The sequence below is a fragment of the Schistocerca americana genome, chromosome 7, assembly GCF_021461395.2.
Source record: "Schistocerca americana isolate TAMUIC-IGC-003095 chromosome 7, iqSchAmer2.1, whole genome shotgun sequence".
Classification (NCBI taxonomy): domain Eukaryota; kingdom Metazoa; phylum Arthropoda; class Insecta; order Orthoptera; family Acrididae; genus Schistocerca; species Schistocerca americana.
In genome coordinates, this window is record NC_060125.1 from 500,099,598 (window position 1) to 500,676,313 (window position 576,716).

General features: G+C 43.5%; 1 long non-coding RNA gene and 2 pseudogenes across 1 annotated transcript; all 3 read right to left on the reverse strand.

The window, feature by feature from the left end:
• Positions 1-7,951: 7,951 nt before the first annotated feature.
• LOC124623177 lies at positions 7,952-341,933 on the reverse strand. Its single transcript, XR_006980678.1, has 4 exons — positions 341,877-341,933; positions 239,736-239,784; positions 161,868-162,009; positions 7,952-8,002 (listed from the first exon to the last, which is right to left on the reverse strand). It is a non-coding gene; the product is annotated as an uncharacterized LOC124623177 (long non-coding RNA).
• Positions 197,513-197,630, reverse strand: LOC124623419 (annotated as a pseudogene).
• A 139,487-nt stretch (positions 341,934-481,420) lies between the features above and the next one.
• Positions 481,421-481,538, reverse strand: LOC124623407 (annotated as a pseudogene).
• Positions 481,539-576,716: the final 95,178 nt, after the last annotated feature.

The window sequence follows — 576,716 nt, forward strand, 5'->3', positions numbered from 1 at the left end:
TTCCGCCGAGTTGATCATCCAAGTCTGCTGCATCTGACAGAATCACAATGTCATTGGCCAATCTCAATGTCTTCTTCTTACCGAACTTTATTCAATTCATTATGATTCATTAACAAAAACAATGTAGAAAGAGATATTGCCTTTGTTAAATTATCATTTTTCACGATCTTCAGCTGATTGACCAGTGTTTTTCCTGGATAAAATTTCTTCCTTCCTCGCAAATTTGCATGTAATTAAAATATGAAAGCAAGTTAGTATATTCAAATGAATAAAAGTTACGGAACACACGCTGTCGGATTTTAAATGGAACCGTACACGCAATATTTTCATTTCAAAGTTTTTAGCATCCTCAAGAAATAGAACTCGAGTGGATTTCGGAGAAGAAATTATCGTGCACCCGATTGACGTACGTAGTTGAAATGCTTTATCAACCTAGAATCTGTGATTATATGTGAAAGACCCGTGATTCACTGTACCGAACCTCATTACTAGAATTTTTGACTCTACAAAACATTCTAAATCGAGTCTTGTAAGTCGAGAGCTGACGATTTTTGGGAATTGTAGACAGTCAATCACACATGGTGTGCAATTCCGTACTGAAAACTAAATGTCATGCATAAGCAGGAGAAAAGCGCTGGGAAGGCGTGCGGTCTAAGGCTCATTGCCACGGCTCGCACGGTTCCTCCCGTCGGACGTTCGAGTCCTCCCTCGGTCATGGGTGTGTGTGTCGTCCTTAGCGTAAGTTAGTTAAGCTAGATTAACTAGTATAACTAGTGTGTAAGCCTAGGAACCGATGACATCAGCAGTTTGGTCCCGTAGGAACTTAACACAAATTTCCAAATTTTCCAAAGCGCAAAGCGCAATAAGCGATTAAAGGGAAAGAAAGCAAAACATAATACAAGCAATGCATTTACTATAGAAGACGGTATTTAAATTTATATCATTCGTGAAATCTTACCAGTGTCTTTTTGTGTGTGAATATTAATTGCTAGGTTGTGAAACAGGTTCCAACCACTAAAGTGATGATGAACATCTCCTCTGAAACGATGATGTGATTTAAATATTTCATAAATTTACCACCTGGTAACTTTTTCTTGGTATACAATCATGGTCTCTCGACAATTTCAATTCTCTCGTATGTGGGTCGTATCCGTACTCTGATATTTGTGACGTTAGTCAGAGTAGCCCATCAGTGCGACTATTTAAGTCTCAAAACTTAGCGAAAATTTTGTAAGATACTTCCACCGCTATTGCAATATTTTTTCAGAATGTTGTCAAATCATTCTATACGTGCACCAGATGTTTATTGTTCTTACACACACTTTTTTTAAAAGACATAATTTTTTAAAAAGGTACAGCATTTCGAAATTTTTCCAGCAAATAAACATTATGCTTTATATATTGAACTTAACAGGTAAATGATGGAAATTTCCATCAATAAAATAAAAAGAAATGGTCATACATAAGGCGAAATTTTTACCTCAGATTACAGGAAAAGTGGCCATATCCAAAGAATGACGGTTTGTTACGGCCGCCAAATTAGAGAGACAACGGAGAGCAAAGCAAATAGATACAAATGGGACCATGTCGAAAATTTAGATGTACTGTGTTCCGTTACTCTGGACTGAAGAAAACGCCAGCTACGGAATATGGTGAGTGATGGGGAGCAAGTGATCTGGCGTATTCTCGTGCACCTAAAAAGAAGCTTTCGTAGTGTTTTAATGACCCAAGCCACACCCAATGAGATCAAAACACGCGTTTTCCATCGTCCTGTGCATAAGGCCTCTTAAGTTACCAATTATAGAACGATTACATATTGGTAGAAGAGCCAATATCAAACGTTCTTTGTCTTAGAATGTAATCATGCACTCGTAAAAGCTACAAGAAAGGCAAGAGCATTTACTTTCCCCCCAAGCAGATGATGGCCGTAATTTACGACTCCAGGCAGTTATTTCCAGTTATTTCCTTCTAAGATTAGTTAAAGAGAGTTAAAAGCACCTAGGAAGGACATGCTGTACGGGTGTGCGCCCAGTAAAGTGAAGGTCCAAGGTGAAGTTATTATGACACACGAGATTTGTCAAGTGAAGTACGTGCGATCATGAGAATTTTAATTCCAAGTACATCGATGCAAAGAGAAACTAAGATAAAGCTGGATACCGCTTGACTTTTAAGAATCTCAAAACAGCTGTTCGCATTGCAGGATAAATTGTGATTGCTGAAAACCTCCAGGGAACCGGAGTGACGTACAAGAGACTGTCAATGTATGCAGTACGTATAGCAGAAAAAACTGTGAGCTAATAACTGGAATACTGAAAGAAGGTGTTGATCTGGGAATAAATCGAAATTTTTCAAGTTACTGTTATACCCTTAGTAGCCATCGGTCAGCGCACAACAGTGCACGGTACCAATATGTTGTTCTATTCATCACATGCATTGACCATTGATCACTGATTTGGTGCATTGACCATTTGTATACCTATCGGAAGAACGGGCATACTGTAGCTATCCTACAGGAGAGAGTCAAAATTTCAACATTACCCACTTCCTGCCGCCAAGGCGAACTGAGCAAATCGGTTGGTTCTTTTGCATTAGGTGTGGTCTAGGATAGTCCTTAGGTGGCTTATAAAAGCACCATATGTTCATCGGCACAAAAAGTACTAATTGTTGGGATGGCTACTTCTATCTTTTCTACTCGAGGTAGGTCGTCGAATTTTTCATGATATCTTCTTCTTATGATAATGTTCTGCTGGAACTTCGAAAATTTTTTCGATCTCGTTATCGTTACCGAGCTCCACCCGTTCAAAGTTACCGTATTTATGCAGGAAAAAATCAAAAGACGAGCGTTTTCCATGAACTGCGATCGATGAGCAAAGTACCCAGAAATGACTTAAAGAAAGCGATTTTGTATTTATTCTTCATACGTACGTGTCACAGTATATAAGCGTGTCGAAGTATATTAATAAACTATCAAAACTTTACTGACCTGTAAAATTCGTTTCTTATAAGCTGTAGATCCGGCCGTAGCAAGGAAAAGAAGGGAACCAGCGAAAAAATGCTTCTGTCAGGGCACAAAAAAGTGGCGAATGTATTTCTCTCACAGAAAAGTAGGAAACCAATTGTTTCAATCCTTATTCCACCTTCCTCACCAAACGTTTTTGCTCTTTGTGCTCCAACAGGAGCATTTTTCCGCTTTTGAATAATTGAAGAAAGCCAGTAGGTATGTGTAAGGACCGAATGGTGCCAAGTGTTCCATTAAGATTATTACTAAAATTAATTTCATCTCTTAGCAAAGAAAACGTCAAGTAGGATCCCAGGATAGATGTAAGAGAGGACTTAAGGACTGCTCTCACATAAACTAACTAATAAACAACTTTCCCATTGTTCTATGCGAAATACCACATCAACTAATAAAAAACAACTGCATAAATAAAATTAAGTTTACTATATTAATGATACCGAAATCGTGTTCTTCGTAAAGCAATGTTGGGTGTATTCAACGGTTATTCGGAAAGTAAGGAACGATTGGTCGCGAAATGGAAACCACAGTAAAAATCCGATGAAGCTTTGCACAGGTGTGTTGGGCAATGTCTCTAGTATGCCCGTCGATCGCATTACGTCGTTCTTTTTAGTTCTGAGCACACAGGGAGCACATAAAGATACCTAGAACAATAGTGTCTCCCGCCAAGCACGAGGGCCTGGTGAGAAAATTTGCCTGAAGCTATGCAGCCAATACTACATAACCGTCGTGCGTTTTCTTCTTCAAGACAATTCTCAGCAGCATCAGCAGGGGCAATGAAGATGCTCCTGTATCGTTTTCAATTGGAAATGTTTGATTACCCACAATACAGCCCGTAATTGTCTCCCTCTGAGTTTCATTTCGGCTCACATGAGCCGCTGGCTATGAAGACAACATTTTGGCACAGACAACGAGCTGTAGGCCAGTGTAGAGAAGTGGCGGAAAGCGCTGGCGGCTGATTTGTATAACGAGCTATTGGAAAGCAGGTACAACGCTACGACAAACGTCTAAGTCGGATCGGCGACTATGCAGATAAGTGGCTGAAAGTTGTAGCTAACTGTTGCAAATAAAACAGTTTTGATTTTCACTCTGGTTTCCATTTCACGACCTATTGTTCCTTACTTTCCGAATAACCCTCGTATAAACCTCCGTGATTGTTTCACTTTTTCTTTTAGGTAGAACACTTGGGTTCATGGTTATATCTCCAAGCAAATTATTTTTTTCATTTATTTATATTTATTTTTCTACTCCAGTGGGAAGAGTTGGCAATTTGAGATACAGTTCCTTGCAGAGCACGGTTCTTTTCAGAAAACCCCAGCCAACAGGAATGTGGCTAATTACCAATAGAGAATATTTGGGAGGGTATTAACAGGTCCTGCATCTGCTTTACAATGAAGGGAAACCCTCTTGAAAGCCTTGATCCGAAGCAGATGAAGACTATTTCACATTCTTCTGAGAAGTTCGCACTTTGTCACAGGTTCTTGATAATGTATGGTATTTCAGTAGTTCTACTCTTGTCGTTTCTACAACCTTCAAGTATGAACCGTGTATCTTGCCGATGTGGATGGCTTGTGCGACTCAACGATACAGACAAACGGAGGTAGGTGCATCCACAGGCGTGGGTACTCTTTGCAGGGGCCTGACATATGTTCCCTTTAAAGGGTAGTAGTCTGAATGACGCTAACCTTGTAACATTTGCCAACAGGAGCTTGCTATGCTGGTTCTGAGAAATGCTGAAACCAAGGGAAAATAACAGTTATGCCCCCCGACCCCCCCCCCCCCCCCCACCCACGCCTCCAGGCATTAAGCTATTCTGTGTGGCTTAATGAAAACGACATCCCGTTGACTGAACTATTCCAGACGTAAATTAGTCATCCATTCAGACCTCCCAGTCTGAACTACTCAGGAGATTGTTGTAACCAGAAAAAGCAAATCTGGCGTTAAGGATCGGAGCGTGGAATGCTAGATACCTTAACCGCATAGGTAGGTTAGAGAATTTGAAAATGGAAATAGATAGATTGAAGTATGATATGGCGGGCATTAGTGAAGTGCGGTGGCAGGAAGACAAGATTTCTAACCAAGTGAGTGTATGTTTTTAGTACAAAGTCAAACAGCGGTAATGCAGAAGCCCGTCAAACAATGATTAAGAAAATAGGAATGCGGATAAGCTATGTAAACAGCAAAGTGAACGCATTATCGTAGCCAAGATAAACTAGGGAAGCCAATCCCACCAAAATAGTACAAGTATGTACGCTTATAAGACCTGCAGATCATGAACGAATTGCAGCAATGCATGAGGAAGGAAGGAAAAATAATAGTAGAATATGGACGGTGGAGGGGGGTGGGGTGGGGGTGGGGTGGGGGGGTGGGGAATGATAGGAGAAGCCGCTTGATAGCATTTCGCACAGACTATAATCTGATCAAGCATAATTTAATCACTGCCAACGCTAAATTTATAAATAATGAAAGAAAATTGTATACATGGGATACCTGGGGACAGTGGAAGGTTTAAGATGTATTACACACACATCAAAAAAGTTTTGCATCATCCCGGTTCCTAGAACTCCTGAAGATAGACGTTGACTGTGGATATTATTGCATCACAGACTTAGTCCCTTTGACTGTTCAGAGATGTCACTAAGCCGGCCGGTGTGGCCGTGCGGCTCTAGGCGCTTCAGTCTGGAACCGCGTGACCGCTACGGTCGCAGGTTCGAATCCGGCCTCGGGCATGGATGTGTGTGATGTCCTTAGGTTAGTTAGGTTTAATTAGTTCTAAGTTCTAGGCGACTGATGACCTCCGAAGTTAAGTCGCATAGTGCTCAGAGCCATTTGAACCATTTTTTAGATGTCACTAAACACGCCCAAAGATGTAAACAACCATGCATGAGCAACAACTATAAAACGGAGGGGGTCCGACAGCCGATCAGTTACAGTCTTTCCACCAGGAAGGACGTACTCAGCTCGTGTTGTCTGCAGTTCAACCATGCCTAGACGGTCAGTACCGCGGTTCGATCTCATCCGCATTATTACTTTGTACCGGGCAGGGCTCTCAACCAGAGAAGTGTCCAGGCGTCTAGGAGCGAACCAAAGCGAAGCTGTTCGGACGTGGAGGAGATACAGAGAGACAGAAACTGTCGATGACATGCCTTTCTCAGGCTCCCCAAGGGCTACTACTGCAGTGGATGACCGCTACCTACGGATTATGGCTCGGAGGAACCCTGACAGCAACGCCCCCGTGCTGAATAATGCTTTTCTTGCAGCCACAGGACGTCGTGTTACGACTCAAACTGTGCGCAACAGGCTGCATGATGCGTAACTTCACTCCTGACGTCCATGGCTAGATCCATCTTTACAACCACGACACAATACAGTGTGGTAAAGATGGGCCCAACAACATGCCGACTGGAGCGCTCAGGATTGACATTACGTTCTCTTCACCGATGAGTGTCGCATATGCCATTAACCAAACAATCATCGGAGACGTGTTTGGAGGCAACCCCGTCAGGCTGGACGCCTTAGACACACTGTCCAGCAAGTGCAGCAAGGTGGAGGTTCCCTGCTGTTTTGGGCTGATAAACACCTGCTGGAACGTACGATGCTTACGCAGTATGACGCTCCACGCCATATAGCTAGACGCGTCAAAGATCTCTTGCGCGCGTCGTTTGGTGATGATCGTGTGCTCAGCCGCCACTTTCCTCATGCTTGGCCTCCCAGGTCCCCAGACCTCAGTCCGTGCGATTATTGGCTTTGGGGTTACCTGAAGTCGCAAGTGTATCGTCATCGACCGACATCTCTAGGGATGCTGAAAGACAACATCCGACGTCAATGCCTCAGCATAACTGCGGACATGCTTTACAGTGCTGTTCACAACATTATTCCTCGACTACAGCTACTGTTGAGGAATGATGGTGGACATATTGAGCATTTCCTGTGAAGAACATCTTCTTTGCTTTGTCTTACTTTGTTATGCTAATTATTGCTATTCTGATCAGATGAAGCGCAATCTGTCGGACATTTTTTGAACTTTTGTATTTTTTTGGTTCTAATAAAACCCCATGCCATTCCAAGCATGTGTGTCAATTTGTACCTCTCTATCTACATTATTCCGTGATTTATTCAGTTTTGAAATTTATACTGACTTTTTGATCACCCGGTAGATCAGGAACAACAGAGGGCCTATACCACGCCCTTGGGGAATGCCGAATATTACTTCTGTTTTACTCGACGACGTTCCGTTGAAGTGGTTCAAACGGCTCTGAGCACTATGGGACTTAGCCTCAGAGGTCAGCAGTCACCTAGATCTTAGAACTAGTTAAACCTGACTAACCTAAGGACATCACACACATCCATGCCCGAGGCAGGATTCGAACCTGCGACCGTAGCAATCGCGCTGTTCCGGACTGAAGCGACGACTATTACTACGAACTGTGACCTTTGAGGTGAGTTGCAAGTTTAAAAAAATCGCGAATGTGTTCACACGCAACAGTTTTTGGGAAAATATTAAATTTGCTGAGGAAGGTAAAATGAGGCAGATGGTACCCCACTTTTCAGTCAGTCGTTTTTATATGAGCAGGAACCCATTGGCCTTTTATTGTTCTCCGCGAGGAGCATTTTTCTGCTGGAATTACTACACCGCATTTACTCGGCTCTGTAAGACAGCCGAACGAGTCCCGTGTCTGCAGAGTCAGTCCATGGCCACTCACCTGCGGCGCGCGGTGGGCCCCTCGGCCGCCAGCAGTTCGCTGGCGGACCGGCAGCGCAGCTGTTCCTGCTGCAGGTGATCGAGCGGCGCGCCGTCCGCGTGGTGGTGGTGGTGGTGGTGGTGCGCGTGGTGGTGGTCGTGCAGGTGGTGGTGGTGCGCGTCCTCCTCGTCGGAGCGGCAGCCGCCGGCCGCCGATCCCGCGGCGCCGCCGCCGGCAGGGGCCGCCTTGCGCCGGAACATGCGCCGCAGCCCTCGCAGCGGGTGGAACCGCCTCCTCTTGCCCTCTGCCAACACACCGTCACCGGTCGCGTTACGACCAAGGCAATGAGCGTACACTGCGCATGCGCGATCGCGTGTCTATGATACTGCTAGGGAACAACGGGGTTAGCGCAAGAAGCGCTCTATAAAATAAGAAGTGCCCCATGAAATTAACTGTAGACGGCAGTGAATTTTTCCCTTTATTGTTTCATCCCCCTCGCCCCATATGGCAATTGACCAAATGAATGTTAGACACAATAAAAGGAGAGATCGTCAGTTTCATAAGTTGGAATGTAAAAGGTTGATTTGCTGATTAATTAAAATATTGACATAGATGAAATGGTAAATGAATGCTTCACAAAAGTATAAATGATGAATGGACAGTTACATAAGTGCGTAAAATCTATGAACGCTACAAATAATTCAATACCTTCTCTTGTTGAAAGTACGGGTAATGTAACGGATGATGATAAACAGAAGGCCGAAGTTCTAACACTGGCTTTCAAATACTCGTTTACGCTAGAGGACTGCAGCACCATTTCCCCTTTCAATTATCGATTAAACGCAAGGATGGCTGACATAGTGGTTAGTGTATCTGGGATTGTAAAACAGTTAAGATCCTTAGACGCCAGGAAGGCATCTGGCCCGGACAGTATCGCCGTAAGATTATATGTTGACTATGCTTCCATGGAGAAGAAATAAAAACTTTGAGGTTCGCCGACGACATTGTATTTCTGTCAGAGACAGCAAAGGATTGGAAGAACAGTTGAACGGAATGGACAGTGTCTTGAAAGGAGAATATAAGATGAACATCAAAAAAAGCAAAACGACGATAATGGAATGTAGTCGAATTAAGTCGGTTAATGCTGAGGGAATTAGATTAGGAAATGAGACACTTAAAGTAGTAAAGGAGTTTCGCTATTTAGGGAGCAAAATAACTGATGATGGTCGAAGTAGAGAGGATATAAAATGTAGACTGGCAATGGCAAGGAAAGCCTTTCTGAAGAAGAGAAATTCGTTAACATCGAGTATAGATTTAAGGTCAGGAAGCCGTTTCTGAAAGTATTTGTATGAAGTGTAGCCATGTATGGAAGTGAAACATGGACGATAAATAATTTGGACAAGAAGAGAATAGAAGCTTTCGAAATGTGGTTCTACAGAAGAATGCTGAAGATTAGATGGGTAGATCACATAACTAATGAGGAGGCATTAAATAGGATTGGGGAGAAGAGAAGTTTGTGGCACAACTTGACTAGAAGAAGTGATCGGTTGGTAGGACGTGTTCTGAGGCATCAAGGGATCACGAATTTAGTATTGGAGGGCAGCGTGGAGGGTAAAAATGGTAGAGGGAGACCAAGAGATGAATACACTAAGCAGATTCAGAAGGGTGTAGGTTGCAGTAGGTACTGGGAGACGAAGAAGCTTGCACAGGATAGGGTAGCATGGAGAGCTGCATCAAACCAGTCTCAGGACTGAAGACCACAACAAAAACAAACCTAACTAACCTGAGGACATCACACACATCCATGCCAGAGGCAGGATTCGAACCTGCGACCGTAGCGGTTTCGCGGTTCCAGACTGAAGCGCCTAGAACCGCTCGGCCACACCGGCTGGCTCCATGTTACTGCATTCATTTTTTCTGTTCTGATTTTGCTTCAGTCTCATTTTACTTGCAATCCCTCATTCGCTCAAATTATGATTCATGTTGTTTTGACCATAGTACAATAAGAAATTACTTTTAAATGTTTGTGTGATGACTGACATCCAAAAAGATGTACATTTGTAACGAAAAATACAGTCCTAACACTACTGCACAGTCAATATAAATAGATTATTTCAGCTTTTATTTTTTAAGTAGCAGATCGGCATTTTCAAATGTTTAAACATTATAGTAGATAAATGAAAATAATTAAATTCACACGCGCAAAGATTCCAACTAGAGAAAGAATGATAGGAATAAAAAATAAGAGCAATTGGAGAAATTAAACCACTGACTAAAATGATGTGTTAAGGAATAAAAATAAAAGAAATTGTGCGTAAATCAGTTACTCGAATAAAAACAAGTGATCAAAGTCATTTAGATAAGGATTTAAAAATGAAAAAAATTCACTATACGTTAGAAAATTCTAACCGACAATCTTCTGCTTGTGAAGTCATTGCCTTAAGCATTACGCTACACAACCAGCCTATGAATTGTTACAATCTTTAAACATGCAGAGCATCACACACAATTACGAATTTTTTTCGTCGGTTACTTGCAGACGATGGTCCACCAGTGTGAATGGTTGTAGGATGTTATTCCTTGGACTATAACCATCATTGCTGCATAGATTGTTTCAAAAAGTCAATTCCACCGTTGAGGATCTCTCCTTGTAAGTGGAGAAACATATTTTAGAAGCTTTGCCTAACCCCTTGCATGCGGAGCAGGTGACCGGATAATAAGCAACGCATATTGCATACGAACGCGTCAGAGTGCCTAAACCATGGCGCCTCTCAGGATTATAACTAACAATGAAATACGCGTAGCACCGTCGGAAAGCTTCAGTGAACATTTTGCATCTGACAAAAACTGTTCCCCATGACGCGATCTTTCACACACATTTCATGCAAAGACGTTGAAACACTCTATACTTATGCGCATTTTAGGTTTATCTTTACCGTGTCTGTTATGAAAATCACAGAAACTACAAATTACTGTCATCAGGTAAAATTAATTTTTTATCCAATATGAGTTTCCGAGGGTTAAACCTATATAATCTCGTGAATTTATGTCCGTTAATAAGATGGATGTAAAGTTATAGCGAAAATAAAATAATATCATCCATAAATAAAATCAGACCGTTTAATATACAAAAAATTTAACTTGGAAATATTTAATATTTCTTAATTAAATATCAAATGTATTAATATATTTCAGTTTACAACTTTTTTCAGTTAAAGTGAAACTCACTGTAAATAAGAACACACACACACACACACACACACACACACACACACACACAGAGAGAGAGAGAGAGAGAGAGAGAGAGAGAGAGAGAGAGAAAGAGAGAGAGGGAGGAAGAGAGGGAGGGGAGGGATGGAGGTGGCGAGGGGGGGGCAGCATTATTACTAATTACTTATTACTGATTATGGTTCAGCCCTCCGCTGTGTAGATATACAGTAGGTGCACATCTAATATTCAGAAGACGTATGAGATGCTAGTGCATTATCTCCGATTATCGAAGAAGAGATCTTGTAATATAGAATTCTATACCACAAAAAGTATTTTACTGGACATCGCAAACTAACATAGTGTCTCGTCTCTTTCACATTTAATACCAGTCTATAAGTCCCTTGCGCACTGTGTTGTAATCTTTATGAGGCTGTAGAAGCTTTTGCTGGGATGATTGTCAGGGTCTCAGGAAGTCCTTCCAAGTCCTATCCAAGGCTCATCTCTTCTCTGCGTTCTGAGGAATATTTTGTTTGAGAGTCCACCTTTCTCTCTCTCTCTCTCTCTCTCTCTCTCCCTCTCTCCCTGTGTGTGTATGTATCTGCGAAATTCGCCTGTAGCTCGTAGTTTAATCTTCAACATATCGGTATGATTAGCTTGTATCACAGTTCCACAGTCCATAGGTGAAACAGTTTAATTAGCAAAGATGCCCTTGTCCTGGTCTTGAAAGTCTTGCCACCAGCCGAAGTGGCCGAGCGGTTCTAGGCGCTACAGTCTGGAACTTCGCGACCGCTACGGTCGCAGGTTCGAATCCTGCCTCGGGCATGGATGTGTGTGATGTTCTTAGGTTAGTTGGGTTTAAGTTGTTCTAGGGGACTGATGACCTCAGAAGTTGCTCCCATAGTGCTCAGAGCCATTTTGAAAGTCTTGCCTGTTTTTACGCAGCAGACGATACTAGTCCTCGATATCTATTCATCAGTGTCTGGTGTTCACCCGCCTCTCTCCCATGTTCATCGACACGACTTCTTTCTTTCCATCTGACATCACGTGTCGCATTGCTGCTATCTCTTCCTGTGGTTTTCTTTAAGGGCCTTTGGAAGTCGAACAATAGTGGCATGTGTCATCCATAGTTGATGGAGAAACGAAACCATAACATCACACAGTACAGTAAATATTGCTTGTTACAATAAAGGATTAAATTACAAGGGGGTGTACAATTTGTCAAGAACGATCCAGCAGATATACCAATCATGAAGTAAATAATGTTTGCTACAGTAATGTAAAAGATATTGCAAATATGCCGCTTAAGCAATCGATTTAGGTGTCAAATAGAAACACAGATACGATAAACACGACACAAAAATATCTGAAGTTAATGCCAGTAAATAAGGATGAAGGAGAATTCAATTTCCCGTCGTCGATGGCGACTACTAGCTCTGGAGAAGAAGAAAGAAAGACGGCGAAGGAAATGGGCGTGTCCTTATCAGCGGAACCATCTCAGCATTTGCTATGAGCGTTTTAGAGAAATGGAAAGCATAAATCTCTCCGCTGTATAGTTTCTCTGACGGTTGTTAGACCCCGCGCATTATGGTAGATCCTGTCGCGGCGGTTGGACCGTGGTAAGTTGGTGCTGACGCCGATCTGGAATGAGGGCTTGCATGACAGAAATGGTAGTGGACTGCCTGCGAAAAACGGGGAGTGACGTTCGCGATACGGAATACTGCTTAACTTGTCATAAATGTTCATCTGAAAATACCTCTAGCATTCCGTGAAGTAGACTTCACACGCTATATCAATAAATACAATAAACGGTGATGTATGTAACTATGCATCTCAGTCCAAAACAGCAGTCCCGAGAAAAACGACAAAAGCACGTTGGGGAGGTCCTCACAAACTTTGGCTACTGTGTTTCTGAAACAGTCTGGGTAGATAACTGCTTGGACTGTAGATATGGAAACGCATTCGCTCAAGAAAACTGGCAAACTGACTGACAATTTTAAAGAGTGCCACAAAAAGCTATAAGTTCCAAAAAGAAAAAGAAAAAAAAACAACAAAACTAGAAATCCAACAGAAGAAGAAAGAAATTAAAACCTGTGATTCGTTTTTTCAGTTATGCTCAGCAACATCTCTGAGGCGACTGAAACAGAAAACTGATGGTATTTCATTAACTGCGGGGGTTTTGTTTGATTCGAAAAATAGTTTCAACTCATTCTGATTGCATTTTATTTGAGATGACAGGAACGTACGTTGTTCTTATTTTCCGATGGAAAAAAAAGAAAACGGACTATGCTGATTACAAACAAAGGAAGACTAAATTTAGTGCTCTCCTTCTTCTGCTTGCCAAATTGCACAAAAAATGCACGCATATATACGAAGAGGCGTTTTTTTAAGCGGGTGATAAGAAAGAGCAGCGGTTTTTTAATAATCGTGCTGATGCACACGTCTAACGATCGCCGGTAGGAGATTATTCGATGAATAGCGCCTGTCGTCATTATCGATCTTGGCATTCAAGGGTGCGATAACGTTATCGCTTGGACGTGTTATCAGCAGAAAAAAAAAACACGGTTTCCTGGTGCTTCTCAAAGTGTAATAAGTCTTTGGAACAGGGTCAGACAGCGCTGTTGTAAAACAAAACCTATTTACTTTTCTAGTTTACAGTAGCTACTTTTATAACGCTATTCCATCAGTATTTTAAACATAGCTGCGCAACAGCAACGGTTCCACGTAATAAGACTAAAAACAGCCGACCAGTTGCAATGGATAAAGTAATCTTTACCTGGGTTTCGACAGATTTAAACCTGTCTTCGGTTTAGAATCCCTGAAATTAGAGAAAACAGAGCAAGTCAAATGTGCCTACGAATGTAATAACATAATAGAAAAAGAAATTAAATTGTTTCCTAATGGGCAGTCGGGCGAATATAGTATAGTAAAAAGCATTAATCGTAAGCTTAGAGAACACGACGCCTTAATCACTAAGAGTGACAAAGGGAACACCGCTGTCGTGGCTTATAAAAATGAATATATAGAAAAGACTGTAAAGTTTTTTGAGGAAAATGACATCACTGAGGCTACCGTAGATCCAACCGCGGAACTGCAAAATGAAATCCAGCGTACTTTAGCTAGTTCCGTCAGCCTGTTTAATAACTTTCAAAAGAAAGGGCTTATAAATATGAACCCGAAACCACCCGTGATCAGAAGTCAGTTTAAACTGCACAAACAAAATCACCCGATTCGCCCTGTAGTGAATGGTATAGGTAGTCCACATCACACACTTGCTAGGCGCCTCGATTTTAAAATTAAAGATGCTTTCACATTTGAAAATAATTTTTCTGTAAAAAAACAGTAAGGAATTAATTAACAATATTCAATCTGTAAGGCGTACACCTGACACTAGACTGGTGTCCTTTGACATCGTCAGCCTTTATACAAATGTCCCGGTTGATGAAACCATAGACCTTGTAAAAAAGAATCTTCTCAAGCATAAAAAACTAAGTGAAACTCAGATTGCGGAACTGATTGGTTTGCTTAAGGTCGTTTTAAAATACAATTATTTCACATTTAATGGGAAAATGTATGTACAGCCAGATGGTCTAGCAATGGGTAGCCCCCTCGCCGGTATTTTAGCAGAGGTTTTCATCAACGCCCTGGAAATAACGTTCTTCAATTCAAGTTCAGAATTACGCCACAAAATCCGCTATTATGCACGTTATGTTGACGACATTTTCATTGCTTTTGATGGCACCGATCATGAGTTAGAGCATCTCTTCAATACTTTCAATGGTTTACATGAAAAAATTTCCTTCACAAAAGAACTTCAAAATGAAAAACGTGAACTTAACTTCCTCGATTTAACAATTTCTATACAGGATAATTCCTTCAATTTCAATATCTTCCGCAAGGAAACATATTCAGATAATGTCATTCCTGCTGACTCAACTCATCCAAAAGCTCATAAACTGGCGTTTTTTCATTCCGCCATTCACCGAATGGTAACTACTCCTTTATCACCTGCGGATCAACAAAAGGAATTGAATGTCATCAAAGCGATTGCTGCTAATAATGGGTACAATCAGAAAATGATCGATTACTTGCTCAATAAGAAAATTTCCCAAAATTGTTCGACTTTGAGCAATAACCTTCCCACGGATACCAAAGAAACTAAAAAATTTATTTCCATCCCGTTCTTGGGTTATATATCGTATAGGATTAAACGTCTTCTAAATAAAAAATATAACTGTAACGTCTCCTTCTCTATAGACAACAGTTTAAAAAGAAATCTTGTACATTCAGTAGAGATTGCCAGTGATTGGCTTTCCAATTCAGGTGTTTACAAACTAACCTGTAATAACTGCCCCTCATATTATATTGGTCAAACAGGCAGAGCTGTGAAAACACGATATAAAGAACATCTATTAGGTAAAAAAGGAGCGAATATTCACAACTCTACTTTTGCTGAACACCTCTTGATAGCCGGCCATACGCCTAAACAGTTAGAAGATACGGTTATCCTACACAGACAAGTCAAAGGGCGTAGACTAGATCTGTGGGAAGAGTTACAAATTTTTAAACATCTAGAGCTCAAAGACGGTAATATACTGAACGACCAGTTGAACCTTGCTTGTAGACAATTTTTCGAAGGCTTTAAACCTGTACTGTTTATGGTATAACATTAATGCTGGTAACCTCAGTAGTCTATTTTCTCAGGAAGCTATAATGCACTTTCAAGTCTTTAAGCTCACTACCCTTTATATAATGTGGTTTTCTCACGATGTATGGCTGCCACTACATCGGCCCTCATGTGATTTTCTCTGACTCTAAAACCTTGGCTCCCTGGGAATGTGTATTAACTGGATTGTGGACCAGGGTTCGTAATTTTGTCTTAAGAGCCATTACTGATAGTTTTAAAGTTTTGACTTATATACGGTGTGTGTGCTTCACTAATATTGTAATGTAACTTTTATATTCTGGCTATATATGCCACTGTATGTAACTCTCGGCGTAAGCGCCACCTGCCTTTTTGATGTATATATCTATGTTAATGATACCAAGGCTCCCATACTGTTATAACGGAAGTGTTAAACGCTTTCCTTCTCTTTATTGTCACTTTATCTAAGGACGCTATTAATATTGATATTTCACACGTTGCTTTAGTACGCCAATCGGCACATAGTTCGCGACATGAGCGCCACCTGCCCTGGCCGCAGTGTAACTACGCTGGCCGATTATACTCACAAGGGGAGGCCGCCAATTGTGAAATTCAGATTCGATTCATACTGCGCATAATAAAAGCTCATGGCCAGAGGTGTAATGTGGCAAAGCACCAAGATGCACTTCTCAGCCGTTGTCGAGAAAATCGACAGTTAAAAGAAACCGTTGCGGTGAAATACTCTCTACGATTAGTAATTTTCTACAGCGTGGTGGTGCAGCGGTAAGCGCTCGGGTTCGTAATTCGAAGATCGCCGGATCGAATTTCGCTCCATGCAACTTTTTTTTTAGTATTTGTTTTTTGTAATTCATATATATATATATATATATATATATATATATATATATATATATATATATATATATATAATTCCCGGCAGTCAGTTGCAACAATTATGCATATAATAAGTTGTTGAAAGTCGTTTGTCGTGGAAAAACTGGCGACTTCGAACATCATTATGTTTTCCGCAAAGAAAGTTGTATTTCACAAATGTTATTAATTGTCTTCATAATGTTAACCACGTATAGTTAACGGAAGACGTAGAAACGAATACGTATAGCGTAAGTCAAACGTTCGAATTAGAATAGAGACCTCACGAACACAAACTTGCTGTGGCAGGTATGAAATATAAACTCCGTTACTCGCTCGTTACACTTGAAGGACAGATGTTGAATGGGCCGAAACGAGCCGCCCCATAACAGCGTAGTTGCCTGCTAACTTCGAAAGAAGGTAGATGCGCAACTTCTAACATCGTCGAAAATCAGTGCTTTGGTACACCCTGTTAAACAAACGGAAAAATGGAGGCGGTACAATTGGAGAGCGATCCGCCTTCACCAACATGCATAAGCAATTCATTAATAGTTATATATATATATATATTTATTTATATTTATATATATATTTGAATTGCAAAAAGCTAATAATAAAAAAATATTGCATGGCGCGAGATTCGATCCGGCGACCTTCGGATTATGAACCCCAGCGCTTACCGCTGCGCTATGACGCTGTAGAAAAATCATTAATCGTAGAGAGTATTTCACCGCAACGGTTTCTTTTAACTGTCGATTTTCTCGACAACGGCTGAGAAGTGCATCTTGATGCTTTGTCACATTACACCTCTGACCATGAGCTTTTATTATGCGCAGTATGAATCGAATCTGAATTTCACAATTGGCGGCCTCCCCTTGTCAGTCGCTTATGAGCTCTGCTACATCCATGTACTAATTTTTATTTACATGACAAACCCTATTTTCAGGGCTATATTTTATTTTGGACTAATGGATCTATGCAGATATTTGTAAAAACGACAATGATACATCATTCCATATTAATGTAATACTGTAAGTACCAGGCGTCCGTCTCATATTTTGTAATACAAGAGCTCTCTAATATGTGTTAAACTCTATTCTTGACTTAAGTTTCATACCTTTTAATATAAACTACGATGTTCATTGTCCTTAGGCCGCCTTCTGAAGAAGACAGGTTTAAATCTGTCGAAACCTAGGTAAAGATTACTTTATCCATTGCAACTGATCGGCTGTTTTTAGTCTTATTATATTGCTATTCCATCACATTAATTTACAATTGCTTGATTTTCCTAGACCAAATTAATAAAATACTGATAGAGCTCATTCCGCAATGGCTTCAGTCACACTAAGCAAAAAACAATTGTTTTCAGTGGCTCGTAATACAAGGAGAAATATGGCGATCGGTCACTGAAATTAGCCTGAGCCATCAAATACAGGGGGTAGACACAAATATGTAAATACCGAAGACACGACACATTACCATGCCTAATTCGGTGTAGGACGGCGACTGGCATTAAAAACAGCTTCCAGTCGTCTAGGAAGGAATAAATACATGTTCTTTATGGTTTTCAAGGGAATCTTATACCATTCTTTCTGCAAAACAGTGTCAAGTCCAGGTAATGATGATGGAAGTGAGTAATGATCATGCAACCTTCTCTGTGCAGTAGACCACAAAGAGTCAGTGATATGGATATCCAGTGACTGTGGTCGCCAGTGAAGACGTGACAATTCATCATCGTACATACAAAACCAGTCACGGACGATGCGATCAGTGTGAACACGGGTCTTGTCTTGGATCGCAGCGTCAGCACAGGAGAACAAACATTGTACGTTGGGATGGATCACAATGGTCATATGGTCACAAAGGTCACATAATCCTTGGCAGTAATGCGACTTTGCGAGTAACCATGCTACCAATGGAACACCACTATATAGCTGCCCCAATCATCATCGTATGCCCGCCATCCTTCACTCTTGGTGCTTCTTGAGACAAAAAACACTTCGGCTGTCGTGGCTACGGAAGCACCAACAAAGTGCCAACGTTCGAAGCCATTTAGCTGCGACGTAAGGCACTCACAACTACACAGAACTATATTCTGACCATGACGGCAATTGCAATGTATTGATGACTTGCACAGGTGCCGCTCGTAGTTAAAATACAGCAGCGTATCCTCCAGCTTGGCCAGCATCTGCATTAATGTTCGAGAGCGGATTTCTCGGGTTGTCTCCACATTTTAGGACAACCCCTGCAATTTTAGCCACTGATCATGTAAAACTGACTCGTTAAAGTGTCCAGACAGAAGGTTCTACTCGTCAAAGGAAGTGCAATAAAGTTCAGCAGCTTGGTGTAATTAACGTCCCTGTTTATTACTAAATGATATCTTAAGGACGTTATGGAGCTACCAAATGACGGAGAGCATTAGGGAGTGGTGGCACCTCGTCCCGCGCCACTTGCTGGCGATATTGAAAATCTTTGCCGTGTTCTGGCGTCTGAATAGCGCCGGCTGCAGGCCCTGGTAATGACTCTGCATTCACTGCCGATCGATCTGCCACACCAAGACTCAGAATAGAGCATTCGACGAGCAAAAAGAGAAAAAAAAGAATCATTTAAAGAGTATACCACTCCGCCAGTAGCATAGACCTTATCGTGATACTCTAAAATGTTGTCATACGTCATTCACATTCCATTCCGTCAGTTATGTAGAATTTAATAAACTTTTTTTTATTTTCTTTGCCCTGATGGGGCAGTAAATTTTCTTTCCTTTTATTTATTTACGTTACAGCAATTGCAATTTTGTGATGTTGCGTCGATCTTTAATACATTGTAAATGCAAACACAAAAATCCGTTGTATTCGTTCCGCTACGGTCGATGCATCCTTTTACTGCTATTTGACGACTCCCTTAAATAAGAAAAAATATACTTATAAGACAATATTGTTGGAAATTTACTATTTATGATCGTTCTCCATTTAATAACGCCGAGTAATGTATTTACCATCAGTTGTTCCATGGTTGATATTCTTCATGCTGAAAAGTTCCAGTAACACTTCCCTGCACATAAATAAAGAAATAATAATAGTAATAATAACAGTAACAACAATGAAACAGATATAAATCATTGGTAACTAGATGTTCGGAACTGTTTTCTTTCCATCGTATGCGATCAGCTATTTGTTGCTCACATTAAGCACCGACTCGCGATACGGCATTTAACTAGGTATTTCCTCCCTTTCTGCCACATTTTTTCCGTTCTTTCACGCTACAGTTTTCTTTGTCCATCATATAGAATTTAGCTGCACCCAATTTTCTCCTTTCCCTCAATACTTTCAAGATATCTTCGTTTTAAATATTTTCATCGGATATGCCCATCTGTTTTTAGGTCTTTTGAATTTTTGTTGATCTATTTATTTTTAGTTGTCTTTGTTGTTTCTGTCGTAAGACGTTTTTCTGAGTTGTGACTTGGAGTTTTGAGATTTTTCTACAATTCCTTGTTGTTGTTTTTTTTAAATATGTAACTGCGATTTGTATCTGTTCTCACCCACAGAATTGTTGAAAGACTTTTATTTCTTGCTTTTTTCCTCCCCATACGCCTCTACGTATGGAGCAGTGATACTTCTTGCTACGCAAAATACTTACAATTTTGTTATTGCTGTACAGTTTCTTAAATTTGCTTTTATGAATATTAATATTTTATTGCAGGAAAGCATGTATCCTGTCTCATGTTCAGTCATTAGTCAAGCCATTGGTTTGCACATTTTTCCAAGATATGAAATGTTTCCATGTTACCAATGTTCCCAAAGCCTTGCTGTTATCTTTTTTGGGTTGTCTGAAATGTTGGGTATGAACACCCGTTTGGATGTGGAGATCCAGTGTATTGAAATTTTTAAGGAAAATCAGCTGCTTAGTTAACAAAACAGTTCTGGTGAATGGATCCTACTTCTTGGAGCACTTAACTAAACAGCTAAGCTGACAATCGGCCTTCTCTTTATGCTCCTGTTTTAATTTCGAGAGATTTAGAAATAAAATTCACTTTAGATTTCGTATTTATGGGAGGTTTTTTTTTAAACATAGTCAGAGTGTTAGTGGAAATCATATGTGACCAGTCCTTACAATCATATTACCTTCTTAAGTATAGTCTTTAGTGCAAATAAGGGATTTAAAAATATCGTTAATGGTATTGAAGGAATCTCAGAAAGAAAAATGATATTTTAGAAATCAACTGTAAATACATCGTGGAAATCAACCAAGTCTGTTCACCATTACGGTCACATCTCAAGGATAGGTATTAGACAGCTACGAAGTGCTGCAGAACCTGATAAAAGACAGCGGATACCAATATAAGATGATAAAGAGGAATTTTAGAGCAAAAGTACGTCAAAACTAGAGACAGACACTAGAGTAAGAAAAATAAATGTAACGACAAAAGTGAAAGAAGTCACACAGTAGTAGAATTTGTCGACTGGAACAACATACTATTTCAGATAGAATAACAGAAAATGGATTTAAAAAAGAGGAAATGAAATTGATTATATTTATCAGCAAATAAAGTTATATTCGGTGTGGCAATCTTAAACAACTTTAGAATTTGAAGTTAGCATAGAGTAATAAGATGCAGCAGTAAATAGAGACGCAGCTAGAAAGAAAGAAACCTGCAGCCATGGATAAAATTTAGATTCCGAGAATTTATTACAAAAAGGAAGCTACGCCACATACAGTTAGGCAACAAGATCAGCGTCTTAGAGTGTCAATATTATACCAGCACAGAGGAAAGGGGTAGTTGTATCAGGAAGTTACTTAGCGAAACAGCAAAAGATATTTCACGCATAAAGAAGTCAAAAGAAAAGCCAGTCACAAACTGAACAATGCAACTATTGAAGAGAAGACAAATGCATCCAGTACACATTAATAAGCTGAATTAATAAAACTATTCAGAAAATCTCAGAGAAGACATAAGAACATGAAACGAAAGTTTAATAACAATTTATATATATCGTTCAAGACATGACTGAGAAATGCAGTAGTTAATAGCGAAAGCTATGACATTGCAGAAATTTTGCCAGACAAATTTAAAGCCATTGGAGGAGTGAAGAACAGAATGAAACTGGAAGATAACGACGTTCCAGTACATTAAAGATGGAGAAAAATACATGCACTTGTAAAACTATTTACGGAATGCTCAGGAAAGGTGACGAATCCCAGAATCTGGAATTATGCTGTAATTGTTATATTTCCCAAAAAAGGTCACAGAAAATATACAGAGTGTTTCAGATATGGTGGTTTTCCCTGTAACTTACAAAAATCATAGCTGAAAGGGATATTTATTTAGATAGGTAAACAAAAGAAACGTTACAGTTTCGACACAGATATGAACATAGTTCGTTTAGTTACTTTTCAGAGTGTCACAGTACAAGTTATAAACAGAAGATTACTTCGTTTTCTTTCTGATGTATTTAAACCAATTGTGTATGAAGTAGTTTAAATCTATTTTCTGTCAGTTACAGGGAGCTAGAAACTGGAGTTTGTTATTTTATCATACCACGTGCTAGATGTTGCATTGCTCTCCACAGCAATTACTGAAGCAACTCCTTTATTGTATTATATCATTTTGTCAATTTTTCTCAGGTCATCTATGGTGGGTTTTCTAAGTAAACGCTAGATATGAAAAATCGGATTTTTTTTACTATTTCTACAAGTACTGCATCTTCATCGGACAAGTGACTGATCATTAAGGAATCCAATATCTTTGTTGGTTATCAGTAATGCTGCCCTTTCCCTTGTGTCAGCCGACCGATGTGGCCGAGCAGTTCTAGGCGCTTCAATCTGGAACCGCGCGACCGCTACGGTCGCAGGTTCGAATCCTGCCTCGGGCACGGATGTGTGTGATGTCGTTAGGTTAGTTAGGTTTGAGTAGTTCTAAGTTCTAGGGGACTGATGACCTCAGATGTTAAGTCTCATAGTGCTCAGAGCCATTTGAACCATTTTGAACCCTTGTGTCATCTGCGCTTAATATCTCGTAACCTCTGGTGGTTCCACCTAAGGTTAGTTGATAACAGTATGGTTCTTGTATGAAAGCAATGGCAATCTGATATTACACAATAAGCTGCATTAGGTTAGCTGTTGCAGCTCTGGAGCGCTGTAGATTTATTTGTATGCACTTGATTTATTTATGAAGAGACCAAGTTGTTCATCTTGTATTTGGTGTTGCCATTTGTGATAATCAGTGCTCTGTCGGCATTGTGTACTGCTTACTTCGGACATGTCCACGGTACTGCATTGTTCTTGCTCGACTATGGAAGTGACGAACATGTATCTTATTTAGTGGCCGTTTCTTTTTTAATCGCACTTAACAATCGCTGTAGATGACAACGTTCGTCGACTGCTTTGGTTTTTGTAAGTTTTTTATCAATTAATTGTTGCAAACCACAAAATATTTAGTGTACTCTTTTGCAATTAGGAACATTGTTTTGTCGCTTTCAAAAAGCTTTGAATTCTTTTGAAGACATGAGGTAATCTTTATGGATATTTTCCGCCAGTGGCGCACCTCTCATTGAGGAATCTGACGCTGACGAACCACATTCGGATTCCGTATCTATCATATCATCGGTTTGGTGTGCAGCATCAGATGTAGGTAGTGTGTCATTAGTAGTTACTGCGCCTGACGCTCTATGAGCTTTAGCATTACATTCGCCAGTCTCATTAAATTCACATAAGTTGTTAGTTTCCATAAGAAAGACACTAACAGTTTTATTTGACAGATTTTTCATTGGAAGAAATGTTGTTAGTGACAACTGAATTGTTGACAGCATCCTTATTAAAATCGAAATCAGATCGACGTCTTTTAGTGTGTTTAGGTGGTATTTCTAAAACTAGGGGCCAGAGTCAGTTGCATGTTGCTCTTTCCAGACCGTGTACGAGGAATTTTATCAACTAATTACTGTACCGAAGGTGATATTTCTAGTACTGCAGTACAAGAGTCAGATGTTTTTTGCTCTTTTCCAGACGTTGTGGAATGCTGAGGAATTTTTGGAGCTGCTTCTTGTACCAAGGGTACGGATTTTTGTTTTGCAGTATTGTATACGCAAGCAGGAAAGTCGGTATCACCATTTGTAATAGATAGTAATTGCGACCGTCTTTCTTGATTTGGCCACTACCTTTGCAGTGATGCCATACAACGTCATCCATGGTAAAACACACTGAAACAATTTTCTTCATAGGGGATCCGTATCGTCGATGGTACTTTGCTTAAATAATGGAATCTGCATTGAGCAGAGCGATGAAATGAGAGCATGCCTGAACCGTGGAGTCGGTTGGAATACCTCTCGCGTGCCCTAGTATACGTCCCCATTTAGACATTTTGCCAACTATTGCAGCATTACTAATAAATGGAAATACATTAGAAAAAACAACACGGTTACTGGCTTTTTTAAAACGCCTTATTGACGTCATTATCTCTTAAACATGCAAGTTACCCTCTTGCAGTAATCAATCTACATTTTCAACAGTTCTTGTAAAAATACGAATGTTGCCTACAGATATACGAGAGCAATGCGTAATATTGGTGCCAGAAATTGACACTTACCGACTTTACAATCTATTACGGTATTGAGAACATCGCCGATGATAACAGCTTTTTCAGGTGAGATCACGTTATTGGTAGGAAGAGATGACTGCTGTTTTGCTGCAGCAGCCAGTGTTTGTTGAGACGATTCAGTCGTGGAAGTTTCAATAGCGCGCTCATTTCCGCGCACGTTCGTAGCTTCGGTGTTCACAACAGCTGAATGTAGCACCGTGCTGTGACCGCCTAAGGATCACGTCATGCCGACCAAGCTGGCCTATTTAACGCGATTACGGAGGAGCGGTGTCCTCTATACTAAAACGAATTGGACGATAGTGACTCTTGTGAATTAAACTATAACACAGTAAAGTTCACGAACCGTAAAAGTTGCTTTCAGCCACTGTTTGAAAAACTTGCAACAGCACACAGACACACGTGTCGTTGCTAGTCAAAGATCTTCAAATGAGGCACATCGTGCTTTATAATATTAGTGGCATGTTCTTTTGCCCAAGACGTCAGAGATATCGTCATTTGTGTATTTTTTCTTTGATTTTGGTAATGTGTGCGATCTCTACATTTCTTTCGTTTATTGCTAATAAGTATATAAAAATAGACTAGATGTAAATGTGTAAATATTAATCGTATTAAGTCTGTCTCGTTTCGCTTAAAAATTACTTTATCTTTGCACGAGGATATTTTGTAAAATTACCGATAAAATGTTAATTTCTTTTTGGTCAGTTTATTCGTTAAGAATACTACAAGGACCTTTTTTCAAGTGAGTAAAAAGTTATAGTTCTTCTGGAATGTTCAGATATTTGCGTTTATCAGCAGATGAATGACGTCGCATCGATATGGCATACAAAACTCTTTCTGCCTAGAGCGGTGGGAAATTATTGTTCAGAATAAGATGTAGAGTAGCATTTAGGGACAGCAGATATTCTCTCTTTTTAAAAATATTTCTTACCATGTTTATTTAATAAACACACGGTGAAATTTTACGGCTTTTATAATGCAACCGCATTACATTAGTCACGGATCACACTTGTTCTCAGGACCGACTATCCTTCTAGTAAATCTGTTACAATAAGGCGAACTTCCCTTACGTAAGTAAACTAGTTCGCCGGGACACTGAAATGCCAGCTGTCATATACATCACAGCAGTAACAATGGCTGCTTTCTCAGCAAACTTGTTACCCTTGGCGGTGCCTTTTATAAGCAGAGACCCGGAGTGGCCGCAGAGCTGGCCTGATGGTTCGCCTCACGTGACAATGCGACCCAAACGCACAATTCCATGTATTGTTTGTCCACGATAAGAAGAGTTTTTGCGCTGGAGTTGCTAGTAGCGGAGGAAATGTGCCAAGTCAGATGACGCATAGATAAGTATCGATTGTCTAGGGATCACGGCGCCCGATATTCACTTGTTCCTGGTAGCTGACATAATTAGCTCAAATTATCTCTGTGTTCGACAGAGCTGCAGTAGCCAAAGGTATATAATGCGAACTGCACTGTGTGATATTTTCGTGGTTTAATCTCCACCACATTTTAAAATAACTGGAGGGACCGTCCTTAGTTCATGGCGAAGAATTTCTGCTCCGACACAGGAGGCGACCTCTGCCACTTCTGCTTTCGTAGAAACTCGAAACAAGGGCGTTGATGTCTGTATTGGGAGCGTATTCTGTGCTATGTCCCTTCATAGCCCCCCTCCTCAACCTGTGGCGGTCACTGTGCGAAGCAAGGTGCGTATCTATCCGATTCAGGCAGCAGACAGCCGGCTTGTATGAAAAACCTCGCGCTAATCTTTCAGCAACTAAACCTCGAAACATTTGAATCATATATTTTAATAATACATGACTACGCTTAGGAAAACACTAAAGTAGTGGCCAAGATCGCAGGAATTCTTTTTATTCGACGATTACCGGTTTCGGCGAAACTAAAGCCGCCATCAGCGGATCTTAGGACACATACAGGTTACAAGATCAAGGCAAACAATGGTGATATTAATAGTTGCCCATAAAACACAGGCCTTAAAAAATTGTCGTAAGTAGCACATAGGCGCCCAAGAGAGTTGACATCATAAATGTTAAGTGTGTCCATCACATGCAAGCGCAAGCTAGGTACTACCTAGTATTTTAATACTTGCGCTTGGTGTGGCCCATCGGTCCGCTGTTACAACCCGTGGTAGCTGACAGAAACGCATCTCAGTAACACGACGCGTTGGTGTGTAAATCCTCAGGATACGTCCGATGGACATTGTGGTTCGTTACAGGGCAGCGCTGTATTAGCAGAGGCGTGAACAATATGATCGTGTGTACGAGATCAGAGGAACGCATATTACTGATAGACATTTACGAGCCTGGAAGTTAGATGAATGACTATCTGACTGGTGCACTGCATGACGTGTTTACAGCGTATTCCCAAGCATCAGGAACAGGCTCAAATTCCGCGACATTGTCTCTACTCGAGGTATGGTCACGGTCCATCTGCATCGAGTGGAATGTAGTAACACACCAATCTGTGATTGTGGAGGGGAAGGTTCTGGTCATCAAGTGGTCCTCAGGTGCCCCTTTTTCAGATAGCGAGAGACTGCAGACAATTAGAGAGCCATCTGCAAACAATTGCAAGTGACCAAAACTTGCGGTCTAAAGTCAGTATGATAGCACATCTGATGTCTAAAAGGCAACTGTTTAACTTTCAGTGTATAAGACCAAGTGGATTCTCAGAGTATCAAAATAATGTCAGCAGGTCACACGAAGCGTTATCTCAATTATAGATAATGATAGGCACATATAGGTCCGCCCCGGTAACTGAGTGGTCAGCGTGACGGATTGCCGTCCTACGGGCCCGGGTTCGATTCCCGGCTGGACCGGGAATATTCTCCACTCAGGGACAGGGTGTTGTGTTGTCTTCATCATCATTTCATCCCCATCAGGCGCCCAGGTCGCCCAATGTGGCGTCGAATTTAATAAGACCTGCACCAAGGCGGCCGGACCTTTCGGCCAATGACGCCAGACGGTCATTTCCATAGGCACATATACATTTAATTACGAGAAACTTCAAATACATGTACAAATAAAATAAAATAAAAAGTAAAGAAAGAATGGTATGGCCACCCATACGGGTATGCGTAGACTCAAGGATCGCCGAGGCACGCACATACCAGTGCAGTTTGCTGTTCAGTAATGTAACAACAATAAGTTTAGTTGTAATTAGTTGGCAAAACGTCGAGTTCTTCCGCGGCTTCCAGTATCATATCTATTAATGTAAGACAGAAGTCATTCTCTTGGAACGTAAGTCAATTTCCTTTTTTTTTGTTATTTTTTAAACTGATTTTTACTTTGCAAATGTTCTGTTTTATTTCTGCATTAATATTACCAATGGTTGCTGTTAACATGATTTACTACTACACACGTAATATAAAACAGTGGATGTCACCATGATTAAACGAATAGAATATGCACGACCTATGTAGAGTTTCCAGATAACAGGTCTAAAATTCGTAGCGATAAATTGAACTGTTGCCCACGGAAGTGCAGTATGGGAGAGTTCCTATGAAAGTACAGTGTCTGAAGCATACATGTATCGAATTTATTACGAAAGTAGTATATACATGTAAGACATAAATATTCAATAAGGAATTACATAGTTTCTTTCATAACAGGGTTAACAAAATAAGACGTTTGCATTTCCTGAGGAAATCAGTTTAAAGGTACTCACTATGCTGTTGTGTTATTGCACTGTTAGTACTTTGTCCAACCTCTGTTCTTCTTAACTACCTCAAAAATGTTCTTCAGCATTGCTTTTGTTAGGATTGTAGTTCTTCAGCTCACATGCGGCCTCAATTTTCCTTACATTTTGATGAACACACCTTGCAAGTATTCCTCAAAGGTTTTCCACGGGGTTCAAATCCGGGCTACGTCGATGTTTATCTTCGCACCATTATTGGTTGTAGCTGAAACATCTACAGACGCATCATATTGCTGAAACAGTAGGCTTTAATTCCCTAATTCCTCATACATTCTAATCAATTCTGTCTCTAGCATCTCAGAGTATATGTTAGAAATTATTCTAACGTTCAGCCAAGCAATGCAGAAGGTCCCCCCAAATCATAACACTTCCACCAATAAAATTTCTGCTCATTCTTACCTGCTAGTCTGTTCCCAGACCGTGCCAATAACGTTCAAATCGCCCCAGTCCATCTAAAATAAACTTCTCATCACTGAAGATCATGTTATTCCATGCTGAATTCCACGTCATATGTTATTCAGAAACTTCAGTTTAGCCTGTTTATGTTTGGGTATTAGATAAGATTTCCGGAGTGGTCTGTTGAATGCAAGATGTTTGTCATGTGACAAAATTTGTCGTACATGTCTAGGAATTACTGGCAACTGTAAATCAGGAACAAGTCGAGAGGCATAACGGTTTATGTCCTTGATTTGCTCAAAAGTAAGTGTTTCGATGTCACAGATAATTTTATACTTCGCTCATATTTTCCGTTCTGTCCATATCGTGCGCCCAATCTAAAGAAATTATCAGTCACTGTACTTGAACGATTAAACTTCTTGGCGATTAGACAGTCCCATTTCCTTTCATGCACCGATTTTTGTTTCTTCATAACACGAAAACAATTATCCCCGTGGCCTTATCGCAATCGTGGTTTCTGTACACAACACACACTGTCAGTAATTGTATCACTTCCCTATCTGCAGTAGACACACTTACACACACACTACACTGCACAGAGCCGAGTTCCACCCTCTGCCACCTGCGTCGTTGATGTCATGCTGTGGTCTGTACTACTGACATCAAACGCGATACCATTTTACTGCATTTGTCGCCATACTGGATCTCATACTATTGTATATACACTGTGCACAACTATTCCAACTACAATGTTAAACCGAGCGAGATGGCGCAGTGGCTAGCACATTGGACTCGCATTCGGGAGGACGACGGTTCAATCCCGCGTACGGCCATCCTGATTTAGGTTTCCATGATTTCCATAAATCGCTCAAGGCAAATGCCGGGATCGTTCCTTTGAAAGGACACGGCCGACTTCCTTCCCCGTCCTTCCCTAATCCTATGAGACCGGTAACCTTGCTGTTTGGTCTCTCCCCCCAAACAATCCACTCCACAACGTTAATTATCCTAAAAATACGGCTGTGTAAGGATTTCCACTACTGTAGAACAGGGCAGCGCCCTTTTTCGGTGATTCGCATACTCTTACACGAGTGGCACGGTGGCACGTGAAAAGTGTATTACTTACACGACCTTGCTGGCTGAGTATCGATGCGACACGCGGCCATGATATGACCGTGATCAAATGCAGCGATATCGCGCGTCTTGGCCATCCTGTAATCGACTGCCACGCCAACGCCCAGGCCAAGGCGTGAGGACATGACAATTCCGTGACACGGCGAACTGTTCCGTTCTAACTAATTTACATTTTCGTGTGTGTGTGTGTGTGTGTGTGTGTGTGTGTGTGTGTGTGTGTGTGTGTGTGAGAGAGAGAGAGAGAGAGAGAGAGAGAGAGAGAGAGAGAGAGAGAGGAAGAGAGAGAGGGATAATTCTGTTCAACTTGCCGCACCTTTCTTAAATCCTAGATCGATTACGACCGATCGCTACAGTTGAGAACTACTCTGTTCATCATAGCCTAAATTCTACGCAATAAAAGTTGGTTCTCATGTACCAAAACAGGCACTTTCGACCAATACAAAAATCGCTTGAAATCCTTCGTTCCTTTTCATAGTGATCCCTTCAATCATAGTTACTTTTTCAGGTTTTTACGTATGGCAAAAGTTTTGATTTCTCTTTTAGAAATTATGCCCATCTTTACTCAGATGTGCTAGAACTCAGAACCAGTTCTCATTCGCAGTGACACAATAAGTAATCCCGCAAAGCTTGATATGACAGCACTGCTGCCACTTCAGTCGAAGTAGGAGGTCAAAATACCTCGCTTCTCATTTGATTATTAAATTAAACAAAATGTTGAAAAACGTATCAATAACTTTTATAACACTCTGCTTAAACAAAATCCAACAACAGTTCTGTAGACCTTTCATGGTACAGGATAGTTTAATGTACATGATAACATTCCGTCAGTTTATTATTTCGTCATTTTTCTAGCGATTCTTGTTTTTGTTAGCCCTTTCCACACATTTCAACGATGTTTAGTCGAAAAATTATAAACACACAGTGCACGCGACCAGAACCGACAATCTATGAATGATGCCCAGTGGCCGGCCGCGGTGGCCGAGCGGTTCTAGGCGCTTCAGTCTGGAACCGCGCGACTGCTACTGTCACAGGTTCGAATCCTGCCTCGGGCATGGATGTGTGTGACGTCCTTAGGTTAGTTAGGTTTAAGTAGTTCTAAGTTCTAGGGGACTGATGACCACAGATGTTAAGTCCCATAGTGCTCAGATCCATTTGAACCATTTTTGCAATCGAAATCAAAATAGCAACATCACCATCCGATTAGGCAAAGCAGTCAACATATCCGCACTATAAGAATTTACATTCTGATAATAAATAACTAAAGAATAAGATATGAAACCCAAACCACCTCAACCTAATAAACTTCTAATCAAATCTGGACTAATAGTCAGAGAACCTAATGAAAGAAAAAACATCTTCGTTGTTTGTAAGGGTTGTGTCTTAAGTGTATCTGTAGGGTGTAGTGATTGTAATGAATGCAACTATGGAGTGCTGCTTGTGTGCTATGATGAGAGAAGGGAGAGGGTGAAACCCGGTCCTGGCACACGGCTTACTTGTCTCAAATAGCACCGAGGGAGCCACCGAGCTTAACGTTCCCATCCCACGGATGCAGGCTCTCAATCCATGAACCACTTCGAAGAGGTTCGGAATTTAACCAAGGACAGTGGTTCAAGAGAAACTTAATGCCACCACCTCTCCTCCTGCCGGCCAAATAATGGCAGTGAAAAAGTCTTTCGCCACCAGCGTTCCATCTGGATACGTCCGAATAGAGCACTACCGAACAGGTGTGTTTTACCGACCTCGGTTTTGGTGGCAGTGAAGCAATAAACGTGAAACAGAACAAATCACTTGCTGCTCATAGTTCTGACACAATCTGAGAGCTGTTTCGGTCAGCTCCGCATCATAGAATGAGAATTCCTGATGCGTAAGGTGGCACGGACGCCTTTATATTACTGTCGTAAATGTATTTTAAAAAAAAACCTCCCTCCCTTCTACCCTTCTCCCTCTTCTCCATGCCCCTGGCAGATCCTGTGTTGTGCTTATCGTCATCAGTGTGCTACGTCAGGGTTGGTTTGGTGCTGTTCTACTGTGCGTCAAGAGCTGTGATTTTAATTGTGTGCTGGACTTATACACAGTGTTACTGTCAGTGATCGTTATGTGCTACGCCGTCTATCGATGCTTTTATGATGCAGCCATACTTCGCCTTGTGTTATTTTAATTGTCCCAGTGTGAGGTTTTCTGTGCACAATATTTTTTTAGGGTTTTAATCTCCATTTTACAGTCGCCTCCTTTTTGTCTGTTCTCTTCCATTATGTTCCCTCTTTTTTATATTTTTGTCCGCCATATTTTCTCCTTTGTAATTTCAAATGTCTTCTGTTATATCATTATTGTCTTTTAGCTGAAGAGCAGCGCATGTGCTGCTGCTAGCCCTCCCCGGATGGGGAATTGAAGTACAATAAAGGAAAAAAAAAAGTCTTTTAAAATGTCCCGTTTTTAAAGGAAATCGGCTGACATATCCTGGGATTCCGACAGTGACAGTTCCCGTCTTTGTGGTTGATCAATGCTCCTGGTGCATTGAGGGCTTCATCTATGGGAAGAATTAGGTGTACGTTTGAAGTTATTACACTCACAGAAAAAAATCGCAGCACTAGAAAATAATTAATGTACAGTAAAGAAATTTCCAGGTAACATCATTAGGTGATTAACATTGCGAGATAACAGTTTCATGTAAGCGAGCATAAGCCATTGCAGATGTGAAATACTGGTACATTAATAACCGGTGTAACCACCAGAATGATAAATGCAAGTACGCAAAAGTGCATGGATTGTGTTGCACAGGTGCCGAATGTCAGTTTGTGGGATGGAATACTGTGCCTGTTGCTCTTAGTCGGTCAATACAGGGGCGCTTAATGCTATTTGTGAATGACGCTGGACTTATCGTCCGATGATGTCTCAGTGCGCTAGACTGGAGACATATCTGGCGATCGAGCAGGCCAAGGCGACATGTCGACACTATGTAGAGAATGATTGTTTACAACACTGGTGTGGTTGGTCGGTCGCAGGTCTTCAACTGGTCTCGTAACGAACACAACGGACTGAGGCAGAACCACTTTTCAGCACAAAACACAACAAGCATCCACTCCGCCCTTCAGCGAGCTGTGACGACCAGAGGAGATGCGACAATTCATCCTCGTTCTCACAAAACCAATCCCGGACGATGCGAACTGTGTGTACAGCGGCCCTGGAGCTCAGCCGGCGGAAGTGGCCGTGCGGTTAAAGGCGCTGCAGTCTGGAACCGCAAGACCGCTACGGTCGCAGGTTCGAATCCTGCCTCGGGCATGGATGTTTGTGAAGTCCTTAGGTTAGTTAGGTTTAACTAGTTCTAAGTTCTAGGGGACTAATGACCTCAGCAGTTGGGTCCCATAGTGCTCAGAGTCATTTGAACCTGGAGCTCAGCATCACCATTGGGGAACAAATGTTGTAATGTGGAACGCACCAATCAGCCAAAATGGTCGCAAAACCCCTGGCAGTAATGGGACCTTGCAAAGTAACCATGGGGGCGGTGGAATACCACCGTATTGCTGCCCAAATTCTCAAAGAAACGCCGCCATGTTTCCCTTTGGGGCCTGAACTCGTCCACAAGCCGCATATGCCAGTGGCTTGTGGTTCGTGGAATGCACACTACAGCACGTCTGACGCGACACTGTCCTTGTAACCGTTTTTTAAGAATTCCTACTGTCACTGTGGTGGCAGTTGTCGCTCGAATTGCTGCTACAGATGCAATACGGTACACCACACCCATACTCCAACAACGACAGTCTTGCCTCTCGATAGTGCCGCGTGGCCATTCGTAGCCTGGTCTTCTTGTGACGATCCTTCCCGTGACCACCACAGCTAGCAGTCGTGTACTGTGCGGTTCTAAAGCATCGACTGCACACAGACCAATGCAGCGCCGCGAAGCTGCATCAGCATCGAGAATGCGCTGACCCGCGCGCCAATGGAAAGAGCGGGCAGCGCCACACCTCCCGGGAGACAGTTCGGCGCCCCCTGTCAGCGCTCATTTAACCAGCCATCCGCCCCCGATAGCTGAGTGGTCAGCGCGACAGACTGTCAACCCTAAGAGCCCGGGTTCGATTCCAGGCTGGGCCGGAGATTTTCTCCGCTCAGGGACTGGGTGTTGTGTTGTCCTAATCATCATCATTTCATCCCCATCGACGCGCAAGTCGCCGAAGTTGCGTCAAATCGAAAGGCGAGCGGTCTACCCGACGGGCGGCCCTCTTCACACGTTATTATTTAACCAGCTGCCCATCGCTGGTCGGGCCCAGTTTGGACGCAGACTTCAAATGCATCAGTACTGAGTAATAGGAAGACGTTACTTAGCCTGTGTTCTGCGATTACTAATAGAGAGCAAAGTACTTGTATGTAGGAGGCACAGGAAGCACGGGAGAAATAAAGTGTTACATTAATCAGCATGTAATGTGAACATATCATTTTGGATTCCCGCCACCGGCCATCGCAACTTCTGTCCTTCTTTGTTTGTGACGGTGCTGATTCGCACAGTAGCCGACACAACACGTACCGTGGCTACATTCCTACCAAAACTTTCTGCATTATCACGGAAGGAACATCCAGTTTCTCGTAGCGCCTTTACACGACCTTGTTAGAAGTCAATGAGTTGTTCATAATGGCGTCTTCGTCATCTTAAAGGCTTTTTTTTTTTTTTTTTGGATAACATAGAAGACTCACTACGTCCAATCTCGACGGTAATTAGCGCTTACGACCATTACAGAATGCATTTAAAGCAAACCTGATTTCCATCCTCACAGTGTCGCTATTACCGTAACTCAAGCTACTGCCGTGAAATAGTTTCAGATATAGTAACTCGCCTACCAACTTTCGTTTATCACCTTAACTGCTTCTTGGTGTTATCGTTTCTTTCCCCTTCAGTGTAAATAGTTCTGGGAATACTATTTTATACTACTTTGGTCATAAGAATTTTGGAAACGTGGATGTGCGTACGTTTAACACGAGGACATTTCCAACGCTATTATCTGCAAATTACGGGTGTACCTATCGAGAAAAGGACAAACATTCATTTTCATTTTCCACGAATCCGGTTATGGCTGTTGATGTGTTTGCTGGTGATTGACAGTCATGTCTCGTAATCTGGAAGCGATAAAGTGCTTTGACAGGAGCTGGGTGTGTCTAAAAGAGATCTTGGGGAAATGGAATGATAAAATAGGCGTGTAACTTCCAGACTGAAGAGCAACGTATATCGTTTGCGATGATGTTCTAGAGAGAGCTCGCGGAATGCGTAGCTCCTTGAAACAATTTGTTACATACAATGATGAGGGAAAACATTATGATCGCTGCCCGCAGCGAGGTTTAATACCCCCTGCTGACGATGCGGGCATGTGAAGCGGTAAGGAATGTACGGGGGTGGACAAAAATATAGAAGCACTGAAAAAGCAACTCATTGCCGTGCTTGATACGATGTAGGAAACCCTTTGACATTCAGAACAGCTTCCAGTCGTCTTGGAATGGATGAATACAGGTCCTGTATGGTTTGAAGGAATATTATTCTTCCTGCAAAATAGTGGTTAGTTAAGGAAACGATGTTGGAGGTAGGTAGCGATCACGCACCCTTTTCTCCGAAGCAGACCACAGAGGCTCAATAATACTGAGATTGGGTGTTTGTGGTGGCCAGGGGAGGTGCGACAATTCGTCCTCATGTTTACTAAACCAGTCCTGGACGATGCGAACTTTGTGGACAGGGACCTTGGAACATAGCATCACCATTGTGGAACAAACGTTGTAACGTGGGATGGATCTGATCAGCCAAACTGGTCGCAACGTGACATGGGCGCCGCCATCTTGAAATGAGCAGTGCGCATGCGCGAAGCCGCGTTCAGCGGCTAAGTCCGGTCCAATGATACCAATAGAGCTGGCAAAGGATGGGTGACTGTAGCAATTGTACGGTACCCAGGAGACAAAGTGTCTAAAGTTGAAGGACTAGAGGCCTTTTATGATAGAGACATTATTGCCTATCGTACATGGTAACGTGGGATGGACCTGATCAGCCAAAACTGTCGCGTACCTTGGCAGTAATGCGACCTAGCAGAGTAACCAAGGGGCCGGAGGAATACCACCGTATGCCTGCCCAAATTCTCAAAGAAACGCCTCCATGTTTCCCACTTTGACCTGAACTCGGCCACAAGTTGGAAACAGTGTGAAACAAAATTCATCTGGCCATATGACATTCTCCCCTCGCTCCACTGTCCAGGTTGTGTGGCTTTGGCACCTCTTTTATTATTGCGGGCGTTTGCTTCACTGATGAGTAGTTTTCGAATTCCAGCTCGCCCTGCACTTCACTGCTTGAGCAGCTCCCTCAGTGTTGTTTCGGTGCTGACAGTTTGCGAGTACGGCATTCAGTTCTGCAGTGACTTTTACAGCTGTCGTAGTCTTATTTTTCATCTCAATCCTCTTCGATTACCATCTGTCACGACCACTCATACACTTTTAGTCTTTTCCTGTAAGCGCTGTAAATGTGCGCTGTAAATCTTCGATATGGTGCCTCTTGAAACATCAAACGTCGGTCGGAGTGGCCGAGCGGTTCTAGGCGCTGCAGTCTGGATCCGCGCGACCGCTACGGTCGCTGGTTCGAATCCTGCCTCGGGCATGGATGTGTGTGATGTCCTTAGGTTAGTTAGGTTTAACTAATTCTAAGTTCTAGGGGACTGATGACCTCAGAAGTTACGTCCCATAGTGCTCAGTCATTTGAATCATTTGAAACACCAAACACTTGCGCTACTTTCGTTATGGAAGCACGCACCATACCAGCACAAGCAATTTCCCCGCCTTCGAATCTTGTGAGCCCACAACTAAACAGAACACTGCTCTGACGACGATTGACTCTTGAGACTTATTGAGGACATTGCACAGATGCCATTCATGCTCAAATACATAAGCAAAATTTGCAGGCTTGGCTAACTTTTGCATTTATGTTCAAGCGTTCTTTTGTCGTGCTGCTTTCATGTTTTTGTCCAACACGAAAGGGATGGCTGAAGAGCAATTTTTGCCCGCTGCCGGTCCGCCCCTTTTTGGGGAGTTGAAATAACAGTGAAGACAAAAAAAAAACGAGAGATATTCTTGCTACGATACGGGCCGCAAAGAAGGAAATCCACTGCCATAAGCGACTTTGACAAAGGAGAGAGACATCTGACCGAGCGCCAGGTAACGAGCATCTCAGAAATAGCGAAAGTGGTAGATTGTTCGCGCGCTACTGCCGTGAGGACCAATGGAAAGTGGTTGAAGTTAAAGCCACGAGTAAACGACATGTTGGACTTGTCCAAATCATCATAAAACATGGAAATTCGTGGGCTTCTCCAGTCTGTAAAGCACGTTATGCAGGGAGCTGTAGCGCACATTGTTGAACAGAGGGTTTCGCAATAAAACGAACTCTATGTTGACCCAATGACGTAGTCAGTTACGATTGCAGTGTGCACGGCAATTATGTGACCTGTGCGTACGTGTCTGGTGTTTCATACGTCCCCAAACCTACGACAAAAAGATGAATCCACGAGACGCAAAACTGCTGCTGTATTGAGTTCCAAAAGTGAACATCACGCTATTAGGCAAGTGGTCATGATGTTTCGGCTCTTCAGTGTAGCAAGGGACTTAATATGAACGCTACCAAGATGAAACTAACAGCGTTTTCCATAATAATTCTGAAGCAGACTATTAAATACGATAAGACAGTTCTTAATACAGTTTTGAACATGGCTGTCTTTCAGCAACCGTATTTAAGTTTCAGTGGAGAAATAACTCATCCAACCGGTTGCAAATAATTGTTTAATACATTTACCTAAGGCCGCACGGAGTGGCCGTGCGGTTTGAGGCGCCATGTCACGGACTCCGCGGCCTCTCCCGCCGGAGGTTCGAGTCCTTCCTCGGGCTTGAGTGTGTGTGTGTTGTTCTTAGCATAAGTTAGTTTAAGTAGTGTGTAAGTCTAGGGACCGATGACCTCAGCAGTTTCGTCCCTTAGGAACTCACACACACACACACACACACACACACACACACACACACACACACACACACACACACATTTACCTAAGTTTCGACACCTCTAAGGATATCTTCATTAGAATGAAAATTTAGAAGCTGTAAAGTTACATTGCGAGAAGGAAATAGTTAAACTTTAGAGCAGGCATGCCCAGGTCAAAAATTAAAACTTCCTGTCTTTGATACGTACGCCTTGCAAGGAACATGTTGTATAATACAATCGTGCGCTGTCCAATCTGGACAGTAATATACAAGTAATAATATATAAGTAACAACACTGTAATGATTTCGTAGTCTTTCCTGCCTATTTGAACTAATATAAAGTTATCGGGTTTTCACCAGCGTGAGTTTATTGAAATCAGGCGATGTTTCGACAAGTGCCGCTCTCGCCATCTTCTGGCGATGATGTTCATCCGCTTTGAAACCCTAGAAATTTCTATAACTAGTACAACTGTAATATTTATTTTATCGAGTATAGGCTTTATTGCTATGTGTCTACCACACGCTGCGACGATTACACGTGACAGTTTAAAGCTATGTTGTGGACTGGTGCGCCGGCCGGTGTGGCCGTGCGGTTCTAGGCGCTTCAGTCTGGAACCGCGTGCCCGCTACGGTCGCAGGTTCGAATCCTGCCTCGGGCATGGATGTGTGTGATGTCCTTAGGTTAGTTAGGTTTAAGTAGTTCTAAGTTGTAGGGGACTGATGACCTCAGAAGTTAAGTACCATAGTGCTCAGAGCCATTTTTGAAGCTGGACTGGTGCTTGAACTCAGACCCCGGTCTTTCGCTGGCAGTGCTCTACCAATTGCACCATCAAAGTATGGCTCGGGCGCTTTTATTTTTTTTTTTTCATTTTACTTCAAATGGATTCGGGTAATGGCCCATACAACCAAGTATAAAATTCATACGTACGAGGGAAAACGAAATTGTGGTTGCTTTATCCTCATACATAGGATATGATGGTGAAAATTTTTAAAATTAATATTTGTACACGCTGTTTTCATGAATATAAAGTCACTGAACATTTTGTCAATTATAATTAAGCTTTTTCATGAACTAACGAGTAAAGAAACCAATCAGGTTAGAAACACAAACTTAATGCATCACTAAATGTCACTTTTACATAGACTTATAAATTTATAAATACATTTACAGATACAAGTGTTCAAGATAACTCCAACCGAATCGAAAAGCAGTCATCAATTTTGTGTTCCTCGTAGTGTTTTCACCTTTTGTTTTTTAAATTTTACACACTCCAACAACAGATGCATGATGTCATCTTTAATAGTACAGAAAATGCAGTTCAAAGACGGTATTAACTTTAACGGGTGTTTAATTTTGTTGGTAAACATATGGCTTGCTCTTAATCTGTTAATGAAGACAGTATTCTTCCGCTCAAGACCAGGACTGAGAAACCATTGCTTACGAGGTGTGTTTCATTGGATAGCACAGTACCAAATTTCAAAAGTTCTATCTGTCACAGGCTATTCCCCAATCTTTGCAAGCTTCACAGAGGCCCGCAGGTTCCGATAGCGCACTGTCCCCGAAAAACTTGTCACTTAAAGGGGTAGTCCTGTTTGAAAATTTCAACATAACAAAGCGATTTGTTAGCTTAAAATGTTCTCTGAGATGTTTACTTTATTGTAGTGTTCATCCCAAGTTGGTCAGAAACTCCTTTATCAAGTTCTAAAACGATTTGCGAAAAAGTGTCTCCGTAAACCGTTCACAGCGAGGAAAAAAATAGTCGCCATCATGTCCAGTGTGGCAACATGTCATTTCAACGTGCTCGAAACTGAGATGGGACCAGCCTCTAACAACTTCTGCACAAAAGGATACAAAAGGCGTATCGAGCGGGCAGAGCAGCGGATGACAGAAGCTGCCAAAGAGGCCTGTAGGACCACCACGGCCACGATCAAGATGGAGGAGGACATATATTTTTAACTTAACTACAAAAGGTGTAATTCAAAACTTACATGTTCTTCTCAAAGCTGTATTTTTCGCATCGGCAGGACACATAACTTGAGAACGGTACGTACTGTCTTGTTCGCAATTTGATGCCGGCATTCTAAACTGAATTGTCTACCAGTTATACATAGCCGTTTTGCGATATCTTCAAAAGTTTACTTTCAGTGTACGCTTTTGTCTTCAATTTTTGGGAGAAGAAAATGACATTTTGTTAGACGTTAATTTCTTTAATTATACTAAATCTGCTGACAGAAAGATACTGAAAATGACTTATACATATTTATTTTGTTACAGATCCAATAGGAGGGCTTCGGGATTGACGCAGGTAACCAATGTTACGACATTCACCTATGTTTCATGCGTTCATTCGTTCGAAGAGTGTGAACCGCGTTAAAAACAACTGAAATATTTGAATACATTGAATACATTTCATTTCGTCTCTTCCTTCATCTAAATTGCATTTGTTGATAATTATATGAACTGATATGTTGAAGGCAGATTTAAATAATGAGAGACGACAAAGCAATTCGCTAATAGACCACATTTTCTGAAATGGTAAACTGCTCTAAGAGAGACGTGCCAATTTTTCCTCGTGACGGCATTCCGTCTGCTGAATACAAAATCCTGTGTTCACGCTATAATGTAACTGTATACTATTATAACAGAGAGATAAACTCCGTCGTATGAAATTGTATGCTAAGACACTGCCGAGTTTACTCGTGAAAAAGGAAGGGTGTGAACGAAGCTGAAATACTTTCGGATATTAGTGAAAATGAGTATTCAGATGTTCCTAGTGGGATGACTGTGTGAATGAATGTTTTTATGATTCTCAGGGCGATTCCGGTGACAGTGACGTCATTAGACCTGAAAAAAAACAGTAGGGCGGCGGTGTTTTCAAGTGATCTCGCCAACAACGGTGAAGCTGATTCTGTTTTTGCGAATTATTTGTTTTGTCATAATGTTAACGGTAAATTATTTATTGTCGATGGGCATCTACGCAGAAATGAATATTAAAGTAATGTTAGTATACACAAAGGAACACACCTGTTCCAAAGCTTTTAACGTTAACTTTGACGCCAGGGAGTAGGTATCACGACTGTCTTATGTTCCATGATACGAAACAACGGACCATCGGCGCTCTTTGTTCGATTATTTTTGATAGTAGCGTTTTGAACTGTGAAGCGTAGCCCAGGATTGGTGATTTTTGGAGGAATCACATGAATTCATAGTTTAGAGAAAATTCCACTGGGGCGGATGAGCACGTCTTTCCATCGTAGAAATACAGTTCGCTATGCTGCTGGAGGCGCCAAAGTTGTTGAAAGTACGCGCAGAACTCGAGTGAATTGATGTTGATGCTGCCGTATGTTACGACCGAGAAACGTAAGCCATTTATATATTTCTGTTCGTTGTAGAATATAATTGGAGTAATTATGCGAGCGCAAAAATGATAATATTTAAAATTTTTGCAGCCCTCAGTTGTTCATTAACGTCCCCCAAATCTCAATCAACAATCTTTTGTGCAGTATTGTTGGTATTGAAGCTATTAATAAATAAGCTTCCTGGCCATAACAAGTAACTGTAATTGTCTGTTAGTTTGCTTAACGACAAGAAGTAAGATTCTAATAATTGTAATGCTAAAATTTGCCTGTATGCCTTTAAGTAACTTCCACAGCTTTGGGTAGAGGAAAGATTAAATGCATGTCTTGCTCTGCTTTGGTATGCCACTTTCAGTTTACTGGATAAATCATATGTTTCAAATTCATTTCGTCAACAATATTTCTGCTACAGTTTCTGTGACTATCGACACCACAAAGATACGTAAATCAATGTCAATGCGATTAAGTTTACAATAGTTTTCGTGTAAATAAGTAATTTATGGGTTGAAGTTTTCGCTCCATTGGCTGTTTTTGCGTAATATATGACAACAATCAAATCTTGCTTATCTGACGTAATTAGTGTTTCGTTAACAAATTAATGGTTAAGGGACCAGGTGTGTTGTTGTTTTCATGACAGTTACATTTTTCAGTAACGTAGTAGCATATTTGTTTTCAAACACAGTAAATTTGACAAAATAGGAATTTCTGTGATCATTTACATAACATGTTGAAAGGGCAACAGCCTCAACGGGTGCGGGGCAAAGTCAGGACATGCGGGGACCAAGCAGCAATCGGTATTGTAATTGTCAACTGTCGAAGCTGCGTTGGTAAAGTACCGGAACTTCAAGCACTCATAGAAAGCACCGAAGCTGAAATCGTTATAGGTACGGAAAGCTGGCTTAAGCCAGAGATAAATTCTGCCGAAATTTTTACAAAGGTACAGACGGTGTTTAGAAAGGATAGATTGCATGCAACCGGTGGTGGAGTGTTCATCGCTGTTAGTAGTAGTTTATCCTGTAGTGAAGTAGAAGTGGATAGTTCCTGTGAATTATTATGGGTGGAGGTTACACTAAACAACCGAACTAGGTTAATAATTGGCTCCTTTTACCGACCTCCCGACTCAGCAGCATTAGTGGCAGAACAACTGAGAGAAAATTTGGAATACATTTCACATAAATTTTCTCAGCATGTTATAGTCTTAGGTGGAGATTTCAATTTACCAGATATAGACTGGGACACACAGATGTTTAGGACGGGTGGTAGGGACAGAGCATCGAGTGACATTATACTGAGTGCACTATCCGAAAATTACCTCGAGCAATTAAACAGAGAACCGACTCGTGGAGATAACATATTGGACCTACTAATAACAAACAGACCCGAACTTTTCGAATCTGTATGTACAGAACAGGGAATCAGTGATCATAAGGCCGTTGCAGCATCCCTGAATATGGAAGTTAATAGGAATATAAAAAAAGGGAGGAAGGTTTATCTGTTTAGCAAGAGTAATAGAAGGCAGATTTCAGACTACCTAACAGATCAAAACGAAAATTTCTGTTCCGACACTGACAATGTTGAGTGTTTATGGAAAAAGTTCAAGGCAATCGTAAAATGCGTTTTAGACAGGTACGTGCCGAGTAAAACTGTGAGGGACGGGAAAAACCCACCGTGGTACAACAACAAAGTTAGGAAACTACTGCGAAAGCAAAGAGAGCTCCACTCCAAGTTTAAACGCAGCCAAAACCTCTCAGACAAACAGAAGCTAAACGATGGCAAAGTTAGCGTAAGGAGGGCTATGCGTGAAGCGTTCATTGAATTCGAAAGTAAAATTCTATGTACCGACTTGACAGAAAATCCTAGGAAGTTCTGGTCTTACGTTAAATCAGTAAGTGGCTTGAAACAGCATATCCAGACACTACGGGATGATGATGGCATTGAAACAGAGGATGACACGCGTAAAGCTGAAATACTAAACACCTTTTTCCAAAGCTGTTTCACAGAGGAAGACCGCACTGCAGTTCCTTCTCTAAATCCTCGCACAAACGAAAAAATGGCTGACATCGAAATAAGTGTCCAAGGAATAGAAAAGCAACTGGAATCACTCAATAGAGGAAAGTCCACTGGACCTGACGGGATACCAATTCGATTCTACACAGAGTACGCGAAAGAACTTGCCCCCCTTCTAACAGCCGTGTACCGCAAGTCTCTAGAGGAACGGAGGGTTCCAAATGATTGGAAAAGAGCACAGATAGTCCCAGTCTTCAAGAAGGGTCGTCGAGCAGATGCGCAAAACTATAGACCTATATCTCTTACGTCGATCTCTTGTAGAATTTTAGAACACGTTTTTTGCTCGCGTATCATGTCATTTCTGGAAACCCAGAATCTACTACGTAGGAATCAACATGGATTCCGGAAACAGCGATCGTGTGAGACCCAACTCGCCTTATTTGTTCATGAGACCCAGAAAATATTAGATACAGGCTCCCAGGTAGATGCTATTTTTCTTGACTTCCGGAAGGCGTTCGATACAGTTCCGCACTGTCGCCTGATAAACAAAGTAAGAGCCTACGGAATATCAGACCAGCTGTGTGGCTGGATTGAAGAGTTTTTAGCAAACAGAACACAGCATGTTGTTATCAATGGAGAGACGTCTACAGACGTTAAAGTAACCTCTGGCGTGCCACAGGGGAGTGTTATGGGACCATTGCTTTTCACAATATATATAAATGACTTAGTAGATAGTGTCGGAAGTTCCATGCGGCTTTTCGCGGATGATGCTGTAGTATACAGAGAAGTTGCTGCATTAGAAAATTGTAGCGAAATACAGGAAGATCTGCAGCGGATAGGCACTTGGTGCAGGGAGTGGCAACTGACCCTTAACATAGACAAATGTAATGTATTGAGAATACATAGAAAGAAGGATCCCTTATTGTATGATTATATGATAGCGGAACAAACACTGGTAGCAGTTACTTCTGTAAAATATCTGGGAGTATGCGTACGGAACGATTTGAAGTGGAATGATCATATAAAACTAATTGTTGGTAAGGCGGGTACCAGGTTGAGATTCATTGGGAGAGTGCTTAGAAAATGTAGTCCATCAACAAAGGAGGTGGCTTACAAAACACTCGTTCGACCTATACTTGAGTATTGCTCATCAGTGTGGGATCCGTACCAGGTCGGGTTGACGGAGGAGATAGAGAAGATCCAAAGAAGAGCGGCGCGTTTCGTCACTGGGTTATTTGGTAACCGTGATAGCGTTACGGAGATGTTTAATAAACTCAAGTGGCAGACTCTGCAAGAGAGGCGCTCTGCATCGCGGTGTAGCTTGCTCGCCAGGTTTCGAGAGGGTGCGTTTCTGGATGAGGTATCGAATATATTGCTTCCCCCTACTTATACTTCCCGAGGAGATCACGAATGTAAAATTAGAGAGATTAGAGCGCGCACGGAGACTTTCAGACAGTCGTTCTTCCCGCGAACCATACGCGACTGGAACAGGAAAGGGAGGTAATGACAGTGGCACGTAAAGTGCCCTCCGCCACACACCGTTGGGTGGCTTGCGGAGTATCGATGTAGATGTAGATGTAGATGTGAACATTTCACGCAACAGCTAAGGTACAGCACGAAATAACATTTATTTTTTGGTAAATTGTTAAAAAGTTATGTAATCCTTTGCCTGCCGTTATTCCGATCGTTGTCTGGCGTAACATCTATGAGAAAGCAGTTTTAACTGTTTTTCTGACATACTTTTTATTCACAATTCAAAAGCACGTCTTGAGTTCAATTGTTTAATCTTCTGGTTCAAATGATGTCTCTGGCAAACAGCGCTCTAATTTACCTGCATAATAAGCAAATCTTTGGGAACTGCAAGTAACAATATTTCTGTTAAGGTAACACTTCGCTTCTCACATAAACGGAATAAGAATCTAACTTTACGCAAAACGCCACCTACCACTACAAAAAGCACGAAAAGTAATTGCATTTCTTCACACAATCAAAGGTTTCTGTGTTTCACTGTTTCTCCGTCAACAACCTTTGTTCCGTCAGATATAAAACGACAGTGACAGGAGAAGTGCAGTACCGGTGTATAAAAAGCTTGACATTGTTTAGCAGAGTATACATAACACAGCCCCTTTCGACAGTAGCTGCTAAACCAGAACATGTAATTTGGACGCACTGAACATTTTAAATTCTAAGCTTTAACACTTGGCTGCATGTTGCTACATATCTTCCAGTTTCAATTCTTATTCTGCTACCTACGTCTAAAAAATGATACTATTGCTTGGGCCTTATCCGAGCATCCTGTTATTGATGTTTATATCAAGTTACATGCATGAGGCAGAATAATATGCAGAGGAGAATGAACATTATAGACAAATGAAGATGCACGAGTTATTCAAGTGCCGTTTGACAGTTTTAGATTTGTAAGAAGTCATGTTACATTCATCACATATCTCCGAGCGATAGAACGTACTTGTATGTCTAGGTATTCTGCTGTCTTGCATGCTTATCTGTGTTGATTTTTCGATCTAGGACTATAATAGATTTAGTAATATGCCACGAAGTTTTCGTTGCTCTTTCTGGAGGCAAGTCGACACCTTTAGACAATCTGGATGATCCAGTGCTGTATTTTTAGTTGTTGCAGAGTGAATTCAACAACTGTGGTTTTGGGCCATTTATTTCTATTACCGTATACTGATATCACAATGTAGGCGAGAGATGCAGTGACGCTTAGCTGTCAAAGTTTTTACCATTTCTCTTCGAAGTATAAGTAGTTAAGAGTATATCGTGACGATGAGAGTGAGCAGGATAGAAGTCTCTCAAAGACATCTTTTGATTAATATAACGTAGATGGCGTTGCTTTCAAACCAAGATTTCCTGCTTTGAGAGTGAGGGGGTTTATCTTATTTAAGAATTGCATAGTATTTGCTGCAAAATGTATCTCTTTTTCGTTAACAGTTATGCTACATTTCTGCAGAGAAGCACATCAATCTCATCGTTTTACAAAATTCTGTATCATTATTTTTCTTCGTGTCATTTCTGAGAGTACTACACATTGCAGTGTCAAATTAAATTAATGGCTATATTATTTGCGTAATCTTTATGGTACTATGGAAACAGCGTTGTCTTTGTACTGAAGTGTCAATATTAAAAACGTGATTTGGTCAAATGCACTCCTGGAAATGGAAAAAAGAACACATTGACACCGGTGTGTCAGACCCACCATACTTGCTCCGGACACTGCGAGAGGGCTGTACAAGCAATGATCACACGCACGGCACAGCGGACACACCAGGAACCGCGATGTTGGCCGTCGAATGGCGCTAGCTGCGCAGCATTTGTGCACCGCCGCCGTCAGTGTCAGCCAGTTTGCCGTGGCATACGGAGCTCCATCGCAGTCTTTAACACTGGTAGCATGCCGCGACAGCGTGGACGTGAACCGTATGTGCAGTTGACGGACTTTGAGCGAGGGCGTATAGTGGGCATGCGGGAGGCCGGGTGGACGTACCGCCGAATTGCTCAACACGTGGGGCGTGAGGTCTCCACAGTACATCGATGTTGTCGCCAGTGGTCGGCGGAAGGTGCACGTGCCCGTCGACCTGGGGCCGGACCGCAGCGACGCACGGATGCACGCCAAGACCGTAGGATCCTACGCAGTGCCGTAGGGGACCGCACCGCCACTTCCCAGCAAATTAGGGACACTGTTGCTCCTGGGGTATCGGCGAGGACCATTCGCAACCGTCTCCATGAAGCTGGGCTACGGTCCCGCACACCGTTAGGCCGTCTTCCGCTCACGCCCCAACATCGTGCAGCCCGCCTCCAGTGGTGTCGCGACAGGCGTGAATGGAGGGACGAATGGAGACGTGTCGTCTTCAGCGATGAGAGTCGCTTCTGCCTTGGTGCCAATGATGGTCGTATGCGTGTTTGGCGCTGTGCAGGTGAGCGCCACAATCAGGACTGCATACGACCGAGGCACACAGGGCCAACACCCGGCATCATGGTGTGGAGAGCGATCTCCTACACTGGCCGTACACCACTGGTGATCGTCGAGGGGACACTGAATAGTGCACGGTACATCCAAACCGTCATCGAACCCATCGTTCTACCATTCCTAGACCGGCAAGGGAACTTGCTGTTCCAACAGGACAATGCACGTCCGCATGTATCCCGTGCCATCCAACGTGCTCTAGAAGGTGTAAGTCAACTACCCTGGCCAGCAAGATCTCCGGATCTGTCCCCCATTGAGCATGTTTGGGACTGGATGAAGCGTCGTCTCACGCGGTCTGCACGTCCAGCACGAACGCTGGTCCAACTGAGGCGCCAGGTGGAAATGGCATGGCAAGCCGTTCCACAGGACTACATCCAGCATCTCTACGATCGTCTCCATGGGAGAATATCAGCCTGCATTGCTGCGAAAGGTGGATATACACTGTACTAGTGCCGACATTGTGCATGCTCTGTTGCCTGTGTCTATGTGCCTGTGGTTCTGTCAGTGTGATCATGTGATGTATCTGACCCCAGGAATGTGTCAATAAAGTTTCCCCTTCCTGGGACAATAAATTCACGGTGTTCTTATTTCAATTTCCAGGAGTGTATTTATGTTATTCTATTTAACAGACAACAATGTCGCCTGTGCACAAAAGAGAACTGTTAAATCAGTCGTCGAGAATTGGGAAAGTTGGCACATTATGTGCAGTAGCTGATAGCTTATGTCTGATTACTGCCACGAGCACTTATTTCAATTTGTCAACTTACCGATAGTAGCTGTACGTTCGATTTTATCGGCATCGGTGACTGCACAGCAAAGAGCGCGGTATCAGGATAGTCCGATAAAAAGCACAAAACACAATCTTCAAGTCAGAGAAAACATTCTGGAATGAGCCACTTATAAGAAAGATTTTGCCGTCATATCTGCATCAGAAAAGGGAAAACTGCGCTCTAGTTTCGTAGGAACTCTTGTTCTCACTGCGTTGCCTTGTTTTGACAGAGATGGGCGTTAATTTTTTAAAAAAAGGGGGGGGGGGGTCTGAATAGTACAGTTTTAAATTGTCGATTTGAACCTTGTTGAAAGTTTCGGTAAAGAACTTTATTTTACACATTACACTGGGTGTTCAGAAGTAATGTTTTCCTTCCTTCTGTTGCGAATTTAATGAATTAGAATGAGAATTGAGCAGCGAAACATGTTTAACCGAGAGGAAAGAATTTTTGGCGTTTGAAAACATTGGTGCGGGACAGTGAGTTCAAATATTCATCTCCTCTCTTAGGATTGGACTGCACTGTTACACTACGCCAGAGACATTGATTAAATAGTCTTTAGGGTGGTGTACATCACTAATTCTTGATTCGAAGTGTTTAATTCTCCAACTGTGTATTCTGTAAACTGCTCTGAGCAGCTGGCTCCTAAGTGTGTGGTTGAAGAGGTGACTTTTTTTTATTTTCGTTGAATATATTCATTCTGATGTGAACACTTACTTTGTTTGTCTCATTTCACAAAGGCATTCATCACTAACTTCCAACCTAAACCACAAAGACAATCCACACTCTTCGGTTCAATGGAGTTGGACACTAACTCCTGAAATCCTCTTCGCCCTGCTAGTCACACGCTTTTAATAAAAGTTTCTTCCACAGATTTGGTTCGGCTTGCTACCTCCTCACATGAGAGTTATCTTTATGCAGCTCTCATAAAAAGCTTTTATCTTTAATCCGAAGGGCGATAAAATATTAATCATTAAACAAAAACACACAAGGACTGATAATTTTTTGCGTGTATCGTGAGGCAATACTGACTCTACCACTCATCTTAGAAGATAGATTAAGGAAAGGAAAACCTACGCTAGCATTTGTAGACTTAGAGAAAGCTTTTGACAATGTTGACTGGAATTCTGAAGGTGGCAGGGGTAAAATACAGGGAATGAAAGGCTATTTACAATTTGTACAGAAACCAGATGGCAGTTATAAGAGTCGAGGGACATGAAAGAGAAGCAGTGGTTGGGAAGGGAGTGAGACAGTGTTGTAGCCTATCCCCGATGTTATTCAATCTGTATATTGAGCAAGCAGTAAAGGAAACAAAATCCATGGAGAAGAAATAAAAACTTTGAGGTTCGCCGATGACTTTGTAATTCTGTCAGAGACAGCAAAGGACCTGGAAGAGCAGTTGAATGGAATGGACAGTGTCTTGAAAGGAGGATGTAAGATGAACATCAACAAAAGCAAAACGAGGATAATGGAATGTAGTCGAATTAAGTCGGGTGATGCTGAGGGAATTAGATTAGGAAATAAGAGACTTACAGTAGTAAAGGAGTTTTGCTATTTGGGAAGCAAAATAACTAATGATGGTCGAAGTAGAGAGGATATAAAATGTAGACTGGCAATGGCGAGGAAAGCGTTTCTGAAGAAGAGAAATTTGTTAACATCGAGTATAGATTTAAGTGTCAGGAAGTCGTTTCTAAAAGTATTTGTATGGAGTGTAGCCATGTATGGAAGTGAAACATGGACGATAAATAATTTGGACAAGAAGAGAACAGAAGTTTTCGAAATGTGGTTCTACAGAAGAATGCTGAAGATTGGATGGGTAGATCACATAACAAATGAGGAGATATTGAATAGGATTGGGGAGAAGAGGAAGTTGTGGCACAACTTGACTAGAAGAAGGGATCGGTTGGTACGACATGCTCTGAGGCATCAAGGGATCACCAATTTAGTATTAGAGGGCAGCGTGGACGGTAAAAATCGTAGAGAGAGACCAAGAGATGAATACACCAAGAGATTCAGAAGGACGTAGGTTTGCAGTAGGTACTGGGAGATGAAAAAGCTTGCACAGGATAGAGTAGCATGGAGAGCTGCATCAAACCAGTCTCTGGACTGAAGACCACAACAACAAGCAACATCGCAAATTACGACGCTGCTTTTAATTTTCGGTAGCTCTACTTAGCTAGAGGACTAATTACGCAGCTCTTATTTTCAATCCGCTTCTAGTCAGTCCTCTCAGAGCCCAAATGCAGCACCTAATTCACATAACGAAAGCAAAGCAAAATAAATTCATAAAAATTACAGAATACCGGAGCGGAAACGTCATAAAATATCATATTTCTTAAGAATTTGAAGCACAGTTTTTCTTAACATCTGTAGCAAGTGTTTTTCTGCCCATACTTTGCTCCCGAAGTAGATTTATAAAAATATGCCTACACAGGAATTATAGATTTGTCAACTTTATATAGTATTCCACCAGATCTGACATGGAACAGACAATTTTGAGGACACTGTGCCAAAAAAATATTTATTGGTATTTTAGTCTCTCTTGGATACGTTGTGATACAGTTAAGACCAAAGTAGTGACTCATTCACAGTAGTCAGTTTAAGGAAGGCTGGTAAAGCCTCAGCAAAGCGACCGTTTGTTTAAGCTACCGTGTTTCCAGAAGTAGCTACGCATGATGTACAATTTATTTCATTGGTTGCTGCACCGCTTAGTCACAGACGCCAAAACTTGTTCAAATGCTGCTATTTAGACCACACATTTCTGGATTTCATTGCATCACAGGAAACTATAGCTATCTGGAGGTTACTAGCTTTTATTGAGACTGACTACAGGTAAATGAATTACAGCGTTACAGAGACTAATAGCTAGTAATGTATACGTGGCAACACAAAAATCGTACCGTTGCTTCCCAGTAAAATGATCTACGGACGTCGTGCAAGAAGCTAGATACATGTCACACGCATCATAAGTGAACGTAGAGAATGAAATGTTATAAGAGGTGGGCAGATGTGAACAATTTATTCTAGGGCTATGATTAGGTATTCCAGACATATGATGGAAACATCAGAAAAGCATTAGGTGCTTTACAAGATTTTATTATCACCCATGGAATGTGTATAGTGAAAAACCATACAAAATGAAATAAATGTTGTATAAATGGTATTTTTTTCAAAAAACTCGTAGTGCATAAACAAATTACTTGGTGACACTCCTAAATCAATGCGTTAAAATCTGGAAGTGCAACAGCGACGAGTATTTTGCGCTATTTATAACGTAAAAAATAACTTCCCATACATTTTGAGCCGTGCAGCAACAACACTGCGTTTAAAAGAACAGCTCGCAACACTCGTACACCGAAAAATGGTAGAATGTAGAGTATTAAATATGAAAATGGTCTATACGTAAGTTACAGACTAATTAACAACAAATTTAATTGCATGACACACATTCCAAAATGCATATAAACCGTACTTTGGTTACGTAGTACTGTTTCTATGACACTTCGTGTGGGGTAAATATGAGCAGTGCTTTGACACAGGGATTTTGAAAACATTTGTGGTACATCAGAAGTAACTTTAACGGCGTAACTATGACAACTGACGCCCAAGATTAATCTCCACTTCACGCCCCTCCCTCTAAACCCCACCCTTCCTGCCATCAGCCTATTTTTGTTTAATCCTCATAGCTGTTTAGCCCGTTTATTCGTTTACTGAGTTCAACACAACTTTACAAATAATTAAAAGCTTCATGTTTCAGCAACCCTGCTTTGTCTTATTAAATTCAAAACATGGAACAGCAGACATGACCAACATTGGAACTAAAATGCGATTTTTTTATTCTTGTTTAATTTTCGATCAATACAAAACCGTACAATACAAAGCAACACATGAAAAATTTATTTTTTCGTGCTTCCACTCCTTTGGCCCATTTGGAATAACGAGAGCGGATCCATCTAGTAGCCCAAAATAAGGCACGAAAGTCTCTGAGGAAAGAGAAGTTAGATCTTGTGGAATTGTTGCTCAGTACAGCTCAATTCGAATCCCCCCAAGATTCCCTTTCTTAAATATCCGTCCCCTTCCCATTATAGCACCCTCCACACCTTTCCCGTCTTCTTTTTCTTCCCTTCTACTTCCTTATGTTCTTCCCCTCTCCTTTTCCCCTTCATATTTTTTTCACTTTTCGCTAAACTGCGTCCCAACAGAAACGGCGCCCTTGCCATATTCTAGTTACGCCATTGGCTAAGGGCAGTGTTAAGCTCGAAGAGCACAGTCTTACCTCCACGTACGTCGATAAATTCGTAGGATCGCGACCTCGTCGGCGGAAGCGGCATCTGGTGGAGGTTCCGTTAGGAAATACGTCCAGCAGGTGAACAGAACCGGCGGACGGCCATTGGCGACGGACGCAAAAGTTGCGGCACCGGGCCAACTGTCGACTGGCGTGGTCAGTGACGAGTTCGATAAAGCACCGCGGCAGCTGTGGCCTATTGGCTGATAACGACCCATATCTTTGTCTGCGCCGCTCTCGGCATAAAGAAGCCGCACGAGCGCAGGTACTTGAAGCAGATTAAGGAAACAGCGTCGCTAATGAGCAAGGCTGAGCTTGAGGTTCAGTAGTAACTAAAACATACTAGGCATCATTCCCTGGAGACGCGACTACCTACAGTTGAATACTCAGCGCTGCTGACTCTATAGAAGAAACTTCTCGGTAGAAAGGACTTGGAATGGGTGATGAAAAAATGGTGAGTGCCCAAAACATATGTGACGGATCGATATCGCTCCACTCCGTCGCTCGCGGTGAACCCGCCACATGTAAGCGATTTGCCAAGCAATTTTAATCAGTTTTGGGATCGCCACGGACAAGCGAACATTCCCAGGTGTACATAAACTAATTTGATGAAACTTGACGGATTCGCAGAGGGATCAAAATAATGCAATACGTTCCACTTTTAAGAGGTAAAACGTACTCCGAAAGGTAATATCGAATGTTAGTTTTAGAGGGAAATTTTCGAAACCATGATGTATGAAAGATGTGTTTCATATTGAAGTTGAAACGTAATTAACGTTCTTGCAAACTGTTAATAAGTTTTCTAACAATTAGAAATTTTGGTTAATACCCCACAACCATTAATTAATTCTGAAAAATGAAAACTTTTGTTACAACATAAATTAAGCAATCTTCCACACCACATTCATACATGTGTAATAAAGCTGTTGCTCATTATTATCCGAATTATTTTTCCTACTCATTTTTGTTTCATATTTTTACTGTTATTTTACGTTTTAAATTCATATTTTTTTAGTTTGCCGTTTTGTATTTTCTTTACTGAAAATAATATGTATATCATTATTATGATACAAAATCATTACAATAATGATAATCTGTACATACAATGAACCTTACGTGATCCAACACAATATGAAATAAAATTCAGCAGAACTGAAAATAATATGAATTTAAAACGTAAAATAACAATTTAAAATATCAAACAAAAATTATTAAAACATAATTACAATAATATTGAAAATTTAGATACATTAATTATGTTGAAAGCACTCTGACAACACACTGTGGACAGCATATCGTCCAAAAATTGTATTCCAGAAACCAGCTTTTTTTACACATGGATGGCTGTGGCACGAAAGCTTCTTTAGTTTATGTTCCAATAAAAAAAATTAATTTTCAAAATTAATTAATGGTGATGGAATATATTGCAAAATTTCAAATTATTACAAAAGTTGACTATACAGTTTTGAAGAACGTTAATTACGTTTCAACTTCTACAAGACAATCATTTTTTATATATCACGGTTTCGAAGATAATCCATTAAGAGCTTAGTTACCAAATTAGATTTTGGGGTGTGTTTTACCCCTTAAAAGTGAAGCTGGACAAAAAGGGAAGAAACGCGTATTGCATTTTTTGACCCCTTAGTATACCCGCCAAGTTCCACCGTCATCAAGTTCTGAAAAAGCAAGCGTTGTAGTTTATTGAACTGGTTTCCGAGCAGTTTTCTTGAGAACTCTGGGATACTTTCCAGAACATATTACATTTTTCAGTGACGCCAAGTTAGTAGAGTACATTTTCCCAATACGCAAATAAAACCGAGTTTTTTTAAATTAGACCTCAATTTCTTTCTCATTCATCATTCTTGTACTTTAACCGCAAGTATTTACACAATTTATTTTAAAAGCGGCACGAATCTACAGAAATATTATCGATCGTAGCACTGCAATTACTGTTAACTCTTGCTATAAACCGTATAAGGGAGGGTTAGATTATATTAAAAGACAAAGGATTAGAATATAGCTTTATAACAGATTTTCCTTAAATATCAAAACTAAAATACCCACTTAATAGTACAGAAATTTCGTTTAGAAATTATAAACCTTAATAATGCATGTAGGTGTTTCACAAATAACTCCAAATAAACAGATGGAGCTTGGTGTATTGTGACTACGAAATTCTCATCTGTTCTACTTCTACAGCACAATCATCAAAATGCAAATGACTGCAAAATCGGAGATTGTCAACTTTTTTATTACCCTCTCAATTTTAATGTGTGTGAAATCTTATGGAACTTAACAGCTAAGGTCATCAGTCCCTAAGCTTACACACTACTTAGCCTAAATTATCCTAAGGACAAACACACACACCCATGCTCGAGGGAAGACTCGAACCTCCGCCGGGAGCAGCCGCACAGTCCATGACTGCAGCGCCCAAGACCGCTCTTCTAATCCCGCGCGGCTTCTTAGAGTTGTACGGGGTTCCCGATAAAATATAAATTCTAACGGAACGTTCTTAACATGAGAAAAGTAGAAAGAAAACACACACACACACACACACACACACACACACAGACACACACGATTAATATCTAGAGAACGAGACGCAACCAGACAGCAATATTGCCATACATCACATGCGATTCATCTGATTTTCATGCGATCAGCTGTCAGCGACCGATTGCTGCGATTTGTTCACATACATTCAGTCTACGAAGCGACAGTATGCCCGTGCTATGGATCGCTCCGATCCACAACTTGTGCGTGTGTCACTTTATAAAATAAATATCGACAAGAGTAAAGCAAGAGTAATGGAATGTAGTCGACATATATCAGGTGAGGGAATTAGATCAGGAAACGAGAAAGGAGCTAGCTTAGGAAATGTGACATTAAAAGTGGTAGATGAGCTTTGACATTCTGACAGCAAAATTCTGAGAATGGTCGATGTAGAAGGATATAAAGTACAGACTGTCAAAGCCATTCTGAAAAAGAGAAATTTATTAAGATCGAATATGAATTTAAGTTGAATGTAGAAATGTGTGTGAATTTCTAAGGGACCAAACTGCTGAGGTCCCTAGACTTACACACTACTAAAACTAACTTAGGCTAAGAACAACACACACACCCATGCACCAGGGAGGTCTCGAACCTCCGGCGGGAGGGGCTGCGCAATCCCTGACATGGCGCCTGGAACCACCCGGCCACTCCGCGCGGCTAAATATAAGTTTTAGGCAGTTTTTCTGGAGGTATTTTTCTGGAGAGTGGTCGTGAACGGAAGTGAAATGTGTAGATAAACTGCACAGGCCAGAAGAGAATGTAAGCTTTTGAAATGTGTTGCTGTAGAATAATACTAAAGATTCTATGTTTGGATCATACAAGTAATGAGGAGGTACTTAAACGAACTCGGTGAAAAGAAACAAATAACCCAACGTTATCTCTAGATAGGACAAGTCGTGAGACATCCAGAAACCGACAATTTGGTAATGGAGGAAAGTGGAGGTGGGAGGAGGGAAAATTGTAGGAAACTGGAGATCGAATACAATAAACAGGTTCGTTTGAATTTAAATTGCTGTATTTCCGCAGTTATGAAGGGGCTTTCACATGATACACCAGCGTGGAAAGCTGTATCAAGCCATTTGTCGGACTCAAGACCACTACAACAACAAATATCCATGCAGGCGGCAAGGACCACATTGCACAACGATAACTTCTGAAATAACCCAACCAGTAAATAAAACCTCCTAAATCCATTTAGTTCCTAACACCTAGATTGCCAAAAGAGCGCACTGAATCATATAAACTGGCTGGTAGTCAATGGAGTGGGGTACATTATATTCTTAATACAATTCACACCGAAGATGCTGATCCGTAAGTCTTAGTTTCATCGCCTTCAACAAAAACTTAGTTAAACTATCATTAAATATCACTATAAAAGATAATCTACATCAAGGATTAAATCATCTCTGGTTATTTCTACGCTCAAGTACTTAACTCTGTCCATATTTTGTTTGGCCTACCGATCTTTCTTCATGGCATTTGCTACTACTTAAACAGCGTTTTTGGTTTTCTGGTTTCTAGCATCCTTGTTGCAAGCTCTTTCCATCTGTTTTTGTAATTAACTTTTCCTCATTAAAATTATACACGTTTAACTCTTTCCTGATATCTTAATTTCTCCTCCTATCAAGTAATATTTCACCAGCTACCACCCTCAGAAACCTATGCTTTTGATCTGTAGTCTAGTGCGTGTTCAACGCTCATATCGATACTGCAACGTTGCTACTTCACTACTCTATATACTTCAAGTAATGTTACCCTTCTGTTACTTTTAAACTGCCTTCTGGTTATGGCACATAAATACTGGAATTTTAGCCTACATCACCGTCTGATATGTACCTAAAATCACACCCAAGAAAATGATTTGTTAACTTCCTACGTTGTGCCGATATGAATGCCTATTTTGACCCAGACTGGTTGACACCCTCTAAATAATAACATTTTCGTTTCTGATGTGAGGGTATTTAAATTACATTCGTCTGCTACTTTCACGAAAAGGCACAGCCCAGTATAATAGATCATCTCCAGTCCAAACTAAAATCACTTGCTTGGCTGCAAAATAGTTTGTGTCTAGCGTAGCGTTATTTGTTTTAATATGTTTTAGCAGTAATTTTTGCTATATACATGAGACAACATATAAATTAAGGAGAGTCTGTTATAGAGAGCATCAGTGTCTAAATACTTGGTTTCTCTATGCATTTCATTCAATATTTTTGTATATCTCCTTTCATGAATACTTTGTATTAGTCTACTTAAATGCTGTGGAAGTCCCTAAATTTAGTTCATTGCAGTTCGTGCTGAAGCTGTGAATGAGTTATATTCACAAAATATGTCCTTTTTTTTACAATTAATTTTGTGTTTTAGTTTTTAAATGTATGACACATTTAGAGCCTTGGAGGATCATTTGCAAGTGATTAACATTATTATCTTGTACATGTTTGTACTTTCTCACAAACTCAGAGATGTGTACGTATATTCTCGTAATTTTTTGAATTAATTTGACTTCATTTAAATGCATCATAACACTGTGAGTTTGTCAAAAATGTTTATCTATCTCCAGATCAATATATCAGTTATTAGCATCTTTTTTAAATACGTGCACATGAAGTAGGACTGCACAGTATACCGTCTATTTGTACGCTATTTGATCTGGTGTCTGTCTTCCACAGTCATTTCATTGGACATTCATATGGATGTCTGAAGAAAGATATATGTAACTCTGCAATGGATAACACAGCCCTACACATTAAACAGCAAAAATAAAGACAACTAATTGGAATATATGGAACATACATTATTAATTCAGAATTTCTCTGAGGCCAAACAAACTGAACAGTGGAAAGTGAATCTCATCAAATTACAGAAAAAGAAGCCACAGCAGTCAAGAGAGAAATCTGCTGAAACATCTCAGAGAAGTGGTACAATAATGTGTTCTATATCGTTTTGAAAATGAATTGAAAGGGAATAATTAAAGAAAATGAAAATATATACGCGCAGATAATTTCATCGCAAATCAGATTGTACTTTCCCAACTTAACTCGTGAAGGGTGATTTAAAAAAGAAAACTTCTTCAGCACACAATAAACTCATGTGTGTGACTAACATCTCTCTAAGCTTCTAGCCGAAGTCCTGAAACACAGGGTACGCCATAGACATAACTACATGGGGAGTTAAATCCTGTTCTTCTTCTGGACTTCAAGCAACAGCCATTTCCTTGTTTGGGCACTACCTTTTCCTCGGTATTTCTTAACACTTTCTCTGTTTAATGTCATATCTTTGTTGGATTTTGAGAGGTAGTCTTTGCCTATTTATTCTTCTACTGTGATTATTTCACTTTGATCTGTTTTCCCTGATTTTATTTACTAATCTCTAGATGTTAAGTTCGTTCCTTCATGCCTGATCCTATCTCCTCTAGTAAATGATTTCACTGCTCTGATAAATCACATTTCTGCTGGCTGAAACCTACTCTTTGATTTTTTACGCTTGACTCATACGTTAGTTTCATAATATAATAATTAAGGAACAATTCTGTTAATATAATATTTCAATCCTATCTCCTTCCGTGTTTTGTTTGTCAAGCATCTGCCTATTGTTCCAAGTTAGATAGTTAATGGTGCAAAAGTTTCATGCTAATCTGCGTAGTTAAAAACAGTCCTGAAACTTGCCTGGACAAAGACTATAGTATCAGTGCAAGGACACATAAACAATTTAAGAGATGCATGGGTGCAATACTTCAAACGCATTGCAAGTTTGTCCGCAGTGAAAAGTGATCTTCTCTGACAAACACCTAAGGACACTGTGGAAAATACCCTGTCAGCAAGTGTAAGGGGTACAAAAAAAGTTGACAGTGCGGACGTGTGAAAGTACTGTACAGCGTACTTCACGAAAGCTTCTGTTCTGTTCTGTTCTGTTCTGCAGCTCGCCCAGAAGCTGACAAACAGGCAAGCCAAAATGCGTTCTGCACCAAAATGAAAAATTGGTTGTAAGATGGTGGATCCACTGGTACATTGGTGTTCAGTGATGAGGAAACATTCCAGGTAACCAGGGAGATTCATTATAGTCATTTAGGATATGGAACACAGTAAACCACCGTGTTTTTATGGCACAAGAGTATGATTCATCAAAAGTAGTTATGCGAACTGCACAGACAGAGCTTTGACTCACAGACAACGAAACTGTGATACATTAATTCCTACAAAAAAGTAAAAACACTAACTATCAATCGGTTAAAATGCTCTTTATTAAGAAAGAAGTAGCTCCGTCACCGGCTCAGAAACGACAGGATCATCGTGAGACGGCTTTTCACGTTTAAATTTGCATTTAGCTCTTGCTGTAGAAGCGACGTTTGCGGTTTTTCATTGTGGCGAAAGTACTTTAGGGTGATGGTAAAATGAAATGAAATGAGCGTATGGCATCGTTGGCCGGGAGGCCCCATCCGGGGAACTTTCGCCGCCAAGTGCAGGTCTTATTTCGGTCGACGCCACATTTGGCGACTTGCGTGCCGGTGATGAAGATGGAATGATAATGAGGACAACACAACGCCCAGTCCCCAAGCGGAGAAAATCTCCCACCCGACCGGGAATCGAACCTGGGCCTGCTTGCATGGGAGTCGAGCACGTTACCAGCCAGTTAAGCAGGCAGACAGGGTGATGGTAACCTACAGCAAAATTACGATACAAGTGAAACGACTACTTTACTGTAAATAGACTTATAATGAACTAAAACAAGAGAACCAACAGCAGAATTAGTTTTGTGTTACTAAAAATGAAAATCCTGTTGTCATTAAACAGCGCTGTTGATCGCTTTTGAAGAAGTTTGTATTTCATGGAATAGTAATAAACACTAAGCACTTTTCTGAAGTATCAGATCGAAACTTTGTTAACAATGGCTGGATACTGTTTTTACTTTTTGTAAGAATTAACTTGTGTTTGTATACAGTACGGCCTCAGCAAGCCAGTTCTCGACAAAACAGGAGAAATCTATGAAAACGGTGTGTCATTTCATAAAATTATGAATCGGAAATGTTATTTTAGTAAAGACGAAATCAGATTTACACAGCCCTGTCCTTTTCTGATCAGACCTGTACCTTTGCGTAGGTATGAAACATTGTTCAGATGTAGCGCAGATTTCATACTATTCCTAGAATTTATTGACGGCGGGCCAGACCTCCAGCATTTCTACGCGAGACAGAGAAGAAACTACAGTAAACGAAAGTGAACAGTGCGAACAAGGGAGTGACATACTGCAGCCAGCCAGGTACCAAAAGCCGAACTTGACATAAAATGTAACGAACAAAACCATATAGTCCGATCTACACACAATTGCATTCAGATGTGCTCTTGCGAAGTGCAAATATACAGATACAACAGTCTAAAAAGACATAAAACTAATTTTACATCAGGTACCTTCCAGCCAGAGGAAAAATGCCGAACACCGTCCTTGTTCAGTAAAAGGTGATAAGAGCAGACCGCAATGTAGCGAGATAATCGGTAGAATATCGATTCATTCCCACGCGTCGTAAGTGCCATGAGCGGAATATTTTATCTATGCCTTCACAATTTCTTCCATCCATTTTTTATGACAGCGAAAAAACTGTTTAAAAATCGGTAATATTATGAGAGGTATCACGTTCTGTCGCAAAGACCTCTTTGCTAATACGTAGATATTCTGCGACAGCCAGTAGAATGTGTTCGCTCTGGTCATGTGTAATAGGGAATTTTGGTATTCTATGTTTCCAGTTTGTGGAGTTCTGGATCTTTCTGCAACATCACAGCTATAAACAGCTGCAACAGTTGGGTCATACACGCACTTATTTATTTACTGCCGGCGGGCCATATCTCCACGAACGGTTCTACACCAGACAGTTTGCGAAAGTTTACATACACGCTGAGGCAAAGAAAAAAGAACTTCTACCATAAAGGAATTACCAAATGGAACGGAGATCGGTAGATGTGATGTGCATGTACAGACGAAAAAAAAAAAAAAAAAAAAAAGATTACAATTTCAGAAAAATTTGCTGGTTTATTCAAGAGGGAGAGCTTCCCAAATTGAGCAAGTCAATAACGCGTTGGTCCACCTCTGATCCTTATGCAAGTAGCTGTCCGCTTGCCATTGATTGATAGAGTTACTGGATGACCTCCTGAGGAATATCGTACCAAATTCCCAAATTCTGTCCTGCTGGCGCGTTACATCACCGAAATCCCGAGATGGTTGGAGAGCTCTTCCCAAATGCTCCGAAAGTTCTCAGTTGGGGAGAGATCGGGCTATCTTCCTGGCCAAGGCAGGGTTTGCCAAGCACGAACGCAAGCAGCAGGAACTCTCACCGTGCCGGGCTGGAATTTTCTTGCTGACATGTAAGCATACCCGCATACGATGGCTTGCCATGAAGGACAACACGACAGGCCTAGAATATCGTAGACGTACCACTGGGCCGTAAGGGTACCGCTGATGTCAACTAAAGGGGACTGTTATGAAAGGAAATGACACCACAGACCATTACTCCAGGTTGTCGGGTCGTACGTTGGGCGACAGTCTGATTGCTATGCCACTGCTGTCTGGGGCGTCCAGAGACACGTCTTCATCCTGGAATCTCATTGACTGGAGTAGAACTGTTTCCAGTAGCGAGTCTCACTTCGAACTGAACCTCGATTAGCTGCGATGATGTGTCTGGAGACGGCCCGGACAGAAGTGGGATACCAACCAACGCCGCTATACTGCCCGCCAACCAGGAGTGAATGTTTGGGCTGCCATTTCTTTTTCTTTTGGTTGCCATCCGCTGCATCCGTAAAGCACAGCCGCAGGTCCACGATATTATACGCTACGCTTTATTGCCCTTCTTGGCAAGCCATCCTGGGCTTCTATTTCAGTGAGATGATGCCCACCCGCATACCGTGAAAGTTTCTACTGTTTGTCTTCGTGCTTGCCAAACCCTACCTTGGCCAGCAAGGTCGCTGGATCTCTCCCCAATAGGGAACGTCTGGAGCACCGTGGGGCGGGCTCTCCAAATAGCTCACGATTTTGATGACCTATCACACCTGTTGGACAGAATTTGGCACCATATCCCTTAGGAGGACATCCAACAACTCTGTCAATCAATGCCAAGACGAAAAACTGCTTGCATAAGGGCCAGAGGTGGACCAACGAGTTATTGACTTTTTCAGTTTGTGAAGCTCTTAGTCTTGAATGAATCTCCATCGTTTGTCTCTACTTGTACATCACATCTACCGATTTCAAACCCATTCGGATGACTCGTACATGGTGGTCTTTTTTTTTCCTTTTTGTGTTAGAGTGTATATTGAGCTTATATTCCAGATATAATACATATTTAATTCACTATTTCGATTTCTGCGACCTCAGACGAATTTTATTTGACGTCTTGTTAATCTCCCCATTATAAATAAATTTTGTTTCTCGAATCTTGACAAAAGTCTCCCAAACACACAAGGAACTCGATGCAAAATGATTTATCGCGAGAGCAGGTCAAGTTCCCTGACGAGTCAGTTGTTCCCCCCCCCCCCCCCCCCCCCCCAAGAGCTTATCTCTTTGAACTGTCAGGGCAAAAATTGTATCGATTTTTTTTTATAAGCTGGCAGCTGATAAGAATGAGGGAAACTCCTATTTTGTTTTGTTAATTCAGCACGGAGCACTTACGTTTACGTAATCTGAATGTACCATTCATTTATCATGTCTTACTGGTGTTACAGCCTGGCACGTAATACGCTTGCTGTTGTCTACAGTCTCGTCATTATCATAGCAGGCGTGAAAGTTTGAGACTGCTCGCTGATTACAGCGAACAATTTACCGATGGTTGAGTATTGCTAACATGGCAATCGCCCCATCAAGTACGCGAATAATGAGAAAGCATTTTGTCAGAGCTTCCACAATAATGTCCAGACTGAGGACAGATAAACAGACGTTACATTACAAGTCAGTTGTAGCACAGTTGAGACAATGTTCATAATTCAGTCCCACGACAATTATTTTAGCTGCACACTGTGCTAGAAATGGTTTTAATCATCTTAGTTTCTCATAATCGATACCGATAATATTTATCAAGAGACGTGATGTCATACGACGGAATGTGGATGCGGTGTAATTCTGTGGTCATATTTTCGAAAATAGCAGCAAATGATGTCAATATTTCTTAATCATACCTCCGGTTAGAACTTTTTTCTGTTACTTCGCAATGTCGTGTGCGTGTCAAAATGCTACACTTCAGCCATAGATCGTATTCCACGCTAAACTGTACTTACCACTATTAAAAGCAGAGTCTATGAGTTTACAGGTCGGATGATGATGGCTTTATAACTTTATGTAGCAGCGTACCAAGAGCGCTGGCTTAGTGCCAAAGTCTCGATAATATAAGATCGTATAATGGAAATTGAATAAAAAAATTCTTCAACCAAAAAGAGCTAGCGCGATAAATTAGTAAGGCGAGCACATATGGCCCCACGTGGGATCATATCTAGAGATGCGCTTACGGTGGTCAATTCAGCCTTATAGTTCGACATAGCAATATTTCAAGGAGGGCCTAAAAATTTCTGTCCCATTTCATGAGGTAAGAAGAATGACGTGAATACATCTACGTCGTCAATGCTCATAGTGTCGTCATGTAATTTTTCTTTCAGTACAGAAATAATCAGCAATATAGTTGTCCTTAAGTAAGTATGTTGGTTGGTTGGTTGGGGGAAGAGACCAAACTCCGAGGTCATCGGTCTCATCGGATTAGGGAAGGATGGGGAAGGAAGTCAGCCGTGCCCTTTCAAAGGAACCATCCCGGCATTTGCCTGGAGCGATTTAGGGAAATCACGGAAAACCTAAATCAGGATGGCTGACGCGGGATTGAACCGTCGTCCTCCCGAATACGAAAGTAAGTATATTTATATCCACAAATCACTATAAATTGTGTGCTGATGGGTGAATGGTGTATAAGAAATGATTTTCCCCAGCCCTGTTCTATTCGAAATGTATGATGGAAGCAGTCGAATCATTTGTGTCTTAGCACAAAATGATTCGTTGAATTTCTCCAACAGAATTTTACGAACAGGATGTCTCATTTCTCTCAAAGATTTCCACCTGAATTCGTTGAACGTCTTAGTAACACTCTCTTGCAGACAAAGGTCAGATTCATCCGTAGCAGCACGATTACTTCGATTTCACCCTTCAAACTGATTTGATAAGTATCCGCACTACTCACGCAAACTCAATGTGGGTCGCTCTATGTATCTTGTAGAAATCTTCCAATAACTACAAATCTTTCATTCTCCCTCCAGGTAACTGGTTATGTATCTTAGTTCCGTATCATGTTTTCCGACGCTACCGACGAATATTTAAAAGAAAGGAAGATTAAAGTTTAAAATGCAGTCGATGATTGGGATATTTGAAAAGTAGTTTGGAAAGCTTAGAGCAGAAAATGGCCCGTCGGTTTTTCAAAAGAACCATACTTACTGCTGACGATGATACCGAATTGAATATTTCCTTTCAGTTCATTGACAAATATAAAAAATAGGATATGATAAAAGTACCCCAGTTTACCGACAAATAATTTACAAAACATGATTATAAAGACATTTGACGAAAGTTTTAACATATTTATACAAGCCTAACTTCGTTACTTTTTGTACACTATCGTTCGAAGGGAAACGACTGGTATTTTTTATAATTTATTGGCTTTCATGCAGCAATCTCTACAGTGGAATGTTAATTATGAAGATACGAATATAATGACTGGGAATCGAGCCCGGGCCCTTTGGTAAACCATCCACCGCGCTAACCACGCAGCTATCGAAATACTCGACGGGTATATGGCTAGCATTAAGCATGTACGCTATCAGAAGGACCGAAGACATGACATAGACGATTTATGTCGTCTTTAAAAGTCATAGGTACGGTTCTACAGATCTTAAATGAGAGGTTATTTGGCTGGTCATAGCATTTGTAATTACCCAGGCTTTGTGTTACCCAGAAGACTACATTTTTTTCCTCCAATTTATTTTCATTGACTTATACTTACCGGAGTTTAAAGCTGGTAGTTTATATATATCCCGGCCGTTGTGGCCGAGCGGTTCTAGGCGCTTCAGTCGGGAATCGAGCTGTTGCTACAGTCGCAGGTTCGAATCCTGCCTCGGGCATGGATGTGTGTGATGTCCGTAGTTTAATTAGGTTAAAGCAGTTCTAAGTCTGGGGGACTGATGACCTCAGATGTTAAGTCACATAGCGCTCAGAAAAATGTTCAAATGTGTGTGAAATCTTATGGGACTTAACTGATAAGGTCATCAGTCCCTAAGCTTACACACCACTTAACCTAAATTATCCTAAGGACAAACACACACACCCATGCCCGAGGGATGACTCGAACCTCCGCCGGGACCAGCCGCACAGTCCATGACTGTAGAGCCCTAGACCGCTCGGCTAATCCCGCGCGGCTCATAGCGCTCAGTGACATTTGAATCTCTACATAAATCAGGAATACTGTCTGAGTATATCTAAATTCCTTACAGTTACTTTCCGACAGTACCTGCGTGCACGTTAGAGAATCATTAATAAGCAGTGATGTGCTGGCTTTTTCGTCTGATGCAAGACGAATGTTTGTTCTATATTGTTTTCGGTAACATCTTACTTACCGTTTAGTCAGACTAAGGAATACCAATCGGATAACAAAATGGGTTCTGTACCAACCATTCTTCCAGTTAACCATTTTTCCAGTCAACCACTTATTTTGTGCCACGTTCTACATATTTGTTTCTTTTTCCTATTAGGCAATAATGTGGCACACGGCTTTGAAATTTTATAGGAATATAGGAAAACGCAATGACCTGGTACCCTGCGTCAAAGAAAGCACTTTTTTAAGTGCTACGAGGAAAGACTTTCATGCTGGTTGCCCATCCTTATATGGTCTCTGGAAATCCAGCAGATGACTCTGGTTTCCACAAGCTTACAATGCAACAGCAAAGGCAATGATCAAGCAGTCATACTGTCATTCTGTATCGATGGCCTCAGAACAATATGGAAATAATAATAGCAAAAGTAAATCAACGACTGAGGCCAAATATTATACTAGTGGCTACATGCCTTGCATCATCAAATGAACACCTGATTGACGTACAGTTTAAAGGTACTGGTACAAAAGATGGAATGAGTGTGTAAAACGAGCGTTGTTTTCTGTGACAAATAACTGAAATAAATGGCAATACTTCATTTTTCCAGTGGTGATCTGGTAAACAATGAACGTCAGAGGTGAAGGTTATTTTTATTTTTTTATTCGCTCCTAATTTTGAAGTAGTCAGCAACAATGACTCATTCCATGTCAGCATAGCATTCGAGCGTTTCTCTTTTTCTGATTTTTCATGCAACAAACCAAACAATCCCCATATCAAGTCCCGGATACCATACCTCTACATTTGACAGACAATAAAGGCGTAACATATCCTCCTTGAAGTTGCAGCTCTCTGGTTGCGGAATATACAGGGTAGGCAAAATAAGTGACCCAGAAAATATTTGGAATCGACCATTGTTAATAAAGATGAGAACTGTCCATCACAAAAAGATGTTGGATTCCGCGAATTCGGTGCACCAACCGGTTGCTGTCAAATGACTACGCATGCGCTTCTCCTGCATACCGTGTTCCGAATACTTCGCTGTGTCAGTAAGTGTGAAGGAGCGAGGAAAGCAGACGTGTTTAGTGACCAGTTGAATGGAACACAAAATAATGCAGCGACAAAATGAGGCGGAACGGGCTACATAGGGAATAAAAACCGTAACTGTCTGAAAACAGTTTAAACAGCAAGAAACATTGCTCGAGTGAGGAAAGCGTAGATCGAAGTCCGACGAAATCTGAAGGATCTTTATCCGTGCAAGTGGCAATTAAGATATCGTCGGGTCAAAACATTATTAAAAATGACGTACAATTGTATCCTTACATATTTACTGTTAGAGTTCTACTACCGTTGGCTATCATACACTACCATAAGTGAGGGTAGACTCCGGTTGTTTTCCTAGTAGCCTTGGCCAGTTAAGATCATACCCGCGTTTCCTGTATGTTAGGTGACTTGCATACCTATCGAGCTTTAACACGTAGCGATCGCTTTGTTTACGTACCTAATTAGTGTCTTGCTAGATTTCCCTAGAAACAGGAATCGGCGATTTGTCTAGAAACTGAATAAGGATATACAAAGGGCCACATAACCTACAGAACATTTTTGTTCAACATACATATCCTTCTGTCTGTTACTTAAAAATAAATACTATTTATAGCAAAAGTGAAACTGCCAATGTTTAATTCGGGGGTTGGGTTGGGTTGTTTGGGGTAAGAGACCAAACAGCTAGGTCATCGGTCTCATTGGATTAGGGAAAGACTGGAAAGGAAGTCGGCCGTGACCTTTCAAAGGAACCATCCCGGAATTTGCCTGGAGCGATTTAGGGAAATCAAGGAAAACCTAAATCAGGATGGCCGGATGCGAGATTGAACCGTCGTCCTCCCGAATGCGAGTCCAGTGTGCTAGCCACTGCGCTACCTCGCTCAGTGTTTAATTCAGGTTTTATTCGAAAATTGTTGATTCGCAATGTGAAAAGGAGGGATGTTCAACTAAAAAATTAGATAACAATACAGATTTGTCACGCAGCGCTAGAACACGCGATTTCCTCAGGGAAATGATAAATTAAAAGATAAACAAATCAATGGAAAGAAGCACATCAAACATCGCTTCAATACTTTGTCGAGTTTACATAAAACATTTTCCTGTTATTCATAAACAATTTGCGCATTTATCGACAATAACAGGAAAATCATGCCTTTCATCATGATGAATATAGAATACAGAATAACAACAATTATATAGAGCTTTTTATTTTTATGCATTTAGACTATACTTGCACCAAAAATAACTGCTATGATCTCACAAAAGCGCAAAAGTTACGCAATCAGCTAATTTTTATTACTTACAAAATACAATTTATACTCTGTGAGAATATAACATACAAAATTTAGTGACACTGAACGATGTGCGGCCCCAATTATATGCAAAGCAAACAAAAAAGTAAAGAAAAGAGAAAAATCGTCGGCTTCCAGTTCCTCTCCTACACATTCATTTATGATTCTATCCCTACCAATAGGATCGGTAATCCTCCTATTTACTAAACCATTTATGTACTGTAGCAAAACTACCGCTACGCATGAGTTGAAAACTTCCAGACGAACTTTCGCATGTTGAGTTCAGCCGGCGATTTCTGAGCAAAATGGAATCAGGAGCTTTGAATCTTCAGTTTTTCATTTCTGAAGATGAGGCCTGGTTCAGCCTGTCATGATAAGAGAACTCACAGAACACGTGGCATTATGCATAAGGAAATCCCCCTATCAGTACTTTGTAGAGCCGTTGCACAATCTCAAGATCGGCGTTTGATGCGCAGTGCCATGTCCACATCGTAACACGATTCTGTCACAAAACTGTTAATGCTAACGGCATGTGTAGAATCTGTTGAATCCACATGTGGATATTTTCAACAAATACACAACATCTTGACAACGTTTTCACTGGTACATGCGTTTTTCGGCGACGAGAGAACAATCGGCAGAGGCAGAGCAATCTCCTGGCCACTTCGATCGTGTGATCTCTTTTCCTGTGATTTTACCTTTGAAGTAAAACTTAAATAATCCTATCACTCTGGAAGAGCTCCCGCTGAACTCTGAAAATGCTATTGCTACTGTCCGACAAGCAGAGATGCTATGTGTCCCTCACAGTTTGATAAATCGAGCACTGCATTGCATCGACGTGAATAGTAACCATTTCCAACATCTTCTGTGATGTTAATTAACAACAGCCCATCTAGCATCAGTCTTACTGTAATTATCGGGCCGAGCGGTTCTAGGCGCTTCAGTCTGGAACCGCGCGACCACTACGGTCGCAGGTTCGAATCCTGCCTCGGACATGGATGTGTGTGATGTCCTTAGGTTAGTTAGGTTTAAGTAGTTCTAAGTTCTAGGGGACTGATGACCTCAGATGTTAAGTCCCATAGTTCTCAGAGCCATTTGAACCATTTTGTAATTATCTTCCGGGTTAGTTTTATTTCGCCAATCTTGTATTAAGGTTGTAGATGAGATGAGTAAGCACACATTATAATTACTTTTGATTTCTGTTTGGTGAAATTATTGACAAATATGGGAAGAGACTATAAACAGGTACACTTTCCATGATGATAAGACAAGTGTGCCGCAGAAATATGGCGTTAAAACGAGAAATTTTTGGCCTTGATTACCGCAGTAACCTCTTCGAGCCAACGTTAGGCCAATACACCGTAGAGAGCGTAAATATGAATTAAAAATCATTACACATTTATTACGCATTTTCATGAAACAGTCGAAGAAGGACACACACATATACGAGTGGTACCCTCCCCCCCCCCCCCAAAAAAAAGAAAAAACTGCAATAACACTACCGTGGGCGGAGCTTGTGTAGTACACATTTCTGCCGCTAGGCGTGTTTAGCCCAACTCATTTCCAGTTCAGTGCTGTCTGTGTTGTCGACCTGACTTGTTCTGTTCATCTGCAGCGGTTGTTTTTACTAGCGCTGTTTTGTTTTTGTTTCGTTTTTTATTATGGCAAGCTTAAGTGAACGTCGTGCAGCTGTGAAATTTTGTTTTCTACTTTGGAAAAATGCTTCTGAAACTGTTTTACTGTTGAAAACAACTTACCAAGATGGCACTATGGGAAAAATTCAAGTGTACGAGTAGTTTGCTCGATTTAAAAATGGCGACATGTCGATTGATGGCAAACCTCGTTCTGCACATCCATCAACTGCCTGAATTAACGAAAATGTTGAAAAAATTCGAGAGTCGACTTTCGACAGAAAACTGATCGTCTGTTAGAGATTGCGCAACAGTGTTCGTCAAAAAAGACCCGATTTGTGGCAGACAGGAGACCGGTTCTTCCACCACGATAACGCACCTGCCCACACAGTCACCTCTGTTAGACAGTTTCTGGCTAAAAATGGCGTGGTTCCGCTGCTCCACGCGCCTTACTCGCCTGACCTGACTCCGTGCGACTCCGTTTCGCGCATGAAAGGACACCAATCTGACAGCATTGAAGAAGTCAAGGAAAAACCGAGGGAGCAGCTATCAGCTATTTCTAAAGAAGGCTACAAAAATGTTTCGAACTGGTGGGACAAATGCATTAATTGTAATGGAGTGTATTTTGAAGGGGATAAGGTTTTGCAAACAGTTTGAAAATATAAAGCTTTTAAAAAAATAATTCCGGATTTTTTTTGTGGGGAGGGGAGGGGGGTGTGTACTCCCTCCTACGTAGGGTGTCTCTTAGAAGATACGTCAGGCGCATTTCCTCTGGTGTTTCGGCAGATAGCTTTAATGATATGTGTGAAATCTTATGGGACTTAACTGCTAAGGTCATCAGTACAGAAGCAAGCAGATAATGCAACTAAGAAGAGCAAACTTTTTTCCTCTCCTGTCCCAACCTCTTCATCTCACAGTAGCACTTGCAGCCTACACCCTCAATTATTTGTTGGATGTATTCCGCGGCAGCTACGCTCGCAGGTTCGAATCCTGCCTCGGGCATGGATGTGTGTGATGTTAGTTAGGTTTAAGTAGTTCTAAGTTTAGGGGACTGATGACCTCAGCTGTTAAGTCCCATAGTGCTTAGAGCCATGTATTCCAATCTCTCTCTTTCTCAACAGTTTGTCCCTTCTACAGCTCCCTCCAGTATCACGGAAGTTATTCCCTAATATCTTAACACATGCCCTATCGTCCTGTCCCTTCTCCTTATCAGTGTTTTCCACATATTCTACCCCACTCCGATTCCCCACAGAACTTCCTCATTTCATACCTTATCAGTCTACCTAATTTTCAACAAAAAATGTTCAAATGTGTGTGAAATCTTATGGGACTTAACTGCTAAGGTCATCACCCCTGAGCTTACACACTACGTAACCTAAATTATCCTAAGGACAAACAGACACACCCATGCCCGAGGGAGGACTCGAACCTCCGCCGCGACCAGCCGCACAGTCCATGGCTGCAGCGCCTAAGACCGCTCGGCTAATCCCGCGCGGCAGATAGCTTTAATTTCGTGTTTGCTATGTGTTGCTGGCGTAAGCCCAAACACCACTCATCATGCCTTTCATACGACATGCGGTGTTGACACAAAGCATCGATTTGTTGCCAGCTACAAAGAGTGTGTTTTTAAAGGGCAATTTTATCTGCGGTCCCAAAATTAGTCTATTGGAACATTTATTTTACCAGTAAATACTAACAATATCAGTTAAATGCGATGATCAGCCAGCACTCCAGCGCGACTGATAGGCGCTACTGTCAGGACAGGCCAGAGCGGTGCTGTTGCCGCTTGGGTACTGGTTATTCTTTGTGGTTTACTGTCACTGTAAATACATATCGCTAAAAGAAATATCGGACTAGACTAATCTGGGGCCGCTCCAAGGGGAAAGCGAAATTGCAGATACCTGTCGAAACACCAGAGGATAAGCGCCTGACGGCTCTAAGGAGAGACACCCCCTATATAGAGGGTGATTGTTATTAACGTTTAAAAACGCCATAGCGACGAAGATGAAGCTAAAACAAGCAGTTTAATATAACACATCGGACCACAAATGTTAAAAATGGCTCTGAGCACCATGGGACTCAACTGCTGAGGTCATTAGTCCCCTAGAACTTAGAACTAGCTAAACCTAACTAACCTAAGGACATCACACACATCCATGCCCGAGGCAGGATTCGAACCTGCGACCGTAGCGGATTCGCGGTTCCAGACTGCAGCGCCTAGAACCGCACGGCCACTTCGGCTGGCCCGCAAATGTTAGGAAATATCTTAAAAATACGTGACAAGTGTTGAATATATGACGTCACATCCGATGTAGGAGGGTATTTTCGAGCCCAAACGTGAAGGGATAACTGAACAATGCAGTAATTGCATTCAAACTAACTGTGCAAATTTCGAACACCTTTTGTAAATGTAATATGTCGCATATGTAGAACTTACAAAATTATTGTCCTCGCTGTAACCGAGGAAAAGTTGTTCTCATTTTGTGTTTCTTTCGATTTCTCCCTTCTTTTTATATTTACGGACATTATGTAGTAAAGAAAACATGGATCATTTACTTGTAGCGACGCAGCTCGGAGGTTTATACTTATTTACTTGTCACACATTACGGTACGTTTTCGTCGTACTGTACTTGCAATAAACCGACTGAGACTATGAGACCGGTAAATAAATTAATACCTCAGTGCAAACACCTTAACTATCTCACGGAATGAAAAAAATATTGCCTGCTAAACGCATGAGTCGGACCCTGAGCCCACACTCTGAAGGTGCGAACATAGGCGCGAAGCCAAAACGAATACTTGCTTTGGGTTGAAATGATCAGGTGCGACAGATAGATACGCTCAACCGCTGCCCGTGCGGCGAGGTACGTCATCTACTGACAGCACAGTTCAACATTTGTCATCCACTTCTGGGGTTTTTCCCCTACTTTTGCGGTCCCATGTGTCTTATATTGCCGGCCGGTGTGGCCGTGCGGTTCTAGACGCTTCAGTCTGGAACCGCGTGACCGCTACGGTCGCAGGTTCGAATCCCGCCTCGGGCATGGATGTGAGTGATATCCTTAGGCTAGTTATGTTTAAGTAGTTCTAAGTTCTAGGGGACTGATGACCTCAGATGTTAAGTCCCATAGTGCTCAGAGCCATTTTTGACTTATATTAAATTACTTGTCTCAGCGTCATTTAAGATGTTGCGGTTGTTTTTAAATGTTAACAAGAATCACCCTAGATATGAGAGGATTGGAGAGGAGAGAGACAGCAAAAGAGACAGTGAGATGGGGAGAGAGAGAACGAACGACATCACTGATGTGTTGGTGAGACCACATTCTTCGTTTACAGTCTGGCTAGAGCTAATAAACTTGTAGAGGCATGGCGATGGTCAGTCAGCATCAACTGCGAAGCGGCAGTAAACACCCCGGCACACTGAGATCCCTTTGTTGAGAATGCAGTGGCTGCATCCTGACCACGCAGCTGAAGTAGCTTTTTCACTGGAAAGTATTTCAGGAGGTAACGACATGAACAGTAGCGAGATGAACAGTAACGAGTTAAATAGTTCGTATAAGACGATATTATTGCTGTAATCAAGCCCAAAGATTTCTTGTCTTAACGCTATATATCTTAGAAATATCTCAATCTTTCCAACTGACAAGTGACATTTGACTCACTTGTCACATAATGATGAGAAGTGTCAAAGTTTATAGTGTATTCTCATATTTGTCAATAATTTCACGGAACACAAAACAAAAGCTGTTATAATATGTGATTACTTATTTTAAGAAGAAACAAGAGTCGACAGGGAAGAGATAAGAGAGCCAGAATCAGAATTTAAAAGAACTGTGGAAGACTGAAGATCAAACAAGGCAGAAGGGATACACAGCATTCCATCGGAATTTCTAAAATCAGTGGGGGGAAGGGACAACAATACGACTATTCATACTGATGTGTAAAATGTGTTAATCTGGCGATATATCATCAGGCATTCGGGAAAACATCATCCACACAATTCCGAAGTTAGCAAGAGCCGACAAGTGCGAGAGTTAACCCACAATCAACTTAACAGCTCATGCATCCAAGTTGCTGAAAAGAATAATGTAGAGCATAATGGAAAAGAAAATTTACGACTTGTTAGATGACGATTAGTTTAACTTTAGGAAAGTAATGCCAACAGAGAGGCAATTCTGACGTTGTGGTTGATAATGGAAGTAAGGTTGAAGAAAAATCAAGACACGGCCATAGGATTTGTTGACCTGGAAAAAGCAAAATGTTCGAAATTCTGAGAAAACTAGGTGTAAGTTGTATGAAAAGACTGGCAATATATAATATGTACAGGAACGAAAAGGGAACAATAAGAACGAAGTGCTCGGATTAAAAAGGATGTAAGAGAGGGATGTAGTCGTCCACTCCGAACGTTCAATCTTAACATCGAAGAAGCGATGGCGGAAATAAAAGAAAAGTTCAAGAGTGGAATTTAAATTCAAGGTCAAAGGATCTCGATGATACGATTCTCTGGTGACTTTGCTGTCCTCAGTAAAGCGAAGAAGAATTACAGGGTATGTTGAATGGAATGGACAGTCTAATGATTACAGAAGGTGGACTAAGAGTAAATCGAAGAAAGACGAACGTAATAAGAAGTGAAAGAAATGAGAACAGCAAGGAAGGAACATTAGGATTGATGGTCACGAAGTAGATGAAGTTCAGGAATTCTGCTACCTAGACAGGGAAATAACTAATGATTGACAGAGCAAGGAGGACATCAAAAGCAGACTAGCACCGCCAAAAAGGGCTTTCCTGGCCAAGATAAGTCTACTAGTGTGAAACATAGGCCTTAAAACGAGGAAGAAATTTCTGAGAATGTACATTTGGAGCACAACATAGTTTGGTAGAGAAACATGGAGCGTGGGAAAACCGGAACAGTAGAGAAAAAAAACATTTGAGATGTGGTGCTACAGACAAACGTTAAAAATTAGGTGGACTGATAAGGTATGGCATGAGGAGGTTCTGCGCAGAAACGGCAAGGGAAGGAATATATGAAAAACACTGAAAATAAAAAGGGACAGGTTGATGGAACATCTGTTGAGACATTAGGGAATTACTTCCATGGTACTAGAGGGAACTGTGGAGGGTAGCAACTGGGGAGAAAGGCAGAGACTGGAATACATCCAGCAAATAATTGTGTACATAGGTTGCAATTGCTACTCTTGAGATGAAAAGGTTGGCACAGAGGAGGAATTTGTGGATGACCGTATCAAGCCAGTCAAAAAAAAAAAAAAAAAAAAAAGTGGTACTATAACTGCCTGCATTTATCACGTATGTTTCCGATATACGCGACTGAAACGGAAATAGCTGATTATCACTAGCGATATCTGAATGAATGGGGATTCTCTTGTATTCAGTTTGGTAGCGAAAATTTATAGCGTCTAGGCTGTTAGAAATCCACAGGAAGGTGTCAGCCAGTTGTAGGAAAGGCTATTCTTTCTTCGCTCGCTATAGCTCCTTTCCTTGTGGATGTATGTGAGTTATGTCGTATGTAGAGTGAAGGTGAGCTTAATGGATGCGAGTGTAGTGTAGCGTTATGTGTGTTGCATGATGATGATGATGATATGGTGATATTGAGAGAACGGAGAGCGTGCAGATGGAGAGGTTTGGAAGTTAATCCAGGATATTGGCTCAAAGACTGATGATCAGGAACTATACGCCACCATTTCTTCACCCTTGCTGGCCAAATACTGGCAGTGAAAATTTTACCCACCACCTGGATTCGAAGCAGCTTTCATCTGAATTGAGGGCCACCGCTCAGGCGTGCATTAGCTACCTCGGATACAGAGGCAGGTCATTATTTATGTGACATAACAAAATCTGTCAATAATTTTTGTTGTTGCCGTTGATAATTGTGGTTTAGTTTCTCTTTTTTTCCAAGAGATCCACCACTCATTAACACTGTCGTAAGTATTTTGATGTTGTGTGGTTATTTTAGCAGAAACATAACTACCAATTTTCACTGACAGTATTTGGCCAGCAAGGGGAGGAGAAGTGGTGGCATAAGGTTACTGATCACCAAATGTTGCGCCAACGTCCTGTTTTAAATACGAAACCTCTCCATAGTGTCTCTTAAAGTGACGGCTTGATGATGATCCGCCCGCCGTTTAGGGACCTTAAGCATGGCGACCCCCTTGGTGCTATTCGCGAAGAGTAGGCTATATGCCGACACTGGGCTTCACACTCTTCCTTTTCTCCTCCTCCTCCTCCTCCTCCTCCTCCTCCTCCTCATCATCATCATCATCATCATCAAACACAGACAGTATGCCACACACACAAACATACACGCACACAGTACGTATATGTAGTATTACAAATAGAGTGTAATGGAGGAAATTGTAAACGAAACAAAGAACTGCAAATTTATAAAGCATTCAGGTCACCAAAACCAACGTCTGATTTTCATTGTATGTGTTACTCGGGCTTCTTCCACACTCTGAGTACTTGACTCGACTTTACATTCCCATGTCACCTCACCATAACATATGTAGCATCTCTCACATCACTGTCCTACATAAAGAAACATTCCTATTTCACAAACTGACTGAAGTTATATTCATATTTTACACTAAGATCAATGTGTGACATTTATATAGTACCAAATAAAATTATTTTAATTTCATACGTCCCTGACAGATTCGTCATACCTAAAACCACCGCGGCTGTGTAGACGAAACAGTGTGCTGCGTTGTTGCTATGATTCACTATGTACTTAGACATTTTGAACTTTCATTTCCTTCTTCTTTCTACATTTCCATCCTACCACAAACTTGCTGCGACCCACACGATTGTAATTTTTTCTTGTCCTTCACGAGTGTCGCGACATATTCGAACATAAATTCACAAATGGCTCATATGGCTCTGAGCACTATGGGACTTAACTTTTAAGGTCATCAGCCCCTAGAACTTAGAACTACTTAAACCTAACTAACCTAAGGACATCACACACATCCATGCCCGAGACAAGATTCGAACCTGCGACCGTAGCGGTCGCGCGAACATAAATTCCTCGAGAGTTATTTCCTAGCTGGGATCTTGCCCACATCCTAAATATAAATTAATTTCCTGCACTCATGTCATGCCATAACCAATGCATCATTAGGAAGCAGCCGAATACTGTTTCTGTCACACACGGTAAAGTAATTGACCATCGAGTAAAAAATAAATAAAAGAAGACATTGGGGGTTATGTCTTCCACACAGGTGCGAGGATTTTAGTCGTGGAAACGTCTCTACGGGATCAAGGAAATAAAAAGTCATTTTAGTGATTACGGGTTATTTATCTGCCAGTCGTGTCAAGTCCTCATCAAGCGATAACTTATCGCATGCTGAGTACTTCCATGTAAGCAGGCAGTCAAGTAATGAAGCTTTCAAATGCGCTCTTGAGCGATCTGATTTGACCTCCGAGCTTTGCCTCTTGTCGAGAGTGGGCGTATTTACTCATTAATTTAGTAACATGCTGGTTTCTTTTTTTCTGATATAAATGACATTTCTTTAGAAGCTGATGGTACATGCGTAAGTTATTAAAGATCCTTATTTCTCTTATGACAAAATTTCGTCCTGCCCAGTCGTCATCTCTGTTGTACAAGGCGCGTTCAGTAAGTAATGCAACACGTTTTTTTTCCGAAAGCAGGTTTATTTTATTCAGGTTTCCAATATGCCACATTACTTCTCACTCTTTCAGCTACAAAACCCTATTTTTCAACATAATCTCCGTTCAATGTGACGGTCTTACGCCACCTTACTGGGAGGGCCTGTGTGCGCGCGTGGCATCATTCTAGTGGTCGACGTCAGAGCCAACATCTTGCTGCATGAGTAACATCCGTATCTCAATTTACTACTTTCCACGGAATGGTTCCTTCATTGGGCCAAACAGATGGAAGGTCTTTATTGTCTTTTGTTGGGCGGCGAGAAACCCAGCGAGTGCACACCTTTCGGTACCCCAAATGGTGGACGAGTGTGTCAACACTACCAAGAGCGACGTCCAGGTGAGCAGCGAGGTGTTTGATTGTGATCCGTCGATCAACCCCGAATGAGAGTGGGTGCTCGCACATTCGAACACTGCAGGAGTCACAGCTGTGAAGAAATTCTGCAAGCGCCTACGAATATCTGCGATGCTCTGATTTTCGGCCAAAGGGAACTCAGTGACAGCTCTCTACTGGAAATGCGCATTTTGAAGGCTACCTATAGCACCGTCCCCTGTCGGATCCATAGGAGCTGAAGCGAAAATATTCAACGACGTTCCACAACAAATTTCGCATTTTTCAATCAAAATTGACAAGAATAAAAACTGTTGCATAACTTATTGAACGCCCCACGTAGTTAGTTTTTGGTAAGTAGTGTTATTACTGTAATTGTTATCGTCTTTTTTACTGCGACCATTTGTTTTGGCGAGTCAACATGAACTAATAACCCGGTTTTGAAAGGATAAAAAAGGGAAAAAAGAAAGCACGTTACAGCCAAGAGGTTGCAATACGACTTTCTTTATAAACAAGTACCTGAGTCGAAACAAGGCCCCGGGAGTAGACAACATTCCATTTGAACAACTGGAGGCCTTGGGAGAGCCAGTCCTGACAAAACCCAACCATCTGGTGAACAAGATGTATGAGACAGGCGAAATACCCTCAGATTTCAAGAAGAATATAATAATTCCAATCCCAAAGAAAGTAGGTGTTGACAGATGTGAAAACTACCGAACTATCAGTTTAATAAGTCACAGCTGCAAAATACTAACGCGAATTCTTTACAGACGAATGGAAAAACTGGTAGAAGCGGACCTCGGGGAATATCAGTTTGGATTCCGTAGAAATGTGGGAACACGTGAGGCAATACTGACCCTACGACTTATCTTAGAAAATAGATTAAGGACAGGCAAACCTACGTTTCTAGCATTTGTAGACTTAGAGAAAACTTTTGACAATGTTGACTGAAATACTCTCTTTCAAATTCTAAAGGTGGCAGGGGTAAACTACAGGGAGCGAAAGGCTATTTACAATTTGTGCACAAACCAGACGGCAGTAATATGAGTCGAGAGACATGAAAGGGAAGCAGTGGTTGGGAAGGGAGTGAGACAGGGTTGTAGCCTCTCCACTATGTTATTCAATCTGTATATTGAGAAAGCAGTAAAGGAATCAAAAGAAAAATTCGGAGTAGGTATTAAAATCCATGGAGAAGAAATAAAAACTTTGAGGTTCGCCGATGACATTGTAATTCTGTCAGAGACAGCAAAAGGTTTGGAAGAGCAGTTGAACGGAATGGACAGTGTCTTGAAAGGAGGATATAAGATGAACATCAACAAAAGCAAAACGAGGATAATGGAATGTAGTCGAATTAAGTCGGGTGATGCTGAGGGAATTAGATTAGGAAATGAGACACTTAAAGTAGTAAAGGAGTTTTGCTATATGGGGAGCAAAATAACTGATGATGGTCGAAGGAGAGAGGATATAAAATGTAGACTGGCAACGCCAAGGAAAGCGTTTCTGAAGAAGAGAAATTTGTTAACATTGAGTATAGATTTAAGTGTCAGGAAGTCGTTTCTGAAAGTATTTGTATGGAGTGTAGCCATGTATGGAAGTGAAACATGGACGATATCTAGTTTGGACAAAAAGAGAATAGAAGCTTTCGAAATGTGGTGCTACAGAAGAATGCTGAAGATTAGATGGGTAGATCACATAACAAATGAGGAGGTATTGAATAGAATTGGAGAGAAGAGAAATTTGTGGCGCAACATGACTAGGAGGAGGGATCGGTTGGTAGGGCATATTCTGAGGTATCAAGGGATCACCAATTTAGCATTGGAGGGCAACGTGGAGGGTAAAAATCGTGGAGAGAGACCAAGAGAAGAATACACTAAGCAGATTCAAAAGGATGTAGGTCGCAGTAAGTACTGGGAGATGAAGAAGCTTGCACAGGATAGAGTATCATGGAGAGCTGCATCAAACCAGTCTCAGGACTGAAGACCACAACAACAACAACAACAACATCGATAATGTTACCAAATTACGGCCAGTCTGTTAACGTAATGCCTTGTCTCGAAAAATGTGGAAATGTGTAATGGTCGACATCTCAACAAATACACAAGGTTTGATAGAAAAGCTTACGTAATCAACTCATTCTGACTTTCTAAGGCCAGCCATTTTCATCATACACCGAGAGGTGTTAACAGTTATACAAATCATTTGCGAAAGTACCTGTATTCTGGAACCGTAAAGCTTAATGATTTAGGAAATAAAAGATGTATCTACACAAATATGTTGCAAATTTGTATCAGAAGTTTGATGTCCACCACATTTACCTTACAACTGGCGTACTCCGATAATACTATAATGCTGGTGAAAAAATGAATGAGCATATGGCATCGTTGGCCGGGGTGCCCCTATTCGGTTAATTTCGGCCGCCAAGTGCAAGTTTTATTTCAGTCGACGCCACATTGGGCGACTTGCGCGCCGGTGATTAGGATGAAATGATAATGAGGACAATGCAACACCCAGTCCTCTAGCGGGGAAAACCTCCAACCCTGCACGCTGCCGCCCAGCTAAGCAGGCGGAAAACGCTGGTGAACTAAACGACATTAAGTTTCGCAGTGAAGTCCCCTGTGTATGCATATGGATACTGTCACTTGCGTTATATTTGTATTCGCCGCGGCCATGTAGGCAACAGAACCTATTATGAGTTCGACTAGAAGAAGACAGTGTTATTGAGATTAGTCGTGAATAAATAAATGCATATCGTAGCTTCTTGCACCCCTTGTCTTCTCTTTTCAAGACCATGGGAGATGTGGAGCACCCACCGCACAAATATTCTTGTGCGCGAGTTCTTTTGTTACTTCACAAGCATTGAAATCGCCTCCTCTCGCAGAGGATCAGTTACGACATTCCGTTAAGTGTGTAGTGTAATTTTATTTTATCCATCATTTTATCCATTATAAGTGGTTGGTGCAACGCTCTGTCTGTAAAAATGGGTTAGTGTGATATTAAAAACTTTTGTTGTTGCCAGTCAAGGTTTTCGTTGTTTATTCCTTGCAAGATTCATTTAAGGAAATAATTACCATTGCATAGTGGACTTTTCCTCTTGTACTATGGCATTTATGTGTGATGTTTTCGATGTGTGAGCTGCTGCATTATAACACTATCTTCTTCTGTATGTATAAAATAAAAAAAAAAATATGTAAAGAAACCATCATTTACGTAATGACAAGCAATTGTAATGCAAAGATAAGTTTCCACATTCCAAGATGCTGCTTTATCATTTATCTTTTAAAACAAACAAAAAAGAGCTACTGTGCATCTGCCACTATAAGATTGGTGTCACTTGATCTTCTATCTTACTTGGTAATACAGAAGCATTTTATGAATGTAATTAATTGTGCAGATATGTTGTATTTAGTAGATATATTCGAAACACACACTTTTATACACCCTCAATTAATCACAGCTGCCGGCCGAAGTGGCCGTGCGGTTAAAGGCGCTGCAGTCTGGAACCGCAAGACCACTACGGTCGCAGGTTCGAATCCTGCCTCGGGCATGGATGTTTGTGATGTCCTTAGGTTAGTTAGGTTTAACTAGTTCTAAGTTCTAGGGGACTAATGACCTCAGCAGTTGAGTCCCATAGTGCTCAGAGCCATTTGAGCCAATCACAGCTGTAAGTTATTATTTCACAGTATGCCGATTTAAACAGGACTGTAATCACCATTGTTCAGTGACGCAACGATCTGAGCTTCATGTTCGCTCTTTCATTGAAAATTTATCAAAGAAAGAACCTACCTTTGTAGGGACGAAGTCTAACTTCAGTTTCCTTGCTTTTCTTACAATTTCACGGTGTAGAAATTGTATCGAAATTTCACGCACAAAAAGTCGATGAACAATTGATGCGTTGACACACTGACCTGGACATCCAGCGGTGGAAGAAAAATAATGAAGTTATTTAAGACCCTAGTAATTATAATGAGAATCAATCTCATCGCTGTTGGAATATGCTCTCATGACACTGCAAAACGTATGTGAAATTTTCGAATCACTCGCATATTTAAATTCACTTAGGTGGAGAATGTATCATTTGGCGTAATTTACATTAACTTTAAGGCACATTTCAGCTTATTCTGCATTATTTAAAAAAAACCTAAGGTAACGGAATAATGTTACCGCACACATCGAAAACATCATGTAGTACAAGGAAAAATTGCCAAAAAGGTCAAATGTTTTTCGAAATGATTTATCTAAAAGTAAAAAATGAAATACATTTGAGCAACATTTCACATCTTTTTGAATGATGCTCGAAATCATGTACAGCAATATTATGTCAATGGACAAATATCCTCTATTATTCTTCAAAACTCTAAGTTATACGTCAAACATTGAACTTCAAATTCTCAGTCGGCACCTCATTTGCTGTACATGATTTCGAGCATCTTTCAAAGGCGTGTCAAATGATTCTCTAATCTGTTTTATTTTTTACTTTTAGACAAATAATTTCACAAATCATCTGACCGTTTTCTTTAAATTTTTCTTAGCTTCAAGTTTTGTTCTTAAGTACCCCGATTTTCTTAAGCCATTAAAACTTCTTTACGAAACCAGAAATCATAGTGGCCATTTTGAGACCAAATTTCTCCATTTCTCACACTTCGTTTGGCTATGATAATTCAGACAAAAATCCAATGCCTGATTTCTAGAGCTTTTTCCGCTCCGATCAAACATTTTGCCAAATAAAGCATAATGAGAATAGAAATTATATCCCGGAACGTGTCGTGCAAGAAATAAATAAAAGCAAATCATGGCTGGGAGCATCAAAGGTTATTAATAAGAAACAAATTCATCGTATAGCGTAAGCTAAAAAAAAATTAAAATATATGTGAATAGAGGCTTATTGGTAAAATTTTCTCGGGAAATCAGGCGAATAGTATCTTAGTTGCGGAGCGAAGTTTCGACAAGTTTCTCACTTTTTATCTTTGGACGAAGAGCAAAATTATGGAACTTGTAGGAACATCGCTCTGAAACGAAGATGGTAATCTGCTGATTTAGCGAGACGCACTCCTTAACATATTAAAACCCTTACGTATCACAAACGCCAGGAGGAAACGAGTAAAGAAAAGGTAGTTTTCGTTATACATCACTTTTCGGACATGAATGATTCGGAGTGAAAAAATAAAAGAAGACTGAATCAACGTACCGGAAGACGCTGTATCTCTTTTGTCGGAGACGATAGAGCAGACCACTTGGGTGACCCAGCGCACGACGCGGATAGCCAAGACCATTGCGCGGTGGGTCGTGCTGCACTGCGCGAGGCACTCGATAAGGTAGGGCAGGGAAGGGCTACTCACCTGGCAGGGATAGCCCTGAGGGCAGCCAGGCGGGGTGCAGGAACCAGGGCTCCGGCGTGACGGCACGCCGCATCGCCCTCCCTCCTACTGCCGCCGAAGCCGACGCACCGCGCAGCCGCTCTAATGGGATCCCCGCCTTATTGGATTAGCGAGCGAGCGAGTCCGCTGCCCGCTGCTGTTTATGCAACAACTGCCTCAGCTAGGTAGTGGCCAGTGTACTTGCAACGTGATGCCCCCAGCACTGACGAATATTAACATCTGCTTCTGATCAAACGTATTTACACACCCCTAGCACCAGGGAAACGACCTCTACACGTCACGACAATACCGTACAAAAAGATGCAGGATATATAACATTGTCCAGTCACATTAATCTGACCATCTGCCAAAATCCTGAATAACCACCTTTGCAACGCGGACCACTGCGAGACACGTAGGAAGAGAGTCGGTGCAAGGTTCTGGAAGGTGCCAACAAGGACGTAGACTCATGTCGACTCCAGTCCGTGGCGATAGCCTTCTCAGTTGAGGGTCCATGGTACGTACAGCACGATCGAGGTGACCCCCATAGATTCTTGATTGTGTTTAAATCAGGGATGTCTCGTGGCGAGGGGTGTGTGGTAAACTCGTCCAGGTGCTCTCCGAACCACACTCAGACACGGCGAGCTATAAGACACGTTGCCTTGCTCTGTTCCCTGCAGGTGGATGCCATAATGACAAAGAAAAACAAACTGCATGTAGGGCTAGACATGGTCCTTAGGTTTGGGAGCACACTTGTGTTGATCCATTGCCACTTCCAGTGAAAGGGTACAGTACCGCCCGACATTGAAAATAGGTACAACATACTTCATTATTTTTGTCAGAACAACACAATTTTTTTTGGTAAAATAACTCAATTTCAATTAATACAGCGAAGCCGGATACCAGTGTGGGAAAGAATGACAATTTATTGATTTAATTGATCACATGTGCACTCCCACAAAGTAAATCCCTACATCCAGTTTGGTGAGATCTGTGAAATGAATGAATGTATGGTCGTCTGCTAACCGCAGATAGTGAATGTGAATATATGATCATCTTTGAGTCGATCCTTTGGCCACATTTGGTGGGACCAAAGAGATGAAATTTACCAGAGCTTTGAGCGCCTGAAATGTGGCTGACCAATACGATAGGAAGGTGCTTCCCCCACCTCGACACAGGTGCGAGAGGACCTAGAGAACGGCCACGTTTCAGCACTCTGCCGCTGGATCTTGTGCTGTTAAGACCTGTTTTAGTTGTGCTTCGTAATGATGAAAGAGTGGAGACATGGTATGCATGTGGAATATTTAAGAGTAGTTTGAAATAATAATTTCTCTATTTCAGGAACTTTTGTGGGGAGAATTAAATGTCAGGCAGGTAATATTAAAGGGATTGTAGGAATCTTCGGAAGTGACCAACGGTCACAACGAAACCACGTGTAGCATTAAGTTGAAATACTTCCGTGTGCTTAAGTTAAGCTGAATTACTAGCGTGTGTACAATAAGTTGAAATATTTAAGAAATAGTGTGTGTACCATAAGTTGAAATATTTAAGAAATGGCGTGTGCAGGACTTGAAATTAGAGACGAGTACTTCCACGTGGTGAGTACTGTGTGAGTCTCAAACTGTGTATGAGACAAAAGATAAAGAGAAGTACTCGTCCATGGTATCAGTTGAGGACTCGCGTGTGTGATGAATACGTTCTTAATATTACTTTGCGTGATATGATTCCGTGTGACGCTTGATTCAAACTCTGAGAGAGAAGCAAGGTGAGTCGGCCGTCTATCCAGCAACGCCACTTGGCTTGCATTGCACAGGAAGACGTGCAAATATCTCCAGAGTTCATAGTAGGAAAGTAGAATTACAAAGTGGGGCAGTGTCGTGTGAAACTGGGATAAATATTAATTGAAGTGGGAAAGCTGAAAGTGATAGTGTTGTTGTGCCCGCATCTCGTGGTCGTGCGGTAGCGTTCTCGCTTCCCACGCCCGGGTTCCCGGGTTCGATTCCCGGCGGGGTCAGGGATTTTCTCTGCCTCGTGATGGCTGGGTGTTGTGTGATGTCCTTAGCATAGTTAGGTTTAAGTAGTTCTAAGTTCTAGGGGACTGATGACCATAGATGTTAAGTCCCATAGTGCTCAGAGCCATTTGAACCATTTTTTTTGATAGTGTTGTGACTATTTAGTGTTTTATATTTCTTATTGCAGTGTGATGTATGTCATGTAATTTGGGTATGTGCGGTTTGCATGGGAGAGTAGCAAGGTAGTTTCAAAAGATTAGTGGGTTATGCTTGTTCCTTCTGTACCGCTCGGTCTGGAGGAAAGTTTAGTGATGATGATTGCGAGAGTCGAAGTGTGAGGTACAATAAAAGATCAACCATCCTATCCAGAAAGTGCACTGTAGCGTTAAAAATAATTACGAGACCATAATATAGAGATTCACCATTGTAAAGCCAGACCCACTGGGCGGAATTTCTCATGTGTTATTGTTGTAGGTTATAGAATTTGTGCGCTTAGGTTATAGAATTTATCGGAATAAATAAGATAGTGAAAAGAAAAAGATTGGTGGACTTTTCCTTCGAATTGTATGTTTTCATAATGTCCCGAATTTATAATGTGTGCGCCATTCACATTCAGTGCGGTGGCCACGTGTTGACAAAAGCCGTTAAATAAAATAAGAAAGAAAATGTGGTATTGCCAGTGCGTAGTGAACAGTCAGAGTTCTGTAAATCACTGATAGTCAGATATGCGTGTTTCCGTTGCGTATTAATCATATAGGAGGATAACTTGTAACTTAAGTGTGAGTACTAGAGTTCATGTTACTCGATAAGTAAGAATGAATCCACTCGCTTGGCAGACCACTCATCTTGCAGGCCTGACTGCTTGATGCCACAGTATGAGCAAGGCATGTGGGTGCCTCTCACCAGAAAGACGAGATCACCCAGGGAATGCCACAAAACATTCCCCAGACCATAATGCTCCCACTTCCGGCCTAGACCCATCTGACTATTGTAAATTGGTATTTGGTTTCAGATGGTTCACGCCATACACGCCAACGGCCATCTGTCTGATGGAGCATTAAACGTGATTCATCTGAAAATGACACCCGTCGCCGCTCAGTGGGCATCCTGTTACGGTATTAGCGTGCAAATTCCAGTCTTCGTCGCCGATAAAGGGCAGTCAGAATGGATGCATGAACCAGGGACCCATACGCAACAACTTTAGCTAAATGGTCATTGAGGAGACACTGTTGGTAGCCCTTGGTTCATCTGGGCTGTAAATTGCTCAACACCTGCACGTCTGTGAATCTTCAGGTTCTGGCGGCGCAAAGACTGTTCCATTAGGTTTCGGGTGTGCAGCCGCAAGAAATCTCCTTTTTCTTCTAATATTTCGGCTGTATAACGTTCAGCCATGATTTGGTTTGGTTTGGTTGTTTGGGGAAGGAGACCAGACAGCGTGGTCATCGGTCTCATCGGATTAGGGAAGGATGGGGAAGGATGTCGGCCGTGCCCTTTCAGAGGAACCACCCCGGCATTTGCCTCGAGTGATTTAGGGAAATCACGGAAAACCTAAATCAGGATGGCCGGACGCGGGATTGAACCGTCGTCCTCCCGAATGCGAGTCCAGTGTAAACGTTCAGCCATCTTCAGAGTGAGCCGCAAGACTGCCGCTCCAGTGCTCGCTTCGTACCTTTATACTGAAGATGGCTGAACGTTATACAGCCGAAATATTAGAAGAAGAAGGAGATTTCTTGCGGCTGCACACCCGAAACTTAATGGAACAACCTGCACGTCTATTCGCCCGTATACATCTCCGCACACGTCGTTCACCCCTGTCATCTATGGTACGTCATCCACCACAGTTACCTCGGCGCCAGGGTTGGATAGCGCCATTTTACTATGCACAGAGTTCTTTAAGCACAACGACACACGAATTGTTTACAAACTTAGCCGTTTCGGAAATCCTTCCACCCATGCCCAAAAGCCAATGATCATGCCTTTTTGGACGTTAGATAAATCCTTCCGTTTCCGCATTACGACGACGACTACACTGTTTTCCCAGTCCCCCAACATGCTTTATACACTTCCCACTGCTAGCGTTGTCACCGGGTGCCTTAGAGTGGTTGCTGCACGCTGACTTCGAGCTTAGGTAGTGGTCAAATTAATGTGACTAGACCTTGTATGTTGGCAGCAGAGAAAGAGTAATAGGGGAATCGGTCTGTCAGGAGCGCTGAGTGATTTCGGACGTGGACCAATCATTGGACGTCAGCTGAGTAACAGTCCGCCCCCAATAGCTGAGTGACGCGGGCACGGTAGCTCAGCGTGTTCGGTCAGAGAGCCGGTTGGCCTCTGTAATTAAAAACTGAGTGGAAGGTTCAACCACGGAACTTGAACAGGATGTCTTGCGACGTCCGCAACGACCAAACGCAACGATCAATAACGAACAAAATGAAAAAAAAAGAAAAAAAAGTGGTCAGCACGACAGAATGTTACTCCTAAGGGCCCGGCTTCGATTCCTGCCTGGGTCGGAGAACAGATACTGCAGATGACCGTGCAGCTTTTCCCTGGAATAAATGATGACTAACTGAAACCCTCAGCTGCCGACAGGTGTTGTTATATATCTCGATGTGGACAGCTGAATATGTGTACGCCGAACGGGACTCGAACCCGGGATCTCCTGCTTACATGGCAGACGCTCTATCCATCTGAACCACCGAAGACCCAGATGAACAGCGCGACTGCAGGGACTTATCCCTTGCACGCTCCCCGTGAGACTCACATTCCCAACTGTCCACAATTCTACCTATGTAATGTACCTTATAGACATTTGCCTATTCACTCATTACTCGCGCACGTTTTGGCGATTCCCGTAAGAGTTTGGGCAACCTGTGCGCATTCGCACAGACGAAGGTCAATGGCTGGGTAGCCTTTAACTATATATATAAAGACAGTAACTGTTCTCGAAAGAACAGATACTGTAGATGACCGTGCAGTTTTTCCCTAGAATAAATGATGACTAACTGAAACCCTGCCGCCCGCGGTGGTCTCGCGGTTCTAGGCGCTCAGTCCGGAGCCGCGTAACTGCTACGGCCGCAGGTTCGAATCCTGCCTCGGGCATGGATGTGTGTGATGTCCTTAGGTTAGTTAGGTTTAAGTAGTTCTAAGTTCTAGGGGACTGATGACCACAGATGTTAAGTCCCATAGTGCTCAGAGCCATTTGAACCAGTTTTGAACTGAAACCCTCAGCTGCCGACAGGTGTTGTTGATATACCTCGGTCGGGGCACACATTTTCAGCTGTCCACATCGAGGTATATCAACAATACCTGTCGGCAGCTGAGGATTTCAGTTAATCATCAGACCCTTTAGGGACATGACAACTATTCTAAAGTTTCACAAGCTGTGACATTGTCGCGAATAAAACAGTGACCCATATATAGAATAAATTTCCTTTAATTTACGTCTATGGTCACAAACTTTTTGTTCACAGATTAATAGTTTCGGTGTATAATGACCATCTTCAGATCTGCAGCAAAAAATATGGAAAAAATATAAATACACTCGCAGATTGTCTATAGCTTAAAAACAATTTATAGACCATAATGAAAAGTACTACTGACATACATATGCATTTGTGCGCTTTAGGTATGAAGAAAATGTGCTGCAGCCACAGTGGCATCGTCAAATGTTAAATGCAAAATCAGCATCAGCATCGTCAAATATATATAAATAACAGTATATTCACGAGTCATGTTGTCAGTAGCACTACTGTTCAAAACAAGCTGCCGTACAGTAGGCACATGATGTTTGTGTTGGAAGTTCACCAGATGTCGCTACTGTAGGCGTACACTAGTTTTCAGTGATTAATTGGACAGCGTAAAATAAAGGGGGGGGGGGATACAATCGCTGAAGTCTGTAATGAGCTTGTTGTTGTTGTGGTCTTCAGTCCTGAGACTGGTTTGATGCAGCTCTCCATGCTACTCTATCCTGTGCAAGCTTCTTCATCTCCCAGTACCTACTGCAACCTACATCCTTCTGAATCTGCTTAGTGTATTCATCTCTTGGTCTCCCTCTACGATTTTTACCCTCCATGCTGCCCTCCAATACTAAACTTGTGAGACCTTGATGCCTCAAAACATGTCCTACCAACCGATCCCTTCTCCTAGTCAAACTGTGCCACAAACTTCTCTTCTCCCCAATCCTATTCAATACCTCCTCATTAGTTACGTGATCTACCCACCTTATCTTCAGCATTCTTCTGTAGCACGACAATTCGAAAGCTTCTATTCTCTTCTTGTCCAAACTAGTTATCGTCCATGTTTCACTTCCATACATGGCTACACTCCATACAAATACATTCAGAAACGACTTCCTGACACTTAAATCTATATTCGATGTTAACAAATTTCTCTTCTTCAGAAACGATTTCCTTGCCATTGCCAGTCTACATTTTATATCCTTTCTACTTTGACCATCATCAGTTATTTTACTCCCCAAATAGCAAAACTCCTTTACTACTTTAAGTGTCTCATTTCCTAATCTAATTCCCTCAGCATCACCCGATTTAATTTGACTACATTCCATTATCCTCGTTTTGCTTTTGTTGATGTTCATCTTATATCCTCCTTTCAAGACACTGTCCATTCCGTTCAACTGCTCTTCCAAGTCCTTTGCTGTCTCTGACAGAATTACAATGTCATCGGCGAACCTCAAAGTTTTTATTTCTTCTCCATGGATTTTAATACCTACTCCAAATTTTTCTTTTGTTTCCTTTACTGCTTGCTCAATATACAGATTGAATAACATAGTGGAGAGGCTACAACCCTGTCTCACTCCTTTCCCAACCACTGCTTCCCTTTCATGCCCCTCGACTCTTATAGCTGCCATCTGATTTCTGTACAAATTGTAAATAGCCTTTCGCTCCCTGTATTTTATACCTGCCACCTTCAGAATTTGAAAGAGAGTATTCCAGTTAACATTGTCAAAGGCTTTCTCTAAGTCTACAAATGCTAGAAACGTAGGTTTGCCTTTTCTTAATCTTTGTTCTAAGATAAGTCGTAAGGTTAGTATTGCCTCACGTGTTCCAACATTTCTACGGAATCCAAACTGATCTTCCCCGAGGTCCGTTTCTACCAGTTTTTCCATTCGTCTGTAAAGAATTCGCGTTAGTATTTTGCAGCTGTGACTTATTAAACTGATAGTTCGGTAATTTTCACATCTGTCAACACCTGCTTTCTTTGGGATTGGAATTATTATATTCTTCTTGAAGTCTGAGGGTATTTCACCTGTCTCATACATCTTGCTCACCAGATGGTAGAGTTTTGTCATGACTGTCTCTCCAAAGGCCGTCAGTAGTTCTAATGGAATGTTGTCTACACCCGGGGCCTTGTTTCGACTCAGGTCTTTCAGTGCTCTGTCAAACTCTTCACGCAGTATCTTATCTCCCATTTCGTCTTCATCTACATCCTCTTCCATTTCCATAATATTGTCCTCAAGTACATCGCCCTTGTATAAACCCTCTATATACTCCTTCCACCTTTCTGCCTTCCCTTCTTTGAACTGGGTTTCCATCTGAGCTCTTGATATTCATACAAGTGGTTCTCTTCTCTCCAAAGGTCTCTTTAATTTTCCTGTAGGCAGTATCTATCTTACCCCTAGTGAGACAAGCCTCTACATCCTTACATTTGTCCTCTAGCCATCCCTGTTTAGCCATTTTGCACTTCCTGTCGATCTCATTTTTGAGACGTTTGTATTCCTTTTTGCCTGCTTCATTTACTGCATTTTTATATTTTCTCCTTTCATCAATTAAATTCAATATTTCTTCTGTTACCCAAGGATTTCTATTAGCCCTCGCCTTTTTACCTACTTGATCCTCTGCTGCCTTCACTACTTCATGCCTCAAAGCTACCCATTCTTCTTCTACTGTATTTCTTTCCCCCATTCCTGACAATTGTTCCCTTATGATCTCCCTGAAACTCTGTACAATCTCTGGTTCTTTCAGTTTATCCAGGTCCCATCTCCTTAAATTCCCACCTTTTTGCAGTTTCTTCAGTTTTAATCTACAGGCCATAACCAATAGATTGTGGTCAGAGTCCACATCTGCCCCTGGAAATGTCTTACAATTTAAAACCTGGTTCCTAAATCTCTGTCTTACCATTATATAATCTATCTGATACCTACTAGTATCTCCAGGATTCTTCCAGGTATACAACCTTCTTTTATGATTCTTGAACCAAGTGTTAGCTATGATTAAGTTATGCTCTGTGCAAAATTCTACAAGGCGGCTTCCTCTTTCATTTCTTCCCCCCAATCCGTATTCACCTACTATGTTTCCTTCTCTCCCTTTTCCTACTGACGAATTCCAGTCACCCATGACTATTAAATTTTCGTCTCCTTTCACTACCTGAATAATTTCTTTTATCTCGTCATATATTTCATCTATTTCTTCATCATCTGCAGAGCTAGTTGGCATATAAACTTGTACTACTGTAGTAGGCATGGGCTTTGTGTCTATCTTGGCCACAATAATGCGTTCACTATGCTGTTTGTAGTAGCTAACCCGCACTCCTATTTTTTTATTCATTATTAAACCTACTCCTGCATTACCCATATTTGATTTTGTATTTATAACCCTGTAATCACCTGACCAAAAGTCTTGTTCCTCCTGCCACCGAACTTCACTAATTCCCACTATATCTAACTTTAACCTACCCATTTCCCTTTTTAAATTTTCTAACCTACCTGCCCGATTAAGGGATCTGACATTCCACGCTCCGATCCGTAGAACGCCAGTTTTCTTTCTCCTGATAATGACGTCCTCTTGAGTAGTCCCCGCCCGGAGATCCGAATGGGGGACTATTTTACCTCCGGAATGTTTTACCCACGAGGACGCCATCATCATTTAATCATACAGTAAAGCTGCATGTCCTCGGGAAAAATTACGGCTGTAGTTTCCCCTTGCTTTCAGCCGTTCGCAGTACCAGCACAGCAAGGCCGTTTTGGTTAATGTTACAAGGCCAGATCAGTCAATCATCCAGACTGTTGCCCCTGCAACTACTGAAAAGGCTGCTGCGCCTCTTCAGGAACCACATGTTTGTCTGGCCTCTCAACAGATACCCCTCCGTTGTGGTTGCACCTACGGTACGGCCATCTGTATCGTTGAGGCACGCAAGCCTCCCCACCAACGGCAAGGTCCATGGTTCATGGGGGGAGCTTATAAGGTGTGAAAGGCATTACAGTAATAAAAAGCAATGAAACAGAAAACGACAAAAGTCAGATTATTAAAAAGAGGAAGAGTTACGAGACAGTAATTGACATATGCTCAAGTGCCAATATTCTAGATAATGACATACGTAATAAACATCGTTAATAGTGTAGAAAATAATACAAAAACTATAAAACAAATAGCTGAAGAAGCCACAATGAAAGAAAACATAGTCCTGCACATAATCAGCGCGGTCTGTTAGCGCTAACGCCAGAGTTACGCATAGGCGAGAAGTGGTTAGAGGAACGTGACCGCCAGAATGTCCCTCGTACTCTGCGGCACTCCGTTGCAAGAAAAGAATGATAAAATTCCGAAGCAATGCATGATCAACATTGTCTAGTTAATGCAGTATATTACACGAACAGAGAAGGAACAAGAAAAATACAAGAATTATGCGTACAACGTACGAAAACGGACTAAATATGTAAAGCACTCTATACTAGGTGAACGGAGTGCCGCAGAGGGATAAATCGTGACTTTCATAGTGCTACCAGTCAGTTAGTACAATGACCTGGTGAAAAGTGACTGGAAGCAGCAATGCTTGAGAATGGTATCCCTCCTGCTCCTGAAGACTTGCTAAATGGATATGACAACAGGAGTAAAGTGGTAACTGTCGATGGGAGGATGAATGCTAGCCAGTAAGTGGCAAGGATGGCAAAACTTGTTTTAAGAGCCTCCATGACCAAGGTAACACATGGCCTCTTTCAGCAGTTAAATTCAATATCCATCACTTGACGATATCAAAAACGCCTTGATCGTTGGCCGGCATCCCCACTCTTCTGAATTCTTACTGATAGAGCGTGTCTGGGTTGCGCTGAAAAGACGTATACTTTCGTTTCCATCTCCAGCCATCAATCTTCACGAAATGACATAGTCTGTGTTTCTAGCATGGCAAAACATTCCTCGTGATAGCACTCGGAGACTGTCTACTTCCATGCCACAGCGAATGCACGACTACATTCGTGTTCGCGGGGGAGACGCCTCGTGCTGATATTGACGATGCGTATCATTTTCGGGTCGCATCATAATTAACTGTTTTCACAATATCAGCCACGCGGGACTATCGAAGGCCCACAGTCAGTCGCATTGCACTGTGCAGCGACTAATCCTGGTGGATTATTAGCGCGCGATCGGTGGGAGGTAGACGGTTTGAGGCACAACGAAGTGTCACCAACGTTTTTAAAGGTGCAAGCGTGGCAATGAGCGTCATCTCATTAGTAAATAAAGTACCCATTACCAGAAGAATACCTTCCAGCATATAGCGTGGGAGCCGTAGAATACAACTTGTAGAGAAAACCGATGGGCACTTTAGACGCCGAGGTATACTTGTCACCACCCATTCAAGGCACCAGTAAATGTATACAGAACGAAGAAGGCGCTACCATGACCAAAACCTTTTCGAGCGTGTCATTTACAGAAGGTGCGGCGTTAAGCTTTAGGCGTTGTCTGTTTGACTGACTTTTAAGTTCAATTTAATGGAAATGATATCGTTGCAAGATTGTCACTTTGTCATTCAAGTGCTTTCGAGGTCACAGCAAAACATTTCCTTGTACCGCTTCAGTTGCTTTTAATGCCCAAGATTGTGGCTCGGCTGGATAACCAGTTTATTGCCCACTTATCGCTAGCTTTAGTGCAATGATCAAAGTTTCTCGTTTCCACCAAGTCCTTCAGGGCTGTATGCAGCATCATATTACAAGAGGAACCAAAGTTTCGGCCACTATTGGAGCGCCATCATCAGTGCTGACTTCTCTTCCTGTCCCTATCACCCACTGCCAATAAAACTGTCAAACTCGTCGTGTGATCGGACGCCTGGATTGGGGAGGTGCTACGGATCTTTGTTGGTTGCAATTTATGTTTTAATTTTACTGGATTGACGTAATGGGAGGGAGCTACATTCTATACCCCGCCGTTTCCGGTGGCGGTCAAGCCTAGAGAGCCTTGTGTGCCCGTATATTGGCTACAGCCAGCAGCCGAGACAATGAAAACTTGTAGCCAACCATCGTGATTCATTTTAGCGGACCTGTTAACAAAATTTCTTTAAAAATGTTTTCCACCAGTGCATTCCGCGTATTGGCTTTGACCGAGAGAAAGCAGGGAATGAAAGAAAAAGCCTTATGTGACTATAAAAAAAGAATTGGAAGACTTAATAATACTTTCGGTCTGTTGTCTTTTTAAAACTGTATTCCTTTCATCAATGTACATTTCGGAATACAGCTTCATTATCATGGGTTCAGCTGATTATCGAAGGACCTTCACTGCGATAACAACACTCTAGGAACATCTATCCGTGAATTTTGCTGACTTCTGCTGTGTTTGACAAGTTAACGAAGGAAATTCCTCATGATGTATACGTTATTGTGTCAACATACGCACCGAATGACTGTAAGGGTTATACGAAAATATGTCCTCGAACTGAGAGAGCACATTTCTGTCTACAATGCTAGCAGGAAAACTCAGTATGTTAAGAGATCGCAAGTGAAATCAATAACAGCGGAAGCATGGAGAAAATCCGCCATTTCGAAATAATTTCTCCCAAGAAGACATTAGATAGCCTTAAAATTCGGAGCACATTTGTGCCTACAATGAAGTCAGAAAACATTTGCGTCACAAGTGAAATGGGTAATTGCGAAAATACGGATAAAATTCTCCGATTCTAATTTATTTCTCCAAAGGAGGCCTTAGTTCTCCTTCGATCGACTGTCACATGTATGCGGAAACGGAAGGCGTAGAAAAAGCTACATGTACTGTTTCCCGTACCGTGTTTTGTATTGCCAAACAAAACATTCTTTTTCAAATATTTTTTCATAAATCATGGTGGTAGATATTTTCAGTAATATACATCATATTGTAGACCAGAAGATGACAGTTACAGCCGCCCTGAGTGGCCGTCCGGTTCTAGGCGCTACAGTCTGGAACCGCGTGACCGCTACGGTCGCAGGTTGGAAGCCTGCCTCGGGCATGGATGTGTGTGATGTCCTTATGTTAGTTAGGTTTAAGTAGTTGTAAGTTCTAGGGGACTGATGACCACAGCAGTTAAGTCCCATAGTGCTCAGAGCCATTTGAACCATTTTTTTGACAGTTACAACTGTCGTAACCGGTTTTCAGTAGTTAAGACTAATTTATGTAATCTTGGCTATTGGAAGGCTTTTCACATTTTTACTAACGTGGGCAATACTTCTTACTGAAATCAGTGGTGACTCGTAACCACAATTTCGGATTATCTCGCACATCGTTCGCTTGCGGATCCATGTTTACTGGAACGTATTTGTTTTTATTTACCGCACATTTTCACTCGCGTGAGTTTTCTCGATTAATTATGATACTTTCTGTATACGTCCTGTACTTATTTATGGTCCCATTTCGTTGATCACCGGCACCACCATGTATTTTTAACTAACATTTTTCTTCAGAAATATCACTACTCGAGCCTGTATTTTCTTGAGCAATAATTGTGTTCTTTGAAGAATCCTAGAATTAAAGAAAATTTCTTGTTTCTCTCTTTGCCCGTACGTGTGTCGGAAGACGTTCGCGGAGCATACTCTTATGTGTTGCACTAACACCTGCACTGATGAGTCAAAACATTACGACCACTGCCAACTGAGAGGTTGGATGCCGCCTCGTACCGTTGGGCACGTGAGGCACTGTGAAAAGTGTGTAACCGCAGCAGAGACGGATGGGGGTGCTGGCGGAGATGTAGAAAGAAAATGGGGAAACCCACTGAGATAAGCGACTTTGACAAAGGACAGGTTATTATTATGCAAAACTTGTGAAAGAGTATCTCGAAAACAGCGAAACTGATCGAATGTTCACGTACCACTATCGTGAGCATCTACGGAAAGAAGTAGAACTACAATGAAACTACGATTAGGCGCTAAATGGTTGGACCTCCACGACTCTTCACAGAAAGTAGGGGTCGGAGGCTTGTCTGCTCTGTACAGTAGGATATACGGCGATCTGTAGCATCTCTGCCGAAAGAGCATCATGCTGATACATGCACAAATGTTTCGGAACACACCATTCATCATACATTGTTGAACACGAAACTCCGCAGTAGACCACCCTTACGTGTTCACATGTTGACCCAACAGCATTGTCAGTTACGATTGCAGTGGACACGGGATCATCTGGATTTGACCGTCGATCAATGGAAACGTGTCGGCTCTTCGGATGAATCACATTTTTGCTACACTACGTCGCTGGTCGTCTCCACAAACGCCGGGATCGACGTGAAAGTCGACTCGAAAAGTGCAGCGCGCCACAGACGCAGGTTGGTGGGAGCAGTATTATGCTATGGAAGATAATGGGCTTGTATGGTTCAAAATGGTTCAAATGTCTCTGAGCACTATGGGACTTAACAGCTGTGGTCATCAGTCCCCTAGAACTTAGAACTACTTAAACCTAACTAACCTAAGGACATCACACACATCCATGCCCGAGGCAGGATTCGAACCTGCGACCGTAGCAGTCGCGCGGTTCCGGACTGCGCGCCTAGAACCGCGAGACCACCGCGGCCGGCGGCTTGTATGGGACCTGTCGTAGTAATCGAACACAGGTTGACAGCTGTGAACCACCTGCATCCCTTCATGCCTGATGTCTTCTCCGAAGACTATGTCACCTTTCAACAGTATAATTACCCGTGTCTCGGAGCCAGAAGCGTCTGCAGTGGTTTGATGATCATTACAGTTAACGCACGTTGATACGTTGATGCCTCGGCGACTAGATTCCCCCTATGTAAATCCTAAGGAACCCATCTGGGTCGCTATCGGACGCCATTACCGCGTACGAAATCAGCGGCCCGTTATTTACGTGAATTACATAACCTTTGCGTAGACATCTAATGCCACATACTCCCAAAAACCTGCCAACAAACGGTCGGAAGGGTGATACGCAGAATCAGTCATATATTTCGTTCTAAAGGCGGACAAACAAGCTATTAAGAATGTGATCAAAATATTTTGGCTCGTCAGTGTAATTATTCATGAATTTACGAAAGGACTGCACCCAACAGAAACTGTAGCGCAAAATAAGCGTTCTTTTAGTGAACTGGGCTGCTGAGCAGAGAATGAATTATTACGGGGTTATCAAGTGTCGCCGTTCCCGTTTGAAACTATCGCTCTGCGTCATTCATACTTACTTGATATATATACAGTTGCCTCATCCTTCATAATCAATCACACCAAACAGCGGAATGAAATGCCAATGGCACCGATTACGTTTGCTTTAGGATATATTACTGTACTTCAAGAGGTGCGAATGGAGCATATGCTATGCGGTAATCATACGCAATCACTATGTTAAAAGATGAGAGATTTCATGGAGTAACGCTTTTACATTTAGCTGTCTGATTTTTGCAGATGTTGGGGAGGGTGGTTAGGTATCACATGAAGTCAGTCCTGACAGATTTAGATGCAGATCGGTCAGCAGAAATGGGCTACGCTTTTCTTCTGAGATAGTCATGCGTAATAATAACAGTCACGATTCAAATTAAAATTTCCTAATCTTACAAAAAAGTGCGAGATGATAATCCTCAATATATACCCAGGCTCGTGAACAGGGGTCGACAAGAGGTTCGTGAACTTACACCACTTATTACCCGAATCGCCCATTTCTGAGCCAAAAATATCCTTATAGAATCGGAAGATTTACCCCAAAAAATAATACCATACGACAAAAGCGAATGAAAAGAAGTAAAAGTGGTAGTATTAAGTTGTTGAACAAGATCCTGAACGTGGGATTTCAACGACAGCTTACTATATATCTGAACACCTAAAAATTTGAACTGTACAGTTTCACTAATCATATGACCATTCTGTGAAATTAAAACGTCAGATTCTTTTGAATTGTGTGTTAGAAACTGTAAAAACTGAGTCTTACTGTGATTTAGCGTTAGTTTTTTTTTCTAGAAGCCATGAACTTAGGTCATATACTGCACTATTTGAAACAGAGCCAATGCTGCACAAAAAATCCTTTACTACCAGGCTAGTGTCATCAGCAAATAGAAATATTTTAGAGTTACCCGTAATACTAGAGGGCATATCATTTATATAAATAAGAAGCAGGAGTGGCCCCAACACTGATTCCTGGGGCAACCCCCCCCCCCCCCCCCCCCACTTAACAGTAAGCCACTCAGACCCCACATCACAGCCATTATCAATATTGTGAATAATGACCTTTTGCTGCCTGTCGCTAAAGTAAGAGGTGAACCAATTGTGAGCTACTCCCCGTATTCTGTAATGGTTCTACTTCTGGAGCACTATCTTGTGATCAACACAATCAAATGCCTTAGTTAAATCAAAAAAATATGCCAAACGTTCTAAGCCTTTTGTTTAACCTACCCAGTACCTCACAGAGAAAAGAGAATATAGCATTTTCAGTTGTTAAACGACTCCTGAAGCCGAACTGTAGATTTGAGAGCAAATCGTGATATAAAATGATCAATTATCCTTACATACACTGCCTTTTCAATAACTTTTGCAAAAACTGATGGCGTAGAAATAGGCCTAAAATTATCTGCGTCATCCCTTTCTCCCCTTTTATAAAGCGGGTACACTACTGAGTACTTTAATCGCTCAGGAAACCGACCATTCCTAAAGGAAAAATTACAAACATGGCTAAATACAGGGCATAACATGTTTAGCACAGTACTTTAATATTCTACTAGACACTCTATCTTAACAACCCTCATGCTACTGCTTCTCTACTGACAGTGCTCCCTGATTTCTTTCATATTGGCAAGTCCACCTCTCGTGAGATTGGGTGGTCAGTTCCGCATTACATAGCGGTGTCCGGGTACCTTTTGATGAGGTAGTGTGGTTGCAAACATAGTGTTGAATTTTTTATTTTATAGTAAGAAAGGAAATTGAATCAAAATACGAATACAGGTAAGTGTGTGTGTTTGTGTGTGTGTGTGTGAGAGAGAGAAAGAACTGTAATTGTGAAAAACAAAATGTTGTCATTGACGAGTAAGTGGTTTGGGACCAGGCAGTACTTGCTCTCTTTAATAGAAAACTATAGCTTTGATGCTCACAAATGGAGTTAGTGCTAGAGTTTAATAATGGTGACTGCCCTTGTAGTCACCAGCGGAAACATCTGTTTTTGTCCTTCCGTGTCGTTCTGTATGTTTGTTTTGTGTTATATTGCCATTTAGCTCCAATATTTCGTCTTGTTTTGATTTATATTGTTTCTTCTATTAAGTTTAATGGTTGGAAATATGCCGTTACCTGCTGGTGTCAACCGCTCAAAGGCAAGGCTGTACAGAAGATAGGAATTTGGCTTAGTACCGTCCTTTAGTGTTCTAATGTGAATGACTGTACCAGTCCGTAAGCTCTCCCTCCCTCCCCCGAAAGTCACACTGCGTACACAGAAAACCCTCACGTAACTATCCTTTCATCTATAAATAACGTCTTAAGACTTCTTTCCTTTAATATTTTGATAACCTGTTCGTTTAATACCATATCTGTGCACTCAGTTTTTACACTGGTGTAGGCTTCCAGTTTCGTTTATATACAGGGTGAGTAACGAAGATATGCAAAGATTTTAATATGTTATTCTACAAGTAAAACTAAAAAGAGGTTCATACAAACATAGCTCCGCATTAGTTACAGAGTTACAGCTGATAAAAGATTTTACCTGAAATTTAGCAACTTCGATAATATGAAGCTATCGCAAATCTGTGCGAGGTTAAACTAAAGCACGATTTCCATTTATTCTGTTGTTATTGGTCTTGTGAATCTAGTAAAACATTTCCCAGACGTGTATCTGCAGTAGTTTTCCAAAACATCCAGAGAAGCAAAGGTTATTATACAAGTAAACGTCTTTACTTTCCGTTAAGCAAATAGAAACGTCTACGTCATTGTTGGCAACCGTTAGTGAGTTTTTTCACTTGCTTCCTACTAACCTTGAACGAGTTATTGTACGTACACTGCACAACTTGCTTAACACTGAGTTTTGTTTTCCCGGTTTAACATGAATTTACGTGTGCTATGGTACTCGTATTAATGAAATCAGATTATCTGACACATTCATACAGTTCCAGTTAACATTATTACCATCATTTCTCCAAAATTAAATTGTCTACAGCTCGTCTTGAAAACTTTGTACAATTAATTGTCCGGAATTTAAAAAACAAATTGGGCCAACTAGTTAATAAATAAAAAAAAATTACGAAATTACTTCTTTGCTTCTCTAGATGTTCTGGAAAACTACTGCAGATACACGTCTGGGACATGTTTTATTGGGTTCACTAGATCAATAACAACAAAATAAACGGAAATCGTGCTTTGATTTAACCTCGTACAGTTTTGCGATGACTTCACATTAGCGAAGTCGCTAAATTTCAGGCTAAATCTTTTGTTAACCGTAACTCCGTAACTAAACATTTGCGGACCTATGTTTATGTGAGTTTTTTCTTTAGTTTTACTTGTAGAATAACATATTAAAATATTTGCATATCTTCTTTAATCACCCTGTATATAATTCTTCAAGTGTGAGAGCATGTTGTCGTTATGAATGTTAATTTAGACGCCATCGCCGTTAATCGTTATCATAATTAGAATATTTACTTAATTTTTAACATGATTAAAAGCACAACTTTAAATATTCTTCCATTTTCTCCCTTTTGATTTTCGCATAATCCATGCCCCACTTCCATAAACACATACCAGCCAAAGCATTATGACCACTGCCCACCGCGACATCGGATGCCACCTGGTGGGGTTGCGGTCACGTGACGCGGTGACAAAAGTAAGTTAAGCGGAGCAGTCGCGGACGGGGGATCATCCTAGCGAAGGTACGGGCTGCGAATGGGTAAATGCATTGAGATAAACGACTTTGACACAGGAAAGATTATTATTACGCAGAGCATGTGAACGAGTATCTCGAAAACGGCGACACTGGTCGAACGTTCACGTGCTACTATCTTGAGCATCCACGGAAAGAGGTAGGACAGCGAAACTACCAATAGGGACGTTTAGCTCTTCTCAGAACGGGGAGTTCGGAGGCTTAGCTGCTCTGTGAAGTAGGATAGATGGTGCTCCCAACCTAACCTCTCCCTACCTCCCTTCTCCCCCCCCCCCCCCTTGAGTCCTTTTGTCTTCCCGTCCTCTGCCTTCCCCATTCCCTGTCGCGTCTGCCCAGCACCCCCCAACCCTCTTATGGGTCCTCATCCTCCATTGGCTCCTTTCCCCCCTCCGCCCCCCTCGCTTTTCCTCACCATCCCCCCTTTTTTATTTTCCCATCATGTGACCAGTTTCCCCCCACCTGCTCTCGGCTGTGGTATATTTTAGTGCAGTGTCCAGTGTTTGTTTCGCCTTTTCCCGTGTTGCGAACAGACACCATGCTGTCGCTGGGTGTGAATTTTATGTCTTTTGCGAACAGAAACCAGACTGTCGCCGTGTTTTTTAATTGTCTGTCTATTATTTTACCTGTCTGCTTCATATGTACTTTATTAGCATAATCATCCCTTTGTTCTCTGTTTTAAGTTCCACGATTTTTTCGTCATGTTACCCTTTGTCTCCAATTTTGCCGCCTGTTTTTTGTTATATATTATCTTCTCCTTTTTTTAAACAAAGTCTGTAGGCTGAAGGCCGGCATACTAAGCCGCTGCCAGCCCTTGCCCTTCGGGGGGAATCGAAATTCAATAAAGAAAAAAAAAAGATAGATCTGTGCCATCTCTGCCGAAAGAGCACAACGCTGAAGCATGCACTAGTGTTTCGGAACACACTGAACATGGAGCTCTGCAGCAGACGACCCCTACGTGTTCTCATGTTGACAAAACGACATCGTCAATTACGATTGCAGTGGGCACGGGACGATCGGGATTCGACCGTTGATCAATGGCTCTTCGGGTGAATCACATTTTCGCTACACTAGGTCTATGGTCGTCTCCACAAACGCCGTCATCGATGTGCACGGCGGCTCGAAATGCGCAGCGTGCCACGGACGCAGGCTAAAGGGAGCAGTATTACGCTATGGGACACATTGCTGCGAACAATCTGTATCCCTTCATGTTTGATGTCTTTCCCGACGGTGATGCCGACATTCGGCAATATATTGTCCACGTCTGCCGCGAGGGGCTAGACGAGCGGTCTTAGGCGATGCAGTCATGGACTGTGCGGCTGGTCCCGGCGGAGGTTCGAGTCCTGCCTCGGGTATGGGTGTGTGTGTGTGTGTGTTTGTCCTTAGGATAATTTAGGTTAATTAGTGTGTAAGCTTAGGGACTGATGACCTTAATAATTAAGTCCCTTAAGATTTCACACACATTTGAACATTTTGTCCGTGTCTCGGAGCCAGAACCATGCTGCAGTGGTTTGAGGAGCATTGTAGTGAACTCACGTTGATGTCTCGGCGACCAAATTCGCCTGACGTAAATCATATGGAATCCAAGTGCGTCGATATCGGGAGTCATCACCGCGTACGCAAGTCAACCGATCGCAGAATCAGTGATGTATTTCGTTCCAAAGACGGACAAGAAAGCAATTAACCAATTGGTCATAATGTTTTTGCTGATCAGCGTACATGCTGTGTTACAACTGTATTATGCCAGGAACTTTCATGTCAGTACCAACAAAGCATCACTTCCTTGCTTCAACCCTCTTTACAGGTACAAAAATGAATTCAAGAAAGCAGCTATGCCAAAGATCAAGGGCCTTGATATTGCGCGTTTTATGTCTTTCCACATTCCCTCAACACCGAGAGTGATAGGGCGTGGGAGCAACGTTTGGGATGTAGACTGAGTTGTCCGTCCGTTGTTATTACAGGCACAGAGTTTGCACACCTCTATCAGTTGTAAACTACTGCTAAATATTTAAATCAATATGAAGCTACTTTATGTATGTATATGAATTATCGAATCACGATACTCAGCCGTTTATCATTACACACGTTATAGGTATACGTAACCATGGTACTTTCTGCTGGCTACGATAGCAGGATAGGCCATATACTGATGATCGTGAAGAGCACCAACAATTACGTTGACACAGAAAATATTTACAGCTCACGGTAATTGAAGCCACATTCTTGCACGTTTCCGTTACAGGGCTTTATTAAAAGTAATTATGTGAAATTTCAACTGCAAGAGAGTATCCAGCGTTGATTTTTTTTTATTGTTCAATATTGAAATTATTGTACAATGACGCATTTCTGCCCAAACCCAAATGGAGAACTATTCAGGGGCGACTCTTCACTAACGTAAGTGAGCATTCACATGGGCAATGAGTATCGTTCATACGCATGAAAAAGTTTACAAAATATGAAAAAGACATATAAATTTGCTACAGACTCTAGGTACAGACACAATGGATTCGTTTAGGGCGCCACTATAATCAGTACATGGCAAAAAAATTAAATTACACCTCGTTCTTTCACAAAGTCCATTATTTTCTCTTCCTACAAAGCAAAACAGACATACCGTTTCCACTGAAATTGGGCAGGCTTCGCATAAAGATCCTCTTCAAAGTTCAGAAACATTTCTTGGTAATCTTCTCATTGATTTTCTTTTGTAGTCCGTCAACCATTTCGGTGGCTTGGCTGGTAGCCCGGACCGAGCTCTGCAGTTTTCATTTATTAGACGTGTACGTGATGTGAACTATCTTTCTAGGGATTTTGAGGTGTGTTTTCTTTTGATGTATTGTAAAACCTTACATGTCTACATGTTCGGTTCGTTCAACTGTAACGCGCTCTACGTTTTTGCGTACTTCCTACTGTTTTAAAGGACAGGTTGACTTCTGCCAGGGTCAGCGGTAGCTACAGGTATCGTGCAATCAACTGTCAAAATAATGCATGTTTCTGAAGTGGTTTCCAGGTCACTTTAAATTATGTCTTGAGGAAGGCTGGCAGTCGTATTCACGATTCTTGCCTTCTCTACACAAATTTCCAACTTATAGCACGCTGCAATGCAGCGTCTCTCGTCCATTAACCCCCTACTCACAAATTATTGATTATTGCAAGAATTCGGACGATATTAGTACATTCGCACTGAAGGAAAGTTTTTGGAGCCGTCACGCTGTCACAAAATATAGTGTCCGTTCTGTCGGACATGGTCGAAAAAACATTTCACACCTTGTTACCGTAGGATACAACCAATCCTATTGAAAATGCTATATGTATAACGCAAAGAGACCTTATATTCAGTACCATCTGTTTACTTCCATCACTCACCCGATTAAATGTTGGTCGATAGCGCAACGTGCCTCTGATCTGTCTTTCACTATAACCATTGTGACGAAAGTAGCTTCGAGATGGGCTAATTTAGTTGGCAAACTTTCAGGGTCTGTGATGACATGGATCCTGTGAACCAAGCTACGAAGGACATTACTGCGCCGGATGGTGACAACTATCAACCTGAAGGTACAAATCAGTGTGGGTTGGCTTCCTGTAAGTGGTATGTCCCACCGTACCATCAGTCTTCTCTCTGATCAGCACATCCATAATGCAGGGCATCTTCGGACAGATTTAATTCAGATATTCCAAAACAAACTGTTTAAATTCTCTCTTTCAAGAGACCGAACAACAACACAGTATGAAGTTGCGATGGGCGGGCTTTTGTCACCTACACTGAGGTGAAAAATGTCATGGGATACCCCCCAATATCGCGTCGGGCATTCTCTCGCCGAGCGTAGTGCAGAAACTCTACATGGCGTGGACTCAACTCGTTGCAAGTCCCTTACAGAAATACTGAGGCACACTGCTTCTACAGCCGTCCATAATTGCGAAAGTGTTGCGGGATTTTGTGCACGAACTGATCTCTCGATTATGTTCCATAACTGTTCGATGGGATTTAAGTCGAAATATCTGGGTGGCGAAATCACTCGCTTCAATTGTCTTGAATGTTCCTCAAACCATTTGCGAACAATTGTGGCCCAGTGACATGACATTGCGGTATGGGAACATGAAGTTCATGAATGGCTGCAGATGGTGTCCAAGTAGCCGAACGTAACCATTTAAAGTCAATAATTGGTTCAATTGGACCGCAGCGCCCAGTCCTTTGCAAGTAAACAGAGCCTAACCAATATGGAGCCACCACCAGATTGCACAGTGCCTTGTTAGCAACTTGGGTCCACGCCTTCGTGCAGTCTCCGTCACATTCCAACACTACCATCAGCGCTTACCAGTTGAAAGCGGGTCCCATTTGACCGTGCCACGGTTTTCCAGTCGTCTAGGGTCCAACTGATACGGCCACGAGCTCAGGAGAGGCGCTGCTGGCGATGCCGTGCTGTTAGCAAAGGCACTCGTGTCTTTCGTCTGCTGCCATAGACCATTAACGCCAAATTTCGCCGCACTGTTCTAACGGATACGTTCGTTGAGCGTCCCACATTAATGTCTGCGGTACTTTCACGCAGTGTTGCTTGCCTGTTAGCACAGACAACGTTACGCAAACGTCGCTGCTGTCGGTCGTTAAGTAATGGCCGCCGGCCACTGCGTTGTCCGTGGTGAGAGGTAAGGCTTGGAACGTGGTATTGTCGACACAGTTTTGACGCTGTAGATCTCAGAATATTGAATTCCCTAACGATTTCCGAAATGGAATGTCCCATGTATCTAGCTCCACCTACCATTCCGCTTTCAGAGTCTGTTAATCCCCACCGCGCGGCCGCAATCAGCTGAGTACAAATGACAGCTCCACCAACGCACTGCCCTTTCACATCTTGTGTACGCAATACCACCGCCATCTGTATATGTACATATCGCTATGCCATAGTTTTTGTCACCTCAGTATGTTATTGCCAATTTACTTATGGAAGGTTTCGAGGAACGTGTCTTGGAGTAGGCGACAATGAAACAGGCGGATTGATCTTTCGAATTATGACTTGCACTGCCCTCATAAAGAACGCCAAGGCGAGTACAGAAGAGCTACATGTGGTGTTATCAAGAGTATTCGAAAGTGCGCTCAATCCGGTGACAAAATTTATGAAAATCAAGTTCAGTGTTAATCATTAGCCTTTGCTTAACACACTCTGTCAGTGCTTGTGTGGATTACATTCTAATTGCTGTACCTCCGTAACCATTAAAAATTGGACTCACGTTATTTGGAATATTTTGTTCCAACCCGTCTGTACTACCACCTCCTCAAATATTTAGTACTGTCTGACAAATTCGGCATTGTCTGGAAATTTATTCTTCCAGTTTTCTAGCAGAAACGAAAACGAAAAATGAACTGTGTTTGTAGTGTAACATCGAAAAAATTTCAGTTCCATATATTCTTGGAAACACCTCTGAAATTATGCCACAGTCGTACAAGGACATGTGAATAATGTTCAGATGTGGAAGTACAATATCCTAGATAAAACCTCTCTATGGCAATTTCACTACAGTAGCTCTAGAGGCGGCTATTGCTTTCATCTACATCCGTTTGTGTTTCGCAGTTCAAAGCTGTCAAAAGAACTGCCAGGTGTCAGGGATTTCCTTTAGTTGACACGACTTTAGGAGTGTCTTGGTAGTAAAGAATACAAGTATTGTTACTTCAAGAATCTTGTGGCTTTTTTCCTCGCATCTCAGTGTTTTATCTCTTGAACTATGTGTCGTACTATAGTATATTTGTGATGGCATATTCAGCGGTATATTTGTATACTCTTCGCGAAATATGTTGCAAACAGAGCTAGTAGCAAAAAAAGTAATAAATTTAAAAGTCATGCTTGACGCGACCGTTTTTCACGTATTTCAGTGTTTGTGACGTCATATCTCTTGAAGTGTGTATGGTACCAAGATACAATTGTGTACGTGCATTAGCGGCATACGTGGATACCGTCTGCGAAATTTACTGCGAATAGAGTCCATAGCGCAGAAGTAATAAATTTAAATACCAGGGATGATGCGGCAGTTTTTCTCTCATATCATTGTTTATAACGTCATACCTCCTGAACTATGATAGGTGAGTGGTTCTTGCCACCACAGCGATTGTTCTCTGACGCTGAGGGATATGTGTAGCATGTTTGGTCCAAATCGACCCAGTGATTTACAAGGAGACGTAAAACACACACACACATACGTACATACACTATGTGATCAAAAGTATCCGGACACCTGGCTGAAAATGACTTATAAGTTCGTGGCGCCCTCTATCGGTAACGCTGGAATTCAATACGGTGTTGGTCCACTCTTAGCCTTGATGATAGCCTCCACTCTCGCACGCATACGTTCAGTCAGGTGCTGGAAGGTTTCTTGGGGAATGCCAGCTCATTCTTCATGGAGTCCTGCACTGAGGAGAGGTATCGATGTCGGTCGGTGAGGCCTGGCACGAAGTCGGCCTTCCAAAACATCCCAAAGGTGTTATGGAGGATTCAGGTCAGGACCCTATGCAGGCCAGTCCATTGCAAGAATGTTATTGTCGTGTAACCACCCCGCGACAGGCTGTGCATTGTGAAGAGGTGCTAGATCGTGTTGAAAGATGCAATCGCCATCCTCGAATTGCTCTTCAACAGTAGGAAGCAAGAAGGTGCTTAAAACATCAATGTAGGCCTGTACTGTGATAGTGCCACGCAAAACAACAAGGAGTGCAAGCTCCCTCCACGAAAAACACGACCACACCACAACACCACTGCCTCCGAATTTTACTGTTGGCACTACACAAGCTGACAAATGACGATTCACCGGGCATTCGCTATACCTACACCCTGCCATCGGATCGCCACATTGTGTACCGTGATTCGTCACTCCACACAACGTTTTTCCACTTAAATCGTCCAATATTTACGCTCCTTACACCAAGCGAGGCGTCGTTTGGCTTTTACCGGCGTGATGTGTGGCTTATGAACAGCCGCTCGACCATGAAATCCAAGTTTTCTCGCCTCCCGCCTGTCATAGTAATTGTAGTAGATCCTGTTGCAGTTTGGAATTCCTGTGTGATGGTCTGGATAGATGTCTGCCTATTACACGTTATGACCCTCTTCAGCTGTCGGCGGCCTCTGTCAGTCAACAGATGAGGTCGGCCAGTACGCTTTTGTGCTGTACGTGTCCCTTCACGTTTCCACTTCATTAGCACATCGGAAACAGTGGACCTAGGGATGTTTAGGAGTGTGGAAATCTCGCGTACAGACGTATGACACGAACGACACCAATCACGTGACCACGTTCGAAGTCCGTGAGTTCTGAGGACGTCCCATTCTACTCTCTCACGATGTGTAATGACTACTGAGGTCGCTGATACGGAGTACCTGGCCGTGGGTGGTGCACCTAATATGAAAAACGTATGTTTTTGCGGGTATCCGGATACTTTAGATCACATAGTGTATGCACACAAAATGGTTCAAATGGCTCTGAGCACTATGGGATTTAACTTCTGAGGTCATCAGTCCCCTAGAACTTAGAACTACTTAAACCTAACTAACCTAAGGACATCACACACATCCATGCCCGAGGCAGGATTCGAACCTGCGACCGTAGCGGTCGCGCGGTTCAGGACTGTGTATGCACACACATACATACACTGATGAGCCAAAATCTTATGATCACCTGCCTAATAGCTTATCTGTCCATCTTTGGAACGAAGTAAATCACTGATCCCGCTCCTACTCTGGCAGGTGCCAACAGATCCGAGGCCTGCAGAAAACTTGCAACTCGTGGAGGTACACGAGGTGCGGCTAGAAAAAAACCGGACTGATGCTGGAAAAAACATTTATTTACAATTATTTACAATTTCATGTTATCTCCTTCAATGTACTCTCCTCCTCGGTCTCTACACCGCTCCATACGAATATTCCACTGTTCATAGCAATGCTGCAGATCATTTTCGGTAAGTCCATACATTACTTCCGTCGCTTTTTCTTTTACTGCTTCAACAGTCTCAAATCTAGTTCCTTTCAAAGCTGACTTGACTTTAGGGGAAAGAAAAAAGTCACAGGGGGCCAAATCAGGTGAGTAGGGTGGATGATCTAAGATGGGAATGTTGTGTTTTGCCAAAAACGTCTTCACTGACAACGCACTGTGAGCTGAGGCATTGTCTTGGTGAAGGATCCATGACTTTTTTCTCCACAAATCGTTCCGTTTTCTCCGTACTCGCTCACGTAGGGTAGCCAGGACGCTAATGTAGTAATTCTGATTCACTGTTTGTCCCTCTGGTACCCAATCAATGTGCACAATCCCTTTGATGTCAAAAAAAAACAATCATCATTGCCTTGAATTTCGGTTTTGACATTCGTGCTTTTTTTTGTCGTGGAGAACCAGGAGTTTTCCAATGCATCGATTTTGCAAGAAGGTGGGATTACTTTCAATGTTTTCCAGGATGTCAGAACAAATCATTCTTCGGCGTTCCTTCTGTTCAATTGTGAGACACTTTGGAACCATTTTTGACCACACTTTGTTCATGTTGAAACTTTCATGAAGAATCTGCCTAACACTTTCCTTGTCAACTCCTGTTAACTCAGACACTGCTCTGATTGTTAAACGGCGATCTTGTCGAACAAGTTTACCGATTTTTTCAATGTTTGCATCAGTTTTTGCTGACAATGGTCTGCCAGTGCGAGTGTCATCACTGGTGTCTTCGCGGCCATCTTTAAATCGTTTAAACCACTCAAACACTTGTGTTCGCGATAAACAATCATCGCCGTACACTTGTTGTAACATTACAAACGTTTCACTTGCAGATTTTCCTAGTTTGAAACAAAATTTGATGTTAACACGCTGTTCTTTCTGTACACTCAACATTTTCCGACGCACAGACAAAACGTCAACTACTTAAAACAGACGCCACGGGCAGACTGAGTGCAGGAGGCAGATGAAACTCGAGCAGTAGGCGGAGCGAGAGTCACGTGACAGGCCACGCGGCTTTCAGCCTTATTGCATTCGTTTTATTGTTTCACCAGTATTAGTCCGGTTTTTTTCTAGCCACACCTCGTATGGCATTAGATGTCTACGCTCAGGTCATGTGATTCGCGTAAATAACGGGGCGCTGATTTGGGTACGTGGTGGTGGGCCCGCTAGCTACCCAGATTTACATCAGGCGAATTTGGTCGCCGAGACATCAACGTATCAACGTGCTTTCGCTATAATGCTCCTCAGATCACTGTAGCACGCTTCTGGCTCTGAGACAAGGATAATTATACTGCTGAAAGATGACATCATCGTCGGGGAATACATCAAGCGTGAAGGGATGCAGGTGGTTCGCAGCTGTCAGCCTGTCTTCGATTACTACGACAGGTCTCATGCAAGCGCAGCAGAATGTCTCCCATAGCAGAATACTGTTCCTATCAGCCTGCGTCCGTGGCGTGCTGCACGTTTCGAGTCGCCGTTCACTTCGGTGGCGGCGCTTCTGGAGACGGACATCAACCTCGAGTAGCAAAAATGTGATTCACCCGAAGAGCTGACACGTTTCCATCGGTGGACGGTAGAATCCTGATGGTCCCGTGCCCACTGCAATCGTAACTGACGAAGTCGTTGGCTCAACATGTGAACACACAGGAGTGCTGTGCTGCGGGACTCGATGTTCAACAATACACGAAGAACGTGTGCTCCAAAACACTTGAACGTGCACCAGCATCATGCTCTTTCGTCAGAGATGCTATAGATGACTATCTGTCCTTCTTTACAGAGCAAATAAGCCTCATAACCTCACGTACTGTGAAGAACCACGTCGTTCAACCATTTAGCGCTAGTGGTAAGTTTCAGTGTTTTTCCACCTCTTTTCGTAAATGCTCACGACAGTAGAACGTGAACATTCAACCAGCTTCTCCATTTTCGAGATGCTCGTTCACAGGCTCTGCATAATAATAATCTTTCCTTTGACAAAGTCGCGTATCTCAGTGGATTTCCCCATTCGCATCCCAAATTTTCGCAAGGTGGTCCCGCGTCCGTGTCTGCTCCGCTTACATACTTTGGTTACCGCGTGATGTGTCCTCAACGCCACTAGTGGCGTCCAACCTCGCGGTGGGTAGTGGCCATAATGTTTGGGCTTATCAGTGTAAATATGTACATCCATTTTTATAGTATGCATGGATTCCGCCTGAAACGCTACATAACAAAGCCGAAATTTCTGGAGATATTTGAAGGTATTTCGGTGCGACCAATCACGGAATGCTGTCTTGGTTGCAGCCGTTTGAAACTGGCGTCGTTTTAGACTCTCATTCGTGGTTTAAAAACATCAATCTCCCACCTGTTACTTCAATTTAGTCTGCTGTGCAGCATAGCAGTTATAATAGATCTGAAGCATACATAATAGGCAGCAAGGGCGATAAAACAGAACTATGGGGCAGTCTTTATCCGTTCGTACGGGTCCTATATATCCACTCTCTTAGTGTATGATTACACATCCGTTCTCCAGTAAGTAGCGCAGGTTTCGAGTAAATGTCCTCAGAATGACAAGATCGTGTAAATGCGCTAGTTTCAGTATGATAAACATTATCTCAATGACAGGAGGACCTAATCTTTGAAGTAGCAGCTTACTGCGAGGTCTATAAATTGCTGCCGAGAAGCAACCGTATCTCGTAGCATGTAGATACAGCAGCTGTCCGTGACAGCTGTCCGTGACCTAATGCAGTTCTAGCGACTATGCCCCTGAGCTACGCAGGTTTCACAATCGACGGCGTTTTTCGGTTCGACGGCGTTTTCCGGTTTCTGTTTCAGGCAGCCGCGCTCGACGAACGCAAATCTGAAAAACATAGTGAAACCAGAGTGCGGTATCGCGTTGCTCTGCACGGAGCGTGCCAATAATTTCGTTCCGGCGCTCTCTGACCCGCTGACCTTTCCCAGACCTCTGTGCCTCCGACCGCTGCTCCGACTGTGGCAGGTGCCAACGACTCAGAGGCCTACACGGAACTTGCATCCATTATTTATCATCCGAGTGACGGCAGCGTTCTTGTGCCACGCTTTCGGAACGCTCATAATGCCAGTGGGAATACCTCATCAACAGTATGCACGTAGAGTATTGACAAGGATCAGAATTATAGATTCGATTTGCTATTCAGCAAAAAGTTGCGGAATGTTTCTATAGTTCCTTTTAATTTCCCTTTGTTGGCTCGAATGTACCAGGTGTACCGGTATGAAATGAGCGTTAAGATACAAATGTGTCGATACGGAACATTTTTTGTGAACGAGCCTTAATTTTTTTTGTTTGGTTGGTATGACATCTGTCAAAGATATTTAGTATACGTCAAGTCATGGAAAAACAACATCATATGTTTTCATCGTGTCAACAATGTCGAATTTTGTACCAGAAAGTGATGATTTGCGGAAAGCATTAATTTTTTGTTTTCATTTGAAAAAGTGCTGCAGAGTCACATCGAATGCTTGTCGAGGCATATGGTGATCATGCTCTATCAGAAGCAACATCCAAAAGATGGTTTCAACGGTTCAGAAATAATGATTTTGATGTAAGAAATGAAGAACGTGGAAGACCATCAAAAATGTTCGAAGACACCGAATTGCAAGCAATATTGGATGAAGATGATACTTTGAGTCAGAAGCAAACGGCAGCAATGCTAAATGTTGCACAACAAACAAAATCTGACCGTTTGAAAGCTATGGGAAAGATCCAAAAGTGTGGAAAATGGGTGCCACATGAATTGAATGAAAGACAGATGGAAAACCGAAAAACCATATGTCAAATTTTGCTTCAAGGACATGAAAGAAAATCAATTTTGCATCGAATTGTTACTGACGATGAAAAATGGATTTATTTTAAGAATCCTAAACGGGAAAAATCATGGGTTAATCCGGGACAACCATCAACATCGACTGCAAAACCAGGTCGATTCGGCAAGAAGACAATGCTCTGTGTTTGGTGGGAACAGAAAGGTGTGGTGTATCATGAGCTTATAAAACCTGGTGAAACTGTGAATACTAATCGCTACAGACAACAAATGATCAATTTGAACTATGCATTGCTCGAAAAAAGACCAGAATGGACCAGAAGACATGACAAAGCAATTTTTTTACACGACAATGCACCTGCACACAAAGCAAAACTGGTTCAGGATACAATCAAAACACTTGGCTGGGAGCTGCTACCCCACCTGCCGTATTCACCAGACTTGGCCCCTTCCGACTACCATCTGTTTTCATCAATGGGACACGCATTGGCTGAGGAACACTTCGATTCCTACGAAGAAGTCGAAAATTGGGTGTCTGATTGGTTTGCTTCAAATGACGAACATTTCTATTAGCGTGGTGTCCAAAAATTGCCAGAAAGGTGGTCAAAATGTAGAGAAAGCAGTGGTCAGTACTTTGAATAAAATGTTTTTACTTTTCAATTCAAAATTAGTGTTTCATTTTCACAACAAAAACGCTCATTTCATACCGGTATACCTGCTAGTTTGAAATTTTGAATAAAACTCTTCTGGGCCAATAATCGCATCATGACGTAAATAAAACAGACACGAAAATTGTTACATCACGCTCACCTTCTGTTTAACGAAGGCCAACTTCATTAGTAGCTAGAAAGCCGGCGTCGGTTATAGTGTGAGCTGGTCTCAGTTTATGAAGTACTGACCGTCAGTCATAATACAAATTTAATCGTAGTCGGAAGATATGTACACTTACATGTTTACTCGACAAATCACTCTGCAGTCTCCGGTGGTCTGACGCGGTTCCAATGAGGGGAAGGGACGGGTGTGATTAGGGTGACGATATCCCGCCCCCCCCCCCCCCTCCCAGAAAGATTAAAAGCGTTTATATTTCTACGTATATAAATTTCATAATTTCTCATCTAATTTCCGGGGAATAAAGTAGAATGGACACTTCTAGTCTCCAAAATGCTAAGAAATTCTAGAAATTGTTTGCGTGAGGGCCTGCCCACGTGGATGGGCTTGTGGCCTAACCGCCAACAGGTAATACTTCAGACAAGAAGGGTGCTCATTCCAGGCTGAGCATACCTGCTGTTAACAGCACATCCAAAATGACCCATGAGCCCACGGGCAGGTACTGGAAACCACAGCAAGTTGTTGAATAAGGAAAGAGATGAAGGAAACAACCTCTACTTTAAAAAAAAAAAAAAATAAAGAATGGACATGAGCGAGTAGGACTCAGGCTCTGAAGGTACCATACAGACTTAATTATGTATACAGATAGTTCATGTACAGGTTTTGATGCGTGAGTTTGCGAGTATCAAAATATGTGACATAAATGGCCGTATAGTTTGGTAGAATTGTCTTAGAAGCTTACATTTCTTACACTGCTAACGAACCGTAGATTTTAGTACCTGACATCAATTTCAACTTGGTACCTCAATCCGTTCCTGAGAAAAGGGAGCCTTAGGGAAAGATGTTCATGAGAAACACATACTGTTTAAAAGACACACCAAATCCACAATTTTGAAGATAAGGCAATATAATTTTTTACCCTGCTTTTCATGAAATTAATACATTTACTGTTAAGTTTCTTGAATGATATATATTTAACTTTTTTATGGAATTTAAAAATTTTATCATCAAATAATAATTTATGTGCCTTTTTCCAGAAATGTCTTGAGAGAAATTTCACATCTTAAAGCCTATTCTCTTCCACACCATCATCCTCCCTCCGTTCCCATCATAAGTTGCAATTCTGACAACTATAGCAGACGAAAATGTCGCAAAACAAGAATTGCTTCTTCATAAACAAAGCAGCTAGTTTGTTATTGTTTCTAAGATACGGAACGGAGTCACAGATGATCTATGAAACGAAAGAGTATGTATCACAGCCTTCGAGATCCATCCGGTGCAAGTTAGTTTGCAAGTATTCCATGGAATCGTTGTTCAAAGAGCAAGAGCTAGTATTTAAACATGAAAAGATTTAAATACCACTACCAGGTACAAACTTTGGTGAGAACTAAATGATTTACTTAGCAACATGTTTCGAGGTGATACCTCATCACAAGGCTATATCGACATTACAAGTACTGACGTGTTGCATCAAAAAGAGGGCATAGCAGGAAGGTCGCGTCAGATATTTAATTATCATTCAGACACTTCGAATGCGATTTCATCATTGAAACTTTGGAAATTTATTATCCATGATTTCTATTAAAAACAGATAACAATTTGCAAATTGACGTTTTCTGTCAGTTTCATAAACGTCCCACCTTAACAGATGGACAGACAGACAGACGGACGAAAATTGCAAAAGAGTTTTCTTTGTTGTGATGTAATTACGAACTAACAATTTTAGGATTTTTTCTTTACTTGTACTGTGAAATAGTGCATCTTGTCGAATTTCATGATTCTATGTCTAGGGAAAAATCGTACAGGTTCTGATGGGCCAGTTTGCGAGCATCGAAAGACGTGACATAAATTACTGTACTTTTTATGTGTGCCGGACCGAGACTCGAACTCGGGACCTATGCCTTTCGCGATCAAGTGCTCTGCCACTGACCTACCCAAGGACAGCTCACAACCCGTCCTCACAGCCTTAATTCCGTCAGTACCTCGTCTCCTACATTCCAGGCTTCACAGAAGCTTTCCTGCGAACCTTGCGCAACTAGCACTCCTGGAAGAAAGGCTATTGCGGAGACATGGCTTTGCCACGACCTGGGGGATGTTTCCAGAATGAAATTCAGCACACACTCCTCTGCAGAGTGAAAATTTCATTCTACTGACGTGGAAGCTTAACTTTTTTTTACACCGCCAAGGGACAGTAGACTGTAGTATATGACCTAAGTTTCACCTTGATACTTAAACTTGTTCCTGCGAAAAAGGGGTTTTAACATACGGATAACGAAGAGATCCTGTAAGGGTTACATTTTCACCGACTGACGAACACAATCCTAAAATTACAGAACCACTTTCCCAAAAGACGCGGAAACTGCTGAAAGAAACAGCATTGCATTCATTTACGCGCGCGCGCACACAGACACACACACACACACACACACACACACACAAACACACACACACACACACATCGCTACAGTCTGCAAACATGTGTGTGCAATAGTGGCGCTATGTGAAATATTGATTACATTGCAAAAATTGTGATGTTGTTGAATTTTACGTACACGGTTTTGACACATAAATGCGACCAACGTCAGTGTTGAACGTCAAGTGCAATAACCACTCACAGACGGCAATTGGCAGCACTAGCGGTGCAGGGACACGGAAAACAGTGCGGTCGTTGTCGTAATGAGGGATCGGAGCTATTTATATGACGTCCAAAAGGGCACGATCACTAGCTTTCGAGCCAAGGGTGGAAGCATTTTCGAAACAAATATTTCTAAACGGTTCGCGTGCCGCCGTGGTTAAAATTATTCCGTGCAAGGCAATATGGCACTGTCCAAAACCGGCACCGAGGGCACTGTGGTGCACCATGGGCCATAGATGACAGAGGTGAACGGCTGCAGAGAAGTGTATGCGCGAATAGACATGTATCTGTTGAGCAATTGACCGCCCAACGAAGCCAAGAAGCTACCAACAGTGCCTCCTGAGCGACCGTTCAGTGAACACCGCAGCGAATATGCGTCCGCGGCCGGCGCCTGGTTTATGCACGCATGCTCACTGCTGTTCGTCGGCGACGAAGCATGGAATTTGCACGCCAGTACCGAAACTGGACATCTTCTGAGTGGCGACAGGTTGTCTTATCAGATGAATCACGTTTTCTGCTCCTTCGGACATCTGGGCGTTAGCGCGCACAGTGGCGTGAAAAGTCTGAAAGCAAACGCCCTGTAACAATCGCTAGCATAGCTCCACATATCTGTCGGTACCTTTCAGAACCTCACTGACTCTCTTCGTGCATGTCTCGCAGCGGTCCGAGCTGCAGAAAGTGGTTATTCGGGGACTTGGCTGGTGGTCACGTCAGTATTACTGGACAGCGTAGTTTGCTGTTATTAAAAGGTAAGGTCTGTGGCGCAAGTCCATGATCGGACTAAAGGCCTGGCTGCAGATACATTGCAGTGCTTCCATCTATCGCGGCACTGTACCCTCGCCTCGACTGGCTTTTATCCCGTAGAAAGATCCGAGTTACTCATATTGACAGTCGGCAGAGTGGACCTACAGTCGTCTTAGATGGAGAGGAATGAGAAAAAATCCTTGCTCCTATCCAGCATCGAATCCCTAACCTCCATGGCCGAAGTCTAGTGTTTTACCCGCTAGTCCGCCAAACCCAACTTTTGATTCTACACTGAAGCGCCAAAGAAGCTGATATAGGCACGCGTATTCAAATACAGAGTTATGCAAACAGGCAGAATACGGCGCCGATATAAGACAACAAGTCCTTGGTGCAGTTGTTAGATCGGTTACTGCTGCTACAATGGCAGGTCACCAAGATTTAAGTGAGTTTGAACGTGGCGTTAGAGTCGGCGCACGAGCGATGGGACGCAGTATCTCTGAGGTAGCAATGATGTGGGGATTTTCCCGTACGACCATTTCACGAGTGTACCATAATTATCAGGAATCCGGTAGAACATCTAATTTCCGACATCGTTGCGGCCGGAAAAAGATCCTGCAAGAACGGGGCCAACGATGACTGAAGAGAATCGTTCAATGTGACAGAAGTGCAACACTTCCGCAAATTGCTGCAGATGTTAATGCTGGGCCATCAACAAGTGTCAGCGTACGAACAGTTCAATGTAACACCATCGATATGGGCTTTCGGAGTCGAAGGCCCATTCGTGCACCGTTGATGACTGCACGACACAACGCTTTACGCCTCCCTTGTGCCCATCAGCACCGACATTGGACTGTCGATGACTGGTAACACGTTGCCTGGTCGGACGAGACTCGTTTCAAATTGTATCGAGCCAATGGAGACAACCTCATGAGTCCATGGACCCTGCATGTCATCAGGGGACTGTTCAAGCTGATGGAGGCTCCGTAATTGTGTGGGGTGTGTACAATTGGAGAGATACGTCCAGATACGATTCTGACAGATGACACGTACGTAAGCATCCTGACTGATCACCTGCTCTCATTCGTGTCCATTGTGCACTCCGACGGACTTGGGCAACTTCAGCAGGACAACGCGACACCCCACACGTCCAGAATTGCTACAGAATGGCTCCAGGAACACTCTTCTGAATTTAAACACTTCCGCTGGCCACCAGATTCTCCGTGTTGCGGCACGTCTGCGTGCTCGCGGCGCTCCTGCACCATATTAGGCAAGTGTACCAGTTTTTTGGCTCTTCAGTGTATTATAAGTCTTAAATCAACTGTGTGATGTATGCACATCAAAACTGTAATTTCTTGGAAGATATTCTGCACAGATACTCTAACAAGGGAAAGTTACGGTAATTGTCGCGGAGAATAGAACAAAACTATTTTTGTTTTGTTATTAACTAGAAAGAAAATTTCTTTATACAGTTTAAGCTGCTATGCTGCAATAGTATTGACAGGAGAGGGACGAATATTTGAAGGAGTAATAGGTTTCTCCTCCCTACCAGAGCCTTCCATTTAGTATCGCTCTGCAGTCAGTGCAGTGGTCACATGAGTTTGTGTTTGCTATTACAGTCCATCATATTATATTTGTTGTGTAAGAGGATGATTACAGCATTAATAAGTTTTTCACCCTGGACAATGAGGCATGCAGTAATAGAGAAACAGTTGATGGTGTTCTACGGTACTGCAGAACATGTGCCCAGGAGAAGAGCGTCTTATTTATGAACAAATAAAGCAACAGTTGACAGAAGAGGATGTTGTAATAGCACAGGTTAATACATTTTCAATAGACGAAGAGGCATCAGATGAAGAAAATTATACTGCCTTTGCAGTGAGGGCTGAAGCAATGTCACCAGTGGCGAATTTCAAGGGAAGCAGCGGCTCACCTTATCAGCCATCACATCTAAGAAAACGAACTAAGTTCCAAGAAGGATATCTTGCTGGTGCTTACAAGATACAAGATACGAACAAAACAACCAAAAGAAAAAAAAATGGAAAAGTTTATCCTCCTTGTCTGTGTCATCCTGGATTAGCAACCGATATGACATCGTACCTGAAAATTACAACAGGCTTGGCACAGAAAAGGGAAAATAAACAGGAAGACTATGTCACAAAACTTTGAAAACAGCCTAAAATAAGGTCATTCGTCAAACCCAAACATTCTGCTGGATACGATAAACCGTGAATTGTGTTATCATTTTATAGCAAAGAGAAACGAAAACGCAATAATACAAGACCGCACGCTTAAACTTTGTGCACTGAATATAAAGAAGAGAACTGACCCTCACAATTCACTGCAGTTCAGAGCTTCCAGCTCTTGGGTAAAGAAATTTAAATGTAAGAATGAGACTGTCAGTCACAAAATAAGCGTCAAAGCTAGCAAGCGGTTGGTTGAAGGAAACTTTGAAATTCAGTTAAAAGGTTATCCGTTCGCTAGTCGAATCAGGTCTCTCATTGAAAGAAAAGTCTGTCTCCAGATCAAGTAATTAATGCCGACCAATCAAGATTTAATAAAAAGTTATGATCTGGACGGACTCTCGCAGTGAAGGGAAGCACGAATGTCTTTTGTGCGGTTGGGTCCATTGCGTCAACCACTCATTCTTATATGACAATGTCTGGGACTGTGATGAATAGAACGTTGCAATCCCATTTGCATGCCCTTGTATCGGAGCTCACCGGCCATTTTCCTGCAAATATGAATATCAATTTACGAAACATGATGACGTTTGCTAGAAAATCTGGTAATACGCTGACGAGGAATTTAAAGTCTTCGTGCAACAACTAATGTGGCCAAACATACACGAAAAAACTAAAGACCTTCTTTTGGTTCACTCCTGGACAGCCAGTAGAGAGGGCGAACTATACAACCACACTTCTCTTGAAAGCGTTGAATTCACGCAAGAAACTGATTCCAACAAAGTGCACAGGCATTGTGCAAACTGTCAACGTTTCTTTCTTCCGTCCATACAGAAATTTTGTGAAATTTACCGCAGATACAACTATGGTATCTTCTGGCAATGACATTAACATATGGTATAAAGACCATGCCTTCAATCTTTTATGTATTTCCAGTTCTCAGCTACGTGATTCTCCAAATTTATGAAAATTCCATTTTTTCAATGCGGCTGAACGGAAGTCTTTCCTGGCGTACTTCAAACATCTTTGGAGTACTGTTTCGAAGAAGGATTAGCGGAAGATTGTTTCCACGCGAACTTTGACCAAGCCACTTTCATCAAATGCGCACAGTGCGAGAACTGTCTATGCAGTGACCATGTCGATATTACTTACCAAGGGGAGAATGTGTGGCCTGAAGGCTCGATACAAGCATTTCAAAAACTGTCGGGTCTTCGAGGAGAGCTGTAGTCAGCGTCTTCAGCATGCGGCGACACCAACCTGAAACCACGTCCAGACGTCGTGGGTTTTGGAGGCTACCCCTCACCCCTCACTACAGATGTCGGAAGTTGTAGGATGGGCAGACTGGAAAGACAGGACAGTCGGCGAGCTGTGGTGGATCTGACATCAGACTTTAATGCTGGGAAGAGTATAGGTGTGTATAAAAACTCCTAACGATGTCTCTCCGCAACCGATGACCCATGCATGTACCAATGTTAACATAACGACATCGGCAACCATAACTGAAATCGGCACGTGACCATCGGCACTGGACGTTGGCGCAGTGGCAAAGCTTTGCAAAGTGTGATTAATCCCGATACCTTCTTCATAATACCGATGGGAGGGCACGAATCCGCCGTCTTCCAGGGGAACAGCTCCTTGACACCTGTGCTGCGGGACGGAGACAAAGCGGTGGCTCTATTATGCTCCGAGAAACATTCATGTGGGCATCTGTGGTCCAGTGGAGCTCGTGCAAGGCACCACGACGGCCAAGGAGTATCGTGCACTGGTTACAGAGCACTCACACACCTTCATGACGATCACGTTCCCCGATGGCAGTGGCAATTTTTAAACAGTATAATGCACCATGTCACAAGGCCAGGAGTGTGATGGAGTGGATCCAGGTACACAGTGGCGAATTCCAATTGATGTGCTGGCCCGCAACTCGCCAGATTTGAACCCGTTCGAACAAATCTGGGATGTGATTCAACGTGGCATCAGTCCACATCGCTCCTTTTCGTGGAATTTACGGGAATTACATGGCTTGTGTGTGCAGATGGGGCGCCAACTCCCTACCAGGGCCGCACTGCTTCCAGCCCACGACTCGTCGCAGCTGATGTCAGTGACGAAAGTGGACATACCGGCTGTTAGGTAGGTGGTCATAATGTTCTGGGTGGACAGTGTATATTTTGTTGCTATATTAACTGCGTTATTATGAATATAATTTGCTCGACAACATAACGTGACCTTCCCTTGTAAGCACTATGTAAATACGTAAACTAATCATTCTATCTACATTTACATCTACATTTATACTCCGCAAGCCTCGCAAACGTGTGTGGCGGAGGGCACTTTACGTGCCACTGTCATTACCTCCCTTTCCTGTTCCAGTCGCGTATGGTTCGCGGGAAGAACGACTGTCTGAAAGCCTCCGTGCGCGCTCTAATCTCTCTAATTTTACATTCGTGATCTCCTCGGGAGGTATAAGTAGGGGGAAGCAATATATTCGATACCTCATCCAGAAACGCACCCTCTCGAAACCTGGCGAGCAATCTACACCGCGATGCAGAGCGCCTCTCTTGCAGAGTCTGCCACTTGAGTTTATTAAACATCTCCGTAACGCTATCACGGTTACCAAATAACCCTGTGACGAAACGCGCCGCTCTTCTTTGGATCTTCTCTATCTCCTCCGTCAAACCGATCTGGTACGGATCCCACACTGATGAGCAATACTCAAGTATAGGTCGAACGAGAGTTTTGTAAGCCACCTCCTTTGTTGATGGACTACATTTTCTAAGCACTCTCCCAATGAATCTCAACCTGGTACCCGCCTTACCAACAATTAATTTTATATGATCATTCCACTTCAAATCGTTCCGCACGCATACTCCCAGATATTTTACAGAAGTAACTGCTACCAGTGCTTGTTCCGCTATCATATAATCATACGATAAAGGATCCTTCTTTCTATGTATTCGCAATACATTACATTTGTCTATGTTAAGGGACAGTTGCCACTCCCTGCACCAAGTGCCTATCCGCTGCAGATCTTCCTGCATTTCGCTACAATTTTCTAATGCTGCAACTTCTCTGTATACTACAGCATCATCCGCGAAAAGCCGCATGGAACTTCCGACACTATCATTATTATTATGACAGCAGTAAAATATTTTATATTTTATTTTTATTGATATTATTTTTAAAATCTTAGTTACATGGGTGATAGGTTGCAGTTTGTCCCCTGTTTCTCTCCCTTCCCCTTCCCCCACCCGCAAATAGAATTTGCTAACACCCACCCCTCTCGATCGGCGTACTTGATCCATACCAACGGCGTAAGTTACTTCGTAGCAACATTACCGCATTTCTGTTTCTTTCCATTAGCATGATGGATGAGGAGAAGAAAGAAATGCCGCGCGGGGTAGCCGCACGGTCTGAAGCGCCTTGTCACGGTCCGTGTGGTTCCCCCCGTCGGAGGTTCGAGTCCTCCCTCGGGCATGTGTGTGTGTGTGTGTGTGTGTGTGTGTGTGTGTGTGTGTGTGTGTGTGTGTGTGTGTGTGTGTGTGTGTTGTACATAGCGTCAGTTAGTATATGTTAGATTAAGTAGTATGTGGGCTTAGGGACCGATGACCTTAGCAGTTTCGGCCGATGTGGCCGAGCGGTTCTAGGCGCTACAGTCTGGAACCGCGCGACCGCTACGGTCGCAGGTTCGAATCCTGCCTCGGGCGTGGATGTGTGTCATGTCCTTAGGTTAGTTAGGTTTAAGTAGTTCTAAGTTCTAGGGGACTGATGACCTCAGAAGTTAAGTGCCATAGTGCTCAGAGCCATTTGAACTTCAGCAGTTTGGTCCCGTTAGACCTTACCACAAGTTTCCAAAAGAAAGGAATGACAGAAGCAACAGAAACGCAATGAAGAACAACGCGTTTCGTTAAGGGTTCGTTTAGAAAGTGCGAAAGCGTCAGGGTGGTGGTCCTTCAATTCTAATAGCATACTCTACAAAGGAGGTGAAACTGCGAGAGTGCACATTCAAGGAAGAGTCGGCCAAGGTATTGCTTCAACCTACATATATCTTACTAAAAGATCATAAAGTTCAAATTAGAGTGATTGGAGACCAATAGTCGTTCTTCCCGCGCACCGTTCAGGACTGGCTACGAAGGGAGGGGAAGGGGGGGGGGGGGGAAGGGAGGGACTGACAGTGATGCATGGAATTCTGTCTAACACGACGTAGTAAGGAATAAGGCTTGCAGAGACATTTTCTTGGTTTTGAGATTAGGAACAACTTTTGTAGCACAAATTTCGTGAGGTTAAATTATCGTTTGGTGTTACTATTTCCAGTGTTGTTAGGCTTCACCACTGTTGCGAATGGCGTGGACTGAAATATGTTGTTATTTAAGAACTGTGTTCGAGTAGTTTCTTTTCTTACTTGAATCTGCGTGAAACCTGTGTAATAATAGCAAGAATATCGCTTTAATCAGCCTACAGGTGCAACTGAACTGCATCAACGTTTTTGAACTATCTGAGTCAAGAAATTAATATAATGAAGTCAGAGGCTGTGAGAAATCTTTTATTTACTTCACAGTGCACTAGTTTCAAATCGGAAAGGAAAGAAAAGAATCGCTTAATTTCGCTATGTCTAATATCCGCGGAGAAAAATATTGTTTCGTTCTGCAGCGAATTTTGTATCTCATGTCTCGGCTTTTCCCTTAAGTAGGAATTCATGAGAGACATTCGTGCGAAGTTTTGCAACTGGTCCAACTTGCTGGTCTTGACTGCTACCGACGTATAGCGGTGCCTACACCCACTAGCGCCCGCGAGTTGCGTAGGCAAAGTCCAGCTCACCTCTTGGGTGCGACGAACTTTGTAAACATACGCCAACTAGCGCCCGAATGCGTGTCACTGACCCCAAGCCTCTTACTGCAACACAGTGTTGCTCATGAAATGTACTGCGGTACGCAAAACGTTTTCGTTTCTGATACATTGTGACATTTTCCGAAGAAATACCTTTTGCTCGGAATGCCAATGAAAAGCATTACTAAGATAAGGTTTAAGAGCAGCGAAGCAGCCTACAAGAAAGAGTGCCCGTGAGCATCGTAAAGCTTTACCTAGCAGTTCGTCTGGAGGAATAGAATTCTGAAGAGCAGCATTCAGCTCTCTGCGCGGTCAAACATTTAGATTTGCTGCCGTTCCTGTGAATTATTCAAGCTCAGAACAAGTATGGGTCGTTCAAAAAAGATCGCGATCTGTTTTGTACACAGCATTGTCCATTTGGGTACTGCATCGTCTGTAATGATGATAAAATTCCAGCCCCGGATCTACGATATTTCCGAACCGGGGAAAGAACCTGACAGACCCCCCTTTCCCCCCCCCCCCATCTCCTCGATCGTTTGAGATAGGATGTCAAAAATTTGAAAAAAAAATCGATCCTTCAAAAGTATGTTCATTCTGTAGCGCACATCTTTCTGAAGAGTTTGATATATAAAACATATGTTCGAGGAAATTTGGGACATGTTATTGGGTCTTAGTGTGTCAAAATACAGTTTCACGCCTCTTCACCCAGCATTTTTCTATTGCATAACACTGTACTTTGCTCTGTGGAATTCAGACGTGTATGTTTTGTAATGGAGGCCATCAAAGCTATACTTCCTCCCAGTTAGCCGGTTGCCCGTTTGACACCTTACACCCCCCCCCCCCCCCCGCCTCCATAAAAAACTCTCAATTAATACTGGGTGAGATTATTTATAACCGGGAGAATAAGAACGCTTCAGATAATTTGCGGTCTTTACTGAATGTGACCTAGTAACTTTCTCTTTCGTTTGGCATAAAATTGACTATAGGAAACATAAAACAAGTGAAGACAAGAGACAAGAAAGACAGTACACATTTCTGCAATCATTAGGTACCAGCATTTTTTCTCTCTAATCTTGCTACATCTTTACACACCGTGATTTCCTCTCTGCGAAAGAATCTATTACCTCATTATAGTTCGTCAAAGGTTTTGCTACATGAAAAATCAAAATGTCCTTGTCTAGTATTGAAAAAGCTGTTAGTACGTTAGACTGGTGTGGTTTCTCGATTTGATTACGTCTATTTTGTCACTGTCTGCTACATAAAACAAAGTAGGTCTTTCTGATATTGCAGCAGTTTTAACAAACGACAGACGCGAGACTGTTTTTTTGTACCTCATTTACATAAATAACACGACAGAATATCATTCACGAAGTAGCAGTATCAAATGCCTATTAGTCCTACTACAAGCAAAAAATTTTAGGTTAGGAAATAGTTTTACATTTCATTCATAAGATCCAGTTCCTCAAGCATGAGATCGAAAATCAGTAGTACGAAATTTTTACGTAAATTTTGAATCGTCATTTTTCCATATAACTTGTGTGATGTTTCCGTTTCTTCTCCATCCTCGTTCTAGCAAACAATCTTGTCATCACCAATTCTGCAACTATTCCTGACTTTGTCGAAACTCACTCTCCGGTTAATTTCACTAGCGCCGCCAGAATCACCGGTTTAGTTATCCCGCGTCCATTCTCCGGTTAGTCGTTATTACCTGTTCGTACAACGCGTTTTCCGAGCTATTCCGAGAATAGAATATAAGCGGCTCCCATCCGGAGACTGTAAAACTGGTCTTTGGTAGTGTGGCGCTCCGGCAAAAATTTTCCGTCAAAATTTCATTTTATTGGATACACCGAGAAAGCATCTATAATCTTGCTTATCTGTTATTCCCATTCGTCGTTTATTTCCACTCTGATAGCCTGAACGTATGGATTTAACTAATAATCATAACAACGCTGATCATTCGCACATCCAATCAACCACATAAACAAACAGCGTTTGGCATTCGCCCTTTCGGGTTTATTCGGCTCAGTCCGTACAGCTGCGTCCCCTTTTGTCTGCGGGAAAGTTTATTTCTAGATGCGACGGGGGTTCCCACGGCAGAGATATCACGTATACTATGCATGCATTCAAAAATCAACTTATGATTCAACTTAGAATGTGTTCAAAATGTTCAACAACAAACTGGGATGGGTTACAAAATCATATGAATAATGAATAGACCGACGTGCGCTGAATGCTAGGCGCTTTGTGAAATGAGTTTTTTTTTCTTCGATAATATGAATTTGGCGCCCCCTGAAATTGCCACCCGGGGCAAATACACCGGTTTGCCCCTCCACTCCCCTCCCTAGATCCTAGGCCTGTGAAAACCCCTGTTTCTCGTGACTCGGTGCAAGTCTTTAAACTCGACGTCACTTTGCCGTCTTTAGTGTCTCAAGCCTACCTCCGTAATCCAACAGGAGAAAGGAAGCTACAGTTTAACGTGAAATCCGAACCACTTGTCATTCCTAGCGAATCTTGACGAATCAGAGAGGTGAAGGCTAGGTTAAAAGCAAAACGAATATGCCGTGGTCCGGCTGGAATCAATCGCGCGACCTCTCATTTTCCAGTAACGCACTATACCTCCTCGACCACCAGACCCAACAACGCCTCTAATGACGCCTATGGCCTCCGACCTGACGAATTACTGTCCTAGCCAATTAAAATAACACATTTCGCTAAATACAGAACCATGAAGGAATTTGGTAAACTAATCTTCGAGATACGTCCTGTAAATGTTCTGGAAAATTGTTAGAAACACCTATATTGAATGTAAGTGAACTTTGGATAACGGGAAAGAAAGCACGACGACGAAGATCACGACGATAGAAAATAACAGACGCAGAAACGAAATTTATAGTACATGTTACAATATAACAGGCAGGTTAAGATAAAAACCTAGAGACAATATAAACTCCCGTACATCCAAAAAGTTTCGAGAGTGGATTAGTAAAAAAATAGATAACAGTTTAAACGCTGGGTTTAAAGCTTCAGTCTCCCCGCACGTAAGTAGAACATACATAAAGTGAGACTTTCGGTGAAGTCCTTGTTTGAGAAGGTCCTGCGTCACATTGGCTCGAATGTCAGTTATGTCGTCATATGGTTGACATTCATGTCAGTATATGCATATTGTCGTTTTGTGGTAGATTCGTCACCCGTGGTGGTTTTTTTCTAGAAGAGAAGTGTCCGCGTATTTCATTTTAATCAAGTCGCGGTATGCGTTCACGTATCGTTAATTTTGTTCGGGAGTAAAGGTGTGCCAGACAGACTTTACACACACTGGTTTTCAAAACATTTTGGAAAATGTCTTGAACACATGATTCAGAGATGTTGCTCTACTGGGATTTGTGCAACAACAACGTTGGCACACTACGGGCGCACGTCCACTACTCAACATTCCTTGCTCGCAGTTGGTCGAAAGCGCGCACATGTACTGTTAAAATTGTTAGTTCAAGCTAGGAATAAAATCAGCCCGGAAACTTTTTCAGTGGCAGAGCAGCCAATAAAAAAAAAGGGAACACCGTCCAGACGGAACTGTATATCTTCTGTTATCAATGACAGCGAAAACTCACTGATATCAGACGTTCGAGAGGCACGTGATGTGTATGCTAGAGATCAACAACAGGTCCAATATCTATTCTTGAAAGTATTAAGGAAAAGTAGGCGGGAGATAAAGGTTTAACATGTAAATGACAACCACCATCACAGAGGGAACATTAGCTCAGGTACGTCCAGGATGGGCAATTGGAAATTTGTAGTAAGGTCTATGGGACGAAACTGCTGGGGTCATTGGTCCCTAGGCTTACACACTACTTAATCTACCTTAAATTAACTTACGCTAAGGATAACACATACATACCCATGCCCAAGGGAGGACTCGAACCTCCGACGGGGGAAGCCGCACGAACCGTGACAAGGCTCCTAGACCGCACAGTCACCCCGTGAGGCCCAGGATGGAAAAGAACTCACTTCGACCTAAGCTACTCTACTTCCAAACTCCCTAAGCCACCTTAGGTGTGTGGGAGAGGGTACATCGGCTCACGCTATCATTGCCCCACTCCCTTTCCATTCACGAATACATTATGAGAAGAACGACTCTTGGTAATTTGATTTCCCAGTCGTTCCCGCCATCGATATTTAGCGAGATATATGTAGCAGGAAGTAAATCTTTACCTAATAAAGCCGCGTGAGGTCACTTAAATGGCGCGACATGCCGATCACTGTCACTCCCATCATCAATGCCAGAATACATTCATTACAACGTCGCGGCATTTCGACGAAGTAATCTGGGCGGCAACCGTAGAAAATCATTTACGTTCAACTCGCCAAAAATGAGAACAAGACTATAATTTCTTCTTGCAATGTACTCTCTTGGCATTTAAACAGTAAACAAACATGGTTTACAACGCCTCTCTTGTACCACGTGACACTTGAGATAGATGAGTATATTCATAATGCTCTAACGATTACAGACTGAATCTGTGACGTAATACTCTATTGTTCTTTGTATCTGATGAGGATTCCAAATATTCTAGCAGTTCTCAAGAATGAATTGCACTAGTGTTCTACACGCCGTCTCCTTTAGAGATCAGCTATTCAAAATGTTCAAATGCGTGTGAAATCTTATTGGACTTAACTGCTAAGGTCATCAGTCCCTAAGCTTACACACTACTTAACCTAAATTATCCTAAGGACAAACACACACACCCATGCCCGAGGGAGGACTCGAACCTCCGCCGGGACCAGCCGCACAGTCCATGACTGCAGCGCCTTAGAGATCAGCTACACTTTCCCAATTCTACGTGGTACGTGTACCAAACTAGCAAGCAATACTCAAGAACTGGCTGTACGAAGGTTCTGTTAAGCTGCCTATTTCGTGAGTCCGTTACATTTCTACATCTAAATACATACTTTGCCAGACACAGTACGGTATATGGTGGAGGTTACTACATAGCACCACTAGTCATTTTCTTTCCGCCGGCCGAAGTGGCCGTGCGGTTAAAGGCGCTGCAGTCTGGAACCGCAAGACCGCTACGGTCGCAGGTTCGAATCCTGCCTCGGGTATAGATGTTTGTGATGTCCTTAGGTTAGTTAGGTTTAACTAGTTCTAAGTTCTAGGGGACTAATGACCTCAGCAGTTGAGTCCCATAGTGCTCAGAGCCATTTGAACCATTTTTTTTTTTCTTTCCTGTTCCACTCGCAAATAAGCTCAAAACCTCGAATGCCGGTTCTATGCATTTCCGCAACAGTGCCTCGCGAAAACAGCGTCGTCTTCCGTTCAGGGATTACCATTTGAATTCACGAACCATTTCCACGCATACTCGAGTGATGATCGAACCTAACTAGTAACACATCCAACAGCCCGCCTCTGAATTGCTTCGATGTTTTTCTTTAATCCGACCAGGTGAGGATTCAAAACATTCGAGCAGTAGTAAGGAATAGGTTGCTCTACTTTTCTATACGCAGTCTCGTTTATGGATTAGCTACAGTTTCCAAAAATTCTCCCAGTAAAACGAAGTTGAGTATTCGCCTTCCTGCCTACTAACCTGACGTGCTCATTCTATTTCAAATCGCTTTGCAGTGTTACGCCTAGATATTTAATCGGTGTGACTGTGTCAAGCAGCACATTGCTAATGCTGTATTCGAACGTCACAGGATTATTTTTCTTACCTATCCGCATTAACTTACATTTTTCTACATTTAGAATAAGCTACCATTCGTCACATCAACAAGAAGTTCAACCTAAGTAATCTTGTATACCCCTACAGTCACTCAAGGACGACCCCTTCCCGTACATCACAGCGTCATCAGCAAACAACCCTAAATTGCTGCTCACCCTGTCCGCAAGATCACCTACGTATGTAGAGATTAAAAGCGGTCTTATTACACTACCCCTAGGACATTCCTGATGAGATCGTTGTCTCTGATGAGCACTCGACATCGAGGACAACGTACTCGGTTTTGCTACGTGAAAGGCCTTCGAGCCACTGACGTAGCTGGGACCGTGTAAAACCCATTCCGGAAACCTGGGAATAAGGAACCTGCCTGTTGCGCTCCATCCATGGTTTGTGAGATGATATGTGAGAACAGAACAAGCTGAGTTTTGCACGAACGATGTTTTCTAAATCCGTGCTGATTTATGGTCAGAAGTTTTTCTGTCTCAAGGAAATTTATTATATTCGAAATCAGAATGAGTTCAAGAATTCTACACCAAACCTTGTTATGATTGTTCCATTTTATGTAGCTTCCATACAACAAATTACACACACACACACACACACACACACACACACACAGACATTAACGCACGCACGCATCCCGCCCCCCTCTCTCCAACTTATTACTAATTGGAAACACTTCTGCCTCATGACCAGCTTGCCTAATGTTTGGCCGGGAAAATAACAGAGGTTTGCGTCGGACCGTATCTCAAACGGCGCGCTCTACTCCGCGGAGTTGCAAATAAAACGCTAAAAAAGGTCGCTCGTATGAATATAACTAAGAAATTTCGCGGTTAAAACTTTTCCCAGTGATTAATAGCCAATTATGGAATCGGACAGTAATGTATCTTTCTTTCCGTTCGTACATAATACGCCACCTTTGTTCGTACGGAGAGTCGACTGCAAATTTCTTCGTAAAGCGTCGATCCTCTTCAGATTTTCCTGCATTCCACTGCAGTTTACTGGCGTTGTGACTTCCCTATATACAACAGAAGTATCCGCGAACAGTTTCACGGAGCTTCAGGCAATATATACGAACAGTAATGGTCCTATAACGACCCCTTCAGGCATTATTTTCACATCATATAATTTGTTCCCTTCAAGAACGACCTGTTGAGTTCTATTTTCTATTTAGTACTCGATGAATCACCAAGCTTGTCCGACATACCATAAGCTCACTAGGCTACAAGGTGGAAGTGTATTGAACGCCTTCCGAAAGTCAAGAAACATTGCACCATCCTGGGAGCTTCGATTTTGTGCTTCCCTTATCTCATTAACGAATAATGACTTGAATTTTACCAATCTGCTGTTTGTAAAATTCATGTTGATTGCATTCCGCTTTTCGCCTTAATCGATTTAGGGAAACCATGGTGGAATGCTTCGCCGCTCTGGCCACAGACAGGTCAATCGTGCCAACCGACCGCCATGTCATCCATCAGCCAATTCCGTCCCTTCGGTGCGGGGTGGAGGCGTGTGTGGTCAGCACACCACTCTCCCGGCCGTTGTCAGGCTAGCAGACTTGCAGCCGCTGCTCTTCGGCCAAGCAGCTTCTCAGCATAACGAAGCTGAGTGGGCCCTATTCCAGTCCTTCCACCAAGCAAAAATCCTTGGCAATACTGGGGAATCGAACCCGTGTCCTCCGCATCGGAGCCATCGGCACTGACCTCTCGGATACGGAGGTGGACTAGGGAAAGCATGGAAAACCTAAATCAGAATGCTCGTAGAGGGATTTAAACCGTGATCCTTTCGAATGCGGAGCCAGTATCTCAGCCACTGCGACATATCTCTCGAAGGGAAGTAGAGGAGAAAGAAGAATAAGAAGTAACAGAAAAAGCAACCAAAAACGTTGAATAAAATGCAAGTCATGCTACTCGCCAGGAAAAATCCTATTAGTCCTTGGATTTGGCCGGCCGTTGTGGCCGAGCGGTTCTAGGCGCTTCAGTCTGGAACCGCGCGACCGCTACGGTCGCTGGTTCGAATCCTGCCTCGGGCATGGATGTGTGTGATGTCCTTAGGTTGGTTAGGTTTAAGTAGTTCTAAGTTCTAGGGGCTGATGACCTCAGAAGTTAAGTCCTATAGTGCTCAGAGCCATTTGAACCATTTCCTTGGATTTGTGCTGAGCTACGGTGTCATATGCAAACAGGCCGCCCACATTCATTATGATTTGTTGTTTGTCGCGAGAATAAAGACGGTCTGGCCTGATGAAAGAAAAGTTTTAGGGTCATTTTCCATTATTAGTGGACAACGGCAGTGCATGAAATCATAAGAGCCTGATATTTAAGAGAAATTGCAATGAATGACAAAACTGAATCTTCGTTTTTCCTGCCAGTGTGGGGCGATTAATCAGAATATCACCAATAACGTGGAAATTTGACTTAATACACTCATGTCTAAAGACTCCAAATTGACACTGTCATCTCTTGTGGAAGTAAACTACATTTTTCATAGATTTCCAGCTCGATATTGAGACCACTGGTAGAGAGCAGAAGCTAAACTGCGGCTCCTTTCCATGTAATGTACGGCTAATGTTACAAAAGCAGCAGAAGGAAAGAGTTTGGAACAGGAAATGCGAGTTTCCTCTCTTAAAGCCCTCGATGTAAACGTAAATGATGTTTTTTTTTAAAAAAAAAAGTTCGTAGATCGTTCTACTGCACTGAAAAGTTGTCACTCCGTACGTCATCAGATCACTCATGGCTGCGTATACAAGTAGTTCTAGTTAGCTATTCTTAATGTTCTTCTCAATTATATTTGCAATACTAGTATTGAAGTCCACAAAAATTTGGTTGCGTTTGTCATGGGCTGTTTCCTTGGGTAGGCCTACTCGTTTTGTCTGTTCTCAACACTCTTGTGTTCAGGTGCACCGTACTTTCGCAACAATATCTTTGTAGCTGGAGCAGCGTAAAGAAAATACAGAGTTAAACTGTTGTTCCGATATACAGGCAGTAAATAAATCTGTTTCCAACTGGAAGTTCGATGATGATGTTTGGTCTGTGGGGCGCTCAACTGCGCGGTCAAAAAAATGGCTCCGAGCACTATGGGACTTAACATCTAGGGTCATCAGTCCCCTAGAACTTAGAACTACTTAAACCTAACTAACCTAAGGACATCACACAATACCCAGCCATCACGAGGCAGAGAAAATCCCTGACCCCGCCGGGAATCGAACCCGGGAACCCGGGTGTGGGAAGCGAGAACGCTACCGCACGACCACGATTTGCGGGCTGCGCGGTCATTAGCGCCCGAACTCAAAGTTCGATGTGAACATTGCTCTTTCCTGTGATACCCGAAAAGCCATTGCACATCTCCGAACGTTGACCTGACCTACCCAGTCGGTTAGCTTTAATACTGGATTTCGAATCACAGTGCACCTTAGTAGTTCCAACGTACATATCCGTGAGAGAGATGAAAGAAGTGAAGGTGACTAAAAAAAATCCCAAAACCGACTCAGAATTGAACCCCAGACCTTTCTATTTGTTTTCTGACAATAACCCACTGAATTCCCAAGAGTAAGCAAAGTAAAGACTATACCACGGAGGTATAATAAGGGGAATCGTCATGACGCCAGAAACTTGAGGCCGACGTCCGCCATGTTGGATGCCCTAAACATTACCTTCTGCTGGAAGTATTTTGATCAAAACCTGCCAGCTTGCTTCCTTTATGGATGTACCAATCATTTTAATTATCGTCTAAAGTGTACAGGAATAACATTTCATTCGTAACTGAAATCGTTCAAGACATATTTTCTTTTATATTCAAGAAAGTTGAGTGCGCTTATTAATTATACTGTTATTAAATGAAACAACAAGTTTACTGTTAGCAGTCACCGTTTTATTTATTTCCACGACGCGTTTCAAAGGTTTAAACCTCCATTATCGGGCGGATTTACATTAGTTAGAATGACATTTGTGTGTGTGTTGTGTTCGATTTTTGGAGGAACTTATGGCACTGCCTAATGGAGAAACAAGATACTATTTCAGAACATGATGTTGGATTTCTTCTGACAAAAAATTAAACTGATATCTAATGGTAAACATAAGATAAGTAAACTAGAGTACCTCCAGTGGTCACAGTTTCCTTTCGCTGTCGTAACACATCACATGTATACTGTCACATTTGTAAATAAATATGGCGTCTGTAATCTGCTGGGTGCAAGGTTCGTATAGCAGAAGAGAAGACATAATGGCAAAGTGCAAAGAATATACATTGTAACAACATTATTACAGAATAATTGTTTAAAGCATTTGGAGGAGTTTGTTTTGAGGTGTCCAATATGTGTGTGGATAAATCCAATTTTGACAAGTTAAAATAGCTTAACATTCGTACTCGTTTATACAATCAAGTGAAATGTTAAAATGACTTAAACTTCATAGTTGTCAATAACAATCAGGTGAAATGTTATAGACTTGAAGTACAATAATCATATAGGCTACAGCAGTAAAATCATACATAGATGACCCTATTTGATTAATAGACAGATGCGAGAGGCTGGAGGCAGAAGGAGAGGAAGAGGAAGAGAGAGAGAGAGAGACAGAGTGAGAGAGAGAGGGAGAGAGGGGGGGGGGAGTGTGGAAAGAGTGATTATATGAGAGCAAACATTTACATGGCAAGGGGTCTTAAGATTAAATGTTACATATATTAGCTGCCTAAAGGTTGGGGTAATACATTGGTTAATGCTATAAAATGTGCAGATAGATATACAATTTGTGCCAGTAGTTGATGTACATACAGTTTCAAGCTGACAAGGGGTACAAGCTGTTGGTGTGATGAATTATCTGCAAATGAGGTCAATCTCTTGTACTCTTGGCGGCTGTCAATATTTATGGTAAATATTAAGGTGTGTGTGTGTGTGTGTGTGTGTGTGTGTGTGTGTGTGTGTGTGCGCGCGCGCGGGCATTTTTAAGAGTGTAGGCAGTTGCTGAAAACAGAAATGATATTATTGTAAATATTGTCATTTTTGTCATTTAAGATGGATTCTGGTTGTTTAGTTTGGTGTTTGTATATTTGGAGTGTTTCGAGGATGTCTAGTTTTCTGCCTTTTGGTTGGATGTGTAGGATGCTAATACTTGTGTTGTTAACATGGTGTTTTGTTTCATGCAGGTGGGTAGCTATTGCTGATGTGTGGTATTTTTTGTTTTTTAGTGCTGCCATGTGTTCCTTGAATCTAATCTCAAATGATCTGCCTGTTTGGCCTGTGTAGAAGCAGTCACAGTCCAAACATTCAATTTTGTACACATCCCTGTGATGAAGTGGGTTTCGTGTGCCGATGTTGTGGTGTAACTTCTGTCCAATCTTGTTGTCTGTTGTAAAGGATATGCTTTTGCCTTTTCGTTTGAAGACATTGGCAATCTGGTAAGAAATGATGGAGGTTTAAACCTTTGAAACGCGTCGTGAAAATAAATAAAACGGTGACTGGTTTACTGTTGCCAGTAAACTTGTTGTTTCATTTACTGTCAATCACAGTCACGGTAAACCCTAACCTAAAAAAGTTCGCATTTAAAGTTAATTATACTGTATTGGTTGTATTTTTATAATTTGAGTAATTTCCTATCAGTCGAACTCAAAAAGCTCTCTGGCTGCACGCTCTGAGAAGGAAAGTTTGGGAACGGACCAAACGTAACAAGCAAAATACGTTCTCAGTATTTTCGGGAAGACGACATAGACCGATTATGAATTTCGTCAGTCCCTATTAAGGAAAATGCTGCATTATGAAAGCAACCTTGTCGTGTAACATATTTCTCTTATTGTTTATTCGAAATGTATAACAAAAACAGTTACATTAACTAGGCTAAATCGGTCGTACTACTAGATGGAATACACATTTAAGACCAGAGAAACGTCTGAACACGTTTTCTTGACAATGCGTTATCCACGAAAGCACTGCAACGCTTACTACCTAAAACAACTGTTTTGTGCGCATGATATTAATTAAGAACAAGAAACAATTGTAAACAGCAGTCTACTAATGTTTTGGTGCATCAAATATGGCGGCGCCGGCTTCAAATCAATCTACAGCATAAGTATGTAGCGCCATATCACCTTATTACACTTTCGTGGGACATAGAAATTATAGCTATTTAACACTGTGTATACTGGGCTAGGAAAAAACGTTGTCAGTAGGATTATCTGACGTTTCTGGGCATAAGCTATTAAATAAATCTTTTATCTTCTGCATTCCCTGTCTTGATGTAATTTCAAGCTTTTTATACCCTATTTCTCTTTTTGTCGACGTTTCAAGTACTGTCGGTGTAATTTGTATACCAACATCCCTACGACTGCACGACTACTGCTAACGCTATCTGCATGCGACGACTGCGTGCCGCTCCGTAGCTCACGCCATCTGTGAGAGAGCTTTTGAACTACGTCATCGCTGCGCCTGCACTGTCGAGCCATCTGCTCGCGTCTGTTACACAGTACCAGTTCACCGCCTTCCCGCGCAGTGGAGTGAGGTTTAATTTTGTCCGGCTGCCGGCATTAAGGCTTATGGTCTTCTCCCGTAGACTGGCAATATAAACGTCTCTGGCGTTCGCGGAATTTTCTGCTTTTGAGGAATTTACTGGACAAGCTTACTGTTATGACTTTTCTCAAACCACACTCTTGAACCGTCGAGAAGAACTTCAAATGAAAACGAGACAGATGGCAAAAAAGTTTTTATTTAAAAAATAATCGCCGTAACCGTTTATTCATTATTTTTCAACGTGAGACAAGACGATCAATGCCTTCATGGGAAAATGTTTGCGGATACCTACAGAACCAGATTGTACCCATCTGTTCACTTTGTCCGACTTAAAACGACGGCGTAATAAAAAAAAAAAAATGGTAATCGCAAGATAGGAACTGTGAGGATGAGTAAGGGCTTTCCAGCGAAACTTCTGTAGCTTACTAGAAACAACCTTGGCAACATGTGAACCCGTGTCCTTACAGGCCCGTGCGATTTAAATATTTTTGGAGCCGTGAAGAAAGACATTCTTGGATTTGCTTCGGACGAAGAAGAGCACGGCTATGTACAATCATAGTTCCGTGGGCAACCGTAAACATTTTTGCATGAAAGCATTGTCGTCTTGTCTTACCATGTTAAAAATGTATAAGCAATTACGGCGATTACTATTGAAATAATAAACAATTTACTTACTTTTTTTCCATCTCTCTCGTTTTCATCTGACTGTCCCTTATACATTTAGAAATGTCCCTTCATGGGAATCGTGAAGAGTAGGCATGTAGATGTAGCTGTAGCAGCCTAATAATAATTACCACAGAAGCAAATTATTCCTCTTACTTTCCACTACCGAGGTGAAATATTCAACAATAAAAATACCCTCTCAGTTATCACAAAACTTGAATGTAGATAGACCAAGACCTGGATAGCGCGAAGTAAGGGAACGGTATGGCACACGATTCGTATTCAGTAATAGGGCGGTCTAGCCATTCAGATCTAGGTTTCCCACATACATGAAGACAAATGCCAGGAGAATTCATTCGAAATCAGCAGATGGACTTCCTTCCTCAGACCGAGCTTCCGTTCCGTCTCTAATAACCTTGCTGTAGACGGGACATGAGACCCTGATCTCCCTTCTGCATACTAGCGTACTCTAGACAAGAGCTTCCTCTGCTCGGAGAAGAATGCCTACGTGACGGGACATTTATACTACTAGAAAGGCCATCCCGGATCCCTGTACCAGTTGTAGTGTAGTGCCAACAAATACTTGATTTTCAAAATTTCGCGTAATTATTGACCAAATTAAAAAATTAAAAATGCTTTCATAATCCACTCATTAAGCGGTATAATCTTGTGTTAAAAGATTAATGCAATAAGACAAGTATTGCAGCTGGAACTGCCTGTTTGTATTGAGGTAACGTAGCCGATGGCGCCAAAATACGCAGATTTCGTTCGTCTATTGTTTAAGAATTAGAGAACTTAGCGACTTCGACAAACTTTAACCATGATTTCAAACCTGTACGAAACTTTTTATTGCTGACAAAATGACGAAAGGGAAAAAAATTTATCGTTTGCTACACGTTCACTGTTAGTTTACTCATGTTGAGCTCGAAGGGAGCAGAAGTTAGTTTTGTGGCGCTCTGGTAGGCATGACGTGTTATGTTATGGAAACAATGTTTTGGCGAATTGTGATGTACATAGTAATTTTAATTTTGACGTGCTAACGCTTGCTCATTTTATGTTTTATATACCGGGTGATCAAAAAGTCAGTATAAATTTGAAAACAAAATAAACCACGGAATAATGTAGATAGAGATGCAAAAATTGACACACATGCTTGAATGGCATGGGGTTTTATTAGAACCACCCCATATTGCTAGACGCGTGAAAGATCTCTTGCGCGCCTCTTTTGGTGATGATCGTGTGCTCAGCAGCTACTTTCATCATGCTTGGCCTCCTGGGTCCCCAGACCTCGGTCCGTGCGGTTATTGGCTTTGGGGTTACCTGAAGTCGCAAGTGTATCGTGATCGACCGACATCTCTAGGGATGCTGAAAGACAACATCTGACGCCAATGCCTCACCATAACTCTGGACATGCTTTACAGTGCTGTTCACAACACTACAGCTACTGTTGAGGAATGATGGTGGACATATTGAGCATTTCCTGTACAGAACATCATCTTTGCTTTGTCTTACTTTGTTATGCTAATTATTGCTATTCTGATCAGATGAAGCGCCATCTGTCGGACATTTTTTGAACGTTTGTATTTTTTTGGTTCTAATAAAACCCCATGTCATTCCAAGCATGTGTGTCAATATGTACCTCTCTATCTACATTATTCCGTGATTTATTCAGTTTTCAAATTTATACTGAGTTTTTGATCACCCTGTACATGGAAATTCAATGGAAAAATTTTATGTGTAGCTGGCACAACGGTGGTTTGTAATAACCTTTATGAAGAGCTGAAGATGGTAACCTAGTTTTACCGAACCAAGTAAAGGATTTTTACAGCGATCTCGGCTAAGAAGTTCTTCTCCTAAGTTAACTTTCGTCATTCATGCAGCAGAATTTCAGGGTCAAGCATGACGTTTTAATTCATAACTTCATCTGCGTCCGTTGCGTCGTGTACGTCATGTAAGGACATTATACATTTTGCTATGAGATCAAGACTCTGCTGTGTTCATTTATGTTGTTTATCACTATAGGCCATTTCCAGTGTGATTGCCATCTTCAGGTTATCTGTGAAAAGCACGTAGCCTGGTACGACAATATTTCAAATTTTGAAGTAGATAATGTAACGTACTATAAAATTATCGTTTGCTACGTACATCAGGTGGTCTTGATAGCACTATGACATCGATGTCTCAGTTGCTGTCATATTACTATATAAGTTTGCTTCTTTGATGCTGACGGTGTTAAACCTTTGCTGGTTTAGTTACTTGTGAATTTATCTAATTATGGAAGTTTATTTCACAATGACGTTACTTGATAGCTGCATTCGCAGTTTAGTCAACGAAGTTATATGGTTAAAGGCTATTTGCTTCTACGGTATCCTGTAGTCCATATCTTTGTTCTTACCATATTTGCTTATATGATTCGTGTTTATGTCGCTGTACGTTCATATGTAATTTAATCCACGATACGTAAGGAAATAACGCTAACAAGAGAATGATCACAAATATATATCTGCTACATGTGTAGGATTGATATCTCACGAAATTACAGCGTTACTAAAACACACTAACATAAAATTTTCATACCAGCCACAACACGATCTTGGAACGCTACTACACTACGGAAAAAAAACAAATATTCAAATCCAGTCTTATATAAAATTCATTGTAAAGGATATGATTCATTCTACATAGCTCAAAGTGGACGGAATTTTAATATTCAATAACGAGAACACAGAAGAAAGAGCGACGGTAACCGATCAACTATCTTCCACCACTTGGAGACAGAACGACACACAGCGGACGATATAGAACGGGCTGTCGAAGGTTTACACATTGAACAAAAAGGGCCACTAATGAATATTCTTGAAGAGATCGAAATATATTCACACGCGCAAAATTACTCTCAATAAATTCTAAATGAACAAATCGATTTGAAACATAAAGATCACACAGAAAGTTTTATCGAAATTATCCTCTCAAAGACGATATAAGTAGTTAAATAAAATCTACAAATTTATCAGAGATCATATTACCATGAAATTAAAAATAACCACTAGAAATCATTCGTTTATGAATAAAACAACATCGGGAAATTGTCATAAACCTCGCACAATACGACGCTATTTGACAGAAGAAATTAAAAAAAATCATTTAATTAAATATGAACTTAGAATCACATAAAAGCGAATCACAAATCGAAAGGAAAAGGAAGAACCTTTCATATGTGGTGAAAACGGAAGTACCCTCTGATATGCACTTCACAGTGGTTTGGACAGTGTAGATTTATCTGTAGATCTCCGGTCATATTCTGTGGCGTCCTGTAGGGATGAATGATTGCTTAAATGCCACTAAGGACGCTGTAATTAGTCTAATCTTGTCCTGCTGGTTCCTATGGGAGGGATACATAACGGGTGGTAGGATATTTCCAGATTCCTCACTTAATACTGGCTCTTAAAACTTTGTAACTAGGCTTTTGCGCAACAGATTCCGTCTTCCTTCAAGCGTCTGCCGGTTCAGGACACATTTATTCATTCACTTATATGTTTATTTATTTATTATGATCCGTGGGATCCTACGAGCCAGTAGCATAAGAACGGCTGTAGCGACCAGGGTGGGTAAAGTAGCCACTTCGTTTCATTGTCTTGGAGACTGCTGCAGCCTAGTAGAAATCATTTGAAACTATTGGACGATACTGCTTCGGTTTTGTCAGCGAGTTTCGTATTCGTATGTGGACGCTCCTCTGAACTGAAATATGTTTCTCTACATCTGATCTTAGACAACTGACACATCTGTTTGCGCGTATTAAAAAAAAAAAAACATGTAAATAGCGACAGTCAGTTGTTACGATACTGGTAAAATGTTAAATTTTAGCCTTCTAAACCACGTATTTATGAATTGCCTAGGTAACGTAATTTCATAGTCAGACAACATTTAGCGTAATGGTGTACAGTTTCTTTCACTTTTTTTTCATTTCGTTCGTTATTGTTCGTTTTATTTGGTCGTAGCGGACGTCGCAGGACATCCGTTGAAGTTCGTTGTTGATCCCTTCACTCAGATTTATATTACAGAGACCAGCCCGTTCTCTGACCGTACACGCCGAGCTACCGTGCCGGCAGCTAACTTATGCTCAGAACAACACACACACCCATGCCCGAGGGAGGACTCGAACCTCCGGCGGGAGGGGCAGCGCAATCCGTGACATTGCGCCTCAAACCGCGCGGCCACTCCGCGCGGCAAGGACGTAGTCGCCAGTCGCCACTGTAATGCATTTACTCTGTGTCAAAACAACGGAACTGATAATAAGACAAAAGTAGATCATAAAATAAATATACTAAGGCATTCCTGTATTGAAAACTTAGTGAACGGTTACTTTCTCTTACTACAGTTGTACAAGAGCGTGCTGAAAAAGCAATGCGCCCAGACTTTTTATTCTGTTCTCAATATCGGTTGAGACATTACATGTCATGCACATTACTCGGCCGACTTTCCCGCTTCGCTGAGGTAAGTTGCAACGCTCTGCCGCTAGAGGGCTCCGAACTGTAGTGCATAACATGGTGGCGTGTAATGGTAACTACCTCGGTGCGTGAGAGACGGCGTGCTGTAATTGAGTTCCGAATTCGAAGAGTTCGTTCACGCACGGCACACTCTCTCCTTCAGCATGACAACGCCGTACCACACACGAGCGGTGGACATCTGCAACAATCCAACGCTTTGAGTTCACTGTCATCGATCATTCTTCATACATTCCCGAATTGGCGCCATCCAGTTTTCATCTGTTTCCAAAACTTAAGGAACACGAACGAGGACTTCACTTTATGGCGACAAAGCGGTGCAAACAGAGGTGATGTTGTGGCTCAGTCAACGAAAGCAAACGATCTACAGTGACGGCATCAACAAACTGGTCTCTCACTCGTTGGGAGAAATGTGTTCGTCTCCAGGGTGACTATGTTGAGAAATGAATACGTAGACATGAAAAACAAAGATGTAGAATGTCTTATTTAAAAAGCTTAGTAGTTTTCACATAAAAAATTCGGAGGCGTTGCTTCTCAGGATACCCTCATATGTTACGATTTCATTAAATTATTTAAGAAAATAACGTCAATCGTGGGATTCCCAAGCTACGCGACACACACTGGATGACGTAAAAAAAGATGCTGGTTTTTTTTTTTTTTTTTTTTTTTTTACAGCAACCAAACTATTCAGTGTCCCAAGAAACACTTTTTAAAAAAGAGTTCTTAATAAATAACGTGATGTTACTGTAGACAAGGAGATTCTGGGGATCTTCAGATATGTGTTCGACTAAGAGCAAGAGCAAGCGATCCTTTAAGTTTAAGTTTATCTCATGCCTGCAAGCCATCGTCTGACAATGTTCGTAGTTTATGACCTTTAGATAATGGATTCCATTCTTTAAGTGCGCTTTCACAATTCCTATTATTTCAACTCGATCCAAAATTATTATTGTTATACATCTACGTGACTACTCTGCAATTTACTGTTAAGTGCCTGGCAGGGAGTAAACGCTGTAGTGTGTTCGATCCAACACGATACACTTCATTATAGCTAGTGCCAAACCCTGCTTATACGAGACATTTGGCACACGTAGTTTGTAATTTAGCTTTAAAATCCACTGTCAAATTCACTCCATTCAATTTACTAACATAATAATTTATTTTCGTTTCAATAGCCACTGCAGTTCACACTGACAATGTATTCACATCCAGGTATTTTCGGTCTAATGAAGTTGCCTCACATGTTGAAACCAGCCATATGTTAACAAAAGTACTACATCCCTGTCACCATTTAATTAATCAAATTTAGCAATCGAATGTAAACTAGTCGAATTAACAATTTGCACGTACTTCAATCGCAGGAATAATTATCGTGTTCAACATTATACTTTACCTGAAATTGATGCAATTATCGTACGCAGTTGAGTCTAGTAATTGACATTAACAAGGGTAGTTGCTACTAAAGTATTCACACAATAGTAAAATTAATCACGCCGACGTAATTCATCTTTTTACTGTTGTAATCCTAATATTTTTAACTGATTTAAATGTAGAAACATAGCGAAACACTGCAATAGTTAGACTAACACACATATTTGTATAACCTATCTATAGCTTTGGTATGTTCCAGAAAACTTACTTTTTTATTTTTGGGTACCAGGTTGTTACCCCATGTCCTAGAACAATAACATAACTACCAAAGATGTTAATGTAGCAATCCAATATGTATAGAAGTAAACATTCTGCAACCGAAGCAGAGGTTTAGTCTGCCATCTACTTAACAGACAACATACATTATCAATGTATCCGCGAAACTAACAGCATTTCTTGAATCTAAATTAAACTGGGGATATTCCACTCTAAACCACTAATTGATCCAGGAGTATGTTATTATACAGTCTGTCGTGATAGAAGCAGGCAAAAATCTCAACAACTGATGGAACATGTTTGTGTAAGAACAAAATAGATGTTGAATACAACTATAACTAAAACGTATGGCCAATCTGAAGGCAAGAAAGTAGTCAGTCGCAAAATCCGTAGTTTATTTCAGATCTAGATTTCAACTACAACATCGTCATCATCAGGGCATGCCCACTGTGTCAGAACAGAAAAAAATGACAAAATTACAGTAGCTTTCTATGACATTCAGTGGATTCCAACTTGGTTAAGAAGTATGTATTTGTCACTGGCCTTAGAAATACACTTTGCTGTTGTAAGTACAGCTTCTCTGTTCCATTGCATACCGTATTATATTCGCCAATTGAATCATTTATTTTGAAGATCAAAATCGCTGTGATATGTTTCTGAAAACATTTCTTAAATCATTGTTACCGAATTACTCATTAGATGCCAATGTCGTCTGTATCAAGTTAACCAGTAAGTAACCCTGATTATCTTAGTCTGTCAGTAGTGTTCATAATCACCCACAGTAAAAACTATTTCATTTTCACTTCATGAATCGCGGACGTCACAGTTACTGAATATGCACAACCTTATAATACAGCAAAAGTGTTTTTTGTTTATCCAACAATTATTGTAAAACCACTTATTGAAAGTTTTACACATTAACTTGCAAATGATAATTCCTTATATGCGGTGAGCGTTCATAGCGATTCACAAATTAGTGTCTCTAGAACAGAAACCCAACAGGAAGTGTTAGACGCTGTTGTTAAGCTTGCATGCATATGCAATGAACCTCAGCGATACGGTTACACGTAATGAGTAGGAATAATTAAGATGTAGCTGTGGATTCGTGATATGTTAAAGTTCATTAAATGGAAATACATAAATTAATTTTTTGGAAGTATTAGACAGCAGGTTTGCTCTGACAACAAACTCAGCAAAAATAATTTGTGCGTCGTACTTTTTAGCGGAAGACAATAGAAATGCGAAGACACCTGAAAGATGCAGAACATGCTACGAAGCGAAGAAATTACAAGAAACCACCACGTTTTTCTGTCTTATCACCTGTGCTGAGACGCTATCCTTGGTCGGATCGGCCGACGAAATCCCCCACGTTTCTCTCTCTCAGCACGTAGTTGCTAACTCTGATAGGATCCCGTGACCGAGGTACTGACAGCCTGCTGCGGATCTTTCAACGTGATCGACAACAAATATTAATAAGTGACCTATCAGCCGAAGGAAAACACAAGTTTGTGGGTTGAAGACAGCAAAAACATGCATTATCTTAAATTAAACAACAAATGGCAGACAAATCACTGATCTGCTGCTAAATAAAGACGTATAAAAGGTCTGCGCAACTTTTTCGAAAATTTCTTTTGTCTGAAAAGGAAGTCATGAGTACATCAACAATTAATTATTTTATGTGAACCCACACCAATCCAAACTGACGCGAATGTGATTTTGAGGAAAACGTTAGATCTCTGGAATAAACAGTACAAATAACGTGTTGTGACTGCATTATGCACTGTTCGGATGCAACATATGTAAAAGTGGAGAGGGGAGTGCCTCCTTATAGGACCTTTAAACTTGTCACTTTCATTTCATTTGGCCTGATCGCAATAAAGATATTGCACATGGGCACATGGAAACAGAGTATGTGCCGTTAAGGGGTGGGGAGATGATGGAGTAAAGCTTTGATCTCCTCATCGGTTCTTAAGGATCTCGTAGGATCAGCGATGCTGCTTGTGAAGGTCTATACAACTTCACGATCTTGCGGTTTGGGATCAGAAGTAAGTCACGTCGCAGTGCCAAGATTCGCCCTCTCTCTTCCTTTAAATCCATATTCGCCCATAACAAACTCCACAAAGCTCAGGCACTGAACAGGTAGCCAAAACCACACGATAAATTTGACAGTTGGTATACCCCAGTCATCACGTTGAACAAATAAGTGGAATAAAAAAAAACGCGTTTCTGAAAAAGAATTTTTTTAATGTCTAATATAAATTTAATTCTTAGAAAGTCTTTTCTGGTGGTATGAACGATAATCTGTTTAGGCAAGAAGACAATCGCTTTTGAAATGTGACGCTTCAGAAAAATGCTGAAGATTAAGTGAGTACATCGGATGGTTAGCAAGGACGTACTAGTGCTAATTCGGGGAAAAAATAAATTTATGACACGACGTGACTAAGAGTAGGGGTCGATTGATAGGACACATTCTGAGGCATAAGGGAATCATCAGTTTGATAATATGGGGCGTAAAATCTGAAGAGGAAAACGAAGACTTGACTGCAATAAGCAGGTTAAATTGGATGTATAAGGACAGTCAAACGAAAATTGAACACCTACCACAATGGAACCATGCAATAGGTCCATTCAAAGGTAATCACCACATTCTTTAAGACATTTACCCAAATTGGAGACAAGAATTGAGATGATTCCAGAATGATATTTTTACTCTGCAGCGGAGTGTGCGCTGATATGAAACTTCCTGGCAGATTAAAACTGTGTGCCGGACCGAGACTCGAACTCGGGACCTTTGCCTTTCGCGGGCAAGTGCTCTACCAACTGAGCTACCCAAGCACGACTCACGCCCCGTCGTCACGTCTCCGCAATATCCTTTCTTTCAGGATGGCTAGTTCTGCAATGTTCGCAGGAGAGCTTCTGTAAAGTTTGGAAGGTAGGAGACGAGGTACTGGCAGAAGTAAAGCTGTGAGGACGAGTCGTGAGTCGTGCTTGGGTAGCTCAGTTGGTAGAACACTTGCCTGCAAAAGGCAAAGGTCCCGAGTTCGAGTCTCGGTCCGGCACGCAGTTTTAAGCTGCCAGGAAGTTTCAAGAATTGAGATCCCTGCTTTGTAGAAGGGGGTTGGCCACTGATGGATCCACAACCGCACCCAACTCTTTCATATTCTCGTCCGACTGAAACCGAGATTCGTGCATGTCTATCTTCAGGTCGCCATAGATGTGAAAATCACACGTTGAAAGAACCATGCAGTACGGAGAATGATGCAGTGTTCCCCAACCAAGTCTCTGAAGTGTATCATCATCTCATTGTAGTGCGGGGGCAGGCATTATCGTGCAGCGCATCGTATTTTCTGCAAAGCGTCTTCATGGCACTGCGTACTGATTGCGGTTCCACGCTCGAGGAACTCGACGAGGAAAGGGCCTCTGTAGTCGAAGAAGGTCATCAAGATCTTACCGCAACCTGTGTGAACACCTGTTGCTTTCTTCGGGGTTGGGTTGGGTTGGGTTGTTTGGGGGAGGAGACCAGACAGCGAGGTCATCGGTCTCATCGGATTAGGTAAGTACGGGGAGGGAACTCGGCCGTGCCCTTTCAAAGGAACCATCCCGGCATTTGCCTGGAGCGATTTAGGGAAATCACGGAAAACCTAAATCAGGATGGTCGGACGCGGGATTGAACCGTCGTCCTCCCGAATGCGAGTCCAATGTGCTAGCCACCTCGATCTGTGGATTTCTTCGGCGCTGGCCGGTGTGGCCGAACGGTTCTAGGCACTTCAGTCTGGAACCGCGTGACCACTACGGTTGCAGGTTCGGATCCTACCTGGGGCATGGATGTGTGTGATGTCCTTATGTTAGTTAGGTTTAAGTAGTTCTACGTCTAGGGGACTGATGACCTCATATGTTAAGTCCCGTAGTGCTCAGAGCAGTGGATAACGCCCGCCACCACACTGTCAATCGGTCGAATGTTGCTCTTGAGAGGATTGGCTGGGAAACCCTGCGACATACTCCGTACAGCCTGGATCTTACACCGTGTGATTTTAACTTCTTTAACTACCTGAAGAAAGGTACGCGTAGCCGTCGGTTCCAGTCGGACGAGGAAATGCAAGACTGAGTGCGGATGTGGAACCGTCAGCGGCCGACCGCGTTCTACGAAACGGGAACTGAGCTTTTCATCACCCAATGGGGTGAATGTCTTTACATATGTGGTGATTACTTTCGAGTGGAACCATTACATGGTCGTCGTGTGGCGGGTGTCAGGTTTTCATTTGACTGCCATTCATAGCTTACAATAGCTTGAAGCTGAAATCGTTATAGGTACAGAAAGCTGGCTTAAGCCAGAGATAAATTCTGCCGAAATTTTTACAAAGGTACAGACGGTATTTAGAAAGGATAGATTGCATGCAACCGGTGGTGGAGTGTTCGTCGCTGTTAGTAGTAGTTTATCCTGTAGTGAAGTAGAAGTGGATAGTTCCTGTGAATTATTATGGGTGGGCCGGCCGGAGTGGCCGAGCGGTTAAAGGCGCTACAGTCTGGAACCTCACGACCGCTACGGTCGCAGGTTCGAATCCTGCCTCGGGCATGGATGGGTGTGATGTCCTTAGGTTAGTTAGGTTTAAGTAGTTCTAAGTTCTAGGGGACTTATGACCACAGCAGTTGAGTCCCATAGTGCTCAGAGCCATTTGAACCATTTTTTGAATTATTATGGGTGGAGGTTACACTAAACAACCGAACTAGGTTAATAATTGGCTCCTTTTACCGACCTCCCGACTCAGCAGCATTAGTGGCAGAACAACTGAGAGAAAATTTGGAATACATTTCACATAAATTTTCTCAGCATGTTATAGTCTTAGGTGGAGATTTCAATTTACCAGATATAGACTGGGACACTCAGATGTTTAGGACGGGTGGTAGGGACAGAGCATCGAGTGACATTATACTGAGTGCACTATCCGAAAATTACCTCGAGCAATTAAACAGAGAACCGACTCGTGGAGATAACATCTTGGACCTACTGATTACAAACAGACCCGAACTTTTCGACTCTGTATGTACAGAACAGGGAATCATTGATCATAAGGCCGTTGCAGCATCCCTGAATATGGAAGTTAATAGGAATATAAAAAAAGGGAGGAAGGTTTATCTATTTAGCAAGAGTAATAGCAGGCAGATTTCAGACTACCTAACAGATCAAAACGAAAATTTCTGTTCCGACACTGACAATGTTGAGTGTTTATGGAAAAAGTTTAAGGCAATCGTGAAATGCGTTTTAGACAGGTACGTGCCGAGTAAAACTGTGAGGGACGGGAAAAACCCACCGTGGTACAACAACAAAGTTAGGAAACTACTGCGAAAGCAAAGAGAGCTCCACTCCAAGTTTAAACGCAGCCAAAACCTCTCAGACAAACAGAAGCTAAACGATGTCAAAGTTAGCGTAAGGAGGGCTATGCGTGAAGCGTTCATTGAATTCGAAAGCAAAATTCTATGTACCGACTTGACAGAAAATCCTAGGAAGTTCTGGTCTTACGTTAAATCAGTAAGTGGCTCGAAACAGCATATCCAGACACTACGGGATGATGATGGCATTGAAACAGAGGATGACACGCGTAAAGCTGAAATACTAAACACCTTTTTCCAAAGCTGTTTCACAGAGGAAGACCGCACTGCAGTTCCTTCTCTAAATCCTCGCACAAACGAAAAAATGGCTGACATCGAAATAAGTGTCCAAGGAATAGAAAAGCAACTGGAATCACTCAATAGAGGAAAGTCCACTGGACCTGACGGGATACCAATTCGATTCTACACAGAGTACGCGAAGGAACTTGCCCCCCTTCTAACAGCCGTGTACCGCAAGTCTCTAGAGGAACGGAGGGTTCCAAATGATTGGAAAAGAGCACAGACAGTCCCAGTCTTCAAGAACGGTCGTCGAGCAGATGCGCAAAACTATAGACCTATATCTCTTACGTCGATCTCTTGTAGAATTTTAGAACATGTTTTTTGCTCGCGTATCATGTCATTTCTGGAAACCCAGAATCTACTATGTAGGAATCAACATGGATTCCGGAAACAGCGATCGTGTGAGACCCAACTCGCCTTATTTGTTCATGAGACCCAGAAAATATTAGATACAGGCTCCCAGGTAGATGCTATTTTTCTTGACTTCCGGAAGGCGTTCGATGCAGTTCCGCACTGTCGCCTGATAAACAAAGTAAGAGCCTACGGAATATCAGACCAGCTGTGTGGCTGGATTGAAGAGTTTTTAGCAAACAGAACACAGCATGTTGTTATCAATGGAGAGACGTCTACAGACGTTAAAGTAACCTCTGGCGTGCCACAGGGGAGTGTTATGGGACCATTGCTTTTCACAATATATATAAATGACTTAGTAGATAGTGTCGGAAGTTCCATGCGGCTTTTCGCGGATGATGCTGTAGTATACAGAGAAGTTGCTGCATTAGAAAATTGTAGCGAAATACAGGAAGATCTGCAGCGGATAGGCACTTGGTGCAGGGAGTGGCAACTGACCCTTAACATAGACAGATGTAATGTATTGCGATTACATAGAAAGAAGGATCCTTTATTGTATGATTATATGATAGCGGAACAAACACTGGTAGCAGTTACTTCTGTAAAATATCTGGGAGTATGCGTACGGAACGATTTGAAGTGGAATGATCATATAAAATTAATTGTTGGTAAGGCGGGTACCAGGTTGAGATTCATTGGGAGAGTGCTTAGAAAATGTAGTCCATCAACAAAGGAGGTGGCTTACAAAACACTCGTTCGACCTATACTTGAGTATTGCTCATCAGTGTGGGATCCGTACCAGGTCGGGTTGACGGAGGAGATAGAGAAGATCCAAAGAAGAGCGGCGCGTTTCGTCACCGGGTTATTTGGTAACCGTGATAGCGTTACGGAGATGTTTAATAAACTCAAGTGGCAGACTCTGCAAGAGAGGCGCTCTGCATCGCGGTGTAGCTTGCTCGCCAGGTTTCGAGAGAGTGCGTTTCTGGATGAGGTATCGAATATATTGCTTCCCCCTACTTATACCTCCCGAGGAGATCACGAATGTAAAATTAGAGAGATTAGAGCGCGCACGGAGGCTTTCAGACAGTCGTTCTTCCCGCGAACCATACGCGACTGGAACAGGAAAGGGAGGTAATGACAGTGGCACGTAAGGTGCCCTCCGCCACACACCGTTGGGTGGCTTGCGGAGTATAAATGTAGATGTAGATGTAGATTCCGAGTACCCGTTTTTTCGGAACAAGGTTTTGATGTGTTCCAATTCCTGGGGCAGATTCTCTGCGTCTGAGATGCTGCGCGCCCTGTGTACTAGTGTTTTTAGTACTCCATTCCTCTGAGAAGGGTGGTGGCAGCTGTCTGCATGCAGGTACAGGTCGGTGTGCGTTTTCTTCCTGTACACACCGTGGCTCAGGGTACCATCAGCTCTTCTCTTGACCATGACGTCCAGGAATGGTAATCTTCCTTCTGTTTCGGTCTCCATAGTGAATTTGATGTTTGGATGTATGGAGTTTAGGTGGGTAAGGAAATCCAGGAGCTTGTCCCTACCATGGGGTCAGATGACGAACGTGTCATCGACATAACGGAAGAAACAAGTAGGTTTCCAATTGGATGACGCCAAGGCTTCCTCCTCGAAGTGCTCTATGAGTAGGCTGCCCATTGCGACTCCATCCGTTTGCTCATAGTATTCCCCATTAAACAGAAAATGCGTTGAGGTAATGACAGTGGCACGTAAAGTGCCCTCCGCCACACACCGTTGGGTGGCTTGCGGAGTATCAATGTAGATGTAGATGTAGATGTAGATATAGACAAGAAAAGGCCATTATAGGATAGACGATCGCAGAGACATGGGTCAAAAAATGGTTCAAATGGCTCTGAGCACTATGGGACTTAACATCTGAGGTCATCAGTCCCCTAGAACTTAGAACTACTTAAACCTAACTAACCTAAGGACATCACACACACCCATGCCCGAGGCAGGATTCGAACCTGCAACCGTAGCGGTCGCGCGGTGCCAGACTGTAGCGCCTAGAACCGCTCGGCCAGAGACATGGGTCAAATCAGTGTTAGAACTGAAGAACGCAACAACAAAAACTCGTCAAAGGAAGGCAACGGCAAGTCGCTTCTATTACAGCAGTAACGGTGGAATGTTCAAATGCTCAATACAGAAAATGGAACTGATGTTGATGACGAGTGATCGAAGATCACAGAAATTGCCATCCGGAGCTAAATACCGGCTACGACTGCTATCGTGGAACTAGGTTTATCTCTGACAGCGCTGTGATCCCTGTGGGCTTATGCGGTCTGTAGGGGCGGCGGACCGCGTGCCGTCTGCGCTGCGACAGCGCGGCGTGGGTGGGATGAATGAAAGGCGTGCGCCGAATGCGAGAGCGCCCGCGCGCCGCGCGTTGCATGACGTCACACGCCGCAATCGATCTGCACGCCCGCACTGCGTAGCGACCAGCTGTTGCTGATCCTTTCACGAGGTGGCAGCTGGAAGACAGCTAAGGCTGCCTGCATTCACAGCGGCACCGACAACAGTCGCCAGACGCCGTCGCCAGAGGTCGCCCGATAACAATCGGCCGACAGCTTGGTCACAGTGCGTCCGATGCCCTTCGTCAATTTTTGGCGAGATCTAGGGGGTTAAGTTAGTTTAGAATCTATTCTACCGTGTTTTTTAAAAAATAATATTGGGGTTTTTAGGCTTTGTGGTTCTTATGACATTCAGTAGAACGTCAAATGAAAGAGAACATTCAACAGTTTTTCTTCGAAGTATTATCGACTCGACATGCGAGCGCTCCCCAAACCTTGATTACTGTGTCTGCAGTAATTGTTGCAACAACTGCTTCAGTCCCGTTTCTTAAGTCGGGCAAATCGGCTGGTAGCGGAAGCGCATGCACGTGATACTTTATGAACCCCCAAAGGAGAAGATCGCATGGCGTCAGATCGGGCGATCGTGGGGACCATGCGAAAGAAGCTCTGTGATCCGGCCCCCTGCGACCAATCCAGGGGGTCGGGTACAACGTCGTTTAACCAATCGCGTACCGAGTTATGCCCCTGCCAAAGAAAGTTCTGTGGTTCAGCTTCTTCCAATTGAGGTTCTAGTGCCTCAAGATGAGAAACACCATTTACGTTTGCTCACCGAAAAAGAAAGTCCCATATACTTTCCGCCAGCACAGGCCACAAAAAACCTCCGATTTAGAGGAGTCTCTATGAAACAGTACCATTTCGAGGAGATTCGCTGACCTCCACATGCGCACGTTATGTGTGTTCATATTTCCACTTAGGTAAAATGTCGATTCTTCACGAAGACACGATCCAGAAAATCTTCGTCGCCTTGCAGCAACATTTCGTTTACAAAACTGGCACGTAAGCCATAGTCGGTAGGCTTCAGGGCTTGCAACAGTTGGAAACGATAAGATATAGAAACAGAAGTTGCAGTTGCTCTTCCATTTGATGAATTATTTATAATTGCAAGTTGAACATAATGAACGGTACAAAACCTTAAAAGCACCATATTCATCTTGAAACAGCCTTTATATCTGAGTGGGTTAGATTTTAACCTAGGGTGGAATGGATACCAAGCCGGCCGTTGTGGCCGAGCGGTTCTAGGCGTTTTAGTCCAGAACCACGCTGCTGCTGCGGCCGCAGGTACGAATCTTGCCTCTAGCATGGAAGTGTGTGATGTCCTTAGGTTAGTTAGGTTTAAGTAGTTCTAAGTCTAGGGGACTGATGACCTCAGATATTAAGACCCATAGTGTTTAGAACCATTTGAATTTGAATGGATACCGCGACGCTTCTGTGGTTGGAGACGAGTGCTACAATGCGATTTCTGCAGTTAAAAAGACGCCGAATTCACGTGAACGAGGTCTGCCTGTCTCGAAAAGAGCGTAGCGAGTACTGTACATTCCGTCCTCAGTTATCGGAATAGACAAGTGTTACAAATATATAAGATGAATGGAGAAACGTTCTGTTACATACTCAAGGTGATTATTGGTGTCCTTGAAAAGCGATTACAAACATTCTGTTTAGCTGTATCTATTTGACTTTGTGCACCATACGTCAGTTAACCTTCAATGACCGTTCTTCAGCACAAATGAATAAGAAAAGCGTAAAGTTTGGTATAAATTACTCTGGACTGAAAATACTGAAAATAGAACCAGACACAGATTTCAAACCACTTTATATAACAGAATCACCACCCCACTGACACAAAAACGCCGGTAAGCATTAATAATAATTTGTAGACAGTTAACACCCACCTATCACAGCCCAAAAAAGATCAGTTACATTACCTGAAGCATAATATATGTCACCCTTTTCACTTAAAATGAGATTATAATTTGCTCCTAAAATATCCGATGAAGATTTTGCGTGCTTATTTTTTCCAATGAACGTGCCATTTCAGTCCATAGAATCCAAAGTATATCGCGATTATGATGTTTTTCATCCTCAGGATGCCAGAACCTGATTCTTTCTTAGAGTACACGTTTCAGCTTCTCACAGTCCATATCCATGTGTGAGAATTTCGGCTGATGTCACCGAAGAAAAAAATTGATCTCAATTTCATCGATTGGTGTCCGAAGTCAGTACGTTTGAGTGATGAGCTCGGCTACTGTGTGACAACGTTTAGTGCCGTATTGATAAGATCCGTCGCCTCCGGCCAATGTCGGTCGTCGGCGGAATCCACTGATATCGGTGGATTGTGACCGCAGACTAAGGGGTGCGAGTTTGTACTGTCTATGCATCCAGATGTCACCATCTTCTCCTTGTGTTGCTACACTGAGGCAGAACATAATGATCATTTGCTTCATAATGAGTTCGTCCACCATTCTAACGCAACGCAGAGGCGATTCTGAGTTCTTGATAGGTTCCCGAGGTAAGTGGCACCCAATGTCTACATATAGATCTCGCAAGTCCTGTAAATTACCGGCCACTGGTTTGCAGGCTCGAAGCTGGCGCATGATAGCGTCCGCCGGATGTGTTCATCGGGTTGAGATGCGGCGAATGTGACGGCCAAGACGTCAACGCGAGTTCACTATCAACCTCTGTAACACGATTCTGAGCTTGTTACAAGGGCACTTATCCTACCGGAATACGCCATTGCCATCGAGGAAGACATCGAGTATGAGTGAATGTAGGTTGTCCCCAATAATGTTCACATAATAAAATATTCTCGGATTTCAAGCAGCAACGAGTGGTGAACTGCCCACGAGCTTTCGGCAGTGTGAATTCCGCAGCCGAGAATGTTTTGTTAATGAATATCGTTGCGAGAGCATAAATTCGTAGGGTTCACATAGTCCACAAGTGTCACGGCGCCTTTTATTAGTGCCACATGTCGCATGCAAGTCTTCACTAGTCATTTTGGATCGGTTCGGAGCAGGACTCATCATTGAAGACAGTTCTACTCCAGTGAACGTGATTTCAGGCAAAAGACGTGTGTGGAGACGTCCTGGACAGCAGTGGGATACCAACCTGACTGTTGCTCGCCATATGGCCTGACATCCAGGAGTGACGATCTGGGCTGTCATACACTCATGTTCTTAAATTAAGGATAATGCTGATACATGGTGAAACAACGCTCTGGTGGGCGGTTTGCGGGTTTAAATCACCTCGGGATATGACCATGCAGTGCATTTGACCTGCGGTCGTCGCATGGTGGCGCTGCATGTCAGCGTACGTTGCAGCGAGTAAGTGTGCGGACGTTTTCAGACGTACTAATGGTGACTGTGTGTTGAAAATGGCTCAGAGAACACCTATTGATGACGTTATGAGGGGTAGAATACTAGGGCGACTGGAGGCTGGCCAAACACAGCAGGTCGTAGCACGGGCCCTCCGCGTGCCACGAGGTGTGATGTCAAGATCATGGCAACGATTCCAGCAGACAGGAAACGTGTCCAGGCGCTACAGTACGGGACGTCCACAGCGTACAACACCACAAGAAGACTGATATCTGACCATCAGTGCCCGCAGACTACAACGGAATACTGCAGGTAGCCTTGCTCGGGACCTTACCGCAGCCACTGGAAAAGTTGTTTCCAGACACACAGTCTACAGACGACTGAACAGACATGGTTTATTCGCCCGGAGACCTGCAAGGTGCATTCCACTGACCCCTGGTCACAGGAGAGCCCGTAAAGCCTGGTGTCAAGAACACAGTACATGGTCATTGGAACAGTGGTCCCAGGTTATGTTCACGGACGAGTCAAGGTATAGTCTGAACAGTGATCCCCGCCGGGTTTTCATCTGGCGTGAACCAGGAACCAGATACCAACCCCTTAATGTCCTTGATAGGGACCTGTTTGGGGGTCGTGGTTTGATGGTGTGGGTCTGGGATTATGATTGGTGCACGTACACCCCTGCATGTCTTTGACAGAGGAACTGTAACAGGTCAGGTGTATAGGGACGTCATTTTGCACGTGTGCATGGTGATCATCTCCCATATTGATGTCGGGGTACATGCGCAGGGAACAGTGGCGTTTTGTAGCACACGTGTTTCGGGACGGTTTTCTCAACTTATCACCAGTACCGTTGACTTACAGATCTGTGTCGTGTGTGTTCCCTATGTGCCTATGCTATTAGCGACAGTTTTGTGTAGTGTCACATTGTGTGGCACCACGTTCTGCAATTATCCCTAATTTATGAGCACGAGTGTATATTGTAATATACACTCATGCTTACAGTACAGTGGTACACTGACGATATTCTGCGCCCCGTTTTGGTGTCCTTACCGGCAAGCCAACCTGGGCTTACATTTCAGCAGGATAATGCTCGCCCGCTCAAGGGGAGAATTTCTACTGCTCGTCTTCGAGCTTCCCAATTCCTAACTTGGCGAGCAACGTCACCGGACCTCTCCCCGAGAATCTTTGGAGCTTGGTAGGAAAAGCCCTCCAACCATCTCGGAGTTTTGTCGATCTAACTCGCCAGTTGGACAGAATCTGGCACGATATCCCTCAGGAGGACATCCAGTAGCTCTATCAATCAATGCCAAGCCGAGTAACTGCTTGGATAAGGGGTAGATATGGACCAACGCGTTACTGACTTGCTCAGATTGTGAAGCTCTTTCTCTTGAATAAATCACCCAATTTTTGTGAAACTGTGATCATTTGTCTGTGCATGTGAAAAAATTCTTTGGCTATGGTGAAAAATGAAAGCCTAGGTCGAAATTAGTCTGCAGAAAACTTCCTTCAGCACAATTTACGCAAAAACACTTATGCTTAGCAGGAAACTAAAGTAAATAACGAAATGATAATTAAATCAAAACCCTAAGCTGTCGACAGGCGTTGATATACATCAACGGGGACAGTTGAAAATGTGTGCCCCGACCAGGACTCGAACCCGGGATCTCCTGCTTGCATCGCAGACGCTCTATTTTTTCATTTTGTTCGATATAGTTCGTTGCGTTTGGTCTGGGCGGACATCACAAAACATCCGTTCAAGCTGATCGTTGATTCATTGACTCAATCTTTTTATTACAGAGAGTACGCAGCCCTCTGACCGAACACGCTGAGCTACCGTGCCGGCGAATCCATCTGACAAGGGGAGGCCGCCAATTGTGAAATTCAGATTCGATTCATACTGCGCATAATAAAAGCTCATGGCCAGAGGTGTAATGTGGCAAAGCACCAAGATGCACTTCTCAGCCGTTGTCGAGAAAATCGACAGTTAAAAGATACCGCTGCGGTGAAATACTCTCTACGATTAATGATTTTCTACAACGTCGTGGCGCAGCGGTAAGCGCTCGGGTTCGTGATCCAAAGGTCGCCGGATCGAATCTCGCGCCATGCAATTTTTTTATTATTAGTTTTTTGTAATTCAAATATATATATATATATTAATGAATTGCTTATGCATGTTGGTGAAGGCGGTCGCTCTCCAATTGTTCCGGCTCCATTTTTCCGTTTTTTTTTTTTTTTTTTTTTTTTTTTTTTAACAGGGTGTACCAAAGCTCTCCCGTCCGCACTGATTTTCGACGATGTTATAAGTTGCGCTAGGGACCGCATCTACCTTCTTTCGAAGTTAGCAGGCAACTACGCTGTTATGCGGCGGCTCGTTTCGGCCCATTCAACATCTGACCTCCAAGTGTAACGAGCGAGTAACGGAGTTTATATTTCATACCTGCCACAGCAAATTTGTGTTCGTGGGGTCTCTATTCTAATTCGAACGTTTGACTTACGCTATACGTATTCGTTTCGGAATATCGTTTCTACGTCTTCCGTTAACTATACGTGGTTAACATTATGAAGACAATTAATAACATTTGTGAAATATATATATATATACATTTGAATCACAAAAAACAAATACTAAAAAAAAAGGTTGCATGGCGCGAGATTCGATCCGGCGACCTTCGGATTACGAACCGGAGCGCTTACCGCTGCACCACGACACTGTAGAAAATTGTTAATCGTAGAGAGTATTTCACGGCAACGGTTTCTTTTAACTCGATTTCCTCGACAACGGCTGAGAAGTGCATCTTGGTGCTTTGCCACATTACACCTCTGGCCATGGGCTTTTATTATGCGCAGTATGAATCGAATCTGAGTTTCACAATTGGCGGCCTCCCCTTGTGAGCCACTGAGGGCACAGAGGATAGTGCGACTGCAGGGATTTATCCCTTGCACGCTCCCCGTGAGACCCACATTCCCAACTTAATGTCCACACACTACATTCGCAGTGCCGCTGCCCGTTACACTCATTACTCGCGGCAGACAATCTTACAGAGTCCCGTAAGAGTTCGGGCAATGCGTGTGGATCCAGCACAGAAGAAGAAGGTCAATGGCCGGTTAGTATATGAAGATGGTATCTGTTCTTTCGGACATGTCCGAAAGAACAGATACCATCTTCATATAAAGTAAATAACGTTCAACTACTTTAATTGTTTTTGATCTCTGAATTCTATGAAACACAGTAAAGGCTAATAAAGTGCTTCACGGTCCTAATTACGTCTAATAATAAAACCTGGTTTCCTTAATCGTCCATTATGCTGCATGTAAAACGTCGGCCGGTTCTGATCAGCGCTGGCTGAGAGAAAGGGTAATTATGAAGAAGCAGGTGAGACTGGTTGAGGCGTGATAAATGTGGATACGGCAGATGCAGTCGGTTGAGAGACTGGTGGGACCAGAAAGGCGGCTGTGTGGCTGCCATGTGGGCAGCGAGAGTGAAAGCAAGGCTACTCCTCCGGTGGGAGACGTACTCGCGGGCTCGGCTAGCGCTTAGTTCCAGGTGGCTGGCGGCTTCTACTTTCTCCCTACGTGTAGGTGCGTTAACCCCTCTTCAATTCATTATACGCAAAAGATATCACTTTTACGATGAGACAGTAAAAGTAGCGAACTGTTTGATATACAGTAAAGGTGGGTGACGTACGTAACTCAGTTAGTGAACTTGTTTGTTGTAATATAGACGAACTTAAGTTTAAAGCGTTTACAGTCCGATCCTAATGACTTCCACGCGGCTGCGTAAGGCCGTGGCTATGACAGTGTTTACGACTTTTATCGTTTATTCTTTCTTGTTCCTTTAAACAAGCCGGCCGCTGTGGCCGAGAAGTTCTAGGCGCTTCAGTCCGGAACCGCGCTGCTGTCACGTTCGCAGGTTCGAATCCTGCCTCGGGCATGGATGTGTGTGATGTCCTTAGGTTAGTTAGCTTTACCTAGTTCTACGTTCTAGGGGACTGATGACCTCAGATGTTAAGTCCCATTGTGGTTAGAGCCATTTGAACCTTTAAACAAACACCGGGTGACTCAAAGAGAAAGAACAGATTTCAGTTATTTATTTTAAACAAACTATAAAAGATAGGAACATATCCCGCATGTGAACTGGTAGACGGAAGTTCATAGTGATGACGCAGGTGCGTTTTCTTTGAAACCTCCCCTTAGAAAAATTTATGAATGATTGTTTTGATAAACTCCTCACGTTATTTGATTTTCAAACAGCTGAGCAAACCTGAACGTGCACAGATATTTCTCTCCTTACTTATTCAGATCATCAATAAACTGACAAACAATATTTTTAGGACAACGCAATCTGACTTTCAATAATCCCTACAAAAGAATGGCCCTGACTAACAATAACCTATACCTTTCATGAATCTAATAACCTCACAAAAATCTTCGTTACTCGAAGTACTGCAATACGGCGAGCGCCAATACTGCCAGCTAAATAAAAGATTCTAAGTACTGAAGTCACTAACTACTGATAGGCATAGTTAGCAAATGAAAGATTTTGGTAGAGAACAAACAATGTATTTACCTTAATAGAGTTCAAAAGTCATAATATATATATATATATCAGTTCATGACATCCAGTGTTACAAATTTACTCTCTCTGATGGACACACGTCCAGATCATCCGCTCTCAAAACTCTGCCATCTCATACCCCACCTCCAACTGCGCAACGCTACGCGCTGTTCACATCCAACTGCCCAGCACTACAAAAGCGAATATTCCAACAATGCCAACCAGCCACAGACTTCACACAGCACAGTCAGTGATTTTCATATAGAGCGCTACGTGACGTTAGCAACATAAAAACCTAAACAGCCTACTTACATCGTACATGCATGAAAAGACTTTTAGTAACGTCTCATTTGTATTAATAAATCCTTAACTACGCAAAGAATTTACTCCTGTACTTCATGAAGTAATAATAATGACCGTGAGGTAACGCCAGCGGAGTAAGGAACGTGCTTGTGCGTGTGTTGACCTCTTACGCGCGCTCGCAGAGAATTTTCGCTTATAGTGGCTCATAATTCGGCATTTAAGCGCGAGTGCTTTCGCGTGTTGGTGTTGTCTCTAATGGGAAGGAGGAAAAGATCCCCATTCTACCGCCCCCCTCCCCCTACCGCACTCCTCACTTAGTGTGCATGAGTTTGCATGGCTGCGTGTGCTAGTACGTGCGTGACTGCGGAAGTGTGTGTGTGTTTGTGTGTGTGTGTGTGTGTGTGTGTATGTGTGTGTGTGCGCGCGATGCTTTTATCGTGCCGCGCCGCTATGCGCAGTATTCGCATTCTCCTCACACGTGCTCAGGTGTAAACAAGGCCTGCGCACAGAGTTAATGGCCTGCTGCCACACGTAGTAATACGTGCCACGTGTCCGCGCGACTCGCCGCATGCCAGGCACCCCCAATGACGAATTACGGCCGTCGTGTCTCCTGTACAACATAGCACACGGTGACCCAGTAGCCCAGCGACAGATTACGACAGCGTTACTAGGTGCTCACCTGGTGATTTGGTTCACTGTGAAACTAGAGATGGTTCAAATGGCTCTGAGCACTATGGGACTTAACATGGTCATCAGTCCCCTAGAACTAAACCGAACTAACCTAAGGACAGCACACAACACCCAGTCATCACGAGGCAGAGAAAGAAACTGGATAGTTCACCGCCCAGGTAGAGTAAACGGTAAAAATGCTGGAGGGCTTGTGACGATAACTGATGAAGTGTAAGAGTGTATGTTTCTCAATTCTGTCCTATGTCAGTCATTACGTAGATAAAATTATACGAATTTTCGATAAAAAATCTGAAGCGTTACAGAGAGTTAAAGTGATAACTATACGAGCTTCCAAAGATGTTGGGGGAATGGGGAGCGGCAGTTGTATCAGTTGGGGGTAAGGAAACATGGTGCCGTAAACAGTGTGTGTAAAATTTGTAATATCTCTTTATATTCGATGAATTATTCTGATACAATTCTACCCTTGAATGACGTTTACTAATTTTCTATCTTCATACTCGCTGAATCGATGCGCAAAGTAGTTTCATACAATAGCTATGCCATGAGCGCATAATTGTTCTTTGTAGTACTCTCTCTGGTGGTTGTTAGAAAAAAAGCTTCCGAGATTGTCTTCGTGCCGATTAGCCTGAGCATTGTTTGAAGAATTGTAATCTGAATATTGAGATTTATGACAAAAGATAACTGATAAGAAATTGTATGATTAAAAGGGAAATATATATATATATATATATATATATATATATATATATTGCTCCTTCATACAAAAGGTGTGTAACAATTTACATTATTTATATATTGCGTAGTTGTTAATCAGAAGGGAACTTCCGAAAGACTGGATACGAACCTGCATTTAATAATCCAAGAGCTCCATTACTTCTTCGGAAGGTTAAACTTCATCAAAGACAAATATCCGCTTGATCTGAGGTTTCCCGACTGATTATACAACGCTCCCAAAAAATACGAGGCATTTTATTTGTACAGATGTACAGATTAGCAGACTGCCGCAAAGCACGAGCCTGCAGAGAAGAAGAATCATCGCCTGATTTCATTCTAACAAGTAAAATTTCTGAATCATTTTGAGTGACTGAGTTATGACTGTGTTTCCTATTATGAATGATTGATTGCTAGAACGAATTGAGAACTACATAACTACATAATTACATAGATAGGAGGAAAAATTACAAATTGTACACATACATGAGATAATGTGAAATCTTTCATCGTGAAATAAATGGTTGAAATTTCGGCGAAAGTCGATTTAAGTAGTATCCTTAATTTATTGGTGGTGACTAGTTTCGGATATTGTGTCCATCTTCAAACAATCTGTCTTCCTAACTACTTAAAATAGAATCATTTACTGTATTTTAATGTATTTTTAATAGTTATGAAGAAGGATGCTCTGAAAATTGATATAATGTCCGAAAATAGGAATGAGATTTTCACTCTGCAGCGGAATGTGCGTTGATATGAAACTTCCTGGGCAGATTAAAACTGTGTGCCGGACCGAGACTCGAACTCGGGACCTTTGCCTTTCGCGGGCAAGTGCTCTACCAACTTTTTTTTTAAATTCATTTATTTATCTATTTACATGATTACATTTAGAAAACGTGTACAAATGAGAATTCTAGTAACTAAGTGTTACGTAAGTGTTACAACAACAAAAGTGGCATAAAAGAGTAATCAAAAAATAAAAATGTAAATCACTGATGCAATTCCAACTAAAAGGTTCTTCAATAAATGTTACTGGTTCCACTTGGTGCTTCGCCATCGTTATCTGTACAGCAAGGTACTGGTGGAAGTAATGCTGTGAGGACGGGGCGTGAGTCGTGCTTGGGTAGCTCAGTTGGTAGAGCACTTGCCCGTGAAAGGCAAAGGTCCCGAGTTCGAGTCTCGGTTCGGCACACAGTTTTAATCTGCCAGTAAGTTTCATGTCAGAAGATACTTATCACCAATACGCAAATGAACGTTGTTAAAGCAACTGTCGAAGGAAAAGTTGTTGATCTATTTCACATGCAGCATACTGGACGCCCGTAAAATCGTTCATCTGTTGACGAAGACAAAAATAGTCTCATTGTACTGATTCCCATAAAAGCTGCAACATCTTGAAGGTGGCATGCAACAAACGTCAAATAGACGTGAATTATGCCAAGTACTTGACAAGAAAATCTCCTTCTCTATCACACACACACACACACACACACACACACACACACACACACACACACACACACTGCAATTTCAGAATTGGAATGTATCTTCCAAATATTCCTTGCCTCACTTCCAGTTCACTGGAATTTTAGCAGAAAAGAACCGAGAGTTTAATAACGCGTGGCCTGAGTTCTTATCTAAAGCTTGAAACATGCACGAGGAGGCAAGCTGGGGCCCAGGCAACGAGCGCACATTCGATTACAGTTCACAGCACCTGACGAAGGCAGTAACGTCAGTAGCCGAAATGTTGAGCGCAAAAATGGAATCGTCAAGTCTCCTGAAAACACGCCATCGGTCAGTAAGGAAGTGTGTGACGTCACTCACCCTGGCGGCTGGTCTGGTCGGCGTCGGGGGGCGGCTCCTGCGGCGACGACTCTCGCACGCACGCCATCAGGTTCAGCGAGTGGCCCGTCGCTGCAGACATGGCCCCTCTGTCTTCTGCTCTGTGTCGCGATCACTGCTACACCTGTGGGCAAGATAGTTGTCCTGTCACTTCTTTAGTTACTAGTCTATTCCCCGCGGCTTCGCCTATGTGCGCCTATAGAATGCGTCTGCTCTCCTGCACTCTGTGTCCACCCCTTCCTCCCTCTCTCTGTCCACCTCATCTTCCCACCTCTATATGTTTGTCTCTTTCCAACCTCTCTGTTCCTCCATTTACTCCTTCACATCTCTTTGTCCATTTCCTCCTTCCCCTCACTCTGTCCATAGCTTGTTCTGTCTATCTCAACATATCCCCAGCCATGCTCAACAGCAAGTCTAGCCCCTGAAATACGTTTCAATACCAGACTGATACTACTCCCACAACATGTGTGTCATGCACAGCAGACTATACATCAGGGGCTTGAAAAATTATTTATTTGCCCCTGATGTACAGGCTAACCTGCAAAGCAGGTTGATTTGGCAGGCCAATATTATTTCCACACAACATCCCCATCGTACAAGACAGCCTATGCACCAGCATTTGCAAAAAATACGTATTTGCACCTATCTCCAAGCCTATTGGAGCTAGGAGCATATAAACCCTACAGTGCCGATACTCACAAGGCCTATTACTTCTGTGCCAGATTTGGTTGAAATCGATCCAGGGGTCTGAGAGGAGCTCCCGGACACTGGTTTATGGGTCTCTGCATTACTGAGCCAGTAATGGGTTATGAAGTAACATGCAGTCACTGCAGCAAATGCCCCAATGGCCAAATGGACAGCAATGTTAAAACCCATTTTAAAGAACATATTAGCTGTTCCAGAGTAGGCAGAGCTATCAATCAATTACAGCAAAACATGTAGACGAAACAGGACACAGTACCACAATAAAAGACAGTCTTAAAATACTGCATATTTAGGATTACATCATGATTAGGCAGAGATTCCAAAATCAGATACTGGATTAAGGCATACCCACCAGCAGATATAGACTCACGAAAAAATATAGTAGTGATAAAGAGTAGGCTGAAGTTTAAGAGATTACACAGCAATAATCAGTGTGAAAAGAAGCGGTGTACAGAAGTGCTAAGAGATGAATAGAGATGCTTGATGTGCTCTAACCTGATAGGTAGTGAAATAAGGAATAGCTCAGTAGGCAGTACAGCTGAAGAGGAACAGACATCTCTAACAAAGGCAGTTACAGAAGTTGGAAACGAAACCATACATACAAAGAATTTAACTACGAATAAACAATGGGTGACAGAAGGAATACTTCAGCTGATCGATGAGAAAAGTAAGTACAAAATGTACAGGGAAATTCGGGAGTACAGAAATACAAATCACTTAGGACTGAAACGAATAGGAGGTGCAGAGAAGCTAAGACGAATGGCCACAAGTAAAATGTAAGGAATTCAAAAAAGAAATGATTGCCAGAAGGACTGACTCATTAGATAGGTAGGTCAAACCAGCTTTCTGTGCAGTTAAAAGCAAGGGTGGTAATATTAAGAGTGCAGTCCGAATGCCACTGTTAAATGCAGAGGAGAGAGCGGGTAGGTGGAAAGAGTATATTGAAGGCCTCTGTGAGGGAGAAGACTTGGCTGATGACAGGATATGAGAAGAAGCAGGAGTTGATATAGAAGATATAGGGAATCCACTATAAAAATCAGAACTTAAAAGAGATCGACTTAAGATCAAGACTGAATCTTTGGAAGACTTACGATCAAATAAGGCATAAGGGATCATCAGAATTTCTAAAATCACTGGGGTACGTGCAACAAAACGATTGTTCACGTCGGTTGTAGAATGTATGATTCTGCCGATATACCATCTGAATTTTCGAAAAATATCGTCCTCATAGCTCCGACGACTGAAGGAGCCGACAAGTGAGAGAACAGTCGCACAAACAGCTTAACAGTTTATGCATACAAGTTGTTAACAAGATGAATATACAGAATGAAAAAGAAAATTGAGGATGTGCTAGATGACGACCAGTTTGACTTTAGTAAAGGTAAATGAACCAGAGAGGCAATTCTGACGTTGCAGCTGATAATTGAAGCAAGGCTGAAGAAAAATCAAGACACGTTCATAGGATTTGTGGACGTGGAAAAAGCGTTCAACAATTTAAAATGGTGCAAGATGTTCGAAATCCTTTGGGAAACAGGGGTAAGCTATAGAGAAAGACGGGTAATATGCAATATGTGCAAGAGCCAAGAGGGAATGATGTGGAAGACCATAAACGAAGTGCTCGGATTGAAAAGGGTGTAAGATAGAAACCGAACAGAATAGAACCGAAGCATTTAAAAAGTGGTGCTACACACGAAAATTTGGTGGTCTGTTATGGTAAGAAATGAGGAAGTTCTGTGAAGAATCAGAGAGGAAAGAAAAATGTGGGAAACACTGACAAGAAGAAGAGGCAGGATAATAAGACATCTGTTCAGACACCAGGAAATAACTTCCATAGTACTAGTGGGGACTGTAGAGAGTAAAAACTGTACAAGGAGACACAAATTAACAAATTAAAATACATGCAGCAAATAATTGAGGACGTTGGTTGCAATTGCTACTCTGAGATAAAAAGGTTGGCTGAACTTCACAGACAATCATTCGGAGATGTTAGCATGGACGAAAACAAGAAAAAAGTCTAGCAAAAATGGGCTCTAAAGTGCATACATTAAGAGCTATAAGCACTTGCTCATCTTCGCTACTGTGAAACATCCCCCCTTGCGAACAAGTGTTAATAGGTCATAAAAAACGCATTTTAGAGTGCATGTTTACAAGACAAGACATTTTTCTTGTTTTGATCCATACTATTTCCCCCTCACCTTGACCAAAAAAAAAAAAAAAAAAAAAAAAAAAGGGAAGGAAAGAGCTTTTAGAGGAAGAGATGCGTTTCACAGTATCAAAGTCGAAGAGCTCCTCGTGGCTCTTGAGGTACGCATTTTAGAGAGCATTTTTGCTAGACACTTTTTCTTTCGTTTGTACTACCCTACCACCTCTGAAAGGTTGTCGGTGGAGATATAGTTCACCGTGTATACAAACATGAGTTCCTGCAATCTCTTTATAACTCTTTAAAATAATGTTTATACAGTCACTGAGAAAGCAAACTGACGGCGTCTCTGTTACTGTAGTATATTTTGTAGACCAACATCGCAGATGCGGCAGCAAAATGCGCAGAAAACATTACAAGTCACTCGCATATAGTTTAATGGAAACAAGCTTTGTTTTGGTTCAAATGGCTCTGAGCATTATGGGATTTAACTTCTGAGGTCATCAGTCCCCTAGAACCTAGAACTACTTAAATCTAACTAACCTAAGGACATCACACACATCCATGCCCGAGGCAGGATTCGAACCTATGGCCGTAGCGGTCGCGCGGTTCCAGACTGTAGCGCCTAGAACCGCTGGGCCACACCGGCCGGCAAGCTTTGTTTTGACAGCCTTCTTGTTTCTAATGCACAGGAGAGGTGATTCTCGTTGTGTTTTATGTATTCTTTGCAAGTATGAGGACAGTGGTTAAAAAAGATACAAGGAGCTGTAGCAATGGAGGGAACTGAACATACCACAAGAAGATAATTGTTCCGCGTGAACAATGTGAGCGATTTTTTAAATTTTTTGTGAACATCATACTAACAAACGAAGTGAATATCCCTCACATTAAGTTCTCCTTGTCTTTCTCCACAGAATAACCACAGCACATGACAAGACTTTACAATTTTAGTATCTAGGCTTACTTTTGTTAAATGTTTTTGTATTACCTTTGTAGCCTAAAGATGAGGTTTGTCCTCGATCACGTTGCTTCATTAAATAAATTAAATGGTTCAAATGGCTCTGAGCACTATGGGACTTAACATCTATGGTCATCAGTCCCCTAGAACTTAGAACTACTTAAACCTAACTAACCTAAGGACATCACACAACACCCAGTCATCAAGAGGCAGAGAAAATCCCTGACCCCGCCGGGAATCGAACCCGGGAACCCGGGCGCGGGAAGCGAGATCGCTACCGCACGACCACGAGCTGCGGACTAAAATAAATTAAGTAGTCAACAAATTTTAAATACGAACATTTTAGGTTGGGCTTTACCGTGACTGTTATTGACATTAAATGAAACAACAAGTTCACTGTTACCAGTCACCGTTTTATTTATTTCCACGACGCGTTTCAAAGGTTTAAACCTCCATCATCGGGTGCATTTACATTAGTATGAGTGCATGTTCCTATCTAATGTAAATCCACCCGATGATTGAGGTTTAAACCTTTGAAACGCGTCGTGGAAATAAATAAAACGGTGACTGGTAACAGTAAACTTGTTGTTTCATTTAATAGTCAACAAATTTTATTACTGTTACTGGTGTCTGAAAAACCTATTCACTTTTGATTTTCTTCCTTACACTGTGTATAAAAGGCTTCAGAACAGGTATTTTCCTGCGTAACTTACAAAATAGTAAGTGCAAGGAATATTTATTTAAAAAGATAAAGGTAAGAAATGTTGCTCTTTCTGCTGAGTTATGAAAATAATATCCTCAGTTATTTTCCAGGGAGTAAGAGAAATAAGTTATAGTTATTGGGATGTGGTTTGTCTCACTCAACTAAATGAAGAAAGGCTATTTCCTTTTCTTTTTTTTTTTTTTGTGAAGCGACTTCAGTGGCGATTTGTGATGTTATTACTGCATATATGCCGTCCTGGAGTAATAATGTCACGAATGGCCACTGAAGATCCTTCGATAGTTAAATGAAACGGAACGCATTTCCACGATACAAACAGCCTTTAATTAGTTGCATTAGACGAACCACATTGCAAAAACATAGAAGCAGCTAAGAAACGACGGAAAACATAAAAAGTGACAAGTTACAAATTTTTAAACAGAACATTACTTTTCTTCCGTCATGTAACTGATATGTTTAAACCAAATTTCTACATTTCAGTTTAAATAGTTGCGACATAGTCATTTTAAGGTTCTCCAGCAATCCAGGAGTTATTTATTTTATTATAAATACAGTCATGGACTACAAATGTTTATTAATCAGGTTATTAATTTCGGTCAACGGTGAACATCTTCAGATCTGAGTAAATGCAGTACACTACACAATTCTTGTCATTGCGTATTTTGATAGTAGAGTCACATTAATTGTCCGTACAAGATTCGTCAAAAAATTACAAATATTAAGAAGTTTGTCTGGCTAATTAATGTTACTCTGACATCAAAATATGCAATGACACGAATTGTGTTGAATACTGCATTTACTCAGGTCTGAAGAAGGTCATCGTTGATCGAGTTAACAGCATGATTAATAAAGATCTGTTGCCCGTGACTGGTTTCATAATAAAAATATGAACTCAGTTTAAATCAAATTTCTATCAGTTTTAGAGAGCTAGAAACGTTCACAGTTTGAGCCGTGGATGCAACATGCTATACAAAAATGGCGTAGTTCAGATGGGAGTTCTACTGGCGGATAGTTCATTTAAGTGAGATGTTCAAACGAGTGCTCGTTTTCCCGAATGCACAAATGAATGCGTTTCCTAAACGACCTCCCCATTTTGGAGGCTTGTCGCTCCGTGTCCCTAACAATTTTATACCTCGCCTACATGTCGGTTAAAAGGCGCACCGAGTTGTGTATTCAGCAAAATGTACACTCGTTCGAGCACCTCACTTAAAGGAGCAAGTCCCTACCAGAACATCCATTTGATGAGTTATGTACGGCATCTTGGTTGCACCCGTCCCTCATACTTTCAACGTTTCTAGCTCCGTAACTGAAACTGATAGAAATTTGGTTTAAATTGATTTGTACATAGTTAGTTTAAATACCTCAGTTACATGTTGGGCAAAAGTAAAATTTTGCTTAAAAATTGCATTTCGTAGCTATAACTTTCTGTAAAATAATTAAACAATTTAGTTTCCTAATTTTGCTGAAAGACTATCTTTTCTTATGTTTGACTAACTATATAAATATTCCTTTCACTTATTATTTTATAAGTTACAGGAGAAAACCTTTTACCTGAAACACCCTGAATCTAACCGGAAGTGGCATGAGGGCAACAATCAGCTGTGAATGTAGCGAAATGGACGAGCCATACCACATCCTTTAGTTTATGACATATCAAGGGTCGCTAGGTACGTTTTAAGAGGCTAATATACTTACGATGTAGAGTAAAAGAGAATTTTTATATTCTTAATCTTCCAGCTGAAGCTGTATCAGAAAAATCGAGAGTATCCATAGTCAACCGATAGCAGAAAAGACCTAGCGTCCCGTGTTTCCACTGTTTCAGTCCTGCTCTCATTCATCAGCTACCCAGTATCGAATATTTTTACTTTTTATTTATTCTGGGACCTGTTATATCTCGTTCTTTATCCAAATAATGGCAATCACGTTGGATTGTGATATAGTTTCACAGCCTCCCAAAGTAAGCACACCCGTCTGTGACGGCGCTAACATTTTTATGAGTGATACATTTATTTACATATAAGGCTGCTACTCGTACAGCAGAATCAGGTGGGATAAATTGCCGAGAAACTTGATAACGCTTTCTGCAATTTAGTCATCATTGCGACTGAGTCTCAGGCAATCCTCACAAAACGCAAATTTTCAGAGGTTACATCACTAGCGGTAACACATTAGCCCTCACCCTCAAGTTATCAGAATTTTGGAACCTACGTTCCATTTTTCGACATAATATGAACAAGCAATTAATAAACACATAAGCAAATAATTAAATGTTTACGCCCTAGAGCTGAAACTTGTCCTGTATGATCAATTTCGTCGGAATATGGAATGTGGCCAAATGGTTGGATGTGCACCATTCTCTGAGGCTTCATCACGACTGAGTTGAAAACTATGGCGATGACTCGGACGCGCTTAAGCTGGTACCGGCTAAAACACTGGACCTCGCTTCCACTGTCGCTATTTGAGGCAACATGTGGCAGTGAAAACGTAGCTTTGTTTTAATACATGCAAAACAGGGCGTAATTACCGCTCCTCTCTCTGTTTCGTGGTAATCTCATTTCCCACGGCACTCAGGAAAATGTAAACATGCCTTTACTAACTACACCATATCGTTGCACCAGCTTAATAAAAGTGAAGCAATGCACTGTCTGTTTTAGCTGTGAGACCGGGAGGGAAAATCGTTGAGAAACCTCCTAAAATAATTGTTATACATAAAGCTAGTTCATCATCGTCATTCATTACTTCTAGAGCCTGAGTGAACACCAATCCAACCCTCCCAACAAGGAAAAAGGTCATACCGGTATCGAGAACCTAAACTTGGTATTCCGCATGGACATCAGATATGCTGCCCGCTCTGCATCCAATTAAATGAAATTATCTAATGAAATATTAATGGAGGTATATACAGAAAATAGTAACAGAAAATTTGAGATCTGATGCACAGCCACGAATAATGTACCATAATTACGAAATTTGTAACTTAATAGTGGCAACTATTTAGTTACAACTTATACAAAACAGATACATGTGTCAAATTTTTACTGTCATTCGAAGTAGTCATCAGAATTGTATATAACTCATTGCCAGCTATTTGGAAGCAGCGCCAGTTGTGTTTATAGTTCGAATGAAGCTATCTATTACCCAACGATCTCTGTAACAATTCTGAAGTGAATGCCGTGAAGTGCTTCCTTCAACTTAGGAATCAACTTCTAGGCACAAAGGCCTAAGTCCGGAGAGTGTGGTGGGTCGTGCAATACAACCCAGCCCCACTGATCGAAAAAAATTGTCACAACTCATGCCATATGTATCCTAGCACTGTCCCGCAAAATTATGTGTGGGCCCTGCAGTGCCATCACTTCTTTCTTTAAGCTGGTTGCAGCATGTTTTCCAAAAATAAACAGCTTAGATAAAGAAGTGGCAACGCTTTCTGCAGGAACCGCCCATCATTTTGCAGGACAATGCTCGGGGGCATATAACGCAAATTGTGAGTTATTTCTTCGTTCAGTGGGGTGGGAAGTGTTGTATCATCCATCATACTCACCTGCCATAAGCCCTTGTAATTCATCGTCATTCCTAAGATGAAGAAAGTACTTCATGCCACTCGCTTCAGAACAGCTACAAAGATTCGTCGGGCAATACACCCCTCCACTCGAACTATCACCACAGCTAGGTCCGCCAAACGGACTATACGCAGTGCTGGTGACTACTCTGAAGGACAGTAAAATCTGAAACGTGTATTCATTTATGATAAGTTCTAAATATATAGTTGCCACTATTAAAGTTCCAACCCTCGTTTTAACATAAAAGAGTATGTGCATTGATCTATTGGAAAAGGTGTCACAATTACGTTAGAGGAACTGGATAGCGACGAGGTACTAGAAACAACAGGCAGGCAGAAGAATGAACGGGTTAGTTTGACATCTGAAGCGATATCCAGGAAAAGCCGATGTGGTAGAACTCATTCCTCGTTCAGGAGAAAAACCGTGGAAATAAATAAATATTAAAATATTTAAAAATGAAAAGATTAGCACAATACACAGAGTTTCAGAATGATTCATCCGATTTCACAAGACTACATTTTCTACTTGAATGAAGATAGCAACTAGTGGTGTATTTTAACTCACTCATCGAAACTATAAGTTTATCTCGGCGCCAGCTTTAATTTGCCGGTTCATTTGGTAGGCAGAAGGAAACAGTGAACACTCAGTGACAGGGTTGTTCTCATCAGGACCGACAGCAAACCAGTACCAACAACAATAGTTCAAGTATACATGCCGAAGTCGCAAGCAGAAGATGCAGAGATAAAGTACATGAGGATATTGAACAGGTAATTCAGTAAGTGAAGAGAGATGAAAATCTAATAGATATGCGTGACTGGAATGTGGTTGTAGCTGAAAGAGTACAAGAAACAGTTTCAGGAGAGAGGAATGAGAGAGAAGAAAGACTGACTGAGTTCTGCAATAATTTTCAGCCAGTAATAGAGAATACTCTGTTCAAGAATCACAAGAAGAGGACATATACTTGGAAAACACAGGGAGACATGGAAAGATTTCAGTTAGACTACATCATTGTCAGACAGAGATTCCGAAATCAGATATTTGATTGTAAGTCGTATCCAGGAGCAGTATAGACTCAAATCACAATTTAGTAGTGATTAAGAGTAGGCTGACGTTTAAGAGACTGGTCTGGAAGAATCAGTGGGTAAGAAGGAAGAAAGGAAGAAGATTGGGTTTAATGTACCGTTGACATAGAGGTCATTACAGGCGGAGCACAAGATCGGAATGTGTCAAGGCCGTGCCATTTCAAGGGAACCATCCCAGCATTTGCCTGGAGCGGTTTAGGGAAATCAGAGAAAACCTAAATGTGGATGGCCGGACGTGGGTTTAAAACGTAGTCCTCCCGAATGCGAGTCCAGTGTGCTAACCACTGCCCCATCTCGCTCGGTGATGCGCAAAGAAATGGGATATGGAATACTAAGGAATGAAGAGACACACTTGAAGTTTTATGAGGCTATAATGCTGCAATAAATAGTTCAGCAGGCAATTCAGTTGAAGAGGAATGGACGTCTCTAAAAGGGGCAATCACAGAAACTGAAAAGAAAAATTTATGTACGAGAAAGGTAACTGCCAAGAAGTCATAGGTAACAGAAGTAATACTTCAGCCGATGGAAAACAGAAGGAAGTACAAAAATGTTAATATAAACTAAGGAATACAGAAATGCAAGTCACTTAATAATGAAATAAATAGGAAGTAAAGGGAAGCTAAGGCGAAATGGCTGCTTGATAAGTCTGAAGAAATCGAAAAAGAAATGATTGTCAGAAACAGGGACCCAGAATATAGAGAAGTCAAAGCCAATCTTCGGTGAAATTAGAAAAAAGGGTTGGAACATTAAGAGTGCAATGGGAATTCCACTGTAAATGCAGAGGAGAGAGCGAAAAGGTGGAAAGAGACGCTGAAGGCCTCTTTGGGGGGAAGGACTTGTCTGATAACGTAGTAGAAGAAGAAGCAGGAGTCGACAGAGATAAGATAGGGTATCCAGTACTACAATCAGAATTTAAAGGAGCTTTGGAAGACTTAAGATCAAATAAGGTAGAAGGGGTAGGTAACAATTCATCGAGTTTCTAAAATCATTGAAAGAAGTGGTAATAGATAGCCGACAACTGTGAGAATTATCGCACATTCAGCTTAACAGCTCATGTATCCAGGTATCTGACAACAATAATATACAGAAGGATGGAAAAGAAAACTGTGGATCTGTTATATGACGATCATTTGGCCTGAGTAAAAGGTGAAGGCACCAGAGAGGCAGTTTTAATGTTGCGGTTGATAATGGGAATAAGACTGAGGAGAACAAAACACGTCGATCCGGAAAAAGTGCAACATGTTCGAAATTCCGAGAAAAACACGGGTAAGCTATAGGGAGAGACGGGTTATGTACAATATGTACAAGAATCAAGAGACGACGATAAGACTGGAAGACAAGAACGACGTGCTCGGATTAAAAAGGGCGTAAGACAGTCATTCTGCCCTTATGTTCAATTTATACATCCAAACAGCAATACCGGAAATAAAAGTTCAACAGTGGGATTAAAATTCAAAGTTAAAGGATATCAATGATAAGAAAGTGAAGAAGAATTATAGGGTATGTTGAATGGAACGAACAACGCAGTGGTTACAGAACTTGGGTTGAGAGCAAATCGAAGAAAGACGAAAGTAAAGAGAAGTGCTAGAAATGAGAACAGCGAGAAATTTATCATCAGGGTTGGTGGTTACGAAGTAGATGAAGTTTAGGAATTCTGCTACCTTGGCAGCAAAATAACCATAATGAGGAGGACATAAAAAGCCAATACAGACTACGAGTACAGTTAAAGGAGAAACTTAATACCGTAATTATTTTACATCGGTCGCCGCTGCAACAAACTACAGGCCACGACCTTCGTGGATCTATGTTTACGATGCCGCTCGTTTCACATAGCACACATTCTTTGCTCTGCGTCTTATCAGGAAATTCCGCTGTAGAGATTCTCGGAAAGAGTTCCACAATCTGCAGATCGTAGCGCTGTTGTCGCAATGTGCTTCAAGATTTATGGATCGTCCAGGTCCGGTGAAAGCATAGTTTCCCTCCCGAGTGCAGGCAAAATTTTTGCTGTGAAGTTTCTTTTAGCTTTGCCAGAGACTTGTTTTCGCTGACCTCTTTGAGAGGAAAGACATTCCGTTAAGCGAATGGAATTGTGCTGTTTCCGTTCTTATATAGCTTAAAGCTATAGTGAAACGACAGAAAGGATAACTGGCCAAAGAACAGGACAGTATCACTGTTGATTTAAGTGGAAGAGCTATAAATGATGAGTCACACGTAGCAAATGCGTTTAATAACAATTTATCAAATATGGTAGAACATATAGGGACAAACAAAATTCAAATGGCTCTGAGCACTATGGGACTGAACATCTATGGTCATCAGTCCCCTAGAACTTAGAACTACTTAAACCTAACTAACCTAAGGACATCACACAACACCCAGTCATCACGAGGCAGAGAAAATCCCTGACCCCGCCGGGAATCGAATCCGGAACGCTACCGCACGACTACGAGCTGCGGACAGGGACAAACAGTTCAAGAGAAAAGCACTGCAGTATGTTGAAAAAGTTAATCTCTTAAAATTCAATGATGTGAATGGCTCTGAGCACTATGGGACTTAACATCTTAGGTCATCAGTCCCCAAGAACTCAGAACTACTTAAACCTAACTAACCTAAGGACATCACACAACACCCAGCCATCACGAGGCAGAGAAAATCCCTGACCCCGCCGGGAATCGAACCCGGGAACCCGGGCGTGGGAAGCGAGAACGCTACCGCACGACCACGAGATGCGGGCATATGATGTGAATGTATCACCGACTTCTCCCTAGGAAATTAAAAAAAAATTACGTATGCCTTCGAATATAAAAGCTTACATGAATTTTGTGGTGTTTCCAACATAGTACAAAAGATTTGTTTTCATATAATAAGGCCTGTCTTATCTGAAACATGCAGTGCATCATTTACTCAAGGCATTTTTCGAGAGAGAATGAAATGTGGATTGTTAACCCTCTCAATAAGAAAGGTGACAGGAGAGATGTCAATAACGATCGATCAGTTTCACTACTGAAAACATTTTCCAAAATTTTCGGGTGATTGGTGTGACAGTATCCCACAGCAACAATAATATCCTCAGTAAATAACAGTTTGGATTTCCGAGTAGGTGTTCTACTAACAACCCCATTTACATATTCATTCACCAAATTTTACACGCTTTAAATAACAAAAGAGCACCTGTCGGTATTTTCTGTTACCTGTCTGGGGCACTTGACTGTGTGAACCACTATATCCTCCTAGATACTCTGTGGGTTTGTATAGTTGATGGTACAGCCAACCAATGGATAATGTCTTTTCTAATCAAAAGAATGAAGAAAGTTTTACTTAGTAATTGAACCTGTGTAATCAGGGGAGATACCACTGACTGGGACAAATCAGACTGTTTCTGACCAACCCATGGCTTTAGAAACAGAATTCGAAGAGGACTTCAGCGGCGTAATACGTACGGCACTGATCAGATCATTTAAGATAACTACGCTGCAAAGAAGAAGATGTACCACAAAAGTTTGCCCTAGTCTACCAAATGTTGCAGGGGAAGAAGTTCAACAAAATCCGTATCATAATTCGGCAAGTATGAACGTTAAAAATTACTGGCATACCTCAGAAAATGCCACACATCCGTAGCTATAAGGTAGCGAAATTCGCATCTCGGTATATTGACTCTTCTTTCTTTTGGGATTATCCTTTGCCTTCACGGGGTCGGCATGTTATTCTGAATTTAGCAAAGATAGTAAAATAGTGAGTGATATATCCCTTTCAGACCTGAATTTTATTCCTGGAGGAAGGAAAATTTTTATTCATGTGGTAATGCTCCTAGGTGAGTTTTTAATGACTTTAGAAGTAAGATTTATACAGAAATATGTGCACTTGGCTTCATTTCATGGACTAAAAGAACTAATTACGAAATATTCTCTATAGTAATAAATAGTAAAATAATCAGTAAATAATTGCAACGTAAAATAACTACAACGATATTCAATTATACATTGGAACATAGCGAACCAACCACATCCATGTATTCTAGTGGTCACGTCCTGCTACGCACTGTTAAGAGCTACCACGCAGAGGTACGTTGTCTTGCTCGTATTTTCACAGTGATGTCCAACAGTTGGCAGCACGTGCGCATGATGAAAAGATTGAATATTCACAAAGGTGTATCTCAGGTTTCCACTGGGAAAAAATACTTTTGTTGCAGCCAAGACACAGTAAGATTTAATGTGCCCAATTGCAGCCAAAGAGTCTCAAAAAGGGACCTGGTGGCCAGATACCCTTTCTGTCGCCCTCCCCCTTTTGTGTATCCGCTCAATCTTGCGTCTAGTGTTATCCATGTGAAAGTATGAAGACGTTTTCGACTGTTTCCGAATCGTGCAACTGAGGAGGCACGTGTGAAACCATCTAAAAACTACATCCAAGTTGACCAGCATACTATCGCTTGTTAATCTGTCGGGAGGATTCGATCTAAGACCGTCACACGTCCCCGAACCCCCAGAATCGGCGTACTCAAATGTGTCAAATCTTATGGGGCTTAACTGGTAAGGCCATCAGTCCCTAAGCTCACACAATACTTAACCTAAATTATCCTAAGGACAAACACATGCACCCATGCCCGAAGGAGGACTCGAACCTCCGCCGGGACCAGCCTCACAGTCCACGACCGCAGCGTCTTAGGCCGCTAGGCTAATACCGCGCAGCAATCGCCATACTGAAGCGCGAAGCTATCCGATGACGTCACCTCTACACATTTACTCGCTGGGGATGTATTTGCGTGGCTCCTCTTACCTGCCTCAACCTGTCTAAGACGCACCACATTTTCCAGCAGCTGAAGAACTGCATTCGTACTCCGTATTTTGATTTCATGTTCCGTGGGTGGTAGTAATTTGTTACGATGAATCAGCATTGTGAAAGGCGGGAATGGACTCCGCGAACCATACTGCAGCGAAAGTGCAGGATGCGCGCGCGATTAAGGTGATGACGGACGCTTGCTTCTGACCACTCATATAGCGACTGCACGGGTTCGGCTGGGATAAGAGAGTGTCTACCCGAACGGCGAAGACGCTTCACTTTTACTTAATGCTTCCCGGACGTTCTCTCTCATGCTTTCTCCTTCACTGAATAGCGCTGATGTACTGCCAGTAGCGAGTTTGTCCTCCATGAGCTCTGCGTTTTCCTCCACCAACAACTTATGGTACGAATGAGCATGCACAAGGTGAACCAGTACTAAGCCGACAACATTTTGCAGCTTTTTTACGGATATTTCTTGAGTATTTTGGTAGAGCAATTGCCTTTGGTATGATTTTTATCCTCGTGTATCTTTGTACCTGCGCTGCACCAAAAATATCGGTACATCAGCGCAACTATCGGCTTTTTTCTCGTTCAATAACGGTTCTTGCTGTTGATAACAGTAATGCCCACTCTACTCCTCGCCCTAAAGCTTGCATTCACTACTTCTCTGTTCTGTCTCGCGTTAGTGTGACTTGACATTAACAGCGATACACAGGAGTATGGATGGGTTTACTGGTGAAGCTTTGGTCGTGTATAGGTTCACTGAATGCTGCGGAAGAGCGACACAGCGACGCTATCGTGAGTTGTTTCCATAGCAACGGCAACCACGTTAGATTACTTCGGCGTCTGCACGTAGACTCCTACAAAATCATAATACTTCTGTTTTAGAATGACAATTACTGACTGCATGCTTTTTGTGTTTTCGATGTTGTGAATGTACACAAAACGATGCACTGCAAAGGAATTATCTGAATGGGGTAAAAGTCGGTAGATGTGATGTAGGGCCTACATGTACAGACAAACAAAAGATTACAGTTTCAGAACAATTGGATGATTTCTTCGACAGAAAAAGCTTCACAAATTTAGCAAGCCAATAACATGTTGATCCACTTGTGACCCTTACGCAAGCAGGTATCGGTTTGACAATGATTCATAAATTTATTGTCTGTCCTCCTGAGGGATATCATGCCAAATTCTGTCCAGTTGGGGCGTTCGGTTATCAAAATTCAGAGCTGTTTGGGGGGCCTGGCCCATAATGCTCCATACGTCCTCAGTTGTAGAGAGATCCGGCGGCCTTGCTTGCCAATGTAGATTTTGGCAAGTAGTAGAAATTCTCGAGGGCGGGCATTACCTTGCTGAAAAGTAAGCCCAGGATGGCTTGCCATCAGGGACAACCAAACGAGGTGGAGCATATCGTCGACGTATCGCAGTGCTGTAAGGGTGCGCCAGACGACATCCAAACAGATTCTGTTATGAAAAGAAGTGTCACGCCAGCGCATCATTCCTGGCTGTCGTACTGTGGGCCACACTGAGGTTGGTATCCTGGCGCTGTCCGGGGCGTCTCTAGATACACTACTGGCCATTAAAATTGCTACACCAAGAAGAAATACAGATGATAAACGAGTATTCATTGAACAAATATATTATACTAGAACTGACATGTCATTACATTTTCACGCAATTTGGGTGCATAGATCCTAAGAAATCAGTACCCAGAACAACCACCTCTGGCCGTAATAACGGCCTTGATACGCCTGGGCATTGAGTCAAACAGAGCTTGGATGCCGTGTCCAGGTACAGCTGCCCATGCAGCTTCAACACGATACCACAGTTCATCAAGAGTAGTGACTGGCGTATTGTGACGAGCCAGTTGCTCGGCCACCATTGACCAGAGGTTTTCAGTTGGTGAGAGATCTGGAGAATGTGCTGGCCAGGGCAGCAGTCGAATATTTTCTGTATCCAGCACGACAAGTACAGGGCCTGCAACATGCCGTCGTGCATTATCCTGCTGAAATGTAGGGTTTCGGAGGAATCGAATGAAGGGGAGAGCCACGGGTCGTAACACATCTCAAATGTAACGTCCACTGTTCAAAGTGCCGTCAATGCGAACAAGAGGTGACCGAGACATGTAAACAATGGCACCCCATACCATCACGCCGAGTGATACGCCAGTACGGCGATGACGAATACACACTTTCAATGTGCGTTCACCGCGATGTCGCCAAACACGGATGCGACAATCATGATGCTGTAAACAGAACCTGAATTCATCCGAAAAATGGCGTTTTGCCATTCGTGCACCCAGGCTCGTCGTTGAGTACACCATCGCAGGCGCTCCTGTCTGTGATGCAGCGTCAAGGGTAATCGCAGCCACGGTCTCCGAGCTGATAGTCCATGCTGCTGCAAACGTCGTAGAACTGTTCGTGCAGATGGTTGTTGTCTTGCAAACATCCCTATCTGTTGACTGAGGGATCGAGACGTGGCTGCACGATCCGTTACAGCCATGTAGATAAGATGCCTGTCGTTTCGACTGCTAGTGATACGAGGCCGTTGGGATCCAGCACGGCGTTCCGTATTACCCTCCTGAACCCACCAATTCCATATTCTGCTAACAGTCATTGGATCTCGACCAACGCGAGCAGCAATGTCGCGATACGATAAACCGCAATCGCGATAGTCTACAATCCGACCTTTATCAAAGTCGGAAACGTGATGGTACGCAGTTCTCCTCCTTACACGAGGCATCACAACAACGTATTACCAGGCAACACGGGCCAACTGCTGTTTGTGTATGAGAAATCGCTTGGAAACGTTCCTCATGTCAGCACGTTGTAGGTGTCGGCACCGGCGCCAACCTTGTGTGAATGCTCTGAAAAGCTAATAATTTGTATATCGCAGCGTCTTCTTCCTGTTGTTTAAATTTCGCGTCTGTAGCACGTCATCTTCTTGCTGTAGCAATTTTAATGGCCAGTACTGTATGTTCTCAACGGGCATTGAGGTTCATCACTGAAGACAATTCTATTCCAGTCAATGAGATTTCAGGCCGAAGATGTACCTGGAGACACCCCGAAGAGCGGACGGATACTAACCTCAGAGTCGCCGCCATACGGTCCGACAACCAGGAGTGATGGTCTGGGTTGTACTTTCATTCCATAACGGGATCCCTTTGGTTATCATCCGCAGCATCCTTAAGCACAGCAGCATGTCGACGGTGTTCTTATTTATGTTCATTAGGGTGGGTAAGGAAACACTCCTGCAGTGTCCGAATTCAGTACAAATGTACTCTGCTCGAGATGGAAAAAGTGTATGACACGAGTCGTAGGGAAAGCGGAAGGCTTACTGCGGTTTGTTGAGAGAAATATGGAAAGTGTAGAGCATCTGTTATGAAGATCGCATGCAGAACGCATGTGCGATCCATTCTTCGAAACTGCTCGAGTGTTTGAAATCTCCATCAGGTCGAATTAAAGAGAGCGAAGCCATTCAGAGGAGTCCAGACAGATTTGATCCAGTTGGTTCGACCACTACTAGAGTTTTACGGAAGTATTCTATGAGTACAGATGGGGATACTTGGTGGGAAGACGACGACCTCTCAGCTAAGCGCTGTTGAGGAGGTTTAGAGAACCAGAGTGTGCAAAAGACGGCAGAACGATTATTCTTCTGTTCACGTTACCAGCATTGTACGGCTCTACCAATTCATTTATTTTTTTATGTTCTTTTTTGAACCTATTTTTATGTTGAATGATGTTACTGGCGTGAGTAACATATATGAGCTTACAATAGTACACAACAAAATTATAGTTCTCTTAATGACTGCAATGATTCTACTAATTTCGTATGGGGCTGCTAATCTCGTAGTTGAGAGCCCCCAACACTCTATTTCTCTCTCTCATTCTCTCTCTCTCTCTCTCTCTCTCTCTGTCTCTCTCTCTCTCTCTCACACACACACACACACACACACACACACACACACACACACACGACAGCAACAGTGCACATATTTAATATAATGGATTTAACAGTTGAGAGTTATTTAATTACAAACTGCAGAAGAGCAATACTACTGGCTAATCTTTGTTAAGGAATATAATAATGGCATTTGTTTCAGAAAATAACGTCATCTTCAGAGAATAGTTAAGCGAGCGATAAGCAAAAACCGGAAAGGACAAGATAACGTCTCTCTGAGAGAATAAGAAAAGTGTAACCCAAAAATCCTTGTGTTGGACCACAGCTCCAACACGCCACGACTTTCACAAATAGCAAAAAACCTTTCGGTTCATCCTGTTGCTTCCCGTTTTATAGAAAGTAACTGGTCGTTCCGGCAAGGTGCAGCGAGGTTTTTCAGATGACCTGAGGTGCCGTTTGGTCACACCAGAAAAAGCTACGACAGACAACACGTAATGTTAGTTTCTCCTGCTTCTTATTCTCCAGTATCTGCAGTGGAGAAAACTGTGCGCCTATTATAATCAATTCCATTTTTTTGAGCTAGGTATTTACTGGCACGACTGGGAAATGGCTGTCCATATCATCAAGTGAAGTTAATGCCTACCATATAAAGGGAGGTCTTAGTATAGATATCTCTGAGAATATGCTTCGAGATATAATGTTGAAAATTTCTGTTTCTGACCCTCAACGTTCAGCTCGGCCTCCGTACACATCACAGAAAATGATTGGGGTTTGTTTCTACTTCGCGAAGAAAGGCTAAACTTAAAATGAAACGTAATACCTGTTGTGAAAATGGACAACACTAAATTGTGTTTTCGCCGTACTGTCTTATAGTTAGTTCCAAGGAGATCTGAATACAGTGATCTACAGACAGCAGTTGGTTTACCTGAAAATGAAAGTATATCAGTTTAAGAAAGAATATGGGTCTAGATATATTAGTTTTTAATTTTTTTAATAAAAAAAGGAAGATAGAGAGAAAGGAAGATTGGTGTTTAAGTCTCATCAAGAACGAAGTCATTAGAAAAGGAGTACAAGTTCGTGTTAGGGAAGGATCGAGAAGGAAATCAAAGGAATCATCCCTTAAGGGTTTAATTTGGAGGTCCGTACAGGAATTTGAACCGCCGTACTCGACAATGAGAGACGAATGTATAAACCACTGCGACACCTCGATCGTTGTTTCTTCCACGAAGATAGTTTTATGTAATTTATTAACGGTAACTTACAGTTAAAAACATTGTACTGTTATCGGGAAGATCCGGAGTGACTGGATTCAGTCGCCTAATTTTAAAGATTTTTTTTTCTTCACACACAATGCCACCTTTACATCAGAAAATGTGGGAGCTGGAGTGCGTGTGCTGTGATGAACGCATGTCGACTTTTGGTTCGTATTGTTGATGATGAATTATCTGGAATGGTGCAATGATGGCCGTCCATGTGAAAGACGCATCATCAACTGTGTCACATGACCTCGCTCTGAGACATTGCAGAAACGTCTGGAATTTAATCCAGGATATTGGAACAAAGTCTGGTCACCAAGAACGTAGCACCATCATCTCTACTCTCACCGGCCAAATACTGACGGGATATTTCTTTCGTCGCCGGTATTCCAGCCGTCATCAGAGGCAAGCACCACCGCAGAGAGGTATCGGTGGCTTCAGTTACCGACGAGGGCTAACAGACTATAAGCAGATCGAAAAGCATTGTTTTATTTTTACTAGGAAACAGCCCTACAGCAATTTTTCCACGTTCCCAGTGGATATAATTCAACAAACAATGGTCACTGGTTCGAAACAATTTCATGCGGACTGAAAAGAAAAATCAGATCATTGTACACAAGAGTTGACAGTGGGTTATCTTACGAGCGGCCCTGTCTACAGGGCGCTTCAGTCTGGAACCGCGCGACCGCTACGACCGCAGGTTCGAATCATGCCTCGGGCATGGATGTGTGTGATGTCCTTAGGTTAGTTAGGTTTAAGTAGTTCTAAGTTCTAGGGGACTGATGACCTCAGATAAGTCCCATAGTGCTCAGAGACACTTGAACCTGTCTACAGGGTGGTTTGTAATTAAACTTTCGCTATTTGAGCCAGTGTAGATGGATAAGTATGTAACGCATGGTTACCCAAGTTTCAGGAACGATGTTCAGACTGTTCTCTGCAGGATGTGCGTTGTTAGTAGTGTCAGTGTTATGACTTACCGTTAAGCACCGGTACTGGTACGGCGAAGAAGGGTCGGAACACAAGCAGCAGTGTGCATTACGGTTGCAGACAATCACGATAGGTCTGGACAAGGTGAGCAGGGCTTTACTTGTAATGCTATTTCAACGAAACAATAACAGTGCTGCTGCTCTTCGCGAATATAGACGTATTAATGGAGTACGGAGTGATCCTCTTTCTGCACTGGGGTTGAAGGACCTGATGCAGAAGTTCGAAGTAACAGGAGATCTGGGAATTGCTTGTGGATGAGGCCGACCGCTAATTGCGCCACACGGCTACCACATGGCTGAGAATGCTGGACTCAGTGCGCGATCTTCAAGCAGTGCACAAGCTGTGTCGCGACAGCTGAACACACCATGATCCATCATTCGAAAAGCACAGCGAACGGTTGTGAAAGGGTACCTCTAGCGCGGTTCCAGGCTGTCGTGGACGCAGACGGTCGTCACACTGAGCAACATTCGTAATCTGGAACGTACACATGGTACGCAAATAACAAATAATGTTACCATCTCATTCGGAAATTAAAATGAGTTTCTTTTAATGATTTATTTGTTGTTTCTCCTCCGCATGTCCTCACAAATGTTTCCACGAAATTTCAGTGTTCTATCATCACTCGTTTGTCATGGGGCCCTCTTAAGTAATGAAAGTTTAATTACAAACCTCTTGTACTTCTGTGCGCTCGTGAGATTGCGTGTGGTTGGTTTTTGAAGACTTTATTTCTTAGGCGCTTTGTTATCTTTAGCCGGCCGGGGTGGCCGAGCGGTTCTAGACGCTACAGTCTGGAACCGCGCGACCGCTATGGTCGCAGGTTCGAATCCTGCCTTGAGCATGGATGTGCGATGTCCTTAGGTTAGTTAGGTTTAAGTAGTTCTAAGTTCTAGAGGACTGATGACCTCAGATGTTAAGCCCCATAGAGCTCAGACCTATTTGAACCATTTGTTATCTTTATCCGTAGCTACAAATTTTTTTTTTCAACTACTTTTTAAAAAGTTCCAGTGCGTACACGACAGAATGATGTGTTATTAGCGAGACGGATAATTAACGAAAGACGATAGTACGATATCTTTCCAAATAGCGCCCTGAACGCATTAGATTCCTAAATTCTGGAGCGAAAACAACGTGGAATGTGTTCTCTTTCCTAGTTGCAGAAAAGGCGACTGACCGACTCCAGTTTATTGAGAGAGAGTTCTAGGAAAGTGTAGCGCACTTAAAAACGGGCCCGGGAATTGAGCACTTGCCTGACACACTTATGAGTGTTGAGAATTCTCACAGGCTCGATTAAAGGAAGGTGTTGAAGCAGTTCAGAGGCCTGCTGATACATTTGTTACCGATTTGTTAGATAAGTACGAGTTACCTGTATGTTCCGTGAACTTAGATGGGGATCCTTGGAGGGAAGAGGAATACTTTCAGCGAAACGCTATTCCCGAAGTTTATAATTTAAACACACTAAGGATTAACAGACGAAATTATAAAAGATAAAGGAATTAGACAAGGTTACTCATTAAGCCCACTCCTGTTCATCTTAATTATGGACGACATCACTGACGCCCTAAGAAAGAAACCGCACTATATAAACTCGGAAATAAAGTGCCAACTACTATATGTTACACTGATGATGTTATACTGATAGCAAATAACGAGGATTATTTACAAAGATCACCTTACGAACTAAATAAAACAGCTAAGCAATATAAAATGGAAATCTCATCTAAAAATAACTAAGAGTGTGATAATACCAAATCACATGTAAGATATAAATTGGAAGTAAATGGTATGTCAACTGAACAAGTGATGAGATTTAATAATATAGGGACTGTTATCACCGGCTGTAAAGACTTAACCACAGAAATGAAAAACGAAGAAAGAAAGACAGTTTTGGTTCCCAGATGCGTGCAGAATACTCCATGGGGAAACAAATTTGACAGCTGAGGGGAAAACGAAAATATATAAAACAATGGTGCATATATGGTGCAGAAACTAGAGCAGAAACGAAAGAGATAAAACAAAAGTTAACGCCAGTGGAAATGAAGGTACTAAGACAGATCCAAAGCGTAAGCATGTGGTACAAAAGAACAAATGGATCGATAAGGGAACAGCGTGGAATACTCAATAACATAAATGGATGAAGACAAGGAATAGAATTGGAAACAGCATGCAAAAAGGATGGACCCCACAAGACTAGCTAGAATCTGTAAACAAGGACGACCGCAAGAGAATCGACTACCCAGACGACCACGCAAGTGGTGGAACAGCGGTTGAGGCAAACAGGGAAAGTTCTAGTCAACAGCAGAAAAAAAAGAAGAGGAAGTAGAAGAAGAAAAAGATGTTCAGCGAACCATTATTTGTAACATACTGCGTAACGATTCTACACTACGACTGCAGTTCTGCGACGTCAAATTGCTACTGTAATTTGTGAACAGTTAATTAATTGCATCAATTTTGAATCTTTACTTTGTAGTAAAAGAACTGTCTATTAATATACTGGGTGGCTCACTTAAACGTTTTTGCGCAAATATCTCTGGAACAGCAATAGATATTGAAAAACGACTTCTGCAGGTATGAATGTAAGGCAGGGGTCATGAAAGTAAATACTATGAGACATTCTAAAACATAAGCAAATATTATTTTCAACTGAAACTTATGTTTTTTTAAATACACATCCCATGTTATGTGTTACGCAAACAAGAAAAATCACAAAAAGAATGGCGTTGGTGCATCGCCATACGTCAACTACATCCTGGGAAATTGCAATGTGAAGATGACGCTTCAAATAAACAGAATACACCGCTGTTGCACATTCCGAGGTGCAGGCGTGAACCCCACGCTGCTCGTAATCGCGATGTGGCTAACGTACTACGATGCAACAAAATCTGTAGTTATTGCTTTTGACAGTGTTATTAATTGGTCTGGAAACAATACAGATGTCCAGTCACAGACAATGAAAAATAAGGAAAGGGGTTTCTGGTTCATGCTTTATTGATCTTTATTACAGCACTAGAGTGGACCTAACAGTAACTAAAAACCGAATATTTCCGGCCACGGTAAACATAATTAATGGCTGACCAAAGATCTAAAAGACAGGTAAATGGCAGTTGTTCGTAGTTGTGTGACTGAACATCTGTATTCTTTCCAGTCCACTCAATAACTTTGTAAATCGCAACAACTACAGCGTTTGTTGCATCGTAGTACGTCAGTAACATCGCGCTTACGACAACGTGGTGTTCACGCCTGGATCGCGGGATGTGCAACAGCGGCGGATTCCGTTTATTTGAAGAGCCAACTTCAGTCTGCAATTTCTCTGGATGTAATTGACGTATCGCGATGCAATCACCGCCGTTCTCTTTGCGATTTTTCGTATTACTGATTGCGTAAGAAATAATACGTAGTGTCTACTTTAAAAAATGTAACTTTACGTTGAAAATATATTTGCTGTCGTTTTAGAATATCTCATAATTTTTACTTTCATGAGCTCCTATCTTTCATTCATACCTGTTAAAAGTGTTTTTCAATATCTATTGTCGCTCCACAGATATTTGCGCTGAAATGTTTAAGTGGACCACCTTGTAAACACACAGATCTATTTATAGGGCATAAGCATTAATAGAAAGTTCTTACTCTATAGAGTAAAGATTCAGCTGTGATCCAGTTAGTTATCTTTAATTTAAGCAACAGTTATATTTTTGCATGATCTAAACTGACTGCAAAAGAAAATGTTAGTGAGAGAATCTGCGACATGCAATACTTTTTATTGAGCGCTGAACCTCGTACTCTTTGTGTTAAAAAGAGCGTAGTAATCTGTCTTCAAGTGTATAAGGGACGGTTTCTGGAGCTTACCAATTATGTGCTCTATTTTACCCGCAATATCGCAGCCACTTCTGGTTGAGTGGGCCACTACTTTCATGGAGACGTGGGTAGGTAATTTAATTACTGAAGAAACACACACTTAGTCCTTAGAGTTGCAAATTGCTATTGTTAACTTTGCATTCTCGGCACCAACTATTACTGTACAAAACTACTACCAATTGTGCAACATTGATTAATCATGTTTGATATTTTGTCGAATACTGACATCATTCCTGTACTTGTTCCATAATTTTACTTTCAGTACTCGCATCTTTCTTGGTTGGTCGACATTCTGTCCTAAATGTTGATTTTATCGATACTTTGTATGCACTTTCACATCATGCGTCACCGCCCGCTTCAGTGCTACCGCCCGACGAATACTGACTTAGACGTCCTTCCACTATGTTCGTATACTTGCGTAGCGCGCTGTGATTCCATGAACAGTCCACCGGGGATGATATCAACAAAATATGCACCTTTCCTGTGATCGTTAGAGCAGTAGTATACTCTGCTGGACAGTTCCTGTCCTTTTCGACATTTCTACCAGCAAACAGCCTCATCAGAGGGGCCACTTAGTTAAGAGATGAGTTTAGATATTCACCTACATGGAAAAGATCTTAATCATTTGTGCATTAATTAAGGTGTGAGGGGACATCTGAGGTCTCCGATGAGAGGATCGCCTTACTAGTCGCCAACGTTCATCTCACGTAAAGACAAAGACAGGGAGATAATGGCCCGTACAGAGGAATACAGGCAATATTTTTTCCATCCCTTCATCCAGTGGAACAGGAGAAGGAACTGAAACTTCCTGACAGATTAAAACTGTGTGCCGGGCCAAGAGCCGAATTCTAAGTGCTCTAAGAGCACTTGCCCGCGAAAAGCAAAGGTCCCGAGTTCGAGTCTCTGTCCGACACACAGTTTTAATCTGTGAGGAAGTTTCATATCAGCGCACATTCCGCTGCAGAGTGTAATTATGTCAGGAGAAGGAATTACCAGCAGTACTACAAAGTAACCTCTGCTAAGCAATAGTTAATGGCTTGCGGAGTAAGTATGTAGCTGAAGATTGGCGGCTCTCTGTAAGCCAGAGATCAGGTTCAAGTCTCAGTCCGGCACACTGTTTCAACTTGCCATATACTATAAATTTTTAGAGAAACACATTTTTGGAGCTTCACTGTTTTTTTTAACTAATTACAGGTGCAATCTGCTCATTTGTTCATCCTTTAAAAATCATTAGGTCATTTACACAAAGTGCATTCATCTTTCTATATCTGCGGTTGGGCTACATATGCAGAAGAACCAGGCATCGGACGGGGGCTTAACCTTTCTGTAACGTGTTGCAGCTACGTGGTAAATGTAAATTATTGACTAATTGCAGAATTTTTATAGTGGTGAAAGGCTTCAATTTTGAATGGATAATTTCAATCGCCTTTTGCCATTGTGAGTACTGTTCTGTGTGCCATTTCCGTGACAGCTGTTTGAGGTTACATTTGCGCATACGTAACCAGATGTTTCATCAGTGAGTGCTTCAACTGTATTGCTTAAACCACTGAAGGCCATTCGGAAAGACGAGAATATTTTGATTATTTGTGATTGAAAAAGCAATTTTAGTGCTATAGAGGGCGGGAACAGGGCAAAACGCAATAGCAAACTTGTTATCAACATAGCCCATGAGGTAAAGGAATGCTCAAAGGGAAATAAATACATTGATATGCTTTGTATAAACGTTCACATTAGCATTTTGTATAACGAAACGGTAGACCAGTTGGCCAAGAAAGCTGCTATATCCAGATATTACCATAGATCCAGTTATCTTTCACCTATTTCTTAAATTAAGTAAAACTGGATTTCAGGCGCTAGTGGGAAGACGAATGCAAGCATCAAACACAAAGAAAAATGTTATAACGGAGTTCAAGTCTAACACACATGTAGAGAGGTTCCAACGGGCATTTCGTCTAGCCATTACTAACAAGGAGTTACGAAATGCGAGGGCCTGCTAAAAACTAGTGTCTCGAAATTTTTTATCTAAAACTTGTAATAGCTGTTCAAATAAAACGGACTTTATTAACGTTCTACACCTTTACTCTTCATGTCTACAGGTTTTCAGCCCTCTGCCTCCGCAGGGCTCCGAACTGTAGCTTGTAACATGGCGCTGTGTAACGTAATTCCGTCGGTGCGTGAGAAAAGCATACTGTAACCGAGTGTAGAACTCGAAGAGTTCGTCCACAATGGGGCCCCCTCTCCCTCAGCGTGTCAGTGCTAGACCACACACGAGAGCTGCGACATCTGCACAACTTTCCGACTCCTTGGGTTCACTGTCATCGATCACCCTCCACACAGTCCCGACTCGGCTCCTTTCGATTTTCATCTGTTTCCAAAATTTAAAGAACATCTTCAACGACTTCACTTTAATAGTGACAAAACGGTGCAAGGAGACTCGAGGTTGTGGCACCGTCAACAAAGTCAAACATTCTATACTGACGGTATCAACAAACTCGTTCTCGTTAGGAAAAATATGCTCGTCACCAACGTTACATGTTGACAAATAAATATGTAGACATGAAGACTGAAGACGTGCAATGTTAATTACGTCTGTTTTATTTAAAAAGCTTTAACACTTTTCAACAAAAAATTCGGAAGCATTACTTTTCAGTACGACTCAAATGGCTCTGCTCACTAAGGGACATAACACCTGAGGTCATGAGTCCCCCTGAACTTAGAACTACTTAAACCTAACTAACCTAAGTACATCACACACATCCATGCCCGAGGCGGGATTCGAACCTGCGACCGTAGCAGTCGCGTGGTTCCGGACTGAAGCGCCTAGAACCTATTGGCCACCGCGGCTTTTCAGAACGCCATCGAATTTAATTAATATGATATCTAAGTGCAGATTCGAACTGTGGAAGAGATAACGAAGCAAATGACCGCAGCTACGAGTCGACTGTGTGCATAATCAGTGAGATGGCAGATTTTATAGGCAGTTTTCCCCAAACAAAAGAAATTTTCTCCGCGATTCCGAAGGCACTAAAGTGTTGCCAGGGATGAGGACAACAGTATGAGAAGATCCTGATAATTTTGAGATTGCTGAAAATCAATTTTTTTTAAATAGTCGCAAGAAATTTGTGTGAAATCTTATGGGACGTAACTACTAAGGTCATCAGTCCCCAAGCTTACACACTACTTAACCTAAATTATCCTAAGGGCAAACACACACACCCATGCCCGAGGGAGGACTCGAACCTCCGCCGGGACCAGCCGCACAGTCCATGACTGCAGCGCTTGAGACCGCTCGGCTAATCCCGCGCGGCAGTCGCAAGACTGTGTGTTCGTTAAGAAGGAAGAAAAGAAGCGTTGCCTTTACATTCGCTTCCTGGGCACACCTCCGCAGAACGATACTTTTTTTTTCTCTCTGGTTTGGTGCCTCTATGACTTAGTCAATGTAAGAAATGTCCACCTTCCGCTCAAGAACAAAATAGCAGATGATGTTAGCACCGCCTCCCCTGTAAGGGTGGCAGCAAGCACTATATTTTGCAGGGAAGGCTCGCCGAATAATGAAATAAAACCGACGATTACATGCTCTCGAGCCACTCTGAAGCAGCATCTAGTCGCGGTCAGTCGGTTTCGTTTCATCATGAAGATTGGCGTGCAAGCTGCAACACGTGCTGAACTCATTACCTCGAAGTAAGACGTGTACTGGAAGCTCACGGGAGGTATCCAGTCGTATCCCTACAAGATGCACCCGATTTCTGCGATCGCTATAACAACGTACACTCGCATCCGGTTCTGCAAACAGCCTACCACCAGCACGCCGATGCTTCAGTGGTTTGCGACTCGTACATGGGCCCGCGTCCTCGTTCTCGTTTCTGGTACTCTCATGGGTCATCAACTTGTTATTTATTTTCTTCAGACTGGTCTCTCTCTCGATACATCTAGCAATTTTCGCTAAGTAGAGGGACGAACTCTCCCCGCTTTGTGTGCTACTATGTATTATTTTCCCGTGGATATCTTGCTTGTGCTAAATGTACGCCAGCGACTGCACGCACTAACTAATATGTTCCAAATCGACGCGCATAAAAACGGGTGCATACCTCGGGTACTGTTGGTGACAGAAATATAGAGTCAAGTGGTTTGATTAGCCCTTGGGCTAGAGATCATTTGTACAATCGACAGAAGAATCGTCTTACTGTAATTATCATGCGGTACAAGATCAGAAAATATTACGCACATTCTTCAGCTTAGGCAACTGGAGCAAATCGTTTGGTTCTATTTGCACTAGGTGCGTTCTACGGTGCGCCTTAAGTGGCCAATAGGAGCAGTTCCTGGGAAAACCCAGAAGACATGATTCTTGGACACCAAAATCGAGCCTCGGATTCCAAGACGGCTATGCATAGCAAATGGCTGTAATTTTTACGGTATATTCCTAAGATTCTGATCTCGAACGATCTTGGAAATACTCTCTATATCCGTTTCCGATGTACAGAGGTTCAAAAAAAAAAAAGTATGTGTGAAATCTTATGGGACTTAACTGCTAAGGTCATCAGTCCCTAAGCGTACACACTACTTAACCTAAATTATCGTAAGAACAAACACACACACCCATGCCCGAGGGAGGACTCGAACCTCCGCCGGGACCAGCCGCCCAGTCCATGACTGCAGCGCCCAAGACCGCTCGGCTAATCCCGCGCGGCCAGAGGTTTAAAGCTACCTTACTTGTACACGTAAGATACTCACGTAATATCCGGTGTGAGGCGAAAATGTAGTTTGTGAAGTGACGTAGCACGGAGAAATATGCTGTAAAGTGTCTCCGTTATCATCATAAGGATTCTAGGTAACCACAAGTTGCACTACTGAAACATATGCATAATTTTTATGTACTTAAAATCCGGGCAGAGGTGTAAAACTAGTTTTGCCTTATCTCAGTTGCACGTAAGTAAAGTATCAAAATTTCACTGAAGTATAAACTTCTTTTCATATGAGTCATACATCATGCTGTAGCAGGGAAAAGAAGGGAACCAGAGGAAAACTGCTCAAATCAGAGCACAAAATAGACGAATATGCTCCCGTTTATTAAAAGGCTCTGAATGAAAAGTGGAGTACCAGCTACCTCATTCTACCTTCTTCAGCACCTTTAAAATTTTCCAAAATATTTTGGCATGCGAACATATTCGCATTTTTTTATGCTAAGAGAGTAGAAGATGGTGGCAGCGGCGAAGAGACGGAAAAGTAATAATTACTGGAAGATAGCAGTCAGTGGTTCTGTTATAGAAAGGGAGAAGGATACAATGGCAGTGTGGCAGTGAGAGAGGTACACAGTGACAGTGGTGGAATATACTGACAGTGACAGAGTTGTGCTAGGAAAAGAGTGAAGGAGACAGCGCCAAAGGGAGGGGGGGGGGGGGTGGAGGGGAGGAATAAAATGAAAGACAAAGTGGAAATGGGTGATAACCAGGAATAATGTGAGATAGAGTTCTATGACACTAACAGCAAGGAGGAAAGAGAGAGTCACAATGAGAAGAGATAGCAGCAGAGGGAAGAAAAGAATAAGGTAGTAGCAGCAAGAGGGAACAAGAGAGTACAGTAACAGTGAGGGAAGTCTGTAGTAGTAGGGCAGAACGAACGAGACAGTGACTGTAAGACGCCGGCCGCGGTGGTCTCGCGGTTCTAGGCGCGCAGTCCGGAACCGCGCGATTGCTACGGTCGCAGGTTCGAATCCTGCCTCGGGCATGGATGTGTGTGATGTCCTTAGGTTAGTCAGGTTTAAGTAGTTCTAAGTTCTAGGGGACTGATGACCACAGCTGTTAAGTCCCATAGTGCTCAGAGCCATTTGAACCATTTTGACTGTAAGACAGGAGGCAGTGCCAGAGAGACACAAAAAGTTAAAGACAGTGAGTTGGGCTGAATGACTGATTAGAATGGATTAGTGGGAGTTGATGGGCATGAACGACTTACAACGGTGGACTAGTGGTCGTGACCGAGTTACTGTTAGGGGGGCTTGTGGGTTTGAGAGGTGAATTGCATGTTAGAAAGTGTCCGAATACGCTCGCATGCCAACATTTTGTGAAAAATTTTAAAGGTGCTGAGGAAGGTAGAATGAGGCAGCTGGTACCCCACTTTTCAGTCAGAGCCTTTTAATATACAGGAGTATATTAACCTTTCTTACTCCGATGGGAGCATTTTTCCTCTGTGAGTGGTCTATAATAAAAAATTTAACGCACTTCTGTTGAAACACCGGTTGTAGGTTGCAAGCTCCAATGCTGAACGGTCAAGGAGACAGGCAGATATTTCGAGTCTCAATATATATCTGAAAAACTGCAGGAAGGAGTGGCAGAGTTGGACGTAAGATTGCGTCCGTCGGTAGGAATCAACACATTAATTTAGAGTTCTCTTATTAAATGTCGCACCACATTTTTTCGCTTGTCGATTTTGTCAGAAGTGGTGACGAAGCGACACCGTAAATATGCCTTGGATCATTCCAAATGAAGATTAAAAACTGCACAGATGTCGCGTAACTTTGCCTCATAGCACATCAGTTCACCGCGGAGCTTTCTCTACAATCATTCTGACGAGTTTCAATCACGACAGCTTCCCTTCTGATTTATATAGCCCACAACTAACACATTCAGGCATATGCCATTGCAATAACTCAGATGTTGGAGATATTAATAATATAATCTTCGGTTGTTCCAAGTTCCAGCAACATAGAGAGCTGTCCTCTAAGAATGAAATATTTTACAGTATCAGTCCCTACAAGCACTGCTACTACAGAACGATTTATTTTAGGTAGTAATAATAAAATCTGACCACAATCTTTGAATAAAGTACGACGGGCGTTGAATAAGTAATGCAACAATAAGTAATCTTTTCCTGAAAGCAAGTTGGTTTTAAAAATGATTCAAATGGCTCTAAGCAATATGGGACTTAACAGCTGAGATCATCAGTCCCCTAGACTTAGAACGACTTGAACCTAAGGACATCACACACATCCATGCCCGAGGCAGGATTCGGCCCTAAGATCGTAGTAGCAGCGCGGTTCCGGACTGAAGCGCCTTGAACCGCTCGGCCACAGCGGCCGGCGGTTGGTTTTATTCAAGATTCCAATACACGATATTATTCACCACGCTTTTAGCTACAAAACCCTACTTTTCAGCATCATTTAGTTCATAGCGACGGTCGGCCTTGGTGGCCGAGCGGGTCTAGGCGCTACAGTCTGGAACCGCTCGACCGCTGCGGTCGCAGGTTCGAATCCTGCCTCGGGCATGGATGTGTGTGATGTCCTTAGGTTAGTTAGGTTTAATTAGTTCTAAGTTCTAGATGACTGATGACCTCAGAAGTGAAGTCCCATAGTGCTCAGAGGCATTTGAACCATTTTTTCATTGCGACGGCCTTAACACCATCTTACTGGGATGGACTGCATGTGTGCGAACGTCTTCCTTCATCAATAACCTCTCCGTTACCCACGTACTGTTTCCCGCGGAGTTCATCCGGCATTGGACCAAACAGGTGGTCGATAATCGGGCTGTGTGGTGGGTGAAGAAGAAGAGTCCAATGACGTTTTATAAGCTCCTCTCGGGTGTGCAGGCTTTTGTGAGACCTTGTATTGTCATGGAGAAGTTCGTTTACCTTTCTTTGTGTCAACAAACACGCTGAATTCGTTTCTTCGATTTCCTAAGGGTGTCACAATATGCTTCAGAGTTTATCGTTGCACCATGAGGGACGATACGAAAAAGCATAACCCCTTCAGAGTCCCAGTAGGCCGTCGTCATTGCTTTACCGGCTTAGTGTGAAGCTTAAACTTTTTCTTCGGTGCTGTGGTGTCATTCAGTGGATTGCTATTTTGTTTCCGGTTCGAGGTGATGGATCGATGTTTCATCGTCTGTGTCTATATTCGACGAAAAAATTGTCACGACCAGCCTAGTATCGCGCAAGCAATTCCGCGCAGACGGTCCTTCGTTGCTCTTTATGGTCTTCTGTTAGACGGAGAAGAAACCAGAGGCCGGCCGGAGTGGCCGAGCGGTTCTAGGCACTTCAGTCTGGAACCCTGCGACCGCCACGGTCGCAGGTTCGAATCCTGCCTCGGGCATGGATGTGTGTGATGTTCTTAGGTTAGTTAGGTTTAAGTAGTTCTAAGTTCTAGGGGACTGATGACCTCAGCTGTTAAGTCCCATAGTGCTCAGAGCCATTTGAAGCATTTTGAAACCAGAGGGCACACACTTTTGAGTACCCCAACTGGTGGACGAGTGTGTCAGCACTGCTAACAGAGATGTCCGGTTGAGCAGCGAGGTATTTGATTGTGATCCGTCGATCGCCTCGAATAAGAGTGTCCGCACGTTCCAGCATTGCCAGAAGTCACAGCTGCATGCGGCCGCTCGGCACGCGGGAGAGCGGACAGGTTTGCGCGACCTTCTGATGATGACAAACGTCTCGCCCTCGTGCTTTTGTTCACTGACAGGTCTCTGCAGGCATTTTGCAAGCGCCCATGAATATCTGCGATGCTTTGGTTTTCCGTCAAAACAACTTCAGTGACAACTCTCTGCTTGGCAGGAATTTCCGTTACAGGCGCCATTTGAAGGCTACGCTTAGACCGTGCGCATATAGGAACTTCATGAAACTACAGGAGCTGAGGCGGGAATATCCCACGATGTCCCACAACAAATTCCGTATTTTTTCAACAGAAATTGGCCGAGAAAAAGACTTATTGAACGCCCCTGTTATAACCATCTTATATTGATAAACACTTTTTTTTAGGTGGTGGTGGTGGTTAGCGTTTAACGTCCCGTCGACAACGGGGTCATTAAAGACGGGGCGCAAGCTCGGGTTAGGGAATGATTGGGAAGGAAATTGGCCGTGCCCTTTCAAAGGAACCATCCTGGCATTTGCCTGAAACTATTTAGGGAAATCACGGAAAACCTAAATCAGGATGGCTGGAGACGGGATTGAATCGTCGTCCTCCCGAATGCGAGTCCAGTGTGCTAACCACTGCGCCACCTCGCTCGTTTTTTTTGTTTTAGGAAGTAGTTGTTAGTATTGTGTTTATAAATTTAAAAAAAGCTCTTTCTTTTTTCCGTAATTAAGAAATATTATTTAGTTATTTTAAAGTTTTTGTTTAATTCGTGTCCGCAGCTCGTGGTTTCGCGGTAGCGTTCTCGCTTCCCGAGCACGGGGACCGGGTTCGACTCCCGGCGGGGTCAGGGATTTTCACCTGCGTCGAGATGACTGGGTGTTGTTGTGGCGTCTTCATCATCATTATCCCCATTCCGGTCGGAGGAAGGCAATGGCAAACCTTCTTGATTTGGATCTTGCCTAGTACAGCGGTGCGGGTCTCCCGCATATTCCGCTACGCTCTGTCAAAGGGTATGTGACTTCATCATTTAATTTGTATGTTTTTGAAGAACCAGTTTTTCTAATTGTTGATGGCTAAACAGCATAATTGTTGAAAGCTCAATACTCTAATTTCTGATGGCTAAATAGTCTACAAACGCTGAACGCAAGAAAAATAAAAAAATAAAAATCTGTCATGGCGGTCGTTTGTTGCCGCTGCCTCTTCAGCATTGGTAGTCAGACAGCGTGGTAACGCGGAAGGGGCTTGCCTGCGGAAGACAGAAGAGAGAGAGAGACGGGCAGAAAGAGAGCTGGTGCATAACGGACCGTCCCTCCCAATATGGCGGCGAGTGCTCCGTGCACTAAGAACGACGCACTGCGTCCAGTCGGCGCGGCCCTGGTATACGCATCCGAGTATGGCAGCGGCAGACCGCTGTGCCCCGGAACTACGTGTCTGTGCGTGCGTTGTGAGGCACCAGGCAGCCTGTCCTCGACGTGCATACAAATCCATGGGGTCGTCTGGATCACATAGCAACATAATGCTATTGTGTTGACATCGACAAGCGGTGATTGTTGATAGCTGTTAGAGGCAAGTAAAAATGGATCATATGGCTCTGAGCACTATGGGATGTAAGATCTGAGGTTATCAGTCCCACAGAACTCCTTAAACCTAACTGACCTAAGGACATCACACACATCTATGCCCGAGGCAGGATTCAAACCTGCGACCGTAGCGGTCGCGCGGTTCCAGACTGTAGCGTCTAGAACCGCTTGGCCACTCCGGCCGGCTAGAGGCAAGTAAGTAAGCGCTATAAGTCGCAGTACAAGGCTAAACGAACACAAAATGTACAGAGAGGAGAGACGAAAGTTATATCTGGCGTAGCTCAAGGTAGCGCGAAAGCGCAGCTGCATTTCAAGATTTATACGCTGAGCGGCCAAAAGTCAGAGAAAGGCACAAGGACGCGTGTCGGTCGTCGGCTGTTGAAGCCTATGCGGTACGTTTGTCTCTGTACAGTCCTTCTAGATATGGGTTCCCGGCGCAACACGTTCACATCGGTGAAGATATGTCTCACATTAGATCGTCGATCGCCCCCGTGTGGCACTTCGGGAGGCGACGTGTTTCCCTATCAGCAAATATTTGTGGTTGCCCTGTGTGTCGATTTACGACTACAGAAACATTGTCTCTGCAATTCTGAAGTAGCGCCCATGACATTGTTGTTCTCGGAAACCCGAATTCTTGTGTAATCTCCGATAGGCCACGACCCATGCGTCTCCCACCGAGTACCATCCCATGTTCAAAATCAGTTAACTCGCAACCCTCTAACATGTTCACTAATGTTTTTGTGTAACAGACTGGGTGGATATTGTGTCTACATTCGAGCCATAACCGCACCAAGCTGCATCATTCCGGTGTCATAAGCGGCACTTCTCTGACGAGACAACCATTTTGGCTTCTCAGTTTAAATAATTTGGGGGGGGGGGGGGGGAGGTTATCAACGCTCTGCAGACTCAGTGGGATTGCCTTCTGAGTTCGGGAAGGGATAATCAGGCTATTGCAGACAAAATACGAAATTCACCTTTTGCTGAACATTTAATTACACAGGGTGATCCATCTGGCCATACCGCTGTCGTTTTATGAACCCGCAGTGTTATATCTGACCAAGTGCGCGATTTTCACATTCTGTTGTTCGCGAGGTGCAATTAGTCTAACAGGAAAAATGACCAGGACCCTTCTGCAGGAAATTCAGTGTAGTTAAATTGTGTACTGTGACACGTTTTCGCTGGAGGCCACGGTAGTGTACAAAAATAACCTTCAAATTCACCTCGACCCCTACAGTCGTCCCTCACCAGTCAGGATTTCATTACATTGTTCGGCTCCCTCCTACTACAGTACAAAAATTTCCTTCTACACGATCTATTCCAGATATTCGATCTTCTTTGGTCTCTATTAATTGGGCTATTACCCCACCTGCATAGTCGGCTATTTCGTTAACATTATTAATTTGAGGGTAGTGAAAGACAAACGACTTTTGTAAACGTTACGCTAAAGCTAATTACGTCGACAGTCCGATCCAAACTTAACCCTCACAAGCACAGTAGTTTCGAAGTCAGCAGGTCTGACGAATACGACTATGTAATTGTTTGTTTTTATAAAAACTTAAAACTCCTCCCGAACAGGCGATGAAGGCTCAACGGTACCGACCGACCGCCGAGTCATCCTCAGATCAAAGGCGTCACTGGATGCGGATACGGAGGGGCATGTGGTCAGCACACCGCTCTCCCGGTGGAGTGTCAGTTTACGAGACCGGAGGCGCTACTTCTCAATCAAGTAGCTCCTCAGTTTGCCTCACAAGGGCTGAGTGCGGCCCGCTTGACAACAGCGCTCGGCAGACCGGATGGTTACCCATCCAAGTGCTAGCCCAGCCCGACAGCGCTTAACTTCGGTGATCTGACGGGAACCGGATTTACCACTGCGGCAAGGCCGTTGTTTGTTTTATGCTGTTAAAATTCAAAACATTTACAGAAAAGTCCATTTTACAATTTGTAAGTGCTCGACTAAGACGGTAGGCGAGAAGATGAAGACCAAAAAAGGTCGAATGTGGGAAATAATTGGTGCAGTTGCAGATTTTTGTATGGTGGTAGAAGGGAGTGCCACGAACAATGTACTATAAATTCTGACTGATGAGGGATGTGGGTAGGTCTGGAGATGTGTTTGAAGGTCAGTTTTGTACCTTTCCTTTAATAACTAGTAAACCGTGGCCTCCAATGAAAATGTATCTCAGTACAAAATTTAACTAAATAAAATTCCTCGCAAAACAGGGCCTGTTTCATTTCAGGGCCTTTTTTTATTATTTTTTTTTTAAAGACTAATAGCGTGCGCGTAGCGGGCGAGAAAATACGAAAATCTCTCGTGTGATCGGATGTAACACTGCGGGTTGCATAAAATGACAGCGGTAGGAGCCACTGAATCAGTCTGTATACGCTGCCCACAGACATTAATGCGGCCACCGCCTACGTTCGACTTCAACGCGCAGTAACCATTCACATACGGCAAGTGTCATCACTAGCAGTGGAGGGTACATAAGCATGCCCGGGGGATGCAGGATGTAGCGCAGTCGTTGCCGTAATGTGTAAATAGAGCAATTTATCTCAAGTACAAAAGTGCATGATCATTGCCTTTCAGGCCAAGGGTCGAAGCATTTCTGAAATGACTACATCTGTAAACCGTGATTAAAGCGTACTGTGCATGGTAAAATGGCGCTACTCGAAACCAGCACCAACGCATCTGTGGTGCACCACTGAACATAGACGAGAGGGGCGAGCGACAGGTGCAGAGATTTGTATGGGGAATCGCCGTGCAGTTGCTGACCAACTGACGGCCCAGATGAAGCACAGGGATGCCAACAGTCTCTCCTCAACGACCGTTCATCGAAAATAGCTGCGTATGGGCCTCCGCAGCAGACTCCTCATTCATGCACCAACGCTGACTGCTTTTCCTCGGCGATGAAAGCTAGAATTTGCACGCCAACACCGCAACTGGACGTCCACGGAGTGGAGCTAGGTGGCCTTTTCAGATGAATCACGTTTTATACTCCGTCGGATAGATGGCCGTTGGCGTACACGGCGTGGAACGTCTGAAAGCAACCACTATGCAAAAATCACCCTGGGTGACCTCGTTATTCTGGAAGCCACAATGAATCAACTCAAGTGTGCATCTGTGCATCTGCCGTTTGGCACCACGCCTCCCTCCCCCTCCTCCAAAGCAGTTTGCTTTTCTTCGGCATGATGACATCTACTAGCAGGACAGTGGAACGTGTCACACAACTCGCATAGTTCGAAGAGCCCCAGCATGATTTTGCTGTACCCTACCGGACATCAGACTCGCCTGGCACTCAACCGATGATCTTGGGGCCACCTCGATCGGGCTGTACTAGCCACGGATACTCATGCAAGAAATCTAGCGCCGCTGGACGCAGTACTGGAGTTGGCATGGCTTCACCTCGCGGCCGGTACTTTCCACAACCTCAATGTCTCTCTTTCTGCACGTCTCACTGCAGTGGTCCGAGCTACAATATGTGGTTATTCAGGCTTTCGACAGATGCTCATATGAATGTACCTGGACAGTCTATAATTCTACGTTAAAGTTTGTAAGTAGGCTGTTTAGGTTTTTATTTTGGTAACGCCACGTAGTGCTCTGTATGAAAATCGCTGACTGCGCTGTGTGCAGTCTGTGGCTGGTTGGATTCATTGTTGGAATATTTACTTGTGTAGTGTTGGACAGTCGGATGTGAACAGCGCGTAGCATTGGGCGGTTGGCGGTGGGCCACCAGCAGTGGTGGATGTGGAGAGAGATGCCAGAGTTTTGAGAGGTTGCTATAAGCGGACGGTCTGGACGTGTGTCTGTCAGAAAAAGGAAATTTATAAAGATGGATGTCATGAATTGATAGATATATATATGATGACTTTTGAACACTAAGGTAAATACATTGTTTGCTCTCCATCAAAATCTTTCATTTGCTAACTATGCCTATCAGTCGTTAGTGCCTTCAGTAGTTAGAATCTTTTATTTAGCTGGCAGTATTGGCGCTCGCTGTATTCCAGTAGTTCGAGTAACGAAGAATTTTGTGAGGTAAATGATTCATGAAAGGTATAGGTTATTGTTAGTCAGGGCCATTCTTTTGTAGGGATTATTGAAAGTCACATTGTGTTGTGCTAAAAATATTGTGTGTCAGTTTAGTGATGATCAGAAAAAGTAAAGAGAGAAATGTCAGTAGGTTGAGTTTTACTCAGTTGTTTCTGTATCAAATAACGTAACAGTTTCACCAGCACAGTCATTCATAATTTTTCAAAGGGGACGTTACAAGTTTTAACACAATAAGTCAAGCAGTTAAGTTAGAAACTGTGTATATATCTCGAGGCAGCTTAACTCACGGCGCGCAGATTATCGAGATTCTGTTCACCCAGTATTTGAGAAGGAGAGCACTTCGCGACTTCCAACAAACTTAACAAGTAAACTTTTTTCACGCTGACGCCACCAAAAATAATGAAAGGAAAAGAGTTACTCGCTTACTACAGTTTCGCTGTACATGCAGTGAAACTTAATCAGGCATGACATTTGAAGTACTGCTTCTATAGTATTAGCCTTATTCGCAACACTTACAAAGTGTGTCGCAGGAAAATGGTCAGTATTCAAGGCTTTGACAGGAACGATGATTAGAAGCAAAAAGGTCTACTAGCAGTGGACTCTAAATTGCATACCTTAGGAGCTAGAAGCACCTAACTGCTCTCCACATTGCCGGCCGCGGTGGTCGTGCGGTTCTAGCGCTGCAGTCCGGAACCGCGGGACTGCTACGGTCGCAGGTTCGAATCCTGCCTCGGGCATGGATGTGTGTGATGTCCTTAGGTTAGTTAGGTTTAAGTAGTTCTAAGTTCTAGGGGACTGATGACGTAAGATGTTAAGTCCCATAGTGCTCAGAGTTCAAGTGGTTCAAATGGCTCTGAGCACTATGGGACTCAACTGCTGAGGTCATTAGTCCCCTAGAACTTAGAACTAGTTAAACCTAACTAACCTAAGGACATCACAAACATCCATGCCCGAGGCAGGATTCGAACCTGCGACCGTAGCGGTCTTGCGGTTCCAGACTGCAGCGCCTTTAACCGCACGGCCACTTCGGCCGGCAGTGCTCAGAGTCATTTGAACCATTTGCTCTCCACATTTTGGGAGGACGTAGGATGGACCAAATCAAGAAAAAATTGTCTAGTAAACATAGACTCTGAAATGCGTACCTTACCATCTATAACCACTTATTCAGTAGAATAGATGTGTTTCGCAGTAGGGAAGGGAAAGTGTTCGCAGTTGTTGAAGTATGCACATCAGAGCCCACTTCTCTGGACTTTTTTGCTTATTATGATACATACTACCACCTGAACTAGCTGTAGAAGAGATTTGTTTTACAGTACCGAAGATGAAGTGCTCATAGCTCTTAACGTACGCCTTTTAGAGCCCATGTTTACCGGACTTTTATGCTTCGAATCGTCGTTCCTTCCAAACCGCTGAATATTGACAATTTCTCCTGGTACATCTTTTATAACACTTAATCTGCCTACAGTATTATGGAATTATTCGACATGTAATTCAGAAGTTATGACATTTTCTACATGGGAGTACGATTCTGTAACTTTCTACAGGTCGCGCCTATATGTGTCTATTAAGTGGTCGCATGTTGCACAACGTACAACCCGTTGTTTTTCTTCCATAATTACTTCGGATTAAATTATTAATTAGCATATTTTAACCATTTTGATCAAAATATAATGTGTTTTGGGTTATAATAATAATAAATAAACAGGATTGAAAGGATTTTATGTATCTTATGACGGCAAGTTTATGAAACTTCCTTCTTTCCTACTGGGTTATGCTATCATCAAATCGAACGCTCCTATATATTACTAGAAACATGCGAGAACTAGTGGCCGCTTTCATAAGTATTGTTGCTGTCCATCCTTTGCCCACAACACTACCACATTTATCATTAGTCCCTTTCTCAAACCGATTTGAATAGGGGTACCGATAGTGTTCAATAGCCCTTCACTGCTTAGGGCAGTGCAATCTCAGCATCGAGCATATACCGGACGTAAATTTTCGATTTTTGAATTAGTGTGTCCTAGAATTTCATCAATCATGTTTACATCGAAAAGTTTCGCAAATACATGAATTGGAAGCGCGTAAACTCTTACCATTCTTTTTTGACCAAGTAAAATTTTCTCTGTATTTTTCTAAATTTTTGAAGATTTCGGTAAACTTGATTTGCACCATTTCGTAAATTCATTCTTCCCAACACAAAAATATTGATGTGTTGTTTCATCTTCGTCCTCTCCGTCACTACCTTCATCTTCAGTTTCTGAATAGTGGTCAGAATGATATTTCTTCCTTACTAAAATCGCAATCGCTTTTCTCAAAATTCAGAGTTGATAGATTTTGACCTTTTCTTTTATTCTCTTCTCGTTCTAGTTCTTACGAAGTCTAAGAATATCTTCAATTTTTACAGGCCTCTAGTTTATAAAAATCCCGAATGTGTACTACTCTACTGACTACAATTAAAAATAAGAGAAAAAGAATTGTACCTACATTATGCATAGAACAGCTTAATGAAGAATAAACATGACCAATAACAGAACTAGAGTGCTGGTACGTTGATTCCGTACACACAAGTACTGACTAAGTTGCTTATGGGCAGAAACGTGCCGCAACAAAGGGGGAGTGGAACAGGTGGCAAGAAGAGATTAGTCACGAGGAGTAACTGGCGCCAATATTCCGAGAAACTTTATGGGCAGCGATGGGCAGTTAAAATAAGCCAGGTGGTGTAAAAAGTACAACGGCGGGCGCGACCAGTGGAGAGTTATTAAAGAATCGTGGGAGAGGGTTACTATGTTGTTGTTGTGGTCTTCAGTCCTGAGACTGGTTTGATGCAGCTCTCCATGTTACTCTACCCTGTGCAAGCTTCTTCATCTCCCAGTACCTACTGCAGCCTACATCCTTCTGCATCTGCTTAGTGTATTCATCTCTTGGCCTCCCTCTAGGATTTTTACCTTCCACGCTGCCCTCCATTACTAAATTGGTGATCCCTTGATGTCTCGGAACATGTCCTACCAACCGATCCCTTCTTCTAGTCACGATGTGCCACAAACTCCTCTTCTCCCCAATTCTATTCAATACCTCCTCATTAGTTATGTGATCTACCCATCTAATCTTCAGCATTCTTCTGTAGCACCACATTTCGAAAGCTTCTATTCTCTTCTGGTCTAAACTATTTATCGTCCATGTTTCACTTCCATACATGGCTACACTCCATACAAATACTTTCACAAACGACTTCCTGACATTTAAATCTATACTCGATGTTAACAAATTTCTCTTCTTCAGAAACGCTTTCCTTGCCATTGCCAGTCTACATTTTATATCCTCTCTACTTCGACCATCATCAGTTATTTTGCTCCCCAAATAGCAAAACTCCTTTACTACTTTAAGTGTCTCATTTCCTAATCTAATTCCCTCAGCGTCACCGGACTTAATTCGACTACATTCCATTATCCTCGTTTTGCTTTTGTTGATGTTCATCTTATATCCTCCTTTCAAGACACTGTCCATTCCGTTCAACTGCTCTTCCAAGTCCTTTGCTGTCTCTGACAGAATTACAATGTCATCGGCGAACCTCAAAGTTTTTATTTCTTCTCCATGGATTGTAATACCTACTCCGAACTTTTCTTTCGTTTCCTTTACTGCTTGCTCAATATACAGATTGAATACCATCGGGGAGAGGCTACAAGCCCGTCTCACTCCCTTCCCAATCACTGCTTCCCTTTCATGTCCCTCGACTCTTATAACTGCCATCTGGTTTCTGTACAAATTGTAAATAACCTTTCGCTCCCTGTATTTTACCCCTGCCAGCTTCAGAATTTGAAAGAGAGTATTCCAGTCAACATTGTCAAAAGCTTGCTCTAAGTCTACAGATGCTAGAAACGTAGGTTTGCCTTTCCTTAATCTTTCTTCTAAGATAAGTCGTAGGGTCAGCATTGCCTCACGTGTTCCAAAATTTGTACGGAATCCAAACTGATCTTCCCCGAGGTCGGCTTCTGCCAGTTTTTCCATTCGTCTGTAAAGAATTCGCGTTAGTATGTTGCAGCCGTGAGTTATTAAACTGATAGTTCGGTAATTTTCACATCTGTCAACACCTGCTTTCTTTGGGATTGAAATTATTATATTCTTCTTGAAGTCTGTGGGAATTTCGCCTGCCGGCCGCTGGTGGCCGAGCGGTTCTGGCGCTACAGTCTGGAAACGCGCGACCGCTATGGTCGCCGGTTCGAATCCTGCCTCGGGCATGGATGTGCGTGTTGTCCTTAGGTTAGTTAGGTTTAAGTAGTTCTAAGTTCTAGGGGACTTATGACCTCAGCAGTTGAGTCCTATAGTGCTCAGAGCCATTTGAAACATTTGAATTTCACCTGTCTCATACATCTTGCTCACCAGATGGTAGAGTTTTGTCAGGACTGGCTCTCCCAAGGCAGTCAGTAGTTCTAATGGAATGTTGTCTACTCCGGGGGCCTTGTTTCGACTTAGATTTTTCAGTGCTCTGTCGAACTCTTCACGCAGTTTACTAGTGACAACTAATTGGACTGTACAGCGCACACACAGACTTTTAAGCAGACGTCCTTCCCGCGCTCCACGTGCGAAAGACCCGAAAAGGAACTTTTAAAATGAGATAAAATGTGAAGTGTTCCACAGCTCACAGCACTTTGCACAGAATGATTGCGAGCCGTATACGCTTTGGAACCCCTGGCGTCCTGCCGTTGACAAAGGAGAGTGCAGTCTAGAGAGGGGCAGTGTGCGCTGGGACGCCACGTGGCCGTAACCAGGCCACGGGGTCAAGGCCGGCGCCCCGGCTGCACCCTCAAGGTCGCGGCCGCGCCGGATCGATGCTGCACTCGCCGGAGGCTGCGTCGCTAGGCAACCCGCAACCCGCCCACATCCGTCACAGCCCCGCTCTTCTCGCCGCGGCCCGCCTACCGGCTGCCGCAAACCTTCCCCACTTCTGTACGCCACTAGATCGAACACAAACGGAGGCAAGAGACGATGGGAAAGGGTGACAAGGACGCTACGGAGATCAATGACCGGTACCCTGTTTTGTTTGTATCTTGTCGTTCGCGACTTTGCAGTGAAAGGATGGAAAGTGATCGCAGAAAATACTGTTACGTGCAGCCGTGACGGCTTGTTGTTAACGTAGTTAAATTTGTTTATCAATACAAGGAAAAAAAGAGTGGCAGTGCTGACAGAGAAACTAATAGGATATCTTCATACATCTACATCTACATACATACAGGGCAAGCCACTGTATACGAGTGCATGTACTCTGTACCACGACTAGCCATTTCCTTTCCTGTTCCACTCGCAAATAGAGCGACGGAAATACGGCTGTCTGTATCCCTCCGTACGACCCCTAATCTCCCGAATCTTTTCTTCAGGGTACTTACGCGAAATGTAAGCTGACGGCAATAGTATAGTTCTGCAGTCAGCCTCAAATGCCAGTTCTCTAAATTTCCTCAGAAGAACGTCGCCTTGCCTCCAGTGATTTCCATTATATATATATATATATATATATATATATATATATATATATATATATATATATATATCCAGTGATTTGCATTATATATATATATAATGGAAAGCATTATATATATATATATATATATATATATAATGGAAATCACTGGAGGCAAGCTGTTGTTTCGGACATGTCCGAAGAACAGAGCTGCATGGTCACCGATGGGATCTGTTCTTTCTTACATGTCCGAAAGAACAGATACCATCTTCACACTATATATATATATATATACATACATATATATATATATATATATATATATATATATATATATATATATATATGTGTGTGTGTGTGTGTGTGTGTGTATGTGTGTAATGAGTATAATGGGCAGGAGCACTATGAATATAGTGCGGGACAATAAGTTGCGAATGTGGGTCCCACGGGAGGCGTGCCAGAGATAAGTTCCTGCAGTCGCATTATGCTCTGTGTCCTCGGTGGCTCAGATGGATAGAGTGTCTGCCATGTACGCATGAGATCCCGGGTTCGAGTCCCGGTCGGGGCACACATTTTCAACTGTCCCCTGTTAACTTGTCTCAACGCCTGTATGCAGCCAGGGGTATTAATTTCATTCTAATTTCCATTTGAGTTCCGGAAGCATCGCAGTAATACTCCCGTGTTGCTCGAACAATAAACCGGTAACAATCCTACGAGCCCGCCTCTGAACTACTCCGATGTCTTCCTTTAATCCGACGTGGTATGGATATCAAGCACTCTAACAGTACTCAACAAAGGGTCTCACTAGACTCCTATATGCGTCTTCTATACAGATGAACCATATTTTCCTAAAATTCTCCCAATAAAGGGAAGTCGATCATTCATCTTCACTACTACAATCCTTACATGCACATTCCATTTCATATCGCTCTGTAGCGTTACGCCTAAATCTTTAATCGACGTGAGCGTGTTAAAACAGCCCACTACTAATGCTGTGTTCGAACAATATGGGTTTGTTTTTCATACCTATCTGCATTAAATTTCATTTTTTTGCATATAGAGCAAGCTGACGTTCACGACACCAACTAGAAATTCTGTGTAAGTCATGCTGTATGCTCCTACAGCCACTCAACGACGCAATCTTCCCAACATCCGCAGCATCATCACTAACCTGTGTGAGACTGCTGCTTACCCTGTCTGCCAGATTACTCTGAGCACTATGGGACTTTACTACTGTGGTCATCAGTCCCCTAGAACTTAGAACTACTTAAACCTAACTAACCTAAGGATATCACACATATCCATGTCCGAGGCAGGATTCGAACCTGCGACCGTAGCAGTCGCGCGGTTCCGGACTGAAGCGCCTAGAACCACTCGGCCACTGCGGCGTGTCGCCAGATTACTTATGTGTACAGAAAACAACAGTATTCTTGTCATACTTCCCTGGGGTACTCCTGACAATGCCCTTGCCTCTAAGGAATACTCGCCGATGTGGACAACGTACTGAGTTGCCTGATGTCTAACCCCATTGGGACTGTTCGTTGTATCGGCAACTGCTTAGGTCACAAGATAGGTTCTTCTGTAATGTCAAAACTATTGCACGCAGTAAAAGTGAAGATATCTGTTGTAAGTTATCATCACAGGACATGTTTCACCTAACAGAATATGTTGAGTTATTATGATATGGGCCTACAAGGTTCGAATAGTTTGCACTAAAGATGGTCACACACTGACCGAAATCGATCTGTAAAATAAAGGATTTGTCTTTACGACCAATGCTGACATTTATCCAAAATATACTGAGTTCCGTTACTTAAGAAGTCTTCGAGCCCTTCACATACCTGGGAACCTATTCCGTATGATTATACTGAACTTTCGTTAACTGTCGCCATTGTGATACCGTGTCAGATGCTTTACGGAAATCTAGGAATATGGAACCCGCCTGTTGCCCTGCATCCAAATGCTAAAGATGACGAAGTTGATGGTGTGCAAATTCTGAGTGGAGCTGTATTAAAATATCTAGTAGCAGAGTACACACAATTAACAACCCATTGACGACATTGCCAAATGTGTTTTTACGCATTTCTGTCATTTCGCGAACAACACACCAACATTTCAAACCTTAATAGATGTTGCCGCACAGAACTGGACTTGAAAATTAGCAAGGTAGCTCAGAGAAAAATGTTTTCTTTATGGGATAAATTGCCAGAATAAATAAATCGACGTGTGTGAACAATATGACACAACTTAACACAAGAAAAGCATTCCACATTACATTTTAAGAAAATAGTATCTGAATGAACGCAGATCGCGACGAAACATGGATTCATAACCATTACGTAAACTTAAAACCCGTCTACAGGCCCCGGCTGCTGCACCGGTACGGACCGACCTCTGTGTCGTTCTCTACCAATAGCATCATTGGATGCGTTATGTAGGGGCGTGAGGTCAGCATACCGCTCTCCCGGCCATTGTCAGTTTTCGTGACCTGGAGTACTACTACCCGGCCAAGTAGCTCTTCAACTATCATCACGAGGCTGAGTGCACCTCGATCCAGTCCTCTCATGAAGGGGAAACCCTAGCAGTGCCGAGAATCGAGCCTTATTGGGGATACTTTCTGTTTCATTCATACATGGAGTGTGGGAAGAACGACTGCTTAAACCAAATGAAACTATACAGTTCCAGAGACCCTTTCAAGTCTCAAATACATATTATGTATGTATTCGGACTGAAGAGAAGAATGAAATTTTATACCAAGACCAGCATTCGAAACCAGGTCTCCTGCTGACCACTAAGATACTGAGACCGACCTCACAAATGTCGCACTGTGAATAGATATTTGCAAAGTGATACTGCATGAGGTATATGGACAAACAGCAGCACCAGTCAGTGTTTTGTTGTGTTGTGTAGGGCACTGGCGTATAGACGTAGAGGGTCTGGCCGAGGTTCTCTTGTAAGAAGATCCGTGTGTAGGGCCATGTCTCTAGGGCGTAAACAAGACAGTGCTACTACCCTGGCGAAATCTGCAGTTCGCTTTATCGGGTAACACCGTTGTAAGATTCGAAGATACATAATGTCAGCACCTCTTTACTGAAGATGAAGAAACAAACAGTCCTGGTTGCAGGATTGTAATTACTATTTTTTTTACCGTTGCGCGCTTCGCCTCATTAAGGCATCTTCATATTGGCTGGCATCGATTTTAGGCAGATACAATACCGAGCACACGAAACGTCGCTGCAACCAAGCCTGTTCGCTTCTTCTACGAATAAATGCGGTTAATACGATCTAGACTGTTTTTGTAAGTATAATTATGAAAATTGATTGCCTTTTTTCCGAATTATTTTTCGAAAATGTGATTGTTTCTTCATTGTATATTACTGGTTGCTGTACCATGCCCGATATGAGTTGGAAAAAGTTCCTTACTACCGCTTTCTTTCTGACTAGCCTTTGTAAATTGCGGTTCAAGTCAATAAGGAAAGTCATATTTTTAACTAAGAAACTTTTATTGGGAGAAAACCTTGCAAGTATTTCCGATGTTCTACGAAATTTCGTTGAACCTCTGTGCACTTGGTCCATTTTTTGACAAGCTTCCAAAATTTTCTGGCATCTTGTTGGCCTACTGCTACTCTTGTGACGCCTCCACTACCTCGCCATCGGACGAAAACTTGAATTTACATTTACATGGAGGTCTACACAACATCAAAAGGCTGCAAGCCATTCCGAAGTTCATGGCAGGGGTATTCTCAGTAAATAAGTTGTTGGGGATTCTCCCCGTTTCATTCATATATGGAAAGGGGGAAGAATGATTGCTTAAAACGAATGGAACTATATGGCTCCAGAGATATTTTTAAGTCTCAAACATCTATGATGTCTATATGCAGAATGAAGCGACCAATGTCAATTTATACCAAGGCCAGAATTCGAAACCCAGGTCTCCTGCTCACTGGGCAGATGCGCCATCCACGACGCTGAACAGCTTTGCAGAGGCTCTCCAAACGTACTGGAATAGCAACTCTAGGTAATAAGTTAGTCCGTGTGGTTGTGCAAAGTCACTGTGGCAGGTTGATGTTACCGCACCTGTCTAGTGAGCAGGAGACCTGGGTTCGAGCTCCGGCCTTGGTACAAATTTTCATTCATCGCTTCAATCTGCAAATATACATCTTAGAGTGCTTAAATGCCTCTCTGTGAGCTGTAATTAGTCTAATCTTGTCTTCGTGATATCGACAGGAACGAGCGTACACGGTTGTAGTACATTTCTAGATTCCTCAGTTAATGATGGTTCCTGGAACTTCTAAAGTAGATTTTCGCCGAACAGTTGTAATCCATCTTCAACTCTCTGCCAGTTCAACACCTCTGTAACACCCTCCCACGGGTCTAACGAACCTTTTGTGCTGCTCATCTTCGTATATTCAGGTCAATTTGTTTTTCCTATTTGATACAGTTCCTACACATGTGAACAACAGTCTAGGATGGATGCTTCGTAAGCAGTCTCCTTCGTGGACGGATTCCTAGTATCCTATCAGTGAAATGAAGTCAGCCACCTGCCATACCTACAACTGAGCCTAAGTGATCGTTCCATTTCAGATCCCTACAAATTGTTACAGCCACTTACTTGTATGATTTGATTGTTCCCAGTTGCCACTTATTGATATTGTAGTCATAGAAAACTACAATTTTATATTTTTGAACTCGAGCAGGTATTCCATCGGGCTAAACTCGTGAAAATCACTTCGAGGTAGGTCAAATCTTTCGATGGTAGCTCTAGCAGCTCAAAATCAAGGTTTCAATGGATTTAATTGTTTTCTTAGCTATATTATGGTATTTTCCCGATGCAAAATCAATCGTTTTGGAAGTTCCACTCTCCTCCTCATTTTGGTTTTGGGTTTCAGATCCCGCTGTAGTTGTCATTACCCATTGTTTGACCTGTAGGAGTTTAACGAATCAGCAGTGGGCGTATCATATCGTAAAATACTGCCATCATCAACTTGCACTGCAGAAGCATGATTTGTGAACGTTTCTACTGTAGGTTAAGATAGACGTCTGCCCGCCATGCTTTGCCGCTTTCTCTGTAGCACGTAATAGTAGACCTGCGTCTCATCAACTGTTACTATGGGACTAAGAATGTTTTCTCCTTCCTATTCAAAGCGCGTTAAATGTGGTTTTGCCGCGGTCTAATCGAGTGAGAAACGAGAATGTCCTGTAACGAGTCAATGAGAACCTATCAATCTTTCACTGTACTGAACTTCACATTTCAAAGCGTTCTACTCGTCTTATTGCTGTAATCATCACTGTGAATGTAGCGCATCCATGCAGAGCTGTGCTCGAAACACAAATCTTGATTCTAGTCCTAAAAGCTTATGTTTTGAGCAGAGATCTGTATGATTACAAAACCTGTACAGCGTGGAAGATAGAATCAAACGACAGAAGTCAAGTTGTGACAAAGACGTTTCTCCCCGTTCCTGGTCCCCCCTTTCTCCACTTGCTTGGGTGTACGTATATTTCTTATGGAACATTTTTGGGGGCTTTATGTTATTCGTTCTTACCTGTGTTAATTACTTTTGGTTTACTATTGTCTCAATATGCTGCTCTCCTCTCTTGCCCTCCTGTTATTTCATGCCCTTTCCTACCGCCCTCGAATGAATTATGCGATTTGTTACTGTGTTTTTGCGTGTACAATTACAATTTCATGTTGGTGTCAATTTGTTCACTTACCACTGTGAACGCTATTAACGCCACTGCTGTCGTACAACCACGCCACCAAGTGGCAGGTTTCGATAGTCATATTTTGTAACGGCGACTCATCGTTAGTTCAAAAATGGCTCTGAGCACTATGGGACTCAACTGCTGAGGTCATTAGTCCCCTAGAACTTAGAACTAGTTAAACCTAACTAAGGACATCACAAACATCCATGCCCGAGACAGGATTCGAACCTGCGACCGTAGCGGTCTTGCGGTTCCAGGCTGCAGCGCCTTTAACCGCACGGCCACTTCGGCCGGCCATCGTTAGTTGCGGACTAATGGTGAGGACGTACGCTTATAAGGCTACACTTTGTATGAAGACATTTAGTATGGTAGACGTATTTTTATTTTGAAAGTTTTTATGGCGCCCTCAATATCTTTACTCTTAATGATTATTCTACCACACGATAGTTGTCTCATCACTTTGTATTTCGTATGACAGACATTCTGACGATGAGTTACACCCGAGACACGTCAGATACAGTATGATTCAGCTACCCCTACCACTGTCGTTTTATGTACCCCGCAATGTTACATTTGGCCTTCGCAAACAACGCACGAGATTTTCGTATTCTCTCCCTCGCTGCGCGTAAACTATTAGTCCTATAGTAAAAATGAGCAGGATCTTTCTGTAGGAAATTTAATGTAATTAAATTTTGTACTGGGATACAAGACGGCTGGAGTGGCTGAGCGGTTCTAGGCTCTTCAGTCTGGGATACGTTTTCGCTGGATGCCACGATTTCCCAGTTATTCACGAAAAACTTGCAAAACTGACCTTCAAACGCACGTACATCTCACATTCATCCCCCACTAACCAGGTTATTTGCTATGTTGTACTTGGCACTCCCTTTAAAACTGTACAAAAATTTAGAAATATATGAACGGCTGTCGATATTCGGCCATTTTTGCTGTCTACTGATTATTAATTTAATCCTGCCTGTGAGGGTAATGAACTACAAACGACTCTTGTAAACGTTACGCTAAAACTAATTACGTTGCAATTCTATCCAGGCTTAACCATTGCAAGCACAGTAGTTTCGTAGTCAGGAGCTCCGACGAATATGACGAAGTAATTGTTTATTTCATGCTGTCAAAATTCACAACACTGTTAAGTAAAATTTACACAAAGTCGCTTTTACAATTTGGAAGTGCTTGCCTAAGCCGATCAGTGAAGACAAAAATGGTTGCATGTGAGAAATAATTTGTGCAGCCGCAAATTGTGGTACAGCTGTAGGAGGAAGTGCCTTGAACAACATATCAGGAATCCTGACTGTTGAGGGCAGAGTGTGGGAGTGGGGGAGTGTTTGAAAGTCAATTTCGTAAGTTTTTTCTGAATAAATCGAAAACTACAGCCTCTAACGGAAAAGTCTCCCAGTACAAAATTTAACTACATTAAAAGGGCCTGTCCATTTTTTCTCTCGGACTAATAGTTTGAGCGTAGCGAGCAAGAGAATTTGTAAACCTCACGCGTTGCTTTTGAAGGCCAGTTACAACATTGCCGGTTGCATCAAACGACAGCTTATTATCAGCAGATTCACCCCGTTGAACAACAAGTGACCTGCTCACTTCAACCGATCCATTCAGCAGTGATGTAGGAAGTGCTCTCGAAAAGAACAGAAACTTTTAAATTGTGGTGTTACACAAGACGATTGAAAATCAGGGTGGATTCATCGAGATAAAGAATGAAGACGATCCTGTAAGAAGTAAAACAGGAAAAAACGCGTAATGAATCAAAGAAATAGAAAGATTAGGCACATAAAATGTAAGTCGCTTCTGAAAGATACGGTTGATGGTGGAAGAATCGCAAGAGCAGGCAAGCCTGTATTCTACAGAACCTTAAGGAAATGGTGGATGAGAAGAGATCTTGGATTGTGAACATGTCTTCCAGAAGTAGAACGGGCCCGCTCGCAAACTGAAAGTCATTAGGTCGCGAATCAGGCGGCGGTATTTCCAGGGGAGCGTGAAAATGCCGCCTTGGCGATTTCGTAATGGCACGACATTTCCGCTGAGTCGCAAATACCGCTGTGGCATCCCCCGCTCCGAGGGTTACTAGCCTCTATGCTCCGTGGAACGGAAGTGCTTTCTCACTATGTCTGTGATTCCGAGCTTCATTTATCGCAGAAGTCTGCACTTACCTTTGATACGAAGTATTCGCCGCGACTGTATGAAGCAGAAAATTTATTCCGTCTTCACATGCTGTGTAGGTCATGTTCCACAAATTGAAATGTCTCTTGTAAGGTTTTTAGTCATACTCAGCAGTTATCTGACTGAACTAGTAAAAGGATTTGCGTCCGTCAACTGCCCTGATAATGGGTCCAGATGTGCTACGCAGAAGAAAACAGAGATTTACGTATTTAATCAAGGAAAAGGATTTGCGTCCGACAAGCGCTTTGATAATGGAACTAGACGTGCTACGCAGAAAAGAGATTTACGTATTTGCTTACGGAAACGAATGTAACAAATTCTGAGCGAATAATGAACCGCAGATGCAAGTATACAAATTATTGTTTTGTTTTATCACCCAAACCCGTTTCAGCATAGCTGTGGCATCCTCAGTGTTTTTTTAATTATTTTCCTTTTATTTTACAGTGTGTGTGGTTGATTATGGTTGGCAACCACAGGACAAACACACTGTAAAATAAAAGGAAAATAATTTAAAAAAACCACTGAGGATGCAACAGGTACATTTGAAAAAGTCGTTCCCATCCTTAGTTCATTGCCATTTTTCTACAAGCACGTGAACAGCGCTCAAAACTCCGATGATGATGATGATGGTGATGTTTGGTTTGTGGGGCGCTCTACTGCGTGGTTATCACCGCCCGTACAAATTCCCAACCGTTGCTCGGTCCAAACTCGCCACTTTCATGAATGATGATGAAATGGACAACACAAACACCCAGTTATCTCGCGGCAGGTGAAACTCCCTGAACCCGCAGGGAATCGAACCCGGGACCCCGTGCTCAGGAAACGAGAACGCAACCGCGAGACCACGAGCTGCGGACCGAAATTCCGACATGATAATACTAAGCTTCCTAGTCATGAGCTGATGAGAAATGGGAATTACTCACAGGGAAAAAACCACTCATAGACGACAGTGCAGCGATGGAATGCTGTGGAACAACTGTAGTTTCACATGACATTCCAGCCAGGAAAGTAATTATGTTGCATCTGTCTGTGGCGTGCGCTTCGGACTGTGTGTTGTACATTTAAAGCTGATTTGATGGCTGTTTAGCCACCTTAGCGTCCGTTACCGGTGACACACAGGAAACGTGGCGTGTACTCCAAGATGAGCTGGATGTGATATTGTTCCATCCTTCAAACTTTCCGAGAAAGAGAGAGAGAGAGAGAGAGAGAGAGAGAGAGAGAGAGAGAGGAGAGGGAGGGAGGGAGGGAGGGAGGGAGAACAAAGGAAACAGACAGTAGCAGGAGCGGTGTATCCACGCCCGAGGGCTTTCAGTGAGGACACCGGAGCAAACTGTGCGTTACAAAGACAGATAATAGTCGTACGTTTACATGGGGATCCCAAATGCGACTTTCCCACTACTGCTTCTGGCTGTCTTGTAAACATTCTTAACGCAGAGTTTAGAAATGGGGTTCCTGATACAGCGTATCATCTTCCGAAATCGATTTGCGTCCCGTTTTTAAAACGTACCCCTGTTGTAGAATTACGCTACGGTCGCAGGTTCGAATCCTGCCTCGGGTATGGATGTGTGTGATGTCCTTAGGTTAGTTAGGTTTAAGTATTTCTAAGTTCTAGGGGACTGACGACCTCAGATGTTAAGTCCCATAGTGCTCAGAGCCATTTGAACAATTTGATAGCGTTCACACCAGCGATACGCCCCTGCCTTAGAAACGACTGTTACAGGAGTTTGCCGTTTTGTTTTTTCTGTACACCACTGGCTACAGAGTTCAAAGTCAATAACAAAAAAAAAGAAAAAAAATACTTAGAAGTAAGCAGATATCTAAAGATTTAGTTTATTAACCCATCACGTAATCTCTTGGGATGCTGTAGGAACGCGTCATTGGTACTGTTTTCACTCTGGTTTGGTCCTTATAGAAGTTGGGAAGAAGCCCACCAATGATTCCTTTTATGTCTAGTAAACACAGTACAGAAGGTCGTCTTACAGCAGGTGGAATAGTGTACTTTTGAGATCCACTGCTTCTCTTAATAGACGGCTAGGATCTGCCACTAAATGTGACACACTACTTATTTTTTTCTCCTTGTTAGTCACTTGTCATTGTGAAAGACAGGAAAAAGACTGTAAATTTTTTAGGAAATAGTTAAGTTGGTACTTGTCGCTTAAGAGATACAGACAGTAGCTTAACGAAACAAATTGTGTACAGTTTCTGACATGAACGGAGAAATGTCACTACTACACAGCGATCAAATAACCAGGGAAATAGAACGTTTTAAATTCATCAGATTCAAGGGAGATCAGAAGCTTTATTGAGATTAATACAATAGGGATGTTGTGCACAAACTGAATGCTGTCGTCTTCACTACAACAATAATCTCTCCTGTCACTGACAATTAACCACGAAAGTTCCTTTCCTTTGGCTGTTTCCCCTATACTCTCTCCTACAGTATCAAATTCCAGTGATTGCTCTGCGCATTCACAAAGAGAACAACATCCTAGAAATGGCCGCATGAAGAATTGCGGCTCTAGTTCGTAAACGTTGTGTAGGCCGGTCTGAAATGTCTCGGAATCCGTCTGTGCATACTCGTAGTTACTTTCTCACGGTATGTACGGTTAAAATGCGAACACATTCAAGAGGACCTGCAGCATTCACTCAGTTGTACGGAAAAGCTGTTTACATCTGGAGTAGACTTCGTTAAACATTGTACAGAATGGTGTATTGTATTTCGCAGATACTAATTTCAATAGGCTTCTCGCATATCAGGAAAGCCTAAGTGATAAACTGTAGCTTTTCAAATCATGGTAGACACTCTTATTCTGTACAAGAGTCCCTCGAATTTCAGTATACTCTTCCGCATAATGAATTAGTTCTTGTTATATGCAATCGCAAAGACCTTTCTCCTTGTTTTTTATTTTCTTATAGTTTATTTTTAAATTTTAAATTGTTTGTCAGTAGTCTGTATGAATTATGAAGCGGATTCGTTTAAGATTTTCCTACATACCCTTCTCGCTGTACGTTCCGAGGGCGTACTATAAGTCAACAAGTGACATATTTATGAAGAGTGTCCAGACTCCCTGCCATGTAATATTAATTTTCATTTCTTCCACTTTCACTACAGATCTGCTTCGGCTAAATTGGCATTATCGAGCGACCTGCTGTACAATGAGGGTGACATTATTTTCATTATAGATATTTATGTTATGGTAGAACATTGAGCATGGATTGCTACTCACATATATTTTGTCTCGATGGATCGCCATATATAACATCACTGGCAACTGTATTTTGATTGTCGTTCCACATTTGTTGAATTAAGACAGTAATTAATTTGTTATGGCTTTATTTGATTACAGTGTCACATGTTTACAAAGTATAAGCACTGTTATACAGGTAATATATACGTTATTTAGTTGCACTTATATCTATGGTAGTTCTATGTTTGTAGTAGTCTATGTTTATAGCGATCGTAGGTACTATTAATTTATAGATGTTTGTTGGGTAGTTTCTTGCATATACATCAAATAAAAAAATCCTCCCAAAAAACACCTATAAATTAATAGCACTTACGATCGCTATAAACATAAATTACTACAAACATACAGAAGCCATTGGTGTACGTTTAACCAAGTAAGTGCTTATACTTTGTAAGCGTATGACATCGTAGATCTAAAACTGTCAAATTACTATCATAACTAATTAATTACTACTTTAATTCAACAAACATAGAAAGAAGTCAAAATTCATTTACCGACGATGTTATATGTATGTAGATCCATCTAGACGACATATACGAAACTTGCAATCCATGCTCAATGTTCTATTATAACATAATTATTTTATAATGTCAGCCACATTATACCGGAGATCACTCAGTAGTGGCACTTCTGTGAAAATGAAAGCAATAAAAATTAATATTACACGGCAACGAGTCTGTACACTACTTATTATTGTGCTACCCCCGATTCAGTACTAAAAATTGATAAAAGTTAAGTATTCTGCGATACATCTACAGCGGCTAGACAGGAAATTTAACGTTGGGCGTCCCGTGGCGAGAGGTACTGGCATGATAATAACGTCAAATATTTGCTCTTCGATAGAGAAATCGATACGAGTCCCTTATCACTGTCCAACAAGCACCGGATGTGCGTTGCGCACAGAGGGTGCAGCGTTCTAGCCTTCGAATACGGTACAAGTAATAACAAAAGCTTCAAAATTTCGTTAACTGCCTTCTGCAGCAACACTTTTGCCTTTAATGGCGTAAGAACTGCCATTATTGGACAGTTATGAAAATAAATACATTAATTTAATTGTTATCGCAATACACAGAGTGTAAATTTGAACAGGACGCACCTTATAGAGACAAATTCAACCACAATTTGAAAACAAAGACAATCGTGCACTGCATACAAAAACGGCTCCTACGTTTGTTCGTCTAACTGCGAAGGTTCGTAACATATGAAGTTGCTCAAGCTGCAGCCGTTACGGGGCAGAATCTACTGGAAACGTAAAGTTTGGCTGCAGATGTAGCTACTGTACGACTGCCAGAAATAAGAAAATCGTATTTGGTTTCCAAAGAAACCACGTCGTCGGAAAGCGTTAAAGGTTTAACGCAATAAGTCAAGCATTAAACTTAGAAACTGCGTGCATGTTTTGAGGCAGCATAACGCATGAGGCGCTAATTACCCAGATGACATTCACTCAGTATTTGAGAAAAAGAGCACATAGTGACATCCGGCAAACTTTAAATATGATTTAAACCCCGAAATACTCAAACGCTTGTCAAAAAAATGTAAATTACAATTTGTTGGTAGAGTGTCAACCAAACAGGCAATATTTTGAATAAACAAGAATCTACTGTGACTCAAAATACCATAGAGACATTTAACCACAAAGGCAAGTAGTCCCTAATGAACGAAAATAAAGTTATACCGCTGAGAGGCGGCAGGGTGCAGGCCATGGATGTCCAACCCTTTACTTACCTGGGCCACACTGGAAAAAGACGAGTATTTTGGGCCACACATAAAGCACTTAACACGAATAATAACTGCTGAAGAAAGAAAAGAGAGAGGAGTTATATAGTTAAATTAACTAATTTAGAATTTATTAATTTACGATTCTTTATTCTAAAAATGCAAACTGGAATTAATTTGACATTTTGTATATGAGATTTCATTCCTTTCATAACTGACACAGATGGAATGTTATAGATTTCCTTTTCTTCTCTTTAAGGGGCTATCTAAGGGATCTTAATTATGCCCCTTTTCCAGCTAATGCTGTGGAACGGGAAAGGAGAATTGAACAAGCAAAAGCCACAGACTCCGAAGATATGTTGGCCGGGTGTAGCAATTGTTAGATTATAGTGTCGACATTTTTAGGATCAAATACGGTCCCCTCATGGAGTGTATGTCACGTAAATGTTGTTGAAAAACTTACAAGTTTACTCTTGCAAATTATGTATATTGATACTTATTGTTACTTTGTAATGCTACTCCTTCGGTTACAATAAAGTTTTTCAAGTGATCCCAACTTTGAAACCCACTGCACTTACAGATAGTGGATGCATTCTTGCTCCGAATTCGATTACATTTTTGCAACAACTATGATTTAACCATGTTTCAGCGCGGAATTACTGCAAGCGCAGGCCGGATAGTGAAGAGATTCGCCGCTGTTCCGCAGTTAACGGTTCGCCAGCGCGGCTGGCGGCAGAATGCTAATGCTCGTGTATTAGCATGGGCCGACCGGAAGCGGCTGCGGCACCAGAGCGGAGCCCTGCGGCACGCCACCTCGCCACAGACCGTACTGCGCAGCGGCCAATGCACTCCCCAACCTCCAGGCAACGGCGTGCATCTCTTGTAATGTGAGGCGCCTCACTTCATTCCCTTTTATTATGCTGGTTTCTAAATAACCTCATAAATCTTTTTAATTGTTCTGATCATCTGAAGGCGGGATGTGATTCTTCAATTTCTCCAGGCGTATTTTATGACGAAATAAATCTCGGGTGAACAGCCTGGTATGAGTGTCCATAGAACACAATATTTCGGCAATCGACCACGTTGCCATCATCCTACATTATGATCCTACACCAGAGTCGCAACACTTTTGCAGTTTCTAACATTTTGACAATCCTTCCTCTCCAAAGTATTTGATTACATAATGTTTCTCTAACGTCTCTGACAGTTCACGAATTTAATTCTGATAATGAAAAGATGCGCACCTGATGATGGCAACGTGGCCGATTGCCGAAATATTGTGTCCTATGCACGCTCATACCAGGCTGTTAACCCGAGATTTATTTCGTCTGAAGGTGGGATTGTTACGTAAGTAAGCTGTTCATGTTGTAAGTAGGCTGTATAGGTTTTTATGTTGGTAACGGCACTTAGCGCTCTGTATGAAAATCACTGACTGTGCTGTGTTCAGTCTGTGGCTGGTTTGCATTGTTGGAATATTTGCTATTGTAGTGTTGGGCAGCTGGATGTGAACAGTGCGTAGCGTTGCGCAGTTGGAAATGTCCCGCAAGCAGTGGTGGATGTGAGGAGAGAGATGGTGGAGTTTTGAGAGCGGACGATCTGGACCTGTGTCCGTCAGAAAAACGAAATTTGTAAGACTGGATGTCATGAACTGATATATATATTATGACTTTTGAACACTATTAAGGTAAATACATTGTTTGTTCTCTATCAAAATCTTTAATTTGCTAACTATGCCTTCAGTAGTTAGAATCCTTTATTTAGCTGGCAGTATTAGCGCTCGCTATATTGCAGTAGTTCGAGTAACGAAGATTTTTGCGTGGTAAGTGATTCATGAAAAGTATAGGTTATTGTTAGTCAGGACGATTCTTTAGTAGGGATTATTGAAAGTCAGATTGCGTTGCGCTGAAAATATTATGTGTCAGTTTAGTGTTGATCAGAATAAGTAAAGAGAGAAATCTCTGAGTACGTTCAGTTCTGCTCAGCTGTTTGAACTGTTTGAAAATCAAATAACGTAAGAGGTTTATCAGCACAGTAATTCATTAATTTTTCTAAGGGGAGGTTTCAGTGTATGTGAACTAAAATCCGCACCTAGATCTCTTGCTACAGTACTTAAAAATAAGTAAAGCCTCTAGAGCTGTGTCCATAGATAGAGCTTACTTTGAAAACAAGATCATCTTAAGACTTCTTGCACACATCAACATAATGTCAAAATAAAGAAATCTATGATTGACGACATTTCTATACTACTTATTTGACTGACAAATCAGTTGTCAATCTCACAACTATATGTAGGTTTAAGCTGCCATCCGCCGTCTTTAAAGTTACATTGACTCGTTTCATGCTTCTAATTTTTTGTTTCAGAATAAAGTAAAAAATAGGCAAGATGACTCGTTTTGCTAAGTTAAGTGAAGAACGAACGAAAACTACTTTAAAACGGTAGTTGACGGAGAAAGCTCTAATAGAACCAGAAGATGATGTCGCAATGTCACTACATAAAAAATTAGTATATTTGTACCATTCTTTACGTTTTTCCGTCAATATTCTAAACTACTTGTTTTTGTTGCCAGTTACCATGATGCTTTATTATGATGTCCTCACGCAAACTGTTTAGTCATCACACAAATTATTTACATAATAAATTGCCCGTTTCAAAGGCATGTTCAGAAAAAAATATACGCATAGGCCTCTGTGTAGTATTTAAAATATGTGTGACTTGTGTAATAGGGGAGGAACAAGAAGCACTGGTAGATCTAGGAAATGAAAAGCTAGCAGCCGGCCGAAGTGGCCGTGCGGTTAAAGGCGCTGCAGTCTGGAACCGCAAGACCGCTACGGTCGCAGGGTCGAATCCTGCCTCGGGCATGGATGTTTGTGATGTCCTTAGGTTAGTTAGGTTTAAGTAGTTCTAAGTTCTAGGCGACTAATGACCTCAGCAGTTGAGTCCCATAGTGCTCAGAGCCATTTGAACCATTTTTTTTTTTTTGAAAAGCTAGCGTTAAATGACGGAAGCTTGTTCAGTATTCCACAGTGACAACGTCCAACGTGAGAATTTAATAAATCCACAAATTCTTGAAAAATTCTTTCTAGTCCGCATTTGTCTTCTTCTCTCTTCGGCACTACTGATGGGTACGGCCCGTCGGAAATCGTAACAGAAACAGGTGGCTATTGAATGCATCGTGAGTCGCATTGATTAATTAAGTTCGGGATGCCACTTCGAAATTTTATTAAGATTAATTGCTTTGCTATAGTCTGAAAATTAGGTCGTTTTAAGAATGGTTGGGGACCAAACAGCGTGGTCATCGGTCCCACTGGATTAGGGAAAGATGGGGAAGGAAGTCGGCTGTGCACTTTCAAAGGAATCATCCCGACATTTGCCTGAAGCGATTTAGGGAAATCACGGAAAACTTAAATCAGGATTGCCGGACGCGGGTTTTTTATGCTTTAATGTTACCAGTCCTTTGCCCGCACCCTGCAGACCGCGCGGGATTAGCCGAGCGGTCTCAGGCTCTGCAGTCGTGGACTGTGCGGCTGGTACCGGAGGAGGTTCGAGTTCTCCCTCCGGCATGGGTGTGTGTGTGTTTGTCCTTGATATAATTTAGGTTAAGTAGTGTGTAAGCTTAGGGACTGATGACCTTAGCAGTTAAGTCCCACAAGATTTCACACACATTCGAACATTTTTTTGCACCCTGCAGTCCCATACGCTTTACCAGCCAAATCAGTTTCATAAGATGTTTACTACATTTTACATAAGGACACGACTTAAACGAGATCTGCGAGTCAGTGCTAGAGAAAACTGACGCTACAGTCCGCAGCAGTAAGTACGTTCTTGTACACTTCAGAAGTTATCAGCTGGTTTCAAATAATTCGACAGTCTGTTGTTTAATAGACTAGCAAGTTCATGGCATTTGTAATATGCTGCAACAATTACGTCTTCTCCTCAGATTTTCTACACATTCAAACTACGATATATGACTGATCTGGCAGTCTCTCGCTTCATAAATTGGCTCGTTACAGCATTTCCAATGTTCCATTAAAGTAGCTATCGTAAGTCAGGTCTTCCCCCCTCCCCCCTCCACACAGTGATAATAATTTAACCTAATTATTTTTCTATAAATTGTTATTGCAACGTGACTGGTGTTGCTGCCGAATGTGAGGCTAATCTGTCACATGTGCCAAAATAGTTCATCCCAACTTAAGTTACAGATGGCCCAGACCAGAGGATGGAATCTGCTGTACTAATACAGCTGTACCTACTAGCTTTCGTAACAAAAACACAAAGAATATTCGTCAAGACAATTTGGCAGTTAAAAATGTCCCTCCCAAGTCATGCTGATGACTAACAGCCACAACAGCACCGAAAGGTCGGTTTCGTTCGCACGGGAAACCTTATGTTCGTGGTATTCTTCACTGATAGGCGCATTCCCCTTAACCAAATTAGAGATGCGTCCGAATGTCTCAGACGGGATTAGCGAACTTTCCCTCTTCCACGTCCCTTTCCGTTCCACTCCCTATACGCCTCAAGTATCTTAAAATTCCAACATGTCAGTCTGTGTGACATGTAGGAAACAAGAGTGACAAATAAAATAGTTCAGAGTTAGCCACATCAGTGTTTTGAAAATTCTTCTTTTGATATTCGAAACTCGTGCCACTGCCCTTGACAGAGCCGCATGCGGCGCCACGATGTGGTGAGAGTCATTTATCAGAACGGCGGCTCACTCGCCCGTCGCTATCTGCGCACGCCTCACTGGAAGTTCATTTACCCGGCGCCTTGATGCCTGCTCCTATCTCCACATGACGTGCTATGGCCTCAGTGCCGTACCAGGAGTTCTATACAGCAATCGCCTGCGTCCCACATGCGCTTCGCAGCACGTGTCAGTAACGATCGAGTACAAATATCTAATCCAACTGACGTAGAGGGAACGCTCTCCCATTGTTATTTACAGCTGTCAGATCACTGTATTACGTACGAGATACAAACAAGCCTAACAATTTAAATCCGAAACAAAATTCTACGTAAAAGTTACAGATAATATTCAGGCTGTATCACAATTAACAGTGGAAACCGACCACATATATGGAAACCGTTCCCTCTAATCACTCTGACTAAATACTTAATTAAAAAAATTAAAAAAGGAAGAAGAAATGCGATCACAGTTACGCATCTCGCCTGTACAAGTCCACCTAACGAAAAATTCACATTTTGTGTTCAGTGTTACAATGAATAGGCAGTTCGTAATTAGGAAACTATAGCCTTTTTTTTAAAAAAAACGGGGGAACAAAAACGTATAATGTCACCCTAAAACACACAGCACGTAGGAACTAAATCGAACGGAAAGACGTGTGAAGCCGGCCGAAATGGTCGAGCGGTTCTAGGCGCTACAGTCTGGAACCGCGCGACCGCTACGGTCGCAGGTTCGAATCCTGCCTCGGGCATGGATGTGTGTCATGTCCTTAGGTTAGTTAGGTTTAAGTAGTTCTAAGTTCTAGGGGACTGATGACCTCAGATGTTTAGTCCCATAGTGCTCAGAGCCATTTTGAAAGACGTGTGAAGCTTCAAACGCAGAAATAATAGTTAAAAATGCTACGAACCTCAAAACGCAAAAGAGGGATACGTTTGACGACAATACGAACAAAGAAACAATAATGAATGAAATCTTTTCGAAAAAGAAAATTTAAGACTCATAATGTGGTTTAGGTTTATAATTCATAGGGGAATCACTCGTCTCATAAGCACTGTTAATTTACTTACATTTCAATCGACAAAATTAATTTACGTACAGTCCTTGATTTCAGTTTGCTATTCACGGCGCCCATCATGAAAATATATCTTTCAGCATGTAACTATCAGATTTCACACTGTCTAAAGACTACAATGAAATGTTATTCTCTAGTGTCAACTACTTCAGTTGTTTAATTTCTGCATTGTGGAGCCGTTATCTGAATGGTTAGAATAGCTGCGACGGCAAAAAAGTGCCAAGGAAACGAAGGGATGTGACTTGCAAACGAAGTGTTTTCGAAACAAAACAAAGTCAGCTACAGTAATATGGCCAAACATAAAAACGTATGTTAGCACGGAACCAAGCTTGAAGGGCAGGCTCGTAGTACGCGCTTCGTACGTTTGATACTTGCTTTTGCAGACGTTAACTGCCGACACGGAATCCCTCGAGTGCGACGTCGCAAAAGGCCAATGATGTTTAGGCATTCGATGCCACTCATATTGTCTACCACGCAACCACAATATTGACTGCTAATGGCAAAAAGGGGGCGGAACTGGAGGTATCAGATGGTGAGCACAGAATGAGGCTACGGAGCTTAGTTGAAATGTCTATTCGACGAGTAACTCACAAGAGTGCTACAGTGCTAGAGGGTGTTGATACACAGTATAGCAATGGCAATGATAAACAAAGAAAACATTGCATTATATCTACAACAACAATTTCCGGGGTTGACATTTCGTCAGAAAGGAACCCATAGAAATTCGCTGTGTGAGTAAAAAATGGTAGATGAAATATTAGCGTTTCTGCAAGATCGGTCAGTGGAATGCATTGTATCCTATAACTTCGATTGCGTGGGCAATGTACGTGAGGAGTACAATGATGACGGTACGTGCTTAACAAGTGAAAGTAATATTGAAACAGGTATCGAGCCATGTAGTTCATCATCCATGTCGAACATGAAGCCACAAATCCCACCTCCAGTGAAATGCAGTAAAGGGCAATTGTTATCGAAGGAGCGGGTACTAAACGTCATTACATACATGGAAAATCATCGGTAGCATTGTAAAAAAAATAAATTTCGAATAAGTTCACGGCAGTGTAAGCATGTAGTGCATGATAAAAAGTACGGATATTCAACGGAGAACAAGGCGCACTTGTTACAAAAACTGATGATTGCTCGTTTCAAGGATGCTCGATACAATTTACAGGATGTGCACGATAGTGACTTTGTATGTTACGCACATCACATTGCGCGCAACATAGATTACAGTAGTCTTAAGGGAAGCAGTGGATGGTGCATAACTTCAGACAGTGCTTCGGAAGTGGAAGACGTAAGATAACAAAAATCCAAACAAAGTGTCAACTTGACGATGCACAGCAAACTGCCGAATCGGCCCGAAAATTTGTAGATGAGATAAGCAAACTTATCCTATCATTTAGTGAGGAATTTGTTTCCAACTTCGACCAATCGGGATTTCAGGAGAACATGCACATGAAAGGAACCCTGGAAATTAGAGGTACCAAGAGAGATATATCAAGATCGACTAATATCATTGCCTTAACGCGTCCGTATACAATCATGGTGATTGTTAAACTTGATGGTAAACTCTCTGGAAAGCTATTGACTCTGCCACCTACCATTCTTTCGTGTGTGCGTGATCTTGCAAGGGCAGTAGAGAATGTTTACGTCACAGCAAGCAAGAGTGGGAAAATGGGCGTCAGAGAACTACAACAATGGCATGAGCACTACTTTTGGTCAAAATGCTTTTGCTTGATTCCTCCTCTGCGTATAAAAATCGTGCTGCTTTAGAACAAACTATCCCTCCCGTAATGTGTGTGTGACATTGCAGTTCATACCAGCTGTAACCACTGGCCAAATTCAGATTCTGGATGTTTGTGTTTTCCACGCCTATAAAAACATACTATCGCACTATGTGCAGCTATGCCTTGAAGGATAGCCAGTTTCACGATAAGCTTCGCGATTGACTACTTCGCATTTGGTTACATGCCATCACATTCCATAGGCTCTCATATTCCGTTACACCAATATGACTCTATACGTGTTCTTTAAGAGTGGATACCAACCTGAACGTCCTGCACAGTTTTTAACTCCCAAGGGAAGATTTCACTGAGTGTTCAGGGCGAAATTTAATGGTACGTTTTGCACATGTCTTGGATGTCGAAGACGCCTATTTTGTGAAGTGTAATATGTACAGCCCATATTAGGTTGCTCTTTGCACCTCCCGGAAACTAACTTTCTGATGCCCTCTTGATGCACATTATGAGTCATTAGCAGGTAATGTTTTCCTGTCGTAACTGTTAACACAAAACTTTCAAATGAGTCTTACTAAAGACTAAACTTGCGACCTCGCACACAAGGTGTCCATTTTGAGAGTAAAACACTGATACAACAGTAAGCAATAAGAGCAAAATATTATTCACCCATTTAAAAGAGCGCACTGGTTGTATTGACCCGCAGTAGATGGTGTGGAACTGGTACCACTTGGTCATCTGACCATCTACCACTGATGTAAGTTATCATGGTGAAGAGGCATATGTTTGTATGCAGGGTGTCCCAGAAATGTTGCGACAAACTTCGACGGATTGTAGAGGGGGTTTTGAACAACAAATCGAGGATAGTAACCAATGTCCAGAAACGTCATCCAGCGGCACTACAGGGCGTCGAAGTTATAGACACTGGCCCCTGCCATTAGCTAACCCATTTGACAGCAAATATGACTTTGTCTGCTGATGGACTGTAGGAGGAACGTCTGGCACTGTTGTTTGTTATTCAGTGATCGCAACTGATTGCCACGTCTCCAGTGGAGAAGATAAAGCTAGCTGCTATGCAGACAGGCCTTGTCTCCTGTGAATGAGATGCTCTGTTGTTGCCTTGGTGGATGACAGTTTTAGGCACTACTTTCAGTCTGCAACTAATTTTTCTCGTGTGTACCGATAAACAATGGAGATTTTAGAGGGTTCCAGTAGAAAAATATTCTGCTGATAAAACCTGTGTCTGAAACTGTCAAGCAGCGAGGCAACAGAGCATCGCATTCATAGGGGACGAGGCCTTTCCATGCAGCAGCTAGCTCAGTCTTCTCCACTGGCGATCGTCGCAATCACTCGCGGTCACTGAATAACAAGCAACATTGCGATTCCCAGGCGATGCATTTGTTTTTACTTTACTGTTCCGTTTCCGTATAGAAGAGGTAGACGAAATGAAAAACATAATATAAAAAAGTTGGTAGGGCACTTGCCTGAGAGAGGTAAAAAAAAGAAAGGTTGATAGAGCACATGCTCGCGAAAGGTAAATGTCCCGAGTTCGGTTCTCGGTCCGACAAACAGTTTTAATCTGCCAGGAAGTTTCAGATTCAAAGTATGTGTGTGCTACGATGTGTGGTAATGCGAAGCAATGGTTCGTGTTTCCTTGTTTTATAGAACCGGATAATGAGATACACTAGAAAAACATTTTTAAAAAATGGTAGAGAACTTGCCTGCGAAAGGCAAAGGTCCCGTGTTCGAGTCTCGGTCTGGCACATAGTTTTAATCTGCCAGGAAGTTTCATATCAGCACAAACCCCGCTGCAGAGTGAAAATTTCATTCTATAAACTGTTAACTGGTAGTCGTGTTTCAGTAAGTAAATAAAAACATTTCATTAAAACTTCACTCTCTACATATATAAATTGTACTCCCCTGCTCGCCTCTTTTAATATGTCCGGGTTAGTCTCAGGAACTACCGTCGAGATTTCGATACGGTGTTGGAAATCCTGGGATCGATAGCTTGCCGGTTTAGATATCGATTATATGGAAAATCGGCGAGACTCTCGAATCCTGAAATAGATGAACCATCTATATACATACGAGGGTAATCCCAAAAGTAAGATATATTTTTTTTATAAGTACATAGACCCGTTTATTTCTACAATGGTTTACATTAGTTTACAGCTTAAACATTTAGCTATTTTTCGACATAATAACCATTTCTGTCGATGCATTTTTGTAGACGCTGTGGCAGTTTTTGTATGCCCATGTCATGCTAGCTCGCCGAAACGCTGTCAGAAAGTTGTGAACCTCTTCTTTCAACTCGTAATCAGAGCTGAATCGCTGGGACCACAATAAACGCTGAAAGGTCCTGTGAGACTCTGAAAAAACTCAAATGGGCAATTCAGAACCGGAGAAGAGGAAAGTTGAGCAAGGGCGTACACATTCTCCATGACAACGCTCGCCCACAGATCGCTCGGCAAACCGTTGCTCTCTTGCAACAGTTTCAGTGGAACATAATCACCCACCCACCCTGTAGTCCTCACTTGGCGCCCAGTGGCTATCACCTGTTTCCTAGGTTAAAAGAAGATTTGGCCGGAAAGCGATTCAGCTCCGACGACGAGGTGAAAGAGATGGGCGTCAGAGACGACTGTCACGCTTTGCCTTTGATAACAGGCTTCAGATGCGAGGAGATTGCTGCTGTCAATGAATGCAGATACATATCAACAAGTTCCTAGCGAACATTGGAAGCTAATTGCATACAATGGACATCTGGAGTCTTGTGCCTCGCAAAAGGCCATTGCTCCCAGTGGCACACAAAGCTGTACCTCATGAATAGGCCTAACACCACACACACTGGGCAGTGGCTGAGTAAAGGTGTGTAGTGTTGTCCGGCGATTCGCGATTTGACCTATTTTCACACGATGCGAATGTCGAGCGCACAAGCGCCCCAATGAGGCGACTGATCCGCATTATGCGAGTCGGGTGTAATTCAGGATGGAGGGCATTCTGTGATGGTTTGGGGGCCCATTCATTCAGATTATGGTAGCCGAAACAGGGATGTTTGTTTCAACATTATCGATGACCAAGTGTTGTTCTTCTTCTACGTCTTCATGATTAGTATACTATGGTCACTCCTGGTTTCATGAAGATTCAGGCACCCTATCGCAATTCGACTAGCGTGGCAAATCATCCGAGATTAATGTCGCAGAACACTTCTGGCACTAAACATATCAACAAAAGTTTTGCACCGCCCATTTATTTCGGAATAAATGGCACAGAAAACAAAAAAAAAAGCTCTGAGACCTGTATACGTATTCATTTGCAATGAGTCCAGATCACAAAAAACGTGTAACGACAAAATGGTTTGCTTCTGGTGGGAGGTTTTTCACAGCACACCAGAGTCACGTCAGTAGGTCGTAGAATGTCTCTTGCTCGGATGCAGGCTTCAATCCGTCATGGCATACCATCAATGATATCATCAAGCCAGCCCTGGTCCCAATTGCCCCACTCTTCAATATCGATTCTGTGATATCATTAACAGATCGATCAAAGTCGACAACGGAGATCGATACCACAGAGATTTGCAATGGCTCGCTGCAATCTGAAACAACGAATGCGCACCAGCGCACTCAAATGGAGGTCAATGTGGAGCCGAACATGGAAGCGCCCTATCCCAGTTCGTGAGCTCAGCTGAAGCAATCATCATTATCAATTAGGGATATAGAATGTTATTCAAGTCTCAGATGAATGTTGATGATTGTACTTCAAGAGAGCAATTTGTTGATTAGTGGATCAACTGATGCTGAACATCAACATGATGACAAATTCAAATGGCTCTGAGCACTATGGGACTTAACATCTGAGGGCATCAGTCCCCTAGAACTACTTAAACCTAACTAACCTAAGGACATCACACACATCCATGCCCGAGGCAGGATTCGAACCTGCGACCGTAGCGGACTGACGCGCCTAGAACCGCTCGACCACACCGGCCGGCCCAACATTATGACAGTTGTATCTTTTTCTTTATGGACGCATGACTGACTCTCTTTGAGAGAATTTTCTTTTTAGGTGAAGGGTGTACATATGAAATGTTCTCCGTGTGAAGAAGACTACCGCCGTCTTTGTGTGGTTGACGATAACTTACAAGTCCCTTGATGAGCAATTCACCAATGTGTATGCCCGATGTAAAAAACGCAGTAATATTTGCGTAAAGGCTGCAGACTATATGAGGCTTAGTCGGGAGGTCATTGATGTATAGGTTGAAGGGCAGAGGCGAAATAACGGAACCCTGTGTAATAGCTTCAGCCGGAGGTTTCAGTGGAGATCTATTGGCATCAACAGTGACATAGAAAGTTCTTCCTTATGGAGGCGAATGAGCTGCAACTCGGTGATTATTTTCTGCTGAAAGCCTAATTGTTCCGGTCGAATAGTTTCATGGTCCCGGTGGCAGTGAGTCAGTTTAGCAAGCAGCACCCTCTCAAGTATTTTCCCGAGCGTCGGTAGCAGGCAGATGGCGCGGCGATTTGTTGGCTGTACAAGGTTATGGCCGGGCGACGCCCGCATCTCGTGGTCGTGCGGTAGCGTTCTCGCTTCCCACGCCCGGGTTCCCGGGTTCGATTCCCGGCGGGGTCAGGGATTTTCTCTGCCTCGTGATGGCTGGGTGTTGTGTGATGTCCTTAGGTTAGTTAGGTTTCAGTAGTTCTAAGTTCTAGGGGACTGATGACCATAGATGTTAAGTCCCATAGTGCTCAGAGCCATTTGGACCATTTTTTTGGCCAGGCCACGAAATGGGGATGACCGTCTTATCAGCCTTCTGCTGGAAACTGAATTCTTCTAGCTGAATAATTCAATGGTCCCGGAGGCACTGAGTCAATTTTGCAGGCAATATCCTCAGAAGTATCTTCCTGAGCGAGGTAGCAGTCAGACTGCGCGGTTATTTATCGGTTGTTCAAGGTCGTGGTGAGGCTACGGAATTGAGACGATCTTCCCAGTCAGGGTGGGAAGTATGCGTTGACCAGAGAGTCATTTATGATTCCTGTCGGGAGGACCACCGTCGTCCGTGAGAGGTGTCGTAAGTCCACATTGCTGATTTGGTCATTTCCTAGCGCCGAGTTGCTCGTCTTACGGATAAATGTGGCCACTTCTCTAAGTGTCGTAAGCTGAGGTTGGTCCTGTATGGGCTGTAACCGGAACCGTGTAGCGAACTCCCGAATCCTTTCATCATCTTCATTACCGCCACCACCATGGTCCTGTTGGTCGTTGTTGGGGTTCGTCATGTGCTGAGTGTAGGCGTCGGTGAAGAGTTGCACTTGAAGCACAGCGTCGAAGATAGGTCCGTCAGGAGTAACGATAGCTCGCCTAAATGGCTTCTGTTGCCTCATAATCTGACCTTACGATCGGTATAGGGTCACAATAGCAACATACCTGCACGACATATCGGAGCGATGGAAAACTTTTGTTGGTGTTTGTATTTGGAACAGCAGATGAAACTTAGCAAATCAACATTGCTGCAAGTTTTTAGCCCAACGAGATCTAATCATCAGTAAGTGGCTTCTGCTGGATATGGCATACCTGAAGGAACTTGTGGACTCTCTTTTGTCGTCGAACTGAGTCCATTATCAAGAGGTGATGTCTCCTGGGGTCAGTGATATTTCGTCCGGCGCGCTTACAGCGCTGACTTTCGCCCCGGCAGCCGACGCCTTGGTAGTTGTCCAGCTCGGCAACTGGGCGGCTGCACGCACCTGGGCCCTGCGCTGCTCACGTTTTACGCACCCGTCCAGTGTCCGGCCCAGGCCGGTCCGGCGACTTTCGCTTTTCCTCGCCGCAGCGCCCTGTACTAAAGAAGCGAGTTTCGCTCTCGCCACAGTGCGTAACGCATTACGCAGGCGCGAAAACCGACAGCCCCGTTTTGCAGAGCAGCCTCCTGTTAATTACCCCAACGCGAAAATGCAATTTAACCGAGCTATTTGCGCAACAACAGAAGTTCTAGAGCTATGTTGGCGAGTCGTGACACAGGCTTCTTACTGCAAACTCCAGTTTCTTATGGTCTGTGAGTGGGCAGCGATTCGTGACAGGCAAATGCGGAAGCTTACCTAATCAGCTGTTCCAGATTGCTCTTCCGTAGCGTGCATATGGAGTACCATTCGCAGGTGTGCGACTAGATTATTGATTTCAAACGCAATATTTCTGGAATAACGAGAAACTGCTCTTTCTTGTGGAGCAAAATTTTTAAAATTCATTTTCACGTCCAGGCTCACAGAAATATCGCCTGAGATTTAATTTATCTCTAACGGAATGGGAAGCATTGCGCTATAAAAGTGGGCCGGCCGGAGTGGCCGAGCGGTTCTAGGCGCTACAGTCTGGAACCGCGCGACCGCTACGGTCGCAGGTTCAAATCCTGCCTCGAGCATGGATGTGTGTGATGTCCTTAGGTTAATTAGGTTTAAGTGGTTCTAAGTTCTAGGGGACTTATGACCTCAGCAGTTGAGTCCCATAGTGCTCAGAGCCATTTGAACCATTTTTATAAAAGTGGTTTCTGTGTTATCGTCCAGAGAGCGGTGCCACAGCCAATTCGGCAACGCACATTGATACCACAGGCATTAGCGATGTCTCGTTTAGGTCCGCAACGACGTGTGGGAGAAGCTAAAGAAGACACATCCTCTCTCTCAGCACAGAGTCGCCCTCACATGGAAGTCAGTACAGAGCCGCGCATGGAAGCATTCTGCCCCAGTTCGTGACCTCAGCTGAAGCAGTGAACATCAATGAGTAGGACTAGAGAGTTATTCAAGTCTCAAATGGAAATGTATATTTGTAAATGTTGAACTTTTTACTTCGAGAGAACAATTTGTTAATTAGTGCTAGAAGTGATACTTTATTAGTCAATGACAGTTGTAAATTATTAAGCACACCTGTGGCGAAAGATTATATCAAATTAAGTGAATCTTTTTATCGTTCATGTAACAAAATTAACTAGTACGCCATATGTTCAGATGAGCCATCTTCCTAAGCAATCAAAGAACCCACAGTTACGACCGTACGATTTGCAGTTTCGTCTGGTGATAACTGTTTCTGAGCTCGAATTCCGTCCTGGGAACTTCTTTACTTATCGCTCTTCCGTAACATTGACGTTACATTCCTCTAGTTGGATCTTCATCAGCCTTCCACATATTGAAGTGCCACGTTCATGCAATACTGTTATCCGAAGCACATACGGGCAGACTTCATGTCTAATTGTAGAATAATGTAAGAAACTTTCTTTTGTTAGAAAGCCATTTCATTGCCTGTAACTATGATAACGTGGGAAATTTTCATTTGTTAAAGAACCATAACATTTCTCATAGCTATCTCCTTTCTACTCCACAGCTACAACGCGTGCTTTCCAGCAATTTTGTCCATTGTTTAGCAGGAGTTATTCACTACTTCTGTCTGCTTTTTCGTGCATCTGTGGCCAAGATCGCTACATTATCTTATACGGTGCTGCACCCATCCCGATGTTAATCGAATTCCAGTAGTTTATGAAATTTTGATTGTTGGGATTTCTTCTGCAAGAGGAGAAAATACTTATTTATTAAAATTTCTGATAAACAGAACGTAATAACGATGTAATTTTGGTAAAAATCGGGAAACAGTCGTAGTAGCTGTGTAAATATCATAATGTGCTTAAAAATAGCTTCAGTAACAGTCTTCTCAACGTTTCGGGACCACTTCAGGATCTTTCTTCTGGTTGTTCTCTCGACTGTCCTCTGCATGAAAAACTTGCCTTTGTAAGCTAACAAAGTAGACTTTATGTCAGTGTGCACAAAATTACCAGTCGAAAATAATCCTTGAGGTTTACTTTTGTGGTAGCTCCGAAGCGTTGGGAAGATGACGCAACAAAGTTCATATTTATTAAGTCACTACCATCTGTCACTGAAGGGGGAAGAAAACCGGAATGACAAGATAAAGAACTGAATCTCATTTCTTTCTTATGAGCAACCAGTCGCGTGCCCCTTTTCTCATTTTATCTGAATAAATGAAAGGTTTTTTGTCTCAAGAAAAAGCAAATATATCGTTGCATTGAACTTACTGTTGTCGTGTAAACTTCCAGAGAAATAAATGTGAGGTCTGTATTTGTTGGACCGCAGACTGATTGTGTATTGCTTGCAGAATGCCCCTTTTCTTCGCTTTTCGTCAGTGTTTGTGCTACAAAATTAAAACGGTTACTGAATTACTTATCCCCAATTTAGCGTTAACTCTGTAATGACCGACCGTGCCCCTAAAATGCGCCGCGTAATCCAGCGCGGTAACGATAGAGAGAGACAGCGTAATCTCAGACGTAGCTGTGCTCGATCTGACGGCAGTTAGCAGCACGCGAGGTACTGGGCATCCCCCACTGCGCCGGATCTGACAGCTGGGTAGCGGGTGCAAGCACGCAAGCGGCAAAATTCTGCCCTCCTCAGTACACTGCTGTGTTGTGTTACAAAACAAATACAAATGTTGTTCTATTTGTCCCCAATAGAGTGACCAAGAGAACAACTGCGAACTTTATAATATCAAGAAATAAACACGATGAAAAAAAAAAAAAGAATTACACACAGAGGACATCATTATAATACCTTGTGACACTATCTCTAGTCTCCATGACATCGAGGAACAGAGTCAACAAGTTTCTTCGGATATACTATATCCAGCTGAAGATGCTCATTGGTGGTTAGATACCCTTGAGTCCGCATTGTGGAGGATATGACTCAAGCCACAGGAGGCTGTGTGATCTTTTGGGACTGCATTTCGTACAATGACTTTGACAGACACCGTAAGATGCACGTGACATGATACAGGTTATTTGCTTCAGTATTATCGGTAATAAAATGTTGCCCTAACTTCTAAATCAGCGTGATGAGTATACTGTGGACGCTAGTCACTTCTGCGATGACAACAGCCATACTTGCGGGTCTGAACGCATACATTCCTGGTTTGACAAACACTTAGGCACCTTGTGCTACTTTGAATGGCCCGCTATAACGCACAATCTTAATTTCATAAAAAAATAAGCCAAATGCGAATAGGACTCGGGCACTGAGGATTCCGTACGTTGGTGTGCAAAACTTACACGAAATGTGCCTCAGCCAAGTAACATAGCTCGATGAAACTTCGACCATTCACAGAAACAACTGCTACAGTACAATACGAGTGTGTACTGAAAAGTAAAGCTTCCGAATTTTTAAAATATAACAAACGTTATTAACATTCTACATTTATATTCTTCATGTCTACATTGTTATTTCTGTAGTCACCCTGGCATCGGACACATTTCTCCCAACGAGAGACCAGTTCGTTGATACCGTCACTGTAGAATGTTTGACTTCTTTGACAGCCGGTCGGAGTGGCCGTGCGGTTCTAGGCGCTACAGTCTGGAACCGAGCGACCGCTACGATCGCAGGTTCGAATCCTGCCTCGGGCATGGATGTGTGTTATGGCCTTAGGTTAGTTAGGTTTAATTAGTTCTAAGTTCTAGGCGACTGATGACCTCAGAAGTTAAGTCGCATAGTGCTCAGAGCCATTTGAACCATTTGAACTTCTTTGACGGGGCCACAAGCCTACCTCTGTCTGCGCAGCTACATCAGTATTAAAATGAAATCCTCGAAGGTGTTCCTTAAGTTCTGGAAACAGATGAAAACTGGATGGCGCCAGTCGGGACTGTATGGAGGCTGATCGAGACAGTGACTACAAAGCATCGGACTGTTGCAGAGATCGCAGCGTTCGTGTGATGTCTGGCATTGACATGCTGAATGAGAGGGTGCTCAGATATGTGGAAGGAGTCTGCGAATACGAAACCCGATTACAGCACGCTGTTTCTGAAGCACCGACATAGTTAATTTACACACCACCATGCCATACACTAGAATTCGAAGCCCTCTAGCGGCAGAGGGCCCCAAATATGTAGACACCGAGAATAATATGTACAGTGTTAATAATAATCGTTTTATTTAAAATGAGTTTAGAATTTTGACACAAAAATCACGGAGGTATGCCGGCCGCGGTGGTCTCGCGGTTCTAGGCGCGCAGTCCGGAACCGTGCGACTGCTACGGTCGCAGGTTCGAATCCTGCCTCGAGCATGGATGTGTGTGATGTCCTTAGGTTAGTTAGGTTTAAGTAGTTCTAAGTTCTAGGGGACTGATAACCACAGCAGTTGAGTCCCATAGTGCTCAGAGCCATTTTTGTCACGGAGGTATTACTTTTCAGCAAGCTGTCACATAAAAGGAGATTCAAAGAAATACACAGTGAGATGAACACTAATGATTTTTTACTCAAAGAAAATGATTACAATAAAGTCACCGCGATTTTTGATTGTCCCCTGCACATTACATTCTTAATAGGACGTGTGATCACCACGGACGGCAGCCTATGCTCTACAACATGCTCACAGGTTGGTTGGTTGGTTTGGGGAAAGGAGACCAGACAGCGAGGTCATCGGTCTCATCGGATTAGGGAAGGACGGGGAAGGAAGACGGCCGTGCCCTTTGAAAGGAACCATCCCGGCATTTGCCTGGAGCGATTTAGGGAAATCACGGAAAACCTAAATCAGGATGGCCGCCGGACGCGGGAGTGAACCGTCGTCCTCCCGAACGCGAGTCATGCTCACAGGCTGGCCACTAAGTTGATTGAAGTTCTTGTGATAGGGCGTTCTATTCTTGCATCAGAGTGGTTGAAAAATGCTGGAAGGGCGTTGGTGCATGTGGACGTGCTCCAATAGGTCTCTCCGATGCATTCCACATGTACTGGGTGGGATTTAAGTGGGCGGAATGGGTGGGTCAATCCATTCGCCGACTATCCTCTCGTTCCAAGAGCTCCTCCACCTGGGCAGGCAGTTCGATGTGGTCGCGCGTTGTGGTCCATATAAACGAAGCCATGGCTGAAAGAAGATGAGAAAGGAGTACAATGTCACAATAAGGTCGAGGGGGGAGTGAACCATGTTCAAAGATTTGGAGATGAGAGTACATCCAGGCGACATTGTCTCCTCACACCGTAACACCTGGACTACCAGTTCATCCTCGACAGTGTTCCTTTGTGCATTGCGTGTTCCCGCCTCTCGTCGTTCGAGAGTACGTAATGCACCGGGGAGCACTGCCGAACATAATCGGGTTGGTGGACCAGGTGTTATGCTGTGGAGAGGCATAATGTTGCATGGTCGTACTAATATCCAAATCTTTGAACATGGTACAGCCACTGGTCAACGTGATTGTGACACTGTACTTCTTCCCCACTTGCGTCTTTTCAGGGGTGCATTTGGCCCTGACTCCTTCCTTATGGATGACAATGCTCGACCGTGTCAAACTGCGCAGTGAGGCTCTTGGAACGAGAGGACATTAGATGAATGGACTGGCCTCCCCGTTCCAATCTAAATTCCATCGAGCTCGTGTGGGATGCGTTGGGCAGACGTACTGCACCGCGTCCACATACACCATCGATCATCCAGCGGTTGCAACCGCGCTGATGGAGGAATGGAACCCCTTACCACGAGAACTCCTTACCAACGTTGTGGCCAGCATGGCAGCACGTTGCAAAGCACACACTACCGTTCCTGGCGCTCACACATCCGTTTGAGAATCATGTCCTGCTTTCTGCAATGTCGAGGGGATCACCATGATTCACGGTGAATCCAGTGCAATTATTCCAGAATGAGATTTTCACTCTGCAGCGTAGTGTGCGCTGATATGAAACTTCCTGGCAGATTAAAACTGTGTGTCGGACCGAGACTCGAACTCAGGATTTTTGCTTTTCGCGTGCAAGTGCTCTACCAACTGAGCTACCCAAGCACGACTCACGACCCATCCTCACAAATTTGGAAGGTAGAAGACGAGGTACTGGCAGAAGTAAAACTCTGAGGACGGGTCGTGAGTCGTGCTTGGGTAGCTCAGTTGGTACAGCACCTGCCCGCGAAAGGCAAAGGTCCCGAGTTCGAGTCTCGGTCCGGCACACGGTTTTAATCTGCCAGGAAGTTTCAGAGTAATTATTGTCTTTGAATAAAAGTGCCATTTGTCTTCGTGTTCAGCTTATTTATTTCAGTTACCTTATGTAGTAAACTTATCAGCTCTTCCTATGTATGGTCCAAGATTCATCGAGCTATGTTACTTAGTAGTGTCACGTCATGCAGAAGTTGGTTGCGTCCTTGAGTTTCACACACCAGCGTAAAACAATCAAAATCATCTTCCATGCTCAGGTCACGTTCTCCTGCGAGTCTTGACACCCTGCCGTTATGTCTTGAGCCTTTCGATCAAAGCGTCTTTTCAGTTGACAGAGGCTCTCTACGTCTCCTAGATTCTTTTGCGATTCTAAATCCCTGGTAATTGTGTAGCATCTCCCTGATTTTATCTCAGTTTCCTACTGTTTTTCCTGGAATTCATACTTATTGTAGACCTTATCCGTATTCTTGAAAACATATCAATTTTATTTTCTTTAATGTTGGAATTTTCCAGATCCTTTGAATCATCTTGTATATGTTCATTCTGTACATATGCTTGTAGTATAGCGGCCTTCTGATTCTAACTGATGATTTCATTTGCTCTTGCACAGCTCTTAGTTAGATCTTAATCCCCGTCAACACATCTGTTGCCCACATAGTTGCATCAATACCCTGCATTCATCTGTCACAACTGGCTGAGTAAACCTCTTCGTGCTCATAGTTGCTGTCTCTGATATATACAACATGATCCTTCTATTCTAATTAGGCTCCTATAACGTTGTAAGTTATTTATTTATTTTGTTAATTCGAGGAAAAACTTAGAGAGTCACGATTTTCCGATCGCTTTAGAGACAGAACATTTGACCAGTTCGGCGGGATTGCGGGAGGCAGGGTATATAACCAATGCAGCTGTAAGCTAGGAACCTTTCCAGCGTTAACTTCAAGAAACCATACGCAATTTGAATAGATGTGAGCGGACGAGGACCCGAAGTATTAAAACACGAAAAATTCCTTGCTGCAGCATTTATTGCATATAATGAGGAATATTAAAAAGGTCACGAAGTACATCAACTTAAGTTCTTACTTTGGTGCTTATCTCCAAATAGTGTTACATTAGCAGCTTCAAGCAAGTGAAACAGATACCGTTTTATTAAATATGTATTTTATTAGTATTTGTTCTCTTTGTCCTTTAAATTAATTCATCTTATAAAAATATAGCTCCTTTTCATCTTCAATCAAACATGTTTAATACCAGCTGCAGCACCGTTTGTGGGTTTTCTACGGTTTATTCTGATATTGGTAACATTTGTAAGCGCTATTAACGTTAATTTCACAATCGATCACGAAGGCATTATTGACGATGTCACAGCAGTGGCAAAAGGTATTTGTCTGTTGATGGAGAAAAATTGTATCTTTCTTATCTCCAACAAATCTTTAAGTGAGTACCGCGAAGCTGTGAGACCAGTTGCAGGTATTCAAGATGGTTTGAATTATGTCCCAGTTCTTAATGTTTGCTGCGAGAATTCGACGTGCCACTGAGTAGCTATGGAAGAAATTATACAGATTTCTTTCTCGGTTGAGGCCTTTGCAAACATTCAAATGAACGCAATATTTTGCGCCAATAAATGTTGTGCAGAACATGAAACACATAGATGTACTCGTATTTCGTGGAAAACTATCTTACAATAGCATGGACATAAAGCAATATCTGCAGCGTGGTTTTTAATAACAGTGCTGTGAACGATTTTAATGAACATACGGTTTTTAGTATCCTATATCAACAAAACATTGAAACTCTGCTGAACACTCAGTTTTCACATTAGACAAAACTCAAATTTAACTCCTGATAAAATATTAACGACCTATTACCCCTATAGGGCAAAAGCCTGCCGATGAGTAGGTCATCTCTTCAACCATTAGTTATGAAACAACAACAATCAAGAACTTCCACTGTTGCCTCAGTTCATCAAACAAGACAATCTGTTTACAATTGTTTCCATATCGAAAATAAAAAAATGGTTCAAATGGCACTGAGCACTATGGGACTCAACTTCTGAGGTCATCAGTCCCCTAGAACTTAGAACTACTTAAACCTAACTAACCTAAGGACATCACACACATCCATGCCCGAGGCAGGATTCGAACCTGCGACCGTAGCGGTCTCGCGGTTCCAGACATATCGAAAATAAAATGCTGAGAAGTTTGAACTTACAGTTGGCCTACTCACCTCCCGGCTTAGCTCATCTTGTGCAGCCAGCACGTAGAGACACATTCCCCTGAAACAAAAGTAAGCAAATGCTATGATATAAATTGTTACATATTTTCCTGCAGTTATGGTTCATTAATTCTAACATCTGCTATGGATGAAATCACTTAGAGGAACGATTTCTGCATGTTGATGTACAGCACTTCGCAAGCAAAAAACAAAATAGGTAATAGAGAGGATGACGGAGGTGGAATAAGATAGAAGTGTCAAGCGAGTGGAACTTGAAATAATTAAATTAGTTGCAGTTACAGACAAAAATTAAAAACTTGTTAAGGTCTGCCATTATTTGGGTTAGCAGGTTTATATTTGTGCAATATCTTCCTCTTTTACCTTTTACTTGGCCTTTACCCCACATCTTCATAGAGTTAATATTAATCTGGATCGACCAGCCGCCAGGCCTTCCCAAGGCCCCCCCCCCCCCTGCCCCCCGCTACACCCTTTCCCGCTATGGCATTCGTCTACCCCATCTGTCTGCATCCAGTGTAAGCTATGTGAAATATGAGAACGTTTTCGAAATGTTTGCGTATCGTGTAACAGAGGCGGGTCTAGGGTACCAGCCCAGTATTCACCTAATTAGATGTGATAAACAGCCTAAAAACCACATCCAGTCTGGGCGGCACAATGGTCCTCGTTGTTAACGTGCAGGGTGGATTCGATGTAGGGTCGGCGTGACCCAAGCGCCCCCCCCCCTCCCCCAGACCCTACCCCCTCCCCACCCAACTTTCGGATATCTTGTGTGGGCTGTACTCAAGCATTTGCTACATATGAAGAAGCTGTCTCGTCCCGGCTGATGACTGTCTCATCTGACAAGATGGCACTCCAAAGCCAACAAAGATTACAGCGTGAATTTTTCCCTCCTTCCTTCCTTCTTTTTTGACGATGGGAAAAAAATTGAGAGGTAATTAAATCTGAGCGAGGAGAAGTAAGAATCTTAATGCTGAAATAACTAGTGGAGCGCTCCTTAAAATATTCTTGGAGTATATCTTGTAATTACGACCAAAAATACAGCAACATATTTAAATATAAACAAAAAACAAACACCGTCAGACGTCAGAACAAGCCATGAAGGCCCAACGATACCGACCGGCCTCGTGTCATTTTAAGGCTTTAGGTATAACTGGATGGGTATACGGAGGAACATGTCCTCAGCACACCACTCAACTGGCCGTTGTCAGTTTTCGTGACCGGTGCCGCTACTTCTCAGTCAAGCAGCTCCTCAATTGGGCTCACAGGGATTGAATGCACCCCACTTGCCAACAGCACTCGGCAAACCCGTACGGTGACCCATCCAAGTGCTAGTCAACCCTGACAGTGCTAAAATTCAGTGATCTGACGGAAACCGGTGTTACCACTGTGGCAAGGCCGCAGGCCATATATTGGAATAAAAGCATATGTAAAAGATGTTGCTATTACAGTTGAATTGTTTTCAGAAACGTTCTGATCCACGAGATCTTAATCAAAACTCCCAGACATTTTCAGCAATACTGTAAACGTGTAGTCGGGGCTGCAATAAAAAAATAGAATTTTTGCACTCTTTTAATTTATTACCCACTTGTGGTGATTTCAGTGGTATTTTTAATTTAATAGGGATGAAAATAAATATAGATTGTCTAAAGGGGAAATATCGACTAATGAGTGAAGTAGCAGTATTACTCTGAATAATACACGCTGTTGTTTTTTATTTCTTTCGTTCGCAGTTTTATAGAAATCAAATTCAAAAACACAATTCTTTACTCCGCGAAACAGACTTTCGAGTGAGGTCTAAAGATACTCTGTAATTGTGGACTTTGTAAGCGGAAGTATTGTAATACACACAACAAAAAAAGTTTTGCATCAGGCCAGTTCCCAGAACTCCTGAAAAAATACGTTGACTGTGGATATTGTATCACAGGCAGTGTCCCTTTGAACGTTCAGAGATGTCACTAAGCGCGCCCAAAGGTGTAAATAAGCATGTATGAGCAGCGCATATTAAACGGAGGGGGTCCGACAGCCAACCAGTTCCAGTCATTCCACCAGGAAGGAGGTACACGGCTCGTGTCGTCTCAACCATGCCTAGACGGTCAACACTGCGGTTCGATCAAGTCCGCATTGTTACTTTCTGTCAGGAAGAGCTCTTAACAACGGAAGTGTCCAGGCATCTCGGTCTGAACCAAAGCGATGTTGTTCGGACATGGAGGAGATACAGAGAGACAGGAACTGTCGATGACATGCCTCGCTCAGGCCGCCCAAGGGCTATTACTGCAGTGGATGACCGCTACCTACGGAGGCTCGGAGGAACCCTGACAACAACGCCACCATGTTAAATAATGCTTGTCTTGCAGCCCCAGGACGTCGTGTTACGACTCACACTGTGCGCAATAGGCTGTATCATCCGCAACTTCACTACCCATGTCCATGGCAAGGTCCATCTTTGCAACCACGACACCATGCAGCGCGGTACAGGTGGGCCCAACAACATGCTGAATGCGCCGCTCAGGATTGGCATCACGTTCTCTTCACCGACGATTGTCGCATATATTTTCAACCAGACAACCGTCGGAGACGTGTTTGGAGGCAACCCGGTGAGGCTGAACGCCTAAGACACACTGTCCAGCGAGTGCAGCAGGGTGGAGGTTCCCTGTTGTTTTGGTGTGGCATTCTGTGGGGCTGACGTACGCCACTGGTGGACATGGAAGGCGCCGTAATGGCTGTACGATACGTGAATGCCATCCTCCGACCCATAGTGCAACCATATCGGCAGCATGTTGGCGAGCCATTCTTCTTCATGGACGATAATTCACGTGCGCATCTTGTGAATGACTTCCTTTAGGATAACGACATCTCTCGACTAGAGTGGCTAACATGTTCTCCAGACATGAACCCAATCGAACATGCCTGGGATGGATTGCAAAGGACTCTTTATGGACGACGTGACCCACCAACCACTATGAGGGATCTACGCCGAGTCGCTGTTGAGGAGTGGGACAACCTGGACCAACAGTGTCTTGATGAACTTGTGGATAGTACGCTACGACGGCTACAGGCGCGCATCAGTGCAAGAAGACGTGCTACTGGGTATTAGAGTTACCGGTATGTACAGCAATCTGGAGCACCACCTCTGAAGGTCACGCTGTATGGTGGTACAACATGCAATGTGTGGTTTTCACGGGCAATAAAAAGGTCGGAAATGATGTTTATGATGATCTCTATTCCAATTTTCTGTACAGGTTCCGAACCTCTCGAAACCGAGGTGGTGCAAAACTGTTTTTGATGTGTGTATTATTAAAAGAGTACATCACTAATCACTAACAGATGATGCTTCTTAAACAATAGGCGCCAGGACATCCAAGGATATTGCCGCTGCTAAGTACTTTTATTCATTGCTATACTCCATTCAAAATTACTTTAACATTGGCAACTGGGAAAGATGTAGTGAGGGGAAGCTCACGCGGGACTCAGGACACAAATTCGGCCAGTCGACAGCAAGCGACCACTGTTGTCAAATCTTCTTCCCCACCACAACAACACTTGCCTCTTGCACTACGCTTTAGGTACCTTGTTACGCTGTGGGGTCGTTCTTTGCGAATCTGGATTTTCTTTCGTTTCTATTCTTAATTTCTGGCATTAATATTTTATCTGTTGTTGCTATTGTTTCCTATGTGATACTGACCAATGTCGAAACCAAGCTGATCAAATGTAGAATGGAAATGTAAGACTTTTAAGTGCAACTTTTTCAAAAACGTGTTTTCCGTTGAAAGGTGGCTACACTGGGTCACAGCGCCAGAGATTGCGCCAAAGATTATTATTCCGCCGCCTCCACTGGTGCAGTAGTAGTTCAGAGGTTGCCGTGGGCAGTACTTGTTGAGAGAATGTCGAGAGCAATACTAGTTCAGAGGATGTCGAGTGCAGCTGTTCTTCTGTTGGGCGAGAGAGTAGATGCTGTTCGGTTGGTGTAATGTATAGATGGAAGATGTTGCAATGATCACAGTGTATTTTTCGTCACTGTATAATGAGGTAAAAAAAATTATTTCACATTTCTTTAATGACAGTGCCTCTTGGTCACAGGTTCAGTCAACAAAGCATCTGGCTCGTGTTCATGTATTAGACTTGCAATTCTGGCTTCTCTGTGCAATTATAGTATTTCTGGTTTTTCAATTAGTTCATTGTAAATGGTGTTTGAAATATCTTGTCATATTGAGGAAGAAACGTGCCAGATACATGTACGCTGAATCACACTACCACAAACAGTTACACTTGTGCTTTGTTGTTTCGTAGCTTTTATAGTTGCAGGGGACTTAATTAATCAATTGTGTTAACGGAAATTTCTTGTCTTTATGCAGGGTTCGTAACCGGACATTTTAATTAAGCCCCCATGCACCGTGCTACTGCGTTGTCGGTAACCAGTTGCACATCCTTAGACTTGATCCAGATGCCAAACTATAGAGAAAGTCCAGATTCCCTCCAGATTCCCAAAGTTTAAAAGATACCAGAAGTGGTTTTTGTTCATTACAGTTCCACTAAATGGTTCAAATGGCTCTGAGCACTATGCGACTTAACTTCTGAGGTCATCAGTCGCCTATAACATAGAACTAATTAAACCTAACGAACCTAAGGACATCACATACATCCATGCCCGAGGCAGAATTCGAACCTGCGACCGTAGCGGTCGCTCGGCTCCAGACAGTAGCGCCTAGAACCGCACGGCCACTCCGACCGGCACAGTTCCACTAATTAAAAGTTAATGCTTCACTTCTGTTCATACATTGTCACAAAAATTTTCACTTAGAACGAAAACATTCTTACTGCTACTTTACGGAGAACTGAGGTTTTTTGAGACCATGTATACGTAAAATACAAGGTGATTGTTATGTAGAAGAAAACAATCGCTATTAATAACGCTGTTTATTTACACAAATAGAGCCGTTACCGATTTCGAACCGACAAGCTCATCTTCAGACTGCTGTTCGCATTCATATTACTTTCGTTGTTGACATTAGTTGTTGGAAAAAATAGCAACAGCTCATGTAAACTACAACAGATGTAATATAAACGTCAACAGTTGCCTGAAGTTAACCTGTCTGTTACATACGAGTAATGGAGCTCCGTGTAAGTAAATATTGTTATTAACAGTTACAACTGGAAATAAAGATAGACCAACTAGTGCAATAAGGACAGGAGGTGAGCCATTGTAGAAGACGGGAAGTATCACGTACTTGGAGGTGAACTGTTGAAGAAGACGGGAAGTGCTATAGAGGAGAATGGAAGAAATGGAAAAGTGATCAGCAAACGTGGCCGACAGGCAGAATCATTCGTGCGAAGTGTTAGGAACCTGGTTTGCAACAAAGATGTCACAAAAAAAGCAATTAAGTGATATACAAAAGTTACATTTCAATACTGACCTAGCATATGAAACGTGGGTAATGAAGAAAAGAGATGTAAGCAGACAACAGGCATGGGAAATGAAGTTCCTCAGAAGAAGGGTTTGAGCAACAAAGAGAGATACGATGAGGAATTAAAGGGTAAGGGAAATACTGAAAGAGGAACCCTTGCAGAGAAGGATAAAAACATCAAGGCGAAGATGGTATTGGCACGTTAAGAAAATGATAAAGAAGATACACGAAATGAAGATTCGAACCAAGAGGAAGACTAAGGGATGCACGGCTGAAGGTTTGCAGGAGTGTGTTGAAAAAAGAGGCGAGGATTGGAAAAGAGTGAACACAGAAATATGGTGAGACCTATGTTCCTAACAGACCCAGCCTTGGACTAGAAATGGTTCAAGATGATGTTGTTGTTGATGATGATGATGATGACGATTAATCGTGGCTGGTTGCTTTTTTCTTCTTTTGCAGAATCAACTTGTAAAAACTTTCTTATTGGTACGTATAACCAGTTAGGTTCCTGGTACAACATCTAGAACGTTCTTAATGAAGTATTTATTTTCTTAATTATTTCCTTTGTGGAGGTGTGGTGACCAGCATAATTCTGTGATATCAGAATACCTTCGCAACGTTTTTGGATACAGCTCAGTTATGTACAAACAGAGATATATTGTTTTTCTATTCTCCCTACAAATGTGAGATTTTCCATTTCCGTTCTTCAAATGTTCTCCAGCTGGAAAGTTTGACGTTGCTCTCTTGGCCAGGGGATTGGCGTGCAAGGTCAGTTGAGAGGAATGGTTTGCACGCTACGCGCCCACACCGTCAACAGTTGTTCTCTACAATGCTCCCAGCTACTCTGTTGTTAACGAGTGAATGCGGTGTTGGAGTAAGAAAATGAGCTGGGAAAGAACAGGCACGTTAAATTATCCCCGAGTTGAGACAGTCTTAAAAGGTGCTAATGGGTATCCCGAGTTCTTTTCAGTTAGTTCTACCAGTAGTGGTATACAGTGGTGTTCAGTTCATAATTTACGTTATTGAGAAGCCTGAAGTAAACAGCGAATAAAATAATAGATCACGTAAGGTTCCTGTGCTAACAAAAGACTCCGTGGAACCGCAGTTCCACTCTCTTTTCTAATGCTAAAAGGGTTCGACGACGAAAGAGTGCCGCTTGCATCAAACAGGCCGGATGCCGATACCGGTATTGTGTTAGAAACTCATTCTCACTCCCCCTCTTTGTCGAGCGCATTACGAAGACACTCCAGAGGTCTATAAAACGCGCATACAAATCGAAGAGGCGGAATTCTGCTGTGAAACAATTGCGATTTCATACGGCGCAAGGAAGCGAGCGGAACACGTCGCTAGAACCAGCAGACAAGCATTCTGCCTCGCCTCAGGTCCTCGCTCCCTTTCACTTTCTCACAAAACCCTTTCAGTGCGGCCCTGTCGTTCGCAAGGCGAGCTTTCTCTGCCGCGGAAAGCGACGAACGGGCACTGAGGTAATGCGAGACTTACCATGGAGGAAGACACATTCATGGCAAAAGGAACAGATAAAGCTTGGGAAAGAGGAGGGCGAACTCAATGCTCGAGTCCAATGCTGCTTTTCACAGCGATAGCCTGAATTCGGATGGTAAATATTACATTTTGTCGGTAGTTCCTACGTTACTTACTTGTCTGTAACCTGTCCTTCCTCTCTGCTCATTGTTATGAATCAGCCGGCGAGAGAGACACATTGCGAGGACATGTGGTCTAGTGATTCAATGACAATGTGTCGATTCTCTTCATTTCCAATGAGGACAGCGTGTGTGAGTTCATTGCATTAGTATCATCGCCTTTCTTCCTCGTATGCTGTGGAATACATTCTTCATTGTACTACTTAATAATATTGGCTACTATCAATTTACAGTGTAGAATTTTTAAACTAATAACATGTTACAAACACTATTTTTTTTCCATTTGTGGAAAGGGATACTTCACCGTTGGTGACATTTGGAAGAGACCAGTCGAACTATGTCTAGCATGTTTACCACCAAATGGAACTGCTACACAATATGGATCTTACATTATGTTACCGAATAAAAAGAAAAAAGAAGATACACATTTCACACCTGTTAACTTTTGTCTTACAGGTTACAGATAAGCTCCACTGTTTTCATTAATGCTGAGAACTAATTTGGAATAAGATATTATTAACTAGCTATTCTTTCCTCGTGTCTTCTAAATGATCCTAATAGGTTATGTGTATCTCGTAAAATACAACTGCTTATATATTGCTGAGCTCATAGTATTTAAGTATTTGCTTTATCCCGTGAAGGATACTATTCATGTTTTACTTATGTAGTTCCTATGGAAATAATTACGCTGATTAGCGTTTTGGTGTGTGTCAAGCAACTGTGAGGCAACTATCATTTTTGTGGTCTGTAGAGTAAAATGTAATTAATTATAATTCTAATGGTTCGAATCAGTATTGTTATTTAAACATGACGATAATTAATCCCTTATTTTTCAGTTTGTTTAAATTAGTAACCATTTTTCGACAAAAAACAGAGCGGTCTGTCGCCTTTAAAGTTACAAAGGAACTATTATGATCTAAAGAGTGAAAGAAATAATTTTTCTTTCTTTTAACGAGAATGTGATCATAATTAACTGAAAATTTTTTATCTTTTCTTATCTGATTATTTCTTGAAGAAAACGTGCAGCCTATTGAACGGTTTACCAAAGCTCTTTCAAAACTATTTATGCCATGACGAAATTTTTACAGAATGTCACAAGAAACAATCTGTGTAATTATCATTTAACTTCGAATCACTCTGAACCCTGATGTCTCACTTTCTTATGCGAGCTGGCGCAACATAGAATGGTGAGTAAATGTAGCCGAACTCTCATTGCATCACGAGATTCCGCAAAAAAGATGTTGTATAGTTTCTCTTTAAAAGAAAAAGAGTGAGTACTTTACCATAGCCTTAACTTAAGTTTCCTTTAAAACGGTAGTACGGGATTTTAGGTCCTGGCCGCGCGGTTTGAGGAGCCTTGTCACGGATTGCGCGGCCCCTCCCGCCGGAGGTTCGAGTCCCCCCTCGGGCATGGGTGTATGTGTTGTTCTCAGTATAAGTTTGTTTAAATTAGTGCAAGTAGTGTGTGAGTCTAGGGACCGATGACCTCAGCAGTTTGGGTCCTTAGGATTTAACACACACCTGAACACTTATTATTCCCTGACAATTTTATGTCGCCAGCAGTGCCGTTAAGTTGCATATGGCTAGCAAAGTCCAGGTTTTTTGCAGTTCAAATGGCAGACCAAAGGAAACGAACATCGTTTAAAAATAACACTCAGGGCAAAGTAAGAGTGGTTCTGCTGTATGAGTGTAAAAAGTATTTAAATAACATTAAAAAAATTGTCCGACTCATTGTGAAACGTTTCTAATTACCGTTTGGGAATCGTAAGGGTGGTTCGCGACATCAGCTAAAGCGACCGTCTGATACAAGCGACGTCTCGATTTGTCTTTCACAGCCGTGCCTTGCAAGAAGCAGTTCAATGGTTAAGCCACACACAGGATGAGTACGGAGTGAGGAAACAAGTTACAAACGGTGATTCCTGACAGTAACGGGAATAAAAAAGTTCATGTGTCCCGAAATGGAAGGTGAGTCTGCAGTGAAGCAATTAGTACATTACATTACACATTACGTGGTATTAATTTCTTCCACCTTACAAAAAAGTTAGTGACCGCCATTGGATGCAATGCAAGCGTCCACACGTCACATCATGGACTGCTCACCATTGCGAACGCCGAGGCTGCTGCCGTATAGCATCACATGCTACACGGAGATGTTGTTCGAGGGTCTCTATATCAGTGACTGGTTCGGTACACAAATAATTTTTCCGATGCCCTCACAAGTAAAAAATCGAGATTTAAGTACGGTGATAGAGGTGGCTAGGCACAAGCACCTCCTCGTCCTAACTATTTCCTGGGGAAGATGTTTTTGAGGTCTTGGCGAGCAATGATTCGGAAATGGGGTAGTACTCCATTATGCATCAGCCACATTACCTGTCGTATTACGAAAAAACACAGTCTCCTGCACGTGAGTCACATGCAACAACGCTAACAAGTGCTTTATTCTACCTCCGAGCGTATTTAGATATAAAATTTTGTTCAATGTCCTGTCAGAAATCAACTCCTGAAGTTTTTCCAGTTACTTAATATCACGTTGTACGTTTTCTGACTTTTCTGAGGCATTATTTTCTGTTTTATGCGTATTTAGTGTTTCTGTATGTTAGTTATTGTCATTGTATTCTTGCGACAGCGTCATGTGTCATGGTAGTGAGTACAATTTGCTATCGCTTATAACGAAGGTACAGACCCAAAGTAACTGCCAATCGTACACACCAGCAGACTGTAACGGTTTTGCTTGATTTTACATTGACCTTGAGACGAAACACAACCACTACAGGTTGCTAGAGCGAACGAAATACACTCCTGGAAATGGAAAAAAGAACACATTGACACCGGTGTGTCAGACCCACCATACTTGCTCCGGACACTGCGAGAGGGCTGTACAAGCAATGATCACACGCACGGCACAGCGGACACACCAGGAACCGCGGTGTTGGCCGTCGAATGGCGCTAGCTGCGCAGCATTTGTGCACCGCCGCCGTCAGTGTCAGCCAGTTTGCCGTGGCATACGGAGCTCCATCGCAGTCTTTAACACTGGTAGCATGCCGCGACAGCGTGGACGTGAACCGTATGTGCAGTTGACGGACTTTGAGCGAGGGCGTATAGTGGGCATGCGGGAGGCCGGGTCGACGTACCGCCGAATTGCTCAACACGTGGGGCGTGAGGTCTCCACAGTACATCGAAGTTGTCGCCAGTGGTCGGCGGAAGGTGCACGTGCCCGTCGACCTGGGACCGGACCGCAGCGACGCACGGATGCACGCCAAGACCGTAGGATCCTACGCAGTGCCGTAGGGGACCGCACCGCCACTTCCCAGCAAATTAGGGACACTGTTGCTCCTGGGGTATCGGCGAGGACCATTCGCAACCGTCTCCATGAAGCTGGGCTACGGTCCCGCACACCGTTAGGCCGTCTTCCGCTCACGCCCCAACATCGTGCAGCCCGCCTCCAGTGGTGTCGCGACAGGCGTGAATGGAGGGACGAATGGAGACGTGTCGTCTTCAGCGATGAGAGTCGCTTCTGCCTTGGTGCCAATGATGGTCGTATGCGTGTTTGGCGCCGTGCAGGTGAGCGCCACAATCAGGACTGCATACGACCGAGGCACACAGGGCCAACACCCGGCATCATGGTGTGGGGAGCGATCTCCTACACTGGCCGTACACCACTGGTGATCGTCGAGGGGACACTGAATAGTGCACGGTACATCCAAACCGTCATCGAACCCATCGTTCTACCATTCCTAGACCGGCAAGGGAACTTGCTGTTCCAACAGGACAATGCACGTCCGCATGTATCCCGTGCCACCCAACGTGCTCTAGAAGGTGTAAGTCAACTACCCTGGCCAGCAAGATCTCCGGATCTGTCCCCCATTGAGCATGTTTGGGACTGGATGAAGCGTCGTCTCACGCGGTCTGCACGTCCAGCACGAACGCTGGTCCAACTGAGGCGCCAGGTGGAAATGGCATGGCAAGCCGTTCCACAGGACTACATCCAGCATCTCTACGATCGTCTCCATGGAAGAATAGCAACCTGCATTGCTGCGAAAGGTGGATATACACTGTACTAGTGCCGACATTGTGCATGCTCTGTTGCCTGTTAGTATGTGCCTGTGGTTCTGTCAGTGTGATCATGTGATGTATCTGACCCCAGGAATGTGTCAATAAAGTTTCTTCTTCCTGGGACAATGAATTCACGGTGTTCTTATTTCAATTTCCAGGAGTGTAGGTGTTACCCTTTGGACTTCGTTAATGGTTGCGTTTCAGCAAAACCACCATATGAATGTAAACCAAAAGTTAAAGAGACAGTCGAGATTGCTAAACGCCCGAACAGTACTATTAATGATGAGGTCTTTAAAATACCGGCGGCATGGCTACCTGGCCTCAGTTCTACAGCGGACGTTGTCTGCGTATGCAAAAGTAAACTCAAACAAGGTGCCACTTGGTGAACGCTTCCAGCAGTCACGGAAACGGGATTCAACAGCTAATGAACGACATAAATCACGAAAAATCATGAAATACTGCAATCAGTGCAAGTTTCACAGAGCACCCAAGTGAGTAGTTAGTTCCCGGAAGAAGGCCTCAGCAAGAAGACTGGAACGTCGGATCGGAAAATTTTGCAAGTGCGACAAAGTAACGTTATCGATATCGGCCGCGAAGGCCTACGTACTTTTATATAAAGTTAAATGTTGCCATTACTTTAACCTGTCGCAGAGATTGACAGCTAATTGTAAATGCAAATAAATGTGAGCTGTGGAGGACAAAACGTAGAAATGTAACCATTGTTTCACGTATATAATCGGGGGAAAGGAAAATGATGTTTCACGTATATAATCGGGGTAAAGGAAACTGGAAAGTTTCAGTTCACGGAAAGGTATAGAAAAATCGCGAAAGATGTTGTTTATGAGATTACTGTACTTTGTATATAGTTATCTACGTCGTGAAATCACCCAGAAACTATTCCACTGTTAGGGTACTGCATGTCGTAGATCAGAAAAAAAAATGGTTCAAATGGCTCTAAGCACTATGGGACTTAACATCTGAGGTCATCAGTCCCCTAGACTTAGAACTACTTAAACCTAACTAACCTAAGGACATCACACACATCCATGCCCGAGGCAAGATTAGAACCTGCGACCGTAACAGCAGCGCGGTTCCGGACTGAAGCGTCTAGAACCGCTCGCCCACCGCGGCCGGCTGATCAGAACATGTACGAGGTGTCGCTAGAAAAAAACCGGACTAGTACTGGTGAAACAATAAAACGAATGCAATAAGGCTGAAAGTCGCGTGGCCTGTCACGTGACTCTCGCTCCGCCTACTGCTCGAGTTTCATCTGCCTCCTGCACTCAGTCTGCCCGTGGCGTCTGTTTTAAGTAGTTGACGTTTCGTCTGTGCGTCGGAAAATGTTGAGTGTACAGAAAGAACACCGTGTTAACATCAAATTTTGTTTCAAACTAGGAAAATCTGCAAGTGAAACGTTTGTAATGTTACAACAAGTGTACGGCGATGATTGTTTATCGCGAACGCAAGTGTTTGAGTGGTTTAAACGATTTAAAGATGGCCGCGAAGACACCAGTGATGACACTCGCACTGGCAGATCATTGTCAGCAAAAACTGATGCAAACATTGAAAAAATCGGTAAACTTGTTCGACAAGATCGCCGTTTAACAATCAGAGGGACAAACAGTGAATCAGCATTACTACATTAGCGTCCTGGCTACCCTACGTGAGCGAGTACGGAGAAAACGGAACGATTTGTGGAGAAAAAAGTCATGGATCCTTTACCAAGACAATGGCCCAGCTTACAGTGCGTTGTCAGTGAAGACGTTTTTGGCAAAACACATTCCCATCTTAGATCATCCACCCTACTCACCTGATTTGGCCCCCTGTGACTTTTTTCTTTTCCCTAAAGTCAAGTCAGCTTTGAAAGGAACTAGATTTGAGACTGTTGAAGCAGTAAAAGAAAAAGCGACGGAAGTAATGTATGGACTTACCGAAAATGATCTGTAGCATTGCTATGAACAGTGGAAAATTCGTATGGAGCGGTGTAGAGACTGAGGAGGAGAGTACATTGAAGGAGATAACATGAAATTGTAAATAATTGTAAATAAATGTTTTTTCCAGCATCAGTCCGGTTTTTTTCTAGCCGCACCTCGTATGATGACCCTTACGAAAACTGAATCACAAATGTGGAAGTGCAGAATGGTGAACCTAGACCGCCGATTAATGTTTTCTACATTGAACTGTTATGTAATTTCCCCTACGTCATAATTTAGGGAGGAGATCATAGATAACACATCGTCTCAAAACCTGTATCATGTTCGTCACAGTGCTACCTAACATGGAGTGGTCAGCTGTTAAACTAACTTTTGCCCTCTTGCCGTAATATAAAATATATTCAGTTAAAATATGGCGTAAAGAAAGTTTCTGGGTCCTATTTGTGAATAAGAAACTACGAGAATGCACCAGAGAAAATGGCCTATACAGAGGCGAGTTAACAGGATTTACTTTCTCCTCACTGACCGGAAAGAACTACGTCACAGTCGAGCAGTTGACTTGACCACCCACAGTTTGTTCTTCCGCCTTTCCAGGCAGTCCTCTTCCCAGTGATGCGCGATTCAGCTCTCCCCTAGGCAGGTAGCAGTGGGACAAGGAGCCTTATATTACACCACTGTACGTACAGTGCAGGCGTCTTTGGCTGCTGCATCCACCAGTTCCTTGTTCCATATTCCATTTATCCTGGTAACCAGCGGAAAGTCATACCGAGGAGTCACTGACAGTGATGCATTCACCTGGATTCTCGACGTTTAAGCTGTGACCGCATATCTCTTACGTCTGAGATCAACTCAAGGGGCGGCGAGATTTTTAATCTGACAACAAGTTTCAAAAAAAATTTTTTAAAGGAGATCTCAGGCGGAATTGCCAGCTTTATTCTGACATTATCACACTGTGGACTGTACCATCAGCTATAAACAGGGTGAACCATCTAAAAATTGCACCGCCAAATTGCGGAAATGGAAAGTGCTACTGATGTGCGGTTTTCACAGAATGGATAATCAGGGGCTGAAATCGACTGCCAATCAACAGACTTATCGTTAGCCAGTCAACAGATCGTTGTAATACTTTGAAAATGCATTTATTGCGCAAACACGTAACTTTTTAATTGGAAAAATACCTACTGACATTAACCAACTAAAAAAAAGCACTCCGTGTTCAGGCCACGAGTGGCCTACCGGGACCATCCGACCGCCGTGTCATCCTCAGAGGAGGATGCGGATAGGAGGGCGTGGGGTCAGCACACCGCTCTCCCGGTCTTTATGATGGTATTCTTGACCGAAGGCGCTACTATTCGGTCGAGCAGCTCCTCAATTGGCATCACGAGGCTGAGTGCACCCCGAAACATAGCAACAGCTCATTGCGGCCTGGATGGTCACCCATCCAAGTGCCGACCACGGCCGAGAGCGCTTAACCTCGGTGATCTCACGGGAACCGGTGTATCCACTGCGGCAAGACCGTATTAACAAACTAAAAGCAGGGTAAATTAGAAAGTCAGTGGTGTTTTTTGCAGGATTCTAGTGCGGATCGTTTACGGGATATTGTAATTTGAAACACATCTGTGCAATCCAACCTGCGTAGTCACTAAGTACGATGTGTTTTGTTTGCTTACAGCTGTAAGTTGTATGTTCCTTGAGCGCATTGTGACTTGGTAGTCAGTTAGTGCCTGGCACTTTAAGCAGCAGCTCTTGAATGGACGACGGGATTTACCATTGCTCATGTTGTGTGGAGAATGTGGGAATAATGCAATTCGTTCTTGTACATAGAATACGGCAGGATATCACAACAGACGTCGCAAATTTTTTATCAACATCTACAACCGGTTACGTAAAAATGGTAGAGTAACAGCTACACAACGTAACAGAAGGAAACAACTGACGACGAAGAGGGGGAAATTAACGTCCTTGCTGCTGTTGCAGTTCATCCGCACATTAGCTCACGCGCAATGGCACGAGGAAGCGGCGTGAGTTAGGCAAGTGTCCTACACACTCTCCATCCCTATCACATATCTCTCCATCAAGATCTGCACGGAAACGAATGTGAAAATAGTGTTAGCTTCTGTACCTGGGCATTAATACAGAATACTCCAAATCTATCATGTATCTTGTTTAGCGATAAGCCACATACACCAATCATGGTCAGGTAAACCGCCTAAACATACATTATTGGTCTGTTGCAATCCCTATTGGCTTTGTCAGGCGGACCGTCGGCGTCCAAGGAGTGTAAACGTCTGGTGTGGGATGGTGAACCATCAGCTCACAGGCCCATGTTTCATGGACGGAGTACCGAACGTGCACAAGTATCGGAGCCTCCTAACGTAACATCTTCCACGGATGCTAAGAGACGTACATCCGCAGACTAGGAGGAACCTGTGGTGCCAACAAGATGGCTGCCCAGTCCCCATGAAGAACTACAGCATGTCTTAACGAATTGTTTCCAAATCGTAGGACTGAACACAGAGAACCTGTGGCTTGGCGGAACCTTTGCCCGGGTTTGACGCCAGTAGACTTTTTCCTGTGGGGAAGGCTGAAAGACGTTGTCTGTAAGGAGATACCAGCTACAGCCTGATATGCAACGACGTATTGCGGCAGCTTACTCGGGAATCTCCGCTAAAATGCTAGCACGTGTGCAACAGTCGTTCCACACCAGGCTGGAAGCGAGTATCGCCACTGCCGGTTGTCATTCTAAACACAAACTGTGACGGTCAGTTGTATCGTTACTGGTCAGAATCCACATAACTAGTGTATGCACTTGTGTTGCTCTATAGCGTATGCTCACACATATATTGTACAACTGTCGGTGTTGGAACTTTTCAAAATACGATACTACGTAAACAACTCCCTCTACAATCTTGCAACATACACCATTGACGTTCTGATTTACCTTACTTTTTGCTTGTTAATTTCAACAGTCATGGTTCAATTACAAAGTGTATATTTGCCCAAAAATTCGATTTGTAAGAATTATGACAATCTGTTGATTGCCTAACAATACGAGCGGCAGACTGCCAATTCATTCTGTGAAACTCGCACATCGATAGCGCTTTCCATTTCCGTAATATTTGCGGGGCAAGTTCTATCTAGGTGATTCGCCCTGTACAGTCATTTGAGTTAAATCTCTGCGATTCGTAGCGGGGGTTCACTGCTCGTTCACAAAAGAAGTGAAGGCATACGAGAAGAGCTGGGAGTTGATAGCATCGTCGATAAAATAAGGAAATACAGGAAAAGCTGGTTACAAAATTTCTAGCGCACGCTTGAATATAGGGTAGGTAAGACAGTTTGGCAGTACAAACTGGTAACTCAAAGAGGATAGGGAACCTAGGAAAACGTGGCAGGACGAAAATATTGCTGGAATTCAGGCTTTTTTTCTCTGTACTGCAATGTAGCAGACAAATGGGGTTTCCTGAAATGAATAAAGCATACATTGAAGTTTTATTGCCGGCCGGTGTGGCCGTGCGGTTCTAGGGGCTTCAGTAGTTTCACGTTCTATGGGACTGACGACCTCAGATGTTAAGTCCCATAGTGCTCAGAGCTATTTGAACTTTTTGAAGTTTTTATTGTTATTTTTATTGAGAAATATTAATGTCTTCACTGTGTAATTGCTATTTTCCCGAGGCAGCTCTGAAAGGAGGTAGATCGACTGTTGTCGCTGTAACTCCGTTTGTTGTGATCACTGTTCCTTGTACGCGTAATTTTAGTTCATCGTAGGGATTTGAAAATTAAAAAAAAGGCGATATTACAGATATCGTGAAAAATGGCCATTTTTGGATCCAAATGTGTATATTCGGGCGAAACATACTTCGTTTATAAATTACACGTGCACAAGGAACTCTGAGTCCTGTCCACATTGTGTAAGGACCCACCGACAAGAAGCAACGCGAGCTGGAAAGTCGCTCGCGATAAGGGCTTGCACACTTTGTACATAACATAGGCACAAGTGTTCCCGACCGAGCGAGGTGGCGCAGTGGTTACCACATAGGACGATGGTTCAAATCCGCGTCCGGCCATCCTGATTTAGACTTTCTGTGATTTCCCTAAATCGCTTCAGGCAAATCTGGGATAGATCCTTTGAATGCCACGACCGACTTCCTTCCCCATCCTTCCCTAATCCGATGGGACCGATGACCTCGCTGTTTGGTCCCCTTCCTCAAATCAGCCAACCATCCAACCGCGTGTTCCTCATGTAGTATCCGCCATATGGCGGAGGACGAAACGCGTTCTGCTACAGCAGTACTTCTACACGGTCCGGCCATCACCTATGTTCGACGGGAACGCGATAACCACTCAGAGACAACAGATGGAAGCATAAGCGGTGGAGGATATATAAAACGAGTCGGGGGTTAACTGAAAACAGTACAGTCACTGTCGTAAGGCGGAAACGGGTAATTTATCTGACGTCCGAAAGGTCACGATTACTGGATTTCTGGCCAAGTGTGGAAGTATTTCCGAAACGGCTAATTTTGAAGATTATTGCCGTGATGTCGTGTTTAAAGCATGCCGTGTATGGCAAAATGGCGCTATCAAAACCGGCACCGAGGCAACTGTAGTGCACCATGGCCCATAGATGACAGGGGTGAACGACGGCTGCGGGGATGTGTACGGAAGAATAGACACGCAACTGTTGAACATCTGACCGTCCACATTAACCAAGCGGCTACCAACAGTATATTCTCAACGTCCGTTCAGTGAACGTTGCCGCATATGGACTTCAGCATCACGCGCCTGGTTCACGCATCCATGCTGACGTTCATCCGCGACGAAGACTGGAATTTGCACGCTAGTACCACACCTGGGCCCCACTGAGAGGCGACAGGTGGCGTTTTCGGATGAATGTTTTAAGCTCATCGGACCGGTTGCCACTGGCGTGAACGGCGTGAAACGTCTGAAAGAGAACACACTGCAACAATTGTGGAACGTCTAGGCCGGAGGAGGGAGCGCTATTATGTGGAGAATATTTTCGTGGCACTCCATGGGTGGGCTCGATGCTCTGGAAGGCACAGCATACAAACACAAATATACACTACTGGCCATTAAAATTGCTACACCACGAAGATGACGTGCTACAGACGCGAAATTTAACCGACAGGAAGAAGATACTGTGATATGCAAATGATTAGCTTTTAGAGAATTCACACAAGGTTGGCGCCGGTGGCGACACCTTCAACGTGCTGACATGAGGAAAGTTTCCAAACGATTTCTCATAAACAAACAGCAGTTGACCGGCGTTTCCTGGTGAAACGTTGTTGTGATGCCTCGTGTAAGGAGGAGAAATGCGTACCATCACGTTTCCGACTTTGATAAAGGTCGGATTGTAGCCTATCGCGATTGCGGTTTATCGTATCGCGACATTGCTGCTCGCGTTGGTCGAGACCCAATGACTGTTAGCAGAATACGGAATCGGTGGGTTCAGGAGGGTAATACGGAACGCCGTGCTGGATCCCAACGGCCTCGTATCACTAGCAGTCGAGATGACAAGCATCTTATCCGCATGGCTGTAACGGATCGTGCAGCCACGTCTTGATCCCTGAGTCAACATGGAGACGTTTGCAAGACAACAACCATCTGCACGAACAGTTCGACGACGTTTGCAACAGCATGGACCATCAGCTCGGAGACCATGGCTGCGGCTACCAACTGACGCTGCATCACAGACAGGAGCGCCTGCGATGGCGTACTCAACGACGAACCTGGGTGCACGAATGACAAAACGTAATTTTTTCGGATGAATCCAGGTTCTGTTTACAGCATCATGATGGTCGCATCCGTGTTTGGCGTCATCGCGGTGAACGCACTTTGGAAGCGAGTATTCGTCATCGCCATACTGGCGTATCACCCGGCGTGATGGTATGGGGTGCCATTGGTTACACGTCTCGGTCACCTATTGTTCGCATTGACGGCACTTTGAACAGTGGACGTTACATTTCAGATGTGTTACGACCTATCATTCGATCCCTGCGAAACCCTACATTTCAGCAGGATAATGCAGGACCGCATGTTACAGGTCCTGTACGGGCCTTTCTGGACACAAAAAATGTTCGACTGCTGCCCTGGCCAGCGCATTCTCCAGATATCTCACCAACTAAAAACGTCTGGTCAATGGTGGCCGAGCAACTGGCTCGTCGCAATACGCCAGTCACTACTCTTGATGAACTGTGGTATCGTGTTGAAGCTGCATGGGCAGCTGTACCTGTACTCGCCATCTAAGCTCTGTTTGACTCAATGCCCTGGCGTATCAAGGGCGTTATTACGGCCATAGATGGTTGTTCTGGGTGCTGATTTCTCAGGATCTATGCACCCAAATTTCGTGAAAATGTAATCACATGTCAGTTCTAGTACAATATATTTGTCCAATGAATACCCATTTATCATCTGCATTTTTCTTGGTGTAGGAATTTCAATGGCCAGTAGTGTACATCTATAATTGGCGACCATGTCCAGCTCTGTATACAGTATTTTTTTTTTCTCGGCACGATTGCATCTACCAGCATGGCCATGGTCAGCACGGCTTGCAGAATAGTTGCGTGCTTCCAAGAGCACCAGAACTTACCGTACATTCGTGGACACGAAATCTCGCCATGGACTCTCAACTAAGCGGTGCTGGCCACTGCACTGGAGTCGCCATAGCTCCACAAGCGTGCCAGGACCTGCCAGAGTCTCACTCTCCTCCTGTACGTGTCGCAACGGTCCGCGCTGCAATAGGTTTCTATTCAGGCTTTTGAGAGGTGGCCCCATTAACGTGATTGGACCTTGTAGGACAAGTGCACGGCACTGCTCGGCTTGTAATACACGCTCGTCCATTCGAAATGTCGACACCGTTCGTGGTCTGCCTGCATGCTGCTTGTAGGGTTTTAACAGAAACGCAGGTGTTACTTAGTGAGCACTACGCTGTCAGGCTGTCTTCTCTGAGGGTACGCTTCGTGATAATATCGCACTGCCTACCTCGCATTGCATCAGCATGCCTACACATGAAGTGGATGTCAGCCATTTCATTTGAAAATGCGAATGGAGCCGAGGCAACCGCTTCAAACGCTACACGTGCACAGAGTTTGCTGTTCAATCTGGGAACTGGTACATAAAACATAGAAATTAACAGTGTTGCAACTGTGGCATGATTACACACTTGCAAAGGTCGTATCACTTTGGTTCAGGACTTACATTTATTAGGATTATTTGATTCTTCTGCCCGCCCCTTTCGTTTTACTTATTCAAACGCCCTGTAGAAGCGGGGAGGTTAATTACTCAGAGATGTACGAGGGAGAGTCAATATTCCTGAGTTTCGATGTATCGCGTTAATTAGTTTGTTAGATGTTCTTTCATCCGTACATCATTTACAGGAGGCTTCTTTGTGTTCGCTAAAAGTACAGACTGTACTCGTGCTTGTGTCACAGGCCTCTAGACGTCGGGCAACAAGAGCAGCAGCACTGGGTGAGATGGCCTGCGTAGACAATTGACCGGAGGGTCGTCACTTCCTGATTACCGCCGCGGCGCTGCACCAAGGGCCTGTCAGGGGCCTGGCGGAATGCAAGGGAACGCCGTGGGAAGTACCACACCGGCTCCGCTTACGAGAGCTGACCATCTAAGAACGTTACGATGTCTACTACTAATTTTTTTATTGAAGGGGGGGATGTCACGGATTTGGGTTCTAAAAGTCCATATCTCAAAAATGTTTTTTTTTAACTTTAGATTGTAGCCAAAGCACTGAATTCCTGCAAGTATAGAATTTCCTACCATGTCAGAAACACTACAGCCCAGTGAGTTTTTAATAGCAAAGACAAGATCCAGTTATTAGCCAACAGTGCGGTATACAAAATCACCTGTTCTGATTGTGACAAATTTTATATTGGTCAGTCAGGCAGAGACATATCAACTAGGGTTGCTGAACATGAATGCAGCTGGAGGTTGCAGAATTCAGATTCTGCATTTGCTGAGCATGTACTGAGTGAGGGTCACCACTACCAGCCAGTGTCCCATGTACTCCACTCAGCAAACAAAGGCCATAAACCCAACCTGCTGGAAGCCCTGGAAGTTAACATCTTGCTCACAGTCCAGATCTCATCCTAAATGACCAGACACAGCTCAACACTTCCCCTCTCCTAAACTTCACATAATCATCTTTGTTGTTCATTACTTCCCACAGTCTCTCTTCCTACATATTCCCATTTTCCTGTATTCATTAAGTGGTTTTGTTTTGTTGAAGTTGTCTTTGTATTCGACATAGACTGTAGTTTCAATAGTTAAGGCTTTCTTTTAACTGGTACTTGTATTACTGTCCATGTTTAACACCCCTTGTAGTTGTCTCATCAAATACTGTTCAGATTTTACTTTGCTCATTTATTTAATGAAAACTGTTACATATCCACTGCTTTGATTATAATGTTAATGTTAAAATGCAGTACCACCACACTCTCAAATTGTAGGTTCTCTCAAACACCTCCATTTTCCTGCATTTATTTATTTCTGTTTATCGTACTGATATTGCTTAAGTTCCTTATGTATTCTGTATTTACATTGATAACTATCTTCTTTTAATTGGTTGTGTATCACTCTCCATGTTTCATACCTCCTGATGCAGCCTTGTCTAGTACTAATTTTATTTTATTTTATTAGTTTTGTTTATTAATAGAAACTGTTATGTAGGCATGCTATTCCTATTTTGAACTAAAGGTTTTCCTGTCTACTCCATTGTTATTTGTGTACTGCTCAGTTTTTACTTTTTCATTGCAAAGATGTTACTTACTGTATGTTTCTACTTCAGTCTAGATGTGTTACTTCTCTTCCAATGTTGTTTGCTAACATTTAACTTCTTTGGTGATAATACTCAGTAAATGTCTGAAGATGGCCGGCCGAAGTGGCCGTGCGGTTAAAGGCGCTGCAGTCTGGAACCGCAAGACCGCTACGGTCGCAGGTTCGAATCCTGCCTCGGGCATGGATGTTTGTGATGTCCTTAGGTTAGTTAGGTTTAACTAGTTCTAAGTTCTAGGGGACTAATGACCTCAGCAGTTGAGTCCCATAGTGCTCAGAGCCATTTGAACCATTTTTTTGTCTGAAGATGGCCTTGTAAGCCGCAAACCGGTTAACAATAAAAGTAATATTGTAGAACAAAAGCAAACTGGTGCTTTTCATTTATTATAATGTTGTTATACCAAGAACCGACGGAAGATTCTGTTAATATAGAGTTTATTTTATGTTGTGTAAAAATTGTCTGGGAGTAGCAATAGAAATACCTTTAAAATATTAAAATTTTTTTCTCTGCATTTGTAGCCAAGCCTACCTTTTCAGACATTTGGGAAACTCCTTGTTTCAAGCAGTTTTTTATGAGTGTAAATGCTTTTTCCTTCCGATATCTTTGGTTGGTTGGTTGGTTGGTTGGTGAAGGAGACCAGACAGCGTGGTCATCGGTCTCATCGGATTAGGGAAGGAAGTCGGATGTGCCCTTTCAGAGGAACCATCCCGCCATTTGCCTGGAATGATTTAGGGAAATCACGGAAAACCTAAATCAGGATGGCCGGACGCGGGATTGAACCGTCGTCCTCCCGAATGCGAGTCCAGTGTCTAACCACGGCGCCACCTCGCTCGGTTCCGATATCTTTGGTTCACAACTACATCTTTCGCTGAAATCTATATCTTTGGCTGACAACTTCCATGCGTGTTGTTTGCTTACGTTTCGATAATACGAACACGTATTTATACGTATATGGTGAGCAAATATGCAAAACCTTTACGTGGAGCCGGCCGGAATGGCCGTGCGGTTCTAGCGCTACAGTCTGGAACCGCGCGACCGCTACGGTCGCAGGTTCGAATCCTGCCTCGGGCATGGAGTGCGTGATGTCGTTAGGTTTAAGTAGTTCTAAGATCTAGAGGACTGATGACCTCAGAAGTTAAGTCCCATAGTACTCAGAGGCATTTGAACCTTTACGTGGAGGTGAACAGATGCAGGTCTTCACAATGGGATGTGGTAAACTGCGTATAAGACATGCAGGTTCAATGGAAACAGTTTAGAGGCAAAAAGACGTGTGTCGTGGGTAATTTATTTACAAAAAGTATGCACCGCCTAAACGCCGGCGCATAATTTATGCGCAGAAGATGATTTGTGTAAGCACAACATAAGAAGTGGAACCTATTCACACAAGCATTCACTACAGCAACGTGTTATGAATAAAATTAAGCTCACATTCACTTTCTTGCGAATCTTCATATACTGAGAAAGTGTTTTCACGGGTAAACACATAATGCAAACGAACGCCTAAATAATTTCAGTTGGATCAGATGCTCAAAGAGGACATTCTGTGGACTTAATAAACTAAAAATATATCTTTTTTTTTTTTGTTTTTTTTTTTGTTTGTGGTTTTAGGGCGCAAAACTTCTATGGTCATTAGCGCCCAGCCCGTGACGTAGAAAACAGGAAAAAAACGAAATTTAAAATCAGCAGCAATGGGAACAAAGTCATAAAATTTGAGAAACTAAAGGCAGAAGGATTGCTTAAAAATCCACTATAGAAAGGGGTTGGTTGTCCCCCCAAAAAAAAGGCTTCAAATGACTGACGTCATTTCACTGTCACTAATAAACTGTAGAACGCGGTCAGCTGAGCGCGTGTCATCTGCTAAAATCGACGAGAGATCGGGCGATAGCTGTAGATGGGAGCGTAACGGATTAAAATAGGGGCATTCAATTAAAAGGTGTCTGACCGTCCACGGCTGAGAGCAGTGGGGACAGAGTGGGGGAGGATCACCGCTTAAAAGATGTCGATGACTAAAAAGACAGTGCCCTATCCGGAGTCTAGCTAAAATTACCTCCTCCCGACGACGCGATCGGGAGGAAGAGGTCCATGCGCAAGGAAGGGCTTTCACTTCCCGCAATTTATTATGGGGAAGTGTTGACCAATGCGCATGCCATAAATGAGCAACTTGGCGACATAAACCGCTCCGTAGGTCGGTAAACGGAAGAGACTGAATAGCTGGCCGAGGAAGAGAGACTGCAGCCTTGGCCGCTATATCGGCCGCCTCATTTCCACAGATACCAGCGTGTCCTGGGAGCCAGAGGAACGCCACTGAGACGCCCCCCAGGTGGAGCAAGCGCAGACAGTCCTGAATCCGGTGGACCAGAGGGTGTACAGGGTAAAGAGCTTGGAGACTTAAGAGAGAGCTGAGAGAATCTGAGCAGATTACGTACTGTATCCGCTGATGGCGGCGGATGTAGTGGACAGCCTGGAGAATAGCGTAAAGCTCCGCAGTATAAACCGAACACTGGTCGGGAAGCCGAAAGTGATTTGGGGTGTCGCCAACAATATAGGCACCCCCTACACCTAACGATGTTTTCGAGCCATCGGTGTAAATAAATGTGGCTTCCGTCATTTGTGCACATAGAGCAACAAATGCCCGACGGTAAACAAGTGTAGGGGTACCATCCTTGGGAAATTGACATAGGCCTCTGAGCAAGTCGATCCGGGGACGGAGCCAAAAATATATCTGTAAAATGAAGTTTTATATTTCAGTGAGGGAAATGATGGCAAATATGAAATGCTGTGTGGAGTTAAAGTTTACTGTAGAAGAGTTTTGCACCATCGATCACAGCAGGATCAACAAAGCTGACAGAGCACTGTCTGATGTGCAAATACCGGCCATACAGATTACAAGGGGAGAGCACAGAAACCTCGGGGATCAGGCGTATCAGTATAGAAGATTTTAAAATATAGATAAGTCTATTATATGTTGAAATATTGTATATGAACTAAACCTTTACGCTACTTCTTCTGTTTTATATTTTTTCGTTATTAGAAACCTTTTCTCACAAAATTTATTAACTAAAGCAATGAAATCTTCGGGAGCTGTTTAACGCATATCGCTGTCTCATTGGAACTAAAGAATATAATATCCTTTAATTAAATCCTGGTTTAAAGGCTGGCAGGTTAGAAAAATAACTTGATTTTGATTGTGCAAAATTCAAAAAATTGTAAATAATAAAATTTTAAACAGAGATTTATTACAGTATTTCAGGGATATTATAACAGTTTTAGGACAGTACAATAAAATTTTCAAATTGATTTCGTGATTAGAAATTCAATTATGGATTTTTATAAAAAGGCAATCTAAAATTTAGAATATAGTATTTGTGGTAAAATACTAATCCAGGATATTTTACTATATTTTCCGATTAAAATATAGCTTTTTTTCTTTGTAGGTGCAAAATTTAAGATCTCTACCCTACCAACTGTGACTGCAAAGAGTTTTTAGAGAAACGATTACATTTTCGGTAGCACTCCCCTTTTTCATTGTTTACGACCGGGACTTCTTTTTGCACCAAAGAACGAAATACTAGTCGCCTCTAGAAGACGGCACGCTAACACTGTGTAACATCGCCTCTAGACCTAATCACGGCCTCAATTCGTCGGCAGCTCGTGGTCTAGTGGCTAGCGTTGCTGCTTCTCGATCCCAGGATCCCAAGTTCGATTCTCGGCCGGGTTGGGGATTTTCTCTGCCCGGGGACTGGGTGTTTGTGTTGTGCTCATCATTCTTGACAGCGGCTAAATTGTGCTGAGTAAAGAAATTGAACTGTGTGAAAAACTGGGACTTCGTATGGGCGCTGATGACAGCGCGATTGAGCGCCCATCAAAACCCAACATCATCATCATCATGGCCTCAGTTCGGCGATGAAGAGTGTCCACAGGTTTATTTGGGTACTCCCTGTTCAGATGAAGCCACTCATTGTCGGACAGGTTCTGTGGAGCTAAGCTTGAAGGGATGTCGATTGCTAAGTTCCACGTGCTCTTCCAAATAGACCCAGACTTTAATGTGGGATTAAGACTGAGTCATTTAACGAGCCAATTGCGATGGGATAGCGTACCTGAGTGTTTGCCAAACCATGAATGTGAATGTGCAGCCGTGTGGCAACGGCTGATGTCATGTGGTAAGACAGGAGTGTCCACAGCATAGGCTACTCATCATGAAGATGCAGGAGAAAGGGTAACACCAAGATCGTTTAAATTAACATCCTGGTGCAGTTAGGGGTAACCTAAAAGAGTAGACCCAAGGCTCTGTACTAAAAACACCTCTTCACCATCACCTTCTGTCTGAGTTCTACTCTCCACGCATCACAGGTTAAACGCCTCATTGAGAGGCCCGTGCACTCGATGTACTGTCAGTCGAAAAGAGGCAAAGAGAATAACAATACCCGTCTTCAGTCAATTACCGTCCAGTGCCTGTGTCCTCTACATCTGCATAGATTCTCCGCAAGCCACCGTACGGTGCGTGGCGGAGGTTACCCTGTACCACTACTAATCATTTCCTGTCCTACACGCAAATAGAGCGAGGGAGAAACGACTGTCTATATGCCTCCATATGAGCAATAATTCCTCGAGTCTTATCTTCGTGATCCTTATGCTCAATGTATGTTGGCGGCAGTAGACTCGTTCGTCAGTCAGCCTCAACCGCCGGTTCTCAAAGTTTCTCCACAGTGTTTCTCGTAAAGAACGTCGCCTTCCCTCCGGGGATTCCCATTTGAATTCCCGAAGCACCTCCGCAACATTTACAGCATATCTGTATGATCTGTCACTGTTCATTTGCACATTGTTGTACGTGTGTTTATCTTGACATGGTTCTTATATTTTGGGAAATATCATTTTGATTACTGGATGACATGAAAATGGGTATCGACCAGAAACGAGTCATCAAGTAAATAAAAGTGAAATTTGCAATTTTGGCTGTCTTCTCCGTTGTATTGATCAACACAAACTGATGCCGTGCAATTGCTCCAGCATGTTGGAATTTCGTCAACATGCACTTGTTTTTCCTATAACGTGCATATAGAAATTGGACGTGATGTGTACTTCTGTGTTCTGACATCACTTAGCTACTTTCAGTATGAGGTGCAGCAGATGCATTTATAATCTATGTACGACACTTCATGGAAACACGAAGACGGCTAGCCTCCAGTCGAAGTCTGTTGTAGAAAATAATCTCTGAACATAAGTACACCTGTAGGTCCTTAATATCTACGTTGTATAGTTATATCTTAATCTGGCGTGTGCCTAAAAGCTTTGTTCCGTTTATTCCAGCAGAGTAAAACAAATTTCTTAGTCCCTTAGAACATTTCCCTTCAAGCAACTTGTGCTACTGGTTACCATACATGTCTTTCAAAATTCTTTTCATGATATTTTTATTTAGAATTTTATCTGTGCATTCCAGGTTTAGTAACATTCCAAAGCGTTTTAGTTGAGTGGTTCTATTCTTGTCTCACCTTTTCGAAAATATCACTTACTTACTTCCTGAAACTTCCTGGCAGATTAAAACTGTGTGCCCGACCGAGACTCGAACTCGGGACCTTTGCCTTTCGCGGGCAAGTGCTCTACCAACTGAGGTACCGAAGCACGACCCACGCCCGGTACTCACAGCTTTACTTCTGGCAGTACCTCGTCTCCTACCTTCCAAACTTTACAGAAGCTCTCCTGCGAACCTTGCAGAACTAGCACTCCTGAAAGAAAGGATATTGCGGAGACATGGCTCAGCAAAGGTCCCGAGTTCGAGTCTCGGTCGGGCACACAGTTTTAATCTGCCAGGAAGTTTCATATCTGCGCACACTCCGATGCAGAGTGAAAATCTCATTCTGGAAACATCCCCGAGGCTGTGGCTAAGCTATGTCTCCGCAATATCCTTTCTTTCAGGAGTGCTAGTTCTGCAAGGTTCGCAGGAGAGATTCTGTAAAGTTTGGAAGGAAGGGGACGAGGCACTGGCAGAAGTAAAGCTGTGAGGACGTGGCGTGAGTCATGCTTCGGAAGCTCAGTTGGTAGAGCACTTTCCCGCGAAAGGCAAAGGTCCCGAGTTCGAGTCTCGGTCGGGCACATAGTTTTAATCTGCCAGGAAGTCTCATATCAGCGCACACTCCGCTGCAGAGTGAAAATCTCATTCTACTTACTTCCTTTTCATTTGTTCCAGATCACATTCCATACCTAAAGATTTCGTGACTTGAATGTTAAAAATTTAACTATCCCCACGACGCAGAAATCACAAAGGACGAAACACTAGCTGATGCAGGAAAAAAAAGTGGAACGACTGTAGTTACGGTCTGTGTGGAGAAACCATTACAGTATGAAATTAAAATGATATAGGGAGACCACGAAAACGTGAAGTTTACTCACACAGAATACCGCACAGCAAAGCGTTCTCTGCTGTGGAGTCAGGCGCAGAGAACAGGAACGTCCCGGGAGATGAAACTTCTGGTTGTTACCGAAAACTCCTTAGAGTTTTACACTATTCATTACAATTCATATTAAATTAAAAGACCGCTTCGCACAGTTTTAGTGAGGCTAAAAAGGAATTCTCAGAATAATGAAGCTCGGAAAGCCCAGCGATAATGCCACAAGAACAACAGATACTCTGACACTGCGTGCCTTTGCGAACAAACTAAATTTGTGGAAACACAGGTTAAGAATTTCTCTGTTTCTTGAGTAATAGAAGTAGACATTCATAACGAGCGAAAGTCAATTAAGGGCGTTCCTTTAGAGACAGTCCTGACAAAACTACAAATGAATTCTCCGGAAGGATGGAATACTGCAGGATTTGACAGAGATTACGTAATAAAGCTGAGTTCTTGAGGATAGGGCTGAAGAATGAGATTTAGCAAAGTTAGTAACTCAAGCTTTAGAGTTTTCCACAAAGGGGAACAAATTGCGGTGTGATTGTTTCAGAGCTCTCTCGTTAATTAGGAGCTACAACAGGTATCTGGAAACACAAACCAAGACAAATATTGTTGCTCTAAACATGCAAAGTGTTAACTACCTCAGGGAGTGCAAGTATAGTGGATGGCAGACTCCGCTCCTGTTTGTGATCCGTGTCTATGAACACAGTACCACCAGAAATATCTCATGCGATTTCCGCGATAACATATGCGAACATCACTATGAAGCTGACTCGTCACCACACTAAAATAAATTGATTACTAATACAGCTGGTTTAGTTCTTTAAGTACAATGGTGTCAGAAATAAGAAACTGCGCCTAATATGCATCTTGTACAGAGTTTTGTGCATATTTAATTCCATAACGAATGTGTAGAGCAAGCTCTTCTACAGCTCTGGGTTCCTTCCAGGTGCATCCCAATACGTTGGCAATAAGGCAAGGGTGTTTAGGGTGTTTCAGAGTTTCCTTGGTATCTAAAGCGGGGGAGGCTGGGGGTGGAGTTCGATCTATTGTAATTTATTGCTGGAAGAATACTACTCTAGTCAAAATTAACTAACTTCCCTTGCACGTAGTTACAGTTATATTTGCGTTTCCGTATAACGAGGAAAACTGGCTCAACGTATACTGGAGTATAATACTCTTTGTATAATTTGTATGTAGGTAGACTGGAGTCTATTTGAAATATGTCACACCTTCTCCCCCACCGATCATATCAACGCTTTATTGTGAAATTCTGGAAGGGAATACGTCCCTACCTTTAGTAAACTTCTGCAGATTTCTAGCAGCACTAATTCTGTTCAACGACTTTTAACATTGTATTTTATTTGTTCACTTGGCTTTATAACTTCCTTGGGCAGCACTAAGTTTTACAAATCTTGGGTTTCTACATTTTCGTCGCGCAATTTTCAAAGTTACTCTTCCGTGTTGTTCTGTGTTACAGGCTTACAGATCGAAAAAGTTTTCTTAGTTGCAGCCCATTCTCTAAGAACTGTAGTGTTTGTTAAGGAGAAAGCATACTTCGTCTGAATTAAACTCTCGTTTTGGGTATCTTTTGTAATTTTTCGTTCTACAGTTATTCTTCTTTTATGTTCTTGAGTAGAAACCCGTGCCTGGCAACCTGTTTATGCCATTTCGGAGGTTTGTTACTTTGTTTCAACTGACAAAGGCGTTGCCTTGAGGATAGCGAAACAGTATTAAATTCCTTGGCGTCTTAGGTCTTTTTCACATATTTCCCAGTTTATGCTTGACGTATTCTACACAGAAGAAGGAAGGTAAACATAATCCCTCTCTTACACAATCTGTAGTATGCTATCTGATCAAAAGTATCCGGACACCTACTAGCGGACATTTATATGGGGGTGTGTGACCCTTCGCCTTTGTGACTGGTTGAACTCTGGTGAGAACGCTTTCAGTCAGGTGTCCGAATGGCTGTGCTGGAATGGCAGCTCATTCTTCCTGAAGACCTGAAACGAGAGAATGTATGGCGCCTGGAGCGAAATCGACATTCTAATTCGTCCCAAAGGTGATCCATTGGTTTCAAGTTGGGCTTCTGCTCAGGTCAGTCCATTTCGGGAATGCTATTAACCACAACTATTGCCTCACAGGTGTTGCTTTATGACAGGATGGATTGTCATACCGATAAATCTGTCACAGTCATTGAAGTATTCTTCTGCAACATGCAGTACAAAACGCTGTAACATGTATTCAGATCCTTCCACATTTAACATCTTCTTAAGTGCACTAAGGAGACAACAACCTAACCACGAAAAATACCCCTATACTGTAACACCACTGATCCGTACTTCACTGATGGCACTACCTACGCATGATAGCAAGTATCGTCCTTTAGGTACTGAATGTTCCTAAACATAAACCACTTCATCGGACTGCCACAATGTATAGGTGAGTCATCACGCCAAATCATTGGTTTTCACGCATCCAATTTCCAGTGACGTCGCTGTTTACACCATCTCAAGTGTCACTTATCTACATCTACATCTACATCTACATTGATACTCCGCAAGCCACCCAAGGGTGTGTGGCGGAGGGCACTTTACGTGCCACTGTCATTACCTCCCTTTCCTGTTCCAGTCGCGTATGGTTCGCGGGAAGAACGACTGTCTGAAAGCCTCCGTGCGCGCTCTAATCTCTCTAATTTTACATTCGTGATCTCCTCGGGAAGTATAAGTAGGGGGAAGCAATATATTCGATACCTCATCCAGAAACACACCCTCTCGAAACCTGGCGAGCAAGCTACACCGCGATGCAGAGCGCCTCTCTTGCAGAGTCTGCCACCTGAGTTTATTAAACATCTCCGTAACGCTATCACGGTTACCAAATAACCCAGTGACGAAACGCGCCGCTCTTCTTTGGATATTCTCTATCTCCTCCGTCAACCCGACCTGGTACGGATCCCACACTGATGAGCAATACTCAAGTATAGGTCGAACGAGTGTTTTGTAAGCCACCTCCTTTGTTGATGGACTACATTTTCTAAGCACTCTCCCATTGAATCTCAACCTGGTACCCGCCTTACCAACAATTAGTTTTATATGATCATTCCACTTCAAATCGTTCCGCACGCATACTCCCAGATATTTTACAGAAGTAACTGCTACCAGTGTTTGTTCCGCTATCATATAATCATACAATAAAGGATCCTTCTTTCTATGTATTCGCAATACATTACATTTGTCTATGTTAAGGGTCAGTTGCCACTCCCTGCACCAAGTGCCTATCCGCTGCAGATCTTCCTGTATTTCGCTACAATTTTCTAATGCAGCAACTTCTCTGTATACTACAGCATCATCCGCGAAAAGCCGCATGGAACTTCCGACACTATCTACTAAGTCATTTATATATATTGTGAAAAGCAATGGTCCCATAACACACCCCTGTGGCACGCCAGAGGTGTTCGACCGTTGTTCCCCATTCTTTTTAAGTCTCTATGCACATTGTGCTAGCTGGACTGATGGAAGCGCTTTGGAACTCTTGAGTGATTCCTTCCGCTGGTTTCATGCAATTTTTTCAAACCACACCCACTGCTAGGCTCGATAGTCCCTGTCTGTCAGTGCAGGATGTCTGCCTGGTCTTTGTTTAGCTGTGTTTGTCGACTTGGGCAGCCTTAGAAGGGTTGAAATGTCTCTGCTGGATGTGCTACTCAGGTCTCATCTAACGACTTGCGCACTTTCGATGTCACTGAGCTCTGCTAACCCACCAATTCTGCTGTTACTGCCTCTCTCCTAATAGCACAATACTTCTTGTGTCTATATTGGCGGTCCACCCTCGGTAGCTGAGTGGTCAGCGCGACAGACTGTCAATCCTAAGGGACCAGGTTCGATTTCCGGTTGGGTCGGAGATTTTCTCCGCTCCGGGACTGGGTGCTGTGTTGTCCTAATCATCATCATTTCATCGCCATCGACGCGCAAATCGCCGAAATGGCGTCAAATCGAAAGACTCGCACCCAGCAAATGGTCTACGCAACGGGAGGCCCTAGCCATATGACATTTACATTATATTGGCGGACGGTGCTCCTCGTGTCTTATTATACACGGGTGTCTGAACAGTTTTGATCGATTATTATACATGCTGGCGTTTTTCAAATCTTCTCATCTTTATCAGTCTTCACTGTTGTATAAAAAACTGTGAATTACTCATTTGTCTCATTATACTTTTTGACAATTCCGATTGTGGTATCACGTATCGATACTACCCAGCAGGTTCATAGCAACGGAATTGCAAGTTGCCGTTAGATGCCGATAGCGGTCGCGCGGGATCAGGTGGATCCAATGGTGCGCGCCCGCTGCGCCAAGCCTGCAGCAGCTCGCTCCCACGTGCGCACTCTGCCGCCGCAGTATAAGACGGCCAAAGACAGCTACTCAGTCCACTCACGATCGGAGCCACTTCGCTATGCAGACGCCGTCTAGTCGCCACTCCGACGCCATCGTTTGTGCTTCAATGCAGGGAGCCTCCTACTTGTGGATGTTGATGAGCTGGACACTATCTTGCTGCATCATTTGTAATCAGTCTTTGTTCGCTTGGAGAAACATAAGTTAAATAAATCTTCTGTTTACTGTCATTAACTTGTCCGCTAATCATTTCTGCTCCTGCCCAGCTTTCCTATAACAACAGCTGCCGCGCTACCCTGTAGCCCACCTCTCCTTACCGTTGTATACAAAATCATACACAACTCCTGTCACCTTGTAACACTGTCACTAACATAATTACAATTATAATAACAGGTACCTACATAAGTACTGTTTTTATCTCATACACTGGTATCCAGTCGCCCGTAAAGGCGTTTTCCTTACGCACAGGTAATGTATCTTCAATCTCGTTATCATGAAACATTGATTCTATCTCTTACTCTGAGCTCCAGTGAGGTAGCGTGACCCACAGCCTCGACTGGAAACACTCTGCCTTAAGGACGTGCGGTGCCTGGATTCGGATTAATTTCCATTACTGCGACATTCTTAAAACTGGTTACAAATGCTGCAAAATGAGCACTGCTAACACTTCACACACGACCTGCAGCTGTTACTAGCAGCATCCGCCGATAATATCCACCAAAAAGAAAAGACAGGGTAACAGTTGAAAGGCAATAGAGAAAGAAATCATACAAAAACCCCACACATACCGAGCGAGGTGGCGTAGTGGTTAAACACTGGACTCGCATTCGGGAGGACGACGGTTCAATCCCGCGTCCGGCCATCCTGATTTAGGTTTTCCGTGATTTCCCTAAATCGCTCCAGGCAAATGCCGGGATGGTTCCTTTGAAAGGGCACGGCCGACTTCCTTCCCAGTCCTTCCCTAATCCGATGAGACCGATGACCTCACTGTTTGGTCTCCTTCCCAAACAACCCCCCCCCCCCCCCCCCCTCTGAACTGTTCATTACCCCACACATAGGTTTTCAGCGAATGCTTTTCAGAAGTAATGTATGTCAAAGCACTTATGACATGTGTTAAATCTGCGATAAGCTTTTTGCCGCTGAAGATGTTTTAAGACTGAGACCAGTAGCAGAATAAATATCATTATCACAGACAGCATAGTGTAATGCATTTTGTAAAATAAGAATGCTTCGCTAGCCTCACTTTGACCCACGAGATACCCTGCAGCCATTCAGCTGCTTTCAGAAAGACTCCGCAAGCCAATTCTGGTAAATGAGCACTCCTAACACTTCACACGCGATCTGGAGCTGCTACTAGCAGCATCCACCAATAATATCCATAAAAAAGGTAGGATAACAGTTGAAAGGCAGTAGAGAAAAAAGTCACACAAAAGCCCCATACATAATAGTTTCCAGGGAACTGAAATTTTTTGTCTTCAATTACAGCACGCCAGGTCCGCCACTTTTATCAAACGCCACATCCAGCTAGCTGCTGGCTCTGTGTCCGATAGGAGGCTTGTGACTGGTGAACACTTGCTCGCTCACTAAATCGATACATTCGTCCAGAAAACTAGAAAAGCGGAATTTCTCTGCTCCCACGCATGACCAGACTTTTGAATTACGCTGTCTACCCACACTGGTATGACCACCAGTCAAAAGCCTAAATAGCCACCTTCTGCTCTCCGAACCACTGTGAGGTGTGCAGGAAGAATGTCAGGGAGGCTCCTGAAAGTATGGACATGGATGTGGAGCTATGTTGACTCCAGTGACAGCTCCGCTAGGTTTCTGCTGAGGATCCACGGCGAGAACAGCCTGATCGAGGTGATCCCACAGATTCTGGAGTAAGGTTAAATACGGGCAGTTTGGTGGCCAGGAGAGTACGGTAAAGTCATCCTGGTGCTCTACGAAGCACTCATGTAGACTTAAAGACTGTAACACGTTCCATTGTCCTGCTGGTAAATGCCATCGTGCTGGGGAAAAACAAATTGCATGTTAGGGTGTACATGGCCCCAAGGTTAGATGCAAACTTGTGTTGATCCGTTGTGCCATCGAGAATGATATCTCACCCAAGAGATGCCAGAGAAAATTCCCCAAATTACAATGCTCCCTCCTGCGACCTGAACGCTTACGACGATTGTTGCAGCGTGTTTGCTATCAGACGTTTCGCGCCGCACACGCCACCGGCAATCTGTCCGATGAGCATAAATCGTAATTCATTTGAAAAAGACAACTGTCGCCACTCAGTGTACGCCCAGGTGCGATACTGGCGTGCAAATTTCAGCCTACGTCGCTGATGAAGAGCAGTCATCATAGGTGCATGAACCACGCGCCTACTGCGGAGGCCCATATGCAGCAACGTTCCTTGAACGGTCGTTGAGGAGGTACTGTTGGTATTCCCTTGGTTCATCTGGGCGGTCAGTCGCCCAACAGTTGCACGTCTATTCGCCCATACACATCTCTACGGCCGTTCCTTTTTTTTAAATTTATTTACTGAGTTTCAATTCCCCCTGAAGGGGGCGGGCTGGCAGCAGCTTAGTACGCCGCTCTTCAGCCTACAGACTTTGTTATAAAAAAAATGAAGATAATAAATAATAAAAGCAGGCGATAAAATCGATGACTTAAATGATAAAATGGACGAAAACTGTGGAACTTAAAACATAAAACAAACGGTTGGTGATGCTAATGAAATACACAGGAAGGAGACAGGTATGATAATAGACAGACAATTAAAAACACGGCGACAGTCTGGTTTCTGTTCGCAAGAAGGATAAAAATCACACCCAGCGGCAATATGATTTCTTTTCGCAACACTTTGGAAAGAAGCACAACACTGAAAACTCACTTGAACACTGCACTAAAAAGTTGGCACAAATATGACACACCACAGCCGAGGGCAGACGGGGGGAATTTGGACAGATGATGGGAAAGAAAAGGGGGGAAGGAGAGGAAAAAGGAAGTTGGGGGAGAGGGGGGGGGGAAGGAGCCGCCGGAGGACGGAGACACATAAGATGGGAGGGGGGCTGGGCAGACGCGAGAGGGAGTAGGAAAAGGCAGAGGAGGGGAATGCAAGAGGACTCTGGGAGAGGGGGGGAGAAGGGAAGCAGAGAGAGGATGGCAGGTAAAAAACAGGATGGAAGAGGGGGAAGAGGGAGCCTGAGGAAAGGACAGAGGAAAGGAAGGGGAGATGAGGATCAGAGTTGATAGAAGGGATAAATGGAGGGAGAGAGGGCATCATCTGGGAGGGTTAGTTGATGGAAGCCACCTTGGGGAAGGAGATGAAGGGTGTACAGATGGAGGGTAGGGGGGACACAACAGTGAAGGCGTGGAAGAGAGTGGGGGTTGGAGAGGAGAGGAGCAACCAAGGGATAAGGGGGATCAAGGCGGCGGGAGGTGTAGAGTATGCTCCGCAGCCGTTATTCACGCCTGTCATTTCTGGACCGTGGTGCATCACATTTGCCTCGGCGCTATTTTGCCATTCGCTGTATACTTCAACCACTGTGGCACACGAACTGTATACATACTTAGCTGCTTGGAAATACTTCCACCCTCATCCTGAAAGCCAATGATCATGCCCTTACGACAAAGACTGCACTTTTTTCGCGTGTTCCCGACACGCTTTATATACCCTCCGCTGCTAGTGCTGCCACCTGCTGTCTGTGAGTGGTTACTGCACGATGATGTCGAACATAGGCGGTGGTCACCGTAATGTGATTGGATCGTGTATTCCAAAGCTTTCTGTAGTCGCAGAACAGCTTCACACATCGCCGAGGATCCCTCAGTCGCTACTCGATACAAACAAGACTCTCACACCATCACCTCCTCCCCATAGGGGCTTCCCACACTCGCCAGAGCTGTCGGCCGGCGTCCTGTTTTCGCGATCTCCCACCAGCTCCGCGTAATTTCTTCAGCATCCCGGACTTTCAGCCAATCAGCCTTTGGAGCAGAATATAAGCACTGTCATTGGCGAATTCTTACTTCTGCTAATAGATTCTCTGGATTGTATTGCTTTCCTCAAGGAACTTTAAAAAGTTTCTTTGGAACAGGTGGTAGAAAACGCCTTCCCTGTGGGAAAGTCGCAAAGTCGACCCTTCATCTCAAGGCTGGACATATACTCCTCTCTCAGGGATACTGATAACAAACTCAGGCATCCACAAAAGGGCAGAGGAAGGGTCTATGGTTGCGGCCAGGAATGATATGTTACAATACTTGCTTGTGCTATGATTAAGGTGTTTGGAGAATGTAGCAATATTTCATTTTAAGTATCCGCCGGTGATATATGTAGTAGAGGGCTGAGCGGAAAATGGGATGAAGTAGGTTTGGCGAGACGCTAAGAGAGCGACTGAGCGCGAGACTCGGCTATGTATCGTGGCTGTCCTTGAACCTGGCTACCGCTACGGAATGCGCCGTGTGCCGGAACCCGCCTGCCACTGAACACGCGATGCGTACGTTTCTTATCCAGAGCGGCTCGCGGTGGCTGCACCCGCACCGGCGAAGACGACGATCGCCGAAGAGGATGACAGGTTTCTTCTGAGAGTCACTCTGCCAAAGTATACCGCCCCGTCCCTCGGGCTCAGCAGCGATCTGACCTGGCAGTTTTGTAATGACGTCAGCAGGCATGTCCTGAGAACTTAAAGCAAGTGACCAATCTTTTCACCACTTTGAAGTCTTATCGAGGTCTGACTGAAAATCTTACAGCTTCGTTCAGACTATACTTCCTTGTAAATAACTGCATCAACTGCGAAAAATCTGAGGTTACTATTAATATTATCCTTCCTACCAAGAATAACGTATTTGTGAAGCCCGTTGAGCATGGACGAAGCACTCTGCATTCTGCTTTCTGATTCTGCTTCGGGTGGTTATCTTGGCTGTTTGCTCGTCTCGGCACTTCCACATTTTGCTATGGACGATTGGTGTGGCAGCTTGCTTGTGGATTACGGTGAAGTGGCGGCTTGCACTTGCAGCTGAGCGTAATACTTTATTTGCAGCATTTTAAATGTGCTATCACTCGTGTTCAGACTTCCGTTGTTCAAAGAGACAGATCGCTGTTCATGCACGTAGCACAGTTTCGATTTTTTGTTCGTTCATCCGTACGGTAGGCGTACTGGCTGCATATTACCATTAATTGATATGTGTTCAGGATTTGGTGACGTGTCTAGAATTTTACTTGGTTCAATTTTTTGTATAGTATTCCGTTATACCACGTGGTCTATCACAGGACAGGTATAATCTCTTCTGTTGTTACTTTTGAGTCTCAATAATCAGAATTTAACCAAAATAATTACTTGTTTTCCTACCCCCGTCACTTAATGATGACCATGTTAATGTTCCATATCGATCAGTGCAAAATCAAACTGCATACAGAAGAAGCCTTTTTCCATTTATTTACACGTATTTACAGCTAAGTAGTGGTTGAGAAACTCTGCTGTTTAACAGGTTATGTTCGGTGTGATTATTATATTACACATTCTCGCGCGGGCAGGTGTTAAGCTATCAGACTGAGGGTCACATTCCCATAGGACTTGATTTACTTCCAGGACACATCAATTATACGTATTCCTAATCAGGTTATTGAACTTCGAGAAGTAATGCTGATTTTAAATTCATTCAGACGTTCATACATGCTCCATTTCTTTCCGTTCGCAATGTAAGCATCACCTACTCTTCAGTATGTTTATAAAACGGTACTCAGATAGCGTTATAAATTATTTCCTGGGTCAAAAGTTTGTATAAATGTGGCACATATTGAGGGCATTTTACTGTAAGTCCCATGTTCTCATGTACTTAGTTCAGTTACAAGAAAGAATAGGGGGCTTACAAGGTCACTCACGAAAGTGTATTTCTTAGGGAATCAAATGTGTGTGAAATCTTATGGGTCTTAACTGCTAAGGTCATCAGTCCCTAAGCTTACACACTACTTAACCTAAATTATCGTAAGGAGAAACACACACATCCATGCCCGAGGGAGGACTCGAACCTCCGTCGGGACCAGCCGCACCGTCCATGACTGCAGCTCCCTAGACCGCTCGGCTAATCCCGCGCGGCATATTTCTTAGGGAGTCTGCCACAAAGTTTTCATCATTTATGTTACACTCTCCCCTGTGAGACACTGCTGTTACCATCCGCATGCTCGATGTTCCATGTTTAGCCAATCAAAACGTGGGCAGCATTCGAATGTGGTTCGATAGGCGGTACAAGTGTTTCGTATGCAGTCTCGTTCATAGACAAACTGCAGTTTCTCAGTATCCCTAGAAAGCCATAGCTTACCATTTGCTTTATCTAAAACCAAGCCAATGTGAACGTTCCACCTCATACCACCACACACTGGTACGCAGAAAATTTTATGTCAAGTGACCAATGCTGTACTCATTAACGCCGTGTCAGGGGGTAACATTCGTGAATTGCGTAACTTAGTTATCATTCAAGTTATGAGTTGAGTTACTAGTCATTACGGCAGTCTGACACATTGCCTGGCAAGAAAGTGAAGCACTCAACAAAGGAGGTGAAAATGAAATGATAACTTCAAGAGGTTGAGAGGGTGTGTGATGTTGTTATTTCAGTGATTACAATACGGAGTCAAATTTACTAAGAATATAGCAGTATGAGTCTACATATTAGTGTGACGTTGCATCGCTTGCGCTAATTCGTTTGCGAAGTGTATCATTAAACCGTCGTTATCTTCTCCTGAGGCAAACTGTACCACAACAGTGGTAACTGATTCCTGATATCCTGGATAGAGGCACTGGGATGTTGAGCTACGAGGTGGCACCACACGAGTTCTGTCGGGGACAGAACCGGGGGTATTATTGGCCATGGAAGTACATCAAAATCACACACAGTTCATAGAGACACGAGCCTTGTGTGGACGAGCAGTGTTTTGTTGAAAAATGGCACCATCATACTGATGATATCTGGTTTGGGGAGCGCTCAACTGTGTGGTTATTAGCACTCAGAAATACCCAATCTTTTCATTGTCCAATATCGCCACTTCCCGAATGAAGATGAAATGATGAGGATAATACAAACACCAACTCCCCGACGGACAAAATGCCCGATGCGGCCGGGAATCGAACCCCAATCTTGTGATCCAAAAGCGGCAATGCTAGCCACTAAACCACGAGCTGCGAACACTTTGTTACAGTCGCCTGAGTGCTGAAGACGTGTGGACCCAGGATGTCTGTGACGTAGCGTTGTCTAGTGTGAGTTGCCTCAGTCACTACAAGCCGTGACCAGAAGTCACACCTGATGGCTACCCGCACCATGACGCCAGGTGTAACACTTCCGTGCGTCTCCAAGAATGAGATTTCTTTCCAGGTCGCCGCCACATTCACCGATGATGGAGGTCCGAGGCAGTGCAGAACCCCGATTCGCTGCTCAACACATCAGTAGTCGATGCTTCCCAGTCATGGTACCACGCAGCCATTGTGTTGGGTGTTAACAGCAACCTACGCCTGGGACGGTAATGCTCTAGTCGGACTGCTGTTAGCCTTCGACCAATGTTGTGAGTGATACAGAATGTTGCAGGGGTTTCTTTACTTGTTCTCTGACGGCAGACGCATTTGGGGTTGCGATGTGGGTGGTGCACAATACGGCGGTCGTTCCTAGCGGTGTTCAGACGTGGTCGACCGGAGCATGCCTATCCCCATTTCCTATGCAGTCCAACATTGGGCACTTTCACATCTGAATACCCCACAAATCTGAATACTGAACGGCTCTACCAGTCGATCATACACAGGTCCAACATGAGGCCGTTTTCGAACTACATTCATATTCATAAAAAGAAACAGAACACCTTGAACCACTAGAGATAGGATGTTCGTATTCACAGGACGTGTACATTAGTACGTTCTGCACAAATGATTAGCATTTGAACCATGTCGGCTCGCAGGTTCAAGGACAACATCGATATCGCGGCGCAACAGCACCTACCGGTAAAATGTGCTTGTGTCTCTCGTTGTCGCTGTAAATCGAAGACAATGGATCAGTGTGATTTGATCAGACGCGCAGGACGCCTCGAAGAAGTACGCGTGAACCGTATCGTTGAAAAATGTTTCAAATGGCTCCAAGCACTAAGGAACTTAACATCTGAGGTCATCTGTCCCCTAGACTTAGAACTACTTAAACCTAACTAACCTACGGACATCACAAACATCCATGCCCGAGGCAGGATTTGAACCTGCAACCGTAGCAGCAGCGCGGTTCAGGGCTGAAGCGCCTAGAACCGCTCGACCACAGCGACCGGCTGTACCGTCAAATCAGTGAGTTTGAACTGGCATGAGATAATGTAATGCATGCATACGGGCAACTGCTGCTCGTGTGGGACGAAATGTTGAGGCATTGCAACGGGTGTGTGCAGAATGGTTCACAGAACACCGTAGACCACGACGAAATTTGTCAGTTCGCACCACCCAGCCCCCCCCCCCCCCCCCCCCCGCCCCTACCCCTTCCTTCCTAGAAGATCATCACCTCATCCGAATGGCTTTTCAGGACAGGTCTGAGTCTTCCTCTGCTCTAGTGAAACTGTGAAACACATCGTACACTATGAGGGGTGACAGTCCGTCGCCGTTTATTACGGCATGGCTTACGTGCGCGTCGTCCACTTCCCAACCTATCTTTGACGAATGCGCTGAAACAACCTGGACGGCAGTGGTGTACGGAACGACGTGACTGGCAACGGGAATGGCATTAGACAGTATTTTCGGACGAATACAAGTTAGGTTTGTTTCAAAATGATGGCCTCATTTTGGTTCGCCTCAGGCAGGGGGAGCGGCATCACAGTGACGGCATTCGCACAGGACGTACTGTGCCAACTCAAGGCCTTGTGGTGTAGGTCGATATTAGGTACAACTATAGCTCACAGTTTTTGCATGTGCACAGCACTGCACTGTGATCAGTGTGACCTACGTGGAAGACATCCTACGACTCGTAGCTATACACTTTATGCACGACACCCCAGACGCCATTTTTCAGCAAGACAATATCCAGAACTTTCGTTTCACATTACAATATTTACTAGTGGAGCCACCCAACTCCACAGGTATTATCAGGCATACAGTCGTTTACCTGTGGAAGGAAAATTTCTTTTTATAAAACTCAAGGAAGTCGCGAGAATGTAGCTGGCAGATTATCAGTTACGACGTAATAAAAAACCAGCAATAGCCTCCAAGATTGCAACGAAAGTAACACTTGAAGATTTAACGAGCAAGTTCTTTACTTATTCTGCTAGAATGCCTACCGGCGTGTAGGATCACGATAGCCTGGCCGACCGCAGAGACACCTATCGGTGCCTCCGGTAGTACGCCGTCCACAGCCAGTCTCTCGAAGCGCGGGTCAGACCCGCAGGCGCGCTGTCGTGTCCCTCTTCGCCACTGCTGTCGTGACAGTGGAAGACAGTGTCTTGAGGGACGCCATTCCGAGCGGCAGTTTTTGCGGTCGCGGTTAGCGGCAGGCAGGCAGACGGGACAGGACTGGTGTAGCCCGCTCGCTCGGTCGGTCTGCGCGAGCCGTTAGCTCCGCCAGCAGTGCAACCCGTTCTCGGCAATTAGCGGCGCTCCGCCGTCGCGCCTCGCGAGTCGCTTCTTCCCAGACGCGGCGTGACCCGCTCTCGTTCCTGTCTGCTGCGAGGACTTCCCAGCTAAAGCAGCTGCACAATTCGACAAGAAGAAACTCACGTGCTCACATAATACCTCTAGAATCTAGAGCAGTGGTTGCCAACCTTCTCTAGGCCGTTACCCCTAAGTGCAATCCCCCCTCCCTCTTTTCACTCCCCTCACATCACGAACTTTAGTGACTACCTAACCTTTGGAATGAAAAAAGAATTTTTTTTAACACTTTTAGCTTTAAAATAAACTGATGAAAGATGAATGCTATTAAGTATTTGAGGGTGTTTTATCTTGACTGCCACATTTCCTTTCCGTGTCGTATGTTGTGTTCGTGTAGAAAGAGAGAAAGAAAGGGAGAGAGAGAGAGAGAGTATATATGTGTGTGTGTGTGTGTGTGTGTGTGTGTGTGTGTGTGCGTGTGTGTGTTCAAATGGCTTTGAGCACTATGGGACTTAACATCTGAGGTCATCAGTCCCCTAGACCTTAGAACTACTTAAACCTTACTAACCTAAGGACATCACACACATCCATGCCCGAGGCAGGATTCGAACCTGCGACCGTAGACTGAAGTGCCTAGAACCGCTCGGCCACACCGGCCGGCGTGTGTGTGTGTGTGTGTGTGTGTGTGTGTGTGTGTGTGTGTGTGTGTGTGTGTCTGTGTGTGTCGCCGGCCGAGGTGGCAGAACGGTTCGTGGCGCTACAGGATGGAACCGCGCGACCGCTACAGTCGCAGGTTCGAATCCTGCCTCGGGCATGGATGTGTGTGATGTCCTTAGGTTAGTTAGCTATAATTGGTTCTAAGTTCTAGGGGACTGATGACCTCAGAAGTTAAGTCCCATAGCGTTCAGAGCCATTTGAACCAATTTGTGTGTGTGTGTGTTTGTGTGTGTGTGTGTGTGTGTGTGTCTGTGTGTGTCGCCGGCCGAGGTGGCAGAACGGTTCGTGGCGCTACAGGATGGAACCGCGCGACCGCTACAGTCGCAGGTTCGAATCCTGCCTCGGGCATGGATGTGTGTGATGTCCTTAGGTTAGTTAGCTATAATTAGTTCTAAGTTCTAGGGGACTGATGACCTCAGAAGTTAAGTCCCATAGCGTTCAGAGCCATTTGAACCAATTTGTGTGTGTGTGTGTGTGTGTGTGTGTGTGTGTGTGTGTGTGTGTGTCTGTGTGTGTCGCCGGCCGAGGTGGCAGAACGGTTCGTGGCGCTACAGGATGGAACCGCGCGACCGCTACAGTCGCAGGTTCGAATCCTGCCTCGGGCATGGATGTGTGTGATGTCCTTAGGTTAGTTAGCTATAATTAGTTCTAAGTTCTAGGGGACTGATGACCTCAGAAGTTAAGTCCCATAGCGTTCAGAGCCATTTGAACCAATTTGTGTGTGTGTGTGTGTGTGTGTGTGTGTGTGTGTGTGTGTGTGTGTGTGTGTGTGTCTGTGTGTGTCGCCGGCCGAGGTGGCAGAACGGTTCGTGGCGCTACAGGATGGAACCGCGCGACCGCTACAGTCGCAGGTTCGAATCCTGCCTCGGGCATGGATGTGTGTGATGTCCTTAGGTTAGTTAGCTATAATTAGTTCTAAGTTCTAGGGGACTGATGACCTCAGAAGTTAAGTCCCATAGCGTTCAGAGCCATTTGAACCAATTTGTGTGTGTGTGTGTGTGTGTGTGTGTGTGTGTGTCAGAATGAATGATGACGCAATTCCCAGTACATCATGACTGCTACCTACAGCTCCTTCTCAGATAAGAAAAGTAACTACCCAGCTACCTCACAGTGAGGGCAGACACTTGTTACCAAACATGCTACCCCTGCACTACCACTCTCGCTGGCGGCATGTGTTTCACTTGCACCCCGTATCCCCCATTTAAAATCAACCAAGTTAAGAAGTGTGCACTATAATTATTATTTGTTAATCACTCGACTGCTGGACTCCTTGTTGCTGAAAAGGCAGAAATTGGAAGACTGTTAAAGCTTTGTGCCTGACCATTCTAATAATAATAATATGTATGCAGCACTCTACTAGCCCTTATGTAGTTACTCCTGTGTCATGCTGTCGATTCCGCTCTATTGCAGGATCAATCTATAATTTGGAAAGACATTTTCATGCGATATCTCTTACGTGTATATGAGGGGTGTTGGTCATGAGACCCAGAAAATATTAGATACTGGCTCCCAGGTAGATGCCATTTTCCTTGACTTCCGGATGGCGTTCGATACAGTTCCGCACTGTCGCCTGATAAAGTAAGAGCCTACGAAATATCAGACCAGCTGTGTGGCTGGATTGAAGAGTTTTTAGCAAACAGAACACGGCATGTTGTTCTCAATGGAGAGACGTCTACAGACGTCAAAGTAACCTCTGGCGTGCCACAGGGGAGTGTTATGGGACCATTGCTTTTCACAATATACATAAATGAGCTAGTAGATAGTGTCGGTAGTTCCATGCGGCTTTTCGCGGATGATGCTGCAGTATACAGAGAAGCTGCATCATTAGAAAATTGCAGCGAAATGCAGGAAGATCTGCAGCGGATAGGCACTTGGTGCAAGGAGTGGCAGTTGACCCTTAACATAGACAAATGTAATTTATTGCGAATACATAGAAAGAAGGATCCTTTATTGTATGATTATATGATAGCGGAACATGGTAGCAGTTACTTCTGTAAAATATCTGGGAGTATGCGTACGGCTGGTCCCGGCGGAGGTTCGAGTCCTCCCTGGGGCATGGGTGTGTATGTTTGTCCTTAGGTTATTCAGGTTAAGTAGTGTGTAAGCTTAGGGACTGATGACCTTAGCAGTTAAGTCTCATAAGATTTCACACACATTTGAACATTTTGACCAGTATGCGTACGGAACGATTTGAAGTGGAACGATCATATAAAATTAATTGTTGGTAAGGCGGGTGCCAGGTTAAGATTCATTGGGAGAGTCCTTAGAAAATGTAATCCATCAACAAAGGAGGAGATCACGAATGTAAAATCAGAGAGATTTGAGCGTGCACGGAGGCTTTCCGGCAGTCCTTCTTCCCGCGAACCATACGCGACTGGAACAGGAAAGGGAGGTAATGATAGTGGCACGTAAAGTGCGCTCCGCCACACACCGTTGGGTGGCTTGCGGAGTATAAATGTAGATGTAGATGTAGAACTCATTGTTTCTGAAAGCACGTGGGTTTTATTCAGGAATCCAATACACCACATTATTCCCCACACTTCTGGCTAAAGAATCCAAGTTTTGAACATAATCTCAGCTCAGTGCGACGGTCTTACTCCACCGTACTGGAAGGCCCTGTATGCCAGCGTAGTACAGTTCTACTGTTCGACGTAGGAACCATCGTCTTGCTGCATCAATGATCTTCCCATCACCCACGTACAGCTTCCCGCGGAGTATCTCCTTCATTGGGCTAAGCAGAGCGAGGTGGCCCAATGGTTAGCAAACTGGACTCGCATTCGGGAAGACGACGGTTCAGACCAGCGTCCGGCCGTGCCGGTATAGGTTTTCCGTGTTTTCCCTAAATCACCTCAGTCAAATTCTGTGATGGTTCCTTTGATAAGGCATGACAGACTTCCTTCCCCATCCTTCTCTAATCCGATGGGGCCGATCACCTCGCTGTTTGGTCCCCTCCCCCAAATCAACATACCAACCAACCGACCAATCATTGGGCCACGCAGTTGAAAGTTGGGACGTGTGAGATCCGGGCTGTAGAGCGACCTTGTTGAAATAATGACAGAAGCCTCGCCCAAAGACTCACCGTGCCTTTGTTCACTGCCAGGTCTCTGTAGACACTCGGCAAGCGCCTGTGAATATTTGTGATGTTCTGGTTTTGCGCCAAAGAAACTCATTGACAGTGCTCTGGCTGGTACTCACCTCCTTTGGCTCTGAGCACTATGGGACTTAACATTTGTTGTCATCAGTCCCCTAGAACTTAGAACTACTTAAACCTAACCAACCTAAGGACATCACACACATCCATGCTCGAGGCAGGATTCGAACCTGCGACCGTAGCAGTCGCGCGGTTCCGGACTGCGCGCCTAGAACCTACTCACCTCCTTTACAGACGCCATTTTGAACGCTACGTACAGCGCCGCCACCGACCGGAATTTCATGAAACTGTTAAGGGTGAAGCAGGAATATTCCACGGTGTCCTACTACAAATTTTTTCAGCCGAAATTGCCTAATAAGAAAAATGTGTTGCATTACTTGTCGAGAACCCCTCGTATTCCAACCATCATCGATGTATCTTATAAAACACAAAGTATGTGTACGCGGGTCTCTTGCAAGCCTCTGGTCTGTACTGGTAAATTTAAGTTTGGAGTGTGTAGTACGAGAGGACTCACTGCCCTTCCCGTATATCCATTCCCCAATGATGAGACGGAACACAACTTTTGCGCGAAAATATTTTATTCCGTACTACCTTACAAGTGCACAAAATGGTATTCAATAATACATCAAAAGTTGCCCGCGAGCTGCGACTCTGACTGATCGAGACTTTCGTCTGCTGGCTTCGGTGTTTCCAGGCTACCCGAGGCTTCCGCTCTCAACGGATGCATTCGGGAGGACGACGGTTCAATCTCGTCTCCAGCCATCCTCATATAGGTTTTCCGTGATTTCCCTAAATCGTTTCAGGCAAATGCCGGGATGGTTCCTTTGAAAGGGCACGGCCGATTTCCTTCCCAATCCTTCCCTAACCCGAGCTTGCGCTCCGTCTCTAATGACCTCGTTGTCGACGGGACGTTAAACACTAACCACCACCACCATCTAAACGGTGGCGTTAGCAACATAAAAACCTAAACAGCCTACTTACTGCGTGAACAAAGAATCTGGAACTTGCAGTTCCGCACGCACAAAGTCACAATATTTCCCGACAGGGAACGGATTATGCTGGACAGACTGTCCTGCCCAGTTTGCAAAATGCCGCTAGGTGGCACTTAGTGGCAAGCTGAAACGTCCCCTTAGAAAAATTTATGAATGACTGTGCTGATAAACCTCTTACATTATTTGATTTTCAAACAGCTGAGCAGAACTGAACGTACTCAGACATTTCGCTCTTTACCTATTCTGATCAACACTAAAATGACATGCCATACTTTTAGCGTAACGCAATCTGACTTTCAAAAATCCCTACAAAAGAATGGCCTTAACTAATAATAACCTATACCTTTCATGAATTACCTCACAAAAATCTTCGTTACTCAAACTACTGCAACACAGCGTGCGCCAATACTGCCAGCTGAATAAAAGATTCTAACTACTGAAGGCACTAACTATTGATAGGCATAATTATCAAATGAAAGATTTTGACAGAGAACAAACAATGTATTTACCTTAATAGTGTTCAAAAGTCATTATATATATATATATATATATATATATATATATATATATATATATATATATCAGTTCATGACATCCAGTCTTACAAATTTACTGTCTCTGATGGACATACGTCCAGATCATCCGCTCTCAAAACTCCGCCATCTCTCTCACCACATCCGCCACTGCTGGCGGCTCACCTCCAATTGCGCAACGCCACGCGCTGTTAACAGCCAACTGCCCAACACTACAATAGCAAATTCCAACAATGCAAACCAGCCACAGAGTGCACACAGCACATTCAGTGATTTTCGTATAGAGCGCTATGTGGGGTTAGCAACATAAAAACCTAAACAGCCTACTTACAGAGTGAATTACGGAGCTCAATAGTATATGTGTAGTGGACGAACTTGTAACTTCCGCCACATAGTCTGACGTATTGATGCTAGTAATTGCCAAAAAGTAATCGATGATAACTTATATAAACAGTATTAGACTCTTATAAAATTGTGATAACGGTGATGATCTTTTAAAAATAATAACAACCAAACCGTTTTGGGTTTCACCCCCTCAAAAAACTTAATTTTTGGGAGCCATTGCTCTAAAGTGTAGATCCACTAAAAAATACTAACAGTAATCAAACTCTTAATTATCAGAATTTGAAGCCCTTTTGACTATTTTTCGACAGTGACTATCTCAAGAAATAAGTAAAGGTTTTTTTTAATTATCACTCGAAATAATAAATTTCGGTAGCTTTGTATTGTTTTTGCAGGTACGTGCGGGTACATTGATATCATCACACCGCAGTACCGTAGCAAGCCGCTACACAAACCAAAACAAAATGTTGCAGCCCATTGATAAAGCTGAGAATTGTGCGGCTATTCGTTTTCAGCACATCAAGGGGAAAATCGCTGCAATAATTCAGTCTGAGTTCGTGGAAGTGTACGGCAACAGTGACACAACAAATGACACAGAGGTTAGAGGGCCCGGATGTGGAAGAACAATTTGGCAAACCATCTCTCTGTCTCTGAAGAACCGGGAATCCAAAGAGAAGCGGTGGTTCTCGTGCTCGAAAACCGGCGTATCATAAAAACGATAGAGTGGAAAAAGTGGAAATTCAGTCCTGAACCACTTTTCAACGTCTTGCACGACATTAGGAACATGAAAGAGGTCTCCGCCCACCGGGTTCTGTGACTGCACACGCCCTGTCAGAGAGACTAGTCGGCAAACCCAGATGACTTCTTCAGCCACCTAATCACCAGAGATTAGTGCTGGATGTATCGCTATGACCTTGATACAAAACAGTAACGCAAGCAGTTTAAAAATTTGGATTTACCTCAGCCGAAAAAGGCGAAGGCCCAACAATGAGCGGGCAAGGTGATGCAGAGTGTTACTTGGGACTGCCATGGTGTGGTGCTAGTAAATTGTGATCGTGAGGGGCTGATTTGGAAATGCCTTGCTGTGATACTAACAGATTAAGATCGTAAGGGGCCAACTGTTACAGGAGCATTCAACCACAAGCCTCTGACGGGGCTATGGGAGGCTTGTCATGACGAAGCGCCACAGGAAGCACTGGTTTTTGCTTCACAACAACGTCCCAGTTCGTTTTCCTGCTGACTGAGTCGTACTAGTTGCTTCTTTGAACTATCAAATTTTGCTTCACTCCCTCCTCCTCCCCCACCCCCATTCCCAGTATACTCCTGACATGGGGATCAGAGATTGTTCCTCTTTCCTCATATGGACAAATCGGTGCGTGACAGGCATTTCCCGAATAACGGCGGCGAGTTCTTTTAGAGGTAGAAAATACCGTGAGCAGACAAAATACACATTTTTACGATAAAGATCTTCGTCAACTCAGTCATCGTCGCTAAACGTATGCCTCTTTGAAGGGTGAATATTTGGGGAACGTATAACACCATCTGCAACTTTCAAGGTCGCAGCATGTTACCGAAGGGTACAGGTTGGAGTTCAGGCATCGAGTACACACGACTTCATACCTCGCAGCACCTTAAGTCAAAAAATGTAAACAACAACTCAGCTGATTATCCTGAAGCACTCTTTTAATAGACCAATTTATCGGAAGTAGAAGGGTTGCCCAGAAAGTAATGCACCGCATTTTTCCTTCAGCTATTCTTTATTGAACAGAAAGAGAATTACACACACGAAAGAATGATGTTTTATCGACATGCCCTGTTTTCCACGTAATCCCCATCCAGTTCTATGGCCTTCCTCAAACGCGAAACAAGGGCGTGTATGCTCTGTCGGTACCAATCCTTGACCTGGTGGCGGAACCAGTGAATCGCTGTGTGAATCACCTCCTCATCGTCCTCAAAGTGTCTTCCACAAATGGCGTTCTTTAATGGCCCAAACAAGTGAAATCCGAGAAGATCAGGTCAGGTGTGTCAAGTGTGATAGTCGTGGATGTAGGGGTCCAAACACCTGTCGCCCAATATTCCGATCCACACGTTGATACCAAAGTGAGCTTGATCTCCACGGTTGCGGGTGATATGCGGGTTAACCTCACACCAATGGTGGGCATTGTGCATGTTGAAGACACACTCACGATTGAATGCTGCTTCATCCGACCTTATTACGGTGTTCACGAAGTCACCGTTGGCTTCCTGCTCTTGTTGGAACCATTCACAGAATTGCATCTGCTGATGGCGATCTGCAGGGTGCAGGTGTCGCGTGAAAGCATAATGATAGGGGTGCAGCCCATTCTCGTGCAGCGCGTTGCGAGACACGCACCTGCCTTGCTACGTTGCGCCGGCGAGAGTGGCCGAGCGGTTCTAGGTGCTTCGGTCTGGAACCGCGCGACCGCTACGGTCGCAGCTTCGAATCCTGCCTCGGGCATGGATGTTTGTGATGTCCTTAGGTTAGTTAGGTTTAAGTAGTTCTAAGTTCTAGGGGACTGGTGACCTTAGAAGTTCAGTCCCGGAGCCATTTGAACCATTTGCTACGCTGCGCGTACTTCACTGAGGTCTTGGTGTATGACCTCCAAATGGCTTCCTCAGTAGCCGGAGTACGACGAGTCCGTGGACGATCTCTGTCACGCGATGGTGGAAGGAGAGAACCTGACTCCTGAAGGCGCAGCTCCAGACGACGAAACACATTTTTATGTGAATGGCGACGACGAGGACCTAGCAGCATATTCACGAGCAGCAACACCAGCTCGGTTATCATATGAACAAGGACCAGAAGCATATCCACATATTCATCGTTTGTGTATTTCATACGTCTGCCATACTGGTTTAGAGATTTACAATGAGAAAATTCGATACATGTATGCACGTACATTGGAGTCTCTCACGGGCGCGTTACTCCGCTAGCAACTAGTCGCTGTCTGGTGGACAGCGCATACAGTATAAACACGCCGTCAGTCCTATGTGCTGTTCCACCTAAAGCGCATTACCCCTATGACAGATGTTGTTCTTCATGATTCATCCCGATACAGCTACTTGTGAAACGTTCGGTTTCGAATTACGCTGTTTCCCTAACGGTAATAGACATGATGTTTCCACAATCCCATCAATAGAATAATAATAATAATAATAATAATAATGCATTGAGATACGTACTAAACAGCATGCAGTGACCAGACTCAACGTTGAACGGCATGATTAGTGGGAAAATGGAGATAAAAAATGGTTCAAATGGCTCTGAGCACTATGGGACTTAACATCTGTGGTCATCAGTCCCCTAGAACTTAGAACTACTTAAACCTAACTAACCTAAGGACATCACACACATCCATGCCCGCATGGAGATAACACATACAAACATACAAACAGTGACCGAGTTCGGACATTATTCCCAAACGACGTTGCTAGTCCTACTGGTAAGACCCTAACGAAATGTAATGGACCTGAACGAGGCAAAATTAATAGTTGGTACTAATCTAAGGGACCATTGGAGGAGGGTGCAAAGAAAACAGGTTTCGCGTCTAGCAGATGAAGTGGTGCGAACAAATTCACGCCCACGACGTGTAAACGGCTTCTTTCAAAGCTGACCAATCTTCCATTTCTACGATTGTAGTACGTAAATGCAAATGTTTTCTAGAGGACTCGCTGCAATCGCTGTTGACGATTAAGATGCCAGATACCGTACCACCTGGACTACATTAAAAAAAAAATACAGCACGACTCAGCTGTGCTGACAGAAGTAGTTACCACACATGTGGTTACCGTGTTGCCTGGCTGCCAATCTTTAACGTCCTTTTTCTGCCGGATGTACTCGTCAGACGAAATTTTGTGAGAGACAATTTTCTTTTATCGCTGGCGTGTGAGGAGTCGCGCTGCGAAGCCCGAGTGAGCGAATTTCACTTCACCCTGTAGATAGATTATTTCATCTTTTGTTTTTTAAACAATAGATCAGCATTTTCAAGTGCTTCAGCTTTATAATAGATAAACATAACTCAATTCATATTCACAAAAATTCCGATCGTAAAATGAATGATATAAGGAAAAAGTGAAACAACTGAAGAAGTTCATATGGCGGTTAAAAAGATGTGACAAGGGAATAGAAATAAAAAAATTACATTTCAACCAATTACTTGAATAAAAATAATGATCGAAGTAATTTAGATAAAGGTAGAAAGAAAAGCTTCTGACCTAATGGGATTCGAAGCCTCTACGTCCAATAGGTGAAGCTGTCATCCTACCCATTACACCAAGAAAGCACACTATACAATACACGTTCTTTAACGCTATTGAGTATCACATAAAGTTCTGAATATTTTTTCGTCAATCACTTGCAAACGAGAGCCCACCATGGTGAATGGCTGCAGATTTTAAAAAAGTCGATCGCACCGCTGGGAGCTCTCCTTGTTAGAGTAAATTAATTCTTTGTACGAGGATGAGAAAGGTTTGTAAATGTTTGCGTAGCGTGTAGCTGAGGCGGGACGTGGGTATTATCCCTGCCTTCAGCAAGATGGGTGTGGGAAATCGCCTAAAAAACCACATCCAGGCTGCCCGTCACACCGGCCCTCAGCTTTAATCCGCCGGGCGGAATCGAAGCTGGTCCGGTGCGGCGCGACGTCCCGGAAACGGATATGCGCGCGGGTGTAGTCGCGGCGATGTGTGGGGTGCCAGACGAATTTCGCGACGTACAGCTCAGCCGCTTCCATCAGAAAAGTTGTAAAGTTTCTAGTTTATTTTTGATGTTCAAGGAAGTGATGTGAGGCTTATGTTTTCATTGGATGTGTCATTTTTCGAGCAGCAGTTTTCGACTGTTGATAAAGTCATGCCAGGGAGGATCTGAGTACCAGCAGTGTGACGTTTAGTTGTCAGTAGGATTGTCGTTGCTTTGGGCATTCCAAGAGAAGCCAGTAAGAGAGTTGGGTGTTGGCTATGCTACTGAGGGCATGGACATAGCTAGTAGAGCACAGAGATAAAGATACAGAGAATGATGAATCGTAAATTGTGATTTGGTAAAGATTAATTGGACAAGTGAAGATTATGAGGTAATGATTTCGCTGCACTGCACGCCTGCATATAGTTATGATGTGTCTGAATTACTGAAGATTTTAATGGAATAATTCTTTATTCGTTTGAGTTAGTTAGATTCATTGTTCGCACTCGACCAAGAATAAGTTATCACTTCACATGGTTTTCACTCAGAAGTTAGTTTTACCGCTCCTTTACCATTTTCAATAATTGATTTCATGACAGAGAAATTTTTGTTACGATGGATAATTTTTGTAAAGATCATAGTAATTGTTAAAGAATGACTATCAGTTTTCGTAAGAGGGTTTTTTAAGAGGCTAAATTGCTGTCAATCATTTAGCACATTCACATTCCGTTACCATTCTCTCATGAAAGAATTTCATATTTTCTCATTATTTGTGTCGCTGCATTGCTCTTTGCGGAGCACTGTTAAGATTGACTCATAAGATCTTTCTAGAATAGTTACGTATCATTGCACTGCACTACGCAAGGCTTTTCTTTCATTGTAGCTTGCTTGCTGCTGCGCTGCATACTTTATGTTCGTCACTTCGAGCAGTACCAAGCTTCCGTTGCTACACGCAAGCCATAGAAAATTGTTAGGGCCAGTTACATTACAATCAGGATACAGTGAGAACATTCAGTGTTAAGCATTGCTTTCAGAAATTATTATCTGGTTCAGCAGAGGCAAAGTTCAGATAGGACTGAATTTCTTCTCAGAGTGTTACTATCACAGTGCAGTGTTACATTGGCGTGCGTATTATTCAGTGTTAGAAATCTGTTAGTCAGTTTTGAGTACGAAAATTTACAGGCCATTTTTACGGAATTGTTTTTGTGATCTGTTCTTTTCACAAATATGATTCATGATTTTATGTAGCATTTTCAGTCTGTTAACTTGTGTGTTGGAATTGCAAGTCCCGATTTGTGACGATACGCTTTATAGTATTGTTCGCTATACTGCATAACAAAATTTCACAGAACAGCTTATTTAATATCTTGTTACGTTTTCTAACGACTTTGGTAAAGTTAATCAAAAATTCATTTATTCAGTTTCAGTTTTGGCGTCTCAAATAGCGTTCCCGTAATTACACCACTTGTGTTGTTCAAGGCAACAACACAGGTACACGAGTAATAAAGAATAACAGTTCAGTTTGCTCCAGTTTCAGTTCACAATGTTTACTAAACACTGAAAAGCTAAAAACCTTATCAGCAGATCCGGATTAATTCTTCGCTCTGCTGCACTATCAAACCAATTTAAATAAGGATCGCCAGCCTCGCTTTGATCCTGGAGACAGGGTTAAACTTCAATTTAATAATTAAAGCCCTGTAGCTATCTAGCTATTTTCAGGAACTATCCCTATTACGACCACTGGACTGGATTATTTTCACTGCTAACAGTTCAGCAAACCGCTTCCAGCGGGCTACTAACAACGCTCCCCGGTAATCAGAACAGCTAAACAGGAATACAATTCAAAATCAATGACGAAGTAAGACCCCATCGTCGCGTGAAGGAGATCACAGATCTGTATTACTTGTTCAAACCTTTAGTTGTCTTGATAATAAACAATAAAATTACAATATACTGATTACCAGTTTCATTAGATTAAAAACCATTTTTAGATCAAGCTTACTAAAGAATTAGTATGTATGTACAATGTTAGCAACAATACCATCGTTACTAAGTTAACTTTTATACCATACTTATTAAATAATCACCATATAAGTACACTGTTGGCCGTAGTAACATCGTTACTAAGTTGCTATAAAGACTATTAAAAAAATTTTACTTAAATCGGAATAATGACACTACGCCACACTCGAACTTCCATGGAACCCATATAATTTCCTGGCTTGATTGAAAACCTCTCCACATCTGCTTAGTCCACGGAACATCACAGCCAGCTAGCTACTTGGCCCAACAACCTAATTTGATGTCCCTGCCCATCGAGCGTCTACACATTTGCTAAACAGCACACTCGCCCAGAAAACTGGAGTGGTTCAACCTAAAATCCACGCCCGCTAACGGAAACGCACTTTCGCACTCTCTCAGTTTCCCGTGCAGTAAGAAATGACTCCGCTGGTCACGAAAAGGACCATCTTCTCCCGATTTCTGAAATAAACAACGAATACACCACCTTTTTCACTCCGTTGTACACCAGAAAAAAATAACTGGTATCTAAAGGACATCGCCCAGCACGATAACACTTAGGAGCCTTCTACGTCCAGATGAATAACCTTCCCCCGAAAATGAAGAAAAATGCCGTCAACTAAAGGGACATACGATATTTTACATATTCGCAATAAGGGACAGAAGTGAAGAAGATTTATGGTTATACCTGGCAACGCAATACCCCAAACTACAGCAAATTAATGGTAACCTTGAAAAATACGCATTCTTCCTCATAAGGACTGCAAAGTCAATTCCAAAACAGTATCACCTAAGAAATGACTCAATGGACAATTTCTTACAGGTTTCCATATTGTAGACTGAAATGTGAATGTGTTGAAGAATATATTATTCTTATTCTTATTATTATTATAGATTTTTGCTCTTCAGACAGTATTTCCGTTGAACGTTACACTTTCTTATTCTTTGTTTCTTCTTTTTCTCTTCCCCAAATCTCTTCATTCTTTGACAATGTTCCTGTTTCCTTTGCCCTGTCCATATTTTCCCTGTTTTCTTCCTATTTTTACTTTAGATTTCGTATTTATAGATTTGGTTCTGAATTTCTCTTTCAATTGTCATTTCCCACCTGATCTTTGTTTTACGTCTGCTTCGTTTTCTTGAAACCACTTGATTTTTTCCTTATTTCCCTCAATTGTTAACTACACAAAACTCCTAAAAAAATGGCTCTGAGCACTATGGGACTTAACATCTGTGGTCATCAGTTCCCTAGAACTTAGAACTACTTAAACCTAACTAACCTAAGGACATCACACATCCATGCCCGAGGCAGGATTCGAACCTGCGACCGTAGCAGTCGCGCGGTTCCGGACTGAGCGCCTTAACCGCGAGACCACCGCGGCCGGCCACAAAACTCCTCTTCGTGTCTTTTTTTGTTCATTCTATCTATGCGTCGATAGAATGTTAGTACGTTTTCTGATCATGTCTGTTAGTCTGTCTTTGTGTTCGTACAATTCTTTTGTTGATTTCTCCATTCATAAACCATCTCCGCATACTGCTCCAAAGCATTTTCTGAGGATTTTACCTGCTATTTTTTCTGTGTCTGTGATAGAATATACAGTACGATTCAACTCCCCCTACCGATGTCGTCTTATGCAACACCACACGACAGAACAATGTTATTGGCCTGTTCGTTCTGGAGATGTGAAACACGTTGTCAGAATGTTGTACAGTTACTGATAAAGTGTATGAAGAGATCTTAGATCTACTGCACAAAATTTGTTTATGAGACTGCTTTAGCACATTAACAGGGCGAGTCATGCATTAGTCTTTTCATTGGGTTATATACCAGAAAGTTTTTACTTCCACACTTCCCTTTTTGGTATCTCCTGCTACTCTCGTTGTTTCCGCTGGTGGAACACGAATTATAAGGCAAGTTCCCAACCATTTACGAAAGATTAAGTACTATAAATGGAATAAATTAACAGAGACATCCAAAACCTGTGCGACTACACTGATTATATATATAATGAATTTTGAACACTATTAAGGTAAATACATTGTATGCTTTCTATCAAAATCTTTCATTTGCTAACTACATGCCTATCAGCAGTTGTATTGTATTGTATGTTAACCGGGGACCTAGAAACGACGGAGAGGCTCCGTCCCCGCCGCAGCCGCAGTGGTCCACAACCCCACGATGACTACCGCAGTCCACTTCACCCCTCTGCCGCCCCACACCGAACCCAGGGTTATTGTGCGGTTCGGCCCCCGGTGAACCCCCCCCCCCCCCCCCTCCCAGGGAACGTCTCACACCAGACGAGTGTAACCACTATGTTTGCGTGGTAGAGTAATGGTGGTGGACGCGTACGTGGGGAACTTGTTTGCGCAGCAATCGCCGACATCCAGTGCAACTGAGGCGGAATAAGGGGAACCAGTCCGCATTCGCCGAGACAGATGGAAAACCGCCTAAAAACTATCCACAGACTGGCCGGTTCACCGGACCTCGACACAAGTCCGCCGGGCGGATTCGTGCCGGAGACCAGGCGCTCCTTCCCGCCCGGAAAGCCGTGCGTTAGACCGCAAGGCCAACCGGGCGGGCCCCATCAGTAGTTAGTGCCTTCAGTAGTTAGAATCTTTTATTTAGCTGCCAGTATTGGCGCTCGCTGTATAGCAGTAGTTCGAGTAACGAAGATTTTCGTGAGGTAAGTCATTCATGAAGGGTATAGGTTATTGTTAGTCAGGGCTATTCTTTTGTAGGGATTATTGAAAGTCAGATTGCGTTGCGCTAAAAATATTGTGTGTCAGTTTAGTGATGATCAGAATAAGTAAAGAGAAAACTATCTGAGTACGTTCAGTTTTACTCAGCTATTTCAGTATCAAATAACGTATAAGTTTGCCAGCACAGTCATTCTTAATTTTCGAAGGGGACGTTTCACATGTGACTCATCGTCAGTGCTCACTTGTATTTTTTACAGTATAATTCCGCTTGATACAGTCGCCCACAGCTCTGAGGAACAACTTAAATCGATTACATTGCCGATGCCTGTCTTTATGCCGTTCCTGATAAAGACGTAGTGAGGGCTGCATGAAATGACATCGGTAGGGGCAGGTGTGTCACCCTGTGTAATTATTTATAAAAAGAGTTTGTTTTCCATTACGTCGTGCTATGTGATGTGGTTATGTGCAAGTGTTAAATGTAAATCAATTCTGAAAGAAAAAACAGATGGCACACGACGTCTACCCACCACGAGGTCTACCGGACGACTACTCGACCTGTCTCTGACATTTGTTCGTCGAAACAACATATCTCTGTTCTTTCAGACCAACTGTCGAAATTATTTTGCATTTAGATCTTCCGGGACCAGAATGTAGACTTTTCAGTGCTCATTTCCTGCTCCCACTTACAGCTCCCCTGTAAGACGATGAAAAGTATGTACACAGAGTAAAGTTGTTTAAGAAAAGATTGTATTGAACCAGAGATGATCTAATGTATCGCTGATTGGTGTTACGGTAATGAGTTAGAATAACTTTAGATCGAGGGATGTATGGGGGACTCTCAAGTGTAAAGTCGTGTTGTATCTGATGTTTGCTCGATACATTCTTACTCGCTACAGGCAGTAATGATTTTTTTTTATTTGCAAGATACTATACTGGAAATAATTAAGGTAAAGAAAGTTTTTTTGTTACTAATGCAATGCGCGTATTCATAAGTGATGATTGAGACAGTATACAGCACTCACATGCAATGATTTTGTAAAGCTAATTGTTAATTTATAATCAGTTTATGTGTATGTTAATTTTGAGCATTATTAATTTTCAAAGAGTTAGAGTACAAGTTTTAAAGTTAGTGCCACATTGTTATATACCACAAGTCAACACCAGTTCCCAGATCCATGTCGTTTAAGATTAACTATTTTTCTCAATAAATTATTGTCCCAGTCACATTCGATTTAATTTAAATGTATGCCAAGCAACAATTGCACAATAGCTGTTTGCTAACTATACAATTTAAACCACTAACAGAGATCAGTGGGAACAGCTTTATCATTGCGCTTATAAAGGTTTAGTCCAGGGATAGGATTCACTGAGCACAGGGACCATTATTTACAAATTGATCAAGTTTTGTTATATTACCAGGGCCAATTTCAAATCAATAGTGTTGCATCAGATTCAGTATTGTTTACGTTAACTCCATGCAGTTTTCGTTTGGCTTAAAGTTATTGACAATTTACATTCTCGCAGTCAGAAAAGTTCCGTACGGGGCAAAGCGTATAAGCGACGAGATAAAATACACGTACATATGTCGTTCCTATTTCAAACGTACTTGTTTCTGTGGTGTCAGCGCCAGACACCACACTTGCTAGGTGGTAGCCTTTACATCGCCCGCGGTCCGTTAGTATACGTCGGACCCGCGTGTCGCCGCTATCAGTGATTGCAGACCGAGCGCTGCCACACGGCGGGTCTAGTTTACAGAGACTCCCTAGCACTCGCCCAGTTGTACAGCCGACTTTGCTAGCGATGGTTCACTTTCTACATACACTCTCATTTGCAGAGACGACAGTTTAGCATAGTCTTCAGCTACGTCATTTGCTACGACCTAGCAAGACGCCATATTCAGTTACCATAAGTATATCTTCAAGAATGTATTCTGAACAGATAATATTGTGACTCATGTACCGTCAAGAGCGACGTTCATCATTAATGGATTAAAGTTAACTATCAAACTAATTATGTCCGCTTTCTGAATTCTCATTCCTTGTCATGTCCCAGACCTCACGTCAGTATAGTTCTTCCCTCCTCACGCCAGCCTGCGTGAGCTAAAACGCGTGCACTTCGGCCGCCACTCGTAACTCGGTGTTGGCTCTTCTGCTTACACAAAAGTTTCAGTGCTACTTCCTGCCACTACTTCTGTTAAAAAAACATCGGCCGGCACTGGAATGCCCCTGGAATCAGCGTACTCGGCCCCTATCGTCACCAATTTAGGACGATTAGTGAAAGACCGACCCATCCACTTCAGGTCGAAAGAAAAAATGGTTCAAATGGTTCTGAGCACTATGGGACTCAACTGCTGAGGTCATTAGTCCCCTAGAACTTAGAACTAGTTAAACCTAACTAACCTAAGGACATCACAAACATCCATGCCCGAGGCAGGACTCGAACCTGCGACCGTAGCAGTCTTGCGGTTCCAGACTGCAGCGCCTTTAACCGCACGGCCACTTCGGCCGGCGGTCGAAAGAAAAATCCCTTCCACCTGCAACTGGAATATCGGCCCTGGCATCCACACTAGCGCGCAGGACTTGCACACAGATGCGGTCAGGAAATGATATGTCAACAACGTATGTATGAATCTCTCGATACACTGCACAGAATACTGTATCCTCGGGCTGCACTGACACTGTCCAGTGTAGAGTAAACAGCAGTCCAAAGAGCCCAGCAAAGGAGGAAAATGTGAGTGTCTTTTAATAAACTTGTGGCTCTGGCACCCATGTGAAAGAACTTACACCCGTCACGAGCTGCCACTATAGTCGCGGGAGTCGACCAACAGTAGCAACAGAGGTGTAAGTGCCTACCCCTGCAGGCTGGGCGCCTGGAGCTTGCCGGGGCGGCTCGTGCGCATTGTGCGCTTCGTTAGCTTGGAGGATCTCTCGTCCGCTGCAGTGGCCGGACTAACAGGCGGTCGCGCGGCAGGCATGCGGCCAATCTCTTTTATCTCGCGGAGTGCGAGGTTTTAATCAGCGCGCCGCTCATTAGACGGCGACAGCCCGAGCCGCTGGCCTTGTACTGTGCTGTGCTCAGCCCTGTACAGTACCTACCGACACACTTTGATGTCGCTCACAGCCCCAGTGGGGCGGCGTGAGACCCATACCTCAGGAGGCGACCTCCTCCTGCCTCACAAACATTGACGTTTCTGTAGCATTCACAACGTGGGAAAACTGCCAACACTGCATCCCGACTTGGATCTTCCTCAAATTTCTCTTTCACTCACAGAGTAGTAGAGATGATGCATATACGAGGGTCGTCCACAAAGTAAGTTCCGTTTCTATTTCTATCCGCGGCAGCGCTACGATCGCAGTTCCGAGCATGCGCGGCAGTTACTCTGACTCAAGGAGAAGACATGCACGCCATTTTTAGATCGCTGCTACCGACGCGTCCTTTGTAGTGCTTCTTTATAATGTTAGCCGTAATTGAAAATGCCGCCGCGTGTGAAATCAGATCTGTGATTCGTTTTCTAAATGCAAAGAAAGTTAAACCAAAGGAAATTCATCGGCAAATCTGCGAGGTTTACGGACGAAATGCTATCAGTGAATCAATGGCTACAAGATGGGTCAGACTGTTCAGTGGTTACTGATGAACTGGTTCGCACAATTGAAGAGAAGATCAAGCACAACCGTAAGTTTACACCTAGTTACCTTGCTATGGAAGTTCCGTAAATCTCACGATCACTCATTCATGAAATTGTTATTGAAAAACTGAAGTTTCGAAAACTTTGCTCAGGTTGGGTACTCAAAATCCTTACTGAACGACACAAAAACGACGGATGGGCAGTGCACTTCAGATTTTGACACGCTGCAATGAAGAAGGCGACGGTTTACTTTTCCCAGATAGTCGCGGGTGATGAAACTAGGGTATCGCGCAGCACCCCTGAAACAAAACGGCAATCAATGGAATGGAGGCACACTTCATCCCCAACAAAAGTTAAGCATGAGCAAATCCACGCAAATCATCACACCTCGAAAATTCATGTGCACCGATTTTTGGGACAGAAAAGGCATTTTGCTGATTAATTTCTTACCAAGAGACGAAACAATCAGTGCACTTGGTTACTGCGAGACCATTAAGAAATTGCGCCACGCAATACAGAACACCACCGTGGATTAATGTCAAAAGGTGTTGTCTTTTTTTTTCATGATAATACCGGACCTCACAAAGCGAATGTGACCAAACAACTCGTTTCACTGGGACGCGTTTGATCATCCTCCTTACAGTCCGAACCTCGCTCCTAGCGACTTTCATCTCTTCTTACACCTAAAATCTGTCCTTGGTGGTGAACACTTCGATGAAGATGAGCTGAAAGAACATGTTACCACATGGTAGAATACACAAGCGGCAACCTTCTATGAAGAAGGCGTGCAAAAACTTGTGCCACGCTACGACAAGTGCCTACAAAATTTCGGAAGCTATGTAGAAAAGTAGTTTAACAGTTGTAGATTTTTGTACAATAAATATTTTTTTTGTATTTGTTTTATATAACCAAATGGAACTTAGTTTGTGGACATACCTCGTATAATTGTAACACGAACGATATATTCGAGGTTTCCAGGCTCCTACCCAAAGGATTGTCAGAGGTATATGCTGAGTGAGTCCTCCGATCAACCATATCTCTCCATTGACAATCTGTTGTTGATTTGTTACCCAGCCAAATGAGTGTTCAAGCTGATTTGTAGGGTCTGTGCGTTTGGAGACATATCTTCTAAGGGAAGAAAAAGAAGTCACACAACGAAGGAATCGGTACATGTGATGTGCATGTGCAGACAAGCAAATGATTACAATTTCAGAAAAATTGGATGATTTATTCAAGACAGAGCTTCACAAACTGTGCAAGTCAATAATGCGTACTGAGGGATATCGTGTCTAATTGGAGCCTTAGACTGTCAAAATCCCGGACTGGTTGGGGTGCCTTGCGCATAGCGCTCCAGACGTTCTCAACTGGGGAGAGATCTGGTGACCTTGCTGGCTAAGGTAGGGTTTGCTCATCACGGAAGCAAGCGTAGAAACTCTTTCCGTGTGCGGGCTACTTTGAGAAGATTCTACGAGAGTCAGTCGAGCTTATTGGGCAGAAATTTGACGAGAAGACCACCGAACTCTTTAGGCATGTCTTGACCTCAACGCATTTTCTGTTTAATGGGGAATACTATGAGCAAACGGATGGAGTCGCAATGGGCAGCCCACTCTCGCCGGTGGTCGCGAATTTGTACATAGAGCACTTCGAGGAGGAAGCCTTGGCGTCATCCAATTGGAAACCTACTTGTTTCTTCCGTTATGTCGATGACACGTTCGTCATCTGACCCCATGGTAGGGACAGGCTCCTGGATTTCCTTACCCACCTAAACTCCACACATCCAAACATCAAATTCACTATGGAGATCGAAGCAGAAGGAAGATTACTATTCCTGGACGTCATGGTCAAGAGAAGAGCTGATGGTACCCTGAGCCACGGTGTGTACAGGAAGAAAACGCACACCGACCTGTACCTGCATGCAGACAGCTGCCACCACCCTTCTCAGAGGAATGGAGTACTAAAAACACTAGTACACAGGGCGCGCAGCATCTCAGACGCAGAGAATCTGCCCCAGGAATTGGAACACATCAAAACCTTGTTCCGAAAAAACGGGTACTCGGAATCTACATCTACATCTACATTTATACTCCACAAGCCACCCAACGGTGTGTGGCGGAGGGCACTTTACGTGCCACTGTCATTACCTCCCTTTCCTGTTCCAGTCGCGTATGGTTCGCGGGAAGAACGACTGTCTGAAAGCCTCCGTGCGCGCTCTAATCTAATTTTACATTCGTGATCTCCTCGGGAGGTATAAGTAGGGGGAAGCAATATATTCGATACCTCATCCAGAAACGCACCCTCTCGAAACCTGGCGAGCAAGCTACACCGCGATGCAGAGCGCCTCTCTTGCAGAGTATGCCACTTGAGTTTGTTAAACATCTCCGTAACGCTATCACGGTTACCAAATAACCCTGTGACGAAACGCGCCGCTCTTCTTTGGATCTTCTCTATCTCCTCCGTCAACTCGATCTGGTACGGATCCCACACTGATGAGCAATACTCAAGTATAGGTCGAACGAGTGTTTTGTAAGCCACCTCCTTTATTGATGGACTACATTTTCTAAGGACTCTCCCAATGAATCTCAACCTGGTACCCGCCTTACCAACAATTAATTTTATATGATCATTCCACTTCAAATTGTTCCGCACGCATACTCTCAGATATTTTACAGAAGTAACTGCTACCAGTGTTTGTTCCGCTATCATATAATCATACAATAAAGGATCCTTCTTTCTATGTATTCGCAATACATTACATTTGTCTATGTTAAGGGTCAGTTGCCACTCCCTGCACCAAAGGCTTATCCGCTGCAGATCTTCCTGCATTTCGCTACAATTTTCTAATGCTGCAACTTCTCTGTATACTACAGCATCATCCGCGAAAAGCCGCATGGGACTTCCGACACATGGCAGATTAGACGCGCTCTCCGTCACACCACCACAGCACAACCTGTGGAGCCGGATGAAGTCACGGAAGAAGAGGTAGCCACTGCCTTTATTCCGTACAATAGCGCACTATCGGAAAAATCGGCCGTATATAAAAGAAACACCGAGTTAAAACCGTCTTCTGCCCGCCCAATAAAACACGGGCATTACTGGGATGTGTGAAGGATGACCTCGGTTTGAGGAAGGCCGGCATATACCAAATTCCCTGTGAGTGTTGGAAGACTTATATCGGACAAACAGTACGCACCATCGAAGATCGTTGCCGAGAACATCAAAGGCACACTCGACTGAAATATCCAAATAAGTCGGCGGCAGCAGAGCACTTCAAAAATGTCTCTGAGCACTATGGGACTTAACAGCTGTGGTCATCAGTCCCCTAGAACTTAGAACTACTTAAACATAACTAACCTAAGGACATCACACACATCCATGCCCGAGGCAGGATTCGAACCTGCGACCGTAGCAGTCGCGCGGTTCCGGACTGCGCGCCTAGAACCGCGAGACCACCGCGGCCGGCAGCAGAGCACTGTTTGTCCGAGAAACACGAGATGGATTATGAGCATACCAAGATCCTGGCTCAGACATCTAAATATTGGGACAGCGATATAAGGGAGGCTATCGAAATTCGCACCAGAGAAGATCTTATGAACCGAGATTGCGGCTACAATCTCAGCAAGGCTTGGGCCGCGGCATTGAATGTAATTAAGAAGACTCTCAGCAAGAAGTACGAACTGGCGACCAGGGCGGGCGTAGCAACCACATCGACGCTACGACAGATTCTGACGGCCACGTCTTCGCGACCGCCGGCGCGGGGGCGCGGACGGCGAAGAGAGCGGCCCGCGGGGGGAGGGGATTTAAATCGGCCGCTCACCCTCAGGAGCTCAGTTCGTCAGCGCACCTGACGATGGCGACATGTCTGATCGCCGAAATATTGTGCCCATTGGACACTATGAACCGGCAGTATACCCGTGGACTGTTCGAGTCATCAGAGTATTTATCATTATTCTCGTTAATAATATGTTGGAATCATGAGGCAAATACACAGTAACACGTAATTCAAGATCAGAAACGGATTTTTTTTTATTTTTTTATTATTTTTTTAAAGTGTTATTATATTGGAAGCCTGTGGAGCAACAAGACTGATGTAGGTACAGGACTTGTGGGTCATATAGGTTTACATTTACAACCGGTTGCGTTTATCGGAGTATGGTTAATAAAGATAATAAGTGTGTAGATGCCCGAGGCCTAAGGTGTTTCTTCTTCTCCTTATTCTTACAGAGTGATGTAGCGCAGCAGTTAAGACGCTTTGTGACGAAAATTGCCAAAATAGCCGATCCGACCATCCAGATTTAAGTTTTACATGGTTTCCTCTAAATCAGTTTCCGGAATGTGGAATTGGTTCCCGTCGATCGGGTCACAGCCGATTGATCGCCTTATTCTAATTCAGCCCGCCCTTGAGCTCCTTTTACAGCAACCTAGCCGTCGACGAGACCTGAAATGACCACCTTCATTATTCGTTTCATTTCGCTCTTCTTCTTGACATTCTTTTTGCTTTTTCGAAGACCATACGTGGTGCATTAGTTAATACAGGGTGTACATAAAGTCCGGGAACACTTTCAATATTTGTCGCACAAGAACGAAACATTGTACAGATATCATACAATGTCATTTTGAGGAGAAAACCTGAAAGTTTTTTTTCATGTATACCGCCACAGCGTAGTTTGGTAATTTGTCTATAGTCAGTGCTAGTCGCAAAAACATGACGAGTTCAGGTGCGGAGCAAGCCGTGCTACAGAAGGGGAGGGATGCTTCATGAAATGGCGTTTCCGATCACGAGATCTCTTTCTGTGTGATTTTTTTCTGTGGGGACACATTAAAGATCTGCTGTATGTACCGTCTCTACCACATGTTGTAGCAGAGCTCCGGAAGAGAATACGGGAAGCGACGGCCACAGTCGACGATGCCGTGCTGGGACGGGTAAGGCAAGAATTCGATTACCGTGTTGACGTCCGCCGGGTCACTCATGGTTCGCATATCGAATGTTTGTGAAAAAAAACTTTCAGAGTTTCTCTTCAAAATGCAATATGTATGACATCTGTACAATGTCTAGTTCTTGTGCAATAAATAATTGAAAGTGTTCGCGGACTTAATGTACACCCTGTACTTGTTCTGATGTTCATTTCTGCGGTTTGACTTCCTGTTATTACACTATCACTTCGACAAAGAGGGGAGACAAAATGACGTTAGTCATTATGCACGTGTGTGTGGATGCGCTGCTAACCTCCGTTTGAGAACTCGATAATTTGTTTCCCCGACATATTATCTTACTTGTCCATTATTAAATTTTTTTTATTGTTCAAGCATACAGCAACTTAATTTAAGACTGAGCTAGGTATTCAGAGGCTCCTTCCGTTTAAATTATGTCCTTTTTGCGCTTGTATTCTTGTAGTGCAGTGACGCAACATTAAAAATTTTCTCATTTCCGTTACTGCGGATTTACTGCTGCTCTTCGTTAACAGACGTCGGAAAGGCTAGCAGCATGAAGTGAGACAGATGTAGACACGAGGTTATTGAACTCGAACAACTAACCGGAAAGGTGAGAAAATGTACTTAACAGCGAACTGTTACATAAGAGTGGTGTTCAACCTCATAATAAATACATAATAATAAAAGTGAGGCTTTCATTAGAGGTAATATTACTTCGTAATCGCATTTCCTGTCGTTATATGTGGTATTACCCGCGCATCAGAATACAATGCTTCCATCATACTTGGCTAGGAGTGCTTGAAGCAGCATACGAGTGCAATTACGTGACACTAAATAGTGGTGCATTGTCTCGTACTATTCTGACAGCAAAATCATTCTGGTAAAGGAATGCATCGTGGCATATTGTCGTGTACTAAATTCTATGACACGAATAAAACGTCTACTTTGCATTAACACGCTTTTATTGTGAAGCTCATTCCTATGTCTGCTTCCTTCGCGAAGAAATAATGGAGCCTCTGTGACGACAGCTACTGGAATGATATAGTTTCCCGTCTATTACAGTAATGAGGAAACTTCTGCTGTTTTTAACCCGGCTCTTTCGCGAGGAGAATGCTGCGCGTAGCAGGACGGCCGTCGCTTCGAATGCCGCCCTCCTTTGTCCTCTTAATCCTTTTACATGCCTGGTCCCTGTATAGGTCGCGCTGGTAAATGAGATTATGTTCGGACACTAAGCGAAGGAGAAAAGCTAATCTACCGAGTGGGACTCACTTCCCAGAGGGCTGGAGTCTCCTTGATGAAGATTACAACCTAATTACTCTATCTCAGATGGATAATTGTTTGTCTCATAACTCTGTGGAACCACTCACGTATACCCTCAGGCCGACTTTGGGACAACTACGGAAACATCGCCTGCTCAAAGAACATATAATTTGCTACCTAAAATGCCTCTTTCAGTTGTATTTGACCAGCTTTTCAGTCAAAAACTTACGTCAGAGTTTTTTGTGTGTAGGAATGACCTTCGGAAAATGATTGTGATCGCAAGTCAGTGGGAGTGGATGTCGGAACAAGCAGCCGCATGCGGCACTTCCTGGTTCGTGTTAACAACACGCGGTGGTTGCGTACAAGTTAAAATATGCTCAATTCGCTCGACGACGCTAAGCTAATAACTCTGCCAGCCGAGCCTGGAGGAAGTATCGTATTTACAAAATTACGATCCGTCTCCGCTTGGTCCACTACTGATACTTCTTGTGAGATTTTGTGACCATGAAATCATTGTAATGTGATTCTTATAACTATAAACTCGCTAGTTTTATGTCCTTCCGATTTGTCATTTCTGCTATCTGATCAACAGTATCCGGGCACTTGTTAGTAGCGTTAAAATTAAAAGAACTAAACTCCACCCAAACAGGCCACGGAGGCCCAACGGTACTGACCGGCCACCGTGTCATCTTCGGCCCAAAGGCGTCACTGGATGCTAATATGGAGACACATGTGGTCAGCACATCGGTCTCCCGGCCGTAAGTCAGCTTACGAGACCGGGGACGCTACTTCTCAATTAAGTAGCTCCTCCGTCTGACTCACAGGGGCTGAGTGCACCCTGCTTGCCAATAGTGCTCGGCAGACCGGATGGTCACCTACTCAAGTGCTAGCCCAGCCCGACAGCGCCTAACTTCCGCGATTCGACAGAAACCGGTGTTACCACCGCGGCTGATGTCCATTAATATGGGATGTGTCTACACTTCACCTTTATAACGACGTGAATTCTGGTGGGGAGACTTTCAATGGGGTGTCTGGATGCCTGTGGAAGAATCGAAGGCTATTCTTCCTCAAGAGCCAAAGCCATAGAATGTAGTGGTGATTGACGCTGGGGTCTGGAGCAAATTCGACGTTCTTACTCATCTTAAAGGTGTTCCATCGTGTTGAGATCAGCACTACGGGCAGGCGAGTAAGGATTGTTATTGCCTACAAAACGTTGCCTGACGTACGCTACTTTATGACAGTGTGCGTTGTCATACTGACAGGATCATCGTCTCCGAACTGATCCTCTACTGTATGCAAAGCACATTTATGTAAGACGTGTTCATATCCTTCCTGATTTAGCGTTTTCTAAAGCGCAATAATGATACCACACGTTAAACATACAAAATATCCCCATACCGTAACACCGCCTCCTCCGAACTTGGCTGTTGGCACTACACATGCTGGCAGGTAACGTACTCTAGTCATTCCTCAAACCCAAACCCTACTATCGGTATACCACAGGGTATAACGTGATTTATCACTCCAAATCACTCGTTGTCATCTACTGTGAAGTGGCGGCGCTCTACATTGTGTAAACGGTCGTGTAGCTTCGACTACAGAAATGTGTGCATTATGAGGAGCTGCTCGATCACTGTAACACAATCTCTTAATTCCCTACGCAAATTCACTGTGCTAGCTGAATTGCTGGTAGAACTTTGCCAGACACGAGTGATTCCTTCCGCTGACTTCGTGCCTTTTTTTAGAACCATCCTCCATAGTGATCGACTGTCGCTGTCCGGCCCTGCATGAAGTCTGCCTGTTCTTGGTTTAGCTGCGTTTGTTGCTTCACGTTTCCACCTTACAATAAAATCACCAACAGTCGACTTGAGGAGTTTCAGAAGAGTTAAAATGCCCATCTTGCATTTGTGGTCAGGTGTCATCCAATGACTAGTCCATGCTTCATAGTAATCGACCTATTGTGCTTCTTCTGTACTGACGCCACTCACAACTACACAAAACACTGCTCTGAGCACGATTGACACTTGAGACGTATGGAGCACATTGCACAGGTGCCGTTCGTGGTCAAATACAACAGTGGTCAAATACAACAGCATAAACATCACGCTTAGCTAGCATCTGCATTTATGTTCAACCGTGCACCAACCCTTCTACTTGTATTGCTTTCGAATATTTGCCGTGGCGTTTCATTGCTGGACAGTTAATGCTGGAGCAGGAAGAAAATATTGCGACGCACAGGTATATGTTCGTCGATGGTATTATTTGAAGAGTACATTCGTGAACGTCAACTCCGTTCACAAAAATTTCAAGCTGTCTTAGCAGGAAAAGTTGCTTGTATTGAGCAGCAGGTTTTGAAATGCGTGCGAGAGAAACGTAGTCAAGGCTCCCACATTACTCGAGGTGTCATCAGAATGAAGGCGCTGGTGGTAAAGAAGAATTTTCCATCAGGAGGCGAGGAATTCAAAGCGAGTAATGGCTATTGTGCCGGGATGACGAAGAGGGAGGGGCTTGCGTAGCGGCCAAGTACAATGGTAGCCCAGCTACTTCCCGCGGTGTTGTATGGGGAGCTAACTGATTTTCAGCATCAAGTAATCAGTCTAATGAAAAATACCGTGGCCTCCGACAAAGAACTCTCGGATGCAACCATTTTCGTCAAATCAAAATAAACGGCTGCTTGACTTCGTTTCTTCTTATATTACATAACTCAAGCAACTAATGATTAGCGATAGTTTAAAAGTGATATTGTTACCATTTTAGGGCGTCTTAAAATATTTTATATCAATGAACAAGTTGTCGGATTGATTGATGAGAGTTTGTTCAAAATGGTTCAAATGGCTCTGAGCACTATGGGACTTAACTTCTAAGGTCATCAGTCCCCTACAACTTAGAACTACTTAAACCTAACTAACCTAAGGACATCACACACATCCATGCCCGAGGCAGGATTCGAGCCTGAGACCGTAGCGGTCGCGCGGTTCCAGACTGTAGCGCCTAGAACCGTTCGGCCACCAAGGCCGGCTGAGAGTTTGTGAAATGTAGAGAAAGTAAAAGTGTTCTCAAAGTGTTTCTTTTTTTCTTTTTTGTCTTTCTTTCAGATTTATTTTATTGTCGGATAAATGTGGTGATGGCGTAGGATCGCAGCTGCTGCATCTCACACTGACACAAAGCTTATGGATGGTACGACTAGTACCATGCTATCATACAGCACTGAATTGGCGAATGCTTTGTTCGACGTTGGTCTGTCTATCAGTTTTCACAGTCCGATCTAGACCACACGATCGCTATCATTCACACATAGTTAACCACGAAAATTGAACCTGGAAATAAGCTTAAACAATTAAAACTCATTAAGACTCAGGACCAGTTGTAGACCCTGTCAGCTTCTCTACTGTACGACCCGTCAATTCAAAATTTCGAGCCTGGATTAATAAAAAAAAAAAAGAGGAAAGTTAAGACAGTTGTCTTACTGCTACAGGTACTCTACGCAGGCTCCCCTCACTTGAGTACAGTGCGTAGAACATTCGTACAATCTTGTGAAGCCGTCAGAAAAATGTTTCTTCGGGATGTTATTCAGGTCGCTCGTCTCAATGGCTCCAATATCGGTTATGTCATCAAGGAGTTGACCCTCCACTGTCGTTCTGTGGTAGGTTCGTATTGACTACACCGTTTACTGATAGATTCGTACTGATAACACAAAATAGTCACCTGTGGTGATTTTTTCTAAGGAAAAAAAATTGTCTGCCTTCTGCATTTCAATCAAGTTGCCGCTGGCGTCCGTGTGACGTTGCTTTTGTTGGGGGGTTAAGGTTGTATAGGACAAACTTTGCACACACTTTTCCCTTCTTCAGAACATTCTGGAGAATGTCATGAACACTTGATGCACAGGTGTTCCTCAGTTGCGATCTGCGACACAAGAACGTTGACACGCTGTGGCCGCACATCTGGTATTAGGACTGCCTGCTCATAAATGACTGGTCTGAAAGCAGATCTGTTGTTCAAAGTTGATAGTTCAAACTGCCACCGTATGTATTGCGCTACCGTTGTTTATACGCCAGGAATAAAATTAATCTCGGAACTTTTTAGACGGACAGTCTCTTGACCATAACTTGCCGCACCCATGCCGTTGGTAAAAGTAGATAGGGTTTTTATATTTTTACACATATTTATTTCTACGTTTTTCAGATAACTTTCGAAGAGCACAGTATAGTTAGAATTAAGAGTACTGAAAACCCAAGAAATTCTGAAATGTTACAGGATTCTTTAAAACAGTTTACTTTTCAGTTGATTCTCACTGGGCAGTCCACGTGAATTCGTTAGCGACCTTCTGCGCTGCAAAAACATTCCAACCAGGAAAAGCCTAAAACCTTGACCATCCCTGCTGCTAAGAACAAAGCTGGCATGCTCACACTGTTGTCCAGATACTTTCAGTGTAAAACAGATGCAAAGGAAAGATGGGGGAAGGGAGAGGGAGAAATCAAACGAAATCCAGTTACTCTGATTAAACAACCACGGGAGACCAAAGGTAAATTATGCCAAAATGCTCAGAAAAATATACCTGAACAACTTTCAAAAATTTAAAGCCAAAAAGGCCTTTGATGAACGATTAATTCCGAATTGCACTTTATTTCTGTTGTTGTTTAATGTGTATTTAGAAAAGCCAACGAATGAAAGCTGTGAATCTATACAAACGTACGTATGTAAGTAAGTACGTATGTTCCTCTTCTCCTCCTAAATAAGTGGACCGATTTCAGCCAAACGTCGTACACATATCGCGTACTGTCAGGCAACAATCGCAGTGCGAGTAAGAATCATCTACCCATCATACATAGTTCAGGAGATACGACGCCATAAGGAATGAGGCACGTGAAAAACTGCTGCATCATGCACGAAGTTAAAAATTTTTTACTTCTGTACTACAAATTGTATTCGCAATAAATTTCGCAGACGGTATTTACATACGACGCTAAACGCACCTAAAAAATTGTGTCACTGCATGACTCATCGATCGGGAGATATGACGTCATAAATACGGAGATGAGAGAAAAATATGCCGCGTCATGCATGAAGTTTTAATACATCTATTGTGTAGCACCATGACATTCTTACAGACGCGTCAACATAACGAAATCCCTCACACGTGGCAGGGCTTCTGACAGCTTTCAACTGCGAAGCGCAAACTGATGTATACGAAAAAAATAACCGCCTATGGAACTATGAAGAAGCGTTGCCATAGAAAAGTTCCTAAAATCGCGTTCTAGACATGCGGAATAGCAGCTTCCAGCTCACAGAAACACTATATTTCTTAATTTGCGTACTCTAATTAGACATCTGTACATTATGCAATTTTTTTATGACTGCTTCATAATTCTAAACGTATTTTCAGGAATAAATGGACATGAATTTTTTTCCATAGCACACTGCGAACACAGTTCATTTTTTGTTTTCGTTTCTAATAGAAAAGTGGAAGAATGAATACCCCCGCCACCTAGTACGAAATAAAAGTTCACGAGGTACAAAAATCAACAATTAAGTTCGCAGATTCACAATGTATTCACATTTTTGTAGCGGAATGATTTTTGAGTTGAAGTTTTTCCCATTCTGTGCACAACGGATATTCAAACACCAAGTGCTACAGCTGACACGCCTAAATACGAGCCAGTGGTAGAGCCGAAGTTTTGAAATTATCCTGTCACACTTGCTGGACCAACTAAACTAATCAAGTTTATCCGATGGAAGTTCTTTGCGGATAGTTGGCTCGTATCCTCTGTTCTTGTAGTGAAGCATCCAGATGCGTAAGCCATGATACGGAGAAGCCCCAACATCATCCCGCGGTTGTCACTGGGACGTTGTTGCGTGTACGGCGGATGTCCCTGGGATAAACACGGGAACTGAAATGGAAACCTTATCTCGCGGGTAGCAGCGCAGTGCTGGCTCCAGGTGGCTGTTACGAGGACGGGGTAGGACGGACACCTGTTGGTTGTCTGAGTCGATAGTATTCGCATCGCCCAACACCGTACGTGCTCTATTGTCCTTTTATGTGCTTGGTAGCCCCTAGACTCGAGAATATGAGGAAGATTGGGGCTTAAAGTTCTGCCAATAAGAGGCCATAAAAAGTACAGGGTGACCCAAAAATCCGTTAACATTTGAAAATACACTGATTCACGTCATAAAGTAGGTAGACAGATAAAACTTGACACACATGCCTGAAATGACAATAAGTTTGACTGAAACCAGAAACGAGAGCAAAAAATAGCTAACAGATGGCGCTGGACAGCAACACGTCAGTGAAGCCGTAAGAGAACGCTCACACTGCAGAATTTAAGATACCGAAATTCCTAGAACTGTCGTGGAAACCGCACTGCATGGTGAGATAGTTACGATGTGACGTGGATTTATCACATCAATCGTGATAGGACCTTATTTCTTCGAGCGAATACGTGGTGCTGGTTCTCAGACTGTCAGCGTGAAGAGTGCGAGGTACACCACTATGTGACAGAATCGCATCATCTCTAACCTAGCTGACGGCCACCTGCTTGAAAGTACGACCTTTATGGAGGATGGCGGTCCACCCCGTATTGCTACACTTGGAGAGATCTCTTGCGCACACCGTTTTGTGAGCATCGCCTGTTGGGCCGCCACTTCCGTCATGATTGGCCTCCCAGGTCCCCAGACTTCAGTCTGTGTAATTAATGATTGTGGGTATAGTTGCGCTCTACCAAAACTACGGTTCGGTACTTTTGGTGCCGTACATAAATGACGCAGTTAATGTTAAGAATACCGGTAGTACTGCTAAGGAAAGAAAGATAAGTAAATGTGATTGTGAAGAACGGAGCGTCGACCATTTTTCTTTGTTTTTGTTTAGTCGTCTGTTTTGCACATAGCTAGAACCGCACATACTCAGTGATAGTCCACTGCGTACTTCATGTCCTTATAGGGAATAAATCGCATTTTATAAGTAATAAAAATTAGTTGATCGCATAACTTCAGCGCTTTTATGATACTAAAGGGGTTACTTTTGATGCAAGTACAGTTTACACGCATAAATATAAAAAAATCTTTACAATTCTTGTGGGCTCAGTGGAACTCTCTTCATCATGTTCAAAGGCAAGAGCTTCCTGTTATTATTGATAAATGCGAAAGTTGTTTATGAGTAACAGAAACACGTTTCATATAAACTCGACGAAGTATTGAAACGATGTTTGATATATTTTTCTTTTTATTTTTTTAAATTTTCTATTGTTTGAGGAAATTTAGTTTTTAGTGCTATACGAAAAATCTGTATTTTTTCTACGGGATCCCTCGGTTTCATGTTGCTAATCAACAGCTTTCGAATGAAACCAGAATTGAACATCGATGATTTCAATTTTGCGACAAAAACTGTTTATTTTCAAGTAATAGACAGGACGATAACGATGTAGAACAAAAATGTTCCATAGGTTACGCTGCCCTTTGTATATCCTCATTCAGTTTCTAGACGGTTCACCGCTTCCGGTTACTAGGAAAATCTAGTTAGACACTGATCACATACGTAAACAAAGTGATCTATATGACGTACAGTCCGACAGGTATGCAGCACAGACATCTAAGATACAGGTAACGAGGGCAAGATCTTAACTGACCAGGGCCACTAGGAGAACTATCGTACTGCAGACTTGCTTATATGGTCTATTGTAGCCTACGGTAGTTTTACAACTCTAGACGTGATATTACGTGAAGACGTTAATCTACCACGATCATCTGACTTAATTAGAAATGCTAAAAGATATCCGACGACAATTTCTCACCATACCTACTGATATGTTGTATAGTGCTATTCACAACATTGCCCCTTGATTACAGGTATTATTGATGAATGATGGAGCTGTTATATAGAACATAGTCTTTGCTAAAAATCAATTTTAATGATACAAAAGCGATAATTAGCATATGACTGCCATCTGTTCGTAATTTTGCGCAATTTTTTGGATTCTGTAAAAAAAATGTTAAAATGTGTGTGAATTCCTAAGGGACCAAACTGCTTAGGTTATCGGTTCCTAGACTTACATACTACTTAAAGTAAGTTAAACTAACCTATGCACACACACCCACGCCCTAGGGAGGACTCGAACCTCCGGCGGGAGGGGCCACGCAGTCCGTGACATGATGCCTCAAACCTCGCGACGGATTTGATAAAACCCCATGTCACTTCAAGCATGTGTGTCAATTTGTAGCTCTCTACCAACTTTATTCCGTTAAGCATTTCGTTTGGTATTGGAGTGCTGACAGTGTGGATGTGTGAATTATTTTGATTTGATTGTGCAAATGATTCCATTTAGTTGGCGGGTCGCTGGAGAGTAGTGGAGGCAGCCAATTTTTGAGGACCGACGTTACATGGAATATTAATGAATATAAAGTGTGAAATTAATGCAGAAGATTGATTAGTGGGTGAAACGAGAGGAGGAATATCAACCTTTAATATTGATGAGAAAGATAGTAATAAGGAGCTGTTAAGGATGTAATGCTCAGATTTAAAGTGGTACTTGTGATTTAAGGTAATAATCGATATGAAATACAAGAGATAATTATTATTGTACCATATTTCATCCAAATTTTCGTGATTTTTATAGGAATTTTCCAGAATGACACCGTTTCATCCAAAATTTTGTAGTTCTCACGGGTAACATTCTAGAATGACACTAACTAGTGTGAAAACAGTACTAAACAATTGTGATGAGTGCCAATGGGAACTGAAACTGTTAGGGCTGAAATGTTTATCTAAGTAAAAGTATCTTGTTCGCAGAAACATTGCACTCTGGGCACAATGGGCAGAAACTGTCAATGACACCAGAGCCATCATGGACAACAACAGGCTTCAGCTGCTCAACACTTCCTGATACTACCAAACCTGACTGACTGCTCGGTCCCAATTTGGTAAGTTGTGCCCCTCTGCAAATCGGGGTTTCAATTATTTGCTTATTTCATAGTTCTCTGATTTTGAACATGTTTCTTTGTCTATTTAGTATTATTAATTAATCGCTTTTGCTGTTGATGTTTGTGGCCGAGCGGTTCTAGGCGCTTCAGTCCGGAACCGCGCGACCGCTACGGTTGCAGGTTCGAATCCTGCCTCGGGCATGGATGTGTGTGATGTCCTTAGCTTAGTTAGGTTTACAGAAAAAATTGAGAGACCTTTGAGGAAAACAGAAGCAGCTTTAAGAATATCAGGAGCACAGATGGTAAACCAATTCTGAGTAAAGAAGGAAGAGTGAAGAGTGCAAGGAATATTTATACAAGTGAGATGAACTTGAAAGAAATATAATAGAAAGGGAAGTGGATGTAGATGTAGATGAGATGGGAGATATGATACTGCGAGAAGAATTTGACAAGGCTCTGAAAGATCTAAGTTGAAACGAGGTTCTGAGAGTAGACGATATTCCTTCAGAACTACTGACAGCCTTGGGAGAGCCAGTCATGACACAGCTCTTCCATTTGGTGTGAAGTATGTATGAGTCAGGCGAAATACCCTCAGACTTCAAGAAGAATGCGGTAATTAAACCTGCGAAGAAAGCAGTTGCTGAAAGATGAGAAAATTACCGAATTATTAGTATAATAAGTCATGGTTGAAAAATACGAACACGAATTCTTTACAGAAGCCGACCGCGGGGAAAATCAGTTTGGATTCCGAAAAAATATAGGAACAAGCGAGGTTATACTAACCTTCAACTTATCTTAGAAGATAGTTCAAGGAAAGACAAGCCTGCATTTTTAGCATCTGTAGACCTAGATTAACGTTTGATAATGTTAACTGGAATACTCTCTTAGAAATTCTGGAGGTAGCGGTGGTAAAATATAGGAAGCTAAACCAGACAGCAGTTATAAGAGTCGAGGGCCATGGAAGGAAAGCAGTGGTTGAAGAGGGGGTGAAATAGTGTTTTAGCCGATCCCCGATTTTATTCAATAGGTAGGTCTACATTGAACAAGCAGTAAAGGAACTAAAGAATAATTTGGAGTAGGAATTAAAGTTGAGGTGGAAGAAATAAAAACTTTGAAGTTGGCTAATGGCACAGTACTTCTGCCAAAGACAGCAAAGGGCTTGGAAGGGCACCTGAACGGAGTGGACAGTATGTTGAAAGAAGGATATAAGATGAACATCAACAAAAGCAAAACAACGACAATAGAATGTAGTCGAATTAAATCAGGCGATGCTAAGGGAATCGGATTAGGAAAGTACTTTAAGTAGTTCTGCTATTTGGGCAGCAAAATAACTGATGATGGCCGAAGTAGAGAGGATAGAAACTGTAGACTGACAATGGCAAGAAAACCACTTCTGAAGAAGAAAAAATTGTTAACAACGAATACAGATTTAAGCGTAAGCAAGTATTTTCTGAAACGTGGACGACATATAATTTAGATAAAAATAGAATAGAAACTTTTGAAATGTTGTGTTACTGAAGAATGCTGAACGGGTCCATCACGAACTAACGAGGAGGTACTGAATAGAACTGGGGAGACAAATTTGTGGCACAACATGACCAAAAGAAGGGATCGGTTGATAAGACACATTGTGGGACATCAAAGGATAACCATTTTAGTGTTGGAGGGGGGTGTGGACGGTAAAAATTGGAGAGGGAGACCAAGAGATGAAGATAGCAAGCATATTCAGAAATATGTAGGTTGGAGTAATTATTCGTGGATGGCGTAAGTTTGCGAATCTCTTGTAGACCCCTGTTCACTAGTCTGGGTATTGTGACATTGGTCTCTCAATACACACATTCTTTATTGTCGTTTCTTGTTAACAATATCAGCTTACTCCCAAGAATTAGCAGCTTTCACTCAGTAAATACTAGGCAGAAATCCAACCGGCATTTGGATCGCACTTTCTTGACTCTTGTGCAGAAAGGTGTGTAGTATACTGCTGCATCCATTTTCAGTAAGCTACCACAAGAATTCAAAAATCTTAGTTTTCAAATCGAAACTGAAGAGTTTCCACATTGGTCACTGCCTTTATCCCGTTGGGGAGGTCCATGAAAAATAAAGCTGATTCCTATGCTACTCGTATATTGATGATTGCGTTTACATAAACTTATGACATTTGGGTTCATAAACATTTTATTTTAACTGTTATTACGTTTATGTTGTAATTTCGTTTATGTTGTAATTTCATGTACTGACACGTTCCATGACCTTGGAGGCTTGCTCTTCAATTTGGTTCTACGGAACTAGACGTGTTGCCGGCCAGAGTGGCCGAGCGGTTCTGGGCACTACAGTCTAGAGCCGTGCGACCGCTACGGTCGCAGGTTCGAATCCTGCCTCGGGCATGGATGTGTGTGATGTCCTTAGGTTAGTTAGGTTTAAGTAGTTCTAAGTTCTAGGGGACTCAGAAGTTAAGTCCCATAGTGCTCAGAGCCATTTGAGCCATTTTTTTTAACTAGAAGTGTTAAATAATAAAATAAAATGAAATAAAATAAAATAAGAGGCTTGCACAGGTTAGAGTAGCATGGAGAGCTGCATCAAACTAGCCTTCGAACTGAAGACCACTACTGCAACACCAACAACAGGCTTTGAAATTCAGACGCTTGTGCAACACGCGCCATACTTTTGACTGCGACACATTCACTTCTGTGCTGGCAGTTCGCGTGGATTTTCTGGAGCTGCTTTCGTATATCGTACGAATGTTCCCCAGCACTTCACTCCTGACAGATGGCCGTCCTATGGTTTTCTTCTTGCGTACATATGCTGTCTCCTCGGTTTGCTTTGCCTATCTGTGAATCTTGTGACTGTGTGGTGCCACTTTACCAAACTTGGTCCCAAATGTCTTTGAACAGCGATTATTGATGATGTTTTGCGAATTCTGTGACAAAGCTCCTTTTCTATTGTGAAAGCATGCATTTAGATCACTAACGCCGGTGATGACCAACAACGGCAACTTTTAATTGTTTCGTTGTTGCCAACTGAAACCGTGACAGTTAACCTTTCAGTCTATATGTGTATTTCCGAAATAAAGTCATTACTGTAGTCACAAGTATAATTTATTTTTGTCTTTTCAAGCACCTTGTATATTGCCGTCTTGCGGAATTTTCAGGTGTAAATTTATTCGTACAACGATGGTGTACAACAGCTCTGTCTAAACTAGGGCGAGTTTATGATGACTTAACGGGGTTATGTTTATACTAAATTGCATCTACAAAGAATAAATCGAGTGATTGTGAGACATACTATAGTAAATGCACTTACAAGTGCCACAGAGTTACGGAAACACGTTCTACAGGAATCTTCCTATCGTTTGCGCCGAATTTAGCGTGGAGTGTTGTGTGACCTTATCGCTTACAGCAGAGTGTCTGCCTTGTCGTCAGCGGTCTGTGATTCGTGTAAACAGCAAACACAACTGCTTGTCCAGGATATCACTGTTTTCCTTGCTGATGGCATAGAGAACAATGGGGAGCTGAGTTGCGAAAAAGCTGATGGATTGTCTGTGACTGCGGAGTTCTCTCTGTGGCAGCATTGGATTACGTCCGTCGATGTTGTTAAGCATTACACTTATATTGTCGATAATTAGTATAAAATGCTACAACTGTTCAGAACAGAGTAATAAAGTGTTAGCCTCGATAATCTACAACGTAAAATCTCTATAAAACACAGGGATGTCTGCAATCGACATAACATAAATTACGCAGAAGTATATTAAGTTTAAAATATAGACCACCACACCCTTACAGAGTGAATGATAAAAGGAAGATAATCGGGATATCCATGAAATTTATCTGTTTCAATATTTAGCATGCGCAACGTTTCCTGAGCCGTCTTCCATAGACGTTACGGACGATAATCTTAGATTTGCCAGTAACAATCTGCATTGTTTGACTGAGTTGTGTATACAGAGTGGTCCATTGATCGTGACCGGGACAAATATCTCACGAAATAAGCGTCAAACGAAAAAACTAAAAAGAATGAAACTTCTCTAGCTTGAAGGGGTAAACCAGATGGCGCTATGGTTGTCCCGCTAGATGGCGCTGCCATAGGACAAACGGTTATCAACTTCGTTTTTCTAAATAGGAACCCCCATTTTTTATTACATATTCGTGTAGTACGTAAATAAAAATATGAATGTTTTAGTTGGACCACTTTTTTCACCTTGTGATAGATGGTGCTGTAATAGTCACAAACATTAGGCTCACAATTTTAGGCGAACAGTTGGTAACAGGTAGGTTTTTTAAATTAAAATACAGAAAGTACGTACGTATGAACATTTTATTTTGGTTGTTCCAATGTGATACATGTACCTTTGTGAACTTACAATTTTTTGAGAACGCATGCTGTTACAGCGTGATTACCTGTAAATACCACATTAATGCAATAAATGTTCAAAATGATGACCGTCAACCTCAATGCATTTGGCAATACGTGTAACGACATTCCTCTCAACAGCGAGTAGTTCGCCTTGAGTAATGTTCGCACATGTATTGACAATGCGCTGACGCATGCTGTCAGGCGTTGTCGGTGGATCACGATAGCAAATATCCTTCAACTTTACCCACAGAAAGAAATCCGGGGGCGTCAGATCCGGTGAAATGGTTCAAATGGCTCTGAGCACTATGGGACTTCACTGCTGAGGTCATCAGTCCCCTAGAACTTAGAACTACTTAAACCTAACTAACCTAAGGACATCACACACATCCACGCCCGAGGCAGGATTCGAACCTGCGACCGTAGCGGTCGCGCGGTTCCAGACTGTAGCGCCTAGAACCACTCGGCCACTCCGACCGGCAGATCCGGTGAACGTGCGGGCCTTGGTATGGTGCTTCGACGACCAATCCACCTGTCATGAAATATGCTATTCAATACCGCTTCAACCGCACGCGAGCTATGTACCGGACATCCATCATGTATGAAGTACATCGCCATTCTGTCATGCAGTGAAACATCTTGTAGTAACATCGGTAGATCATTACGTAGGAAATCAGCATACATTGCACCATTTAGATTGGCATCGATAAAATGGGGGCCAATTATCCATCCTCCCATAATGCCGCACCATACATTAACCAGCCAAGATCGCTGATGTTCCACTTGTCGCAGCCATTGTGGATTTTCCGTTGCCCAATAGTGCATATTATGCCGGTTTACGTAACCGCTGTTGGTGAATGACGCTTCGTCGCTAAATAGAACGCGTGCAAAAAGTATGTCATCGTCCCGTAATTTCTCGTGTACCCAGTGGCAGAACTGTACACGACGTTCAAAGTTGTCGCCATGTAATTCCTGGTGCATAGAAATATGGTACGGGTGCAATCGATGTTGATGTAGCATTCTCAACACCGACGTTTTTGGGATTCCCGATTCTCGCGCAGTTTGTCTGCTACTGATGTGCGGATTAGCCGCGACAGCAGCTAAAACACCTACTTGGGCATCATCGTTTGTTGCAGATAGTGGTTGACGTTTCACATGTGGCTGAACACTTTCTCCTTCCTCAAATAACGTAACTATCCGACGAACGGTCCGGACACTTCAATGATGTCGTCCAGGATACCGAGCAGCATACATAGCACACGCTCGTTGGGCGTTTTGATCACAATAGCCATACATCAACACAATATCGACCTTTTCCGCAATTGGTAAACGGTCTATTTTAACACGGGTAATGTATCACGAAGCAAATACCGTCCGCACTGGCGGAATGTTACGTGATACCACGTACTTACGTTTGTGACTATTACAGCGCCATCTTTCACAAAGCGAAAAAAGTGGTCCAACTAAAACATTCATATTTCTTTACGTACTACACGAATATGTAATAAAAATGGGGGTTCCTATTTTTAAAAAACGCAGTTGATATCCGTTTGACCTACGGCAGCGCCATCTAACGGGCCAACCATAGCGCCATCTGGTCTCCCCCTTCAAGATAGACGAGTTTCGTTCTTTGTAGTTTTTCCGTTTGACGCTTATTTCGTGAGATATTTGGCCTGGTCACTGTCAATGGACCACCCTGTATACCAGCGAAGTGAGGCTGTTATTCATCCAGACGGGCTGCAACACTCTGCCTTTGAGTACACAAGGCCGAGGGCGGATGATCATTAGGTCGAAGCTGCGGTACCACATAATTTTTTGCAGAATATTATTTCTTGAGCTCAATTTAGCTGCAGTCTTTATGTCCAATTCTTGGTTGGCTGTACTATTACTCTGATAAAAGCAAGTGGATTCAGTTTTGTTTGGGATCATTTGAAGTCTCCATTAACGAAAGTATTGTCTCATTTTACGTAGGTAACTATAATACTCCGTAACTACGAAATATGACCTGAAAATGGGTGACATTGGCGAAACCAGTGACTTTTAAATACAATCAGCGATCGACAGACAGAAAATAAGCCTATTTTTATAAATATCGCGGATAACTCCCTGTAATAAATATGTTCAGTTTTGATTACATTCCGAATTACTGATGGATTTGTCGTTGGTTCTCCAAGAATTTCGTATAATTTTTCGTTTTGCTTTTATCTCATCAGAGACGGACGCTATGTATAAACATAGTCCACGGCCATTAATCAAGTTTATGATAAATTAAAAAAAGAAAATGTAAGTCGCATACGGAATTGTTGTCTAGGATATCTCGCACAGTGGATTCAGCGGCCTGTGGATCAGGGTGTCCTTCCTCCTCACACGCCGACTCCTGTCCTTCAGGATGTAACTGAATTGTATCACACGTAGTCATAGTGTAGCTGAGTATTATGGACGTGTGTATAGGACACAAATATGTTTGTGTTGTATGATGATGAGAAGGAGGGGATTAAGGTGAAACCTGATGTCGGCACATGGCTACTCTTCTCGAATAGGACCAGGGGGCCTTCAAGCTTAACGTCCGCATCCGACTGGCGGATCACTAGCAACAGCGTCACATGTAAATACTTGTTTTGTAAATAAAACTGCCTTTTCCTGCTGCTACTTACTTTATTTATCCCACACGCGTTTCGCCTTCTCCTGTTCTAAGGCATCATCAGTGGGATCTATAGCGATACAGTTTTGTTAGTTATAGATTATCAAACAGTTCACTTCGCGATTTTTTTGTAAAAAAGTAATTACTTACGATTTGCTGATCGGCGTTCCCTCATATCTGGTCTGGAGGTCGCACTACCAGTGCAGTGATAAAAGTGGTAGTGCGACCTCCAGACCAGATGTGAGGGAACGCCGATCAGCAAATCGTAAGTAATTACTTTTTTTACAAAAAATCGCGAAGTGAACTGTTTGATAATCTATAACTAACAAAACTGTATCGCTATAGATCCCACTGATGATGCCTTAGAACAGGAGAAGGCGAAACGCGTATGGGATAAATAAAGGAACTAGCAGCAGGAAAAGGCAGTTTTATTCACAAAACAAGTATTTATATGCTTGCTCCGGAGGATGGCCACACAACAAACTTGAACGTCACATGTCTTCACTTCACGAGATCGTGCAGAGAGGTTTGGAATGTAATCCAGGACATTGGCGTAAAGATGGTCAGGAACTTTACACCATCTTCTCTCCTCTCCTTGCTGGCCAGGTACCGGCAGAGAAAATTCCATCCACCACCAGGAAGTGAACGAGCTTATTTCCGAGTCGCGCGCCACCGCACAGGTTTTAGTGACCTTAGCTAAGCTTTTTCCTCTTTGTTTCCTCGTCGTCTTTCGTCGTCTGGGAGAGATCGGTTCTGTAGGATTGTCACAAGACGTTTCTGACAGCCCATCTACCAAAACGTTTCTCAGTTTTTAGTTTTCCGTACATCTATCGGTAAAAACGGAAAAATGGTTCAAATGGCTCTGAGCACTATGGGACTCAACTGCTGTGGTCATAAGTCCCCTAGAACTTAGAACTACTTAAACCTAACTAACCTAAGGACAGCACACAACACCCAGCCATCACGAGGCAGAGAAAATCCCTGACCCCGCCGGGAATCGAACCCGGGAACCCGGGCGTGGGAAGCGAGAACGCTACCGCACGACCACGAGATGCGGACTAAAAAAAAAAAAAAAAAAAAAAAAAAAAAACGGAAACCTTGTAAGATCACTTTACTGTCCATCTGTTTCTCTGTCGGACTGCTACAAACCCTTTTTTTTAGGAACGGGAAGACGTATCAAGTTGAAATTTATGCCGCACACCAAGGCTATGGTTCCTTGTAAGTCAGTGCAATCTAAAGATACGGCCATTTATGTCACACATTTTGATATTCGCAAACTCACTCATCAAAATCCTCTGATCCAGAATCATGAAATTTGGCGAGAAGGAAGGTTTCAGTGTACAACTAAAGGGAAAATTCGAAAATTGTAAATCTATAACTATAATACACTAAAAATTTTTTTTTATCGTTTGTTAACCGACTGTCTGTCCGTCCGTTTCTTCTGAACGGATAGAGGTATGAAGTTGAAAACTATGTCGCACACTAAGCTCTACGGTCCGTTGGTGGTGTGCGAAATTGAAGAGTCTAAGTCAGTGGTTCCCAACCTAGGTGTAATTACCTTCCGAGGGGTAAAATAAAACTTTACGACGTATAAAAACTGAAGGATTCGATTCTGTTTCGGTCACGGAACTAAATTATTTTCATAAGATCACTAGTGTTATCACAACTTTGTAAGACTAATATTGATTATATAAGTTATCAATAGACACTTTTTCTTCATTAGCAGCATTAATCCTCTGCAGGTTACAGGTTCCTCACATAGTCCACCCACTACACATATATGTTGTGCTTTGTCTTGTACATTGCTGATGATAAAAGTAAGACAGCCGGCCGGGGTGGCCATGCGGTTCTAGGCGCTACAGTCTGGAACCGCGCGACCGCTACGGTCGCAGGTTCGAATCCTGCCTCGGGCATGGATGTGTTTGATGTCCCTAGGTTAATTATGTTTAAGTAGTTCTAATTCTAGGGGACTGGTGACCTAAGAAGTTAAGTCCCATAGTGCTCAGAGCCATTTGAACCATTTTAAAAGTAAGACGCACACGTGACAAATGCTAAATTGTAGGTAGTACCTGCAGTAGTCCAGAAATTACTTCATTACTGTCTTCGAAGCAGATAAATGAATTAATTGGCGACGGCCGCTATGGCTGAGGGGTTGTAGGCGATTCAGTCCGAAACCGCGCTGCTGCTACGGTGGCACGTTCGAATCCTGCCTTGGGCATGGATGTGTGTGATGTCCTGAGGCTAGTTAGGTGTAAGTAGTTCTAAGTGTAGGGGACTGATGACCTCCGATGTTAAGTCCTATAGTACTTACAAAAAAAAAAATTGACAGCACGACACAACAATAACTACGTAAGGCTGTACATAGTATTATTATTATTATTGTTAGACTGGTTAGACACACAGCATTAACAGCCTGAAGTCGTTCAGTTTGTGACACGTCAGAAGTAAGAAGTCCAGCAAACATGTGATTGACAAACGGTAAGTATAGTGCACACATTTGAACTTGGTTGATGTTAAATAGGATTGCAGTATACAGGTCAAGCAAATGCTGAAATGAAGAAGAGTAATGCAGGAGAAGTATGTTTTGTAGCACTAACTGTGGGCATTTAGCTTTCTAATCTGAGAAAAAAATGTGGGTAGCGCTATCTTTCATCATTCAATCTAACGCTTCCCCGTCACACACACACAAACTAAATGTCATTCATCTTTCATCATTTTAAAAATAAAAGTGTTCCAAGAAGAAAAGTCTTTCATTCTACAGTTTAGTTAGGTGCTAAAGTTGGTGCTGTGGAAGGAGAGGAACAAATAGTAAGGGAAGAGGGGTACTAACTAATGTCTGATTGTAATGTACTCAGGGGTAATGTTCTAAGAAAGGTTGATAACCACTGGTCTAAGTCAATTCAATCAAAAGATACTGCCACTTATGTCACATATTTTGAAAATCGCTAACTCACTTATCAAAAACTATATAATACTTTACGAGACCTAGAATCATGAAATGTGGTAGAGAGCAAGGTTTCACAATACAAGTAAAGAAATAAAAATCAGAGAATCAATAATCTGTAATTCTATCACACGGGAAAAATTTTTTTTTTCATTTGTTATCCGACTTTAAACTTAAAACGTTCTCGAAAATCTTGGAATTCCCCGGATTGATATCTTGCTAGTATCCATGTCGACAACAGGAAAAAAATCGTCGAGATTCTCGATTCCCTGAATGGATGACCTGTCTCTACATAAGTAATTACGTTTGTACTGAACCCTCAGAGCGCCAGTCTTACTAACACCTGACCATTCATTTTATTACAGTGTGTGGGGCTGCACCCTGAAAGGACGCGCTGAGCTACCGCGGCGGCCGGCTACGAAGGCTGGTTACGATAAAGCGTTTTGTTTACGCAACATTCTGTTTGGTTCTATTAGTCGAGTAAAATGTTACTGCTCCTGGGAGTGAAGACGCTCCGGTTGGCTTATCGCGAGTGAGCGAGTGACCGAATTCGATACGTTCCTCTCAGAGTATGCTGATGAAATAGCTCCATATTTAGCAATTATATACAACAAATCGCTCACAGAAAGACACTTACCTAAAGACTGGAAAATTGCTCAAGTCACATCAATACCCAAAAAGGGAAGTAGGAGTAATCCGCTGAATTACAGGCCTATATCACTAACGTCGATTTGCAGTAGGCTTTTAAAACATATACTGTATTCGAACATTATGAAGTACCTCGAAGAAAACGATTTATTGACACATAGTCAGCACGGATTCAGAAAATATCGTTCTTGTGAAACACAATTAGCTCTTTATACTCATGAAGTAATAAGTGCTATCGACAGGGGGTGTCAAATTCATTCCATATTTTTAGATTTCCAGAAGGCTTTCGACACCGTTCCTCACAAGCGTCTTCTAATCAAACTGCGTGCCTACGGAGTATCGCCTCAGTTGTGCGACTGGATTCGTGTTTTCCTGTCAGAAAGGTCACAGTTCGTAGTAATAGAGGGAAAGTCATCGAATAAAACAGAAGTAATATCCGGCGTTCCCCAACGACGAAGTGTTATAGGCCCTCTATTGTTCCTGACCTGTATTAATGACATAGGAGACAATCTGAGTAGCCCTCTTAGATTGTTTGCAGATGATGCTGTCATTTACCGTCTTGTAAAGTCATCAGACGATCAACACGACTTGCAATATGATTTAGATAAGATATCTGTATGGTGCGGAAAGTGGCAACTAGCCCTGAATAAAGAAAAGTGCGAAGTTATTCACATCAGTACTAAAAGAAATCAGCTAAATTTCGATTACGCGATAAGTCACACAAATGTGAAGGCTGTAAATTCAACTAAATACTTTGGGATTACAATTACAAATAACCTAAATTGGAACGATCACATAGATAATATTGTGGGTAGAGCAAACAAAAGACTGCGATTCATTGGCAGAACACTTAGAGGGTGCTACAGGTCTACTAAAGTGACTGCTTACACTACGCTTGTCCGCCCTATTCTGGAGAAGTGTTGTGCGGTGTGGGATCCGCATCAGGTGGGACTGACGGATGACATCGAAAAAGTACAGAGACGGGGAGCTCGTTTTGTATTATCGCGAAATAGGGGAGATAGTGTCACAGACATGATAAGTGAATTGGAGTGGCAATCATTAAAACAAAGGCGTTTTCCGTTGCGACGGGATCTTCTCATGAAATTCCAATCACCAGTTTTCTCCTCCGATTGCGAAAACTTTCTGTTGGCACCCACCTACATAGGGAGAAATGATCATCACGATAAAATAAGAGATATAAGGGTTCGCACGGAAAAATTTAAGTGCTCTTTTTTCCCGCGTGCCGTTCGAGAGTGGAACGGTAGAGAGACAGCGTGAAGGTGGTTCATTGAACCCTCTGCCAGGAACTTTATTGTGAATAGCAGAGTAATCACGTAGATGTAGATGTAAATGCAGAACTGGCCTGAAAACGTTGATAGTGCAATGAGTTTTCCTTTGTCAACACTGTACTTGTTTATTGTAGTAACGTCACAGCGTGTTTCCTACAATGATGAAGCTCAATGATATCGTGGTTGAGTAGCAACTGGCCGCCGAGACGTGCTTCAGTGACACATTTCAAGTACAGTCTACAGAAGCTGCAGCACGCTACTAGGGGAAAGCGTGCAGTAGACGTGAATTGCCGTGGCCCCAGTGAGAGAGGGGCGCTGAGGAGGAAGTGTGGCTCGGGTCAGAAAAGGCGTCACCAGCTGCGCGCATTCCTCGGTTGCGTAAGCCGGCGCGGCAACGCACTGCGCCGCGCCGCACACGGCCCTTCCCGGCCGCCGGCTCGACGCCACGTCGCGGACGCTCAGCTGACTCGCAGGAATGCGGGCCGCCTCCCACGCGACGCGCTGTGCCGTGCGAGCACCGGCACCACCGGCCCGTCTGCCAAGCTATCGCGCCGTCCAGTCTCCAGGGAGGGCCGAGCTGACTGCCTCGCTACCTGTCGCAACTCTCCAGCTTACTCGTATCAAAGGGAACGTCAGCGGAGTAAACTACTAATTTCAAATTAGAAACGAAAACACCTCATAATGTTCTGCAAAATTATTTTCATTTGGTCTCGAACCGGCTTTCGGCTTCTCAGGCCATCTTCAGGTGACAACTGACTATCGCGAACAGAGATAAACATGACGTGCGGCTTGCACAGATCTTAGTTGTACAGAAGAACAGTATCATACGTAATTGCAGAGACTTCGTTCTAATACGTGCTGTACGATGTAGCCATTGTTGCATTATATGTTGAAAATGGTTTCCATGTGCCTCGACGCATGCGGGTACGCGACGTAGCATGTTCTGTCTCACACGTTGACATCGGCTAGGCTGCATCCGGACAGTTCCAAAGGCAGCATGAATACGTTGCTCCAGTGTCTCCACATCTGGAATGGGCTCTCCGTACACGATACTTTTGAGATGACCCCATAAACAAAAATCTCACCGAGTGAGATCCGGTGAACGAACAGGCCATGCAACTGGACCCCCACGTCCGATCCATCGACCAGGGAAGACACGATTGAGTTGCGTCCCGACGTTCACGGCGAAGCGGGCTGGAGCACCACCACGTAGCAGCCTCATAACACTTCGAATCATCAGTGGCACTTCTTCCACCAGGCAAGGCAAAGTCACCTGCAAGAACGCCAATAGTTCCGGCCAGTTAGGCGACGTAGAAGGAAGGCTGATCCCAAAATACGGTCGCCAATCATCCCGGCCACCCGTTGCCATTTGTCTTTCCATAAGTAAATATAATGTCGGCAAGCTCTCGATTCGAATACGGAACCATTATGTACAACGCTACATCACATACACTATAGGGTGAGTCAGCAAGAGAAGTGAATCGGATACATTACCTATTACTACGGCAGGAGAGGGTGCTAGGGCATGAAGTATGAGGAACAGTACCTCCCTCTAGGAGGAAACCATGCTTACTGTAACTGTGGCAGCATGGTACAGCGCGTATTAGACCGCGGTCTCTGTAACAAAGTATGACTGAATAAATGGTCTCTGGCATGGAAACCATGCATTTCCGGACATGGTTAATTAGTCCTTTTTTGTTCCCTATCCTCTCATCGACCAATTCCTAGAGTTTGCACACGGTGGAAAAAATCATGCTGTATAATGAAGTACTATCGGAAAAATGCTGCAAGAAATTCATTTAGATCTTGATAAGATTTCAGAGTGGGACAAAGCTTGACAGCTTGCTTTAATGTTCAGAAATATAAAACTGCGAACTTTACAAAACGCAAAACGGTGGTATCCTGTTAATTATTACTCTGGTCTTCAGTACAAAGAAATGATTTATGTAGTTCTCCACGATAGCTTATCCTTATTCTCATGAACCTTACACGAGATATACAACGAAGCACATACACAGCCACTTTGCCCTGCTTTAACACGCAGTGTGATAAAATAGAGGATGAATAATTTTGGTACGATGTACCCTCGGCCATGCACTGTACAGTGACTTGTGGAGTATATTTGTAGATGTAGAACTGGCTGACGCTTGAAAATAGACGTCAACGATTCCTCGTAACGTATTTAGAAATCATCGAGGACCATTATTTGGTGAGTAACACGTCCAAGGGCAGCAGGCAATGTGGGATGGAGAGCCAGGCTTGACGAGAACTTCCAGACTTTGTACATAACAGGGCACAGCTGTTCGTCACGTACGAAGGCGTGCTGGAAAGTGCTGCCCCAGAATTTTTTATGTGAAAACTCTTAAAGCTTTTTAAATAAAACAAATGTTCTTAATATTCTACATCTCTATTCTTCATGTCAACGTATCTATTTCTCAGCATAGTCACCTTGGCGACGAACACTCTTCTCCCACTAAGAGATCAGTTTGTTAATACCGTTACTGAAGAGTGTTTGAATTTCTTGACGGAGCCACAACCTCTCACCTCTGCATGCACCGCCGTATCACTATCAAAGTGAAGTCCTCGAAGATGTTCTTTAAGTCCTGCAAACAGGTGAAAAGCATATGGGATTGTACGGAGGACGATAGTTACGCCACACACAGCCATGTTACACGCTATAATTCAGAGCCCTCTAGCGGCAGACGGCTGTAAATATGTAAACATGAAGAAGAAAGATGTTACAATGTTAGTATTGTTTGTTTGTTTTAAAAAACCTTAAGAGATTCGTAGATTACTTTTCAGCAAGTCCTCGTACAGTGGGGGCACCGTCTGCCATGCATTTCGCAGTGGGTTTTTAGAGAACGGATGTGGGTATAGAAGTACTCGGCTCTTAACTTCGGTTAGGGAAATAGCAGTGAGTGTCGGGTGCAGGAATGCTCGTCTCTTCCGTCCAGCCCTTTGTGCGGCACTCAAATGGATGCGGGTTAAGCTCGAGAGATTGACTGAAACGAGCTTAGTGCCGCCTCGATAATTTCCCATTACGTTGAGAATTTCGCTGCTCGGAATCGGAAGCGGAAAAGAGAAGCTCTTTAGAAAAATCAACGAAGAGATGAAATTCCCGCGCAAGTGAGAAATAAAGAAAAAAGTAATAAATGTCAAGTCTGCAGTGCGTAATTACTTTGCGGGCGACTACTAACTTGAGGGACGCTGGTCAATTTAGTAGCAAAAGCGAAAAACTAACTAACCTTTAGGACTTAGAAACAAATACCGTGTTTTTTTTAAGCATCTTTATCTAAGTGCGGAATTTTCACACCAGCACTTTTGACCAGCTTCGTTTCAGCCCGCGTGTGTTTAATTTAAAGGGAAAGAATTTTTAATGCTTACCAGTACTTCATCATCAACATATACGACACTGACAGTCGCCATTGGTGGAAAAGCAGTAATGCTCCTTGACGCTTTCCTAGTTTTAAGATAGCTTAGTCTTCAAGTGGAATATAATAATCCAAATCTGAAGCAAGACAGGTGTCAGTATTATGTCACCATCGGTTTAATGCACATGATTGGCTGCGAAATACGAACACTAATTATTTGTAGAGGAATTGAAGGACTTGTGGAAGCCGAGCTCGGTAAACATCATATCAAATTTCGCAGAAATGTAGGATCAAGTCAGGCAAAACTGATCCTACGACGTGTCGCTGAAGAGTAGTTTAACAAGGACAAACCTGCATTTATAGCATTTGTAGATTTAGGGAAAGCTCTTGAGAGTGTTGACTATTATACACTATTTGAAATCCTGAGGCAGTACCGATAAAATACAGAAGGCGAAAGGTTCAGCACTACTTGTACAGAAACCAAACATAAAAGTCGAAGACGCGAAATGGAAGGAGTGATTGAGAAAGGTGTGACAAAGGGTTTTGCCCGCATCTCATGGTCGTGCGGTAGCGTTCTCGCTTCCCACGCCCGGGTTCCCGGGTTCGATTCCCGGCGGGGTCAGGGATTTTCTCTGCCTCGTGATGGCTGGGTGTTGTGTGATGTCCTTAGGTTAGTTAGGTTTAAGTAGTTCTAAGTTCTAGGGGACTGATGACCATAGATGTTAAGTCCCATAGTGCTCAGAGCCAGCCAGCCACAAAGGGTTTTATCTTACGCCCCCCACCTCTTCCCCTGCTATTCAATCAGTACACTGAGCATGCAGAAAACTGAACCAAAGATAAGCTCGGAAAGGGAATTAATGTACCAGGAGAATAAATAAAAATGTAAAGGTTGCCAACGATGTTGTAATTCTGTCACATCAGCACCTCTGAAAGGACGGGACAGTGCCCTGAACAGAGGTTTTCAGGTGAACACCAACAAAAATAACAAAGGGGACTAGAGTGTAGTAGAATTAAGTCAGGCGATGGGGGGGGGGGTAATTATATTAGGAAATTAGACACTAGAAGAAGTAAATGACTTCTGCTATTTGGTCAGTGGCGGAGATATACAATTCCGACTGACAATAGCAAAAAAAGCATTTCTGAGAAACACAAATATTTTAAAGTTTAATACAAATTTAAGTATTGCGTTTACTGGAAGTATTTGCCTGGAGCGTAGCCTTCTAAGGAAGTGAAACGTGGGCAGTAAACAGTTCAGACAAGAAAAGAATAGAAGGTTTCGAATTGTGTTAGAATAGAAGAATTCCGGAGATTATATAAGTAAATAGAGTAACTAATGAAATGGCACTGAATCGAACAGAGGAGTATAGGAGTTTATGGGACAACGTGACTAAAAGAAGGAATCAGTTGATAGGATGCTTCCTGAGACGTCAAGGTCTCGTTAATTTGGTGATAGAGGGAAGTTGGAAGGGGGGCGGGTGAGGGGGGCATAGATTGTTGAGGGAGAGACCGAGATGTTGAATACAGTAATCAGGTTCAAATGGATGTAGATTGCAAGACGTTATGCAAAAATGTTGAGGCAGACTAGGATGGAGATCTGCATCAAACCAGTCTCTGGACTGAAGACCACAACACCAACATCTTCTGTTTCGTAAGATAAAAAAAAATCACAATGGTACACCTAAAACAGACGTTCTCATGACACTACAATTCTTCAATCGCAATGACAACACGTTTTTGTTGGTGATCATCTCTGACAATTTGACGGTAGCAGATCTATACAATCTATCGCACTGTACAATTGTCCGTGCAAACCTTAACACAAATTCATAAAAACACTCTGATTAATTTTCCATTTAGCACGTTTATTTTCTGTACATGTCACTTCAGAAATGTTCCAAATAAGGAGTAAAGCTCATTCAAAAAGTTTCATGCTTGCTTCACAAAAGTAATAAACCACAACTGAATATTTAACCCACGTTAAAACTGATCCAGTATTGCAGCCCATGACCAAGCAGCATTCCGCAGACAATGGCCTTTCGGACCAACTCACAGTGTCAGCTTGTGGCAAATATCACATAACGAATACTTCTCCAAAGAGAAGAGTGTCAAGAAAAAGCCTTTGAGTCTGTCCGTAAAATATGTTTACTTTGTCGCACAGGAAATTGTTCAAATGGCTCTGAGCACTATGAGACTTAACATCTATGGTCATCAGTCCCCTAGAACTACTTAAACCTAACTAACCTAAGGACAGCACACAACACCCAGTCATCACGAGGCAGAGAAAATCCCTGACCCCGCCGGGAATCGAACCCGGGAACCCAGGCGTGGGAAGCGAGAACGCTACCGCACGACCACGAGCTGCAGACTCGCACAGGAAAAGCAGTGCCCATTGACGGCTTGGAAATCGCTCCACAGTTTAATAGTGTCACTATCTTTGAACGCTACAAAGCATGAAATATCGTTTCATTTTTAGGCCTACAACATTTTTATTGATCCGTGGATACTCTTCCTCCTAAATTCGAACTTAACAGTTTGATATTGCTGTGTAGTCTGAGGGAGAGGCAGCCAGGTCAAAAGCACTTCAGGGGCAAAGATGCGGGCTGGTGCCAGTGACATAGAGACTCGCCACTTGCGCGAGTTCCACCAGCGCCGAGGATGAAGATGTTGACTTCGCCTCGGCCAATTGCAGGCCGAGTGTAATCCGCCAATGACCGAACGACAACGGACAGAACTCTGCTCGGAAGACAGAAGGGTAGCTCCCGTCCAGGGCTGACTTAGACACGGAACGTCGTTTAGTGAACACTTAGAAGTGAACAGACAGTTGTTGTAACTGCATTTGCTATGTACTGTGAAGTTTACCTACGATTATTTGCACTTAGCCATTGAGGACCTTTTTTGTGTTACATTACATGCAGTGTTGCAGATTTAATAATTCAACAAGCCACAAAGATAAGTAAACATTTTTGACTCATTTGTGTCACTTTGTTCTAATTTGTTGGAGTGTTGTACAACCTTGGTTCTCCTATTCTGTTACCTGACCCTGGGACATAGCTGTGTAACAGTGACAGGGAGAAATTGTCTTAGCGGTGTACGACAACAGACCGTTTCACGAACTCACAAACTCAGCCTCCACAGCAGTAACGACGAGGCCTTTACAAAAATGGCGACGAGGGTTTACAGAAGACATAAAGTTAAACAAAGCATGAGCACTCCACTACTAACTAGGTTCTTACTTTAGTGAGATGTAATGATTTGTTACACATATACAGAGCGGGTTATTTAAGTTGACACATCAAATATCTCGAGAAATTTTCCTCCCAAAAAAAAAAAGTGGTAAAGGCGAAATCAGTGTGAAGGACGGGAGTCTCAACATGATACCATCCAGATCCTACTAGATAGCACTGTTGTCGGCTAAACAGAGGGCAACTCATATCATGATGTTCCACGATGTCGCTTCATAAGTCGTTTGAAATTCAAAACGACCCTCTTGAATTTACCGACATCTGCATCCAGTTCTGACTCGTTCATTGATCTGGACTAGCCTGCGATTTCGTCAGACAAATCCTGTATGGACATTACAAATTACGAAGTTCTCGTACAGTTTTTAAAATACTAACTGTTAAATATTTGAATGTTTGTCGCAATAGGTCAAATAAAAGCCGGAATAATGGAAACATATTTATTAAACACAATGGGTAGTCTCACAGTATACAACATGTTACACTCATGGCTGTCAACAACAGAGTTACTGTCCAGCCCTTTGAGACTCCCTCTCACACCACTTGCCTGATGCCACATCCGCCAGCTACATAGGGTGCGCTCTTTGCACCATTGCAACATAACATCCACACGTTGATTCAGCTGCTGTTACCAATGGGTTTTAGCAACCCACAACGCCTTCGAATAACACGTACAAGTTTTTCAGATTCTTTCACTCGCTATGCGCAGACTATTAGTCCTGCAGGTAAAATGAACAGGACTTTTTGTAGCAAATTTAATTTAGTTCAATTTTGTACTCGGATATGTTTTCCCTGGAGGCCACGAGTTCGAGTTGTTCAAGAAAAACGTGTCTGAAGGTCACTTAAGTACGTTTTTCTTTAATAATTCGAAATCTGTTGCCTCCAGTGAAAACTTATCCCAGTACAAAATTTCACTGCATTAAATTTCCTACGAAAAGCACCTGCCCTTCTTTTCTGTAGATCTCTCACTTATTGGTACTGAACGAGAGAAAATGAAGCATGGTTTTTGAAGGTGTTGCAGGTTGCATACAACTCATAGAGAGAGGCAGCCGAACCATCCTGAATGTAACTAGACTGACGGAAGAAAGCATCACGCTCAAGGTCAAGATCATTTTATTGAGAAGTGACATGAGAGGTAAATTCGTCATTATAGAAGTATGTGACAGAATTCTAACCAAACGAAATATACATATCGCGGTAAAGGGTGCCAAAACAGTCGCTTCAACACACAGCGGCAACACAGTGTGTATTCTCGCATGCAAACGGTCATAAAGGTGCCAAATGACGTTCTGCATCCCAAGCATGTGGCACCTTTTGTTGCAAGTCAGCAATGGTTCTGTAGCCTCTGGAGATCGAAAAGTTCAATTGGCGAGAGATCAGGTAATCTTGCTGATCATGGCAGTTGTACGCCACAAAGAGCGCGTTGGGTTGCGGCAGCCGTATGTGGGCGTGCATTGTTCCACTGGAAAAGGATGTAATGTTCCTGTAGAAGAAAATGGCAGTAGTCGCTGTCCAATTTAGTAGGCACTGGTTACTCAACCCTGCAGAAACACAAATGTGACCGCGAGTTGTAACTGATGCCCCCCCCCCCCTCCCCCCCAATCCCACACGTATACAGGGTGGTCGGAAATTTCCGTTACAAACTTCTAGGACATATACAGGGTAGTGAGTACAGAACATTTTGAAAAAGAACCAATGTCCGGAATCGTATAGTTTCCATTCTAAGACAGCTTCAATTGAGATGTGTACCTCGTCAACGTCTGCTTAGAGCAAGAGAAACGTCTCAGAGTTCCCTATCCTGGTGTGCAACAGGGTAGACACGATGACGTGTACTACGTCAAACGATCCCCAGATGTCACTTATTGTCCGCTTTGCTGTGAGACCGAGTCAGTACCTGTGCATCACCGATAGAGGAAACATCGTGCAGTACACGTTTGCGGAGTACAGAGACATGCTCCTTGTGTATGGCGAAGCTGGAGGTAACGGAAGAGCTGCTAGTCGGCTGTATCACGAACGTTTTCCACACCGTCACACTCCATCGCACAAACTGTTTACGCAAGTTACACAACGGCTACCTTCACCGTGAGGAGGCAGGACTGTGGTGCTCCACGGCGACGCCGCCCTCCCGAATGTGAAGAAGGTGTACTGCGTCGCATTGAAGGTAGTCCGCCAAAGAGTTGGCGAACAATTGCGCGTGCAATGGCTGTTAGTCACAGTACCGTCTTGGACGTCCTGCATGAGCAACAATTACATCCGTACCACTTACAAAGGTTACACGCTATGGGTCCAGCTGACTTTCCTAAACGCGTCGCCTTCTGTACATGGTTCCTGCACCGTTGCATCGAAGCGTCCCTGTTTCTACGTCGAGTTCTCTTCACAGATGAAGGTAGGTTCACAAGGGATTGTGTTCTGAATGCTCGAAATGGTTCACAAGGGATTGTGTTCTGAATGCTAGAAATAGCAATGTCTGGGCCGACGAAAACCCGCATGTTCGGGGATTTCAAGACAGGTTTGGAATTAACGTGTGGGCAGATATACTGGAACGCCATGTGATTGGACCATACCCATTCCATCCAAGCTCACGGATCCCGCATACTATGCCTTCCTACGACACATAATGGACCCGTTCTTGGAAGCTGTGCCATTGAATGTCCGTCAGGAAATGTGGTTTCAGCATGATGGAGCACCACCTCACTTTTCACTGGCTGTCCGGAGACATCTCAAAAGACGGTGGACAGGCCGTGGTGGTTCAACCGCGTAGCCGCCACGATCGCCTGATTTAACCCCTATGGACTACTTCTTGTCGGGTCGTATGAAGAGCCTAATTTATGAGACACCTGTAGAGACAGAGGAAGATCTGCTGGCACGAGTTCTGGAGGCTGCACAAGACATTGAAGAGCCACCAGGTGGGATGGAGAGAGCGTACCAGAACATGCTTCGGAGGTACAATGTGTGTAACAACGTTGGTGGTCGCCACATCGAGCCGCTGTTGTAATGCATCGGTACGTTGCGGATGGTGCCTTAGATGCTGGGTTCTTGTTATTGTCGACTAATGTAAACCATTAGGTGTAAGTTGTAATGCAAATGCGTAAGTAATAACGGAACGATTCAGTATTCTTTTCAAAAGGATTGGGTCACGCCTAAGCACATTCCACACGTGGGTGTGGATGAGATAACCATCTGTATTGAAACTGTCGTAAAACGGAAACGATACGTTTCCGGACATGGGTTCCTATTCAAAATGTTATGTACTCACTACCCTCCATATGTCCTACAAGTTTGTAACGGGAATTTCCGACCACCCTGTACACCATCAAGCCTGGAGTGGGACATACGTGTAGTGAGAGACTGCAATCTGGAACACGCCGCTCAGCAGGTTTACGCCTGCTCTACAGGTGTGGGAATGTTCCATAAACCACTGTTGAAAGCAGTGACACACTAACCGATACAGAGTGCCCAACATGTGCAGCAATCAGTCGATACGTTCATCTAGTTTCCCATTGCTCCACAATGCGACGTCGTTCAGATAGCTAAGGTTCTTCAAAAGGAGTACGTACTCGTCGGTAAGAATTGATTGTTCTGTAGAATGAATGTTGCGAACACTGATCTGCTCTTAACACACTTATTGCCTGCAGAGTCAAAACTGTGGGCTCACAGACAGGACTCCTGAGCGACATCTGATCCCTGACACTGTGACGAATGAATGGCTCTGAGCACTATGGGACGTAACATCTGAGGTCATCAGTCCCCTAGAACGTAGAACTACTTAAACCTAACTAACCTAAGGACATCACACACATCCATGCCCGAGGCAGGATTCGAACCTGCGACCGTAGCGGTCGCACGGTTTCAGACTGAAGCGCCTAGAACCGCTCGGCTACACTTTCCGGCGACGAATGAATCTACCACTACAATCCCTCACCATGCACATATGTATTATACCCAGCTGCCATTGAACTCAGAGTAGTGTATTTATTATACTGAAGAGGAACCTGCGACTCGTATTGTCACTCTTTTTTTTCCTTTTTTTTATGGGAGCCCTTGTGTTCAACCACGAGAAGAAAAAATTACTCCTTAAGACTGCACCGAAACATTTTTTATTATGAGACACGAAAAAAAAGTTAAAATTCAAGCAAAAAAGTGGTAGGTTCAAGAATCAGTTTCAACATATACGATGGTTTATATCAACAACATCTAACAACAGCCTCACTACTTCCTCCCGCTACAGTTACACCACGTATCCATTTCTTCAGCTGTTTCCATTGTTTACAGCTTCTTTCATAGAACTTTAAAAAGAAGCACATACCGTCCAGCATAAACTGTGAAAGAATTTGTAATCCACCATAAATTAAAATCTTTTTAATTTGTTCTTCAACATAATATTACCTGTCCCTTCCTCCTAAAAGTACTGATACCTGCTAACAACAGTACTAATGAAAGTCTTGTGTTGCTATGGTAGTCCATAACATGGACTAACGGTAAAAGAGAAAAATCGTTTCGACTTTAAGTGATTTATACCTGGAGGGTCTATAATGGAAGCCCACCAACAACATGAGAGTGTAGCACAAGGCATAATGAATAAAAAACGTTACAGAACTAACCCTCATTAACATTTTAATCAGAAATAGAATTTAACACACAATCTCCTCACCATCAGTATTGTGGTACAGTCGTTATAACCTTTCACACAAACTTTGTAGGAGGAGACTTCAAAGCCGACCGAAGTGGCCGTGCGGTTCTGGCGACGCAGTCTGGTACCGCGAGACCGCTACGGTCGCAGGTTCGAATCCTGCCTCGGGCATGGATGTGTGTGATGTCCTTAGGTTAGTTAGGTTTAACTAGTTCTAAGTTCTAGGGGACTAATTACCTCAGCAGTTGAGTCCCATAGTGCTCAGAGCCATTTGAACCAATTTTTTGAGACTTCAAAAAGTAAACATAAATATCTCTGACAGATTAGGCGTGGCCGACTGCTGCCTACAAGGAAGTGCGAGCAGTGATGTATTGTTGTAACGGGTAGCTGAAAATCGGTGTGCATGTCGGAGCTCCGGAAGAAAAGGGAGAAACGGAGGAGGGAGAAGCGTCTGCGAAAGAGTGACTAACAGTATTCGAGCGAAATGCGACGGACAGACAGCGGACAACAGACCAGGAGAAGGACAAACAACTCAGACGACAACGGGCGCTAAGCGAAACCTTCCTCCCAACAATGACGGCAAGGCTCAGAGCAGCGGAGAAATAAATCCAACACGTGAGCAAAGAGAATAACTGGATATTAAGAAAGGTAGTTATCAGACAGTCCGAGTAGATTCCACAATATCAAGCGTGATCACTGAACTAATCAGCTGTTCTTTCCACGTCCTTTATTGTTATTTCATCCCCCTCGCCGTAAGGGTGGGCTGTGAGCGGTGCATTATTCCGCTTTTCAGCCAAGCGAATTAGAAAGTGTAGAATGAGAAAACAAAATTTGCGGTTGTTGTTGAATATTAAATTAAAAATGAAAGACAGACAGCTGAAGAATGAAAATATATACATTTTGGTTCAAATGGCTCTGAGCACTATGGGACTTAACATCTATGGTCATCAGTCCCCTAGAACTTAGAACTACTTAAACCTAACTAACGTAAGGCCATCACACAACACCCAGTCATCATGAGGCAGAGAAAATCTCTGACCCCGCCGGGAATCGAACCCGGGAACACGGGCGCGGGAAGCGATAACACTACCGCACGACCACGAGCTGCGGACTATACATTTTAAAAGTATATCACAGAAATGTGAAATACGTCTGATAAAAAAAAATTAAAAAAGAACACTGAATGACTGCACTTGTACTTAAAACCTGAAAGACCTGCACTGGGGGAGAAGTATTGCGGGAGGAGGAAATATGTTCCATAGTTGTTGAGAGGTGTGGTTAAAGAGGTGGGAAATTATGGAGATGGTAGGTAGGAGATGAAGCGGATAGTGGGAATACAGAAGGGGGGAAAGACAGAGAGTGAGAAAGAGTAATAGTTTGTGATGTAGGTATTAGTACCAGAAGAAAGGGATAGGCGTAGGTGGAATGGGAACAGGAGATAGGATCTCTAATGTGGAGGGGAGAAGTGGGGAAGAGTTAAGGCGTGGCAGCATACCAGGGTTGATGATCAGAGACGAGACACTAGAGTTCTTGGAATGTAGTTTTCGGATAGTATAGGAGATGCGGAGGTGTTCGATGTGGTTGAGGGGACGGGGGGTGGGGGTGGGGGAGGGGGAATTTGATAAGACGGTATAGGATTCATGTAGGGGAAGGTAAACGGACGCAGAACGCGAGACGGAGTGCATGGCGTTCGAGGCTCTAGAGGGACTTACATATCTTAGTTGGGGCACCGGCTGTAAGCTGAGCGGTTTCCTATACAATCGGCCACGTGGAACGCTATTAGCTGCCGTATTCAGGTGGCGCGAGACAGTGGCTCTCTCGTTGTGCGCTAACGATCATTTAAGTCCGCCTCCCCTGGGGAGCATTCAACCTCGCGGCGTCCAATACCAGATCTATAGTCGTGGGACATGTGATCAGCACGTCCCCAATTCCTCCAGCCGTTATTGGTAGCAGATGAATCTTGGTGATGCCGTTACTTCTTTATTCATGCAGCTCTTTTCTTTTTTTTCCTTACGAGGCTGGGAGGAACCCGTTCGTCACCTCCCTACCACTGAACAAATCAGAGGAGGCTTCGGGAATGGCGGCCTTCAGAACGTAAATTACACCTTATTATGACAGGCCAAGCATATGTTACTGAGTGCTGTACTACACGGTAGAGTGATACAGATACATGTCACTATTTTCAAGACAATCACCAAGTGTCTGCAAACAAAGGTAAGAATCTTTTACCAATCGTTCGCATCATCCACGTCTGTGCGTCATAAGACAAATTATTGGTACCGTTTAGATTAGATTAGATTAGATTAATTATTAATTCCATAGACCCACAAAAGAGGGGATCCTCCTGGATGTGGACATTTCATTTTGTCCACATACTGCCAGAATTTCATGTTGAATATGTGTACAATTTAGATTCTTTGCCCACGAGAATCGTACTGGGTCGCTTACATCAGCTTTGGAGCACTTTTCCAGTTGCCGCGCAACTTCATCCCCACTGTGTGACACAACTGTTGTCCGTAACCCAACAGAATGTGTCTGTAGGAAACCCGGAACAGGTGCACTCTTCAGACAATGCGTCACTCTTGTTGCGCATTGGTCTTAGCGTGGGACGACATGTCTAACTTATTTTCGGAAGTCCCTACTTACAAGTATTATTCCTTTTTAATTTTCATATTAAACCGCATGTGAAGAGGGAAAGAGTCGTAGAAGAAGATTCTGTATAAAGTTATTTCTTCTCGTAGCACACGAATATTTTATTAAAAAATAGATGCTTTCGATTTTTAAAATGAAGCTGTTTTCTATGTCACCGACACAGCGCCATCAAGTAGTAAGCTAACAGCGCCATTTTTTAGGTCGTACTCACGTGAATTAAGCTGCACTGTTTCCTTGTTTGTACCTTCCATACTACAGGTTGAAGAAGTTTACATGTGATTGTAAGCTCTTTGAGGGTACTCACCTTGGCCTGCTTAGGATCCCAATTGCTGTCTGGGCATATCCTTCAACACAGCAACCTGCACATGAAGAAGAAATGTATTAGTGTAAAGTAAAATTAGGCGGTCGTATACTGTCCTAACTCTAAATCCTCCTTTCCTTTCGGTAGTGGCAGACCACATAGGTGGTTCATCTATTTCAAAAGACACATTGTGAACCAGCAAGAGAGTTGATGTAGTGCTCAAAGCACTGGAGTAACAGTTTGGAGAAGCGGGATACATATCTTTGACCAGCCACTCGCAACTACAGTACCTATGTATTCTCTTAATTTCACTGCAACGACGGGAATGCCTCGGCCCATGGCTTGAATGTAATAAAATGATCATTGGAACTATTATTCTTAAAATGCTTAATGTTTTTGCAGTCAATCAGTGGTCATTTGGATGAGTTGGGTTGTTTGGGGGGAGAAGACCAAACAGCGAGGTCTCCGGTGTCATCGGAGTAGGGAAGGACGGGGAAGGAAGTGGGCCGTGCCCTTTCAAAGGAACCATCCCAGTATTTGCCTGGAGCGATTTAGGGAAATCACGGAAATAATGGTCAGGTCCTGCAGAAAGTGTCATCACTTGTGTCTCTAAGCTGGTCGTAGGTTGTGTTCCATAAGTGAACGGCCTAAAGACAGAAGTGATGACACTTTCTGCAGGACCTCACCATCATTTTGCAACACAGTGCTCAAGCACATACAGTGCAAGCTGTTATGTTTTACTGATTTGTTTGACTGATGGGGCTGCTAAGTGCTATACCACCTACTGCACTCCCCTGACTTACGCCCTCGTGAGTTCAACTCAATTTCTAAACTGAAGGAAACACTTCATTGCATTCGCTTCAGAACTGCTACAAATCGTCGGGCAATAGACCGCGCCGCGCGAACTGTCAACACAACTGGCACTGCTAAGAGTATCCTACGACTTCCACATCGCTGGCAACGGGTTATACACAATGCTGGTGACTACTTTGAAGGTCAGTAAAACTTTGAACACGTATCTATTTTTACGAGCTGTAAATAAATAGTTGTCAGTATTAAAGTTCCAATCCTCGTATAACATCTAGAAAATTGAGTGAGAGCCTGCAGTTCGGAATATCTTTGTAAGAATGGGACTCTGCCGAAGATTGGGTCCACAACAATTAAATGCTTAAGCAATATAAGATTTGTCGGGACTGACGAATGTAAATAACCTAGACGTGAGAGAAGGAAACTTGACTGTTTTACTGAGATCCAACTTCATTAGCCATAGGAAGAGATAGAAAGAGTGAAAGGCCTTTTTTCAGTACAAAATGGTAGGAAGCACGTTGCTGATTAACCGTGTGAAGTAAAACACAGGAAAGAGGACCAGTATCTTTTAAGGAATCTTTTTACTGGTCAGCACTCAGAATATCTGCAGTCCAACCAATCCGAACAAAGTAAATAATGCAAATCACAGAAATATATGTCTCCCTTTTTAAGAGCAGTTGGTTCATCTTCGGACTTCTCCTCCGCCGGCCTCCATAGCCAACGGGGTCCATCTTTAAGTAGATTAGCTAAGGGATCCACAAAGATTTCGAGCTGACTTAAACTTAGCCACAAGCACGGATCACTGGTGGGCCGCCAATTACTGATTCTGCAGCCGCTTCAGCCTTCACGTACGTACTGATATGGTAAGTTTGAACGGTGACACCTAGGTGATTCATACGGACAGTAAAGTCTTTTTATAGAACTTCAGGCTTCACTCTGAAGATTTGCTTTCAGATTTGTATGACAAATATGCTTTTACCTCCGGCCACAGGTGCAACGCATTCCCTTCTCTAGCGCTATCCATCTTTTACACTAACATTACGACCATCACGGTACAACTTCACCGATACAATTGTTTGATTTTGATATACGATTATATTATTTTACCTCATTCTCTTCCATCAGATGAGTCAAGGTTTTACTTTAGAAATGCTACTGATCGTCCCACTATTTATGACTCACTTTGATGTAATAATTGTGCTTTTTGTTTCATTTAGTAGTCATTCAATTCCTAATTATACATTTCAGAGGGTTTATAATTAATCTCTGTCAGATAACAGAGCGAATTAGCACACTTATAGACTACCCAACCCGCATCGACTAACACCTGTCGTAGGTGGTATTCACGAAACTTTCTCCTAAATCGGTAAAATGGTGTGGCAGATGCCTACTAGAGGGAGCTAACTGCAACTTCGTTGTTTTCGTACATTTAGGCTCATTCTTGGAACTGGAAAATGCATTGTAATTGTTGTTTGAGAAACATTCTTCCCAAACTTCTAATTTATTTACATAAATTCAACTTGGTCTTCCGCTTCAGATATTCTGAAAGCTGCTGTTATTCTAAAAGTTGCTGGGAGTTAATCTATCGACAGATCGTGAATTTAAATGGCACCTTTTCTGTCCCCGAAAAACCAACAACGTTTCACTTGCCGACATCTACATGGTCAGCTCTTCTCGCAGAACAGCGAAACAACAAAACCATCGAAGTCAAGACACGTTTCCTCCTTCAAGATATGTTCTGACTGTATGCTACGTGAATCTAATCCAAACATTTGAACGTATTCGCTGAGAAACTTTTTGGCCTAAACCTTTCTAGATGCAGTTGCTAACCCCTTATACAACTGTCTCGCTCATGCCTCCGGTTAAGAATCTTTGGTCTGGGACTTATTCCTTTTGGAGATTCCACTGTATATAAAAAAAATCACCAGAGAGAGAAAACATATCAGTGCTATACGACTGACAATGCGAAGAATCTAGGAGATGTAGGTTGTTTCACATTGCCTTCAGCCCTATCGAACAGGGCAGTTCCAAACCGAGATTAACTATGGGTTTTCATCCTCTTTTTTCGATATTTGTTAACATCTATTCACCTTGGGAAGTGGCAAGGAAGAACATTCGAATGGATGCTTACAGAAGTGTCCTATTCCTTCACACCGTAATTCACTGAAGACAGCTTTATATAGACGGCGATTTAAAAGTTCTCGTTCGAAGGTCGTGTGGTATAGCATCGGTGTCCCGAACAGACAAAAGTTCCGTGAGCACTGAGGAAATCATCCGATCGACTCACCATGTTGAAGATACCAGCTTGGTAAAACACCGTGTCCTGCTACCTGAAGATTCCCCAACTGCAAGCTGTCGTCCGACAGGAGTCGTCGAATCCTGCCTCGGGCGTGGGTGTGTGTGATGCCCTTAGGTTAGTTAGGTTTAAGTAGTTCTAAGTCTAGGGGACTGATGACCTCAGATGTTAAGTCCCATAATGCTCAGAACCATTTGAACAGGAGTCGTTGACCCTTCAAGGCCCTTTTCCAAGGGAGTGAAGGCTTGATGGTCGCAAGCGCAGAGATCAGAACTATAGGGCGAGTGCTCGAATGTCTCCTACTTGAATTGGGGCCACTTCTGCGTTCCAGCATTTGCGATATGGGGATGTGCGCTATGAAGAAGCAGCAGCTATCTTTGTGGCAGTTTTCCGAGAAGTTCTCCTTAATTGCTCAAACACATTTTTCATTGTTCGACAGATGTCTACCTGTGTTTGTCCTTCGGCAGCCAAGAAAAGAATAACCGCACGTTGGCCCTCTTTGGAAGCACTTAGTAATGACGTAGCCGTAGTTTACATGTCCGTATTTACCGCAAGCACGTCGGAAGGACACGAATGCCACACTATTCCCTTGCCGATAGGTCTACGTTGCATATATACTGGAGCAACATCCTCAAATTGAAACTTTTTGATCGCCCCTTATAATTTAATCTGTTACCCTGTGGCCAGAGGATAAATAAAGAGGAAAGATGAAGACCACCTACAGGAAAATTAAAGAGTCCTTTGGAGAAAAAAGAAGCAGCTGTATGATTATCAAGAGCTCTGATAGCAAGCCAGTACTAAGCAAAGAAGAAAAAGCTGAAAGAAGGCTGAGAAGAATGAGTAGAAGGATTATACAAGTGGAATGAAAATAAAGATAATATTATAGAAAGGGAGGAGGTAGTAGTTGAAAATGACCTGATAGACATTATATTGCGAGAATATTTTGACAGAGCACTTACAGATCCAAGTCGCAACAAGACCATGGAGTGCACAATGTTCCATCGGAAGTATTGAGATACTTCGGAAAACCAGCCTTGAGAAACCTATTGCACGTGGTCGGCAAGATATCTGACACAGGCGAAATAGATTCAAACAGTGCGGACAGGTGTGAATGTTCCCGAGCTATCAATTTAATAAAAAATGACTACAAAATTCTTATACGAATTACTTACAGAAGAAAGGAAAAACTGATAAGGCCGACCTCGGAGATCAGTTTGAGGTCGATAGAAATTATTACTGACCGTACGACTTATCTTAAAAGGTAGGATAAAGAAAGGTAAACCTATTTATACTGATTGTAGATTTCGGGAAAGCTTTTGACAGTGTTAACTGGAATATCCTTTTTGGTATTCTGAAGGCAGCGAAGATAAAATATGGGAAGTTAAAAATAATCTACAACTTGTACAAAAACAAGACTACAGTTACAAGAGTTGAATGATATGAAAGGGAAGCAGCAGCTAAGTCCCATTACCAACACAATTTATTCTCAGGTACATTTCTACATTGATTTCGAAATAAAGTGCCGGATCTAATGTGCAGTTGGAGGTAGCAGTATTCGAGGAGGAAGCTATTCGAAAGTAGACGTTAAAATCATTTTTATGGAGCTACAGTTGACCCGGTATCCCACGTCATTGAGAGGCTCTGAATCTTGAAACTAATACCTGTATGAAGCACCTGGAAACACGAAATACGGTGTATCGTTAGGGATTCTCAAGGAGGAAACGCACCTGGAGGATGAAGATGAGCCTAAAGAACATGTAAAACTTTCCAAAAGTGAATATCGTAATTGATGTAGGCTTGCTTGAGGTGAGCTTCTTAAGCTACAATATGAAAGCGAGCACGGGAGACCCGGACGTTTACAAGCTTTTTCAAGAATGTAACGTCTTATCGCTCTGCTCAAGTATTATTCAGTATGTATTGAAATCAGAGGACGAAGTGAAACTTCCGTGTCAGTATCCGTTCAACTGACCTATATTTAGCGTCATAGCTCCAAACTTTTTTGAATTATCTCCTTGAAATATTGAATTGCAAGCTCTGGTAGTTTCTGTTCTTTAGTATTCAGTCGAAAGTCCCTTCGGCACTGTGATCCTCAGGATACAGGACTACCGTCTTAATGAAGGATTATAAAAACCGTCCTGGCTTGTTCTCTGCAAAACGGAGAGCTATGTATGAAGAATATCGTAGATTTATATCAACTGTAGTTGAAAGTACTCTATTAATTATATTCACTAGCTGATAATTTACTATAATATAAGGACTTAGGTGAACTAAATTGCAATAGGTTGTTAGTCTAAATGTAGTACAATTTTCTTACAACTTCAGTTATCAGAAGAATGAAAATGCATACCACCCATCCTTTTCCTTGTCATTCCAGATTTATGCATCACAGTACAAAGACGACTCTGCACAGGAAGTCAATGGTAGGTCACCTCGCTCGAGAATTTAGCACGAAAATAAAAAGTGTCTACCACATTGCCAGTGAATCTAGATCTTTACATATTCATATTTTTTTATACGTGTGTACCTTCTAAGAGAGAACGTACCAGAATACCAAAAACGCTAAAAGATTTTTCTGAAGACAAAATAAAAAGTGCAATACACTGTTACAGGCCCGCAGGTTTAATCCAAGAAGCAGATCATAATAATGACACTGATATAGCCTGGCTACAGGAAGTGGTCCAGGAAAGACAGTGTGCTGTTGTGGAACTTACTAACAAACATACCATGTTCCTTCTCTGAGGTGGACATTAAGATGGACTGTAAAAAAGTGATATATAGTCGTTTTTCATTTACTCTGGTAAGAAAAATTGCTCAGTTTGCTTTTCTGGGAAACAGAAATCGCCAAGTTGCGCCGTTATTGCCAGAAATAAACGCCGATTGGTGGATGGATAAATCACGAATATATAAAACGACAGGTGTCTGAATGGGCCACTATGTTTGGATTTAGCTCTGATAATGCTTCAAATAATTGGACGAGTTTCCATTTATCCTATGGAAGGTTGAAGAGAACATACAAGAACACAGAGGTCCCGCGGAAGCAAGGTAGAAAGAAAGCTTTGAGTTTAACGACGAGACGGTTAGTGACAGAAAAGAAGATTGGACTGTGGAAGGGTGGGACACGTGCTATGTTCTTTTTAAAGGAACCATCCTGGCGTTTGCCTTATTTTATTTTATGTACTACCACACAAAACTAGAAAAGATAATTTATATTCTGTGTAAAAAGTATGAAACTCGGTTTTATCAAGAGTTCTCGGAAGAAAAGAGATTTCCGTAGGGATGCAGAGGCAGAGAGGAGAGAGAGAGAGAGAGAGAGAGAGAGAGAGAGGAGGATGAGGATGTAGGGCATTGCTGTTAGAAAGATACGTGGGAGCTCACAGCTATGAAATATTAATTTCGAGTGCCCTACGGTCCGTAGTAGTATGGCTACCTACCTGGCAATTTTTGCGAGTACTGGCGCCAGTAGTTTATTCTCGTGTGACTGGCGCGACAATGACAGACGCCTGTGTGCCGCTGTGGAGTGGAACTTGCAGGTCACGGGTTTCAGGCCGTAAAATATTTCATGAAGGAGGCCACGGGCTAGGTGCTGTTGCTGCATAAATGATGGCGACTGCAGTACCGGTCCACCCTCTTAGCGGGAGGACAGCCGGTGGTATATTGGGGGTGGAAGGGGCAGGGAGGGATGGAGAGTGGGAGGCCTGCTCCAACCCACGCCAGCAGAGCACGCACCAGCGACAAGCCACGCGCACCGTTCTTGATGGACTACGCACGCAACTGCAGCTGGCACTCACGCGACGACCGTCAGCTGTTCGATCGATCAACTTCGATTATGCGACCAGTTCAAAGACCTCAGAACTCAATGCGTCGTAAAGTCCATGCATTCGAACGTTCGCTTCGTGTGGACTATATGTGTAGAGGAATAATTTCGCTGAAGATACAGAATTGCATTGCCAGGAAGTTGTTGTTGTTGTTGTTGTTGTTGTAATTGTGGTCTTCAGTCCAAAGAATGGTTTCGTGCAGCTCTCCATGCTACTCTATCCTGTGCAAGCTTCTTCATCTCCCAGTACCTACTCCAAACTACATCCTTCTGAATCTGCTTTGCGTATTCATCTCTTGGTCTCCATCTACAATTTTTACCCTCCACGCTGCCCTCCAATACTAAATTGGTGATCCCTTGATGCCTCAGAACATGTCCTACCAACCGAACCCTTCTTCTAGTCAAGGTGTGCCACAAATTTCTCTTCTCCCTAATTCTATTCAATACCTCCTCATTAGTTATGTGATCTACCCAACTAATCTTCAGCATTCTTCTGTAGCACCACATTTCGAAAGCTTCTATTCTCTTCTTGTCCAAACTATTTATCACCCACGTCACACTTTCATACGCGCCCACACTCCATACAAATACTTTAAGAAACGACTTCCTGACACTTAAATCTATACTCGATGTTAACAAATTTCCCTTCCAGAACGAGATTTTCACTCTGCAGCGGAGTGTGCGTTGATATGAAACTTCCTGGCAGATTAAAACTGTGTACCGGACCGAGACACGAACTCGGGAACTTTGCCTTTCGTGGGCAAGTGCTCTACCAACTGAGCTACCCAAGCACGACTCACACCCCGTCCTCACAGTGAATAAGTATCCCGTATGGTATTCAACGGTGCCTCGTACCATTCTTGCTGCAAAATAGTGGAAGGTTCAGGTAAAGATGATGGAGGTGGGTACCGATCATGCCCCCTTCTCTTCAAAGCAGACCATAAAAGCTCACCGCGCGGAGTAGTCGCGCAGTCTTAGGCCCTTGTCACGGTCCGTGCGGCTCCCCGCGTCGGAGGTTCGAGTCCTCCCTGGGGCATGGGTGTGTGTGTGTTGTCCTTAGCGTAAGTTAGTTAAAGTTAGATTGAATAATGTGTAGGCTTAGGGACCGATCACCTCAGCGGTTTGGTCCCATAAGACCTTACCACAAATTTCCAAGAAAAATTCCACAAAGGCTCAATGATACTGAGACCGACCGACTGTGTGGATAGAGAAGATCTGACTATTCATCCTCGTGGTCACAAAACCAGTCCTGGACGATGAGAGCTGTGTGAACAGGGTCCTGTCGTCTTGGAACACAGATTCACAACTGGGGAATAAACATTGTACGGTGTGATGGACTTGATCGGCCAAAATGGTCACATAATCATTGGTAGTAATGCGACCTTGCAGAGTACTCAAGGGGTGCACGAAATACTACGATATGGCTGCCTAAATCATCACTGAACCCTGCCACGTTTCTTTTTTGGGACGCGAAATTGACCAGGAGATGGAAAGTGTGAAACAAGACTCATCCGACCAAATGACACTCTTGCATTGTTACGGGCATTTGCATCACTGACACAACTATCGTCCTCATACTTTCCACACAATCCTCTTCAATGACCGTCTGTCACTTCCTTTCGAGTTTTGATTTAGCGAATGATGTTTTTCTGCCTTCCACGTATGCGGTGCCGCTTGAAACACCAAATACTTCGGCTCCCTTGATTAACGGAAAACCCAGCAACAATTTGCCCACGGACGAATTCACTCAGCTCCGGTATAATGCACCCACAACTACACAGAATATTGTTCTGATCACGACTGACACTTGCAACGTAATGAGGGTATTGGACAGGCGCCGTTCGTGGTCCAATACAGCGGCGTCACCTGCCAGCTTGGCTAGTCTATGCTCAAACATGCATTCCTCGCGATGTTTCCATATTCCTGTCCCACCCCCATAGTCCAAGGAAAAGACAGTAAATATTGCTACTCTTCTATAGAGAATTTAGGTTAAGAGAACAGCAATCATCGAAGTGGATTTTCCTTGTGTTTCGACTTGTTTACCGTCAGCTCCAGCCAGCAGATAACTTACGTTACGGTGGGTATTTGTTGTGTGGGTACCTGTAGTGTGTGCTAATTCAGAAGGGTCGAAGTCAGTTTTGTGCTACTTTTTAATGACGTCATGTTCACATGAGTGGCCCACTGTGCTACGTTTCTGAACTGCGTTTGAAGAGGGGAAGTGGATTACCGAAGAAAAAGATGTAGGATTGTATTTTTAAAAATGCGTTCTTCTGTTCATATCTTCATAATGAACAAAGATGCGAGGGGCGTTCAATAATTAATGCTCCACATTTATTGCGAAAGCAGGTTGGTTTGTTTCAGGAATGCAGTGCACCATATTATTCCCCACTCTTTTGGCAGCAAAACCCTGTTTTTCACCGTCACCTCTCTTCAATGTGCCGGTGTTACGCCATCTTACTGGGAGGGGCTGTACGCCCAAATGACACACCTCGACTGGCCGACGTCGGAGCCAACGTCCTGCTGCATCAGTGACCTCCCCATCATCTTCGTACTGCTTCCTGCGGAGTGCACCCTTCATTGGGCCAAACTCCTGGAAATCAGAAACTGCGAGATCCAAGCTGTAAGGTGGATGACAAAGAGGAGGCCAACGAAGTTTTGTGGGCTCCTCCCGGGTGCACTGGCTTGGGTGGGACCTTGCTTTGTCACGAAGAAGTTCGTTCGCATTTTTGTGGCAACTGCTGAAGTCGTTTCTTCAGTTTGCTGAGGGTAGCGCAATACACTTCCGAGTTGATCTTTGCACCATGAGGGAGGACAACAAACAGAATAACGCCTTCAGGGTCGCAGAAGGCTGTAGCCCTGACTTTACCAGATGAGAGCGCGGTTCAAAGTGGTTCAAATGGCTCTGAGCACTATGGGACTTAACATCTGAGGCCATCAGTCCCCTAGACTTAGAACTACTTAAACCTAAATAACCTAAGGACATCACACACATCCATGCCCGAGGCAGGATTCGAACCTGCGACCGTAGCAGCAACGCGGTTCCAGACTGAAGCGCCTAGAACCGCTAGGCCACAGTGGCTGGCTGAGGGCGCGGCTTTGAACTCTTTCTTCAGAAGAAAGGTGGTGCGGGGCCATTCCATGGATTTCCGTTTTGCTTCCGATTAGAAGTGATGAACCCATGTTTTGTCACCTGTGACGATGTTCGATAAGAAATTGTCACGATCAGCCTCGCAAAGCGCAAGCAACTCCGCACAGATGGTCCTTCGTTGCTCTTTATGGTCTTCTGTTAGTTGGCGAGGAACCTAGTGGGTATCACCTTTGAGTACCCCAACTGGTGGACGAGTCAGTCAGCACTAACAACAGAGACGTCCAGTTCTGCTACGAGATGTTTGTGATCCGTCGTTCACCTCGACTGAATCAGAATGTCCGCACGTTCCAACACCATAGTAGTCACAGTTGTGTGCGGCCGACCGGAACAAAAGAGATCGGACAGGTTTGTGCGATGATGACCGACGTCTCGCCCAACGACTCTCCGTGCTTTTCTTCTCGGCCAGGTCTCCGTAGACCCATAAATATCTGCAATGCTCTGGTTTTCCTCCAAAAGATATTCAGAGATAGCTCTCTGTTCCGAAGGTACCTCCGTTACAGACTCCATTTTGAAGGCTACGCGTACTGCCACCAGCTATCGGAACTTTAAGAAACTATAGGAGTTGTTGTTGTGGTCTTCAGCAGTCCTGAGACTGGTTTGATGCAGCTCTCCATGCTACTCTATCTCGTGCAAGCTTCTTCATCTCCCAGTACTTACTGCAACCTACATCCTTCTGAATCTGCTTAGTGTATTCATCTCTTGGTCTCCCTCTACGATTTTTACCCTCCACGCTGCTAAATTTGTGATCCCTTGATGCCTCAGAACATGCCCTACCAACCGGTCCCTTCTTCTTGTCAAGTTGTGCCACAAACTCCTCTTCTCCCCCATTCTATTCAGTACCTCCTCATTAGTTATGTGATCTACCCTTCTAATCTTCAGCATTCTTCTGTAGCACCACATTTCGAAAGCTTCTATTCTCTTCTTGTCCAAACTATTTATCGTCCATGTTTCAATTCCATACATGGCTACACTCCATACAAATACTTTCAGAAACGACTTCCTGACACTTAAATCTATACTCGATGTTAACAAATTTCTCTTCTTCAAAAACGCTTTCCTTGCCATTGCTAGTCTACATTTTATATCCTCTCTACTTCGACCATCATCAGTTAGTTTGCTCCCCAAATAACAAAATTCCTTTACTACTTTAAATGTCTCATTTCCTAATCTAATTCCCTCGGCATCATCCGATTTAATTCGACTACATTCCATTATCCTTGTTTTGCTTTTATTGATGTTCATCTTATACCCTCCTTTCAAGACACTGTCCATTCCCTTCAACTGCTCTTCCAAGTCCTTTGCTCTCTCTGACAGAATTACAATGTCATCAGCGAACCTCAACGTTTTTATTTCTTCTCCATGGACTTTAATACCTACTCCGAATTTTTTATTTGTTTCCTTTACTGCTTGCTCAATATACAGATTGAATAACATCGGGGACAGGCTACAATCCCGTCTCACTCCCTTCCCAACCGCTGCTTCCCTTTCATGCCCCTCGACTCTTATAACTGCCATCTGGTTTCTGTACAAATTGTAAATAGCCTTTCGCTCCCTGTATTTTACCTCTGCCACCATTAGAATTTGAAAGAGAGTATTCCAGTCAACATTGTCAAAAGCTTTTTCTAAGTCTAAAAATGCTAGAAACGTAGGTTTCCCTTTCCTTAATCTAGCTTCTAAGATACGTCGTAGGGTCAGTATTGCCTCACGTGTTCCAACATTTCTGCGGAATCCAAACTGATCTTCGCCAAGGTCGGCTTCTACCAGTTTTTCCATTCGTCTGTAAAGAATTCGCGTTAGTATTTTGCAGCTGTGACTTATTGAACTGATAGTTCGGTAACGTTCACATCTGTCAACACCTGCTTTCTTTGGTATTGGAATTTTTATATTCTTCTTGAAGTCTGAGGGTATTTCGCCTGTCTCATACATCTTGCTCACCAGATGGTAGAGTTTTGTCAGGACTGGCTCTCCCAAGGCCGTCAGTAGTTCCAATGGAACTCCCGGGGCCTTGTTTCGACTCAGGTCTTTCTGTGCTCTGTAAAACTCTTCACGCAGTACCGTATCTCCCACTTCATCTTCATCTTCATCTACATCCTCTTCCATTTCCATAATATTGTCCTCAAGTACATCGCCCTTATATAGACCCTCTATATACTCCTTCCACCTTTCTGCTTTCCTTTCTTTGCTTAGAACTGGGTTTCCATCTGAGCTCTTGATATTCACACAAGTGGCTCTCTTTTCTCCAAACGCCTCTTTAATTTTCCCGTAGGCAGTATCTATCTTCCCCTAGTGAGATAAGCCTCTACATCCTTACATTTGTCCTCTTGCCATCCCTGCTTAGCCATTTTGCACTTCCTGTCGATCTCATTTTTGAGACGTTTGTATTCCTTTTTGCCTGCTTCATTTACTGCGTTTTTATATTTTCTCCTTTCATCAATTAAATGCAATATTTCTTCTGTTACCCAAGGATTTCTACTGGCCCTCGTCTTTTTACCTTCTTGATCCTCTGCTGCCTTCACTACTTCATCCCTCAGAGCTACCCATTCTTCTTCTACTGTATTTCTTTCCCCCATTCTTGTCAATTGTTCCCTTATGCTCTCCCTGAAACTCTCTACAACCTCTGGTTTGGTCAGTTTATCCAGGTCCCATCTCCTTAAATTCCCACCTTTTTGCAGTTTCTTCAGTTTTAATCTACAGTGCATAACCAATATATTGTGGTCAGAGTCCACATCTGCCCCTGGAAATGTCTTACAATTTAAAACCTGATTCCTAAATCTCTGTCTTACCATTATATAATCTATCTGATACCTTCTAGTATCTCCAGGATTCTTCCATGTATACAACCTTCTTTTATGATTCTTGAACCAAGTGTTAGCTATGATTAAGTTATGCTCTGTGCAAAATTCTACCAAACGGCTTCCTCTTTCATTTCTCTCCCCCAATCCATATTCACCCACTCTCCCTTTTCCTACTCTCGAATTCCAGTCACCCATGACTATTAAATTTTCGTCTCCCTTCACTACCTAAATAATTTCTTTTATCTCATCATACATTTCTTCAATTTCTTCATCATCTGCAGTGCCAGTTGGCATATAAACTTGTAGTACTGTAGTGGGCACGGGCTTCGTGTCTATCTTGGCCACAATAATGCGTTCACTATGCTGTTGGTAGTAGCTTACCCGCATTCCTATTTTCCTGTTCATTATTAAACCTACTCCTGCATTACTCCTATTTGATTTTGTATTTATAACCCTGTATTCACCTGACCAAAAGTCTTGTTCCTCCTGCCACCGAACTTCACTAATTCCCACTACATTCAACTTCAACCTATCTATTTCCTTTTTTAAATTTTCTAACCTACCTGCCCGATTAGGGGATCTGACATTCCACGCTCCGATCCGTAGAACGCCAGTTATCCTTCTCCTGATAACGACGTTCTCTTGAGTAGTCCCCGCCCGGAGATCCGAATGGGGAACTATTTTACCCAAGAGGACGCCATCATCATTTAACCATACAGTAAAGCTGCATGTCCTCGGGAAAAATTACGACTGTAGTTTCCCCTTGCTTTCAGCCGTTCGCAGTACCAGCACAGCAAGGCCGTTTTGGTTAGTGTTGCAAGGCCAGATCAATCAATCATCCAGACTGTTGCCACTGCAACTACTGAAAAGGCTGCTGCCTCTCTTCGTGAACCACACGTTTGTCTGGCCTCTCAATAGATACCCCTCCGCTGTGATTGCACCTACGGTACGGCCGTCTGTATCGCTGAGGCACGCAAGCCTCCCCACCAACGGCAAGGTCCATGGTTCATGGGGGGACTCTTATAAATGCCATATGGTTTCTGTACAAACTGTAAATAGCCTTTCGCTCCCTGTATTTTATCCTTGCCACCTTTAGAATTTGAAAGAGAGTATTCCAGTCAACATTGTCAAAAGCTTTCTCTAAAGTCTACACATGCTAGAAACGTAGCCTTGCCTTTCCTTAATCTTTCTTCTAAGATAAGTCGTATGGTCAGTATTGCCAGGAGCTGAAACGGAAATAATCCACGAAGTCCCGCAACAAATACTTTTCCTTCAACCGAACTGTCCGAGAAAAACATGTGTTGCATTAGTTATTGAACGCTCCTCATACAAAAATGGCGATTACGCTGGTTGTAGCCCTGGCAGATAAACAACATTTGTTTGATACTTTTTTTTTATTTTGCTTCTGGAAAAAAGATGTTTGAGGTGGACAAGATATACTCAACACCAACCAAGATATTGTTAGTAGTCGTGGCCTTTGTGCCGGAGAGTAGGCACTTGAACATCGCTCCGTGTTCGCCAGACATGTCCCGTTCGCAGACACAGCCTACAGATCCGTCCCGGCAGTGGAGAAACACACTGAGCTAAGCGCCCAATGGTCTGCGATTAACAGTGTATGCGCACAAGAGCAAAGCGCACTGAGACTAAAGCAGGAAACCTCGCGCACCACAGAGCGGTCGTAGTAACTGCGCAGTCTGCGTCCTGTGTAGCTGTAAGGGCCCTCTGTGATTACCCGACACTCGGAGAGTCCAAAGCGCTGTGTGCTCTTCGCCTGCTGCGGTAATCGTTCGTCCTAAATACCCAGCCTCTTATTCTGCTCCAGTAAGAGCCTCATTTCTTCAAAGAACACTGAGCTCTCTACGGTCTTCTCTTTGAAAGCGTCCCTTACAAGTGTAATCTGGTTTCCAACACTTCCGCAGAGGATATTAAAACTGGCGTTTCTAAGTGTGTACCTGAAAACTACTGCAGGGCTGTAAGTTGGGTTCTCTCTTCACAGTTTTATTTTTTAGTGCGCAGCGTTAACCCAACATGGCACGGGGGCTAAACTTCATGGATTTACTCTGCAACTGATTGTCAGAAACAAGTACAAACGGTTATCACTGAAAATATTTCTTTGATAACGTTAAAAAAACACGTCGGGGAACGTAAATGCTGGTTATTGAGTAAAGATTGCTGGATATTTGTCTCTTTAATCGTCGCTATAGCTACATCGCGTAATTTTACACTATCACATACCCCGGCGATATTATTGCGTCGAGTGGCAAAAATATTCCGACCATGGAGATATACACACATAAAAAAAGTTTTACATCACCTCGGTTCCGATAGTTCCGGAACCTGTACAGAAAACTGGAGTAGAGATCAACATAAACATCATTTCCGCCCTTTTTATTGCTCATGAAAACCACACATTGCATGTTGTACCACAATACAGTGAGATCTTCAGAGGTGGTGGTCCAGACTGCTGTACACACCGGCACTTCTAATATCCAGCAGCACGTCATCTTGCATTGATGCATGCCTGTATTCGTCGTGGCATACTATCCACAAGTTCACGAAGGCACTGTTGGTCCAAATTGTTCCGCTCCTCAACAGTGATTCGGCATAGATCCCTTAGGATGGTTGGCGAGTCACGTCGTCGACAGACAACTCTTTTCCATCTATCCCAGGCATGTTCGATAGGTTTCATGTCTGAAGAACATGCTGGCCACTCTAGTCGAGCGACGTCGTTATCCTGAAGGAAGTCATTCACAAGATGTACACAATGGGGGTGCGAATTGTGGTCCATAAAGACGAATACCTCGCCAATATGCTGCCGATATGGTTGCAATATCGGTCGGAGGATGGCATTCACGTATCGTACAGCCGTTACGGCGCCTTCCATGACCACCAGCGGCGTACGTCGGCCCCACATAATGCCACCGCAAAACAGTAGCAAACTTTCACGTTGCTGCACTCGCTGCACAGTTTGTCTAATGCGTTCAGCCTCACCGGTCTGCCTCCAAACACGCCTCCGATAATTGTCTGGTTGAAGGCATATGCGCCACTCATCGGTGAAGAGCACGTGATGCCAGTCCTAAGCGGTCCATTCGGCATGTTGTTGGCCCCATCTGCACAGCGCTGCATGGTGTCGTAGTTGCAAAGATGGACCCCGCCATGGACGTCGGGAGTGAAGTTGCGCGTCATGCAGCCTATTTCACACAGTTTGAATCGCGACACGACGTCCTGTGGCTGCACGAAAAGCATTATTCAAAATGGTAGCGTTGCTGCCAGGGTTCCTCCGAGCCATAATCCGTAAGTAGAGGTCATCCACTTGGGGCCGGCCGGGGTTGCCGCTCGGTTCTAGGCGCTACAGTCTGGAGCCACGCGACCGCTACGGTCGCAGGTTCGAATCCTGCCTCGGGCATGGATGTGTGTGATGTCCTTAGGTTAGTTACGTTTAAGTAGTTCTAAGTTCTAGGGGACTGATGACCACAGAAGTTACGTCCCATAGGGCGCAGAGCCATTTTGAGTAGCCCTTGGACGGCCTGAGCGAGGCATGTCATCGACAGTTCCTGTCTCTCTGTATCTCCTTCATGTCCGAACAACATCGTTTTGTTTCATTCCGAGACGGCTGGACACTTCGCTTGTTGAGAGCCCTTACTGGCACAAAGTAACAATATGGAAGCGATCGAACCACGGTATTGACCGTCTAGGCATAGTTGAAGTACAGACAACACTAGCCGTGTACCTCCATCCTGGTGGAATGAGTGGCACTGATCGGCTGTCGGACCCCCTCCATTTAATAGGCGCTGCTCATGCATGGTTGTTTTCATCTTTGGGAGGGTTTAGTGACATCTCTGAACAGTCAAAGGGACTGTGTCTGTGATTCAATATCCACAGCCAATGTCTATCTCCAGGAATTCTGGGAATGGGCTGATGCAAAACTTTTTTTGATGTGTGTATTATGAAGAGGTAGAGCTACAGACTAACACTATACGTTGCTTTGAATCCGGTGCCTTCATATTGGATGCCATCAAGCATTAGCAGACTACGATTGCTTCTTGTTCTTAATTTTTGTCATTTGCACGCAACAGTTGTTTCAAATAGTAAATGTTCCAGTGCTCTGGTAAATAACACAGCATCAACAAGAAATTTTAAGACTTTTTCCGGTTTAAATGTCTATTTGATCCAGTAATACGGCGCATTTAGTCTCGTTAGTGTAACTTTGTTTTTTGCGAGTTTTATCCATAATGGATGCAGTTGAACTCCGTGACTGTTCTGTTGTAGGGTGTAGAGTAATGAGCGCTACCAGTCACAATAGCAAGTAAAATGTAAATGCCGTGTGACTAGGGCCTCCCGTCAGGTAGACCGTTCGCCTGGTGCAAGTCTTTCGAGCCGACGCCACTTCGGCGACTTGCGTGTCGATGGGGATGAAATGATGATGATATGGACAACGCAACACCCAGTCCTTGGACGGAGTAAATCTCCCACCAAGCCGGGAATCGAATCTTGGCCGTTAGGTATGACATTCCGTCGCGCTGACCACTCAGTTACCAGGGGCGGACTCAATAGAAAGTGATTTTATTTATTGTATGGCCCATCACGGACTTGTGCCCATCTTCAGATTGTTTACATTGAATTATATGTTTCTCTGCTCAATGTTGGAGATTACTGTTTAAATAAAAAACAATTAATAACTGATGACTAAATGGACCCAACTGGAGCAACTATAAGTTTCTAAGTGGCATGCGTTGTAAGGTACTGTAGTGCTTGCATACACCTGGAGTATCCAAGTCGTTCCCACGTTACATTCATCACATTGTTAAAAAAATTTCGATTTTTACACATTAATACATTAATGCGTAATATACAGTCAATGTGCAAAACAACGAGTATTTTTCTAAAAATATAATGAAAGTATGCGGAGACGACATGGACATCCAGCTGTATGTAAGTAGCATAATACTTTACAACACATGTCGCTTCCAACGGTTTCAGTTGGATATATTTAGTCATCATCATATTATTCGCTTTTTGTTTAAACAGTGACCTTCAACACTGAACACTGAAACATGTAAATGAATGTAAACAATCTGAAGATCAGTACAAGCCTGAAACCGGTCGTGTGTTAAATAAAATAACCTTTTTTTGTGACAGGTAGCAGTTATTATGATACACTCCACAACGTTGTTTCGAATAAACAGTGGGAAAAACATGTAATTTAACTTGGCTTCTTTCTTAGTCTAGCATTTTCCTTAATATGGACTGACGAAACTTTTGCTCGGTGTATGTGTTTTTCCGAAAGTATTGACAACATATCTTGCTATGTTTTGGTCAGTTTAGAAACTTTCATTCTCACAGCGCTCACCCAAAGAGCTTTTAAAGTTGGACTGACAGGAAGCATTAAGTCGAATGACAGAAATAAACCGCTAGAGTGAAAGTTATCAGCGCAATCAAAATTCATGTATATAAAAGAAAACAGCGTTTGAACGAGTCAAATTACGAATGAAATGTGATTACTTTACATTTTAGACTTTAATCAGAACGTTTAGTGAACCAGTAAATGACGCAAGCAAGCATTTTTAATCAAATCACTTCCACCAGAATATAATGTTTGGGGCAGCCTACATGGTATACGTCGGCTTCGTGTCTGTGACATAATCTGAGTTCCACTTTATGTTTCTTTGATTCCGATTCACTGTGTTCATGTTATTAAAAGACAGCACCAGCGAACCCATCTAACTTCACTTTTATGCACGCCGGTTCTTTTAAACCGCTTAGCCTGGAAAAACGCATCCACCTGATATTTTTGTAGAACTTGTAAGGTGTCAGGCAAATCCAACACCTTCCATGAAAACCCTGACATGATAAGCAAATCCAGTAGTATGTCACATAGCTCCGAATAAATCGTGACATTAAATTAACCAAAGTAATACGAGTAACGAGTGAGCAAATGGAATACCACAGACTAACACAAGAATGCCTAAATGCATGTCATACCTTCCCACCGTGAGACAGACGCAGTTCCGAGGGGAGAAACGAGAACAGAATCCGAGAGCAGAACCGTGTTAAGCTGGAAGGCCCTACGATAAGGGACGGACACCCACGTCGCCAGCTAACCGCTAGGACCACACCCAAGCCGCAAGTTTTAGCGTGAGACTTTTTCGCATTTCTGTTACTTCAGGACCACCCCCCAGCCCATGTTAAAAGATAGAGCCCTCCAGAAGAACAGTATAGATCTTACGATAACGCTAAAAGGACCACACCAGCTGCAAGTTTTAGCGTGAGACTTTTTCGCGTCTCTGTTACGTTGCAAACTTTAAAAACATTGCCCCACCACAAAAAGTATAACGTTTCTCATTGGATGGACAGAATTTTTGTAGGCAGAGCTTAAGGTTAACATTGAGACCCTGATTGGTCAGATGAAAACACAGCCAGATAGTTTTTTTTAAACCAACTTCGGTAAATTGTAGTAAGGAGAAGTTAGGGAAGAGTTGCTTCCGAGACGGCGGGGTGAGCGGAGGTGTGCTGCCCGTCGCCCCCTGACGAACACCGACAAGGTAATGAACGCACGCGATGCCGCATAACAGCGCATAAAGCTTCACTCAGAACTGAAGAAGTCTCATCTGTTACACCCCTTTTTGCGTAATACTAGTGTCGATCGTCAATTAAAGCTCATGGTGTTCACATTTGCCACTTGAAGTAAAAATCTGAAACGCGATGATTTTTCTGTTATATAGTTATTGAGAAGCCACATCAGCCACTGTAATTTATGACAAGTTAGATAAGTAATTAAAGATAATTGAGGGTCACTGTAGACCATTTTGATAGTTTTCTGTTTTGTGAAACTTTATTTAAACCTAGATTATAGATGTGATATGGCATAGGTCATCCTTCGATCCATTGTACAACTTGGAAACCCATTCAGGGAATATTTGTTCACATTTTTGTTGAACGCAGTTGGTTTTACCATCCTGTATTAAAACATTTCCTTTTATCAATAGGCCGGCCGCGGCGGTCTCGCGGTTAAGGCGCTCAATCCGGAACCGCGCGACTGCTACGGTCGCAAGTTCGAATCCTGCCTCGGGCATGGATGTGTGTGATGTCCTTAGGTTAGTTAGGTTTAAGTAGTTCTAAGTTGTAGGGGACTGATGACCACGGAAGTTAAGTCCCATAGTGCTCAGAGCCATTTGAACCATTTTATCAATAGTGCAATTTATAAACAATGTTTTGTGAGTAGAATAAAATTTCCAATGGTAAACATAACTGCTTTTTCGACGTTATTTTACCAGCTAACTAAAAATAGGAAAGCCTTGAACCCCTTCCACTAAATTTAGTTCGTATTGAGATTCTTTTACAGGGAGTGCAGTGGAGCTGACGCTGAAATCATTAAGTATTTGGTTATATCATCGCTAGTCTCACTGAACTCTTCTGAACTCTACATGTCATGTGTGGTCTGGCGTCTCCTTACCAGCAACAGGTCCCAGGCTCAAACTAGTCAATTCCCTAAAAAAACACGCTCAGAGCGTCGTTGCGCGAAAGTGGTAGAGAGACACGATATAGAACAAACAGACACCACGCAGAATGTTAGAAACTTGTTACTGATTTTTAAATGAAAGTCATTCGACTGTTATAACTTCAAATATGTTTGGAGATTCTTTACCAGGAATAATTTTTTATGAACTTTTATCTTACATATCAGTAATAATGATACCCTGAATAAAAAGTCACCATCTTGGGTCTTCTTTTCTTTTAAATTAAACCAGTTTTTAGAGCGCAGATTCAATTACGTTCATTAATATTTAATCCCACACATTACGGTAATGAATGTGCTCTTTATTTCAGATCAGAATATGAGACTGAGCCAAATACATATCTATCAGCGCAGATTGCTTAAAAAAATCAGGGACAAAAATGTTGATGGGTCCTCTCTACTATTAAAAATTCAGTTTTGCTATAAGAGGCAGTCAAATGAAGAGGAGACACATGGAAAAAATGGGGAGAAATCGGGATTGTATGAAAGATGTGTAAAGGCTCCCAGTGGAACTTCAAAAGTAACAGCAATAATTGTTAGTACATTTATCCCACTGTGAGACAGGACGGTAAATGCCTTCACGGAAAAAGTTTGCGGTTGTCTATGGAACCACGACTGTACCCAGTCATGCAGTTCTTCGTCTTAAGCAAATCGACGGCAACGAATGTCTTTCTGCAGGGCTCCAAAAATATGGAAATGGCATGGGGAGAAATCGGGACTGTATTAAAGATGTGTGAAGGCTTCCCAGTAAAACTTCTGCAGCGTATTCCAAACACTCTTGGCAAAATATGGGCGGACCCAAGCTGCAGAAATTTCGCTGGGAAGCCCTTACACATGTTCCATAAGAGTCCCGACTTCTCCCCATGCATCTTCCATATTTTTGGAGCCCTGTAGAAAGACATTCGTTGTAGATTTTCTTCGGACGAGGAGGTGCACGTCTGGGTAGAATCATGGTTCCATAGGCAACAGCGAACTATTTTCCATGAAGGCATTATCTGTCTTGTCTCAGAGTGGGAGAGATGTATTAACAGGTATGGTGATTAATTTTGAGACAATGAACAGTTTACTTACTTTTCCCATCTGCTTCGTTTTGATTTGACTGCTCGTTATACTTTACTTATTTGTTTCATCTACAACCGGAGTAGTACCCTGAGCGATAAAATAATTCAATTCTCAGTTCTACCTACTGCCTTTTTCCTCGTACCTGACCTACAAAATACGAGTATTATTACAAATGTGATCTTTGATCGTAGGCGTCAGTTTTCACCTACCAAACTAAATTTCACTTTTCTACATCTGGTGCGATTACTCTAATTTATCCCCAAAACATATATCACAAATTACATGCTTCCGGCTCAAACTTCTGACAGACGAAGTGTTTTACCACGCTATACGTTACGACAAAATGTTACGGATGTGTGACTCTTCGTTTAACCCATGTCTCCTCTAGAGGTCAGACAATAGACAACTCTCTCAAATTAAAATCTGAATTTGAACACGTCTTTGACCTCCTTCCAAAGCTACATTTCATTGTTCCTCCGTACGAATAATGCGCAAATTGTGGCCATATCTATTTATGATTTACTCGATATTCTGGTCCAGATTCGCTCCACTATGAAGATAACGGCGACAGTTTACGCTACTGCCCGAAAGGTACCGTCTCCTCTGTCGATGATCAAGTCGTGGTTCCCATCATTGGTATGAGGCGTCAAGATGTCACTCCAGGCGCGAGAAACTCATCATTACTGTATACAATAGAGGTTTGCCTCTCAAAAAATTGTTTCATTAAGTAAGAACTCAAAGGAAGGAAAGCTGTACGTGAAAAGAAGTGTAATCTCTAATTTTTGTCTCTTCATTCTCGAGGGCCAGTAGGCAGTAGGTTGCGGGTCTTATGTTTCCAGACTTTCAAAAAGACTTTCGACTCAATCCAGCACTTCCATATATTAGACAAAATAAGTGTATACGGAATAACTGAAAAGATTTGCGACTGGACTAAAGTCTTGCTAGCAGATAAAAGGCAGTACGTGAAATGGAGGGGAACGGTCATAAAAGGAAACCGACTATCGTCCGGTGCACCTTACATAAGCGTGATTGATTGAGGGTGCTTCTAAACGACAAAAGTGTGACCGGGAGGGTTCGCGATGAACAGTATACGTATCTACTGGTGAATAACGTACGTAGGCCTGTGAGGCCGTTTGCACACGAGGAGTTTTGTACACAGCGGTTACATCGTTAGGAAACAGTTACGAAAAGCAGAGACCAGTAGATGATTAGCGCCTGATACAGCGCATGAAAAATGACTCTAAACCTAAATACACTGTCTGATCAGAAGTATCCGAACACTTGTTTATGAGCTTTAATATGGAGTGTGTCGAGGCTTAGTCTTAGTGAGGTCTTGAACTCTGCTGCGGACACTTTCAACGAGGTGCCTGAACGTCTGTGGAGGAATGGCTGCCCATTCTTACTGAACAGCCGAAACCACGGGTAATGATGTTGGACGATGGGGTCTGGAACGAAGTCGCCATTCTAAGCCAACCCAAAGGTGTTCCACTGGGGTCAGGTCGGGACGCTGCGCAGGGAAGTCCATTCCAGGAATGTGTCCACGAACCATGACGGGCAGATGCCCTATTCCGAATTGCTTCCGAGATAGACCACATTTAATGCTCATTTGTTTTTGGGCTAGTAGTGTGCATGTCTATCCCACCTAACGTCTTTGACGTTTTCTTCTAGTCCAACCTAGCTCGTTGCTTTCAACGTGTTTGCTGCTGATGACTTTCTGCAGTAGAAAGAGGAGTGGACCCAAAGCTAAACCCTGTGGGACTCTATTTGAGATATCTCCCCAGTCACTAAAATTTTCTACCCGTCCAGTATTGCTCGAATTATTCAGCACACATTCTTGCATTCTGTTCGTTAAGTAAGATTCAAGTCAGTTGTGTGTAACGCCATCAGTTCCGCAAACAACAAAGTACATTAAATGTGTTCTACCTCAGAAAGCACTCGAAATATGCCACATGACCATATGAAGTTTTCTGCTTCATATCAGTATTTCGGTCATATCTCTGGATACCGACCTTTCCTCCTGGGATACCCCGCATAAGCCGGATCGTCTGTGATGTGTGATACAAGAGTACACTGAAACGAAAGGGTCAATTATCAAGCAGCAGGAAGAGAATACTTCCTCAATTCGTACTCAAAGCCGATAATCCATTTCACAGAATAGCGTTCGCTTTTTGCTCTTCTGGGCATACTCGCCTGAAACGTCAGACGTTGATCTAAAGGAGTGACAATCGCCCTCATGCACTGTAGAGAGATTAATTCCATCCTCGCCCTCTTCGTTAAGGTGGGCATTGACTTCTCCGGCCAAGCGGCAATACCGACACGAACTCCTGCCTTACTGGGCGTTTCTGAGGCTATACCGTTGATAGCTTCTACACGGCTGACGTTCAGATAGCATCCCATGTTACATTTTCGTCGCCGATGTATTATCTTTCAACTGGCCACCACGTCATATCGATCACGACCATCGCGTCACGTACTCGACGAATGATCGGTAGCCAAATCGACCGTGAAATCGAGGTACTTTGCGTGCGCAGCTGTTTCTACAGCACAACCGTCACGTTCCTGTGTACCCAAACGTTGTACCCCTTTCTTCCAAAACTACAGTTGCAGTCAGTATAATGTTGAATACTGTTAGTAATTAGAAATCTTTCCATTTCGGACACACTGGATTCGTTTTTACAATTTCTTGAGAGTAGCACAACATACTTCGGAGATCGGACAGGTTTGCGCGACCTAGTTGCAATGATGACAGACACCCCGCCCAACGACCCATCACGCTTTTGTTCGCTGCCAGGCCTCCGTAGACACTCTGCAGTCGCCTCTTAATATCTGTGATGCTCTGGTATTCCGTCAAAAGAAACTTAATGAGAGCTCTCTCCCTGGAATGCACCTCCACTACAGAGTTACAGACGCCATTTTGAAGGCTACAAATAGTGCTGCCACCTATCCGGAACCCCATGAAACTATAGTGACTGAACGGATGTTTCACAGCAAATTCCGCATTTTTTGAACCGAAACTGGCCTAGAAACAGATATGTTGCATCACTTATTGAGTACCCCTCGTATGTTCACAAAAATACAGAATTTTTTTTATCTTGCTTGCAGTATGGCACACGCTACATCACAAATAGCAAGTCACCATTTCAATGTCGAAGGCAACGGCCTTGCCGCAGTGGATACACCGGTTCCCGTGAGATCACCGAAGTTAAGCGCTGGCGGGCGTGGCCGGCACTTGGATGGGTGACCATCCAGCCGCCATGCACTATTTCCATTTTTCGGGGTACACTCAGCCTCGTGATGCCAATTGAGGAGCTACTCGACCGAATAGTAGACGCTCCGGTCAAAGAAAACCATCATAACGATCGGGAGAGCAATGTGCTGACCACACGCCCCTCCTATCCGCATCCTCCATGAGGATGACAGGGCGGTCGGATGGTGCCGATGGGTCACTTGTGGCCTGAAGATGGAGTGCTTATTTCAATGTCGAACACAATAAAGCAATATGAAAAATACTATTACAGTGCAGTTATTCTATCCGTATACTAATTCAGTGTACATTGATACAATGGATACTTGTTCTCGTATCTGGAGCGCCTCAAGCGATAACGGCACAATATAGTTCTTTCAGTAATACCTCTCTTAATAACAGACCTCTCCATGTAACGTCCCCGATGAGTGATGAGTGAATGAAATGATTAATCTTATTACACAGACGTTACAGCGTACATTTACTGAATGTTTGACACAGTTTCTTACTGTGTATCACTTCAGTTATATTTGAAACGGAGAAAAATGTTCTTTATTAACTAAAACGGGTTTTTGTACGGGTCACTGTTACATCACTACCAAGAATTTCAGTTATGGGAATGTCGGAGGAAGCAATCAGCCATTTTTATCTATTGGTTTCGCATTCCAAGATCGAAGTTTTTTTCTTCGTACAACACGGGTGAGTAACAGACTTGGTTCAAATGGCTCTGAGCACTATGGGACTTAACTTCTGAGGTCATCTATCTCCTAGAACTTAGAACTACTTAAACCTAGCTAAACTAAGGACATCACACACATCCATGCCCGAGGCTGGCTCTCTGAGCACTATGGGACTTAACACCTACGGTCATCAGTCCCCTAGAACTTAGAACTACTTAAACCTAACTAACCTAAGGACATCACACAACACCCAGTCATCTCGAGGCAGAGAAATCCCTGATCCCGCCGGGCCAGAGGCGGGATTCGAACCTGCGGCCGTAGCGGTCGCGCGGTTCCAGACTGTAGCGCCTAGAACCACTCGGCTACCCGGCCGGCTAACAGACTTGGATTATGACCACAATCTAAACTGCTCTTTCAGAAAAGTGCAGTAATTCGAATTAGTCGTGCACATTTCGGGAGTCAGTCGTAAAGTTCGTCTTATCGGAGAAACAATGAAGAGTAACTCCACGCACTGCATTGTAAAGCAATAACATGTCACTGTGGCATTCGCCAGTTAAAATTTTACCGCCCAGTTTCCCTACAGAACACCGCTGGGCTGTTAAATTCAAGTTAGTGCACCTTCTTGAGAAGTCAGAAGCTTGGCAAACCAACAACACACACGAAAACCAAATGTATGTTTGACACAAACCCGAGAACAAAACGTCTGCAGACACAGTACAGTTGAAGGGCTTATTTTAATAGTGGTGCAAGTCCATTACCTCCACTTTTCTGCCTATAATGCACCTGAAATTAATGATCCAAACAAACAGAAAGAAAGGTTCATCTCTAGCAAGAAGCCATGCGCTTGAATATTTCTGGTATCTCAACTGCAGATTTTTCAGCGCTCATTTAACTTCAACACTCTGTATCTCAAAATGAACAAAAATGGACTTGTACCACTATTGAAATAAGCCCTTCAGTTTATATGAGGTCAGTATTTGTGAATTTTTACGAAACTAAAGAAGGGTGCAGGAAAAAACAAATGCAGATAATGGAAAAGTGTATTTTCAAAAGCCGAAAAAAGCGAATGGAGGAAAGGAAATCAAACATTTGTCGACTGAACTCTGCCGTCAACAAGAAGAGAAAGCAGTTGTCTTCTCAAGTAGAAAGGAGCAATCAGTGTCGCAAGTGCGCACATAAAACATCACATACTTATGGTTTTAACTCCAAAGGAACCGAAATGTGAAAAGCATTATGTATGTAAAACAATTACGGAATCACCACTGATGATGCTTTACCAATAAAGCAAAACACGTCTCGTGAGAATGTTTCCTAATTTACAATACGCTTAAGACAGGAAAGGCCGATAATAACTGTTATACAAACAGCTACTGCTGAGGATGAATTACTGAGTGTGAACGAGCAGCGCCATTTTTTCCGCCAACAGGATCCACATACACACTAAGCGATCCACCGAATGTGTTCGGCGCACTGTATTTCTGGTAAGCACTGTCCCCGTTCCCTCTTCCATTCACGAATGGCGCGTAGCAAGAACGATCTCCATATGAGCTCTAATTTCTCGAATTTTCTTGTAGTGATCATTTCGCGAGACGCGTAAGGGCGAGAGTAAGATGTTGCCCGCCTCTTCTCTGAACCTACTCTCTCGAAACTTCAACAGTAGACCTCCCCACCCCCAGTGATGCACAACGCCTCTCTTGCAGCGACTACCACTGGATTCTTTTTTTTTTTTTAAACAAAAAGAGTAAACAACCATTTCACTGCCTATTATATTTATCTTTTTTACTATCCAGATTTCAACTTTTATGCCATTCTTTGATATATGCATCTTAAAGAGATGTGTTAGCCTTGTTTATCTGCTTTGGACTACCTTAACATAAATGACTTAATAATGGTCTAAGTCTTCTAGCATCGTACTTAGAAGGGGCAGAAAAGCCGAAATACGACAGTAAAAAAAATAATAATAATAATAATGCACAGCCAAATGGCGGTTTACTCTTTTAAAAACTATTGTGTGACGCTGGATCAATGCCATCTAAAACTTATTCTGCCACTAGAGTTAGTTGAGCATTTCCGTACGTAACACTCCCGGCCGATTGAAAGATCCCTTCTTCGTTGGATCTTGTCTATCTCTTCTGTTATTTCAACCTGGTAAAGGTCATAGACTAATGAGAAATACTAGCGAATCGTTCGAAAAAATGTTATGTAAGACTCTTCTTTCGTAAATAAACTAAATTTTCTTAAGATGCCTTTAATGAAATCCGCCACCCGCAATCTTTTACTATAGTTTATTTTATGTGGTAATTCCACTTTAGATCATTTCAGATTTGCTTCCTCCCTATAGTCAACTGCATTGTCTGCGAACAGCCTTAAGGAGCTTCCGATTTTATCTACTAGACAACTTACGTAGCCGGCCGAAGTGGCCGTGCGGTTAAAGGCGCTGCAGTCTGGAACCGCAAGACCGCTACGGTCGCAGGTTCGAATCCTGCCTCGGGCATGGATGTTTGTGATGTCCTTAGGTTAGTTAGGTTTAACTAGTTCTAAGTTCTAGGGGACTAATGACCTCAGCAGTTGAGTCCCATAGTGCTCAGAGCCTTTTGAACCATTTGAACAACTTACGTACAACTATCTGTACCCGGCCATGCATCGCTGCGGCTCTCTTTGCTTAAGTGGAAAAGAAAGAAAAGAGAATACACACGTTCTAACATGTATGAGAATTAGACATAAGTCCTACTGTACGTCCTAATCTCGTTCCCTCCCCTGTCTCTATCCATCTCTCCCTCCCCCCCCCCCTCTCTCTCTCCATCTCCTCCTCCTTCCCCGTTTCTCTGCCCACCACCTCCTCAGCCTCTCTCTGTCCGACTTCTCCCCCTCTCCATCTCCTTCTGCTCCTCTCCCTCTCCATTTTTCAGTCTGTCACCTCCTTCCTCCTTTGCCCCACCACCACTCTCTCCCCATCTCGTCGCCGGCCGAAGTGGCCGTGCGGTTAAAGGCGCTGCAGTCTGGAACCGCAAGACCGCTACGGTCGCAGGTTCGAATCCTGCCTCGGGCATGGATGTTTGTGATGTCCTTAGGTTAGTTAGGTTTAACTAGTTCTAAGTTCTAGGGGACTAATGACCTTAGCAGTTGAGTCCCATAGTGCTCAGAGCCAGCCCATCTCGTCTTGTCCCCTCTCTCTGTCCACTTCCTACTTCCCGTTTTCTATGTCCATTTCGTGCCACCATTCAGTCCACCTCCTCTTGTCCTCTCTCTCGGAGCCTGAGGGTTGCTTATTGTTATTGCAAATTCAGATTCTTTAGTAGTATTCTAATCATAAACCCATAATACACTTTCTTGTTTGCTAACAACGTTTCACTATTGTATAATTTATGTATTGAAAAGCATATATTCTATATATGTCTAAACGTTTATTATGGTATCGTGTAAAAACTTGAAGTAAATAGGAAAGGTACTCGTATTTATTGAAATTTTTGGTAACAATATTTCCGCTTCATACATTAAATATAAATACTTTTATATATATATATATATATATATATATATATATATATATATATATTGAATGATTAGCTATCTAAAAGCACGCGCGTATTTGGCGTCAACGGTGTGTCAAAATTTCAAAGCAATCAGTCAAGAACTTTAGGAGATACACAATTTTGAACAGACGAACATTTGCATTTTTATTTATATAGATGGTCAGTCAATAAAACGGGATTTTTTAAAAAAATATATATATTACAAGAATGGAATACGGGGGTTGAGATAAGCAGACGAACTTCAAATGTCTCCGCACATATCCTTGCGCTTTTCTTTCATTTCTGATGTCAGATATTTTGGGACCCATCTCGCGTACACTTTCTTCAACAACAGTGCATCATGAACAATATGGTGGGCTGATCCGACACTAATGTTCATCGTCGTTGCTATACCACTTACCTTAATACTCTTGGTTTCCCGTGTAAACTCATGAACTCAGGCATTGTTGTTTTCCGTAACCGCGCAGGCAGAGGGACCTTGGTGTGGCGAATATTCAACACTTGTTACACACCGCACGAACTTATCCGATCACTACCAGAACTTTCACCGTGTTGCAGTGCCATACTACGGTGAATTTCGATAGGTTCCAACCCTTGAGTTAACAGAAATCTAACGACACTCCATTGCTCCAAAATGGTGCAAACCAGCAAGCGTGTCGCCATTTTCTTTCAATGATTCCCCGCATTCTGTTCGCGAGGTAGACGTGCCAGCCCCATTTGACAATAGTTCTAGGAAACCAACAAAAACAACAAAGAAGCGAAAACTTTCGTATTTTTACACAACTTTTCCGGTTATTTGGTTCAAATGGCTCTGAGCACTATGAGACTTAACATCTATGGTCATCAGTCCCCTAGAACTTAGAGCTACTTAAACCTAACTAACCTAAGGACATCACACAACACCCAGTCATCACGAGGCATAGAAAATCCCTGACCCCGCCGGGAATCGAACCCGGGAACCCGGGTGTGGGAAGCGAGAACGCTACCGCACGACCACGAGCTGCGGCCCGGTTATTTCTTGAATTGACCTCGTATATTGTAAACAGCAACGGTCCTTCCACACTTCGTTGCTATTACTCCTCAAATTACCTCCACATCTGACGATTCTTTTCCATAAAGAGCGATGTGTTGTGTTCTATCTGCATCCACTTAAAAAACCGATGGATAGTCGGTAAGCTCATATTTTACAGTGAACAGTATCAAATGCCTCCGTGAAGTCAAAGAACGCGATATCGGCCTGGACCCTGTTAGCTATGGCACTCTCGATCCCTTACACGAACGAAGCGTGCTGAGGAAATCTTCGTTCTCCCAAAACATCATAATGTGTGAGCGTAAAACATGTTCCATAATTATACAAGATACAGAAGACAGTAATATCTCTCTTTCCAAGCATTTATCCCGACTTGCGGGGTCTGCTGTTATGGTTAACCGGATTTGGCGTGTTAATTTTAAGGGGTGGCCGGATGCCCTTCCTGTCGCCAAAATAGAAGACGGTAATATAGGCCTATAATTATACACTGGTGTCGAAAATTAAAGCAAAAAATGGAAATTTTGCAAGGCTGCTTTTATGTTGCTGCAATACAATATAAACAGGTGATAAAGTAGGAAGAATGTAAAGAACACAGAGCGTAAACAACTGCAACATGCATAACGATTAGCTTTTAGACAAGTCTTTCGCGTCTCAAGTGCTAATCCCTCCTCAAACATTTTGTTTTGTTCTTTCTCTGTGCTCGTATATTCAAAGTTGTTTCCATGTTGCTGGAGTTTGCAGCTCAAACACTGGTCTGATGGATCTCTTCGTGCAGGTCTACCGTGATAGAAGTCTCATCGTTTCTTCACAACAATTATGTTCATTTGAATCTGTTTGTTGTATTCAAGCCTTAATCTCCCGCTGCAAATTTTACCCCTTCAACTTCCCCCCATTGCCAAATTAACTGCCCGCATCTCGTGGTCGTGCGGTAGCGTTCTCGCTTCCCACGCCCGGGTTCCCGGGTTCGATTCCCGGCGGGGTCAGGGATTTTCTCTGCCTCGTGATGGCTGGGTGTTGTGTGCTGTCCTTAGGTTAGTTAGGTTTAAGTAGTTCTAAGTTCTAGGGGACTGATGACCATAGATGTTAAGTCCCATAGTGCTCAGAGCCATTTTGAACCAAATTAACTATTTCTTGAATCCTCATAACGTGTCCTACCAACCTAAATCATCTTTTAGTCGATTTATGCCCTAAAACTGCCTTTCCCCGATTCATTTCAGCACCTCTTCTTTGGTAACCCTATGTGTCTAGCTAATCATCGAATTCTTATGTAACACCACATTTCAAAGGTTTCTATTCTCTTCCTATCTGTACCGCTTCTCGACGACTTCTCACTTACATATTAGACTATACTCGAGAAATAAACTTTCAGAAACTACTTCCTAATTCATAAATATACACTGTTGTCCAGAATTAAAGGAACAAACGTAAATTTAAGAAAGGCTGCGTTTATGTTGTCACAAAACAGTATAAACAGGTGATAGTAAAGTAGAAGGAATGCATAGAATTCAAAATGTAAACAATAGCAACATGCATAACGGTAGACATAAATGTTCTTCAATTTTTTCCAACATAACGGATTTGCACACACTTACCGACAACTGGATAATGTGCTCTGTATGGGGTGTAACCACTTCTGGGAGCAATACAGGCCTGATAAAGATGGGGCATGCTGTGAATGATATCATCAATCTCATGTTCAGGCAATAACGCCCATTCTTTCTGCAGAGATGCTCGCAAGTCTTGGAAAGTGGTTTGTGGATGTTGACGTGATGCGAGCCTTCTCCCTAGTGCATCGCAGACGTGCTCTATGGGATTCAAATCGGGAGAGCGAGCAGGCCACGCCATGCGTGCAATACCTTCCGTTTCCAAGGAAACATCAACCACCCGCGCTCTATAAAGTCGAGCATTACCGTCCAGCAGTGAGAAATCTGGGCCCACAGCACCTCGCAACAACCGCTCATGAGGTTCCGAGATCTCGTCACGATACCTGACAGCAGTTAAACCTTGCCGATTCTCCCGTACCATTTCATGAAGAGGTGTTTGGGTCATACCACACGGGAACCCCCTCGATACCAGTCTCTGTCCACAATGTCTGGGTCCCTAAACCGTGTTCCACATTCCCCCCAGACGCGAATCCATCGACAATCTCTCTTTAGACAAAATAGAGATTCATCTGTAAAAAGAACATTGGTACACTGTTCAACAGTCCAGGAGGCATGTTGACGACTCCACTTGAGACGTTTCCTTCTGTGAAGACGCGTCAGAGGTACACATACAGCAGCTCTCCGACAGTAAAGGTCACTCTCCTGAAGCCCTATGTACATCGCTTGCCTCGATACGACACGTCCAACTGACGCTGCGAGGTCAGATGCCAATTGGCGTTCGGTACTAAGGCGGCACCGTCATGCCCTTGCAGCCAAATAACTGTCCTCCCTTTCTGATGTCACTCGTGGTCGGCCCTGTACTGGTCTTCGGGATACAGTTTCGGTCTCTATAAACTGTTGCCACATACGAGAAACAACAGAACGATTCACATCAAGCCATCGGGTCACATCAGTTTGCGACTGTCCTGCTTCCATTCTTCCTGTGGCCCTCCACAGTAGAGAGTTTGTAGGCGTCTTTTCTGTGCCATACTGCACCGTCTGTGACTGTGTACACAGCGATTGTGGATGTCGGACTACCCGGCAAATACTACCTCGTTTGAAGGTACCCTGACGTCATCGCTGGCGTCGTTGTCCGTTGACCGGAATGCCATCTTTCGTGCAGAACACGACCGTATGAACATCGGTTGACAATTTGTATTATTAAATCATGAATTAGGCACAGGACGGGAAAATAGCGGTTTGTTGCTTTAATTTTGGACACCAGTGTATATATCTGTTCTACGAGCTTTCTTAAAAATGGGGAGGCCGAGCGGTTCTAGGCGCTTCAGTCCAGAACCGCACTGCTGCTGCGGTCGCAGGTTCGAATCCTGCCTCGGGCACGGATGTGTGTGATGTCCTTAGGTTAGTTAGCTTTAAGTAGTTCTAAGTCTAGGGGACTGATGACCTCAGATGTTAAGTCCCATAGTGCTTAGAGCCATCTCAACTATTTTTTTAAAAAATGGGGATGACCCGTGTTTCAGATCGGTTCTCTAGAACTCTGTAGCTACGGCGCTGTAGTCTCAGCTGCGGATGAGTGTAGGCCTGTCAGTCATTACAGTGACGTGCCGTCGGCAATCTGGCCAAGCGATACAGGTAGCAACGCAGAGCACAGTGCTTCGACTGATGCTGTTCTATGATATCAACTGCAAAATGTTGCGTGTGTGCAATACTGCCGACGATGCCTCAAAACACGAATGAACGCCCTCCTTTCTGCGCAGTCATGGAATGTCAGCAGACTATTTCTCATTCGTGCCAGCTATGCGTTTCCTACGCAAATTAATGCAAATTCGAAGAAGAAAAATCGGAGATTACAGGTTTCAACTTCGTCAATTTATCGACTTGCGTGACAAGAACACCCAGAATTAGCACAGTCCTTCTAACTTTCTACAGTTCCGCCGTCCATTATGCTTAATATTACGTTAGACCAGTCACCTGCAGTAGCCCTGAAGAATTACATAGATAAAACAGAGTAGGGGTTTGGTAAAATAAAATGTTTCACAAATAAATAATAATCATGATTATAAAACATTCAGCATTCCACATAAAACCTTCACATTACGTTTCTTTTCCTTTTCTAGAAAAACTTACCCCCCAGCTATGCATTGCACAATACTAACACCTCTTCCTGTTTCTGAGCTCATTATAGAGGGATGCTGACTCAGTTTTTCAGGATAGCAAATGGGAAGTTGTGGTACAGAAAATGGCCCAGAGATCACCAGTGTGTGTGTGGTGTGTGTGTGTGTGTGTGTGTGTGTGTGTGTGTAGTGAGTGAAGTGTTATGAAACAATGTGTGTATAGTGTGTGCAGTGACTAATAGTGAGATAAGAGTGAACAGTATGGCATTACGCTATTTGTAAAAAAGTATTGTATACTAGGAGTAAATATAATGATTGTCTCTAACTAGAAGTCTGTAAATGTATGTGTATACGAATTAGCTTATTTTAAATTGGTCTAAACTTGTAAATACTTTGACATATCCTATATCCTTGTAAAAAGACATCTACGGATGAAAAAAGCTACTACTACCTCTATTATCACTACAGATGGGGTTGCGATTGACACTACCAACTCTATGCAACACGATTTTCTGATACAAAGCTATTCATGCATCTTGTTCATCCTATCGTCATTCGATTTAGCAGGATCCGCTTTAGCAGGATCTTGGAACATATCGTTTCCACCTTTTGTTAAAGTAAGTGGGAGGAGATGAGAGAAAGGGGATAATAATTTTCATGTCCTTGCTCTTACGGCCTAGAATCTACTTTTTCTTCAGTTTTTCAACTTAATTTATCGACATTTGGTCCAGCGAAACTTTACAGCCATCATTGAGCGGACAGATAATAAAAATTTCTTAAGGACCAATTAGGGCATAGGTCTCTCTCCTGTCTAGCATTTCTAACTAACTTCCAGTTCGACACTATTGAGTCTAGATCTGCCATTATAGCTTAGGTTGAACATTAAATCACACAAAGCCGAGAAAATATGTACCTACATGGATTCTATGTGTTAAATTTTCGAGAAGCTCGAGTCACGTGCCAAGTGACAATAAACATAATCTCACATGGATTACTTGGGGACGTTTGTGGCTATTTTGGTGATTTTGTGCTGCGACGGAGAGAAATCCTCAGATACACATTTAGTATGTGCCCAAGGAATTGTTTGCCCCATCACCACTAAAATTTCATATTAATGATTTAGCAGACAGTACTAGCTGCAGTCTCAAATTAAAAGTCAAAATCCTAAAAATGTGCATGTTCTACTGTGGTTATTTATTTCATTGGACAGTTTTCATCTTAAAAAGCCGTCAGCAGACTATGATTAACAGTATCAGATTGTCAGAGATAAGATAGTACCTATGTGAATCTGTCATCCAAAAAATCTGTTCTCGACAGTCTTTCAGCCCAGCAAAAAGATTTTCTATGACAAGTTGAAGAACAACAATATGTGGATACAGCACAACAGCTACTGGAAAAGAATGTTGACCAGCAGGAATAAAATATCACCTGGAAGGATTCTCGTAACTTCTCATTAATGTGGCGCAGGGTACTAAGGTTGTTATTACAGTGCCAAAAATCGTTGACAGAACTTCATAAACGCTACAACCACATTCCAAATTTCTTAGTACAACATCCAAGGTTTTATAATACCTGCCTTACACATCATCATTAACTAAGATCTTATACAGAAAAAGAACAGCCCAACACACAAAATGAGTATTTGATAGGAGCAACGTTCAAAACTTTGTCTAGACACTGTGTTAAGCTTTCTACGATTTCCCTAGACCACTTCAGATGGAAGCTGTAATGTTTCCAAAGCCCATTCTCAATATCTTCTCCCATCCATGTAACGTATGAGTTACTGCAAAACCACTCGAAGTAACTGTAACATCCATTACTTCGTTTTTAATTTACATTTTGAAAAACATTTTCAAGTTTTCCCAATGTTGGCTATCGACTGGAACTACAAGTGACTTCCGTAAAACGAACACTCCTACTGGGAAGCGCTAAATTCTCGTTACCTATTGTACAAGTCATAACAGAGAAATTGTAAAAAGAAAAAATGGGCAAGTACATGAATTTTAAAGAGATTTAAAACTATTCAAAAATTAATGTAGTGGTATACGAACTTAAATTTCTTCTCTTGAATATTGGACGCATTAGGTTTTACTGAAAGATCCTTGAGACTTCTCAAAAATTGTAATAAGGCTCTTTGAAATTTTATTGTTGGGTTAAGCCATAAATGCCCATAACTTTTATAATACCGAGTCTTATAACTTTCAGGTTTGTCACTTATTAGTAACCACGGAGTACGTAACAGTAATTTGTAGTAGTCAGTTCGCAGTAGATCGACGATGACCTCTCGAGCACGTAAGGTCGTACACTGCTACGGAACAGGAAATAATCAAAATAAAACTTACTTTACACCAATCACTCTTCATTATTAGGAGTTCGATAGTCAGTGTTTATTGTTACAAGTTATGAACTATCATATTAGGTAGATAAGGAACGTAAAACATAGTATCATTAGGCATGAAACTCTGCAAAGCATTTGTTTTGCAAATTTACGTTCTATTCGCGGCACATTTTGAAACTTTTATTACTAGAAAGCCCACATCTTCTTCTGACCTGACCAGTGAGAATAATACGTTGACTTTGTCAGGTCGCAGCAGGTTCGTTGTCGATCCTGAGGGCATATATGAATTAAATGCTATTAAATCATTTTAGCCTTAAGCCAATGAAACAGTCTGATTTATTGATGTTAGATACTTTACTCTGACCTTAAATGAAACAGTCATTAAATGAACTAACACTGTCATCCGTAGACGAAGGTCGTCTCCTATTTACTGGTACAATCTCCGATATAGCCTTAAGGAATGTTCTTCTTCTTCACTCGACATTTGAAGGAAATAACTGATCACACAGTTACGTCTTTATGAGTCAAAGAATACAAGCAAGGCAAATACTTATCTGCTGATAATCAGAATTACCTCAGATGTTGAACAATCTCCAGTATGCGTCTTCAGTGTTCATGTGATGTTCGCGTTGAAGGCAACACAGCCCTTGTATGTAGTTACTCAAATGTGAGGAAGGGAGGGAGAGAGGGGGGGGGAGAGAGAGAGAGAGAGAGAGAGAGAGAGAGAGAGAGAGAGAGACAACCTAGACGCTCTTCATCGACTATACAACTTCTCAAACTGTGAGGACATTCTGAAACTGAAAATAACATCATCGCAAACGTTCGCTTTTCCTTATAGTTCAACGACTTGTTTTAAAATAAGTCAGTCGTGTGTTTGATAAGTTATATCAGCTCTTCCAAATAAACAAAACCGCTGCAATCGTCATAGGTCGTTCTCGGCAGTGCGCCAACACTTCTGCACTTTGCGCTGGCGGTGACTCAGTACTGACTTTGTATAGCCAGCTCCCAGTTAGTTCCGTTCTACTCGCGAGTTGCCCGTGAGACGCACGCAGCAGCATGTTCTTAAGTAACGATTCTTTATGCTATGTGACATGAATTCCAGTTAAGGCTCAAGAGTGGGATTAAAATTCAGTATGAAAAGATATCGGTGATAAGTTTAGCTGATGACTTGCTATCCTCAGTGAAACTGAAGTAGAGCTGCACGACCCGTTGAATGAAATGAGAGCAAACCGAAGAAAGATAAAAGTAATGAGGGGTAGTGGAAATGAGATTTACGTTAAATATCAAACTTAGAGGTGAATATGTAGACGAAGTGAAGGAATTCTTCAGCTACCTTGGAAGAGTAGTAACACATGATATACGAAGCAAGGAGAACACAAAAAGCAGACTAGTCCAGGCAAAGAGGGTATTCCTGGCCAAAAGAAATCTACTGAGTGATGCGCGGAGTGGCTGCGTGGTTAGAGGCGCCATGTTACGGACTGTGCATCCCCTCCCGCCGAAGGTTCGAGTACACCCTCGGGCATGCGTGTGTGTGTGTTTTGTTCCTAGCAAAAGTTAGTTTAAATAGTGCGTAAGTCTCGGGATGGATGACCTCAGCAGTTTAGTCGCTTAGGAATTTACACACATTTTTCGACTAATTACCAAACATAGACCTTAATTTGAAGAAAAAATTTCTGAGAATATACGTCTGGAGCTCAGCATTGTGTGGTCGTGAACGACAGGCTATGAGCAAACAGGAAAAGAAGAGAATCGAAGTTTTTGAGATATTCTGCTACTGAAAGATATGATGAGGAATTAGGAAGTTCTCCGTAGAAAAAACGAGGAAAGGATTATGTGGAGAACGCTAACAAGATGAAGGGACAGGATAGTGGAACATGTTTTAAAGGGCTTGCACGGTTATAATGTGAGCTGTAGAGAATAAAAACTGTAGGTAAAGACAGATATTGGAATACATTCAACAAATAACTGAGAGCATATGGTGCAATTGCAACTCTAAGAAAAAGAGTGGAGGGCCACATCAAGCCATCCAGAAGACTGATGATCCAAAAAATTAAGCATAAAAAAGTGTCACTAATATATCAAAAAGGTCTTTCGGGCTGAAGATTCTCGGGGTCTGTAGGTCACTCTATAAAAAGGTAAGATTGATTATTCAAATAAACTGATCTAATACGCATTCTCAGTGACCTGGCTGTTACCGAAACGTTTAAAATATGGTAGTGACACTAATAATAAAACACGATCCGTGAACCAACTGGGGGAGAAAAAAATAGCGCAGAATATTCGCCTACAGGAACTCAGGAGAGCCTACGGAAGAATTCACGAAAGCTACAACAAACAATGTCCCTCTACACGTACAAAAATACGACACTACAACGTAGTTATCAAACCAGAAGCCCTGTGTACCAGACAAAAACATACTTCACATAAAATGTCACACGAAAAACATCCTGAAAGTGGAATGCAAAATTACAAGAACATTCTCGGCCCAAACAGAACGGAAGACGGCTACAGAATAAAATTCCCGAAAACAACGGGAGAATTATTCAACCTCGCGGCAAATAGAAATTAAAATTTTGTCGAACATCCGTAAACTCGCAGCAAGAAGACACTGCACAACAAAGAATATTCACGTAACTCTGAAAACTATATCCTGGATCCGTCGGAAGTTTTAGACAGAAGCTCGCACAGCAACAAACTGACAGGTGGGAGTTCAGTCTTAGAACTAAGCAGTGGACGAAACAGTAACAAAACTGACTGACGAAAGACAGAGAATTCACGGAGAAATAAATGAAATTTTCGTGACAATTAAGAAAAAATCAATTATACAGCTTTTCTTGATCCAATAGGGCCAAACAACCTATAACAATAATAATAATAAGTTGTAAGTTGAAAGCGATAAACGAATAGCTACTCCCCCGCGTCTGTAACAAACAGTTGCATTACCTTTAGTTACCATACAGGAAGAATGAAAATCGTGAAGGATTCTGTCACAGCAGTTTCTTCTGTCGCTTATAGGTCAGCTGAAAGCTGCCGCTGGAGCGATCGTCAGATTACGGAAATTCAAGAACGAGACCAAGGAAAAAGAAAATGGAAAACTACACGCAGGTTCCATGTTCCTAGATTTGAGGACATCGTTTGAAACGGTACCCAACTGCAGATTGTTAGCGAAGGTACGAACATGTGGACTAGGTTCCCAGATATGTGTCTCGAAGACTTCTGAAGTAACAGAACCCAGTACGTTGTCCTTGACGACGGGTGTTCATCAGCGTTAGGTATAGTCAGGAGTGCACAGTGCTATTTTCAAGTTTACGATTCCAAGTTTGACTTCTGTCTTTCTGTCTGTTCATCCTGCATTATTGTCTTACCCTAGTCGCGTCATACCAGGAGGAATCTAGCAAAGAATTTTCTAGGTCCGTGCATCTGATGATGGTCTCCGCTCATCTCCATTTCAGCTTCGAACGGTTACTATTACAACGTAAACTCTTGTCACTGTTCTTTTCCAAAAAAATAGTGTTTCAGTATTTTCTCAATAATCTCAACACACTTTTCTCCACAATTCGTAGAGCAACTCCCTGTTTTTGAGTGGCTAGCGCATTTAAGATATGCGTCTCATTATTACGGATTGCAAATGTCAGTACATACCCTTTAGGAATATCGGAAGACTTATGTGACGTTATACATGTTATTACGATGATGAATATTACACCATCAGTCACTAATAATACGAACCGAAAGAGAATATCGCTCTGGGGCTCCGACAGGGCAACAGGAAATAATGTTTGAGTGTACCATACCGTCGACATCAATGACATTAGAAATGAAGACCATTTGAAAGAGGTTGGTAAATGAATTCAGTAGTGGTCTTGTTTAAAACATAATCCTAACGTTCGTTTCAAGTGACTTAGGAGAACCACGGGAAAATCAGATCACCTGTAGGTTCCAACGCTGCCATTGGCCTGTCTCTAACAATCAGGATGTCGACGTGACGATACACTCTTAATTCGCACCTTTTGTGGACAAGAGTCGAAGAATTAACAGTACTTCATGTCCACTGGAAGCATTATTCCGAACCGTTTAGCTGACTCCCAGAAGTAAAAGTGTGAAAACTCGCATTTGTCGATTTTTTTGGGAATGCTGCCAGAGATTTCGTTGCTCTCGTACGCAGTGTCTACTTTCGCGCGTTGCTCGCCAGCCCACGTGCGTTACGCAGCACTCGCCGGACAGTGGAAAGTACCGTCGTGTGAACACACTCTCTCTTGCATCCACTGCTCTCACACCAAATATACGCTGTGTCCCAGAAATGTTGCGACAAACTTCTAGGGGAGGTGGGGCACATGATAAGGATTGAGAACTGCATAGCAATCCACGGCCGCGAATGTCGTCGTACGCCGGTACGTGGCGCTGTGGACGAGAGTATTGGCGGGGAGCGCCGTTAGATGTTGTACGCGAGAGTACTTGTGAGGAATGTGAGTACATCCTCATTCGAGGACTCGGTTCCAGACATGCACTTAATGTGTTGAATGGCTGACAAGGAACCCATTGAATTTGAGGTCGTAAAAAGGCCAGAAGGCCAATGATGTTTACAGCATTCGACTCCCCACCTATTGTGTACCATGCAACCGCAATGTTTGCTGCTGATGGCAGTATGGGTCGGGGCTGAAGGTATCCAGTGGTGACAACAGCATCAGACTGCGGAGCGTAGCTGAACTGCTTAGTCGACGAGTAACTCACAACAGTGCTACGGTGATAGTGGTATTGATAGAAAGCAGAGTAATGGCAAGGATAAAGAAAGCAAACATTGCATCATATCTGAAACAGTTGACGAATAGATATTTCGTCAGAAAGGAAACCAAGGAATTTCGCATATGAAAAGTTAGCGTTTCTGCAAGCGTTTCAATGGAATATGTGTCATATACTATCGACCGTGCGGGGAATGTACACGAGGAGGACAATGATGACTATACGTGATTAACAAGTGAAAATGATACTGAAACAGGTGTCGACACATATCGTTCATCGTCCTCGGCGGACAGGGAGCCCCAAATTCAGTCTCCAATGAAATGTATTAAGGGACAGTCGTCGTCAAAGGAGCGGGTACTAAACATAATTACGTACACGTAAGATCATCCGCAGCGCCGGTCAGGGTGGCCGAGCGGTTCTAGGGGCTACAGTCTGGAACCGCGCGACTGCTACGGTCTCAGGTTCGAATCCTGCCTCGGCCATGGATGTGTGTGATGTCCTTAGGTTAGTTAGGTTTAAGTAGTTCTAAGTTCTAGGGGACTGATGACCTTAGAAGTTAAGTCCCATAGTGCTCAGAGCCATTTTTTTCATCCGCAGCATAGTAAAAAAACAATTATGAATATATTTCGAAGAAGCCAGCAGCAATATGGCCGTGTATTGCATAAGAAAAATTACTGATATTCAAGAGAGAACAAGGCGCATTTGTTACAAAACTGATGTTTGCGCGTTTCAAAGCTGCTCGATACATTTTACAGGGTGTGCTTTTTAGTGACCTCCAATGTTATTCACAACATTTTGCGCGCGACATAGAATACAGTGATGTCAAGGGAAGCAGTGGACGGCTGCGTAACTTCAGACAGTGTTACAGAATTGGAAGACGCAGAGTAACGAACTTTCGAACAAAGCGTCAAGTTGACGATGGACAGCAAACTGCGGAATCGGCGCGAAAATTTGTAGATGAGATAAACAAATTTATCGCATCGTTTTGTACGGAATTTGTTTTTAACACAGTCGGGATTTAAAGAGGAAATGCGTATGAAAGGAACCCTGGAAATTAGAGGTACCAAGAGAGTTGTATCAAGGTCAACAGACATCAATGCCATAACGCATCTGTATACTATTGTGCCTACTGTTAATCTGGATGGCAAATTGTCTGGAAAGTTATTTACTATGCTGCGAGAAGTTGGAGGTGCTGTCCCACCTACGATTCTTTCTCGTGAGCGTGATATTGCTAGTGCAGTGGGAGTGGGAAAATGGGCCAAAGTGAATTGCAACTATGGTACGCGCACTGCTTTTGGCCAATAGCTGGTTAAAATAACTTGCTTTCGCTTGATTCCTGACCTGCGTATAAAAATCGTACTACTGAAAAGTTTGTGACATTGTAGTTCATACCACCTGGAAACACTGGACAAATTTAGCCTCTGAATGTTTGTTTTTTCCGTGTCTAGAAAACATATCATCGCACTATCTGCAGCTGCGCCTCAAAGGATAGCCGGTTTCACAATAAGCTCCACGACGTACTGATTCGCATTCGATTGTATGCCATTACATTCCAGCAGTTCGCATCACCCCGTTACACTAACATGATTTTCTGTGCATTCCTTAAGAGTGGATATCTAGCTGAACGTCCTGCTCGTTTATAAGTCCCAAGGAGTTCGCCTTCGATCTTGACGGTGCGAAACTCTATAATCTGTGTGGCGCGCCATTTTTCATTCGGTGTTTTTTGTTTTGATCACTTCCTGAATGTCGATGATGTCCATTTTGTGAATTATAATGCATCAGCCCATAGAACGTTGATCTCTGTGCCTCCCAGAGACTCATTTTTTGTCGCCCTCCTGAATCACATGGTGAGTCACTAGCAGCCAATATTTTTCATGCCATAATTGTAAACACAACACTTTCAAGTAAGCCTTACTAAAGACTGAACTTGTGACCTCGCGCTCAAGTGGTTCCTTGTGAATGCAATAGACGAGCCGCTGCATGTATTTATGGAGAACAGTTATCAGGCAGACATGAACGGCGCCACAGTTTGTTTGTACATCTAGATCGAAATTTGTGCGATTACGGGCCATTAAGAAGTGGCATGGCTAGTGAGACCAAGCCACGAAGGCACGTTCTGCCGTTAGGGAAGAAAGTGTGTTCAATGCCGTAGAGACTAATCCAGGTTCCAGCATACATGCCGGTAGTTCTGACTTAAGACTGTACCGTAGCAGCGTCTGGCATGCTTTGAACGCAATGTCCTTACACGCCTTTCATTTCCATAGGGTGCAGTTCTTGCACCCTGATGACCATCTTGCACGAGTGCGTTTCGTACAGTGGTTTCTGCAACAAATTGGCCGAGATATGCATTTCCCAGCTTATGTGTTGTTCACTGATAAGGCCACATTTGCTACGGATGGGGTATTCAGCCACCACCACGCGGCGCAACATCGCTTCACAGTCAATGTGTGAGAGGGTTTTATCGGCGACTGCTTAGTCGGGCCGTACGTTTTACGATCCCTCTTGACCGCCGCAAATTATCAGACCTTTCTAGAACAGGTTCTTCCTGGCTTGCATGAAGATGTTTTAGCAAATGTGAAGTGCAGCATGTTGTTCCAACAAGATGGGGAGCCTGCTAATTTCGCACTGGCCGTTCGTAGGCACTTCAACAGGTCATTCCCACATGGTTGGAGTGGGCGTGGTGGACCAGTTCCTTGATCCTCATGCTCACCAGATATATATGGAGCCTTGATTTCTTTCTGTGGGGCGCCAGGAAATCTCTCACGTATCGCGATCCTATGGAGCCAGCAATGTATCTCGTCGCAAGGGCAGTCCGAGCAGCTGCTACAATCAAAGAACCTCTCGGTGCATCAGGCTGCTACAACCAAAGAACCTGCCGCTGTGTTCGAGTGTGTCCTGCAGTCAGCGCTCAGTTGGTGAGAGGCTTGCGTTTCATTTGTTGGTGCAGACGTCGAACATCTGCTGTACCGTTAGGGCTATATTCATGTCGTGCACCATGTGTACCCATTATGTCCAAATGAAACACTCTCTTGCTTTCTTTCCGATCGTCGACCGCTGCTACCACTTATACCTCACGGTTGTGCCTATGGGTTGCTACGTAATTCTCAATCTTTATGATGATCCCCACCTCCCCTAGAAGTTTATCGCAACATTTCTGAGACAATCTGGATTTGTCTCGGAGTATGCGTATTGCTGATAATGGGTAACCAAGCCTGGAGTGTCACCGAAGCATAGCTAACAAGTTCGAACTTAAAAATTGGATAACGAATCATGGCAAAGGATGTGGGGCAAATCTTTAAAGGAAGGAGAATAGACTGATTATTCTTCAACAACAGCAAATCAAAAATGGTTCAAATGGCTCTGAGCACTATGGGACTCAACTGCCGAGGTCATTAGTCCCCTAGAACTTAGAACTAGTTAAACCTAACTAACCTAAGGACATCACAAACATCCATGCCCGAGGCAGGATTCGAACCTGCGACCGTAGCGGTCTTGCGGTTCCAGACTGCAGCGCCTTTAACCGCACGGCCACTTCGGCCGGCTCAACAACAGCAAGTGGTTCAAAATTAACCATGTCGATTTCAGTTAGGGCATTGTGGACTTCTTACCGGAAAGCGAACCGCGTCCTATAGATTTAAAAAGTATGATGCGTAGCCACGGAAGTATATACCCTGCGATCATGCAGTCCTCAACTGTAACAGCAGGAAGAGATACGCTGGAGTTACATCTAACTTCCTCGACGCTATAAGAACCATTAAAATATGCAGAAATCGAGAGCGTGGCAAACATACTGACGGAAAAAAATCGCAACTCCAGGGAGGAATTGTGTGACATAATCGGAAGTTGGTAGGCGTGTTTCTACATCTCGTAATTTTTCCTCCTATCTATGTAATTATGTAGTTATGTAGTTCTCGCCGGCCGAAGTGGCCGTGCGGTTAAAGGCGCTGCAGTCTGGAACCGCAAGACCGCTACGGTCGCAGGTTCGAATCCTGCCTCGGGCATGGATGTTTGTGATGTCCTTAGGTTAGTTAGGTTTAACTAGTTCTAAGTTCTAGGGGACTAATGACCTCAGCAGTTGAGTCCCATAGTGCTCAGAGCCATTTGAACCATGTAGTTCTCAATTCGTTCGAGCAATCAATCATTCATAATAGGAAACACAGTCATAACTCAGTCACTCAAAATGATTCAGAAATTTTACTTGTTAGAATGAAATCAGGCGATGATTCTTCTTCTCTGCAGGCTCGTGCTTTGAGGCAGTCTGCTAATCTGTACAAATAAAATGCCTCGTATTTTTGGGAGCGTTGTATAATCAGTCGGGAAACCCCAGATCAAGCAGATATTTGGCTTTGATGAAGTTCAACCTTCCGAAGAAGTAATGGAGCTCTAGGATTATTAAATGCAGTTTCGTACCCGGTCTTTCGGAAGTTCCCTTCTGATTAACAACTACGCAATATATCGATGAATATCATTAATTCTCAAATGTCAAATAATGTAAATTGTTACACACCTTTTGTATGAAGGAGCAATATATATATATATATATATTTCCCTTTTAATCGTACAATTTCGTATCAGTTATCTTTTGTCATAAATCTCAATATTCAGATTACAATTCTTCAAACAATGCTCAGGCTAATCGACACGAAGACAATCTCGGAAGCTTTTTTTCTAACAACCACAAGAGAGAGTACTACAAAGAATAATTGTGCGCTCATGGCATAGCTATTGTATGAAACTACTTTGCGCATGGATGCGAGTATGAAGATAGAAAATTAGTAAACGTCATTCAAGGGTAGAATTGTATCAGAATAATTCATCGAATATAAAGGGATATTACAATCTGAAAGAAGAAGTCTATTCAAATTTCACGCCAGTCGCACAAGAGTGACGTTAGAAGCGCCACTATGAAGATACAAATCAGCTTTGCTTTCAATAGACGCTGTAACGGTGGTGAGCGTTTGTTACAATTAGACGTGGTTAGCTGATGTTAGTCGAGAATGCCTTTAGGGCGTCAACACCTCACTGAATTTGAACGAGGTCGTGTAATAGGGCTAAGAGAAGCTGGATGTTCCTTCTGCGTTACTGCTGAAAGACTTGGCAGGAATGTGGCCACTGTGCTGGCAATGGTGATCACGGGACTATACGGTCGCAAGAATGCCGATCTCCGGACGGCCACGAGGCATTAACGAGAGAGAAGACCATCGTGTTCCACGAACGGCTGTGGCGCATCGTACTACATCTGCAGCAGCAATTTGAGCAGCAATTGCCACCACAGTGACACAAAGAACTGTTACAGAATGTTCAATGGCAGCTCCGAATAGACGCTCTGTAACATGCATTTCGCTGAACCCAAACCACGACACCACCACCACCACCACCACACCACCACGATTTGCGACTTCATTGGTGTCAAGCGAGAGCTCACTGGAGGACAGGGTGAAGGTCTGTTGTGGTTTCTGATGAAAGCTGTTTCTGCCTCGGTGCCAATGACAGTCGTGTGTTGGTCAGAAGGAGGCCTGTTGGGGGCCTGCAACCAACCTGCCCGCGAGCTGCACACGCTGGACCTACACCTGGAGTTGTCTGGAGTGCGGTTTCGTATGACAGCAGGAGCACTCTCGTGGTTTTGCCACGCACTCTGACTGCAGATTTGAACGTCGATCTGGCGATTCGACCTGTTGTGCTGCCATTCACGAACAGTATTCCAGAGATTGTTTTCCAACAGGATAACGCTGGCCCACATATCGCTGTTGCAACCCAGTATGCCCTGCAGAGCCTCTACGTGTTGCCTTGGCCTGCCTCCAGTTGAGCACATATGGGGCATTATCGGACGACAACTCCAGCGACATCCACAACCAGCGTCAACCGTCGCTGTATTGACCGACTAAGTGCAACAGGCATGGAAATCCACCCCACAACCCGACATAGGGCATAATGCATGCACGTTTGCACGCTTGCAAAAAAATGGTTCAAACGGCTCTAAGCACTATGTGACTTAACATCTGAGGTCATCAGTCCCCTAGATTTAGAACTACTTAAACCTAACTAACCTAAGTACATTACACACATCTATGCCCGAGGCAGGATTCGAACCTGCGACCGTAGCAGCAGCGCGGTTCCAGACTGAAGCGCCTACAACCGCTCGGCCATAGCGGCCGGTTGCATGCTTACACTCACCATTCTGGCACTTATACCGGTTATTAATGTACCAGCATTTCACATTTGCAATGGCTTATCTCACGCTTGCATTAACCTATGATCTTGTAACGTCAATCACTTAAACGTGATTCCTAGCAAATGTGTTCCCAAAATTTCATTACTCTCTATTAATTACTTTTTGCTGTTGTGATTTTTTTCCCATCAGTGTTGAACCTCAATATACTACTCAGGACGAAAAGCCACACATCTATTTACGGAATTTCGATCATGCCACACGCAGATATCAGCGACTCAGGCATTCTCTGTCATATTATCGTATGTTTAACTAACATGTGAATATTCAACCATCACAGTAAAGTACGTCAATGTGCACTTAAATACACCTCATGTCCAATACTGACACTCTCCAGCAACACGTAAATTCATTTGTATATGGAAAACTGTGCGCCACTCGATTATGAACGATATCGTTCTAAACATAGTTAAATATTTTCGAAGTGATTGAATGCTAATTTTACTCCACATTTTAAGAATTATTTAAATAAAACCACGATGCCGGTAATTGCTGTGCTGGCTGCCCATTCTTGCGGTTCACGATGTCCACTTAACTGTCACATGAACTGTCTCAACTGTTTTAATTTGTTCGTTAGTTCTGAGTGTAATCGGACACTAACGCAAGTTGCATGTTACGCGACGGTTTAACGTAAGCCATGCATGTCAAAAGCTTCCGCTTCTTCCGGAAGAAGAAAAATAAAAACCATTGTTACCGCTAAGCAATTACAATCACATACAATGTAAACAACCAGGTTTGATGTCAAAACACCATATTTCATCGGCATCAGTTTTAACTAGGAAAAGCCGAGGAGTTATCAGCACTCTATCGTACAACAACGTGGACACAAAAGTCTGTGTGACGGCTGTCGAACTGAACTGTCGCATTTGTAAACCCTGGGAAGTTGCTGAATCGTAGGCGAATCCGAAACAGGTTGACGGGGGAATTTGGCGTTACGGCGTAGTACACCTGCTGTTGAGGTCGCTATTGAGCGGCAGAGCGGTGTTGTGAAAGGGCTGCGCGCAGGGCTGCCCGTTACTGATGGCAGCCACGGGTGGACGCAGCCATTGCCGCCCAGAGCACACCAAGGTCGACCGGCCATCAGCGGCGACCTTGCTCCGCGCTATTCTGGTTGCCGGACGATAGTCGCGGCGACCACAAAACCAAGGACGCCCTTCCCATCATGCTCCACAATCGTTCCGAATCACAAATCACGGCTTCGCCTGCTTCCACCGACGAAATGTCCACGTGCGGAAGGGCGAGCCCAGCGAGGGGAACGGGGTAGTAGCTGGCTCCCAGCTCCCCTTCCCCACCCCTTCCCAATTTCGCAAGTCGATTTTGTATCGTTTCCCCCACACAGTCAGACATAACAATTCAGTTTCACTTTGGAGAAAGAAGGAATACATAATGGACTGTTACTAATAACGGGTGCATCCAGTGCCCCAGCAGAATGCACAGAGTGGTTGGCCACAAGTTGCTGACAGCATGGCTGCCAGCAATCCTAGCCAACAGCCTGCCAAAACCTGGGTACGCTAACATAAACAAGCGGTCACGACACAACTGCCGTTGGCACCGACGTCTCGTCGCCGCGAAACGCCGTCCCCGGTCACAAGCTGCTGAATCACTGTTGCCTGCCAGCCACCTGCTAGGTTAGCCGAGGCAACGGCCTTCCTTACAGTCGCCACGTCACAGGCATATCACGACTCTGAACTGTCCAACGACGTCCAAGAAAACGCCGTAGGCTGTCACGTGACAAGCAGAATAGGGAAGAACATCTGCAGGAACCAGCAGTTTAGTCGCCCTGAAGAGAAGACCGCAGCAAAGACAGTCGAAACGTCGATTTGAAAAGTATCAAAACAGCGCGTCCTAATGTCGAAAAGAATTTATTCCAAACTCAATATCAGTTTCAAGAAAGCAATTACGTGTAATGGAAAGTGTAAGGAGAGCTATTACGGTGAAATCTGACTAAAACTGTTTTGCATTCGTCTCTGTTCACATTGCAGCTCAAAATAAGAGATGGCCCTGGAGTCTAAAAGCTTCCATAAGAGCTGTACCTTCAGTTAGCGATGTTTCTTTTTCCGTTATGAACCAATGCCAAAATCCACGAAAACTGGGAACGCACGAAGCATTCACACGTATCTGAAAGTTTTCTGCCTACAGAAACGTAATAACCTCATAAAAACTGGTTTTAGGTGCTTATTATGAAATTTATTACGGCCGCAACTCGGCACCAATCGTGTAGTGAGTCTGCTATGCTAGACTCCCCTTTGGGTCCCAGTTATGAAATAAATGGATTTTAATAATAGGTCCATATTGGGCACCAGTTACGTTGTGATGGAATTTAGATTTATCAATTATAATTTAATTGCAGCGTAAGAAAATTAATAATAGAGACTAAGATTCAATATTTTGCTATAAGTTTCGGTGGTTGAGTTCCTTCTGATGAAAGACCAAATTGGGTGGTGCGGAAATCTAGTGCTGGATGGTGATCATGAGCTAGATTTTCACTTTCTGTTGCTTATAGATTACAATTATTCCCAAACAGACTTCCTCGGTGTATCTGAAGGTAAGATTCGAGCATAAATACAGGTATCAAGGGCTCTACTCTAGTATGAACTAGGAGTCTTTTCTGTTACTTACTGATTAGCAGTTGGGGAATATACTACTTGCCCCGTGATTCTGACGTGATTCTGAGCACAAGAAGAACTGAGGGTGCCGCCGTAGCTTGCTCAGTAAGTCGGGATAAATATACAAATTATACAAGAACCAAAGTTGAGTTAAAGGTTGAAGGACATGAAAGAACAGCACTAGAGAGAAGGTGGTGAGACAATGTTGTATCCAATCTCTGACGTCATTCAGTCTGTTCAATGGGTATGCTGTGAAGGAAACCGGGGAGATATTCGGAAAAGGGGATTAAAATTCAGGGAGAAGAAATAGAAAGTTTGAGGTCTGCTGAAAACTTTGTAATTCTGTTAGAGACGGTTGAGGATTTAAAAAAGCAAATGAACAGAATAGATAATGGTCTGAAAAGTGGTTATAGGATGAACATCAACAAAAGAAAAAAAAAGGAATAATGGAAACTAGTCGAATTAAATCATGGAACGCTGAGGGAATTAGACACTAAAAGTAGTAAAAGAGTTTTGATATTTGGCCAGCAAAATCACTGGTGATTATTAATGTTAAACAAAAATGCAGACTGGCAATAAGAGGAAAAGCATTCCTGAAAAAGAAGAATTTTTGATCATCGAATATTAATATAAGTGTTAGCAGGTCTTTTGCGATGACATTTGTCTGAGTGTAGTACTGTATGAAAACGAAACATTGTCGACAAACAGTTCGGACAAGAGAAGAGTAGAAGTTTTCGAAATGTTGTGCTACAGAAGAATGCTGATGATCTGATGCGTAGATCGAATAACTAGTGAACTAATCAAGAGGCACCGTATCGAATGGGGAAAAGGAAATTATATCACAACGCGACTAAAATAAGAGCTCGGCCGATACGACACGTCTATATATTCCACAAGCCGCCTAACGGTCCAGGACAGAGGGTACCTTATAACACTACTAGTAATTTCCTTTGTTGTCCCACTAGGAAATGCGAGCGAGAGAAGAAGGACTATCTATATGCCACCTATCTTGGTTTCGAGATCCTTAACCTAAATGTACATTAGCGGCAGCAGAATCATTGCGCCGATTCTCTAAATTTTATGAACAGTTCTTCTCGAAAAGAACGTCGTCTTCCCTTCATGGATTTCCATCAGATTTCACAAAGTATCTCCGTAAAACTCCCGTGTTGATCATACCGATCAAAAACCTAGCAACACGCTTCTGAACTGCTTCGATGTCTTCCTTTAAGCTGGCCGGTGTGGCCGAGCGGTTCTAGGCCATTCAGTCTGGAACCGCGCTACCGCTACGGTCGCAGGTTCGAATCCTACCTCGGGCATGGATGTGTGTGATGTCCTTAGGTTAGTTAGGTTTAAGTAGTTCTAAGGTCTATGGGACTGATGACCTCAGATGTTAAGTCCCATAGTGCTCAGAGCCATTTGAAACATTTTTATTTTTTGTCTTCCTTTAATCCGACATGGGGATCCCAAACACTCGAGCAGCACTCAGGAATGGGTCGGACTAGTGTTCTGTACGCGGTCTTATTTACAGATGAGCTACACCTTTCTAGTGCTCCCCCAATAAACTGGAGTCGACCATTCGCCTTCCCAACAACTGACGTTTCGCGCTCGTTCACTTTCTTGTCAATTTGTAACATTACGTCTACATATTTAACGGATATGACTATGTCAAGCAGCGCACCACTACTTACTTTTTTTATCCAGGAGAAGCTGGTCCCGGCGGAGGTTCGAGTCCTCCCTCTGGCATGGGTGTGTGTGTTTGTCCTTAGGATAATTTAGGTTAAGTAGTGTGTAAGCTTGGGGACTGAAGACCTTAGCAGTTAAGTCCCATAAGGTTTCACACACATCTGAACATTTTGAACAGGAGAAGCTTCCATTCTTCACACCAAATATAAGTTCTGTCTAACTTTCCTGTATCCTGCTACAGTCACTCAACAACGATACTTTCCCGTGTACTACAGTGTCATCAGCAAAGCGTCGCAGATTGCTATTGACCCTGTCAATCAGATCATTTATGTATGCAGAGAACTAGAGCGGACCAGCCATACATCCCTGGGGCACTCCTGACGATCTTCTTGTCTCTGATAAACACTCGAGGCACAAAAAATCGTCTGGCAGCCAGTCAAGAAATATTTTAGGGAATTGGTTTAAGAAATTTATTTCAAAGGTCCAGTCAAATCCTTACAAGTGTTCTCCCCGAGTAACTTACGCCTTCAAAACCGAGGCAGTTCTGTCCAGTTAAAGCTGCTGACAAGTGACGCCTTGAGCCCTCTGCTGAAACTGCTAGCTGCCATTGGTTTTAGCCAATAGCGTGCGCGGCCTACCGATCACGTATGTGGACTCTGGAGTGTTTTGCGGAGCCGAACGCAGTTGCTTCTCTCTCTTGTAATCCAGACCTCGAGCAGAACAGACGTCTTTTTGGAAGGCAGAGCCTCTGGCTCTGCTTTTCACGGCCGGCCACCAACGTAAGTTAACATGAACCGCTTCCCCTTTCGTTGCATATTTCAATTTATTGTTCGACCTCCTAGACTGGCCTAAACTTGGTAACTTCCGACCCTAGGCGCGACCCTTGTACACCGTACATTGAAATACTTCCTATTTGTTGTACCTAATTCCCTGTTTTGTCATATAACGGCAGCCCTGGATGCCCACTATCAAATTCTAATCGCTCGACCTCCTGCACACTGCCGCCACGAGCCATATGTAACAACCACCTCGCCCCTTTCCCAAGTCTTGTATACATTTACAAGTAGCTGCACAGAGAAAAACAGGCTTAAGGAGAGTGCTCAGCACTCTACACAATATCTGGTAGTTGGAAGTTCTTTGATTATTGATCTGAAGGGGGCCACTGAACTGGCTGAGCCGGCCGCGGTGGCCGTGCGGTTCTAGGCGCTGCTGTCCGGAACTGCTACGGTCGCAGGTTCGAATCCTGCCTCGGGCATGGATGTGTGTGATGTCCTTAGGTTAGTTAGGTCTAAGTAGTTCTAAGAGCAATTTGAACCATTTTGAACTGGCTGAAACTGGTTATCTACACAAAGTGTTGTGAAAGGATACTAAATCCTCAGGCTTAAGAAGAGTTGCATTCACCAGACCTCGGACTGATCACAGCACAAGAAAACAGTTCAAAGTTCTGCGTAGCGCTTCCAATAGGGACAACTGCTGTCTGCAGTCCAAATTTCGGGTTAATGGGCGCTTTACCTTACCGTCTATCACGATATAGGTAATGTCTCTCTCCACCTCGTGAGATGGCGAGGACTACAGTGCGCGTCCTGTGCAGCCTCGGCACTCGCCGGCTACCAGCTGTTGCGGTGTCTGCGGCACGGAATGCGAATGGCCCCGCAAGGTGACTGTTCTGCTCCGAGGCGCCGGCCTCGCTCCGCCGGTGCGCGACTCCGCTGGAGAACCATCCTCTCCAGCTGGAGGCGCCGCCTCCCGCTGGAGCGCTTCCCCTAGCAGCGCGGAAGCACGTTTGTACCGTGGCATACGCACTACAGGTGTCCGCGACTAACGCGACCCTGCTACGAGTAGTTAAGAGGCTACTTCTATCAGCGGAGTAATTGTACACTACTAGCCATTATAATTGCTACACCAAGAAGAAATGCAGATGATAAACGGGTATTCATTGGACAAATATACTATACTAGAACTGACATGTGATTACATTTTCACGAAATTTGGGTGCACAGATCCTGAGAAATCAGTACCCAGAACAGTCACCTCTGGCAGTCATAACGGCCTTGATACGCCTGGGCATTGAGTCAAACAGAGCTTGGATGCCGTGTACAGGTACAGCTGCCCATGCAGCTTCAACACGATATCACAGTTCATCAAGAGTAGTGACTGGCGTATTGTGACGAGCCAGTTGCTCGGCCACCATAAACCACACGTTTTCAATTGGGGAGAGATCTGGAGAATGTGCTGGCCAGGACAGCAGTCGAACATTTTCTGTATGCAGAAAGGCCCGTACAGGACCTGCAACATGCGGTCGTGCATTATCCTGCTAAAATGTAGGGTTTCGCAGGGATCGAATGAAGGGTAGAGCCACGGGTCGTAACACATCTGAAATGTAACGTCCGCTGTTCAAAGTGCCGTCAGTGCGAACAAGAGGTGACCGAGACGTGTAAACAATGGCACCCCGTACCATCACGCCGCGTGATACGCCAGTATGGCGATGACGAATACACGCTTCTAATGTGCGTTCACCGCGATGACGCCAAACACGAATGCGACCATCATGATGCTGTAAACAGAACCTGGATTCATCCGAAAAAATGACATTTTGCCATTCGTGCACCCAGGTTCGTCGTTGAGTACACCATCGCAGGCGCTCCTGTCTGTGATGTAGCGTCAAGGGTAACCGCAGCCATGGTCTCCGAGCTGATAGTCCATGCTGCTGCAAACGTCGTCGAACTGTTCGTGCAGATGGTTGTTGTCTTGCAAACGTCCCCATCTGTTGACTCAGGAATCGAGACGTGGCTGCACGATCCGTTACAGCCATGCGGATCAGACGCCTGTCATCTCGACTGCTAGTGATACGAGGCCGTTGGGATCCAGCACGGCCTTCCGTATTACCCTCCTGAACCCACCGATTCCATATTCTGTTAACAGTCATTGGATCTCGACCAACGCGAGCAGCAATTTCGCGATACGATAAACCGCAATCGCGATAGGCTACAATCCGACCTTTATCAAAGTCGGAAACGTGATGGTACGCATTTCTCCTCCTTACACGAGGCATCAAACAACGTTTCACTAGGCAACGCCGGTCAACTGCTGTTTGTGTATGAGAAATCGGTTGGAACCTTTCCTCATGTCAGCAAGTTGTAGGTGTCGCCACCGGCGCCAACCTTGTGTGAATGCTCTGAAAAGCTAATCATTTGCATGTCACAGCATCTTCTTCCTGTCGATTAAATTTCGCGTCTGTAGCACGTCATCTTCGTGGTGTAGCAATTTTAATGACCAGGAGTGTAATAAGAGGTATAGTCGTAAAGTTTTCATTACCACTTACAAAAAATAGTTTCATAATAAATGTTTCTTTGACGACTGCGAATTTCTTCCAGAGCTCAAGGAACACAGCATTAACTGGCCGCCAGGTAGGTGCCTCGTTTCTTGACAGTTTCATACTGTTGCCTCTTGAATAAAATACGGGGACATGGAGTATCAGAGCAATTGCGCGATTGGACTGAAGAGTTTGTAGCAAACAGAACATAGCATTTGATTTTCAACGGAGAGATGTCGACAGACGAAAAACAAACGTCGAGCGAACCACAAAGAAGTGCTATAGGACCATGACTTTTCACAACATACACCAACCTTTAAGCTCCCAATTCCTGAAAGAATCTAGCTTTCATGAATAAAACAGCTTCAGACGACTGATTTGTTTACAGATGAATTAATGTGTTAAATACACTCTGAGACAGAAAAAAAACAAAGATGACACACCACGAAGAAATTGTCCGAATGGGACGTAAATCGGTAGATGTGATGTACATGTACAGACAAACAAATGATCACAATTCCAGAAAAATTAAATGATTTACTCGAGAGAACGAGCTTCACAAATGTCAATGAAGTGTTGGTCCAGTTATTCGGATTGGCACTGATTGATAGGGCTGTTGGATCTACTTCTGAGGGATATAGTGCGAAATCGTGTCCAGTTGGCGTGTTACCTTGTCAAAATACTGAGCTTCATGGAGGCCCTGTCTATAATGCTCCAAACGTTCTCAACAAGGGCGATCTTGTTGATCAAAGTAGGGTTTGGCAAGGAAGAAGGCGAGCAGTAGAAACTATCGTCGTGTGGGGCAGGCGTTATCTTGCTGAAATGTAAGCCAAGGATGGCTTGTTATTCAGGGCAATAGAACGGGACGTAGAATATCGTCGACTTACCACTCTGCTGTAAGAGTGCGATGGATGACAAGTAACCGGGTCCTGCTATGAAATGAAATGGCACCCCAGAGCATCATCACTCCCGGCTGTCGAGTCGTCTGGTGGGCAACAGTCTGGCTGGTACCCCATCGCTGTCCAGGGCGTTCTTAGACGCGTCTTCGGCTTGGAATCTCATTGACTGCAGTAGAATTGTCGTCAGTGATCAGTTCCGCTTCGAACAGAGCCCCGATGAACAGCGAAAATATTTCTGGAGACGCCCCAGACGACGGTGGGATACCAAACTGACTGTCGCCCGTTATACGATCTGATAAACAGGATTGATGGGCCGGGGTGTCACTTCCTTTCATGGCAGGGCGTCATTGGTTGTCATCCGCGGCATTTACAGCACAACGGTACGTCGACGATACTCTATGCGCCGTTTTAACGCCCTTCGTAGCAAGCCATCCTGGACTTACACTTCAGCCAGACAATGCTCACCCACACACGGCGGGAGTTTCTACGGTTTGCTTTCTTGCTTGTAAACCTTCCCTTAGCTGGATAGATCGGTGGATCTCTCCCCAACTGAGAACGTTTGGAGCATTATGGGCAGCACCCTCCAACCAGTCGGGATTTTGGCGATGTAAAGCGCCAGTTGGGCACAATTTGGCACAATAGCCCATCTATCTCCTGCACTTTTTAATGTTGTGGTGGAGGGAATGAATATGGCAGTTAAAGATATAGTAAAAGAAAAGGACGAAAAGATGATTTTTGCAGATGATATAGTAATATGGGGTGATAAGAGGTAGATGTACAGTTACAACTTGATGCGTGGAAGGAAATAATGGAAAGGTATGGATTAAAAATAAATAAAGATAAGAGTGAATTAATGGTATTTGGAAGAGAGAAAGGGATCAACGGAAATATTACCTTGAATGGAGAACCTGTCAAAGTGGCAGAAAGTTTCACTTATTTAGGGAGTCAAATATCTAAGGATGGAAGAATAACCAACGAAATTAATAGGAGGTTACAGAAGGGAGGCAATTTCTACCAAACAATAAAACACCTGACACGGAATAAGGAAGTTTCAGAAAAGGCAAAACTCATTATGTATACGAATCATTAGTTCCCTATTGTCACCTATGGTGGAGAAACATGGACAATGACAGGAAGGGCCCGGAGCAGACTGCAAGCAGGGGAAATGAAATTTCTCAGAGCAGTTAAGGAAAAAACAAGAACGGACAGAGTAAGGAATGTAGAGATTAAAAAGGGCCTTAAACAAGAAAGTAGGAGAAAAGAAATTGAAAAAAAAGAGATTAGGATTGTATGGGCATGTTAAGAGAGTGCATGGGCAGAAACTCCCCAAAATTATGGAAGAACTAAATATGGATGGGAAAAGACCTAGAGGGCGCCTAAGAACACGATGGAAAATGGGAGTGAGAATATCTGTGGAAAGGAGAGGTGTGACCTGGCAGCAAGTAGAGGAGGAAAAGTGGTGGGAGGACCGAGCCAAATGGAGAGGACTCGTCAGCACCCAGACCCGGCAGTAGGTGGAACGGGGTCCGGATATAGATAGATAATAGATCCCTTAGTAGAACATCCAATAACTGTGTTAATCAATTGAAAGCCGAATAATTGCTTTCATAAGGGCCAGCGGTGGACCAACACTTTACTGACTTGCTCAACTTATGAGGCTCTTTCTCTTGAATAAATCATCCAATTTTTCTGAAATTGTACTTATTTTCCTGTCTGTATATGTACATGATATCTTCCGATTTCCGTCCCATTCGGATAATTTCTTCGTGGTGCAATTTTTTTTTCATCTTAGAGTGTATTTTGGGATAATGCTAAGAAGAAATATGAAATGAGACGATCACGTATCACCAGTATTAGGGAAGGCGAATATAGCACTTTGATACGTTGGAAGTATTGTGAGAAAAGGCAACGTATCTGCAAAGGAAATCACACTTCCTAGTGCAACTAATTCTAAATTATTGTTGCATTGTTTGAAGTTCTTATCAAGAACGCATGTCATAACGTCAGCGACTTCACAAATGTATATAAAGTGTACTAAGCAGCTGTAAACAGTGGATTTTTAGTATAATTATCTGTGAGGCATACTCGGAAACCGTCTGCCAAGGGCATATTGAGTGACAGCATGGCAAATATGCTTAATATTAAAGATAAACATTAGCGGTCAACCATACGAGGGTAATCCCAAAAGTAAGGCCTATTTTTTTATAAATACACAGACCTGTTTAATTTTACAATGGCTTACATCAGTTTACAGCTTGAACATTTAGCTACTTTTCGACATAATCACCATTTCTGTCGATGCATTTTTGTAGACGCTGTGGCAGTTTTTGTATGCCCATGTCATACCAGCTCGCCGCCATGCTATTCAGAAAGTTATGAACCTCTTTTTTCACCTCGTCGTCGGAGCTGAATCGCTGGGACCACAATTAATGCTGACAGGTACTGTGAGACTCTGAAAAAACTCAAACTGACAATCCAGAACCGGAGACGAGGAAGCAAGGGCGTACACATTCTCCATGAAAACGCTCGCCCACAGATCGCTCGGCAAACCGTTGCTCTCCTGCAACAGTTTCAGTGGCACGTAATCACCCACCCACCCTGTAGTCCTGACTTGGCGCTCAGTGACTATCAACTGTTCCCTAGGTTAAAAGAACATTTCACCGGAAAGCGATTCAGCTCCGACGACGAGGTGAAAGAAGAGGTTCATAACTTTCTGATCAGCAAGGCGGCGAGCTGGTATAACATGGGCATACAAAAACTGTCACAGCGTCTACAAAATTGCATCGACAGAAGTGGCGATTATGTCGAAAAATAGTTAAATGTTCAAGCTGTAAACTGATGTAAACCATTTTAGAAATAAACAGGTCTATGCACTTACAAAAAAATAGGAGACCTTAGTTTTGGGATTACCCTCGTAGTTAGTCAAAAAAGTCGTAATTCCACACTCGTGAGTATTCATCATTATAAATGCAGGAAGCTGTTTTTGTTCTGGCAGCTGTAATAAACGGTTCAATTAATGAAATGTTGCACGAAGATCGGCAGAAATGGACGTAAAGCACCTCAGCCCCCTCAGAGTGACACCGGAAGACTTTCGCCAAACAGCAAAGAACCCTCGCGGTTGGCTCGCTCTACTCAGGTCAGACAAGAAGTGCGGGGGCAACGACCGTTCCAGCTTGCGGCTGGCGCTGCCCGCACAAGTACATGGGGTGCCAGGCACTAGGGAAACACTAATGGTCACCCGAAAGCTGGATCAGCTATTCCCCAGCCAGTGTGTACGTTCAACATTCTATGAAGAGACAGAGTCCAAGAGACAGTTTGTGAGAGGGTGGGTGATGGATTTAGAAACAAAACAGTGAACGTAGCTCCCGCTACCTCCAGACATTGCAAGAGGTGAGTTAAACAGTTCTTTTAGATGGGAGCTTACTACGTTGTCCCAGAAGAGAGGTATCGTCCCAAAGCTGCCTCCGTCCCTGAATGGTCACATAGTCGCCGGAACGTTAGGTATTAATCCTGCTTCGTTTTAAAAATTGGCTAAGTTGGGCCTCATACAAAGACTTAGGTGGTTGTGAGGCGAGACTTCTTGCCTGGCTAGAATAATTCTTCCTGAACCATTTCAGGCAAATATCACGTCGATACCTTGAATAGGATTATGCCTAACATAACTACTGCTTGATGCACATGAGACCTAAACTATAGCCTTTTCTCCGTTTTTTCACCCAATCTTTCCACGAATTCCCTATTTGAAAGCGTCTCTTTTTACTCCTAAAAACCGACATGTAACTAGCTACCAATAAGATTATTTCAACTTTTTTTTTTTTTTTTTTTGAAAAGCGAAATATTACACAAATTCTTGTGTTAACGGTCGTGAAATGGCAGTCGTAACAGAAAAAGCAAATAGGTTTCTAGAGATTAGGCTCCAGATAGCAAACTAACAAGATATGAGGCAGTTGCGTACGCTGCGATAATTTGGACACCTAGTCTTCTACGTGAATTGTCTTCCAATATAAATATTGACTAAATTTTTTAAATACAAACTACGGATGTTCTACAGTAGCAATAAATTTTTTAAGCACTATCATCCTCAGAAACAACAGCATGTTGGTGAACAACTTTGATATTTTCCCAAAATTTCGTTTTAAATTTAACACCTTTTTCCAAGTAACAGGAGTCTTGAGAAGTGCAACGGAGTAGTGGCATACAACGCTAATTGCTATTACTGAATAAATAAAAAGGTAGGGTGTAATGAACAGAGGTATCAGATTTGGACTATAGTATTAAAATACTTTTCAACTAAACAGAAATTTGTAACTGATTAATTTAACTGTAATAATTCATAAATAAATGGCAAGTCTATATAAATAAGAACTACCATCTAAAAATTTTGTTAAAAGTAAACTAAACGCCTGTAAGAAGAAATTTTCAAAACTTTCAAAAACAATAACAGACAACCAGCTGATAGAAAAATCGTACACTTTCAGCTGTTCGGATTTCATATTACATGTGAAAACTATGGCACTAATAAACTGAATAAGTTTAAAATAACGTGTCCAATAACGCACAGAGCGTTAGGTGGCACGACATTAAAAGGTACAAATTTAAAATTTTATAACCCAATAGCTTTCTCCATAACAGCACACAGACGTGAAGATGACTTATGATTAAAAAAGAAGAATACAGTTGGCTGAAACGACACTTGTAAAGAAGTAGGAAGATGTAATCCTAGAAGGTAAACACTTAACAATATTATAAGACAAGGACTTAATACTGTGTGAATGAACAAGCAATGGCACAATATATAGAAAGGAAACAAAATGTCAACATATTTGGGGAAGACAGAATTATTAAACAAGTAATCAATTAGAAACCAACAGGAAAGACAGACATAGGTCGAACGAGTGACAGATGGCATAATTCAAGACGAAACAGGGGCTGAAGGTAAAGCATCATACTATTTGGCAGATTAGAATACGCTGAAAATCAAAAAAGATTTTAAAAAAATGATTGAGTAAAATATGTTGGATATTATGGGAAGTGTAGTGTAACGTTTCAGAGAATTTGATTAAGTTTAGAAAAAAATAAATAATAGGCTTGTAGATCCCAATGACTTTCATAATTTGTATCCTGATTGGCGGATACTATAATGTGTCCGGTAATCATGACCTTCATTCAGTCCATTCTCGGAAAATGTACAGGTCGACTTTGATAATTTCACGCTACGCTCAATGTTCAGCCAGTTTAGTTGGTACAAGGAGCTCTCGACATCCAAACTATAGAGCTGCTTAAGGAGGTTGGTCCTGTTTGTTTGCAACAAGAAAAGTCATTCTCACTCACAACTTCACTATCAACTTCACCCTTTTCACGCAAAAACATTAACACCTATTCATACACTAGGCTGTCACATTTTTTACTTGAGGCATATTGTACCGGAATGAAATTAAAAGTAGACCCTATCGCCTGGGTCTGACCACGGAGTTCAGAAGGTTTCTCTTGTTTGAAAGACACATGCAGAAACTGATAACCCTTCCAAATGTTCCCATTTGGGACTTCCTTTGCCCCACAATCAGCTAGTCTGCTACTTGGTAGCAAAGTTTCTGAGCCTCCAACGGGTCATTACTCAAATAGCCCACTCTACCTTTGAGGGTGGGGAATGAGAAAACAACAGCAACAAATTTTAGACGCACATACACACAGTTTTGAATTTTGTCTGAGGCAATGGTCAACACTGACCCGGAAATAAAATAAGTTCAATCACTATCAGTCCCGACCAAGGTTATCGGTAGGTTTCCCTTGGATGTACGGAAAATGTCAGAGATGGTAATTCGACTTATTCATTACCATTTCAAATTCCTCTGCCATACTTCTAACTCATCTGGTATTTGGCTCCTGAAAGGAAGTGAGATTCCATAATAGGGCGGATCCCAAAGAGCATGCTATACACTTTGGAACAGAGAATGAAAATAAAAAAGTGGGGTGATAGTTTCCATTCTCAATCCTTCTTGTTGACTGATACCTTCTGAAAACAGCAATTAGTCAGCGATATTAGGTACAGTAGTGTTCTAGAAAAACCCTTGTTATAGCCGCATTTCCACTTTTATCTGCGAATTTATTGCCCTATTGACCACAGTATCACCTACCTACACCGTTGTTGCTATTTTGAGTATCCCTTGTAGTGTCTGGAGAGACATTTCGGGGTAAGAATTCGCAACTCCTGAGGCCCCGACTTTCACGGTCCTTCGGAATTTGGGAGACTCCTTACTGGATTTCGTCGTTTTTAATTGAAGTTCGTTTTAGGTGAGTTTTGTATAGTAACTTGTGTCCTATGAATAAAATTTTCAGAACACCAGAAAAATGAGAATCTCCCGCAAACATGCCGGTATTGGTGAAATTTTCTTTAATACATTGGAGAAAACGCCTTATTAGTGGATAAAGAATTTTCGTCTTTGATTCTTTTCTTATTATAACCAGTGTGTTATGAATATATGTAAATAGTTTCAAGCAACGGCACATTGAAGAATTATCAAAAAACGTTGTTTTTCGTACTGTTTGTTATAATTAAACGTCAGATAATGACATATGCTCAGTTCAAGCCTTCATGAGATTTAAGTCACAATCGCCAGTTGCATGAAACCACCGTAGTGTAATGGATAAAAACATGTTCGGGTCCCATTACTGCCAAATCCTTTTTTTATTCACCTTTGAGTTTCTAATAGATTGACGTCACACGTTCGTGATCGTTCGCTCCACAACGCGTGAGATGGACGTGACGTTCAAAACATTCGCGTCGGACTGAAGTGGGGGTTACGCTTTTCCTTCACCGCTGAGTAAGTTTAGCTCGAACTTCAGTTGTTTATACATTTGTTAAGTTCTACATTCACGTAGACAGAATTGCGGATTTAAGACAGAAGTTGAAGTATTCGCAAGAATAATTGCGAAACGTACTGAAAATGCTGTATTATCAGGTTTTCCTAAGAGTCCTTCATCAACCGCGAAAGTGAGACGCATTGCTGACTTACAACCAAAAAGCGAGTTGGAGCCGGTCACCATTGAATCCAACAACATATATATTCAACAGTGTTTGTTAACATGTATCAACAACGTAAGTGTATTTTTAGAGCAACGGAAAAATAATTTTCAGGAGTTCGTATATTGAACAGGTGGGATATTACATATCTTTCTTCCAGGACTGGATAAGCGAATTACTTGGATAACTCCTTTTATTATTGTGAGTAATGACGTAAAATTCGATGTTTAGGTGAAAAAATGAAAAGCAGTGTCTTCCATTATAAATAAACTAGACCGTGCGGTCCAGAGTGTGCAGACAACACCAAATTACGAAACACGATAGCAGCTCCTGTGGTCCTCGACACAGCGTGTCAGGTCAAAATGATGCCACGTTCGCCTCAGGTGTTGTGCACTGAGTGTTACCCGACAGTTCGTAAAGTACTGTATCGGCTACAGCGCTCCCTTTTGTACGTGTGCGAAGTCAGTGGGAGGCAGTTAATCAGTGAGAGGGGGCAGCGGCTGAATGCTCGTGGCACAAAGCAAAGCGAAATGCAGGCTGTTGCGTAAGCCATGTTTACCAACACCGCTCGAGTTCAGTCACCCCGCTCATCGACCAGCGCTGATCCGCCACTGCGTCCCTTCCCACGGCCCCCATATCGATAGCCTGCCACGGAAATTAACTGCTGAGTCAAAGCTTGCTCTGTCTCACCGATGCGTGGATAGTTGGAAGAATAAGTATTTGGATGGCAGCGGGGCTTCAGACGTGGCTATACCAGTGATCTCGTAGAAAAGAAGTTACAATGAAATGAATACCCCTAGCTGCATACAGGAGTTGATATAAATCAATGGGGACAGTTGAAAATGTTTGCCCCGACCAGGACTGGAACCCGGGATCTCCTGCTTACATGGCAGGCGCACTATCCATAGGAGCCACCGAGGACACAGTAATGAGTATAATGGGCAGCGGCACTTTGAATATAGTGCGGGGCAATAAGTTGGAAATGTGGGTCTCACGGGAGGCGTGCCAGAGATAAGTCCCTGCAGTCGCACTATCCTCTGTGTCCTCGGTGGCCCAGATGGATGCCGGCCCGGTAGCTCAACGTGTTTGGTCAGAGAGCTGGTTGGTCTCTGTAATACAAAACTGAGTAGAAGGATCAACAAACGAACTTGACCGGGTGTCATTTGACGTCCGCAACGACCAAACACGAAAAAAAAGATGGATAGAGCGTCTGCCATGCAAGCAGGAGATCCCGGGTTCCAGTCCCGGTCGGGGCACACATTTTCAACTGTCCCCGTCGATTTACATCAACGCCTGTATGCAGCTAGGTGTATTCATTTCATTGTAATTTCATTTTAACAAGCTGCATGGTCACCGATGGTACCTGTTCTTTCGGACATGTTCGAAAGAACACATACCATCTTCATATACCTCATAGAAGAGAGTGAAATAAAAAGCAGGTCGAATTAAAAAAAAAAAAAAACTTTCTTTCACAGAGTGTCTCTTGATTGCCCATAATGCCTTTTCTGGCGTTACAGTAACCAATAAGTAGTGAGTGTGGGTTTAGATGTGACTGGGAATTAGCACTGAGGAGATCAACGCGCTGCTCACATAACGTCTTGCTGTTTGCGGTTAAGGATGTTGCATAGCACATACTATCAAAACTATCCGGACACATATTAGTGGACTTTAATATGTGTGTCCGTCCTTCGTCTTTGTGACGAATTCCGCTGCGGATTCTTTCAACGAAGGTTTTGTAAGTCTCTGAAAGAATGGCATCCCATTCTTCCTCAAGAGCCAAAACCAGATCAGGCAGTGATGTTGGACGCTGGGATCTGGTGCGAGCCGGCTGCGGTGGCCGTGCAGTTCTAGGCACTTCAGTCCGGAACCGCGTGACTACTACGGTCGCAGGTTCGAATCCGGCCTCGGGCATGGATGTATGTGATGTCCTTAGGTTAGTACATGAGATCTTCCTGGTCTTGGTTTACTGTGGTGGTTATTTCGCGTTTCCGCTGCACAGCCACATAACCAGCAGTCGACTAGGGCACCTTCAGAAGACCGAAAACGTCGCTGGTGGATTTGTTACTCAAGTGACATCCAATCACTAGTCCTCGTTCGAAGTCAAAAAATGGTTCAAATGGCTCCGAGCACTATGGGATTTAACATCTGAGGTCATCAGTCCCCTAGAACTTAGAACTGCTTAAACCTAACTAACCTAAGGACATCACACACATCCATGCACGAGGCAGGATTCGAACCTGCGACCGTAGCGGTCGCGCGGTTCCAGACTGAAGAGCGTAGAGCCGCTCGGCCACTGCGGCCGTCCGTTCTAAGTCACTGACCTTGCCTGACCGACCCATCCTGTTCTCATTGCTGCCGTATTGGTAACACAACAGTCCTGGCCTCCTTTTATACTTCCACGGCAGCGTCTCGTGGCATCTGGTGGTCGATTCCACATTACACGGGGCTGTCCGTATTCTTACGATCAGACAGTGTAGGCGCAGCCGCTGCTAACGCCAGATCAGCTGTTATCGGAAGCTTTTCTGATGATTCGTCGTTTGTTCTGCCGACCATTGCACATGCTCCACGTAACATCAACATACGCCTGGCTACGGACTTGGATGTTACGAAGGTTGCCCAGAAAGTAATGGACCGCCTTTTTTTTTCTCAGCAGCAAACAATGCTACGAAAAAAAAACGTTACGTATATATTACTTGAAGTCTCATGAGTGAGCGCGCCAAGTTTCCGTCACTTCTGACAGACAGCGTAGCTGCAGGACAGTTTCAAAGTGGTGTCTGTAGGTGATGTGTCGCCATTCAATTTCTCTCTGCAGAGAAAGAAACCGTGGGGAATATTCACATACGCTTGTGGAAAATCTATGGAGCATCTGCTGTCGACAGAAGTATAGTTAGTCGCTGGGAACGTAGGGTGAGGTCATCAGAAGGCGGTTCGACGGAGCTCCACGATTTTCAGCGGTCGGGGAGACCATCCACGGCTGTCACACCTGACAGCCCTGACCTAGCCCCTTCGGACTTCCACTTGCTTGGGCCATTAAAGGATACCATTCCTGTAAGGCATTTTGAGGACGATGAGGAGGTCATACATGGAGATTATATGGAAAAATAGGGTGTGTAGATACAGCAATATTCTTTCGTGTGTGTAATTGTCATTATGTTCAGTAAAGAATCGTTGAAGAAAACAAATGCGGTGCATTACTTTCTGGGCAACCCTCGTAGAACTGTTGTTCTACTAGATGACGACGCGTGAATGCCTGGTATCTTCTGTCTAGACTATGATTGTGAATTTCCTTTAATCTCCGCTGTTGACGACCCAGATAGCTTACGTTTTATGCTTGCTTAGAGAGAGTTGAAGGTCTCAATCCGTGAAGATACAAACATTTATCAAACGGCTAACGACGACGATGATGCTATGGACGCACAGATCCTGTTGGTGAATCATCGAAATCTGCGGTCGTAAGACGAAACGACAAGTTTCCACTGTAAACTCCACTCTAATTAGAGCGGCTCGTGGATTAGCTCCAGCGACCTCGTCGCAATAAACGAGCGCCTATCTCCGCCCTTGGATGGTCTGCCTGGCCCACAGAATGGGGATCGATGCTATAGGCAGGGCAGGGCGTGGGCCTTCAATAGGCGACGGCGTGTTTGCCTCGGTTTAATGGAGCGTCCGGGCCGTGGAGAGCTTTGAAAAGCGCGCAGCCAGCCAGCCAGCTGTGAGGGGCTAACTGGGCGTTGCCCGGCCGCCCACCAGCACAAAGGCGCCGCCGGGGCGCCGCGCTCTGCTCTCGTGCTGGAGTGTCGCCCATTGATGGATGCGGCACTCACGTCGAGTTCCGCAGAAGCGCTCTGCTTCTCGCGGGACACCACTTCCTCCTGTTGCTGCCTCACTCCCCAAACAGGGCAAAAAGAGACAAAGAATGCGAAATCCTGCACCTTTTATAGGCATGTCACCTCTCGTCCAAAATAAAAAATACGTAAAACCCTTTCAGGGATCTGGTTTTAGTGGTCGAGCGGTTCTAGGCACTTCAGTCTGGAACCGCGAAACCGCTACGGTCACAGGTTCGAATCCTGCCTGGGGCATGGATGTGTGTGATGTCCTTAGGTTAGTTAGGTTTAAGTAGTTCTAAGTTCTAGGGGACTGATGACCACAGCAGTTAAGTCCCATAGTGCTTAGAGCCATTTGAACCTGTTCAGAGTGGCAGACTTCTGCCTATAACGCAGTACAAGGAGCGATCTATGACTGTGTGACATGTGATCGTCATACCCGTCCAGTCATTATTGCAGTACTTGAATGTTGATGCTGCCGCTGTTTCTTTCTTCAAGCAGTTCCTCATTTGGCATCGCGAACCCGACGGGACCCTGTTCTCGATCCTCAGAATAAACCTGGGGAGGTACTGGGAATTGCACACACTCCTTGTGAATCAAAGCCAACGACGCTGGTCTTCGGCTGTGGAGGCAATTCTAAATAAAAGACATTTTACTAAAACTATTTATACGCTAACCACCTGTCAAAAGCATCAATAACCACCTTTTGCAGTTCAGATCGCTGCGGGACTGTCATGCAGGTTCTGGAAGATGCTGACAGGAATGTGGGACCATGCTGACTTCAGTGCCGTGACCAGCTGCGCTACGTTTCACAGCTGAGGAAACATAGCGTATAGAGCCCAATCGAGTGGTCCCACGGATTCTCGATTGGCTTTAAATCTGGGGAGTTTAGTAGCCAAGGGAGTATGGTAAACTTAGCCCGCCCGGTTGGCCGTGCGGTCTAACGCACGACTTTCCGGGAGGGAAGGAGGTCTTGGTCCCCGGCACGAATCCGCCCGGCGGATTTGTGTCGAGGTCCGATGAACCAGCCAGTCTGTGGATGGTTTTTAGGTGGTTTTCCATCTGCCTCGGCGAATGCAGGCTGTTTCCCCTTATTCCGCCTCAGTTACAGCCATTGCTGTGCAAACAAGTTCTCCACGTACGCGTACACCACTATTACTCTACCACGCAAACATAGGGGTTACACTCGTCTGGTGTGAGACGTTCCCTGGGGGGTCCGCCGGGGGCCGAACCGCACAATAACCCTGGGTTCGGTGTGGGGCGGCGGAGGGGCAAAGTGGACTGCGGTAGTCGTCGTGGGTTGTGGATCACTGCGGCTGCGACGGGGACGGAGCCTCTCCGTCGTTTCTAGGTCTCGGGTTAACATACAATGTATACAATACAATGGTAAACTTATCCTTGCGATCTCTGAAACATGCACAGACACTCTGAGTTGTGTGACACGTTGCATCGTCCTGCTGGTAGATCCCATCGTGCCAGTAAAAAACGAATTTCGTGTAGGGGTGGGCATAGTCTCCATCGACGTATCAAAAATGGCAAAAATGGCTCAAATGGCTCTGAGCACTATGGGACTCAACATCTGATGTTATCAGTCCCCTCCATCGACGTATCCATACTTGTGTTAATCCACTGTAACTTCCAGAATGAAGAGATCACCTACTGAATGCCACGAAAACATTCCCCAAACCATAACACTTCTTCCTCCAGCAAGGACCTTTTCAACGGATGCTGCAGGGTGTTAGCCATCAGATGTTTCACGCCATACCCACCCTTGGCCATCTGTTTCATAAAGCATAAAACATCATTAATCTGAAACAGTCATCTGTTGCAACTCAGTGGACGTCCAGTTGAGGTACTGGCGTGCAAATTCCAGCCTTGATTGGCCGGCCGGAGTAGCCGAGCGGTTCTGGGCGCTTCAGTCTGGAACCGCGCGACCGCTACGGTCGCAGGTTCGAATCCTGCCTCGGGTATGGATGTGTGTGATGTCCTTAGGTTAGTTAGGTTTAAGTAGTTCTAAGTTCTAGGGGACTGATGACCGCAGAAGTTAAGTCCCATAGTGCTCAGAGTCGTTTGAACCATTTTTGAACCAGCCTTGATTGCCGATTACAGCAGTCAGGATGTGTACATGAACCAGGTGCCTGCTGCTGAGACCTGTACGCAGCAAATTTTGCTGAACGGTCTTTGAGAAGACACTGTTTGTTGCCCCTTGGTTCTTTACGGCGGTCAGTTGCTCGTGTAGGGGAGGACATGATCTCCAAAAGATGTATCCGAACTTGTGTTGATCGACTGTACCTTCCAGAATGACGAGATCACCCAGTGAATGCAACGAAAACATATCCCATACCATAACGCTACCTCCTCCAGGCCGGACCCTTTCAATGATTATTGCAGAGTGTTAGCCATCAGACATTTCACACCATAACCGTCAACGGCCATCTGTCAGATGGAGCATAAAACGTCATTCATCCGAAACGGCCACCTGTTGCAACTCAATGGATGTGCAGCTGCGGTCCTGCCTTCATCGGCAAGTCAGCATGTGTGTACGAACCAGGCGCCTGCTGCCAAGACCATACACAGCAACGTTTGCTGAACGGTCTTTGAGGAGACACTGTTTGTAGATCCTTGGTTCATTAGGGCGGTCACTTGCTCAGCCGTTGTATGTCTATTGGCCCGTAAACATCTCCACAGCTGTTTTTCACCCAACATCTATGGCCTGTGGTGCAGCACAGTTGCCTCAGAGCCTGTTTTGGATAGCGCCGTTTTGCCATGCACGGTATACTTCTACCATGGCTGCACGCGAACAGTTTACAAACTCAGCCGTTTCGGAAATGATTCCACCCTTGGCCCGAAAACAAATGATGATGCCCTTTTGGACATCAGATTAATCACTCCGTTTCGCATTATGACAACGACTGCACTGGTTTCCGTGTCCCTCGAAACGCTTTGTACCCTCTCCACTGCTAGTGCTGATATCTGCCGTCTGTGTGTGGTTATTGCATTTTGACGTCGAACATACATATTAATGAGATTGGACCCTGTATTTTTACGTATATCGATTCCCGAATATCTCTACTAAGCCTAAAAATGATAACAAGGGAAAGTCCCAGTCTCACCCTCATCATATTTAGAATTATATATTAATACCTTCAGCTGCTGGCGGGCGTTGATATATATCAACGGGGACAGGTTAAAATGTGTGCCCCAACCGGGACTCGAACCCAGGATCTCGTGCTTGCATGGCAGAGGCTCTATCCATCTGTTTTTATTATTTATTTACTTATTTTCTTGCATTTTGTCCGTTATTGATCGTTGTGTTTGGTCGTTGCGGACATTACATGACATCCGTTCGTATTCGTTTGTTGATTCTTCCACTCAGTTTTTTATTACAGAGGCCAGTCATCTCTCTGACCCAACACGCTGAGCTACCGTACCGGCGTCCAGCTGTGCCACCGAGGGCACATAGGATAGTGCGACTGCAAGGACTATCTCGCGAACGCCTCGCATGAGACCCCCATTCTCACCTTATATGTCCACACACTACATTCGTAGTGTCCCTACCCAACACACTCATTACTCGTGGGAGACATTCTTACCAAGTCCCGTAATATATGTGCATCCGCACAGAAGAAGAAGGTCATGTCCGGTATTGCCAGAACTATATACTTATATAGATATGATGTCTGTTCTTTAGGACTTGTCCGAAAGAACAGACACCATATCAATGTAAGTACAGATCATATTTAGTGGTAAGATGACCCAGTGGATAGCCCGTCAAAAACTGAACGCAGATCAAGCATGAAAAGTCCCGTAGTGCTCAGAACCTTTTTAACCATTTTTTTTTCATACACAGTTAAAGGTCGTAACATGTTCGCCAACTACTCCGCAAGAAAATCGGCACTACATCGCGCCATTTAGCGTATATTAGTGGAACTTTACCACCAGACAGCATAGTATATTAAACAACCAACTGCGAGCCAGCAGAGGGGCTGTAAACTTCTGCTGTATGAATGGTCAAAGTACACCCGCCTTAAAGTAGTGTTTTGTTTCAGCTGGGTGCATTAAACTCGACGACAATGTAGCTACTGACATCCGCAACGTTTATAGGACGACGTAAAACGGTAGGAAAACGGCGAGAAGAAGAGAGACGTGAAGCAGAATTTGAGCTTCGGTGCAGGCCTGTGCGGACGCAGACGGGAACGCCGCAGTGTACCGCAGAATGCCGCCGGCAGTTATGTCAGCGGCCGGGCGAAACCTTCCGGTGTGCAACACGGCGGCGGCGGCGCCTGCCTGCTTGTCTGCCGTCCAAGGTCCGCCGGCCGTGTAACAGCCTGGCGGGCCGTGGCCTGCTTCTGGAGACTGCCGCCCACCGCGTGTAGATAAAAGGCGCCGCTAACTTTAGACGCGGCTGCGTGGTCCGCGTTTCCGCCGCCACCGCGCATGTCCTCAGACACTTCGCCACTCAGCGGACACAGTAGTACCCCGTGGTCGTGACTAAAGTGCAGCAATTCATGGAGATCCTTGGTGGGCTGTAATTATGGTATGGCGGGGAAACTTGGTACACCACTGGCCATTAAAATTGCTACACCACGAAGATGACGTGCTACAGTCGCGAAATTTAACCGACAGGAAAAAGATGCTGTGATATGCAAATGATTAGCTTTTCAGAGCATTCACACAAGGTTGGCGCCGGTGGCGACACCTACAACGTGCTGACATGAGAAAAGTTTCCAACCGATTTCTCATACACAAACAGCAGTTGACCGGCGTTGCCTGGTGAAGCTTTGTTGTGATGACTCGTTTAAGGAGGAGAAATGCGTACCATCACGTTTCCGACTTTGATAAAGGTCGGATTGTAGACTATCGCGCTTGCGGTTTATCGTATCGCGACATTGCTGCTCGCGTTGGTCGAGATCCAATGACTGTTAACAGAATATGGAATCTGTGAGTTCAGGAGGGTAATACGGAATGCCGTGCTGGATCCCAACGGCCTCGTATCACTAGCAGTCGAAATGACAGGCATCTTATCCGCATGGCTGTAACGGATCGTGTAGCCACGTCTCGATCCCAGAGTCAACAGATGGGGACGTTTGCAAGACAACAACCATCTGCACGAACAGGTCGACTTTTGCAGCAGCATGGACTATCAGCTCGGAGACCGTGGCTGCGGTTAGCCGCCGGCCGAGGTGGCCCTGCGGTTCTAGGCACTACAGTCTGGAACCGCGCGACCGCTACGGTCGCAGGTTCGAATCCTGCCTCGGGCATCGGTGTGTGTGATGTCCTTAGGTTAGTTAGGTTTAAGTAGTTCTAAGTTCTAGGGGACTGATGACCTCAGAAGTTAAGTCCCATAGCGCTCAGAGCCATTTGAACCAGTAGTGTAAATACGCTAACGCCTCAAAGGGCAACCGATTTACGCTGGAAAAAAAAAAGTTTGAATTTTGGCCTCCAGGTGCAAATCTGGCGCTGTATACTGTTTGAATTACGGTATGACATCCACGCTGTCATTTGAGAAGTCATACGCTGGAAATGGAAATGAGCGTTAGGCGTCATTGGCCGGGAGGCGACTTACGGGGCAGGTCCGGCCGCCTTGGTGCAGGTCTTATTACATTCTACGCCACATTGGGCGTCCTGCGCGCCGGATGGGGATGAAATGATGATGAAGACGACACAACACCCAGTCCCTGAGCGGAGAAAATTCCCCGACCCAACCGGGTATCGGACCCGGTCCCGTAGGACGGCAATCCAGTCACGCTGACCACTCAGCTATTGGGGCGGACAGCCACACGATAATTACGGCCCACACTCGATCTCCGTCAGTAGCTGCACTTTAATTATAACCACATGGTACACTGCCTGTTACATTCAAAACTCAGAATACTCTGAGAACTGAAGCGAGGGCAGTTTCCAGTTAAAAGAACGTAACACCAAACAGTCGCGCGGTTCCGGACTGAGCGCCTAGAACCGCTAGACCACCGCGGCCGGCTAACTAATTAGTGTCAGGTATAAGTTTTCCACTTTGGAGCTGACGACCGAGGTATTTCTTTATGTAATTAAACTTTAATTGGACTGCAGTTTTTTCAATGATGACAAATTCGACTAACTATTAAGAAATAATCTTTGTAGTTGCGTGTGTTTGCACTCATTTGTTATGAAGCCAGTGTATCCATTTGTCACATTAAGGATTAGTCGTACGCCCTTCCACATCATTTCCGCTTATTTTCTTCAGAATCCATGTATTCCCAATTACTTTCACACAAAATCACGGTCGATAGCAGCGTACGCCAGAGGTTTACAATTGGCATTCATAATGTACAGATGAATGTTATTGGATCACCTTCTATTTTCAGCTAAGCTTTGGAGGAATTTTTGCTTTGTGTGTTGAAAATGGCTGTATCGGTGGTTGTGAATGTGTGTAAACGTGCATTAAATAAATTTAGGGAAACCTATTATTTTGATTTCAGTATTTTCTTTACAAAGTTTAAGCCCTGTTAAATAATTCGTCACACCATATTTCAATTTTTTTTGGAGGGCCATAAGTCTTTTGAGTGGTCTGGTGAGCCCCCCAAGAATTCCCGCCAACCTATTCATCTCACTGTAGCAGTTGCAACCTACGTCCTCAGTTCTCTACTGGATGTATTCAAAAATGGTTCAAATGGCTCTGAGCACTATGGGACTTAACTTCTGAGGTCATTAGTCCCCTAGAACTTAGAACCACTTCAAGCAAAGTAACCTAAGAACATCACACACATCCATGCCCGAGGCAGGATTCGAACCTGCGACCGTAGCAGTCGCATGGTTCCGGACTGAAGCGCCTAGAACCGCTCTGCCACAACGGCCGGCTGGATGTATTCCAGTCTCTGTCTTCCTCTACAGTTTTCGCCCTCTACAGCTCCCTCTTAGTACCATGGAAGTCATTCCCTGATGTCTTAAACAGGTGTCCTGCCATCCTGTCCCTTCTTCTTGTCAGTGTTTTCCATATATTCCTTTCCTCGCCGATTCCGCGGAGACATGCTTCTGTAGCACCACATATCAGATGCTTCTTCGACCCTCTTTCTTTCCGGTGTCTCCACAGTCTGTGTTTCACTACCATACAATGCTGTACTCCTAACGTACATTCTCAGAAATTTTTTCCACAAATTTAGGCCTATGTTTGATATCAGCATACTTCCCTTGGCCAGGAATGCCCTTTTTGCCTGAAGTAGTCTGCTTTTTATATCTTTCTTGCTCTGTCCATCATGGGATAGTTAGCTGCATAGGTAGCTTCTGGCCTCTGGCGATGTTATTCTACGGCAGTGGCGCAGCGGTGGTGCCTCGGAACTGCGGCAGGTACGGCTTTTTCCCAGCGTCTCATGGGGTCTTCGTGATACCGTTTTGCTGTGCAGTATCACTGTGGTGGTCGATACTTCTTTCAGCGCTCTCGAAACTCGACGGCACCGCACTTGCACGTTGAATTTTAATCCCTTTCTTTTACTGCCGTCATTGCTCCTTCAGTGTATAGATTGAACATTAGGTATCTAAGGCTACATCGCTGCCTTATATCCTTTTTCATCCGAAAACTTCGTTGTTGGTCTACCTACATACATATTGTGATCAAAAGTATCCGGACACCTGGCTCAAAATGTCTTACAAGTTCGTGGCGCCCTACATCGGTAATGCTGGAATTCAGTATGGTGTTGGCCCACCCTTGGCCTTGAAGACGGCTTCCACTCTCGCAGACAGACGTTCAATCGGGGGCTGGAAGGTTTCTTGGGGAAAGGCAACCCATTCTTCACGGAGTGCTGCACTGAGGAGAGGTATCGATGTCGGTCGGTGAGGCCTGGCACGAAGTTGCCGTTCCAAAACATTCCAAAGGTGTTCTATAGGATTCAGGTCAGCACTCTGTGTAGGACAGTCCATTACAGGGATGTTATTGTCGTGTAAACACTCCGCTACAAGATGTGCATTATGAACAGGTGTTCGATCGTGTTGAAAGATGCAATCGCCATCCCCGAATTGCTCTTCAACTGTGGGAGGCAAGAAGGTGCTTAGAACATTAATGTAAGCCTGTGCTGTGATAGTGCCAAACAAAACAACAAGGGGTGATAGCCCCCTCCATGAAAAACACGATTACACCATAACACCACCGCCGGACGCTGTGGCCGAGCGGTTCGAGGCGCTTCAGTCCAGAACCGAGCTGCTGCTCGGTCGCAGGTTCGAATCCTGCCTCGGGCTTGGATGTGTGTGATGTTCTTAGGTTAATCAAGTTTAAGTAGTTCTGAGTCCAGGGGACTGATGACATCAGATGTTAAGTCCCATAGTGGTTAGAGCCATTTGAACCTATAACAATGTATGATTGAACAAGTGGTCTCTCGCAGTAAAACCATGGGTTACCGGACGTAAGTTCAGCAGACATGTTTTGTTCCGTATCCTATCATCAGTCAGTCTCTAGAGTTTGCACAGGATGGAAAAAGTCACCCTGTGTATTAGCCGTCTTTTCCTGCAGCTTACACCTGTTTTTCTTAGAATTTCGAACACCTTTCAACATATTGTCAAACTCATTGCGCTCGCGCAGTGCGCGGCGGCAGTGGGTGGGTGGCAGAGCCCTAGATCGGCCGGCGGAGCGTGATCGCTGGCGCAGCCAGGCCCCGTTTCGGCCAGTCCAGTTTTGCAACGCGGCCTCGTTCGAGGGCGGCGCAGCGCAGCGCTGTACGGCACGGCACGAAACACAGCGCGAAGCACACACCGCCTCGCCACGACGCAGCTCCGAAGCCGGCAGCTGCCAGCACTGCTATGTTCTGTGTCGGCCCGCCGACAACGTGGCACTACACAAAACTGGCACTAATAGCATAGGCACACGCAAGACACAGATCTGTAAGTCCACGGTATTGGTGATAACTTGAGAAAACGTCCAGAGACACATGTGCTACATAACGCAACTATTTCCTGCACATGTACACCGACATCAATATGGGATATGATCAGTATGCACACGTACAGAGGCCGCACAACGGGTTAGCATACTCTGGATCAGGTGGTCGAGCAGCTGCTGGGGTATAGCCTCCCGTTCTTGCACCAGTGCCTGTCGGTGCTCCTGAAGTGCCGTAGGGGTTTGAAGACGTGCAGCGATACGTCGACCGAGAGCATCCCAGACGTGGTTGGTTCAAATGGCTCTCAGCACTATGGGACTCAACTGCTGAGGTCATTAGTCCCCTAGAACTTAGAACTAGTGAAACCTAACTAACCTAAGGACATCACAAACATCCATGCCCGAGGCAGGATTCGAACCTGCGACCGAGGCGGTCTTGCGGTTCCAGGCTGCAGCGCCTTTAACCGCACGGCCACTTCGGCCGGCCATCCCAGACGTGCTCTATGGGGTTTAAGTATGGAGAACAGGCAGGCCACTCCATTCGCCTGATATCTTCTGTTTGAAGGTACTCCTCCACGATGGCAGATCGGTGGGGCCGTGCGTTACCATCCATCAGGAGGAAGGTGGGACGCACTGCACCCCTGGAGCAAATGACGTCCCGATACAACTGACATGTTACAGTTGCTCTGTCGAAGTCATGCAGGGGTGGACGTGCACCAATCGTAATCCCACCCCAAACCATCAAACCACGACCTCCATACAGATTCCTTTCAAGGACATTAAGGGTTTGATATCTGGTTCCTGGTTCACGCCAGATGAAAACCCGGCGAGAATCACTGTTCAGACTATATCTGGACTCGGCCATAAACATAACCTGGGACCACTGTTTCAATGACTGTGTTCTTGACACTATGCTTTACGGCCTCTCCTGTGACCAGGGGTCAGTGGAATGGACCTTGCAGGTCTCCGGGCGAATAAACCATGTCTGTTCTGTCGTCTGGAGACAACTGTTCCAGTGGTTGCGGTAAGGTCCAGAGCAAGGCTACCTGCAGTACTCCGTCGCCGTCTGCGGGCACTGATGATGAGATATCGGTCTTCTTGTGGTGTTGTACACTATGGACGTTCCGTACGGTAGCGCCTGGACAGATTTCCTGTCTGCTGTAATTGTTGCCATACTCTTGAGATCACACTTTGTGGCACACGGAGGGCCTATGCTACGGCCTGCTGTGTTTGACCAGCCTTCAGTCGCCCTAGTATTCTACCCCTCATAACGTCATCAAAATGTGTTCTTTGACCCATTTTCAACACACAGTCACCATTAGCACGTCTGAAAACGTCTGCACACTTACTCGCTGCAGCGTACTTTGACATGCACCAACACACCTCTGCGTATGTGGACTGCTGCCAGCGCCACCGTGCGACGACCGCAGGTCAAATGCACCACATGGACATACCCCGAGGTCATTTAAACCCGCAAACCGGTCACCAGAGCGTTGTTTCACCCTTAATTTATGAGCATGAGTGTATATCTTATTTAGCACCATCACTTTCAAAGTACAGGAGGAGGACAAAAATACGGAAACACTAAAACACAACACATACGATGTCTAATACGGTGTAGGAAGACCACTGGCATTTAAAACAGCTTTCAGCATCTCGGAATGGGTAAATACCAGTCCTCTAAGGCTTTCAAGTGGACCTTATACCATTTTTCGTGTGAATAATGGCAATTTCAGATAACGATTATGCAGGTCGGATAGCAATCACGCAGCTTTGTCTCCAAAGCAGAGCACAGTGGCTCAATAATATTGAGATCTGGTAACTGTGGTGGAAGAGAAGAAGCGACAATTCGTCTTCGTGCTCACGAAACCAGTCGTGGGCGATGTGAGCTGCATGAAAACAGGTCCTGTCGTCTTGGAACACAGCACCACCACCGGGGATTGGTTGCTTGATTTGGGGCAGGAGGCCAAAGAGCGAGGTCATCGGTCCCGTTGGATTAGGGCAGTATGGGGAAGGAAGCCGGCCGTGGATTCTAGGCGCTACAGTCTGAAACCGCGTGACCGGTACGGTCGCAGGTTCGAATCCTGCCTCGGGCATGGATGTGTGTGTTTCCTTAGGTTAGTTAGGTTTAAGTAGTTCTAAGTTCTAGGGGACTGATGACCACAGCAGTTAAGTCCCATAGTGCTCAGAGCCATTTTTGAAGCCAGCCGTGCCTTTCAAAGGAACCATCCCGGTATTTATCTGAAGCAATTTAGGGAAATCGCGGAAAACCTAAATCAGGATGGCCGGACGCGAGTTTGAACCATCGTCCTCCCTAACGCGAGTTCAGTGTGCTCACCACTGCGACATCTCTCTCGGTACCGCCGAAGAGCAAACATTGTACCATGGGCTGGACCCGATCAGGCAAATAGTCACCAAGGAGCCCATGGCGTACCGCGCTGCACAAGTCGTCACCGAACACTCGCCATATTTTACTCTTGGGACGTAAACTCGACAAGATGAAAACAGTTTGAAACGACACCCGTCCAACCAAATAAGTTCCTTTCATTGCTTCATAATCCCGGCTTTATAGCTTCGTCTACACATTTTCCTGTTACTGGCATTTACGTCACTGAGTGTTTTTGAAATTCCAGCTCGCAATGCAATTCCCTGCTTCTGGAGGTCCCTTCGTTTTGTTTTGGCCCCAACACGTTTGGTTCAAAAATGGTTCAAATGGCTCTGAGCACTATGGGACTTAACTTCTAAGGTCACCAGTCCCCTAGAACTTAGAACTACCTAAACCTAACTAACCTAAGGACATCACACACATCCACGCCCGAGGCAGGATTCGAACCTGCGACCGTAGCAGTCGCGCGGCCCAACAGTTTTCACGAGTGCGATGTACAGTTCTGCAGCGACTTTTGCAGCTGCCGTCCACTTATTTTTCGTCACAGTTCTCCTCAATGGCCGCCTGTCACTGTCAGTCAACACACACTCTCGCGCGCGGTGTGACGTAGAGGCTGATGTTTTCCCGCTTTCCCTGTAATTGGTAGAAAACTGCGATACGGTGCCTCTTCAAATCCCAAACTCTTAGCCTCAATTGGTTACATAAGCATCCACGATACGAACACGAACAATTTTCCCAATTTCGAATTCGTTTAGCTCTGACGTAATGCACTCACAACTACACAGAGCAATGTTTTGATCACGACAGACAATTGCAACGTATTGAGAACATTATATTCGTGCTGCTGATGATCAAACACAACAGTGCAAACTGCACATTTGGCTACCATCTGCATTTACGTTTCAAGCATCCTTTTCTCGCGGTTTTTCCATTTTTTTCCCACCGCTGTATCTGGAGACCGGGTATCTCCTCTGCAGAAATATTGTTTACGACCCTTCTCCTCTGTTGGTACAGTAGAGCCAGAATGTAGTAATTACCAGCGCTCAGGCTGAAATCGTGTTCCTTGGTTTCCGGAAGGCATTCGACACAATTACGTACTGTTCTTCAATTAAAAAAATACGAACTTGTAGAATATCAGACAAGTTTCCTTATTGGATTGAAGAGTTCCTAGCAGAACTGTACATGTCATTCTTAAGAGGGAGTAATATTCATACACAAAAGTCGTTTCGGACGTACACCAAGGGAGTATTACAGGACCATTACTATTCACAATATACATACGAGGTGCTATCCAAAATTTTCTGGACTGGTCCTGCCATCTGTTGAAAACTTTACCCTTGAACTAATGGTCACAATCACCCTCGAAGTAGTTCCCATCCGCACGTACACACCGGTCTCAGCGCTTCTGCCACTGGTCAAAGTTTTCTGGAAGTCCTGTTCTTTGAAGGTGTTTATCACCGCCAGCGATGCTTCTTGAATCCTCTCTAGATTGTCGAACCGAGGGCCTTTCAACATGAGTTTCAGTTTTGGGAAAAGCACGTAAGTCGCAAGGTGCCAAATCTGGCGAGTACAGTGGGTGGTACAACCGCCATGTTGCTTTTTTTTTCCAAAAAGCTACCGGTGAGCAAGGACGTGTGATAGGGCGCGTTGTCGTGATTCAGCAGCCAGTTCCCTTGACGCCAAATTTCGGGCCGTCGTCGCCGCACGTTTACACGGAGCAGTCTCAAAACGTCACAGTAGTACGCAGAATTCACTATTTGGTTGGGTGGAACGAACTCTTTGTGCACAATTCCCTCTGTATCAAAGAAAACGATGATCATGCTCTTCACTTTGCTCTTCACCTGTCTAACTTATTTTGGGTCTTGGGGAGCCCAGACTCTTCCATTGCGACGATTTTTGCTTTGTCTCTGGTCACAACCGTAAATCCACGTCTCGTCGCCGGTGATAACCCGTGACAAGAAGGTTGGATCATCAGATGCGGTCTGACGCGCCGTTCTATTTGCGAATTCATCGTAAAATCGCCACACGCCAAATACAAAGTATTACGGAAATCACTGTTGACAAGCAACACGTCCTCCCAGCTGAATGCCACTCCGCACACTAAATGTAAATGTCGTGTGGCTAGGGCTTCCCGTCGGGTAGACCGTTCGCCGGATGCAAGTCTTTCGATTTAACGCCACTTCGGCGACTCGCCAGTCGATGGGGATGAAATGGTGATGATTAGGACAACACAACACCCAGTCCCAGAGAGGAGAAAATCTCCGACCCATCCGGGAATCGAACCCGGGCCCTTAGGATTGACGTTCTGTCGAGCTGACCACTCTACTATCGGCGGCGGACACTTCGCACACTTAGTCATCAGATGTGCAGCTCTCGCCACCTAGCACTGCAAAGATTTACTGCTCCTACTTTCCAGATGGCAGCACCACTCCCGAAAATTTTCGATTCCACCTCGTATATCACCTAGTGGATAATATCGAAAGGTCCATGAGGCTGTTCGTGGATGATTGTGTTGAGTATGGAGATGAAACAAAAATGGAAAATTGTAGCGAAATGTTGGAGGACCTACAGAATGTTGACGCTTCGTACTGGGGATGGCAGCTCACTCTCAACATCAACAAATGTAACGTACTGCGCATAAATCCATCGCCGAACAATCAGTGAAAGAAGTCTGGTCCATTATGTTATTTACGACTTCGTACACAACGGTAAGGAGAGGTGGGCTACAGAGTGGTGTGCAACTGTCGTAAGAAAGCTGGACAGGATCAGAAGTGATAAGCGAACAAGTTAACACAGTAAACAGAAGATTTACTTAACTTGCATTTCTCCAAATGTACGAGGACTCGTTACACATAATGCAGCAAGAAACAGAATCCGGTTATCACGATTTCGACAAGGGAGAGGCCTTCTGAACTATGCGTGAGTGATGGCGTCGGAGCTGCGATAAGATGGCGACTGCGTAGCATCTGTGGTGAAGAGGCTTCAAGTGTGAGTGGGCAGTCTGGCTGCTGCCGCCCGTCCTACATGGCGGAGAGTGTTCGTGGTACCGAGCTGCTCGAGGCGTCGCTCAGCAGGCGTGGCGCAGCGGGCACGCTCCACTGGGTCCACCCAGTCCCACACGACAGCTATCAGCGTCTGACGGAAACTTGCAGTTCCATTGCTAACTTGAAGAAGCTAGTAGATTGGTATCCGTGTGTGATACCACACATTAAATACCTTGGGTCCGCAGCTCGTGGTCTCAGGGTAGCTTTCTCACCTCCCGAGTACAGGGTTCCAGGATTGATTCCCGTCGGGTTCAGGGATTTTCACCTGCCTCGAGATGACTGGGTGTTGTTATGTCGTCTTCATCATCATTATCATCATTCATCCCCATTACGGCCGTAGGAAGGCAATGGCAAACTACTTCCACCAGGACCTTGCCTGGTACGGCGGTGCAGGTCTCCCGCATCATTCCCCTATGCTCTGTCAAGGAGTATGGGACTTCATTACCATCAAATACCCTGGGGTACGCGTACGGAGCTGTTTAAAGCACAAAGAGCACATAAAACTAGTCGTAACAAAAGCGGGATTAGTTAGAAGAATCCCTAGCAAGTGTAGTCTCCCCACGAAGGAGACAGGTTACGGAACCCTCGTTCGCCAACACTCGAGTATTTCCCACAAGTCTGAGACCCTTCCCGTATAGGATTGATAAATAAAAAGGAGAAGATCCAAAGTAGAGCAGCAAACTTCTTTACAGGTTCGTGTTTAGCAAGCATGAAAGCATCACGGAGATGCTCATCCAATTCTAGTGGCAGATGCTACAAGAGAGGGGTTGAACAGGGTCTCCATTAAGTCACTTACATTTCAAAGACCGGGAGAAAGCGCAATTTTTTATCTGGTATGTAAAACCGAGATCTGTGACAACGGTAATTCGGAATTATCGACGCCACTGTGGGAGGGAACCATTGGCAAAAACAAGTATAGCCGGCCGTTGTGGCCGAACGGTTCTAGGCACTTCAGTCCGGAACCGCGCTGCCGCTACGGTCGCGGGTTCGAATCCTGCCTCGGGCATGGGTGTGTGTGATGTCCTTAGGTTAGTTAGGTTTAAGTAGTTCTAAGTGTAGGGGACTGATGACCCCCGATTTTAAATCCCAAAGTGCTTAGAGCCATTTGCACCATTTTTTTGAAAACAAGTATAATGAAGTGATTCAGAACTTTAAAGAGACAGGCAGTGTCAAAGAACTTCCACGAAGTGGGCGTCCGCTTGTGTCTCAAGCACATGTTAACAGACTACGAGCTGCATTTCAACGCAGCCCCCAAAAATCAATTCGTCGTGCAGCATACGAATTGCGGGAAGCTGTTAAGTGAACGGTTACCTCGTTTTGCGTACAAAGTGCAAATTGCCCAAGCATTGTATCCTTACGAGTGTCCTCTGTGCAATGCATTCGCCCATTCCATTGTGGCCTCCGTAAATGCTAACAATGACTATCTGAAAAAGTGCCTGTTTTTAGATGAAGCAACGCTCTACATTTCTGGGTATGTGAACGGCAAAACGGTTAGGATTTGGGGCTCCGAAAACCAACACAACACACTTGAGCTTATCGCCGATAGCCCGAAGGTTAATGTTTGGTGTGGCCTAATGCACGATGTAGGCCCTTCTTTCTTCGCAGAAAAATCCTTAACGGGAAATTTTTACCTGGACATGCTCGAACGGTTCCTGGCTCTGAGCACTATGGCTCTCAGCACTATGGGACTTAACAGCTATGGTCATCAGTCCCCTACAACTTAGAACTACTTAAACCTAACTAACCTAAGGACATCACACAACACTCAGTCATCACCGAACGGTTCCTGCTAGGCACAGATCTAACAGCTGCAGCAGTTCCAGTATGATGGTACATCTTCACACTGAACTTCGAACGTGGGGGATGTTCTGAAAGACATATTACATGAGAGGCTGGAGGGGTCGCGATGGTCCCATCGCATGGCCCTCGCGCTCTTTAGATGTCACGCCATTAGGTTTCCTTTTGTCAGGTTACGTCCAAATCTGTGAGATTCCTATCGACTCAATGAAGTACCCCAACTGTTGATTCCACACACATAGGCAGAGCTCGAATATCACCTTGATGGTCTACGAGCGACGAGTGAGGTGACACTTTGACATTCTGGAAGAAGAAGAAGAAGAAGAAGAAAAAAAAAGCTTTGAGAGCTGCTAAACGTTTACGACATACCACGATCTCTATCTCTAAGAGATCCAAGTTATGATTTTTTGAAAACGTAGAAGAACTCAATGGATACCCTGCACATCACAGTGTGGTTTAGGGTTGGGCAAACGACACAGTTTCCCCAATACGTCGCAGCTGTTCGATCAATTAACATTTGACTCGCCGACCTCCAAAAAAATTGCTTTACAGACCTGTTTTATTTGATTATGAGAGAATAATGGTTTACCCTTTTGCCTCACTTAATGACAGGATCTCGGCTTTCTGCCCCGAGTCACGTGACTTACATGTTGGCTTCAGACCTCAACACGGTAGCAGTCTATGTTGTCTATGGTCTGTGTGTGGACACGAGGAGTCGTTTCTGAAACATCCCCTTGAGATTGGTGCAACAAATAATTATTTGGCACCTAATTCCCTTACGACTACTTTAGGCTGCTCTGAACGCACACTCGGCGCAGTCAAACGATAACGGGTCATTCCGCCTGTTTACGCGTAGCATGCACGGAGCCAAGCTACAGCGAGACGCTGGAGGCACTGGTATCGGAAAGGTGGCGTCGAGGTCAGACGAGCGCTGGAGGCAGTCGCCGCTCACCGAGCGAACTCTGAGGTGCCGGTTGGCCGTGGCTCCGCAGGGGAAAGCGCGCTGGCCGTAGTTACCAGAGCAGCGGCGTCGTCACGTGACCGGTTGCGTCATCGCCGGCCACGGGTCGACTTGTTGGCAGCAGATCACGGGCGCGCGGCCGACGCGCGGAGCGGCTGGGACCGTGCATTGGGGCCATTTTTAGTCCTCTATTCACGGCTTCGTAAAACCAATTCCAAAAATAAGCACGTACTCGCAAGTGTGAATATTACGAACTACCCAATCAATGAGTCATGGTTGCAAAAAGCTGACTACTTTTAGAATAATGGAAAAATTGGTGTAGGTCGATCTTGGGGAATATCAGTTTGGGTAGTCAATACTGGCCTTACCTTAGAATACAGACTTACGAAAGGCTAACCTACGCTTATTGCATTTGTAGATCTAGAGCAGCTGTCGCCAAACAGTCGGTCGCGAGCAACTAATAGCTAGCGGGCGCACTTCCGGTAGATCGCGGTAACGTTGAGACTGGATAGCCTGGATTGGTCCACTGAGCTCAGACCGCGTTCACGGCGACAACTACCTGCTTCTCCTGCGCAATTCCCATTGTTACTCAACAACACTACAGAACTAGCCGTACCCCTGTAAACCCAATTTTCTATCAAATGTTCTTGTGCAGGTAAATAGCTATGTTACTTCTTATCAGTTGTTCGAATCCATAGTTGGAATTCCTGTTTACATGTTTTCCCAGTGGCATTCGAGCTTTAATACGTAGATGTGAGCGGTCATAGTTATACAAATGGCTCTGAGCACTATGGGACTTAACATCTGAGGTCATCAGTCCCCTAGAACTTAGAAATACTTAAACCTAACCAACCTAAGGACATCACACACATCCATGCCCGAGGCAGGATTAGAACCTGCAACCGTAGCGGTCGCGCGGTTCCAGACTGAAGCGCCTAGAACCGCTCGGCCACATCGGCCGGCCACAGTTATACCATAGAGAAGCGCTTAGTGACAAGGCTGTGGGTGCACGAACAACACACAAAGGCAGACCATGAGATACATTATGAGAGCTTTCCACGAAAGATTAATTAGAGCTCCACTCGAAAGGCAACATTTGTGGGTCGCCAAAGACGTACTCTTGCTTTTGGCAGTATTAGAGACATGTCGCAGAGTGATAGGAAGAAGACGCTAGAAGAAACATATGCTTGAGTCTCAGCAGCGGTTGAACAATCACCTGTGAAGTCGACGCATAAACTTGCTTCCGAACTCGGTACACGTAGGAAACAATGCGAGATCTCATGAAACAATATCTGAAGGTCGGACCTTTTCGACTGTCGTTCGTAAACGAGTTGTCGGACACAGACCGGAATGAGCGCATTTCAGCATGTCGCGCTTTGTTAATTCAATTTCCAAATGCAGTGAACCGTGCCAAGATCATATTTTCATATGATCACGCCATTTATCGTAGCTCACGTGCTAGAAATAGTACCGCCTAGACCAAAGAGAATCCTCATTACACAGTCGAGTAAGGAAGAAACCCCCCTTACGCAATGACATGGGCACCGTTGACATCACGACGTGTGCCTGTACCGCACTGTTTTGAAGGGACTGTGAATGGCTAATATTATTTACACATGTTATGAAACCGATTAATACCTCACCTTGAGGAAAGGGATAATAGAACGCGGATAGTTGCAGCGAGACGGAGCGTCTTCTCTCTATGCTTTTGGAGTCCGCGAGTTTCTAAGTGATCACTTTGCAGGACGGTGGATGGCTTGTGGTTCATCAGCAACACCAACTCGCTTCAAACGGCCGCCATGAAGTCCTGACCGCACCACACCTGACAACTCGTTATGGTGACTCAGTAAGTTGTTGAGGATGCATTTCGCAGTGTGACACCGAACATGCTCGAAAATACGTCAAGAAAATATTGAGGCGTTTGGCAATGTGTTTACAGCAAGGTGGGGAACATACCGATATATTGAACGTATTTGTTGACTTCTGACGTTAGCATACGACGCTGCCGCTTTCTCCTGCTTCCATGAATATGCGCTCTTCAGTACAAGCAGGATTTCAGAACGTCGGCTTAATCAGTTGATCACTTACCTAATGGCGATGTCATTAGCGGCAGATTCACACGCGAGCACGTGTTGCGCACGCACCGCGGGTAGTCTATACCGACCAGGATGTCGTTCCTGTGGAATGGACTTAACTCTTTGCACGATAACTGAGCCGATCAGTGTCCTACGGGTACTATTGTCATGGGCTGAGTCTCCTTTTGCCAGGATCAGATTGCTACAGCGACTACCACAGCCCTTAAGGTGAGCATATCTACGGAAACCTCCGATATCACTTTACGTTTCATTCAGTGACAAACAACAAAACTTTGTATATGTAAAGTAACATGTAATTAAATAACATGTTATTATACCTGGACTAAAGCCCTCAGAGTATGATGCAGTTTGATTAGAATAAAACACCACTAAAAAAATTAAATTATTGAAAGAGTATTGAATTTATCGTGAAATCATGTGAAGCCATATGTTGTAGTAATAAGTGTAAACCATCACATATGACACACAGGCGCTCACCAGTGGCGTCAGCCGAGGAAAGATCAACCCTGGAGAGTGATACCTAAGCCAGAGAGTTGGAGACAGATAGCAGCTGAGTGCGAGTGAACGTTGGCGAGTGAGTTAGAATCATGCGAAGAAACGGTGAGGTAATTAACAGTTTCGAGATAGAGTACTGAGGGCGGAAGGTAGGGCTGGGCGGTAGGTACTGCTAAGTATTGAGTATAAAACAACTCGAACTACTTTAATTTTGACAGAGAGCAACTTAGGGAAAAATGTAGTGCGACAGGTAACATACAGTATCTGGTAACAGTTACAGTTGTGATATAACAGTGAAAATGCAAGGAACAATTAAAAAGATTCCGTTTGAGTACTTTGCTGCAGCGTGGGCTTATGTGCAACGTTGCGCGACTCCGAGGCGGGTATATAAACACCGACATGTAGGCAAGGCATTAGTGAGGCAATCGTGTCTTTTCGACGTGTGTGCGATAAATGAGGAAACGTGACCTTCAGTGACGTTATTACCAAATGCGTCCAAAAAGGACCAAAGTGCTGTTACATTTTTCTTGATTGCCGATGGACAAATATCGAAAGACATCCATCTAAGAAAGAAGAATATCTATGGGCAATTAGGTTGAAATGTTGGGGAAAACTGCGACAGGGGTGTCGCTGCTTGATGATACCGCACTTCCCCATATCGCAGATGTCGTAATGCAGACGTTACACCAACTACAGTGGGAAATACTCAAGCACCTGTCATACAGTTACGATTCTCCTCATGTTATTATCACACTTTCAGTTCTTTAAAAAAGGCATTGTAGGCTCGACGATTCTTGCTGGACGAGAATATGCAGCAGGCAGTAACGAACATCTTCACGCAGGTAGCCACGATATTTTACGAAAGAGGTATCGTCAACCTAGTGCGTCCTTGGAATCATTGCCTCAATGCTGACAGCGATTTAGCCTGACTGGTGTACCAGTTCTGGACTGTACGGCCTTTCTGATTGTCCCTTATAATAAGTGATGATGCGAAAGGAACGAGTGTCTGTCTCTCCTATTTCAATAAATTATTGATATAAAACTTTACCTCAGGAAAGGATCGACGCACTCTATCATAACTCAAATTCTTCTTAACGTAATAAAGAACAGATTTTTTATTAGAAGACCTGCAGCACAGTTCGTGAAACGAAGCAGAAGACACATTCACAAGAGAACTGCTTGGGAATGGCAGTATTTTCGCATGGAGCAGTCTCGTTCAATAACTTTCCTTGCATTCGTATTTCATTCATAAACGTAGTCAAATTTAATTATGTGAACGAACATATTTATTACGCACACTCATTAACATTCACCAGACGGAAAACAGCAGACTTTCTACGAGGGGCGTTCACTAAGTAACGTTTTTTTTTTTTTTCTCAGCAAGTTTTGGACGGAAAAATGCAGAATTTGTAGAGCGACATAGTGGAGTATTTCCACCTCAGCCCTTTTAGTTTCATGAAGTTACGATAGATGGCGACGCTATACGTAGCCTTCAAAATGGCCTCTGTAATTGATGTTCTTTCCAAACAGAAAGCTGTCGTTGAGTTTCTTTTGGCGGAAAACTAGAGCATCTTAGACATTCATAGCGGCTTGCAGAATGTCCACGGAGACCTTGCATGAACAAAAGCTCGTTGAGTCGTTGAGCGAGACGTCTGTCTTCATCAGAACAAGGTCGCGCAAACCTGTCGGATCTCCCGCGTGCCGGGCGGCCGCACACTTCTGTGACTCGTGCAGTGTTGCAATCCGCTGGGTTCCTCTCCGCCTAATAAATGTACATAAAGAGCATTGAAAGACCATGTGTGCGGTATTAATTGCTCGTTACCAGGCTGATCGTCACTATTTTTTGTCGAATGTCCCCACAGGCGACGGAACATCGGTTCATCACTGCGAACCGGAAACAAAACGGCAGTCCATGGAACGGTGTTATACTGCCTCTTCTCTGAAGAAGTTCAACGCCGCATCCTCAGCCGATAAAGTCATGGAGGCGGCCTCCTGGGTATCTCAAGGGGTTATTCTGTTTGACGTCCTCCCTCATGGTGCAACGATCAACTCTAAAGTGTATTGTGCCAACCTAGTAAACTGCAGAAAGGACGTGAGCGTGTTCGCCGCCACAAAAACGCAAACGAGCTTCTCCTTCTCCATAACAACCAAGACCTAGCGCAAGGCTGCGCACTCGAGAGGAGCTCACAAAACTTCATTGGACTATTCTTCCTCAACCGCCCTACAGTCCAGATTTCGCACTTTCCGACTTCTGTCTGTTTGGTCCAATGAAAGCTGCACTCTGCAGGAAACAGTTCGTGGATGATGAGCATCTTATTGGCGCAGCAAGACGCTCGCTCCGACGTCGACCAGTAGAGTGTTACCATGTGGGCAAATAGGCCCTCCCTGTAAGATGGAGTAATCCATTGCACTGAACAGAGATGTTGTTGAAAAATAGAAGTTTTAAAGCCAAAACAGTGAGGAATAAAATCAACCTGCTTTCAGAAATAAATGTGTTGCATCACTTGTCGAACTCCTTCGTATATATACACTACTGGCCATTAAAATTGCTACACCAAGAACAAATGCAGATGATAAACGGGTATTCACTGGACAAATATGTCATATTAGAACTGAAATTTGATTACATTTTCACGCAATTTGGGTGCAGAGATCCTGAGAAATCAGTACCCAGAACAACCACCTCTGGCCGTAATAACGGCCTCGATACGCCTGGACATTGAGGCAAACAGAGCTCGGATGGCGTGTACAGGTACAGCTGCACGTGCAGCTTTAACACGATACCACAGTTCATCAAGAGTAGTGGCTGGCGTACTGTGACGAGCCAGTTGCTCGGCCACCGTTGACCAGACGTTCTCAATTGGTGAGAGATCTGGAGAATGTGCTGGCCAGGGCAGCAGTCGAACATTTTCTGTATCCAGAAAGGCCCGTAAAGGACTTGCAACATGCGGTCGTGCATTATCCTGCTGAAATGTAGGGTTTCGCAGGGATCGAATGAAGGGTAGACCCACGGGTCGTAACACATCTGAAATGTAACGTCCACTGTTCAAAGTGCCGTCAGTGCGAACAAGAGGTGACCGAGACGTGTAACCAATGGCACCCCATACCATCACGCCAGATGATACGCTAGTATGGCGATGACGAATACACGCTGCCAATGTGCGTTCACTGCGATGTCGCTAAACATAGATCCGACTATCATGATGCTGTAAACAGAACCTGGATTCATCCGAAAAAATGATGTTTTGCTATTCGTGCACCCAGGTTCGTCGTTGAGCACACCATCAGAGGCGCTCCTGTCTGTGATGCAGCGTCAAGAGTAACCGCAGCCATGGTCTCCGAGCTGATAGTCCATGCTGCTGCAAACGTCGTCGAACTCTTCGTCCAGATGGTTGTTGTCTTGCAAACGTCCCCATCTGTTGACTCGGGGATCGAGACGTGGCTGCACGATCCGTTACAGCCGCGCGGAGAAGATGCCTGTCATCTCGACTGCTAGTGACACGAGGCCTTTGGGATCCAGCATAGAGTTCCGTATTACCCTCCTGAGCCCACCGCTTCCATATTCTGCTAACAGTCATTGGATCTCGACCAACGCGAGCAGCAATGTCGCGATACGATAAACCGCAATCGCGATAGGCTACAAACCGACCTTTATCAAAGTCGGAAACGTGATGGTACGCATTTCTCCTCCTTACACGAGGCATCACAACAACGTTTCACCAGGCAACGCCGGTCAACTGCTGTTTGTGTATGAGAAATCGGCTGGAAACTTTCCTCATGACAGCACGTTGTAGGTGTCGCCACCGGCGCGAACCTTGTGTGAATGCTTTGAAAAGCTAATCATTTGGACATCACGGCATCTTCTTCCTGTCGGTTAAATTTCGCGTCTGTAGCACGTCGTCTTCGTGGTGTAGCAATTTCAATGGCCAGAAGTGTAGATCTAACCCTCTCCCAGCACGACGAGGTGTAACCGTCACGGTTGGTTTGCACAACACGCGCACTTAGCTCCTCACGGAGCACAACTGCAGTTTCCGCCATCTAGTGACAAGCAATTACCTCTACAAGACGCTCTTAACATACTACTGTGCATAATTGCCGACAGTCTCTGCACTGGAGAAACGAGGGAGATCGGGCGCGCGAGCACGCAACGCACAACAAAAGCCTGTCAGACTCATAGCTCATTCCGCTTCACGACAGTTCTTTCCGACTCGTGTTTTCCGCTTCTCACGTCCTACATTTGTCGCTGGGTACATTATTCATACGTTCCTCTGACAGGATATCGTAATGTATTTCCTGCCTCTTTCTCTGTACACTTTCACCTTCGTTGGTGTGTAACGCACAGACAGGGCGTAATGGGTGTAAGTGCAAATTTTTCAATTGGTGACTTAGGACGGTGTACTGGACACCATTAAGTCAGTATTTACGTCATTTGTAGGCTAATAATTATAGCTGCTACAAGTATTCTGTTTTTGGGTTCGTTATTACCTCCAAGTGCATGTGGCAAGGGCAAGCCATTAAAGCTTATTTTCCTATGAGCTGCTGGTCAGGTGTTTATGTGTGGACACGTGGATGTATAATGGTTAGCCTATACTGACAGGCGTAGTCCACTTAGTAGAGCAGTTACGACCGTGTAGAAAGCGTCAGGTCGTAAAGTTCGTGACGTTTTTGTGGGAAGACTGTTCACACAGAGAAAAAACAATTAACACACGTGTTTACGTATTAAGGTACACAAATAAAAATATCTGCATTTATACCCGTTTTGTGTGTTCACATTTACACTTACGTGAAGCCGACCGCTGTGGCCGAGCGGGTGTAGGCGCTTCAGTCTGGAACCGCGCTGCTGCTACGGTCGCAGGTTCGAATCCTGCTTCGGACATGGATGTGTGAGATGTCCTTAGCTGAGTTAGGTTTAAGTAGTTCTAAGTCTAGGGGACTGATGACTGATGATGGTAAGTCCCATAGTGCTTAGAGCCATTTGAACCATTTGAACTTAGGTGAAATGTTCATTTATCATTGACGACGACACGATCCAGAAAATCTTCATCGTCATGCAGAAACAATTCGTTTTCAAAGTTGGCACTTAGGCTGTAGTCTGTAAGCTTTAGAGCTAACAATAAGAACGTGGTTGTAAGCGTCTCGTTAAAAGTGTCTACACAACGACACTGGAATAGCTAATTCACTGTCATTGCTAACTGATTTCTTGGGGCTACACGTGAGCCTTTGTCACTCATTCAACACGTTCTTCAGTCTGGGAACAGAGATGACAGAATGCATGCGCACGTGCAAAAGTATACAAACAACACTGTTTGAGTTGGACTTCCATTTGATGTATATCGTTTACAGACGTAACAATGAAATGTACTCGCATTTGCAAATATGGACATCCATCTGCTGTATAATGGAATGACGACAATGAAAATCTGTACCGGATCGAGAATCGAACCCATGTTTACCGCTTTACGCTAGTGATTGCCTTCCCATTGGGCTAGCGGAGCACACTCATGACCAGACGCAAACTTCCACGTGTTGTCAAGAATGTGTCTACAACTTGCACTCGTACATTCACTACGCATATTTCTGTACAGGAGAGATATTTTAACTGAAATGTCTTCCCTGTACGGGAATAAAGGTAATGAGTGTACGAGTGTAGGTTGCAGTCACATTGTTGACAACATATGGAAGTTTGAGTCTAGCCGTGCGGCGTATTCGGATAGCCTAATGGGAAGGCTACCGCTCGCGTAAAGCAGTAAATCTGGGCTCGAGTCTCGGTCCAGTACAGATTTTCACTATCGTCATTCCATTACACAGCTGAGGTAGAACATATTTGCAAATGCGAATACCTTACACGTATTTCATAACGGCTGTAGTCGCCACAGGACCTCTTCCTTCGGACATACATGCATACCCGAAAGAACTTTGCATCACTCTTCCGAACGACAAAGGCACTGCAATATCACATTATAATTGTAAGTTGAGTATAATTGATGCTACAAAGCCTTAAAACCTCAGCTACTCATTTTGAAACACACAGTATCATCAATAACTCGTTTTAACATACTAGAGTTAGTAGTCTTTTGGAAAACAGACGCCGCCGCTAGTTATCACGTGCAAATTACGCAGAATTACTCGATCAGCGCTGGGCATAGTATAACAATAATCATAAAAAACACATTCTGATGTTTATCACTTTACCGTCTTTCCTTGTCATCCTCAGGTGACTATTATTTCTAATTATATTGAATAACCAAAGAAACTGGTATACCTACCTAATATAGTGTAGGGCCCACGCGAGCAAGCAGAAGTGCCGCAACATAACGTGGCATGGACTCGACAAATGTCTGAAGTAGTGCTGGAGGAAACTGACACCGTGAATCATACAGGGCTGTCCATAAATCCGTAAGAGTACGAAGGGGTGGAGATCTCTTCTGAACAACATGTTTGCAAGGCGTCCAAGATATGCTCAATAATGTTCATGTCTGGGCAATCTGGTGGCCAGCGGAAGTGTTTAAACTCTGAAAAGTGTTCCTGGAACCGATCTGTAGCAATTCTGGAACTGCCCAAGTCCGTCGGAATGCACAATGGACATGAATGGCTGCAGGTGATCAGACAGGATGCTTACGTACGTGTCACCTGTCAGAGACGTGTCTAGACGTATCAGGGGTCCCATAATACTCCAACTGCACACGCTCCACACCATTACTGAGCCTCCACCAGCTTCAATAGTCCGCTGCTGACATCCAGGGTCTATGGATTCATGAGATTGTCTCCATATCGGTACACGTCCATCCGCTAGATACACGTCGATCCGCTATGTCGATGTTGACGGGCCCAGGAGAGGCGTAAAGCTTTGTGTTGTGTAGTCGTCGACGTTTCGTTGAGTGGTTCGCACGCTGACACTTGCTGGTGGCCCAGCATTGAAATCTGCAGCAATTTGCGGAAGGGTCGCACTTCTGTCAGGTTGAACGTTTCTCTTCAATTGTCGTTGGTCCAGTTCTTACAGGATCCTTTACCAGCCGCAGCGATGTCGGAGATTTGATGTTTACCGAATTCCTGATATTCACGGTACACTCGTGAAATGGTGAAATGGTCGTATGGGAACATCCCCACTTCACCGCTACCTCGGAGATGGTGTGTGTCATCGCTCGTACGCCGACTATAAGACCACGTTCAGACTCACTTAAATCTTGATAACCAAAAATGGTTCATATGGCTCTAAGCACTATGGGACTTAACTTCTGAGGTCATCAGTCCCCTAGAACTTAGAACTACTTAAACCTAACTAACCTAAGGACATCACACACATCCATGCCCGAGGCAGGATTCGAACCTGTGACCGTAGCCGTCGCGCGGTTCCAGATGGAAGCGACTAGAACCACTCGGCCACACCGGCCGGCACTGATGCATGTATTCTACCTTTAAGAAATTTTTTCTGATTTAAAATTGTAGTTTGTAAATAATGTTTTTGATGTTTTAAACTATTCAAAATATTTCAGACCGCCAAGCTTGTTAGTCCTCTGTAAAATAATTTTGTCTGAATTATTTGTATTGAACAAGTAAAGCATCAGTAATGTCCTTTCTTAAAACTTTTTTTTTCAAAAAAGAAACCTGTATTTTGCATCTGTGTTTTATCACAAGCAAAAGTATAAGTTCCAAGTTTAAAAAAAAAAAGGAAGTCACTGCCATTTGTCTTAAATTGAAATATATATTCTTAAACGTTAGCCTTGCTCTGCAAGAATTTATCTGAATGTTTCACTTTATGTATTACTTGAACAAATTGTAAGTTGTAATATCATTGTGTCTTTGTGCTGTTACCAGAGCTGTTTGTTTCGATGTCTGGTGAATAAAGTTTGTCGTTGGGAATCCTCTACGGACTTGGTCCTCTCACTCCTCGCAGCCTTTAGACCTGCTAGCAACATACCTCATTCATTGTGAAGCGACTTTTTTTCGTTAAATGCACTGTCATGTCACACTAGTCAGATTTTTGTTTCTTTGATCTATAACTAATATGTGTCACAAGTAAATACACTGAACCAATCATTTCTTTTGCACAAAGGAAAGCAAAGATACTTAGTCGATCGACTATTCTGATGCAGCACTTCGAATTCACTTCAAAAGTAATTCGATCGACCTATCACGAAAGAATGAAAAAAAGGTATTTCAAAAAGACTAACCTGATTTCACGAGAGTACATCTTTTACATGAATAACGATGAAATAAGATATCTTAGTCACATGATAGCTCATTAAAATTTGACTGCCATTTCTCCTCTCCAGTAGTCATTAGATATTATGTCCGCCCCGATAGCTGAGTGGTCAGCATGACGGATTGCCGTCCTACGGGCCCGGTTCGATTCCCGGCTGGGTCGGGGATTTTCTCCGCTCAGAGACTGGGTGTTGTGCTGTCTTCATCATCATTTCATTCCCATGCGGCGCGCAGGTCGCCCAATGTGGCGTCGAAAGTAAGAAGACCTGCACCAAGGCGGCAGGACCTGCCCCGCAAGGGGCCTCCCAGCAAATGACGCCAAACGCTTATTTCCATTTCCATTAGATATTATGATGACTGCAAAGCCTAAACTAGTAATCAAATTGAAAAGGGAGCATGTAACTGAGACATCGACTACTTGTAGACTAATTCGATACAAAAAGAAAGAGGCATAGGTCTGCTTCGCAGACATACACGGCTCGTTTTCTTTAACGACAGAAACCTGGGATAAATTTTAACTTAGTCACCGGCACTAAAAGTTTACCTTGGCGCCAGTTTTAAGCCGTCAGTGGAAGTCTCCCTGGTGTAGCTCGCTTGCTCAAACGTTCACTAACCAAAGTGCGTCAAGAAGACATGGTAATAACACACCAGCACGAGACATTTTGCGATCGTCCTTTCCACCATGCCGTGTGATTTTCGTCGGTAATACGTCACTGGACCTCCTACAGCTTCGACGGTGGCACCACCAGAATTAAGACACTGGTTGTTAATGTAAGTTTGCACGCCATTGCAGCCGAGAGTTAGCCATGTCTCTGCCAGACGTCTTCTGCAGCAACGTTTGTGTTTCAAACCATTCAGATCCCAGCTGCTTACGAACCCTTCATGGTGGTAATAAACAGCAGCGTGCAGGCTTTCGTGAACTCACTCAGGCAGTATAGATGGAAGATAACAATTACCTTTCTCGTTTAGTGTGCAACGATGAGGCTAATTTCGATTGAAACGGAAAAGTACAACTCCACAACATAAGAATAATGTTTGTATGTTGGCACCGCTATAGACTGTGTTAATATCGCTGACAGCGCTCTGCGCCCTCGGCAAGAGAGTCTGTGGTTGGACGGATTAGCAGTTAGCGAGTGGATAGGGAAGTGTATGGACATCATATTCTTATTGGAGGCTGTGTGTCGGTAGGTCATACATTGTAAAGTGAGATGACATTTATAAGAAAATACGTAAGCAAATGTATGATGATGGATATTTGGTTGATAATGTTTGGTCAGTGGAATTATTGACAACGATATAATTTTTGTAACTGGATGTCACACGAATAAGGTAAAATTTTCTAAATACAGTACATTGTTTGCTCTTCAACAAAATCTTTCTTTCGCTAATGATATGTCTTCTAGTAGTTAGTCTTCAGTAGTTAGAATCTTTTATTTAGCTGGCTGTAGTTGCTACTTGCTTTTGTATCTGTAGTTCATGTTAAGAAGATTTGTGAGGTGAGTGACATATGAAAAAGAATGGGATTTGAGCTTTTGGGATTCGTAACTGAAATGAGTTTAGGCTATTAACAGAAATGGAGATAGTTCCATATTTCTTTAATTTCATATTTTTTAGATTTGTATTATTGTTAGAATTTCTTGCAATTCAGGACCATTCTTTTGCTAGTTATTGGAAGTCATGTTGTCAATATATAGCAGTCAGATGGCGTTGTGCTTGTATATTGTAGGTAATAAATGAATAGGTGAAGTTTGAGTTGTCTTTGTCAGGGAAAATTCTCTAGATAAGTGTTTAATAAAAAATAATTAAAGAAGTAGTTTCAACAGTAGCCGGGTACCACGAGAGAGAGAATAAGAATATTGACTACACGTAAGAATGTTGTTTACCCAGTAGCCAGACATCACGAGAGAGAGTCCCCAAAACCTCGTGTGTTTTGCATCGTTTCCCGAGGAAAGACTGGTGGCCCGTTCTTTTTTGCAGAAAGATGGTTACGAAATCACGTACCTGTAAATATTCAACATCTGGATTCTCCCACAATGGCGAAAAAAATGGTTCAAATGGCTCTGAGCACTATGGCACTCAACTGCTGAGGTCATTAGTCCCCTAGAACTTAGAACTAGTTAAACCTATCTAACCTAAGGACATCACAAACATCCATGCCCGAGGCAGAATTCGAACCTGCGACCGTAGCGGTCTTGCGGTGCCAGACTGCAGCGCCTTTAACCGCACGGCCACTTCGGCCGGCACAATGGCGAAAACATGCCAGAAATTTCATATTGTGATAGGATGCAGCATCACCAGGATGTAATCCGTAAAAGTGAATTGTTTCAACGGTGGATTGGCCTTAAACAGAATACGCATGTACGATTGCACCGTTGGCTGCCAAGGTCTCTTTTTTAGGGTTCTGTACCTCTGTCGGATCACTTTATTTTCTGTTCCTCTACCCGTCTCTGAAGACCCATTTTTCCCAGGAACAGGTAGAGGAATCGACAAAATTCGAGGGTTGGAACTTAAATAATGGCAACTATTTATTCACAACCGATACAAAAGAGTTACATTTTTGCACCTGTTACTGTCCTTCAGAGTAGTTGCCAGCGATGTGGAAGGCGTAGTATACCGTTATCTGAAACGAATGCCACGAACCCAAAACCGAAACCCCAGTCCAACGAATGGCGTCATTACGGGTCGCCGCGAAAGTTAAAAGTGCGTCAGAGCCCCAGTATGGTGAAAGTTATGGTGATTCTCGTGTACGACTGTGATGGTGTTATCCTAACGCATTACGTTCCTCCACGGCAGCCCGTCTATGCACAGTATTACTGTTCGTTTTTGGAGCATCACCTGAGACCATCTTTGCGAAAGAAGCGGCGACACTTTCTGCGCAACCCACCCATAATTTTGCACGACAATGCGCGGGCGCATACAGCGCAAGCTGTGGCTGCTCTGTTCGGTCGATGGGACTGGGAAGTACTGTACCATCCACCATACTCCCCGGACTTATGTCCTTGTGAATTTGATTTAATTCCGAATATGAAGGAACCACTTCGTGGCATTCGCTTCAGAACTGTTCCAGAGATTCCGCAAGTAGCAGACCGCTCTATTCACACCATCAACAGAACAGGCTCTGCTAACGGTATACTACGCCTTCCACATCGCTGGCAACAGGTTCTGCACATCGCTGGTAACTACTCTGAAGGACAGTAACAGGTGCAAAAATGTAACTCTTTTGTATCGGTTGTGATTAAATAGTTGCCACTATTTAAGTTCCAACCCTCGTATATAGACAATTAAGTTAGTACGCAATCCTCAAAGCGCAAGTCCTACACTCACACTTGACCAGTAAAAAAAAAAAAAAAAAAAAAAAAAAAAAAAAAAAAAAAAAAAAAAAAAAAAAAAATGAAAAGCGGGAAGCCGCGTAGCAGTAGCGTAGCAACCAGATATGTTCGCAGTAGTGTGGAACGAGTTTAAATATTGTCTCTATGTTCGTTGTGCGCTCAGTGGTGAGCACGTTGGGAATCTATGAAAACTAAACGAAAATATAGATCTTGAATGCAATTTTAAAAATTACCACATGGTTTTATGGGCAGGTATACCATTGTGATACCAGATGGTTCGTTTGAAAAGAAAAAAAAAACCGTTGTAGTTCTATGCGTATGTTAAAATTTACCGCAAATTTCTTTCTTCATCAGTTAAGAAGATATAGCCTTGAGGAAACTCACTGCATTTCGACGTGTACATACCTACGAAAAGACGCTGGGCCTGCTCAGGAATGACAGACCCAAGGTGTACATGACATCCAATAGTTCGACATTGGGTGCGGTGCTAAAGCGTACCACTCGGACGCTCTGGAAGACTGTAGCTTTGCCATCAGCTCCACTGGCAGGCTCCTTCGCGATCGAGTCACCCAGCACGCCAGCTGAGACGAGTCGCTCACGACTCTGACGTCACCAGCTCGTCCGCGCCTGCCCCAAGTGCGAAATGCGTGCGCCTCTTCGCCGCACGGCGGACACATCTCCTTTAACTCGCTGCGTGAATTTTCGCGTGAAGCGGTTTTCTTTTTGGATGCTAACATCAGACACGTTCGCGTGACTGAGTCGCAGAGTCTTCCACGTTCAACTGTGCTGCTGAACGTTTCACTCAAGAGTATTTCAGAGAAAGAGTAATGACAAGAAGTTTCCAGGTTTTCATGCTTTTTTTTATTGCATTTATACCGTCTAAACAAATTATCGCTAAAGTAGATTACCTTATGGAACGTCGATGTGGGTGACAAGGCGCTATGACGCAGGCCCAAAACTGCTTCTGTAGTATAAAGGTCAACTCAACTATGTGATGTCAAATGAGAATCTGGTAGCGTAACTGGCACACAAATCGCCGATGTGGTATCAGATCGAAAGCCTGGCGCCAGGCGGGTAGGAGCATGACGTTTCTTCTAGTTTAGAGAAATAAAGGCAAGACTGAAGTTAAACGTGTGCACCGCTTTATTTACAGAGCCCTCGCTAAGGATTTTTTTTAACCATTTTACAACGCATAGTCAAGAGACGAAGCATTTGCGAGATATGTCTACGGTAAATAACACATTTCTAAATAATGACAGTTCCTTTATTTTAGTCTTCGAGACTAGTTCAACGTCTTCCACAGTGTTTCTCCGTCCTGTAAGAAAGTCTTCATTCTTGCATACTCGTTGCACCCAAAGTCCTTAGTTTGTTGTTGTTGTTGTGGTCTTCAGTCCTGAGACTGGTTTGATGCAGCTCTCCATGCTACTCTATCCAGTGCAAGCTTCTTCATCTCCCAGTACCTACTGCAACCTACATCCTTCTGAATCTGCTTAGTGTATTCATCTCTTGGTCTCCCTCTACGATTTTTACCCTGCACGCTGCCCTCCAATGCTAAATTTGTGATCCCTTGATGCCTCAAAACATGTCCTACCAACCGATCCCTTCTTCTAGTCAAGATGTGCCACAAACTTCTCTTCTCCCCAATCCGATTCAATACCTCCTCATTAGTTACGTGATCTACCCACCTTATCTTCAGCATTCTTCTGTAGCACCACATTTCGAAAGCTTCTATTGTCTTCTTGTCCAAACTGGTTATCGTCCATGTTTCACTTCCATACATGGCTACACTCCATACAAATACTTTCAGAAACGCCTTCCTGACACTTAAATCTATACTCGATGTTAACAAATTTCTCTTCTTCAGAAACGATTTCCTTGCCATTGCCAGTCTACATTTTATATCCTCTCTACTTTGACCATCATCAGTTATTTTACTCCCTAAATAGCAAAACTCCTTTACTACTTTAAGTGTCTCATTTCCTAATCTTATCCCTTCAGCATCACCCGATTTGATTTGACTACATTCCATTATCCTCGTTTTGCTTTTGTTGATGTTCCTCTTATATCCTCCTTTCAAGACACTGTCCATTCCGTTCAACTGCTCTTCCAAGTCCTTTGCTGTCTCTGACAGAATTACAATGTCATCGGCGAACCTTAAAGTTTTTACTTCTTCTCCATGAATTTTAATACCTACTCCGAATTTTTCTTTTGTTTCCTTTACTGCTTGCTCAATATACAGATTGAATAACATCGGGGAGAGACTACAACCCTGTCTCACTCCTTTCCCAACCACTGCTTCCCTTTCATGCCCCTCGACTCTTATAACTGCCATCTGGTTTCTGTACAAATTGTAAATAGCCTTTCGCTCCCTGTATTTTACCCCTGTCAACTTCAGAGTTTGAAAGAGAGTATTCCAGTTAACGTTGTCAAAAGCTTTTTCTAAGTCTACAAATGCTAGAAACGTAGGTTTGCCTTTCCTTAAACTAGCTTCTAAGATAAATCGTAGGGTCAGCATTGCCTCACGTGTTCCAACATTTCTGCGGAATCCAAACTGAACTTCGCCAAGGTCGGCTTCTACCAGTTTTTCCATTTGTCTGTAAAGAATTCGCGTTAGTATTTTGCAGCTGTGACTTATTGAACTGATAGTTCGGTAATTTTCACATCTGTCAACACCTGCTTTCTTTGGGATTGGAATTATTATATTCTTCTTGAAGTCTGTGGGTATTTCGCCTGTCTCATACATCTTGCTCACCAGATGGTAGAGTTTTGTCATGACTGGCTCTCCCAAGGCCATCAGTAGTTCTAATGGAATGTTGTCTACTCCCGGGGCCTTGTTTCGATTCAGGTCTTTCAGTGCTCTGTCAAACTCTTCACGCAGAATTTTATCTCCCATTTCATCTTCATCTACATCCTCTTCCATTTCCATAATATTGTCTTCAAGTACATCGCCCTTGTATAAACCCTCTATATACTCCTTCCACCTTTCTGCCTTCCCTTCTTTGCTTAGAACTGGGTTGCCATCTGAGCTCTTGATATTCATACAAGTGGTTCTCTTCTCTCCAAAGGTCTCTTTAATTTTCCTGTAGGCAGTATCTATCTTACTCCTAGTGAGACAAGCCCCTACATCCTTACATTTGTCCTCTAGCCATCCCTGCTTAGCTATTTTGCACTTCCTGTCGATCTCATTTTTGAGACGTTTGTATTCCTTTTTGCCTGCTTCATTTACTGCATTTTTATATTTTCTCCTTTCATCAATTAAATTCAATATTTCTTCTGTTACCCAAGGATTTCTATTAGCCCTCGTCTTTTTACCTACTTGATCTTCTGCTGCCTTCACTACTTCATCCCTCAGAGCTACCCATTCTTCTTCTACTGTATTTCTTTCCCCCATTCCTGTCAATTGTTCCCTTATGCTCTCCCTGAAACTCTCTACAACCTCTGGTTCTTTCAGTTTACCCAGGTCCCATCTCCTTAAATTCCCACCTTTTTGCAGTTTCTTCAGTTTCAATCTGCAGTTCATAACCAATAGATTGTGGTCAGAATCCACATCTGCCCCTGGAAATGTCTTACAATTTAAAACCTGGTTCCTAAATCTCTGTCTTACCATTATATAATCTATCTGATACCTTTTAGTATCTCCAGGATTCTTCCATGTATACAACCTTCTTTTATGATTCTTGAACCAAGTGTTAGCTATGATTAAGTTATGCTCTGTGCAAAATTCTACAAGGCGGCTTCCTCTTTCATTTCTTCCCCCCAATCCATATTCACCTACTATGTTTCCTTCTCTCCCTTTTCCTACTGACGAATTCCAGTCACCCATGACTATTAAATTTTCGTCTCCCTTCACTACCTGAATAATTTCTTTTATCTCGTCATACATTTCATCTATTTCTTCATCATCTGCAGAGCTAGTTGGCATATAAACTTGTACTACTGTAGTAGGCATGGGCTTTGTGTCTATCTTGGCCACAATAATGCGTTCACTATGCTGTTTGTAGTAGCTAACCCGCACTCCTATTTTTTTATTCATTATTAAACCTACTCCTGCATTACCCCTATTTGATTTTGTATTTATAACCCTGTAATCACCTGACCAAAAGTCTTGTTCCTCCTGCTACTGAACTTCACTAATTCCCACTATATCTAACTTTAACCTATCCATTTCCCTTTTTAAATTTTCTAACCTACCTGCCCGATTAAGGAATCTGACATTCCACGCTCCGATCTGTAGAACGCCAGTTTTCTTTCTCCTGAAACGACGTCCTCTTGAGTTGTCCTTAGTAATGAGTAATAAATCGACGTGGATGAGCCGAAACATTACGATCACTGTCAATTTCGAGATTGAATGCCACCTGGACCGTTGTGGGCAGGTGACGCGGTAAGGAAATAATATACGCGGACGCAGACAAATGGGGAATCATTCTAGCGATGATAGTGATATGAGCTATTGTAGCAGGGGACAGAAATTCGTGGTCCGGCATCTGGGAATGAGCATCTCAGAAAAGGCATTCGTCGGCCGTTCGCGTGCTACTAACGTGAGCGTCAATTGCAAAGAGGTTGAAGGTCGGAGAAGTAACAAGCAGGAAATAAGGTGTTTGACGTCCGACCTCATCACAGAACATGGAGATCGGAGCTTACTGACAGGACTGACAACAAAGTAGGGATACAGTGCTGATGCATGCACAACTCTTTTGGAGCTCGCAGTTCAGCGCAAGTTGTTGAGCATGAGATTTCGCAGCAGACTGCAGCTGCGTTTTCAAATACGATTACATTAGGCACGGTATTGTGGAGGTTAGAAAGAAGTTAAATGGAAATGTATCACTGTTTGGATAGATCACATTTCTTACAGCAGCAGTGCGGTGGCCGTGTCCGGATACGGCGTCACCCAGTCAATGAGTGCTCGGAACAGGCACCACCCCGTGGACGCAGGTCGGTGGGGACAGTATCATGTTATGGGGCACATTCGTCTGGGATTCCGTGGAACCTCTGGTAGTAATCGAAGGTGCCCTGACTACTGTGGACTACGTGAACATTATTGCGAAACACTTGTACCCGTTCATATTCGATATTTTCCCCGGCGGCGATAACATCTTCCACAAGAAATCGAAAAAGTAATGTACCCGAGGAGAGTCTCACACTGAAGTGGAAACAGTTTACTTAACACGTCACAACTCGGATTCCAGAAGGGCTGCTCGACTGAGAATGCTATTTATACGTTCACTCATCAAATTGTACAAGCCTTAAATGATAATATGTGGCCAGTTGGTATTTTCTGTGATCGTTCCAAGGCGTTTCATTATGCAGATCACAGTACTCTCTTATAAAACCTCAAGTTTATGGAATTGATCGATTTGAGTGTAGTTGGTTTCACTCGTACTTAGTAAACAGAATGCAAAAAGTTGTGCTGAGTAATTCAGGGTAGAAAATTTTAGCTACTGGGCAGAAATCATAGAGTGAGTCCTACAGGATTCAATTTTGAGTCAAATCCTATTCCTTGCGTATGTGAATGACCTTCCACTTAACATTCAACAAGCGGAATTGCTACTTTTTGCAGACGATACTAGTGTTATAATCAGTTCCATTAACCAGAAAGCAATAGAAGAGATTGTACTTGATAGTATACAAAGCATTATAAAGTGGTTCTAAGAAAATAGACTTTCCATAAATTTTGAAAAAAAAAACTACATTATATTCAGTTCGCTGTGGCAAACAACTACTACTGATGTAGCACATGAGCGGGGTCAGTAAATACGGCAGAATGCTCACAATTTTTGGGTATACATGTTGATGAAGACTTGAATTGGAAGAAGCATACTACTGAGCTTCTCAACAAATTAAGTTCAGCCACTCTTGCTTTTCGTGTAATTTCTAGTCTTACAAAAAGAAACGAATTGACCTTCTGACATATTTTGCATATTTCCACACAATACAGTCTTATACACTTGCGCAACATGATCAATAAGAATAATATGTGGTATTCAATCACCGATATAGTGTAGGTACCTCTTCTATAAACAGGGGCTGGGAATTTTAGCTGTGCCGTCATTGTACATACATTCGTTAATGAAATTCTCAGCATAAATATGTCTATGAAGTCTTTCATGTTCGGCATAAATAGTTCATCCCAATTTGAGACGAACAATGATGTCCATATCTACAATACTAGAGGGGAAAAATGAACTTTGCTACCAGTTATTAAAGCTGTCAGTGGCTCATAAAGGAGTTCCACATGGAGCAACAAATATTTTTTTGGTTATCTGTTCTATAAAATAAAATGTCTGGAGGGCAGCAAAGCAAGTTTTAAATCTAACTTAAACTCACTTCTCCTGGACAACTCCTTCTGTTCCATTGACAACTAACTTCTTAAAAACTGTTAGGCGATGAAAACATAAGTAAAATCTATGTTTTCAAGTGTAGCTGCACAAGCAGGACGAGAAATAAGTATTCATTAATGTCAACACTACATATCTTGAAACCTGACTCGTTTGATAAACGAATTGTTCAAATGTTCTAAGGAACATGTAGCTAACTAATTAGTAGTCTATTCGGATTCATAGTTTCGATAGAACGCGTGTGAACCAATATTCAATTTCCTTCCAGTCATTCGGGCTTGGAAGTTGATTATCTCGCTCCTTTTCCACTCACTGGCGTTAATTCGAATACAGAGTGGTTTTCCTCGTCGTTTGTATACGTATGACCACGTAAAGTGGCATGGTGCGTTGAAGGGCACTTGGGTGTGAAACATGACTTTTGTATTCATTTTGTGAACAATATACAGGTTATTCAGCGCTCATATAATTTAGAATTGTTACGAACTTATTTCTCACCGTTCTGAGCTTCGTTCAAATCATTATATGTGTCCACTTAAGACTACGTTTTCGAACGAATTACGTTTTGCTTTCATAAGATTTCAAACAAAGAGAGAACAAACTGCCATTAGCGGTAACGGCGCTTTCTTGTTTTTAAATGAAATTTTCAGGTAAGTTGGTGTTGCAGTGGAACTTCATGGCAAATGACGCAGTGACAGATACTTCGATATTTAGCTATCACATCAGCTCGTATCTTTTGAACGTATTAGATGTTGTACGAGACAGGGTGCAAGCCCATTTGCACTGCACGAATTACACCTACATACTATGTGTTCATAGACACAGATAGCGAGTAGCTACACGAGATCTATTGTAAGGATTATGGTTTCGTTGTCGTCTCTGTTTAGCTAACGTTAAACCCCACTTTGAATATTATGTTGCTCGTTGACAAAGTGCCTTGTCACTACGAAATCTAAAGCAAAGCAGGACAGCGTTTGTTCTCTTATGGGTGAGATTTCTTATAAAGGCGACTGCTTAAGGTCAATGAAAAGCGGGGTCAGAGCCTCTTATGAACTCACAGGTTAAAGCATAAAGTGGTGAAAGCTTTCAAAATGTACAGCTAAAAGTATTGTTACTGAAAATATATACAACTACCAGTCACTATTTTTCTGCAACCCCATAAAGGAACAGTCACGGAGTTCGACAGCATCCACTATGGATAAAATTCATATACAACTACATTTTTCTGCATCTTTAAACCTACAACCCTTTAATTATGCACACTTAGACATTGCTTTACCTTTAACGAGTGACACTGATTGAAAACGTATAACGGATAAACAATACAAAGTGGAAACTACAACCCCATTCTGTATGCACCTGACAACATAAACATGCATTGTTTACGAAGGTTTGTAAACATCAAAAAATGGTTCAAATGGCTCTGAGCACTATGGGACTTAACATCTGAGGTCATCCGACCCCTAGAACTTAGAACTACTTAAACCTAACTTACCTAAGGATATCACACACATCCATGCCCGAGGCAGGATTCAAACCTGCGACCGTAGCGATCGCTCGGTTCCAGACTGAAGCGCCTAGAACCGCTCGGCACAACGGCCGGCCTGTAAACAGTCAGCTGTGTAACCTTAGCCGTATGCAAATGGTTTCCGCCAGTAATTTAACACGTGGTCCGTCAGTACTAGTTTATAGCTACTTAGGCATTTTGTGGCCACAGCGTTTCGTCGTACGACTTTCACCACTACGCTGAGCCAAGCAGCGCGCATGCGTAAAACATCTCGCAACGAACGAGAGAAAAAGTGGCTGTGAGGAGAGCAGTGGAGAGGAGGAGAGGAGAGGGGGATTTAATTTCCGGTGTGTCACGTGACTCTTCCCGCTCTCCGTGTCCCACAAAACCAGACGAGGCTCACACTTTTGAGCGCTGATACCAGACAGAGAGAGTATTTGGTTTTTAGCTGAGTTTTTCACTTTGCTCAAAAGAATATGATGAGGTTTTACCGACATAGGCGGCCTGTGTAATAAGCTGCGTCTACGTGCGCTTTTTAAACTCGGCAGCGAAGCCTCGCATTTAAGATCCTACAGAACATAAATTCTCTTAATCTCTGCCCTTTCTTTCTTGCGCGTCCGCATTGCCCTATCCGCCCTAAACCCTCTCTGTAATTATCTACTTCTCTCTGCTTTGATTCAGGCTTCCTCTTCGTCTTACACGCACCAGCGTCTCTCTTTCAAAAACAGAACGACGTTCTTCTTTTTAGTGCCTTTGGCAGCTAGCGCACCGTGCAGCTATCCTCGCAAAGCTAAGTATTACCAGAAAAATTCGTTAATACAATATTCTTATGCGTTTTACTGTTTACTGTATTAATGCATTTTACTATTGACGTCACACTTACAGCGATACCTCACAGGCCGATGTAAATGGCGTTAAGTTATTGATAAAAACTGATGGTGATTAAAAGTTTATTTTATCGGCCGCGTTTGTTGGTTGTTAAATATTACTATCTTCAAATACGAACCAACAATGGAGCACCACCTGCACAAAACAGTAAATAGTTCAGAAATCCTTTCAGATGTGCAGTTCGATTTTTGCACGCATAGTGAGTAGACCCCCACGCAATGACTCTTTATCAATTCAGCAAATGCGACGCACATCAAATCCACTTTCTCGTCTCTCAAGTTGTCACACTGTTTGAATGAAGCTGCTTGTGTATTATATAAATTACAAGAACTAAATTTTCAGACCAGTTTCACTACTATCCATCGCACAAATTTTGGTGTCACGTCTTCCTAATGTTCCTATTGCGACTGCGATTTCAACAGCAGAATACTTACAAGACAGCTAACAAGAGATTGTAGCTATATGGTACTTCACCTGACGACAGAAAAGAGACTTTGCAGTTAAATTATAAAGAAATACTTCCGTAATATGAAAGTTATAATGTGATGGACTAAATTATCATGGGGAAAATCTACAGTGACAGCTTAAGCGAATTAATGCTGTTGGTGTCCTACACAAATGTAGAGTAAGACACGAAAATTAATGATAATGATGAAATCTACTATGTATGTGACGGCTATATTCAAAGACCACTAAGGGCACTGATGACAATGCCGTTTAGCATTCTAACGTCCGCCCCCGGTAGCTGAATGGTCAGCGTGACGGATTGTTAATCCTCTGGGCCCGGGTTCGATTGCCGGCTGGGTCGGGGAATTTTCTTCGCCCAGGGACTGGGTGTTGTGCTGTCCTCATCATCGTCCTATCATCCTCATCGACTGCAGTTCGCCGAAGTGGCGTCAAATTGAAATACCGGCACCCGGCGAACGGCCTGCCCGACGGGGGGCCTTAGCCATACGATTAAATAAATAAGCGCTCTAAAAATCTAAACACTAACGAAGACGACTAGATTGCGATACTAATATTGTGGTAGTTAGAATTAAGATTCCAAAACTATCCAAGAAATTAATTTTGAGACGGAATGCCGAACTAAAGGTACATTAATTCTTACTCAGTTTTCTACATCCTGTAACGGAAAATGTGTCTAAGTTATAGCATAGCCTGATTTTAAACAGCGAGCACTCAGTAAAGGGATTCAGAGACTTCATCGTATGCCGTGCATACGAGGGTTGTCCGGAAGAAAACTACGCAGAAAAAAATATTTCAGAACCATTATTTTGAATTTACGCACTTCATGCATGCTAAGGAATTTGGCGCCAGGTTTGCGAATGGACTGAAAATTTCTTGACAGGGTGTACGCTGCACTTTACCCTCGATATATGAAGGGCTTATTTCAATAGTGGTACAAGTCCATTACCTCCACTTTTCTGTCAATAATGCTTCTGACATTAGTGGTCCAAACAAACAGAAAGAAAGGTTCATCTCTAGCAAGATGCCATATGTTTGAATATTTCTGGTATCTCAACTGATGATTTTTCAACGCTCATTTAACTTTAGGACTCTGTATCTCAGAATGAACAAAAGTGGACTTGTACCACTATTGAAATAAGCCCTTCATATAGTCACTTGTGTTCAGTGAAGAAATATCTGGTTTGTCCCATGCAAGTTTTAAAAAGCCACGACTTGTCACTAAGTATGTAATGGTAAGTATTGGGTTGTATTTAGTCGTAGATGACGCAGTATTGGCAGAATTCAGTAACTGCCAGCTAACTCTTGACGTGTGTGCTATGAAAAGTTGCGCATTTCATGAAACGTAAAACAAGACAAAACATTTACCCTTGGAGAACTGAAACAATGAGTCACAACTAAAGACAGTGCATGAGAGTCACAACGTGTAGCGAAATGAAGAGAAAAGGTTATAGTGCTAAAGAGTCGTTAGGAAGTTCCTTGGAAACTGCAAGCTGACTGCATATCAAAAACGCTTTAGACGATCATGTTTCGCTACGGTCTTCTGCTGTTGCCACCTTCCTGTAGGCAACATCGCCAAACACGGTCGCAGAAAAGACGACAGAATGGAATAACTTGGAAATTAAAACTAAAAGCATCGAACAGACACTAATCTTGCAAGTAAAACAGATTATTTAAGACAATCTCCATATACATTACTACTCTGCAATTCACACCCAAGTGATTGCAGAGGGTTCACAGAACCACTTATAAATTATTTCTCGATCGATCCACACTCGAATAGCTTATGGGGAAAATGAGCGCCTAAATCTTGCCGTGCTAACTCGAGTTTCTCTTACTTCATTAAGATGGTTATTTTTCCCAATGTAGGTGGGAGCCAACAAAATACTTTCGCATTCGGAGAAGAAAGTTAGTAACTGAAATTTTATCAAAAGATCTTTTCGCAACGAAAACCGCTTTTGTTGTAATGATTAAAACACCAAACGTGTTCCGGCGTAAAGTCAAGCACCAGCACACAAGGCGGGAACATTAGAGCAGAGAGGGGTGTGAGGCGACGTCAGCCGATCGCACGCTGATCGACCCCTCTCCAGGACGACAACGCGACAGCAGCAACCTCTACATGAAGAGGACATAAGCGCCGCGCCACCTGGCCGCGGCCCAGTTCTGCGGGTTCTACAATTTCTACAGCTGCGAGTTCAAGAAATGCATCAAGACCAGTCATGGCGCTTGTACATTGTAGCATTGTCTATACTGAAGAGATTTCTTATTTCGTCTGTCGCCCTTTGCGTGCGACACATATGTATTTCACAAAGTTATGTATTGTAATCATTTCTACAGTCGCAGGTTCGAATTCTGCCTCGGGTATGGATGTGTGTGATGTCCTTAGGTAAGTTAGGTTTAAGTAGTTCTAAGTTCTAGGGGACTGATGACCTCAGAAGTTAAGTCCCATAGTGCTCAGAGCCATTTGAACCATTTAATCATTTCCTTTTGTAATAGACTTCATTAATACGATTTGCTTGAATTGTCATTTAGCGATTCGATACAGCAGGTTTCCCAGGCACCCATATTTGACGAGTCGGCAGGAAACAACAAAACGTGCTTATCCTATCCCTGACGCTCTCTCCCCTATTTCGCGTTAATACGAAGCGTGCTGCCCCTCTTTGAAATTTTTCGATATAATGCGTCATTCCTACCTGGTAGGGGTCGCATACCGTGCAACAGTACTTCAGAAAAGGACGGACAAGCGTAGCGTAGGCAGTGTCTTTACTTGATTTGTTGCTCTGCTAGTGGCACGCACAACATTTCGTATGTCATAATTCCAATTTAAGTTTTTCGTAATCGCAATCCCTAGGTATTTAGTTGAATCACCAACCTTTAAATTCGTGTGATGTATGGTGGAACCGAAAATTAAAGAATTTTTTTTGTAGTTACTCAAGTGGAAGACCTCACAAGCTCCATTATTTAGGGTAATCACCACTTTTCACATCAAACAGATATCTTTTCTAAATCATTTTGCAAACGGGTTTGATATGTGATGACTTTACTAGAAGGTAAACGACAGCATTATCTGCAAACAATCTGAAAGTGCTGCTCACATCTTTTACACCTATTTTACAGACTAGGAACAGCAGTGGGGTATAACACGTCCTTGGAAAATGCCACATACCACTCCTGTTACACTCAAATTCCCGTCAGTTACCACGACCTATGCCCTTTCTGACAGCAAGTCACGAATCAACTCGCACAACTCAAGCGATGCTCGATAGATATGCAGTTTGATTAGAAACTGCTGGTTGTGAGCAAAGATGGCAAAAGCCTTCTCGAAATCTATAGATATGGAATCAACTTGGGATGCCCTGTCGACAGCACTCACTCTTCCTGGCATTTAATGACGTTCAAACACCGTTCAGAAACGTTACTGCAAATTGATGTCGGTGATACGGGTCTCTAATTTGGCGGATCACATTTAAAGGTGCTGCAACTGATCATAACTATGTATTGGATACCAAATAACGTTCCTTTAACCTAGTGCAATGGTATCCGTAGCTTGAAGATGGTCGCTTGACCGCAAGTGGTTGTTCGTATTGAAATGCACGTTACAGAAGCTTTTGTTGGTTTCGTGATGCCGTTATTTTACGACATCGAAATTGTTCAGCACTATTTACGTAAAATATTCTGTGGAATGCCATACACTGAAGAGCCAAAGAAACCGATGTAGGGATGCGTTTTCAAATACAGAGAGATGTAAACATGCACAATACGGCGCTGCGGTCGGAAACGCCTAAACGAGACAACATGTGTCTGGCGCAGTTGTTAGATCGGTTACTGATGCTACCATGACGGGCTATGAAGATTTAAGTGAGTTTGATCGTTGTGTTATAGTCGGGCACGAGCGATGGCACACAGCATCTCCGAGATGAAGTGGGAATTATCCCGTACGACCATTTCACGAGTGTACTGTGAATGTCAGGAATCCGGTAAAACATCAAATCGACGTCGCTGTGGCCGGAAAAACATCCTGCAAAAACGGGACCAACGATGACTGAAGAGAACTGTTCAGCGTGGCAGAAGTGCAACCCTTCCGAAAACTGCTGCAGATTTCAATGCTGCGCCATCAAAATGTGTCAGCGTGCTAACCATTCAACAAAACATCATCGATACAGGGTTTCGGAGCCGAAGGCCCATTCGTGTACCCTTGATGACTGTACGACGCAAAGCGTTACGGCTCACCTGGGCTCGTCAGCACCGACATTGGACTCTTGATGACTGGAAACATGTCGCCTAGTCGGACGAGTTCGTTTCAGTTTGCATCGAGCGAATGGTCGTGTACGGGTATGAAGACAACCTCATGAACCCATGGACCCTGCATATCAGCAGGGGACTGTTCAAGCTGGTGGAGGCTCTGTTATGGTGTGGGGCATGTGCAAGTGGAGTGGAGACAGATGGACAGCAAATGCTAAAAAAATTGTATAATTACAAAGGAGGCCTTGTAATGGTGTGGGGCATGTGCAGGTGGAGTAGAGACAGATGGACAGCAAATGGCAAAAAAATCGTATAATTATAAATTAACAATTACGATTTTTCCCTTTACTTTTCTGTGAAACCTCTTGCCGAATGTTATGATTCTAGATCAACGGGAAGTACCTTTATAAGTTTTGTTGAGTGAGGTTGTATCGAAATAAGTGACGTAAATAGCGTACCTTTTGTCTGCTTTAACTTACAAGCTTAAAATTTTATCACTGACATGGGACCGTATACTTTAGCATGTGAGACAAATTTCAACTTGATTCCTCAACCCCTTCCTGAGAAAAGATGTCTTAAGGGGGGGTAGGACGTCAAACGGGCCGACTTGGAGCAGGAGAGGCACCATAGGACATTTTAATTTCCACTGTCTATACTTTTACAAACAAATTCACAAAAAATTTTTAAGCATGACCAGGAAGGATTCGGGATTCACAATCATAGCAGTGGAAGTTCAAAAACATAACAAAATAAATTTTTTTACGTGTGAAATTTCATCATTTTTTTGCTTACTATTGGCTGCATTTGTTGCTATAGCCACATTTTTCTTCACAAGCAAGAGAGATTCCTCGATGAATTTTGCACAGCATACAAAGTATACTTACAGGTGTATGAAACTCTAGAATTTTCCAAATCTATTAAAAACTGTGCTACAAATTGAGATAATTAGCTACAAAATTTGATTTTTTTCTAAACATAAAGTTTAAAATGTAACAGCTCATTCATTTTTTCATAAATTAAATTGATTCTAGGTTTTCAGACACCTCTAAGTATGGTTTGTATGCTGTGCAAAATTCATCTTACAGTCTCTCTTACTTATGAAGAAAAGTGTACCTATAGCAACAAATGCAGCCAATAGTAACTGAAAAAATGATGAAATTTCACATGTAGAAAAAATTTATTTTGTTATGTTTTTGAACTTCCACTGCTATGAGTGTGAATCCTGAATCCTTGCTATCATGCTGACAGAGTTTTATGAATTTATTTGTAAAAGTATAGGCACTGGAAATTAAATTGTTCTGTGGTGCCTCTCCTGCTCCAAGTAGTCCTGTTTGACGTCCTACCCCCCTTAACAGTCGGAGGAAAGAAGGAAACAGAGTGTTCCTATAAAGGCTCTGTTATATTGGTTGAGGAACGTAACCCTAAAAACGGCAGCAAAAGCGTCTGACCTCAGTAAGAGGAGGTAATTAACGTCAGCATTGTCTGCAGATGGCAGCCATCATATTCTAGTGTGTAAATTGAGCATATAACGTGCTCTGGCGCCACGGTCGGCCTTCTTCCTTAGGACTGTTGAGCGCCAGCGACCTTAATGACCCCACGGTGGCCAGGCGGCATCTGCGGCGACCCGGCACCGCCTAACGGCCCTGGAAACAGACTGAGACAAGTCTCTGGGCCGGCGCGAACAATGGACGCCCGCCCGCATCGTCCGGAACACTTCGCCTTTCTCCCCGGACACTCCGTAACGCTCGTCTACTAGGTAGGTCCTACTTCCCAGTCAATACAGCTCATTATCCTGGGCGGTCGGCTTTTGCTGAAGAACACTGAACAAAAAACTTGTCAGCCCCAGAAGACGTCACGCTAGTACCGTGTAACACCGCCCGTAGACTTGAGGATGACCTCGATTCGGCGAGGACGAGCGTCCAGAAGATGCTTCAGGCACGTCACGTTCGGATGAAGCCACTAATTGATTGTTAGATCCCGCAACCTACCAAATTGAGGGTATGTAGACTGATACGTCTCATCCGCCGTTCCACATAGTCCAGACATTTTCGGGGTAAGTACATGGTGATAAAGAGGCCACTCGAAGTACGATGGCAAGCGTGAGATAGTGTGCGTGCAGCATGTGAACACGACTGTTATCATCTTAGAAGACGGGAGTGTCTACAGCACACTCATGATGCAGATTGTAACTTGTGTTAAAAAGTAACTTGTTTGTTTTGATGATGTGAACGAAAGCTTGAACTGAGATGGTTTCCTACTCTTTAACTTCATCTGCGTTTGTGTTGTACTCCTGAACGATGGTGTAATTACGTAAACGCTATCAGACAATAAGAGTCGCCGAATTAGTCAAAAACTGTATAACTCTATTTGAATGAACTTTTAGCAAAATAATCAGAAAACATAAAACTGTAGTAGGTAAACTCTGCAGTGAAGCCCTTGTATTGTGCAGTACATTGAACAGCACTACTGTGCGTGACGTCACAGTATGCGACTTGCCGTTTCAACACACAGAACTACCGAACTACCGTACTAAAAATTCTACAAAATAATTAAAAGTGCTCCTTAAGAGAAAGTATTCTGTATAACGCGATCCTAAGGTACTCCTAGTGTATATTATGAAAAAGTTTGTCTCCCTCAAAATCAACATTAATACTCTGTACGCCAATTAATAGGCAGATGGAAACATCCAACTTCCGATATAAGTTCATAAGGCTTCCGCGGCCGGTGTCATTTCGGATAAAATAGTTTAGCTCTTTCAGTAGTTCACAATGACGCAGCCAATACCCAAAATTATTTTTCCAAAATGTAACTTCCGTTGTGTGTGAGTTAGACTGTAACCTCCATTTGTGGAAATATAGGCTAAAGATATCTAGAACAGAGGTAGGGATTTCTCCAGGTGTTACGAACGTTTTGTGTTGGGTGGCTATTGCCCACCCATCCACATAGCCACTGTATAGGAGGAATATCATATGGTGTAAACAAGAGAGATGCGAGGACAAATCACTGCGGTAAGCCATTATTCATTACTTTTGGGCAGCTAGTGTCGTTTGCTGCTGTTATAGCAAATGTCCTTCCAACTAATATGTTGTCAACTACTTATGTTGATCGTCTGCATGGAGTAAGTTGTAATAATTTATGAAGACACCCACGCCTCCAAGCCGTATCATATGCCTCACTTACGTCAACGAAAGCAACTGATGTTTTCTGCTGCTCTTGGTGTCCTGCTTCAGTAACTGTTATTAATGATAATGCCTGATCAGCGTAACTCCGTCTTACCCTGATAAATAAATCACCCAGAAAGGAAAAGATATGAAACTTAAGGGGTTGGAAGCGTACGTCACGTTACTTCGGGGATTACTGAGATGAATTTACAAATAACTTGACAGTATGAGCCCACTATCAGTGTGATGTTTCATCCACTCTGGACCGGATGCGTACACTGATTCAGTTAGGAAGAGCACCATAAAGTCGTTGTATCCTCTCCTGAAGCAAGATGGTTAGCAACTGTTGTAACGGTCCTTGATACTGCGTCCGGTCATCCTGATTTAGTTTTTCCTTGATTTCCCTAAATCGCTCCAGGCAAATGCCGGGATGGTTCCTCTGAAAGGGCACGGCCGACTTTCTTCCCCATCCTTCCCTATTCCGATGAGACCGATGAACTCGCTGTCTGGCCTCCTCCCCCAAACAACGCAACCCCAAACCGTTCCTTGATATCCTACGCAGTTGACTTCAGAACTGGTGCCACACATGTCCTAACGGGCACAGATCTTGGAATCCTGCTGGCCACGGGTGTACCTCATCACACATAACGTTCATAGAGATACGTGCCATAGGAAGCATTGTCCTGTGGAAAAATTGCACCGCTATACTGTCGCAGGGCACAGATCTTGGAATCCTGCTGGCCACGGGTGTAGCTCATCACACATACCGTTCATAGAGATACGTGCCATATGAAGCATTGTCCTGTTGAAAAATGGCACCGCTATACTGTCGCAGGAGAGGTAACAAACGAGGAAGCAGCATGCCTGCGACCTATCGTTGTGCCGTCACTGTTCCGTCAAACACTACCAGCTGGGACCTAAGTCATACCAAATGGCTCCCCACACCATGACGCCAAGATCAACTCTATGTTGCAGAGAGTCCTTGACCATGAGTAAGGCTGCCATGACGTTCCCACACAGTCCGACATCGGGCCACTATCACTGCTCCTTAAATCCGTATGTTGCACGATTCAGCCAGTCGGCCAAATGCAGACCCACAGTGAAATTCCTTTCAAACTGCCAGGTCCTGATTACGTTGTCTCACATGAGTACGCGGCATCCCCGGTCCTTCACAGCGATCACTCAGCACCTGGCGTTCTTCACCCCCTCCCCCCCCCCCCTGTATACCATACGAGACTTGGTGATAACACTTAACACGAACAACAGAAGTACAGTAATCTACCTGTCCCAGAGAAATGCAGTTCTAATCATTTACATATTCTCCGATGTTTTGTATGTAGACGAAGTTACATCGGCATCCAACCATGTTTCGTGGATGCTTCACGTTTTTTGTAAAGCACAGTAATTTATATTTTGTACACGTTACTTCTTCTTTTACGAGCAATGTGTGAGGAAACTAGTTACTTTGCATATACGAGGGTTGCCCAGTAAATAATGCCCCATATTTTTTTTCTCCGAAATAAAAAATATTAGAAATGTGACACTTTAGGTGCGAGTTATTTGAAGTTTCCCGCGTGTGTACGCAAAGTTTCAATTTCCTCCGACAGAGAGCGGTGGTGTAGGAATGTTCTAAAATGGCGTCTGCAGGTGACATCCGTCATAAACAACGTGCAGTGATTGAATTTCTCGTAGCAGAGGAAGAAACCGTGGACAATATTCATAAACGCTTGTGCAAAGTCTACGGAACATCTGGAGTCGATAGGAGTACTGTTGGTCGCTGGGCACAGAGGGTGAAAGCATTAGAGGGCGGTGCTGCGGAGCTCCGAGATTTGCCGCGGTCGGGAAGGCCTCCCACGGCTGTCACGCCTGACATGTTGCAGCGGGCTGATGTTCTCATTCGACGGGATCGACGCATTACGACTCGACAGAGGCTTATGTCAAAACATTAGACAAACTTAAGCAGCGCTTCCGGCGCCTTGGGCGTCATGTTAACCCACAGGATGTTTTGATTCAGCATGATAACGCTCGTCCTCACACAAGTTTGAGGACTTGTGAACACATCGCGAAAGTGGGTTGGATAGTGTTACCCCATCCACCCTACAGCCCCGATTTGGCTCCTTCAGACTTTCACTTGTTTGGGCCAATGAAGAATTTCATTCGTGGAAGACGTTTTGCCGATGACGAAGAAGTGATTCACGAAGTGACAACCTGGCTCCGTAGGCAGAGTACAGATTTTTACCGGCAGGGAATACACGCTCTTGTGTCTCGCTGGAAAAAGGCCGTCGAACTTGAAGGAGAATATGTGGAAAAATAAAGCAAGTAGACAAAACATCAGTCTTTCACATATGTAAATTTGATTGTTGTGGAATAAATACTTCTGGAGAAAAAAAATATGGGGCATTATTTACTGGGCAACCCTCGTATGAAGAAACTGATAATGCTGCACACTTCTATTGTTACTCACATGTCCGACTCTGATAAAACAATTGCACATCGTCCGACTCCAATTTCTAACCTGATAAAACTACCCGTACTCAGAGGATTTTGGTAGATCTGCTTTCATCATTATGTCACATTATTATATCTGATCAAGTAGACTTTGCGTGAAATCAATACTAATAATGTAAAGAAAGACAATGGTAAAAGCCCAGAGCACCTGTAGCACCGAATGTAATATTTATTTCGGCGCCCACATCCAACGTTGGTGTTTAGTAGTCTGTAACAAAGGGCAATTGTTCCTCGTGGGAAAGCAATTTTCGTAGATAGAAGTAGTCAGTGAATTTAGCCCCGATAAAAGGTAGAACGAAGATAATTCATGCAAAGAATTAGACACTATGCGGCTAGAGAAATTTATTTTAGTGGGTAAGCTTATTACGGCTTTATTGCCCTCATCAGTATATGTTCTGACATTGTAAATGGACATTTATCATCTTTGAGTAAGCTGTTACTGCCGTCCGTATTCGATCGATTTAATATTGTTCGGTAATGTTGTACTGTTGTTCGATGATTTGATGTTGCGCAGACACACACACACACACACACACACATACATATATATATATATATATATATATATATATATATATATATATATATATATATATATATATATATATATATACTTACTTACTTATCGCGAATGGACCCAGAAGGATCACGCAAAGCTTTCTGACGTCGTTTCTTCCATACTTCTTTCATTCGTTCTCCATGTTTTCTTTTTCTTTCTTCTGTCCACTTTGTTCCTGGTCTCTTTAGTGCTTCCTTCTCCGACAATACAATCCACTTTTCCACCTTATTTCTAAAAGTTTTTCTATCTTTGACATCTTTAAGTTCAATATTTGCTTTATGTAAATCTAATTTTACTTGGCTAATCCATGGTGTTGTTGATTTGACTTTTTCTATGTAAGTGAGAATTCTGTTGGTGAGTCGTGTGGGGGGAAGTCTAGTGACATGTCCATAAAATTTTAATCTTCGCCTTCTTATGTCTGCTGCCAGGTTTGATATAGTTTCTGTGGTTCTTCTTGATTGTATCCGGTATCCTTCTTCTGTTAATTTTGGACCTAAAATCTTTCTCATAATTTTGCGTTCTTCTTTTAGTATTTTTTCTAAATCACATTTTGTGTGGAGTGTGAGCGTTTCACTAGCATATAGTGCTGCTGGCTTAATTACTGCGCAGTAGTGTCTGATTTTTGTGTTCGAGGAGATGCATTTTTTATTGTATATTTCATGTGTCATACCATATGCTCTCTTCATTTTCTGTTGTCTGATCTTCTGTGCAACTTTCTCTCCTCCGGTTGGCTCCAAAATTTCGCCTAGGTATTTAAAATGTTTTACTCTATTTATTTTTCCATATTTTGTGTTCAAACTGTTTATATGGAATTTCGTACAGAAAAATTCTGTCTTTTGAAACGAAATTTGTAAACCTACTTTATCCGCGCATTCCTTAAGGATCTCTATTTGTTTGGTGGCGATTTCTTCATCATCTGCAAGTACGGCCAAGTCGTCCGCGAATGCTAAACAAGATATCTCCACGTTGTCTTTGGTTCTACCAAGATGGATTGGTTTCCAGTAGGATTGATTTTTTAATTCTTTTTCTCATTCCTTAATGACTTATATATATATATATATATATATATATATATATATATATATAGGGTGAGTCACCTAACGTTACCGCTGGATATATTTCGTAAACCACATCAAATACTGACGAACCGATTACACAGACCGAACGTGAGGAGAGGGGCTAGTGTAATTCTTTAATACAAACCATACAAAAATGCACGGAAGTATGTTTTTTAACACCAACCTACGTTATTTTAAATTGAACCACGTTAGTTTTGTTAGCACATCTGAACATATAAACAAATACGTAATCAGTGCCGTTTGTTGCATTGTAAAATGTTAATTACATCCGGAGATATTGTAACCTGAAGTTGACGCTTGAAACCTCAGACGTTCAGTTGCGTGTTGTAACAAACACGGGCCACGGTCGGCGAGCAGCATCTGCAGGGACATGTTTACGATGACGACCGTGTTTACGAGTGTGGCTGCAGTGCATTGTTGTGGTTTGGTCTAGCTGTCGCAGTGTCTGCATGTAGCGCTTACTGCTATTGTTATTCTGCATTCGTCTCCGCACGCAGACCAACTGTAATACACCGTGTTACCAGACGTCTGTGATAGTGTAGTGTTGTAGGAACTGTGACCATGGTGTATTCGAACTCTGAAAAGGCAGAGATGATACTCATCTATGGCGAGTGTCGACGAAATGCAGCTGAAGCCTGCAGGGTGTATGCAGAACGGTACCCGGACAGAGAGCATCCAATGTGCCGCACATTGCAAAACATCTACCGCCAACTGTATGCAACAGGTATGGTCGTAGCACGCAAACGGGTCCGTAACAGGCCCTTCACAGGAGAAGCGGGTGCAGTTGGTGTGTTAGCTGCTGTTGACATGAACCCACACATGAGTACACGGAACATTGCGAGAGCCGGTGGACTGAGTCAAAGTAGTGTCATGCACATACTGCATCGTCACCGCTTTCACCCGTTTCATGTGTCGCTACATCAGCAATTACATGGTGATGACTTAAATCATCGAGTGCAATTCTGTCAATGGGCATTAACAGAGAATGCGTTGCAGTTCTACCTGTTTACCGATGAAGCGGGTTTCACAAACCACGGGGCAGTGAATCTACGGAACATGCATTACTGGTCCGTGGACAATCCTCGCTGGCTCAGACAGGTAGAGCGACAGCGACCGTGGACTGTAAATGTATGGTGCGGAATCATTGGCGACCACCTCATTGGTCCTCACTTCATTGCAGGGGCCCAAACAGCTGCAACATACATCGCCTTTCTACAGAATGATCTGCCAACGTTGCTCGAAAATGTCCCACTGGAAACGCGTCGACGTATGTGGTATCAGCATGATGGTGCACCTGCACATTCCGCAATTAACACTAGGCTGACCCTTGACAGGATGTTCGACGGGCGTTTCATAGGACGTGGAGGACGCATAAACTGGCCAGCCCGTTCTCCTGATCTTACACCTCTGGACTTCTTTCTGTGGGGTACGTTAAAGGAGAATGTGTACCGTGATGTGCCTCTAACCCCAGAGGATATGAAACAACATATTGTGGCAGCCTGCGGCGACATTACACAAAATGTACTGCGGCGTGTACGACATTCATTACGCCAGAGATAACAATTGTGTGCAGCAAATGATGGCCACCATATTGAACATCTATTGGCCTGACATGTCGGGACACGATCTATTCCACTCCGTAATTGAAAACGGAAACCACGTGTGTGGACGTGTACCTCACCCCTCATGGTAATGTACATGTGCGTCAGTGAAAAAGACCAATAAAAAGGTGTTAGCATGTGGACGTAATGTGCTGTTCCAGTCTCTTTCGCACCTAAGGTCCATCACCGTTCCCTTTGGATCCCCACGTAATTCGGAGCTCTCCGATACACACGATCGAACAGCGGAGGAGTGGTACTCAAGCGTCAAATTTAGGTTACAATATCTCCGGATGTAATTAACATTTTACGATGCAACAAACGGCACTGATTACGTATTTGTTTATATGTTCAGATGTGCTAACAAAACTAATGGGGTTCCATTTAAAAAAACGTAGGTTTGTGTTAAAAAACATACTTCCGTGCATTTTTTATGGTTTGTATTAACCAATTACACTAGCCCCTCTCCTCACGTTCGGTCTGTGGAATCGATTCGTCAGTATTTGATGTGGTTTACGAAATACATCCAGCGGTAATGTTAGGTGACTCTCCCTATATATATATATATATATATATATATATATATATATATATATATATATACAGGGTGTTACAAAAAGGTACGGCCAAACTTTCAGGAAACATTCCTCACACACAAAGAAAGAAAATACATTATGTGGACATGTGTCCAGAAACGCTTGCTTTCCATGTTAGAGCTCATTTTATTATTTCTCTTCAAATCACATTAATCATGGAATGGAAACACACAGCAAGAGCACGTAGCAACGTGACTTCAAACACTTTGTTACAGGAAATGTTCAAAATCTCCTCCGTTAGCGAGGATACATGCATCCACCCTCCGTCGCATGGAATCCCTGATGCGCTGATGCAGCCCTGGAGACTGGCGTATTGTATTACAGCCGTCCACAATACGAACACGAAGAGTCTCTACATTTGGTACCGGGGTTGCGTAGACAAGAGATTTCAAATGCCCCCATAAATGAAAGTCAAGAGGGTTGAGGTCAGGCGAGCGTAGAGGCCATGGAATTGGTCCGCCTCTACCACTCCATCGGTCACCGAATCTGTGGTTGAGAAGTGTACGAACACTTCGACTGAAATGTTCAGGAGCTCCATCGTTGTGTCGTACTTGTAAAGGCACATATTGTAGCAGCACAGGTAGAGTATCCCGTATGAAATCATGATAACGTTCTCCAGTGAGCGTGGGTGGAAGAACATGGGGCCCAATCAAGACATCACCAACAATGCCTGCCCAAACGTTCACAGAAAATCTGTGTTGATGACGTGACTGCACAATTGCGTGCGGATTCTCGTCAGCCCACACATGCTGATTGTGAAAATTTACAATTTGATCACGTTGGAATGAAGCCTCATCCGTAAAGAGAACATCTGCACTGAAATGAGGATGGACACATTGTTGGATGAACCATTCGCAGACGTTTACCCGTGGAGGCCAATCAGCTGCTGATAATGCCTGCACACGCTGTACATGGTACGGAAACAACTGGTTCTCCCGTAGCACTCTCCATACAGTGACGTGGTCAACGTTACCTTGTACAGCAGCAACTTCTCTGACGCTGACTTTAGGGTTATCGTCAACTACACGAAGAATTGCCTCTTCCATTGCAGGTGTCCTCGTCGTTCTAGGTCTTCCCCAGTCGCGAGTCATAGGCTCGAATGTTCCGTGCTCCCTAAGACGCCGATCACTTGCTTCGAATGTCTTCCTGTCGGGACACCTTCGTTCTGGAAATCTGTCTCGATACAAACGTACCGCGCCACGGCTATTGTCCCGTGCTAATCCATACATGAAATGGGCATCTGCCAACTCCGCATTTGTAAACATTGCACTGACTACAAAACCACGTTCGCGATGAACACTAACCTGTTGATGCTACGTACTGATGTGCTTGATGCTAGTACTGTAGAGCAATGAGTCGCATGTCAACACATGCACCGAAGTCAACATTACCTTCCTTCAATTGGGCCAACTGGCGGTGAATCGAGGAAGTACAGTACATCCTGACGAAACTGAAATGAGCTCTATCATGGAAATTAAGCGTTTTTGGACACATGTCCACATAACATCTTTTCTTTATTTGTTTGTGAGGAATGTTTCCTGAAAGTTTGGCCGTACCTTTTTGTAACACCCTGTACTGTATATATATATGAAACGTACAGTCTACTAATTATCTGCATAATTTCCTACTGTGACGTAATACATGCTGCAAGTCCCATAATAAAGAAAAAAGAACAAAGAACATAATTCATTTACAGCAGAGAAAACTCAAGCAAAAAAAGCAAAAGCGATACTAATGCAGAGAAAGTATCATACCAAAAGCTATATTTATATGTGCAGAACATTGAATGGGGAATCTATGAAGATGAAAACGTTTATTTTTTCCTTTCACACAAAGTGTGTTATTGAGCTCTCGTCAACTCGAAATTAAGTTTGAATATCTCAGTGCTTTAACGGCAATGGTGCTACTGAGGGTGATCTGCCACTGCCTTTCTCCGACACACGAACTGACTTACCCATCAAGATAACAGGGGGCCTATAGATCAATGTGGACAGAGAACTACAGTACAGCTTTGCATTTTTATACACACTTATCATTTCCAAAGTAGAAAAAGTAATAAGTGACTTAAAAACACCTAGGACCAACTAAGACTTGAACTCTGGATCTCTGGATTCGTAATTTTACCCACTTAAGTTAACGAACAGCATTACACTGCTAGGAAGATACCTGTATATAATTCAGTTGCTTCCGAGTGTAAATGTGGAACTTCCGATTCCAGTGAACCAAGTGAATAAACAGAAGACAAACTGTACCTTATGCTGCACAGAACTGTAGTCACTTATTCTTCTATGCTGGACGACGACAGTTGGAATAACAGACGGGGAATGCCTGAAAAAGAAAAAAATCGTCAAACAATCTGAATGTAAAAATATGTGAGTGGGCTATAATACATGCCTATTGGTAGTAATCTATTGTTATCTCATGAAAGAGATTTCATCAGTCGTGTTGTTACTTCGAGTTCTAACATAGAATTTCAGATACATAAAGAAACACGTGCAGAATTATGTCATTCGCGATAGGCTGGAAAATGTAAGTACGTAATACGAAAATATTAGTAAGGATTCTAGTATCTGCGTTAACGACTACAGTTTGGTGTATATTGTCTAATTATTCTGCTTTCGAGTCCTTGGGCTGGTGCCTACACACTGACGAAAAAGGAAATCCCAGCACCAAGAAGGAGCTGTGTGTGATGAACGAAAACTGGTTAGCTTGTTTATACACATGACAGATGACGCCCATTCAAATACCGCATCAGTCACTTACCAGTGGCGCTAGAAGCACCGATATGAGGATGCAAATCAGGTTTGCTTTAAATATGCGCTGTAAGGGTCGTGAGCTTTAGTTACCTTCGAAATTTGAGGTAGTGACTTAAAGTTAGTGAAGAATGTGACAGTTCAAGAGACCCTTCAGAATCAGTGTCGCCAAACGTGTTCACCGTTTGATTTCGTAAAACCGAACAAGAGAGCGGCACAAAAAGTGGACCTGGGACGCTGCTAAGTATCGAACGCGGGCCTCAGGCTGAGCAGTCTCGTGCGCTATCATCTACGACATGAGAACAATTGACACATTCTGTATCTGGTGGGCCCCCTGAATTTGCGCGTGTAAAGGCCTGATGACTAACTTCAGTGCTAACTAATTCGGAAATAGTGCAAAGTGTCGAAGTTTTTTCTTAACAATTGTTTCGCAGCAGAAATAACACCCTTCAAGTTTTCAGACTGTTTCTGACCAAAGCTGCGCCTTAAAATGTCAGATTTTTGGAGCGTGGATTCTTCGGAGTACTGGTCTTACGAGCTTCTAGACGGCCTAACTATCTGAGCCTAACAGAGTCGTACAAGCCTCAACGTGATTTTCACGTTACACTAATACAACTTTTTCATCTTTGAGTCATCAGTTTTCTGACTGATTTGATGTGGCGCACCATGGATTCCTCTCCTGTGCCAACCTTTTCAACTCAAAGCGGCACTTGCAACCTACGTCCTCAATTATTTGCAGGATGTATCCCAATCTCAGTCTTCCTCTACAGTTTTTACCCTCTACAGTTCCCCATAGTACCGTGGAAGTTATTCACTGATGACTTAGAGGATGTCCTATCGTCCTGTCCCTTCTCCTTCATTTTTCATTTATTCCTTTCCTCTCCCATTCTGCGAAGAACCTCCTCATTCATTACCTAATCAGCCCACTTAGTTTTCAACATTCTTCCGTATCACCACGTCTCAAAAGCTTCGATTCTCTTCTGTTCTAGTTTTCCCACAGTCCATGTATCACTACCATGCAACGCTGTGCTCCAAACGTACATCCTCAGAAATTCCTTCCTCGTATACTAGTAGACACCTCTAGCGCAGCAATGCACTTTTTGCCAGGCTAGTCTACTTTTCGTGACCCTCTTGCTCCGTCGGTCAAGGATTATTTTGCTGCCTAGATAGCAGAATTCCTTAACTTCATCTACTTCGTGATCAATCCTGATGTTAAGTTTCTCGCTTTTCTCATTTCTGCTACTTCTCATTACTTTCATCTTTCTTCGATTTACTCTAAATCTACATTCTGTACTCATTGGTCTGTTCATTCTACTTAGCAGATCCTGTAATTCCTCTTCACTTTTACTGAGGATAGCAATGTCGTCAGCGAATCGTATCATTCATATCCCTTCACTCTGAATTTTAATCCCATTCTTGAACCTATTTTTTTATTTCCGTCATTGCTTCTTCGATGTGTATACTCAACAGTGAGGATGAAAGACTAAATCTCTGCCTTACACCCATTTTCATTTGGCCAATTTGTTCTTGGTCTTCCACTCGTAATACGTACAAGAACCAAGCGAAAACAATACATGTTACCCGTCTTTCCCTATAGCTTACCCCTATTTTTCTACACCAAAGGCGAATAAACCCAGCGAGGTGGCGCAGTGGTTAGCACACTGGACTCACATTCGGGAGGACGACGGTTCAGTCCCGCGTCCGTCCATCCTGATTTAGGTTTCCCGTGATTTCCCTAAATGGCTTTCAGGCAAATGCCGGGATGGTTCCTTTGACAGAGCACGGCCGACATCCTTTCCCATCCTTCCCTAATCCAATGAGACCGATGATCTCGCTGTTTGGTCTCTTCCCCCAAATCAATCCAGTCCTATGTCGAATAACCAGTTCCTGGATCTCCACTCTCGAATCTCTGTCTCTAAATATATCATTCTCTCTTATGCTTTGACGCGTCATTATTTGAAGTTTAATATTTAACATTCAGTTCAACATACTGGTCCATGATTTGACAAGCAGTTGTGATACCCCTTTCTGAAAATAGTTGTGTGTAAAATTTTGTGTAACGATTCCGGACGAAAGAGTCCAGGCGTTAGCATGTACGTTATCTGTACAAATAAACGAAAGCGCATCCTTCACCTCTTTCCAGGGCAGCTAAGAGTTACCTGGCTGTTCACTTGTGTCTTTTGTCAACTTGAACTCGCCATGTAAACAGCATGACTACCTCACGCCCGTCAAGCAGCGCTTAGGCCATTCGGCCTTCGGTGCGCCTCAGCCCACGTAGCTCTGAATAATTTATAATATATTAAGCTAATTCTCAATCAAAATGCGTTCGAGTACTTTATTACAATAACAGTACACATATTTAAATTAACTGTCGATGTACTAACAGTTTCATTTTTCAGCCTTTTGTGGGAGAGACGACACATTTCGATGTGGCACCGATCAGCCATTGGCGTGACTTTGTTACCAATTTCCGGTATCTCTTTTCTGCTTATTGTACGGCCTGAACCTGCCGTCCGAGAATTTTCACTAATTACATAGCTCAGTGCCATTACCAGATCGTGATATGCAACTTGCTTTTCAGTAATTACATCGGTTTACATCTTCAGTTACGCTGCTCCCAACACCAATCCTGGACAGTTACATCGTACATTATTAAACAGCTTTGGCACTTATTTAGTGAGCAGAGGTAGAAGCCGACTCACACAGACCATGTTGACTTACCGGCATCACACGCGATTCACCTTCAGTTATCTCAACAAAAGTACCCGCCCGACTACAGAGATAACTCGGACCCATCCCATGTGGTAACATCTTAGCTTGATACCTACAAAGGCATCGCCTGTTTGCAGCGAAAAGGTGCCAAGCTGTATCCTTGAAAGACAATTTTAGATAAAACTTTTTCCAATAACGAAAATATTTGGTCATCTACCTCTCACTCCAGCGATTATGCAATTCCAGGTAAAACGTTACTCGGTATACTACTCGTATATTGATTTTAGTCCGTCTATTCGCAACCAAACTAGATACTTAATTTTCTATCGCTAAATACTGACATTGATAGAGGGTAACAATTGTTGAACTATATGAAAATAAACATAAATTAGTTACAAACTGCGGCGTGCACGCACTTTATTCAACACGTAAACGTCATTCCAGATATTCGGATTTAGGTTATGATATGTTCGATACGCTGCCACCATTGGCGATGATGTTGCGCAGACGAATAGCGAAATTCTGCATGACCCGCTGAAGTGTCGGAACATCGATACTGTCGATAAACTTCTGAATGGCTGTTTTCAGCTCAGCAATGGTTTTTGAGTTGCTGCTGTTCACCTTGTATTTAATATAGCCCCACAAAAAGGAGACGCGTGTGTTTGGATCCGGAGAATATGGCGGCCAATCGAGGCACATGCCAGTGACCTTTGGGTACCCCGGAGCCAGAATGCGGTACCCAAAGTGCTCCTCCAGGACATCAACCACTCTCCTGCTTCGATGGGGTCAAACTCCGTCTTGCATGAACCACATCTTGTCGTAATCAGGGTCACTTTGTATAATGTGGATGAAATCATCTTCCAAAAAACACCACACAATCACGCGTTGAGGGTAAAGAGACTTCTCGATCGGGAAATGAGGATTCTCAGTGCCCCAAATGGGCCATTTGTGCTTATAGACGAAACCATCCAAATGAAAGTAGGCTTTGTCAAATTCAAATGGCTCCAAGCACTATGGGACTTAACATCTGAGGCCATCAGTCCCCTATAGAAGTACTTAAGCCTAACTAACCTAAGGACATCACACACATCCATGCCCGAGGCAGTATTCGAACCTACGACCGCAGCAGCAGCGTGGTTCCGGACTGAAGCGCCTAGAACCGCTCGCCCATTGCTGCCGGCTGGGGTTCGTCGCTAAACCAAACGTGCCTGCGCATACTAATTTCCATCACGCCCCGCGGCCAACCGTGTAGTTTGGAAGCTCTAACACAAACCGTTCTGAAGTTATGACGATTTTATTTCATATAGTTCAATAATCGTCACGCTGTATATTGACGGTGATAATAAACTGCAAGACAGAAAAAGTGAAGCATCCGGAAGGGGACGCAGAAACGAAATGAAGCTTCACGGCTTGAGAAGGTGTGTGATGTCATTCCAGCGACTACAAAATCGACTGAAATTTACAAAGAATTTAGCATTTGACCCCATTTTTTAGTTTGGTGTTACACACATTCTGGACTCGATGCGTGCAGTGATTCGGTTCGGAAGGGTGTCATAAGGCTACTGTATACTCTCATGAGGAAAGACGGCCCACAACTGTTGTAAGTGGCCCTTGATATCGTTGATACTGGCACTGGGACAGAGTTGACATCCGCGCTGGTTCTATTGCGGGTAGATCCTAGGATGTCGCTGCGCCACTGCAATACCTCAACATTAATCAGACAGCTCTTAGGGGCAGGTGCCGTGTCTGGAAGAGCATTGTTCTGTTGACAAATGGCCTACTTTACCGTCGCATGAGAGGTAACACGTGAGGACCCAGGATGTCCGTGACGTTCCGTTTTGCCGTCAGAGTTATCCGCAGTCAATACCAGCCCTGGCTCTCCTCACCATGACCGCAGGAGTACCATCGCTGTCCCTCCCAGAGAGAGTGGAATACGAGGACCTCTGCTCAGGTTGCCGCCAGACCAGCTGACGATGGTCATCCTAGGTAGTGCAGAATCGCGATTCTCTGCCCAACACAACGCGACATTATTCATCAACAATCCACTCTTCACAAAGTTCGGCCATCTGCACGATGTGGCAACACTGTATGCTTCCTGCGGAAGTCTTGCCTCCAGTTCGGCCGAGTTTGTTCCGCCTGTGGCCGTGGTCTAGCGGTAAGATGCGTGATGTCCGAATGCGAGGTATCGCGATCGATCCCCGTCCGTAGTGGCACCATTCCAAACGCAACCATTCATATTAATAGCAGCCTACGCAAGGGTCGGTAATTTCCTAGTCCGGCTGCAGCTAGTCTCTGACCAACGGCGCGGAATGACAGAACGTTGCATTTAGTCCATTATTTGTTGTCGTGTGGCAGACGCATGTGAAGCGGTTACTTTTGGTGGTCAGATGTGTTCGACAGGTAACTTGACGACGAGTATGCCTTGACTTGACATTCCCTCGGTGCTCAGCATCGGGCGACTGTCAAACACGAATGCCCAACATATCTGAATATTGTACGATTCGCCCAACCGTCCAAATAGAGACACATAGCGAGAGCCCTATCAAATTCCGTTACGCACTGACAATGATGTCTCACGGGAGGACGCTGGATCTCTGTGCTCTTAAAAGAAATAACTCATCCTTTGACGGTACTTACGCCCGTTATATGCCCTGTCAGGCCTGGTAACAACTCTAAACACGAAGAACCCTAATGCACTCGGGTGCACCTAGCGTAAAGAGCACTCCGTCTTCAGGCGACAAGTGGCCCATCGGGACCATCCGACCGCCGTTTCATCCTAAAATGAGGATGCGGATAGGAGGAGTGTGTGGTCAGCACACCGCTCTCCCGGTAGTTATGATAGTTTTCTTTGACCGGAGCCGCTACTATTCGATCGAGTAGCTCCTCAATTGGCATCACGAGGCTGAGTGCACCCCGAAAAATGGCAACAGCGCATGGCGGCCCGGATTGCCATCCATCCAAGTGCTGGCCACGCCCGACAGCGCTTAACTGACGGGAACTGGTGTATCCACTGCGGCAAGGCAGTTGCCCCTTGAGTAAGGAAATACAACACTAATCATTTACGTTCCACCATTGGCGTGAACGTGTACGAAGTTAGTTGACATCCGACTGTCTTCTGGGTGATACACTTTTTTTTGTCAGTTAGTTTAGTTGGCTTTTTTATTCTAAACGTTATAACTTCAAAGTTTTAATAACAATATAGTCCCATTTTAATAACAATGTGGTCCGCCCCAGACCGTATTAGGCCGTGTTCGCCGTTACTACTAAACATTGTCTTCCAAATCGCCATACGTGGCTGTGAAAATAAACTCTGGTAGTAGCGTGTCACGAAGCGAACTTAAAAATTTACTGTCGGATGGGACAGAAGGAACTTTGTCGTTGATATTTTTATTAAATTTGAGCCGTTTCGGCGTCCGCGTCATCGTACTGGCGCCACTTATGCGCGCATACCATCGATTCTGGCTCTCGCCGTATCGTGTATCGTCTTTGCTGGGTCATGTGTTTCCTCTGCGGCTGTGTGGTAATGAGTAGCCTGCGGGTCATGGGACTGGATGGGTGTGCCCGAGTACTCGGCGTCCTGACGATTGCAGCGAGTTAGCACAGTTGACCGTTGGGCTATGGGGCCCGCGTTTTCCTGCAGCGTTGACTGTTGCTACCGGCGAGTTTAGTGGACAAGGAGCGGCTCTCGTCGCGTGCAACGCGGTTACGACGTGCATCAGTCAGTCGTAGTGTGCTAAACACGCCGAGATGTATTGAACAACTTGTTAGCAACCACGAGCAGTAGGGCAGTATTATCCGCGATCTAACTGGCGTCTCGAAGCTAGTGGCATCCTTGACATTTGTTTGAAATTATCTACGGAGATGTCTAGTAAGTAATGTACTTATAGATTGGGAATTCTGCCCGGGGTGAGCTGGCCAGGAATCCAGTTTCTTGTGCTTTTCGGTGACCCCTTTGGGGCTGTGTGTCTCAATCTGGAGGTTTCTGTATGCCCCAAGCTAGTATTGGGCAAAATTAATCTTGTACTTTAAATCATGATTTGTTCTTATTGAGTATTTGATACTACTGATTGTAATTTCGTTTTGTTGCAGACCTTATGGCCCTTCCTGGTTTAGTTATTGGATTTGGCCAGTGACTCAAGTTTTTTGCGCTCAGCCTTGTGAGTCGTGCGTGTGTGTGTATACTTGTACTTGCACACACTCTCACACGGTTTTGAGAAGCCCTTCGGGTTGTAGGGTACAATTTAACCGGCCATCTGCCATTTGGTGCGTATCCCAATTACAGTGTCTATTAGCCCCTAAGAGTCCCCAGTAAAGGCATACCTTGATTTTTTTTAAAAATCTTGTTTGAATTATTACGTAATTATTCTTTAAATGACCTTGCACATGGCTTCTTGTTATTGCTGGGAAAGTTAACTTGCAGTGTTATGAACGAGCCCCTCCCATGCTGATGTTTTATTAGTTGAATTTTCAGTTGTCCTTTTACGTATTACTGTGTACGTTATTTTTTATCAAATTTGTTCTGTGGTTTGTTGTTTGGCGTACGTTAGAAACGTTGCATCGGCAGCTGTTGACGCGTTGCTGCTCCGCTGGTCCGCCGAGGCAGGGACGCGTTTTCCTTCTGCTTCGGTGGCTTTCCCGTTATCGCGTCATCGTACGACGCGTTGGCAGGTCACATGCGATTCTGCCGATCTCCCGTTTCAGCCTAAATTTGAGTAGTCTTTTGTTGTTCTTTTGTGTAGCCGGATTAGGAAGTAATTTACTCAGTAATTTTGTTATTGTAAGACCCTTGTGAGCGTGTGGTGAAAGTCTTTGAACAAACTGAGCATTGTGTTCCTTGATTTCTTTAAGAAATTGATGGTTTATTTGTCATTATCGTTTTAATTGTGTTTTAGGGGGCGCGGTAGTTCATTTAAGTTCTTAACGTGATTTATGTGGCCTATGAGTGAAGTACTACTGTTGCTTCGGTTTTACATGCGGTAGCCTTTGGGCAACTTGGCCGTATCTTGTCTGTATAAGCGCAAAATAACAAGTGGAGATGTATGCATTTCGATATTTTTTATTTAATGTTTGCTCAACCTGTTGTGGGTTAAATCACAGTCGTAATCTAGTTGCGGGAACAAAGAGCTGCCGCAGGTTTATTTAATTAATTGTTTGTAGTCGGACCTCCATTGTGTTGCACAGCTGACATTTTGGACTACCATTTATAATTTTTAATTTTAAGTAATGCTGCAAATGTTCTTATCATCGCGAGTTTAATTTAAAAATGTTAACCATTTGTATGTACGAGTACTTCATAAGAAGTTTGGTAACTGTCGGTTGACTCATGATTGAATTGTTATTAAATAAAAATATTTGTTTGGGACCAATAAACGACGCATGAAGTTGGGCCACCCTTCCACGTGTTTTTCTTAAATTAATCCTGATCCTTCTTCTGGGTCTCAAAACTAAGTGGAACGGTTGGACAACATAACAAAGCTGTATGTTCTTTTCATTTGTTCTTTGTAATTTCTGAAATACTTCCATTCATTACCCGTTTGATCCTTGAAATCCACGAGATACATAATGAAAAATCTGTGATGAATTGATGATAAGGCTGCCACTTGGAAATTCACTTCCCGACAATGTGAATACTGAGGGTAAAGAAATAATTTTACTTGAATGTTGGTTTTAATACTACAATGCTCTACTGACAACGATCCTTTTAAAGAGGGACTAAGGCTTTTCTTGTTTTCCTACAACGAACAACAGTTTGACATATTTCATCCATTCAAATGTTTTGTGCGTCTTGAGGCTGTCATACGGAGAAGCCGGAGACACCCATCGCGCTCTTCGAGGACCGGCCGCGAAAGCCAGACTGCGGAACGAATGTGTGCCACGCTCAACGCTTCTCGTCGTCAGTACATGACAACTGCCTTGTTTTGTTTTAGCTGTGACTGTTCCCTCGCGTTTCCACTTCACAATCACAGCTGTCGACTTGGACAGCTTTAGAAGGGTCGAAATGTCCCTGATGGTTGTTACTCAGGTGCCATCCCCGTTCGAAGTCACTGAGCTCTCCTGATCAACCCACTCTGCTGTTAGTACTTCTCTGCTGACAACACAATAATTCCTGCTTCCTTTTATACTGGAGGGTGCGCCTCTCGCGGTGTGTAGTGGTCGACTCCACATTACATAGGTTGCATCTAGATATTTTGGTTAGATTAGCTGCAGATAAATGCCGGGATCGTACCTTGAAGACAATATCCTCCATCATCTTCCCTCAGTCCGTCTGTAATGACCTCGTCATCTACAAGATGCTAAATCCTAGTCTTATTTTCCTCTCGCGCGTGCTAAATTTACGCAGATTATTCCATGTTTCTTCACAGAAATATTGTAAACAAACGATTTTTTACATCTGAAATGGAACGAGTAACCTGGTCACAGACTGGGATCTCTTTTTCCCGTCTACAGGGTGGTGCACGAAATGTGTACCAACTGTTTCTTTCACAATTTACGACGCACATTAGATATCCCGCTGGGATCTCTACAGCAGTACCAGCAGAGCTTGGAAAAACAAATGAGTTACGAAATGACGTGTAATTCACGATACTGCCGCTAGGAGACTAGTAAGCAGCAATGGCTGACGACACACCAACGATCGGAAATTGTTACTTTTTCATGAAACGAAAAGCCTTGTTGTGACTCAGAGGCGTTTTCGACAAAAGTTTAACACACGATGGGTCCCTTGCAAGAAGACCATCCACAGGTTGTACGATAAATTTGTACAGGAAGGAACAGTATTGGAAGCGAAGCGACCTCGGCCTAAACCTGTTTGTTCGCCGGAGAATATTGAAGCGGTACGAGTTGCTGTACAGAGAAGTCCCGGGAAATTGTGTAGAAAGGCAGCAGTGCAATTGGGAATATCCAGACGCTCCGTTCAACGCATTCTTAAAACTGACCTCCATATGTACAAGATGACATGTGCACAGAAGCTCACTGAAGAACACAAGCAGCAGAGACCAGTGTTTGCTCAGTGGGCGGAGGATACGGAAGAAACTCTCAACAACGTTTGGTTTTTAGACGAGGCGCATTTTCATTTAGGTGTGGTTAACAAATAAAATGTACGTTTTTGGACCACTGAAAACCCAAAAGTGCTTCATGAACGACAACATTTTGCTCCGAGGATTACAGCGTGGGCAGCTATTTCCAGTCACGGACTTATTGTACCCTTTTTCTTTGAAGAAACTGTGAACAGCGAGCGTTATTTGAGCATGCTTCGCAATAGCTTCATTCCATAGCCTTGCTACTGCCTTGCCCTTCAACACACAGTGGTTCATGCAAGATGGAGCAAGGCCACATACTGCAAACACTGTGTTGGAGTTTTTACACGAGCATTTCGACATGCGGATCATTTCACTCAGGTTTCCAGGTCGCTTCAATGACGGACAAAATTGACCCCCCCCCCCCCCCCCCGTCCCCCCAATAGTCCAGACCTCAATCCATGTGACTTTTTTCTTTGGGGGTACCTAAAGGAAAAATTTTCCCGAAACGTTCACGTGATGTAATGGAGCTCAGAAGACTTATTCTTCAAGCTTGCAGTGAAATTACGGAAGACATGTGCCGTAGGGTAATCACTAAATTCAGTGTTCGTTTGAAGGAAGTTAGGAAACTAAATGGTGGACATATTGAGCATGTGCTGAGTTAGAACAAATCTCCATGGACGGCTCTTCATTGTAGTATATGTTCCTTTCAGATTGTATTGACAATAAAGTTTATATTCAAAAACAAAATGGTAACACATTTCGTGCGCCACCCTGTATACAATGTGTGTTCGGAGAATGTTAATTATCCGTCTACACCAATCTCGTCCCCTCAAAAATAGACCCAATTACATATGATACACATATGTCAGTGCTCTTTCCGGCGTTAGAGACACTTCAAGAACTCTATCTCCCAGATGGCCATCAGTTCTGTCAGCGATGTGGTTTTAATCACGTCTATGCTTATAAGACGAAATTGCTTTGTGGTTTTCTTTATTTTTTGGTAATAGTAAACAGTCACATGGGACTACGTCTATCTGGGGTCTCATTACAGTACTGTTTTCGCCAAAAATTCACAAACATGCGATGAAGTCTGAGCAAGTGCATTATCGTAGCGCGAAAGCCGTGAACTGTTTCGCCACAAATCCGGATGTTCTTTTTCTCTAACTGCTTCACGCAAAGACTTTGAACATGTCAGTAGTACTCCTTATTGATCGTTCGACCTTGTGGCAAAAACTTATGGCGCACTATGCCATTTGACCGCATTTGCCGAGCTTTTTTTCGGTCTTGGCGATACAGACTGAGCCTTAGCTTCAACGTCATACCTGTAAACCAATGTTTCAGCATCTGTTACAATGCGTGTCAATAGTTATGCATCGCGGTTCACTTAGCGACTCCACACCAGCTTGTTTTTGCCGCAGTTTTCGTTCGAAATTCAACAGCTTTTCCCTTACATATTTAACCCACAAAGTCTGGAAAAAGATTCGTGTAAAGAGCTAAATGATTTGCCAACAGACTGTTTTTCGGAAATCGTTCATTAGTTTTTGTCCACGATTCCATCGCCGGACGATACGCTGGGCCATCCAAGGGAGCTCGTCGCCTTTAACGTCTTCACGGCCTTTTTCTAAACGCTTATACCACTCCACAAGCCGTGTTTTACTTATAGAAGGCTTAGCATGAGGAATATTTAACATTTTTAAAACTTCTTTACTTTGTTCCATTCCTATGGTAAAATATAACACAAATTTTTGCTCAATTTTTAAACAAAATGAACAATCGCCGATAATAGCAAAGCACATGTAATCTTCTTGGCAGTTGACAACAAACTGAATACCCGACATCGCTAACACAGCACAAATAACTGTCAGGCATGTTCACCTACAAAACAACGAAAAACTCCCGCAAATCGGACCCGTACAACACGTAAAAATCACAAAACCCCCTTACCTTTTGCCATACAAATCTTATTTCGTATATTCCACTCCCGCCTCTTACTAATAATACGTAAGAAACTGTATGCTAATACTGTTTCTCTGTATTCAGAATTATTCGCTGTTGTGACGAAAGTCTTTACCAAAAGACCTGAATACAAGGCAAAAATTACGACAAAAACAGAACAATAATATGAAATGTGATCATTTATTGTCGATTTTCGTTGTATTATATAATAGCAAACAAGTGTGAAGTCTCTTAAATCCCGTCCGCTGTACCGTTGGTAAGACCCAGTTGTTTGTTCCTATGCACGTTTACTGTCTTGCCTGGCACAAGCATGCGGCTCACTAGACGAATCCTTGGGGCCTACAGAACAGCTCTAATGTACCCTCTGTGCAGGATATCTCAATCAGCCTCACTCATGCTAATTGAACGTTTAATGAGAAAGCTACGGCCAAGGAGGGCCGTCATGCGATAGCACGTCGGCCAATCCTCTTTTGCGAGCAGGGGTGGGGTGTCCCATCCCCCTCCTCCCGACTCGCCAAGCTCCACCACAATACCACGCAGACTCTTCAGGCACTTCAATACCCACACACCTCTGGAGCTGGATGATGGACAGAGGCGCAACGTCTCTTCGCAAATAATGTGAAGGCAACAAAACGCTTTGCTTCATGTCCGTGGGATACAATAGCACCAGAATGGTAATAACGTAATACACAGGTCATTTGAGCAGAAAGTTTAAACTGTATATTGAAGAAATTTATTCATATTATAATTTTAGCTGTTAAAGTAGCAACACTATTATGGTGGCTTAGAACGAACGTCAAATTGGCATGAAGTGTAAGACATACTTGGATACGTAAGTAGTAAACGTTTCAGTGCAACGGCGTGAAGTAGGAAGGAGCAACATCACCTGTATTATGTCCTACCCTTTTACCCAGATCTTCAACCATGTTCACATACAGCGCATGTATTGCCCACATCTCCTCCTCCTCCCTCTCTCTGCCCATCTCCTCCTCTCTTTCATCCTCTTCTTCCCCATCTATTTGTCCAACTCCTTCATCCCCTATCTCTTTCCTCCTCCTCCCCTCCTCTCTTTCCACCTTGTCCTTCTCTCTGCTCAGCCATGCTCTTCTACACTTTTAGCCCATGGAACACGTTCTGAAGCTCCTCATGTAACTCGATAGTCGTGCAGGGCAGCCTAGATGACAGGAATTACCAACAGCTTTTCACCCCTATGGGATCTATGTGACACCCCACTGTACACCTTTCCAGATAATACACTATGTGATCAAAAGTATCCAGACACCTGGCTGAAAATGACTTAAAAGTTCGTGGAGCCCTCCATCGGTAATGCTGTAATTCAATATGGAGTTGTCCCACCCTTAGCGTTGGTGACAGCTTCCACTCTCGCAGGCATATGTTCAATCAGGTACTCGAAGGTTTCTTAGGGAATAGCAGCCCATTCTTCATGGAGTGCTGCACTACGGAGAGGTATCAATGTCGGTCGGGGAGGCCTGGCACAAAATCGGCGTTCCAAAACATCCCAAAGGTGTTCTCTAGGATTCAGGTCAGGACTCTGTGCAGGCCAGTCCATTACAGGGATGTTATTGTCGTGTAACCATTCCGCCACAGGCTGTCCATTATGAACAGGTGCTCGATCGTGTTGAAAGATGCAGTCGCCATTCCCGAATTGCTCTTCAACAGTGAGAAGGAAGAAGATGCTTAAAACAGCAATGTAGGCCTGTGCTGTGATAGTGCCACGCAAAGCAAGGGGTGTAAGCCCCCTCCATGAAAAACACGACCACACCATAACACCACCGCCTCCGAATGCTACTGTTGGCACTACACACGCTGGCAGATGACGTTTACCAGGCATTCGTCATACCCACACCCTGCTCTCCGATAACCACATTGTGTACCGTGATTCGTCACTCCACACAACGTTTTTCCACTGTTGAATCGTCCAATCTTTACGCTCCTTAAAACAAGCGAGGCGTCATTTGGCTTTTACGACGTGATGTGTGGCTTACGAGCAGCCGCTCGACCATGAAATCAAAGTTTTCTCACCTCCCACCTAACTGTCATAGTACTTGCAGTTGGTCCTGATGCAGTTTGGAATTCCTGTGTGATGGTCTATAGATGTCTGCATTGTGTTTGTTAGGTATGGTTCAAATCAGATATGTGTAAAACCATCAATTCCATATAACTTGTGTTTTTTAAAGAGGATCTACACAAACGCCTGCGAAAAATCACAAAAAATACCAACTGGCGTTGTTTTGTGGCTGCCTTGTATGTCTATGGCTGCCTTGTATACTAAATTACGCACCATCTATACTCTCAAATCTAATAGATTCTACTAGATTTCTACTAGAAATTTTATCATCTATTCTCCCTAGTGAACTATATACGCAATGTTATTAATATTTCGTTATTTGCTGTTTGTCCTGACGTTGCAATTTTAACGGCCAGTAGTGTCTATTAAGATCAGTGGAGGTCTTAATACGCTCTCTTGTGTCTGCGATATAATGAAGAATTCTCTGATACCGTTGGATGTCGATAATTTCATTTGTATAACAATCTCATTCAAAACTTTTTTATATGAATTATTTCATATTTTGTGCATCACTGCTTGCATTCGGCGTGAATGGAAACGTAATTGTTTATTTTATATAGTTATTTACAGTATTTCCAATTAATTTTGTCAACTTTCACGCAAAGAATATTTGGCAGTTATTTCAAATACTGTCCCTGCCAGCGATGTAAGTAGTTAGATTTTTTCCGTCAAACATTTGGTGGGAAGAGCAGCTGTGTGAGGGTGTCACAAGAAGTCATTTGTAAGGGTGGATATATTTTGTGTGCACTTTGAGATTGCAAGTAGTGGGAACAGAACTAAGGTGATTGTCAACCATTTGTCGGAAGTGTTTAAGAATACAGAAGTTAAGAATGTGAACATATGTTATGACAGTCACCCACAACAATTTTACAATCCGGAAAATTTTAGTTTTCTTCGTTTAGGAGAACCCGGAGAAAAGAGCCGTGTTCCGAAAGTGTTGTGTACATAGTTCCGCGTAGTCAGCGCGTACACAACTTTCTCACTAGAGCGCCCCGCTAAGCACAACAGCACAGGCGCAGCGCTCTGTCTCCGCACTACGAGATGGCGCTGCCTTAGAGATGGACCAAATTCTGCTTCCGTCGATCCGTGTATTAATACGTAACGCAGTCAATGAGATTGTTGCTAACGTAGAACCTTTTCTCCTCGCAGATCACACTCGCACAGTGATACCTGGACGCGTGAGGTATTATAACGAGTGTACAGACCTCCGATTAGTCAGTCTGCATTTGTCTGCACCAGTCTGTACCAGTTTGCATTAGTCTGTACCAGTCTATAGTCACGTTTCAGTCTGCGCATAATAAGATTACCATATTCTTGTACATAGCCATGAAGATAAATGTATAGACACTTTAAGTATCAGAGAAATGTGAGAATAAGATTAACGTACCAAGACCAAAGGAACTTCAGATTGTCAATTGTAAACAGCATCCAGAATAAAGTTACGTAATGTCTATGCTTTTTATTATTTTAATAAATGTGTGTGAAAATTAATCAAGTTCTGTTTAAAGTTGGTCACCGTCAATCTGCTACTCTAAGCGTGCAAGTGGCATTTCTATCGTCTGACCTAACGGCAGAAGATAAACACGCCACGATAAGACCACGAGACATGTTGCTGACAAGTCAAATAATCTGATGGTGTGTGTACCGAAGGTCTTACAGTACGCACACCACAGAAAGCAATGTAGGCAGCATGTAAAACCTTCCAAGGACCAGATACAAAAATTGACTTGAACATGTCCACTTTTAAATTTCCTCAAGATGACGTTCATCTGCAGTTATATCTGTCAAATGTGTTTGATCTTTTGTTGAAAATGCCACAGAATCTACCGGTTCGCTTGCAGGAAGTGTTCATCGCTGTTCCGCAGTTGCTGCCGAAATAACAGCAAGTGGTTCCTGGCGGCGGGTTCGCGTGCTCCACTTGCACGGATGGCAGCTTTGCCACCTGCAGCCAGGGGGCGTGTCCGTCGCCGGCCGGTTCTCTTATCCCGAGCGGCATCGACACGGCCTGAGCACCGCGCTGCACAGGACCGCGCCCTCATTCCTGCCCACGCGATCGACACCTGACGGGGGCACACCAGACTCCGACATGCTCACCGCCTGTCTGAACAGCTACTGCAGCTCAGCAACAGGTGGCCGCCGTCCGTGTCACCACACCTGCCGGCTGTCGCCCAATCACTGACCTCGAATCTACTCGGTGTTTCCTACTGGTTTACACTGGGAATGGGCTAAAGCAGTGGCTTTCAATGATTTTCAGCTAAGCGCGCCACTGTGCCTTAGAATTGTGCCAAAGAGCTCCCAACACATCTCCCTCTTGACCTCAAGTCTTCCTGATTTAAACACAGTCGAACTTTACCTTCTACAAAACTCTTGCTAGGTAAAAGGTATTTCCGTACACACAGCTGAAAAACTTGGATAGTTTTTATACATAACAAAAGCACTCCGTCTTCAGGCCACGAGTGGCCCACAGGGACCATCCGACCGCCGTCTCATCTTCAGTAGAGGATGCGGATAGGAGGGGGCGTGGGATCAGCACAACGCTCTCCCGGTCGTTATTATGGTATTCTAGACCGAGGCCGCTACTATTCGGTCGAGTAGCTCCTCAATTGGCATCACGAGGCTGAGTGCATTCCGGAAAAAATGGCAACAGCGCATGGCGGCCTGGATGGTCACCCATCCAAGTGCCGACCACGCCCGACAGCGCTTAACTTCGGTGATCTCACGGGAACCGGTGTAGCCACTGCGGCAAGGCCGTTGCGTAGTTTTTATATGTAACAGCTTCATATTAGTGTAAATTAAATTAAGATGTACAAAAATATTTTTCGTCTACTTCTTCTTCTGCACTTCATGTTCTAGGCAAAATGCCTGTTCCGACTTCAAATTCTTTTTTACATCTACATCTACATAAAAACTCCACAAGCCACCGTATGGTGCCCGGCTGAGGGCACCCTATACCACTACATGTCATTTCCTCTCCTGTTCCAGTTGCCAATAGAGTGAGAAAAAGACGGCCGTGTATATATCTCAGTATGAGCCCTAATTTCTCGTATCTTCTCTACGTGGTCCTGACGCGAAATGTTTGTTGACGGCAGTAGAATCGTTCGGCAGTGACCTTCAAATGGCGCTTTTCTAAATTTTCTCAATAGCACTCCTCGGAAAAAATGGCGCTTCCCCTCCAAGGATTCCCGTTTGAGTTTCCGAAGCATCCTGTAACACTTGCCTCTTGTTCGAAGGTACCTTTAACAAATATGGCAGCCGGCCTCCGAATTACTTCTATGTCTTCCTTTAATTCGACCTGGTGCGCATACAAACATTCGACCAGTACTCAAGAATAGGCATTAGCGTCCTATATGCTCTCTCCTTTACTGATGAACCGCACTTTCCTAAGATTCTTCCAATAAACCGAAGTCGACCATTCCCCGTCGTTACCACAACCCTGACATGCTCGTTCCATGTCATATCGCTCTGCAACGTTACACCCAGATATTTAAACGACTTGACTGTGTCAATAATGTTGCATTCGAACATTATGGCTTTGTTTTTCCTTCTCATTGGCATTAACTTATATTTTTTCTACATTTAGAACTAGCTGCCATTCATCACAAGATCATTTAGGTATATAGAAAGTACTATCGGTCATATCATACTGTTGCCACTGCTTTATAAATTTTGATTCTGGTGGTCTTCCTTGTCTTGTTATTTAACGTTCATAGCGTCATATGTACCACTTACGCGTTAAAAAAGTTGAATTGTAGTTTCTATGTCTCGATCTTTAATGTAAATGGTATATGCACTTAGACAGCAGAAATAAAAGATCTGTTCTATGGGTCTTCAGTTGATAACTATCTATGAATGGAATGCGTATTTTCTACATCTACATCCATACTCCGCAAGCCACCTGACGGTGTATGGCGGAGGGTACCCTGAGTACCTCTATCGGTTCTCCCTTCTATTCCAGTCTCGTATTGTTCGTGGAAAGAAGGATTGTCGGTATGCTTCTGTGTGGGCTCTAATCTCTCTGATTTTATCCTCATGGTCTTATACTGCTTGACTCTTCGGTGAAGGTATGTTCTCGAAACTTTAACAAAAGCCCGTACCGAGCTACTGAGCGTCTCTCCTGCAGAGTCTTCCACTGGAGTTTATCTATTATCTCCGTAACGCTTTCGCGATTACTAAATGATCCTGTAACGAAGCGCGCTGCTCTCCGTTGGATCTTCTCTATCTCTTCTATCAACCCTATCTGGTACGGATCCCACACTGCTGAGCAGTATTCAAGCAGTGGGCAAACAAGCGTACTGTAACCTACTTCCTTTGTTTTCGGATTGCATTTCCTTAGGATTCTTCCAATGAATCTGTCTGGCATCTGCTTTATCGACAATCAACTTTATATGATCATTCCATTTTAAATCACTCCTAATGCGTACTCCCAGATAATTCATGGAATTAACTGCTTCCAGTTGCTGACCTGCTATTTTGTAGCTAAATGATAAGGGATCCAGCTCTCTATGTATTCGCAGCACATTACAGTTGTCTACATTGAGATTCAATTGCCAATCCCTGCACCATGCCTCAATTCGCTGCAGATCCTCCTGCATTTCAGTACAATTTTCCTTTGTTAAAACCTATCGATACACCACAGCATCATCTGCAAAAAGCCTCAGTGAACTTCCGATGTCATCCACAAGGTCATTTATGTATATTGTGAATAGCAACGGTCTTTACGACACTCCCCTGCGGCACACCTGAAATCACTCTTACTTCGGAAGACTTCTCTCCATTGAGAATGACATGCTGCGTTCTGTTATATAGGAACTCTTCAATCCAATCACACAATTGGTCTGATAGTCCATATGCTCTTACTTTGTTCATTAAACGACTGTGGGAAACTGTATCGAACGCCTTGCGGAAGTAAAGAAACACGTCATCTACCTGTGAACCCGTTTCTATGGCCCTCTGAGTCTCGTGGACGAATAGCGCGAGCTGGGTTTCACACGATCGTCTTTTTCGAAACCCATGCTGATTCCTACAGAGTAGATTTCTAGTCTCCAGAAAAGTCATTATATTCGAACATAACACGTGTTCCAAAATTCTACAACTGATCGACGTTAGAGAGAGAGGTCTATAGTTCTGCACATCTGTTCGACGTCCCTTCTTGAAAACGGGGATGACCTGTGACCTTTTCCAATGCTTTGGAACGCTACGCTCTTCTAGAGACCTACGGTACACCACTGTTCGGTTCTGTTAATAAGGCCTTTTCGCTGAAATGTCATTACTCTAGTTACAGGTACCGAAATTTCGAAGTTATATTCTTTGACAATTTTTTCAAGTCTGTACAGATCTTCGAAGTTCATCCTCTCTTTTATTGTACTGCTATAAGATCATCCACTGACAGTAGAACATTTCCAAAGTTCACATTTTTCGGCTCTTCTTTGTTTTCAGCCATGTTGAGAAAATTATTACAAAATTCATTGGTTTTGTCACTAACTAGACACCGCAGATTTTCACCGTGGTCCATCTAATACTAGTAAATAGTAGGATAAATCGCACACAATACACATCAGACATAGGAACCCAAATAGTAATGAGACAGCTAAAGTTCTCTGCAGCCACGCAGAATCATTCAGCAGTAGCTTAGTATACGGATAAATATACATGTAGAGAACTGCATGCTCAGCTATCTTGAGCCATTCCAAGAGTGGTACCATTGTAACAGAATAGGGATAGAGAGCCGTGTGGTCGTAGGTTTTCTTTTGCAACTACTTCCTGTTCTTTTTTTCTTTCATTTTTACATTTTTCTGTTAATAAGGCCTTAGGTTTTAGCTGCACATGTTTAATATTGTATATTCAATGCCGTATTGAGAGAAATACAGAATGATACGAATCTAAACTAGTATTACAATGTTACAGATCTTCTTAAAAGTCAGAGCTCTACAAAATTTTCTTATCGGATAACATCAGATTTTTTAGATGAAAATGTTAAAAAGTTGACTTACATTTCCTATTTTAAGTCACTATTGTCTTATAGCTTGATTTTCTGATGTGAATCGGCATTGAGGAGAAAAATGTTTATTTTGCAGAAGCATTCAGAGGATAATATGTGGTGTCCACTATGGAAACTATTTTAGATAGTTCTTCAAGCAGCTGGGCACACTGACAAGTGTTTCAGTTTATTGTCGACAATCAATCACAATACGAAAACAGTAACACATACATATATAATGTCAGAAGGAGAAACGATTTACACTAAGCATCACTTAGCCATAGTGTGGCACACAAAGGAGTGAGGTATTCAACCATAAAATCTTTGATCACTTCTCTGTGATGCAAAGAATGTAATGGATGATTAAATTAACTTCAAACGCAAACTGACATCATACCTGCTTGACAACTCCTTTTACTCCACAGAAGAATTTCTGAAGATGTGCTATAACTGTATAACTATCTTGTTCCATATCACAACGAGAGGTCGCCATTACGATCCACGAAACATACAACTAAGTTATTATCGTGGCAATTAATTAGGACATTAAATTCGCGTTCATTTTTGTCATTTAGTGTGTAAGAGAACAAAGCAAAGAAAGCCTCCCCCAGGATCCACTTCTCTCTGCAGCGCTCACCTTCCTATCCCTTTTTATACTCATCATTCCCTCGAGAAGTGAAAATGTCTCCTACGGGGGCGATAATGCCCAAACTGCAAATTACTGGGAAAAACTTATTACGAGTAATAGGTTACAAAATCCCAGTTTCAACTAGGTAATATGTTCTAGAAGCCTATTAATAGTCTAATACTTTTCATGTGGACCGTGAAGTACGCTGCAACCGACGCAAAAATTCACAGTACTGTTGTGATGTGCTTCTAAGTGTTTTATGTGGCTGAAGAAATCATTTTCATTTAAGATTTATTTAAGATTTTAAACATGATATTTAGGCTTCCTTCAACAATTAACAGGCAGTCAACATGTAAACTGAAAAACGTTTCAGGAAAAGGCATAGCGAGAAAAGTAATGAAACACAATGTATTTCCGATGTGACTGGAAGAAAATACTTTGGCGCTATCGACTTAACAATGATCATAGTTTGTTACATGAACAATTAATTTTTACAGCGTCAACTAGCGCTGCTTCTGTTCCACGACCAAAGCAGATCGTTATTTAAACTGATTTAAAGTTGGGAAAAATAATGCTAACTGGGTACTAATCCTACCGTGGCTGCCGAGGGCCACATTTGATTTAATGTGTGTGTTAACGCACATAACTATGTAAATGAAAATATGGCTTATAATATTTTGAGAAAGCATCCGTGGTCTGAAAGCAATATTTCTTCAATCATTCACTTCGTTATTTTCGGGTGACCTAGTCGGTACTGTGATTGAGGACTTCACTTCGACGGCTATCTTCTGCATGCCTCTTCATGTATGGACAACTATTGTACTCTCTTACTGCATCAAGACTTCTTCTCGTTCTACGATTTCTTCCATCCCATACTTAACTCAATTACCTTTTTAGACGACTCCTTCATCACTCAGGATGTGTCCCATCAACCGACACCTTTTAGTCACGTTGTGCCATGAATTCCTCTTCTTTCCAATTTTATTCTGTACCTCTTCATTGGTTAACCGATTTACCCTATTAATCCTCACCATTTTTCTGTAGCAAAATATTTCAAAAGCATCTATTCTTATACTGTCCGAAATGTCTACTATCCACGTTTCCTTTCGGAATGAGGCTACAGTCCCGACAAACACGTTCAGAAAAGACTTTGTAACCCTTATATTTACACGATCCAGTCACATTAATGTGACCATCGCGCATGTTCATCGTCAGCGTTGAATAACCACTCGCAGACGGTAGGCGGTATATGAAGCACACTGTAGGGACGTGGTGAACAGTCCGTTCGTCGTCATAATGCGGAAAAAGAGCGATTTATCTGACGTCCAAAACGGCATGATCATTGGCTTTCGAGCCAAGGGTAGAAACACATCCGAAACCGCTGAGTCTGTAAACTGTTCGCGTGCCGCCGTGGTTAAAGTATATCCTGCACGGCAAAACGGCGCCGTCCAAAACTGGCGCTGAAGCAACTGTGGTGCACCTTGGGTCATGTACACTGAAAAGCCAAAGAAACTGGTAGACCTGCCTAATACCGTGTAGGACCCCCACGAGCACGCAGAAGTGCCACAAGACGTAGCATGGACTCAACTAACTTCTGAAGTAGTGCTGGAGGGAACTAACACCATGGATCCTGCAAGGCTGTCCATAAATCCGTAAGAGTAGTAGGGAGTGGAGATCTCTTCCGAACAGCATGTTGCAAGGCTCCCAGATGTGCTCAATAATGTTCATGTCTGGGGAGTTTGGTAGCCAGTGGAAGAGGGTTCTTGAAGTCACTCTGTAGCAATTCTGGATATGTGGGGTGTCGCATTGTCTTGCTGGAATTATCCTGAGGAGCTATGACCAATCGTTCATCTTCGATAAAGTGAAACACATCTCCTCTACTGAGCAAGTGTTCATAGCTGTTAAGGTACGCACTTTAGAGCCCACGTTTACTGGACATTTTTGCTCGTTTTTGTCCACACTGCCACCACTGAAAGTTACCAGCCCTACACTCTTCGTAACACAAGAACCGGTACATATATTCAACTGTCAGAGGTATCAGAACGGTTTTCGTTTATAACTTTCGACTGGTTCGTTTCCGGTACAGGGATCCTTACTTCAAATTAAAAAGTCCGTAACATCATCACGGAATCACCCCGTGTATACATACATTTACATACGCCGGCGCCTATAACTGTGACGCTCTGTAGTCTCGTTAGATAACGTTTCCGGACATGGGTTCAGATTCAAAATACGATGTACTCACTCCCCTCTACAAGTCTCAGAAGCCTGTAACGGGAAATCCGACCTTCCTGTATATCATGTCCAAAGAAATGCTTCCAAAACACTGCAAGCATTAAGAACGTATTTTAACTGATGTTGATTCTGTTGGCATAAATGGGGTAGGATTCGGCATATCTGCGCTCTTGAGCAAAAAAGAAAACCTAACCAGTGTACCGAGTTTAATTGTGAAGCTAAATCTTGCCCTAAATCTTACTAGTGCTTTGAGAAAACTGCCAACGATACCAACAACTGTTGCAAGCACCTAAGGTAGTTTCTCTAAGTTAAAATTAATTAAAACCATTTTAAGTTCGATTACAGAAAACCATCTTAATGGTTTGGCCATTTAGGTAGTTTAGCATAAAATTGCTGATCAAGTAAGTATAAAAGATGTAATAAAGTTTGCAGAACTGAAAGAAAATAAAACGCTTTTGTGATTTTAGCATTTTAGCGTAGTTGTTACCTTGTTTTATTTCGAAAATAATGGCTTTTAAAAAATTATTTGGTTACCAATTTGTGGCTAGGTACAGATATTTCTTAATTAATTTTTACTGTTTTGTACTGCTTAATTATCAGTGTTACGTTATACATTCCTTTCTAAAAATAAGATTTTATAACAATTTAAGTAAGATTATTTGATTTCTATTGGAAATAAAAATGTACGAGTATTTATAGGGTGAACATTAATAAAACCGACAAACTGGGACGGATTCCTGAAAGGAAAAGGAAGAAAAAAAGTCCTATGAATATGGGTCCGGAAGTTCCTCTGCCCATGTGCCATGGTTTCTTCTACGTTGCAAGCTGTGTGATTGACGCAACGCACTGTAAGCAACAGAGTGGACCGGTATTGATGTTGGGAAGAAGCCGAGATGGTGTTTGTGTACGTCCAAGAAGATGGAAACGGTCGAGAGGCAGCACGGCCATACCTAAAAAAGTACTCTCTCTGACACCAACCACATCACACAATATTTCAAGACCTTTTCGGGCGTTTGTGTGATCATTATTCCTTTCAGACATACGAACGTATAGGGAGGTGGCGTTCTGTGCTTACACCGGATTTGGAGTACCGAGTTCTACAGCGTATTGAGACGAACCAAAGTACAAGCGGAGTGGCCAGCCAACATCGTGTAAGCCAGAGTAAGTTTATATTTATCCCGCATTATAACCGCTACTAGCCCTATCACCAGCAACGAGTGTGGGGATTTTCAGCAGCGGATTTCCATTTACGGGAAGGATTTTTTCGATGCTTTTTGCACCAGACCAACACAATTATGAGATTTCCGTCCTCATTCCTCTTTACCAGTGAACCAACCTTTACCAGAACTGGCAACATCAGTCTGCATAGTCGGCATCTGTGGGCTACAGACAATCCTCAGGGAATAGTTACGGCGTCTCATCAGTATCAATGAGCGGGCAGGGAGTCTTGGGATACCACATATTTGGACCGGCCATTATCAAACAACTCCTCGACGGAGGAACATACCTGTACTTCCTGCAGAAAACTCTGCCTGGGCTACTTGAGAACATGCATTTGGCAAATACTACAGTTTATGTGGGTTCTGCATACCGGTGCACCACTCCACTTCCACAGTATAGTTCGAAGACACCTTGACAACATCTTCTCGGATAGGACGAAGAGGACCTGTAGCATGACCTGCCAGATCATTGGACTTAAATCTCCTACAATTTTACCTCTGGGGGCATCTGAAAAGCGCTGTGAATGCTGAACCAGTTCCTGACATTCAGACACTTCATCAGCGTCTTCATGACGCCTGTGACTCTCTTTGAAGAGCAGCAGTCCATGATGCGACGTTATAGATTCCCCTGGCGGCCAATTTGAACATCTGTCGTGACATGGATGCGATGTCCGGCCCCGGTAGCTGAGTGGTCAGCGTGACGGAATGTCAATCCTAAGGTCCCGGCTTCGATTCCCGGCTGGGTTGGAGATTTTCTCCGCTCAGGAACTGAGTGTTGTGTTGTCCTAATCATCATCATTTCATCCCTATCGACGCGCAGGTCGCCGACGTGGCGTCAAATCGAAAGACCTGCACCAGGCGAACGGTCTACCCGACGGGAGGCCTTAGCCACACGACATTTCATTTCATGGATGCGATGCAGCTCTGCACTGTGTTCCGGGACGATTTGTTATCGTTGCTGGTACACCGACCATTTCGGACCCATGTTCCTAGGAGCTTTTTTCCTTCATTTCCAGTCAGGAATCCTTCCCTGTAGTTTTTCGGTTATGTTAAGTTCACTATTATTATTATTATTTTCGATTATTCCCTTTTAAGAGAGCGATTGAACTTGAGTAGTCAAGATTTCTTTTTCTTTCTTCGTTCTTCCCAAATCCTCTTCATACGTTCACTGTGTTCTCTCTTGTGTTCTTCCGACCATTTTATTTCCTGTTCTGTTCTCAAATGGCTCTGAGCACTATGGGACTTAACATCTATGGTCATCAGCCCCTAGAACTTAGTACTACTTAAACCTAACTAATCTAAGGACATCACACAACACCCAGTCATCACGAGGCAGAGAAAATCCCTGACCCCGCCGGGAATCGAACCCGGGAACCCGGGCGTGGGAAGCGAGAACGCTACCGCACGACCACGAGCTGCGGACGTTCTGTTCTCCGTGTGTTCTTGTTTAAGTGTGTTTTTCTTTATGATGTTTCTAAACTGTTCTGTGTTGTTCATGTTGTCTTGTGTGATCCCCAGTTCTTTAACGTCTTATTCTGTTTCAGTGATTCACTTTGTCTTGTTTTTGCTTTTGTTTACTATCTCAAAGATTTGCCTTGTGAACCTACTTTTATTCATCCTGCTGATACGTCCATAAAATTTCATCCTTGTCTTTCTAATGGTGTCTGTTGTTGTTTCTATGTGTTTGTAAATCTCTCTAGTTGGCCTCTTCATCCAAATTCCTTCCCGAAACACTGGTCCATATATTTTCCTCACAATTTTTCTTTCCTGCTTTTCAATCTCTGTGATGACCATGAATCACTGTAGTTTCTGCAGCATAAAGTGCTTCTGGTAGGACTACTGTGATGTAATGCTTTAGTTTTGCATTGACAGAAATAGATTTCTTATTATAGTGATTCCAAGTGAGCTTATATGATTTTTGTAAAGTAGGGAGTCTATCTTTATTGGCTATTGAGATCAGTAGTCCTGATGGTTGGATTATCTCTCCCAGGTATCTGAAGTGAGCAACTTGTGCCACTGTTGCGTATTGAGTAGTAATGGGGAGATTATCTACAGGTTTGTTTTCCATATATTGTGTTTTCTCGTACGAGATTTGTAGCCCAGTTTTCTGTGAGATTTCGTGTAGTTTTTCCAGTGCAAGTTTGGCTTCCTGTCTTTTGTTCGTTAGAATAACAAGATCGTCCGCGAAAGCCAGACACTTCACCCTGATTCTGTGCTCTTTTTTAATCCCAAGCTGAATTCCTTTTATTTCCTTTTCCCATGTCCTCACAGTTTTTTTTCCAGAACCATGTTAAATAGAAAGGGTGACATTCCATCTCCTTGGCGAACACAAGTAGGGATATGAAATGCTTCTGATGTTTCTCCCAAGAATTTAACTTTGGTGGTTGTATCTGTTAATGCCTGTTGAATAACTGACCTTGTTTTCCTGTCAATCCTGAACTCCTCTAAAGTGTGGAACAATGTTTGTCTTTCTATTGAATCGTAAGACTTTTTAAAATCGACGAGTTACCAAGGTATTTCTACATCTTCTCATTTGCAAAATTGTTTTTAAGTTTTTAAGTTTCATACCTGTTCGATGCAAGTTATATATATATATATATATATATATACCGGATTTAAACCCACTCGAGAATCTGTAGGACGACCTCGATCGGCCTGTTCGAGCCATGGATCGCCAACCAAAACACCTAACGCAGTTGGACACGGTACTGGAGTCTGCGTGACTCAATATTGCTTTCGGCACCTGCCAGAGCCTCGCTGACTCTCCTTCTTCACGTCTCGCAGCGGCCCGCGCTTCAGGATGTGGTTATTCAAGCTTTTGACACTTGTCACACTAATATGATTGGTTAGCGTATATTCGATGTTAATCAGTTCCTCTTTTGCTGAAACGATTTTGTTGCTGTTGCCATACTACATTCTGTATCTTCTCTCTGGCCATCGTCAGTTATTTTGCTACTTAAATAGTAAAACTCATTTACTACTTTTAGTGTCTCAGTTCTTAATCTAGTTTCCTCAGCATCGCCCGATTTATGTGGACTAAATTTTCTTACCTACGCTTTTATGTTTATTGATGATATTCATCGGCTCTATTCACATGATCTTTCCACTCTTTGCCGTCCCTGACAGCATTAATCCGTCATCGGCGAATTTAAAAACATTTATTACTTCTCCATGAACTTTAACCCCCTTTTCAAATTTATCTTTGGCTTCCTTTACCATGTGCTCAATGTACAGATCGAATAACATCAGAGATAGACAATAAGACTGTCTCATTTACTTCCGAAGTACTGATTCTCTTTCTTATTCTTCCACTCTTATAACCGCATCCTAACTTCTATGTAAGTTCTGTATAACCTTTCAGTCACTGTATTTCATCGCTGCCATCTTTAGAAATTCAAAGAGTATTGTAGTGAACATTGTCGAAAGCTTTCTCTAAATCTACAAATACTGTGCATATAGGTTTGCCTATTTTCAGTCCTTATTCTGAGATAAATGATAGTCAGTATTGGTTTTCGTGTTTCTACATTACTCCGGAACCCAAGAAGGTAAGACCTACAGTAAAGGTATTAATCACGCAGTAGAATTATGCTTATTGCAGTCACGTAATATTTCACTTCAGAAAAAGATATAATGAGCCAACAAACAATCAACTCAAAACAGCGCTTTATATTACAGTCCTCTGTAAGAATAAGAACTAAACAAAATATTTTAAAATAATGGACTGAATATCATCGATATTAGAGTTTAGAATTTATGCAGAGAATGAGTCATTCGACGGGTGTCAGTAATAGCCACGTAATGTACAAGAAAAATATGACGAGAGCATTATAGGAGGGACATAAGGTTCAGTTAGACATAGATGAGAAGGTTATTCTTTTAAAAAATATCAACTCATCGTTAGCCTATAAAGGTTTAAGGGAACCCGCAGTATGCTTAAATGTGAATCGCTGCCCAGGGAGATGAACAACAGAGCATCTGTAATGACACCTACAGTCAATAAATGAAATGGCGGTTCAGAATAAATTCTGTGACAGCGGGAAAACTTCTGGAAAGGTTGACGAAATCAGGTACGCATTGAACAAAGTAACAGGCACTACAGGTTATACCATGAGTTCAAGAGGCAGCATGCTAATTTTATACTAAAGGTTTTGCACCGGGTAATTATTGAAATCAGAAACAGCACTGCATCTCTACATCGTGACTATAGTGTTAGACAGGTAACAGTTTAAATGTTTAACTTACGCTCTGTAGAGCAGACACGAAGTAATCGCTGTTGATTTAGTCACAGAGAGTCCCGAAGACAGATGCAGCGTTGGATGCTTATTGCTTTCTGTCCCAAAAATGTCGTTCGTATTTAAAAGTGTATCCGTGAATCAGGACTTCGATCTTCCGCGTTAGACAGAATTACCGCAACTTCCTCGTGAGAATAACTTATCACAGACCACTTCTAGCACTATTACTTCCTTCCTTTGAAGTAAAGCTATAGCAGCGTATCCTCTGAACATCAGAAGTACAAACACTGAGTGACGCCGTGTTTGCCTGCCGACGAGATAGCGGCGCTTGCCCTATCTCCGCCGGCCCTGTGCGGGACATGGTGTCTCGCAACGCTGTTGCAATACGATTTGCAGTAAGTACGCCTCTTTCGCTTAAACGAAGATACGCAGTCCATCTGCGACTACATCGACACTGATGCTTCGTAAGTCAGACGCTTTACAGCCTCAGTCATTTCGCTTCGTCCTCCATTCGCGGAAGAGAAAAGGTAGAATCTCTGTCTACTCGTGAAAACTGCCATTTCGTTTCTGGACTGGGTCATTTTTCTCTGCCGGTGGATATTGTCTACGACAGGTTGCAGTAGTCTGGGCATATGAACCGATTTCCCCGTAGTTGAAAACTTAGGGAAACCCTCGCTGGGAATAGCAACTACAGAAGAATTAAAATTGGAAACAGGAAACGGCCAACGAAAATGTATCTGTTCTGCTCCTGTTTCTGATTGGCTGAAGGCACAAAATGTTAAATAATTTCATGGAGATGCTCGCAGCTCGCGAAATGGGCTAACAGGGAATACTGAACGTACGCACAGACCAGCAAGAAAGGTCATATGTTTGATCTATCGGAGAGTGCCACGGAGATGCTGAAAGAAGTGAAGTGGGAGAAGCTTGAAGATACAGTATGGTCCAGTCACATTAACACTGTGCCGTCCGCCGACACCAGTGGTGTCGTGCGCGAAATAGCGGTCAACGGCCGGCGACACCACAGTGGTGTCGTGAGCATAGCATCGATCAGTGGCCGGTGACAGCACTTTAGTATCTTTTTCATTCTGCTGGTGTTTTGTTTAGGTAACAATAAGTTACACACATCAAGTTTTTTGTTTTTATAAGTACTTGTGCCGTTTCATTATGGCAGACGAAAGAGACGATACGATTATTTACGATGAATGCGCGGACGTCTTGTCTGTCATTCCGGACGACTTGGCCGACTGGGAAGAAGACATTGGATATGAAAAAAAGAAAGTGAAGCAGAATCGTCGGAAGATAGTGAAATCGTCCAAAAAGAGTTCAGCGAACGCTACAGTAGCCAACTGATTCGGATGAATCTGACGAAGAAGACAGACTATGATTTACTGTAGATCAATAATAAATTTGAAGAATCTCCGGGTCGACACATATTTCCCAAAGATACATAGAGCGTCGTGGACATCGTAGAGTTATACAGTGGGAACGATCTATTTAAATATATTAGCAACGAAACCAACAAGTATTACAGTCAAAATTGCAATAGAAGGAAACTGGATAAAAAAAGTACCGAATTTGTCGACGTTACGGGACCGGAACTTAGAAAATGATTTGGGCTTGTTATCCTTAAATGAACTGTAAAGAAAACAAGGATCGATGATTACTGGTCAACGAATCCGTTAATAGACACACAGATATTTCGCGAAACGATGTCCCGCAACCGATTCAGAGAAATATTATAATTTTTCATTTTTTCGACAACAACAATAAACCGGATAATGCCGACCGGCTTTTCAGAGTGCAATTTGTGACTGATTATTTTTCCAAAAAGTTTAAAGAAACGTTTAATCTAAGTCAAAATGTCTCAATTGACGAAGGAATGATACCGTGGCATGGACAGTTAAATTTTATAGTTTACAATCCGTCGAAAATTACGAAACACGGCATATTCATTCGGATGCTGTATGATTCGAGTACGGGATACATTTCCTCATTCAAGATATATTGCAGCCCTGGACAACCTTAGCAAAAACAGTGATGGAACTACTGATACCTTCTTATGGAAAGTGGCATCACCTCTACATGGATAATTATTATACCAGTGAAAAGAAAATTCGAGTTTGTGCAACGATACGGCAAAATAGAGGATTTCCGGAAAAATTAAACGCGTAAAAGTCAATTTGTTTGAAGTTTGTCGTCAACGGAAAGGGGACAAGCGGCCGACGACAAGCCAAGTAATCCGAATTAGTGCTGCCGGAGCCAAGCGAATGATACTGTACGAGACATGCGGACGGCAAAGTGTTAATATGACCAACTGTAAAAAGCCCGAGAAACGATGTTTTGCATTGCGAACGTGCAGAAAGAGAGTCAATGAGGTTCCATGACGCGAAGAGACCGATAGAGGTGGACCCACAAATTACCAAATGAGTTTAAATTCGGCGAGTTTAATGGCCAAGGGGATGCGGTAAACTGATCCTGGTGTTATTCGACCCACGCACGTACAACGCGAATTCTGTAACACGTTGCATTGTCCTGCTGGTAGATGCTATCGTGCCGTGAACAAACAGGATGTAGGGTTGAAAATGGTTCCCAAGGATATATACATACTTGTGGTGATCCACTGTGCCTTCCATAGTGACGAAACAACCACGGAATGTCACGAAAATATTCCGCAGACCATAATACTCCTCCGGCCTGTAACCTTCCTACGAACGCTGCAGGGCCGTACATGAGAAAACCCATCTGTAGTATGGAGCATACAACGTGACTGGCCTGCAAAGGCCAACTGTCGCCACTCAGTGGACGTGCAGTTGTCATATTACCGTTCAAATACCAGCCTTCCACGCCGAAGAACAGCAATCAGCATAGGTGCATGAAGCAAGAGTCTGCTGCAGAGGCCCAAACGCAGCAGTGTTCGCTGACCTATCGTTGAAGAGACCCTGTTGGTAGCGTCGTGGTTCATAAGCGCCGTCAGCTGCTCAACAGCTGCACAACTGAATGAGATTTTCACTCTGCAGCGGAGTGTGCGCTGATATGAAACTTCCTGGCAGATTAAAACTGTGTGGCGGACCGAGACTCGAACTCGGGACCTTTGCCTTTCGCGGGCAAGTGCTCTGCCAACTGAGCTACCCAAGCACGACTCACGCCCCTTCCTCACAGCTTTACTTCTGCCAGTACCTCGTCTCCTACCTTCCAAATTTAACAGCTCTCCTGCGAACCTTGCGGAACCAGCACTCCTGAAAGAAAGGATACTGCGGAGACATGGCTTAGCCACAGCCTGAGGGATGTTTCCAGAATGAGCGCTTTTTTTTTTGTTTCGTCCAGCGGTAGGCTGCCATTGTGGCGCTGGATAATAATTAATGTAAGTTTCTCTGTATTTTTTTGAAAAATATAATAGAAACATTCTGGAAACATCCCCCAGGCTATGGCTAAGCGATGTCTTCGCAATATCCTTTCTTTCAGGAGTGCTGGTTCTGCAAGGTTCGCAGGAGAGCTTCTGTTAAATTTGGAAGGTAGGAGACGAGGTACTGGCAGAAGTAAAGCTGTGAAGACGGGGCGTGAGTCGTGCTTGGGTAGCTCAGTTGGTAGAGCACTTCCCCGCGAAAGGCAAAGGTCCCGAGTTCGAGTCTCGGTCCGGCACACAGTTTTAATCTGCCAGGAAGTTTCAGCTTCACAACTATTCGCCGGTACACATTTCCATAGCCGTCGTTCACCCCTGTCATATATGGCCCGTGGTGCGCCATAGATGCTTCAGCGCCAGTTTTGGATAGCGCCATTTTGTCATACGCTGTATGGCCGCATGCAAACGGTTTATAGACTTAGCCGTTTCGTAACTGCCTCCACCTTTCGCACGAAGGCTAATAATCATGCCCTTTTGGACGTCAGATAAGTCATTTTGTTTCCGCATTAAGACGACGACTGGACTTCCTTCCGTGTCCCTCTCGACGCGCTTTATTTACCTTTCACGACTAGTTCAAATTCAAATGGCTCTGAGCACTACGGGACTTAACAGCAGTGGTCATCAGTCCCCTAGAACTTAGAACTACTTAAACCTAACTAACCTAAGGACATCATACACATCCATGCCCGAGGCAGGATTCGAACCTGCGACCGTAGCAGTCGCGCGGTTCCAGACTGCGCGCCTAGAACTGCGAGACCACCGCGGCCGGCTTCACGGCTAGTGCTGCCACGTGCCGTATAGGCCGGTTGACGTCGATCGTAGGCGGTTGTCAATTTAATATGACTGGACCCTGTAACATGTGAAGAGACCGAAGCTCCAATAGCTTCGATACATGAAATAACAGGGATTTTTAACTGTCATTTTCGTCTTGAACGCACTCAAATTGTGACGGTACGTCACATAAATAGACATTTGGAGAAAGGGAAAGGAATTTTTTGTTGTGCGGCTTGTGAATTATAAATTATTTCAAGACTGTGTACGTGTGCGCGATGTGTAAGAAAGATTAAAAGCCGGCCGGGGTGGCCAAGCGGTTAAATGCGCTACAGTCTGGAACCGCGCGACCGCTACGGTCGCAGGTTCGAATCCTGCCTCGGGCATGGATGTGTGTGATGTCCTTAGGTTAGTTATGTTTAAGTAGTTCTAAGTTCTAGGGGACTGCTGACCTTAGAAGTTACGTCCCATAGTGCTCAGAGCCATTTGAACCATACAAATATTAAAAAAGTTAAATAATATCACCAAAAATCACAAACAGCGATGTGATGTAAAAATAAAAGAACATTCTTTTTATCTGTGTAATGAAATGAACATGACCACAGACTATTGCTTTATTGGAGGTGCTCCTTTTTTTTTGTTTCGACTAGCGGTAGGCCGCTATTGTAGCGCTAGATAGTAATTAATGTAAACTTTTCTGTATTTTTTTGCAAAATATAACAGAAATTATTAGAAAGTGTGTATTATTGACTTAGTTGTCACCTCTCATGGTCGCAACCATTAATTTTCATTAAACAAGTTTTTTACAGAACTTCGTAGTGCAGGGAGCTCATGTCCCCTAGCAGAATATAGTCGGCCATTACGCTGACTGTATTATTTAATTAAAAATTCATGTCATAATATTAATTGTAAATGTGAGAGGTTTCTCTACCTCGATATTACAATAGTCTCAGAGTTAACAGAGTAAAAATAGATTTCGTTTCTTAATATTTAGAATACCGAATGAGTTCAGTATGTTTCGAGTTTGGTCGCCTAACGGCAGATGAGATTCTCTTCAGTTTTGCCTTGCAAATAATGAACAAGAAATATTGAAAATATTTTCATTCAATAGGCTCCGTAATATCTCAGTTAATTTTTATGTAGTTTGGCACATAAATAACCAGTAGCCCCTGAGACCCATATTAATAATTACAGTTTGCGTAAGAATATGCATATTTACTTTTCTAAATAGCAGCGCTCACGCGAACTATTTATTAGAAGACGGTGAGTCGCGCGTTGTGTTTAAAAAATATTATATCGTACGTACTTCGGGGCAGCCGATGTCCGCACGAGTGTTATCGCGCTATCAGTTAATTAAAAGTCTCATGCTAGCCCACAATATTTAAAGCCATCCCAACCAAAATCATAAAATATGTAATCATAAAAATAAAAATGTATAATTATCACGTGATAAGTGGACCCACACCCATATTTATATAGTTATACGGTGATAAAATCCATATGTGTGAACTATTTGGCCATCGAAAGAAACAGAGAAGTTAAAACTTGTTGTCTAGTGATAATCAGTGCAAGAAACATAGGTCGTAGGACATCGAAGTTTATAAAAGAATTTGGATTTGCAAGATCAACAGTGTCTAGGGTTGATTCCTAATATCGCCGAGACAATGACTCCACACTCGTAAAACGTCGCACAGGACGGCCTCAAGCGTTTAACGAACACAAGTCATGTTACCTCCACAGAGCCGTAGCGGTCAGTCGGCTGTCTGCTGTGAGTAGATCACCACCGGTTTGAACGTGGATCGTCAGGAATCCATTTCTGCTACTAGTGTACTAAACCCAATGCGACCACTGACACGCATTCCTTTGCTCAACACAGAGCTCAACATCTGTATGGGGGCCCGCGAACATCGTCCCTGGTCCGTGGTCCGACGCGGATCGGTTTCAGCTGCTTGCAGCTGATTGGTGCGCGAGGATGTGCCGTATACATCACAAGGTTGCATCCTAACAGGTGGAGGCTATATTCACGTGGTCGTAATTGCGCCTCATTTCCTGGTTGCAGAAACCAGTACCAGTTCCACATCATGTGGACATTCTTGCAGACCCATTCCGGCACTAGAGTACCCTGACGGAGATGCCATGGATTCTACAGGACATGTATGGTGTCATCGTTCTTTAGCTCACTCCCCTCTCCTTTCCTCCCTCCAGCGAAGCCGGCCGCTGTGACCGAGCGGTTCTAGGCGCTTCAGTCCGGAACCGCGATGCTGCTACGGTCGCAGGTTGGAATCCTGCCTCGGGCATGGATGTGTGTGATCTCCTAAGGTAGGTTTAAGTAGTTCTAAGTCTAGGAGACTGATGACCTCAGATGTTAAGTCCCACAGCGCTCAGAGCCATTTGAACCATTTGCGCTATGGGGACGTGTGTTATCATGAACTTGGCACCCCATTCCACAAACGCGCTTTTGACAGACGTGCTGTCCCATTCACATTTTTCTCTCTTTGATACATATCTAGCGGTGTCTGTTATTCAGCAACCAAGGAAAGAATAACAGCACGTTGGTCCTTTCTGGACGCATTTGGTAATAATATCGCCATAGTTCATAAGTCCGCATTTACCGCACGCACGTCGGAAAGGGATGAATGTCACACTGAGCCCTTGGCTACATGGCGGTGCTTATGTTCGCGTATCGGAGTCGCTGTAGCAACGCCTCAAACGGAATCTTTTTGAGCACTCCGTATAGCTTTGTTAAGTACGACATGCTAATGTCCTGTCTGGTAAGAACTCTTCAGTCCACTCTCAAACCTGGTCTGATTTCCCGAACGCAAGTATTTTGTTGATTAGGGGGTAGCGTTTAACGAATTAGTTTTAAGCATCTAGGAATATACTACGGTTCTCTACGTATTGCTCCGGCACCGCGAATACAGTGTTAGACTAATTAAAAGATGCACAATGGTATCCAAGTAATCATTCAAGTGATCCATACTCGAGTGGAATGGGTTGAAACCCTCATCAGGGAGGAACCCTTTGCAATGCACTGACTGAACAGCCAAGGGTTCGCCGCTGTCTCCAGCCATAGCTAACTTTTTCATGGAGGATTTCGAAGAACGAGCGTTGAACAGTGCTCCCTTACGTCGATCCTGCTTCTTCAAGTATGTTGACGATTCATTTTTAATCTGGCCACATGGCAATGAGGCACTGCAGCAGTATGTTGATCATTTGAATGGTATACATCAGAAGATAAGATTTACAGTGGAGATGGGAAAGGATGGGAAGTTACCCTTCTTAGATGTGCTGGTGGAGCGAAAATCAGATGGACGTCTCGGACATTCTGTGTACAGAAAACCGACGCATACAGATTTATATCTGAACGCGCGTAGTTTTCACCACCCAGCTCAGAAGATAGCTATGCTAAATACCTTCGTACACATAGCAAGGACTATTTCGGACAAGGATCATCTCGGCTCCGACATTAACCATCTGACGACGGTATTCAGAAAAACTAGATACTCTGATCGTGATATCAGATCTACTGGCGAAGAAACCTAGGAAGGACGCTGTTCGAACAAATCAAGAGGACCAACACATCGCGCGGCTACCATTCTGCGGTGCAACGACCAGCAAGTATCAGCAGAGTCCTCAGCCGGCAGGGACTCAGACCAGTCTTCCGGCCACCCAGGAAGATTAAGGAAATGTTGCGACCCGTGAAAGATAATCTCGGCCTGAGAGTACCGGGAATTAACAGCATTCCTTGCGAGTGTGGCAAAAATTATGTGGGCCAGTCTATAAGAACTGTTGCCGATCGCTGTGTCGAACATCAGCGTCACCCGAAATACAGGTATCTTGACAAATCAGCGGTGGCTGAGCACAGTTTGTTAAAAAAAAACATAAGATTTTATTCGATGAAACAAGACTACTTGCTCACGCTTCAAACTATCGGGACTCTGTCATCAGGGAAGCAGTTGAAATTAGACTCTGTGAAAATAATTTCAACAGAGACTCCGGTTATCCACTCAGCAATGCATGGAAGCGCGCAGTTGATAAAGAAAGAGCGCAGAGCGAGACTTCTTACCTTCCTCGCAGTTCTCCACCTGTTGCGATGGATGGCGCTGCATGCAAACAAAATCTATGGACATAGAGGCCGCCACCTCCGTGACGTCATCCAGCCAATGAGAAGCCGTTCACTGCTTATTAAAGCGGAAACCTCACCGGTCCACGACAGTCAGTTTTACCCCTGACGAAGATGACGGAGGTAGTCATCGAAAGCTTGGGATTTTATCCAAATTTGACGCGGTAAGTAACCGAGAACTTTTTATGCAAGGACTACGTCGCGAAAGACTTCGTAGTCATATTCGTAGTCACTTCATAAAGATTTGCAGAGGACAGATGTCGAATTGAATTAACAATTCGAGTCTTCTCCTCAGAAGACGGCGAACAACTACTACTCTCAAATGTTGTTCCAGAAAACGGACGGATTCCCGCCGACTGGGCAGACATAACGCGATTGCTGTGAGCATACAGAGACGCCACTCCGACCAGGCGGAGAACGCAGTGTCCGAGCGAAGCGACCGTGAAATAAGTTAGTCCGGGAAACAGGCGCCCGGCGCCGACTGGGATTTTTCATTAAGGGGGCGCGCACGCTGCTGATGAACGCCCGTATTGTGCTGAGACACGCCGCCGCATACCACACGCGGCCGTAACTCCTCGACGCGCCGCTTTTCATCTCCCCCCGCCGTCCGCCGCCGCTACTGCGTCTAGTTTCTGCCTTTTACGGCAAGCTGCTCTTGGGCGCTGCGGAGGCGAGCGGCGGTGTCTGCGAACGACGCACTGCTGTTGCTGCCCGCTTGCCACTACTGCGATTCCGACAAACAGTGACGACTTTCGCACTTCCAGCTTGGTACGAGACCTTCGATCTGATGCTATTTTGAAGCTTGTCTGCCAATTTCGCTTCTTATTTTACAAGCGGCGTTTTATTTTTGCATCAGAGCTCAGTAGACACCCGTTCGAGGCTTTTACAATTTTTCTCAGTGGGTAACAGTCTCGTTACACTACAGACCACGATCGTTGCCGCCATAATTGGATCAAAAGTAATGTTACACGCTACTACACGTCTCAGTCACATTAATGCGACCACCACGTATGTTCGACGTCGACCACTCACAGACTGCAGGTGGCGGCACTAGCAGTGGAGGGCATACAAAGCGTTTCGGGGAAATACGTGGAAAATAGTGCAGTTGTCCTAAGGTAGAAACGGAGCGATTTATCTGACGTCCAAAAGGGCATGATCATTTGCTTTTGTTCCAAGAGTGGAAGCATTTCCAAAACGCTAGGTTTGTAAACTTCGCCTGCCGTTGTGGTAAAAATATACTAAGCATTGAAAAATTATGTTATCAAAAACCTCGTGTTCATGCCATTTATTGTTTGTCATCTTCTATTACGGTACTGCCGCCTCGTTTTCTTATTCCATTTAGTGGCGCCACTAACTTCCTATCTTACTTGTCCATGAGTGGCAGCAGCAGCGCATATCGATAAGTGCACTGTCGTTCCATCTCTGGAGCGACCGATAGTTTTCCGGATCGTCGTGTGTCTGGCAGTCAGTTGGAGACGGACCAGCAGTGCAGTCGGGACGCAGCAGCAGTGTAGTCGGGTGACAGAGCTCCAGTGGGGCGCCGACAGCCAATGCCCGCCGACCGCTGGCGACACACATGGACTGTCCGACAGAGGGAGATTGGAGTGGGACGACCGTTGGTTGGACGTTCGGCTGGTCGTTTCATCGGCCGACGTATATTTGGTCCTTTTACCGTTTCCGGGCCTGGGCAGGCAGGCAGTCGGTCGGTTGGTGTGGAGCAGCAAGGAAGTCTCCGTCGCGCGTACTCTGGCCGGGGCCGCTGGCGGTGTGCACGCGCGGTTGGAGTGTGAGGTGCTGCTTGCGAGTGCTACGAAGTTCGTCGCCCACCAATCTTGGACATGAAAGTTGAGTCCTCACTTAACATACTATCGAGCCTCAACTGTTTACATTTCTTCGTTTGATCCTGGTTGTCGCTTTTGGGACATTCCCGCGAGCAACAACGTGTGTGCATTCACGTTGTCTAAGATTGCAGTCGTCTTCCTGTGGAGTTTAACTTAGCTTAATTTATTCCCTGTTATTGAAGTTGACCAGCGGTATCTTTTGTTTTGTGACCGTTGACGTTGGTCGTTGACGTGATTTTCAGCAGTGTATTTTCCTCATCGTGTTGTCGCTGTCCAGCGCGGGGTGTAGTTTGACAGCTGAGGTGATTCCAGAATGAGAGGAGACGAGATACTGGCAGAAGTAAAGCTGTGAGTACCGGGCGTGAGTCGTGCTTCGGTAGCTCAGTTGGTAGAGCACTTGCCCGCGAGAGGCAAAGGTCCCGAGTTCGAGTCTCGGTCGGGCACACAGTTTTAATCTGCCAGGAAGTTTCAGCTGAGGTGTTGTTGGTCGTTCTGGGCGCCAACATTCTGTGTGTCGTTGTATTGAAATCTTGTGGTCGTTTTGCTGGTTGCGTGGAGCGAAACTGATTTTGTTGATTGGATGGTCGGCTGTCTGTCGATTGGGTTGCCTTCAGATTAAGAAGTCGTTGGACAGGCTGCCTGTCTCACCTGCACAAGCGTTAATGTTACAATCCCAGGCCGACCCTTGGAAACTTCTGAGCGCCGTTCCTTGTGTGTTTCATAGTAATTTCCCTGTTTGGGTTTTAGTTATTTGGTTGATGCGTGGCCTTCAGCCGAGTATCAATATTTCTTAAATTAATGTTCTTGTCTTGCCCTTAAGGCATAAGATTGTTACGCTGTTGTATGGGGCCTTCAGCCAAATTTTGCATGAAATGTTTTAAGATAAGGCCTTCTGCCTTTTGATTGAAACTCTTCTTATTGCTTAATATGCGGCCTCCAGCCAAGTTCCATTAAAATTAAATTGCTAAGGCCTCAGCCTGTTTAAATTGAAGATTTAGGAAATATTTTTGGGTGAAACCTCCAGAAGAACCTTGTATTTCAATTTCTTGCTTAGGCCTTGTGTCTTGGATTTTGATTGTGGCATTCAGTCGATCTAAAGTTAATCAAAGGAGGTCGATCACAGTTTTGAGTGTTTTGCATCCTTGTTGTAATAATGTGTGTTGATAAATAAAGTTCGTATGTTGAGTGCAACTGACAGCAACTTATTTTGGCCCCTTTCCACAACCTAATCCGCTCTGTCCTGCTCGCCCAGGCATTTCACGGGTGTCGAGGGAGCTGCGGTGCCATTGATGACACGAGAATGATAGGGGCGAACGAGGGCTGCGGAGATGTATACCGCTACTGATTGACAACTGACCGCCCAGGCGAACCACGGGGCTAGCGACAATGTCTCCTTAACAACCGTTCAGCAAGCTTGCTACGCATGGGCCTCCGCTGCAGGCGCCTGGTTTATGCGCCCAAGCTAACAGCTGTTCGTTGGCGACGAGGGCTGGAATTTGCACGCTAGTGATGCAAGTGGACGTCCACCGAGTGGCGATAGGTGGTGAAATCGGGTTTTATGCTCTATCCGACAGATGGCCATTGTCGTGTAAGCCGTGAAATCTCTCAGAGCAAACAGCTTGCAACACTCGTCTGAACAGCCGAGACCAGAGGAAGGAGAGTTGTGTTATCGGGAATGTTTTCGTGGACGCATCTATCATTGGGGACCATGTCAACCCCTACATGCAACTTTTTTTCCTTGGCACGACAGCATCTACCAGCAGGACAACGCGTCACGCAGCCCGTAGTGTACTTGTGTGGTCTGAAGGGTACCATGACGAGTTTACCGTGCTTCTCTCCGTACCGGCCATGGGCGATGCTGGGATGCTCTCTTTAAGTGGAAGAAGCTGCCTGATCCAGCCTGTGACTGCGGGGCTCCATACCAGACTGTTCACCACACTGTCAGTGAATGCAGGATTCGAGCCTATCACGGCGCCAAAGAGGACTTCCTGCTAGCAACTCCAGATGCAGTGCGCTGGACTGAAGGACTGGATATTCAGTTGTAAAGACAAACTTAAGTTTCTTGTGTGTCAATATGTACATATGTAAATGTAATTTAATTTCATGATATGTCTGTGATAGCCATACGCTAAATAAATCTGGTCACAAAATTCCCTGGATTAATACCCAGTCAACAATCTGTGTAACAATCTCTAACGGGTTGTACGTGTGATGAATCCTCAAACGAGAAACCTACCACAGGTCGCCACGCACTGGAGTCGGCATGGCTCCACACCCTGTCGGTACCTTCCAGCATATCACTGGCTCTTCCCGCACTCCTGGAGCAGTCCGCGCTGCAAACTGTGGTTCTTCACGCTTTTGACAGGTGGTCGTATTAATGTGATTGGGCAGTGTAGATAGGTGTCACTAACTCAGACGGTGAATCATGTGTGTGTTCTGGATGCAGTGAATGAAGACAGCGATGTGGGCCCCACTGCACATTCGGCCGATGCATGTCCGCGTATTGTTGTGTGTCGGTCCCTAATACAAAAGAGGCACGACATTACGCTACGAAACGCGTACCGTGTGGAGACTGAGATCGATACAAAGTTGGTGACCGAGAACGCAGTACAGTAACAAGATTACGACTGCAAGTAACACGACAGATAGAATCCTCTCTAACAGCAATGTACAATCATGATTTCCACGTCAAAGTTCAGATTCTGAGCCGGCCGGTGCGGTCGAGCGTTTCTAGGCGCTACAGTCTGGAACCGCGCGACCGCCACGGTCGCAGGTTCGAATCCTGCCTCGGGCATGGATGTGTGTGATGTTGGTTGGTTGGTTGTTTCGGGGAAGGAGACCAGACAGCGAGATCATCGGTCTCATCGGATTAGGGAAGGACGGGGAAGGAAGTCGGCCCTGCCCTTTGAAAGGAACCGTCCCGGCATTTGCCTGGAGCGATTTAGGGAAATCGCGGAAAACCTAAATCAGGATGGCCGGACGCGGGATTGAACCGTCGTCCTCCCGAATGCGAGTCCAGTGTCTAACCACTGCGCCACCTCGCTTGGTGTGTGTGATGTCCTTAGGTTAGTTAGGTTTAAGTAGTTCTAAGTTCTAGGGGATTGATGGCCTCAGAAGTTAAGTCCCATAGTGCTCAGAGCCATTTAACCATCAGATTCTGAAAGCTACATAAAGCTGTATTCGGCAATTGGCGTGCAGAGGCTTCCGTAACGAGATACAAACTGCCGATCCACCCTTTAGTTTTATCTTACACGGTTATTTATATTCTTCCTACTGGGGAGCGAGCTGACGGTGTTCAAACTGCGGCTCTTCAGCCGTTAACTATACAAAGTTGCAATTTGCATATAAAAATGTCAGAAGGAAAATAGATGATGATATTGACAAGACGATAGTAATGTGATGGCGTTCTCTTTATTGTGAACGTGCTAACGATGAGAGCTCCTGTTAACTGTTCGTAGGGTTTTGGGATCTGTGAACAAACAGGTAGATGGAATTTAGGTGTTACGGGGTGAATGCGATGGTAACTGGTCACGGAAATGATAGGTTCAAGCTGGCATTTGGGATTGGCTGGGCTGTGGTTGGAAGGAAGGATATACTACAATAGTGAGTTCATGGTCTGGGAGACCAATCTAGCCACAAGGGCAGCCACCAGCGGAATTGCGTCAACCGAAAACGAAACTATGTGCTAAACAAATACGGTAGTATGGCAGGCACTCTCCGAATATGTATCTGCAGTTGGAGTGAATGGTGTAACTGTTGTCTTCTGCTCTCATGTATCCTGTTTAACGAGGAGTTACGATGAATGTATAGCTTGACTGCACACGTGGTAATTACAGTCATCTGTTATGTGGTTGAAGTTCCAGACTCGAATATCCAGACTTTCAGCCTTAGTCAATTCTAGGAATTTCTTCTATTAATTGTCGCTTTTTCATCACCACTGGCAATGATTATGTAATTTGAAATGTCTCAAGTTGCATTGTTAGTGGTTCATGTTAACCTGTACATTACGCTATAACTTGCTACATAAGTCAAAGAAAGACAGTGGCAATACCACCATACCTACTTCCACGTTGAGAACAGCTAAACAGCAAGTTATTAACATTAAAGTGTAAACGGAAAAAAGAGTTTTTATGTTCACTTATGTATTATTCAATTTTATGCATTTAGTAAGCTAATTCTTATGACTTTTTTCTCTGTTGTGATTTTTACGGTCCGAAATTTCCGTCCTGGCAGTACTGTACTAAGCTGTTTTCAGGCTTCTTTCTAGAACTACATTTAAAACAACTCTCACATTTTCAGATGCCCCTCCCACCACTCCCAAATATAATAGTATTAGTACTGGATTAAATACTGGTTCTTTTATGTTAACTCCTATAAAGTCAGTAGTGATCCCTAGTAGTCGATAGTTTCACAGCTTATTAACATTTATCTGGTTTCTGGTATCAAAAATATTGAATGGCGTTGGGAAATATGTTACTTCTTACTTCTAGTTTACTGACAATGTACATGTTTGCTGTGTCTATGTAGTACACACGGGACTTGTGCAGACGTAAAAATTACATAGCATCTTCAACCTATAATTAAACAATAGATTTCAGTAATATATACCAAGAGCTTGCTGCGATTGTGTCGGGATGGATACTTTCATTCCCATTTCATCAAGATACCTATACAATTTTAGCTATTGGTATCGACATCAAATACGTGTCGAATTGGGGGTTGGAATGTCCCTACACGGAACTATTAGCCCGTGTCACAGGCTATGACATTACCGTTGGAAAAGGGCGCCGGATCCTTACGAACAGCACCTTGTGCGCTACGGGCTCGCAGCATGTTCTTCAGGACGGCGACACGCGCCTTCGTGGCCACTCGGAGGTCTTCCTGGAATGGCGGCTCGGCGCAGCGTTGTAACATGTGTGACGGACGAGTCGGCACACAAAATACAGCGCCTCGCAGCAGGGCAGCTGTCGGCCCCTCTCCCAGTGACGACACAATGGGTGCCCATCTGCGCCTGCCCACCGATACGTCGCTCACTGTGCTGGCGCACCCTCCGATAAACCGAGGGCCTCAACTCAATACACCGGTCCTGAGTGTGCACGATGACGCATTTGTGCACGGAAGCAGGCGCACAAGTAGTGTTTAGTGACCTCTGACCACATGCGGGAGTCACCCTCATCATTTCTCATACCATCAATTTCTCTCAACAATGGAGAATAAATGAAGGGGTCGGCTGCTCACGAGAGCATAATACTGAATTATTGAGTGTTATATGTCAGTTAAATCCAAAGACAATAACAGTAACACAATAACAGCCTGCAAAACAGTTGTCAACTCCGGCTATCAATTCTTCGTTTGAAGTGAATCTTTGCCCGCCAAGAAAAATTTTTCGGGAAGAGATGGGAGTCTGACGGAGCCATATCAGGTGAATAAGGCGCGTGTGGCAACAATTCATATCTTAGATCGTGTAATTATGCCATGGCGACGACACATGTGTGCGGACGCCCATTGTCTTGATGGAGGATGACTTCCTTCCTTACCGAGCGAGGTGGCGCAGTGGTTAGCACACTGGACTCGCATTCGGGAGGACAACGGTTCAATCCCGCGTCCGGCCATCCTGATTTAGGTTTTCCGTGATTTCCCTAAATCGTTCCAGGCAAATGCCGGGATGGTTCCTTTGAAAGGGCACGGCCGACATCCCGCCCCGTCCTTTCCTAAACCGATGAGACCGATGACCTCGCAGTTTGGTCTCTTCCCCCAAACAATCCAACCCAACTTTCTTCCTTGCTAAACCTGGCCTTTTTTCGCGTATCTTTCGATGCAATTTGTCCAGGAGGTTAGCATAGTATTCTCCTGTAATTATTTGCCCAGTGGGGAGATAATCTACAAACGCAATCCCTTTCTGATCCCAGAACACTGATCCCATGACCTTTCCCGCCGAAGGAATTGTCTTTGCTTTCTTTGGTGGCGGAGAATCAACATGTTTCCACTGCTTTGACTGTTGTTTCGTCTCTGGGGTATAGTAATGTGTCCAAGTTTCATCTGCGGTCACAAACCGGCGCAAAAAATATTATTCGTTTCTCCTAAAATGGGCCAAACATTGTTCCGATATGTCCATTCTCATGCGTTTTTGATCCAGCGTCAAGAGTCGCGGCACTCACCTTGCAGATAACTTTCTCATTTCTAATTCTTCAGTTAAAATGATGTACCCTTTCAGATGACATCTGGCAAGCGTGAGCAACATCTGGCAAGCGCGAGCAATTTCACGCAATTTCAATCGGCGATCCTCCACGACCATTTTGTGCAGTTTTGCAATGATTTCTGAAGCAGTGACACATCTTGGCCGACCACTGCACGGATCATCATCTAAGATCTCCCAACCAAATTTAATTTCATTTGTCCACTTGGCAACAGTTGAATATGAAGGAGCAGAGTTCTTTGCTTTCATACTTTTCTTTACGAAGTACTTAATCACTGCTCAAACCTCGATTTTTCGCATCTTCGTAGATCATTATGCAGGAACAACAAAAGAGCCACGTCAACGCCACAGCTCTCTTCCAAGAACACTGACATGGCACGTGTTTACAGGCAACACTCCAATAAATATCACGTGAACAAATAGCGCTGATCTCTCGTGGTGATTCCGAGAACTTTTCAAACCACCTTCGTACTCTTTAGTACCGTATGGCGCATTCGAAAACAAAAAAGATACCGTGATCAGACAAAACCCAGCTGAATTCAGGGTTAGCACTTCCTTCCACGAACCCTTTCAAATTTATTTTAGGTACTCGTACAGTTTTTATATATTTAGAAGAAGCTACTGATGATTTTTGAGAAACTAAACTCTAGTACCCGAACAAATTGTGCAGGAATTGCAGATTTGGTCGCTCGCTGTCACCGCGTTCGGAATTTTGCCGTAAGAGTCTGGATGTGGCTTCGGGAGAGTATCCGGATTTTGGATTTCTGTAATTAGTGTGAAACGTTTAAGGCGAATACTTACATTGTTCTTGCAGCAAGACTTACTTCCATCATCACGGCGGTAGATAGGGGATAGCCGGCCGATGTGGCCAGGCTGAGATATTCTTATTTTTAGACCCAGTAGCAACAAACCGGAAATGCCTCGAAATAAGCGACTATAATCTGTAACTACTGACGTATAATATCGAATAGTTCAATTACTTTAGGATCAAATTAAGTGCTTTAAACAATTCAATTTTCACACATTGTAATTCAAAAGTGAGGGATAAAATTGCTTTAAACAAGCACTACACGTATTTCATTGTAAAACATGATCCGAACTCAATTATTTATACTTTTCTCAAAAGTCAAACTGCTTTCCTCAACTCCTGTAGAAAGTTCATGGACCCAGTGGGAGCACAACTGGCCTTGAATTTGAAATTTTTTTCTTCACAGTACGCGCACTATCTGTCTTCATCGTTATCGTCAAAAACAACTCCTCTACCGTTAGGTTTCCTGGTCTTCGTACTCTTCATTTTACTGCCTTTCTTCCCTTCGGCAAATTCTGTTTTCCTTTCTTTTTAATTTCGTTTTCTTCTCTTTTTATTATTTGCCTCCTCTAGTTGACCCGTATAAGGCCTTTGTGTAAGTATCGCCACGAACACCTTCTTTCGCCCGCGGCTCTCACGTTTCCCCGCCCACTACTCAAAGTGGCCAGAAGCCACCTCCAAGACGGCCACTTTGTCCGCATTGACGCCATTACACAAAAAGTGTATACCCTGTAATAGCTTGACCTAACTTTCAATATCTAAAGTAGTATTATGCAATTAAGATATGGCGCTTTCAAAAAATTGCATAAAAATACATGTCACGTTCCCTTTCCGCAATAAATACACAAACTGACCACTTGCCTTACATCAGGATAACTAAAATCCACAAATATTATTACAACTCTGAGGACCGGCATAGCAGTCAAGTTAGACTTCATGAGGTGAGTGGGCCCTCCAGGAATAATAAGTTAAAGCATTTTCCGCAGCATGTCAGCAACTTATAGATCACAAAACCCCAATGGCCACTTTGCCGGCATTCTTTACGCGGCTCTTTCCCACACTGCTTCACAGTTTTCGAGGTACAGAAACAGATATACTAACATATGCCAGACTTTCATATTCTTATCTCTGATAAAAGCAGTTAATCCCCTTCTCCGACCAAGATTTTCGGGTGTTTTCTCTTGGGTGTAAAGCTACCGCCGCAAATGGTAATTCCCCCTTCCCCAAGCCCAGCCCCTCCCAAAAAATATATATATGTGATCCCTCCGCCTCATAATCAGACCGTCTAGTGTCTCACTGAGAAGAATCGAGGCTCTATAGACCACCGAATTTCACACAGCTCGCTCTACCAGTCGGGGAAGACAATAGCAAGTGTTAAAAAAGAACGTACTTGTGCTCCTTTTCTAACAATGGTGATATTGTCAAATAGTTAACTAGTCACCACAGACGCTACAACTGAATACTGTGAAATTTCGGTGTTTTTCATGTACATCTGATTTCATTTGCTCATTTTTAAGACCTCAGGTTACTCACCCACTAAATTAAAAATATACTAACTTGTTACAGTGTGTTTATGATGAAATATTTCTGTAGAAAACAGGACAACAAAAAATTTGTACATTTTCCTCGCCTAATGTTACATATAAGTAAAGCACATCCACAGGAGTTCCATCTTGTGCTCCTCGAACCACTGTAGCACGATTGTGGCCTTATGACAGCGACTGTTACCCTGACAGAAGTTCCCATCGTCGTCGGAGAAGACATCACAAGCATGTAGAGATACATGAAGGGATGCGCAGTAATGCTCACGGAGCCCACAGTTCTCACGGTGCCTTCGATTAGTACGGCAGGTCCTTTGGAAGCTCAGATAATGTGTCCCATAGCTTAATATGTCCCTTACGCCCTGCGTCTGTTGCTCGGTGCATCTTCCGAGCGACCGTTCGCGTGGATGACGGCGAATATGGACACGATCTTAGTAAGAAACATGTTTCATCTGTTCGAGCGACACGTTTCCATTGACGTACGGTCCAGTTTCTATGGTCTCGAGCTCGATAACTGAAGATGTCGTTGAGCTAACATAGGGGTACGCAGGTATCTACTGCCGCGGAGCCCACGTTCGACAATATGCGGTGAACGAAGTGCGCCGAAACACTCGTGCCTGCACCAGCATTGCGATCTGTCGTGAGATCTGACACAGATCTCCACCTATCATGCTTTACAGAATGGGCAAGCCTCACGACCTCCACGTCCGGTAATGGGGCGTGAAATCCCAACACCTTGTCGCCGATTCGGCTTTCACCGTCCTTCAACCACTTCTCATAGTTGCTCGCTTCTACAGCACGCGATTAGCGGAGCAACTTCACCGTATCCTAGATTCTCGTCCCTAGGCGTCGGGGCATAAAATTTTTGTCAGAGTCGCTTATATAAGTGAATTCCCCCTTTTGCGCTCGTACCGTCGCTGGAATGATTCCCGTTTCGTCTGTTCCGTCGATATTCTTTCTTTACGCTTCCGCGCCAGTAACGACATCATTAAATCTCGCGGCCGGCAACAATAATACTGACCATACGACTCATCTTAGATGCTAGACTAAGAAAGGTCAAACCTACGTTTCTAGCATTTGTAGACTTAGAGAAAGCTTTTGACAATGTTGACTGGAATACTCTCTTCAAAATTCTGAAGGTGGCAGGGGTAAAATACAGGGAGCGAAAGGCTATTTACAATTTGTGTAGAAACCAGATGGCCCATCAGTGTAGTCTAAAAGAGAACTGTTTCAGTTTGTGAATGGTGCAAGCCAAAAACCTTTCGTAGACGTTAGTTTCGTTACCATTCTGTACTGCATTTTTGAGGTATCTTGTATGTAAATACACAGTAATTTGTAAAAAATTTCTTACAAAAGTAGACTGCAGTCACGTGAATGTGACAACCCGTCAAAAGCCTGAATAACAGCATTTTCCAGCGCGGTCCGCTGAGAGGCGTACAGGAAGAGAGTAATGAGGCTGTGGAAGGTACTGATACGGAGCCATGCCGACTCCAGGAGCGTGGCCAAGTGTTCTACGTTTCTCGGTTGAGAACGGCCCGATCGAGGTGGTCCCACAGATTTCCGGTTGGGTTTAAATCCAGGGAATTTGGTGGGCAGTGGAGTATGGTAAACTCATTCTGGGGCTAGAATGAGATTTTCACTCTGCAGCGAAGTGTGCGCTGATATGAAACTTCCTGGCAGATTAAAACTGTGTGCCCGACCGAGACTCGAACTCGGGACCTTTGCCTTTCGCGGGCAAGTGCTCTACCATCTGAGCTACCGAAGCACGACTCACGCCCGGTACTCACAGCTTTACTTCTGCCAGTACCTCGTCTCCTGCCTTCCAAACTTTACAGAAGCTCTCCTGCGAACCTACAGAACTAGCACTCCTGAAAGAAAGGATATTGCGGAGACATAGCTTAGCCACAGCCTGGGGGATGTTTCCAGAATGAGATTTTCACTCTGTAGCGGAGTGCGCGCTGATATGAAACTTCCTGGCAAATTCTTGTTCTGCAAGGTTCGCAGGAGAGCTTCTGTAAAGTTTGGAAGGTAGGAGACGAGATACTGGCAGAAGTAAAGCTGTGAGGACGGGGCGTGAGTCGTGCTTCGGTAGTTCAGTTGGTAGAGCACTTGCCCGCGAAAGGCAAAGGTCCCGAGTTCGAGTCTCGGTCGGGCACACAGTTTTAATCTGCCAGGAAGTCTCATTCTGGAGCTCTTCGAAACACGCGCGTACGCTGCGAGATATGTGACATGTTGTTCTGCTGGTAGATGCCATCGTGCGCAGGAGAAACAATATGAATTTAGAGGTGGACGTGGTCCCCAAGGATAGGTGCATACTTGTGTTGAACCATTGTGATTTCCAGAATAACGAGACCGCCCAGGGAATGTCCCGAAAACATTACCCAGACCATAGCGTTTCCTTTTGATTGCAGAGTGTTTGCTTTCAAATGTTTCACGCAGTACACACTAACGACCATCTGTCCGATGGAGCATAGAACGTGATTCTTTCGAAAAGGTCACCTGTCGTAACCCAGTGGACGTCCAGTTACTGGCGTGCAAACTGCAGCCTTTGTCGCGAAGCATGGCAGTCACCAGCGGTGCGTGAACCCGGCACCTGTTGTGGAGGCCCGTACACAGTAACGATCGTTGAACAGTCGCGGAGGAGACTGTTGTTAGCCCCTTCGTTCATCAGGCTGGTCAGTTATTCAACAGTTACACGTCTAGTTGCCCACACACGTCTCCGCAGCCGTCCTTCACCTCTGTGATCTCTGGCCCGTGTTGCACCACAGTGGCCTCTGTGCCGGATTTGGATAGCGCCATTTTTCCATGCACGGTATACTTTAACCACGGCGGGCCATGAACGGTTTACGAACTCAGCCGTTTCGGAAAGCTTTCGTTTTTGCCCCGAAAACCATTCTGGACATCAGATAAATCACTCTGTTTCCGCATTACGACAACGACTGCACTGTTTCGGGCGTCCCTCCTGCTCGCTTTATATACTATGCACTGCTGGTGCTGCCACCTGCCATGTTTGAGTGGTTAACGCACGTTGACGTCGAACATACAAGGTGACAATATAGAAATAAAATCGTCATAACTTCTGAACGGTTTGCGTCAGGGCGTTCAAATTGCACGGTTAGTCGCAGGGCATGATGGGAATTAGTACGCGCTGTATGATTTGGTTTAGCAACTAAGCCCACTTTCATTTGGATGGGTTCGTCAATAAGCAAAATTTCCCATTTGGGGGACTGAGAATCCTCATTTCGCGATTGAGAAGTCTCTTCACCCTCAACGGGTGACTTTTATGTTGTACAACGTCCAGTCACGGAATAGGCGGTAGGATATTCCTTAATGGCACGGTGACACCGAACGGTACGTGAAGGTTTTGCAAGATGATTTCCTCACCATCGATCCTGGCATCGAGAAGATGCGATTCATGTAAGGTGGAGCTCGACACCACCGAAGCATAAGAGTGTTTGATGTTCTGGAGGAGCACTTTGGGGATCGTATTCTGGCTCTGGGTTCCCAGAGGCCATTGGCGCGGGCCTCGATTGGCCGCCATATTCTCCGGATCTGAGGGCATGCGACTCCTTTTTGTGGGGCTATATTAAAGACAAAATGTACAACAATAACCCCAAAACCATTGTTGATCTGAAAACAGACATTCAGGAGGCCATCGACACCATCGATGTTCCGACACTTCAGCGGGTCATGCAGAATTTCGCTATTCGTCTGAACCACATCATCGCCAATGGTGGCAGGTATATCGACGATGTCGTAACCCAAACCTGAATATCTGTAGTGACGTTTATTTGTTGAATAAAATGTGTAAACGCCGTAGTTTGCAACTAATTTACGATTTTTCGTATAGTTCAATAATTGTCACCCTCTAGGTGGTGGGCATATTAAAGTGACTGAACCGTGTATTTGAAGCCTGTATTATCCATCTATGCTGCAAGTGTGGACGTAAGGCCACCTTATCCTATACGTACAACAGCGCTTCCAGTTCATGGTGACCACTGAAACTGGTTTCCCATCTCACCCCAGTCGAACGCTATTTATTTAACCGTGTGGTGATTTTATACTATATACAGTTGATAAAAGACAAGTGATTTTATACAATATACATATGATATAAGACAAGATTAAACCTTAAAGTCCGTGCTTTTCAACCAATTAATTAAGCTGAGTGTGAGAGTGAACAAGTTGTTGGGAATTCCAGGGTATGAATGAAGTTGGACTAGATGTTCAGTTGTCTGCTCTTCTTGATTACATTCACACATTGGTGAACTGATCCAGCACCATTTGTATCTGAAGTAGCTACAACAACCATGTCCTGTCCTTAACCTGTTGAGGTGGCACCAGGGGTTCCTTGGTAGGTCAAAACCTGTTGGCTTCTTTGTGGGATCAAGGTGATGGGCTCTTGTTCCCAATGTTTCTTTTTTTTTTTTTTTTTTTTTTTTTTTTTTTTTTTTTTTGCCATTCATGCTTCCAGCTTTCATTTAGATCAAAATCATCAACGATGAGTTGTCCTGCAGTAACACTTGCTGGTCTTCATGATCGCAATCGCCTTAAGTAAGGTGACTTTATTTAATCGGGAATTTCCCTTCAGCCTTCCCCAAGGTAGTGTTCAGTCTCGTATTATCACGCCATCAATAAGACTTTGAGCTTCAGTCTTGTTACCTCACATTCAGAGTCGAGTAGTTAGTGTGGTTAGGATGGTGACTTTGCACAAAGAACACATCTCAATAGCAGTGCACATCATTTAATACCGCCACTACACGAAGCACATACTGTAGCTCGCTTGGAAACTCCGTTTAACTGGCAGAAGATAAATAACCTGCTAGAGAGATTTAGCAGCGGTAAAATCAAGTGACACTTTTCTGTCGGAAACATCATGCGACACGTTAAACAGTTTATGTCCGTACATAGGCATCATACGCGGTGACATGAAGTGCTCATTCATAAAAACATAAAAAAAGAGAATTAAACCCGAATATGTTGATCCCGGCGGAGGTTCGAGTCCTCCCTCGGGCATGGGTGAGTGTGTTTGCCCTTAGGATAATTCAGGTTAAATTGTGTGTAAGCTTAAGGACTGATGACCTTAGCAGTTAAGTCCCATAAGATTTCACACACACACAATATGTTGATGTAAAGTGATTTCGCGTTAACTAAGTGCCAAACAACTGAGAACTTATCTTTATAGCATTTATATTCAAGGAGCATATAATAATGAAAACTGTTCACAGGTATGGTGTCAAGAGTTCAAAACCTAGTAACTTTTTAGTATGAGAAATCGCATCGACTGATTTATTGTCTGTATCTGTAACGTCCCCTTAGAAAAATTATAAACTACTGTGCTGGTAAACTTCTACGTTATTTGATACGAAGACAGCTGAGTAAAACTGAACGTACTCAGACAGTTCTCTCTTTACACATTCTGATCATCACTAAACTGATACACAATTTTTTTTTATCGCAATGCAATCTGACTTTCAATAATCCCTACAAAAGAATGGCCCTGACTAACAATAACCTATACGTTTCATGAATCACTTACCTCACAAAAATCTTCGTCACTCGAACTACTGCAATACAGCGAGCGCCAATACTGCCAGCTAAATAAAAGATTCTAACTACTGAAGACACTAACTACTGATAGGCATAGTTAGCAAACGAAAGATTTTCATAGAGAACAAACAATGTATTTACCTTAATAGTGTTCAAAAGTCGTAATATATATATATATATATCAGTTCATGACATCCAGTCTTACAAATTTCCTTTTTCTGACGGACACACGTCCATATCGTTCGCTATGAAAACTCTGGCATCCCTCTCCCCACATCCACCACTGCTGGCGGCTCACCTCCAACTGCGCAACGCTACACGCTGTTCACATCCAACTGTCCAACACTACAGAAGCGAATATTCCAACATTGAGTCCAACCAGCCACAGGCTGCACACAACACAGTCAGTGATTTTCATACAGAGCGCTACGCGGCGTTACCAACATAAAAACCTAAACAGCCTACTTACATATCCAGAATTTACTTTAGGTAAAGGACGATCAATAATTTTCCGTTTGAGGCTGTTGCTGTAGTAGTGCGACTCCTATGCAAGTATATAAGCACCGGTATGTAGGCAAGGAATTAGTGTGGCATTCGTGTTTTTCTGACACGCGTGCAGTAAATTCAATAATGTGAAAAAACAAGACCAACGCGCTGTTTTAATTTCCTGGCTGCCGAAGGACAGACACCGGTAGATATGCATTAGAGAGTGAAGAATGTGTATGGGGCAGTATGTCTCGAAAACCGCCGCTGTGGAATGGTGCGTCAAGTTTTGTGCTGGTCGCGACTCGACACAAAACGTTAGTCGGTCTGGGAGGCCAGCCTCATACATTATGGATGATGCCAGGCTTAATGGGAGACACTAGAACACTCGCCCTATAGGCCTGATCTTTACCGACGCGATTATCACGCCTTCGGTCTCTTAAAAAATGCCTTGAAAGGTCGCCGATTCCTGTCGGTAGGAGATGAGGAGCAGGCAGCTACGGACTTTTTCACGCAGCAGGACACAGTGTTCTGCCAACCAGGTATCTCCAACCCGGTGCGTGGGTGGGATGATTGCCTCAGCACTCACGGCGATTTTGCCTGATTGGAACACCGATTCTGGACTGTACGGCTTTCGAAAAGAAACTTCTTGATCGCCACTAATGTATGAAACAATGGTGACATCGTCCGCTTCTGTAGTGGGCTCAACGCTGTTATCACACAAGCATCTGATGCTAGTACTTGGGCTCATCGACTGATATTGTGACACCTTCGCGTTATACTCGTCTGGCGTAATCTAGCATCAGCCCAGCAGCGTCTGGAGGCCTCTGAGTACCGTTATTTTACGAGGAATCCGCGACACTGAGGCATTTTGCTGCGTTGCAGGGATGCAGATTACGCTAAGTGATAGAGCGTATGATGTGCAGAAAGCAACAAGGAGCCGTCACATAGCACACTGTTTACCGGTCGGGTCGGCTGCGTCACGCACGATCTCTATCACGCGAGCCTCCATGTCCATGTGAAAAGGCCAGACCGACAAGTCGCGCCTTCGGTAGCGGATTGCTGTTCCCGTTACAGGACTGCAGTTGGCATGTTGCGCGAGCCGTTGCGAGCGTGTTCAGCCCCGGCGGAAAGCTTGTATGTGTGTGTGTGTGTGTGTGTGTGTGTGTGTGTGTGTGAGAGAGAGAGAGAGAGAGAGAGAGAGAGAGAGAGAACAGCTGCACGACTTTGGCACCGAATGGTAAGCAGTCAGTATAGCCTCATTACGTTTCGGGATCAATGGTTTTGCTGCGTTTGTCACTATATTGTGATTACTTCTCACTTCCTTTGGCACTGTTTGATCAATACCTTGGTGTCACACTCAGTCGGTTTTTGACACATAAGACATTTGAATGACATTAGCCAAAAGCTAAGAACCCGAAATGACAACATAAACTGACTGGCACAATCTGGGGTGCTCAAGCTTCCACTCTACGGACTACAGCTTTGATATTAGTATGCCCAGCAGCTGTATACTGTGCCCTAATACGGCAGTCCGATGCTCATACAAGGAAACTAGACATCCATCTGGCTGAATCAATGAGACTTATTGAGGGTGCACTAAAATCGACACCGACAACTTGGCTACACACCATCAGTAACAATCCACCACCTGAACTGCGATGACAAGAAGCAGCCAATAGAGCATGGAGGAAGCTGCGTCACTCCGACAACCTCCGAGGCCTTCCAGTACGTACAGTCTTAAATGATCCTCCTCCAGACCGCTTTATTTCACGCACTTCACTGTGCATAATGCAAGAAACAACAAGAAGTTTGACATGAAAGAAGAGTGGTGCAAGAGATGGAATGCTGCAACAATAAAACATCAATGTGTTAAAGAGCCATCTGCCAGCCTTCTAGGATTTGGTCTGAAGAGAAGTGAGTGGACAAGACTGAACAGCATATGAAGCGATTACGCCAGGTGCAATGCTATGATGCACAAGTGGGATTGTGGGACCCAAGAATAAACCATTCAGCAAATTATCAGAAGCTGTCCTCTAAAAAATTTCGAGGACCATTTGGTGACTTCATTAATGCGGCTTGCTCTGCCATCAACTAGCTACATTCACTAGACGTTGGATTTTGACTAAACGTAACTATTTTATTGCAGTGCTAGTATAAATGTTCTCCTTTTAGCATTATTGAATTATTAATTTTTAAATATAGTAACTTGAATATATAATTGAAAATCACACGTATTTCACAATGACTCTGTTGTGATTCATCCGTCAGATGGCGACCCCCTTGGTGCAGTTCGAGGAAAATAGGCTATGTGCCGATACCAAGTTACACCGTCTCCATTCTCTCATCACCACAGAACTCAAATACTACACCATCATGTGCAAGCATCCATTACAGTGACCCGCACTCAAAAGCTACACTCAAGACACAGATGTCACACATTGTATGGAAAGGGACCACATGTGCTCCCCGATTACATGGTTGAATCTATTACTGAGGATCTACTAGAAAAATATAGCTTACGCCTCTTTTTTCCTCTATTAATAATTTTTGACTGTCACAATGCGTTTCGAGAGCATGATATTATCATCAGTTGCCTACACAATAATGACCACATAGTGACCGCTACACACAGTTTTTAATTTCTTTATTTTCTTGTTTTTTAACTTAGGTTGCACAATGTCATTCTAAACACGGAAGTGTTTTGGTAAAAAAAAAAAAAAAGAGGAGAAACAATATAACATGAAGACACCCGATAAGAGGAGCGTATCTTCTAAATGCGTCGCGCCAATTGAAACGTGTCAAAAAATGGTTCAAATGGCTCTGAGCACTATGGGACTCAACTGCTGAGGACATCAGTCCCCTAGAACTTAGAACTAGTTAGACCTAACTAACCTAAGGACATCACACACATCCATGCCCGAGGCAGGATTCGAACCTGCGACCGTAGCAGTCGCACGGTTCCGGACTGCGCGCCTAGAACCGCGAGACCACCGCGGCCGGCTGAAACGTGTCAATCGGAAGTGCTTGACACCTTAAAATGTTTTCATTAACTCAGTTATACATACGGTCACGTACCTCGCAGTCTCCATAGATACGTTACAGATGTGAACTTCACCCTGGAGTCACATTATGAAGATCGCCTTGTGAAAAGAATGGTTACATATCACGTGATGTCTCTCTCTTGTTGTCATCACTCGTGAGGACTGGACGATGGAAGTAATTCCCTGATGTCTTAGCGGATATAATACCACCCTCTCCCTTTTTCTTGTCGCTGTTTCCCATGTATTCCTTTCCTTGCTTATACTGCGGAGAACCTCCTCAGTTCTTACGTTATCAGTCCACCTAATTTTCAACATTCTTCCGTAGCATTACATCTCAAACGCCTCAATTCTATCCTGTTTCGGTTTTCCCACAGTCCGCGTTTCACTACATACAATGCTATGCTCCAAACGTACATTCTCAGAAATGTCTTCCTCAAATGAAGGCCTGTGTCTGATACTAGTAGACCTCTCCTGGGCTTGCTCCATCCGGCAAGGGTTATTTTCCTGTCTAGATAGCAGAATTCGTTAATTTCATCTACTTCGTAATTCCCAATTCTGATGTTAAGTTTTTCAGTATTCTCATTTCTGCTGCTTATCGTTGCTGTCGTCTTTCATCAATTTACATTCAGTCCATATCCTGTACTCAACAGATCATTCTATTCAAGAGATCCTATAATTCTCCTTCACTTTCACTGAGGAAAGCAATGTCATCAGCGAATCTTATCATTGATATCTTTTCACCCTGAATTTTAATCCCACTCTTGAACCTTGATGTATACTTCGATGTACAATTGCTAAACAGATTTTTAAATTTTGCGTGAATGGTATTCCCTAGAACTTGTGGAGAAAGGTCTTTGGGATGTAGAAAGAATTGAACGATGTGCATTTTATTTAAGTACAATACGACTAGTTGCCTTTTTGCCTCTTTTTCAAGTGCTGCAAGGCATCGAGAGTAGCGACAGCACAATAAGGCGTATAACCTGCAGTTAACTTTGCAAAATATTATGATACTCGTATTACAGTGTTGGCATAAATTAATTTATAATCCAATACACAAATTGTAAGAATGGATGTGAACATGGTCCTCAATGTAGCTAAAAGGAGTTATCCAGTAGAGAATTACATACCCCCCCCCCCCAAAAAAAAAAAAAAAAAAAAAAAAAAAAAAAAAAAAAATAATAATAATATACGAAACAAAGCAGGCCCTCTCGTAGGTGTGCATCTTGAAAACAAAAACAGTGAAAATATTTCTCTCATCATGATGATTATCAGTCTTCAGCAGTGAGTATGCCACCCCCGCACGCGGATGAGTTCTTCCACTCTGCGAGGCATGCTGTGGATGAGACTGTCAAAAATGGTTCAGATGGCTCTGAGCACTATGGGACTCAACATCTGAGGTCATCAGTCCCCTAGACTTAGAACTAGTTAAACCTAACTAACCTAAGGACATCACACACATCCATGCTCGAGGCAGGATTCGAACCTGCGACCACAGCAGCCGCGTGGTTCCTGACTGAAGCGCCTAGAACCGGTCGGCCGCAGCGGCCGGCTGAAACCATAAAGTTTGCCTTGGGGTACGAGGTTCCGCTACTCAATGACAGTTTCAGTGAGGTCCTAAAGATTGTCAGGTGGATTCGGACGCTGTGCAATGGCCACTTTAAACAGGTCCTATGCATGCTCAATTGCATTCAAGTCCGGGGACTGTTCTGGTCAATGCATTAGGTTGATGTAGCATCTCTGGAGGTACCGAGACACTGCTAGAGTGCGATGCAGTCTCGCATTGTCATCGATTGGGATGAAGTTATCGTCGACGTCACGTCTGTAGGACCTTACAATCGTTTGTAGGATCTCTTTGAGGTATCGGGGAGCACTTAAATTGTCGTAGATGGGAATTAGAATGGCCCACCGTCCCATAATTTTTGACGTCCAAAACATTACGCTTCCACCTGAAAACGGATGGACTTCCTGAAAGTGTCGGCGTTCCTAGTGTCACAGTGGTTCTCCAAACCCTAACACGTGTTCTGTCCGGTCGCAAACCAATCCTGGTCTCGTCAGCAAACAGCAAACATGACATTACTCCATTCTGCAACGGTCCAATGTTGAAGTGCAAAAGCCCTGGTCCTTCGATTACGTCAGTCCTTTGGTTCAGTACAAAACTTCTCATGGGCCTTCTGGAATGAAGCCCCGCCTTCTACGCACTGTTTAGTTTGAGATACGAATCCTGTTGACCGACAGATGTCATTTCCAATATTTCTGACAGTTGATGTTAGACAGTAACAGGAAACGATCCAGCATTGGTGTTATCATTCGAGAATGACCACTGTGAGGTCTATCGTTCACATTTCCCACCTCTCTGCACTTTCTTCACACCTTAGACACACAGCTTTGAGTAATAGGTAAGCGATCGCCAACATCTTGCTGTTTATAATGGGCTGAAAGTAAAACCGCTATCCTGACTCTATCAAAGTGTTGTAAGCCTCTACGTTGCAAGTTACTACAGTGCTGAACTCTAACTGAATGAAGTTCTCTTAAACGCCACTATATTTCCCAAAATACAGCAATAAGTTCTGACATGTTAACGAACACCTGTGTCGCAATTAATGACTTCTTCCTGCACTACCGTTAAAACCTTGAAATTTTTGTAAGGTTCTTTTTGTGAAAAGAGATGCTAGTAATGACATCGATAGCTCCCACCACGATTCCTTAAAGACCCGATCTCTGATGTATAAAACAGCTTCAAACGTCTGATTACTTTACAAATAAGTTAATATGCTAAATATTTGACGTTAAGCACGTAAAACGATTATAGTTGAAGATGCAAAACTTTCAGCGGTATATGTGGATACCGTCTGCAAAATCTGTTGCGAATGTTATGCTTGACGGTACAGTTTTACTGTACGAGTAATGAATATGTAGTAAGCAATAAACTCTTTTTCTCTCACCATTTTGTGACGGGGTGGGAGAGGGGTCTGCGAGAAATAGTTTCGAAAGCGTTTGAAATAATGCGTTAGGTCGCTATGTGCTCTTATTCTCATTAAGTGTTATGACTAGCAAAACTACAATCATGCAGCCATAACTGTGGGTTCTTTGAGTGCTTTGCGAGATGGCTCATTGGAACTATAACACATGTAATATTGGTTCGGTTTATTACATGAAAGAATAAAAAAATTTACTTAACTTGATATAGCCCTTCACCACAGGAGTCCTTGATAAGTTACAACTGTCATTGGCTATTACAGCATCAGCTGATGCATACAAATACAAATCTTTTCTTGAAGTGCAATGTTCAACATTCCCATCTGAGACTTGAATAGCTCTTTAGCCCTACTCGATGATGTTGACTGCGTCAGTTGAGGTTACGAACTGGGCAGAGCGCATCCATGTTCGGCCGTATATTGACCCCTGTGCGAGGGCGCTGTTGTGATGAGAGAGAGGGCGTTTCTTCTGGAGCGCCTTCCATTCGTCATTGAGGATTGCAGCGGGACATCGCTAATGTCTGTGGTATCGACGCGTGTTGCCGACTGCGGTGTGGCACCGCGAGTTTTGGACGACATCGCACAAAGAATGTTGAAATAGACCTAAAGGAGCAGGCCCAAGTCATGGGACGAAAATCATCCCCTAAAGCTCACAAAATCACCTCCGACATGCATTACACTCTCTACACACTGCAGGTTATACGCCTTATTGTGCTGTCGCTACTCTCGATGCCTTGCAGCACTTGAAAAAGAGGCAAAAAGGCAACTAGTCGTATGTACCTATACATCTTCAATCAGCTACTATCAAACTTCTGTGTAATTGGGTCCATCAAAGTCGTGCTGCTTCGTGTCACTGTGAGCAACGGACTTTTGCGAAATACTCGACTTCTATTGTCTCTTGGAGTGGAGTCCCCTTCGCAAAGATCGGTTGGAAACTGGTTGGGATGGACATGGATTCATTGAAGACAGCAGCTTCTGTCGATAGTGGAACCGATTGCCTCTGGCAACAACCTATCGACTAGGATTTTTTTCTGACCACTGTTGACACACCATGTTACAAGGCTGCGACTGGTATAACATTTCTTGTTAGAGAGTTTCGGCAACCTGTGCTAACTTCATTCGCGGTGTGGTCATGGGCACAAGGGATGGTGTGGCTCCTTTGTGCGATTCACTCACGTCTCGACGTCAACATATCTAACTGCACTGATTCCGTGCAACCGACTCTCAGATACCAATCATTTCACTGCCAAGACGTATGCCAGCAGTGGAAGGTCATGTCAGTGCATACCGTCCCCCTGACATAACTGGACGAAACATAATATTTTTTTTCTTTCATTTTTCTTTCCTTCAGCAGGTTTATTAACGTAATGGGAATGAGTTATGAATGAATATTATAAAATATTTTAAGATTCAAAAATAATTTTCTTCTTTGATATGTAACTGCACGAGCGTGGATTGTTGGAAGTATGCTGTTATCAGATGATGGAGTTGCACTCTATAAATAATGTAATGAAACAGTGCAGTCGAGGTACAGAATGCAGCAGTGGACTCGGAGAGAATGAATCTGGGAACTGGAATTTTTGACTTTACGCAGTACTAGGGGCTCAAGAAATTTTTATAAAGGAGTGAGGTTAAAAGGGACCTTGTTAGCACCATGGTGTTAATAGGGTATCTTTTAACAGAAACGTAATTGGTAATGTGAGGATAAGTGTAAATAACGTATCCTACTCTTATTTTATTTACTTATACCTGAATTTTTTTAAAAAAGCTGAACCTTTTCAGCTGGCGGACCCCTTCTTCAGTCGAAAATCCATGGCGGACCCCTAGTCAGTCAGCAGCACAGTAACTTTAAATTTCAGAGCGAAACCCATGGGAACTGAAAGCTTCTTAATGGAAGTGCCATGTTCCCAATGACCCCCCCCCCCCTCCTTCCTTCCCCCCCCCCCCCTCCCCCCGAAGTATCAATAGTCTTTGGTTTAGAGATGAACGACCCAATTTGAATTCCCACTGTATCCAGACACTTACTAGTGGACTTACTCCCTTTGTTCAACACACTATAGCCTGATTAAAATTACTTGGTAATTGGAATTTCACACGATGGAGCTGTCTTCCTCCAAGAGCAATCAATTCATTCATTTCAACTGGAAACTTCCCTTGTTGTGAAGGCGATGGAGAAACTGCACCCTTCTTCAATGATCCTGACTTCAGCCACCGATCCATGTTAGAAGTAATAAACTGGTCAAAAATCGACTTATGAAATAGGTAGTGCACTGACAAAGCAAGTTTAACATTTAATGATGCCTGGGGCCGCATACGTGCCAGCGAGCGCTGTGATTGGTCAACAAAGCTCGCTCCGCGCATGCGTAGAAGGTTTCAGCGCATCTAGCGCCGTGAGCCGGGGCACAAACGACCCCCGTATTGTTGCTAAACAGTCGATCAGAGAAGCCGCATTCTCCGGCACTAAACTGTGTATACGTTCTCACTTAGGAACCACAAAGGCTGCTTGGGGATACGACTTGAAGTAAAAGTACACATGTTTTTCACACGAAAAAAAAAACAGTGATGAATTAGATTTTCACATTTTTGTTCAATAATTTTACTCATTATTTTACACGATTTGGTGAAAGGTGGCCGCGGACCCCCTAGAAAGAGCCGGCGGACCCCTAAGGGGTCCGCGGACCACAGGTTGGGAAGCCCTGGTCTAAGAACTCTCCCTTAAATACGTCGTCTTCTAGACGTAGTGAATACGAGCTTTGGACGTAGTAGAATCACAATGCACCCTTGCGGCCGAAAATTTTAAGCAGATTCTAGTGCAACCGTGATTTCATACATCGCATGCGCGAATAGAGACAGTGCTGATTTGATGTTTAAAGCTAAATCTGAGAGTCCAGTTTTCACAGAAACTTAGTGTCGATACGTTACTTCACTAGTGTTTTCGCTAGCTGCGATGGACGGGCGCACTACGTAACGGCTAAAACTGTTACGAATTTATCATAAATTCGGTTGACACGTGATAAGGTCCCAAGACCGCCTGGTACCAGTTCTCCACCATCTTCAGCGCTCCAAAGCGACCGCTGTGTTCTTTTAAGGCGGTGACTGATTATTTGTCTAGTGAGCTTACGATTCAGAGAAGTCTAAGAGTAGCGCAGATTGCACATAGGAGTCAAGCTGCATCCAAACTAGATGAAGGTGCGAGCATTAGAGCAAACACTGTAAAATTCGATCCGACGTCCCTTCGGACTTGTATGTATGTCCGCAGGAACACACACTGCTGAAGATTGAGAGCCGTGTTAAATCTTGAAATACATGCGCACATCGAGGATACGGTACCACCATGGCTATACTATTTACTGGAACAAATGAAAATATGTGTTGGACCGCGACTCCAACCCGGATTTCTCGCTTTCCATGAGCGGTCTCCCTAACTTCTTCGGCTATCCTAGCACGCTTCATATACATGCCCAAACTTTCACATGTCCCAGTGTCTACTTCCCATAGTGCTCGCACAATTACGTGATTCTAGCACAGGTAGACACCCGTTCAGTTTTCTCGTCAGGTTGTCTGTCTGTAAAGCGTGCTTGGTTAGCCGAAACTCTTAAAGCAAAGCTTGCGTACAGTGGGAAATCCGAGCTTGAATCCCAGTCCGGCACAAATTTTCATTTATTTCCATTAAATTGAATAGCTGTAACGAGAACATATTCGAAATTTGCGAATACATTTCAGTATTAAGTATGCCTACAAATCGTCAGCAGTGTATGTGTATGCATGTATATCCACAAGAACATTGCATCGAATTATACAGACACTGTACTTATAAATTTCATGCCAAAGCTAAGACAAACTGACGAGAAAACTAAGTATTTCGCAGTGTGTAAATAACGTAATTGTGCGAACATTACAGGACATGTGGAACTTAGGGATCTATCTCTGAAGCCTGTTCCGGTAGCCGAACCGCTTAAGGCAACCGCTCGAGTAAAGCGGGAAATCCGCGGTCGAGTGCCAGTCCGGTATAGATTTTCATTTGTTTCCGGTAATTTGTATACATATGATGGTATTGTATTAGCAAGTGCTTTGGTATGAAAATTTTTTCAAAGTTTCCAGACATAATGAAAAATGTATACAATTTCAGTTCACTTGATACAATAATTGCTGGGTGAGTCTAATTAAAAAAAAAGAATGTATATCTTTCAGCATTTATTACTAACTGGAAATAAAGCATTTCTTTAAAAAAATTAGATATAAGTGAATAAAATAAGCCTAGGATACAATATTTCCATTTGTCCTTATATTACCAATAACTTTGTAGGGAGCACGTTGTGCTCATGTGGGAGCGAGCTAGATGCTAGTAAAACAATAAACTGGTAGCCAAGATCGCAGGAGTTCTTTTTATTCCAAGGTTACCGGTTTCGGCGAAACTAAAGCCGCCATCATCGGATCTTAGGACACATACAGGTTACAACATCAAGGCAAACAATGGTGATGTTAATAGTTGCCTATAACACGCAGGCCTTACAAAATTGTCGTGAGTACCATATAGGCGTCCAAGAGAGATGACATTATAAATGTTAAGTGCCTCCATCACATACAAGCGCAAGCTAGGTACTACCTAATATTTTAATACTTGCGCTTGGTGTGGCCCATCGATCCGCTGTTAGAGCCCGCAACACAACGCGTTGGTGTGTAATCCTCGGGATTTGTCCGATGGACGTTGTGGTACGATACAGGGCAGCGCCGTTATTAGCGAGCCGGCCAGAGTGGCCGAGCGGTACTAGGCGCTACAGTCTGGAACCGCCTGACTCCTACGGTCGCAGGTTCGAATCCTGCCTCGGGCGTGGATGTGTGTGATGTCTTTAGGTTAGTTAGGTTGAAGTAGCTCTAAGTTCTAGGGGACTGATGACCACAGCAGTTAAGTCCCATAGTGCTCAGACCCATTTGAACCATTTTTTTGTTATTAGTGTGAACAATATGTCGCGGAATTTGAGCCTGCTCCTGATGCTTGGGAATACACTGTAAATACGTCTTGCAGTGCTCCAGTCACAGTCATTCATCTAACTTCCAATCTAGTAAATGTCTTTTATCAGTAATATGTGTTCCTCTGATCTCGTATACACGATCATATTGTTCACGCCTCTAGTAATACAGCGCTGCCCTGTAATATGCCACAATGTCCATCGGACATATCCTGAGGATTACACAACAACGCGTCGTGTTGCTGAGATGGGTTTCTGTCAGCTATTTCTGTTAGCTACCACCGATTGTAACAGCGGACAGATGAGCCACACCAAGTGCAAGTATTAAAATACTAGATAGTACCTAGCTTCCGCTTGTATGTGATGGAGACACTTAACATTTATGATGTCATCTCTCTTGGACGCCTATGTGCTACTTACGACAATTTTCTAAGGCCTGTGTGTTATAGGCAACTATTAATATCACCATTCAAATGGTTCATATGGCTATGAGCACTTTGCGACTTAACTTCTGAGGTCATCAGTCGCCTAGATCTTCGAACTAATTAAACCTAACTAAGGATACCACACACATCCATGCCCGAGGCAGGACTCGAACCTGCGACCGTAGGGGTCGCTCGGTTCCAGACTGTAGCGCCTAGAACCACTCGGTCACCCCGCCCGGCTATTGTTTTATTACCAATAACGTTTATGTTAAGACATCTTATTAACACCAGGTATTAACAACGCCTTATTCAACAAATACTTACAAGCTGTGGAGTACCAAGCATACAAGATTTTCAATTACGTTTATGTTCCAATATCAAGTTTTCAGCCTTTTTTACAGTTAGTTTGTATTTCTCGAAGTCCATTTTTGTCCTAGAACAAAACAAACGCCCTCCTTTGTAAAAAAAAAAAAAAAAAAAAAAAAATCCTGGAACCCCTCATTTATCAAAAATTCCGCTAGCAAGCTTCATTTTCGTAGGTTCTGCTGCTGTTTTCTGCTGGTAATTTATTTTTAACTTCTCGCATGCACTGTTCCACCACGTTGTTTACAAAGTGCAACTCCATCGTCAGATAACAGCAGTTTTCGACAATCCATGCATTTCATGATGTGTACTTGTGCTTAGAAGCACTCTTTCCCTCAAATCTTAGGCCGTCTGCTGCCGGCTCCTCCGTTGGTCTTCTGCCAGCTGCTCTGGCCTCCCCGGCGATGCCTTTGGTACTCGCGTCACTGCCGACACTGTTGTTTAGTCCCCTCGCGCCTCGCACTCTTCTCTTTCCAGGCCGCACTTTCTCCCGCTCGACACTTTTCTCGCAGCGACTGGAATGTGGAGCGGACCGTGCCGGTGGCTGACGCGGCCTGAGACGACGCCCGGTTCAGCTGTGGGCGCTGGCCACGCCCCCTCCCTGTCGGCGCTGCCAATAACTGGGCGGGAATGCGCCGCGCCAGCATTCCACGGCGCCCGCTCCAAATGCCAGCACTGAGCGTCCAGCTGCCGGCTGCGTCGTAATCCGCAGCGGGCATCGCATAGCCGCAGGTGCCGCCGCTGACTAGCTGCGCCCGCTCCCCAATCATGTCGCCGCTGACATTTCAGCCGCCTAGACACTCTGTCGCCTCGCTGCCGTGTGGACTTAACGCGCTACGGTACAGGAACCGTCATGAAAACCGAAGAAGTATTTGGAAAGGAACTGTTTAGACTCATGGAGATATCATGAAATGCATTCCCAAACTGTGGATACTATTGTACAACAGCGATACAATTTACTAGTAACATGTGAAAATTTGTGCCGGAGCGGATTTCGAACCCGGATTTCCCGTCTTTCGCCAGCAGCCCCCTTAACGGCTTAGATTATCCGAGCTCGCTTCCAGGACCGACTTAAACCCCCATATGTCACAGCGTCTACGACTCATAGCGCTCGCACAAAAATCGTGTCATTCCTGCAGAGGGAGAAATTGCTTACAAGGGAACCTCCCCATCGCACCCCCCTCAGATTTAGTTATAAGTTGGCACAGTGGATAGGCCTTGAAAAACTGAACACAGATCAATCGAGAAAACAGGAAGAACTTATGTGGAAGTATGAGAAAATAAGCAAAATATACAAACTGAGTAGTCCATGCTAAGATAGGCAACATCTCGGAGAATATGCGCTTATGAGCGCCGTGGTCCCGTGGTTAGCGTGAGCAACTGCAGTAGGAGAGGTCCTTGGATTAAGACTTCCCTCGAGTCAAAATTTTAATTTTTTATTTTCAGACAATTATTATCTGTCCGTTTGTTCATTGACGTCTTTGTTCACTGTAACAAGTTTAGTGTCTCTGTTTTGCGACCGCACCGCTAAACCGTGCGATTAGTAGACGAAAGAACGTGCCTATCCAATGGGAACCGAAAAAGTTTGATCGCAAGGTCGTACGTCAACCGATTCCTCCACAGGAAAACACGTCTGATATATTCTATACGACACTGGTGACGGCATGTGCGTCACATGACAGGAATATGTTGTCGACCCACCTAACCTGTACACTTTACGAATGGGTAAAAAGATTCTTCTACCTTGACCGATTTAGGTTTTCTTGTGGATGTGATAATCACTCCCAAAAAAGTGATCGCATCGGACGGACAGATAATAATTGTCTGAAAATAAAAAATTAAAATTTTCACTCGAGGGGAAGATTTGAACCAAGGGCCTCTCGTACTGCAGCTGCTCACGCTAACCACGGGGCCACGGCGTTCGTAAGCTAACGCTGTCCTTGAAGTTGAATATCATATGCATAGACTATTCAGTTTATATATTTTGCTTATTTTTTTCATACTTCCACAGAACTTCCTGTTTTCTCGATTGATCTGTGTTCAGTTTTCCAAGGCCTATCCACTGTGCCAACTTATAACTAAATCTGAGGAGGGTGCGATGGGGAGGTTCCCTTGTTAGAAGAAGAACTTCTTAGCCCGTATCGCTATAAAAACTTTATTGTACACTACTGGCAATTAAAATTGCTACACCAAGAAGAAATGCAGATGATAAATGGGTATTCATTGCACAAATATATTATACTAGAACTGACATGTGATTGCATTTTCGCCGCGCGGGATTAGCCGAGTGGTCTCGGGTGCTGCAGTCATGGACTGTGCGGTTGGTCCCGGCGGAGGTTCGAGTCCTCCCTCGGGCATGGGTGTGTCTGGTTGTCCTTAGGATAATTTAGGTTAAGTAGTGTGAAAGCTTAGGGACTGATGACCTTAGCAGTTAAGTCCCATAAGATTTCACACACATTTGAACATTTGATTACATTTTCACGCAATATGGATGCATAGATCCTGAGAAATCAGTACCCAGAACAACCACCTCTGGCCGTAATAACGGCCTATACGCCTGGGCATTGAGTCAAACAGAGCTTGGATGGCGTGTACAGGTACAGCAGCCCATGCAGCTTCAACACGATACCATAGGTCATCAAGAGTAGTGACTGGCGTATTCTGATGAGCCAGTTGCTTGGCCACCATTCACCAGACATTTTCAGTTGGTGAGAGATATGGACAAACTGCTGGCCAGGGCAGCAGTCGAACATTTTCTGTATCCAGAAAGGCCCGTACAGGATCTGCAATATGCGGTCGTGCATTATCCTGCTGAAATGTAGGGTTTCACAGGGATCGAATGACGGGCACAGCCACGGGTCGTAACACATCTGAAATATCACGTCCACTGTTCAAAGTGCCGTCAGTGGGAACAAGATGTGCGAGACGTGTAACCAAGGCACCCCATACCATCACGCCGGGTGATACGCCAGTATGGCGATGACAAATACACGCTTCCAATGTGCGTTCACTGCGATGTCGCCAAACTCGAATGCGACCATCATGATGCTGAAAACGGATTCATCCGAAAAAATGACGTTTTGCCATTCGTGCACCCAGGTTCGTCGTTGAGTACACCATCGCAGGCACTCCTGTCTGTGATGCAGTGTCAAGGGTAAACGCAGCCGCAGCTGATACTTCATGCTGCTGCAAACCTCGTCGAACTGTTCGTGCAGATGGTTGTTGTCTTGCAAACGTCCCCATCTGTTGACTCAGGGATCGAGACATGGCTGCACCATCCTTTACAGCCATGCGGATAAGATGCCTGTCATCTCGACTGCTAGTGATACGAGGCCGTTGGGATTCAGCACGGCGTTCCGAATTACCCTCCTGAACACACCGATTCCATATTCTGCTAACAGTCGTTAGATCTTCACCGCGCGAACAGCAATGTCACGATACGATAAACCGCAATCGCGATAGGCTACAATCCGACCTTTATCAAAGTCGGAAACGTGATGGTACGCATTTCTCCTCCTTAGACGAGGCATCACAACAACGTCTCCACCAGGCAACGTCAGTCAACTGCTGTTTGTGTATGAGAAATCGGCTGGAAACTTTCCTCATGTCAGCACGTTGTAGGTGTCGCCATCGGTGCCAACATTGTGTGACTGCTCTGGAATGCTAGTCATTTGCATGTCACAGCATCTTCTTCCTGTCGGTTAAATTTCGCGCCTGTAGCACGTCATCTTCGTGGTGTAGCAGTTTTAATGGCAAGTAGTGTAGACAACCGGTTTCGGTAAAACTAAGTTACCATCTTCAGATCTTTCTAAGGGTTATTACAAACATCTTGTGCCATCTACATACGAAATCTTTCCATTGAATTGCCGTGTGTTGCGTTACGGGAACGATGTTTTCGCGAATGTGACGTACGTAGTAATTTTAATTTCGAGGCGGCAGCGCATAGTCCATTAAATGTTTTATGTACCTGGAAATTCAATGGAAAGATTTTGTGTGTAGATGGCACAAGATGTTCATAACCTTTATGAAGATCCGAAGATGGACACTTAGTCATACCGAAACCAGTTGTCTACAATAAAGTTTTTTATAGCGATATCGACTAAGAAGTTCCTCTTCTAAGTAATCACTACAGATCGCCCCTACGAACTCAATGTGAATAACCTAATGGTTAAGAAATTATTTTCTCGTTAGATTGCCATGCTTTGGCAAGAAATGCAGTAGTGCAGTGTTTGTTTCGGTTGATGCAATGGTACTATTGATGATTGACAGAAAATGAAATTATGAAATGCATTCGCAAATTGCGAATATGATTGTACGACTGCTATAAATTTACTGAATTTACTGGTAACATATGGAAATTCGCCCCAGACCGATCCATTTCATAATTTTACTCGCCTGTCAACCTTCAGCAATCTCTGTTCCTTCGGGCATATATGCATGTCCGAAGGACCTTTGCATCGAACTGAACTGAACACTGCACTAACGTATTGTCGAGATACACTTAAGTGACTCAATACCATAGGCTAACACATATAATAAAATGACAAGGCTTCCTAGTGGAAACATGATTAAGACAAGGATATGGGTTATCCTTGGTCGTTTTCAATCTGCCACACGAAAATGTAATGCGCGAGTTCAACAAGGAGAATTTTCAAGTCGACAGTAAAAATATTACATATCTGGCTTACGCAGATGCCATTGCACCACAAGCATGTACACAAGAACAACTGAAAATTGTAAGTAGGAAGTTTCGGTTTTTATGTTGGTAACGCCACGTAGCTTTCTGTATGAAAATCACTGATTGAGCTGAGTGCAGTCTGTGGCTGGTTTGCATTGCTGGAATTTTTGCTATTGTAGTGGGCAGTTGGATGTGAACAGAGCGTAGCGTTGCGCAGTTGGAGTTGAGCCGCCAGCAGTGGTGGATGTGGGCAGAGAGAGAGAGAGAGAGAGAGAGAGAGAGAGAGAGAGCAGAATTTTGAGAGCGGACGATCTGGGCGTGTGTCCATCAGAGACAGTAAATTTGTAATACTGTATATCATGAACTGATATATATATATATGATGACTTTTGAATATTATTAAGGTAAATACATTGTTTGTTCTCTATCAAAATCTTTCATTTGATAACTCTGACTATCAGTAGCTAGTGCCTTCAGTAGTTAGAATCTTTTATTTAGCTGGCAGTATTGGCGCTCGCTGTATTGCAGTAGTTCGAGTAACGAATATTTTTGTGAGGTAAGTCAGGGCCATTCTTTTGTAGGGATTATTGAAAGTCAGATTGCGTTGCGCTAAAAATATTGTGTGTCAGTTTAGTGTTGATCAGAATAAGTAGAGAGAGAAATGACAGTACAACCAGTTCCGCTCAGCTGTTTGAAAATCAAATAACGTAAGAGGTTTATCAGCACAATAATTCATTAATTTTTCTAAGGGGATGTTTCAAAATCAGTACTCAGACCCTTGAATTAGTGGCATACTGGTTCTAGTTATGAATTAGTACCGAAAAGACTGAGTATATGACCATACGGAAGAAGATCCGTAACTGCCAAGATCTAACGGAGAACTGTACTAGGTAGAAGTGTGTGAAAGAGTTCAAATACGAGGGCGTGCTGAGAAGAAATGTCCCTGAATTTTTTATATAAAATACCTTAATACTTTTTAAATCAAACACACCTTATTAGCCGGCCGGGTTGGCCGAGTGGTTCTAGGCGCTACAGTCTGGAACCGCGCGACCGCTACGGTCGTGAGTTTCGAATCCTGCCTCGGGCATGGATGTGTGTGATGTCCTTAGGTTAGTTAGGTTTAAGCAGTTCTAAGTTCTAGGGGACTGATGACCATAGATGTTAAGTCCCATAGTGCTCAGAGCCATTTTGAGAAACAGTGTGCTGTAATCGAGTATGGAATTCGGAGAGTTCGTCCACACATGGAGCACCGTCTCCTTCAGGATGACAATGCCGGACTACAGACGATCGCTGCGACTTCTGCACCAATCCGACGCCCTGGGTGCAAAGTAAAACATGTTACAGTGACGGTATCAAAAAACTGGTCTCTCATTGGGAGAAATGTATTCGTCGCCAGGGCGACTATGTCCAAAGATAAATATGTAGACATGAACAATAAAGATCTAGAAAGTTAATAAAGTGCGTTTTATTTGAAAAGTTTTAAAGAGTTTTCATATAAAAAAGTACGGAGGCATTACTTTTCAGCACACCCACGTAAGTATAAGGGAACGTGTCTAGTTATAAAATCTCATAATATTTTGAAAAGTTAAGGAGAAAAAGTTATCACCAGGATACCAGCGACAAACGCGCCACCCCTCGCATCTCGCGTGATGCAGTCGGAAGGAAATTAACAGGAAAACTAGCCCGTAGCCACCACAGTGGACGTTGTTGTGTCCTGGACCACAGTGCTTCACGATTCACTCGCCATCTGGCAAAGCTCCACGTAATTCGTTACGCATGTAATCAGATTCTGGCAGCGTGAACGGAATTCTGCCCTGTGGGAAACGAGGCAACGAAAACAGTGGAACCTCCAGGAAACTGCGGCAGTCTTAGACTTGCTGCAATAAGCGTCAAACATTAGTGAGGTTTAACAACGCACAGCACAACTACATTTGAAAGAGAGAAAGGTTACTATGTAAAACAGTGTTTCGGCTAGCTTTACCTTCTCCTTCCTTTGCTTTGGTACTAGACCAATATCTCCGTTCACGTACGCTACCTGGTCAAAAGCATCCGGAAACCCCTACATAATGCGGGATTAACCAAGAGACGTTCGAAATGTTCAGATGTGTGAGAATTCCTAAGCGACCAAACTGCTAAGGTCATCGGTCCCTAGACTTATACCCTACTTAAACTAAGTTATGCTAAGAACAACACACACACCCATGCCCGAGGGAGGACTCGAACCTCCGGCGGGAGGGGCCGCGCAATCCGTGACATGGCGCCTCAAACGGCGCGGCCACTCCGAGCGGCACCAAGAGACGTTACGAGCGACAGACTGACTGGCTAAATAGAGGTGTGGAGCATTGTGTTGTCAGTAGAGAAGCAATAGAGCAGGACAGCTCAGTCATTGGATGTCACATGAGTAACTAACCCGGCAGGGGCTTTTGAACCCTTCTAAACCTGCTCATGTCGACTGTCGGTAAAATCATTGAGAAGAAACGACCACAGCTAATCAAATGCCAACCAGACGTCAGTACTCACGGACACGTATCATCGACCGCATGAAATCAGCGGAAGGAATCGAAGTGACAGCGGCCCAGCTAGCTAGGTGGAGTTACGTTGTGGGTGGTTAGGTTGTGTGGCCCTCTTATTATGCACAAGCAAATGCTAATTCCGGAAAGAGATGAACACTTTTTACAGCACTGTGTGTTGCGTACAGTAGAGGAACCGTTCGGAGACGGTAATAGTTTCTATCAGCGTGACAGTGCACCTTTCATAAAGCATCATTTATGAGGGAATGGTTTGTAGATAGTAAGATTCCTGAAACGAACTGCCGTGACCAGGGACCTGACATGAAGCCAATGGAATATTTTTGGGATAAGTTAGAACGTCGAACGATTCAGACCCTGTCGTCCAACAACGCTACCATCTCTAGTTTCGGCTCTTCAGGACGAATGGGCTGCCATATCTCTACAGACATGCAGACACCTCATTGAAAGAGTCCCCAGTCAAGTCGTCACACAGGCAAAGAATGAACACACTGCCGGCCGGGGTGGCCGAGCGGTTCTAGGCGCTACAATCTGGAACCGCGAGAACGCTACGGTCGCAGGTTCGAATCCTGCCTCGGGGTATGGGTGTGTGTGATGTCCTTAGGTTAGTTAGGTTTAAGTAGTTCTAAGTTCTAGGGGCTGATGACCTCAGAAGTTAAGTCCCATAGTGCTCAGAGCCATTTGAACCAATGAACACACTCCATATTGATGTCCACTAATGGGTGTTCGGATACTTTCACCAAACAGTGGATACCAGTTCAGGCAATGTTCCTGGTAATTTCTGCTGTGCATTGAATTTGTTTTATATTTGTCACTCTGCAATTTTTACCATCCTCAGGTCTTCCCTCTAGAGTCACGTTAGCTATTCCAGAGGCATCAGTGCACGTCCTACCAATCTGTGCGTGTTTCTGCTAAGGATTTTACGTAATTTCCAATGTAAATTATCTTGATTCAATCTTTTTCCTTTTTGCCTTCAACATTTAGACTAGTTCGTGATTTAACTGCGTAATGGCGTAGCGTGCTTATAGACTGCGAAGTCTGTTTTCTTATTCAACTCTTCACAAATACAGTTGTTACAACGAGGTGGTCTTAAGATAGTGGACGAACTGCAACTGAGGCGCTCTCGCTTCTTGAAACCACATACGACTATCAAGTATTAACAAGAAATTTTTCAGGAGTTATGGGAGCATATATTCAAGGAACATTTAGTAGTTATCTTCGTTCACACTTCTCGTTACTCATTAATATATTTGTTACTCCAAATCATTAAGAGGAAACAAGAGCATGAAAGATAGAGTTGAACGTCTCGTCAATGATGAGTTCATTAGAGACGAGAACTCGTAAAACATGACAAAATAATCTCTACAAACAGTCCCAAGGCTGAAAAACCGACGGGGAATGTGGCCGCAAGTGTTAATACGTCTTCCACTAAAATCGATCCGTAGAGTCCACTCGTAGTTAAATCCTTGGCAGGCGGAGCTGGGTGTAGCATGTTTCCACCTGTTCCGGTGGCCAAATCTCTTCGAGTAGAGGCAGCTACTGCTTTCAGTAATAATTAATGTATGAGGGCGCGCTGGAAAAATAGTGCCTCCGAATTTTTTATGTGTTAACTCTAAAAGCTTCTGAATCATGTCTACACATCTGTAGCCATCAGCCGGTAGAGAGCTCAGAATTGTAACGGGTAACGTGGGGGGTGTGGAACGTAACTATGTGGTTGCGTGACAAACAGCGTGGAGCACCCTCCGCTTTAGCATTACAATACCAGACCACATAACAGCGCTGCGACTTCCACAACAATCCGAAACCCTGGGTTCACTGTCATCGATCATCCTCCATACAGTCCCAACTTGACCACATCCGATTTTCATCTGTTTACAAAACTTAAAGAACGTAGCGGTGCAAGCAGAGGTGAGGTTGGGACTCTGTCAACAAAAGCCGGCCGGACTGGCCGAGCGGTTCTAGGCGCTACAGTCTGGAACCGCGCGACCACTACGGTCGCAGGTTCGAATCGTGCCCCGGGCATGGATGTGTGTGATGTCCTTAGGTTAATTAGTTTTAAGTAGTTCTAAGTTCTAGGGGACTGATGACTTCAGATGTTAAGTCCAATAGTTCTCAGAGCCATTTGAACCATTTGTCAACAAAATCAAACATTCTACAGTGAGAGTGTACACAAACTGGTTTCTCGTTGGGAGATATGTGTTCGTCGCCAGCCTGACTAGTTTGAGAAATAAATATGTAGTCATGAAGAATAAAAATTTAGAGTAAAATAAAGTTGATTTATGTAGAAAGCTCTAGTTTTTCACATAAAACATTCCGAGGAATTACTTTTCAGCCCTCGTACATTCCAATCTAGGAGTAATCTATACGGATGTCTCACGGTGAAAGACAGAGTTGTTTGTGCACAGCAATGGACATGAGTAGCAACATTTACCGAGTACGCGCGGGAGAGTATTGACGCAGTAGTACGGTAATGGACTTGCTTTAGGGAGGAAAGAGGTCGAAATCTTCACCTGAACATCCAGATACAGGATTTCCATGGTTTCCCCACATCGACTGAGGTCCATGCCGAGACGACTCGTTTTAAATGGAAACGCATAAGTTTCGCACCGATTCTTGTCAATCCGCAATTGTATTCTATCTCTAATAGACTTAATAGCCCCTTCATCGACGAGTTGTTATGTTGACAATGGTGCGTGTAGATAATGTGCCTTATCCCCAGTAATTAGCCTCCACTGGGCGCTTAGGGTGGGGGGGGGGGGGTATAACTATAGCGAAATACACTATCTGGCACTTCACTAAATTCCTTAAATCGATAAGTTCTCCCAAATGAAAATGCTAGACGTGCGTTCCCTGCTTTTTATTAATTTAGTCATGTAATTGACGTAATGGCCTACAGCAATGGGTCATAACAAATAGATATGACACACAGGAAAGTCGCAGTCTGTTTTATTCCTGATCATTATAATCAGCAGAGTTCACCTAAGCCCATTGGATAAAAAATTAGTAACCCCTAGAGAAATAATTACACTGATCATTTAGTTCCGCCCCTGGACGTGATAACCACCTGAATTAAGTTAATCCCGCAGTGTTGTGCAGGTTTGCCGCATCCACTTTCAGGATTTGGTCACGCAATTCCACCAAATTGCTGGGGTGCTCATGTCGGGGTTTTAGCTGCTGTTGCAAGATGTCCCACAGCTTTTCTATGCGGTTCAAGTTAGGCGATTTCGCTGGCCAGTCACGATGTAATAGATGTAATAGGTGTATCAGTAGCACACAATCATCACGAAGATGTTGACTGTAAGGCAACAGCTGTTCATTCAGTATGTTTAAAGAAATATGATGGTTCATGTTAGTGATCACCACTACCAAAAAGTCACAGACCGATCTGTGACTTGAACATGACCTCGCACACATTCAGGACGAAATGCTTCATTTGGAATATGGACATTTGAATACAGAAAAAAGCATGATTCGTCAGACCACATTATGTTCCGCCAGTCAGCTACAGTCCACGTTCGTGGATTTCTAGCTCCTTGGAGACGCGCAGCTTTATGTGCCTGAGCGAGCAATGGTCTCTTACAAACTGACTATAAACGTTCGAAACATGCAGTTCCCGTCGCAATGTTCTCTCGCTAACAGGTTGAGATAGACCTTCATTCATTGCCCACCGGAGTTCCAATTGGTTCAAATGGCTCTGAGCACTATGGGACTTAACATCTATGGTCATCAGTCCCCTAGAACTTAGAACTACTTAAACCTAACTAACTTAAGGACATCACACAACACCCAGTCATCACAAGGCAGAGAAAATCCCTGACCCCGAGTTCCAATTGGGATTGGAAGCGATTTGGATCACAAGCCGTGTAACGAGTCTCCTGTTCCTCTCAGCCAAGACCTTTTCCCACCACAATTCTGACGTCGTGTTTCGTGGCCACGTTTGTACGCACGTACAACAGGCCACCGCGAAACACCAATAAATCCAGCTACTTCAAGCACTGTATAGCCATTGGCACTGCCAAACACGATTGTCCCTTTTTGCCACTCTGTCACGTCCTTATATTAATCTACATTTACGTACGCTTCCCGTTTGAAACATAAATGGCTCACTGATCGCTATTTCCTTATGCTCACGTAGAGGCAGTATGTGCGCGGTTGAGCACTTGAATTGATCGCTGTGCCCTGAGCAGTCGGCCAGATTATGGCAGGGTTAGGAAAGAAATCGGTTATTGGTTGGCGCAACAACACAATCCAGTATTCGGTAGCAAGCAACAGGAGACACAGTAGAAACGCCCCTGCCACTGGAGTGGCTGGATGGCCGTGAAGGGCTGGTGCTGCTGCTGCTGTTGTTGCTGCTGCCTGCCAGACCGCCCTCGCTTCCTGGGCGGACGTCCTGCCACTGGGGACAGCAGGGCGGCGATAGTGGGCCCTTTGCGGCGATCCGCCCGCGCTTCCGCCGACAGATACGAGCGACGAGATACGGACTGGCTGCCTGTGTCACCAGGACATGTCTGCGGCCTGGGAATGCTTCAGCGCCTGCGTGGAGGCTGCGGCTGGCTTGTGGTAGCTCTGCAGCGTCCATGTAGGCTGTTGTACACCCTTCACCCATATCTTCCAGTCTCCCGTACCACATTCATCTCCTTCTTCTCCTTTGGCTTTCTTCTTCTAAGTTCTTCTCCTATTGCATTCTACTATATCAATGCACTTTTTAACTTTACTAGGTTCTATTTTCACTTCTTTTCTCCCTTTCTGTTCTTTCACATTCCTTTAGTTCCTCCTCTTTTCTTTACACCACTCTACTACTCATTCATCATTACCGACATAATCCACATCATCATCACCATCATCAACATCTTCTATCGTTACTGCTACTACTATTACTACTACAACTAACACACTCTAAGACAAAGGAAACCGACGCACCTCGAAGGAAACTTCCGAATGAGACGAAAAGCGGTGGACGTGATGTGCATGCACACATAAGCAAATAATTACCATTTCAGAAAAATCGTATGATTTATTCAAGAGAAAAAGCTTTACAAATTGAGCAAGTCAGTAGGGCCCGCCCGGTTGGCCGTGCGGTCTAACGCACGGCTTTCTAGTCGGGAAGGAGCGCCTGGTCTCCGGCACGAATCCGACCGGCGGATTTGTGTCGAGGTCCGGTGAACCGGCCAGTCTGTGGATGGTTTTTAGGCGGTTTTCCATCTGCCTCGGCAAATGTGGGCTGGTTCCCCTTATTCCGCCTCAGTTACACTATGTCGGCGATTGTTGCGCAAACAAGTTCTCCACGTACGCGTACACCACCATTACTCTACCACGCAAACATAGGGGCTACACTCGTCTGGTGTGAGACGTTCCCTGGGGGGGGGGGGGGGTCCACAGGGGACCAAACCGCACAATAACCCTGGGTTCGATGTGGGGCGGCAGAGGGGTGAAGTGGACTGCGGTAGTCGTCGTGGGGTTGTGGACCACTGCGGCGGCGGCGGGGACGGAGCCTCTCCGTCGTTTCTAGGTCCCCGGTTAACATACAATACAATACAATACAAGTCAGTTAGGTCAGGTCTAATTCTGACCCTTATGCAGGCAGTTATTCGGCTTGGCATTGTTTGACAGAGTTGTTGGATGTCCCCCTAAGAGATATCGTGACAAGTTCTGCCCAGTTGGAGCGTTAGATCGTCAAAATCCTGAACTGATTGGAGGACCCTGCCCATATTTTCCAAACTGTCTAACTGTGGGGAGATCTGGCGACCTTGCTGGTCATGGTAGGGTTTGGCAAGCACGAAGACAAGCGGTAGAAACTCTCATCGTGTGCGGGCGGCCATTATCTTGCTGAAATGTAAGCCCAGCATGGGTTGCTACGAAGGGAACCTGAATGGGGCGTAGAATAACGTCAGCGTACCCTTGTACGGTAAAGGTGCCGCGGATGACAACGAAAGGGGTCCTGCTATGAAATGAACTGGCGCCCCAGACCATCACACCTGGTTGTCGGGCCGTATAGCTGGCGACAGACAGGTTGGCATCCCACGTCTCTGCTGGTCATCGGGGCTCATCACTGAAGACAATTCTACTCCAGTCAATGAGATTCCAGGCCGAAGATGTGTCTGGAGAAGCCCTGGACAGCGGTGGGATACCAACCCGATTGTCGCTTGTACGGTCCGACAACCCCAGAAGCGGTGGATGTGGGATCATTGTTTCATAGGAGGATCGCTTTGGTAGCCATCCTCTGTGCCCTTACAGCGCAGCGGTACATCGAACGATATTTTGGCTATTCAAATGAGTAGCTTTTTAGGGCAACCATACATTCTTCTTCTCCTTATCTATGAGAAGAAGCCAACTTCCAAAGAAAAATCTTACTGTTTAACAGGCAGTGCACATATCCACAGGCATGTTTTGACGCAGTGAAAATGGTGCTCTATAATATGACACCTCGGGCATACGTCCTATCAGCTAAGCTTGAATCTTTCGAATTTCCAGGTCATTCTCAGAATCAGCCAATCTGTCGGTGGTTTACTTTTCCCTGGAATCCATGAAGCCGGCTGTAAAGAATACTTTGCAGACGTTAATCAAGTGGTGACGGCACTGAGCATCGCTGGATGACGTGGGTTACTGTACAAGGAAATCGTGTCCAAAAATGTAAAAGCTTCTGAAATTACACATACAGATAGAATAAATTTTAGAAACCTCTGGTATGTGAAAGGTGTTCGAAGTCTTTAGCGTTAACAATTCCCTTCAGAGTACCATATAGCTACAAACTTCTTTCTTACATTTAGTGCGCGTTATGGATAAACAGCTCATATGTAAATTGTACTAAAAATTTTTATTGTCCGAAAGCGCCATTTTCTTTCGAAAACCTTAACGTTCTTATGATTTTGTATGATACAACAGAAACGTATCAGAAAGCAATGGAATGAAATTTAATGCGAAGATCATGTTTTACTGAAGCTGCGAACCTCCTCCATAGACATAAACTGCATTATGATGATAAATAAGCGTAACATAGATTTTAATCGCTTGATTTCATCTCTCACTGACAGTGAGGATCGGGAAATAATTCCCTGAGTAATGTTTTACGAGTACTGGTGAAAAAGTCAGGACATTTACTGTGCGCACTGTCTCGTCTTTCGACGGAAGATAGTTGTGAAAATTTGAAAAATATATTACTGCTCTAGCCAGATGCACCTTGAAAAGAAAAGTGAAGCAGCAGGGTGGCTTTATTTTGACCTTTCTTGGCGATTTTCCTGTCCCTGTACTCAAGCAAATCACTAATTCTATTGTGGCAGACACAGGATTGTAATCTTCCAGAAGTGTTCGTTTCAACATACGCTCCACTGAAGAATGAAATATTCACACTATCAATGAGCACAGAATACGGATTGAGCGTGATCCAAAGAAAGATAAAAAAGAATGAATGGAAAGGGAAGTGACATTAGCGATACATTTAAGACCAGAATTGGATGTTATGTAATAGATTGAAGAGTAGGAATTCTGTTACCTAAGAAGCAAAATAACGTACGACTGGCTAAGTAAGGAGGAGATAAAAAGCAGATCAGTGCAGGCAAAGAGGGCTATTCTCGCTAAAAGTAGTCGACATACATCTTAATTTGAGGAAGAAATGTCTTAGAATGGACGTCTGGAGCATGGCTTTGTATGGAAGTTAACCGTGTCTTTTCGCGAACCGGAATAAAAGAGGATCGAAGCGTCTGAGATGTGGTGAATATACTGAAAAGATAAAAAATTAAGTTCTCCGCAGAATCGTCGAGGAAAGAAATGTTTGAAAAACACTGACTCGATATGAGACAGGTGCTAGGACATTTGTTAAGACGTCAAGGAATAGCTTCCATGTTACTACTGGGAACGGTAGAGGGGAAAACTGTAGAAGAAAATAGAGACCAGAAGGTGTCACTCAGATAGCCGCGGAAGCTGGGTGTAACTGCTACTCGACGTGCTCGTACAGCGTCATTCGCAGCGCGCTACCTTGCGAGAGAGGGTGGTGAGTCAGACACGTATCGAATCCGTGTCGGATTAGTGACCGTGCGCTGGTATATCGGCCACCACGAGAGTGGTTTTTAAGGTGGTTTCATAATCACTGTTAGGCAAATACTGGCTGGTCACCAAACTCCGCCTCTGATACACGAACAGTTAAAATATGGCAACACCCAAACAAAATTTTTCACGATTCACGACTGTGTCGTCTGGAAGCTTATCCGGTCGCAAAATTAAATAACATAATAAAATTTGTCACATCGTGGAAGACGGTTCCATTACTTGACAGGACAAACGATAGAGAAAAGAAATAAGAAGAAGCTGGGTGTAGTTGCTAATCTGAGATGAGGAGGTTGGAACGAAAGAGGAAGTCGTGGAGAGCGGTATGAAAGTCATCAGTCTGACAGGAAAGATTCGTTTTAATTTGAGGCGAAAGTCGCTGTTATTTTTTGCCAAATATAGTGGCATTTCTTGTCAAATTCGGTGCTATTTTGTCTAGATTCGTTGTTATTATTAAGAAATTTTTGTTATTTTTTGCCAAATTCGGTGATTTTGTGAAATTCAGTGTTCTTTTTGCCAAATTATGTGTTTTTGAGATATTCGGTTTTATTTTTTGTCAAATTTTGTAATTTTTTTGTCACATTCATTGTTATTTTTTACCAAAAGCAGTGTTATTTTTTTGCCAAATTCCGTGAATTTATTTCGAAATTCGGTGTTATTTTTTGTCAACTTCAGTGATTTTTTGGAAAAGTTCGTGTCATTCTTTTGTCGAATTCAGTGTATTTTTAGCAAATTCGATCTAATTTTTTGTTAAATTCAGTCTAATTTTTTGCCAAATTCGGCTTTTTGCCAAATTTGGTGTTTTTTGCCAAATTTTGTGTGAGTTTTTCGCCAGTTTTTGCTAAATTTAGTATTTTTGCCAAATTTCAAATTTCTCACAAATTTCACATTTTTCTCAAATTCGATGATATATTTTGCTAATATCGACGATGTTTTCGTTTTGCCAAATTTGGTGTTATCGTTTTGCCGAATTCTGTTTAATTTTTTGCCAAATTCGTTTTTATTTTTGCAAGATTCGACTTTTTCGCCAAATTCGAAGTTTTCACTAGATCCAGTGTTTTGCCAAATTTGGTGTATTTCTTTTCGTCAGTTTTTGCTAAATTTGGTATTTTGCCAGATTTCGTGTGTTTTGTCAAATTTGACATTATATCTGGCTAAAATTGTTGATGTTCCCTTTTTGTCGAATTCGGCGTTACTTTTTGCTAAATTCGGTGCTGTTTTCGTCGCCACGTCAAAATTTGTCCACAGGAAATGAACCACTATTTTAAGATACAGGAAACTCAGATTTGAGGAGATTAGTAGACAAAATGCAATTTTAACTTTCAATAAATATCAGTTATGAATATTAGTAAACTACTCTTGGCAGAATTATAACATTTTTATATGGTTAAATTACAAATACCGCGATAACATGTAAAAATCGTCGAATTCGCACTCTTTTGCTAAAAACCAATATTTTCATGTTATCCTTCGTGGGAAAATTTTTATGTCCCCATTGATGAAAAAAGATTCCTATAGAACTGGACGGGGTTCGCCCTGAATAAATAATTAAAGACCTCCACATACTGACGGTTCGGTTGAACGCTACATTTCATTATTGTAAGTGGTCGCATTGGAGGCGATATATCTCTGCCTTCCTTTGAGCTTTGGCGAATTATTGGCATTTACAGTTTAATCTGGACTTCGAACCAAGGTGCAGTTTGACGCTTCTCACTTTCACAAATGGACGTCAGAGGGTAAAAAAGGGGTACAGACAGAAAAAATATCTCGGGGCCTAAGATATCGAACCTCGGACTTTCCGATTTGTAATAGAGAACAAGTTTTTTCTCTCAACACATTTTGCTTTGATATGATTTCCCCATGACTTAGAACTACACACCATCCATCTCAGCTCAGTCCTTTCAGTATCCTTCACAACAGAGTCTGCCAAGAATTCAGATAGCGAAACACGGCCTGGCACGAGTGCCGTAGTGCTCAGCCTATCTGCTTCCTTCCCGCACCGACACGGCACGCTGTCTGGACGAGAGGACGGGGCAGAGGGGGAAATGCGAATGCACTGCGTTTAAATGGCAATCCAGTTACACTGCATATGACTTGGTTTTATATTTCACATTTCTCTACAACATCACAAATAAAAACACTTTCATTATTATTTATTTTTGATGTGGTGAAGGCATAATATAATTTTTATCTGCTGCAAACTCTCGACATACAGTCAAAAGCACACAGTATCGCAGATTTTTGCACTCAGCTTCCCATGCCATCGTGACTTATTTAGTTTTGTAAAGGTATTTCACACACACGAAATATTGTAGCACTTTTGCAACCTCGTTATGGAGACTTCGAAACTATACCTGAGGAAAACAACATCCTGCACAGTTTTAACGTAAATAGATTTGTCTTTAAAACGGGGATCACGTTACAGACCAGTCAGTTAGAGCTGTACATGCACAGGGTCGCTTTCGATTTACATGTCAAACGGTCTCTGAAACAGATGTAAGACTGGCAGTGTCCTCAAAATTTTAGAAAACTATACTTGTAACTGTTTCAAGGCCTCAACGAACTCTTCAAACCTCGCGTTTTCTTTAATGCCACTGAGCTTAGGGAACTGGATTGTGTTTGTCAGAATTTCTCACTTCTAACATGCGATATTAATTTTAAATGCATCCCCATCAAGTCATAAATACGCTGTTTCTCGCCTTGCAGTATCTTACAGTGGGCAGTGTGCACTCAAGTCCACTTAAAATGTGAGATTTGAAATCCATTCCAGATGTTCTACACTATTGGCCATTAAAATTGCTACACCACGATCATGACGTGCTACAGGCTCGAAATTTAACCGACAAGAAAAAGATACTGTGATATGCAAATGATTAGCTTCTCAGAGCATTCACACAAGGTTGGCGCCGGTGGCGACACCTACAACGTGCTGACATGAGGAAAGTTTCCAACCGATTTCTCATACACAAACACCAGTTGACCGGCGTTGCCTGGTGAAACGTTGTTGCGATGCCTCGTGTAAGGAGGAGAAATGCGTACCATCACGTTTCCGACTTTGATAAAGGTCGGATTATAGCCTACCGCGATTGCGGTTTATCGTATCGCGACATTGCTGCTCGCGATGGTCGAGATCCAATGACTGTTAGCAGAATATGGAAGCGGTGGGTTTAGGAGGGTAATACGGAACGCCGTGCTGGATCCCAACGGCCTCGTATCACTAGCAGTCGAGATGAAAGGCATCTTATCTGCATGGCTGTAACGGATAGTGCAGCCACGTCTCGATCCCTGAGTCAACAGATGGGAACGTTTGCAAGACAACAACCATCTGCACGAACAGTTCGACAACGCTTGCAGCAGCATGGAGTATCAGCTCGGAGACCATGACTGCGGTTACCCTTGACGCTGCATCACAGACAGGAACGCCTGCAATGGTGCACTCAACGACGAACCTGGGTGCACGAATGGCAAAACGTCATTTTTTCGGATGAATCCAGGTTCTGTTTACAGCATCATGATGGTCGCATCAGTGTTTGGCGACATCGCGGTGAAGGCACATTGGAAGCGTGTATTCGTCATCGCCATACTGGCGTATCACCCAGCGTGATGGTATGGGGTGCCATTGGTTACACGTCTCGGTCACCTCTTATTCGCACTGACGGTACTTTGAACAGTGGACGTCACATTTCAGATTTGTTAGACCCATGGCTCTACCCTTCAAAATGGTTCAAACGGCTCCGAGCAATATGCGACTTAACTTCTGAGGTCATCAGTCGCCTAAAATTTAGAACTAATTAAACCTAACTAACCTAAGTACATCATACACATCCATGCCAGATGCAGGATTCGAACCTACGACCGTAGCGGCGCTCGGTTACAGACTGTAGCGCCCAGAACCGCTTCAGAAATTTTAATATTCGTACCTCCAATTCTTCACGTGCTCCATACCTTCAAATTTAGTACAAGCGCTTCTTGATGTGCAGAGCAATAAATCTCGTCTGTCTATGGTTGTGATTTTTTGCTTCCTCATTGACAACTAAACTTTTAAATCGTTTCTGCACAGTGCTGTACTACCGTTTCTTAGCAAATTTGCAGTATTCGTCGATTATGCGACCGCATAATACATGTTGAGAATTCTCATCCGTCTGGTCTGCCATTTCCATTCAGTTTTAAAGGCTAGACTGCCTCTTTTTATGTGAACAGCCATTGCCCCTTGGTACTCCTTCATACCACAAACAAACAGTAAAGGGAAAACAGAGCTGACACCAACATTCTGCCGAATGGAAAAGAGTTGTGTCGACCGAAAAATGCCATAGCGTAGTACCAAATAAACTGTTACGCTGTACCGAATACTTACGGGAAGAAACAAACAAAGCCAGGACACGCCGAGCCTTGGCCCACCCGTGGCCCGCAGACTCGGCCCACGTCCGATTTGGCACGTCGAGGCTCGCCATGCTTTATACCACATATGGCACCACCATCAGTCCCCATTTCCTTCCTAGCGTTTATCTCATCGTTATCTGTGCGTTGTTTCCATGATATGAAAAACTTATTTTGTTTTAGCTTGGTGTATTGTATTGTATTGTACGTTAACCGGGGATCTAGAAACGACGGAGAGGCTCCGTCCCCGCCGCAGCCGCAGTGGTCCACAACCCCACGACTACCGCAGTCTACTTCGCCCCTCCGCCGCCCCACACCGAACCCAGGGTTATTGTGCGGTTCAGCCCCCGGTGGACCCCCCAGGGAACGTCTCACACCAGACGAGTGTAACCCCTATGTTTGCGTGGTAGAGTAATGGTGGTGTACGCGTACGTGAAGAACTTGTTTGCGCAGCAATCGCCGACGTAGTGTAACTGAGGCGGAATAAGGGGAACCAGCCCACATTTGCCGAGGCAGATGGAAAACCGCCTAAAAACCATCCATAGACTGGCCGGTTCACCGGACCTCGACACAAATGCGCCGGGCGGATTCGTGCCGGGGACCAGGCGCTCCTTCCCGCCCGGAAAGCCGTGCGTTAGACCGCACGGCCAACCGGACGGGCTTTTAACTTGGTGACTGTATGTCCTTTCTGTCGGCACAGAGCTCAGTTAACCTAAGAAAGGAAGCCGTGTTCAACATCAGTGTGAGAATCATGTACACTTTGTTCTGAGTGTGTGCGTATTTTAACTGTTCATCTATCCGTTTTCTGAAGCGGTGATTGGAGACCCACCCAGCCCTTGCCTGAACGAGTGGGGAAAACCACCTAAAAGAAACTTATGGTTGGTATGGTCGGTGTATCAGACCAACGGTAATTAAACCTCTTCTTTACTTCTTCGTATTTCGTGTAGGCCACCTGAGGATCACAACATTCAACTACTGTGTTTGAAGTAGGTTTTGGTGTAATCCCATTAGTTGTGCATCCTCTGGTTGTGTTGTTCCTTCCTCTCCTTTGCCCACAGGGCATCTGTCTTCTTTCTTGGTGGTCTGTCCTGGAACTTAACTTGCTTAAGCGTTCTCCTGAGAAATGTCTGGTCTTTTAAGTCCCTTTCTGTACCTCCCAGTACCTCTAGATTTTTTATCACGTCCATCAACCGTGGTGACTTACTCCTTTGCTAGTACGTGAGAAGCTGACTGTTCAGCCTACGATGAATCATACAGATATATTGGTATAAGGCAAGACGTATCTTCCTAGCCACGTCCGTGATTCTTTCAGAATTTCTGGTGTTATCGTTTTTTACAGTCGTTTCCTTTCTTCACTGGTCCCAGAATCTCCTCATTACCTTATTCTCCTGGATTTCAAGTCTGCCTGTGAGACGCTTCCTGTTGAGTACTAGAAATCTGAAGCATACAGGGCTTCAGGGAGAATGACTATCTGGTAGTGCTTCATTTTTCTGTTACGGGAGAGACACTTTTCGCTATACATGCTCTTGGTCAGCTGGTATGCTAGTTCCAGCTTGTTTATTTCAGTTGGGTATTTCATAATACCGTAATCATTTCGGGGAACCAGTGGTCACCTTCAGATTAAAAGAGGAGACAATCATTTTCGAATCTTTAAAATGTGCTAAGCAACTCCTACGTAATGATGAAATAGGACTAAAAGTCATTAATCCATCTCGCGGACTCGGCCCAGGTTTGGCCCATTTCCCGGTCTCGAAAGCGGGTAACACTGCATGCATAAGTATGGAAACAGATTCTCGATCGCTCTGCTTGGGACTCGAACCAATCTAAGCCATCAGTCCTACAGTTTTCCTGATATCGAAATGTTATATAAGTGTCGTGTCACCTCTCTCTTGGGTGAAAAATAATAGTAAGCAAAAGTATTCTTCTTTTTTTTTTTTACCTCGGAGGACGCACGTGAGTTTGGGCTGATGGTGCTACCACCGACCACACTGAAGGGACCACGAGGAAGGTAAACATTTGCCCGCTTCTGCGGAGCTGCGCGCTCCGTAGGTACAGCTCACCCGCTGTCCTTGGCGAAGCGGTCAGACGGGTTAGCCTCCGTTCTCCGAGGTCCCGAGCTCGAATCTGGGCCACCGAGTGCGCTCACTGCATTGTCTATGCAGCAACCTGCAACGAGTGAGTCGCAGTGCGCTGCCGACCAAATCCGTATTTTCTCATCCACTAGTTACTCCGTGTAACATGAGGTGGGACGCAGGGTTCGAAACGCAGACGATGAACACATATTGACGAAAAATACAGAATTTCTAAAGCCTTAACCGTCAGAATTGTGAAGATGGCCGATGTTTTCGAGATAGGAAACCAATGGTCAGAAATGAATATTTAGTTTCCTGATGTACCTTTAAGTAACAACCTAACTAACTTTTGAGAATGATGATCGCAAGTCTCAACATATGCATTACAACGACGCATAAACTCTGTGTCACTCTCTCGAATTTCCCTGTTTGTTACGCAATGAGACGAGCAACTAGGAACTTATCAACCATTTCCTCTTAAGTTTCTGCTTTATTTCATACACAATCTGTTCAAAAGTATTCAGGCAGCCCTACGTAACGCGGAAACGTCTGCCAGTATGAAAGGAGCGGGGTAATGTTGTGTTGTCAGTGGAGTAGCAGTGACAGCAAAAAATGGTTCAAATGGCTCTGAGCACTATGCGACTTATCTTCTGAGGTCATCAGTAGCCTAGAACTTAGAACTAATTAAACCTAACTAACCTAAGGACACCACACACATCCATGCCAGAGGCAGGATTCGAACCTGCGACCGTAGCGGTCACGCGGTTCCAGACTGAAGCGCCTTTAACCGCACGGCCACACCGGCCGGCCAGTGACAGCAGAACGGTTCGTTCAGGAGACCTCGGCGACTTCGAACGTGAACTACTTTCGACGTCACCTGAGTAACAAATCCATCAGGGACACTTCAGCCCTTATAAACTTGCCAATGTCAAGTGTTGGTGTCGTCATTGCGGAACTAACAGAGCTAACCCAACACCAGGCAGATCACATGTACCGACAGCCGAGGACCGTCTAGTATGAAGGGTATCGGACGGATGCCATATTCCTTGACACTGCAGACTCCTAACTAAGGTACGAGCATATGGGATTGGTTCCCAAGTATGTGAGTGGCTCGAAGCCTTCTTAAGTAACAGAACCTAGTACGTTGTCCTCGATGGTGAGTGTTCATTGGAGGTGAGGGTATCATCTGGAGTGCCCCAGGGAAGTGTGGTAGGTCCGCTGTTGTTTTCTATCTGCATAAATGATCTTTTGGATAGGGTGGATAGCAATGTGCGGCTGTTTGCTGATGATGCTGTGGTGTATGGGAAGGTGTCGTCGTTGAATGACTGTAGGAGGATACAAGATGACTTGGACAGGATTTGTGATTGGTGTAAAGAATGGCAGCTAATCTAAATATAGATAAATGTAAATTAATGCAGATGAATAGGAAAAAGAATCCTGTAATGTCTGAATACTCCATTAGTAGTGTAGCGCTTGACACAGTCACGTCGATTAAATATTTGTGCGTAACATTGCAGAGAGATATGAAGTGGGACACGCATGTAATGGCAGCTGTGGGGAAGGCGGATAGTCGTCTTCGGTTCATTGGTAGAATTTTGGGGAGATGTGGTCCATCTGTAAAGGAGAGCCGGCCGAAGTGGCCGTGCTGTTCTAGGCGCTGCAGTCTGGAACCGCGAGACCGCTACGGTCGCAGGTTCGAATCCTGCCTCGGGCATGGATGTGTGTGATGTCCTTAGGTTACTTAGGTTTAACTAGTTCTAAGTTCTAGCGGACTAATGACCTCAGAAGTTGAGTCCCATAGTGCTCAGAGCCATTTGAACCATTTGTAAAGGAGACGGCTTATAAAATACTAATACGACCTATTCTTGAGTACTGCTCGAGCGTTTGGGATCCATATCAGGTCGGATTGAGGGAGGACATAGAAGCAATTCAGACGCGGGCTGCTAGATTTGTTACTGATAGGTTTGATCATAACGCCAGTGTTACGGAAATGCTACAGGAACTCGAGTGGGAGTCTCTAGAGGAAAGGAGGCGTTCTTTTCGTGAATCGCTACTGAGGAAATTTAGAGATCCAGCATTTGAGGCTGACTGCAGTACAATTTTACTGCCGCCAACTTACATTTCGCGGAAAGACCACAAAGATAAGATAAGAGAGATTAGGGCTCGTACACAGGCATATAGGCAGTCATTTTTCCCTCATTCTGTTTGGGAGTGGAACAGGGAGAGAAGATGCTAGTTGTGGTACGAGGTACCCTCCGCCACGCACCGTATGGTGGATTGCGGAGTATGCATGTAGATGTAGATGTAAATTGCACAGGGTAATTGTAAAAAAATCGAATGAAATCAGCGGAAGGAATAACTCGTGAGTTCCAAACTGCCACCAGCAGTCCATATAGCACAATTACTGTGCGTAGAGAGTTACAAAAATGGAGTGCAGTGGTCGGGTAGCTCCTCATAAACGACACATTTCTGTAGTCAGTGCTAATTGACGCTTAAGGTGATGCAGAGTGAGACGCTACTGGACAGTTGACAAGTGATCCAGTCGCGCTATACTCTGAGGCAATGCGATGGAAGGGTCTGGGTCTGGCGCACGCTTGGACAACGTTACTTGCCGTTGTTGTGGCATCCGAACAAGACACAGCCTGGTAAAAAGCACCACAGCCGCAAAGATGAGAGCTGGTGCCAGTGCAATAGAGACTCGCCACTTGCGCGAGTTCCTCCAGCGCCACGGGCGGCGCTGATGATGAAGATATCGACTTCGCATCGGCCAACTGCCGGCCGAGCACTATCCGCCAATGACGAGACGACAATGGACAGAAGCCTACTCGGAAGACAGGAGAGCAGCTCTCACCCACTTGGCTATAGATCATCGTCCAGGACTGACTTAGACTGCGAACGTCATTTAATGAACCCTTAGAAGTGAACAGACAGTTGTTGTAAATTCCATTTGCTACGTACTGTGAAGTTTACCTATGATAACTTTCACTTAGCCATTGAGTGCATTTTTGTGTTAGGCCTATATTACAAGCAGTGTTCAAATGGTTCAAATGGCTCTAAGCACTATGGGACTTAATGTTGTGTTGGCAGAAGAGCCAACACCGTGTTACTAGTGGAGGCCGAAATGCACGCGTTTTAGCTCACGCAGGCTGGCGTGAAGAGGGAAGAAATATACTGACGTGAGGTCTGGAACATGACAAGGAATGAGAATTCAGAAAGCGGACATAATTAGTTTGATATTAACTTTAATCCATTAATGATGAACGTCGCTCTTGACGGTACATGATTCACAATATTATCTGTTCAGGATACATAGTAAGTGAATATGGCGCCTTGCTAGGTCGTAGCAAATGACGTAGCTGAAGGCTATGCTAAACTGTCGTCTCTGCAAATGAGAGCGTATGTAGTCAGTGAACCATAGCTAGCAAAGTCGGCCGTACAACTGGGGCGAGTGCTAGGGAGTCTCTCTAGACTAGACCTGCCGTGTGGCGGCGCTCGGTCTGCAATCACTGATAGTGGCGACACGCGGGTCCGACGTATACTAACGGACCGCGGCCGATTTAAAAGCTACCACCTAGCAAGTGTTGTGTCTGGCGGTGACACCACACTTAACATCTGAGGTCATCAGTCCCCTAGACTTAGAACTACTTCAACCTAACTAACCTAAGGACATCACACACATCCATGCCCGAGGCAGGATTCGAACCTGCGACTGTAATAGCAGTGCGGTTCCGGACTGAAGCGCCTAGAACCGCTCGGCCACAGCGTCCGGCCAAGCAGCGATGCAAACTTGATTATTCAACCAATTACAAAGATAAGTAAACCTTTTAACTCATTTGTGCGACTTCGTTACTAATTTGTTGGAGTGTTGTACAACCTTCGTTCTCCTATCATGTTACCTGACCCTGGCGCATAGCTGTGTAGCAGGGAGAAATTGTCTTAACGGTGTATAGCACCATAAGCCGTTTCGCGAACTCACAAACTCGGATTACCGATACAACAGTGGCGACTCGGCCTCCACAGCAATAGCGACGAGGGCTTTACAAAACTGGTGACCAGGGTTTACAAAAGCCGTCATGTGTACTCCCGAACAAGTGAGGGATAGATGAAGTGGTGTTACGCTATGGGTGTGTGTTTCGTAGTTAGGGTGTGGTCATCTTACTGCGCTTGAGAAAACGCTAAATGCGGAGGGATATGAACATATGTACTGTGTACAGTAGACGAGCACTTCGGTGATGATGGCAATCAACCTTGTCATAAAGCAGCGTAAGGCAATGGATTGTGGATAATACTCCTGAAATGAACTGGCCTCCCCAGAGTCCCGACCTGAACCCAATGGGATCCTATGGGATGAATAGAACATCGATTTCGCTCCAGACCCCGCAGTCTAACAGATCTTGACGACGAATGGAGTTTCACTCATCCACGGGCATTAAGATACATCACTATAAATGCCATAAAGGCGAGGAACGGACACACCGGATATTAATGTCCATTAATACATGCCCGGATACTTTTTATCAGATAGTTTAGATCTCAAGCGGGTGCCTTATCATATTCTCCTTATTGCTGAGAATCTTACACTGTCTGAACTTTCTGTGTTTGGTCGTCCAAACGTGTCTCTCGCGCTGTTAAATATAAGAGCACGAAGAAGTGAAAAGATATATTCTGAAATGGCTTATACATGGATGCATAACATTCATTTCAGTCATGTTTGCCGTTTTTGGTGCTGTAGCACCCACTACCGGGTTACAACGTGGACGACTCTTTTGCTCGTGCCAGAAAGTGGAGTGGTACTGTGGAACAACGATATTGCCAGGCCGTCATTTCTTCCATGTGTTGTGGTGGAGCTGAAGTGACGCCCGTCGTAGCTCGAATTGCCACGAGTCGTTCGCGGCAGACCACTAAAAACACGCAGCCGCCCCTACCCGCACATAACCGCAGGGAGCTGGCATTTCAAAAAGGCGACGCTTGCAAGCGGATGGAGACGCCGCCAGGAAATTGCTGCTGGGCTGTCTCGCTTTAAGAGCACCGTCCACCTGCCTGCAACGTCTGCCTAGCGATAAGCGACAGCCGCCTGACATCTGCTAATAAGGCAACGGAATTAAACGCTTTCTCAGCTACACGCCCAAATAATAAGGCAGAACATGCAGTCCTATTTCCACAATCGTATTAGGATAATTTTTGGCACTATCATCACAATTGCAAGACTGGTAAAAGAAGCCCAGTGCCGTATCTATAATGTGCAAGCCGTTTTTATACCGTCCCGGGTATGAAGGGTTGCTGAACGAACTGCTCAAATGAATGCAAACCGAGCGAGGTGGAGCACTGGTATTCGAGAGGAGGGCGGTTTAAATCTCCACACGTCCTTCTACAAATACACTCCTGGAAATGGAAAATAGAACACATTGACACCGGTGTGTCAGACCCACCATACTTGCTCCGGACACTGCGAGAGGGCTGTACAACCAATGATCACACGCACGGCACAGCGGACACACCAGGAACCGCGGTGTTGGCCGTCGAATGGCGCTAGCTGCGCAGCATTTGTGCACCGCCGCCGTCAGTGTCAGCCAGTTTGCCGTGGCATACGGAGCTCCATCGCAGTCTTTAACACTGGTAGCATGCCGCGACAGCGTGGACGTGAACCGTATGTGCACTTGAAGGACTTTGAGCGAGGGCGTATAGTGGGCATGCGGGAGGCCGGGTGGACGTACCGCCGAATTGCTCAACACGTGGGGCGTGAGGTCTCCACAGTACATCGATGTTATCGCCAGTGGTCGGCGGAAGGTGCACGTGCCCGTCGACCTGGGACCGGACCGCAGCGACGCACGGATGCACCCCAAGACCGTAGGATCCTACGCAGTGCCGTAGGGGACCGCACCGCCACTTCCCAGCAAATTAGGGACACTGTTGCTCCTGGGGTATCGGCGAGGACCATTCGCAACCGTCTCCATGAAGCTGGGCTACGGTCCCGCACACCGTTAGGCCGTCTTCCGCTCACGCCCCAACATCGTGCAGCCCGCCTCCAGTGGTGTCGCGACAGGCGTGAATGGAGGGACGGATGGAGACGTGTCGTCTTCAGCGATGAGAGTCGCTTCTGCCTTGGTGCCAATGATGGTCGTATGCGTGTTTGGCGCCGTGCAGGTGAGCGCCACAATCAGGACTGCATACGACCGAGGCACACAGCGCCAACACCCGGCATCATGGTGTGGGGAGCGATCTCCTACACTGGCCGTACACCACTGGTGATCGTCGAGGGGACACTGAATAGTGCACGGTACATCCAAACCGTCATCGAACCCATCGTTCTACCATTCCTAGACCGGCAAGGGAACTTGCTGTTCCAACAGGACAATGCACGTCCGCATGTATCCCGTGCCACCCAACGTGCTCTAGAAGGTGTAAGTCAACTACCCTGGCCAGCAAGATCTCCGGATCTGTCCCCCATTGAGCATGTTTGGGACTGGATGAAGCGTCGTCTCACGCGGTCTGCACGTCCAGCACGAACGCTGGTCCAACTGAGGCGCCAGGTGGAAATGGCATGGCAAGCCGTTCCACAGGACTACATCCAGCATCTCTACGATCGTCTCCATGGGAGAATAGCAGCCTGCATTGCTGCGAAAGGTGGATATACACTGTACTAGTGCCGACATTGTGCATGCTCTGTTGCCTGTGTCTATGTGCCTGTGGTTCTGTCAGTGTGATCATGTGATGTATCTGACCCCAGGAATGTGTCAATAAAGTTTCCCCTTCCTGGGACAATGAATTCACGGTGTTCTTATTTCAATTTCCAGGAGTGTAGCTTTTGCAGGATTTCTCTACGTTGTTTAAGACAAATGTTGGAATGGTTCCTTCAAATGGGCATGGCCGATTTCCTTCTTCAAAACGAGGATGTGCACCCTCTCTAATGACCACGTCGCGTAAAAGACGTTAAATCCCAATTTTCTAAATTAACCACATAGTTCATCGACGCAGGAAAAAGTATGCATCACCATTTCGCGTGTGCGTACGAATGTGACTGAATGATCAGTCTCCAGGAAGTGTATTGTCATACCGTAGAATTTCTGCAGCTACATCTATACAGAGTGTTAATAAAATACCATACCACATTTTTCAAGGTGGCAGTATCCACCAAAACAAGATAAAAACGTCCAGTAAACATGAGCTCTAAAATGCATACCTTAAGAGCTGTAAACACTTGTTCATCTTCGCTACTGTGAAATACATCTCTTCAATTGAACCACTGTTCTTATATCTTACGGCTTGCGTTTAGTGTCCATATTTAGTAGACGTTTTTTGATTGGTACTTACTACCGCCTCTCAAAGTACGAAAGCAAAGACCCTACAGCAGAAGAGATGTATTTTGCATCTGCGAAGATGAACAAGCGCTCTTAAGGGCGGATGTTTGTAAAATTGGTTAAATATGGTCATTGGCCACCATATAGTTCTGCAGAGTATCAGAGACATTGTCTATAATTTTCAGAGTTTAAGTCGAGCTAAAATTGATGTTAAAATGACCTTGTTTCAACCCATGCGCAGTATCACGCCACATTTTCTCTAGGACTCTGTCCTTGTTTGAGATATTTTATTATTTCCTGACATCAGGAAAATCATCTGTAGAATATAGGAGTTTTTGAGCTCATTTACGATGCAGTTACTTCCGATTTATTAAAGAAATGGTAGACACAAAACCCTAATCAATACGTTAATAACCTCAATTAGATGAGACATCCAAAGAAAACATTTTTCCCATCTACTGTTGTTAAGATTTTCACATACGACGCTTGTCTGGTGTTCAGTGACGGTAACACTGGAAGAATCAGAATGCTTATGAGACAAGTTTTTAATGTAGTTCGCTTCCTTGAAAACCTATTAAAGAAGGTTGATGACGTGCGTATTGCTAGTTCTGAAATGTATGAAGGATACTGCCAAAAAGGCACGCCAGAAGGATCAGACTGGAAGAAAAAAGCTACAGGCTCAGAATATCTTTTTTCTTTCCAGCTTCCATTTTTCCGTGTACAAGTAACATTTTCTGCTGAACTTCCTGTGGTACGAAATTTTTCAAAACGTTTTATTGTCAAATATGTTTAAATTTTTGCGAAATAAAAGTTGCTATGTATCACACACACAAAGTTAAAAAACCGGTGCGGGAATTCTAAGACTGATACTAAAAGACTGTTATACATATATGTCTATCGAATTGCTGAGAATAACCTACTCCATTTTGAACGTGATGAGTAAGGTAACTTCCGAGAAAATGTTCCTCGTGTGGTAATATGTGTTTTAAAAGTATCCAGCAAGGTACTGATTAAATTATTTGACAATAAATTGAAAAATGCAGATTATAATCAATAACATAATGACAATAAGTGCTTATCTCTCACATAGGAAAGGTTACATTAGCCTGTGGTTTCTCTCAAAGGTACCCCTCTTAAAGTATGCACTTTAGAGCCCCTGTTTACTGGATTTTTTTTCTTGGTTTGGTCCTCTCAAAATATAGAATACTTCATTAACACACTATATATTTGCAAGCCACCTTTGGGTGTGTGGCGGAGCGTACCTTCCGTACCGCCATCCCTCCTTTCCTGTTCCTGTCGCTATTAGTGCACGGAAAAAATAGTTGGATGTAAGCCAACGTGTGACCTTGATTCTCCCTAGTTTTACCTTCATGCTCTTCTTGCGAGATATATGAAGGAGGAAGCAATATATTGGTTGACTGTTCTAGGACAATACGCTATCAAAATTTTAGCGGTATAAGCGAGCCTGTGACGAAATGCACTTTCTACATCACTGCCATTTCTCCGCTTTCCTGTTCCAGTCGTGAAGGGTGTGCGAGACGAACTATAGTTGGTACGCCTGTGTGTTAGCTCGAATATCTGTAATTTTATCTTGATGATCTAGCGAGCCACACTTGAGCGAAAGCAATACATTGCTAACTGTCTGTCGATTGCTGATAGAATATTTATACATTATGAATAAAAACAAACACTACGCGCCGCGCGGAGTGGTCGCGTGGTTTGAGGCGCCATGTCACGGATTGCACGGCCCCTCCTGCCGGAGATTCAGAGTCCTCCCTCGGGTATGAGCTAGTTTAAGGTAGTTTAGGAATTAACACACATTTGAACTGTTTTTTGAAACACTACACTAGTGTAATATTCTGCAATATCTTTCGGCTATTACGTCACCATCAGGTACAAAATAATATGTGGTGCAGTGAAATTTTGTTTCATCAAAGATTTTAAACTAGTGTATCTATAGAGTATCTCTGTTTACAGAGATGTAAAATGTTAAAGTTACGTTTAGGAGTAAAACAAGGGGTATTATTTCAGTTGTAAATGTGATGTAAAATTATTTAACTAAGATAAAATATGACACATTAACTAATGAACAATGTACACTTTACAACCGTTGTTCATAGAAGAAACTAAACTGAACACAAACTTTGGTGACATGATCCAAAGGTGTTACTGAACAAAACAATATTGTCTTTAATAGGATCTAAATTACAAACACATAAGTTATATACTAGCGAGATTAAGCAGGTAAGTGAAGTAGTTGTAACTATACAAAGTAATTTTTTTTTTTAGACAACATGAGAAATTATAGTTACTGAAGTAAAGGAAAACGGAGCATGTGAGTAAGACGGGTAACTTACAACCTGACCAGGATTGGATTTTCCATGGTATCTTCCGTTAGACGTGGCGACTAAGAGAACTGGAGAACTGTGTATGGTCGTTCAGTACCAAGCTTGGCCTTACGGAAAAAAGTTTATTAATTTCCATTATTTCAGGATAGTTCATCTTCTTTCCTTTATGTATGTGGTGTTATATTTCATGTTCACTTTGTATCTCTGGCCTTCTTTAAGCAGGTGGTCTGCAAAAGTAGAGTCTCATTTTCTAAGTTTCTGACGCGTTCCTTCAAACGCATGCATGCTGCCCCGCCAGAATTTCTATATATAATTTGCCACAATTACAACTGATTTTGTGTGTTCTACTCTTTTCCAAAGCTGGAGTGCTGTCTTTACCATTGGGCAGAAAGTGTCCTACAGCGTTATGCATATAAGATATATGCTATCGGAATTTCAGTAAACCATAGCGCGATGCGCAACACCTCTCATTTGCTGGGTCTCTCACTGGAGTAAGATGATCATTTCTGTGACCCTTTCGCTTATAGTGAACGAACCTGTGACGAAATGCGCTTGAATTTACTGTGTTCCCGCTATAAATCGTCCACAGTAACAATTTTGTGTATTCCACTCTTTTCCAAAGCTGGAGTGCTGTCTTTACCACTGGGCAGAAAGTGTCCCACAGCGTTGTGCACATAAGAAATATGCTATCGGAATTTCAGTAAACCATAGCGCGATGCGCAAAACCTTTCATTTGCAGGGTCTCTCACTAGAGTTAGATGACCATCTCTGTGACCCTTTCGCTTTTAGTGAACAAACCTGTGACGAAACGCGCTTGAATTTCCTCTATTTCCTCTATGAATCCTGCCTGAAAACTGTCCCATGAGGAGCGATATTCAAGAATCGGGCGAACGAGGTGTTCATAAGCGACCTCGTTAGCCAATGGCTTTCATCCTCTGAGGATACTTTCAATGAATGTCAAGCCTGGCATCTGCCTTTCCTACGATTACTTTTATGTGATCGTTTCATTTTAAATCGCTCTGTGCACATAATTAAAGAATGTGACTGCGAACAATCACTGGAAGCAAACAGCCCCATGGAGCATCGGACGTCACAGTATGGCGTTAACGGCCCATACAGCTCCGTCCACAGTGTTGGCTCGACGTTGGAGCCCTGCAGCGGATGTGGACCCGTTTGATAAGGCGATTCGGAGCTATCAGCTGTGGGATGGACTGGTAGCACTCATACCATTATCTCGTCTTACACCGTTCAGAAACAGAACGCCTCAAAATGCTGTAGGCAACGTTGAACATAGCCTTCGCGTCATGAGTGGCAGCGTGTAGTGGTCTTCTTCAACCTGTGAGACAGTGAAGGCTAAGACACATTTCGCTCCACATTGTGACCCCTATCTGACAGCTGAGTTGTTCAAGCCGTATAGAGAAGAAACGCCAAGTGTTATGCATTTGGGAAGCTAACAGATACGACGTATGACCTTAACTCGTACGCACTAAGGGCACTCTAAACAGAAATCACCACCTCGGAGACGTTCTACAACCATATGAAAAGTAGGTACGCCAGAAAAGTGCATGCTGTGGATAAGTTAGTATTCGGGAAAACAATTCTTCCCATCGCCCACTTCCGTGCCGCGGCTGCCTACAGTCAGTGCTAACGACCGTCCAAAAAATACTGCCCTACTAACAGACTTCATTGTCAGCTTGCTGTGTCGTCTTTCGCTGTCCCCATAAGAGACGTGTGTAGTGTACACTGATGAAGATGGTTATCTTACTAGCAGTAATAACTGTGTATGCAACTAACAAATGAATTTTTATCAGCAAACCATTTTCAACTTATTCACTTAAAGCTTGGCAGTGGATATGTTCTAGCTTCCGTTTCTCAATTTTCCAAGAATTTTACCTTCGATTCCGGTTTTATTGCCCACTTTTTAAATACAGCACTATTGGGTAAGGAGAAAATCCTTGTAAAAAACGCATGCGGGTATGAAATCCTCCTTGTGACCAAGAATCAGTGACAAACAGCGTTTAAAATATATCTTTTGTATACGAAAGCAGATGGGATAAGTGGAGCTAACGAAAAGCAAAAAATAAATAAATAAATAAATAAATAAAATGCAGAACAGCGAAGACAATAGAGAATGGTGACAGCAGTATCAATGTACAATGACTTCATGGTACGCTGGGCTAATGTTGGCAGTCATCCAAAAATAAGCCAGTATCAGCCGTATTCTGTCTTGCGGCTGTTACTAATCCTGCTTCTCCCCGAGCCGAGTGTCTTCATGATGGGTGGGATTCGTCCGAACGCGCAGGTTGCGGGATCCATTCTCAGTGAGCACGTCATGGTCTTTTTTCTTTTGTGGTTGAAAAGTCTGGAAAAGCTCCAGTCGGCGTCGTGAACCAAACGTAAAGAAAAAATAGTTCAAATGACTCTGAGCACTATGGGACTTGACTTCTGAGGTCATCAGTCCCCTGGAACTTAGAACTAATGAAACCTAACTAACCTAAGGACATCACACACATTTATGCTCGAGGCAGGATTCGAACCTGCGACCGTAGCGGTCGCGCGGTTCCAGACTGTTGCGCCTAGAACCGCCCGGCCACCCCGGCCGACCAAACGTAAGGAAAGTTGGCACGAAAGCCTTCGTAGTGATGTCAGATCGAACTGTTTGTAATCAGCTATGTACTTCAGGTGCTCTGGTGGTAGATCACGTAGTTTTTTATCTTTATAAAATCACCAGTCTTCCAAACAGTTTCACGGTATATTCCATCTTTCTCCTATTTTGTGCTTACATTTCCACCTCTACGTAACTATCAAACACTCAGCATCCGCTGTAGTCTGTTTCACGTACTATAATCTTATATGTCCTTATTGTTTCTTCCCCATACTGCTTGTTCCAGCTCTAGGCTAATTATTCCCAAATTACGTGCATATGTCGCAGTGATCAGTGTGTAACTGGCTGACTACATGCGCTGTACATATGGGTTTTTTATTCCCCATCACATTATTATCTTAAAACGTGTTATTGGAAAGGTGCATTCAAAATGTTCTTCAAGTGATGGAGTAAAGACTGCCAGAAAGAAAAAGTTCTGTTAATATTCTATTATTAATTGTTTCCTGGAAAAAAAAGTTGCATGTCAGCTGGTCGTTGGGTGGTCGAGCGGTTCTATGCGCTTCAGTCTGGAACTGCGCGACCGCTACGATCGCAGGTTAGAATCCTGCATCGGGCATGGATGTTTGTGATGTCCTTATGTTAGTTAGGTTTAAGTAGTTCTAAGTTCTAGGGGACTGATGACCTCAGATGTTAAGTCCCATAGTGCTCAGAGCCATATGAACCATTTTTGTTGCATGTCGTCGACAACACTATCACATAAAAAACGACGCACCAAGAGATAATTACCCGAAGGGGATGGAATTCGGTAGATGTGGTGTACATGTACACAGAAACAAATGATTGCAATTTCGGAAAAAATGGAAGACTTATTCAAGAAATAGAGCTGTACAAATTGGGTAAGTAAAAAACGCGGCCGCGAGGGATTAGCCGAGCGGTCTCAGGCGCTTCAGTCCTGGACTGTGCGGCTGGTCCCGGCGGAGGTTCGAGTCCTCCCTTGGGCATGGGTGTGTGTGTTCGTCCTTAGGATAATTTAGGTTAAGTAGTGTGTAAGCTAAGGGAGTGATGACCTTAGCAGTTAAGTCCCATAAGATTTCACACACATTTGAACATTTTTAAACAACGCGTTGGTCCACCTCTGGCCTTTATGCTAGCATTTTTGGACAACATGGTTGTGGAGATGAAGCAGCGATTAGTGTGATTAATCAATTATTCAAAAACAGTCTTAATCGCATTTATTATTATTATACCGCCAACCGGTTTCAACCCGACGTAGGGGTCAACTTCTGGGCGTTTACACTGTGAAATTATAGATATCCGTCAGAAAGACTCCATTATACAACAGCTAAAATTACGTAAATTTTAAAATATGTTACCCATTGGTCGACTGCTGGTGATGTCACTCCTGTCTACATAACGGCAGGAAACTATGCGAGACTAACACTTCGTATTGGCTTAAATAGCGTGCTGAGTCACGTTTTCTTTTATTTACTGTCACTTAAATTTATGTTAAACCAAGGTGACTAGTAATTACATACAATAAACTGTATTAAATGCCGTTGATCGCCGCTGGGGGTGTTGCCGTCTATTCACGTGATCTCAGCACGCTATTTAAGCCCTTACGAAGGGTTAGTCTCGCATAGTTTCCTTCCTTTATGTAGACAGGAGTGACACCACCAGCAGTCGACCAATGGGTAACATATTTTAAAATTTACATTATTTTAGCTGTTGTATAATGGAGTCTTTCTGACGGATATCTACACTTTCACAGTGTGAACTCCCAGAAGATGACCCCTACGTCGGGTTGAAACCGGTTGGCGGTATAATAATAATAAATTCAATTAAGACTGTTTTTGGATAATTGATTTACGCTAGCAGTTACTCGGTTTGGCACTGATAGGGCTGTTGGATGTCCTGGGGTTATCGTTCCAAATTCTGTCCAACTAACGCGTGAGATCGTCAAAATCCCGAGCTGGCTGAAAGACCCCGCCCATAATGCTCCACATGTTCTCTTTTGGGGAAAGACCCGAAGACTTTGCTGGCCAAAATAGGGTTTGGTAAGCATCGAGACAAGTAACAGAAACTTTCATTGTGTGCGGACGGGGATTATCTTGCTGAAATGTAAGCCCAGGATGGCTTGTCTTGAGGGGTGGGAAAACGGGACAGAATATCATCGACGTACTGCTGTGCTGGAAGGGTGCCGTGGAAGGCAACCAAAGGGGTCCTGCTACGAAATGAAATGGCAGCCCATACCGTCACTCATGGTTCTCGGACCGTATAGCGGGCGTCAGTAGATCGGTATACCACCACTGCCGGGGGCGTGTCCAGACACGTGTTCACTGGACATTGGACCGCCACTCGATGCGGGCCCCGTGAAAGATGAGATTTTCAGCAGGGCTCCCCAACCAGCTCGGGTTTTAGACGATCTGACACGCCAGCTAAAGAGAATTTGGCACGATATCCCTCACGAGGACATCCAGCAACTGTTATCCATCAATGTCAAGCCGAATAACTGCTTGCATAAAGGCCAGATGTGGACCAGCACGTTACCGATTTCCTCAATTTGTTAAGCTACTTCTCTTGAATAATTTAGCCAGTTTTCCTGAAATTGTAATACTATGAATATGTGTTCAATCTCTTTCACTTGATCCTGTATATGATCTTTCCTATTTATTTTAAAGCTTTGACCATATTTCATTCATTGCCGATTATAGTTTTCATGATTTTTGCCAGTTTCAAATCTAATTCAGAATGAATGTCAACAATCTGTTCAGCTAATTTATCGTAACTATGTTTTCCCTTAAACCTCCTGCAAACCAGAGCTAAACGTTTTCGTTCAAATCATTTGTTTATTTGTAAATGTTAATCACAACTACCGATTTCCATGCCATTCGGGTAACTCCTTCGTGGTGCGTAGTTTTCTTTATGTGATGGAGTGTAATTAATTGCGGTAGGTCAGAATATAAACATAATTTCGTGTGGCTCAATGGCGTGGTAGAAGTCTTTCAATTGGACATCACTTCGCTGACCTGCGTATCCCTAACCTACCCCAGGGAAAGAGGACCTACAGTTTAACGTGGAATCCAAAACATACGTCGTTTCTTGCGAAACTCCACATCATTGAGAGGCGAACACTAGGTTAAAATGCAGACTCGACAATCCGTGGTCCAACCGGGATTCGATCCTGCGAATTCTCGATTACCATGCATGCATATTACAGCTTTGTAAGAATATTATAACCTGAGATTGTTTGATTTTCACTTAAAGGAAGTCACATATTACGTTGAGCAACCAAGGTGCTTTGATCTGGTTCAAAAATGGTTCAAATGACTCTAAGCACTATGGGACTTAACATCTGAGGTCATCAGTCCCCTAGACTTAGAATTACGTAAACCTAACTAACCTAAGGACATCACACACATTCATGCCCGAGGCAGGATTCGAACCTGCGATCGCAGCAGCCGCGTGGTTCCGGAATGAAGCGCATAGAACCGCTCGACCACAGCGTCCGGCTTTGGTCTGGAAAAACGTATTTACTGTTCAGAATTTCATTGGTTTTCATTTACAGTATGTGATGAGGGGATTTGAATGAGTGTTTGGTGACTTATTTTTACGTATTACAGAGTAGTGGAGTAATTTTACTTATGCTTATCATACACAGTTCCATAATCTTAACAGTTTATCCATTGTGGCGTTCATAAAATGTGGTATAAAGTTCATTTCAGTCATGTGCTTTTTCCTTGCTGTCCCATTATTCACAAACATTAGTAAACAATGGTTGTAATTAACAACGTTTTATGGTTCAAATGGCTCTGAGCACTATGGGACTTAACTTCTGAAGTCATCAGTCACCTAGAACGTAGAACTACTTAAATCTAACTAACCTAAGGACATCACACACATCCATGCCCGAGGCAGGATTCGAACCTGTGACCGTAGCGATCGCGCCGTTCCAAACTATAGCGCCCAGAACCGCTCGGCCACTCCGGCCGGCAACGTTTTATGCTTTGCTCCGTTCTTGTAAGTACTTCGCTACATGTTTCAGTGACAAACAGTTTTATACTGTATCAATGGGCACACTGTGACAGACAAAACATCTGGCTGAGTGCATCTTCCCTGAAAAACGACAAAAACCAGAACGGTATTTGTGTATCCGCATGAAAGATGAAAGACGCGCCCCACATGTGAACACGTGGTTGTCATGAGCCATGTACCCGCTGCGCCGCATGTGAGATACGGCCTTAACCCACTTCGAGGGTTAGGATAAACAGTTTCCGGCGTGACATTTGTGTTCTCTCTAAAGAACACTTTCGCTCTACGTACTAAGAGTCTTGTTTTCAGCCTATCAGTATTCTATATACTTCCTCCCAATGCGTCACTAGACGATTGCTTTACCGTCCTCTTCACCAGTGACAGGACAAACAGTGAACAGTGCTGTAGCAACAGTGTACAGGGTTTTGTCTGCAGGCTGTTACCTTACTTACGAACTCATTGCGTACATTTTACGTTCTTTTTGGCCACACAGTCCTAACTGATCGATTTACTTGGATTTCGGTGTAACGCGATCGCTGAAACATGTCTAACACACCTGATAAAATGATTATATAAAGATGAATAGAAAACCAACAGGCTCTTTGTGGCCAACAATTCAGAAAAACATCCGTGAACGACTTCTGAAAGTACAGGGTGGTCCAAAAGCCGGGAAACACTCTGATAAAATCTAAATGGAGTAGCAAACGAGGAAACAGAGTCCCTACACAGGAGGAACGGGAAGGGGGAAACTTTATAGGCTATGCCACCAACATGGCGGCCATCTTGAAAGCTGCCATCTTGGATTCAACTCCAAAATTTTAAATGCGAATGTGGTCATGCGACATATCAAACAGATAGAGAATTTCACCAGAGAAACAATGCCGTTGTTATTTTAAACATAGCTTTATTAATTCTTTGGTTATAGCCAATTATTCGCGGCAGCAGTGGGACGCTCGGCAGCGTGAGTATTACGTACTGAGAAGTCATGAAATGGAGTCTGAAACGGTGCACTGACTATCCCATGCCTGATATGTTACATGTGTTTAACTGTTAGGTATCATTTAATCATGCTAATGTTTTAATCATTGTTTCCTTATTTACAGGTTACAAAATGTCCTTAACACATGAAGAACGCATTGAAATCACCTTGATATCAGGAGAAAGAAGCACACGGGTCATTGCTGAGGACTTCAACAGTCGTCACCCAACCAGACAGCCCATCACTCACAGCACAGTTGCCAAACTTGACCAAATTCCGAGCTACAGGTTCTGTCGCAGATAAACCTAAGGCTGGAAGACCAAAATCCGCCACCGATGAGACAACAATAGTGAGCGTGTTGGCATCATTTAGCAAGAGTCCGCACCGGAGTACTCGTCGCCTGTCACAAGAATGTGGAGTTAGCCGTACTTCCATACTGCGAATTTTTTCGCAACACAAATGGCACCCGTACAAAATTCAGCTGCTCCAACACCAGAACGAGGATGACCCAGACCGTCGGGTACAGTTCGCAGAATTGGTGACACAGCAGCTGCAGATAAACCCACGTTTCTCCTGTCAGGTGCTGTTCAGTGATGAAGCCAATTTCTTTATCAATGGTGAAGTGAACAAGCAGAATCCCGGACACTGGTCCGACACAAATCCGCACTGGATTGATGCTTCCAAAATGGTCGACTCACAAAAAGTGATGGTCTGGTGTGGTGTGTGGGGTACCAAAGTCGTTGGACCTTTTTTTATTGATGGTACGTTAATAGCCAACGGTTATCTGAGGGTACTGGATGAAGAAGTGTTTCCCTCGTTGTTAACGGAGGATGGGACATTTCCGGAATTCTTCCAGCATGGAGCCCCACCACATTATGGACACAATGTGCGAGCATACCTGGATGTACAGTTCCCTCAAAAGTGGATTGGTCGTAGGGGTGCTGTGGAGTGGCCACCACGTTCACCAGATTTGACTCCCTTGGATTTTTATCTTTGGGGTCATGCCAAAGCACTGGTTTATTCTGTGAAAATACGGGATTTACATCGTCTGAAGCAGCGCATTGTTGATGCGTGTGGTCAAATTCAGTCAGATGTGTTGGTGAAAGTTCATCAGGATAGCATTAACAATCCAACATAATGGGCAACATATCGAGCCATTCCTATGGCTGTTGGTGGTCTCTCGGGACTGTGTAACATCGGCGTAATGTCTCTTCGGCACATAACACACATGCTGCCGAGCGTCCCACCGCTGCCACATGTAACTGGCTATAACCCGAGAACGAATAAAGCTACGTTTAAAATAACAACGGCATTGATTTTCTGGTGAAATTCTCTATCTGTTTGATATGTCACATGACCACTTTCCCATTTAAAATTTTGGAGTTGATTCTAAGATGGCGGCTTTCAAGATGGCCGCCATGTTGGTGGCATAGCCTATAAAGTTTCCCCCTTCCCGTTTCTCGAGTGTAGGGACTCTGTTTCCTTGTTTGCCACTCCATTAGAATTTTATCAGGGTGTATCCGGACTTTTGGACCACCCTGTAAATGTTATCATGCAATTCCAGTTATCTGTGACTTGCGTGCATGAAAGATCGACTGCGTATGGAAGGTCGATAACTGATTGGACGCTCCGGATTGAAATATCTTTGACTTGTAAATAGAGGCTTGTGCAGGTGTGGATATCCGCAGTAATAAATACTTTGCGAATGAAAGCCTGTACCGATGCTCATATATGCGGGTGTATCTGCGGATACCCGAGTTAAAGGACAGAGTAAACATTACTATTGTCGTCTGTTTCCTTTACATGCGATGGATGGTTATAATTATCGTTTTCACGTCACTGTTGTTACCCTTTTGGGGCGGAGTGCCACTACATTGACTTCAGCGCGCAATGTACTGGAAACGGTAGTTACATTGTTGATGTCTACAAGGGCTACAGATGGTGACATGCCCTTCTTCCTGGCTTTCCGAGCTATTACAAGTTTGTTCTGTTCCCGTAGGTCCAGCAGCTGTCTTACATTAGAATGATTCCTGTTTCTTTTGCAGTTAACACAGCTCAGGTTCGCAGTTACTGAAAGCAGCCACAAAGCGATACTTAGGCTGCTATACGACAAGCCAGTGTTTACAATCTTCGTTTCACCGTTGACTCCTGATTGTATGTACCACATACGAGATAAGTAATTTTTGGTACAAAATCGTGTATCTGCACACTTCCTCTATAATATTATTTACAAGAACACATTGACATGCTTGTAACACTGAGAAATGTAGCTACGTTAATATGATTAACACAGCACTGAATGACGTAATTAGATAAATAAACTATATGACTAAATTTTCGCAGTATACAGTAAGTGATGGGACATGACATAATTTCACTTCTCAATGTCACGGGAACATTGCGCAGAAAATTTACAAAATCCATTTCATATATTACGACGGACTGTAACTTATGGAACATATCAAGAATATGACAGGCTGTGCTGTATCAAAATATGGTTGTGATCGGCTTCTACTTTCTTAGTCAACTGGACATAATTTATTCATATCTCGTTCTACAGCCTCAATGTATCGTCTAAATGATGGAACCATTTTAACCATTGTAGGGTGTCAGTTTTATTCCTTCAGTGCATTGTGCATTTAAATCACATTACGGGCCAGTTTCAGCCTTAGGCCATTATCAGATGCCTGCAAATAATACCGAAAGCACAGTAAATATTATTATCCATTTGACAGAAAGCAGCCACTCTACATTAGACGTAAACAAAACATCAAAAATATTACGCAGAGCAGATAAGAGAAAAACCATGGATATCCTGGAAGAGATTGAGATATATGAGCACCTCATAAAGCCAATAGAAATGTCAAATGAGCATACAGACTTGCGTAATAGAAGATTTTTAGACAATTTTAATCGAATTCTACGAACTATGAGAATTAGGTAACAGGAGTGACTGATCTCACCGCCGTGAAACTTGATTGGTGGTTGCAGAGCAGTACCGTATCACTGATTTGTAATTTTACTAAAGACGAAAACTGTTAATCTAAATACATTAATTTAAGAGTACGAATACGTGAGACTACTTCAGCGAAAGATATAGCCAGAAAGACTCTTATTTTCATACAGCAATAACGAATGTAAATCGTTTTAGTATTCGATAGTAGTGTAAAGAATTTTAACAGTATTGTGAATAATTTTGTAAGTTTACAGATCAACGTGACATTAGACTGTGATCAACTGTAAGGACAGTTTTACTACGGTAGCGAGGGACAGTAACGTTGTGACACTTTATAATTTGTGTAATGACAACAAGTACAAAGGCTATTTTCAGCAATAGAATATAAAACTGAGACCATTTTTAAAAAGATGTAGTAAGACAACGTAATATTACTGCAGCAATAACAGAAGTTTAATTATACCTGTAATTATTATAAGCATTGTCAAAGTCCATAATCTAAGAAGTTGAATGAGAATTAACTTGTACGCAAGACGGTGATCACGTGACTGTAGCTCCTCCTGACGAGAGCTTTGTCTCTGCAAAACGACAGGCCTCAGCATGCTCTTTGATTGATACATGTTTCGAGCAATTTGTAACAGTTACGTGTATGTATGAGTGCGGAAAAGTACATGGTATGCTGCAAAACGAATGTGCAAGAGTGAATAAGTTACCTGTGATTAAGGTTTTTGCCTATATGACGTGTTGTGAAAGTTGCCCTTGTACGCTGACTGATATGTGCAAGACCATATCTGTAACATTCGACATGTGTACATTTCGGAACCCGTCTGCGCCCACGTAACACGAAACAAATTTTTAAAATGTGATTCACACATTGTCAATATCATGTAAACGATCTGAACAACAATTATAATGAGCATGCTTAATGTTATCCACTAAAATCAATTGCAATGCGCAAGCGCAAAGTTATTCACTTATGTACAGTGCTTTTGGTATTATTTGCAGCCAAGTGATAATAAGGCCGAAACTAGCCAGTAACATAATATATATGCACGGTGCACTAAAGGAATAAAACTGACAGCCTGCGGTGGTTAAAATATCATTGAGACACCTGAAAGTAAATAACGATGTCTGACTATCGCTGACGAAAATTTAGGTCACGAATAAACATCCCACCAAAGTTCTGGCGAATAGAAATGATTTGCAAAATTTTAATACATGTGAATTCGGATAGATGATTCCCGATGCGAAACTCTTTTCTCTCAGACTTTTACTTAAAATTACATTTAAATAATATTTCATTTCAGTTTTTATTTCGCACAACTTATAGTTCTGTTCTGATAACAGATTAACTTAACTTGTTAGTTTCTAATGGGTTCGATACCGAACACAGTGAATACACTTTCTCGTGTGGGTGTCCATGATTGAATCCAACATAACCGTTTTGTCCTTTGTTGTATGTACCGACAAAAATATAATAATATTGTAAAATATCAATAAACATAGTTCAAGATGACACAACAGGCTCAGATGATCCGTCATACTTCATATGTGGCGATTAGTGTTGATCGAATTACATACTTTTGATAACATTACATGTCAGTGCTACTGTAAGAGACGCAAGATGTCGGACAACATTATTACAGGCGATCGAATGCGAGTACAAGGCTATATTTTAATTGAAACTGAATTAATTAATGTAGCCATATTACAGCAATATTCACTTCACGAACATTCATCACAGGAAGTTTCACTGCCGGAAATAAGCATAATGCACGTGAATGACATGCATCTGTAAATTAATTTGATAATTTTAAATATTTCGGAAAAAATAGCTGTTTTTATTGTTAGCCATACCGTCTTCTCCTTGGAAATTCAGTTTTATTAAATGAAAAAAGATGTGGCTCTTGGCAAAGATATTATTTAAAACTGAAATGTATTTGTTTATAATTGAATGTGATCTTAAGTCATCAAAAATGTTAAATAAAATGCTTTTCTTGAGTTATAAATTACGACGTATATACTGCAATCTTTAAAGCGAAACTTATCAGAATTGGACAGTTGACCTGTATTCGACGTCAACGTGCAATAACCACTCACAGATCGCACGTGGCAGCACTGGCAGTGGATGGCATGTAAAGCCTGTTGGGGAGTGGTGGGGCGGGTTGGGGAGGACTCAGAAAAAGAGAGCAGTCTTTGCCATAATATTAAAAAGGGATGATTTATCTGACGTCCAAAGGGCGTGATCATTGTCTTTCGGGCCAAGGGTGGAAAAACTCCGAAAAGATTAAGCCTGTAAACAATTCGCGTGTCGCCATGGTTAAAATATACTTTGGGTGGTTCAAATGGTTGAAATGGCTCTGAGAACCATGGGACGTAACACCTGAGGTCATCAGTCCCCTACTGTGGGTGAAAAAATGGTGCTATTCAAAACCGGCGCCTATGCAACTGTGATGCTCCACGGATCATAGATGACAGGGGTGAACGACGGCCGCGGAGATGTGTTCGGGAGAAGAGACGGGCAGCTGTTGAGCAACTGACAACCCAGATGTCCCAAGGGGCTACCAGTGTCTCCTCAACGACCGTTTAGCGAACGTTGTTGCGTGTGGGCCACCGCAGCCGACGTCTTGTTCACGCATCCAGACTGGCTGCTGTTCATCGCCAATGAAGGCTGGAATTTGCACGCCAATATCGCAACTGGACGTCCACTGAGTGGCGATTAGTAGTCCTTTCAGATGAATCACGTTTTATGCTCCATCGGAGTTAAACATCTGAAAGCAGACTTCCTGCAATAATATTCGGGAGGGTCCAGGCCGTAGGAACGAGTATTATGGTCTGGGGAATAATTTCAGGGCATTCCCTGGATGACCTCGTCATTTTGGAAAGCACAATGGATCAACAAAAGCATACATCTGTACGTGGGGACCATGTGCAACGCTACATGCAGTTTGTTGTTTCTCAGCACGATGGCGTGTACCAGCAGGGCAATGCAACGTGTCACACAGCTCGAAATGTGCGTGCGTGATTCGGTAGGCGCCACTATGAGTTTACCGTACTCCCATGACCACCAAACTTCCCTGATTAAAATCCAATGGATAATCTGTGGCCGGCAGCTCGGGCCGAACGGTTCTAGGCGCTTCAGTCCGGAACCGCGCTGCTGTTACGGTCGGCCGGCCGAAGTGGCCGTGCGGTTAAAGGCGCTGCAGTCTGGAACCGCAAGACCGCTACGGTCGCAGGTTCGAATCCTGCCTTGGGCATGGATGTTTGTGATGTCCTTAGGTTAGTTAGGTTTAACTAGTTCTAAGTTCTAGGGGACTAATGACCTCAGCAGTTGAGTCCCATAGTGCTCAGAGCCATTTGAACCATTTTTTTTTTGTTACGGTCGCAGGTTCGAACCCTGTCTCGGGCATGGATGTGTGTCATGTCCTTAGGTTAGTTAGGTTTAAGTAGTTCCAAGTTCTAGGGGCCTGCTGACCTCAGATGTTGAGTCCCATAGTGCTTAGAGCCATTTGAATCATTTGATCATCTGTGGGACCAGCTCGATCGGGCAGTTTGTGCTGTGGATCCTCAACTGAGAGACCCAGAGCAGCCGGCAACGGCGCTGAAGTCGGCTCGGCTTCCCACCCACGTCGGCACCAAGATGGTTATTTCGGCTTTTGACAGATGGGCACATTAATGTGACTGGGCAGTGTATTAATTATCTGTTATGTAACGACACAAAGGAATGAAAGGCATTAGCTGCCAGTGGGAATTGATTTAAATCAGAGGGAAAAGTTGAAAAATTGCACACGATCGGGATCTGAAACCGGGCCTCCTGCTTACTAAGGAGATTCACTGACCGACACGCCATCCGAGCATAGTGAGCATCACAACTCCACAGGCTTCCCTAGCACGCCTCTCATTACACACAAATTCTCAACTTATCCGCACACTGCCAATGTAGTGCCCCTTGACCATTATCCTCATGGAGATCTGGAAACATCCCCCAGGCTGTGGCTAAGCCATGTCTCCGCAATATACTTTCCTACAGGAGTGCTAGTTCTGCAAGGTTCGCAGAAGAGTTTCTGTGAAGTTTGGAAGGTACGAGACGAGGTATTGGCAGAATTGAAGCTGTGGGAACGGGTCTTGAGTCGTGCTTGGGTAGCTCAGATGGTAGAGCACTTGCCCGCGAAAGGCAAAGGTTCCGAGTTCGAGTCTCGGTCCGGCACAAGTTTTAATCTGCCAGGAAGTTTCATTATCCACATTATTCGCGGCATTTCGGCGATTTCCGTAAGAGTTAGAGCTCGGTGCGCATCTGCACTGGAGAGACCTTTGGCCGTCCACGCCTTAACTGTATATCTTCTTTGAAGGTAGGACGTTTGTCCGAGTGAACTCAAAGATATTCAATGCATGGAATATGGAAATCCTGTTCAGAGGTCCACATTGCTATGCTATCTCGCCGAATCGCAAATATCTCCACAACTGCTTTCGCTGTATTACGAGATGTTGCCAGCTGTATTTTCCATTTCTTCTACAATAATTTCCCCGCCTTTCGCTTTCACCCGTTATTTCAGCTGGTGACGGGTTCGTATTTCGTTCTGGAAAGCGACGGCGTCCTTTGCAGCTGACAGCCAGCAGTTCTCCTGGGAGGCGATTCGGTCGCCCCAGGCAGTGGTGAAAAGATCCACGTCAGACAGGTTCCTGGCGGAGCTGTCTGAAAGCGAAAACTGCAGGGGCCGGCCGCCGCCTAGGCGGGCTTACTACATTACAAGGCAAGGGTCGAGGGACTGATGCTCTCCAGCCAGAGAGAAAGGGGACGAGGGGCGAGGGGGAAGCAGAATACCGTTACAGTGCGTTCGTGTTTTCCATACTGAGACAGCCTCGTGGAATAAAATATCAGTTAGCCCCATGCACGGGCTCTCTGATCGCTTTCAAGCACTCTAGATGGTTTACAGCTGGTACCAAGCGGTTATGTGGGCTTGCACAGCTGATGCAAGCCATGACAGTGGAGTGATGGGTATGTGCCGGTTGGTTGAATTGAATCGGCGTAGTAATATGGGTCGACATAGAGACTTGATAGAATGGCACAAAGTAGCTATCGTGTTTGGTCGGGGTTGGGACATTTGTGAGGAGAGACAGTTGTGAGGAGCGACACTTGTGAGGAGACCCGGCCGAACAGGTAGCGGGCGGTCTACAGGGACACCAAACAGGTAGCGCACCGCAGTTCAGTACTGCTGTGGACACCAAACAGGTAAAGGAAGAC